Source organism: Anthonomus grandis, chromosome 1 (assembly GCF_022605725.1).
Source record: "Anthonomus grandis grandis chromosome 1, icAntGran1.3, whole genome shotgun sequence".
NCBI classification, from domain to species: domain Eukaryota; kingdom Metazoa; phylum Arthropoda; class Insecta; order Coleoptera; family Curculionidae; genus Anthonomus; species Anthonomus grandis.
In genome coordinates this window covers 13,743,145-14,247,476 of record NC_065546.1, presented here as the reverse complement: position 1 = coordinate 14,247,476, position 504,332 = coordinate 13,743,145, and the positions used below count along the sequence as shown (strand labels likewise).

At 30.2% G+C, this 504,332-nt stretch overlaps 2 protein-coding genes across 3 annotated transcripts; both read left to right on the top strand.

Moving 5' to 3' along the window:
- The first annotated feature begins 234,342 nt into the window (after positions 1-234,342).
- On the top strand, positions 234,343-501,793 carry LOC126737691 (protein Shroom). 2 transcript variants are annotated; one of them, XM_050442724.1, is made up of 16 exons: positions 234,343-234,737; positions 279,547-279,565; positions 337,445-337,702; positions 339,208-339,408; positions 365,932-366,547; positions 375,777-376,110; positions 383,599-383,981; positions 384,037-384,361; positions 385,403-385,675; positions 389,823-389,981; positions 390,250-390,417; positions 497,919-498,961; positions 499,047-499,224; positions 499,279-499,438; positions 499,496-499,762; positions 499,937-501,793. In XM_050442724.1, the coding sequence occupies exons 3-16, from the start codon at positions 337,532-337,534 to the stop codon at positions 500,195-500,197; spliced, it is 4,539 nt and encodes a 1,512-aa protein (XP_050298681.1). In that variant the 5' UTR covers positions 234,343-234,737; positions 279,547-279,565; positions 337,445-337,531; the 3' UTR covers positions 500,198-501,793. The 2 variants fall into 2 exon arrangements, with proteins under 2 accessions (XP_050298681.1, XP_050298761.1); XM_050442804.1 differs by lacking the exon at positions 279,547-279,565.
- On the top strand, positions 294,678-300,331 carry LOC126737820 (uncharacterized). Its single transcript, XM_050442915.1, has 5 exons — positions 294,678-296,101; positions 296,453-296,530; positions 298,004-298,628; positions 298,695-299,998; positions 300,055-300,331. Exons 3-5 carry the CDS (start codon positions 298,424-298,426, stop codon positions 300,190-300,192), a joined length of 1,647 nt encoding a protein of 548 aa, XP_050298872.1. The 5' UTR covers positions 294,678-296,101; positions 296,453-296,530; positions 298,004-298,423; the 3' UTR covers positions 300,193-300,331.
- Positions 501,794-504,332: the final 2,539 nt, after the last annotated feature.

Genomic DNA, 504,332 nt, shown 5'->3' with positions numbered 1-504,332 from the left:
ACACATCTCGTGAGAGTGAACGAGACCGCAAACAAGAAGAGCGAGACAAGAAACAGAAAGATTTACTAAAGACAATTAAATCTGACCTAAAGAAGGAAAATGAAGACCTGATAAGGACTATAAAAGATGACCTAAGAAAAAAAAAATGAAGACCTGATTCGAACCATGAAAGATGACTTACTTAATTTAAAAGATAATCTTAAAAAGGAGCAGGAGGAACGAGACAGAAAACAAGAGGAACGAGGTTTACAACTTAAAGAAGATCTGGAGAAGAATCAAAAACAATTAATGACTAACTTTGAAGCAACGGTAGAAGAAGAATTGGGGCAAAACAAAAAAAATCCAAGAACTAGAGATGAAAGTAAAACGGACTCCTCTTCATCCCGATCCTGGAATGTAAACAATGATGAAACTAAAACCACCAAAATTCGACGGCAAAGAAGCATGGAGTACCTATTTGAATCAATTTGAGGTCGCTGCTAGGGGAAATCGCTGGGCTAACGAAGAAAAGGCAATCAATCTTAAGCTAAGCCTTAGAGGAGAAGCTACAGAAATATTAAGAATGGTGCCCTCTGAGGATCAGTTCAATTTCGACTTACTGGTGCGTACCTTAGAGATGAGATACAGTGAAGCCCATCTACAATAAGTGTACCAGGCTCAATTGAAATTTAGAAGACAACAACCTGAGGAAGGACGCCAACAGTTTGAGGCCGATGTTGCTCGATTAGTAAATCTGGCTTACCCTTCAGCCCCAACAGAGTTCCGAGAACAAATTTCTATAAATGGTTTTATTGACGGAGTTCGAGATCCAGATACTAACCACGCCCTAAGGATGGCTTATCATAAAAGTATTTCAGTTATCTACGCAAGATACAAGAAGAAATCTACTGTTTTGGTTCTAATGGTAAATTTAAAACGATATGATCAACACCCGAAACAAGGAGAGAACATTGGCTTATGCTTTGAAGTAGTGGCAGTCATGAAAAATGCTTTATTCAAACAGACCTTTTCCTGTATATTTACAAAACCCATTTGAAGAATCTTCTGCCAATTTAACATGCTTAAATTATCAAATAAAATATCAAATAATTTAAATAAATAATATCTTTTTTTTTAACACCTGATAAATGTGTTTTGTTCATGTAATGTGAAATCTAACTATATTATGCCTTTATTATCTAAAATTGAGTCCACAGCCAACCCATCCAACTAAAAAGTGTTCCAGGCAAAACCAAAAAATACTACTGGGGACGTAGTGAAGCCACTGCCATTTTTGTCAATAAGGTTGTTGTTTTATTTTTCTTGTGTGTAAATTACAATATATGTAATTAAAAGGGGTACAAAGCGATAAAAAATTATATAAATTTACAATAATAACCTTCAAAAAGTTCCAAAATTGCCCCAATATATATATTTTTTAACTATAGCAAAATCAAGAGCTAAAAAACCTTGTGCAAGTTGGTAATAATTACGTATTTAACGTATGTAGAAAAACCTTCATAATTTTTCAAAATTTTGTATTTTTTCCAATCATCCTCACTTTTTTATTAATATTTTGACCACACTCAACATTCTGTGTAAAAATTTTCAAAAAAAAATCGGTTTTTAGACGTCCCTTTAACTTTACCGGACCCTATTTCGAAACTGTTCCATCGGGTTTTAAAAAGGATGCGCTTCGTGACAATTCATTCAGTTTTTAATTGTTTAGTCAGTTTTTACCTTGGAAACAATTAAACGACAGTCAAGGCGAGTTAGGTTAGTGTTTTTGACGCTGATGTGATCTGAAATTTGTTGATCTGAAAGTGTGTTCCCGAATTACATTACAATATTTTACATTTTCCATCTTAAATTTATTTGTACAGAACATGCGAACAATTTGTATATGTCCAAGATGTTTTGGCATAAACTATCTCTCATAACACAGAATTATGCCAGACGCATCCTCTTGTGACAATAATAGTATTTCCTCAAAAGTGTACCAGAAATGTTTTTGATAGCGACAATGTAACTTTTTTTACTATTTTGATGATATCCTTTTTGAGATGTTTTCGCGACAATTCAGAACGTCGTATGTAAAAATTGTAATAAAATACTTAAAAATTGTACCCTTTGCAAGTTAACTAATGAGAAATTTTAATATTGACTATAATCCTAAGACTATCCAAAGAAGGTATATAAACAAACTTAATATAAAGGTCAAAAGTATATTAAAGATTTGTTTAATTAACCGGCTTTGTGTTACCTTTCTACAATTTTTTTATCGTTACTGGAACCCTTACATCCTCCTATTTACAGCTTTTATTTTCTGTAATTATTTGCATCACGAAAATAATGGGTAATGCAAAATGAGAATTTGAAACCACTCAGTTAATAACTAGGTACCCAAATAATAAATTGTTAATTTTGAAAAAAAAAACTAAAATGAATAATATGGCTTTTTTCTTACAATTTATATTTATATGTGGTTAGAAAATGCTCATATCTAACTCTTTTTTTAACTAGTCTTGGTTTGGATATATGTACAATTGTATGTTCTTTTTTAAAAAAATAACTTTTCACAAAAACTCTTTTTAACGCCTAGTATATAAAAAAACGCTAAAATGGATTTCTATTATTTTCAAATGAACTATAAATGTTTCTATTTTAAGTTAATTAACCTAGGGCTTTCCTAATTTTGGTACCTTTTTAATTAATTATAGTTGCGTTTGATAATTATTTCTTGAGTACGGAATTTCTCATTATTAATGTGACGAAAATATAATAAACTTTATTTAATATAATTTAAAATATATTTTATTTATCTTTTTTGTGCTGGAACAATGCATCTAATGTAAAATGCAAAAACAATTAATTTAAAACTAATATCTAATAATTCATATTTTTTAATGTAAGCACCATCTATCTAAATTAATAAATACGTATCTAAAAAATTTATTCCTTCATAAATTAATTTTGAAAGGTCTCCAAGGTAGTATCCTAATTTCCATATTATCTCTATTTTTTACAATGAAAAGTATATAATATGGCTATTTTTAGAAGTAAAATTTAGTTCTTGTCTCACAAGTGGTAGTATGATTGCCCGTTATTTTTGTTTTATGAGATTATTTACAAGAAAGATTTCTGCAGGCCTAAAAGGTTGTATAATTTGTTATAGAACCTTTTAGGCCTGCCAGTATTTTAATATAATGGCTGTTACTACACAGTATCGCTATTAATAAAATATTTTTATATCCTATTATTATTGAGATTCAATTAAACAATTTAATCTTTATATTCTAGAGTAGTTTCAGCTATTTCATTCATGATCCTATAATCCGATGATATGGCAACGTCTATTATCATATATTATTTTTATCTTTTATTACGGTTTGGCTTTTTTCCTTTGATGATTCTGTGTGGTGATGATTTATCGATTTTATCTATTGCTTGTTCTTTTAATTGCTTTTTTTTTGCTGCTAGCGTGTGTATTTTCAATTTGGTTTTCTTCAAGGGTTTTTTGTATTTTTCGTTTCAAGTTATGACTTTTTTATACCAATATTGTCATTCTATATGATTTGATTTTAACGGTTTCGACAATATTTATTTTCAAATGTTGCTTTAATTTCATTCTAGCAGTAGCATAGCCTACGTTCATCATACCTTATTCTATTTTTCTAACAGACATGTAAAGGATATATGTCCAATTATATAGGTTTTCTTTATCTGAGTCATTACTACCAGGATGTCATTATTTAAAAAGAATCTTCGAGGTTTTGGCTAAAATGGTTGACACGTTGTATGAATTTATAATTAATTATTTGCATACATTTTGTATAACGATAACTTGCCTAGTAGTCGTCGCCAAAACTTAAGGTCTGAAATGATGGAAAATGTAAAAGATGTTATTAAGAAAATAGGGAAAATATCAATCCAGTATTTAGAGTGAAGATCCGTAATAACAAAAACATTAAATAAGGAATTCATACCTGTTATTAAAAATCATATTATATGAATAATAGTTTTGTCCCATATGAAATTGGAGCTGAATGCCGGTGTAAAGAATAACCTTGACTAGGGTGCTGAAAATGGAAAATGGACGAAAATAAAAGAAGGTTCTTTAAAATTGTAATATAACATTTAATTAAAGTGTAAAAGCAAAATGTGCAAAATCTTTTTTTGAGCTTTTTCATAGAAGAAATTAAGTACAGTCTTATCTTATAATAGTGTTTTTTTATAGTTCTGGTTGGAAACAAGGAGAAGAAACTGAAGAGCCCTTTATTTTAAGTTAAGAATATTTTTTGAAGAAATAAAATTCCTCTTACTTTGTAGTTCTTCTGATGACATTAAGCTTAAATCAGCGAAAGCGGTAAATATTATTATTTCTCTTGAGCGTTTGTATCCAGGGTCAAAAGAGTAATAATGAATTTTCTTTTCTAATATTAGATCAAATCGTAAACCGCGGTAAATGTTAATAAAGATTTGAAAAATGCCATAGATATCATCAGCTATAATTGCACGTAACGTTTTGACCTCATATTAATTTCGCCTTTTATTACATCTCATAACCATAAAATGAATTTATGCATTCTTATAGTGATTTAAGGCTACTAAATCCCGAATAATTTAAACATATAATTGGACTTTGGGCACTCCCCTAAGCATATTCTTAATTACTCGCCATAGAAGAACATTCAACTTTCTCACCAAACTTTCCTATCGCCATTATTGCTCTAATCTGTGGGAGGAATGCAAATATGAGAAATGACCATGTAGCATACTAGGCAGACCTACACATAATATCAACCGTTACAGCCAACCAGCTTAAGCGGCTTCTTCCGTTCTTTGTTGAGTCTTCTCTTAGTTTTCGACAGTCATATCATATGGGGATTTCGCACGAGATATTGCGGTTTTTTAATTAATATGCATAAGCACACCTGGGCGTACATGATGGAGTAGGTAAACGTAATTCTGCTCCGGATGTTAAGAACAAAATGGTCTAAACGGAGGCGAATTCACTTACGACACGTACAAGGCCGTCGGGAACGCTTGATGCATTTTCTTAAGAAAATATTATGGCTCATAATGCTTTGTGTTTAATAAACAAAAGGTACGACAATGTAATGTAAACAAGTGTGTGGTTTTTCTTTGGTGGTCTTTTGTCCCTTTTGTTGGTCGGCCAAACAAGGTCCCATGCGATGTAATATATTATTAACATAAATAATTGACACGAGTGAATAGTTATAAAGGTTGTATGTAAAATAACTAGGTAAATATTTTTACAGTATGTTTGATATTTAATAATTAATAACAATCCAAAATAAAATTTAAAAGTAGATATACCTCTAAGAACGACCTCGATTAATCATAAGGTAGCCGATTTTAAGAGAATAACAAAAGATGAAGAAGAAAGAATGTATTCGTATTAAGGAATTATTTGACAACATCAAGTTTGGTTTGGAAAAGTATAATTTAGCAAAGGAGATAAGCAATATGTGAAAGTTAAAAATCAAAGAATATGAACAAATGGAACAGAAAAAACAATTAAGTAAAACTAACCATTGAATAATACCGAAAAGACAGATAAGTACTTAAGAGTCAATTGAAAAAATAACAACGCAACAACATATATTAAAGAAAACAAGGAAGAAAATATGTATAGGCGTCTCATTTCTGTATGTTTTATAAGGATTCTCGCTTTGTGACACCATACTACTTTTTAATGACCAAAAGGTCCACTATTAAAATATAGCATAGCTCTCTAGCTCTCTTAGTTTTGTGCTACAACGTAATTTGGAAAAAAAAAATCCAGTGATCCCCTGTACCTCTGTTATTGTCAGGCATTTTAGGAAAGTAAAAACTGATAGTTTTAGATTTTATTGTAAAATCGAATGGGTACTAAAATATTTATTAGAAGTTACCCTTTTTAAGAGCTTTTTAAAAATATAGCAAAATGGCAAATATTTATTTTCATAAATAACATGACAAAATGTTTTCTTCCTGTAATTAATAATAGTGAAATTTGTGGGCAACCATGGTAACCTAAAAAAAAACAAAATGATTATTATTTTGGTATTACTTAGGTATTTAAAAATCTTTAATATATTACAAAAGCCAAATAGCTAAAACTCGTTTAGTAAATTTATTATTATAACAAAAAATTGTATGAAAATAAAAATATAGTAAAAAGTTAAATAATTTTAAATCATAAGTATCGTTCAAAATGCAGAATATTATCACAGTCTAACACAGTCAAGTCACTCGACCCTTTTCGACTAACCATCCGCACCTACCGACGCCGCCCCTCTCGCCTATCAGAGTTTATCAATTCCCCGCATGCGGGGGATTTATACCGGTTCGTTGACGAAATTTGGTTATAGAGTTGACTCGTTTCAGTTTATTTTCGACGTTTACTGAGTGTGCCAATATTTTTTGTTTTTGTGAATTTAATATTCTGTCATTTAGTGTCATATTTAATTATTAGTAGTTAATTATTATTAGTAGTCATTTTTAATTATTTTCCTTTTTGCAGTTTCCCACTAATTACATGTGTTTTGATTAGCCAACTGTGATTTAACAAATTATTATTCCATTTAATAATAAATGGTAGTAAACATCCAGGTAGAAATAAACGTCATTCTAATAAACGTCCAGGTAGAATAAACGTCCAGGTTTCTACATACCTACATAGTAGGTAAAGTGAATTTTGGGAAAATCCCCAAACAAAAAAAGAATAAATAAAGGGTGTCTAAATTAAGTGTCTGAACCACATAATTCCTCTTAAGTAATCAGGTCAATCAAAAAAATAAAGATAATCGGTACAACCCTACGTTTTTATTATTGAGAATAATAATGCTGCATTGAATAAAATAAGACTAAAATAAGAGTTCAATTTACACAAACCCCCATAAGGCATTTATACAGCAAAATAAAATAAGAAGTTGACCAAAATGCAACTAATATTTTATTTTTATTTGAAAACAAAAGTACGCATGGCGTTTTGGTCAGAAAACCCATTAAAAGACAAGGAGATAAAACCTGGTATGTTGGTAGAAATTGGTCAATTTCTTGAAATATACCTGGCATGTGATTGGTAATTCCTTATTTCTTATTTTATTTTATTTTGCTGTTTAAATGCATAAATGTCAAATAAGGCCTTATTTTATTCTATTTGTATGTATAAATTCAGCTTAACTAGTCGGCAATTAAGGTATACATTTAGGTTTACACCATTTATATTAGGTACACCTTTATTAAGATTAAAGGGTTTTTAGGGGATTCTAGTTTTCTTAACAACATTCCTAAGATTTTGACTCGAATTTAAGCGTTTTGTTAGTATTATAAAAAGAAATAAAAGCAAAGAAAAAATGGCGACTGGATGCATACATAAATATATTACCTATTACCTAGTTGTTGTTTATTTAATGTGTCACAATGAATAGGCGTCAAAACTCATCAAAATATTTTAAAATAAAAAAAACCTTGATTTTACCCAATAATATTATTAAACTTAATACTTTCCTTATTGCCCCCCGTAAACGCATTTCTAATGTGAACTTTGTGGACGGACTTGTATCCTGTCATGCGAGGGGTGCCGGCGTAGTTTACAAGTGATTTACGACCGCTTATAAAAAAAGGCGGCATTTTGAGCCGATCAAAGAAGTGATTCTACTTGTTGAAATCTATATACTTTGATATTATGTCTTCTACAAGTTACACAAAGCGTATAAGTGTTTTTTATTTGCAATTTCCAAAAAAAATTATTGCCTTTGTAATACAGCAAAAACATTTTTCGTTGCAATTTTTAATTGTTTCATGTTAGCAAATTTCTTTGAATAAATTTTATTCTTTAATTACCCGCACAAAAAAATCCAAAACCGAGAGATCCAGTGATCGTGGTGGCCATCGAACAAGTCAATTTGTTCTACTCCATCTCCTGAAAAAATGGTCATTTAGCAGTTTTTGTATTATTCTACCTTTCTGGGCTATACCTCATCCTGCTGCAAGATAACGTTCAGATGAGCCAGTGGAGTATCTTCTAAAATGTCCATAGTGTTTTCTAGTAGAATTTGTAAGTACCCATTGGAGCTTAGGCTTTCTTCATAAATATCATAAACTATTTTTCAGTTAAAAATAAAGCAGGAGACATTTCATCTAATTATGCTTCAACGCTCTCTAGGTGTTTTCTTGACCCCAAAAGCGCGAGTTGGGTCTATTCTAAAATTCTCGAACTTGGGAAATAAATGTTCATCATCTAAACAAATTATTTTTATTTTTTAATTATTCTCCTGAGCTTTCAGATTAATAAACCAATTACAGAACTTCAATCTACTTTCGGCATCACCAGGATGAAAATAGTAAACAAGTTTATACTTGTAATATTTAAATTATTATTTTTTAAAATCTTTTGCACTTCTATTTTAGAAACATCGGTTTCTTAACATATTTTCCTGCACGAAGTTTTGAGAGTGGCCTCAACAACTGCTAAGACGTTGATCTCTGATTCCTCGTTATTTTTGTGGTAAACTGGGAGCCAGATTTGTCAAAACATGCATGTCGGCAAATATTAAATTTAGTTTATGAAATATTCGTCTCTCAGGTCGCCTTCTTTCAAGACCAAATAGGTAATTAAAAAATATATTAATTCTAAGGCCTGGTCTGCGTTTTTATTAACTCATATGAAGCAGGTTTTACATAATTTATTTCTCAAATTTTTTAAATTATTGGTTTCGAGACATATTAAAAATTATTAAACAGCAGGAACGATAGTAATTATAGCGGAAATAATGAAATATAATAAATATTAGCATGAAATCTGGAAAAAAGGAACCAGCAATAATTTTTAATTACCTAATGTAAGCAATGAGAGAATGTAAATCAAATTGTTTTTTGCGTTACCATAGTTACCCACAGCTACCCATTATTATTATTAGTGTAAATTGCGATATGGACTATTTGAATAGCTCTTGGCAAGTGGCATATATATATATTTTTTTTTATATATATTTTTTTATATATATAGGGTGTCCTTTAGAATAAACAGGCTGTTACTCTCAAAAAACCTTTAAGGAAAATTTCATTACGCCACTGGATTTAACGTAAAAAATTTATAAATATTAGCTTTTACTTTGAAGACTACGATGGGATATAACTAGTTTATTCCAAGGTCAGTGTGATGACCCAGTGTTTGTTCTTTTTTACGAACTGAAGTCTCGAGAATCTCCAGAAATCAAGACCTATTAGTTTTTATGGAATCCATTGGTTATTCAAGATGGATTGATGGATTGTTTAAAAGAGTCTGGGGGTACGTAGATAAAGAAAAAGACATATCTGACAGTCCTTTTAATCTAAAGTATAAATATGTTTAACATCCAAAAAAAATTGACAGGACAATACCGCTCGGAATTAACGACAATTTTGGTAATTTTAATTTTTTAATGGGTACATTTTTTTAATAACTTTTGTTTGAGTAGTGATATCTATATGCAGTTTTTACTAATCTGTTCAGCTTTGTTCCCTGCTTTTAACAGCATAAAAATATATACATACAGTGGTGGCCAGAAGTATGGAAACTTTTTTAATTTGTATTTTTTTTTAATAAACCAGAAACTATAATAAAGTTACTCATATTGTGATAAAGTACAAATAATGTATTACCTAAATTAACATATAATTTAAAATTAAACGTATTATAAAAAGAAAATTAAATAAAATTAATATTTTCTTGGCCAAAAGTTTGGAAACTGAAGAAAGTTATTTATATAAATTACATCTAAATCAAAATCTGCTAAAATTTTGTGGCATATCCCTCCGAATTTATTACTTCTTTACATCTTCGTGGCATAGAATCGAGAAGTCTTGCACAGTCTTCACTGGAAATGACAGCCCAGTCTGTTTGTAGTATTTCCCACAGTTGAGCCTTGTTTGAAATTGAATGGTTTTGAATCTTCCTGTCCCAATGATCCCATAAATTCTCTATGGGATTCAGATCTGGGGACTGTGAAGGCCAATCCATTAAAGCAATGCTCTGTTCATTTAACCAGTTTTTCACAAATTGGGACTAGTGTTTAGGGTCGTTGTCTTGCTGAAACAACCATCTCAATGGCATTTCCTCCTCACCATAAGGCAACATGTTGTTCTTCAATATGTCTTTGTATAGAAAACGGTCCATTATTCCATCAATTTTAACCAGGGGGCCAACACCTGATCGGGAGAAACAACCCCACACCATTAAGCTTCCACCACCATGTTTTACCGTAGGCATTTGGTATTTGTGGCTGTTCCTTGTACCTTTTAGTCGCTGGACATAACTTCTCCCGTCACTCCCAAATAATTGAAACTTACTTTCGTCACTAAACAATACAGTATTCCAATTTTGGTGAGACCAGGTAAGATGATCTCGTGTAAATTTCAAGCGATTCTTTCTATTTTTCTTTGATATTAGTGGTTTCTTTACAGCAACTCTTACAAAAAGCCCCACTTTATTTAGCCTTCTTCTCACCGTGCGAGCAGACACAGAAATCCCCATTTCACTCATTTCTCCAGAAATATCTATAGAAGTTTTCTTTGGGTTGTTCATCGATTTTCTTTTTATTACATTCATAGCCCTTTTGGACAACTTTCTTGGTCTTCCTTGCTTGTATTTTTAATTATTTTTGAAACAGTGCAAAAAAAGTTTTTACTTATTTTAATTTGTTTATAACCCTTCTGGTATAGTTCAACTATTTTACTTTTTAAAGCACTAAATAAGTATTTACACTTAGGCATGATGCCTCTCTTTACTTAAACAAAATCGTACCGTTAAACAGCTTGTAGTAAACAATTATTATGATTTTATTAAAGGTTTCCATACATTTGGCCACAGAGGAATAACTCCTCTGTTTATTTATATTTTGAGAGTTTTCGCATTGCGATATTTTCTGCATTTTTTGAAAAAGTTTAAAGTTTCCATACCTTTGGCCACCACTGTAGCATAAAAATATACTATTACATTTGAGTGTTTTGAAATGACTTAATGAATAAAGTCCAAGTCAACGCCCCTTATCGGATTTTAGCAAAAGCAAACATTTTTTTGATTTATAATTAAAGCAGTGAAAAAGCATTTAACCAAAACTTATTTTAAAACAATCAACCCACTCAGAGCCGACTTTCAACTGTTTTTCTCACTCAAGCTAAAAATTCCCTTTACCAGTTTATTTGACAAGTGACAGAAATTCTTATTGAAACTTTTTTGTGTGGAAATGTTTGAAGATTGTGATGCTCGTTGTAGTAAATTTTTTGTCAAAAATTGAATTTTAAATTTTGAAGTAGCTGTAACACTGTTTAGCAGCCGACCAATTAATCCAAGAATATTTTTCTGCATTTTTTTTGCCCGCTTTTATTTACAGCATTTTTTGTTTGAAGGTTCTACAATTATTAGTTTCTAAGATATACCCACTTACCTCGCTTAAGTAGCCACCAGGTATATTGCTGATAAATATATTTAATTTTATTTTCTTTCTTTATCTGATGGCATTCCATACCATATTTATTTTTTAGTATTAGTAATATAAGCTTTATTTATCTTATTTAAAACATTACTTTTATAAATATGATTTCGCTCGATTATCAGGAGAATGTGATGAGATAAGGGAAGAATGGTAAAACTTATTGAAAGGGAGGGCGGTCTCTAGCGCCGGGGCAGCCGGGGCGAAGCTCCGGCTGCTCTGTAGTTCTGTAGCTCTATAGTAATTATAATTTAATATTTTTTCTTTGCGGCCGAATTGCCACATAGTAATGCCTCCTGATATTGCCGCTCCATGATCGTGCGCTTCGCATCCCGGCCGGCCATAGAGAAATGAATATTAAATAGCAATTTTCTTTAGTGTATTGAGATGATTTCCAAATTTGACAACGTTATGGCAGAGCACCTTAGACGCATCCAGAGCAATAAAAACTTGAAACGGTTTCCCCACTATTTGGGCCCAATTATTCAAAATGAGATAATTTCGCTAATTTCGGCAGAAATCAATAAAATTATTTTATCTGACATACAAAAAAATACATATTTTTCAATCATACTGGATGGTACCCCAGATGTTGCGCATAAAGAACTATTATCAATCATAATTAGATTTGTGGATCTAATGAATAACTTAAAGAAGATAAGAATAAGAGAACATTTTTTAGGAATCTGCCAGATTACTGACGTAACAGGCGAAGGGATATCAAATTTTGTGACCGAAAAATTAAAGGAATTAAATTTGGATATTTATAAATTGCGAAGACAAAGCTATGACAACGCAGCCAATATGAAAGGCAAAAATAAAGGAGTGCAGCGCCAAATTCTAAATATAAGTCCTCGAGCTTTTTATGTGCCCTGCACTGCACATTCTTTAAACCTTTTGGTAAACGATGCTGCTCGATCGACTTTTAAAACAACAAACTTTATTGATTTAGTCCAAGAACTATATCTATTTTTCTCTTCTTCCACCACCCGTTGGGATATTTTTAAAAAACATTGTAAAGGACTGACACTAAAAGCTTTATCAGGTACTAGGTGGTCAAGTAGAATAGATGCCTTAAAACCACTCAGGCACTGTTTTGAAGATGTGTGTAACGTTTTGGAAGATTTTGAGAGATGATGCAAGGAAGGATATGTCTGCGAGGAATCAAGCAAAAAATGTTTTAAAAAGAATAATAAGTTACAAATTTATATGCTCCCTGGTAATGTTGTATAAAATACTTGAAAGGGTCAACGTTGTCAGTAAGATTTTGCAAGATCCAGAACAAAATTTGCCCTGAGTTAAAGAATATTTGACAAATCTTTTGGAATTTTTACAAAGTAACAGATGTGATCAAAAGTTCAACGATTTATTAGATGAAGCAAAGAAAATTGCCCAAGATGTTGAAGCGGAAACAGAATTTCCTGTAACCCGAATTCGAAGGAAACGTCAACCATTTAGTTACGAAGTTGTAGACGAAAATGTCGTCGATCCAACAGACAATTTCAAAATTAATTTATATTTTTATATGCTGGACGTTTCCATTAATTCAATCAAAGACAGATTCGATTTGATGAACAAAGCTAATGAACCATTTTCGTTTTTAGACTCTCTATTATAGCTTTATCCGGATCAATTGTTGATGAAATGCTGCCAAGATCTACACCTATTTCTCACGGATGAGGCAAGAGATGAAAAAGACATAAATGGTGACGACTTATTCAGTGAAATCAAAGTGATACGCACTTTCATAAAATCGAAGGTAGCGCGGAAAAATTACTTAAATGTTTGGTAGTTGACGGCTTGGCTTCAAATTTTCCAAACCTGACCATAGCTCTCAGAATATATTTAACGTTACCAGTGTCAGTGGCAGAAGGAGAGAGATCCTTCAGCAAATTTAAGTTGATAAAGAACCATCTGAGATCCACGATGTCAAATGAGAGACTAAATAATTTATCAACAATTTCGATTGAACACGAAATTCTTGAGAGTGTGGATATTCAGTCGTTAATTAAGACTTTTTCCGAAGCGTAAGCCAGAAAATATATTTAGTTGCAATAATTTTACAGTTCCCTTTGTTATATAAAGTAATGTAATTTATTAATATTTAATATAACTTGTTACTTGCTACTTTTGTGTTTTTCTATTTACTAGCTATAGACTTTATGTTTTGCGTATATTTCTAATGACGTTGTTAAGTAACTTTTTACTATAATATATAAAAAAAATCTTTTTTAAGCAGGGGGGGGGGGGGGGGAGATAGTAAAGCGCGGGGGGGGGGCTTGGGTTTTGACGGTTTTGAGCCTCCAAGGAGGCTCCAACCCAAATCCACCTTTGTCAGGGGCGGTGTGGACACTACTTGCCCCGGGGCGCCTCATACCTTATAGACGGCACTGTTGAAAGGGGAAGGATATTGAAAGCTTTAAATGCTCGTGCATATGTAAATATGATCGTTAGGTCTTCATTTATTTTAGGACGAAAGTACTTAATTACCTTATCTATACTCTGAATAAAAATATAAAGAAAAACTTCTTCCTTTTATTATTTTATTGCTTCACAAAAAAAAACAGTTTACAGACATAGAACTATAAAATCAAAGAAAAAATCAACATCAAATGAACCATTTCATTAAAGCAACCGGATTGCGAGATCGGCTTCGAGTATATATAAACCCATGTCCCATTGTGTTTCGTTTGTGAAGGTCACTCGCGATTCGAATTGCCTCGCCGCCGGTAAAAAAGAAATTGTTTTGACCAACGGTCGCTGACATCTTGGCCGCCAGCCCCGATGATGATCAGGCTGCTGCCGCTGATGGAGCAGCGAAGAAAACGGTAGCACTTGATCTTGAACGCTGTTAATGGCTTTTATTTGGTAACACGCACGTATCCTTCTTGCACCGGCGTGCATTCAGATGGATTGCTTCACATCGAGATTGGTTTCCTTTATTTACTGATATTTATTTTCTCAGTTTGTTACTCAAAAGCGTCTTACCTAGGGAATCAAAGCTGAACTATCATTCGAGTTTTTCACACAACGATTATTTATTTAAATATTTTAATCATTTACTGACCTTGACCTGATTTTTAACCTACATAAAAGGGTACTACAATTAAGTTAAACGTCTTAGTGACAGTTTTTTTTTACTTAACGATATATGATTAATTATGATAAATAATCAAAAAATGTGCGCTCTTTTTACCTGAAAAAAATACTCACCAAAAGAAAATAATCGAAAAATGAACTATAAGGAAGTAATCGCATTCTTGAAACACTATAACATGTTAACGTAAAGGTCAAGAGCTCTTTCGTTTAGTTATCTGCTCGAAATAAAATGTCGCTCCTAAACGGTTATTAGAGGACAATATTTTCCTATGACTGGTTTTTATTACTATACGCTGCATCACGAAAAGCTCTATATCAACCATAAAAGCATACAAGATGTACAAATAGTATGCAAAATGTCAGTTAAATGAAAATAATTTTGCATATTAGTTCCACTCACATCACTTTTATATTGCTATAGAGAAACGTAATTATTTTTAATATCGGAAAATTATTTAACTGAAGGTAGTATATACGTAAAGTATAATGGGATTGTAAAGAGAATCTTTGTTCTATTAATCATAATAAAGAATTATCCTTTATAATTTATTTTAAGGTATTTACTATACTATCAAGGTATAATTACTATACATTTGCTACGTAATAATAATAGCAATCATTTTATATAGATTGTGAGATTGAACAGCAACAAAAATAATTTTATGGTACCAGCATCATTTGCTAAAGTTTTGATTGATTTATCCTAAGGGCTATATTAAAAAGAGGACATTTTAGAAACACGTCTATTAATAATAAGAATATATAAAAAATGTTATTTTTAATCCTTGCTTTTTCGGATATACAGCATTTATTAGAATTTAAATGGAATAAACTATTTCACGACCTTGCTTTACCTGAAATTTAACGCCTTATATTAAGTAAAAGAAAATATTCTGATGATGATATGCCTATTCTAGTAAATAAGTAATCTTAAATAATTAAATAAAAAATTTCCATAGACACAGACATTACTTAATACATCTGAAAGCAGTTTTTAAATCAAATCAAATTGCTCATCTTTTTTTATGTAAAAAATTAATTACACAAATATCAATTAACAAACTATAGAATAAGAAAAAGAAATATCTGATCGTTCTTTTAAAAACATAGTTTTCATCAATTCTATCTGCAGACTACCCGAAATGTATGCACGCCATTGTGTAGTGAAATCCTACTAATTATTAACTGTTATTATTTCAGCTAGCTAAGAGATGTGAGTTTAAAAGCTATTAGCAAGAACAAACTGTTGCAAACTAAGCTACATATTGCAGAAAGATGATGTTCTTTATATTTTAGTAGGTGCAATATTTAATGTTCAAAAATTGTTACAGAATCTATGGTTTAAGTCAATGGAAATATACTAGCAAATAGTATATATATATATACAGTAAATTTAAGACAAATTTAAGACACTGGAGTCTAATATTACCAAGAAGATTTTTGCTAGTTTTGAAATAAGTGTTTAAAGCATGATACCATAAAAATAAATGAAGATAGTCAAATGTTAATTAATATGCACTTTACCAAAAATATTGTATACTAATTGCTGATATTTCTGGTAACATTAAGTAAATGTAAGGGATCTTGTTGTGGAAGTTATGTTTATGGTGCTGATAATATTTATTGCAGTAAGACTTGTTAAATGCTACCTGGTCAATCATATTATGGAGAATACTCCTAATTTAATTTTAGTTTCCAAGTAAAGTGGTTTTTTATGAATGATAAGTATAAAATATACCAATATGTCTTACACCTAAAAACTTTTTTCTCTTTTAAATTATTAAACCTGAGCTACTATGTAAAGAAAGGTGTACAAGAATTCTGTATAAAAAGTGTTGATAATGCCAATTTTTATGAGATAATTGTACATATCTAAAAAATCAATTTCTTGGATTAAGTTAGCGAATTTTCAGAACTTTTATTTTATTTACATTATTATCTGGCATTAAGACACAGACCATATAAATAACAGCAAAATCATGATAAATGATCATTTAACAAAATTATTATACTCTGTTGATTCCAAAGTCCATTTGTGTAAAGCATAGGCGCATTCTTCATGCTGCATTCTATTTAGCATGCACTAGATTTTGGGTTGGTAATGCATGGCTTATCACTATTTTGTCTCGACATCTATTTCTAATATCAAGCATCGGTGATGCGTCATTCTTCTTCTATTGTGTTTACTAGGGCTTGTGATTAGTGACTTGCTGCATCGCAGCGTCCTCGATACTGTTCTCTATTAAATGCTAGGTACGTTCTATATGCGACGTAGAATTTGAAATGTTGAGCTGTGCATGTTTCAAGTTGTCTGCATGTCCATGATTTCTTGACCTAGTTTCGAGCATGTCTGAGACATGTAAGTTGAACTTAAACGATGCGAGAATCGCGTCTTAAAGTAGGTTGTTCTTGAGTTTCTTTGGAGAGCTTGTATCTTGAGATATAAATTAAGTTTAATACTGCAAAAATTAAAAATAGTAGAAAAGAGTATCAAAACACCAAATCTTTATACTTTAAGCTTAACTACTTGACTGCTTACTAAATAATTTAGATTTCATTCTGTATGGAGTTCTAAAATTCTTTAAGTTCTTAATAAAAACAGAACATGTATCGAGCATATGTGTTAAGATACATTTACTAAAGATTTTGATAGAGTTAATCTATCATATAGAAAAAATTCCTAATTAACCTAAAAAAAAACAAAACTAAAACTAAAAAGGACAGAATGGCAAAGCAATTTGGCTGGCATGCGACGGAAGGCAACAAGAGTAGACAAAAGAGAACCACAAAAGAAAGACTGATTAGGCCAGCTTATCTTCGGTCTTAGTTGATTTTGCAGTTTATATTGAACATACTACTAGGCATCTCGTTGAGAGTCGTTGGGAGAAGAATTTGCTTAACATTGTTGTAAAATTTATTAAGTGACAAATCTTTAATATTATTTGGCAAGTTATTCCACATTGTAACTCCGACAACAGAAAATTACTTGTAAAAGTTACTTTGTTTAATGTTGAGGTATACTAAAACTTCCAATATTACGAATATTGTGTAAATGCGAGAGAGTAGTAAATAACTTATTTAAATAAGGGGGTTGATCCAATTTTATTATTTTATATATAAAGGCATATATGTGTAATTTTCTTTTCCTTTCCATATTTAAAATAGAATTTTTGTTTAAATAAAGTGTGATATGCTCCCGATAGGCAGCACCATAAGAAAATCCTATACAGCTATTTTGCAATTTTTGTATAGATCTAGAAAGCTCAGATGTTATAGAATTAGAAAATACGATATCACCGTAGTCGAGTAAGGAAGGAATAAAGCTATTAGAGAGATATTATTTGGTTTTACTCTTTAAGACATTTTTGAATCTGTACAGATTTTTGAGACGCATATAGTCTATGTTTAATTTGTTCTTAATGTGTGTCTCAAAACAAAGGTTAGAATCTAAAGTCAATCCTAATATTTTCACTTCATTTACAACTGGAATTTTTTCTCCATTAATCTCAATATTTATACTTTCATATAAGTGTCTTAGAATTCAGTTCTCAGAATTACAGCTATTAAATTGATGTTAGATTTAGCAGGATTACTTTTTGAGTTATGTTCATTGGAATAATTAACTATGTTTAGTATATCCGATTTAATTTCTTGCTCGGAAATATTAAAATTTAAGAAATTTAATGGCATGTTTATCTGAGAATCATCAGCATATTGTTGTAATTTACAATGTTCAATACAGTTATGCATATCCGCCACATAAATCGAAAATAAAAGAGGTCCGAATATGGAGCCCTGAGGAACACCAATTTCCAAGTCAAGATATTTTGTGCGCCAAGCTTCCATTGTTGGTTTTTAACAAAACCGAATGTGATTTTAAATAGGAATTAAAAAAGAAACTGTGGATTCAGAACAACCAAAATATTCTAACTTTGCAAGGAGCATTAAGTGATTTATTGTATCAAACGAAAGAGCACTGGATGGGCTTTGCTAAAATCAAGCACCGCCATGCAAGTACTTTGTTTATGTTCTTCGTTAAGTCTTATATTATCTAACATTCCCACCAGACTAGTAGTTGTACTATAATTCCTCCTAAATCCCGATTGCGTATCTGGAAGTATACCAAATGAGTTAACAAAATTATAAAGTTGTTGGAGAATATGCTTTCCAAAAATTTTAGTTAATTTTTAGTTTGTGATATATTATTGGTAATTGGTTTAACGCATTAAAAAAATAATTATTAAGGGCTTCTGGATTACTAAAATTACAAGGCAACTCGGTATTCTTTGATTTTGTTAGATGTAGTTTATTAGCATTTTTCCAAAAATCACGATTTTTTTTATAGAAAGTGTGTTAAAATATGATTTTATCCTGCTGAATAGCATGTTTTGTATAGTTTCGCAATTGCCTATAATAGTTTAAATTTAACTCAGTTTTATTATTTTTTTTATTTTTGCAGTGCTTTATCTCAGAGCCTCATAAGCAATTTAATATTGTGAGTTATTCAGGGCGTAAATGGTTTATTTTTAATCATTTAGTCTTATTTGGCGCATGTTTGTCAACTAAACAAAGTATATGGTTGTTAAAAGCCACAAGTTTATCGTTAACGGAATTTAGGTAATATACACTATCCCAATTAAGTCTTAAAGCGTCATGCTTAAATAAATCCATATTAATAACACTATAATTACTACATTTCATTTTAAAATGTCCCTCTTTACTTTTAGGAAACTCAAGACAACCGAATACTAAGTTGTGACTATTAATGGTTTGTGGCAAAGACAACGAACCGACTCTATTAATTGGGAAATGCTGTTTATTTATAATAATGACATCAAGTAGGGTACTTGTATTGTTAGCTATATTCCATCTTGTAGGCTCAATTATTACTTGAATTAAATCAAATGTATTTAAGACTGCTAAAAAACTGCCAGAGAGTCTGCACTTCTTTAGTAAATTAATAGTAATATCCCCCATAAAAACCACATGATCAAATAAAGGAACAAAATTTGTAAATAAATCATCAAGGGAATCAAGAAAACTGTTAATATCTGGGCTACAAGTTATACAATTGTAAAAATATTTTCTACACTTATAATTTTTCCGTAACAGAACAATCTTGTAATTACCTGTGTGGCTCTAGTAATTACGGAAGATTTTTTACATATGTAGACGTATTCTGTAAAAAAACTTCAGCACTCGTATATTTGTGTTAAAGTATTTCCCACAATTGTAAATAATGTTCTACCCAATTATATCAGTGGGTAAATTCGGTAAACGCAGTATTTTAATATCAACTTTCCCACTGTGAACATTAGTTTTCGTTCTCGGTATGTGATCAAGTGACTCAGAAAGTGACAATGAAGGTTCTTATTCAACATAAGAACAGACTTTAATTTTCTTAGCGATGGCGAGTTCAAGGAAAGGTTCCGTCTTAGCAGACAGCAATGTTAAAGTCTTGTTCGGGATATTGAAGCCGCGCTAAATAATAACACAATTCGGTGGTATTGATTGACTCCACAGCAGAAGATATTAATTGCTCTACATTAGCTAGGAAATGGAGATCAGTATCATGGTGTTTGCGATATGCATGGAGCTTCAAAAATGACTGTGTGCCGAGTGCCGATGCGTACATGACACTGTTAATGCGGTAAATGATATAAAATTTGACGAAATCGTGTCATGGCCACATAATACATTGGATATTATTCAAAGATTTCATGGCATCGCCGGTTTTCCCGAAGTATGTGGTGCTGTCGATGGAACACTGATAAATATAGATGCCCCGACTATAGACGAGCCAGCCTTTGTAGATCGCCATGGTAGGCATTCAATAAATTGCATGGCTGTTTGTGGTCCTGACCTAAAATTTTATTATGTTAGTGCTAAGTGGCCCGGTAGCGTTCATGACGTAAGAGTACTTCGTAACAGTAATTTATTTCGAAGAATGGAAAATGGTTGGAGACCCCATCCTAATTCGGTGATTATGGGAGACTCAGCTTATCCGCTAAAACAATGGTTAATTCCACCAATATATGAAAATCCACTAAATCAAGCCCAACAGGATTTCAACAGAGCTCACAAACGAACAAGAAGAGTAATAGAAAATGCGTTTGGGATTTTAAAAGAAAAATTTCCTTGTTTGATCTACCTACGCGTGAGCCCTGTTTTTGCTGCAAATGTTTTCAAATGCTGTGCCACTTTATGCAACATTTCAAAAGGTGATGGGGACGCAGATGATTTCATGGTAGAAGATGGTAAAGAGTTATCAGACAATGAAGAAAATTATGAACATCTCGATGACAATCCCCCTGTTGGAGCGCAAGCTAGATTAGGCGAACTGATTAATTATTTTAACAGACTCTAGTAGTAAAATATGTATATAGGGTGCTCTAAAATTTATTGAAAACGTGTTTCATTTCTATACTAAAGTTCAAAAATATACATATCTACAAAATAAAGACGAAAATATTTATTTCATTTATTAACAACTTTTATTAACGAAGGATTTAAACTATATCTAAACTATAGGTACTAGATAAGTTATTATAAAGATAAATAGGTCTTGCCGTTTTCTGATTGGAAGTTATTGTGGAACTGCGAGGTAAATTCAGAAAACGGTAACCCGAGGTCCTTTTCTAATTTTAATATTTCCAGCTTGGTTTTATAGTTTTGTAATTTTATATGTTCAATTTGTAGTTTCAGCTTTTCATTTTTATCGTCACTTTCACCCGTGCTTTCGACAACTTTTCTCTGTCCTACAATTGAAAAGTGGAAATTAGAAATGGATAGATGGATGGATTAGAAATGGATTTTTTATAAAATTTTGCATTTGGCTTTACTTTTTATTTCAAAAGACACATAAAGCCCATATACTAGTCTATACGAGTTGATAATAAGGAATGACTTACTGGCTTTCCTTGAAGTAGATAGTCCACATTCATGTCGGCTTGGGTGGACAGTCTCATTTGGTCCAGGCGTTTCTGTTGACTGAGTCTGGGCTACCTCGAATGACTCAGAGACTCCAAGTCCACAAATAATTGGAGATTTCTTTCCAACAATATCCAAAATCATCTTATCTATTTCCATTAACATGCCTTTCCTACCAGTCCCTGTTTTTTTTCGCGTTGTCTATTTTAAGCTAAAATGCGAAATAGTATATTATGTCATTGTGTATATTTTATCTATAATGGGTTTAGTACCTAATGTCGAAATTACTTGTAAATAAATTATGTTGATTGCTCAATAACAAATGACTCACCATTGCAGGTTTCTTCAAATTCTGCCAGACACTAACTCTTACGTAGGTCCAATCCTTCTCTACTAAAACTAAGCATATACTTTGGGCTACTTGGGCTATTTCCTTCCATTTCTCGACTTTGTCTTGCTTTTTAAGTCTATCTGAGAAAGCACCAAATAGAATTTCCTTGTTTTCTTTAATTTTTGTCAAAAACTGCATTTTTCTTTCGAAAATAATTTGTTTAGATGACATTTTTACTAACCGAAATCAGCCTTCTCACCGTATCGCTTATACGAACGAACAAACAACCCATAACTTTTAATCCTAAACAGATTAAACTCGTTTTAACAAGTCTGTTATAGATATGTACGCGTAGTCCTACAATTGTAAAAAAAATACAATTGTAGTTGTTTCTGATGTGTTACTGAATTTATCACGACTTGTAGGTATGGTAAATTAATTGTAACTTGTAAACTTGTAACAATTGTAGTGTTTGTGTTATAGGGCCCTGATGAAGGTGGACGATATATCACGGTAAACAAAATATTTCTGCTAGAAATCTGAGTTTTTATGCTTAAGAATTCGAAGTTCTGTGGCGGGTTGCGAATGATAAGCTTTAAAATTAACATATTTTTTAACATAAAAACCGACCTCACCGCCACGCCCAAACCGATCTTTCCTGACGAAATTATAGCCCTCAATTTGATGTACCAAGTTATCAGTATAAGCCGTCAACCGTCAAAATTATTTATTAATTATATCATAAACGTCAAAATTATTATTATCAGTTATATAATTTACAAATTCATCGAGTCCAGTACTAAGGGACCGAATATTGAGATGACCACATAAAAACTTATTATTGGATTTTAGTAATTGATGCGTATTAAGACCAAACTGGCCATTTCCGCCATTATCATCCATTACAAAAAACTGTTCTTAGTAGCCTCCGTCAGCACCCTACGCCAATGCCATGTGTCATCGATTCCAGATTCCGAAAGTAGTCTGAAAAATTAGGTTCTGTATTCTTCTCTATATTATCTACGGAATTTTCCTGCAGCGGCTATCAATTTATTTTTTTTGGTTATACCAAAGGAAGTTAATACTTTTGAGCCTCTGGAGTCATGCTGTGAATTATTTAGCTTTTAAGTACACCTATTTTTTACGTCTTTTAAAATGATTTCAAAAATAATCTTGACTCTGGTATCGAGTATCGGTTTAGCAGTCGTACAGAGTAGACGTCTATACCCGTGGGAGGCGCCGCGCCGGTGCTCCGTTTTGTTTTGTTTTGATTCGTTTTGATTTAATTTAAATTGTTCTGATCTAGTGTTGCGTGTTTACATTAACGTGCTATATTTTCGCGTTACAAGGGTTTCCTAAAAAACTAATTAAGTTCCTGCATCAGTAAATGTATTTGTTTTATAAACAGTTCCTGTTTTCACTAAATTTAAAATTATCTGGCAACCATTGACCTTAACTTGAAATAATTGAACATTAACCGTAGGACGTGCAACTGTGTGTTTTGTTGTACGTTTGTTTCATGCGTTGGGTTTAAGTTCAAGTTACTATTTACTTGCAGTTCCTGTTTTTACCATTAATATTTATTTCAATTTAATAATATTTCCTTATCATCTAAAATGAACCACAGTTTCAACTGTTGTCAAAAGAGGGATTTTCCAAATTATTGCTGCATCTCTTGTATTTCAATAGTCCACCCAAGTTGTCTGGAAAGAAATTCTGATGCCATAAAACTGGGAGGCTACAGGATTTTATGCTCACAAAGATGATTTTAATGAAAGAGATCAGGAAGGAAAAATTAATGAGCAAAAGATTTATGATTTGTTGACAGAATTGAAAGAGAAGGATAGAAAGAGGATAGAAGATTATAATTAAAAGAGAAGGATCGAAGATTACTGAAAGTGAGTGAAAGGGCAAGTCTTAAGTTCAATTCACAAATTACCGAGCTAAATATCCTAAATAAAAATTTAATGAATAATTGTAACGGTAAAAACATTAGAAAATGAGTCTTCAACCTATAAGACTGAAATAAACTTACTACAAAAAGACGAAAACGACTTAACTAACTTAAATAAGAAGATGTTAGACTCCGTAAAGGTGTTGGAAGTTGAAAAAGATACCTGTTATTCCGACATTTGTTCATTGAAGGAACAGTTACAGATATCTAAATCTGTTATTATTAATTCTCCAACACAGCTACCAACTAGGCCAAATACACCTGACGATAGTCGACCTCGGCTTCTCTTTATTGGTGGAAATTGTAGCAGAGTGTTCCTTAAACATTTACGTTTAAAGTTTGAAGCTTACTACAAGGTCCAGTAATTCCTGAAGCCGGGCAGTTCAAGCAGTGAAGCGATTAGGACAGCAACACATTTAGTTAAGGACTTTACGAAAGAAGATTTTTTAATAGTAATGTTAAATGGAATTTGTTCTTCATCTGATGTTTAAAAAAATTTTATTCAAAATTATGTTGATACAAACACTTTAGTGATGACAAGCCGTTATACTTATTTAAACTATAATATTATCTATAATAGTAATAAGGCCCTTTATCGTACTTTTCATGCAAATAATATTAATCTGTATGGGATTTTAGAGTCTAATCACGCCAGTAACTTTGGTTCAGACTTGGCATCATTATTACATGCACATATATTCAAATATTTTAAAATTAATATTTCATCGAATAAATTGTCTTTGAATCATCTGAACTGATTACTCATCGTAAATTGAATTCTTCTTTTTTATAGACATATTCGCGAAGGTTGAATCTCATTCATGTTCATATTCTACTAGTAAGATTGAAATTAGCTCTTCGAAAAGCTTACGTATCTTTATTCTTAATATACAATCCCTAAGAAACAAGATGGATGAGCTTTATCTTTTGCTGGACACATGTAATGTTCCTGATATTGTACTTCTGACTGAGCACCGGTTGAGGCCTTGTGAATGTTTTTTAATATCTGATTATGTTCCTATATCAAATTTTTATCGTCAACAATCTATACATGGAGGAACCATAATCTTGGCTAGGCAAACAATTGAAACGATTTTTTGTAATATTGATAAGTATGATAATCTTCTGATAGAGAATGTTTTTGAATTCTTTTTTTCTTTTTGTAAGCGTTTTAATTTATATATTCTTTTTGTTTATAGGCCACCTACAGAAGATATTGCTATGTTTCTGGTCAAACTTGATTCTCTTTTATCCCAGTTGTACCTACACTCTAAGTTTATATTGGCTGGTGACTTTAATATCAACTACACTGATGAAACCTTGCCACGTACTTCTCTTTTAAGTGCTTTAAATTCTTACGACTTGAAAATGCACGTTCTTTCTCCCACACGAATAACTTCTTCATCTGCAACTACAATTGACTATATCAGTACAAATTTTGATGACGTTTTATGCACAGTACTCCCATCTGGTATTTCCGACCATGAAGCTATTCTAGCTAAAATGCCATATAATACTGTATTATCTCCATATCATTATATGTGAAGAATTTTCAGCAGGATAAATTTCAATGCTTTTTCTGCTGCTACAGCTTCGGTAAATTGGAATGCACTTGAAACGGCTTCTGACCCACTTACTTTATTTTTTCAAATTCTGTGTGATAAGATCAATCAGTGCTTTCCTAAAATGAGGCTTAAAACTAAGAAACGAAAACCATGGGTTACATGGCATTAGAATTTCATCTAAAAACCTCAGTTTTTTGACTAAATTGTGCAAATATACCACAAATGAAAATATCCTTGTATATCATCAGAAATACCGTAGTCTGTACAGAAAGACAATTAAAGCAGCAAAATCTAATTATTATAGGGATCGGTTAAATATGTCATTAAATAGGCAAAAAGAGTATTGGTCGATTATTAATGATTTTAGACATTGCCATAGAAAAGTATCTGAACCGGAGTTAAGACCTGACATTTTAAACGACTATTATTGTGATATACCTAATATCTTGCTCAAGGGCATTCGTAGTAACATTGATCCCTTACACTATCTTCAACAACTGTCGGTTGAGCATTCATTTTTCTTTCATCCTGTCGATCTTACCGAAGTAAAAAATGAAATCAAACACCTAAAAAACCATAAATTATCTGGAGCGGATGGGATATCTTCGAGGTTGTTATTCTTTTTGCCTGATTCAGCCTTAAATGCTTTAGTTTCTGCCATAAACAATTCTTTACATATTGGCATTTTTTCTTCATGTTTAAAAGAGGCAGTGGTTATCCCTCTTCATAAGGGTGGAGATTTGGATTAGCCTTGTAATTTCCGTCCCATTTCTATTTTGTCTACCCTCTCTAAGATAGTTGGAAAACTTGCAAAAAGCAGAATTTTGTCCTTTTTACATTATAATGGCATTTTGTCTGCAAATCAGTTTGGATTTCAAGCCGGTAAAGGGACTCATGATGCTGTTTTTAGCTTTTTGGAGAGCGTCTATGTGTCCTTGAATTCTGGAGAGTCATCGGCGGCAGTGTTTTGTGATCTATCCAAAGCATTTGACTGTGTGGATCATGGAATACTGTTATCTAAGCTCGATAAATATGGTTCTAGGGGCGTAGCGTTGCGATGGCTTAAGTCCTATCTATCAAATCGTACTCAGAAGGTTACAGTATCAGGGCGTTTGTCTGCTTCTAGATCCCTGAAATGCGGCGTTCCCCAGTGTTCAGTGTTGGGACCACTGTTATTTTTACTGTATGTGGATGACTTGAGTTCATTGAAACTGCAGGGCGAGGTGGTTCAGTTTGCTCATGATACCACCATACTATGGAGCCATAAAAATTCTGATTTTATTAAGACTTGTATTCTTGAAGACCTTCAGATTTTATCAGGGTGGTGTGCCTCCAACAGGCTCGTGTTTAATGTAAGAAAGACGTCTATTATGGGGTTTAAGTGCGATGTTCAGGGTCTGATGTTTGACGAAAATTCCCTCTTGCAGAATAAAGAGCGCTGCAAGTTCCTAGGAATTACCATTGATGGTCGCCTTCGGTTTGAAGATCATATTTTACATTTAGCTGGGAAATTATCTTCTGGATATTTTGCAGTAAGAATGGCAAAACAAGAGCTGGAAGAGGTGGTTGCACGTTCAGTGTACTTTTCGCTTATTGAATCTCATATTCGGTATGGCTTGCCTTTTTGGGGTTTAACCAATAAGGGGCTACTTAACATTGTCTTTGTTATTCAAAAAAAAGCAGTTAGATACCTGTGTTCTGCTAAGTTAAGAGATCCTTGCAAACCCCTCTTCATTTCTGAAAAAATCCTAATTCTTTTTTTACTCTTTATCTTAGAAACAGCTGCTCTTATTCACAAAATTCCCAAACTACCCTCTTACACTGGCCATTTGACTCGTCGTGTAAATGATGTTCCCCTACCTATTCCCACTTCTTTCCTTACCAAAAACTCATTAATTTATATAAGTAAAAAAATTTACAATCATGTCCTCTATGTGTTAGACATATATCGGATGTTAAGAAATTTAAAAGAGAATTAAAGACGCTTTTATTGGCTAAGGCATATCATAACCTGAATAACTTTTTAATGATAGGTTTTAACCTTGGACATGTTGGAAAGTTTTTTTTCTAGTTTTGTCAACAAGTTTACCTTTATTTAGTAATTGATTGTTTTATTTAGTTATCTTTAATTCAAGTATGTTCAAAAAGTTTTGTCTTCTTGTGTTTAATTTTGTTCATTGTTTTGTCAATTTTAGAAATTGTATTTTTATTTTGTTTTTTTAGCTTGTAGGGTGCTTGTACACAAGATTATTCTTACGTAATATAGCACATTTTCTTTCTTTCTTCTTTTTTTTCTTTTGTTTTTTTTTAATATTTGGAATTTATATATAAAACCTATAAACATATTAATAACATATTGCCTATATCCAAAATACAACAAAAGCAATGAACAACTTAAAACTCTTATTTATATCTGTGCTTACTATTTTTTATAAAGAAAATATTATTTATAGCTTTAAAACAAAAGAAGAACCTGATATGCCACCCAGACCATATCAGGATCGGCAAGATTCGTATTGATTTTAACAAAGTACGGACTCGGCGAAATTCGTTTTGCAAAAATTTGGCGGGAAAAATAAACCAATGTTCATTGGAATCTGTCACGTCGTAGATATCGTTGCCTGCCACTAGATGGCGGCAAAAACCCATTTTTGAAAAAAAATGGACTTCGTTTAATTTAATGTAAGGCTTAATACACTCTTCTAATACTCATTTGCACTTCTTTCTTAATAAGACCTCTTTTATCTCAATAAAGCCTCCTTTTTCTCAATAAACCGTTTTCAAGCATTCTATTATAAAAAATTCAAAATCCTCTTATATCTTGACTCACATGTATTATTTCCCATTTCACCGATCCGCACGAATGTCATAAACAAGGGTTACCGGTACCTAATAATGGCAAAGGTTAAAAATCAGCATGCATAGTGTCCTTGATAGAAAGCGAACTCTAAAAGTCTTGTATATTTATATACGAACAATACTTCCTCGTTGAGAGATCTCAAGTTTGATTTGTTCAATTTACTTTTGTTTAATGCGGGGCAATCGGGTAACCCTGGCGCCACGATACCGATGCGTTATTGTGAAGAACGATCTTTTCCATTTGCTACTTTCTCTGGTCTTGATATTTTTGATATGTTAAGTAAGTAGCAGAGTTCAGGCTTGTTTATGTAAGATGACGTACCAGGACAGTGTTGCAAGAAATTCGAGATAAACAATAATAATTTTTCTTTTAAGTGAATTATTACCTTTATTTGTTTTACTAAACTTAAAAATATTTAATAGTATTCCTTATAGTTGGAGCTTATGCTTTTGCCTAGTAAATTTATGCCTAGATATTTTTAGATATTTAATGTTAATTATGCGACCAAAAGTATATTGTTGGTTTAAGCTGTTCAATTATTTCTTAATAACAATCATATAACAACACGATGCTTGGAAAATTAATAACATAGTTGCCGGCGCATGCACCCCAATGAACCTGAAAATTATTTTATACGATATAAATTTACAACTAGTTAAGCTGCAAAGTTATAAATAATTTAATAAATTCTTCGATATATAAATAATAACATTATAAGTTACACCTATTGAACGTGTAAGTAGGAAAAATGAAAAGTAAATTGTATTTTATATGTAATTAAATTAATGTAATAAATGAACAACGGCGGGTAAAATAACTGTACTAAAAAGTAATGGCCTTCTTTTCTGTCGCTTCTCCTTAAGTTTAGTCGGATTCATATTTCAAAACTTTTATTCTTAGAACATTAAAAGGCTAGAATTATTATTCCGTAAAACAATGGGTAATTTTTTTGATGCTAAATGCTTATGTAGAAATGATAAGAAAACACAAATTTGTCACTCATTTTGACAGACACAAAACAATACTACTGTCCCCCCTTAATAAAAAATCTACTTTTTTTTTATAAACTCTAAGAAGATACTCTTTAATGAAGATGATGGATGGAATGCTTCTTTGATGAAGAAAGGTGCTCAGTAGTTAAGCTCTAGCATCGTCCATAATACTTGACAAAATCAGGATCTTATAAAAGACCAAAAGGAAAATTTTCATACCCAGATGGCCTGGACGAGTGAAAAAAAGAAGCAAATAAGAAAGAAGGCAAATCATTGTGCTTAAAAGTCAAATGTCGAATTTTGGAGTTGCTAGAAAAAATCCAAGTCAATGTATTAAGAGGACCCTTGGAGTAACAAAGACATTGGAAAAAAATGAGGAAAATATTTCACTAAGTCAATAGCAAGGCATACGTAAGAGTCTGTTTCAAGAAACGAGCTCTATGTAAGGCAAATAATAGGCCGCAAAGTAAGCAAAAGGCTTTGATGCTTCAATACAACATTGGAAGTTCCTTTGAAAGGATTGCTATTGACGTTCCTAGTCTCTTTTTTACAATCAGAAGCAGGTAGTAAGTACATCGTGGTCTTTCTTAATTTATTAATTTAGCAAATGGGTTAAGGCATACCCTTTACCAGGAGGGTCAGGTATTAATTGGTATTGGGCAAAATTAGTCTCTTGCCACCAAAGACAGTAGTATAGGTTTATTTATTTGCTTCTGCTGGCTTATCGATAGGCTATTAATAAAAGCACAAGCGATTCTTTAGCTCAAATAATGATAGATAGAGAACTACATCTCACAGTACTCTCTACAGCATTCAAGCTGAAACCGATTGGATAAAAAACGCATTTGATGCCAAAAACCAGAAATACAACAATGGTGACTTGATTTGGCTCTATGACTCTAACGCAGACGGAAGGTCACCGAAACTGGGATATGCCATTCAAAATGCTGGAAGTCTCAATAACAATATTCTTTACAGAATACACAGAATGTCGAAGGGTAAAGGTCGAGTCATCAACTGCAGTTATATTTGGCATTTAATAAATTCATGGACCATATTTCCAATTACCGAAAGAATTGGTACGGCGTAACCTGTAAAGTGTTACTGCTTCAATTGAGTATGCTCTGGCACATTGTGTAGGTAAGGATTTATAAATGTCTGGAGGGATAGCTGAAGCTTCCTGAAAAATGTTCGGGAATGAATTCAAGAGCTGCGTCGATCTAAACTCAAAGTCAAGTTAGCACTTAAGATAGATACTTAAAACGATAAAGAGAATGATCTTCTATCTGGTTATCGAAGAGGCGTCGTAGCAAAACTCAACCTATAAGGACGTTTGGCGCGCTTTATTTGCTCTTGAAGAAGGAGAAGTGGCTTGCTGAAGATCATAGATGCCTAACAATTCCCAAACTCGCATACCGAGTGATTCGCAGCATGTTAGGTGGGCAAGTTTTGGTGTGCTGTTCTTATACTCTCTAACGTAGTTCTCTGGAGAAAATTATTGATCGTTACTTCTACAGGATATACAGATTATTAATAACTTAGAACATCAAAAGGCTAGAACTAGTAAACAACAACTTTGTTTGAGTTCAACATGTGCACAGGAGCAAGGGGGGTGTTTGGTTTACAAACATATTTATCGATTCTCTGTTGTTAAGTTTACACATATTTTAAAAACAGGAAATTTTTATCGATATATCAACACATATAATAATGTTAAATTAACTTACTTAGGTTAAATTTTGAATTAAAAATAAAAAGTAGAAATAAATATGTTATTCTAAGCTCAAAAATAACATCTTTAAAGCAAAAAAACAATTATTAACATTCTCATTCCTAAAACCGCTTCTAAAAAATTTGAAATGGCGAAAGCTGATGTCATCTTGCGAAATGTCATTTTAACAAACGGCATTGAGTTTACATTCGATATTTGTGAAGTTTTATGTTTTGTCTTTAGTTTTTGGTTGAAAAAGGAAAAACGTTAAGGCATTTTAGTGTTTTTGTGAACTGTTACGATAGTAAAAACTTTCCGTTTGTGCTGCATCATAGGAAATTGAAATTTTTTAAACAGTGGGCTGCCAAGGCAGTTGTGCATATAGGGCTCTTGATGGACCGGTCATGCCCCACCGGGGGTTACCAGAGCCTAACGGCCTTAGAGAAACCGATAAGGCTCTCTGGTCTGAAGAACTTAAAGTCACTCGGTACACTGAAAGTGTTACCCAAGTATTTGAACCTGGCGCGCGTGAGTGCTGGGTACTCCCCGACTACATGGTCAACGGCTTCATCCTCCTCACAACACCATCGGCATTCCAGGTTGTCTGCAATACCGATGGTATGGAGATGGCTTCTTAAGTGCCAGTGACCGGTTAAAACACCTGTCACTAGCCGAATTTCGCATCTTTTTAGGCGTAGTAGATTTTTGGTGAGACAGGCAGAGGGCCCACCTATGTGCGCTTTGGCCTGTCTCATACCAGGGGACTCAGTCCATCTTCGGTGGGTCCACTTGTCCAGCAGACCCTTCATTGACGCGACTGCTGCGCATTTGGCGATACCGATTATAGGTTCCGGCCGCATTGGCACATTCGCGAATCCCAATCTGGAAAGAGAGTTCACTTCCTCATTACCTGCATGGCCTGCGTGGCCAGGTATCCAGAGGAGCTGGACCCTGCAGCCAACCTGCACCAGTTTTTTCAGGACTTTTATGCACTCTAGTACAAGCTTGGAGCTTACCTTTGCGGCCGTGATAGCCTTAATGGCAGCTCTGCTGTCCGAGCATATTGATACGACTGTATCGCGGTGTCCGCAGCTTAGGATTTTCTGTCCGCATTTTAATACAGCGAATACTTCGGTCTGGAAGACAGTGGCGTGCTCCCCCAGCGAGTATGCCTTACTGGTATGTGGTGTCCCACCACAAAGCCCTGATCCAGCTCTGTTATTCATTCTGGAGCCATCTGTGTACCAGATGGTCCTCCTATTTAGCAATGCAGGTCTGTTGGTATGCTGCCACTCCTCTCTGCCTGCCATGTGCGTCACGAATCCCTCGCAGTCCACAGTCCCCGGAGTCATGCAGTCACTGCCCATCAGAAGGAGAGAACATTCCTGTATGGCCCGTGACCAAATTTTTGCGTGACCGGTCTCGCCAGAACGTAGTTCGCCGAGGACGTATAGCCTGTACGCACTCGTCATTGCCTCGAATTGCACACCGAGGTCCAGAGGCGATGCACCATAGGAAAAAAAGGCGATTTATGCCGATCTTTTCACAAGTAAATACCGATATTATCACATCATATCAAGGGTCAACCGTCGTCATAAACGTCGAGTAATAAAAATATATTAAGAAATTTATAATAATTATACAATATTTAATTTACATAAAAATGCTTTTTATTGGATTTTATTAGAACCTTTACTTTAATAAAGGACGTTAAAAAAACGCATTAAGACTTCGTAAACGGTAATATTGTTAACAAGTTAAAGCATAATCTATTAATAATAAATATTTATCATGTAAATATTTTTTGACGACGTCACTAGTAAAGATTACTTGTGTCGATGGAATCAACAATGCGATCGAGAGGCGCGGCATTGCAATGTTGTTGCCTTTTTCTCTTATATACGTAATCTTCATTCATTTAACTTTGAATGTTGACTTCTTTATAGAGTATCTTATCATATTTTATGAAAAAAAATGCCTCATATTTTATTAAAGAGGAATAGTATTGTTTTGCACCTGTCAAAATAAGCGAAAAATTTTCATAATATTATAAAGAGTGTTTTTTTTTACCATTCCTACATAAGCAATTGACATCATTACATCAGAGATGTTGCAAGTGCAAGAAAACAAACTACCCATAGTTCCAAGGCTATGCTAATTATAGCCTTTGAATGTTCTAAGATTACTAACCTTCAAATACTTGACTGTAATCAAAATTAATATATACATTCAGAAGGAACATCTGCGTTAAAGCGACCTATTCTGCTTTGTGCATTTTTTGTCTATTTTCATATATTTCACCTTACTTTTATGGTAAGCGCTATCATGTTCCTCGTTATCCTGATATTAAATTTAAAGCTTATGACCTCCAAAGTCTCTCTAGATAGGTCATTAATTATTAAATAATTTACCATTTGGTATATATCTTTGTTCGATACCAGTATTCAGATGCCTATAAAGGTAATGGAACTCACCAAATAAAGAAAAATTAACTGCCTTATTTCGAGGCATTTTTTGTGTCTCCAGGTCAATTAAAGGTTGTCATTTCTTATATTACGTTTTGCAAAGTTTTATGTTTCATGTAACTCATTAGCTAAGATTGGTTATCTATCTGTTTTATTTTTGTTATTTGTTTCTGACTACTAAAAAAAAATCACTTCTTGTTTCAAAGTCCTTCTTTATTTTTTCCCTTTTAAGTAAAGTCCCTAGCCAACTGAAAAATTTAGATGCTTGTTATAGCACAATCGTCATTTTAAGATCTATTTGTCAAAGTCTTTAAAGGGAAGTGCATCAAAATTGTACAATTGGTATCTGGGTGAAGTTATAGCATTTTTACAAGTGAGTTGTATAAGATATTGCCATTAATCTATAATATCTACCAGCCACTTTTTACTAATTTTTCCCTAAAATAATTCAGCCACTAACATAAAATTAGGATTTTTAATACAAAAAAGCAAAGTTAAATTTCCATGTAAGTAACATCTTCATTCAGACCTTATCCATGCAGGAAATTGATCAGCATTCTTTGACGACACCTTGGCGCCCATTACTGTTAAATAAAAAGGGCCACCGTGGTAGTTAGCGGTAGCTGTGCCTTCAAGACTCTAACGTCTTTTGCATTTGCACATGCAAAAGACGTATGTATATGTATATGGACGACATCCTCACGGGTGGTCTCCATGCACCACCTCATGCGGCTTTCGGTTTCGATCGTAACGCGAGTAGTACTAAATATGCCAACTATGCGACCGTATTGTTTTAAGAAAAGTTTTAAATTACATATTGGTAAACTTACGTATTTGGTTTATGTTCATATATTTTCGTGATGCAGACCCATATATGTAACTTTTTTCTTTTAATTTTTAGAGCTCAGGTTTTGTATGTATATGCTAGATGTCTCATGTTATCGTACTTATTATGGCCTTGTTATAGAATATTGGGTGAAATTTCATGCTAGCCTAAAAACCACCCTTTATTTTCTTTCAATATATTTAAAGTATAGTCATTTCTGCTAAAGTAACTTAAACCTTATATTTTTTATTATGAACATTTTCGTATTTTATATCTAAATTTATAATAATGTAGTAATATTATAACTTTAAAGCAAAGGAAATAGACTTAATTGTCAAAATCTTATTTGTAATAGCTAAAACTACTATTAAATATTGAAACAGATGTTATATAAACACTTTCTTTTTTGAAAACAAATATATCCAAATTAATAAAATCTATTAATGTAGAAACAATATTGTTAATTTATCTTTCTCAACTTTCTTGGTGAAAATCGTGAATTATTTCTTAAGAACCATGTCACATTTATTAATCATATTCCTAAGGCAAAAGTGACGGTTAAAATAATTTTCATTTCCTAAGTAGCGAGTAATTAAACTTAACTGTTAAAGAGTTACTATTTCCTGCGTTCTTCAATATAGAGCCAATGTAGAACAGTATAGTTGCTTATCAAACTTTACAATTATTTATAGATTATGCCTAACATGCTTATATCGCTGCACGTAGAAATAAAAATAATACTAGTAATAGCAATAAAATTTAACTAGGTAGCTAGAATTATCAGCAAATAATATCTGTTAACTGTGCTTTTTGAACTGCGATGCTCGGCAAATCCCATAACAAATAAAACAACCTATACTTGACCGCGACCGGTAATACTAACCGAAAGTGAAAATGGTTTTGTGACGTAATAATGGAGGGTAATTAAAATTTTTAGTATGTCATCCAATTTGAATTTTGCTGTACTATACTGTGCGCTTAAAATTAGTGGAAAAAGTGTGGATCTTTTAGTTAAGTTAAATTCTTCAAGTTATAGAAGGCAGAAAAAGTTGTAAATTAGGACTTTTTTATTTCCATATTAACTCATTAGCGTCCAGCATCCTATTTATAGGATAATGTGTTCTATATTTTTTTTACCACTTTATCATATACTGCTAAATTATGGAGCGCTGCATCGAAATAAACTTCCAGTAGATTCGAATACATTTGACTTTGGTTCGACATATTACTTGTTGTCACTTTTATTCCTAAGTGGTTGCATATTTTTTTAATTATTTTGTGTAGACTAAAGTGTGTAAATCGAATGGTTCTATTTCTTCAGTAAGAATTTAGACCAACATTATTAGTGTGTGAATTAGTAGATGTGTCCTGTTTTCATCTGCATCTTATATTCTAACCTTAATATATTGATGTCCTATAAATATGATGCGTCCTATATAATATATTTACATGTTAAAAATTTTGGTTTCAGATTTATTCGGTCAGCTGTAATCATGAGTAATAAATAATTTAAACCATTAGAGGGAGCTATGGAATATTGCTTTTTAGAGCAAACTGAAGCAGACATTTTCGCCTTATCTCTTGAGATTAATGAAATAACTAACGAGGAAGATCTTAGCATGCTGATTGTGAGCGCCACTCAATTGGCATAATTGAGTGGCGTTGCATAATTGCATAATTGAGTTGGCATAATCAAAAATGACGCTGATCTCAATGAGATCATACCGGATGGAGATGACGCCGAAGACGAACCTGCCTTTATCGACTATGATTCATCCTTCAACATCTTCAGACGTCCAGTTTCCAAAAAAAATATTGAAGATACAGGTGACGACAGAATGGAAACTAATGTATGCGGGATAAGTAGATTTTGCATCAGATAGAAATAACCCATTCCTGTTAATATTTTTTAACAGTTTTTTGATGAAGATATTTATAGCATGATTGTAAAGGAAACTATAAGATCTGCTCATCAAAAAAATAAGCATGAGTTTTCTATAACGACCAATGTTATCATTTTTTGTTTCGGTTTTCTGGTATTTTCAGGGTTTTAGAAACTACCCAGTGAAAGAGACTACTGGCCTGAGGATGAGGATCTAGGTATACATTTGGTTCGGAATGCCATGATGTGGTGTAAACTTTACAGTGTTACTATTTTACCAAGAGTTTGCAGACGGTAGCTCAGAATTATTGCAGGCTTGGGACTGTTCGAAGGTTCACTTATGACTGGCTATTAAAGAATATAAACTTGATTATAACTATTAAAGAAGAGGGCGCCACTTAGTTTTTTTTTTATGAAAGAAAACTAAGAAAAAGATTTTGATATAGGTTTCAATTAATAATTAAATGACCCTGGATAAAGTAGATTTAAAGAGACAAAAAAAAATATCTTAACAATACAACCAAATTATATTTACATCAAAGATATGTATACACCTCATTTTCTAATCTGCTAAATGTTAATAATTTATTATGAATTAAAGTATGAATAATGTTGATATGATTAAATAAAATAAGTTTGTCAAAAGTAACATTTAAATTATGATTAAGCTACTAGGTAGATTTCAGCACTTAAAAAATAAATTGCAATTATTAAAGTTTTTAGTAAATATTTGTATTACGTAGGGGAAAGTTCATGAACCTTTTTACCTACGGCATATCAGCCTTAACCGAGTTATATCTACTTAAATACCAAAAAAAGTACTGAAAAATACTGAACAAAAAATAACTAAAATTATAGATAGGAAATTGACATACTAAATTATGATATTGACTAAATATTTATAGCAATAAATTGAAATTAAAGATATATTAGTAAAAATTTAAATAAGTCAGAAAAATCTATGGTTGGTAATATTTAAATAAATGGAATAAACTGGCCTGTATATTCCTCCAAGAAATGAACGGCTGGCCTTCAAAATCGAGGCTGTAAATGTATGCCATTTGTAGCTCAGCTGTCCGGATTGGGAATCGCTAACACTAGCTCTAACTCTGGCTCCAGCTCCACCGCTTTCAGCAATTTCTTGGGGAAATCAAAAGCCTGCAGCCATCAACAATTGAAGGAGAATAAAGAGGAAAACGGAAAAATTAAACCCTAAAACAACGGTTGCCATTGTATTCACTGTCGATAAAAATGAATGGCGTTCAAAATGTGACACACTCACCTTGCTAAGTTTCATTATCTATCCATCAAAATCTTGGGCATCCTGCACCAGAATTATAAAATAAACAGTTCCCTAAAGGAACAAGATTAAGGACTATAAATTATAATCCATATTGGCCACTTCCTGCTTCACAAATTTCGGATATAAAAAACTGGCCTTTTACGTGCGCTTCTACCTGCGACACGGGAACAAGTCCTCGAAAAATGGATGCAGTACCGACTAAATAAGCAACGATCCCACCTCTCGCCTGAGCTGTCAATGCCAATCCAATCAGAGAAAACATTAAGTAAGACCAACCAGAAGAATGACGGACCGTCAACAGAAAGCATGAATAATAAAATCAGGAGAGTGATGCGTTACAGTAATGTGTCATTGACAGTGTGAATTTAAAGAAATATCGATAAAAGAAGTTGACTGAAATTATTAATATAATTATTGAAATTAATGAAATATCAATGGAGCGTTAGTGAAAATAAGGAATAGAAAAATAAAACGCTACAATGAGTCGCAATGTATATTTGGATATTAAGTCGCTTATTCATTTTCAGGATAACTGTAAGCCTGCTGAAAATAAACAAGTCAAAACTTAATTTAAAATTTGTCCTATTTCCATAATAAATTCAATTTTTGTAAGTGGGGTGTATTTCAGGAGAACTTATCTGTCGACGAAATGATTGTTAGATGTTACGGGTATTATTTGTTAAAACAATTTATCAGAGTAAAGCCAATTAGGTTCGACTACAAATTATGGGCAATCTGCAAAAGTGACGCTTATTGTTTCAACTTCTCATTATATTGCGGAAAAGAACAAACTGATAATTCGAACCCTCTTGGAATCAAAGTAGTACAAAAAATGTTATCAGTTGTAGAAAACACGAAAAATCATTTTGATTTTTTTTCAAAGATTTTTTCAGAAGCCTCTCGTTATTGATTTAACTAAGGGATAAAGGGTTTTGAGCCACAGGAAATATTAGGAAGAGTCGAACACAAAAGGGTCCTTTGAAAGCTACCAAAGAACTTGAAAAAAATTAATGTGTTGGTTATCAGTTAAAAAAATATTTGGCGTCAAGTGGAATGGTAATAACTGCGTTACCCTCGCAACTAATTTTAATACTATGGCTCCACGGTGGAACAGACAAAAAAAAATAACGTGTTATTCTACCTCAGCCCAGAATTATATAACTATTGCCAATGTATAGGCGTTTAGAACAGCATGATCGGTTTTTAGAAAAACACAGTATTTCCGTGAGGGAAAAAAATTGTATTTGTACCTTGTTACGCAAGTCATTGATAGGGCTCTTGTTAACGCTTTTCTACTGTACTCTTATTTTTCTTTTTTTTATTAGCAATTACAATAAAAGCAGCCGCAACTATCAAAGCGTCTTCTTCGGTAAACCTTTTTTACATGACTGAATTTACGGGACTATTCATGTTAATGCCACTGTTTGTCATTTCAGTGTAGACGTGTCGCGGTATTCGGCAAAAGCCATCCAAAACCCGAGCGGCTTTGCCGATCGGCAAGCCGGCTTCGGTGTGGACGCGGCTTAATGTTCATGGTAAAAAATTAATTTCTATCAAAGATTTTAGAAGATCAATTGTAGTACATTATTTAAAAATTGGTCACGGTAGACGAATTTTTAAAGGTAGACCACTAACTAAGTTATCCTTTAAATTCTAGACCAAGAATGTCTAATAATATAAGGTATAACGAAAGAGGTCACTTTCTCAAAAAACACGAAAAGCAATGCCATTGCCAATATTTAAATTGCTCAGGTAAACCGCTTACAATGCACAAAATGCTTTCTAAAATATCATTAAAAAACATAAAGTGTGTTTATTTTTTTTTAGTAGTAGACTTTTTTACATTTTATACTAACGTAGAATTACTTAGTTTGTTATTTTTGAGGAAATAAAAAAAATGGCATGCGTTTTTTTTCCATATCCTCCCAGCGTCCTCTTTATAATACAGCTTTTATTGAACAAAATAAAGGGCTATTTTGATTTTGCTTAATGCCAATGTTTTTAATATATACCATAAAGGAATAATACTATTTTTTACAAAAATATTTGAAAAAAAAAATCCATTCCAAGTCATTCATTTATCACTTTTTTTACTTGCGCTCTATACTTTCTAAAAGAATCATTAATTTACTGCTGGATACGTAGGTCCGAGGGTTTCAACATATAAACATAAAATATTCACAAAATGTATTACTATATTATAAAAAGAGATGATAGCAAAAAACCCACGAGTTATACAATAAAAATTAACAGCTGCTAAAACATAAAATGGAATATAAACATTCGTTTAAATTCTATAATGTATAAACTTACAACTTAATTTAATTAGAAACCCTATTCTATGACCTACACACTTTGTGAAGTAAAATTTGTCCAGATTATTATAAAAGGTTATGGTAAATGTTTAAATGTCAATAAAAATTTAATAAATTATCCAAGGAAGTACTCCTGACTCAATTCAGCAGTAATTCTCATAGAAAGTGTTATAAATTAAACAACTTAAAATAAATAAGCAATGAAAAAAGTCATAAGTAAAAACTATAACAGCAGGAATAAAAAACAAAATATTTACAAAATGTATTGCTACAGTATAAAAAGATATTATAGAAAAAAAAAATACAATTTTGTAAAAACTTGAAAAAAAATATCAAAATTTGTCTTAATTTCACAACGTATAAATTTGAATTTTAATTACTGAATTCTAATAACTGTTCAAAGCAGAGCAAATTTTGTAAAATAGAATTTATACAGAAAAGGCCATAAAATTTTTATAAAACAACCAACCAATTACCTGCTACTCTATTTACTTATAGTGTTCCTTAGTAAATATTGTAAATTAAATAATTATCAATAAAGTCAACATGTGAAGTAAATATTTTAATTTAAATTAAAATCAATTAAGTTAGGTATTACAAAGTTAGAAACAAATATTATTGAACTTATAAGGAAAAACCTAAAAGAAAGCCATCAAAGGCTTGTACATGTATTAAGGTTCATGAAAGTAAAAATGAAATGAAACAATAATTATGACCTTTGAGCTATATTTCATAATAAGTAATTGTTTAAGTTGCTATGAATAGGTACAGAAAATTTACACGCCTGGCCAACAAAAGTCTTAAAAAAAAGTCACAACTTAAAAAGAGAAGAGTAGTGATAATCTTACTCCGTCTTTAGTAACTAGAGCTCTACTTAAATTAAACATAGAGGAGGCATGCGCATTATTGAATTTCATTTTTAACGGAAACCGCAAATGAAAAACAGGGAAGAAACATTACCGTCCTCCATTTAAATGAAGGCTTTGCCTATAAATATCTGTTTCATATATAGTATTTATGGTTTTGTTTGAGTATTTCCAAACCCGAGAAAGAAATTGCCCTGCCGTTTATAAGAAATTAACAGAAGTAACAAAATTTATTAAAAAAAAGCAAATAGAGAGAGACATCAACCGCTTACTAAAATAGAAGAAAAATTATAATAGAAAAAAAACTATAAAAATGGAGCAATTACAAGCAGAAAAAGAAGTAGAAGAACATATTTGTTAAAATTAAATAAGGTCTTATAATTAAAAAAAAATTTTAGTAGTTCACAAAGATACTAGCCTTTTATTTCTTACTTTAAACAAAACAAAAACATAAAATCACAGTACCATAGTAAATTTAATAAGATTTAATCAAGTGTTTCGCCTTAAGGGCATCATCAGATAATATCATAGTCTGATGGCTTGACGATTGAATGATCTTAAGGCGAACCATACTGTGCATTTTGAGTTTTTGTTTTCTTAAATCTTAAATGTTATATACTGTTACAGTATTATGTCTAAAAAACTTTTCATCTAGAAAAAAATCATGGTTTTTAAAATCCTGTCAACTGACACACTAACCTCTCTCTGTTATTTGAATCAAATATTTCCAAAAAATGTGTATACTTAGAGTGCTTAATATTACCTTTAAATATTTACCAGTTTTTTATAATTTTTGGCATTGTTAGGCATATTTCATGCATAAAATATTTTTTATGTAAAAAAATTTAAAAATCCATTTTATTTGCCTAAAAATTTGATGAGAATATATACAAAAATTACAAGCTCTTAAAAAATATAAAGAGTAATAAAGATTCAGCCTTCTACAACGGCTTATATAAAATACAATTTACGCAAAATTTTTACATTGCATTTTAAGGCAATTATGAACATATATATTTATAAAATTTAAATAATATGAAAAGTTGTCTCAAAAAAGTCTTTTTTTTATATTATGCCTATACTTTATGGCCTAATATAATAATCTTTATTTAGCAAATTGCTACATATAAAATACAAAGAGGTTAAAATGACAAAAATTAAATATAAAAAACAAAACATGGGCCTAATAATACAATTTTAAAATTTGTACTCTTAATAATCGTTTAAGACTATTTATATTTGAACAGATTTTTAAGTCATTAGGCAATTTATTAAATTCGAGCAAACCTTTATAGAGCACGGAATTTAGCATTTGAACGGTGTTACACTTATGAGATAAAATAAAATCAGTACAATTCCTAGTATTATAATTATGGACATCACGAAATAGCACTAATTTATCACATATATAATTAGGTAAAAGGCCTTTCTTCAACTGAAATATAAATACATTAATATTAAACATAATTCGTTGATGGAACATATTTCAACATATTTAAGACATTTAACATTATTTTAATAGAAGTATTGCGGTTACATCTTAATATTGTTCTCATTGCCCTATTTTGAATTTTTTCCAATTAAGAGATTTTATATTGCGGTAAATTATATAAAAGAGTTAAACAAAATTGTAAATGCGGAAGAGCTATAGCATTAAATAACGTTATTTTTGTATTCATTGATAAGTTTTGTCCCACCCTATTAATTTATTCTACCTTTTTAGCAAACTTTCTCATGATATAATCCGCATGAGCCTGAAAAGTTAAGTTGGAGTCTAAAATTACTCCGAGATATTTAATTTGATCCTCGTAAACTAATTTCTGTCCATCCACACAAACACTTACACTTTAAATGACAATAGAAGATGTCTTCGACCATCTACCAAATATACAAAATTTTGATTTTGTGGTATTTAAGCTTAATTTATTGTTACAAAGCCAGTCAAACAAACTGCCAAGTTCTATGTTCATGTCGCAAACCATTTGCTGTAGATTTTGATCAACTATATAGAGCATAGTATCATCAGCAAATAAAATAATATTTGATTTTTGAGCCACCCTAACCATATCATTAATGTAAAATAAAACAATAATGGACCCAGAACAGTACCTTGGGGCACACCGACATCAACATTTACAGTTTCAGACATAGCATTATTAAACTTCAGACGTTGTAACCTATTACACAAATAAGACTTTAACCACTTTAAAACGTTTAGCTTAATTCCTATGTGCTCTAACTTACCTAACAATATATCTCTATCAACAGTTTCAAACGCCCTTTCAAAATCCAAAAACACAGCCAACACATAATTGCCTGAGTCCATTAACAGCCTTTAAAAAATTATCACAGATATTCAGAAGTACAGATTTACATGAATGACGTTCACGAAAGCCAGATTGGTCGAGAACTATAATTTGGCTGTTATCACAGAATGCAGTAATTGCTCTTTTACACATACTTCTAAGACCTTTTTCATATATAGGAACAGTATTGATAGGACGAAACTCATTACACAACTTGGTATTTGGCACCTTTGGGACAGGAATAACTGTTGATATCTTCCAGAACTCCGGGAAAACGCCCTTTGAAAGTGAGGTGTTTACGACGTCCAACAGCCTATTTCCAGCAACTTGAAAGACATCACAAAGAATCTGTTTGGAGATGCCATCTTCACCCCCGCCTACATTTTTTAGATTATTAACGACTTGTCTCAATTTAGCCATTGATATTGGTTCAAAATTCTGGAGAATATTAGTTGAGGTTGGACTCCTTGGGGCATTGCTAACTATATTTTGTTGCGGTATATTTTGAATAATCTCACTGATACTATCTATAAAAAAATGATGATAAATTGATGTGCTATTGCTGCCACGTCAGTCTCAATCTTTGTTCCAAAGAGAATTTCGCTCTCTATTGCTTCAGTTTTACCCGGCAGAAGGGTCTTCAGAGTTTTCCATAGCTCCCTTGGATTTTTTCGATTTTCATTTATGGTTGCAGCAAAATAATTGTCTTTCTCATTCCTAATTTTACTCACGATAGCATTTCGTCTTGATTTATACCCTGCCCATATGTCTTCACTTTTATGTAAAATGGCACTTTTATACAGACTATCCCTCTCACGCATTAGATTTTTAATTTCCGAGTTAATCCCCTTCTTATCTTGATATTTTTGTTTTGTGACAGCTGGGATCATGAGACACATTTCCTTGAGGCTTGATGTAATAGAGAGGATAAAGGCTTCTGCTTGTAAATTAACATCTGAAATGCTGGTGTTCCAAGGTGTACTAATAATATCATGTTGCAATTGATCTGAGTTATAATATTTAGTAGATCTTTTCAAAGTAGTTATATTCGGAGTCACTATATTCTGATGATCAACATTAATCGAGATAATAGAATGGTCACTGATTTTCGGTGTTCAATGAACTTCAAGAGGTAAATTTTTATCATCGTTAGTTACTACATAATCAATAAGCGTCTGGCTCGTAGGTACTATTCTTGTAGGCGATTTTAAAATTTGTGTAAATCCACTGGAAAATATTACATTATTATGTCAGCATAAAATGAGTTTTTAACTAAACCTAGATTAAAATCTCCCAAAATAATAATAGTGCCATTAAAATCGCTTACCTCGTCTAGGTAGTTTTCAAAAAACTCAATAAAGGCAGCATCCTAACTTTGTGGATCATGGTACAATACAGAACACAAATACTTTACACCAGACGAGGACAGTTCCAAGGACAACAACCAAACAAAATTTTCAACACATTGCACATTTATTAACTTGTATCGAAGATCATTTCTTACTAAAGCAATTACTCCTCGAGTTCTATTATTGTCTGCCGCACACTTTTCTAGTTTGTACCCCTCAACATTAAGTTCACAGGGTTCAATATCCTCTGATACATGAGTTTCACTGAGAAACAAAATCTTAGGTTGCCAGTCCTTTAATAAAACAATTATTTCATCCTTATTGTTCAAAAAGCATTTAGAGTTTAAATAGACAATGCTTGAGTTGTAGACAATATTTGAATCTAATTGCTATTTGGTATACTTATTTCGCTGGAGGCCCTCAATTCTTTTGTACGAATCACATTTATTGATCTCCCACACAGTTTGGCGAACATCTAAGTTAAGACCGTACTTTTGATTTGACGCTGTACAATTTACACATTTAGGTACATCCACATTACATTCTTTGTCATCATGTTCGCCAGTACATTTACCGCACAGCTTACTTCCTTCACAATCATTGGCAATATATCCATAACGGCAACATTTAAAGGAACAACGAATATTGTAATCATTAAATACCCAGCATCTATTCCAACTAATGTTTATTTTTTCTTTTTCAATAAAGTAACTATAGGCATTTGAATCAACTTCAATAACAAAATTAAATCTTTTGTTAATAATCTTTGTTTTCCTGATTACATTAATTTTGGTTTCTGAATTCCTCTGTATGTTGTTTTGCCTCTCAATTTTGCTCGCAATTTCCCCATCAGTCAGGGAGTATTCACACTCATTAATTCCGACTACGTTTAATCTTCTTTCCAATGATTTAGGAACATCTACTACGTACTTATCCCCCATTTTTGTTTAAATTTGAGTTTGTATAACTTTTAGATCCTTCTCGTTACCACACCTCAAAACAATTCCTCCCCTTTTTGTAGGCCCACCCAATGATAAGCCAGCGCCGATATCAGTTGGGTCTACTTTTCTTCTTATGTCCTCCTTAACCTGCTTAGTATTTTTCTCCGCATCTTTTTGTTTTACCACCAAAATGTTATTGTCATTTTGTATTGCTCTCGCATAGGAAATTGGATATACATTTGGACATATAGCAGCTGCTGCAGCTGGTGTAACTTTGATCCCCTTAAGGCTAGCGACTTCTTTTTTAAAACTTCGATTTTGGTGTAGCAACATATCGTATCGACCTTATCTCCCAGTTCCTTCGTCTTCGCCACAAACTGTAAGGTATTACTAATTTCAGCAACACAGTCCTGGTCAATGAAATCATCTGCTACGCTTTCTGGTTCTCGGTACATCAACTATTGATCCCTCGCACCCATCGCAGGTTGACTTCCTCATGTAGAAGCCCCGCATATCTACATTTCCACACTTTCCATGAAGATACTGTTTGCATGCTGTGCACTGAATTATTGCTTTAGAATCATCAAACACGACTTTACATTTAAAACAACTATCAGGATTTCCATCAAACACATTTGCACTATTACTTGCCATAATACACACAAAAACACATCAGAGTTTTGAAAATTGAAATTATCCTACTCCAGTCCTGGCAGTTTACACGTTCACCGAACTAATTTTTATTCGGGTTTCAATAAATACCAAATATAGTAAAATCATCACTTTCTTACTTCGCAGTTTATAATTACATTGACTTTTTATACAGAAAAAAAAAACTTTTTTCAAAACCCTTTTAGATGAAAATCCTAAATCACTCAATTGTCAAAAAATCTTACTTATTTCATAATTTTCAGTTTTATGTTCCACGTTATATTATTACTAAGTCCACACCTGTTATAGGTTATAGAGACCCACACCATTGCAGAGCGTTTGTATATGAAACTGCGCTGTGACACGTCTATCGTCTGCTTCATTTGCAAAAATATGTAAACTACATGCCGATAGGTGGTCTCAGCGCTCCACTTTACTATAAGCACTAAAATCATTGAATTCCGCTTAAGGATATAGGATTTATGTATAAATTGATTAAAGTTTTTGTATGTAAGTTAAGAATTTATTAGTTACTTTGTTGGTCGTTTACAGCTCTCGAGAAAGAAAGAGAAAAAGTATATATAATCAAGTTGAGTTATCAGAAAGTTGTCATTACGTTGCAGATGAAACACGGTTATAATGGTAAACTAGAAAAGTTGTCAATTAATGTCAGGTAGAATAAAGACGGCTTTGTTAATTAGAGAAATATAAGATAATCTAGAATCAGAAAATCCTATTGTTGTTGTCTTAAATAATTTATCAATGGCGGCTGAATGAATGGACCACCAACGTTTCTTACGCATCATGTGTAAAAACAATTTGAATAAAGTGCATGTTGATCAGATAAAATAATAATTTATCATTTTAGAGAGATGTAGACTACCTCTAAAGCTAGTCCAAAGCAAAATACAATATGTACAATCAAGATAGCGGCTAGTGAGGTGCTAGGAAAGTAAGTAATTTTGTTATTATTAAAAAACTTTATGACTAAATATAGAAAAATTACATACATTTATGCATTAATTAGGAAAATACTTCATTTTCACCAAATGAAGTGTTTTCCTATTAGTATAAAAATATATGCATTATGTGGAGGAAAAACAAGTCATCATAGTAAAGTTCACAAAATATGACAGTATGAATTATACACTTCATAAGAGAATATGTTTATTGGAAAATTGTATATTTTGTAATACAAGTTTAAACTTATAATACTGTTAAATGTAAAAAAGATAAATTTAGTTCGTTAAGCGTTTTTAATAAAAACAGTGGCCTTTCAAAATTTTCTTTAGTAACTAAGAGAATAGATTAAAAGAAAATGTTTCTAATAGAATAAAGAAAATAGTGTTCTAATTAAAAACAGGTATGGCATCAATAAGGAATGCATTAAAGCCTATTGCGCAAAAGTCATCCTTGTGTATTAAGGCTACGAAATTCCATTTTAAATTTGCACAGACCTGCTAGAAAGTGTATAAATGCTAATGGAATGCATTTGACTTTAATAGTAATAATTTGTTTAAATTTACTAAATTGTTTGTAAGAAAATAAAGAAAATTTATTAAATAATTAATAAAAGTATTAAATAATTAACATGGTAAAAAATGGAAAAAAACATGGTAAATTTTTTTTTTTAAAGTTCAAGCTTGTTAAGAATAACCTCTTTGTTAGTATTTTAATTATTTGATTTATTGCAAAAATCACTTGTATATAATATAAAACATATTTTGACATAGATACATAAAAGGTACATACAATATAAATTAATGCAAAATAATTATAAAAAATATTACATAATACTTAATTTATATTTTTTTCTTATCAATATTATTTATACCTATTTTGAATTTATTTTATTTATAATTTATAGCAGTTTTATAAACAGTTAAATAAATACTTGCATTAAATCTACAGGGTTTTTTACAAGGGAAACAAATATTAAATATTTTAGACAAATTCTGAAATTATATTTTTGTAGACATGTATATTTCTAGCTTTGTTTGTACTAAAGGATTATGACAGCAAAGTGAAAAAAGAGTATTGACAAAGCTACAGGAGCATTTTATAGCCTCTCACCAGATAAGAGGATATAATTTTTGTTGGTTTTGAATTTATATTTTTTTAATTTTTAATGTGTATAAGCTATGATTCTGCTTAATATATATAAAAAAACATATTTCTTAAATTTTCAGTTTGACCAGAAATAATCACAATTTTCTTTATTTTTTATGGAACGCTGAATATTTTTCTTACGCCATTTGCAGCGTATTCGAATTCTCTTTTCAGCGACATTTTACATATTGACATTTAATTCACAAGTGACAGTTAAAATTGATTTTAATGTAATTATTTTAGATTGTTATAGACCAGTAAGCAATTGTTTTAGATAAGTGTGCTGGTATTTAGAAATTGTGGACATGCAGGGGCGGATCCAGAGCATATTTTTGGGAGAGGAATTTCTTTTGAGCATTTTTTTTTTGTCAATAACCATTAACTGTTTTTATATACATGTGTCTATAGAGTGCTTTCATTTTTATAATTTCAAAACGGATCATCCTTAACCCTGAAATGCTATTTGTACCCCATCATTAATCATATCTCAAATTAAATGGAAGTGGGCGGGGGAACGAACGCCGACGTCTTATTAGTTTCAAGACGCGGCAAGTCAGTTCGCGTGCGACAATTGACATTGGCACACGGTTTTTTCTTTTCGAGATTTGTGATATTTGGGGTTAGCGCGTATCCCAGTGTAGCAGTTTAGGTTAAATATACTCTGTGATTATTTCGCCTTTCAGTAGATTTTGGTGATGATTATTATATGAGTACGTATCTTTTTGTTGAAAAATATTTCTAAAATATGTCTATAATACTTTGAAAATATATTTTTTTTTAAGTTATTATATTTTTCTTTGATTTTTAAGTAATTATTGATTTTCTTTGTTAGGCTGCACGAATAATGGCTGGGCAGAAAAAGTTTTTCGATCTAACAAAGCCTGAAGATATCGGAGAAATTCATCGCATTCTCTATGAATCTGATTCAGATAGTTTTTCGGATGACAGCGAGGAGGAAGATGTCGTTATACCTACCTGATTTTACAGAGGAGCCAGAAGGGCATGAAATACGCGGCAATCAAATCAATCTTAAATCTTTTATTGCACCAGAACAGACTCAGGATCCTCAGACCTTTCCATCTGATACAGATTCGGAAGATGACAATATACCATTGGCAGAAATACAGGCGATCAACAGAGATATGGTGGAAATTTTACCAGTGCCTACCAAATTAAGGGGTAAAAATAGGTTTATGTGGTCAGGTAAGAAAGGCGCAAATCATCGTACACCAAAAAGAAGTCTGGTTTTGCGTTTACCTGGAATCAAAAACGAAGCAAAACATATAACATCGGGAACTGAAGCTTGGAAATTATGTTTCACTCAAGAAAATCTCGATAAAATTACTCAATATACTAACAACGAGATCCAAGTTCAACGATTGAAATATTCAAATAAGAACGATGACCAAGATACTGATGCACCTGTTATTACGCCAGTAGGTAAGAGACCCTCTTGGACTAAGTATACAAACAGCATTGAACTTTAAGCAATTTTCGGGCTATTTTATTATACCGGTGTTATGAAAATGGCCGGAGTTTTGACCAAGGAACTATTTGATAAAGATACAGGAATTTCAATATGCCGTGCTACTATGCTCGAGGCACGTTTCAGGTTTTTGATAAACTATCTTCGCTTTGATGATAAGAAGTCCAGAGCTGAAAGAAAAGAAACTGATAAGCTTGCAGCTTTTTAAAAGGTATTTGAGAGGTCAATCGTTAAAATGAAAATCCTATATACTCCTTCAGAATATATTACAATTGATGAACAGTTGGTTGGTTTTAGAGGGCGATGTCCTTTTAAGATGTACATTAGGGTGGGTCACTTTATAAATAAAAATCGTTTTATTAATTTCTAATAGCTGTATTATGTTGCATTGCACAAAAACAAGTTACAAAAGAAAAAAAAAAGTTAATTTAACTTTTATCTTTAACCCGCGCATGAATTTTGAAATTTTGATAAAAAAGACAAAATAGTTTCAGGGCATAACGATAGTGAATCCAGAATTTTAATTATAATAAGTTTTATAAACATTAAGAATTTAATGGTAGAAACATATCGTTAATGCTAGATATAAAAAAACACACAAAATTACAACTAAAGTCTTGTTAATAAGATGCCATTATGCATGAAAATCTTGCTTACTTTCAAATTTGGGCATTGTTTTCCTAGATGAGAGTTTAGCATGAATCAGGCCTTCCGTTGACTTCTTGTCACACAGAGACATTGATGCTTCTGTCACTAATTTGATCGTCTGCATCTACCGCTTGTGTGTGACATGGTAGTCTAATGAAAATTAAATCTTCGTCACCATTTGATGCAACAATTTTTTTTAAGTCACCATTTGAGAAGCTTCGGAGGATTGGAGGATCACAGTTGTTATTTTCTTGCCAGTCTATTACATCAATATAAGACGAAGCATTAAAATTTACTGCCGGTACTTCAAATATACGTAGTTGCCTTCTTAGTGCCAATAAATCTCGTGCCTTTAATATTCTTCTGGCAGCTAATTCCCCAATATTCTTTTGCTCATCTGTTAACATGGCTAAGAGTAAATTCTCTGGATGGAAAAAATATGCATTTCGTTGAATGACTGGATCTATTGCGTCTCTTAGCTCTTTTGATAGATATCGAGAATTTTGTATCAATTTCCATAAATTGCGGGACCCATCTTTACAAGAAGGATGTGTTTTTTTTCGGTCGGATCTATTGTAGCAACATAAAGTCTCAATATTCTATTGGCTGTAGCCAACCAGCGAGCATGGGAAATTTTCCCTGGCGATTTATGGGCTAAGTCGGTGGGGCAGTTTCCAGTGATTACGGCTGTCGTTATCGCGTACAAATACTTTTGGTCCATGCTTAAATCTTCTGTTTTAATTACTGGTAGCTGACTTGGTATTATTTCGTACTCAATAACGGGTTTTATTTTACATTTTTCCAACTGTTTTCCAATAGGACTATTATACGAATGTGGACCAGTTGTTTTACCATCTAGCTTGTTGAACAAATGCCTCAGAGGCAACTCATTTAAGTGAAGCATGCAAATTATCCATTGTAGTGATTTGTTGCTGAAGCTTCTTCTCAAACAGTCTAATTACACCTGCATTCTTTCCAGTATTAGTTGCTGTCCCATCGCAACCAATAGCCACCAATTCGTCAGAACAAATACGTTTTGATTGTCGAAGTGCACTAATAGACCTTTCAATACTTCTGGCAGTACCATGTAATGGTGTAGTATAACCTACATACAAAGAACCGGGTTCTTTCAGGACAGAAATATATTCTTCAACTACCACCTTTCTGTATTTTTTGCCTGCTTTTGCCATGACTTTTAAAGTTTTGTGCTTGCGCCCATCAAAGTACAACGCGGGAAGCTGCAAATTGGTTTGTTCTTGCAAAAGCGTATCCCATAATTTTTGTCTTTCCCTTCTTAATTTAGATTTATCTATTACCTCTACATCAGAAGATATGTCATGTAATACCGCCGAAGCAATTGCAGCCGCCGCTCTATCAGAAACACCATAACGGTCAGCGGTTTTCGATAGCGTCGGAAAACGTTTACGTTTCACAGATTCCTTTTTGGAGGTTTGTGAAGTGGATGGCAAATCTTCGACGTTGTGTTTTACGGGCGATACATAACGTTCTTCAAAATCCGTAAAAGCAGAGGAAGACACTTCTTTTTGTGGTTGATCACAACTAGGAATGAGTTTATTAAAAGGCTTTAAACTTTTACGTTTTCTCTCCATTTTTTTTTCAGTTCTAAAGTGCGCACAAGATCTACTCCACCGATAAGCATTTTTCTTTCGCCCCTCTGGTCAAGCAAAAATGCGTGTTCTTCTTTGGGTACCTTCGACTCACGCGAGCATTTACAGAGATAAAGAAGATCCTTACATTTACAGGAACAAATATCAAACAAAACTTCACTTTGGCGCAAAAACAAGGCTTTCTTTTCTTCTGTCAACCTATTTAGAGATTTAATGTAATTTTTGCACTTTCCGTGGTACGTTTTTAAAATCTGAATAGTTCGTGTGTGTGAGACCATAGGAATAGATGATTTTTGCCAAATATCTTCAATTTTTTGAGCCACTATGTCTGCGATTTGAGAAAAAGACGGTTCTTTGTTACTTCCTTGTTGAATTTTAAGTTGTATTCTCGTTTTATCGTAAAACTTCATTACATCTTGGAAAGTTGGTAACACATTTTCTTTTAGTTCACCAATAGTTCCAAATATGGGACACTTGTACTTTATTCTTTTACTTTCCATACTATTTGGTAAGAAATTCGCGCGAAGTAAAGCTCTGATAAACAAAACAGATAACCACGACCGTACGCGTTCAGAGATTAATTCACACTAAATGTAGCATTATAGTGACCGCGGCGCGATTGGCTGCAGTGACTAAACAGCATGCATTGCGTATTAAAAATAGATTCAAGGTCATGAAAGGTCTGTAAAAGAATAAAATAAATTAATTGTAAAGCAAACGTCTTAAATTAGAATATAGAAAGACTTGCAGTGTCTTGCAAGGTATTACCTTATCTTACAAATTTGACTTTAATGCGGCGGCCTTGCGCGGGCTCTTAGAGTTTAAATATTTCAATAATATTTTAAATGGTTGCTCTTGAAATGATAATACAACATAATTTTGCTATTGGGAAATAAACAAAAAAAAATTTTTTTTCGACCCACCCTAATGTACATCCCTTCAAAGCCCAATAAATACGGAATCAAAATTATGTTGTCCTGTTATGCCAAAACAGCTTTTGCACTTGATGCTGAAATTTATATAGGAAAGGGTTCCACACCAACTGATGTTCCTGTAGCTCAGTATTACTGTAATAAGCTAACCAGTTCTGTCCAAGGAACAAATAGGAACTTGACCATGGATTACTGGTTTACTTCTATTGAGTCCGCGAAATATCTTTTATAGAGAGAAAAATTACGATTGTTGATACTGTGAGAAGAAATAAAAAAGAAATTCCTGAGTCGTTTTTGGAACTCAAAGAAAGGAATCAAAATTCTGCCATGTTTTGCTACAGTGGAACATCTGACACTGTTATCATACTTTGTCCACCTAACAGTGCTAAAAAAGTAGTAATTATGCTTTCGACAATGCACGAAAAAGGTGATGAGCCATTTACGACCAAGTTTCCAGAAATTATTCAATTTTATAATTCTATAAAAGGAGGAGTGGGTTTTTACTTTAGACCAGTGGGGCCACACTTATTCTACTGGTAGAAAAACACGTCACTGGCCATTATGTCTGTTCTATAATTTGTTGGATATTCTGAGATATAATTCAATGATTCTTTTGCGTGGCTCTGGTGAAGTGAATAAAGAAATTGTAAAGCACAGGAGAGAATTTCTCAAGAAGCTTGCCCTTGACCTGGTCAGACTGCACATGATGAGTCGTTTGAAAGCTCCAACTTTGAGGCGCGAACTCCGTGAAACTATATGTAGAGTCCTAAAGATAACCACTTCAGAAGAAGTACCTACTAGGCTTACAACAACAATGGGTAGGTGTGTGCTTTGTCCCAGAAGAGAGGATCGAAAATCGAGAGTAAGCTGTGCTGTATGCAAAAAGTTCGTGTGTTTACAACATCAAAAAAAAATATGCTCAGTGTGTGCCGCATGAACATTTTATTATGGATGTGCGTTAAAAGTGCGTTCTTAGAGACTCGGTTTAAGTTATTATTTTTTTATAAGTGGGGGGGTAATAACTAAGGGGGTAATAAATAAGGGTTAATAACTTCTTAGAACAAAAAAAGTAACATGTCATTTTAGATATACAGGAGAATGTTTTAATTTTTTTTATTTGACACAGTCCGGCAATCACTTCCTGACCTCCAGATAACCCCACTTTGATATGTCAAATTAGAACCCTTATTGTGTGAAACATCATTGTAGGCAGCAATAAAATGTCTATTTAATAGTGTTAAAAAAATTAAATCGGTTGACGTACCAGTGAATAGTGAGCTAAACTGTCTGAAGAATTGGGTGTTGTATTCATCTCTAACTTTTGTATTTCAAATAGCTACCCTGAAGGTGATTCATCATTTTAAAGGGCAAACAATCTCCTATCTAACGACACAGAAAAAAAAATCGGTTCCAGTATAAGCGATTAGTCAGCAAAAATAGGTGGTAATAAGACATTTTATCAACTTGAAATTTAATAGGTCAAATAGTTCGAAAATATCATCCATTATCCCAAAGATGCTGGTCATACACTTTTATAGAAGGTCACAATATAAAATCTACAGCATCACAAATTTGTGATATTTGTGATGCTGTAGATTTTGTGTTTTTACCTTTTATAAAAGGTCAAATAGTTGCCTTATAGTTTCATAAAATATTTTAAATTGCAAATAATTTTCCGTCTTATTCCCAAAAAACTTTGCCAAAAAAATTGATGCAGGTTGAAATGAAAGAACTTTTGAAATGGAAGCACTGTACATACTTTTTGCAATTTTTTTTTTATTTCTTAAGATATTTTTAAAACTTGCATAGATGCATAAAGCTTAAACGCTTGATACTTATGTGAACACCATAAAGAAACGGAAAATTTTATATTGATACCTTGTGTGAAATCTTTAAACATTTAATAAATTTTCTAATCTAACGTAAACACAAAAAAAAACTAAAAAAAAATATACTAACCTATATATAGAAAAGGAATTAGATTTTCTTTGTGTGTAACAAGGTGTATTTTTATTTTTGTTATATTATTGCTATAGTTTCTATACGGTATGCTTTTAACATAATTAAGTACCTGTATAGGTACCTATCAAGGTACCTACGGTAGAATGGGGTAGGTTTTAAAAGTGAACAATTTTTTTACTAATCAGAAGTTAAAATGTTATAACAGAAAACAAGTAAATGCATTTTAAGACATTTTATTTAATAAAGTCTTTCAGCTTGTACCCTAGTTGTTGAAATATCTAAATAAATGAGAAACGTTAATTGCAAATAAAAAATATTCAACTTAAAACAGTTAATAATTACTCCTAACAACAAAAAAATATAATTAAAGATATGCATGTCCACAATTTCTGAATACCGGTACAGCTAGCTAAAATCAATTTTAACTATCACTTGGCACTTAAATGTCAAATTATAATGTGTCACTCTAAAGAGAATATTAATGTATGGTGTTCTGTGGGTTATCTAAGAGTTTTGTTTTCAAAATCAGCACGCACCGAACGCAGTTGCAAACCACCTATATTGATGGACTTTTCTGTGATAAGGCCATCCACTTTTTAGAAAATCATAGACTAAAATTCATCCATTTAAAAAACATATTGGTGTCGTTATATCTTATTTTTGAGTCACCCTGTATATTTAGTTTCTACACAGAAAAACCGTAAACCAAACATTTAAATCGACGGGTTCGGGCATTTTTTTCAGAAACGATCTATTTCATTTTTATTGGATTTATCCGCTACTTTATGGATGCACTGTATAATTATAAAGGGTGTTTTTTTTAGAGGCGGAGAACTTTCATTTGGCAACACTGTTTTTTATGACAGCCGACCTGACAGTTCACTAACGTCTAGGGAGAGTGGGAACCTTGATCCCGAATGTTTCCGATCGGCGATGGTCCGGCAATCCACTCAGGCAAATGGCGCAAAATTCAAAAAACATACTGTCGGTTTAAAATGCTTTTTACTTTAATGTCAATTTTAAACCAATAGGTATTAATTTAATACTGTAACTATTGTATCTCAAGAATCAGTTTAGTAAATTAAATAGCTTTGTTTTTCTTTAAAAAAAAAAGACTCGCGTACGGGTTCGTCGGTAAGATTTTCGGCCGAGTTCTTTTTAAAGAAAAAAAGGTACCGTAGATTAAAAGGTACGGGGTATAATTTTAAGGATAATTAAATGGGGCATATTTTTGGAAATAGCTTATTATAAATGCCAGTCGATCCATTTATTATATTATCCAAATTTATAGCTGCTAACTCCTGTAATTAATTTATTAATAACTAAAAAAAAAATCAGTGCAAACGAAAAGACTAATTTTTAATGAAAAGTCTATTTTTACCTATTTTAATTATTTTTTTTTAATATTAAATACAGAATTTAATCCAGTATATGCCCCACCCAACTTAAAAAACCATCACTTGAAAAAAAAATAAAGCATCACGGGATTGAATTCAGGGCTTTCTGAATGATAGATGAAGCGCAGACCTCTGCGCCACGGCAGCTCATACTGATTCTGTGTTGAATTATGTATAAATATAGACTTTTATTTTAGGTTTTTAGGTTATGTTATTTTCACCCGCACGCTATGCTGTGTGCTGTGTTTACCGCCTTCTTAAATAATGAACGAATGGAAGGAATAGAGAAACGGCACGTATCATATGTCGTAACATCATTCGGACCCGATTTACATTCGGGATCAAAGCTTCCACTCCGCCTAGACGTTAGTTGACAGTTCTGGGTTATTTTTAGATGAGTTTGGTTTGGCAATTCATCATGAATAGACTCACGCCGGAGCAACGTTTCCAAATTGCTCAAATTTATTTTGAAAGACATGGTACTATTCGAGAAACACATCGGGCATTACGTGAGTTTTATGGTGCTCATGATCGTCCTTCAGAGAGATTAATTCGAGAAACTGATGGTCGTTTTTGCAATACTTTTACTCTAGTCGACAATACGCATCCCGTAAGATGCCGTACAGTGCGCACGCAATAAGCGATAGCTGCTGTGCAGCATAGTGTTAATAATGATCCAAATGTTTCGTCGTTCTCAACAAGTGAACTTATGTCCATCCACTTTATGGAAAATTTTGCGCAAAGACCTCGGATTGCGAGCATATAAAATTCAACTTGTTCAGGAGTTGAAACCCCAGGATCATCTTTTGCGCCGTACCTTAGCTGAATGGGCGGAAGGAAAGATTGCTGTTGATTCACGATTTCATATGAAAATTTTGTTCAGTGATGAAGCACGCTTTTGGTTAAATGGCTATGTATACAAGCAGAATTGCCGAATTTGGGGGGATGAGAATCCACGAGCTATTGGCGAAAAACCGTTACATCCAGAAGAACTAACCATTTGGTGCACTTTATGGGCCGGTGAAATCATTGGTCCTTATGTCTTCAGAAATGCTGATGGTCAGAATCTTACAGTAAACGGTGAGCGATACAGAAACATGATAACCAACTTTTTTGTGCCTTAATTGGAAGCCGTTGCAGGTGTTGCAGAAATGTGGTTTTAGCAGGACGGTGCCACGTGCCATACAGCGCGCCAAACAATTAATTTACTGCAAGAGACATTCGAGCAACGAATAATTTCAAGGAATGGACCTGTAAACTGGCCAGCTTGTTCGTGCGACTTAGATTATTTTCTTTGGGGCTATGTTAAGTCGCATGTCTACGCTGATAAACCCGAAACACTTGAGCACTTCGAAGCCAACAAACGACGCGTGATTGCCGAAATATAGCCTGCAGTACTGGAAAGAGTGTGTGAAAATTGGACCTCTAGATTACGCCACGTACGTGCCCGGAATCATTTTTAAATATTAATGCCCAAAAAAAATCTTTAATATAAAAGAAAATTCATTCATATCAATAAAATATTTTGTGTTTAATTTTAATTTAAAGTTCTCCGCCTCTAAAAAAAACACCCTTTACTTTAATTTAAATGGATTGATTTGTAGAGTTTTGAACGGGAATTCAAAAAACTGACTCTTAAAAATCACTTGTTATAAGCTTAAGAGTTAAATAATTAAATTTCTAAGAATGAATAAGAATAAGACAATATAATGGTGTCTACCACTATATGTGTGACCTTTGACCATCTAAAAGAAAAGTCCTATTGTGGTCCTAAGTTGCTATTTTAAAATAAGCAAGTCATCTCTTAATGCCGACCTTGACCTATTTGACTATTGTAGTATTACCCTTTGTATGTGTTATTCTTGGTATTTAGGATTGGCTTAAAGGACAAATGACAAATAACTGGTATATTTAAATTTAAAAACTTGATTAAGCTTAAATCTGCTTTAAATGTTTTAAAATTATATTGACATATTTATTATATATATATTTTATTCGTCACACTAATGATGATCATACTGAAAAGAAATTTGGCCGGTATGACGTACCAACACAAGGAATCCTATTACATATATTTTTGAAACGTTTATTTTAAAATCACCGCAAATCCCAAAAAAAACGATTCCTTAGTATGAAATAAGTATTCCAATTTGATATCGTATTTTGCCGCTATATTAAAATACCGTTGGCAAAGAAAAAGTGAAATCATTAAAAAGAGATACAACCTTCAATTATTGGTAATACCCTTTAACAAAATTTATCACCGCATACACCTCAGCAAGTTTGAACAATAGCCACTCGTAAAACAATTTTACGTAATCTGGTATTATTGGTCTTTATAAGGTATAATTTTAATTTGATTTATATACTTAAGAGTTTTTTATGCACGGTAGCTTTTTTGCTATCTGTTGAAAAGTTGTAGATAGCTGCGATAAATAAATTGTTAAGTAGTGTGTATGGTTTTGTTTCTAATTCTTTAGTTATTAAAAAGGAGATAAACAATAGTAAAAATATATTACAACGGTTACAGAGAAAAATTTGTAAAATATTTTCCAATGATCTTATTAAAACTATAGGCAAAACATCAAATGATGAGCCAATACGTTTGAACTTTTGTCATATTTCTAAAATTAGTTTTCATAAAACTACAAAAATAAAAATTAAATTTCAAACTTCTTTTAAATAAAATAACTTTATTTTAAATGTCTTTATTGTATCAAAAAGGTATATATGTTTGCTTGGACCAATACCAGAATAGAATATTCTATATTATGCCTGTAGTTAAAAAAAACATATTTTAAGATATTTAAACGATAATCCATTTAGAATTTCTGCTACATCTTTCGTCCCAAAAATACTGTATTAATTAAATGAAGCACGATAAATATTTAACAAAAAATTAAAATATAATTCATACAAATTCATTCATACAATTTTTTAAAATTTTGTATATTTTTGTTGTGCCTAAATTTATTAGCAATATATTTCTTTTAATAAAACAACATGGAATAAGAGATCATATTTTGTTCAATGAATCAAAAAAAAAATCAGTTTTTAGAAAAACAAAATAGACAATTAATTGGACAAAAGTATAAAAATTTATAAAAAAAGGGCAAAAAATATATTTTTTAATATATTTTTTCATATATCCCTTAGCAGTCAATACCACTTGATATCATCTAGATACAAAAGCCATAAGATTCTGGCAAATTTCTTGAGAAAACTTTTTCCATTCTTCCTGTACGGTTTCTCAAAGTTCATGCTTATTTGCTATATTTTTTTTGCGAATTTCCTTTTCTGAAAAGTTTTCAATAGGATTGAGATTTGAAAATTGCGCCGGACATTTCAAAATATCGACACTATTTTCAACAAGAAAAAAATTACTAATTTAGAGGAATATTTTGGGTTATTGTCCTGTTGAAATGTCCAGCGTAAGAGCAATTCTTCCTCCGCATATCATTACAATTTTAAGGATATCCGTGTAGACAAAAAGATCAGTACCAGATCGGGAAAAGCATCCCGAAACCATAATGTTCCCACCACCATGTTTCACTATTGGAGTTTGATATTTAACATCGAAATGTTTGCCCACTGATCTTCTTATATATTGTTATCCATTAGATTCAAGGAGCTAAATTTTTATTAATTAACTTGCTTTCGTTGCTAAAAAGCACGGTGTGTTTTACAAATACTCTACCCATAAGGCCAGCTGCACACAGGCGCCTTCGTACAGTCCTATTACTCCCATTTACGCTGAACATTTCCCTTACTTCTTTGCTAATCTCACGTGCACATTTTCTTGGACTTGCAACACACAATTTTCCTATTGTTCTGTCAATATTATGATTGTTTTTTTTGGGGCAACCTATTTTCCGGAGCGTTTTCACATTGCCTGCTAACCGACCTCTCATTAAAATTTTTGACACTGCACCCTTTTTTTTGTGCGTTTCTCATAATTTAGAAACTTTTGCCAGCTACTAGCTATAATGTGCATTAGCCAACAAACAACAATAAACTAAATATACAAACAGAAAGATTCAAAGTAAAAAAATATCTATTCTTTTGTCCGTCCGCAACCACTATTTATCTATAAAAAAGTATGCACCAACAAAAAGTATTCAATGAAATATACAAAATATTTGTACCTTTATTGACTGGTATTAGTAAATAAAAATAAAAAATATCCATACTTTTGTCCGCCACTGTATATTCTAAGAACTTATTACTGTATAATTAATATGGTACAATTAAGAGCATAGTGTTACATAATACTTAAAGCCTAAAGAAAAAATATATATATTTATTATAAAATTTGTTATCTTTATTTTTTTCTATAATAACATTTGGTTTTATTCATTTACTGATTCTGTATGAAAAGGAGCTCCATAATTGGAAAATATGCTGGGGTATTTTGATTAAAGTTCTCTCAAGGATATCTAAGTTATAAATATTAGTTCGCTATGTCCACTACAACGAAAATATGTCTCTTGAGTATTAGATCATCACACCACTAAAGGCCTATCTAATCAGCAATATCTATCTTAGTTGTTCAGCCTAATATTTAAATTTATTACCGAAATTAATGCTCTTTTACTTGCTTTTAGCCTTAGACTTGATGAGATTAAGAGGCAGATAGGTAGTCTCAGATAATAAAATAAATTTTTAAACGTACTATACAGGGTAGTTCATTAAGAATGGGCAATCTCTGAAATGGAGACACTGCATACCAAAATATTGCGATTGAACTTAACATGTTTTATACAAATGTTGCAGGTTTGCGAGATACAGGGTATTTAAATTTGAAATTTTAATTTGAAATTTCTTAATAATTTTGTGATTCTAAGCAGTATCGTCTTGAAAACTGGCGACTTTATGTGTTTTGACATGAACCACACCAAATATTTACCTTGAATTCATGCTGAAAATGTCGTTCCATTAGAGCATGTAGATTTTCGGAGTCCTACACATGATAAAAATCTAGTAAGCGTCGCCTCATCGGTAAAAAGAAGGTAATTAAGAAATTCCTGGTTTTCGGATTGCTTATCTAGCATAAATTGAACAAACTGTAGGCGAACTGGTAACTCTTGAGGTAGCAAAGTTAGGACAGGAGTATAGTGATATAAACGGAGATTCTTCTTCTTTAAAATTCCCCAGATAGATGATTGGCTTACACCTGTTGCCGTACTTAACCGACAAGTACTAAGACCTGGATTTTCCGAAATACGAGGTAAAACCTCTTTTTCATCATCGACATTGATATTTTTTGGTTTTTTGAAGCGCCATTTAAGGTTTTAGGACGAAAACACCCTGTTTCGCCTACGCGCGTATAGATACGTCTAAACGGTTTTTGGTTGGGTTGTCGTCGATTTGCGTATAAGTCTAAATAACTTCTGGCTGCACCAAGTCCACTATAATTTGACTGAGCAAAAACGCAAATAATATAACGCATTCCACTGTTGGAATATTCATTATAAAGTTCCATTTTTTATTTTAGAATTCTTACTACAAATAATATACTCTTACTTAGTGACAGCAAAATTGTCATATAATTTCCTTACTTGAAAAAAGTGCTGACAAAAGCTTACTTGAAAAAACGTCAATGTAATAACGGTGGCTTAGGATCCTTTAGGCTGAATGTTTAAAATGTAAATAACCAATATAGTTACATGAAATAAACAAGAGTACCTTTTTTTATTCAGAATTGAACTGCCTTTTAGATTTTCTAGTTGTTTAACTGATTAGGTAAAAAGATATATTGTAATTTACCTAAGTAACAGGATGTAATTAACGGCCTGTATACATAATGCTAAATTCACTACAAAATTCGTAATTTTCATGTCAAAACTCATAAAGTCGCCAATTTTTAAGACGATACTGCTTAAAATCACAAAACTATTAAGAAATTTCAAATTAAGATTCCAAATTTAAATACCCTGTATCTCGTAAACCTGCAACATTTTTACAAGACATGTTAAGCTCAATCATCATATTTTGGTGTGTAGTCTCTCCAGTTCAGAGGTTGTTTATTCTTAATGAATCACCCTGTATAATTATTTTAAAGCAACTTCTAAATCTCTTTATTTAAAAGACATAAACAACATCAGACCATCTCTGTTAAAATTTCTTGTTTCTTTTAGACATGTCTTATTAATTGTAGTGTGGTGCAGCAAATTTAGTACTTTTCTTTTGTAGCTTGGAAGGCTTGGAAGCTATTAAGAAATACATGATAAGTATTAATCATAAATTTTAGAATCGACCTCCAAATAATCATACCCATACACTGTAAGCAATGCAAGCACTTTTCGTCTAATAAAGTGATCGATAGGTTAAATAGATTGGACAGCCTTCCAATAGCAAACAACGAAGGTGCTCTCAGTGTGAGAAGAGCATTGGAGGTAATTCCTCATCTATTTGATATCGTACATGCTTTTCATGGTTCGATAATGAAATCCTAACTAAGATGGATAAACTAGTGCAAATTAAAATGAGTTTTTTAGATACAGCATTGGCCTTTTAACAAATACAGCAAGAAACATGAATCCAACCCAACTCTCAGTCCATTTAGCAGAGAGATCCTGCGCTCACGACATACTGACACAATACCAATGTCGCATCCCTGGAGTTTGACATAGTACCAATTACTTAATTCTGACTTTAATGAGATATTCTTGACTGTTAAGCTTTTTACAAAGTCATATATAGTCTACTGTCATGATAAGAGGTCAGAACTAACAGGCTTATCGAGAGGTGGGGAATTCCTGCTTGGCCTTCATAAAAGACTCAACGTTAAGCAATATCTCAAGTATCACAGCTGGGGTACCAAATGTAAAATTCTAATGTTGTAAAACAAGGTTAAATTATTTCACATTTTATTATCCTGATGGTATACATTCCGCTCTCTGTACCCAACTTACTTTCATTGTGCGATTTAATGCTCCACAAAAACCCTATTTTTTCTTTTTTTCGGAAATTTAATGTGTCATCTCTTACAGCTCCAGTAGCTCATGAACTTGGACACAAGAGCATATTAAATCTTGGCCAGCTCCTTAATCTAAAACAGGTTATTGTGATACTAAATTTTAATCAACGGTTATTGAATTTTCTAATTTCAAAATTATTCTTGTGCGAAATGACATATTAGCTCAAACTGGTCACCTTTCTGTAAATACATGGATTCAGGAATACTAATTTTCATGAGCTGTTCGAGTTAATTCTTTTAACTGACTGATCTATTATCATAGAGTCTATCAACGCTACTGAAGGTTGTGATGGTTTTTATAAAACAATAAATAAGCACCTCGATTCCTGCCTACCTTCTAAAGTTTGCCGGCATCTGTCAGTTGACAAATCTCCTTGCTATGTTAAAAGGTTCAGAAGTTTGCATAGTTTGAAGCTCAATCTCAGAAAGCGTACAAATATTTGATCATTATTACTGAAACGAGTATTTAGAATGATCCTTCTAATCTTTTGTCTTTTAAATAGTAGAAAAAGGAAACAAGCGAGATTTTCAGCTAAGCTGAAATATAAAAGTAATTTTTTTCATTTGCTAGCTGACTTTATGTGTCTTACAAATGTCTTCGGGGCGTGTTCCGGATCAAACTCTTGATTAGAATCTCTGAGTTAGAATTTCTTTCTATTACTCCCGATAACGTCATGATGGCTTGTTAGAATCTGAAAAACATATCTACGTCTGGTTCACATAGAATTTCAAGCTTCTTTGTTAAGAACTGTTCTTGCAATTTAAGTATGTCTTTAACACATATTCCTAATTTAATTCTGAAAGATGGTGCAATTTTTTAACGGCGTAAAACAAATAGCCTCTATCGTAATATTTCTAAGTTTAACGTTGTTCCTTATGGTTGGCTAAAAAACCCTCTTTCACTTTAACTACTGTATCAGTAATTTTTCTTTAATAAGGCTTCTTGAAGTGAAGAACCTAGGGATTGTATTTGATGATAATTTTTTTTGTGTGCCAAATATGAATCAGATGGTGGAGAATGCATCTAGATCATTGGGTATCATATTAAGAAAATGTAAACTTTTTTCTCATATTAGTACACTTATGCTCATATCAGTGCTAAGTTAAATTTCGGATCCGTCATATGGTCACCTATCGGTGCAAAGAAGATTTTGCAAATAATATTTAAAGGCTAGGGACCAAAGTATTTACCCTAGACGTAGCACTAACCGTAAGATTGTACTTACCAGTTTTAATGAAGTTCCTTTAGCTCTATGCCGCGAGTCGCAGTACGTTTCTATACAAAATTCTAGAGACTAAAATTAATTTCCCTTGCTTGTGGCAAGAAATATATTTCCTCGTTCCCCATTTATGCATCAGTATATCAACCTTTTCTTTCACTCATGGGATATTTGTTTCTTAGCTAAAATCCCTTCCATAAAATATACTACAATTTCAACATAATTTCTTTACCTTGTGATAGTCTCCTTATCATAATTGGGCATCTACATGAAGTGTTGGATTACTCATAACCCCTCCTATTTCGTGATAATAAATATACGTTTATTTTATTTTTAAGTTTTATATTCATATATTTTCATTTTAAATTCTTAGTCAAACTTCACATTGTATTTTTGTTAGTGTGATATGTATAAAATAGAATTTTTTGTAAATAAATACATGAATAAAAATAAGAAGCAAAGTTTTATCAGCGTTAAAATATACTTTAGAATGAACGAAAAAACTATAAAATGACATAATATATAAAGAGAATATCAGAGGGTCAAATACGAGGTATGTATGTCATTTGCAGCAGACTGTAATACTATAAAGCCACAACTGAAACCAAGATATTAACTTCAAATTCATAAATTGTGATCAGTGCTAGTGTTTTGGTGTAGCTATTGAGGACCAATAGTTAAGTTAGATTTCCCTTACTATCAGCTAAGATTATGTCATCTATGATTAATAGCAATGCTGCTGAATAGGTAAGTAAGGCTTTATATTCTTCGAATCTTTTTTTGATAATATTTCAACGTGTCCTTCGTGTCGAGGAAAGATTTCCCCTACTAACTTTTTAATACATATTTTATGGCCTACTTAAGGCATAATTAAAATGTTAGCGATACTCACTTGTATACCTGTTTTACATTCCTTACTAAGAAAATATGTATTTACTAAACAAATTTAGTTTATAATTATAATTATAATTATAAATTTAGCTACACTGTTTAGTTTCTCTATTTTTAACGTAAAAAAAATACATGTTACTAAATACAGCAAAATATTTCTTACACATTATACCTATGACAAGCAATTTGTGCAATTATTATGATTTAAAATTATTTTAATGGATACACAATAACTTGTAGATACATCAAACATCTTAAAACTAATAATTAAAATTCCAGTATGTTGTTCCGTCTCATCCTACACATCTAAATATTTACTTCCCAAACAATTTCTCCAAAAATATTTTTAAATATCCTCTGCGACCAATAAAATTATGCTAATGCAACTAGATAAATAAAACTCAACTTGTTATGCAATAACTTATTTTGTTCAACGCTTGGGAACGCATTGCATTAGACGTATAATTTGCATAGCCAGTAAGATATTTTACGTGTTTGTCAAGGCAGCTTTGTGTAAACCTTATGACTGAGTGATATTATAGTTTTTACGGAAGTTAATGAGATGGTAATGGATTTAAAAATGCTACTGTGTTGTGACAATAATTGCTTTACAAATAAATTTTGACACCATTTAAATTCTTTTTATGTTGTCGTGTGAAATGGGCTATTAGTTAATTTTTATTAACGTGTAAATAAAAATATTAAATTATCATATTTTATCACATTATTTATTGGTTTGATTAGAAAAACTTTATAAATTAAAGCAAATTATACTCCCATAAAGAAAATATTTATTTAAAATATTGCATTTTGGTAATTATATATACAGAGTAGCGTATCGAATACTTTCCACTCCGAATTTCGAGAGATTTCTTAAAAAATAAAAAAGCATTTGCAACATGTATTATTAATATGTATGCATTTATAAACCTTGTTAAGAAATGTTAAACAACTTTGTCAAGTTTTATTTAATGTACTAAGTACTCATACATTTATGCTAAGTCATAATACACAAAATAACTCCAAATATTATTACAATAGTACTCTGGAATGTTGGAAGGCTAGAAAAAATATACTGTTCAACATATTGCTTTTTATTGCTTTTTATTTATTTATATAAGTTTTGCCATATTTCTGTTTATTCAAATATTAAATTTAAAATGATTTATACGGTTTAAGAGAGAGTGACAATTCTTTTAAATAAAAGTTTCTTAAGAAATAACGATTGTGCTTAAGCAACTGCATTATCCTACAATAAATTACATCCAGATGCACACTAATCCCATACGTATGCCATAAACTTAATGACAAAATTTCATTGCAAATCAGTTGCAAACAAATCTGTCATAAATCTAGTCCTAAATGAAGTTGCAGAAGTTGTAGTTTTGTGTCGTATGGCAATCGGTTCCACATTCAGTATAAGGAAACTGAGTGAAATATCAGGCGTTTCGAGTAGAAGTGTCTAGAAAATCAAAAAAAAAAGTTTATCCCTAAAAAAATAAACTATTGCAGAAACTCAACGAGTATGGCAATGATCGCCATTTACAATTTTTTGAAACTATATGTTAACGAATAATTGGCAATTTAAAATTTATTGTTAATGTTTTTGTTTATTTTTCTGATGAAAGCAGCTTTTTCCTTACTGGTATTGTAAAGAGACGTAATTGCAGATATTAATCCAATTTTTATCCCAAAAAATTAAATATATATGCTGGATTTTTCAGCAAACACATTATTAAGCCACTTTTTAGAAATTTAACAGGGGAAATATACCTTCAGTTATAGGAAACTACTATTGACCCAGCTTTAGTTACTGCCATTGAGGAAGATAAGCGCTATCGGTTAAAAAAAAAATATTTTTTAGCAAGACGGAGCATGATGCGTTTCCTGTAAGGCAATTTTTGAATAAAATTTTTTATTGAAGATAAACTGGACGGAGAGGTTGAACTGAATTGCCTGCCAGATCTCCCGATTTGTCACTCCTTGACTTTTTTTATAAGGTCGTTTAAAATCAAAAATTCATGCAATACAGCCCAATTCTTTAGAAGATTTGAAACAACAAATAGTGCCCGAGTGCCAACAAATTACACTGGCAATTTTACATAATATGCGCCAACAATTCAAATAGTGTATCTACTTTTATATGGAAGTTGAAGAAGGGCATTTTCAACATTTCACTGATTAGAATTATTTTTTTTTTATGTATTCGACATACTTTCTTTTAAGTCATTTATTAAAAGAAAATAAAATACACACATTTTCTTCCTAATTTATATGTTATAAAGTACTGAAAGTGATAATATGAAATCACTATTTTTAAACTCATAAAACAAAATCAGTATTAAAAAACATCTGAAATTTGTATCATTTAATAGTTAAAAAAAAAGGTCAGTTTTCTATCCTTTTTGCAGTAGACTGGGCCTTTTTGAACTTTTAACTAATAATTTATTGTAAAGTCTGTTTTTTAGAAAGCTGTAATATCAAATTATGAGAAAACAGAAAGTTAAAACTTCGCCATTATAAACTACATAAAAATACCCTGAAATTGAGGTATCACTTGACTGGAGTTTCCATTTAAAATTCTTAGCATAATGGTCACTCCCGCGTAGGGATTTATGGTAAAGGTTTATAATTGCAAGAATATTTTGTCCCCGTAAAATCAAAAATGGACGCGTGCTAGCCTTAGAATATTAAAAGGGTAGAATTAGTAAACAACAACTTTGTCTGAATTCAACATGTGCATAGGGGCAAGGGGGGTGTTTTGTTTACAAACATATTCATCGATTCTTTGTTGCCAAGTTTACACGCGCTTTCAAAAGTAGAAATTTTCAACTATATATCAACACATATAATAATGTTAATTTAACTTATTGATGTTAAATTTTGAATTAAAAATAAAAAGTAGAAATAGATATAAGTTATTCTAAACCAAAATAACAACTTCAAAGCAAAAACTTATTACCATTCTTATTCCTAAAACCGCTTCTAAAACATCTTAAATGACAATACCGCAGGCAGAAGCTGATGTCATCTTCACAAACGGCTTTGCGTTTACATGCGGCATTTCTGTGTTTTTTCTTTAGTTTTTGGTTGAAAATGGTTGAGTCATTTTAGTGTTTTTGTATACTGTTACGATAGTAAAAACTTGTCCCGATAGTGCCGCAACCATATGAAAAATGCGATTTAAGCCGATCTTTTCACAAATAAATATCGATATTGTCATAAGATCATATCAAGGGACAACTGTCGTCATAAACGTAGGATAATAAAACCTTATTAAGAAATATAATAATTAAAAAATATTTAATTTCCATAAAAATGCTTTTTATTGGATAAGTACCTTTACTCTAGTAGAGTACGTTAAAAAAACGCATAAAGAGTTTAAAAACAGTAATAATATTTATAATTTAAAGCATAATCTATTAATAATAAATATTTACCATGTAAAAATTTGTTGACGACGTCACTGGTAAACATTACTTGTGTCGCTGGAATCAAAAATGCGATCGAGCAGCGTTGCGATGTTGTTGCCATTTTCTCTAACATACGTTATCTACATTCATTTGGCATCACTGAATCAGAGATGTTGCAAGCAAATAAACTGCTCATAGTTCCATGGTAATTCTAATTCTAGGCTTTCAATGTTTTTTCTAAGATGCGGGCATTTTTTTTTCACACGAAAAGTTTTCGGTGCCCCATCCTTGCGCCATATCGACGCGTTCAAGGCAAAACGACGTAAGCACTATATTGAAAATTTCGAGTTATTTACGAAATATATGTTTTAAGGCATTATTTAAAAAAAAAACTAAAAATAAGACATACATCAATTAACCATACTAAAAGCTACCAAGTTTGTATTTTTTCTCAAAATTGAGCCATAAAAAGTGGTAAAAAAGAGTATAAATGGTGAATATAAGTCATTTGGCATAGGCTCTTGTCGTTTATCACGTCCCTTATGACTACACATTATTTTAAAACATGGCGCCTATAAGAACTTACGTCATTTCTATACAAATTGGTTCTTCTTATTTTGGTAACGCTTAGGCCAATAAAATGAAATAAAAGTAATTAACTTGTGTTACTGTTTTATTACAAAAATATATAAGTTCCTCTCAAAAATAAATAAAAACAAAGATATTTTTATTTTTTACCAAATAATGAAATAAAAATATTTTGTCTAAATACTTAAACATAACATTTTATATTGCCCTAAAGACTAAAGAACTAGAAATTTATTAACTAATTCACAAAATGGTAAAGACACAGCATTACCAATAATAAACAACATATACAAAAAATAAAATAAACAAGAAACAAAAAATATTCTCTAGAAAATTGTGGAATAAAATATGAGCTATTTTCTACTCTAAGTTTATTATCTATTACAACTCAATGTATTCAATGTCTGTTTCGTTAAGAACATCCGCAGCAACTGTACTATGCTTCAGTAAATATTCAGATTCAGATATTCGCTATGATACCTTGGTGGAATTGTATTGTCATCGCACATAGTTTTAAGGTCATTATATTTCTTTTTAGTTATAGATAAAGGGAAAAAAAGCATTTTGTAGTTGTTCAGTATCCTTATTTTTCATGCTTTCTAAAATACATACTTGGTCAATATCATCGTATTTATAGCGATCAAAAAACGTAGAGCTGTCTTTAAAAAATTTTGCTGTTTTTACATCTGTTATTTTAAGAGTTGCCTTTCCTTCGTCGCCGTTAGTAATAAGTCGGAATTTGGTTTTAAGTTTTCTCATATGTTCTTTAAAATCGTTAAAGTCGCTATAAGAGAGAACATTTACCTCATAGGGTTTGGGTTTTGTTCCTGCATTACGCAAGATCGTTGACCATGCTGATGGGGCCATGATGGCCTTACGTTTTATTGACTTTTCAATTATTGCGTGCATGGAATCAACAGGAATGTAAGTGTATCCCGTTACTAAATAGGTTATCGAAATTCTTTAATATTTTCAGATTTTTAAAGAAAATAGTGTAGCATAAAAAGTAGAACTGCATTTTTATTTTGTCCCCCACAGTTGTCACAAAAGAATTCGATGGATGTAATTGACTTATTTGCTTTGTCAATATTTTGTAAGTAACTTAGTAAGTTACTGCAAATTTTATTACATCCATGTTTTCCGTCCTTTTCTTGCCACAAAAAACAAATCCCATTTTGCTATACGTTTCATATATAGTAAAATTAAATACCGCATATTTTCTGTAGAAACCTGTTAACATACTATCACCGTGTGGCATCGCCAAAACTTTCTGTAAGTCAAAACTTGCAATAATTTTGTTTGGATTCGTTTCAGCTTCTTTTTGTTTTGCTAAGAATATTTTTTTTGCCAATTCTTTTCCAGTTAGATGGAATTCATACTGCTCCTTTATTGAATCAGTTTCTTCTATTGCGTTTTGATAAAATTGATACTTACCACACTTGTCTTTTCCAGGAATATGAATTCCAATATTCTTTTTTTTTAATTTTTGAAAGAATACAGATTTTTTGAGCACAGGAACTGAATGACTTTGTACTCTTTGTGCATACATTTTATATAAATAATTATAAGACCCTACTTCAGCGGGAAGGTATTTTCTGGTTGAAGAACTACGACGGTAATGTGAGGGAACTACAGGCAAAGATTCAACGAAAGCTTCGAATATTTCAATTTGCTCGCCAGATGTTTTGTTTTTTGGAAAACGTTCTCCTCTTCGATCTAGCCCATTAGGAAAAATCTCTCTGACTTTATTTTCTGTGACAGTTCTTAACATTCTTTGCGATATGTCAAGGGTTGCACATAAAAATTGTTGACAAACTCGTGCTTTTTTGTTATTCTTAAGTAAGAAATATTTGTGAGTAACAAAGCATTTAAAATTTATATTGGAAGTTCTGCGACGCTTTACTTGTATTCTATGGACACACTCACTAAGAAAAATTGTTTGTTTCTCGTTATCTTTGAGATCATAAAAATTGGTGAATATCTGCTTTCTTTAATTTTGTAAAAACTTATATTACACATATTATTACACCTCTTCGCACTACACGGATTTTCCTTAATTTATTTTTCACTTTGGATAACATTTTTGTAATTAAAATATTCTGTCCGCTATACCTTCTTGTTTCATTTTCTTATATTCTTTACCTGCATCATGTGGTTTTCATTAGCCTCTTCTTCACTACTGCTTGCCTCACTAATTTCTTCTCGCTAATCGGTATCATCTTGATAATCGTGATCTTCTTGGTAATCGAGATCTTCTTGTTCAACCTCGGAGTCACTGCTGCTGTATGGTACTAAATTAATAGCGTTTTCCCTAAATGTTTTTTTAATTTTTTCTCGGCTGATTAAGACCAAAACTCGAATCATTACTTTCCTTGCTGGTAGATGGGATACAGATGATGACGTCAAATGAGTGCGTTTTTTAACTCAAAAAAATTCTGGTTTTCTAAGCTTGGTATTTCATCAAACTGATTGTCTGATGTGACGATGTCAATAATCTGCCTACCCGGTGAAGTATTTAACGAATTGTCGCCAACAAAAATGTCTTGAGGAAACGGTAATGAGTCTTGCAATACTGAAGCATTTTCTTTGTCAGCTTCTAATGGGTCCAATGGTGACAGCATAATATTAACGTCCTTAAAAATAACGTCATGGTTAATTGCTTCAAGTAGTAAAGTATTTTGTGATGCTTCTTGCAAAGGAATAGCTGGAGCAAGAATCATTTCGCTTATTTCCTTTTGTTTGTTTGCAGACTGTTGTCCAATAACCATCATTAACATCCGTTTAGCCCTAGACGACATTTTGTCATAAACGTCAAATTTAAAAACGCTGAAAAAGAAGAAAAACATAATTCTTATTTGTTTTCTATGTTAAAAATAAAATATATGGTACCTCCTATTACAAAAAGATTACAACATAACTGACATAAAGATCTTATTTAAATAAAACATTAACAAAAAGTGCTTATGCAAATTTCAATACTAATAGGCGTTTATGCCACACTGTTATTAAATAATTTTGTTTTGGCATAAGCGACACCATAAAAATGTGCGATTTAAATAAGAAATCTCACAAATTTGATAAAAATAATAGGAAAATCATAAAGTAAATATTTTCAAAAATAGCTAAAATCACTTACCAGTTTTAATAAAGAACAGTTTCTATTAAAATTACGCTATTAACGAAAGAGACGTTGCCCCTATGACGTCCAATGCATTACTGGCGCTTATGACTGGAGTAAACACCCTGAATGAAATTCGTTCAAACAAAACTGGCGCTTGCGCAACTTTACAACTTTTCTTGAGTGTGCTGTGCCAATTCACATTATCTTTTTTTTAAATGATCATCTGGTTACCGAGACCAATTTTTTGGTCAACTTAGCGCTTATTTTCTTTATAAAAACAAAATATTTGTTTTTTCTAAATAAAATAAATTTCTTTAACTATGGTAAATGAAGGTAAAGTTTGAACGCTTGGCGATGTGGTACAAATAGGAGGACGCAATCTGTAGTTGCAAATGTGATGTTACGAGCGATCTATCTATCTTATCTCTACTTATCTGTATATAGTACTTTTATTTCAAACGAAAACCTTAATAACTTCTTGAAAGGAAAAATCTAGATATACAGGGGAACGTTTAATTTTATATTTGACAAAGTCCACATCACCTCCTCACGTCCAGCTAACCTCACTTCGATATGTTAAATGAGAATCCCATCATGACAAATCATTATAAAAAGAATTAAAATATCTAGTGAAATGTGTCAAAAAAAATAAATCGGTTGACGTACCAACAAACCATTGAGCTAAAATAACTGATAATCATGAATATTTTATCGACGTCATACTTAGAAGAAAATTAGGTTTGATTCTTAAATTAACTTTGTCAAATAAAATAATAACTTAAGGTAACTTTTGATCATCTTAATAGAGCCATTGTCTTACCCCTTCCAAAAATAAGTAATCCTACTGATTATATACATTTTCAATCCATTATTGTACTACCAACTATGTCTAAAATATTAGAACGCGTATTGGATGTACAAATAAGGAACCATATTAATAGATTTTCAATATTACCCATTAAGCAATATGGATTTCGAAGTGGATATAATTGTTCAATAGCAATTGCAGATATTATCGATGACATTTTTCGTGTCCGAGATAATAACAAAGTCATTACTCTGCTATTGCTAGATTTTACTAAAGCTTTCGATTTTTTAAATCATCAAATATTGGTATCAATATTGCAGTACATAGATTTCTCAAATCATGCTATATCTTTAATAAAGTCGTTTCTGTGTAAAAGGTCTCAAATGGCAAAAACTGATTCAACCTTTTCAAGTTGTCTTTCATTTCTTAATGGCGTACCCCAAGGTAGTATATTGGAGCCACTACTATTTAGTATTTAGACAACATGGTTTCCTCAGTATCTTGAACGCTGTGTTACTTCTTTGCAGATGATACTCAGTTGTATCACTCCTTTTTACCTTCTGATTATTTAACTGCTTTGAACCATATAAATTCTAATCTTGATAGAAAATGTGTAGTTATTCTCTTTCAAGTAAAGTTCAAATAAAGGATGTTTATGAAGAATTGTCTTTATTTGTTGGACATCAAAAACTTCAAGTAGTTAATAGCACGAACAGTTGATCTTAAGTGGCTTAATATGTTTAATAGACGTATGCTACATATTAGTATGCTATTTTTTAAAATTATTAAATATCGTAGTCCTCCCTACCTTTACAAGAAAATTTTATTTCGGACAGACATTCACCACATAAATTTAAGAATTAAATTCTTAACTATTCCTAAACACAAAAACCAATTTGTCAAAAAACCATTCTCTTATATTTGTTATATCATTAATGCCCTATCACCTGATATAACTAATATTTCAAATTCCATTTAAAGATTGAAAACAAAAGTAAGGCAAATTTTGTTAGGTAATCAGTAACATGCATATTAGAGCTAGAAAATTTATTTTTTTATTTTTATTGCTTATAAATTGTAATTAAATGGCTAGTATTAGATATATTCTCCCTTATTTAATTATTGTACTGTGTTAATCTGTACCAAATCAACTACTTACAACAACTACTTAGGTATAATGTATGTAATAAATCTAGTAGTTTAGTTTAATTTATTATTTGTTAGTTTATTTTATTAGTTTTATTTGAAAATTATTTTAGTCCAAAAGTTTTTTATGTGGTAGTTGTGTAGGTAGAACAGAATCTGCATTTTCCATGCAGGAGTCTGATACATTGACTTTTATTTACCTCAATTATTAAACACACATGTAAACTTATATTTTATGTAATTTCAATAATAAATAATAAACGTTATTATTATTAGTAGTAGTATTATTATAATAATTATTATTATTTATCGGCTTAAGCTAATAGCAAGAAAACATTATCTACTAGAACATAATCTTTTTTAAAGTTCGAGTCAATCTGCAAAAACCTGACGGCTTTCTTTTCTTCTCGTAGATGATCGACTAAAAATACTAAAACCTATTAAGGATCACAATCAAAGAATGAATACTAAAATTAAGGCAGCGTATTTTTAGGATATGATTAACGTGGTAAGTAATCGGGCTTAAATAATAAGTTAATATAATAACAAAATAACAAAAAGCTAGTAGTCCAAGACCTTTAACCTAAATATAACATAATTAAGTAGATTTAATGCCATCATACATCTATTTAAATATTACTTATTAGTATAAAGCAAATAATTAAAAAGTAGTTTTTGAAGGCCAGATTTATAACTTTATACCAAATTACTTAAAAACATCACCGTTGATTCTCATACAAACCGCTAAAACATCTGATAATGGTATTTAGATTAAAAAAAACTTTCGGGCTTTAACATTATTGTTTTAAGTAAAATTGCACGCTCAATAAATCAAATTGCTCTAAACGAAACATATCGGCTTTTTCATTTCGACCACGCGGTTTTCTGCTTAATTGTAAAAAAAAACCAAGACGCAAAAACTTTAGGCGTATTTCACAATAATTACGGTCAAATCTGTTTTAAGGATCTTTTGCTGTTGGGCGCAACAACCTTGAATTGGTTAGCGACACCTTAAAATGCGCTTTATTGATGCATATTTAAATGGGTTTGTTGACAAATTTTTTATGGGCTGTAAAATACAATACAAGTTATAACATTAAACATAAATTTTAAAAAGTGTATCCATTCCGTGGCTACTTATGCATATGGGAATTAGGTAATTGGTTTGAAATTACATATTCATTCATGTAAATTTCTGTTTAAATTGACGTTTAAATTCAAAAAAATATTAAGAAAAGAAAGAAATGTTTATTGGTGGTTTATGTTACAATAAATATGAAAGTTTCCTAAACTAAAATGTTCAAATAATTTAACCTTATTTATTAGAGACTATTACTACCCTTATTTATTAGAGAGTCTCAACTATTTCAAGTATTGTATGTACTTAATATAAATATATTATAAATATGTGTTTATTCAGGGTGGGAGTTTTATATGGAATAAATTTGAAAATAAAATGTGGTTTTAAATGCTTTAACACGTAAATTGGTATTTTCGGTTGCGCATCTTTTACAATAAAAACATTTTTTATATGTATCAATAACTAATACCATTTTTTTTTGTAAAATGAAATACGTATATTTTTATTTTTAATATATTAATCTCCGCTCGATGTAGTTCAACTACTAAATTATTTTACTTAGTATACATTAAAGCGTAAAAGGGCTTGCTTTGTTATTTAATAATGAGGTAATTAAATCAGGGTCACATAATGGCATTTATATTGACAACAACTTTGTACGTCTTTGCACTCTTTAGTACTTATAACGAAAGTTTTAAAAATTGTATCTATGGCGATTGGAATTAAGGATCAGATACAAACCCAAAATGAAACTATTTTTTCGAATAACACATTCTAATTGGTTGATTTACAAAATTGGATTATTCGAAAAACTAGAATTAAAATCAACTAATTTAGGTCTTAATAATTTAGTAACTGCTGAAAATCATGCCATTTTTTGCTTAACAAAGTAATAATATATATAGTCTAATGGGGTTAAGTCAGATGATCTTCCTGGACACACAATTCTTTCCCTCCATTCAATTAATTTAATATAAAAAAAATTTTTAGAAATTAGCCGCATCTGCTGAAAGTTGATTCTGTCGTCGAGGTTTTCATACAGGGTTGGAAGTATTATCCTTAATTCTGGCGCCAAAGTTTTTTGCAAAAACTAAAGATATCTGCAAAGAGTTAACTTTTAATAAGAGGAATATTGGTTTAAAACAAAATTAATCTTTAATAATTCTCGCCATCATAATAATTTAAATTAGTATTTATCTGCTTTGTTCATCTAAAAACAAAAATATTTAATAAGAATTTAAAGTATTTTTAAAACTCGTATAATATGGTTTGGTTTATAAAGGCTTTAAAACAGTACCGGCCCATTAAGGTAAAATTGGCTTTATCTGAAACTAATATTAAATTTAAAATATCTGGAGGTTATCTACTAAATTCATCATTGTCTATTAAAACTCGCAAATCAGGATTATAATCTTTGAACTGGTAAGTCAGGATTATAATCTTTGAAGACTTTAAATTTTTTTTGTGAACCATCTTGTGACTTGAATTATACTATCGAATTATTTGTTTTGCCGATACTTTTGCTGTTTCCTGGTACATAAGAACTTACCTTTTACCTACCAACCTTACCAACTGACTAAAATATTTCTTTCCGAATAATCCAATCCGAACATATCCCCGAGTTTTGAAAACCATTTTAATGATCATTTTACTAGCTCCCGTATAATATGGCAACTTTATAATTATTATTTTGAATTTAAAAATTTTCCTTAGGTAAAACACTGGTAAAAGTTAGTGATTTATAACGTCTCCCTTTTTAAATATCGTATATCCTTTTGCATTAACTAAAATGCTAGTTGTAGTCTTTAATGATTTTAAATATATGTTATTTTACCTTGTGAAAATGTTTTCTTACTATGTGGGACTTCTATGCACAACTGACAATTAGCACTATTGATAAAATATACGCCAAAAGCGTTCTGCTAAGCTCTTAATAAATATTTTGCTCTAAATACATATGGCTGGTTTCTTTCGTAAAATCAGTATATACTATATACATCTAAACTTGACTCTTTAATGTTAAAAAAGGCATATTTCTATTAACCAAAAGAGAGAGCAACTACACTATGCTGGGTACTATTAATTATCTTATGAATTATATTTTTTTAGAATATACTACTAACCTATTGTCATGTCATAATGTTCTTGATAATAAACGAATAAACCAAAGTATTTCAATTTTTCTTTTTTTTTTGTTTTCTTTTTCTAATGTAAATTTTTTATAGGAATGATTCTTGCCGTAAAATATACTGTTTTAATAGTTATTTATAAGTACTTAAAAAATATGAAAATTGCAAAATATCTAACTAAATACAGAGTGTGTGTTTCCAATGTGTCCAAGACAAAACAGCTCACCCTAAAATCTTGAAAAATAAATTGTTTATCCAAAAACGGCCAAACACGTCAAATTTAAATCGATTTATTGGCAAAAATTATTTATGTTAATTTTTTTAAATGGGATTAGGGGTGAAATGGTATCTTAGATTAAACGTACCGTCAAACGGGGTGAATCGGGACCAGGGGGTCAATGGGGACAGTTTGACATTTTTTTACAAACACGTGATTTTCATGCATGCAGCAAATGTTTTTAGGATGGGTAATATGAAAAACCTGTTGTAGACACAACAGCTGTTTGACATTCATGCGTGGCCGTTAGTTATTTGGAAGATTCCAGTGCGTACAGGTGTCCACATATTAGAGCGAAATTTAACGTTTTTTCAATCTGCTGCTAACTTTGTTTGGAAAAGGTATTTATTGGGAGATTTGAGCATTGGGTTGTTAATATAGTATACCAATGGGTATTTTCTAGATGTTGAGTGAGCTTTTGTTAAATTATTTTGCCTAGTTTTTTTATTATTAATTTTTAAAAATATAAACTCGCTTTCAGGTGTGAATCGAGACAATGGTCCGGAAATACAAATAAACGCTTGGGACTAAGGTCTATCAGAATTATAGTCAAGAACAACTGGAAAAGGCTTTGAGGCAGTTCAAAAGAGGCCAGATAACTCTTCGAGACGCAAAGTAGTTCGCTTCAAAACGCATCGCAAAATCGACATTACAGCGTCATGCGAAGCAGAAGCCAAAGAAACAAGGTGGTCAAACAATTTTGACAGGAGCTGAGAAATCCAGGCTAGTCCATTTAATAGTACTGGCGGGAGAGTGGGCATACCCAATGGAGAAAACTACTATTGGATACATTGTAAAGGGATATCTTGATAGAAAAGGGGTAAGAGTGGCGAAATTTAAAAATAATATGCCCGGTGTTGATTGGGCGAATTTGTGTCCGACATAAAGAACTTCTGACTGAGAGACTGTGCGAGAATATCAAACGGTTTCGTGCAGCCGTGACTCGGGAAACAGTAAATAAATACTTCGATAATCTCCATACCAACTTGCAAAACGTTGAACCTGAGTCCGTCATTAATTATGATGAAACATGCTTTGTGGATATTCCCGGACGGAAAAAGCTCATCGTAAAAAGAAAAACAAGGCATCCAGAACGGATCATCGATTCAACAAAACAATCGACATCAGTGATATTTGCAGTAAGTAGTGATGGCCATCTATTACCCCCATTTGTTGTTTATAAAAGAGAGCATCTATACGATACCTGGATGACAAATGGGCTACCAGGTGCGCGGTATAGACGAAATAAAAGTGGCTGGTTCGACCAGCCATTGTTTGAAGACTGGTTCATTTCCATAGCTCTACCTTTCTTGAAGAGGCGTCCGGCACCATGGGTTGTCATTGAAGATAATTTGTGTAGTCATTTGTCGTATAAGGTGATTGAATTATACGAAAAAAATAATATTCGGTTTTCTTTTTTGCCGCCAAATTCAACTCATTTAACACTGCCACTTGACGTGTCCGTTTTTGGCCCGATGAAGAAGGCTTGGAGGTCAACTCTAGAAGATTGGAAAAAACAATATAAGGGTTCTTCGCCGAAGGAGTATTTTCCAAGCCTACTAAGGTAAGCTATAAGCATTTAAGCAAATTAGAAGCAACTCAAACACAAAATATTAAAAGCGGTTTTCGTGGCACGGGAATCATTCCCATCGATAGAAATCAAGTTTTGAAAAGGTTGCCACCAGAAAGAAACCTCGAAGAAGATGATCCTAATGATTGGACGGAATCCGTGACAGAAAAGCTTAATGAAAACAGGAATGCATGCAAGCCTACTATAGCAAGGAAAAAGAAAGTTACAGTCGAGTCAGGCAAAAGCATTTCCACTACAGATTTTTTAAAAGCGCAACCGCAACCGTCAACAAGCAAGACAACAGTGCCTCAAGACTCTCAAGAGGACGACATTTTCGAACTTGAGTCAGATAAAGCAAAATCACTGAAGCAATGGAACTGGACGAGTGCTTTGATATACAGCATCCAATGGAAAATAGCATTGCCATTGACGATTTTGTCGAGGTTAAGCTTAAGACAAATAAAGTGGAAAAATATTTTATCGGGCAAATTAAGGGGCTCTTTAAATTTTAAAATCCTATGCCATCTAATATCATTATATTATTTCTGAAAATATTTTTTTTTAATGTGATTTGTTTGTAACTGAAAACTGTAAAATAAAGACTGTTTTTGTATTTTACTGTAGAATTTTTTTTGTTTTTATACTTAAAAATATATGAAAAATATATATTTTTTTAAATTTTTGGTCCCGATTCACCTCATACGCGGGGCGACATGCATTATACATGGCCTAAAACGGCGCGTCCCGAATCGCCCCAAAACGGGGTCAATCGGGACACCCTATATTTATTTATTTTTTTTATAATCCATGGATATTAAAAAATAATCGAATACATATTTCTGCTATTGTATGGACTACGGTCACTTTCTGCTAAATTTTAACTTTGTTCGGCAGTTGTATAAAAAAAATATAACATAAATATCTAATAGTCGTCCCGATTCCCCCGTTTGACGGTAATTTTATTCTCTACATAGCTCTACTTTATTTTATTTTATCAATTTGTTCTTAAATATAAACAAATGTGGATAAAAAACAAAACTTATTTTAAATACAAAAAAAAAGTAAAAAGTATTTAACATTTATTTTATTAAATAATATCCATTGACCTCCAATCAAAAATACAATTGCCGATCAAAACGGATCCAAACGGAATTTTTAGGATCTTCAAAGGAGTCAGGCTTTTTAGCAAAGAATTCGGTTTTTAGATAAATTCTTAAAAAAATTCAAAGGCGTAAGATCGGGAGATCTAGCAGACGATTTTACCGTACCTCTCCAGCGAATTCATCGACTAGGAAATAAATGAATAATAAAATAGAGAAATGAATGATGAACAGCAGCAGCATAATATGATAGTGCATCATCTTGTTGAAGCATCAGTTTATTCTATAGTGAGTTATTATCTTGTTTAAATTTAGATTAATAAAAAAAGTGTTTTTGATTGTTTAGATTTGTATTAATAAAAAAAGTCCATTAATATGATCTTCTAGGATTCCAGCCCATACATTAAGTATTTGAAGTTGGTGCGTACGTGTTTTTTAAAATAAATAAAAAGAGAAGTGTCAGTCCAGTATCGACAGTTGTTGCGACTGACTTTACCATGTAAATATAAAAGAACTGTATTGACAACAAATTTTGAACGACTCTTCTCAACGAAAATTGCACAATAAATTTTGTTCATAATTTATCCTATCACTAAAGTACTAACAATTGTACCAGTAATTGTACACGGCGATCATTTAGCTTTTGTACTAATTTGTTTTTGTCGGCATAATATTTGTGTGATTTTAAAATGTTTTAAACGGTACTTTTAGACAAGATAAATGTAGTAGCAACTTTTCGAGCAGATGTATGGAACACAGATGTATGGAACCCTGTTTCTTAAAACTTATTAAATTAATCCATTACAAAAAGACGATTTACTCTTTTATTTGGATGATTACGATTGGAAGCACGAGCCACTACTCAAGCACATTTATTTTGTTGACAATAGAGATCCGAAAACTCAATTCTGTCTTGCAGCGTATAAGCCAGTGTTATTTAGCCTAACTCAAGGTATCACTCGACCCTATTCCCATTAAAAAAAAAATGTGGAGGCTTTGGGGGTAACGGAATGACGTCAGAGAAAAGTAATATCTGTCAATAATTGGTCTTTTCAATATTAAACTTGATGTGTTCGGTCGTTTTTGGCTAAATAATTTATTTTTTAAGATTTTTTCTTTTGATCATTCAATGGTGACGCCAGTAGTAGTTAAATCAGACATTTTTTTTCAAAACGTTAATTAAATAAAATTAAATTTAAAAGGTACAAGAAGTAACAGTTTTGTATGACACCCTTTTATCCTACTACTTAATATCTTTTTATCTTTCTTTTAGCAATTAATAATTTCTAACATCAATAATAGAAAAAAATAATCTACAAGACGTAAATATCGCCGAGAAAATTAATAAACTACTGAAAGTGAAGGCACTAGAAAAATATTGTACTTTTAAGCTTAGTAAGTGCAGAGTACTACAGGAGCTATACCGTTGATTGAATAATAAGTTATACTTTCTTGGTTAACTATTGTTCCTTATTTATGCACGTTACTTCCCAAATCATCATTGAAATTAAAGAAGCTGTTAAAAATGTTTATTTTTAATAAAAAAAATTGAGATTCAGGTTCCTTTTTGTCATCAAAATAGTTATTTGTGTAGTAGATTCTAAAATAATCGTTATTTTATGAATGGGAAATTTGTCAATGTTGACATTTCCATTAATAAAAAAAAAAGAATTTACACGCGTGTAACATACAAAACTTTTTCGACTACCGAACGAAACATTAAAAAAAATTAAAATATCCAAATTACTTTACGCACTAGTACGAACAAAAAAACGTATTTTTTTTTTGATAAATAAGAAACTTAATGTTAGGTAAACGTCAAATTACTTTTTACGTACTACTGCACAAAACGTGAAACTTTATAAATCCTAGGAAGTGCGTAAAGTAAGGACTTAACGCATGATAGGAGAAAAAAAATTTTGACAAATTATATATTATATGTCAAATAAATGTCAAGTTAAAGTAATAATGTAAATTTTTTTTTAATCTGGGAAAGGTATAAAGTGCGTACGTTACGCTCGGTAGTAGGAAAATGTATTTTTTAGCAAACAATCTTATAATATAAAAAAGTACTATATTTATATCGGGGCTTATGTCAAACCTATATCAAAATATTAGTGGTCATTAGGAAGAGACATCCAACCTGCTACATTATAACGTATTTACATAAGCCGTATGCAAAAAAATAAAACAAAAAACATATGGTACACACAAGTTGAAATTTAATGAACGAGTTCGGTACTTGAAACTTTACGGTATCATTCTTGACAAACCGGAGCATAACTATCGGCAGTCAGTTATTTACATAGAAGAAATTTTACGGGAATGGCCTCGAGCGTGCACACCAATAAATTCCAAAATCAATAAGCATAACATTCTAACAGATAAAACCTAAAACAGGCGTGTTTTTATAGGCATATGTGATCGGCGATGGAGATGTTTCTTGTGTTAGATTTACCGTTAGCACTAAACATATTGTGTTATTAGCGAAGATGGAGTGGACAGGACGATGTTATGAATGCTTTTTTATGATTTTTGATGGATGTTCTTAGAAAGCATTTTGATTGTTTTAGGAAGATAAGTTTTATTTCGCAGTTAGATAAAAGTACTATACAATTAGATAAATAAATATTCTGTGAAGTTAAATTTGGTTTTATTTTTTAAATATTTGCCATAATAACTATAAGTAAATAACAGGCATCTAATTATTGGTATATAGTGGTAGAATAGTTACTTCCAAAAAATAAAAGTTATTCAAAGATCGTGAGAAATTGAAATCGATAATTAAACTGAACTTTCTTGAATTAGAAATGACCTACTATGTTGCCCCGTTAGGCTAGGACTATGACTATGAAACTTGTAAAATGTGTAAATTAGTAAAATGTAAAATTTAGAAGACGCATAATAATAATAATAATAATAATAATAATAATAATAATAATAATAATAATAATAATAATAATAATAATAACAATAATAATAATAATAATAATAATAATAATAATAATAATAATAATAATAATAATAATAATCCTCCTGGTACGTTCTGCCTGTCGTAAAAGGCGACTAAAAGAACAACCTGGACCACCAGGGTTAAATGGTGGTACACCCATGGAAATGGAGACACGAAGCGGAATATGCCTCGGAGAAAGGTCGCTGCCTGGGGATCGCCAGGGCATGTCTGGTGCCGGCGCTGGACATGACTGTATGCGGACCGTCGGTGGCAGCGAGTTAAGGAGGCGGCAACCTGTCATTAAAGGAGTAACCTATCTACTGCCTAAAGACCAGAACAACACACAAGATCCGTCTAAGTACCGACCGGTAACGTGCCTACCTACTTTGTATAAAATTATCACTTCATGTTTAACACAGCGCATTTATCAACACTGTGAGGAAAACAACATCATAGCCGCACAACAAAAAGGATGCACTAAAGGTTCTATGGGCTGTAAAGAACAACTTATTATCGACTCTGTCATCAACAACCAGGCATATCACAACAAGAGAAATATTTTTACTGCCTACGTCGACTATAAGAAAGCCTTCGACTCAGTACCACACGAATGGCTTATAAACATTTTAAAAGTGTATAAAGTTGATGGTAATACTTTGTCATTTCTAGAGAGCGCTATGACAAATTGGAGAACAACGATCCAGCTCGAAGTACAGGGTAAAAGCGCAGTAAGTACAAACAACATTCGAATTCGAACAGGAATCTTCCAAGGGAACTCACTGAGCCCATTATGGTTCTGCCTTGCTATGAATCCTCTTTCGAACCATCTTAACTCTACCAACTATGGGTTTAGCATCCAAGATAATAACACCGAGATTGCAAAGTTAAATCACTTACTGTATATGGATGATTTAAAAATAATGGCTGCAACTAGGAACCAGCTAAACCAAATGCTGCATATAGTAGAAGAGTTCTCGAACGACATCGGCATGCAACTTGGACTAGATAAATGCCGTACTCTCAATATAATCTGAGGAAAAATTCAGCCAGGAGAATATCAGATGCAGAATGTCCAGACCATCGAGGCCATGGGCGAACACGAAATTTACAAATACTTGGGGATGAAACAATCACAAACGATTGAACAATAAACAATGAAATGTGAACTGACTAACGAGTTTGTGAAAAGGGTAAGACAAGATTTGAGAACCAATATCAAAAGTAAAAATATGTTGAAGGCACTTAACTCCTACGCATGTTCAGCTCTTAGTTATTCTTTTGGGGTAATTAATTGGAGTAGGACAGACATAGAAAGGCTACAAAGAAAAGTGAGGAACCTACTTACTAAAACGCACAACCACCACCCTCGAAGTGCCACTGAAAGAACAATGCTTCCCCGCCACCTTGGAGGAAGAGGATTAATAGATCTGGGTAAACAACTTGAAAAATAAATCACTAACTTAAGATCCTATTTTTACAGGCAAGGAGAAAATTCCACGCTGCATCGCGCAATAAATCAAATAGACGATTCCACTCCTCTACAACTTAAGAGCGAGGAAGCGCGCAGCTACCATCATACGGACCAGGAAAAACTCCGCATCTGGATGGAGAAGTCCCTTCATGGGCGGCATCCTAATGAGATCAGCCAAAATCATGTCGACACTGCTTTGTCGAACTATTGGTTGGTATCAGGCAAGATGTTTCCAGAAGCCGAGGGCTTTCTACTCGCCATCCAAGATCAGGTTATACCAACAAGAAATTATCTTAAGCACATCGTCAGAGATCCGTCCGTACAAAACGACAATTGCCGGTATGGATGCCAAATATCAGAGACAATCCAGCACATAACAGGAGGATGTCAGGCCTTTGCAGCGACAGAATACAAAGAACGGCACGACTCAGTTGGGAAAATTTTACATCAAGTGCTGGCAATGAAGTTGGAACTTATTACAACAGAGAAGGTTCCGTATTATAAATATACTCCAGAACCCGTAGTGGAAAATGACCGATATAAGTTATATTGGGACCGCAGTGTACTTACCGATCAACATGTAAGGCATAATAGATCAGATCTTATTTTAATAGATAAAATATTTAGGAAAACAACTCTAATTGACGTAGCCATACCGAACAACAATAATCTGCAAGAGAAACACACTGAGAAAATCGCCAAATACAGAGATATAGAAATTCAAATCGGAAGGCAACGGAGAATGGATAATGTTCAGACCATCCCTTCTGCGAGCCTTAACTGGCTGTAAATAATAATAATAATAATAATAATAATAATAATACCTTAAACAACTAGGAACTGGCGAACATCTATATAAGCACATGCAAAAGGCAGTACTACTGGCAACTGCTCGCAGCACCCGGAAATTTCTAGGGGATAACTCTACATTTCAGGTCACTTAAGGACACCGAAAAGGCCCCCACAGACCACAGAGCTTAATCCTTTTGATATCGCAGGTATCTGGGATAAGTAAATGATCCCCCCCCTTAGAGGGAGTGCGAGCCTTAACTGGCTGTAAATAATAATAATAATAATAATAATAATAATAATAATAATAATAATAATAATAATAATAATAATAATAATAATAATAATAATAATAATAATAATAATAATAATAATAATAATAATAATAATAATAATAATAATAATAATAATAATAATAATAATAAAATTATTTTCAGATTACAGATTGACAAATCAAAATATAAAAATAAATAATCAAAAAGGCGAGATTCAGTTTGTCAGATTACAAATCTAACAACTGTTCAAATAAGTTTGATTTAATTAATTTTCATATATCATTTTATAATTCGTAGATATACAATAAAAAGAAAGAAAAAGATTGCTATTTATAAACTCTAAAATGTTGCCACACCTTGCCCGTAATTTGTTTATTACATATTTTTTGAAATAAACTGGAGACAGCAAGTACAACTACAGGAAAATCATTTAGACGGTTCGCAATAAGGAATTGTAAGCTTACCCTTAAACTATATTATTACATAATTTGAATTTTATTGTATAAGTATGGCGGAGATTTAAGCAATAAGACATTGTGATATAAGCACACTATATGTAAATATCTTCTCTTACTCATAGACAACCACCCTGATTGGTTGAAAGCCTGACCAATATGTTCATATTTACGAATAACATATATTAATCGAATACATGAATTTTGTAATTTCTGTATTCGACTCAATACAGCTGCAGTTATACAGGGTCCGTGAACAATATCACAGTAGTTTAAGTGTGATGATATTAAGGAGTCGCATAACAGAATTTTAAGTTTTATTTAAAAATATGCCGTAGCTGATACAGTAATTTTAAATTTAAGTATGCTTTTTGTAGGGACTGATCAACATGATCAATAAAGCGAAGTTATTTCCTAATTTAATTGATTTATTAAAATTATTTAAAAAATTTAGTTTATCGTTAGATTTACCAAAAAGCATAGCTAAATTCGTTTAAGTCAAAATTTGCTAAAGTTAAAGTGCTGCCACGGCCTGATTACTTTCGCTAGGAAAGAAAGACAAATATGATTGAACATCGTCGGCATATAAATGATGCTTATAAGATAGAAAGGCTTCAGGGAGCTTCGATACTATTATTTGTTAGGCCAATATAACGCAAAATACCTAATAAAACTTTATGACTTAGGGTGTCAAACGCTTAACTAAAATCCAAAAGAACTAGTAAAGTAAGCTTTCTCTTATCCCACTAATCTAAAATATCATCTACGATACTCCGTACTGCAACTATGACCTTTTTTAAACCCGGACTGAGTCAAATGAATTACTTTTTTTTAAGGCAAGATATTCACTTAATTAATTGTATAATACCCTTTCTAAAATCTTAGAAAGCATAGGTAAAATACAGAGATAGGACGCAGTTTTATGATATTTTTAATAGAACTATTAATATAGAATATAATTTTGTAACCTATCTGTACTATATTAACTCATTAAATTTTTGTTCGGGATTAATATACTATAAACAGTCATCACTAATTTTAGGCGGCAAGGATAGAAACAGATATATTTTTATCAATCGTGATACAATCAACTTAATCCAGTTCTGCAATTATGTAATTCAAGTTCTGCTATTATCAGTAATGCGCGTGGGGGTATCAAAAATTTGATTAAAACCATTTGCATAAATTTGAGCTACAATTTTTTTACCACAAAATGAAGAATATATTTAAGTTAAAATCTTCCGTTATATTGATACCCTCAAACACAGTGAGGAAGTCCTTAAACTCTACGGAAAATTCAATAGACAAACACCACACATAATTTTGCACGCACTCTACAGTTTTTAGGGATATTTAATGTGACTTCTTATTAAAACCAGTACTCCTCCAGTTCTTCTATTACTTGTGACACACTGTTCAATTCTAAATCGATGGATTTAGATGCAATTTACAAAGCTCAATTTCCGCACAACAGAGTCTTAGATAAGAATAAGATTTTTGGTTGACAATTATGTATAAACATATTTATATTATCATTGTTATTTAAAAAACTACTTTTCTAAAAATTTAAGCTGAAAAAATTAAAGAGTAAATTATAAAGATGATTTCACATTGATTTATATCCCAAGTGACGTGACTGATATTTAGAGAAATTAATTAAATTCAGTACTTTATATTTGATAATATCCAATTTACACATTTTTTAAAACTATTTTGGCATTACTCCACTCCACTACACTTACCATTTTTTTTTTAATTTTTGCTAAAATGGCCGAGTTGACAATAATTATAATATCTAATTACTCCATGTTCATTATAAGCATGACAACCATTCCACCCTATATTAATTTTTTTCACTAAATATATACAACATATATATTAAAAAGAATTAAATTATTTATCTTGTTAACAATGTTTTGGAATGGCTTAATACCTAAATAAAAAAAGCCTAAAGTTTCAACATAGGTTCATTTATCCTTACAAAAATTTGTCATATAAGCCGCAGAATTGAATTTTTACTTGAACGGTACTTACTTGAATTTTATTGAATTGGGAATCAACAAGGGACTATTATGAGCAGTTCTCGAATTTTGTTCACATGCCCATAGATATAGTAAGCTATTATGATAATCCAACAATATGCAGGGTGTCCCCTTCAAATGATGCAAAATAATAGTGTATAAAGAGGGGTCATAAAAAAGTAGTGAGATAGGACACTGATGGTCGGAAGAGCGCCGTTTCCAAAATACAAAGTATTAAAACTTAAAAAAAAATCTTTTTTTCCTCTTTATTAAAAACGCCCATAGCGATTGATATGAAATTCTTAGGTTTTCAATAATAAGTGGTGAGGCAACCTTTTGAGAAATTTCAGGGGATTTTGACTTATCCAGGGACGAAGTTGCATCACATATATGTTTTTTTTTATAAAAAAAAAGATACGCCTTTGGTTTTATTGAAAAAATAATTATTTTTTCGAAATATTTTGTTCATTTTTAATAAAACAAATCCCTTGCATTTTCGCGGTCCGGCGCACCATTTTTGTGCAAAAAAATAAAATCTATACAAGAATTTTTCAAAGTTTTTTTGTTACAACGAAAATTTTAATATCATTACAATAAAAATTAAATAATTTAACTAAACAATTTAAGCTAAAAAAAAACAACTTAAAAAGAATAATTTAAACAATAAAAAATTATTTAAAAATTATTAATTCAAACCAAATGCTCAAAGTGTCCTCCATGCATTTCCACACATTTTCTGCATCTGTTGACCCAAGATGTACGTGAGCAAAGACCCCTGGATCGTTTCTCAGAAAGTCCTCAGCCACCGCAACTCTAGTAACTAGATCTTCTCTATCCGTTACAGGTCCTGCGTAGATAAGCTATTCCAGGGCGCCCTAGACAAAAAAGTCTAGAGGTGTCAGATCAGGTGATCTTGCTGGCCAAGGAACTGGACCATCTGTTGTTGTTATTCTGGTCTAAGAAAGTGTAAAGGAATTATTTATAATATTAGGCAAATTCGTTAAAAGCAAAGTAGGTTACATTTTATTTATTATAAACATTAATAGTTAGTTGCAATAATTAGTCGACCTAGTATAGCAGCTATTTGCAAAATAAGCTATATCGCGGCTCGTGTCTAATGAGGTAACTGTGACGCTGTTCAATTGCTTTTGTATGGAAATATTTTTCAATTCATTCAATAAACAGTTTTAGATGGGGAATCTTCTTTGTTTTACTTGCCCTAAGTACCCAGCTATTACATGGCGACCCTTGGCCAGTCGAATCATGGAGAAATAATAAGTTTTGTTGAGGAAAAAGATTATTCTGTGCTCGATTAAAAGTAAAGTGTTTCTTTTTTACTCATTTTTCCAAATACAGTGTACTGGCAAATCAACAAAATGGGGCAAAGCAAATCCACTCACCAAGATTTGACAGAAAATGGGGTAGTCAATTCAAACTTTGTAGTGCAGGAGCAAGAATACAACATTACAAAGGACGTCAAAGCAGTTTTGTACATAATAGTTATTTTGCTTATTGTGATGGTGATCATAAAGTCCTTTCAAATGTACAAGAAGCATATTAGGAAGCAAATAACTCGTGAGCTTGCTGTTTCTACGATTAACTTGGCCCAGTTAAGAAGAGATGCTGCCGCTTCAAACCCTATTATTAACCCTTAACCAGTCCAACGACAAACGACACGAGTTTTTTTTAGTGACTAAAATAGTGCGCGTAAATCGAATGCAGCTATAGTAGTGCGGGTATACGAATGCAATTTTATCGGACAACCAAGGATAATCTACTGAGTAAGCCATAATTTTCAATTTTATTTTTATTCCTGTTTTTATAATTCTAGACGGGTGTGTCTAGTGATGCTTTATGTTTTTTGTTTTTTTTAAGAAAAAAAGGGAATGCTATTTTATGCGTGTGAATTTTATATATTTTTTAATTGACAATATTATGCATCTAAGCAAACTATTCTAATAATATTGGGTTCTATGTCTTTAAACTGGGAAAGGATTAATAAAACTTTACTGGAATTTAAACAAGGGGCTATAAATAATTCCAAAAGGGCTATAAAAAAGGCCGTACCAAAAAATCCGGAAACAAGAGTCGATATTACGGACAATTTAGTAGAGTTATTCAATGAAACGACAGCCTTTATTAAGGATATTTGGGTGCAATTAGATAATCAGCAAAAGAATCAAACTAAGGACGTATTCCTTTTTATTAGAGATAAAGTAGTTAGGGCATTTGAGATATTAAAAGTTCCATATAAAGTACCATTAAGTTGTATAGAAAAAATTGATCCGTTAATTTTGGACGAGTATTATATATCATCGAGCGGCGAGGAGGAAATAAATATGCCTTTGTCAAATTTAGAGTTTTTTAATTTGGCTGGGAAAATAGTACCTCAGGAGTTTGATGGCTCACATGACAGGCTACAATCATTTTTAGATGCTCTTACATTACTTAATGAAAATTCGGGCGATCATGGAGCAAACGCAGTAGCCTACGTTAAAACACGACTTACAAGTAAGGCTCGAGGTTTAATAACTACCGAAGCATCCCTTACAGAAATTATAAACACTTTGCGTTTAAAAATTAAAGGAGAGAGTTCACAGCTGTTAACAACAAAGCTATTAAATTTTAGGCAACATGCTAGAGATACCGTAAGTTATGCTTCGGATATTGAATCTCTAGCTGAAAAATTAAAAACGGCATTTATTAGCGAGGGTGTCCCCGCCGATGTCGCAGCAAAGTATTCTACTGATCAAACAGTAAGAGCCTTAGCTCAAAATGCTAATTCCGAAAGGGCTAGGGTAGCTATAGAGGCAGGTACATTTACCACAGTGCAGGAGGTTGTCAATAAATTTATAAATATAAATAATAATGCACAGGCTTCAACTTCGAACATTTTTTATGCTAAATCAGGTCAAAATAATTTTAGAAATAATAACAGATTTTTTTATAATAATAGAGGTAGGCGACCTAATAACAATAATAATAATAATAATTATTACAATAACACTCAACGCAGCCAAAATTTCAATAGGCACAATAATGAACGCGGTAGAAATAATCGCGGTTTTAATAATAATACAAGTAACAGGTATAATAATGACAGACAAACTAATATCAATAGAGCCAACAACTCATTTCACAGGTCAGTTAGGGCAGTTAGCACAATACCTGACCAGGGAAACGAAATGGACCCCCAAACCGGGAGGTTGGGGGATATCTCGTAAATAATGTGTTTAACATGAACCTTTCCTTCTCCAACTTTGTTATATTTTTTACAGAAATGACTGGTCAGGAAAACACTTTTTTAATCGATACTGGTGCAGATATTTCTATATTTAAAAATGACACAATTAGTCCAAACAAAATTATAAACACACACACCCCTAGTCAAATTAAAGGAGTAACAGATGAAGTTATCACAACTTTAGGTATTGCAAGAACGGTCATTTCTGTTAATGGACACGAAGTCGAACATTCTTTTCACGTAGTAGATTCCTCATTTCCGATCCCGACAGATGCAATATTGGGTCGAGATTTTATCGCTAAATTCAAATGTAATTTAAACTATTCGGATTGGACTATGACTATTAGGCCGAATGACAATAATATTATTATACCGATTCGAAATAGTATTTCTGAAGACTCTATAGTTATTCCAGCTAGGTGTGAGGTACTACGAAAGATAAAAAGCCTACAATTTGTTAAAGAAGATTCAGTAGTAGAAAATGCGGAACTAAGGTCTGGTATCTTTGTTGCGAGAACTATTGTCTCAAAAAATTCCCCTATTGTTAAGATTATTAATACAACAAGCGAAAACGTTACTCTTAATAATATTCAGCTAAAAACGACAAGCCTAGCAGAATTTAATATCTATAAAATCGATACAGAATATAACGATAGAAATTCTAATCCCATGACGCAGCTTAATGTTAAAGATGTACCTGAGTTTGTCAAAGAAAAATTAATTAATTTATGCAACGAATTTTCAGATATTTTTGCCCTTAAGTCAGATAAAATAACAGTTAACAACTTTTATCAACAAGAACTCCGACTAACTGATAGGTCACCAGTGTATATTAAAAATTATAGAATTCCGCATACTCAAAAAAAAGAAATAAACAAACAAGTCAATAAATTACTGGAACAAAATATTATAGAGCCATCAATCTCCAACTATAATAACCCAGTATTGCTGGTACCCAAAAAATCTCCTAACGGTCAAAAAGCATGAAGGTTAGTCATTGATTTTCGCCAGCTAAATAAAAAACTCATTGCTGACAAGTTTCCACTTCCTCGTATCGATGATATATTAGATCAGCTAGGAAGAGCTCGGTGGTTTTCAGTAATTGATCTTATTAGTGGTTTTCACCAGGTACCCTTATGTGAAAACTCTCGAGACGTAACTCAGTTTAGTGTTGATGCGGGATCTTTCAGATTTACACGTTTACCTTTTGGACTATCAGTTAGCCCAAACAGCTTTCAGCGGATGATGTCAATGGCATTTGCCGGTATTACCCCTGAAAGAGCTTTTTTGTATATAGATGATCTTATCGTGATCGGTTGTTCTGAAAATCATCATTTTGAAAACCTGTATAAAGTTTTTGAAACATGCAGAAAATTTAACTTAAAATTAAATCCTGAAAAGTGCAAATTCTTTAAAAATGAAGTAACATATCTAGGTCACAAAATAACAAACAAAGGTATATTACCCGACGATAGTAAATATGACATCATAAATAAGTATCCAGTACCCAAAACTGCTGACGAGGTCAAGCGGTTCATTGCCTTTACAAACTACTATCGCCGATTTATACCTAGGTTTGCAGAAATATCAGCTCATCTTAATAAGTTAACTAGAAAAAATGTTACTTTTACATGGACGCCAGATTGTCAAAAATCTTTTGATGAATTAAAAAATTCTTTAATTTCACCTAAAATATTGCAATACCCTGACTTTACGAAACCATTTATAATAACAACAGATGCCTCAAAAATTGCATGCGCTGCAGTTCTTTCACAAAATTTTAATGGCAACGATTTGCCAGTGGCGTATGCCTCCCGGTCATTTACCAAGGGAGAATCCAATAAACCAGCCATTTTACAAGAATTAACAGCAGTTCATTGGGCAATTAAACATTTTCATTGCTATATTTACGGTACAAAATTTTTAGTGCGTACAGATCATAGACCGCTGGTATATTTATTTTCCATGAAAGATCCTTCATCTAAGCTTACGAGAATCAGACTAGACTTAGAAGAATATAATTTCGATATTGAATACGTAAAAGGTACGCAAAACGTTTGCGCCGATGCTCTTAGTAGAATTAGTATTCATGAACTTCAAGACGTTCATAGAGGCATTACTCAGGTATTGGCTATTACTCGATCTATGTCTAGAACTACCGAATCAATTAATAAACCAGTGTTGCAACAACCAATATTAAAACCATCTGTGTACGAAGCAGTGCGTAATGTTGACATTATTAAATTACCTTCACTGCATTTTCAAGTTAGACCTAATCATCTTAGGATGCTTATTAGGTACAAAAACAAGTTATATGCACAAAAAACTTTTAAAATCTCAAATGGCAACATTGCATTAGAGTATATGTTGTCTCAGTTGGATAATATAGCTGGAGATTTAAATATAAACAAAATAAAACTAAGCTTAGGAGATTCAATTTTTAATTTATGCGCAATTAATAAGTTTAAAGAAATAGGCCTTAAAATTTTAAAAAATACTAGTATTGCTCTTTCGCAAGTAAAGAAATTAGTTACAAATCAAAATGAAAAAATAAAATTAATTGAGGATTACCATGCTAACCCTATATTGGGCGGACATTGTGGCCAAAAACGACTTTTAAAAAAGTTGAAGGCTAGTTTTACTTGGAAAAATATGTCACGCGACGTCGCCAATTTTATAAAAAAGTGTCATAAATGCCAAGTAAACAAAATTAAAATTAAACTCGATGAACCACTAGTAATTACCCCAACCCCCCAAAAGCCTTTTGATATTGTCTGTATAGATACAATCGGCAGATTTCCCAAATCTGACGACGGTTTCGAATATGCGGTAACCATACAATGCGAACTAACAAAATACGTAGTAATTATTCCAATATCAGACAAACAAGCTTCAACTGTTGCAAAAGCTATTGTTAAAAATTTCATTCTTATTTATGGTCCTATGCGAGAAATTAGGACAGATATGGGAACCGAATATAAAAACCAGGTACTTGAAAATGTAACTAAATTCCTAAAAATAGATCATAAAATCTCAACAGCTTATCACAGCCAAACAATTGGAGGCTGTGAACGAAATCATCGCGTTTTAAATGAATATCTAAGGATGTACATTAACGATTCAAAAACAGACTGGTCTACATGGACTCAATACTACGCATTTTGTTACAACACGACACCAAGTTCTTATCATGATTTTACCCCGTTCGAGCTGGTATTTGGGAAAAAAGCTGATTTTCAAGATTCATTGAATAACTCTCAAGTTGATCCATTGTACAATATAGATGCTTACGATCAAGAATTTCGTTATAGGCTACAATTGGCACATAAAATGGCAGGGAAGTTTCTTAAACGAGCAAAGTTGGACAGAAAAGCCCAACTTGACATAAACGCAAAAGTATCCAATTTGAGTCCAGGTGATTCAGTTACGGTTACAAATGAAAGTCGGCATAAATTTGACTCGTGGTACAATGGTCCTTTTTTCAGTTATCGGCACAGAAGGCCCAAACTGCACTATAAAGGACGATAAAGGAAAATCAATTACTTTACACAAAAACCGCGTGAGAAAATATTTTGTATAAATAAGATTAATTTGATATTTTTGTAGTTATATTATATTCATGTACTTATAATTTATTGTTTGTGTACTTATGGGAGTATTTTTAAGTAAGAAATGTAATCATATATACTGACTTTGCAAAGTCGCTTATAGGTATTTTAAGGTTTAGGATTAAGTTTTTTATAGGTTTTTCAAGTCTTTTTTTTTATTAAGTTAAGCTTAACTTTAAGAATCGGTAGGTTAAGTAATAAATGTAATTCAACATTTAAAAATGTTTAATGTTTTATATTTTCCCAAAGAATGACCTTCACAAGTGGCCATAGTGAAGGTCCTTCTCCAAAAGGGGATGATGTAAAGGAATTATTTATAATATTAGGCAAATTCGTTAAAAGCAAAGTAGGTTACATTTTATTTATTATAAACATTAATAGTTGGTTGCAATAATTAGTCGACCTAGTATAGCAGCTATTTGCAAAATAAGCTATATCGCGGCTCGTGTCTAATGAGGTAACTGTGACGCTGTTCAATTGCTTTTGTATGGAAATATTTTTCAATTCATTCAATAAACAGTTTTAGATGGGGAATCTTCTTTGTTTTACTTGCCCTAAGTACCCAGCTATTACAAAAGCCCTTACAGTACGAGCGAAATGCATTGGAAAGCCATCGTGCTGAAACCAGAGTTCTCTCTGATCTCTAATATTGTGTCTGACAATATTATTTGCAATTGGCTACGGTATCTCGATCTGCTGCAAAAATTGACCGATCCGATCTCCTAAACAAAGTGACTCCTGTACCGTAAAAATATGATAGTAGGTATGCACCGACACTAAACGTAACAAAAACATGTACACACTTTGTTATTATTATTATTTATTTTATGGAGATTACCATGACAAACTGCCTAAAATTTTCGGGAAATAAAAAAATAATAAAATAATGAACTCTGGCATGGATTTTATTTTTTTGCACCAAAACGGTGTGTCGGACCGCAAAAATGCAAGGGCTGTGTTTTGTTAGAAATAAATAAAATATTCAAAAATTTTGTTTTCAAAAACAGTGGCGTACTTGTTTTCTTGTAAAAAATTTAACGTGCATGTGCTGCAAGTCCGTCTCTAGACAAGTCACCATACTTGTAATTTCTCATCAAGTTGCCTCACCACCCATCATTTATAGCCTAAAAAATTCATTTAAATCGCTTGAAGCGTTTTTAATACAGTGGGAAAAAACGAATTTTTTTAAAAATTTCCACACCCTGTCGTTTGGAAATGACGCACTTCCGACCACCGATGTCCTATCTCAAACTTTTAATGTTTCTTGTGTATACTGTAGCATTTTTGACTATTTAAAAAGGGACACCCTGTAGATGATATCTTTTTAATGTAGTAACATCCAGATCATTTGGCTATCATAGAATCCAACAATTATAATATTATTCTATTGTCACTGTATTAACCAACAAAATATATTTATATTTATTGGTATAAACGTTTTTTCCTTTTATAATAAATAAACAAGAAACCTCCAATATAAAAAAAAGTTGCGCTACCCCAAGTCCCCATCAACTGGTATCATAATATTATTAGCAAATACTTTACTAAAGCCAACCAGACCTGAAAACCTGTTACCCGTAAGCCACCATTGGAGAAACAAAAAAGTACTTCTTTAGGCAGGTGCGATTTGGTAGTGCTATTAAAGAAGCAGATGCACTGAACTGCATGGTGCTATTAGATCCGTTTCCTGTTAAATAACGACCTTTGCTCAACTCTCACGAGATGTGTGGATTAAATTACATTTCTAAAGGTAAATTACATGAATATTTAATTTGTTAAGTAAATAGGTTACAAAGTCAAATTTTATAACTTTGCAAACTTCAGTTGAATATTGTCCAATCTACTTTGACTTACTGGTAATTAACGTCAAATATTTTAAAAATTACGCATAAAATATGCGGACAATCAATTATTTCCCACAACTGCCATTATAACTTTGATATTTCGGATAGTAAGAGAAATCATAACCATAAAGTTAAGTGATTTCTAATACGAAATTCCTCCAAGCGATCGTTACAACAGGATTTGTTTCCTGGAGCCCTACTTAATATCCTCTCTCTCTATATCAGAAGGATTTTTGGTCACGATATTTGTTTATGCTTTGATTTAAATGGCTTTTTGAATGTCATGGCTGCCATAAGGCGTCTCCGTGACTCATCGTTTTTTTTTTTTTAATAAATAAAGTATTGTTTAGTGTTTTACATAACAAGTTGATTTTTAAAATACAGTGCATCTTGTTGCTTAAAGTAGAGAAGAAATACTTATATTTCTTTCTTTCCTTAAGCGTCGTAAATGATGAAAAAATCAAGTCAGTTAAAAGTACAACATTGGTGGATTTTTTAATGATTCCGATTTTAAGTTCTTGAAAATATAAATCAAAGTACTGGTGAGCAAATACAGGCGTGTTGATAGATTATTTTATTAAATAGAGATTTTAAACTTAGTTTAAAGATCCCACATCTAACTTAAATGTTAAAACTCAAAACAATTATACTAGGTTACTAAAATAATATATTAAATATATTAGCTTTTATAATTTAGTCCTTCTTGGGCATAAAGTGGTAATAGAAGCCGGAGAAAAATTGCTAACTATAATAATAATAATAAAAATAATAATAATAATAATAATAATAATAATAATAATAATAATAATAATAATAATAATAATAATAATAATAATAATAAATTTATTTAGTTTTTTTTTAGTTTACAATGCTTTATTGGTAGACATTCTTCATACATGATAAATGTATTACTGCAAAATGGAGTTTAAGGCAGTAAAACTGATATTGAATAAACTCCGTAAAAATGTTGTAACTGTAACTAACAACAAAGAATATTAAATTAATATATAGATTCAATGTTAGCACAATAGCAAATCATAAGTAGTATGTAGTTTTATAATTTCAACAAAAGTAAATTACAACACTGTTTTTACCTAAAAAATTCTAATAGTTCCTAGTTCTTATACTTATAGTAGACGTTTGTACCTACCCAAAACACAAGTACACTATACCGTATGAAAAAAAAGATGAAACAAAAAACAACAACAAGACTTAGTGGTGTGTCAGCAAGTTATTTTTATATAGATATCTGAATTTTGTTGGCGTGAGTATTTTCATTTCGAGAGGAATATGATTGTATAATAGGTAAACATTATAAGAGAAAGATCTTGCAAACAAGGCAGTCTTATGGAAAGGAGGAGATATTAAGCCCCTATACCTTAGGTTTAAATTGTGAACATCTGTTCTACACTTTATTTTGTTGTACGAATATGTTGGACTTTTATTAAATATTATTCTGTGGAATAAGACAGCGGAGTGAAATGTACGGCGATTTTCCATATCCAACCAATTGCAAGTTTTGAGTTTGTGAATTACTGGCTCAAAGTTCCTTATGCCAAATGCAAACCGCAAACACGACCTTTGAACTCTCTGTATCCTGTCCCTATCCTGTTTGGTTAGGCATGGACCATACAATGCATCACAATAATTAAAGTGACTTAACACAAGAGCATCTGACAATGTTAATTTTAGTTTTTGACTTATTGCACGCCTATGTGGATATAACAACTTTAAATTTGCATACGCCCTCTGTGCACATGCAGATACATGTTCGCTGAATCTTAAATCTTTTTTTAAAATTACCCCCAAATTCCTAGATTTTTTTCAAAAGTAAGCTTTGCGTTTTTGAGATTCAAATCTTTATTTATGTTAAGTTGAGTTTGTGCTATGCTATTAGGTGTGACAAAGTATAATAATTATTTATCATCAGCAAAATTATAGTCAATACAGTGTTCAAGGGCATGTTTGAGATAACAAGTGTATATGCAGAATAGTAACCGGGATAGCCCGGAGCCCTGTGGAACACCACAGTGAAGCGACCCTCTGGCCGAACATCCCTTATCAGTTTCTACATCTTGAACCCTATTAAATAAATAGCTTTTAATTAGATCAACAGCACTCTGTGAAAATCCAACATGCAATAGCAAAGCGAACAGGACCTGGTGGTTTACCTTATCAAACGCTCTTGTGTAGTCTAACAATATCAAAACACATGAGTTTCCAGAGTCTATATTTGACATTATTGAATCAACCACATCCAACAATGCTGTACAGCAACTGTAGCCTTTTCTAAATCCCGATTGTCTCAAGGGAAGCATATTGTTTTTATTCAGCTGTTCTATTATTCTAGCGGTTAAGATTTTTTCAAATATTTTCGAGCAGGGTGATAAAATAGATATGGGTCTTAATTCCGAAAGGTTTGTGGGCTCGTTTTTAGTTTTTGGCAACGGAAAAACCTTAGTTATTTTCCAGGAGTCTGGAAATTCAGATACGATAATACACGAGTTATAAATATTAACTAAAATATTTAGAATCTAAGGACAGCATAATTTTAGCATTTCACTGTTAAGACCATCCGGACCAACGGAATTTGATTTTATTGATGATAAGGCAGTATAAACTTCCTGTTCATCCGTCAGTCTAAAAGAAAAAAGCTCAATAAAGTTTTTTGCCGTACTAGTAGTATATAATAAAATCAAGTGCGGATCTGATGGTTCAAGTTGAGAAAATTGAAGAAAAAAGTTGTTTATTTCATTTGGATTATTAAGATTGTTGAAAATGGTATCACCGGACTTTTTGTTTAAAATATTAAGATTCTTGAGAGTTTTCCATAAAATTTTTCCGTTGCCATTGTTATTCTCTAGTGTTCTAGGTGTTCTATTGTTGGTTTCTATGTTTATAGTTAATTGTTTTATAGGGAGCTAATTGATCAAATAAGTTAAGTATTGTACTAGTAAAAAAATCAACTTTCAACACATGATTATTTATATAATAAGTATTATTTAAAGGAGATACAGCCAGGCAGTCGGGCACGCTTTGTTTATCTATTTTACTTAAGCATCTTGATCTTATAGATTTGTAGGTGTTTACTACATTTTAAAATAAAACTGACCAAATACTAAATAATAATCAGAGAGATTATTTACTTTATTAGTACCGTAAAAATCTTGCCTGTCTTTCTGCGTAGAAACCAAAATAATATCGATTAGTGTTGAGCTATTATTTGAGATTCTAGTTGGACTATTAATTGTTTGTTTTAGATCAAAGAGTTCTATTGTTTTCATGAAACTCTGTGATTTTGTGTCCTCTATATTTAGCAGGTCTATATTTATATCTCCACCACATATAATATCATGGCAATTTGTATAAAGTTGTGATAAACTATTTTCAAGGGTATCCAGAAAATCTGAGACAGAGCCTAAAGGAGCCCTGTATATAGTGCCTATTATAACGTTTTTTTATTTAAGTTTAATTTTAAGCCATACCTCCTCTAGTACTGACGAACAATTTAAATGTAGCTGCTCGAATTTAATTGAATTTAAAATAAATATACCAATACCTCCGCCTCTGCCTGCACTGCGATCTAATCTTAAAAATCTATAACCATCAACATTTAAAACATCGTCCGGTATACCACAATGCAACCATGTCTCACTATCTAATACATCTTCTTGGATATTTGCTTGTAAACATCCTATTCTAATTACAATAAAGCTTTAATATGACAGCGACCGAATGTTATTTCAAAAACATTACTTCTCAAAAAATTGCTGTTTTAATCATAGTAGAGGACAACTGACGGTTACTCGTCTTTATCGTGTATAAAAAGTAAATTACATTCTTATTAATATGTTAGGTTAATATAAATTATATAAGATAATATAAGTTAAATAATTTAGAAGTTGCGTTCCAATTCTCTGTTTTGACAATTTATACAAATTTTGCAAAACAAACATTTTTTGATTCTTGGGAAAATTCTGCTTTTCTGAGACGAAGTTTCGTGATCTCAAACTAATTTATTTAATATTATGAGCAAAAAATATTACCCTAAATAGAATCAAACATGATATGCTTTGATTCTACTTAAAGTAAACTTAATATAAAAATGCGAAATGTGTAAGCTGTGAGTGTAGAAAGTTTTTAACCCCGCATGTACAAGGAAGAGAAGTCGTATAGGTGCTATACTGATTTTTCAGATTTTTCGTTAAAAAAATGAAAGAGTCAAATTACAAAGCGATTCTGGTTATATAAGAAACTAGAGACTTAAAATCGAGGTTGCTAAAACAAAGACTTAAATGGAGGAAACTTATCATTAGCTAAACAATTCAAAAATTAAACAATAAATCTAAATTGTTGAAATTAAAACGCACCGAATACGATTCATCGCATCATAAGTATCGCAAATTTTTGTTGAACTGAAATCAACAAAAATTTGCGATACTTATAATGCTGAAATATCAAATATCTTGAAACACAGAATTAGAGTGATTAGCACATATGAAATAAAATACAACTTAACAAACTTAAGAAACCATGGCATTTTTGGTTTCAAAAATTAAAACAATTTGCATTTATTTGCATAGATAAGAAAATAAAAAATATGAGAAAAAATACAATCGTTTGTTGAAAAATTCTAATAGTGCTAATACAACTTATGGAATAATACTAGTTACGGAATATTTTGAAGAAGAAGACGCACATCGGAAGAAATCGTTATCATGTATATAATTATTATAGAATTCAACGCTGTTTTAAGAGCTGTTAAAATAACTTTGTCAACTCTTGAAATAATGTAAAGAAAATATTGTATGTATTAGGTATACCGATCAACATGATGTAATATTAAAAAGATGTGTAAAGATTGTAATGTTTCTAATAAAAATATGTTTAGAATTTATTGAAAAAGTGAAGGTTTTGTTCTTATGTAAGTCGGGAGCACGCTTTTTTTATGACAACCTCAAAACTTTCACCTGACTCGCGTTGACTATCATTTATTATTTCCAAGGTAAGCAACAATACTAATTACAATGTTTCAAAACGCGGTTCCTTTAAAGACCGGTGGAGAAATTTGAAAATGCTTAGAATTTTCTACATAGTTTTTGCTAATGGAAGTCAATAAAGGGAATATTTACAGTATACAAATTCTAGAAAATTAAAATTACCAGGATTTACAATAAAAGAACCTAAATTGGGGAATAAATGAGCCTCTTTAGATAGAACTAGAAAAACTAGATACTATTGTTAAAAATAATAAGCTAGACGAAAGTCGAAACCTAAATATGTAATACATTTATCCTTAAAAAAGTATCTATAAATACCTTTTATATTTATCAGAATAAGACGTTATTTGCTTTTTTTACATACAAAATATTTAAAATATATATCTTAAAGTATACTTTTAATAGAATTTTTTGTTTTTTCTGTATAGCTTCATGGCCTTAAATAACTAAAATAACTTCATAACTATAATCTGTTTTAAAAAAATCTTCAATTTTTTTTATATGTCAATACATTTCGGCGTCTTCTTCTTCTATTTCTTTTACGTTGTATAAGCTATATTTTTAATTTCACTGGGAAAATAAATAATTTCTTAATAAGAAAAGTATGTAAATACTAATGTATACCTCATAAGCTACGTAACTTAACATTTAAAATTGAAAATTTTTTATTTTTGTTTTAATTAACATAACCTTGGAATCATTAAAATATTTTTTAATTCTTTTTTTTCTTAAAAAAGATATCCATGTTTTTAGCGACAGTTCGTCAACTGTTATTTTGAATAACTGTTCACGATTTTACTATTTTAAGAATTTCCATTCTTAAGTTCTTTAATGTTAATATTTATCGTTTTTTTTCTTTTCTTTTTTTTTAATGTTATTATATTTTCTTTCAGGTACCTTATCTTTTTTTATATAATTATTTTGTACTCTCTTTATATTCATTAAAGGTTCATGCAAAGTTATATAATATATCAGATTTGTTGCAAATAGGAAACATGACTAAAAATACTTCTACAGTGTGGCAGACGGATCTGAAACACTTCGGCCTGAGGTAAGGGGAATGCAGTAGTGGAGACAACATGGCCGACTTCATTCATAAAATGGACAGTGGCGTGTGGCATTATGTGAAACTATTTAAATTCGATTTAAGGAAAATAATTTTAAAATTTATCAAAATAAATTTTCCTAATTAATTATTCATTTGTATGTTTTATGGTTTTAGAAATAAGTTCTTTTTTTTTGGTATACAGGGTGTCACAGGCTATAAATTTTTTATTTTTAACTATTAAAATTTAAAAAAAAAATTTAATAGCTATAGGACCACTACCCAAAATTACTTGAAAAAACTACCCCCAACAAATACATCCCCCAAAAATGAATTTGTCGGGGGTATTTTTTTAAGTAATTTTGGGTAGTGATCCTATAGCTATTTAAAATATATTTAAAAAAAAATATACTTAAAAATAAAAAAGTTATAGCCTGTGACGTTGATTGTGGAACACCCTGTATACAGGGTCGCACGCAAATATCTCTGTTGCTAAGCCGAATCTAAAAACAAAGTTTAAACAAAAGTTGCTAAGGTCACAGGGGGCCACGTCACTGTAATAGTACGTGTATTTTGAAGGTCATTAAAAAAAAAACAAAACAAAAGTCAAACATCGACTAAAATGAGCCACCTGGTATAGATTATAAAAAACGAACAGCATAAGCGTTTTGGCAATGATAAAAGTTCGGTTAAACTAGGAGCGGGAATTTTTATGTTTTTTTTATGCGAAATTTTCACTATTTTTGGTATTTCCGAAAAACTAAGGTAATTTGAGAAAAATATAAGGTAAATAACTTACCTAATTTTTCATTTACTGTTATTTATGTTCATGTTTTTTTAAGTCTTACACACTTTACCTAAACATGTTTCTATTTTCACTGGTGAATTAAGCGAGCTCGTTTTCTTTACCTTCAGCCTCGTATTCACTACTACTGCCATTTATGTCACTGTCCTCATTTCCTATTGTGATGACAAGGGGCTCGACTTCTTCCATGATTTGGTCAGTTTTACAGAATTTATCCTCCACAGTTCTGACGTGCTGGCAAAATTTCTGCCAAGGATATAGCATCCTCAGTAACCTCCTTTAAGGTTGTAATGTTAAAATTGCCAGTAGTATTCCGACTTCTTATTAAAAATTTGAGTCTTGCCCAAGCTAATTCAATTGGGTTTAACTCGCATAAATAAGGTGGTGTTCTTAATGGAGTATGCCTATGGGACCTTATAATCCGATCTACTATATAATTTTTTTGGTCACCAAGTGGTTTGTGGCATAAAACCGAATCGAAAAGATCAAATTTTCTGGCACTTGCATCGTGACTTATACCTATAACATATAGTATATGTAATACATAATAATATACAGGATAAACTTTATTCCACCCCATTTTTTCAGTCATTTTCTTAAAAAAAAAATTTTGCTAATCTATATTAGACTGCAAGGGACAAATTTATTTGGTATTTTTAACCCCTTAACTTTAACCCCACGCAGGGGTGACTATCAACTGAATGAAAATATCTGAAGAAACTGGGGTGGAAAGTTTTCATTAGCTCACCGTGTATGTACTTATTATATAGGTACATTTATATATTTAAAATTTATCAGTACTAAAGGCTTAATTAAGTTGTTATAGCTACCTTTTTTAGTTAACCAGGCGATTATATCTCTTTTTAAAAAGGATTTTGTTGAGGTTTTTCTTTTTCTTCTACTTTTTATCATAATTTTTTATATGATATATGTTTTTGTTGAATTTTTAAAACTTTAATGCAGTTACGCTTAATTTTATAAACTATTTTTCTCAGTTTTGTTAACTTATTTGCTTACTGTGTCTTTATACCTGAATTTATTTCTTGAAAAAAAGAGTGAATTTTCTTTTAACAATCTTTTTAAGACCGTTTTTTTTTTTAGTTTTTATAAGCTCCTAAGTTTTTTTTCTTTTTGAATGCAACTTTTATTTAGGTGAAATTACCTAAACTTATTTGGTAACATCTAAAAAAATATTCTTCCCGGATTCGTTATACCTGAGCTTGATTTTGATGTTTTCTTTTTTTCGTTTTTGTTTTTTTTTATTTTATCTTTTAACTCTTGGCTTCTTTAAATCAGTTAGTTAACTTGCTTTACTATAAAACTATTCTTGATTATATAAAAGCGCAATTCTTTTGTTTCTTGATCCATTAATACTAGGGAAGAATTGACACTAAGTTTAAGACTTATGTGTTTTAGTTATATGTGTAGTGAATGAATAATAAAAATTTGCTCGATTACTAATATAATGTGAGACATTTTTGGAAATTTAATAAGTATTAAAGAATACAAAGGTGTACTGTTGACCTTTTACTAAAACTAAGTGTAACCTTTTCTCCAATGATAAAAACTTTGCAGCAACATTAAAATGTTTAATGTGGACCTTTTAAATTTCAATGGGTCCCAATTTAATTCTTAATTTACCATTCGATTTAAATTTACGGTTTCTGTGCTATAAATGTAAAATAAATTTAAGAAAATCACTTTAATTTGCCCATTTATCATGCTTTAGAATGGTATATTTTACACATGTATATGTACTTAAATTCCTCACATAAACTACAAGCAGTTACTACCGTACAATTTCATAGGCTCGTAAATTCTTAAATAAAAGCTAGATAATACAGTCTAATTGTCAATATGACCTTTACAGTTTTGTATATTGGGCTGACTTTAATAAATAATCATTAAGTTTGTCCTTAAGTATTAGAAAATACAGAATTACACTCCTACGATTATTCCAAGTTTAAATCGCAGGCATAATTTATTATTGTTGAATATCGAACGGGCAGACAGTCGGCAAAAATTACCCAACAAATCACTTTGGTTCCAGTTAATTATTACAACATTTTTTTCTGTTTAATAATTGTTATTGATTACCAAGGCCTTTGATATATTTTTGTGAGAATAAGAATTGTACTAAAACTATTAAAGTATAATTAGTAGTGTTAATATTGAGGTAACGTTTCGTTAATGGACTGTTTGACTAGTAATACGTATTATTTGATGATTGGTTATTAATTTATTCGTCCAGATATATTGTTAATTGTTTTCAAATTATTATTTAATTGGCTTAATTACTTTACCTACTTCTCTCTCTACTTTTAACTTTTTTTTAAAGATGTTTTTTATTGATGGTGTATTAAAAATTATATTTCGATTAACAGATATCGATAATTTTTACGCATAAAGTAACAGAATATTATATCCTTTTAGCCTTATTAATCTCCTCATTTCGATGTACCAAAACATAAGCACTACTGTTTTAAATATTTCTTTAACTCTTTTAAGTACGCAAATATTAATTAAAATTTTCCTAGTTAAACATTTTTTTAATTTTAATATTTTCTATTATTTATAATATTAATTAATAAAGCAAAAAAAAACCATAAATTTATTTTAAGATTTTTCAGTTACTTTTTAAGAGTTATTATATTTAAATAAAAAAACAAATTAATATAATAAAATTGGTTAAAATGAATAGGATATAATTGAAGACACACAAGTGGATGAAGGTTCTATGTAACATTTAAAAAAAAAATTAGTTTTTGTGCTTGACCTATATTTTAGATATCTTTTGATTCGGGTTTTGCATCTCTACGATCAATAATAGCTAAAATATCTAGCTGATAAAGGTGTGATGTACATATTTTTTTCCAATGAATAATTGATAAAAGATCTATGTACAGCTTTTTTATGTACATAGTTCCTTAATCCACTAAACAAACCAAAATATTGGACTTAGATCCTTTATCCATTAAGATACATGTACATGAATCCTTTATCCATTTAAACTTGCTTTTTATTTTAGACCTTATTAATCGGTACATAGATCCGTAAATTGAGGTTAGATTTGTTGTTTGTTTATATTTTGTGCCTGGTCATTGTTCAGTTTTTCTTCAAAAAAGTATAATATTGTGTATGAAAATTGCTAAAAAGTGTAATTACCGAACTCCTACAGTGCAAATATGTCATCTAGGACAATGTTAATGCTGTAACGTACAAAAATTATGGTCTGAAATAGTAAGTATATATACCTCAAGGTTTTATCATACAGCAGTCCCTAGCAATGCTACAAAAACAACAATTTAAATAATCAAAAATTTTGGGGTTTTTAGTGAAGGGGTTTTGAATAATAATCTATAATTTCCTGAAAATTAAACGTGTTTTAATCTTGAAGAAATGTTTTTTCATCCTAAAAAACATATTATTATGCAAAAATAGTATTTTTACTTTATTAAGGATCTCTATAAGTTAAGGGCATAAAAGTCATAGCAAATTAAGGGCAAAAATTAGAAAGGTTTTGTTTGAATATATCTATATATTTATTGTTTTTAAATTCCGATATTGATGACGCTACAAATATATCTGAGCATGGACCTTTCGACAGAGATTGTACCTCAGCTTCAAAAGATATTAGTTACCGTTCGTCTACATTCTTAAGTATGTTTTAAACTTTTTACATAATATAATTCGTTTCTTTTTTTTCCTCCAATAAATTAAAATATATTTTAGGCCCAATTCACAAAAATGTTAGTACGAATTCCCCAATGTTGTCTGCTTTGCCGAATAAAGATCCTGAAATATTAAGCGCAGATGTTTTAGAACCATACCTTGACCTTAGAACGCCAGGTGATTTTAGTAGTAAGAATTTTACATACCCACTTTCATTATTTTTGTGCACTTTTATTTTTGATTGCCCTTATTTAGAAGGGAATGACAATGTGGCGCAGGCGTTAACAACAGTTCAAAATATTGAAACAAAAAATAACTTTTTGGATCTAAGTCACTCAAGCTCCTTTGAATACACTATTAGTCCTTTAGAGCCAATACATTTTAATGGTAAGTTCTCTATTCATTTTTATTAGTGCCACTACAGGATCTGTCTGAATGTATGTTTTTTGAGGTTGATTTTTTTTTAGAACTTAATGATGAAAGTTGCACTATGTATCTTCCACATATTGCCGTTCCACCAGTAAATCCCGATTTAACTGTTAAAACATATTACAATATGGATAAAGTTTTATTTTAATTTTCTTTTTATTTTCTACATCAACATAGTTTTTTAGATTTTTTCTGACAATGGTTCATCGGATAACTATAGTCCATTAAGCAGCTCTGATGAAGAAATTAGTCACTTTTCTAATTCTCCAGGGGAACGCCAGAAAAAAAAAGTAGATTCTGGAGTTAAAGTTACATATTTTTTAACGTTTGAATTTTTCCCTACTTTAGTTTTTTTCTTTCCTGATCCATAAGAGGCTGACATACCTAGTAACGAGAAATGGTTTTAACCAGACGGGGGCATACCTCTTCGCTGTGCCATAGCCTTTCAACAATTTCTTGATGAAACTATTCCTAACAGATTGCTTGGATCAAAAGGATTCATTAAGTGACCAACAAGGTCATCGGTTTTAACCCCATTAGATCTTTTTTTATGGGGCTCTTTGAAGTCCAAAGTTTATGTGAATAGACCAAATAATGTTGATGATTTAAAGCAAAGACTTCGATAAGAAATTAGGTTAATCGATGCGCAAGTACCGATTTCCAAAATGCATTGAACTAAATGACAACAATCTCGACATCAAATACAAATACAATAAATATTGTATACAATTTAGTTTTTTAATATCCCATGTGTCACTAGTCTATTACGTCAAATTTAAAAAACTGCTGACTATGGGTATATTAGAGGTAGGATAATTGTAAAATGCCATAATATAAGCAATGTTCCATTTAAAAAAATTAATGTTGCCGCCATAGTTTATACTTGAAGTACCCTGTATTGAAAATCTTTATTGGAAAAATGCACAAGTGAAAATGATATTCGATGTGTTCGAAAAATAAAAGCGGAGATAAGATACCTAAATTTGTTCCTTCTATCGTGATTACTTTGTACATCAGAAAAAAATTAAAGACGCAAGTGGATGAAGAATTCATGTCAAAAAAAATAATATGAGAAAAATAGGTTTAAAGTTTTCGATGTATTACTTTTTTTTGGAAGGTTTAAAAAAAATACTGTCAGCATATCTAAACAGATGTTTATTAAAAAAATTTAGTTCTTTATTAGAAATGCAAAATATTTACTAATTTTTGTAAAAGCAATTTTAAAGTTACATAAGCCCTATATCAATTAAAGAAAAAACAGAATTTTAATTTACAAAAATTTATGAATGATTTAAGTCACGCCATAGGTAACATATATCTTTTATCAAATAGAATATTATATAAATAAACGGAAACTCAACTTGATAAAGGGTTTATAATTCTGTCCTTCGTTTTGAATTTTTAGTTTTTTTTGTCTTGGAGACAAAAGGATCTTCTGCATTATCAATGATTTTTTGATAAAAATATCGGAACTCCTCATGGACATAAATAAGTTTCTCTTTTAGGTTTAAAACTCTCTCTGCTGAAATGATGTTAGTTTTGGATTTTATAATATTTAGTGTAAAATCCTCAGCCTTGATCCTCTGACACCTAGGTTTAAGAATGTCCACCTTCAAAAAGGGAGTATTCTCATCCAAAATTGATTTATATAAATAACTACCATATTCTTCCACTCGAATCTATTTAATACCATCACGAAAGCACGATTGCTGAAGGTATTCTTTTTCTTCTTTACAAGGTACATTTTTTCGGAAATATCCTCAATTTTTTTTAAATGATCTATCATATCATATACCACAGAGTTCTTAACACTTGCCGATTTGATAAGATCTCGATACTCTTGGGAAGTATAGATGTTGGCATGTTTTCGCAGCACCTTTTCTATACGACCAAAGTCCCGGTCAGAATCCATGTATGAGTGCCCTACTTCAGGAAACTTATGGTCAATTGTTTTGCAATATCCTTTTAGAATAAAGTATTAATAAAGGGTAATCTTATTGGAATTTTTATTTTGGCCCGCGCATGAATCTGACCAAATAGTTAAGTAGTCAATGGTGTTTGAAACTGCAAACAGTCGAACGAATGTGTGCAGACAGCTACCTATTTCTAAACTACCTTTCGTTGACACATCCTCCGTCCAAATGAAAAAAATGGTTTGTCACCTAACTTGCTAACCACATGTACTCTGAAATTATAAAGCCAGAGTTGTCTTAAGTAAAAACTTTGGGAGGTAGTTAATTTTGGCAAAGGCATCATCTGCTGCAGATCCATAGTTAAATACACTGTATTGGGGCTTTTTTCGGCATTCATCCTATCTCGTTTTTGTTGTTGATAAGCCTGCTTGTAATTTTCTTTGTGCTCTTCATTGTCTAATCCTGCATCACATGTGCAACAGGTGTCGTTTTTTGGCTGCCCAAAAGAAAGATTAAAGTGTTTTGAAAAAAATGTTACCATAAGTGCACTGTTTCATTAAATATTTTTTAGGGAGCTTTTGTTCTTTACATGATTCGATATACAGCTTATACATTTTTTGTAAATTTAGTAAAGGTAAGAGATATAATTTATTAATATTTTTATTCCTTGAGTAGGGGGACTGCTCTTTGGGCTTTGTGGGGCCTGTTTTTATGAACATCTCGTTTATCTGGAGTAGGCGCGGTGGAACCCGATTTAAGTTTGTCCTGAATCAGCTGAATTTCTTTAGCAGAAATTTAGTAGAGATTCATAAAAGCCGATTTACACACAAACCTTTCCTCCTTTTTAAAAGTAATCCAATATTTAAAGGAAAATGGTTTGTCCTTTTGCCTGTCTGTTCTATGGCGTGCAACTGGCTGAATCAAAATACTACTGAATAGCAGAGTATTTTTGGAATTAATGTCTAGGGAATAAAATTTTTTAAAAATGCTTGTTCTAGCTTCTTCATCAAATTTGGAGGGACACTGCAATCTACATTTGTCTCTTTTGCATAAAAGACCAACCTCAATCTTCTTTTTACTTAGAATTAACTTCCCTTTTTGCGACTTCCTTATCCCTAGATATTGCTGCTTTTTTTTCTTTTCCATTCATGTTCCCTTCTCTTTCTTGTTCGAGTTTTTTCAGGCAACTCAAATATTTTTCTTTTTACTCTATCAACAGGATTCAATTAACTAAGTGGTTATATTTGCATATCTGTTGCATCCGGATCTCTATTTTCTTTTTCATTCTGTTCTGTATTGCGTTTTTCCTTTTCAATATGTGTAACTTTTGAATTTTTTTTAACGTAACTGTAGAAAGTCCAAGCAGCGCTCTTGTTGTGTACACACCCGGTCGTCAAAACCAATCACCATAAAGGTTTCACTTTTCATTTATCTTTTCAGACAAATGCATTTTAATAAAAAATTATGCGTGAAATGACAAATAATGTTACAATAATACTTACAAATGCATAACAAAGAAGTAGGTTCTAAAATTGCAAACTGGAAACTTAAGGCATATGATTTGCTATCCAAAAGTATTCTAAAGATATCATAGAATTGTAAAACGTCATTATATACAGAATGCTCCATTAAAAAAAAATTGTTGATGCTGACGTAGGTTTTATAGTTTTTACTTGAGGTACCCTGTATATAATTTTTTTATTCAAAAAACTCGCAAATGACAATGCGAATCGACATATCGATGTATTCAAAAAATAAAAGAAGAAAAAAATTACTAAATTATAAATGAATTTGTCCTTTCACCGTGAATGCACTGTATATTCTTACTTTATATAATAATAATGATATTAATACTAATACTAATAATAATTACCTAAGCAATTTTGCGTTTTTTAAGTTTCAGAGGTAAATAGTAAAATGTGTGATGAAACAAGGCGATCTTATGTTGAGGAATTTGAAAACTTTCAAAAAATTACGTGCTGCGATCATGCATAGTAGTTTTAGTAATCAGTTTTTCATTAATATAGGTAGGCGCTTTATTTTGTAAAACTTAAAGTTTTACAAAGTTATTTCCTAAAGTTCGTGTTTAAGAAGTGTCTGCTTTTATACAGATTTCTCAAAGACATGTAGCAATTCTGCATAGTTTTGCTAGGACTAAACCAAAGTTCTTGATGACCAATTAAGCCTGGATTTCTGAATTCTTGACAGCTTTTTATTTACTTGCATCAATGCTATTAACAGGATTGTTAGAAGCTCACTTAACACAGTCGCTTCAGCGTTGCTCTTAACCATTGCAGCGTATAAGTGTGTATCTTCGGCGTATTGGTGTCTATTAAAGTTTCTTAGACATTTGTTTAAATACAAATTGTTTAAAATTGTGAAAATAACAAATAGCAGTAGCCCTAAAATCGACCCTTATGGACTTTTAAACAACATATCTAGTTTATCCGATAAATTATTATGCAACACCACTTTTTGTCTTCTATCTGCTAAATACCCTTTAAAGAAAGCAACAGCGCTGTCTGAAAATCCATTATAATATTATGAAAATGTAAATTCATTAATTATTCTCCTAGTTTTGTACTATTTTATTAGTATTTTATAGTTAAAGTTGATTCGTAGGATTTATTTAAAGTTCTACTTACTACTACCTGTTTGGTTTAATATTTTTATCTATAATGACTAGATTTTAAGTAGTTCATCTTGTCTGAGGGCTCCATTTTGGCCCCAATTTAGGTTATTTACATTATATTAATGTAAATCCCTGTATTTTTAATTGTCTAGAATTTGTAGATCTGCTTGTTTTGACTGTCAGTATTCTCCTAAAATTATTGGTCTCTTTCCACAAAAACAATGAAGAAAGTTCTAAATAATCCAAAGCTGTTCTATCGGGCTTTAAAAAAGGCTCGCTTCGTGACATTTTATTCAGTTTTAATTGTTTAGTCAGTTTTTACCTTGAAAACAAACAAACGACAGTCAAGTTGGGTTAGGTTAGAGTTTTGACGTCGCCAATAAAAGTGTGTTCCTGAATTTTGTTACAATCGGTGTTCACAGTCAGTGCGTGTGTGTAACAAGTCAGGCCAAGATTAAGACCGAGAAATTGATGAAGCTGCTATTAAAGAAGTTTGATGAAGAAAAATTAGAACAAGAAGAAAGAGATCTTAAACAAAGGAAAAAGCAAGAGGAATGAGACCATCAACAGGAGGAAAAACAAGAAGAAAGAGACAAAAAACAGGAAGATATATTAAAGACAATTAAATCTAACCTGAAGAAAGAAAATGAAGGCCTGATTAGGACCATAAAAGATGATCTAAAGAAAGAAAGTAAAGAACGAGACAAAAAATAAAAACACCTTATAAAGACCATGAACAATACAGAAAACAAAAGGAATGAGACTTACAACTTAGAGCAGATCTGAAGATGAATCAGAAACAATTTATGACTAACTTTAAAGCAATAGTAAAAGAAGAATTAGGGCAAGTACCAAAAAAATCGAAGAGCTAGAGATGAAAATAAAGCGGACTCCTCTTCATCCCGATCCTGGAATGCAAACAGTGGTAAATGTGAAGCCACCAACATTTAACAGCAAAGAAGAATGTAGTAGCATGAGTACCTACTTGAATCAGTTTGAAATCTCTGAAATAACGAAGAAAAAGCAATAAATCCTAAGCTATGCTTTAGAGGACAAGCTACAAAAATTTAAAGAATGGTGCCATCTGAGGCAGAGAAGCCAGATACTAACCACGCTCAAAGGATGGCTCATCATAAAAGTATTTCGGAAGCTTTTGCTCAAGGACTAGACTATAAGGCTGCTTTTTAACCAACTGGAAGGCAGACACGAATAAGACAAATCAGAATTTTGGAAAGTGATCTCGAAGACCGCCTGAAGAAGATTAAGTCATTATTAGCAACAAAACCTTAAAAACCATTTTAATTCTGGAATTGCAACAAAGAAGGGCACCTTAAACGTCAATGCCTCAAGCCTTTGAGAGACCCAAAAAACCAGGAAAACTTCAACTTATCAGCCTTATGGGGTGCAAGCTGGCCAAAGAGAGCTTAGTAGTATCAAGAAAGATATGCGACCGTGAATGTAAGATGGTATTGAATACAGGATCAAGTCATACTATCGTAAAGCCAAACATCGTAGCTCACTATAGGATTTAAGCACCACCAAATTTAATTCTAGAGTCTGCGGATGGAAAGAGGATCCCGATTCTTCGATTGCATGAAGCTACAGTCACCATTGGCCAAATACTATTCCAACATCCAGCACTAGTGGCAGAAATCATGGATGAGATCATATAAGGATTAGATGTTATGAATTCTCAGCAGTTTAAAATAGATTTTTATAACCGGATATTGACGACGAGAAATAAAGAGATTTTTATGCACCACCTATATGAAAATAAAGTAAATACCAGATTCCTTAAGTTATATAAGGATGTTACCATACCAGCAAATTTAAAGCTGGTGGTTATTGCTACAACTGGAGGAAAAGAGAGAGAAACTGTTTTGATTGAGCCCATGGAAAGCTGCAAAGTATATGTTCAAGGAATTTTTCCAGCCAAGACGTTATCTACTCAGAAGAAATCCACTGTTTTGGTTTGAATGGTAAATTTGAAAGGATATGATCAACACCTGAAGCAAGGAGAGAACATTAGCGTATGCTCTAAAGTAGTGGCAGTCATAAAAATTATTGATAGAAATCGTTATTCAAACAGACTTTTTCCTGTATGTTTACAAATCCAATTTGAAAAATCTTCTGCCAATTTAATTATGGACCAGTGTAGTAAATTGCGACTTCTTAAAGAAAATCAAGAAATGTTTTCCTTTCACGATAATGACCTGGGAATTACTGATTTGGTGTAGTACTGAGTTAAACTAACAACAATAAATTATTATGAAGTCAATAATTTATGCATAATGCAATAATTTATAGTAAGGTGGGATGGAGGGTGGTTCAGGCTTTAATTGGAGTTAGAGGGAGGCTAAAGAACCGTGGCATACCACTTGGGTAATTTGATGAACCTACACGAAGAGCTTTCCCGACTTTTTACCTCCAAATTTAATTAACTATCAAGACTGCAGAATACTATCTTCAATGATTGGATATATAGATATCAATGATATATACATGCATACATGCGTACACTATACTACAGACTATGCCTGCACCCTACATATAGAAACTCAATCCATGGTAAATTCTACGGACTTAGACCAGACGTCGAAAAAGGATGTTTGACCGTCGGACTAAGATTACAACTTTCCTTTGCTTCTGACGTGTGCTTCTGCTTTTTTTTTCTGCACTCAATCTGCCGCCCTTACTGAGCAACATTCTATAGTATCTAGTCTTACTTAGGTGTATAGCTTCACTTGGGCGGATCGTTTACTCTCCTACCGAATATTAACAAAAGTGAAAAACTGTACAAAAGAATTAATTTACTTTTTTTAGTCACTCGGAAATCTCGGAGCACGCATATTCTTTTGTAGCCGATGCGGACGCTTCCTCTAGGATATTCTAGTAGAAAAGGTTAGCTCTAAACTTGTACTGGAATGAACAAAGGTCCTAGAGAAATTAGTGCAGAAAGACTGCAGTGTTTAACGTATCTGGGTACTTGGCCCCTTAGGCAATGCTGTTTAATTCTAAAATCGGCTATAAATAATCCAATGGGCTCTCTGCTTGTCGCATCAAACAAGTATTGCGATTAAGGAGGAATATTTTTACTAAACACTGTCACTTGCAAGATATAATCTACACACCTATTGCGGTGTTGGGAGGAGAAAGAAGCTATCAACCACATCATCGGGAAGTAATCCAGCCAGGCGCAATATATTCCGGTAGACTCACTTGCGCTAGGTTTAAATATCAATGCTTGCCCAGCGACAAAAAATTATCAGATCAGAGTGCCAATCTTTAAGGCTATTGGTCTCTAGTAACTTTTGGTGGGGCACTACAAACAAGTAGACATCTTTGTTTGTTGCTCTTACTGCGTTTTTTTTTCTTAAACTTTTACAAATAAAGCAGTAGTAACAAGATAGCACTAAGATTATATATACAATTTTCTAATATTTAGTATAAAATAAAATATAAGATTTAATTCGGTAAATAAAAATTTTCTTAATTATATAATATAATAATTTGAGAAAAACTCTAAAAGGAGGATGAAAAGAGATACCTTATAAAATATAAATAGCATTGATAATGAATATCAATCTGCCTTAGTGCATTTTCCTAATTTTATGTGAATGAATTAAACATTATATGAAAACAAAATTTGAAGGGAGTTCGACAGGATTTTCGTGTAGTGTAGTATATTGCCAGGGAATTTGAGGTCAGGTCATTGCTGATAACTTGTAAGTTATACAGTCTTAAAACCTATGTGTATTGGACTTTAATTGGAAGCAAATGATAATTCTAAATTGGGATATATTATTACTAAACTTAAACAAAAAATTTATAATTTTTAACTATATTACATAAAATAGTAGATTTTTTAAGAACAGCTATTCGGTAATAACTGATATATTTTCATGCTTTTTATTAAAATGCGACATTGTCTTCTAGTCTAACTTTGGTAGAGATGTGTTAAATGCTTCTCTATTTACCACCTTAATTTTTTTTGATTTATTATTGCTTACTTATTCTTTATTTTCAGATTTTCTATTCCTAAGAACAATTTTGTTTGTTTCTTAATTACCGTTAGATTATTAATTAATACTATCCCATATTCTCCCTATAATAAAATTAATAAAATTTTTCTTCTTTTTTTCAACATAATATTATGCCATATTTTCTTGTAAATATTGTTTAAATCAATTCGGTTTTGAAGCTCAATTTAGTTTAATTTTAAAAACTTGAATATATCTAAAAAAATGATATATGTAATTCAAAACAGAATCACCTAATTCAAAACACAATCGTAAATATAAACGGTACACGTCGTAGAAGTGACGGGTACACGATGCCTCGCATCTGATTGATAACGAAATAGGATCCATGGGTAATTTAAATTTTATTTATATGAGAATGCAATCGTGTCGACATTGATGTGCCGATTTGTAAACAGGATTTTCGGAATTTTCATACAAAGAGCACTTCCTTATTTGGGTTAATCAGAAATTTCTCGTTAAACGTTTCTAGTTTTCTTGGTCACATTGTTACATTACGTATACTGTAACAGTATGTTGACCTGGCTAGGGTAAACTTATATGCTCTTGGGTCTCTCATTTTATTTTTGGGAATATACTCTTATGGATTTATTGAAGAGCACTATTATATTTATTTTAAATAATTTTATAGTAGTTGTTAATGGGTTAATATCATTAAAGTATCATTTTTTCTTTCAACTTTGCCATCGAAACTAACAGGTTAGTTTTACACTTTGTAGTGAAAAATCTAAGATGCTTAGGACATATTCATAGGAACATATCTATATTCATTCCTTGATATCGTTCAACGAACACGTCCTTGAATTTTGTCGCAATAATAAAAAAATACCCTATATAAGAAAATACCCTATATATAAAAAATACTTTTCTGAAAAGCGAATACTTTCGCTAAATTATGTCTATTTAAATTTTCACAGCTGAACTGTTATCGTACCAACCATAATGGAAGCTAAGACACCCACAAAAAGCCATAAAGCCACAAGAGCCCCGACTTTCACGTTTTAAGGGCATTCCTGATGATCGAGAATTGCGTAAAACTCGTCGACTGCAGAAGATCCGGTTTCAAAAACGTACATACAGTAGTAATAAAGTTAAAAATGTGTAGTTAAGTATGTAAGTAATGGGTAAATAAAATTAACTGTACCTGGGATTAATAGCCGTGCGAAAAATTTTCTTTTATTGTGCACATTTTCTTAGAGCTCACCGTCGCATCTAAATTACATAAAATAAATAATAAATGCAATAAACTTATTTTAAATGCCTTAAGTTTTTTTTCCTACTTCGGTTAGTAATAATATTTCTATCAATAGACGTATTATATTGTAGGTAATATAAAAAAAGTTAATGACGCTTATCTAAAACGTACCTAAAATTTAACCGGTAAAATAAACTGCTTGAAATAGTCACAATCCTCAATTTTATGTAATAATACACCAACCTTAGCCACACTAAGCAGTAAATTTGCACCTTAAAATATTATTGACCCGTTACCATTGAACTTGTACCCTTGTAACAAATCTGTAAGTTTTAACATACAACAATATAATACCTGCTTCGCTTATTAATGCCAATAATTATACCATGAAAATTACTATATCTTCGTGGAGAACCGTTGTGAATAAATGATCGATCTTATGTGGGGAGAGATTGCTTATCTCGTCGAGAAAGATGTTGATGGTGATCATTTTATGTTTTCGAATCACACGGCAGTCGGTGATGTTTACAAAAAGATAATACCTATGTTTGCGTTCGGTGGGTGATGCTGAAGGGTATGGGTGTGATGTAATCAAAATTATTTTTGTTGAAAGTGGGTTATTTTAAGACACTAAAATACATTTCGCTTACAAATTCTTTGAAAATAAAATGGTGTTATATTTAGTAAGAATTATTGTTCATTTATAAATTAAATCATGAACAGTCGATTTCTTATAAGATAAACTATATATAATTTTAAGATATTTTATTTTTAATAATTAAATTACAATTTTAATATTGGAAGTATGATTTTGTATTAAAAAAAAGCATTTAAGTGAAACTTCTGGCATTGTGAAAATTGTAGTTTTCTTTGCTTTACTGACCTTTAGGTAAGAAATGAGAATCAGTAGTAAACGAGGCGCTTATAAACGAATACGGTAAACTGATCCGATGGACATAAGCATAGAGAAGCAAGAAGTAAAAACCGAATAACGGAGAAAGGATTTGTCGTAAGTAGGAGCAAAAAGATGTTTTTGACGTCATGGATGACCAACATCCTTTACGGAGCTGGTGTCACTGATTCAGAGTAAAATAAGCTAATAAAATTCGCAGGGTTTAACATATGTCTTTTCTACAAATCACGTTTCAACTTTGGCCTTCAACTTTATACCGATTCTTTTAAAATGTTAAGTTTAATTTTTCTCCATGGTTTACGAGATAATTCTGGAAAGCTTTTCTTAACTTTAAAACGTACAATTTTGAAAAATGTCACTTTTAAGCGTAACCTTAAAGACAATATAATAATTGTCTAATCAAAGAGGACTTTGATCTTAGATGATCCAGAATAGAGCTGTGAGAGTTATCACAATTTTACTTTATTTGTGAGACCCTTTCAATTAATTACTGTCATGTTCGCATATTTTATTATTTTTTCATAAAAAAATTTAATAAATCAATGATTTTCTTAAATTCAGAGAGAGTTCGAGACTGCTAGAAGAATAATTTCCTACGAAAGGGTGAAATAAGCAATCAAGACATTCCTCCTCTTCAAATCTCCGGGCATGGATGGATTATATCCACGCCTTTTGCAAAACGGGTTAGAAGTACTAACCCCACACATAGTCAGACTATTCAGGTCGTCCCTTGCTCAGAGCTACGTCCCAAAGTTATGGCGTCAAGTGAAAGTCGTCTTCATTCCGAAACCCGGAAAAAGCGATTTTACAGATCCCAAATCGTACCTACCTATCAGCCTTACCAGCTTTATGCCGAAGGCGATGGAGAGGCTGATTGACTTTCTTGACATTAAAGAGGCTTTGACCAGGGAAAGACGCCGTCTTAATGCGGGGCCCTATGATGAGAGCCCTGCGTATGGTGGACATATGGTGTCTCTCGGAGGGTCTCAGGATTAACCCCAAAAAAAAAACCGGGCTCCTACTATTCACGAGGAGACGTAACATTGGCACGCCCCCTGTTATATCTCTAGGTGGCGTGCAGCTGCATTACTACAGGATAGTTCAATATCTAAGAATCAAGTGAGATTCCAAACTCTCCTGGCGCGATCATGCACACACTAGAATGAAGAAGGCCACCTGCGCGCTATGGGTCTGCAGGCGGGCCTCCTAAGATCCTCCACTGGATCTACTCGTGCATTGTAAGACCTCTTCTTACATACGGGGCTATCGTTTGGTGGCCATGTATGGAGAAAGCGAAAATTCGTGCTCAACTGGGCAGAGTCCAACGTCTTGCATGTCTCAGCATAACGGGTTCCATGCGGACGGCGCCAACTAGAGCGCTTGAGACTCTGCTGAGCCTTCCGCCTCTGGACCTCGTTGTGCAATTCGAGGTAATAAGGACTGCGTACAGGCTATATGTCCTCGGCGAACTACGTGCTAGCGAGACCGGTCACGCAAAAATTTGGTCACAGGCCATACAAGAATGTCCTCTCCTTCTGATGGGCAGTGACTGCATGGCTCCAGTGACTGTGGACTGCGAGGGATTCGTGACGCACATTGCAGGTAGAGAGGAGTGGCAGCATTCCGACAGACTTGCATTGCTAAATAGGGGGACCATCTGGTACACAGATAGCTCCAGAATGAATGACAGAGCTAGATCAGGGCTTTGTCGTGGGATCCCACATCCAGTAGGGCATACTCGCTGGGGAAGCACGCCACTGTCTTCCAGGCCGAAGTATTCGCTGTATTAAAATGCGGACAGAAAATCCTAAGCTGCGGACACCGCAATACAGTCATATTAATATGCTCGGACAGCAGAGCTGCCATTAAGGCTATCACGGCCGTAAAGGTAAGCTTCAAGCTTATACTAGAGTGCATAAAAGTCCTGAAAAAACTGGTACTGGTTAGACGCAGGGTCCAGCTCGTAGGCCATGAAGGTAATGAGGAAACGGACTCTCTTGCCAGACTGGGATTCGCGAATGTGCCGATGGGGCCGGAACCCATAGTTAGTATCGCCAAATGCGTTGCGGTCGCGTCAATGGACAAGTGGACCCACCGAAGATGGACTGAGTCCCCTGGTATGAGACAGGCCAAAGCGCACATAGGTGAGTCATCTGCCTGTCTCTCACCAAAAATCTACTACGCCTAAAAAGACGCGGCTAGTGACAGGTCTTTTAACCGGTCACTGGCACTTAAAAAGCCATCTCCATACTATCGGTATTGCGGACAACCCGGAATGCCGATGATGCTGTGAGGAGGATGAAACCATTGACCATGTAGTCGGGGAGTGCCCAGCACTCACGCGCGCCAGGTTTAAATACTTGGGTAACACTTTCAGTGTACCGAGCGACTTCAGACCAGAGAGCCTTATCGGTTTCTCTAAGGCCGTTAGGCTCTGGTAACCCCCGGTGGGGCATGACGGGTCCATCAGGAGACCTATATGCACAACTGCCTTGGTGGCCCACTGTTTCGACAATTGAATTCATTCAATATATAGATTTTAATTGTCAAAAAAAATGCAAAGAGTGCCTTTTTTGCACGAAATAATGTTATCCTCTCGTAATTTTACTAGTAATTAAAGACAGCAATTTTTAGTATTGTTATTGGTTTTTGATGTATGTCTGCCAACATAATAATAACAAAAATATTAATAATAATAATAATTTATTTCAGAAAGTCTTTTTATTTGAATCCAAAAAATATATACATACTTAGTTAAGCATATGTAGAAAATATAGGCGAAATCTAGGGCTACTCTTACTTAGCGAATAAATAGATAGCATATTCATAAATATAATTTCACATACTGAATCATCCTGCTAATGTATAAAGAAAAATAATTTGGAAAAAAAATATTTGTAGAAAAATGGTTTGTTACTTAGATAAAAATATGAAAAGAAGTATATTGCCGGAATTAAATGCTTAATTTCCATGCATGTAAAGGGAAAGGGGCGTGCAATAAACTCAGGATAAATACATACAGACCATCGGTGCAATAAAATACGATTTTTTAGCTTGAAGACTTTGATATTGAGGATATTTGCCCTTGAACGAGAAAAGAACGAACTTTAAATTTGAATTGATTTAATTTAAATTTCGTTCTCGTTTCCAGAACTTTGTTCTTGGGAATAAATTAATAATTTTTGTTTACAAAATTGACCGGATGAATAATATATCTGTTTGATGACATATTAAGCCAATTTGTTTGTAATATTTTATGCGATATATGGTCTCCATTTTTAATGCCATATATTAACCAACAACAAGAATTTTGCATTTTCTGAATTCTTTGTTTTTCTAATAACCGCAAACGAAGCATATATGTATATAAAATTGCAGTAAGCCTAATGACTAGGAACAAGAGGCTCACAGAGTAGCTTTTTTAATAAAATTAAGTGAATGTCTCTGAATAAAAATTGTAGGTACAAAATGGCTTTTTTGTTCACCTGTTGAATAAGTTCGCTAAAACAAAGATCCTCGTCCATATGCAAACCTAAGTAATGTTTTTAATAATTTTATTTGCTTTACTTATAAAACATAGAGGCTTGGATTAATTGAAGTTAAGTTGTAGATTATGTTTATTAGATAGGGACCTAATGATTTTTAAGTCGTAATTAACACGCTATGTTGCATCAGCAAAGTTGGTGGCATCAAAGTTACATACCAGTTGCGTATCGTCAATAAAGGCAGCAACTATATAGAAATTAGTAGAACGAACTATATCAGCAGTGTATATTATAAAAAGCAAAAGAGATAAAATAAAGCGTTGAGGAACACCGAGATGAATACTTAAGGTCTAAAAAGAAATTCCATTATATGTTACTTTTTAAAACTATTATTAAAAAAAGATGAGACAATATTTACAGAGCCATCTGAGCACTCATAATAATTAAGTTTGAAACACAAGAGTGCAAATCCAGGTATCAGGTCTAGATGCAGGTTCAGGGTATTAACAGCCTTAGAACTATCTAAGAATATTAAGAGACTGGCTCCTGCCTTTATATATGACCCGAAATATTATCAGTTACAGATACAAGCACTGTTGCTGCATTTGACCCTTTTAGAAAGGCGTGATTTTCGATTACAAAAATATATAACTAGTTGTATAAAATTTTTTCTTACATTTTAGAAAGAACTAGCAATATATCATATTTTGAACAGTTGCATATTTCAATTTAAAAATTTATTTCTAACATTTTCTATTCTCTTAGTATCGGAGAATTTTTGGAATTAAAGTGTAATAATAAAAATTCTGAAAAATAGGTCTTTAAAATTTATTAAAAAAAAACAAGAAGATCCCAAAAATTAAATATTCAGGAATAACGATGTCTTTATTATAAATAAAATTAGAGCATTACTAAAACTTAAATTACAAATTCTAGCTTATTTAATTTTAAGCCGCTATTCTAAATTAATCAGAGAAACAGGTAAAACTAGATATGAGCCAAGTCAATTAATAAGAGATTGAAAAAAATATAGTGTATGAATATATTGTAAAATTCATATTTTTATTTGAATAGGAGGTACAAAAGGAGATGAAAAACTAATAAGCTGGAGCCAGTCCAGCTTTTGCTGTTCAGCCAATAATAAATTGGTTAATTTTATTAATACGTAAGAATTAACATTAAAAGAAAATTTGAAGGCGAAAAGTTCAGCCGAGATATGTTATTTCGCAATTAGGAAGGAGTAAAGGTAGAAAATAACAAAAAAATTGGAGGAAGTAGACGGCAAAAGAAAAAATATATGTGTTTAGTTAGTTTTAAATACAGTTTAAGCAGTTTTGATATTTAAAGTGAATAAACCAAGTAAGTAATGCTAAATAGCAAAAATAGTGCAGCTGTGGGTTCAGTCATAGTTTTAGTTAGGGCATAAGGAACACTAAGTAAAACAAAATAATAATTTAGTAAAATAAATTTGACTTTATTTTGTTCTTGTAGTTCAAAAAAAAATAAGTCAAAAAAACATTTGTTATTATGATTGTGATAAGTAAATAAAAAAGAGCGATTTAAGCTTAAGTATACTTCAACTAACATTAAAGTTTAGTCAATACATTATATAACTACATATTTAAAAAAAAACCCATAAATAATAACTCATATCATCTTTTTTTATTTATTTTTTTTGAAAGTATATTTTTATATATAATATTGCAAATTTAAAAGATACTTTTAATTAAAAATTTATATGCGAATTACTTTCTAGTTTTGAGTAAAGTGAATAGAACTGGGTCGCAATAGATACAATAGATATGACTATTTTGCTGATCAGTCACTAGCAAGAACAAAAACACGTTTACGTGACAACTTTATAGAAAAATAGTACAATAGGCCAACCAGTCTACCTATTATCCTATAAATGTTGTATTTTACCGACTTAGAGAATAATAGAATAAAAAAACTGGTTGAATTTAATATAACATGCCAGGTTGCTTATTGCTTTTTAGCATACTTTTATTTTCGCTGACATGTATCAAAACTTATATCCACCTACCTTTGCTGCAATAGTCTATTATCAAATGGGCATATAAGATAGTGGTATCTAGAAGTGCCATAATGGGAAAAATTAGGCCATATATATGCCAAATATCCAAGTATTTAAATTTAACGATCTCCATCTGCCAAAGCTTTTATCTAGGTTTTGGTTATTTTACACCAATTTTTGATTATGTGTACTATAGATTTGGCTTTTTTGTTATAAGTCTTCCGGAACTTGATCCATCAATTTATTTCTCTTAAGTCTATAAAATTTGATATTTTTTTACTGCAGATAATATTGATCCTCTTTGAAATTAGAGATGGCTTGATAATCTGAAGTTAAAAAATAGTCATTCATTATACATTCAATAATAATGTTTTTTTCATGTTCGGCTGAGAGATCTCAGGATACTGTGGCTTTCTTACGGCAGGGACTTTTCGTTTAAAGAAGTGAGGACTCTATATTATACTCTTCTTAGTTAAGTTACAAATCACATATGCTACAATTGGATGAACACCATATAATATATGATCAATATATTGCTTCAATTATAAGGGTCCAAAATAGGTTTTTGAAAATTAGTATTTCAACACCAAACTTTGATAAGTAAGTAACATTTAATCAGTTTAAATAATTTTAGGATAAGCCAATTTAATTTGATCTAGTTGTCGTTGTCGAACTACTGGACTGTAAAATTTATGCCCTGAACTTGTAAATCAGGTTAGATTTAATATTTCACAACTAAGATACATGCATACATACATACATATATACTAACAACATACATGTTAAGTTTATAGTAGATTTCTACATAATCATGATGATACTAATATTCTAAATTTATTTTTAAACCTATTTTAAGTTTTGATTGATAATAAATTATGTAGATTTGAATTATTATGATACCATAGTTTTAATTTGTTAAGTTATTTAGTATTATTGTTATAGTTTAGTATTATTACCTTTGAAGACATAATATCTTGTATTGCTATATGTTAAATATCATCTATTTAATAAAATAAGCTTCTTGGTTTATATCATAGTGGTACCTTGAGTAGTTTTTCACAGTTTGCTGTTTTTTCCACAAATTTTTAGGAACATAATTATGATTTTTGTTCTTATTTTCATTTCTTCTTTGTTTTTTTTATATCTTTCCTATTCATGTTTATTTCATTTATATTAACGTTAAAAATATTTCATTTATATTTATCATTCACATATTGTGATCTAAAATTTTATCATAAAAATAATGGATACCGGAATCTTACCAGGTTACCTTATTTAATTGTCAGCTTAAAACGACTAACATAATATTAAGTTATGCATAACTTAATAAAACATTACTGCAAAAAGTAATTAATTTTAAAATTTTAAAATTTTGACTGTTAAATTAATCATAACTTTCGAAACTACGCCTAATCTAATAACTCTGCTGCCAGTAATCACAAGGTCATAGTGTAGATTTCCTTCTCCTTTATTTTATGTCCTGTTATTAATGATATAACTAAAATATGTGAAAATTCATTAACTGAGAAAACATTTCTTTAATATTAAAACATTTATTCTAATACCCAAATCTTAACATTTGATCAACTTTTATAAAAGACTTCTAAGTGAGACGAACATTCCAAAAAAGCTTAACGGATATTATTCTCACAAGAGATAATCAAGAGTCGATGGTCTGACAAAAAACCGTACCTCACGCTTATGCTCCATTTTATACCATACATTATTCAAATGTGACGTAACGGCAAAAAAGTGCAGATAGTCATTTTATATGAATAAAAATTCTCTCATCCCAGTATACGTGTATAATTTTAGTTAAACAGTTTAGGCATGATAATCAGTGGTGACCTTTGACGGTTGATTGACAAAAATGCGCGAGCCTTGCCTCTTCTCAAGGACCGTTATAGCTTAGATTTGGCTTCTAGCTGTGGGTGGGTTCGTTGTTTGATTGGATAATAAGTGCGATTTTATGTTAAATTGCTTATTGCGGATTGATGGTTAAATGTAGGAGAGGATGTAGTTATTTTTCAATAATTTCATTTTTGAACTTAGGTATATGTAATCTGTAAACCTTGAATGACTTCGTGAAGGCCATTTGGTCAATGAGGTTAACCTTTTGAAAGTTTTATAAGTGAGAAAAATAATATAGTTTTTCTCCCTATTTTAAATAGGTGTGCATGTCTGTTATTTACTTGCCTTAGGAAAAACCTGTATATCTAAAAGATGAGTTTTTAAATATCGTATAGCTACGATAAATTAAAATTTCTTTATAGTTTTCCTAATACTTTTGGATTCTAAATATCTTAGAACTTAGCTTACGTTAAAATATCATCAACCTTAAATTTTCTTAGTTTAAGGACAACTGAGGAGTTTGGGTGCAAAACCCGATATATCCACTTTGGATGTTGAGTTGTGATTCCACGTGCTTTCATCTCCTGTAAGACCAGTCAAATAAAAGTGCTCTTTTATTGTTTGAAGTTAAATTTTTTATATCATAAATGAGAAAATAGGTATAAAAAAAGGAATTGATGGAAGTAGAAAAAGAAAATGTCGCCAAAGCAAAAGAGAAATGCGTAAAAAGCAGAAGTAAGGTTGTATGCTTCTTAAAAGCATACGAATTGACTAGATTTTTTATATAATTTGGCCGGGAGATGGGCTTTTCAAATTGACGCTGCTTTGTTCAGTCATCTCCAAAACTTAAATTATGAAGGAATACACCTTCTCAGACAATTCTGCGATGGATGTGGGGGGCAGAATAAGAATTAGAATAAGGGTGTTTCAGAACTATGGGATCAAACTTCTGGGGGTTGTTCAGTGCAACAGAAGAATCCATTTGAGTATAGGAATCCATGTCCGGAAATGCGTCACTACGCCACTAGGGCCCTAAGACGCTGCTGCATTTATTTTTACCTTTTGTACATGGTACCATAACAACAATTGCTTAAAATCAACGCTTATCATTGTCAATTCTTAATGCCATGTTAAAAAATGTTATAGCTTACAATTTTTAAACATTTATTGCTAATGGAAAACTTTACTAATCAAGAATTGGCGGATATGCATTTAATATACGGAGTAACACACTGCAATGCACGAGCAGCATCGCGGTTGTATCATGAACGTTATCCTGAATGACAGCATCCTGGATACAAAAAGTTTATTGCGGTTCATCGGCGGCTCGCTGAGACAAGCATGTTTAAGACCAAGATGCATGATACTGGTGTTGCTCGAACCGCAAGAACGGTCGAATTTGACGAAGAGGTGCTTCAGCGAGTTGCCGATGAACCATTAAATAGCACACGTGACGTCGCTAAGAATATGAATACGAGTAACGCTTCTGTCTGGCAGGTACTACACGAGCAACAACTCCATCCTTACCACTTCCAGAAAGTTCAAGGTATACTGCAGCCGATTATCATCCTAGAGTTCAATTTTGTCGATGGCTGCTGGATCACATTATTTCCACAACCAAATTCTTTATGCTATGTTTTGTGGACCGATGAATCCTTTTACAAGAGATGCTATTTTTAATAGTAGGAATAGCCATGTTTGGGACGAAGAAAATCCTTATGCAATTTTTCCAAGAAAACATCAGAATCGTTGGTCTGTTAACGTATGGGCAGGCATGGTTGATGATTATTTAATTGGACCATACCTTCTACCGCAACGATTAACAGGACCTATTTATCTGCGTTATTTGGAGTAAGTTCTCCCAGAAATCCTTAAAATGTTGACTAAACGTTAGACAGCAAATGTGGTTTCAGCATGATGGAGCGCCGGCTCACTTTGCTGTACAAGTACGCGAGTATTTGGCTCAGCGGTTTGGGTACTATTGGATTGCCAGAGGTGGAGCAGTTTCTTGGCCTCCTAGATCACCCGATTTAACGTCGCTCAATTTTTTCTTGTGGGGACATGTAAAGTCTTTAGTCTACGAAACTCCAGTAGAATCAGAGCTAGACTTAATTGGACGAACAACAGCAGCATTTGAGATCATTCAAAACGAGGATCAAATTTTTAGTGTAGTCCGCCAAAATCATATGCGGCGTTTAAATCGGTGTATTGAGATTAAAGGAAGACATTTTGAACAATTGTTGGGATGGTATCATATACCAAAGGTAAAAATAAATGCATCAGATCCTATTTAGGTAATTAATATTTTTTCTAAATTTAAACGTGTCTTAGGGCCGTAGTGGAGTAGTGTCACATTTCCGGACATGGTTTCATATACTCAAATGGATTCTACTACTGCACTGAACAACCCCTAGAAGTTTGATCCTATAGTTCTGAAACACCCTATATATTGGCTTAAAAACAAATCCCCAGATAATTTAAAAGAACTAATAATAGCTTTTTTAGTCCGAGGGCATAGCTTTCTTCCTGAGGACCGCTCATTTGGTAAAGTGGAGAAAATCTTAAAAAGACATCCAGTCGTTACAACAAAAGAAAAATACGTTGGACTACATTCGGAAGTGGGTTTGATTAAAACACTAGACCTCGACTGGCAAATTTATAATGTTAAAGAACTGGAAAAGGTATATAAAAAAATTAAGGGAATTTTAGAATGCAAAAAAATTCACTTAAAAAAAACTTGAGAATGAACATAACAAAACCACTGTTAAAATTAACATGTCACAAAACATACAGCTTAGCACGCTATCACTAGGTCATTCCATACCAGAAAAAAAGTTTAAATTATTTGATAAAATAGCATTTTGGGGATGTTGGGCGAAACAGGGAAGATTTTTTGTGTTACAAAAACCTATTAGATAGTAACAATATCAGAGCCAATGTGGATACTTAATACTAAATTTTGAAAACCAAGAATGCCCGCACGAACAAAATACAATACATATTTATTTTCCTTTAATTACTTTTGTCAAATACTACTTGATCCAGTTTGTTTAAAGAGAAATAAATATATATTTATGCTCATTATGTCTCATTTGTGTGCAAAAACGGATATATACAAACTTTTATTGCTAATAATAACGAATTGTTAATTTTCTTAAAATATAACTATTTTTAAATATAAACACACATGATGTTTTTCATATTTCCTGAAAATTTTCTGAAAGTGCGAACTCCTCAACTATTATGTGATAAAAGAATAAATGCTGATGATAAAGAAATAATGATATTTTATTAAATAAATGGACAACTAGATTTAAGGTATTCTTCTTTTTTACCATAAACTAATTTTTTATTAACCCATTCAAGACATGAGTCTTACAGGTACGTTTAGCAGTTGCAGGCCGTTAGTATTTTTTGTTTATATGAATATTTTCGAAGCATATATAAAAATAAAGAGCAACATTACACGTAAAATGCCAAATTCCTAACAAAAATCCGATTCATTACCGCATCTGGCCAGAGGATGTAACTATTGATTTCGACGTGCATCCCCAATGGGTTATTAATGGATTGTTTTTAAGTAGGTGTATTTTATTTAAAAATAGGGATCATTTTTACAAATTCTCTTGTAATCCATAAACACTGTATAAAAGTGATCTATTTGTTTTCCTATTCTCTTAAAATAAAGTAGGTCTTTACATGATTTGACTTCTTGTTGCTTCTTAAAAATACCTTTCTATAGATAAGATAAGTTTAGTAATCTATAAATTTCTAACCTAATTTATTCAAGTTTTATGAAATTAGGCTAGTAAAACTTACATATAAATATGCTTTTAAATACTTTTTACAATTTTTCTTTATTATTAATATATGTTTTATTTGTAATTCTTTTTAATATAAAATTAAATCATCGTAAAATTACAGTTATCAATAAAAAATTTGAGCAACCCAAATTATAACTTTGATAATAATTGAGTGTTATCATAATAAAATAATAATGACACTCATAAAAAAAATTATTTCCAAAAATTATTTTTTGTAAGTCAGCTGCTAGCAAACTATAACAGCAATATAAAAAAATAAATGACACAAATTTAAGAAGAAAAATTTTAAGAGAAATGGATAATTATAACATAGCCATTACATAGTTTTAAAAAAGTATAAACCGAATCAAGACAAAAGAGAAGTTCTACATCTGACCAAAGAAGATTGAACAAATATATTCGAAATTTAAGTCGGGTAATTTTTTTGGTACTAAAGGATCTAGGGCCTAGGCAACTATCTTGTGCTACGTTTCTTTTATTGTATTAGTTTTTGTTCTTTAGTAAATTAAATATAAACTCATATTTATGAATTTTTTAAATTATTTTCATTACTTTCTCAACATATTTCGTTTTTTTTCTTACCTTTGTTTCCAACCAAAGATATGTTTCTACTTTTTTTGCTTTTAAACCATCCTAACCAATATCTAGCTGCGGCACAGTATTAAATATATTTCATTTCTAAGAGTAGTTAGTATCATCTTATTATTACACCGAATCCCTTTCTTTTTTCCTTGGAAATTTCTTGGTATGTTTCAAGCAGTTCCATGCTTTCAAGTATATTAATAAGCTTATTAAAAGAAATTAAAGGACAGTGCAAAATTTTTAAATAAAACTCTTTTTAGTTTTTTAACCTTAGAACCTTCATAACCTAAAAATTTAAAATAATTTTTTTTTTTAGTTTTAAGTGTTTCCCGAAGTCTTCCGAAGTAGATAAAAATGTATCCACATATTATTTAATTAGACCGGTCAAAACTCTTTTCAATATCATAACACTTTGTATCAATTATAATCAATTATATAACAATATTTGTCTTAAATCATATAAATTTTGTGTTATGAAATTTCGGTAAAAGGAATGTATCACATAATTAAATGCAGTAAACGACCCATAACCTAACAAATTCGAAGAACTGCAGTTTCTTGCATTATTAATGCCTTCTTGTCCTCTAAAACGGTAAGTTCGAGACATTCCTATCGATCAAGTTTCGAGTTACATCTCTACGATATACTGCTTACATAACTATGTCGGCGTAACTAATATTTCTTGATGTTATGTTGGTCAATAGCTACCGAAGAGATTGTTCTTCTGTGACGACGGTTATTTTTTAAGTCTAAACGAGGCAACTGGGTTACCTTTGGGCCTTTTATTGCATATATATTAATAATTGGTAAACTATTTGAAATTATGGCTGTTTTAGGGCGTTGCATCTGGTGCATAACTATGAACACTATTTGCATTTAAATCGTGATAATGAAGAAATATTATAAGATATTTATTTTAATTATATCTTATTTGCTAAAGAACTACAGAGAAAAAAATCTTTATTAGATGTGCTCTAAAATATTGGTCAAAATGAATACCAAAGCAACCTATAGTAAATCTAAAAAACGATAGATATAACATAACTATGATGACATATAAAATGAGATATAGAGTATGAAAAATAAAGATAAAATTTTCATTTAACAGCTATTAAAAAGCTGTTATTGAGGCCTCACCATCAATAAAATTGTTAATTAAATTTGCCACCAGAGCTTATATGTTAAAATTAACATACAAAAAAAGTTGTAGAAGGGAAGAAACCGAAACAAACCTAGGAAACAATAAATAAAATATAAGTTGGTAAATCGTTTTGACAGGCTTCGATACTCTGGATGAAAACTTTTTAGCCGGCCGGCTTTCTACTACACTTCTTGTGAAAGGAAGGTGGGTTTAAGGAGAAGAAAAGGAGGTTGACACTAATCAAATTAAATTTTAGTTGTACCAAAGATAAACTATACGCCACCGCGTTTTAGGATGAAGTGAAGTTGATATTTTAAAATGTAAAAAAAAGAATAAAGACAATCCGTCGAATTAATGTAAAATGCCTCTTTCGAGGACGATCTACAATGTGTGTATAGGTTGTTTAAAAACATTATTTTATAAATAGAAAAATTTATAAAAAGTAGTTGCCCAATTAAATTTAAAAGTTAATACACCCACATTTAATGAAAACCGAACAGTTAATGTATAAAATGAGATACAAAATATAGGAAACAAAATTAAAAAGAAATAATAAAATTCTTTGGAGCAAGGCTTTACCATGTATAAAGTTTTTAATTAAATTTAACACTAGAGCCTACGTTTAAAACTAATTTAAAAATAAATGGTAAAAAAATGAATCTTAAAACTTAAAAAAAAAGCAATAATTATAGAAGAATTATAAGTTTTGCTTCGGAAATCAAGTACTTATTGTGATACTAAGGTTAGCTTACGTGGATGACTAATATCACAAAAAAAGAAAGCAGAAAACTTTGGTTTTCATATTAAAAATTTATGAAGAAATAAGAATCACATCAACAACTTTGGAGGTGAGGCTGCTAACTTTAGAAAATAGCTTTTACACTGGTAAAATCAATAGACGTGTCAATCAATAGACGACGAGCTCAGTTACCTTACTAAGAACATAATTATGCTCAGGATGCAGCATCTTTCTAAAAACCGTTAATTAAACATTATGCATCATGCAAGTAATAGGCAAATATTTAAACAGAAACATAAGACAGACTGTAAACAGACAGTTTTTGTGCTGACTAAGATATGCATCACGTTAAAACTAGTGCAGCAATAGCAATTCTTTAAAGTAGTAGGTGTTAATTGGATCCTGGGATACCACCACCACAAGGGTAATAAACGATTCCTGATCTAAGAAAGCCGCCGCTCTTTACTTACTAGCCTTTGTATTTGAGTATGGCATCAATGATTACTATTATTTGCTTTTTGAGTAATAGTTGGGTTATACGCATGTCTACAATTATGAAATCTGTCCCAGCGACGTCGTTCTTTTTGAAGCGTCAACGTTATCATAAGATTGCTTGTCTCCTCTTTTAACACTAAACTTAAAATGCAGAATGGTTAGAATAGAAAGTATAAGTTGGAATGAATTCACTAATTTAAGGGTATAATTTTTTTCGGAAATAAGTTTGGAAACAGCGATTAGTGTTCTAAATTGCCTTTATTTCAATGTTTAAAAAAAAAGGCATCCCAAATCGTCGCCTTGCTCACATAGGGGCCGGGCGTATCTGAAATATTTGTATTTTACAGGAAAAGCATTTTAAGATGTTGGCTCAAGAGAAACTCTCGCTGTGAGAAAACGGTTTGGAATTTGCGGCTTAAATTTTGTGCTCATGTGGGCATCTATGATTAGAACAATTTGCTATTATGAAATTTTAGATAAGTTTTCCAATTTTTCCAAAAATAAAAAAAGATTGAGATACGCCTTTTTGTGTGCTGTAATCGAATTGTTTTAAAATAGTTACGCTCTTTGCAAAATAACAACAACCCATTGTAATCAAACTTTTATTAGAAAAATTTAACATTTATTAAGTTTCAAATTAACCTAGTACTTCAAAGAAATTAAAAGTGAAAATCCTGACCTGGCCTTAAAAAAAAATCTTATCGCAAAAAAATAAACGTAGGTTCCTTAACGCCCTTAACACTATCAGCTTTATAAGAATAAGTAAACATTTTTGTTAATTTTTTAACATAAAAAATATATCATAATAAACAAAAAGTAAAAAACTCTAACAAAAAAACTAAACTGTCTATAACATAAAACGATAAAAGTAGGGGCTTATTCATGTGGAAGAGATCTGTAAAATGACACATGTTCCTGAGATCGAATTACAGGAGTTTCTCCACTGCACAAAGAAATTAGGTCCTGATATTTTAGACATGTTATCTTTGGTCGTTCATTGTTAAGTTCTCCGAGGGAGCTTCTCTTCAATGTGAGGCTTCTATAATGTTCATCACAGTGAGACACTTAAAAAAAAATATTATCAGGACTTTCCTTTTCAACTTTAATTCCAAAGATTTCTGTCCAGTTGATTTGGTTTCTTTCATCATCTTGGTGTATGCTTAAACTCTTAAATCTTTTAACAAGCCTGTAAAATCTATGAAATCGGAATAATTCATTGGAATTACATTATAGGGATTTTTAGCCCTAGCTAGTCTAAAAATCGGAATCAACTGAGGTGGAACAAATATGTTTCCTGAACGCGAAATGGCAGTACTTATGGCACTATGGACTGAGTCCCCTTCACTTTGACCATGAAAGGGCTCAAAAGATCGAAGCCGAATTTGCCTACTGTTCTTGCTGCTTCTTACAAAATATAGTAACATTATAGCGACTATGGAATTATTATTTTGGCCGCTACAGCCACCGGCAAAAAAATCTGCAGATTTAACCTCTTTTTCATCGTAACGCATCAAAAATTTGTAGATGCATGTTGATATTTCCAAAGAGCCTCTTTTGCTGTCAATTTCACTCCATGTATAGCAAAAACATTCCTTAGATGCCAAATTGTATAATGTAAAGTTGTAAGCTGCTAGAGGTCTCTTATAAAACACGGCACTTTCGTTTGTTTTTGGCAAATAAATGACTTGTTGTAAATCAAACACTGCGCTTAAAAAGGAATTATCATCAATAGATTTATCTTTACTTTTTTGTTATATTTTTCTAATTTTTTCTTTGTTCTTAATGTGTATTTGTATCTAAGATACGCCTTTGCGTGCATAACCCAGGCAGTAAATTATATTGAGTTACGCCCTTTTGAGAGCAGCTAGAAAACACCAAATTTGTCAACCTCCGGGCGAAATCCAAAAAAATTCAAATTATGAGCTACGCCCCTTTGTATGCAAGGCGACGAAATGTGAGAAAATTATGTCATGGATTATTCTTTTAAATGACAACCATATTTTTTAACGACTATTAATAAAGGGTTTAACAAATTACATATGTGTACAAAATTTAAATTTTTTTCTTGTCTTTTTAAAAAAGATATTGAACAAATATTATCAAATTCGAAAAATAAAAATTCTATTTAATAGTCTTTCTTTAAAAAATACTTAGAATTTGTAGTATAATAACACCTGACATTGATATTGTAATAACAAATAAACTATAAAAACAATGGGCTTAGTGAAGAGATTAAGAAATATCATCCATATAAAAATTGTCCAGGAACTTATAGAAAATTATTTAAATAGAGACAGTTTTGTGAGCAAATGATGGATCTACTAAATATTAATATTCGACAAATAGAGAACAACCTATATTCTGATAAATCAACGTTGATGTTGAATGGTAAAATTATTGCCGTTATTGGGCAGAAAAAAACCCACACTGGAGGAAATTCAAGTCTAAAAAAGGTCAATGTTTGAACAGGAATTGTTGGTGATCGACTTATTTCTTAAACTGTCTTTATTTTAAATTTCTTAATTTCTTAAGTTTGTCTTAATGGGGCATGATATTTAGAATTTATGCAGGAGGACCTACTTCCGAATTTGTCATTTTACCATTTTATTTCCTGGACCTTTAGAAGCTGACGTCCCGAACAGAAACATTTGATTTTAGCAGAAGGCCTTCTCATTTTGCAACACCTGTCCGTGAGTACCCGGATGATGTATTTTCTGATAAGTGGATTGAGAGAAAAGAAACGTTTGAATGGGTACCCAGATTACCAGATTTAACACCTTTGAGCTTTCTCTTATCTTCCAAAGGACTCTTTCTTATAGGACTTAATTTGAAAAGCAAAGTGTTTAATGCTGAACCGGCAAACCATAAAACAGGAGTGTAGTTAAACATTTTCAAAACGACTTCCAGTTTCCTTTAGGGTATTGTGAGTTAGTAAATAGGAAACATGTTGAACACTTATTAACCCAGACATTACGGAATTAATTTTTTAGAAGAAAAAATTAAAGTTTTTGTCAAAAATGGTTGATTATAGTTCCTACTAATCAAATTAAATTATTTTTATTTTATCCAATTTTTTTAAGCCAGAATTTTTTTCAAAAAACTTGGGTCTTTTTAAAAGGTGGCTAGTAATATGGGGTACTAATAATACAACTAAAACTTTTTAAATCATTTATCAAGACAAAATATTCTATAGTATGTACTTATGTTATACGGTATGGTACTCCTTAAAGCAATCCTTGGGATGCAGCCCGATGTCACATTTATCGCATCTAAACTGCACTTTCTTGTGACAATCGCCACATTTTGTTGGTTTCTCTTGATATACATATAATTAGATAGTCAATTCCATAGGCATGGGTATTATTTGATAATCCTGGGCGTCCCCTTTTTAAAGGGCTCTTATATGTTTTCAAGAAATTAGTGGCAATTGCTCTTCAACAAATCTCTCGAAATGTAAGTTGATCCATTTTCCCCCCTTGGAGTCGGTGAATTTGCCATGCATTCTATACAGCCATATCAATACAGTGAGAAAAGAGAGGAAAATACCATTTCTTTCCTCGGATTGAGATCCTATATAGTCTAATGTTTTGTACAGACCGATTAACTCCGCCCATGTTTGCATCAAAGCTTTTGATCAAATCTGGTTGATCAACTAATATTATCTTTTTTTCTTTCTGAGCCTTTCTGACCGTTTTACTTGCCGAACAGGCTCAGAGGAACATGCATTATAGCTATAGATACAACATTATTGTCATTCCACTTACATACAAATATTTTGGAAGCATTAGACATAACATAGGAGCTTTCAAATTTACCCCTTTCAGACTTTTTTTAAATCTTTGATGATGGTATAGGACATAAACCAAGCCTATTTTCTCTAATAGTACCTAAAGCTTTTACACCTCTCTGAGTGAGTACGTCTAATAATGGAAGGCTCGTAAAAAAATTATCAAAGTAAAAATTAAAATTTAAGGTTACCATTGATGTATATAGAGCATCAGCAAATCGTAAAATTACACCAGGGCCTAATCCCAAGTCTTTATAGGATTGAGCAGGCTGCTGAATAAATGAACCCTGATATGGTTTAAACTATGCTACATAACCTAGTCTGGTTGATCCCACCCAAAATTCGTAGCCCCAGCGAATAGGTTTTCCGCGTATAAACTGCTTGGTTGGATGACGCCCATAATAGGGGACCATAACCTCATCAATACAGTAATTTTCTTCATTCGGAGAAAATAACATAAAACGCTGATTTAAAGCATTGAAGAGAGGCTTCATTTTAGAAAATTTATAACTTTTATCGAGATCATTATTATCGCAGCAATGAATGTTTTTCATTATATTTTATATGTAAATCTATCACGAGACATTGCGGAAGCAATTAATTCATTATGAGAGTCGTTAGTAATCACTCAATACATAAATCGTTTTGGTACTCTAACGTAGCCACTAATCATCAAAATACCAATGAAGCATAGTATTTCATCAACGCTTATATCTGCAAGACGGTTATTTTGGCTGCAATAATTATTAGTATACATATGTAAAACATCATTATCAAAAAATAGTTTAAATAGATTCAAATCTCTTTCGATTCGATCTCTGAATCGGAGTTTTCACAACTTTTGTTTAAATTCATGATTTCCATAGGTGCTCGAAGTTGACTTCCGGGTATATTATTTGTATCTACCAAGTCCTCTTTACCTGAATCTTCATCGGTATGGTACTCGTTTGCAGTTTCGGGTGGAAAAATCACTAATTCTACAGGCGTATCATCTTCGTCAATATAGGTATTCTCAGCCTCGATTAGAAGCTCATGTAAAGTAAGTGGATTTTTATAGCTGAAATTAAAAGATAAACATTAGTAAATATACATACATATTATACAATCTTTGGTTACCAATATAATGTTTTAATAATTAGGTAACAATTTAAAAGAATGCAAATTTATAAAAAATATTTATAATTTCACAAAGACACAAAGTATTACCCTCCAAGAAACAAATAATTATCATTCTTTTATTATATATACTGCATACCTATTAGATACTCAAATTACTAGCGTCCTTTAAAAAGGCCACCAAAGATATCCTTACCGGCAAAACGTAAACTTATGCATCTCTTTTTTATTATTGCATATCGCCAAAGTAAGTATTTTTACTTATAATTAACATAATTTTCATCCAATTACTTTTAATTTGTTTTATTTACTTACCTCCAATTACTCATGGTTTTATAACAAAATATACACGTCAGACGGTGGCTGTCAGTACTGACTGTTTCTAGAATATTCCTACAAGTTCCGGAAATACAATTTCCGAAATTTACAGGTATAATATCAGTCAATCCATCTTTCGGGCGGTAGCTGTAACATGAAAATGATGTTCCCCTACCTATTCCTACGTCTTTCCTTACCAAAAACTCATTAATTTACATAAGTAAAAAAATTTACAATCATGTTCCTCTTGATATATGTGTTAGACATATATCGGATGTTAAGAAATTTAAAAGAGAATTAAAGACGCTTTTATTGGCTAAGGCATATTATAACCTTGATGACTTTTTTAATGATAGGTTTTAACCTTGGACATGTTGGAAAGTTTTTTTTTCCTTTTTTCTTCTCTAGTTTTGTCAACAAGTTTACCTTTATTTAGTAATTGATTGTTTTATTTAGTTATCTTTAATTCAAGTATGTTCAAAAAGTTTTGTCTTCGTGTGTTTAATTTTGTTTATTGTTTTGTCAATTTTTGAAATTGTATTTTTGTTTTGTTTTTTTAGCTTGTAAGATGCTTGTACACAAGATTATTCTAACGTAATATAGCACATTTTCTTTCTTTCTTTCTTTCAAATACAGCATTCTGTATAGCGTACTTTTAAAAGGACGCTAGTAATATTTGGATTATTAAAGAAAGACTATTGAATTGAATATAATTTTCCGAATTAGATAATATATGTTAAATATAACTAATATATATAAATAGCTAAAATTATTCACGTATGTTTAACTTGTTAATCTCTTTTATAATAGTAATTAAAAATGTTTTTTAATTAAGGTCGCCATTTAAAAAATAATCGATGACGTCGAATCTTATATTTGATAAACCCTGCATAGATTTTTTTACATTAAAATAGAAGCAATTTTAAATACTAATCTTCATATATGTTTCCAAAAAAAGAACACCTTTGACTTAGTTAATTTATTAAAAGTTAGAGACATGCACTGTATAGAAGAACTTAATAGATTCGTGATGTAAGTATATGAATTAAAAAATCTTGATAATATATAATTATTATTTACTTTAATTAATGTATAATGGAACAATATGAGATAACATGCATTTATGAAAATACGTTTTTCAAATTATTAAAATAAACTCTAGTGATGTGAAAAATAGTAAAAACTTAAGCAAGGATCATAAGCATCAAACAATACACTTGAAAAACGTTAAGCAGGTAAATTGAATTTTACTTAAAATACCATAGATTATAGCTCTGAAAGGCAAAGTGCAAATATAATAAAATAATTTAAATACATTTTTTCTAAAGCTTAAAGATATACATCTACTGCTTCACCCCATATTATTAAATTTAAAATAAATGTTATATGAAATCGAACTAGAACCACCTATGAGTTTTTTAGGTAAGATGATTCGAAGTAGCTACTTTAATCTTTAAACCTAAGCATCAAGCATCTCAATTTGTTAGTTATGTACTACTTTACTAGTACTACTTTACTACTAGATTTGAGCTTAAGTATCACAGCTAAATATTTAATTCTTAATTTTAATTTAATTCTGATTTCAATGGTATTTATTTAATTATTTAATTTTTTAAGGTAAAAAGTTTTTTTTTCGTGTCTGTTTGTTTTTTATTCAGAACTATTTCCTTTTAGTGTCTCCTGACCAGAGTAGTGTCCCCAGTAGTGTCCCATAACTCCACTGTGTCCGAAACATGTCGGGAATTTAAAAAAATTAAATGTTTAATAAATAAGTGGAGGGAGACTGAAGGATTTTCATTTTACTTTAATCTACGACTTCACTGCAAGTATGGACTATTTTCTCACTATTTAATTCTTTGTTATCTGTATTGAAGTCTATGCCGCAGACACAAGGCATAAAATCTTTTTTCTAAAAATTTAACTGTCAAAAGGTGAATATTGAACCATTTAAACATTTTAGAAAGATTTTTTTTGACATTCTTCAACTTTCAAGTCATCTTCAACTATTTGTCTTGTAAAATATCGCAGAATCTTCAGCCAGTCCATGTCAATTTTCTCAAAGGGAAATATAATAATATTCAAAGTATTATAGTTTTTAAAATTTAAGGCGCATAGTGAAATACTTAAAATTTGACAAGAAATTTATAAGCTTTTAACTTTTACTTGAAAAAATCACAAAGTGTGAAAATATAATGAGAAAAAAAATAAATGTAGATATTTACCTATGTAAGCAAAAAAGAGGTTTTTTAATAGTCAATATCATACTACAATTAAGATTCCTAAGATGTCATTTTGTATTATAACATCAGAGCTAGTAAAAACTCGCCTTAACACCAGTAATAACTATAAATATGTATATCGACGACAATGTCACTGAAAGGAGGCAAGTTCAAATAATTGAGAACGAGTCTGAAGCAAAACTGGATAAAGCACATGCATGGGAATGGAAAAAAATACGAGAAATATTCGGTCGCATGGAGAACTGGTTTAATGTTTTAATGCCTATTTACCTACCCGACGGAAATATAAAGGCTGAAGTGGGTATGTTAAATAATAATACCGGTCGGAGGCAATTATAGCGTAAATAAAAAAAAATATTTCGCTGAACTTGATTATGTCACTTATGGTTTTAAAAGCAAATTTGCAATGTGGCTTAAGTGGATTTTTACGGAAAAGGGTTTATCAGGGCAATAACCTTTTTTTATTTTAAACTGTGCTATATTAAAAGAATTTTTTGGTAAATTGGATTAATTTTTGTTCTTATAGAAATGAAAGTTGCTTATAAAGATATTTTTAAATCGATTTTACAAAAAAAGAAGTTCAAAAAAAAACCTGGCGGGTGGCTTTGACAGTTCGAGAGTGATTTATTTAACATTTGTCAGGGATGTAGATTGGCAGGCGGGATTCAATTGAAAGGGTGAAAAGTAGAGTTCATAAAACTTCACCTGAAAATATTAATGCTTTTAAAGATCGAATTACTCGCGAATGTCCAGATATAAGTGAACAACCACTTGCCAATGATCGTAGGGGATTTCAAAACAGACTTATTATTGTCTCCTGAATAACGGAGCACATAAGCACTTAACAAAATAAAATCTGTGAAATAAATTCTTCTGTCTATTAAATTATTTATTTTTTAAATTTTTACACCCTTACTGCTTATAACTCTATAAATTTACATTTTTTATACACCGTTGGTAGTTGATACTCTTAAAATAATGAATCACATAAGAGGATAGCCATTTGACATGCCAAAGTATAACGCCCATAAAATATCCATTATTCCCAGAAATTTTTGGTTACTATTTGCTGGCATTTCAATTGATTTAACCGATAATAACCGATTTTTTTAACACCGTTCAATAGACATTTTAATGCTGCTTACAATGTTGTGTCACACGATGGGGGTTTCTATTTGATATATTAAAGTAAGGTTAGCTGGAGATAAGAAAGTAATTAACAGAACTTTGTCTTGATATGAAATCCTATATATGCCCCAATGAATGCTCTATATAAAAAAAAACTTTTAGAAATCTACGAATAGGTTTCCGAGTTAGCAGCGAAGCTGTTTTAGCTTTTATAATACCTAATAACAGTTTCATTGCTCATGAGTTTTCGCTGTTCTTTGTCCAGTTTCGCTAGTCTAGTATATGAGATATAAGTCTTTTGCTTAGCACTTCACTGTGTTCAGGAACTCAATTTAATTAGATTAACTTTCTCTTACTTAGCTTGTCCAGTGTATTCTTCTAGTCTTAACAGAAATTCCTAGACAAAGTCCTAAGCTAAGAAATATTTCACCGATTCCCTGATTTCGCACTTGTGCCTGTTGCTAAGAGAGGAAATATGTAATATGATGCACATTATTGCACATCTCGGCATTGCCTACTTGCACTTTGGGTCTACTTCAACTCTGGTTAGTAGAGACGAACTAACGCTAGAAGAAACGCAAGGAGAAATGCTATCATTATTTTCTTAACTTTAGTTTTTCTCTCAGGTAACTAGTACTCATGGTTTTCTTATGCCTTCTGTCTAAGTTTTCTTCAGTCTCCCTTTTAAGGACAATTTAGGACAATCTTGTTGCTTCTATCCTTTGGTTATGTCCGTACTACATTAGCTGTTTTTGCTCTATATCTGTCATTATCTGCCAAGGCCTCATACTAACATCCTGTTGAAATCGCCACTATATACAATATGCGCTATATTTAATCGGATCTGTCACATGTGCGATATAAATTTCTCTCCGGTTCATGTGATTGTCGATATCTTGGTGGATCATTACTCTTGGGATTAAGACCCATGTGTTTAAGTTATAGTTAGTAGGTATATTGCAGTTAATTTAATTTAATTTAATTTTGTTGAATATGTGATTATCTTGTTAAACTTTTATAATTGGGTTTTTATATCATATTAATAGTTATTTGTTCTAATTCTTTGGATAACTTTTGAGAATGTGATTTTACTTTATTCTTTTTTTTTTCTTTTCATTCTTTTAGGTTTGTTTGTGTGTGTTTTTTTTTTTTTAACTATATTTTTCATTGTTTTGCAACTGTTTCCTGTTATTGGGCAAGTTGCCTGTTGGAAATAAAGGCTTATTATTATCGAACGATTTATTCCGATTCATTGTCGTACGTCGAATTTTCCAATTCTCTTCTTAATATACCCAGTGATCTCCTAAAAACATCCATTTCAATATCTACAAGTCTTCTTTGATTTTGATCAATTATTCTCTATGTCTTTCCTTTATAAGTTAAACTGTTTTTAATGAGTGCTTCATATATGTTGTATTTACATTGTTTCATAATTTCGTTGCTCCATAGAACAGCATTCCATACTGGTGTTCCCTATAAGTCTTCTGGCTTGTATTCTTTTTTACATTTCTCTATCGTTTTTGCAAAACTAGTATAATACATACAACTCCACAACAATATATGTATAAACATTTCAACTAGTTACTACATCTATAACTAACTAAATGTGACATGGTTCTGCTCCTATGAGGAGATAGGTTTCTCTGTATTTATGTCCAGTCCCCAGTTATTATGCTCTCCTTCCAAATTTGCACCATATATTGTAAGTCGTATTTGTCGTTCATTATGATAACTTGTTCGTCAGAAAATTGTAGCGTAAAAAGGCAAATATAACCGATGTTAAAGTCATCCGGATAAAATTTTTCTTCAATTGGTGCAAAACTCGCACTATATAGATAATGTAAATATTAAGATAGATATTTTTAATAATTTAAATAATGTTATGTTAAATAATGTAAATGATGCACGGCAACCTTGGCGTAAACCTTTATCTACTAGGAACTTCTCTGACAACTTGTTACCGATTTTTGTTCTTGACGATGTTCCATCAGATACATTTTTAACAGCTTTTCTAGTAAAGTAGGAAAGCTGAGTAAAAGTAAAGTAGAGTAACTAATAATAGTTTTCTGTAGAACAATCCACAACTTCTTGACAGAGACTATATTAAAGGCTTTCTAAAAATGTATGAGCATAGGATGAGTTTCTTGCTTGACGGCTGACTTTTTTTATAACTTGTTTTAAGCAAAATACGTTATTAGTACACGTTCTTTCAACAGAAAATCTCTCTCTGTAGTTTGAATATTGCAGTTTATTCAATTTTGAAAAATTATTTTAATAATAGAATTACTTATAAAAGACTTAATTTATAAAGGAAAGTGATTTTGTAAATTTTTTGGGATTTTATTGTTGTCTTATTTGACATTAATATATTATATATCGGATACAAATTTTTAAACAAAATAATAGAAAAAATAACAAGATAAAATTATCAATAATTAAACTTGTGACAACTACCTGATAATTCAGAAAAGAAATACAAGAAAGAAATAAACGAATAATTAAATTAAAAATACTTCCAAACATTTCTATAAATTTAAATATATTACGTTCCGTTCTCAGTTTTTGTTTACAAAACAATTATTGTATTATTCTAATAATGTAATTTTAAGGTTTTTGTAAATCCATGTTTGGTCCCATTCTCATGTATCTTAATTCGTTTTAACCTCTTAACCTTGTCTGAGGCACTAGATCTGTAAGATGTATTGACGAAACCCCTTAATTTGTTATCCCTGATGATGGACATGTTATATGCTTGAAACATGTCGGATTAATATTTTTTATTTAAATTCAGTGGAGGATGACTGAAGTATCTTTAGTTCACCATTAATTCGATTAATTCGATTTATATATAATTCGATTAATTTATATATTCGATTTTGTAAGTTAATACATATAATGCTGCATCCAAGAACTGAAGTGTTCAGACGTAAATATAATTACTTACAACCAAACAACCAAAATTTTCAGAAATTTGTCTAGAATGAAAATCAGCCTATAGGGTATATCAAATTCTACTCCTGTTTGAGTATCGTCAATATAAACTGAATAATAAAGCAATATTCCCATATTATGCGACTAAAGTAGAAAACGATCTTTTAAACTGCAGCGTTTGTATAAATTTAATCCTGCCGCCGAAGTTCAAATCTCCAAACCACAGCCTTTAAGAATTGTTATTGTTTGGTTAATAGTATTATGCTAACTAGGTTACCAAACCACCGAACGTCAATGATAAATACCAGAAAGAGTTTTATTATAAATATTATAAAGAAGAAAATTGAAAATTCATTTAATGACCGAATGACAAAGAATTTATAAAAATATCCTAAATCTAATCTGTTAAGTTCAACTGGCTATGTGTTTGCACGCCAAAGTAACAAATAGCTGAGATTCTGAATTCCGGACTTAAAATATTTTTGAGGATTTTGTAGAAGTTATGAAAATTCGCTCTCGAAAATATAGCTTCACTCGTGTAAAATTAGGGTATTTTAAAATAACTTACGTGAGTACTGGCAATGCAATTCATTCAGCGAGCTCCGCCATGTATACAGCAAGAGATTGAGAGTAGGACTATAAAACAATAATGTTTACGATTTACTGTACTGACCTATTTAATAAAGATTAAGTTCACTCACCGGGGAACCTCGGTCCCCTGATTCAGTCATGCCAACAACTATCAATATAGTTACTTTATGTTTGTTAATAGTCTACATATATATCCATATTTTCTTTCTTCGACGACAAGCTAGTGTCCCCTAAAATAACTAAGGCTACCCCAGACGCTCTACTGCCGCTAAGCAGTAACCATCTCAATACTCGGAAACTAAGATAACATATACCGAGATGCTAGAATCCAAATGTGTCATTCGAGAAAACAAGTGAGGGGCCCTCTATAACTTACAAGACTAACTCTAAGGAACTGTGCGCTCAGAGGGTATCCCTGTCGATTGCTACACAATCGACCAAAACCTGGTAATACCTCGCTAAACAGCGAGACGCTCTGGTATACAATAAAACTCTAGCCATGGACTTCTATACCAATAATATAAAATATTACTCACATGTCGACATGATTTACTTGTGAACAAAACAATCATAACCTCTACTATCTCACAACTCTACTATCCACGTGATGGACAAACTATAACCACTCTATATACATGGCTCTTTATAAGCCGAAGTGCTTGTACTTACTGCCTCTTTTTGTTTTTGGGTCTCTCCCAATTTCTGCTTTTATTATTATTTATTTATTTATGTTTAGGGTATATATTTTCAAGGACGTAAGATAACTCTCGGACGGTTGAGACACTTTTAAATGAATACAGGGTGTTTTTAAAATATACGTTAATTATATATATTAAATTAACTTAGGATATTTTGCACTTGTAAAAGAAAAATAGATCACATAAAATTTTAGTCTTATATGTATTTTTTTTAAAGTAAGTGCAAAATTACAAACGTAGAGAAGAATGATATCTTTCTGTCGAGGCTGATTTCAGGATCAACTTCTACATCTTCACTACATTTAGCATTTGCAGATCCTGTTCTCTATATTATATTAAATTAATTATTGTGCATGTATTTCTTGCATGCTCGTCATCTTAAAGAATTTTTTTAATAAATCTTAAAAAATTTGAAATTTCATAAATCCAACTCGTATGTGCCCTTTTTTTACCTGTGCGATTATTTTTTTCAAAAATTATATTGGTTATATGAATAAAAAAAAAATTAAGATAGTATAATTTTTCTTTTAACCAAATATGTAAGAAATAAGATTGAAAAGTCAGTGATAAAATATGACATACATTATATTTTGTATACATTTACCATTACTAAGTAGATCTGTAATTTTATTTTATCCTGTCTGTTCAACATATTATAAAGCACCTATATATATATCTATAATCGTGACATGAATAATATCCGAAATTAACTCTAGCCTAGTAATGTTGCGAACTTTAGGCTTTAAGGTGACATAATCTACTAATTAACCGATAAAAATCCTGTTTCTGGTTCAGATCTTAGTTTTGCCTCAACTTCTGAATAAATAGTACAACTATATTAGAGTATAGGAAATTAATATTAATATTACTATTACAAAAAAAAAATTATACACAAATGTACATGACAGTTGCTATAGACTTTTAGAGCCAAGTTTCCTACAGCTCATCACAATAAATCTAATTTTATAAAATCCTTTTAAAATAAGTACAAATTTTCTAATTTTAGTCAAAAAGTTCCGGCTATATTTAAAACATCGGAAGCACTTCATTAGTTATTCAGTCCGTGTTTTACCGAACATGTAAACGATCAGGTAATCAAAGCAGACTCATCGTAATGACAGGTAACGGTCAAGATGTGAATGGAAATAACGTTTCAGTTTATCAGAATTATGGTAAATAGGAAATTTATCCTACAATTATTTGGCAAACGAATTTGGGTTGATGACGGGCCATTTATCTCATTTCCTTTTTCGATAATGCACCGCAAAATCACGACTAGTCAAATGATCAAATTATCTGATGCGATTAGATCAGGTGGCCTATTTATGAGATGCTTATTCTACAAATTTTGAGACATAAAATTTTACAATTTATAAAAAATTGAACATTTCTTTTAATACTTAAAATATCGATTAGGATTATTTGATGCGATGTTTTCTGTAAAGAAAAAGCTGCTCCCTATTTCCAGATAAAATCATTTGGTTGTGAGTATGAAGTTTTTATGTATATATTTAATATTCAGTAGTTAAGTGTTAAAATTTTTATTAATAAGACAATAATTAGTTGAAGTCACAATTTTTTTTATCTTAGCAATTAATCACAAGGACTTATACATAATTATAAAATATATAATATATATACAGGTTTGGGCTATTCGGTACAGCTTTATAATAGTCTATTGTACAGTCAAAGTATATTATGCTTGTAAATAAAATATTTTTTATAAGAAATAATATTATTTACACAAAATTAAGTTTTTACTCATATGTCAAAAAAAAATATCTTTTTAAATGTTCCTAAATTTTTGTTTATTCACTTTATTAATGCAATATTAAGTTCTAATTGCGATATATAAAAGTAAGTTATCAACTATGAAAAAGTGATAAAAGTATTAAAATTCATATAAAAATAATAAATATTTTATTTAATAGTTGATTCTAAAAACAATTTTGATTGTATTATAAACATAAATTAAAACGAAACTTATTATATTAATAAAATTAAACCAAAACATAATTTTCATTTACAAATAAAATATTATAATACTTAAACTATAATACGATGACTAAATATGAATGGTAAGTAATAACAAAATTAATATTGGAAATATTGGTTAATATTAATTTAGCGGAGACCAAAATTTCAAATAGATATATTAAGATTTTAAAAATGTTTAATAGTTTAAAGAAGTGAAATATCGAAAATGTAGCCATTGCTCGTGCACATAGTTTTGTTTTTAATTGCACAGGTTATGTTGATATCTAAATATTGTTTTGTTTTAAAAAGTTTTAGCGGTTCCCGCAATTTGCAAAACAATTCTGAAACATATGATTCTTCAATGGGTTCCAGAATTTAGTTCCAATATTTATTTGTTGTAAAAAACTCTTTAATATAAACCAGGTCAGTCCAAAAACCTTCTTGCTTTTGTTCTGCTTTGATACTTATCAATTTCTTAAATGGTTTGCAAGCGAGATGTAGTCATTTGTTGCTCAAAAAGAGGGTTACCTAGAAAGTTTTTCGGAAGTTTTGAAAATTTGTGATTTTATAATTTTTGACGTGCTCTTTTCGACTTTTTACTTTGCCACCTCATTCCTTTGCCGCTCACGCCGCCATATTGGAAAAATGACGCCCAAATACAGTTTTTGAAGAATAATTCCGTTCCAACTCATTTTACGATAAAAATAGTTAGGTACTAAATTAAACTGGAGAAAACTTCCTACAATTTATGTATTAACCTTTTTTTTGTAAAATCAACAGTTTCAGCATACGAGAGACGCAAACCAAAGCACGTCTACACTCAACTCGATCAAATGTCGATCAAACTATACATCCAATGCCACTGTCGTATTTTACGGATATCCGGGAAATGTAACAAACCGTCTTACCAAATATGCAGAGCGATTCCGACGATCACGGAAAAATGCTTCAGTAGACATACTTTTTGACGAGACAATGATCCGATCTGTGTCACAAGATAAATTTCTGGGCAACGATACTAATAAAAAACGCTTAATCGGAATGTTGAAATTAAAATTTGAAACTGCGAACTTTATGCTCAAGGCAGCCGCGGAAGATGCGGATACGTTAATAATCAATACGACAATCAGCATTTCATCTACATTTGATTCCGTAATAGTTGTCTGCGAAGATGTAGATCTTCTTTTTCCCTTGACGGCTCTATCTACGAGTTCACACATATATATTTTCAAACCAGAAAATGGGTTGACTCAACAAAAAGTATCATAGATAAAACAGCCGCAGATAACATTTTGTTCTTGCACGCCTTCAGTGGCTGTGATACAATGTCAGCACTCTTTAATCAAGGAAAAATAAAATATGCTAAGGTACGCCGAAAAAACCGAGATTTAAACGATCTTGTCCAGGTATTCAAAAACCCAAATGCCGATCCGGAGATCATTGCTGAAGCTGGAGAGCGTTTCCTCCTTGCGTTATACGGTTATAGTGGCGTAAAAAGTATGTAATTAAACAACTATAGATATACGTGCTTCACAAAATCAGCATATAGGAATACATTTAATATTGCATTGCAACCACCGATAGAACCAGCAGCACGACAACATTCGCTTCAAACCTATTACCAGGTTCAACAGTGGTATGGAGTTGAAAAAAATGCAGAGCAATGGGGGGGAATGAAAAAAAAGCAAGAATTGGCTAATTCCTGGCACCACGCTCGAACTTCCAGCTCCGGAAACCTTGTTGAAACTTATTTCTTGCAAATGCAAAAAGGGAGGTCGGGGTGCCTGTGGATGAAGGCTAAATTAAAGTGCTCTGTTTTATGCACCAATTGCAATGGTACCTGTGATAATTCACATGTTTCACTACAAGATAGAGATGAGGAGGAGGAAACAGAGTCTATTCTCGAGCAAACGTATGACAAAATCGAGGAACAAGAGGACTACAATGAAGCTGACGATTCCGTCGCGGACAACGTTAAAGCAATTTTTATTTGTGAAATTTCGCTTAGTACCAAAGACGATGAACTTTTAGAAACTGATCCATCAATAGTGAAGCGAAGGAAAATGCGCTAAATTTTAAAGAGAGAAGAATTCGACGGGCTTCGAAAAGAGCCCGTCGAAATCTATAAAATCACCAATTTTCAAAACTCCCGGAAAACTTTCTAGGTAAAACTACCAAATGACTGTACTAAGAGTTAATGCTAGGTATTTGCCACATCCTTAGCCATTTTAGATGGTGATGTAAACTATATCTTAAATCATCATTCATTTATTCATTAAAGAAAAATGTATGTTTATTCGCGCTTTTACTGTTTACTCCGTAGCGCTACCGCTTTTGATCAGCCTTGGTTGAGGCAACAATTTGCATCTATCTGTCATTCATAGCTTCTAGACCATTCCTTCTCGCGCCACCTTAATCTCGAACTTCCAAGTGGTCGTCGACCATTCTATCCTCTGACTGTCTTCGTACATGCCCTGTCGATCTCAACCTTTAAGCTTTTATGACGTTAATTAGTTCTAGCTGATCGTAAACTTGTTGTAGTTTAGCAGTTATTTTTCAATAGCTCCAAATATCCTAGTTTTTGGTATGTCCTAAAATTTTACACAGTACTTTTTTCTCGAATCATCAAATCAGTTCCTAATATCGCATCCTAAGAGTCTAGCATTCACAGCCGTATATACCACGGGTCTTATCATAGTCTGGTACGTTTTGATTTTGTTCTCCTAATGACTCTATTTTTCTATGGACTGTAGTATATCGTTTGAGGGCATTCTCTGAAGTTTATTCGTGTCGTAGAATGTGATTGTGAACCCCAAGTATTTATTGTCTTTTATATTTTTAAAGACGGATCTGTCCGTGGTCACGTTTTGTTCTATTCTGGTTCTGATTGGTCTTAAGACCTGCAGATATTATGTTTACCTTCGAAGATTTCAATTTGCCATCTATGCTGCCTCTTTTACGATTCTCCAAAATAGTTATTTTATTTTATTGATACTTAGGCTCACCGTGTCTATATTGTCGGCATATGCTAGCAGCATTTATCCAATAGTTAAGACTCGATTTTGGCTTTTCTAACTACTTTCTCTTGTATTAAAAAGCGCGGAGCGAACGTCTTCCTAGTTTACACTTAGGCTCACTTCAAGTACATCTGAGAGATCATCAACAATTTTTTCATTGCATCTGGATTTTTCCACACAGGCTCTGGTTACTCTGCTCAGCTTAGGTGGGACGCCCAATTTACCCATGTATGCTCTATTTTGACCTCTTTTACTCTGGTTGATATCTTGGTTACATTACCAAATCTTCTCTAGCAATTGCCTAATGGTACGTTGTTAATCTGTTTGCTCTGGTTACGCACTGGTAGTAGACCAATATTTTTTTTGGTAAAACGGATTATTGAAGAATTACATTTGGTTTCAAAATACTCTCCTTTTTGTCATTAAGGATAACTTCTTTTTCCCAGATAGTTTTAAGGAGGTTTGGCACTGAGTTATGATAGTATAGCCACAATATTAAAGAAGTTTCTCCATGGTTAGGCCTCCTCCAGCGGCATTTTTACGTTTAAGTTTCTGGATTACTTTTATAATTTTCTCTTTAGTAGGGGTCTTATTGGGTTATTCTGTAGCCAGCAGATCCAGTGCTTCCTCCTTCTTACGTGTTCCTCTCTCAAGCAGTTTTGCCATGTTTGCAATATTTCCACTTTGTCACTTAATTTTTGGGAGAATGACTTATGATATTCTTTTCTGCTTCTTTTAGTGTAATTAACTCTCTGTCTCGCCATTTTTTTTCACTTCTTAATAGTTTTTTTTTCCTTTACCGTTGCCATTCTTAGTCACCTGAATCTTTTCTTGTTCTTGTCTGTGGGAATTTTTAGCAATTTGAGTCTAGCAGTATTTTTTTCTTCTCCATAGCATCTATGCAATGTTCATCATATTAGTGGTTTTTGTGTTGCCTCCTTAGTTCCTCCCTACCACTTGTTGCTTCTGTAATTGTGTGAGACATAAACTTTCAATGCTTATCCATATCACTATTATATGTGGTGTTAGTCATTTTACACTCTTTCAATCAAAAACCTTATGGTTGTATAGCCAGGAAATATTAAAAAAACATATTTTAGCTTTCAAACTTAAATTTTTCGATCTTAAAAAACTAAAACGGCTTCTTGTTTTGTCGCCTGAGTGTTTTTGATTTGTATATTTATGTTCATGTATGTATTTTTTTATTTATTAACAACAAAAGAAACAAATATATTTATTTTAATTTTGCAAATTTAAATTTGAATATGGGTTTAAATCTAAGGAAAATCTCCAAGCATTTCAACATTTCAAAATAACAAACAAACATAAGTAAGTTAGTTTAACCCAAAAATTATGCTAACTAATATTTTATTTCAAAGAATTGGGATTAAAACTATTATTATCATTAGTTTATTCGTGCCTGCATAGTCTGCCAGAAATGTTATGTATTTTGAATATATTAATGAACAAACCAATTTGAGTTTCATGCTTCGTTAATGTTCTGTGAGCCTTCTTCTTAAATATTATTATTTATTCATATTATTATATTTAGTTCTTAAATATTATACACACACCTCGAAAATTAAAGCAAGGATATTTATAAAATACCAGTTATCAGTTTTTCAGTTTTACTCTAAAACTTTTTAACTGTATTTTCACAAATATTAAAACATTTAATTTTAATAATATAATACTAAATATATTTAAATCTTAGTCTGCTACAAGGAAATAATTGGCTTGACAAATATATTTTGAAATTAAAAAATTGCTTATTTAATAGCTCTAAATAATATTATATTATTAAATAAAAATTGTAAATTTTTAAGAAATATAATAAAAAAAAATATATAAATATTTATGTAAAAATGTGACATATAGATGATAAAGAATAATATCTTTAGTTTAGAAGAATTAGATCAAGTCAAACACCCAACATGTCTAGTAACTAAGTAGGCCGCAAAAATTTCAACCCCTAAATAGATATTTATTCTAAACAGATTATTCATAAATATTTAGTTTAAATACATGACCTCCTTTAATTGATTTTATTATATTACCATGCATTTTACTAGTGCGTATTTTAGTATTTGTTTCTCATTTGACTCACCCTATTAACAATATTATAAATTTCGTAGAATCCAATGGCAGTATTAATAACAACATTGAGTCAAGTAAATTACTCATTGTCTGGTATGGAAATCCAATCTCACTTGTGTGATGTAATGCCCAAAAAGGCTATCTCTACATCTGAAACTTGTCACTGGTAATAAAGCCCATATCACCTTATGATATCTGTAAAGCTATAGTTAGTCGTCTGTGAAACAACACCTACTATTAATCAGATAAACACATGTCATACATAACTTTATGGTGTATATATCTGTAATACTGATAGAATTGGATTTTTTATTGTGCCTATATATAGTTGCCACTTACCTATATTTATTAAAGGATTACGTGAAATTAACAGAATCTAAAAGAATTTTCCGGGATTTCTTCCTTATTCTTTTCGTATTTTTCGCAGCGTCTTGTGAAGGCGAATAAAGCGAAACATCTCATTACGTTCCCATAAACGTCCTATAGTGCCAAGTAGATCCCGCGACGACGAAAAATTCCAAATTCCTGCTATAAAGATAATCGCCGGTGGGTTGCAGGAATTCAGCATGTTGCATTCCTACGAAGACGCGGATACGCAGGATGCTGCAAGAACACGGCCTCTTCGGTCGCCATCGTCTATACAATGGTCAATATTGATAGTTTAGTTGGTCAAATAAAAAAAATATTGTTTTAGTTTATTGATTTTCTTTACAGTTACTCTATCACTACTTAAATTTTTGTATTTTTTGTTTTTTTTTATGATATACCTATAAAGATGTTTATGAGTTAAATAATATTGAAGCACGTATATGGACAAGCCGTTATGTGCTCTTTAAATACTAGTGACATTAAGCTGGTGATAGTTTTTAGAGGTATATCAGACAAAACAGTTGATAAGTAATTAAATTTAATTTTTTTTAAGTATATGATGCATTGTCAAATCACTTGAAAACATTTTTTTCTTTAATTTCATTTAATCATAAATATTCGTCTAAATAATTGTCTTTATTTACACCATTTCGTTAATATCTAAAATTGATGCTAGAGTCAGAAAATTAAATTTACGAATACTCTTAAATAATATAGTTATGCTATCTATTAAAAAAATGGTAATGTAGGAACAAGACATAAAAAACAAAATATTAGAAAATACCAACAAAGACAATATATAGTCTCTTAGTCTTTTATTACGTTTTTTAGTTTAATGAGTACCTTAAAACTCACAACGTTTAAAAACTATTCGTGAAATTCACAGAAACCAAGGAGAAGATTTGATCTATTGAAAGTTTTTTAAAACAACCATATGTTGCAAACTCCATCAACAACTTTTTGAAAAAGCATAATATTTAAAAATTTAAGGATTTATCCAAATTTAGCACTAGGAATAAAACACTATTAGTTTAGTGCGACGTTTTAGCCTTTACAGCCTTTTTGTCCAATATAAATTTATAAAGAGACAACGCAGTTTAAGGAATTAGAAACTTACTAACGAAAAATAATAAGGTTTACAAAAAAAAAACTAGTTGTTTAATTTTAATAGACGAAAAGGTTTAAAAAAATATTAAAAAACAACTATTCACTTAACTTAACATCCAGTGGAAATCCAAAAGTACATAAAAATACAACATATGAGATACATTGCTCATTTTCTTACTTAAATTGTATATTACTTCGCTCAAATATACAATAACAGTGATAAATGGATTACAGAAGTTCAACGAGATGCTTTCACTTGTATCATTTTTCTTTTATCAACCTGTTCTCAACCGCAAATTGATAAAAGAAAATACCTAAATCTATGTAATGGTCACAGCTATACGGCATTAGAATAATATTTCTTTTACTGATTCAAAATCACGACTTTCCTGCAAAAACATAGAACACCAAAGATAACACTCGATTGCTCATCTAATAGAACCTTATCTTTAAACCAAGTAAACAATAAGCAGATGGATTTTACATTATAGAAGGCAATCGTAGTCCCAGTATTCTTAAAACAGCTACTAATTTTATTCCACAAACGATAACTTACCGTTATGAATTTGTTCAGCAACTCTCTTTATAAAGTATTTTCTTTTAAGTTAAGATATACAGTGCATTTACGATGAAAGGAACAAATTCACATAAAATTCAGGTATATTTTTTTTTTTCGAATTTTTCAGACACGTCGATTAGTGTTATTCATTAACATTTTATTAGCGTCGATTAGAGTCCCTCAAGTAAAAACTATGTGAACGTTATTTTTGTTTTAATGGAATACTCTGTGTACCATGCTATTTTACAATACTACGTTATATACAAATGCAGTTTGTATAGCATACCATTCGCCTAATATCAGCGCTTTGTCAAATTGGACGTAAGAGACTAACAAAATTTTACAATATTTATTACAAATGATGTTCAATTTGCTGTCCATTTACTTCAATGCAAGTCGGTAAATAACTTTTTAAATTAAACTAAACGAATTTTTATTTTCAATTATCAACATTATTTGGCCTATTTAGATAAACTTTAAACTTCGATTAGCCCTATAAGAAAAATTCTAATGGGGTTATGTCCGGTGACCTTGGTGGCCACTTTATCGATCATCTTCGTCAAATCCATCTGTTTGGATGAAAAATTGCATCAAGAAATTGTTGAACGGCGATGGCAAAGTAGGGAGGTGCCCCGTCTTGATAAAACCATATCTTGTTACTATGTACGTCATCATCTGAAGCAGGAGAAGTTCATCCTGTAGAAACTCCAAGTAGCCTTCACCCTATAATGCTTCTTCAAAAAAGGGGTTTAAGGATTTTGAAACTGTTTGAAGGTAATAAGGTCTACTTACTTTTTTAAGAAATCACATAAAAAATTAATCTGTTTTTGAAGGTGGTAGACAATGGTACAGTGAAAACATCTAGTCGAACTTGCTACAGTTTACACTTAATAACGGTTGGAGATACTTACCAACCGAAACGTCGTGTTACATTAAATATATAAAAAATTAATGTTGTCATAGTGTTTATTTCAGACACCCTGTAACTAAAATTTTTATTCCAAACTATTGAATCAAAAGGGCAACAAATGAAATTTTAGATGCAATAAATCTAGAATAAATTTTTAGTTTTCAAGTTCAGATGTTTCGCTATTCTGTTATATCATATTTAACAAACCATCGAGTTAGGGATATAGATTGTTTGACAAAAAGTTTTGAAAATATATCAGAAAATCGTAAAACGTCATAATATACTAGTTGTTCTATTTTAAAAAATTATGTTGACGCCATAGTTGCTACTTAAGGCACCCTCTATATAGAAATTTTTAATTTCAAAAAACATCAATCTGTCCAAAAAATAAAGGAAATATAAAATGCCTAAATTTTTAATGAATTTGTTCCTTTTTACTGTGAATGCACTGTATAAGTGTTTATAAAACTAGTGAGATAATTGTTTTTTCTAAGTAGTAATTTAATTTTGTTAATATTATCATTATAAAACGATTCATAATTTAAATCAAACGATCTTTGGAGTGGTTCCATAGTTCTTACTTTATTACAGATGGGATCACTGAAATAGAAATTTCTAATTCTTCCACAACTAGATGGCTTACCGGACCAGTAACTACTTAAAGTATCGTCCGTATTTTTATTCATGATAGTGTCGAGAAAAGGAATGGAGTTATTCTCCAAATTTTTTAGAAGTAATTGTATTATAATATGATAGCTGTTAAAGTGAAGTAGAATGTCGGGTAACTTATCCTTAGTACTTATAAGAAAAGTATCTTTAAGATAATATTTAAAGAAAGGTATTTTGCTGTGTAGCTTTACAAATATGCTTAAAACACGAACATCTATTAAAAAATTTGCTATTTTAGCCATTCAGGAAGACGAAATTTATTATAATAATATTTAAGTATTGATAAAAAAACACATTTTAATACCTTGATAACCGCCCACCTCCAATCGTACTTCTTTGCACTTCAACTGCAGATATGGATGACCATAGTAATTCTAGCAAAACAAAGCTAATTGAAATCCTCTTGGATGGAAAGACACCATTAGTTTACTTGCGCCAAACTTCTCGAGGATATTTTTGACAATAAAAAACTCAATTGATCTCACCATGCAATATTATGCCGAAAAGCCAAAGACCACTTTTGTCACTCAAATTTTGTCTGACCAAAAGAACCAAGTTAAGGGTCTACTATGTGTACATCGCCATACCCTCACCTAACCCTTCATCATCTGCGCTGATATTTACTCTCACCATAATCACATTTAGAGAGTCCTGAACAACTCTATCCTGGAGACTATAAAATAGGAGAGAAGTATTAAATATTATGAAAACACCTTAGAGCAGAGATCTTTACATCTATGACCGTAGGTATTTTATAATTTGTTCTTATTAACACTTGGGCCGATCATTGTAGGATAATCTTAGTCGCCTAGCTTACAAGAAAAAAGAAAGAATTCAAAGACCTGCTTTTATGTAATATGGTCATAATATGATCTCTAGTAAAAATATTGGTGATCCCGCATGACGATAATAATTTATATGATCGTCAATTTTTATTAGACTTAAGTTAGTTTTTCTGCTTCATTAGAATTGCCAAATTAAAAGGGTTTTTAATTTCACCGTCTATCGAATTACCTCACTTATTTGGAATTTGACTAATAACGATTCTTGGATGCGCGATATAGATCGGTACGTCTCCAGAACATTTTTGACAAAAAAAATAGTTTTTTTAGATTTTCAATTGAACAATTGATTTTCATTGTTATTTTAATAAAGCTTATTATGTGTCTTTTTTGCATTAAAGATACAATAAATTAAAAGAAGTCCTGAAGCTAATAACTTCATAATAAAAAGTTTAGAAAGTTAAAGAATTATAATATATAAGGTGTTTCAAAATCGACCCTCAACATGGGGATCTTGGAATCTATAAGAGATACAAATATACTCAAATTAAGTGACAGTTGAGAATTTTAGAGAGTAATAATATGTTGTCTAAAAAAAAATTTCCTTCTCGTTCCGAAGATATTTGGAAAAATGCGAAATTTTGAAAAATCGATTTAATTTTTTTCTGGGCTTACTTGTTGTTTGATTTTAAAATAATTTTCGCTTTTAAATTGCCACTTTTTTTATGCTACATGATAGTGTTTAGGATTAGCTCATTTTGATTTTTTATATTTTTAAAATCTCTGCAAACTTACTTTTTAACGATATATCACATGTGATATTTATTTTTGTAAAAACCCAAAACTGTCATAAATATCTTATGTTTTAAATAATTATATATAATACTAGTATTGTAGTACAAAGTGACAAGTATCTTACTAATAATTTAAGCAAATATGATTTTTGCGAATGAAAAAAAGCGAGATATGTGAGTTCGATAGAAATGCGATTAGAACAGCAGCCGCACCATAACTTAAAACACACTAAAAATCCTGGTATGTTTGGTTCTTTTAATGAGTCTAAAAGTAAATATGAAAAAGAAATAATCTAAAAGAAATAATGAATGCAGAAACTAAAGAAAACCTACTTATTGTGATATATTTAACCTAATATTGGAAAAAAAAATTATCCAGATTTATGGTGACAAAGCTGATATTTGAAATTATAGACCTGTAGCATTAATTTGTTATCCAAGCAAAATTTTTGAATTAATATTATATAACAAAATTTATAATCATATATTCGGTGTTATCACTGAAAAACCGCACTGTTTTATGAATAAGAGGTCAACAGTCACAAATTTAACCACATTTTTGCAAAAGCTGAATGGCGTGGTTGACTCTAACGGACAGGTAGATGTTATAAATATACCGATTTTTCTAAAGCGTTCGATAAAGTCAACTACGACATTTTGTTAAGAAAGCTAGATTGGTTTGGCTTATCGCACGATCTTCTGCAGTTGCTTGCTTCATTCTTGCAATCAAGGATATAATACGAAGGTGTACATCTCGAAGTTTTGTCACTTTGTCAAAACTTCGTCAGGGGTGCCTCATGGGTCTAACCTGGGGCTATTGCTTTTCTTATGTCTTATCAACGATCTACCATCGTGCTTAAAATATTGTGATGGTGAAATATTTGCCGATGATTTTAAATTTTATATAGCAATTAGTAGTATTAAGGATTGCGAACTCCTTCAGCATGACCTGAATAAAGTAATACTTTGGGCAAAACAAAACAAATTATCTTTTAATGTTGAAAAGTGTATTACAGTAAATTTTACTAGAAAAAAGTGCCAATTAATTACCATTATAAAATAAATACTAATGTCTTACAATGTAAAACAGAAATAAAAGACTTGGGAGTAGTTTTCGACAATAAGTTGCATTTCGATGCTCATATTAACACAGTTGTTAATAAGGCATTTAAGATTTTAGGATTTATAATTCGTAATGCCTGTAACTTTACTAATTTAAAGACCATTACTACTCTCTATAATGTCTATGTTCACAGCATATTGGAATATGCCTCGATTGTTTGGTGTCCATTCTATTCGGTTTACGAACAAATGTTGGAAAAAGTTCAAAAAGGTTTTTGCGGTATTTGTACTATAAAAAACATGGTGTGTATCTGATGGATATATCTTATGAAAACCTTTTGACAGAATTTAATTTAAAAAAACTTACTTGCAGAAGAACTGTGGCCTGCTTGTTGTTTACACATAAGATCCTTCATAATAATATAAATTGTTCATTTATTCTCGAAAAACTGCTGTTAACAGTAAATATTTATAACAATAGAGATTTGGGAACTTTTTATATAAAAAAAACAAATACCAATTTAGGTAAAAAGTCGCCAATTTTTCGAATGTCCAGTGCCGCCAACCTACTATTTCATATTGACATATTTACAAACCATTTGGGAAATTTAAAAAAATATATCTAATGTAGAATATTTTTAAGTTTTTTTCTTTTTTTTAGTTATCTGGGGGGCAAAGAATCTGAGGGGAAAATTTTTTTTTTAATTTTGTAATATGTAGTGCTCACTTACTGTGCTTATTAGTCATTAAGGACCAATTGTAATCATTTAATGGACTTTGTGTCTGTAAATTATATAAAATAAAATAAAATAAATAAATAGATTAGCGACTTTTGTACTTATTGCGCTATATAAAAAAAACTTTACAGATATATGATTCTAGAAAAATCTACACGGAAGTTTCCCAAAATATTATTGCGTCTTACACAAGAAGACAAAGTCTAAGTTTGAAGAGAATTAAAAAAAAAATCGATTTAACTTATTTAAAATTCATTTAGCTCAAAAACTGCTTCCTGGTGATGATAAAAAACGTCTGTTTTTTAGTGTAACTGGCTAGCGTAAAAAATTACTGATTATCCCCATTTTCTTGAGAATCTGATATGGACCGATAAATTTACCAGATGTTCCTTAATTTCAAAATTTTCGTATCTCCTATAGATTCCGAAATCCCCATGTTGAGGGTCGAATTTGAAACACCCTGGATAGGTGCTTAAATCGAAATTTTCACTTCTTGTAATACTCGTTTAAATGCTCGAACATCCAACAAAAGCTAATAAAAAAAATCTTATTGAAAACATCTTGTCGGACTTGCATTGTCTTATTTATTTAATGTAACACTTGTGTATTTATTTAATGTAACACTTGTGTTACATTAAATAAATAAGACAATGCAAGTCCGACAAGATGTTTTCACTGTACCATTGTCTACCACCTTCAAAAACGAAAATCTTATTTATAAATCCTTTAACAATTAATTTTTAGAATAAAGCTTTTCTTAATGCACTTACATATTACTTTAAAAAAAACCATTAAGATCTACGAGTATATGTTCTTGTGCTATAAATCTTATTTCTTAAACAGAATTATCATGTTAATTTATTACAAGGAATAAGCTAAATTTATGTCCGTTTAAGCTACAGATTTTGACCAGTGCGCGCTGATACACGGACACATTGGCGCCAATGGTCAGCCAAATGTCAAGGGCACATTCATAGCTAGGAAAGCATAGTTGTCTTGTCTTAGATCTAATGGTGAAAAGCAGCCAGGCAGTGGCGGCCGCTTGGCCGGGACGCTCTTCATCAACTGTGTCGATTAGTTAGTAATTATTTTACAATAGGTACAGTATACGTTAAAAAACTTCAACTACAAATAATACATCTTTGATATAAGATTTAAGTGAAAAATATGCTCTAAAACAAGATCGAATAAAAGTCTTTCTTCTAAAAAGGCCCTTCCAACCAACCAATATGTAATTTTTTTTTGCGGGATTTTCCAAGTTTTAATAATACTTAATATATATTTTATAAGTGTATCTGAAATGAGATCTGCATATTCAACATGATGCCACCGATAAAGTCAAAACTTGCATAAATAAATTTAAAAACTAAAATTTGCTTTCAGACATCAGATATTTAAAAATTTACTAATTAGCACTTATATAACCGCATCATTTCTATGTTACTTTGATATGAAGAAGAGCTGTAGAAAATGTATAAGTATCGGGCAAAAATAAATTCTTCTAGTTATTTTAGAAAAACAAATTTCCAAAGAACAGAAAAACAAGAAAGATTTTTATTTTAGAAAAACAATTTTCAAACAAAACCTATTTCAAGGATGCGTTATTTAACGAAGCTGAGATTTTTATAAATGATATGATATAATTTTATGCAATGTTCCGTTTATCATACAAAATAAAAAAACCATTTTTATTATTATAATTTTTATGTTTTTTTTTTGTTTTATAAGTGTGAATGAATCTTCATTCTCTGGGTGGCAGTGACCAAGGATCTAAAGGGGTTCACTTACTTTATAGAAAGAATACGACGTATTTTTGCGGACGTTGCCAAGATAACTGTTTTTTGCGTCATGCAAATAAGGTTTTTAAATATACAGTAAATGTGTGTTTAGTTACAGTAAATGTGATGCACACTTTTTCTTACGATTCCGTTTGCCGCGAAGGGTATCTGGACCTCGGTTATATTGTTGTTTAATCTCATGGGCTAGATTTTATTATTTAGTTATTTACTCAGTAGGATCGCACAATATTATCATCAAGAGAAATGAAAAAATCTGTAATTATAATTCTTCGTTTATCTTTCTCTACAATGATCATTTAGTCTGTTGTGTTGTAGTATTCAATCTGTCAAAAGTGTTGTATAGTAAATCTTAAAATCTTAATTTTCGCAGATAGATTGGGGTTTGCAAGCTGCTGTAGATTCCGACCTAATACCCATATGCTTCGGTACAGCCAAGTGAATTACTTTTTTTATATCGTTATACCTGCTTAGATATGTTGTAGATGCAAGCACAATGCAGGCCGATATTAAGTGGTGTAGTGATTTGATCTTGGCACTAAACAATCTGCACTTTATATCTAGGACTTGTTTAGATGTGTTTTTATTTTATCTGGTAGGCGCTACTTGGTTCTGCTTTGCTAAAAGAGCATTTACTATTTCCGGAAATAATTATTATCCTACACTAAGATAAGTACTGCTAACCGGCGTATCGGCCTCGTCTCTATGCAGACTTGCATGGAATTGGCTAGCCATCGATTTGCTTTTCCATCTATTATTAACTAACTAATAATGTTTTCTCTTTTAGGTCCTTCTGTTGCCATTGCAAGATTTATAGGTGAGTATGCGCGATCCAGAGCTACAAGACTTCGGTTTAATGGTAAGTTATTATTTCTAAAATATTTTTGGAGTTCTGTCTTGGGCCAGCACTACAAATGTTTAAGTAAGTATGCTATTCCATACGTATACCTATTAATTGGCTAATGTTGTCGCATCAAGTATAACAGACCTTTATGTTACTCGATAAATTACTTCAGGAATATTTATTTCCTTTAGTAATTCTTGTAGTTTCTTTAGAAGTAGTCCCATACATGAGAGAAGTAAGACTTTCACTTTTCCAAGATTCCATAACTCTTTTGCTTCTCGTTTTAGCTCTTCGTATTTGTTCAGTTTTTAAAATTAATATAGCGATTGGAAGAGCTTTTTTTATTTGTTTGTTGACTACTGTAATATTTGAATTATTATGCTGCACCGTAACATATGTCATGATAGTCTTATCCTAATAAATTCTAAGTGGTTTTTATCGCGAAGTCTAAATTTTTTAAGTGTTTTTAGGTGGACTATTATCGCCACATTCTGCCGCTCTAAGTACTTCCTTTCTGGTAACTTTTGGCAGCTAGATAGAATATGCTTTATTCATACTTATTACATTTCCTATACCTGTCTGTTGGTATTTCTTGGTTTAGTATATATTTCTGATATTTTTTTGTTTTTATATCTTGTGCATCAATCGACTCCTTCTGTTTCTGGAAACAGCGTTCCAACCTTAAGCCAATCGCTGGACTTAATCAAGTTTATTGTATCCTTTTGTAGTTCGTTGATGAATCTTCAAACAACGTCCTGAACAATTACACAACTGTTTAGAGTAACAATTTAAGATTCTGTGTGTATCGGATTTTTTTCGAAAAGTTCGTAATTTTCTGTACTTCCATTTATTGGAGTACAACAAACAGCCTTTATTATAGTTTTGTGGAGCTCTTAGTTTTGACGATGGAAAAAATTTATCTGCTTATCGCTTCCAGATCACTTTGTGTCCAATTAACTATACGGAAAAAGTATTGAAAGGTATATATAGCATAGCTGTTTCTGGCTGTGGTGAGGTTTCTTGAGTTGAGTTTGGATTTCAGAAGGTAATGAACGCGTGTTTCAAATTCTCTTATTACTAATTTTTTTTTGCTTTGCTTAAATAAGATACAAATTATCAATTACCAGGAAAATTTTTTCTCAGTTAAAAAACAAAAAATTTCGATGCAGGTAGAATTAATTTTTTATACGACTTTAACGAAATATATTGAAACCGGTATAGGTTTTGTAAAGCTTCATTGCATAACTAGTGCGAGAGTAATAATTTTTTTTTAGAATAAGAAACTGTGGTGCTATCTAAAAGTCACAATTCAAAACATTTATAAGGATACTGGATATAAATAGTTAAACCTTTTACGCAAATATCACGCTTTCTGACTTGTTAAAAATTTTTTATCAAGGCCACATCTTACAGTTATGCTTAAGCACTTAAATTAAGGTACCTGAAGCCAAAAAGATAAAATATTTAAACAAATAAGAACTGAAAAAAAATTAAAAAAGAGTAATTGATAATTGTAAAAAATATAAAGAATATGTACAGAAACATTAATAATCCTAGCATTAATTGCTTCATTGGCCAAATAATTCAATGATAAACAATTAAATTTTATATTTTGTTCTTGCACCTAATAGCACCAATCAAATTTTAAGAAAAACTTTTTTAGATTTAATGTTTTCCCCGATAAAATGCGATTTAATCATCTTGTAAAAATTGTAAAATAAAAGAATATCTAGAAAAACATTGTTTAGTTTTGAAGACAGACTTCCTTAAAGTACGATAATGACTTACTCTTACCTGGTTAGTAAAATGTCAAATTTTGTAAACTTTTTTTGCCTTTAGATTTGCTCTAGGAAATTATTTTAATTTTTTTCATAGATAAGATTGAAATTTAAAGTAAGGATCTTTAAGGCTGGTGAGATTATTTCCAGTAGATTAAATAATCTTGTCACTAGTATCAAAATAAAGCTTTTATAAAAAATAGTAAGTGTGACCTCTTTAGTGAAAGAATAATGCCTTCTAAGACTTCATAGTCTCCATGATATACGGCACAATTTTCGGCAACAGTTTTTCGTGCTGTTACTACGTATTCTAGAGTCTTTAGTTTTTGGGTCATTAGTTTTAAGGAATATTTTAGGTCGTCTCCGTATGATAATCCCAAATGCGTTCTATAATTTATTTTTTCACTTTTAAAAGCTCTTATAGGTAAGTACTCTGGCCTTTGTCGCAGAAAGATTTCGGACCTATAAACTGAGAAGCGGAACCTTTTCTTACCAAAATATTGGCTTCTTCTTTACCCCGCACGCCTGTGTACTCAGTCCTCAAATATTATTTTAAAATAAGTTTATTTTGCTTTTCTAAATCAATGAGTGTTTCTAGAGAGTCTCTTATCATTTTAGAACTGAAGACATGTAAGCTCATTACTGCTATGGCCGTTGACTGTCGGTGAAGATTGCGATAGACTGCTTGGGATAGTGTCTGTTCAGGATTAATTAAGCGCATTTTTTTATAACGTGTATTTCTACTTAAAAGACCTTGGTGTCTTACCTCGTTGTCTCTGGGTATTTGGTGCCAGGCTCGAATACTCCAGGTCCTATTTCCTTTTTGGTTTTCTAACGATCTGTCTATAATTTGATAGTATTCGATGTAAGTGACTAGGTGAATTATCCATTTTTCCAGTCTTTTTTATCAAATTTTGTACTCAAAGTCCTCAGAAAGTGAAAAGAAGAAATTTACTTAGTTGTATTATCCTTGTTTAGGGTGTCTAGGCTCTCTGATCTGTACTCTTGCTGTTGGTTCTATCCCAGGATAATCCAAACAGGGCCCGTTTAGCAATGTATCTGTACGACCATATGAAAAGTTTTTCCCCGCTTGGTTTCTACAGATCATAATGGCTTTAGTAGCTTTATTTACTGTAATTTTTCGATATTCATTAAAACTAAGTTTGCTTTCCAGTGTCTCCCAGTAACCTTCGTAGTTTTTGCCAAATTGATGCTTAGTTTTACTAATGTATACCATTCTTTCGTAATGATTGAGCTTCTTTGTGTGCGGTCATACAATGTGCTCAGATCTGCCTTTGACTATAATGACTAACGATGTCATCAGTATATGCTATGCGGGGTATTCTATGGTGTATTAATATTTAAAGTAGTTCATCGGCTAATCGACTTTAATAGCAAGGGTAAGCTTACTCCTTCTTGGAATGTGCCACGAGTAGTTCTAATGCTTGTGGTCCCATACGCGTAGTCGCCTCAGCTGTACGTGTGGCAAATATTTGACAAATGCACAGAATTATGGCTTTGTTCAAATTATGTCCAGGGTATTTTTTTACCGCTACAGGTGAGGTTTTACCAAATACTCCAAATATACCTAGAAAAATTCAGATGGTCCTTTCTCATTTGTGCTTATCTAGCTGCTTTGTGTTAGTTGATAATAATAAAGTGTGGTTTCTGTAGATGTGCGCGTTCTATAAGCTTGTTCTACACTTCTGTTGTACACTTCTATTTTAGTTTCTATGTTATTTTTGATGTATTTTGATGATCTGTATATTTATATATAAAATAAGTAAAAAATTTAATACTCTAAAGCTTTTTGTCCACAAATGGCGAAAGTTGCCTTAAAACTATTTTAATTTTATTAATTTTATTAATGCCGCGCTTCCTTTTACATTAACTATAAAAAAATACACAGGGTGAAGGTGAAAAATACTGTTTATAAATGTATATTAAGTAAAAAGAGAGATTAAAATATTTCTGCCTTATAACTATTTACAAAAAAGGTGCTCATAATTATGTAAACAGTTATAGCTTAATTTTGCTTTTACCAATTTTTTTTAAAGTAAATCAAACCGCACTTTAAAATTAGAAGCTTTATAATAGATTATTTAGTTTTAGGCCAAACTCTACCTCTTATCCAATAAATATGTTTATAAAAACTACTGTAAATGGCTTTGGAATATAATATAATTACTATATATTAATCCTCTTTTCTGCGATTTAGGCAATGCATTCCACTGATTTTCTTTTGATCTGTGAAAGCTATAGTTTTATGCTTTAGTTAAAACTGCTTACAAGCAGTACCTTATTTAATGATAGTTCAAAATCAAAAAATTAACAAAATCCGGAAAGGTCGAAGATCTATGTGAAAACTACTTTATAGGCTAATGTCATCCCCGAATCCAAACACTTTTATCTATTGGAAAATTACGCAGAATTTTAATAATAAATTATTTAAAATTATAAATATAGAGAAAAACTAATAAATGGTAAGATATTTGCTCGACTTACCCAGTAAGGCACAAAAGGAAGGTAAGATAAGTTTTTTCAGGTTTGTGATATACACGCAGGTTTAGTTGCACTGGATTTAAAAAATATTTCTATGCAGGCATTATATTCACTTATTATATCACATAATATGATTTGCATTACTATAAAATTACTTGTTTGATGCGTTCTTTACATAGTTTTTGCAGATTTAAATTTCACCATAAAATAATTTAAATTATTTTTAAATAGGCTTGCACAGCAAATATTTGGAAAGCATATAGATCAAACAGTATATTAACTGGTTACTTCTGTATACATTTATAGTCCCGTTTAAGAATTCTTAGAGTTTTTACAGTACAATGAAATTTAGGGATATTTAATCAAAAGTCACTACTATCTATCTAGGCTTAGTGCTACAGTTGCTGTAGCAGAAATTTTTTTGACTGCAAATTTCTAAAAAAACTTGAATTAAATGTTCTTTAATACAATAATGTAACATTAGATTATAGAAAAACACAAATATTCTATTGATAAATTTTTTTAATATCTGCCTGTGTAATGTCTTATGTCTTCTGTTAAACTAGTTTTAAGTATCTTTATAAAGTTTTTTTAATAAATTTACTTATACAGTGTGTGTCAGCTAAATGGAATAAATTAGCTAATAAATAGACGGGAGCGTGTTGGAAAAAATGCTAGAACACGTCGACTGGTTTTTATAGTTAGTTTTTATAGCGCATTTTTTTCATAGAAACTTTGTACAGGGAGTATCAGATAACGATGGCCAATACCAATTTTCTTAGTTTAAACATAACACCCTGTATGTTAATTAATTTTTAGATTCCTCAGATCATTTTAGACATATTTTGTATACAATGTCCTATACCTAGCTTTGACTGTTTCAGAAATATTATGTAAAATTCAAAAAATAACATTTAGTAAAAAAAATTATTTATTTGCCGAAAATTGTTACAACATATTCAAAAACGTATACATAATAAAAATCTAAACAATAATGTCAATGTAGAAGATCATTGATCATTCAAAATGCTCGCCACAAACGTCTTGGCAACACGCTACCCGTAAATAGAAATTTCTTCTAACGTTACTCAACATCTCAGGTGTGATCGATCTAATTGCCAGGATTATTCGTCTTCGTAAGTCAGCTAAGTCAGTGAGTTTAGTTTTGTATACAATAGTTTTCTCATATCTCAAAAAAAAAGTCTAATGACGTCAGATCGAGAGACCGTGCTGGCCATTCCATCGATCGTCGCCTCCCTATCCACCGATCTGGAAATACTTGGTTGAGGTACTGCCGGACATTTATTTGCTAGTGGGGTGGTGCTCCATCTTGTTGAATGATCTGATCTTCAATAATTCCTACCCACACGTTAACCTTTTTAGGGTATTGAGTATTGTCTTCTCTCGTCCAGCGAGGATTTTCCCTGGACCAATAGCGGAAATTTTGAGGATTGGCATGACCGTAAAGAGTAAAAGTGCACTCGTCAAAAATCATCTTCCGTGAGCTCCTGGGTGGGTATAATTTTATAGAGATGCATTTTGTTTTTGTGGGCTGCTTTCCGAGTAGATGTATGTGGGTGTTCCTTAAACTCAAGCATAACAGCCAATTTGGGATCCTCACTTATTGCATTGGCAGCTGCTTTTTTTACGTGCCTAACATGGTCCAGCTCGCGGAATTGCTTTTCTCTTTTACTAATTGTCCCTTGGATTAAAGGCGGCAAATTTGGAAATTTTTCGTGAAATAAGCGAGCTACTTCCATTTGCGTCCGTGTATTATCTCCATAGCCAATCATTTGTAGAATTGTTATTTTGTGCAATTCTGTTAAATGATCCATTTTTCTGGCTTGTAGTTAATGAAATTCAAACGACTATAGCACTGATGACTACTTCCGTCATGCAACATGAGTCAACATTAAGTCTGGCATTTTAAACCAAAGTAAACAAAAATTTTTAATTTTTTTTTTTTATTCTCGTATCAATAAAAAGGAATGCTGAAATAGTTTTTGCTTGCTTTATCATTACCAAGACCTAAATGGCCAAGAAGTATTAAGTGAGTTGTAGAGAATCTTGAAAAATAAATAATTTTCTTTTCTAAATGTTATTTTTAGAATTTTACTTAATATTTCCGAAACAGTCAAAGATAGGTATAAGACATTGTATACAAAATCTGTCTAAAATGATCGCATGTTTTGAGGAATCTAAAAATTAATTAACATACAGGGTGTTATGTTTAAACTAAGCAAGTTGGTATTGACCACCGTTATCTGATACACCCTGTATAAAAAGTTTTTATGAAAAAAAATGTGCAACCATAAAAACCAATCGACGTGTTCGAGCGTTTTTTCCAACACCTTATTTTTCATTATTTTTTGATTATTTCATTATTTTGTTATTATATAAAAATAATATATTTAATATACTAATCTAGTACAAAATTTAATTTCATGTCTTATTTATTTCACAATAGACTAGTATAGTAGGCAATACAGAAAAGAAAAATTATTGAAACCTTTTTACAATTAAGCACAAAGTTTACCTATTCATATTACGAAATATACAGCGCAATATTCATTAAGGAAATAAAAAAATCTTATCAAAGTCAATGCTACCCACGTTCGTCTTTATTAAATCGTTCTATTCAAGTTAATTTTACTATTAATTTAATTGCATAGCAAAACAAGCCTACAATTTACATTATTTTACAGTTTTTTTTAAAATAAAACCCACTAGCATTATAAACAATAACAATTTGTTATTTCTTACAGATTATTTCTTAACAAAATTAACCTTAAACGTGACCTATATCGTGATGCTTGCGACCTAAGCTTAAAGAACCGTTTATTACAGCTTTAACCTTTAATTATAGACAAATTGTTTTAAGTTTGTAATTAATTAGTTTGAAATGACTCAATTCATTGTTCAACATTAATATTAAATGACAATATTATCGCAAAATTGATTTTTATAATAAAATTTTATTGATAGGTTTTAGAGGTATACCGTGTATTAAAAAAGTCCCGGACCTTTTAATAATTTGTGAACGCACCCTTTCATCAAAAACTGTCCCAAACAAAAATTATAGATTTCTTCTAGATCTTCATTAGGAGGAGATATCACAACAATAGTAGAGACCAAATTTATATATATATCATTATATATAATGATATATTTTTCTATGCATTTTTCGATACTACGAAAACTCTTAATATAACTTAATGCAACGTATGCTATACCTAACTTCAAAAAATTAATAAATACAATAGTTTTAAAAAATTATGTGAAAAATGTATTATAAATAAACATGCAAATACTAACCCGTAAAAAAGAAATGATATAAAAAAAGTATTTAAGCCATGAATCTAACTAATTAAATTTTGAAAATAGCTCTCTTGAACGGTTTGACAATGTTCCAAATTATAATTAAAAGCATTTGCTATCTTTTCTAACATATCGGGATTTATCAGTTCACATTCTGCTATAAATTTGTCTTGTAATATGTTCCGGCTTTATTGGAAAAGTCGTATCTTCCTACATCAACTGCACAGTAAAGAGGCGCTATCTTGTTGAAACCATATTTGATAAAAATTAGCATAAGCATGTCTTCTTATTTCGGATATTATTTGATTTTCCAGCAAATTCAAATATCGGGTTTAAATTATCCTCATTAAAAAATGGCCCTATTATCTGACTACCAAATATATCTGCCAAAGCATTTAGCTTTTCACGATATTGGTATCTTCAATTTTTTTTGATTTTTAGGTTCTTGGCCTCCATTTTCGTTGATAGTTTTTGCAAGTTCCTGTTTGTTCAAATCTTTGGATTGTTCGAATCACAGTAGATTTCGAAATTGGCGTGCGGTCTTGAAATATTGTATTGAAAAGGTCTTGGGTTTGTTAGTAGGATCGCTCGCTTAAATTATAATAAGTGTAAGCCTCTTTTTCTCACAAAATGAAATATTATTAAAATATAAATAAAACTAATTTATAAATTAATATAAGTACTTAATAAGACCATAGCTATAAATATTCTGACACTCCCACACTACAGATGTCATAAAGAAGTAAAAAAAAAAGAACTCAATAAGTAAAAATATTTAAAAAGTAACTAATAACATTTTTATTGATAAAGTATTTTTTTAAGATTTTGCAGTTTTGCAAGGATTTGCCAGCGGCTACATGATATTCAATCAACAATAAATATTGATGAAATTGATGAGCCGTAGTTATCAAATCATTTCAACTGTGCTAATGATACACACCTGTCAAGGTTTATGAAAGGCAAACCAATGTTCTTGCACGAAAACCTTAAGTAGAACCTCAAGCTTAAAACATTAAATGCCTGATGTGTTTATCATCTCTCAAATAATTATGTGAAATTGATTTTCCAATTTTTATATATATTCTTAATCTACTAAACATTTTTTTCATGCAATGTATTTTGTCACCGCTAAAAAATGGATTGCTTTATTTTTTATCTAATAAAACTTTGATTTTCAGAATAAAAAAATATTTTTACACAAAAGTGAATGTAAAAAAGGAACTTGGCAGCGTAAAGTATCTGATATCTTTACAATGCAAGTATCCATTGTTGCCAGTTTGTGTTGTCTTGCTTCACATTTTTGTGGCGAATAAGCGAAAAATTTGCTGGATTATAATAATATACTTTAAAACATACTTCTATTAATATTTTCCAAAAAAATTAAGCGAAAAAGCTATTTTTGGTATGCAGTTTTTAATAGATATTTCATAAATACTTTATTTCTCTTTTATAATATTATAATCTATAAATAAGACAGCTAATTCACCTGTAAAAAGCACAATTTAGTATAAAGTGACACACTTTACACTTTTTTATTATTTTTCAGCCAAGTTTTGAATTTTCTTATTAATAAAAAAACGCACTGAACTCACTTAAAATATACCTTTAATACTAATCTATACCAACGTTTACTGAATAAAATACTATTAATTTATATTACGTATTTTATTCAGTAAACTTTGTCTATACGAAAGGTAACACCATCCAAACCTGAAAAATGAGCGCAGTTGTCAAATACCTATATTCGTTCCAAACTAACAGCGTTGCCATTGCGTGTGGAAATTTGGTGATTTAAAGAAACCAAATTATAAATATTGTAACGAAATTCGGGAACACACTTTTATTGTCAACGTCAAAAACACTAACCTAACTCGCCTTGACTGTCGTTTAATTGTTTCCAAGGTAAAAACTGACTAAACAATTAAAACTGAATGATTTGTCACAAAGCGCGTCCTTTTTAAAACCCGATGGAACAGTTTCGAAATATCTAGAATTATCTTCATTGTTTTTGCCCAAGGAGACCAATAATTTTAGGAGAATACTGACAGTCAAAGCAAGCAAGTATACAAATTCTAGAAAATTAGAACTACAGGGATTTACAATAATATAACCTAAATAACCTAAATTGGGGCCAAAATGGGGCTCTCAAACAAGATGAACTACCTAAAAACTAAACACTATAGACGAAAATAATAAACCAAACGTAAGTAGAACCCTAAAGAAACCCTACGAATCAACTTTAACCACAGAATACTAATAAAATTGTACAAAAACTAGCAGAATAATTAACATATTTACATTTTCATAATACTGCTCCCCTCTCAAGTTTGATCGTCCCGATCAAACATCCACCTGACCACCTGGGTCATGATAGGGCGCTAGCCGGACGATGTTTACAATTTTCATCTTCGCTGTCGGATGTCGCTGGATACGGTACACCACGTCGTTGATTCTGGTGACCACATTGAATGGACCTTCCCAATCCTTCTGGAGCTTTGGTGACTTCCTCCGTGGATTGTATAACCAGACTTTATCCCCAGGATTAAAACCGGTAGAATTTGCCTTTATGTCATAACGTGATTTCATTCTGTTACTTTCTAGATGAAGTTTATCCCGTGCTTGTTCGTGAACAATTTGTAAACGCTCTTGTAAATGGTCGACGTACTCCTCAAGGGTTTCAGACTTATGGGGTCTTCCAGTAATAATGTCCAAAGGTAAACGAAGTTCATCACCGTAGACAACTTTTGCCGGGCTTTTTCCAGTTGACTTGTGGATAGAAGAACGATATGCCAATAGGAATGGTTGTATACAGGTATCCCAGTCGGTTTGCTTAGAGTTTACTACCATCCTTAAATAGGTTTCAAATGTGCGGTTAAATCTTTCAACCATTCTATCAGATTGAGGGTGTAGTGGGGTTGTACGGGTCTTATTGATTCCCAGCAACTGGCATACTTGTTGGAATATTTGTGACTCAAAGTTCCTTCCTTGGTCTGAATGTATCTCTCTGGGTACACCAAATCGACAAATCCAGTTCTGGAACAGCACTTCAGCTACTGTCGTGGCTTCTTGGTTTGGAATCGGATTAACCTCGGGCCACTTACTAAAGTAATCCATAGCAACAAGAGCATATCGGTTTCCGGAGCTACTAGTAGGAAAGGGTCCTGCTACGTCTATGGCAATTCGCTCAAAGGGTGCACCAACAAGATACTGCATCATCTTTCCTCTTTTCCGGGTTTTTGGGCCCTTGCTTAACGAACACTGCTCACACTGTCGGCACCAGCGTTCAACATCTTCATGACTGTTCAGCCAGTAAAACCGTTCTCTCACTTTTGCCAAGGTCTTACTAACTCCAAAATGTCCTCCGCCGACACCGCCATGAACAGCTTCAAGGACTTCCGGAATACGTTTTCGAGGAAGGACTGTCAGATATGTCTTTTCTTTTCCATCTACGCTCTCCCAGACTCTTTTTAATAATCCATCTTTTATAACCAATGAATTCCATTGAGACCAATAAGCTTTAAGTTCTGGAGATTTGTCAGAAATGTCTTTCCATTCTGGTTTTGAAATTTCTCGAGATTTCAGTTCGTAAATAAGACCAAATACTGGGTCATCACACTGATCTTGGATTAAACTAGCTACATCCCACTCTTTAGAACTGCGAAGGCCAATACGATTACAAGTAAATATCTCTGGATGCTGTTTTGATTCCTTTTTAAAACAATGTTGACATGTTTCAATACAGGGTCTTCTCGATAAAGCATCGGCATTTTGGTGATATGCGCCTTTCCTATGTTCTATTGTAAAGTCATACTCTTGTAATCGTTGAAGCCACCTTGCTATTTGTCCTTCGGGGTTTTTAAACTGAAACAGCCATTTCAACGAAGCATGGTCGGTTCTAAGGATAAATCGTTGACCATACAAATATTTATGGAAATGTTCAATAGCTTTTACTGCTGACAAAAGCTCTCGTCTGGTGACACAATAGTTTCTTTCTGGTTTTGATAACGTTTTACTGAAATAAGCTATCACTTGCTCGCCATCTTCATATTTTTGTGATAGAACGGCCCCAATTCCAACATTACTCGCATCGGTATCCAAAATAAAAGGTTATCCAGGAATCGGATATGTCAAAATTGGAGATGTGCATAGTGCTCTTTTTAACCGTTGAAATGCTTCTTCACAGTCTGTTGACCAACTAAATACCACTTTGTCCTCCGTGAGCTTATGTAGAGGCTTTGCAAGATTAGCGAAATTTTTTACAAATCTTCTGTAATAGGTACAAAGGCCCAGAAAGCTTCTTAACCGGTGTTTGTCAGTGGGTCGTGGCCATTTTTCGATCGCCTCTACTTTATCTGGATCAGTCTTGACACCTTTTTCTGATATTACATGGCCAAGGTATCGAACTTCTTTTTGAAATAAGCAACATTTTTTAGGACTTAGCTTCAGGTTGGCCTCTCGCAGTTTAACAAATACCTTTTGAATATTCTTCAAATGATCTTCAAATGTTTTCCCCAGTATGATAACGTCATCCAGATAAACTAAACATGATTCCCAAGTCATTCCACGTAAAACTGTGTCTATAAGTCTTTCAAAGGTAGCTGGAGCATTGCAGAGTCCAAAGGGCATTACTGTAAACTGCCAAAGTCCTGTTCCAGTCGAGAATGCGGTCTTTTCCTTATCGTCTGGGTGCATCTTTACCTGCCAGTATCCACTCTTTAGATCGAGTGTTGAGAACCATTGTGAACCTGATAGCGTGTCCAGGGTGTCGTCAATTCTTGGTAGGGGATAACTGTCTTTCTTGGTAATGTCATTTAGTCGCCGATAGTCTACACACAATCTAGTGGATCCATCCTTTTTCTTCACTAGCACAACTGGAGATGTCCAAGGACTCTGAGAAGGTTCTATCACTCCTTGTGTCCTCATTTCTTGAAGCATTGAGGAAACTTCTCCTTGTTTAGCTATCAGAATTCTTTGAGGTGCTTGTTTAATCGGAGCATTGTCTCCAGTGTTAATTCGATGCTGCACCAAATCAGTTCTTCCCAGGTCTTTATCGTGCAAGGAAAACACATCTTGATTTTCTTCAAGAAGACGTCGCAATTTACTACACTGGTCCATGGTTAAATTGGAAGAAGATTCTTTAAATAGGTTTTGTAAACATACAGGAAAAGGTCTGTTTGAATAACAACTTCTATCAGCATTTTTCATGACTACCACTACTTCAGAGCATACGCCAATGTTCTCTCCTTGTTTCAGGTGTTGATCATATCCTTTTAAATTTACCATTCGAACCAAAATAGTAGATTTCTTCTGCGTAGATAACGTCTTGGCTGGAAAAATTCCTTGACCATATAGTTTGCAGTTTTCCATGGGCTCAATCAAAACAGTTTCTCCCTCTTTTCCTCCAGTTGTAGCATAAACCACCACCTCTGAATTTCCTGGTATGTAACATCCTTGAATAACTTAACGACTCTGGTATTTACTTTATCTTCATATAGGTGGTGCATAAAAATCTCTTCATTTCTCGTCGTCAATATCCGGTTATATACATCCATTTTAAACTGCTAAGCATTCATAACATCTAATCCTAATATGACATCATCCATGATTTCTGCCACTAGTACTGGCTGTTGGAATGTTGTTAAGCCAATTGTAACTGTAGCTTCATGCAATCCAAGAATCGGGATTCTTTTTCCATTTGCAGACTCCAGAATTAAATTCGGTGGTGCTGAGAGCCTACAGTGTGCTACGATGTTCGGCTTCACGATAGTATGACTTGATCCTGTATCCACTACCATCTCACATTCACGGCCGCATATTTTTCCCGGTACTACCAAGCTCTCTCCAGGATGTGGCAGCCGGTTTAGTCTTATACGTAAGGCTTGGTAGCACCCAGCCAGCTTGAAGTTGAAGTTTTCCTGGTTCCTTGGATCTCTTAAAGGCTTGGGGCATTGACGTTTAAGGTGCCCCTTCTCATTGCAATTCCAGCATTGCAATGGTCTTTTAGGTTTCCTCGCTAATAATGATTCAATCTTCTTTAGGCGATCTTCGAGATCACTTTCCGAAGTTCTGATTTGTCTTATTCGTGTCTGCCTTCTAGTTGCTTGAAAAGCTGCCTCATACTCTAGTCCATGGGCCAAAGCTTCTGAAATACTTTTATGATGAGCCATCCTTAGAGCGTGGTTAGTATCTGGATCTCGAACTCCGTCAATAAAATAATTTATAGAAATTTGTTCTCGGAACTCTGTTGGGGCTGAAGGGTAAGCCAGATTTACTAATCGAGCAACATCAGCCTCAAACTGTTAAAGTCCTTCCTCGGGTTGTTGTCTTCTAGATTTCAATTGAGCCTGGTACACTTGTTGTAGATGGGCTTCACCGTATCTCATCTCTAAGGTACGCACCAGTACGTCGAAATTGAGCTGATCCTCAGATGGCACCATTCTTAATATTTCTGTAGCTTCTCCTCTAAGGCTTAGCTTAAGATTGATTGCCTTTTCTTCGTTATCCCAGCGATTTCCCCTAGCAGCGGCCTCAAATTGATTCAAATAGGTACTCCATGCTTCTTTGCCGTCGAATTTTGGTGGCTTTACTTTCATCATTGTTTGTATTCTAGGATCGGGATAAAGAGGGGTCTGTTTTACTTTCATCTCTAGTTCTTGGATCTTTTTTTGTACTTGTCCCAATTCTTCTTCTACTGTTGCTTCAAAGTTAGTCATTAATTATTTCTGATTCTTCTCCAGATCTTCTTTAAGTTGTAAAACTCGTTCCTCTTGTTTTCTGTCTCGTTCTTCCTGCTCCTTTTTAAGATTATCTTTTAAATTCAGTAAGTCATCTTTCATGGTTCGAATCAGGTCTTCATTTTCTTTCTTCAGGTCAGATTTAATTGTCTTAAGTAAATCTTCCTGTTTCTTGTCTCGCTCTTCCTGTTTTTCCCTCTGTTTACGGTCTCGTTCTTCTTGTTTACGGTCTCGTTCTTTTTGTTCTTCCTTTTGTTTACGGTCTCTTTCTTCTTGTTTGCGGTCTCGTTCTTCTTGTTCTTCCTTCTGTTTACGGTCTCGTTCTTCTTGTTCTTCCTTCTGTTTACGCTCTCGTTCTTCTTGTTCTACTTTTTGCTTGTCAAACTTCCTCAATAGCAGCTCCATCAATTTCTCGGTCTCCATCTTGGCCTGAGTTCTTGTTAAAGGCATTCACTAAAATGAGCTTCCAAATATCCTTTACTTCTGACACCAATTTTAACGAAATTCGGGAACACACTTTTATTGTCAACGTCAAAAACACTAACCTAACTCGCCTTGACTGTCGTTTAATTGTTTCCAAGGTAAAAACTGACTAAACAATTAAAACTGAATGATTTGTCACGAAGCGCGTCCTTTTTAAAACCCGATGGAACAGTTTTGAAATATTTAGAATTATCTTCATTGTTTTTGCCCAAAGAGACCAATAATTTTAGGAGAATACTGACAGTCAAAGCAAGCAAGTATACAAATTCTAGAAAATTAGAACTACAGGGATTTACAATAATATAACCTAAATAACCTAAATTGGGGCCAAAATGGGGCTCTCAAACAAGATGAACTACCTAAAAACTAAACACTATAGACGAAAATAATAAAACAAACGTAAGTAGAACCCTAAAGAAACCCTACGAATTAACTTTAACCACAGAATACTAATAAAATTGTACAAAACTAGCAGAATAATTAACGTATTTACATTTTCATAATAATATTAATTAATATTAGTGATGATTTGGTTATTAAACAAATATTACTCATTCTCTTGGCTTATAATAAATAATGCTTCAATTTATGCTAATTACAATAATTGATTATATTTCTTTTAATAAAAATTAAATTAATTAATTAATTAAAAGCTCACAATCAGTGGTAACATGGGATGCTAAGCATGTTTTTAAAGAAAACATCCAACTCCTGGATCCCCTGTATTCACTGAATCCAAAATAGCCAATGTTTATTATCGTATATTCAATATTGTAAGAGTATAAAGTATTTAAGTATTTTCAACAATAAAATATTAAGTGAGAAAAATATAGGAGAGCTATTAATTTAAATGTTCGTAAACTTTTTTATAAATTTTAACAACCCAAGAACTCTCTGCCTATCTACATTTTTAATATGTAATACCAATCTTTGGCGGAATTTGTCATTCGATATGGTCTTTCAATAAGGGGAGGATCATTTATTAGAGTGGAAGTAAGCATTATATATTTTTTTATGTTTTTAAATTGTATCACACATAGCACTATAGTGGTGCACCATTTTAACGTTGCTTTGTGGTTGGAGATCAATAAAGGATATTACTATTATTATTATTATAGCTTCTCAGAGTCATTTTTCGAAAACAGCTCCAGAAACTCCTTTGACCGTTTTCAAAAAGGAAAGTAAGTCTTCACAATATAGCAATTGTATGATTGACACTCACAGAGAACTTGGGTTACCACACTAGAAGAGATATAGCACATTTTGTTAGTGTGTCTTTCCTGATGAAGACTGAGAAACCACTACAAATAGGTTTTCAACATAATTTAGTCTAAACGTTTATTCAACACAAACACAAACCTTCTTTCAAGTGCTATTAGAAAAGTTCAAAATAAATACCTATTAAAATCAAAATAGAATATGTTCAAGATATATGGTCTAATAGGGGTACATAAATTTAAGGAAATAATTGTAAATTGTTTTTTTATTATTTTTGAAAAAAGAAACAACTTAATATATAACAAAAAAATTCGTAATTATATACTTTTACTACTTATTAGTAATATAATACTATATCTGACTCTTAATTATCGTATTTGTATTGAAAATTATATATAAATTATTTTTACTTACAATACCGTGTTAGTTATTCAAGTGGGTTTAGGTAAAGCAAAATAGTTTTGAAAATCATTCTTTTATAGGTAGTTTTTTTTTATTGCGTGTTCGTAAAAAAATTAGGTTATGGAGCTACATTAAGCTTTATTAGATTTTATATTTAGGTATTATGAAAACCATAAAAGTTATCCAACTTTATTCCTATATTATTTTTGTTAAGACACATTTCATTTCTAGATACATGACCATTATTTTATTAAAGAAAATGTATGTATTTTATAATATTTTAATTTTCAACACAAATCGTGTTTTTCTTCTTGTTATTTGTATTTTTTATATCTAAACTTATTTACTAGAGAAATTGAGCAAATTTTTAGTAGTATAATAGATTTAATCTAACCTTACTTGTATCAAAATTTAACTAAGAGAGGAAATTCCTATTTTTTTAATAATTTAATTTTAAAATTGGAAAAAATCTCATAAATAAAAAAAATAATTCTTACTACAGCATTTAAAAAAAATTGTATTGTGTAAAAACAAAGGCATTACATATAATTGTAGAAGACGTCTAAAAAATTTGTCTATAATAACTAAAGTGATCTAAAGTAATATTCTCATCAAGCAAGTAATAATATTAACGACAAAGTAGAAAAAAAAATAGAAACAGCCGAATAGCACTAAATAAATTAGTAATAACGTGTTTTAAAGCCGTTTACAAAATAACGAAATTAAACTTTTTAATGAGTTAGCAATGCCGAAATCTAACAATTAACTCTAAACAATTAAACTATTCATATATCATTCAATTTTACAAAATTAAAGCATACACATAGCTTTAAAAATAACTTACAAAAGTGCAGAAAGATTTGCTCGAGGTACGTAGCAAATAATCAAGATTATATTGCTAAATATCTGGTGAGCAACAAGATTCACAAAGTGTGGTAATCTAGAAGCGATCTATATGGAGAGAGATCATTGTCACAGATAAAACGAATCGTGAGAATTTTTCCTCTTGGAAATTTTTATTTTATTGCGAGTTAGGTTAAATAGGTATGCGGTAACCGGTATTTAAAACTTATGAGGTAACAATTGAAAATATCGTTCTGAGATAAGCAGATATATATTGGATATTAAGTGTAGAAGAACAGTAAAAGTTTGGCATGATGATATTTTCATGCTCAATCTTATCTAAAATTAACAAAATATTATTATGAAACAAACGGTATTTTCTGCAAGGGTCGTTATCGTTAGATAATACTTCTAGATCTAAAGAACCAACATTACTAAAAAACTACTAATTTTATCATTTGTATACTAAAAAAGCTCCATTTATTAAAATCACAACCGCAATTATTGAATTAATTCTTTATGAAAATATGTTACATTTTTACGTTAAATTGAAAAAGAATCTTGATTTAATTAATAGTCATTATCTTTACAAGGTGTTATAAAAGTTCGGACCGCTACTTAAATAGTTTCTAAGAAGGCCATTTAAGGCAATTTAAAGATGGCTCAAATAAAGTGATTTATTGCTTATTATTCTTGAACAAACCAGCAAAATAGTTAGTGAGGCATTGAGCATTTTCCTCGAAAATATAAATTTTAAAATTTTAATGTATCGACACGTGCTTATTTCTTGCTACAACTATTTTGTTTTTTGAAAAAAATACTAGCAGCTTATCACTTATATTGACCCTAAGCCGATTCATAACTAACTTTCTTATCATAATTTAAAAAGTCATATGCTATTTTAGCTTAGAGAATTTTATAAAAAGATGCTTTTGTAGGTTTTAAAGAATAATATATAGTTTAAATAATGTGTAAAAATAATATCGGTGAGTCGCGAGGATCGCACCAAACCCCATACTGAGTTTGGTGTAAGTATTATACACGTAAAGATAAATTTAAAGAAACTCATTTATTTTTTAATTATAGCGCTATTTAAAAAAAAAATGAAAAATACCGTCATTAACCTCTAGACACAGTTTACTTCACTGTCTGCGAAGATCTTCTTATCTAAAGTTTAATATCAATGGCAAGTCAAAAACCATAATTAGGTTGGGCACTAATATTAATAATACAACAATTCAAAAACATTGAACCTAGCACAGTTACATGAGGAACTTTATATATCTCCCTATATGATGTGGACTTTTCATTATGAATTTTTATACTATAATAATTAATGATGAAAATAATAGAATAGATCAAATAATCAATTTGACAATCTAATAAAAAATGTTCTGTCAATTTATTCGTTAGCCTGCAACTTAATAACAATATTTCACCTAAATTAAAATATTTTCACCTATGCACATCAAAACGTATTAATTAATACTGGAGCAGCAATACTAACACCATGAACATTTTAAAGCTTACTTCTTAGCTGGTTGACAGTATAAGCTTAAACATGCTTGCTTTAACCAGCTAAGAAGGTGGTGTTGTAATGCCTGAAGGAGAATAAACCTATCCTATATAAGTTTTGTTGTCACAATCTTCTTTAAGTGCTCTTGGTAGAATTTGCAGCTTCTGCGATGTTGCGGATATTCAAATCATCCCGTATTTTACCATCCGCTTGTAACTGTATTTTACCATTAAGATGTTGCTTATGCATATTGACTATATTGCACGTCTTACTGAAAGAAATACTGACTACGCTTGGAACTGAGATTTCACTGAATAATTTTTTTAGTTTTCCAAATACCTCTTGAACAATTTAAACTACTTATTTAAAATAAATAAGATTAAATTAGTATAGTGAAGGTGATAAGGTATGCTTAAAAGGATGCCTAGCAAATAATAAACACAGTTTATCTTGAAAACAACTTTCTTTGTTTAAAAATAAAGCGGCTTTTTTTCTTATTTCTAATACAATTTTAATATCTATTCTTCTTGTATGCGAGAATTTATATATTAGATTCATATTGTCTTTCAAATGTTAAAAAATTTAACTAAATGCTTGTAATTCGATTTATGAGAACTTCCTGTGAGTAAACTCCGTTTTTGCAACATGTTGAATTTTACCTTAATGCTAATGATTCTTAAGTTGCAAATGTTAAAGGGAATTATATAACTGACTGCTTCGAGTTTGGTCAAATATAAATGGCTAAAAAATAAATTTACCAAACCGCGGGGAGTCCGATAGCAGCCGTAAATGTGTTGGCGTTGATAAACGGGGCACTTTTCGAAATGGTGTTGCTTGTTTGAGTTTGTCCTAAAAAGGCTTTAAACATATGAATTTCGACATGCATAATACATTTACCTCTAAAGTCAAAATAAGGATGTTAAAAAGATTTAGAGCTTTGCAGTCAAAATATAAATACAATAAATTAACGATTTAGAAACTGCATAAATACAGTTAAAACAAAAATACTTTCTCTGGTCATATAATTCTTTCAGTTTTAAGTACTAATATTTAATTTCAGAATTTTTTGTACGGATCAAAAGTATAACAAAAAAACAAAATATTAGTTAAATTATTGTTATTATTTTTATAAGTATAAAAAAAGAGTTATTTACTTTCGATTAATAGAAATCAGAAATTAATTAGTGCTGTTCTAATAACAATAATTATATTTGTTTCCAGAATACTAAAATAACAAATTTAGATTGTTGATGTCGCAATAATAAGTTACCAATAACCATTCTAAAGAAAGGCTGGTTTGAATTGTCATAACCCTTTGCCTTTCTCTTCAACTCTTCTTTTTTTTCGAAGTTTTCTATTCTTCTTCTTCTTTATGATTTCTTTCTTTTATTTTTTTTCCATTTCCATTATGTTTCGAAGTGGCATATATTCTATTCACTTCCTTACATGTTTAAAGTATTCAAGCTCATTATTAATGATTTAAGTTTATATTTCTTCCAAATACGTGAGTGTGCCTATTTTCTTTTTTTTTTTCAATATTTAAATAAAATAAAGTATTTTCTAAATTGATTTCTACTATACGTGACATAACACCCAACAAAATAAGTAATAAAGAAAGTTCTATATCTTTACAAATATTGCTTTTGTTATCCCTATTCTACTTTGATCTCTGTTAGTTGCTCTATTTTGTTAGCAATCTGCCTGATATTAATACTTATATTTTTTCTGTCTCTTTTTAATAAAATACAGTCTAATAAGATGTTTCGTTAAATATTATCTTTGTTTAAGGTATTTTAGAATATGGTGTTTGTAGATCCTTAAGATTAACTGATTTGTTGATGGTATCATCTATAACTCGCATCTATTCAATTATTACAAATCCGAAAAATTAATTCATTATCTCAAAGATGCTGGTCATACACCTTTATAAAAGGTAAAAACACAAAATCTACAGCATCACAAATACATTTAATAAAATTACAAACGTTACATGTTTCGCTCGACTAGAGCATCATCAGACCATAACATACACAAAACACCTAACATATAAGTAAACGGTTTACTTATACAGTGCATCCCAAAAGTTATGTCTAAATTCATTTAAAATTCAGGGGTGTGTTCGAAAAAAAAACGCTCGGACCCGTCGATTTTTATTTCAAGTTGCTAATTTTTGTAAGTGAAGTTTGTAAATACAGGGTTGCTCAAAAATAAATACATATAAATAATATACGAGCATCAACTTAATTTTTTCAAATGAAAGCACCTTTTTTTACTGCATTTTTGAATTTCGCGTGGAATTCTACGTATGTTTCATGCATTATGTCCTATACCTAAAGTCAACAGTTATCGAAAAAGTTCACCTTACGAGTCACCTTATCTCTGAGAATTTTTATACAGAGCGAAATTCCATTCATTCGTGTTTTTTTATTGTCGGCTGGTGACCGTATATTTTCATAGAAACTGTATGACAGTTGTATGCCAAACAGAATTTGTCAAGTGTGAAGTGTGCGAGCAAAGTTGCGGTTTTCATAATGGTAAAGTTAACGGAACGAGAAAAAATAAAAATTCTGTGCATTGTTGGGTTTGGTGAACACGTACTCAAAGAGAAGCTGCTCAATTATTCAATGAAATCCATCCTGATCGTCCTCCGATATATCAAAAGGTGGTGAGTAGAATAGAGGCTAAATTAAGAGAATTCGGTCATGTTAGAGATCTGCCAAAATCTGGTCGTCCTGCTCGAGACGAAAATAAACAACTTGACGTTTTGCTTTCTTTGGAAGAAAATCCATGCACTCCTCTATCGCAGATTGGGGCAAATTTAGATATGGCGAAATCTATAGTTCACCGAATAGTTAAAAAGCACAAATATTACCCCTACAAAGTTATTTCTGTGCAAGAGTTATTTAATGACGATTTCGATAGGCGAAATGAGTTTTGTGAATGCTTACAAAACATGTTCAATCTAAATAATAATTTAGTAACAAATATTATTTTTTCCGATAAAGCCACGTTCTTTTTGAATGGCAGTATGAATAGACAAAATTGTCGATATTAGGCAACAGAAAATCCGCATTGGATGATGGAGGTAGACACCCAGTACCCTCAAAAACTAAATGTGTGGTGTGAAATAGTGCGCGGAAGAGTAATAGGTCCCTTTTTCTTTGAACAGACTTTAACGGGACAAGTGTATCTCTCTCAACTTTTCTCCAATTTGATTAGTTCCAGCTTTACTAGCTTTATTTCCAAATCCATTGGACCCAGACTATCCTGATGAAGAACTAATTTTCCAGCAAGATGGCACTCCTCCGCACTATGCTGCCACTATGCGTACATTTTTGGATGAAACCTTTCCCAATCGGTGGATAGGAAGGAGAGAACCATCAAATGGTCGCTAGGTCGCCTGACATAGCACCAATGGACTTTTTTTTGTGGGGATACCTCAAATCGAAGGTAATTGTTAATAGGCCAAATAATCTAGACGACTTGAAAGAGAGAATTCGCAGAGAAGTGCGCGCCATAACTCCGGAAATTATTGAAAATGTGCAACGAGACTTTCTTGATCGCCTTGGATATTGTCAAGCCGTGAATGGCAACCATTTTGAACATTTAACTTAATTTTTGTTCTTTTTTTATTTGTTACATGAATCGTCTTTTTTTCGATATAGTTGATTTTAGGTATAAGAGATGATGCATGAAACATAGAATTCCACGCGAAATTCAAAGATAAAATAAAAAAATGGTTTTTATTTGAAAAAATGAAGTTGATGGTCGTAATTTATTTTTGAGCAACCCTGTATATACAATCTTCACGTACAAAAATGCGCAACTTGAAATAAAAATCGACGGGTTTGAGTGCTTTTTTTTCGAACCGACCCCTGAATTTTAAATGAATTTAGACATAACCATTGGGATGCACTGTATGTTAGGTGTAAGTAAACGGTTTACTTATATGTTAGGTGTTTTGTGTATGCTATGGTCTGATGATGCTCTAGTCGAGCGAAACATGTATCCTTTGTAATTTTATTAAATGTATTTGTGATGCTGTAGATTTTGTGTTTTTACCTTTTATAAAAAAAATTAAAATTTATTACAAATGTTCACCGTTCGATTATTTAACGAAATTAAATTTTATTGGATTAAATATAGTTTTGACCTTCTGTTACTATCAAATTTTGCAAGTTAAAAAAAAGTATTTTTTTTAATATATACCGCTTTTCTATTAGTTCCTAGTGCTTTTTCTATTAGTTCCTAGATGAATTTAAACTTTTATATACGTTGGTGGAAAAAGTTCGGTATCTCTAGATTTAATATTTGCAAGGATATAAAAATTTTAAGAAAACAACTATAAGGAAGCTAAGTAAAGAAGAGGATGCTTGTACAAATATTTTACTTTTCCAGCACTTCCGCGTCAAGATAAATTTTGTAATGTTTGATTATATCCACGGTAAAGTGCTTACATTTTAAATTAATTTTAAAACAAACCTCTTTTACTTCTAACAAATTTCTTAAAGTTTTGTCAACTATCACAAAATTATATATTATTATACTAAATAATAATATATTAATAATTATATTATATGACTATAATAATTAAAATGAAATCGGTTGTCGTAGGGTTGTGATGATTGCGTGGATGATTTATCAACGTAATTCAATCGTATTTAAATATGCCCTGTAATGGAGCGTTTTAAGAGACATACAAACATTTTAAAACACTAGTTTATAAATTTGTAAGCAATACAAGCTCTACAAGGTACAATTAAAATACGCGATTTATTTATTTTAAAGAATTTACTATATTAACCCAATAGTGCGTATAGTCCCTTAAAAGGGACGCCACTGGTTTCAAGCATATGCGCACTTCTAATGTTTTCATAACCTCGTGCATTTGTCTGGACGTTCGCTATTTATTGTAAAATTAGTTCATGTGCAGAAATCGGAGATAGCGTTTTGATTTTGTATTTTTATGTGACCATCGATCCGGAAATTTACTCTGCTTGAAATGGAGGGTAAGTTTTAATTTTTTATATCGATAGGTTTTGAAACCAGGGTAAAGAAAGTCAGTAAATATGTTGTGTTTGAGGTTAGAATCATCATACAATGTTGTCTGCAAAACAAGAATGTGTTATTGTTTTCTTAGACATAAATATTTGTTCTGTCCCTTATATAGTATAATTTGTAATTCGTATTTTGCAGATTATCTCTGCATGAATTGCAGACATTATTTGATGAAAATGACGGTGAAGTTCAACAAAATCTTGATGTTTACATTGGAATTCCTGATGACCTAGGCGAAGACACAGAATAAGACAGCGACAGCTCTGATGATGAGCATATCGGAGATGTAAATCGCTTATGCCGTGGAATACTTCAGCAGAATTGTAAAATAAGAGCAAGAAAACAAAATGATTTTGACGAAGAAGGTCTAGTTCCTCTAGCCCAACTATTTTTAAAGTCTAAGAGTTTATCTCGTCAAACCTATGAAGCTCCACATAATGAACAAGATGATTTTGATAAAGAAGATCTAATACCTTTAGCAGATCTACTTTCTAAACCTGGGTCAAGTGTAAGTCAAGGCAATTTTTCAACCTCTAAACGTAGAAAGCTATACGAGTGGAACGCAGATCTCCCCATTTTTTCTATGAATACAAACTGTGTGCCACGAGAGCCATCTCAAGAAGCAAAAGAAGCCCAAAATCCGTTAGATTTTTTAAAACTGTTTTTCGATAAAGATCTCACATCGAAAATTGTTGAGGAAACCAATAAATATGGCCAACAAAAAAAATAAGGAGCTAAATTTCACAAAAGAAGAGTTATATGTACTACTTGGAGGAATGCTTTTGCGAACATGCGACACTGAATAAGAATTTCAAAAAACACTGAGGTTTGGATGAATATCTTTCGATTGATGAAAGCATAATACCCTACTATGGCAAACACTATGCCAAACAGTATATCAAGGGCAAGCCTATAAGATTCGGCTTTAAAAACTGGGCTCTATGCAGTAGTAATGGGTACATGAATTCTTTTCAGATTTACAGTGGCAAATCAGATGCAGAAAAAGTTTTTGGTCTTGGTGCAGACGTGGTTATGTCTTTACTACATAAATCGGAAGTGCCTTTTTTTTTGATAATTATTTTACAAGCCTGAGTTTACTGAACCATCTCTCGTAAAATAAAATTTGTGCAACGGCAACAGTAAGAGAGATTCGAACGGAAAAGTGTCCATTTCCTGAAACTACTTGATGGAAATCAAAACCAAGGGGAAGCCACAGTTTTGTTTCTTGTGATAACGTTACTTCAATCAATGCTTTATTGTCAAGAAATTGTTACAATTTGTAGACAAAGCTGTAAAACAAAAAAGACACAAAAATGCAAACAAAACAAACAAAACACAATTAAAAAAAAGAAAAACAAAACAAAATTAAAAAAAAAACAAAATTTAAAAAAAACAACAACTTTTGTACAATGGAAGGACAACAAGGTTGTGACATTGGGTACTAACTTCGAAAGTAATGACATTGTTATCACATCTAGATGGTGTAAGGAACTAAAACTAAAAAACAAATTCCACAACCAAAAATTATAGCTGGATACAATAAACACATGGGAGGAGTTGATAAAATGGCTTTGTATACGACAAGAATGCGACAGCGAAAATGGTATTGGCCAATAGTTTCATATTTATTAGATGCAAGCATCTCAAATGGCTGGGTACTTATGAAAAAGCTAAGACCAAATAATGCAAATAGTGCCTCCTTACTAGAATTTCGGAGGTACATCGCCCTAAGTTTTTTACAGTCCTATGGTAAAAAACCAAGTAGAGGAAAAACTATGCTTCCAGATCATAAAGCCTCTAGATTTGATAACATAGGACATTTAATTCGGTACAATGAATCTGATTGAAGGTGCCAAGTATGCAAGAAGAAAAGTAACTTTATATGTGTAAAATGTGACTGTGGACTTATTACCATATAAACTAAATAATATTAATTTTATGTATTTTATGAGTCCCTTTTGAGGGACGGATCATAACACACTAATAATAACTATTATTGGATTGTTATATTTTTTTATATCTTATTTAAGTAATTCATAAAGAAAAAATACATAAAAAACAATTTTTATAAGTTGATGCACTAATGGGTTAAATGGTCAAAATGTGCACTGTTATTGGCGGAATAATAATAAAGCCTATTTTGAAATACGTACGAATTTAGCAAGAGTTTGTCCGCAAATAACTTTATAAATATTTACTAGCCATTTACTCCCCTAAAGAAAAAAGTCTGATGAAGTTAAGACTGGGTGCGGTCCACAGTCTTAATTGCCCCTTTTCGGGCCATTTAATTGAACCACGTCTGCCAATTCACGCCTCTAAAAAGCACTTTTTTAGTCACTCCCAAACTGCCAAAACAAAATTCTGAGGCAGCTACTTGCTGCTAAAACATGCCAATTATTTTCATTTTAATTTTCTAAAGATTGTACGATGGAAGGGTATATTATAATACTAATAAGGCTATAGAATTATATTCTATAAGGTTTAATAACTAATTGGTCCCAATTAAATTATGCGAAAAAAATGGCCCACATATTAATTTTTTTGGGATTATAAGACTTGCTTTTTTCGCAAAAAGGGGCAGACTTTAATTACCTCAGTATTTGCAGTTTTGTCTATTCAGGAAAAAAATTGATTCGCCACTAAAGCACATCTTCAGTAAATAAGGAGAATTAAAAATATAATCGTCTTCATTTTTACATAATTTGGATTTTGTAGCAAAAACTATTTTTTTAAGCATTAATTTAGTTTTATTTAGAACGATTTGGCCTTCTTGATATACAAACCTTTCCTAATTGCATTTTCCTTATATAACGATTCAAATGTTTTAATCTTATTAACTTTAGCATATGTTTATAGCTCACGTTTTTGTCTTTCATGCCTCTCATTAAATGTTCTGGTACTACTAGCGCATTGATCTTCTTTGAACTATTCTTTCGGTTAAAGTATATAGTCTAAATTATTGCCAAATTGTAATACAAAAGTGAAAAATTAATCTTTTAAAATAAATTCAGAAATAGGAATCTAGAAATAAAAAGGCGTGAATTTACGTTTACGCACAGATTTCTGGGATTTGAGGTTTCAGAATCTTTACAATATTAAAATCTACTAAAGAAAAACTTATCTGGATTTTCTTAGTCCATCTGTCAAAAAATTGAGGTAAATGATTTAATAGGAATTACTTAAATCCTATTTTAGTAAACGGAAAACTAAAGATCTTATTGTAGACTCAAACTTAATTAAAAGTTCTATAATTAGCTATTACAACGGTCATAAAAAACTACTTAAACAGATTTCTCATCAACTTCTGGTTTAATTTACAAAGCATATTTTTATAAAGCAAACAATAAATTTGTTTAATGGCCATACCTGGCAACATGGCATTAACTTTGCGGTAACCATAATACTTCAAGCTCCTGCTGGGTGTAGTGTAACATTTAATTTTATAATAATTAATATTTTAATGAATCTGCAGAGTGTAGGTTCGAGTTGGGGGCTCTGGGGGAATACTTATGATGCCATTTCCTGAGATAACGTGCAAATTTATGGGGTTTCGTGTAACGGCACCTGGCGGAGAATAACGAAAAAAAGGAACGTAACCTAAAGAACTGACTGGCCTCGATATGTTAATAACTTTAGAGAAGGAAAATATTTTATTTTATTATTATTGCAGTTATAGAACTACAACTTTTACCATTGTATTATGTAAAGCAATAGCATAAGCTTAACTTAATTTTTATTACTCATCCTAAAATTATTGGTAAATATTTTCTACAACAATAAAGAAACCAATCCATCAAAAGTAGGCCTTTGGTAAACAATTATTAAGAATTTCGAAGTAGGCACAAATCTACCAAATAAAAACCGATATTGTTATATAAGGCATGATTTTGATAATAGATTCATTTTAATGGCTTTTTTGTACGCCCACTATATCTTCCAAATATAAGCTTTCACGAACAGTTTCGAAACCTAATTGGGCTCATATTTTTTTTTTATTTTATAAATTGCTAAATATGATTAGTACCGCTTAAGTTTTCAATAAATCGTTGATCACTTGCATAACAGAAAAATTTTATTACTGTTATTTTTGAATATAATTGTTTCAAAATAATTTAAGGACTAAAATTATAGGGATATAAAAAATTTATTGCATACAGTCGTAGATGATTTTTTCTTTTTGGCTTAATAAGTTTTTAACTTAAGCGTGAACCCTTTTTGTATCTTTATATTTTAATTTTTTAAATAATTATTATTGACGAATTGGTTATTTTTTAGGATTTATCAATTATTGAGTTTTTTTTTCATTATTTTTTTACTCAATCAATGTTTTTTTTTCTACTACCACGTTTTAAGTAACGTACATTATATTATACTGGAGGGTAAAATGGGGTAAAATCTTAAGCGACATAAACACTTTTATATCTTCGAAGTCTATATAGGTTTTTGAGATATGAGTAGTGTTTAATTATTTATTTTTTTTTCATGAGCGATTTATTGTTTAAAGTTGCGAATTTTAATGTAAGGTCTACAGGTTTTCTAGAGTTTAAAAATTTAATACTTAAATATGACTTTGATATGGTATTTCTTACAGAGACATGGCTGTCTGATGGTGATGATGTTGAGGTTTTTTCTATTCATGATTACCGGTTTATTCATAAGGATAGGGTAGGTAGAGGTGGATGTGTGGCAGTGTATTTTAAGAGCACTTATTCGCCAGAAATTGTTTCATTGGAGTTTACTGTTGCACATTTTTTATAATATTTAATTCTTAAATTAAAAATCAGAAATAGATATTACTGTTTTTGCGTCTTCTATCGACCTCCCAATTCTAATTTTAATTTATTAGTTAATGATTTTGAGATTTTTTTTTCTATTTATCCTTTTTTTGAGCAGATAATATGTCTGGAAGATTTTAATATTAATCTACTGAATGAAACAAACCCTTTGATATCCTTGTTTGACAATTTTAGTCTAATCCAAATTATAAATCAACCTACTAGAATTAGCGTATCACTTCTAGATCCAATATTTGTAACAGATGAGTCTTTGGTCGGTGATTTGGGGGTTGTGTCGTTGGAGGGGGTATCTGATCACGCCTTGGTTTATTGTTATTTAAAAATAGAAAAGGTGTCTATTAAGCCAAAACTTATAACTTATAGGCATGCCCCCTTTAAAACAGCAAGGATTACTAAACCATGGGCGCCCTAGCTCTCACCAAATATTAAGGTTTTTATGCGACAAAGAGACGCCGCGCTTCGAGAATTCAAGAGGTCTCGAAATGTACACGACTGGGAAAACTATAAAAGATTGCGAAATCTTGCGTTGTCTATGGTACGAAGGGAAAAAAATATTTATCTAATATATGCGCTGAAAAAAATATTAAAAAACCTGGAGGACTCTTAAATCTTTTAATGTTTGTTCAAATAATGATTTCAATATTCCGGATTATTTAGTTAATCCTGATATTTTAAACTAATTTTTCAGTGAATTTTTGCACAGTGCGTCAGACTGTTCTTCTAAAATTAATTTTTACAATCAAAATATTTTCAACGACAATATTCAGTTTAATTTTAATTTAGCTAGTGTTGCTCAAATTAATAAAATACTAAATGGTATAAAAACAAATGCTTCGGGGGTAGATGGAATTAGTGCCAAATTTCTTAAATATTGCAGTCCCTTCTTGGATGTTTACATAACACACATAGTCAATTGTTGTATAGAACAAGGTTATTTTCCTGATCAGTGGAAATTTTCAATAGGTAAGCCACTTTCGAAAGTAAAAAATCCAACTAACTATGATGATCTGAGAATAATTAATATATTACCGGCTTTGTCAAAGGTTTTCGAAAGAGTTCTGTATAGTCAGTTGATTGAGTACTGCAGTGTAAATAAAATTATCCCGGAGACTCAGTGTGGCTTTACAAAGGATTTGAGTACTGATGTTGCCCTAATTGGAGTTACTGATGACATAATAACGTCAATAGATAAAAAGTTGTGTACTGCTTTGATTCTGTTAGATTTTTCCAAAGCGTTTGACATGATCAATCACGAACTTTTATTGGCGAAACTGAAATTTTATGGACTTCTGGATGGTTCGGTAATGTTGATTAAATCATATCTTCATAACAGATTTCAAAAAATATTTTCAAATAATTATTTTTCTGAAGAAGCTAGAATTTTATCACGCGTACCTTAAGGGTCAATCCAGGGACCATTATTATTCATAATCTACACCTCAGATATACTTAAATCATTAAAGTACTGTAAACTGAGAGCTTTTGCCGATGATACCCAGGTTTATCTTCACTTCAATCATCAGGATTATTTGCATGCATCTTCTTTAATAAACCATGACCTGAATTTACTTAACCAGCTTTTTTCTTGCCATAATCTCAAACTTAGCCCTCTTAAATCAAATGTTATTAGATTTTTGAACCTAATAAAGATTTTCTTAAAAATAATTTAAATATTTTATTAAATGATGTTCCTCTTCCCAAGATGGATCGTGCAAAAAATTTAGGAATTGTCCTGGATACTGAGTTGAGGTTTCGTGAATATGTTAAATTGTTAATTCAGAAGTTATTTTTATCGTTGAAAATTTTATATAATAGTCGTCAGGTTCTTTGTTTTCATTTGAGAAAAATGCTTTATGAGTCTCTGGTCCTGTCCAACTTCAACTACTGTGATTTTATTAATGGTCCTTGCTTAGACATTGCAAATAAAAATCATATTCAGAAAGTTGAAAATACTTGCTCACGGCTAATATTTGGATTACGAAAATACGATCACATTTTACACACATTTAAAGAGTTTAACTGGTTGAGGATTAACAGGCGCAGAGAGTAACACTTAGGTAATTTTTTATTTAAAGTTTTATTAAACCCCTCCTTTCCAGTGGCGAAGCGTGAACTTTTCTTTCGTAGACAAACAATAAAAATTAGAAAAAAATGTGTATACAATATTATTCACTTTAATGAAATAGGGAATGAAAACGCATGAAATATTAACTCAAAAAGAAAAATATGTAGTGAAATAAAAAGGAAAAAAATTATTACTACTAGCATAAAAAGATAGATAGATAAAAATAAATACTACTTACAAAAAAAACACAACATAGGTATAACCATAACTTATAAATCAATAATATCCATTTTTTTTAAATTAATTAAAGTCAAATTAAAACACAAGTAAAATACAATTGCCAATATCAAACAGTCGTTCATAAATAACCCCTAAAATATCCACTAAAAAAATCTTTTCTATACACCCAAAATAAAAATACTAATTACTAAATTACAATAGCACGAGCCCGCACCAAATGCCAAATGCAGATTCATCAAAAAACAAAACTGAAGATGTATTGCGGCCGACCAGATCAAGCGTGTCCATAAACAATAACCCTCAAAAGCATAATAAAATAGCTGGTCGACTTCGATAGACAGAAGCTCAAATGTCTTTCCCGCGAGTAAATTTTGCATACGTAAGGGTGAATATTGATGCGGCTGGACCTCTGTCACCTGCTTGATGAGTATATGGTTCGATTAGATGCTCCAAATTTCGGAAGACAAATATCAATGTGTCTTCCAGGGGCTCGTATACATTAATTGGGTGTCAGCCCTGCATTTTTATTTTAATTGGTGCGTCAGGCAGGGCGCGCTTTAGATATTATAGATAGATAGATATTATAGCTGTTTAGATACTAATAATAATAGTAAGGAGAGCGACTACATTCTGTGTTTTTTTTTTTGTTAAATTTGAATTCAACAATTACATGAAATAATTACGTAATAAATTAATGAGAAATAGCTGAATAATTTTGGGTGAGGACAGTGTCTACCTTGTCTACTCGTACGCTTCGCCACTGCTCCCTTCCCTCTACTTTACGGAATAAATTTGTTCCTCGTTTAAACGCTCACACAAGAGTGATCCGGTTTCCGGAGTGGATTACACTTCCTCGTCATTCGACTGCAATGTTTCAGCGTTCTTTTACGTACAATGCCATTAAACTCTACAATAACCTACCAACTGAATTGTCAACTTTAGATCAGAATTCATTTAAATCAAAGTTTAAGAAATATCTTTTGCATTTAACCTTCAACCCGTAATTTAGGCCTTTAATTATTTATGTTATTTTTGGCAATTTTTTTTATTTAGCTATTTAATATTTGTTTAAATTATATATATATATATATATATGTATGTTCATTATATATATATATATATATATATATATATATGTACAATGTATATATATATATATATATATATATACATTGTTCTTTATTAAGGTATTTAATGAATTTAATAGAGTTAATCTTTATATTGTAGCTTAAGTTTATGACCGTTGAGTAGGGTTCAGTAGAGTAGCTGTCTTAGCTAGACTGCGCCCTGCTTCTCGGGTACTTAATTATAGAATGTTATTATTATTAACTACATCTGTAAATTTTGAATAAAAGACATTTATTGTTATTATTATTATTAAATATATTTAGAATTACATTTGTAGTCAATGGATAAAAATTATTCATTTTAAGTTGATTTTTATTTAATCATGCATAATGTTTTGATTACCAATATTCTCAATTTTACTTATAACGAAGCGAATTACCATCGACGTTAAGTAAAGTTATTGGTAATTAGAAAAAATGAATAAAAAGGTTACCCAATAAAACTTCTGACTATTATTATATTATCTACTCACTACAAGGCTATAATAACTAAAAAGCTCTAATTTAAGGAACTCTTATTTTTTAAGCAAGATTTATAAGAATATAATACTTCAAATAGATCCAGTTTTTAAAATTGATATTTGCAAAAAAAATATTGATAAACCCCAAGATTCTTCTGGTGGATGATCTGAGAATTCAGGGGTAATAATAAACTAAAAATGAATTTTATAAAACAAACTGAAAGAATTTTTCTAATTCTCATACTAAAGAAGAGTTCTTAACATTATTCTATAACACTAAAAGATGATGCTGCGTTCTGTCGCATATAGAACTTTCTGTGTGATCATCCATCATTCTAAAAACGGCTTATCAATCGTTTGCACTTAATCCAAATAGCAAATGATGAGATTTTTTTAAGCACAAGTCCAGGTGGCTTCCACGGTTAGAGCAGAATTATGCATTGTAACATGGTTTACTCTATTAGCTACCTCTATATTATATTTGTGGTGTTACAGCATTTAGTTTGTATGTGTATATCCAAGGTAAATTTTGTGTAAAATAGAGAAATTAAAACGATTTTACTTGGTTCTCTAGACTTATAAAAAATCTATGTTCAGTAATATGGAAAACGTGCAGTGGAAACGTACATCTAAGACTTAATTTCTCAGCGATTTTCTTTCATATTGGGCAGAAAAGAAAGTTGAAGAATATTAAATAATTAAAACATAGTTATCCTGCTTATATTTTATGTTTTCGTGAAAAATTTTAAATAGATAATACAGAAAAGGAGATTTTCATCAAAATGACGAAAAGATTAAATAAGGTAAACCGGTCCTAAGATGTAATATATGTTTAAATGAAAATAAGACATTATCATTAAGATAAGGGTAACATTTCTGATGCCATGATATAATCTGGTATCTAGCCCTCAAACTTTTGCATCGTAGTAAATAAGAATTGATAAAATTACTATGAAGTTGATCATCTATAATACGACTTAATTAATTTCGCAAGACATTAAGGTTAATCTAGGTATCATTAATTTATTGCGAGGAAAAGTAAGATAAACTATACATAAAAACTAAGTAGGTCTTTTTTATATTCTAGTTTATATAAAGTAAGGTCAGAAGTATTTTTATTTGATAGGTTGCAGCATCTAGATTATTCGCCAGAGCTACGAGATGAAAATTTACAAGCCTTGACTTCCCAGGAAGTTGGTTTTAGCTATATTGATAGGGATACTGGTACCAAATTAAATTACGGAATAAAAAGTAAACAAATGATTTTTGTACTGAAAATAATTCTGATACAGACCCGGAATATGACCCGACCAACCAATCTCCTACAAATTCTATTCTAACTTAGATGATTAATTAGAAGGACGCAAATTAAATTTTTGGTAAGAATTGAGTACGTTTTTTTTTTAAATTTTTCTTGATAAGAGCAATATTTATTCAAGAGAAACTTCAAAATAATGATCGGATTGCAATGGATGATTACAATAGATACTCCAAATTTTGCGGAACTTAATAACATACAACAAATTAATGATCATTTTGAAATGTTCGAGACGAATCTAGATGCATTTTAATTGCTTGACATTATAGATTTGATAGTTTCAGAGACAAGCAAATATGCATTACAAAAATTAAAAGCAAAAGGCATCAAAAGAAAGTCACGTTTAAAATATTAATCAGATCACAATTGTCAGGAAACTTAGGTGCAAAAATAAGCATGCGACAAGACATTAAAAATAAATACCACAAATATGGCTGTTAAACTATATAAGCTTTGGATATTAGAAGAATATGTAATAAACCTTAAAGTTTATTATGGCAAAGAAACAACAGCCAATAGGAATGATTCACATGAAATAAAAATACTTATGCACATTATAAATAAATATCTAGAGAGTGTCTGACAATTTTTATTTCAGTACTCTGTTAAAAAAACTACAACATAGACAAAAAAAATTATTGTGGACTTTATGTGCGAATGGTTTTCCGATGGAATTTGTAATGAGAAGACTTAAAGAAATCAAGTTGTTGTCATGGCAGTGGAGTCAAAACTTGAAAGTGATAAAGTTCAGGCTCAGTACTTATGAATTCAAATAAACGACAGCTATACATCATGCATACAAGGAATAAAAATTGAATTAGTAAGCCAATATTAAAGCCTAAGTTCATTATTGACTACAATCATGCAAAAAAAGCAGTTAACTTAAGTGATCAAATGTCAAAATACTTTTTCAAAAAGCTCAAAGTGCTCTACTAATACACCAAAACCAACATTAATTATAAGCAAAGCAGAGCTCTGAAAGAAAATTTCACAAGCTCACCAACTAGACATTAAGGTTAATCTAGGTGTCATTAATTTATTGCGAGGAAAAGTAAGAAAAACTATACATAAAAACTAAGTAAGTCTTTTTTATATTCTAGTTTATATAAAATATGGTAAAAAGTATATTTCTTTTTTATAGGTTACAGCATCTAAGTTATTCGCCAGAGCTACGAGATGGAAATTTACAAGCTTCGACTTTTCAGTAAGTTGATTTAAACTATATTAATAGAGATACTGATAGCAAATTAAATTACGGAATAAAAAGTAAACAGATGATATATGTACTGAAAATAATTCTGATACGGACCCGGAATATGAACCAAGCTGGTCCTTATCTCCTACAAATTCTTTTCTAACTGAGATGATCAATTAGACAACTTGGAACCTATTGAAAATGCGGTGGATAAAAATAAAAATTTGGAGAAGGCAAAGAAAATTTTTGGTAAGAACTGAGTATGTTTTTTTTATCGACAACAGCAATATTTATTCAAGGGGAACTTCAAACCAATAATCGGATTGCAATAAATTCTCCAAGTTTTGCGGAATTTAATAACATAGAACAAATTAATGATCATTTTGAAATGTGCGAGACGAATCTACATGTATTTTAACCCATTCAGGACGGTTGACGTACGGGTACGTTTTTCAAGCGGCCATTGATGGCCTGATGCCGTACATGTACTACCTTGTATGCAATAGCTTGGGACGACTGCCGTACACATTTTAGGGTTTTTAATCTTTTTCTGGACTAGTGCCGTACATGTACTGCTGCATTATACATCAAACTTGGCCGAATGCCGTAATTGTACGTCAGTTATATCCTATTTGAAAGACTGCTGCCGTACCGGTACGGCAGTTAGAAAACTAATTAGTAGCAGGACGACTGACGTACAGGTACGGCATTTTTTTATTTTTAGGGACAAGTAAAAGGCATTTGTAATTCACATTTTTTAAATTCTGGAACTCGTAAATATCAAAAAACAAAAGTTAATTTCTTATATAGAAAATACAAAGAACAAACTAAAAACACAAACGAACGAAAATACAAATAACAAATATAGTTTTCTAAAACTTTTTAAGAATGTGATACTATTCAAAACAAGGGTGCACACAAAGTGCAATATTTCCTTCTTTACACATAAAGCGGGTATCTGAGCGTTTTTTCTTTCAAAGCTGTGTGGTAGCACAAACATGGCATCTTCTTTGTGTTCTCGATCCTTGAGCTGCAGTTGGTGGAACGGGGCTTGGAAAATGCCTTTCAATTAGTCGAGCTGGATTATTAACACTACCAGGTGCGCCCCGTTTTTTCGTAGAAATGGGATATTTTTCGAATATTTAAACCACAAATTGCAATCGAAAGTCTGAAAACCATTTCCTGTTTTGACTTGAAATAAAATATACGCATTATACAAGCATAAGTCCATTAAATGGAAAAACAGTTTCTTATACCACTTCAATGATTTTCTAGCACAATCAACAAAACTAATTTGCATGTCTATTTTGTCAACTGTTCCCATCTTTAAATTATATTCTAACACGCACTGAGGTTTCAAAACACGATCACCAGTTTTACGATTGAGTTTTTCGGTTTCCTTGAGGCATGGCTTTGATACTGAAGTTAACATATTACATGAGACAAATTTCTTATCATGCCACTTCAGGGCTAACATGTTTTTAGTGGATGCACTCTCAACTTCTCTTTTTTTTACGGGCTTACGAAACTCTGGCATCCCCTTTCTGGTGGCTTTCACAGTTCCAGTTCCTCCGGTTTCTTGCGTCACTAAGTACGGAAATAATTCTTGACTGGTATACCAGTTATCTACATACAAAATATGTTTTTTATTATAGTATTCTTTCATTAGGGTATCAACAATCTGTCTAGATTTTCCCAAACTTTCCATTTTCTGATCCATTATAGTTGTTGAACCAGTGTATATAATAAACCCCGAAATGTAACCACTCTTCACGTCCATCTACCATAAAGCGCATGTGCCGTTATAGTACGGCACCCGTCCCTACCCGTTGGTTTCCTGATGCCGTCCTAGACAGAGGCGCGCGATAAATAGGCCCGTCCCGAATGGGTTAATTGCTTAACATTATAGATTTGATAGTTTTAGTGACAAACAAATATGCATTACAAAAATTAAAAGCAAAAGGCATGAAAAGAAAGTCACGTTTAAAATATTAATAAGATCACAATTTTCAGGAAACTTACGAATTTTTTGACCTTATATTGTAATTGCATAGGGCTTGTAGAAGTTCCATCTATTGTGCTTAATTAATATAAAAATGGATTTTCTAGCTTTTTGAAATATATTTATTTAGAAACAACTAAACAAGATAGGTTTTATTATTATTGCAGCATATTTATTTTAATAATAATGAAAATCGAAAGGCGTCGAATGATCTTTTGTTCGACGCATAAGGCCTATTTAATGTCACCTTAGTAAAAAATTTCAAATAATTTAATTGCCTGAAAAAAATTTATTTATTCCCTAAAGTACAAAAATAAGCATGCGACAATACATTAAAAATAATAACCACAAATATGGCTGTCAAACTATATAAGCCTTGGATATTAGAAGAATATGTAATAAACCTTAAAATTTATTATGGCAAAGAAACAACAGCCAATAGGAATGATTCACATGAAATAAAAATATTTATGAACATTATAAATAAATATCTAGAGAGTGTCTGGCAATTTTTATGTCGGTATTCTATTAAAAAAACTACAACATAGACAAAAAAAATTATTGTGGACTTTAAGTGCGAATCGTTTTTCGATGGAATTTTTAAGGAGAAGACTTAAAGAAATCAAGTTGTTATCATGGCAGTGGAGTAAAAACTTGAAAGTGATAAGGTACAGGCTCAGTACTTATGAATTCAAATAAATGACAGCTAAACATCATGCATACAAGGAATAAAAATAGAATTAGTCAGCCTATATTAAAGCCTAAGTTCATTATTGACTACAATCATACAAAAAAGGGAGTTAACTTAAGTGATCAAATGTCAAAATACTTTCTCGAAGTGCTCTACTAATACACCAAAACTAACATTAATTATAAGCAAAGCAAAGCCCTGAAGAAAACGTAGAAGAATCTGTATTGAATGTTATAAAAAACTTAGAACCTTAACAAGTCGAGACCCTGAGCAGAAACTGAAAAAATTATCGACATCTTGTGCTAGTTATTATCAAAGGTCATGTGCCTTTTTTTAAATAAAAAACACTCCGGGTTATCTTAAAGTCAAAATTTAAATTTGTATTCTTAAATGTCTATGAGCAATAATAAAAGACTTTTTTACCATGTAATTTTTTACCTTATCTTGCTCAGTTATTAGTGATAGCAAAATGTGTATATTAGGATTTTTTTTCATGAAATTAAACTACAATTAAAGAAAATAAGCAAGTTAAGTCTATGTATTAGTCTTATCTGGAAAATCAGATTGGCATAGGTTATAGAAATCTGAAGTTATAGAATCTAATCTACAAATCTGATGCTGCTGCGAACGTATTAAAAAAATTAAGGAACCAATATTTTCTTTTCATTTATTAAGTACATCCCTTCCAACAAAAATATGTTTTTTCCCTTTTTAAAAATAACTTAAGAGCAAAAAAGTTCAGTAGTCTTTCATTTAAATTAAACATATGGCGTTATTAAAACTAACGAACAAAAAAAATCAAGACACAGGAGTCCATAACTTAGAGAATCAGTTTTTTCTGATACTACATAAAGATGAAAAAAAATCATAACTACAGCGGTGTTAGGTTTTTCTGATTAAGATTAAATAGTTCAATAAGATATTTATACTAGTGTAAAAAACTCACTGATAAAAAAATATTTTGTTATGTTTGCATAATATAAACTCTAAGTTAATAATTATTAGCTAATTATTTAGATTGTCTTTTAAACTTTAAAAAATTCTATATTTATACCTGTTGTATGCATGCTGATAAATCTAATTCGATATATAAAAATTTAAGCCAATAGCAAAAAAAATTGTTTTGCAAGAAATTTTAACAAATTCAAGGTCAAACTCAGATTGTTAACTTAATCGAAAAAGTCATAATAAAATTCTTTCAACGGTCAAAACCGTTGTGCGGTGTTAAGAAAAGAAAGAAGTCCCATATATGTGAAGTTAAAAAAACGACTTTAAAAACATCTTTAAAAGGTGAAAACAAATAACATTCGATAAAGATATTTATACTAGTGTATAAAACTCACTGATGAAAAAATTTTTAAGTTATGTTTGCATACTATAAACTCTAAGTTACTAATTATTAGCTAATTATTTAGATTGTACTTTACACTTTAAAAAAATTCTAAATTTATACCTGTTGTATTAAAATTATGAATAATGTAGAATAGAGTTGCAGTAGCTCTTAGACTATTAAAATAACTTAATGATCATTTTGTGATGCATGCAGATAAATCTAATTCGATACATAAAAGTTTAAGCCAATAACAAAAAAAAATTATTTTGCTATAAATTTTAACAAATTCAAGGTCAAACGTAGATCGTTAAATAAATCGAAACGAACAGCTATTAGGAGTTTTTTTACATAATAGCTGCGGGATCGATATTATTACATATGTGATTACGAAGCTTTTGTTGCGCTGGAATTTTTAATTTAAAAGAATCATTGTCAATTACACGCTCAGTCGTTGAAATTAGGTTTTATTGTTGTTGAGAATATGCCGATTTATGAGCGCAAATAAATCAGAATTAATACGTTACCGAGCGAGAACTCGTTACTTGGACTTTTGTGCAAATTATTGAACTTTGTCAAGGTCGATGGCAATGACTTCTTTAAAGTTTAGATCTAAATGCTGATTCTTTGCGTATTTTAATAGAAAATTGGATAAAGCCAGACAAATCCTTAACTAAAATAAGTTACTTATCATCCTTTATAATATTTCTTTAATATAAGCTTTATACACTGTTGTGTCTTATTTTGGTTGTAATTGTACAGTATCTTCCTTACTATTAAGGACAAAACCTTATAATTTTGTGCTAATTTTTTATTTAACTCAAGAAAGCTTCAACCCAAAACATGTCAGTAAATGCGATCTTAGTTTTTTCCACGGAATTACCCGATTAACTCATCCTTTTAATATTAAACTTTCCGTGTAACCTTCCTTTTTGAAAATATTTTTAATTAACTGTTAAAAGTTTTTTTCAGAGATAAAGTAGAAATAAAATATGTGATTTTAATAATTTTTTTTATTTATTTAATTACATAATCGTTAGGAGGTCATACCAAATAATAGGATAATAGGAGATTACCCTAAATAAATTAAAGTACAAAGAACTTGAATTTGAAAACAAAAACTACAATTTACACTTATAAGAACTTAATTTGAAAAGTTTTACTTTTAACTAAAGTTTTATTAACAAAAACTTTTAAAATATTACTTAACACAAAAAATATAGATAGAAAACAAAGTGTAAATTACAGAATGCGACCCGTTCGAAGGTAAAAGTATTTCTTTCATCAGGACATAGAACAAGAAGTAAATGAACCAAAAATAGTACCTAAGAAAAAGTACCTAGGCGTGTTTTATATTTATTTATATTTTTCTATAAACTTATGAAATTCAAAAGTCCTAAATACCTGTATGATAAGCTCAAATTCCGATCAGATTTGCATAATATAAAGATCCGATAACTGGATCTCCTGACTTTACCGTCAGATAGAAGAGAAGCATTAAAAATTCATTTCAGTATTAAATAAATACCACTAGGTACTATAATATAATATTTTCTTTGTTGGTAGATTCAAAATATCCAAAAAGAATATTAAAAAGTTGTTACTAAGAAATTAAACCTAATTTTAGTTTACTTTCTATTTTTTGTCTAGAATCTTTGGCATTAGGACGAATCTCTATCGAGACACGCTGATGCAGCTTTTTAATCCATATCAGTATGTATTTTGTATTATAAAACCAAATTTTTTCAAGTATTTATCTTGTTTATGATAAATAGATAATTTTTTTATATTTTTATTACCTGTCGATACGTGTTTCATTGGCTCTTCAAGACAGGACAACCAAAGAAAGAAGAAAGGAAAGGATACCTAATAGATCATGAACGGGAGTGAACAACCAATTTGCATAATCCCCTCTAGTACCTTCTGTTGTGGAGGAAAAATATACCATCTACAATAAAGAAACATTAGCGACCTGTGGGATACAACCTAAATCCGAATCAATATAGTTTTAAGGAAGTATAGTTATCACGAAGAGTTAAATAATTTTGGTTCATAATATTTTTTCCTCTCCGTTTTCAGCCAATAAGCCGTATCTTAATACGTATCCCGATATACCTATTCTAATTTAAATTAAATGTTTTGACGCATAAGATAAAAAAACTAAAGGTTATTATTTAAAGCCTTAAAATATCTTATCACTCCAACTAAAAATCTATGTTTTGATGGTTTCGACAACTATGACTTCAATGTGCTTGACAAATGAAAATTTAGGATGAAACTGGGATGATTCTTTAATATAAGTCTATCGATACAATAGTCATATTGGATCGGTTGAGCCTTTAAGATAGCCGTGATTACTTGGCACTTATTTAAAGAAAATTAATTTTGTAGGTGCCAAATGGTAAAAGTCGTAAAGTCGATTTGTAAGCAAAGGCAGTCATCAACAGATGCAAATAAAACTGATGTTTTTCAGTCATCTGCATATTATTTAATAGGCAGGTATTTATTTGCTCAATAAACTGATTAAAAACAAAAGATCCCCGAACGAATCCCTGCAGTAATTTGGATGTATCTAGAATTAGTTTACATCTAGCTCCTTTTTAACTATAAACTTGAAAAGCCGAAAGAGATAAGAGTTTCTAAAAGTAATGTATGATTACAAACGCTTTCGATAAATCAACAAACATAATGAAATATATAGTAATTACAGTATATTATGTATATACAAGTAAAGCTCTCTTTATGTCTATTAATTTTTGAATAAGTATACAGGATATTTCATTTTAATTATATTTCATGATAACTTTTTTGTGACCCTCTCTGCATAGGTAAGAATAATTTTTGTTTGTAGATTTTCCAATCCAACCCAACACAACCCTTCAACTTTGCTATAAAACTTTTTGCTTTATGTATATTTTAGACGCCGTGCTTATGCCTCTTTGCCTACGCCTTGTATAATAATATGGAGGCACCCTGTATAATAATTGAACTTATTTAAAAAAAAACTTGAGCTATTTTGATTAAATTTTTTTAACAATTTCTGCAGATTTCATAATTTATTACTTTTTATAAATAGTTTAAACAAAGATCAAAATCAAATATACAGGGTGTTTTTTACGCCTTAAATAAGTATTTAAATATCCTAGTTCGATCCTGGATTTAAATTAAATTAATTGAGAGAGTTAATAATTGGTGTTATAGATCGCTAATGAATTATATTAGTGTATTGTATAAGTATTTGGAAAGTAATGTATGAAGTACTTTATCAAACGCTTTAGCTAGATCTAAGTATATTTTATTTTAAATAAGCGTTTCAAAGAATTTGAGAAAATGTTTTAATAAGTCGCTAATTATATGAGTGCATTCACTTTTTTGAAAAATTGAACTTATTCCAAAGGGTTTTGAAATATTTGGTATGTTAAAAGCTAAATAGTGGAGTGATATCCTAAATAAAAGTTATAAAAGGAATTAAAAAATATATTTTATCTTATTATATTAGTATTAAAAATGTAGGTAATTTTCATGCAGAAATAACCCAAACTTGGCCTTTTTTATCATCACAGAATTATATTAATTATAAAATTTTTTATATTTAACTCGAAATACTTTAAAAAATTTTCTTGTAAAGCGAGCGATCTATCAACTCCTTAGGTGATTTTAGTATAATTTTAAAAAATCTTAAGTTGAAGATTATGAAAATCATCTCCAAAATTGTCGACATGTACCATTCGTGTTTTTGCTACTTTCTGGCTTACGCAATCTCTCGCTAAGCCTGATTTGCTGTATTAAAAACAATTATAAACTCTATTGAAAGTAATTATCAGCAAAATATATATTGGTTGAATTTTAAAACTAAATTTTTTTTTTCTTAATTTTTCTCTCAAATTGACCTAGATTCCAAGGAGTATTTGTGTATTTGTAGACAAAATCTTTTGCTTTTTATTTCATAGCAAATTTTTTGTTACTTTTTGATATTTTAGATTTTTAAGCAAGCAAACCTCATAATAAAATATATCTTAATATTACATAAAAAGCTCAATATTTCAGAATTTATTCGGAACTAATTTTAATATAAAATAAATTGTGTTAAGGATATTTTGCTTTTTTGTTTAGGGAAATATTTCTATTGGTTTATCGGCTGGTAGAACGCGAATGTTAGTTATTCTAATATTAGCTTAAAAGTTTTTACTTAAAATGGCTTAAGCTTTTAATAAGGCTTTAGGTAAATATTCCTCTCAGTATTCTGCTTTTTATCTCACAAAAAATATTCCAAGAAGTTTCTGAGATTTCTGACTCTAAAGTGAGTGAAGACTGAGTGAAGACCAAATATTCCTGTTAGACATTATTACCTGAAATTGCTGAGATCGCAAGTATTCTTACTTAAGATGGCTTGAAATTTTAACAAGCTTTAAGTGAATATTTTCTAAATATTCTGCCTTTTATTTTACAAGAATTTTTTAATAAGTTTTTGAGATTTCGGTTTTTGAAGTGAGTGGTCACCTTGCAGACCAAACATTTCTATTAGACAATGCTACTTAAAATGACTAATATCTTAAGAACTCTTACATGAATTTGCTTAAACCTTTAACAAAACTTTAAGTAATTATTTCCCTGAATATCATGTTTTTTACTTCACAAGAATTTCTTAATAAGTTTTTGAGATTTCGTACTTTGAAGTGAGTGATCACCTTGAAGACCAAATATTCCTAATAGACGGTACTACCTAAAATTACTGATATCTCAAGAATTCTTACTTAAAATAGCTTGAGTGTTTATTAAGCTTTAAACTAATATTCCTCTAAATACCCTGCTTTTAAGTTCATAAGAATATTTTATTAATTCTTTGAGATTTTGGACTTTGAAGTGAGTGGTCTCCTTGAAGACCAAGTATTCCTATTAGAGACTATTATCTAAAATGGTTGATATCTCAAAAATTATTACTTGAACTGGCTTGAACCTTTAACAAACTTCAAGTGAATATTCCTCTGAATATTCTGCCTTTTATTTTACAAGAGTTCTTTAATACCTTGGTATTATACAATACAATTATTACATATTATACAATACAATATTAGCATTCCAGTGGTTATAGGCGTGTTTCTTCCTCCTCCAGGGCAAACAAAGGGTCAGAGATTGGCTGTCGTCTGTGCAATAAGGTCCTACTTAGGCCTAAGAGGAACTTGATGGGCTATAGGGGTATAAGATCTCCTGGTGGGCAGGTGTGGGTAGCACTGCATCCGGGTACCTAAGAGAGTTATCTTGGGATTTTTCCTAATGTCAGACAAAGGAAAAACTTGTCTTTTATAATTAACCGCAAAACTACACAAATATTAACTGGACATGGTCAATTCGCTTTGCATTAAAAGAAAATTAGAGCTATGGAAGACGCCCGATGCAGATCGTGTCCCAAATGCTGCGTTAGTTATTGGCAATAGACATCAAGCAGAATACACTCCTTTGCACTGTCTAAAGTATTATGAGGCCTTTGATCAAGCTAGGGTTAATTTAAATAATAATAATAATAATAATAATCATAATGTGGCTAATTTAGAAGCTTTGGCCTCAAATATTCTATTTAAATTTAATTAAATAAATTTAATTAACAAAGGCTGTATGAATTAGCTTGAATAGTTCATTAGTAATAGGTTTCTAACTCAAGTGCCAGATTGCGTTATAACAGAATTTTGTTTACAGCCTAGTTTAAGATATCGTTTAAAAATATTTGCTAATATTATATTATTAATATTTTTAAATTTTGCTCAATGCTCTTTGCACAAATCAAATACTTGTTTCACTTGTCATTATTAATTATAAAGTAAAAGTTTTAAAAATTTTGTATATTGGAAAGGCTGTTGATTCTTTCTGGGTTTTTACCTACTAGTTAAAGTAGTCCTAAAACACATAAACTCTTTGTATTATATTTGTATAATGTATGCATATTGTGTAAATAAAGATTTATAAATAAAGTGCAAAATAAAGAAGGGAAGGATATTTTTAGAACGCGTCCAACGCTGTCCCCCTTCTTTATTTTTTTTTATAAGCTACCATGAAATTGCAAATTAAATAATATGTTTCATCTGTGGATTTTTTTTTGAGTTTTTTGACAATTAAAAAACTATCTAATTATAATGTCAATTTTCTCGATTACGCCAATAAAATATTTTTAAAAAAATTATTTTTAAAAAGTAAAAATTTTTAATTTTAGTTTGATACCTTAGAACTAAGGGTTGAAATAAAACAGAAAGAGCTTAAATATTCCATCGATAATCTGTGCTTCTTCTTCAAAATCAAATTTGTTTACAGGGATTATTAGTTAAAATGAGTTACATTTAGGTAGGATATTGAAAAAAAAAACAAGCGACACAATTTTCATGAATAAATGAAATATAACCAGGTGTCATTGAAGTTTTAAGTTAACAGTTCTTTTAAATATGCAAATAAGTCTATTTTCTTTATAATAATTGGTCATATAAGTAAAATGTTTTCTAAATATATATTTATTTAATTACTGACGTAAAACCCAACAATATACTTAACTAATTTAAAATATAGTTGTCGTTAACATCAACATTTTTTTGGTTTTCCAAAACATTACAATGCAAAAGCTGTCTAATATATCAATTTTCTTCAAAGATTGGATAATCCTTAAAAAAAGTATTTAAAAATTTTTTCGTATACGAGGTACAAAAAATAGACTTCCTATGGTTTTTTTAAGCAATATCTATGATGTAAGAGACTCAAGCAAGATAAAATCGCCGTAGGAAATTTCAAATTCTAAGTTAGTGCCAGACGCAGGATTGAAAAGCCTATCAAATTATTGGGAGCAATAATCGTAGCTTGTTTCCAAAGAACAATAGTTCTTCCTTGGTGAAATATATCTTAAAGCAATAATTATTATATTTTCATTCGTGTTTTACGCCATTATGTAGTGGCTCGAGTTTTATTGCAGTTATTATGCTATTACCTTTCAGCACTGGTTACAAGTGGACGCGTAGGTTTTTAGAAATTCTGCAAAAAAGCCCTCGATTTGCACGCCTCCTTAGAGCAGCGAGATTAAAGTCCCGAGTTGTTACGTTATTATTTTCTGATTCGGAATTTATAGCACAGATTTGCCGCAATATTTTCTTGATACAGTTATCTTTCACATGGTGGTTATAAGCCTACGCGTATTAAGAAGATAAATTGGCTTTTATCTAGTCCTTTCTCCATAAATGACTTACTTTTTAATTTTTGTATTTTTGCTAATCCTAGCAAACAAATTAAGTTATTGTAAAATAAAAAGTTAAAACCGTAAAAATCCAAAGTTTCCTTCTATTATTCTTAAGTCTTAAGAAGATAAATTGGCTCTTACCGCCACTATAGATAACTTACTATTTAATTTTCATTCTATATTGCTAAACCTACCAAACAAATTGAGCCAATGCAAAAAATGGTCAACTGGTTCAAAACTGCGCCGGCATAGATCAAAAGCCTCCTTCTATTATTCTTGAATGTTTAATTAACTATTTAAGGGGAACGCGTTAGTTAATTAAGGCACGCATCTCCAAGAACTGCTAATCTTAATCTAAGCATACTTTTTCTTGACAAGCATGTGTAAATCATAGGAAGCGCCTCCATATTTATTTCATTCTATGGAAAGCATTTAAATATCAGCGTTGATTAAGCATATCACTCATTTACCCATATTTAATGAACCGGCCATTTTTTATAAACCAGTCCATTATGCAGCTTGGTTGCAGACTGCTATTGCATTATGCATACTTTTAGTCTATGTCTGCATCTTTGCGCTTACCTGTTTTGTTTTTAATTAAGGCTAATAAAATTAACGTTCCTATATAATTAACTGACGATTAAATTATCAGGTATATTAATCACAAAATTTTGTCAGCGTTTGCTGATTCAGGCTTTTTATTGGACGCCTATAAAGAAATCTAATCAGTATATGCTAGAGACCACTTAATGATGACTTAAAATGAATGATTTTAAAGATATCTAGATAATCAACTATTTTTTTTTCCCGCAAGATTATTTTCAGAGAGTTTTCAAAACGACTACGTCTTCATATTAACCTTATTTTAAATGATGTCATGGAGAGCGCCACCAGCAATTTTTTATTAAACATCGTAAACATTTTAAAATATGTAGTGTGTAAACAGTTTTGCTTAAAAAGGTATACTTTAAAAGTCGCTACGATTAACCTTTTATACAAAGTATATCCTATACAGAGTGTCATTAAAATAGTATAATAAATTTGGAGGGTGATATTATTCCTAAAAATAGTAAATAAAGTTAAACTTATTAAGGGACTGAAGCACTAAAAGGGTAATTTTGAAAAACATTCTCTGCCATAAATTTTGACCCTAAATAAAATGTTAACACTAAAAAATTATTTGTAAAATCGGCATGGGTAGTTTGCAACAAGGGTTCTCTTATTGCACATCGCTCAGAGAGACGGTTTTCAAAAAATTGAAGGCAACGAGTGTGCTTTAATGGGTTGCTAACTGGTAAGTCAATATAAACTTATTATGGTTAAAGCGGTTATAGCAGGTATTAAACAATTAATAGAAAAATGAAAATTTCATGATTTTTAAAACATCCTATGAAATTTGGCGATTCAAAGAATTGAAATTGAAAAAATTATATATTATTAGTGATTATTATAAATATAGTACAAAATTGTTTTGATGATTAAACGAATTTCACTTTTTCTGTTGCTTATAATATTCAGATTTTCTTAATTACCATAATTTATTATATATGTTTATTTACAATGAATTGCAAACATACAAGCATCTTTATCGACAAAATATTCCCCTGCCCCTTGCGTAGATGTTGCGCTCAATCCAAAATAGCCTATGTTTATTCTAAAGTATTCAATATTTTAAGAATAATTCGGTACGGTCCAGCTGCCTTATATAGACAAAATCTTCTCTGGTTAATATCGGCTGCCTAATATCGTGGGTATTTTTTCCATTCGTCTATGTAGACCTAGTCCGTAGTTTATGTTTTTCTTCTATGTAGTACAACTACCTCGTTAAACTCTTATTCAAATCAAAGCATTCGTTAGTCTGACGTCGTTATCTCATTTGATGCTATTCAGTGACCTACCATGCCTGGAAAGTTGTTTGTCACCATCTTAATATCAATTAGTTACCTTAGATTGCAATTCACAAAACTAGGCTCAACGATTTTATTCGCGACACAAAATTGTCCAACATAAAACATTTAATTTACGCAATACACCGTGCATTGTTGTTGGTACTATCCCATACCATATTACGCGCGTTCACATTGCACGGAACCGTTGAGCGTATTTGCCGCAAGACCTAAACCTTTCAATTTCCCTGACTAAAGAAGTTAGTTCCTCCGTAGGGCGTAGGTGTGTAACGCCATACGAAAGATATAAACTTGCAACAATTAACTTGTGATTACTATTACCAATACGGTACTCTAGGACGTTCGCTTCTAGTTTGACCAGGTAACTGAACTTAACAGCACCAATATTGCGGAAAGCTTTCAGCATAATTGGGTCACTATAATAACTGACACTCATACTGTTGCAGCTTTTTTATCTCGAACCGGTTAAACTGGAAGCTCATCGTTAAGCCTTCTGGTTGCCACCCCCATCTGAAAGTGTTGCCACCCCCTAATATTTAGGTAGCATGGTTGCATAGAGGAATTCTGTGGTCTCCGGAACCTTTGGTCTTTTCTGGTTCCTAAAGATGAAGGCCACCTCAATCAGAAAAAGAATGTCTGTAGTAGGGGTCGCCCTCAACTTCTTGCCCCCCCCTCACTAACGGGCGGCAATTATTTACCTGCAAGTAGTTTCCACTGAAGTTTCTTCGCCTAGTTTTTACTGGAGTTCCTAAGCGAAGCATTTGACCAACAGACGACCGTTCTTATTTATGATATAAAGTGTCTACTTATCTTCTCTGTCTCCTCCAGAGTGACTTCCTCCCTATCTGATCTGATCACTACCGTCAGGTCCGCTCAGTCTATCTGAGCCGTATGCTCTTATCAGAGAAGATTTGCTAGAGCCGTCAAGAAGATTTGTTAGTTAACACGGACGGTATAAAAGGGCGATATATGGATAAAAAATGAAATAACTGTGCAATATACCTGGCCGACCAATGAAATCCATGGCAGTCAATATTTCAACTTGCGTTGTCAAAATTATCATGCTATTTTTATGTAATAGTTTCGTAATTTTTATCAAATTCCTTACATGTTATGGTTTTATTTTTCTTTTGCAATTGGAAGAACTGTGCACCTTTATAAATAAATAATTGCCATATATTCCTAGATTCAATAAAATTAGATTACCAGTTTTTGGGATAACTATTATTGACTAAGAAATTCGTTGTCTCAAAATAACAGTTTGTAAAATGGGATAAATTTAATGGAATATATTAAAGAGATCTATGTTAAAAGATATACATACGGCTAGGTCATCAAAAGGTCTTTGATGGTATTTTTTTCGTTATTTACATCACTGGCATTGGTCCATACTCAAATATCTGGGCCATCGAATTCCGACCACATGTTCATCTTTATTTCGAAAGTGTTTACCTCCATTAATCAGGTCACAGTCGCCAAATAATGGCCAGAAGATAAAAATATTTTTAGCTCACGAACCATAGTTCCTTTTTAGTACACGTATATGCATGCATGTGTCTTGTAATGACATTCGTAAAGTAACTGACCCACATTTATCCAATCTTAATATTGGCGCGATTCAGATGTATTGTTATTATTTTATCCATGGGACAAGTGGGTGGCAGCCGTTCGATAACTTGCAGGTATGTACGTGCTGTAACATATGATATGCTTATTTAACACACCCAAAGTATTACTCGAAAAAATAATGAATTGTGTTAATAAATCAGATATTGTAATAAATACCCTGTGTTAATTGGCACATACATTGTGCATTGACAGCACGAATGGCTTAAATGACGAGGAGATTATGATGGTGATTTTAGGTTAATTGGGTTTTGTTGTTGAATAGTGATAATCTGAATTATGCTTGATATACATAATGCATAACTTAAGTGGATACGACTATCTTTTTTTAAGACCTCATATTTGTGGAACGTAAACTAACATCTGACTAAATGCCCATTACTTAATTGTAATTCGCAAATCAGGTTTAGTTGAACACTTCGATAACAAAAAAACGTTTGTTTCAAATACAAATTCCCGCGCTATAATTAAATGCATTCGGTTAGCATAAGCTCGAGGAATGTCGTCTACCATAACGAGATCGTTGGGAGGCCCTCGAGCGATCCTGTTATAATCAGTCTCACACGATATTAATTCTTAATACGCACGCATCTCTTGCTTCAGAAGCAGACCAGCTCTTAAGAACTTATTGACATTGTTTGGTAATTTTTGGCGCCAGAGAGACAACATGAAATATATTCTGGATGCATCATGTTTTTTTTTTATTATGACATTGGTTTCAGATTTTAATAATATCACCAAAGAATATTTTTTAAACCATTTAATATTGTATGCCCATATGTTGATAAACAAAAATAAGTACAACACCAACGCACTTCTCCAAAACTATTTGTCACTTTTCAAGCGCATAACTTATGCCAGCAGTCGTTTAAGTTAAGCAAGAAAAAAATCGTTCAATTTTTCATTTTAACTGCTGGATAAATTTATAACTTTTACATATTCATCGATTACAAAAACAATACACGAACAAACTCCACCGCAACCACAGTTATTTAATTTACCCACTTGAGCGTCGATATTTCATTTCACGTTCGTGAAGAGGGCAACACTTCTTTCTCCAAAAATGCAAAATACATAATTTTTGGGTCGACAGCCATTGCTGATCCGGTCTTACGGACGAATTTGTGAAACGATCAACGAGCTATCAGGGTCAGAAGATATTTATTTAGATGATTTTTTACATTTCGATTTTTTTTCCAACAATTTGGTTTTTTGTCAGTCAAAACTAAAAAAGGTCAACGATTTAATTTCCCAAGTTTTCTTTTGTTATCCTTTTAGTTTTCCCAAAATCCTATTTTATTTTAATAAATTACTTTTCACCTAAGGCCCAATTTTTAATAACTAGTTGATTATTGATATTCTTAAGCTCCTACAAATAGTCTTCCAATTACTTTATTATACTTAATAGTAAAATTGTTTAAATAAAAACTTTTCGGTAATATTGGCTGGGTATTTAAAACTATTTACCTTACCATCCATAAAGAAAACTAACTAGATATTCAGCACTAAACCTCCAAAATTAGCTCGGTAGAAGTTTAAGGTGTAAGGAAATACTGGCATAACTATTTAATGAAATATACATCAGGACAAGGAAAACATCAGGACGATGAGAAAGAAGACAAAAAAAAAACTGGGAAAGTTTTGTTTTATAGAGGAAGGTGCATATTCAACAATTAGGTAAAGTTGGGTTTTTCTTCAATAAAAATGCATTTGGATCATTTAGTATAAGGCTTATTAATATTGGGATACATTAAATGTGTCTTCACAAATTTCTTTGTCGTGTAACTTTTAATAAAAATTTGGGTACGGCTCTACTCAGATCCCTTAATATTATCCCTTATATTTCTTAGATCCCAAGTCGAAATCATAGTTTAAAAATAGCAAGTAATAATGCACCTGATATGACCAGATTTTTCATACCACGAGTATCTATAGCAAAGTTTTAAGACTACATACCTAATGCATAAATAAAATGCTATAACTATCAAGTCTAATAAAAGCATAAAGTTAAATATTGCTTGCTAATATGATAGTTAACAATACTCTCAGATGACCAGGGGAGTGCCGAAATTAAACTAAATTCAAATTTCAATTCAATATATTACGTGCAAAATACATAGTAGCATATACACAAGTCAAAATAAATATCATATTAAAACTTGAAAGATTTAAAATCACACAGTACCCTTCAAAAACTTAAACATTTTACTAAACAATATAAAACATTAATTATTAAATCCACTAAATTCTCTGGCATCATAAAAAGCTCTCTCGAGCAGAATTTTTCTTACTTCAAGTTTAAATTTATTAAATAAGAAAAGGTCTTGAGAAGGAATATTAAAGAATTTAATTTCAAGACAATCTGACCCACTCTGATACCTTTCCAGCCGGCGATAGGCCGGGAAAATGGGTTTTCTCTGTCTAGTATCATATCTGTAACCCACACTATGCACTCTGTATTGGCCCTCAATTAACTTGAAATGCAAGAGAGAAGAAAGTATATACCAATGGGAATGTTTATATTTTTAGATCGATAAATGCCTGTCTGCAGTCTTTTCTGTATCCCAGCCTACCCAGGATCAACACTGCTTTCCTCTGCAGCCCAAAAGCTTTCCCAGAGTAAGTGGTATGAGCCCAAGCTAGTACAGCATATGACATTACTGAGTGAAAAAGGGCATGATATGCAGCTTTTAGAGCAACAAGTGATAAGAACTCTGAGAGAATACAGAGGGCAAATAATGAGGTTCTTAACCGGTTCTTAAGAATAGGGTCGATATGAACTCCCAAGAACTTACACTCCAAGTCTCCATAGACATTGCATAACTCCCTGAGACCAAAAAGCACACTAGGCCTCCGCACTCGCCCGTTCAGCTCCCAACCTCTCCATAGCTTGCTCCTTTGAATCAGCATACAGACATATGATTGTGTCATCCGCAAAGAAGGCAGGTCATTTATGTATAAAAGGAAGAGAGCCAGAATCCCAATATTAAACTATGTGGAAATCCTATATCTATAACCCTCTCAGACGACAATGATACCCCAACTATGACTATCTGCACTCTATTAGAAAAATTGGATATTAATAGTTCTATGCTCCCTTTCAAGAATTTATAATATTCAAGCTTTTTAAGGAGAAGCCGATGGTCAACACAGTCGAATGCCTTGGACAGGTCGCAAAACCGGATTGCACTATACTGTAAAATTTTAAAAGACGCTGAAATTTTTGAGATGAGATGTAGAATACCCAAAATATTGCTCCTGCCCCTGTGGAACCCAAACTGACTCTCCGATAAGCTGTGATTGTCCTCAAGAAAAGTTATAGCATAGGCATAGCCTTCTTAACAAACTTTGAAATCACTGGCAACAAGGAAATCGGTCTGTAGTTTGAAACAAATTTTCAAAATTGCCTAATAGATTATCATTATGTATTGGTATGTTTTTTATAAGCTGTTCTGATATGTTACTAAAATATTCATTGAAAGGTTCTGAAGAAATATTTATGTCACTGTTTTCAGGTGCTTTCTCTGTTTTGTTGTTAATTATTTTCCAAAGATCTTTTTGGGGATTTTTTGAGAAATCTATTATAATATCATTGAAGTTCCTTTTAGCTCTGTTAATCGAATTACTGTTAATTTTTTTATAGAACTTGTAAAGGTCAATGTCAGCAGGTCTGCCATATTGCCTAATTATCTCCCCCAACAAATGCAAATGTTCCCTCATATTTCTCAACTATTAAACCAGTCAATACATCCCACATGGGTATTCCTGGAATTATATCTTTTTTCAGAGAAGCTTTTATATATGTACTCTCTAATATATAAAGAAACTTATTAAACTTTTGAGTGGTGCTCAATTGATAATTACTTATGAATTCAAAATATTCATGTTCTATCATATTGTAGAATTTTAGTAGACCAATTTGAATAATAATTCGCCTAAGAGTTTTGTATTCTTTTTTAAAAGAATTTTTAGAGCTTACATAATAATTTAAAAATTATATTTGTTGCATTTCATGATCTGAAATGTTTATATCTCGGTTTTTTGCTTTTATGTTGCTAGGAGAAAATTTAATAAATATATCATGCACTCACCCTTGAAGGCCCAAAAGTGGTCTGTTTAAAACCAAATTCACCAAACAGATGACTGTTTGGTGAATATTATGAAGATTGTAAGTGTCACTGTTTGATACCCCAAAGAGCACATTGAAGGCCCTGGCAATGACTACTCGTTGTCTTTTATTTATTTTGAGTAAAAGATTGTTCATTGTCACCAAGAATGTGTCAAAGCGGTGTCAAAAAACTCACACACAATTTTTTCGGTAGAGCTAAAAAGTAAGTTGAAATAAGAACTAGGTTGATTAGAATTTAGTAAAGCTTAAGTCAGTGGTCTTACAAAGTTTTAGAAACTTTGAACATCAATTTCGCATCAATTGAAGTTCTTCATCTCAAGTAATTTGGTGATTAAAGAGACCTAAACGTGTTTTTGAGAATTAGAAATTTCTGTTTATTGATGTGCAGCTTAATAAAACTTACAGAGCTAAAAAAAGGTGCTGCAGAGTCAACCATTAAATATAATAACGACTTTAATACTTTGGAACTCCGAAGTAAAATTGTTTTCAAACAAGCTTCATTAAAAACTGTAGGTCTGAAAAATTTTCTTTTCAAATAATAAACCTAATTTAAATATTTTATAACTTTAACTACGAACTCAAAGTTTATATTTTTGAATCATGATCCGGATAGACTCTTTTTATTTACATTTTCGTGATTACTTATTCTTATAAATAGGTGTTTTATCCGTATGACTAAACGAATCTAAGCTCTGATGTACAATAAAATTGGTACTACAGAGCTAACTAACCTATGTACCAATACAAAAATTAATTGTTTTAATGCGTACTACTATGTAATCCAAAAAAAATAAAGAGAAATGTTGTTCATTCAATAAGGAGTTTAAAACTTAGAAATCTGTAATGAATAAATTAATTTTAAATAAACAGGAATAAAAACTATGGACGATCTGGGATCTATTGCAATAAGAAATTAATAAAATAACTATCCTTAGAGACGTCTTGTTTAAAAAAAAAATTCTTTGCTTGATTAAGGCAAACTAAAAAAACCCAGATCGTTCTAAAATAAAAGAAACCCACTCGTGTACTTAAATTTAACATGTCCCAAAGTGACTTATTATTTACAAGTATAGAAAACATAACAAACGAAGCGGTAATCTAGTTAGACTCTAAAGTAGATTTCTTTAATTTTAGTATACCTGAAATTTTTAATTTGCACACTCCAATAAAAAAAACGCCAAAAATTACAATAAATATGCTTTGTGGATTACAGAAAATTTTAAACTTATGCAAAAATTAAAGACGAAAGCTTTAAAAACATTTAAGCAAACGAAACTTTTAAGACATTAGGAATCTTATAAACAAATAAGAACCTTCACTACAGCTGCAGTTAGAATGGAGAATAAAGGATACTTACGTATAAAATTTCAAAAATCATTAACAATGAGAAACGTCAAGAGCTATGTAGATTACAGCTTATAAAATTAAGAAATAATGTGGCAATTAGAAAATTTAAGTACCTCTCTAACCTAAATGTTTTTTTTTATGCAAACTTTAAAAATTAATTACACTCCATCGCTTGAAAATTTTAAATTTTTATAATAATAAAATTACACAAAATATAAACAATTTAATCTTTAATTTTTTGTTATTAAGCTAAGATGAAATACTGCAAATATTGAGACAAATATGATCCAGCTTTGCCGTCTATTTATACTTCCCTTTATTACTCTCCTTATTTAAATTCTTTCGAGCTCTGTGATATGCGTTGTGTAAGCATAGTCCCTGTACTTTCAAAAGAACTTAAAAAAATATGGAGAAACAAATTAGATAATTCTTACAATAGTAGAATATTTTATCGAAACATCAATCAGGCTTCGGTGTTGGCTATAACTGTAAAATTGCCTTAGTGTACATAAAAGATGATAAGCCACTGATGAAAGTAAAATAATTGCTCTCGTTTTTCCCGATTTTAGTAAGGCGTTTGATATGCTAAATCCTAGACTTTTAATCTCAAGCTTACATTGGTATAGTGCGTAACGTAAATGCTCGTTGTTTCAATAACTCGTTTCTAACTAATAGAATATAAAAAGAAGTATATAATAGTCAATATTTGGAATCCAGTCTGATTTCTAATAGAGTGAGGTAGCATAATTAGTCCTTTGCCTCATATCATATACACTGTTAACTTTTCAGCATGTATTAAAAATTAAAAATCTCACTTTTACGCCGATGATACGCAGTTATTTTTTTCCCTTTGGACGAGGCTGAGCTAGCTGTATATTATATAAATTCTATTTTGTCAAATTTTGTAAAACCTTCAATGATCATGGAGGATTTTATATTTTGGTAACCATAACCAAATTTTCCTCGTTAAGAAAATATAGCCTTACATATCTCTGATTCCTGTAAGTTTTTAGGCCTAATTATATTAGAGCAATCTTGGAGTGGGGCGATAACAATTTGGTCAATTTTAACGCTAAAAAAACGCAGGCTGCAGTATTTACGATAAAGACTAACCTTGGTGGCCCGGAGCTGGTTATGGCAGGGAAAACATTGCCTATGGAATCATCTTTACATCTTCTAGGAGTCGAGGTCACCAACAGTGTGTTCTGGCATGACCACGTTGCCGAGGTCGCCAGGGCGGCTTTCAAAAAACTCGGAGTGCTTTTCAAAACGAAAAAACTGTATACACCAGAACAGCTGCTGACTCTTTATAAGGCTCAAATACGCCCTTCCCTCGAGTATTGCATGCATGTCTGGAGCTCTGCACCCAAGCATAGTTTAAACCTGCTGGATTCTATACAGAAGAGAGCTATTCGTCTTATCGACAAACCAGAACTGACAAAGAGTCTGGATAGTCTGGAGCACAGGAGAAAGGTGGCGGATCTCTGTTTATTCCACCGTTATTATCACGGTAAGTGCTCCTCTGAGCTGGCAGGCCTGATTCCACCCAGGGCTGTTCCGGCAAGAAGGACGCGTCTATCAGTTGCGGCTCATCAACATCGAGTCCACCTGCCTACCCCAAGGACGTCGCTGTATCGGGACTCATTCATCTGGAGAACATCTTCTTTGTGGAACGGGCTTCTACCTCACATATTTCCCGACGCATACAACCTACAGCGATTCAAGATAAATGCCCACAAATATCTTCGCGCAAGCACCACTCCAAGAGTGACATAGGACTTTCCTCTTGTGCTTGTGTTTACCATAAAAAAAAAACTAAAGTAAGATTTACAGATCATGTTACATCAAAACTTCGATTGACCTACTCGAATTTAAAACTTATTTATGGTTACAAAAACTCTCTACCACTCTGTACACGCAAAAAATTTGCATAAATCCGAAGTACTAAGCCATTTCAATCATTGTAATAGTCTTAATAGTTTTAATCTGTTAATATAGAGTACAAAAAAAAGCAAAATTCACGTATCAGACTTCTCTATGACCTAAATAGAAAAACTAGAATTATACCGTATCATCAAAGATATAATTGGTTAAATGTGACTAATCAGAAAAAACTTAGTCCGTATATTTAAGTTTGTAAACATTTTAAAAACTTCTTCTCTGAGCTTTTAAACTTACTTTTGCAACTAACCTAAATATTCACATTATAGTAAGGAAGGACTAGCCCTAGTTCCAATGAGTAAAACCATAATAAGATACTTAACTATTAGGATGTAATTTCTTTAATGTTATACAATATTTAGTTAGAGGCTAATCAGGTTTGTAATGAGATTGCAATTGGTTTTATATGACTTATATTTTACAATTGATTTTCTTTATAAATATTCTTTTTCTTAATTACCTAATTCAAGCCATCTGTTCTGTGATAGGTAAATAAGATATATACCAATCAACATATACATATATAGATAAAAACTATTTTAATAATATTTCGTACGGTATACTTATTAATGGTAGACAATAACAAAAATGTTACTGTTGCAAAAATAGTAAAATATAAGAACCGCTCTAAATATCAGAACTCGAAACCAGTCAATGATACAATGGTTTTGTGCAAATCTGATATCTTCGGACAGCAACGTGTTTACGGCTTGACAGATTTGGTAATTTGGTTAGCAATTTGTCTTTTTAAATAATTAAACTTCTTGTTTGTATCCTGTTGTGTTCTCGTTTTCTTTTATATCATTTTTTAACTTTCTTTAAATGTTATTTTAAGGGGTTAACCGGAACCGTTAAGTTTCTTTTTTTAGCCAAAATAAAAATAAGCCGTAATTCTAGACGCAACTCGTCTAGGTTTGGGATTTTTTGCTTATTCAGATAGTCAGGTTTTATGTAGCTTAAATTTTGTAACTTAAAACTAAATGGTGTGAAATGCCTCTTCCTTGGGAAATATACGAGTAATATGATAGGTAAAATCCTTTATATCCCTTTTAAAATATTTATACTGTTTTTCCTTTGGATATTTATTATTTCGACGGATAAGTAAAGAAAGTACTGTATTTAGATATTTATAAAAAGTTAAATAAGTTTTAAGAATTTCCATTAGTATCAGAATAAAAGAAAAACTAATTACGTTTATTTATACCTATTTATTTCTAAAAAATCTACAATTTCAAAAAAAATTAGTAGACCAAGATAATTTAAAAAATGAGGCTATTCAAACACTACTTAAATTTTTATCTATACTACTAACAATTTCAATATTTTTCAAATAAATGTTTTTACTTTGTTTTACTGAAAGCAAAAAATCCACGTTCGTTTCGAAATTTTAACTGTCCTGTCCATTATAGAAACTCCAAAACTGGTTGGATGACGGCAGCAAATTTCAAAGAATGGTTTCACCGAATGTTTATTCCTGAGGTAAATTTTGTCATAGAAAGACGTTTCAAATTTTACCATCTTTGTATCTCGAGAATTAGAAAAAATGGTTTCAGTCTTTTTGGACTACGATTTTTACAAATTTACGCCCTTTTTTTATTTCTTTTAAGAATTTAAACTGCACATTATTCTAGCATTTGTTCTTGTCTTAGGTTACGGAATTCCTACAGAGCCAAAACCTTCCAGTTAAAGCCATGCTTTTGTTGGACAATGCAGCAAGCCATCCACCTGCAAAACAGCTAAGAAGTGATGATGGTTCCATTTTCCCTGTTTATATGCCACCTAACGTTACTCCGCTAATCCAGCCAATGGACCAAAACGCTATTCATCTGACAAAACTATTTTATCGAAAAAATTTGTTATCACAAATTATTGAAACTAACCAGGATATCGGAGATGCTCTAAAACATATTTCGTTAAAGGATGCCATTCTAAATTTGGCTTTGGCGTGGAGAAATTTGAGGCCTGAAGTTATAGAAAAATGCTGGCATAATTTACTTCCATCATTAGCCGACGAAGTTGACGATGAGGAAGATAACATCCCCTTAAGTGTTTTACGGAGCCGCATAAGAAATGAAGACATTGATACAGTGAGATCAGAAATCATTACTTTATTGTAGACTTTTAATCCAGAAGTTTATATTTAACCTATTGATGTAGATGATTGGAATAAAGATAACTTACCTGACACAAAAACTAATGACCAAAGTGAAAGTGATGGAAACGATCAAGATGATGGAGTACAAGAAGAAATGGTAGTAAATAAGGAACGAGTGACAATAAATTCGGCAATCAATAAAGTCTATTAACAACATTCTTCAATGAGCCGAAAAAAATGAAGATAAAGTGGAATATTCTAGTATACTCGTTTTGCAAAACTTAAGGAATACGATGGTGCAAACAGGACTAAAAATAAAAAAGCAAACAAAAATTACTTAATTTTTTGAAAAAATATATTAGATTGCCGTTTTTTTATTTTATTTTAATTACGTATGTAATATTTTTTCTGTTTCGCATTAATAAAGTTAGTTTTCTAAAGACAAACGTTGCTTTAATACGTACATTCAAAAAAAATTTAATAGAGTGAACAAAGCGATATAGTGAGCTGGATGTGCATTAATTAGTTCACTATATCGCGAGTCTACTGTATTACGTAAAATAAACTTTTCTTGTAGTAGTTGTATAAGAGAAATATAAGCTTGTTATAAATATTATTCATTATTTCAAAAATATAATACTATTATGAAAATGTAAATACGTTAATTATTCTGCTAGTTTTTGGATAATTTTGTTAGTATTCTGTAGTTAAAGTTAATTCGTAGGGTTTCTTTAGGGTTCTACTTACGTTTGGTTTATTATTTTTATCTATAGTGTTTAGTTTTTAAGTAGTTCATCTTGTTTGAGAGCCCCATTTTGGCCCCAATTTAGGTTATTTAGGTTATATTATTGTAAATCCCTGTAGTTCTAATTTTCTAGAATTTGTATACTTGCTTGCTTTGACTGTCAGTATTCTCCTAAAATTATTGGTCTCTTTGGGCAAAAACAATGAAGATAATTCTAAATATTTCGAAACTGTTCCATCGGGTTTTAAAAAGGACGCGCTTCGTGACAAATCATTCAGTTTTAATTGTTTAGTCAGTTTTTACCTTGGAAACAATTAAACGACAGTCAAAGCGAGTTAGGTTAGTGTTTTTGACGTTGATAATAAAAGTGTGTTCCCGAATTTCGTTACAATTGGTGTCAGAAGTAAAGGATATTTGGAAGCTCATTTTAGTGGATGCCTTTAACAAGAAGTCAGGCCAAATTGGAGACCGAGAAATTGATGGAGCTGCTATTAAAGAACAAGAAGAACGAGATCGTAAACAGAAGGAAGAACAAGAAGAACGAGACCGTAAACAGAAGAAAGAACAAGAAGAACGAGACCGCAAACAAGAAGAGCGAGACAAGAAACAGGAAGATTTACTAAAGACAATTAAATCTGACCTGAAGAAGGAAAATGAAGACCTGATAAGGACCATGAAAGATGACCTAAAGAAGAAAATGAAGACCTAATTCGAACCATGAAAAATTACTTACTTAATTTAAAAGATAATCTTAAAAAGGAGCAGGAGGAATGAGACAGAAAACAAGAGGAACGAGTTTTACAACTTAAAGAAGATCTGGAGAAGAATCAAAAACAATTAATGACTAACTTTGGAGCAACGGTAGAAGAAGAATTGGGGCAAGTACGAAAAAAAGATCCAAGAACTAGAGATGAAAGTAAAACGGACTACTCTTCATCCCGATCCTGGAATGCAAGCAATGATGAAAGTAAAGCCACCAAAATTCGACGGCAAAGAAGCATGGAGTACCTATTTGAATCAATTTGAGGCCGCTGCTAGGGGAAATCGCTGGGATAACGAAGAAAAGGCAATCAATTTTAAGCTAAGCCTTAGAGGAGAAGCTATAGAAATATTAAGAATGGTGCCATCTGAGGATCAGCTCAATTTCGACGTACTGGTGCGTACCTTAGAGATGAGATACGGTGAAGCTCATCTGCAACAAGTGTACCAGGCCCAATTAAAATCTAGAAGACAACGACCCGAGGAAGGACTCCAACAGTTAGAGGCCGATGTTGCTCGATTAGTAAATCTGGCTTACCCTTCAGCCCCAACAGAGTTCCGAGAACAAATTTCTATAAATTGTTTTATTGACGGAGTTCGAGATCCAGATACTAACCATGCTCTAAGGATGGCTTATCATAAAAGTATATCAGAAGCTTTGGCCCATGGACTAGAGTATGAGGCAGCTTTTCAAGCAACTAGAAGGCAGACACGAATAAGACAAATCAGAACTTTAGAAAGTGATCTCGAAGACCGCCTAAAGAAGATTGAATTATTATTAGCGAGGAAACCTAAAAAACCATTGCAATGCTGGAATTGCAATGAGGAGGGGCACCTTAAACGTCAATGCCCCAAGCCTTTAAGAGATCCAAGGAACCAGGAAAAACTTCAACAAGCCAGCTTTATGGGGCGCAAGCTGGCTGGGTGCTACCAAGCCCCATGTATAAGACTAAACCGGCTGCCACATCCTGGAGAGAGCTTGGTAGTACCGGGAAAAATATGCGGCCGTGAATGTGAGATGGTAGTGGATACAGGATCAAGTCATACTATCGTGAAGCCGAACATCGTAGCACACTGTAGGCTTTCAGCACCACCCAATTTAATTCTGGAGTCTGCAAATGGAAAAAGGATCCCGATTCTTGGATTGCATGAAGCTACAGTCACCATTGGCTTAACAACATTCCAACAGCCAGTACTAGTGGCAGAAATCATGGATGATGTCATATTAGAATTAGATGTTATGAATGCTCAGCAGTTTAAAATGGATGTATATAACCGGATATTGACGACGAGAAATGAAGAAATTTTTATGCACCACCTATATGAAGATAAAGTAAATACCAGAGTCGTTAAGTTATTCAAGGATATTACTATACCAGGAAATTCAGAGGTGGTCGTTTATGCTACAACTAGAGGAAAAGAGGGAAAAACTGTTTTGATTGAGCCCATGGAAAACTGCAAACTATATGGTCAAGGAATTTTTCCAGCCAAGACGTTATCTACGCAGAAGAAATCTACTATTTTGGTTCGAATGGTAAATTTAAAAGGATATGATCAACACCTGAAACAAGGAGAGAACATTGGCGTATGCTCTGAAGTAGTGGCAGTCATGAAAAATGCTGATAGAAGTCGTTATTCAAACAGACCTTTTCCTATGTGTTTACAAAACTTATTTGAAGAATCTTCTGCCAATTTAACCATGGACCAGTGTAGTAAATTGCGACGTCTTCTTGAAGAAAATCAAGATGTGTTTTCCTTGCACGATAAAGACCTGGGAAGAACTGATTTGGTGCAGCATCGAATTAACACTGGAGACAGTGCTCCGATTAAACAAGCACCTCGAAGAATTCCGATAGCTAAACAAGGAGAAGTTTCCTCAATGCTTCAAGAAATGAGGACACAAGGAGTGATAGAACCTTCTCAGAGTCCTTGGACATCTCCAGTTATACTAGTGAAGAAAAAGGATGGATCCACTAGATTTTGTGTAGACTATCGGCGACTGAATGATATTACCAAGAAAGACAGTTATCCCCTACCAAGAATTGACGACACCCTGGACACGCTATCAGGTTCACAATGGTTCTCATTACTCGATCTAAAGAGTGGATACTGGCAGGTAAAGATGCACCCAGAAGATAAGGAAAAGACCGCATTCTCGACTGGAACAGGACTTTGGCAGTTTACAGTAATGCCCTTTGGACTCTGCAATGCTCCAGCTACCTTTGAGAGACTTATGGAAACAGTTTTACGTGGAATGACTTGGGAATCGTGTTTAGTTTATCTGGATGACGTCATCATACTGGGAAAAACATTTGAAGATCATTTGAAGAATATTCAAAAGGTATTTGTTAAACTGCGACAGGCCAACCTGAAGCTAAGTCCTAAAAAATGTTGCTTATTTCAAAAAGAAGTTCGAGACCTTGGCCATGTAATATCAGAAAAAGGTGTCAAGACTGATCCAGATAAAGTAGAGGCAATCGAAAAATGGCCACGACCCACTGACAAACACCAGTTAAGAAGCTTTCTGGGCCTTTGTACCTTTGTACAGAAGATTTGTAAGAAATTTCGCTAATCTTGCAAAGCCTCTACATAAGCTCACGGAGGACAAAATGGTATTTAGTTGGTCAACAGACTGTGAAGAAGCATTTCAACGGTTAAAAAGAGCACTATGCACATCTCCAATTTTAACATATCCGATTCCTGGACAACCTTTTATTTTGGATACCGATGCAAGTAATGTTGGAATTGGGGCCGTTCTATCACAAAAATATAAAGATGGCGAGCAAGTGATTTTTCTTAATTTAATTTCTTAACTTATTTCAGTAAAACGTTATCAAAACCAGAAAGAAACTATTGTGTCACCAGACGAGAGCTATTGTCAGCAGTAAAAGCTATTGAACATTTCCATAAATATTTGTATGGTCAACGATTTATCCTTAGAACCGACCATGCTTCGTTGAAATGGCTGTTTCAGTTTAAAAACCCCAAAGGACAAATAGCAAGGTGGCTTCAACGATTACAAGAGTATGACTTTACAATAGAACATAGGAAAGGCGCATATCACCAAAATGCCGATGCTTTATCGAGAAGACCCTAAATTGAAACATGTCAACATTGTTTTAAAAAGGAATCAAAACAGCATCCAGAGATATTTACTTGTAATCGTATTGGCCTTCACAGTTCTAAAGAGTGGGATGTAGCTAGTTTAATCCAAGATCAGTGTGATAACCCAGTATTTGGTCTTATTTACGAACTGAAATCTCGAGAAATTTCAAAACCAGAATGGAAAGACATTTCTGACAAATCTCCAGAACTTAAAGCTTATTGGTCTCAATGGAATTCATTGGTTATAAAAGATGGATTATTAAAAAGATTCTGGGAGAGCGTAGATGGAAAAGAAAAGACATATCTGACAGTCCTTCCTCGAAAACGTATTCCGGAAGTCCTTGAAGCTGTTCATGGCGGTGTCGGCGGAGGACATTTTGGAGTTAGTAAGACCTTGGCAAAAGTGAGAGAACGGTTTTACTGGCTGAACAGTCATCAAGATGTTGAACGCTGGTGCCGACAGTGTGAGCAGTGTTCGTCAAGCAAGGGCTCAAAAACCCGGACAAGAGGAAAGATGATGCAGTATCTTGTTGGTGCACCCTTTGAACGAATTGCCATAGACGCAGCAGGACCCTTTCCTACTAGTAGCTCCGGAAACCGATATGCTCTTGTTGCTATGGATTACTTTAGTAAGTGGCCCGAGGTTTATCCGATTCCAAACCAAGAAGCAACGACAGTAGCTGAAGTGCTGTTCCAGAACTGGATTTGTCGATTTGGTGTACCCAGAGAGATACATTCAGACCAAGGAAGGAACTTTAAGTCACAAATATTCCAACAAGTATGCCAGTTGCTGGGAATCAATAAGACCCGTACAACCCCACTTCACCCTCAGTCTGATGGAATGGTTGAAAGATTTAACCGCACATTTGAAACCTATTTAAGGATGGTAGTAAACTCTAAGCAAACCGACTGGGATACCTGTATACAACCATTCCTATTGGCATATCGTTCTTCTATCCACAAGTCAACTGGAAAAAGCCCGGCAAAAGTTGTCTACGGTGATGAACTTCGTTTACCTTTGGACATTATTACTGGAAGACCCCATAAGTCTGAAACCCTTGAGGAGTACGTCGACCATTTACAAGAGCGTTTACAAATTGTTCACGAACAAGCACGGGATAAACTTCATCTAGAAAGTAACAGAATGAAATCACGTTATGACATAAAGGCAAATTCTACCGGTTTTAATCCTGAGGATAAAGTCTGGTTATACAATCCACGGAGGACGAAGGGCAAGTCACCAAAGCTCCAGAAGGATTGGGAAGGTCCATTCAATGTGGTCACCAGAATCAACGACGTGGTGTACCGTATCCAGCGACATCCGACAGCGAAGATGAAAATTGTAAACATCGTCCGGCTAGCGCCCTATCATGACTCAGGTGGTCCCTTACTTACTTGGTTGTCCCATCCTTACTTGAGAGGGGAGCAGTATTATGAAAATGTAAATACGTTAATTATTCTGCTAGTTCTTGGATAATTTTGTTAGTATTCTGTAGTTAAAGTTAATTCGTAGGGTTTCTTTAGGATTTTACTTACGTTTGGTTTATTATTTTTATCTATAGTGTTTAGTTTTTAAGTAGTTCATCTTGTTTGAGACTCCCATTTTGGCCCCAATTTAGGTTATTTAGGTTATATTATTGTAAATCCCTGTAGTTCTAATTTTCTAGAATTTGTATACTTGCTTGCTTTGACTGTCAGTATTCTCCTAAAATTATTGGTCTCTTTGGGCAAAAACAATGAAGATAATTCTAAATATTTCGAAACTGTTCCATCGGGTTTTAAAAAGGACGCGCTTCGTGACAAATCATTCAGTTTTAATTGTTTAGTCAGTTTTTACCTTGGAAACAATTAAACGACAGTCAAAGCGAGTTAGGTTAGTGTTTTTGACGTTGATAATAAAAGTGTGTTCCCGAATTTCGTTACAATACTATATTTTAGGGAAGGAGCATTAAATGATTATTCGTCGCTTGAACCCAAAAGAAAACATTTTGCTCAGAATATTTATGGATTTATTTAGATTGGTAATAAAACGTAAAAAAAAATTTACGTTTATAAAAAAAATATTTGTTACCAAATAGTAAAATATATTTACCAAAATAGGCTTAGTTCCTTCATTTATTTTGCTTATACAAAGCTTGCTATAAACTTTATCAAGTATTAAAGGTTATCCTACTAAAGTAAGGGACCTTAAACTGTCCTTTGTTAATAGTTTTTATGATGTTAGTTTTATCACAGAATCATGGTTAAGTGAAACTATATTAGACCAAGAGATTATTGACATTCATAAGTGCTCCATCTTTCGACGTGATAGAATCACTGTCACACTTGTTCAAGCAAGGATGACGGTGATGATGCCTTCATAACAGTAAAAAACAAATATAACGTATTACCATACAATTTCAATTTAACTCATGCCGAAGATGTTTATGTCCTTCTGACTGTTGGACATTTTTAAAATGTACTTATGCTATAGTTTAACTTCCCCACAATAAAAATGTTAATTAAACCTGCTCATTAGCAAAATTATGTTTAGATCTGGATAAAATGAATAATTATCCCATTTGGCTACTCGAGGACTTTAACTACTAAACAGTGGATTGGCTTGCAAGTAAGACATATCTTGAAATTTTTAATAGTTCATCATATATATATTGCAAATAAAAGACTACTAGATTTAGCTCTTCTGTAATCAATTTTATATTAACCGTTTAATACAACCTGACCAGCCCTTTTACCAGAAAACATTGACTACTTATCTTTGTAATTCTTATTTGACTACCCAATCTCAAAAATTAAACAATTTTTAAATTTTAAACAAGCAAACTATAAGAACATTAATATTGAACTGTTTTTACCTAAGTGGCCTTCTATTGCTTGCAACTAAAATTACAAATTACTACATTTGATTCAAACATTAAAAATTCCTAAAAATAGTAAAAATTGTCACATGAAGGTACTTCAAGAGAAATAAAGTGTTATTTTCTTTAAAGTTTATTTGTCCCAAAGTTTATTTGTCATAAAAAATAAAACAAATGAGAATAAGTGGCTTTTAAAAATAACATTTACGGAAACTGAGGTGCAAAAAACTTTAAAAAGTTTGTATGAAAAAAGTATGCAGGACCAGATAAAATACCAGCTATCTTTGCAAAAAATGTTCTATGTTGTTCTAGCTCACTATGTTTACCTCTTACTTTATTATTTAACCATTCTACGTCATCTGGGATCTTTTCAAATATCCGGAAAGTATCTGTTATTAACAGAAAAATGATGTTAAAACTGTAGGCCAGCTAGTTGGCTTTAAATTTTTTCTAATTTTTTTTTAAAGCTGGTCTATCTGGTTTTTTACAATTTAGAGTTTTCTTTTTATATATATATATATATATATATATATAAAGACCCCACAAAAATTATCGCATAAACTTAATATTTCTTAAATATTTTAAATTTTTTGCCTGTTTTTTAAAATGTTATTGATATTGATAATTAAATCACCAAATAATTCGACTTTTGCAACATTTATTTTAAATCAAAGACATAAGACAAATATTTTGATTTACCAAAACATACAAAAATCAAAAAAATTGTACAAAACATGTATACAAAAAAAAAATGAATTTTATTCAAGGCAATGAATTTCTAATAGCGTGTATTACCGCCCCTGACTCTAATTACAGCTTTCATTCCTCTTCGAAGGCTTCTAAACAGGTTCTGAAGGTATTCTTGCGGCACGTTTGCCCAGAAGTCAGAACATTTTGAAGATCATCTAGTGTTCTTATTGGTGCTGGATGTTGTTGAATTTGCCATCCTAGATGGTCCCAGACATGTTCTATCAGATTAAGGTCCGGGCTACGTGCAGGCCAATTTAGGGTGGGTATCTCGACCTCTTCTAAGTATTGCCGAACAACTCTAGCAGCGTGTGGACGAGCATTATCATGCATTAACACAGAATTATCACCGATATATAAAGCACTACATGGGGTTCTAGAATATCGGTTATGTACCTGTCAGCATTTAGTCTTCCATCATTCACTGGTACTAGCCCCGTGCGACCCTCAAAATAAATTCCTCCCCAAACCATGATAGAGCCACCACCAAAGCTTTCAGTTTGACAAAAATTAACCTGATCGTGCCGTTCACCACGTCGCCTATATACTAGTATACGCTTATCTGATGAATATAGACAAAATCTTGATTCATCCATGAATAAAATATTGGACCAATCTTGAATATTCCAATTTGCGTGTTCTCTAGCAAACTGCAATCTTGCTACTCGATGTTCTCTGGTAAGACGTGGACCTCTAGCTGGCACTCTGGCTCGTAAACCTGCTTCTCTCAGCCTATTTCGAACTGTCTTTAGGCTTATTCGGACATTACGAGAAGCCAACAGATCTGTTTGCAGTCTTCTAGAGGTGGTATGCCTAATTCTTAAAGCCGTTAACTGCTGTAAGCTGTCTGCTAACTGTTCTGCGGCCTTGTCCGGGTCGTCTGGATAGGTGTCCTGTTTCTTGGTAGCGATTCACAGCTCTGGATATGGTGCTTTGTTAAACTCCCATTATCCGAGCGACGTATCTTTGACTGCGGCCATCTTCTATGAGCGCAATGATTCTAGCGGCTTCTTCATTAGTCACATGTCTTGTTAAACGTTCAGGCACATCCATTATCAACAATAAATTTAAATTTTCACTTTAGAATAACACTATTTGCTTAGAACGTTTTCGATCTCAATGCATTTGCCAAACACAGGAATAATCTACGCGAGCATTTTTGCTTCAAAAAAATATGTAAGAAATTCCGATCATTTTTTGTCCATAATAAGAAACCAGAAATATCTTTTAAGTTGATACATATACAGATTGTCCCAAAAAATATTAAAAATATCTTAAAATACTAGTGATGCGATAATTTTTGTGGGGTGTGTATATAAAACATTTGAATCTTTTATCAGTTTGGTGTAATATATACAGATTTCAGTAAGACCTTTGACAGGATTTGTCATAATATTATGATACAGAAGTTGGCCGCGGGGGCAATATGTGGTGACCTTAGATGGTTTGAGATTTGTCTACCTAATAGATCAATGTTAATTGCACTTTTGAGTTTTTGTTCTGAAACGTTTCCCCCATCTATGTTTGCATCTCGGTACGCTTTTGTTTATTATTTACATCAATAATAAAATGTTATCTATTACATTTTGCCTATTCAACATGGAACTCGATATTGATCGTCTGAAGTAGTTTTTTTTACCTATATCCAACAAAAACAAAAAATTTGACAATTCCTATTTAAGGTAAAAAATTCAGAATAAAATAATATAATAAGACGTCTTAGGTCTGAACGATATTTAGCCAGTTAAGCTGCTGGAATAAAAAAAAAGTTACTTAACTTTCTTAACTGCTTATTTAACTCCCAAATTTTACCTTACATAACACATTTCAACTGTCAGGAATATATTAATTTACAATTTAAACCATATAATTAACTATTAAATAACTATACATTTTTAATAAATAGCCGTAATTTATTTATCTCTTAAAACTTTTTGTTAGTTTTGGCTTATATTAAGGTTCTACCATTAGTTTTTTTAAAAACGTCTTTTTAATAAACATATTTAGATGCATGATCTAACTAAACTACACAAAGTGTTTCAACTTCTGCAATTAACATGAGGATTTCGGAATCTATAAGAGATTCGAAGATGCTTAATTTGCACCAAAGAGCTCAATATTCGTAAAAGAGTGCAATTGTGTCCTGGTACACAGGAACAACCATTTGAGCACATAATATAAATATTTTTTATTGTTAAATTTATTGTTTATTTATTTATTTAATTACACGTATGAAACCCAATATAAAATAAAAGTAATAGTAAAATTTCCTCAGTTTGCACATGTATATACGGTATTGGATTTCTAGTAATTGTATTTATTTTATTTATAACGCTTAACATTAAGTGGATCTGCATTCGCAAGAGACAAAACGTCATATTAAAAATCTGAAAACAACACCATTAGGCACAAAAAAAGTGACAATGTGTAAGTACAAATTTTAATAAAATCTGATATGAAAAATAATTATAATAAACAAAATTTCTTATTATTTTTCATGACAAATTTACAATAATATGTACGGAAAATAGTAATATAAGATGAAAAATAAAAGGCCGTGTCAATGCAGCATTCAGGCGATGCCAGAAATTGTTTAGGCCCAAGTAAATACCTATTAACAAATATAACAAAATATAACAATGACGCTTTAAAGTGAAAAAAAACTTATAAAATGTTAGATGATATAAGTTAAAAATGCAAGCATCATGAAGCAAGCCCACATACACATAATATTTAATGCATTAAGAGGTAAGGAGCGGGAAAGGAGAAGAAATGAATTGTCGGGATAAATACACATATACTACGAATGAGAAAAAAAATTTATATATATAAGTATATATTAATAATTTTTATTTAATTTTTTTACTGGCGAGAGAATAATTGTTTAATTTGGTTTTTAAAGGTAGCACAGGATAAAACAAATGTTGAAATGTTTAATGAGTTAACAGTATTGGGGAGATTATATAAAAAAGTTCTTTTCTATGTCGCGGAATAGTTAGTAGATGTAATTGTCTAAAGCATTGGTGATAAGTATTATTTTATTCGATCCTGGACTTTGTATAAATATGAAGGTATTTTTAATTTTAAAACTTTGTAACTAGGAGAACCAAAATGTACTTTTTGACGATTATACATATTTAAAAATCCTGATGATTTTGTAGGGTTTATTTTTAAATGATGTTATTTAGAAACTAAAACTAGGTGTTAGAGATCGGTATTAATATTTTGATTTGCAGATGTTATATTATTAACGTTGATTGAAGTGTCGTCGCTGTACAATTGGTAATTACAAAATTTTAAAAAGTCTTTAAATTGGCAAGTACAAATTGTATAAAAAACTAATATACTTCCTTGAGGGACACCCACAAATTAAGGTATAGTATTAGATTTAGAACATTTCAAAACTGTTTGCTGATGACTATACTTAAAAAAGAACTAAAAAACCTAACTGCACAATTTGAAAAGCCGATATAATGCGGGATAGACATAAGAATTTTATGATTTATGAGGTCAAAAGCCTTTGTATAGTCTGGCAAAATAAGAGCACAAAATTTATCGTCATCATATGCTTGAAAGTTATCATCAGTTACGTCAGCCATAGCTGTAGCACAACTACATCCTTCTCGAAAGCCTGACTGTTTCAATGGCAAAATCCTTTTTTCATTTAAAAAACTCGAACCTGTATATCTACAATTTTTTCTAATACTTTAGAAAATGTTGGAAAAATGCTAATTGAGCGCAGATCTTTTAATATCTTAGGTTGCCATATTTTAGATAAAGGTGTGACGTAAGCATGCTTCCAGATATCTGGAAAATATGATTTGCTTATGCATTTATTTATTATATGAAGTAGAGAAGAAATCAATAATCGTAAATGGACAACAAAATTAAATCATTGTAATATTAAGTTCGTTGCATCCGTATGCTTTGCTTTTTATGGATAAAATAAGTCTTATCCTCCATAACTCTTCCTCTGCCATTATCCTTAAACCAAAAATTATTGAGCAATGTTTTAGCGGTTATTTCTATAAAAGTCAAGTAGATTTTGATCTGGTTGTTGAGGATTAGCGCATATCGATGAAAGAAAAGTTATTTATTTCGTTAATATTATATAGATGCGTTGGAATGCATCTTTGCTTATTCTAAGTATATTTGTTAAAAAATAAATTCTCCAAAATTTTGGATTTTTTCAACCATACGGAATTTTTAAGTTTTTTAAACGACATATTTCTTAGCTCAAAAATTCTTAATTTTGCCTTGATTTAACCATCTTCATTTCTCTTATAGATTCCAAGATCCCTATGTTGCGGTTCGAATTTAAAACACTCTGTAAATCCTTTGATTTAACCAAACGATCCAACAAAATCTGCACCATTTCTTTAACTCCTTCAATGTTCGGTACCCACAAGTCAACGGCTCGGTTATTTAAGTTGGCGCAGACGGTCTCCGGTCCGCTCGCTTGCTCGCCCGAAGAATTCTTGGAGGTTCTCGGTACCCGCGCCGGTTCCGTGGCTTTATTTCTTCAGTCGTCACCGAATGCCGGTACCGAAGCCATCCGTTTTCCGCGGTACCACCTTTGAATGCGCTAAAGACGTTTTTCGTTTCTTGCCCAAGGTCAACGCAATCTGGTGCCCTCCGTTTTCTTGGTTCTCTAGCTCGGTTCTATCCGTCGAATTATATTTATACCGTGTAGAGTTTGTGCTTACTTGGTTTTGATTATCAAGGGTTATTTTCACTATAAAAGTAAGCAGATTTTTTTTTGGTGTACTCCTTTGAATTGTAGTTTTGAGCAGTGACCTGGTGCATGTGGTGAAGTGCTGGGAGACGTTCGGGACAAGTGGTACTGTTGTTGGTTTGTTAGATTTATGCTTACTGGATTACCGGATTGTGATAATATTTATTTTTAAATGGAGGTAAGTTTCTTGTTTAATTCTTTTTTTTAAAGTTTATTGTTAAATATTATTTATTTATAATAAAAATATCTCACTTATCAACTGTAAAATTATTTAAGATACATAAGCTTTTAATATGTATTACCAACAAGTTAAGAACTGGAAAGCGACCGCACATTAACTAGTAAACCAAGGATAGCCTTTTGCAAGTTTTTCAATGGCTTAAATGTCCAATTATATATATAACAAATTGATTCGCAGGTGAGTTAGGGACACCATGCGTTTGATTTATGTAAGGTAAAAACTTGCTTTGCGCTACTTGCGATGGCTTGCATTTTAATATGCTGCCTCCCTTACAATTGCAACGGAACTACCATTAAAACCTCTTCATAGTAATAAATGTGTAATTTAAAAATAAGTGTGTAAATTAATTTTCTTATTTCTCAAAATAATTTAAGAAATTAGGAATTACTTGGTTTTTAACATTTTAATTGCTGTTTGTAATTTCTTTATTTCATATATTTGATTTTTAATTATCAGATATTTAAATATTTTAGTTTAATTTTATTTTAAAGCTCATTTAATATTTATCTTTTTTTAAATTTTTATTTGGAAGTCGCAATATAGGCCTACAATTTTTATTATTTTCCATATTGGTTTGTATTGAATTATTTTTTTAAATTTTTATTGCATGCCTTTGCAAATAATTAAATTGCATTGCATATGCATTTTATATTTTTTTATTATATATATTTTATAATATTAATTACAAATAGTAGAATGTCTTATTTTATCCTAAATCTTTTAAATAATTTTACATGATCTAATGTTACAGACAAAGCAGGTATGTTATAGAAAAATGTAGAGTAAGGATACATAATTTTTAAAGATATTATTGCAAAATTCGAAAATTTTATTAATAAATGAAATACCGGAGATTATTATTCCGAAGGCTTATTTTTTCATAATTATTCATCTTCATGTTTATTAAGTTAAATAAATAAAATGTGTTTCATTTTTAAAAAGAAATAATGTGTTTTTTTTAATTTTGTCTTTAGTAATGTAATTTGTAATTTACCGACAATAAATAAAAATGCCTCATATTGAAATTTACATTTCCAAAACACATAAATTTCTTTTACCTTTACTTTTCTTATTATTCTTGTTGAGCTCTTTTAAATAGTTTCTTATTTATCTACTATAGCTCCTCATAGTTTTTAAATATAATTTTCCTTACTTTTTGAAATTTTAGAAACCTTAAAAACTAATAATAACTCTAAATATTATAAATTAAAAAAACCCTTTTTATCCAAAATTTATGATAAACAAATCACCAAAACATAAACAAATAGTATTTTTCTAATATAAGCAACCCGGTTTATCGATAAATAGTATACTTTTAATTAACATTTAAACATTAACTGTAATATGTTATCTCGAAAATGTGTATAGCTATTTGTAAATGATACAAAGTGTTTTACAAATTCTTCGATTCTTTCAGAACTAAATAAGTTTCTGACTCTGTGCGAGTTGTTGGCCTTTTATGGCTATTTTATTCAGCAAAAATTAGCTCGATTTAATTTGTTCCTTTTGTATGTTTTTTAAATTAACTTTCTAAACACACCTAACAAAACTGCTACACTATAAGCTTAATGTTAGGAAATAAAGTTGTAATAATATTAAGACGATATTACAGCTACGATACTTTCTTTTTAAGGCTTCTCTAGGGATGAATATAAATAATAATTTTTGGCCAATTTTAAATGATTGAAATAAAGTCATAAATTATTTATGTACTAAAACAAAAAAACAGTTTTTAATAACAAAAATTAAAATTGATCCTCTAAGTTAGTTTTACTTTTTTATTTAATTACAATTTTTAAAATTATGAAGAAGTAAATTTTACGACAAAAAAACCTTGTACCTAATATTTAGCTAATAATTAATACAAATAGATTCCCAAACAAAAATGCTAATTGAAAATTTTGTCCGTTTGAAGAAAATTAACATTATTCAAGTACAATAAATATAGTATAAGCTTGACAACAAAATAATAATTGCTAATCAGCCTTGAATGTGTTCTTTGAAATCAAAATAAAAAAAACTGAAACGTGTAGTTTTTTAAAACATATTAAATAGGTATATTTCATAACATATAATTTTTTGCTTTTAAATAAAATATTGCATATATTGCTAACAATAAAATTTCTTTTTATAGCAAAAATTTGCAATAACTAATGAATTTGGAGTTTTTTCATTGTATCCTTTTACACATAAGCAATATTTATTAAGCTCTTATATATATATATAAATCTATTATAAGATTCTGATATTATAATGGATAAGAATTTTTAATTAGCTGAAAAAGTATTTAAGTCATTTAACTTTTCTGTTAAGATCAATTAAAGTTTAGTTTTAATAACGCTGATTCTTAGTTAAATGCCAGGCTCATATTATATGAATATCTTTTTAATAAATCATCTACGCTGTTAACCTTCATCAACTTATATTCATGCCTATTAGACGGTTGACCTACAGGTTCGACAAAATTCCAAATTCATAACCACACACGAATCCATTTATGAGATAATCAGACCGCAGGCAATAATTCCGTTATATGGCTACTAACAAAACAGACCAGTATATTCCAACGATCCTCCACAATAAAGTAACCAATAGCCCTCTGTTCCAATTTAATTTAAAATAACCGTTACCCATATTACAGTCGTGCACTTTCGTCGAGGTATGAAAGTATGATTTTATGAAAAGTTTAATAGTCAAGAATGAAGAAAACTATAAAAGTCTTCGTTTACGTATTGCGTATGCTATGATTACTTTTAATATGTATGCAGATAGTAGGAGGGAGTCCCTGAATGTTGATGCTTTAACTGTTATTATACAATATATGGTAGTTGTATACTTGTTATAGAAAATACTTAAAATGTAAAACTCAATATTATATTTTAGTATTTTTATGCCTTACGAAATATGGTAAATACAAATAAATACTTATTTAGTCCAAGTCGCACATATATATTCATATCTTCTTTATAGCAAATAAACAAAATTTCAAAACTTGTATAAAGCTTAGGCTGATCTAGTTCTATGCTTAATAATTTTTTTTTGAGTTGCCCTTATTACCGAGCCATTTGAATTCACTTAATTTTTCATTAATATGATCGCTGTAGGTAGTATATGAAGTTTGGTATTCATAAGAAACGTATTGAACAGTATACTATAAAATTTTTGCAACTTCTAAGTCCATCCCGGCGCTTATAGAGAAAACTAGAATCAATATCAAAGACTTTGCTAAACTTTAGAAAAGTTACTGCAAACTCTTCTCTGAAGCCTTTTTTATGTCCAAGATGTTTAATAGAGCTGGAATGATACCGAATACTTTGCGAAAGCCAGAATGGCTTTTAGAAAGTAAATGCCTTTCTCCCAAATAAAATAATATTTGCATATAAATTACTTTTTTATATACTTTGGATAGAATGCTCCGCAATAAATAGTGGTTACTCTGAAATTTGGTTAGTAGTTAAAACCTTTTTCTTATTTCAGAAGAATATTGCATTTTCATTAATTTAAAGTAGTTTTTACGTTATTTTTGAAACTTCTGTCTTAAAGTGTCTTAGTTAAGTCAAACATAAAATAAAAAAAAATAATCTTGCCCGCTTCTACAATTATAATAAATCAAATTGAATAGCTGTCAGAAATATTATAGCCTAGCACACACATTAAAAGTACATTTTTATATGTATATTATATAAAGTTTAATAAATATTTAAGTATAAAGAAAACCATAAAAATTAATAATACATATAATAATGTGTAAGCTATGGTTAGTTTTCATAGAGTCAAAGAAGCAATTTATGAAGTATAGGAATACATACAGGAACCCCTGCAGGTTGACGGAATTAACTGTATATTTAAAGTTTATGTACAAAAATGTATTAAGCCCAAGGTAGTTGTTAAATATTATGGATGCTAAAATATACAGTTTACTAACAATTTAGGTATTAGGTGCGTAATATGCCTTAAGTTGTTAATAAATATTAATTTTTTCTTCTATTTATGTGTTAAAAGAAATAACATAAGTAAGTGTTTTTTTAATAATAAATAATGAATTTATATTGCTATACAAATATTAAAATATTATGAAACTTCTTTTTTAATTCACTATTTATATTTTATAAAATATTAAAGATTGTGAATATATTATTTGTTTTTTTCATGAAAGTTCAAAAAGTTAAGCGAAAATCGGAAAGCTATTACAAAATTCAATATTTTTTGCAAAAGTCAACATACTAAACAAATAATTATATGGCTTCCTAAAATAAGCCAACAGCTTATTTGCATAATTTATTAAAACATCTGGTTTGAGAGATTAAACATATAGTGGGATGATATAATAAAACGTATATACACATATACTTCAGCTAAACAAATACAAAAAATTTATATGCTTATAACAATCGTGCTTTCTTATATTTTACTTATATAATTAAAACAAAAAATTGATATAAAGAAGAACAAAATATGGTAGAAAATATTTTAATAAATAATATCTAGCTTTATAAATTTACATTGTATGGAAAAAAGTTATTAGAAATATAGACATGAAGTTTTATTCTAGATATGTCAGTAAAATAAATAACAATAAATCTTTTAATGGGCAGATAACGATTTTTTGGTAACCCGCAATAATTTTTCAGTAGCCTTTTATTTAACCTATATTTTAAGTTATGGCTCCGCTCAGCTCAGCTGAAGCACAGTATAAAGAACAAGACAGTAGGTTCACTCTCTTGCGGCCGTTTGAAGTAGGGACTTCTAAAGAGTGCCGACTTTTTTTACGCGGTCGTAAATCATTATTTAGTTTCGACGGCAATCCTTTACGATACGGGGGGTGTTTGAAACATTTTTAAAAAGGAATATTTTCGTACATCGCGGCGGGCAGCGTGTAATATATGGAATTTTTTGAAATTAAAGGCACTTTGTATTATTGTTAAAATGAAATTGAAAGAATATTATTAAGTATCTCTTTTGAACAAATAACTGTAAGAAAAACACTTGGTAGATAGCTTTAAAATTAAGTTTATTAGAATGTACACAATTAAATCTTAGCTTTACGTTCCTTTCATGCTCTTTTCTTAACTGACCAAGAAACTACCTACCTAATATTACATACACTTAATTAATAATAACTTCGTTAATATACCCATTTTTTAAATATTTAATAAAATGTACATAATAATGTGATAACAACACTCAGCATATGGAACTCGGTAAGAGTGAAATATAAAAAGGCAGTTAAATAAAAAAAACTTATTAAATGCCTAATTATTTGCTTTTTAAATAGGGGATGAAAGAACAAACCACTAAAATTCAAATAAAACGAAAATAGGTGTTTTACAACCTAGAATTCATATAAATATTCAAAATAAATATAGTTTTACATTGGGGATTATAGTACACATCAATATTTTGAAACTTAAACCCTTAAAAACCACCCTTAATGACGAAAAAAATGCAGTTTTAAGTATGGTTAGACGGTATAAGTGGCTAAAATTTATATCATTCAAATGATTGCAATGCAACTAATAATAAATCGGATAGCTTTCACTATTAAAAACCACCACTAATAACAGAATATTACCAAAAATTTTGCATTTTTTTAGATTAAAATCACGATTTAAAAAAAATATGTACTCTAAATCGCTGACACTTTTTGAATTTTTTTGTAGGATCTCAATTTTCCGAGATATTTAAGAAATACTGAAGAAAAGCGTGTATTTTTTTCTGTAAACTAATCCATTTTTATTTTTTAAAAAATGTATATCCCCTTTTACTCCTGCAGCCATCTACGCAACATATCGCCGGCATTTTTAAAGTACAAAATTTCCGCACAACGCTATTATAGTTCTAATATTGAAAACGCCCCTGTATAACGCAGTCGCCACCGGGCAGCAAAAAAGAGTAGCATCAGAAAGCGAGTGAGAAAGGCAACATTTTGGGCGGCGCTTAGAGTGATCCTTCTATTCTAGTTTATGTTCGGTGGCTGAAGCTAGCAATTTAGTCAGTCAAAAGCATTCATAAAGCAATATTAACACTAATTAATTTGATTCATTACCGTTAACGTTAGAAGAAGTGAATACTGAATGCACGATGATTTTCAATAGCAATATATTATTGACTTGAATTAAAAGTAAATTAAATATCTGTATGGTATGTGCAATTTTATATTTCTAATAAAATATTTATTAACGTTTGGAACATATTCGATACTAAGAGTCATTATGTCAACTATCATCATTTTTCTTATGACACTAAAATGAGTAATTTTGACGAAGGTAAGTTTTAGAGTCAGCTGAACAATAGGCAATAATCAGATTTCTTAATATGTACTATGAATTAGATAAAAATACAGATACAATTAAAAAAGTCACAATAGGTGATACAAGTTAGGGTGTAGGTGACTCATGTTGAAAAGTATGTGCAATTTGAAATATGAGATTATATTATAAATGTATTACTAAAATCATCAATACTACTAATATATCATCTGTCCTTTCTTCTCGTTTAACTTAAATTATAATATTTAAGCCACAAAATGTTTAATTACAGTTCATTTTGCATACAACATATTAGCAGTAAACAAATTTAAAAAAAAATTTAAGAGACTAATATTATCTATAACATATTATAATTTTGACGAATAATTTACAGACACTTTTTAACTTTATCCTATACTTTAAATTTTAATTTGAATTGGTGAATTTTATAGTTATTTAATAATCATTAGGATTGAATTATTTCTAATTTATTGTAGAGTTTTGTAGTTTTATTAATTCTTGTATCTCATGTAGTACAGTATTTTTTATATTTCTATATTTTCGTGTCTACGGGATAAACGTTTATTCTTTTCCCTTGTAAATATGCACTCTTTAAATTCGATGCTAATTCTTGACATTGAATTAAGTTTGTTACATTTTACTGTACTTGCCCAAATTGATTTTATTTAAAAGCAAATAATTTACAAAATCTTAGTTATAAATCTTTATATATTTTATTAACTATATTGCTTCTAAGTAACTTTTATAAATGTTGCTTATTTTTAGGAATTTCTACTATATGTTGGTACTTCCAATGCGTTAGTTAAACAGATAGACCGCATTTAGCTGCAAATTTTATTTTATCTTTGGACCGATTTTGCTTATTTTGTTTCACCCAGCTAATGGGCATCCTTTTTAAAACGTGATTTAGTTGGATCTTTTTTTTTTGTAATTTTAGTTTTACTTTTGACTGTCAATCTAGGAAAACTCTTAGAGCGAGCCAGTTTTACAGAAAAAATAAATTTAATAAAACTTTCGTCCAATATACCTGATGGTAAGCATTAAATATTTTTTTAATTGCAAACTACATAGAAATATTTGGAAAGAAAAAACTAAAACTTAGGTATAACATCTTTAAGCTATGTAATAAGAATGCCAATATACATAAAGTGACATACATTTTTGCTTGTTTTGCAAACATTTGTTTAAGAAACTAAAATATAATCTACTACCTAATATCCGTGATGAAAAATAGAATATAAAAGACACCTTTAAAGCAAATAAGTACAAAGGATGGTACCTTAGAATAACCTCATGTACCCATGGCTACTTTTGTTATTTAAGACCCCTAGGTAATATAGGTTCCCAGACAAAAAAAGGTATTACAAAAACTAATTTTTTTTGTAAACAAAATTAAAAAGCATACATAAATACAAAGATGCGCAATAAAATCAATTTTTTTTTTGTATAGTAAATCATATTTATTTTTACTTTAAGTCTTTTATAAATATAATAATTTACCTTACTTCTTTAATAACTTTATCCAAGTTGCCATTATCGCCGATTATTTCCAAAACTTCACACGATCACTTGATCTTAGATAACTTGATCTTGAGTTTATTCGATTAAAAAGTACCGCAGCTCAAAGCGCTTTAACCGATGCCTCCATAAATATAATCAAGAGGATCGCAAAAAATTAACCACACTTGAAGAATTTGACTAAAGCACCATTAGGGTAACATGCGGTGTCGGATCAAAGGATTCCGTCTGACATACCTTAACCGGTGTAGACAAATAAATTTGGTTTTCAAATAAACAACTTTTGGAGAGAGCAGTATGTGCTATAGATAAATCTCGAGAGGTCCGATATTTGTTCTTGTGGATCGTGATTTTTTTAAGCTCTTGAGGATTAAAAAATTTTGTACTGATAAAAGGTCTCTTTGTTAGGATAATTTATCAAAGTCAGACCGATATATTAATAGTTTTCGACAGACAATAATTGGAGTTGGGTTGGGTTCAGCTTTGGAGTCTATTTAAGCGGTAAAACGTTTGTTATTTTAATAACCTTTTCGAATAAATTATATGGTAAGCTGAAAATTTAAAAATATATTAATGGTGATTTTTATTTATACTTTGTTTTTCTTTTTACGTATCAAAGTGCGGATATATGTAAATCGTATATAAAAAAAAATTGCGTACTTTTTGGTACATTTTAAAAAATTACTAAATGATAAACAAATAGTTTTTATTATGTTTATTTAAAATAATGCAAATAAATACGTTATGTGAAAACGTATGTATTTTTTAAAATTATTTATTTTCCAATAAATATTTTAACTAATTTAGATTCAATAATTTGGATTTTGATCTATTTTGTAGCTATGATAAGACTATTTCCCACAAAAAATCTTTAACTTTATCTTAACCTATTGTTAACCTTATTTCAGTCTATATTCAAAAAGTGTAACTTACTTTGTTTAGAAATTTTCAATACATTAAAATTTTATTTTGATGGCTTCTTTCATGATGATTCTAGATCTCAGAAAGTTATAGTTATAGTCTTATGCTTAATATTTAGGTATAAGAGTAGCTGTTTTATTTATTAAAAAAAATACAATATTATTTCTGTTTATTTTCACGACGATTCTTCTCATGCTACCATCATTCCAAGCCCTCCGCGCTATACATCAACAGAAAATCCTTACAGCATTGACTGGAGGTCACTTAGATCATCGCTACATTAACTTATTTAAACATATGTACCCAAACGTCATGTCTAGCTTCAGACTTACGACTCTTTTGGAACATACTTGTAAGAGCTACCAAACATGCAAACCTATACAAACACGGTATCAATATAAATAGAGAAAAACCTAGTCGTCTAAGATTTGCAAACGACATCGTCCTCATAGCCGATTATATGGACCATGCAATGGCAATATTGCAAAACTTTTATGACGGTTCTCTGAGGGTAGACTAAAAATCACCATAACCAAGGACAAATCTCATGCTAAACCATAATGTTTCTGTTACTGAAAAAGATAAATAAAATCATATAAATATTTAGGACCTAAAAGGCTAGGCAGGAATAAATAAATTGAGTTTTCCCCGTCACCCAAGATTAACTAGATTTACCTAATTTACATTTTTGTATTGTTTTATATTCTTTTTAATATCAACATCTGACTGATAAACATTTAGTTATATAAGTAATTTGACCATGTACAATAGGTTACCTATTTTGTATAAAATCTAAATGTCTTGTGTTTTTGTGTTTTTGTTTTTTGTGTACTCATGTGTTTACTTGTATGTGTTTATTTATTTATTTATATTAGCTTTGTCTACAAAATTTATAATTTTTTGACAATAAAGCGATTGTATTGTATGTATATAACTTGGGCAGCCTTTGGTAAATTAAATAATATACTTAACTCGGACTTGAAAACTCTAACTCATAAGTGCTGCCTGTTTTTACTTATGGCACAGAAACATTGACACTTTCAAGAAATATTATAGATTAGATCTGCATAACTTAATGGGCTATAAGAACGCCGGATGTTGGATGTTTTTAAGTAAAGACCGGATATACAAATAAAGAAATAATTAAGAAACAAGAAAAATCAACGCTAGAGAAACAGTTGCTATATTAGAACATAATTAGGCAGAACACGATGCCAGATTATCGGAAAATAGATGGACAAGCTGCAGTAGAGGCCGCCTATAGGTGGCTCTATTTCTACTAGGTGGACTATAAACCTAAAAAAGCGTATTAGTAGCATTTGGAGCACGCACAAAATAGGGATAAATGGAAATAATTGAGGGCGAACTATGTCCCTCAGTGGACACTTATAAGTTGATGATGTCTTTTTTTTAACTCATAATTTCATTAATTAGCTTCTTTTCGCGATTTAAGGATTATTTTTTTTTTATTTTTTTATTTATAAAATAGACAGGTTTACTCTCACGAGATGTGTTATTTTTATCTTCATTATATTAAACCATCTTTAAATTATATATTGAATTATCTTTATGGTGAAACGCACATGATATAAAGAATTTATACGTTTTTTTTATTTTTCTATTTATATGATAGGTGATGACAATATTCAAAATTAAAAAAAAATTGGTATTTTTTCCAATTAGTAGTTTTTGTTAATTATATTTGAAATACCTAACAATTATGAATTGAGACTAAAGACATTTAACCTTTTAAAAGCCTAATTAGTTAATTATTCAAATAGCAATTTTTAAAAAAATTGGAAATTTAAAAAATACGAAAGGAACCGTACAGAATAAAAAAAACGAGAAATTCTATAAGCGACTAAGATTTCACTCCTAATAAGATATATTAAATTCAATATTACTTAGGACTTACCACCTATGCTATAAGTAGATTATAGCTTGTTGAAAACGTTTGTTACAATAATAATTAAATGAAAAATCTTATTAAGATGACCAAACATTTTACCTGAACGCGGTCGTCACCCAACTGCCCATAAAATATAAAGTGGCGTGAAGGGCAATCAAAGTGTCTATTTATTTATTAGGGGTAGTTTTTGTTACCTGTTGATTGCACCTTTTATATGGAGGGTGTAATTTTACGGTTAAAATTACTAATGTGTTACCCTTAGTAACTTTCTTACAATTTCTTTTTATCAATTTAGAAATACCAGCATTTTGCTTCTACTTTCTGAAAGGAATCTCATTTATAAAAGAAGTCATTAAAATAGCTTAATAAATTAAAAAAATCCTTTACAAGTAAAATGCTAATAATTAAATTTAATATTGAAGTATTGAGTAGAAAGCGCTGGAATTTTGAATTCAACTCTTCAATACTTTATTCTTAATGTTTACAGGCAATTAACATTTTGAAGTTTTTGACTAAAGAAGCTGGCATTTTTAAGTTTTTGAGAGAAAAAGAGTGACAGGCCTATCAATTTGTACTAAAGTTTTAAAAATATAGATTTTAGTTAAGATCAACAAACTCTGGATTAGTCTGTGACTTTCCTTGATTATAACTCTAGATTCGGTGGATTTCGGAGATATATTAGGAAAAATCCTTTCATCCATTAATTTATGACGTCGTGCTGATATTCACTCAGTATATCAGGGAGCATGGTATCGCAGGCTTTACAGACCCCGCAACGGTACATAGATCTTACTATGTAGCACAGTTTTTAATGTATTTTCTGCTTCTTTTAAAAATCTGCCTTAGCTGTATTTAGAAATTAGAAAGTTAAATTAAAAAAATATGTCTGAATGTGCACAAAAACAGTGCTCAGAGATCTAATTTTGACTATTGTACACTTTTATCATTGGGTCATTATATATCCTGTAGCACCACAAGTATCCTGTAACATGAAAACGATTCACTTTTCAAGATTCTTGTATATGAAGTTCTTTTGTCTTTTTGACAAAGATGCGGCTGGTAAAATATTGCGATATAATTTCAGGACACCCTGTATTTAGTACTTTCAACAAATAACAACAAGACATAAGCTGAATATAAATTGGTAAACTTGGAACAATGAAACAGATTTAGATATATATAGTTTAACCGGAGTTTAAACAGGTTGGGGACTCTATCTGGAATAAATTCGCTAGCACTCTTAAAAAATATTTCAGAAAAATGCAAAATCACATCTGTGTTTCTGACTTATTCTGCGTCCTGAATCTAATATTCATTTTTCTTCAACTCCAAAAGGATCAAACCTAACCTTATTTAATTTTTTTTTTAATGAGATGTGTCACTTGTGGCAACTCATTATAAAGCTTATTTAAAAAGAAAATTCTCTTTAGAATAAATGAACGCTTGACTTTAAATTGAAAAAAGCTGATTAGAGATCTATCCCGACGTTAAATGTAAATTTTGCTTAAGAATCTGACTAATCGATATAGACTACTCAAACTACTCCAAAATTATATACATACTACCGTGCATGATCACCCTTAAGTGAATACAATAAACACACAGATAAACAGACTTTTGACAGATAAATAAAATTAAAGAACAAGTGGGTATTATTGGAAAATTGTTTGGTAAAGTCTTTATTAAAGATACAGTAGTACTCTATATTTATTTATGAGTTCTTGTTTATGTCAAAATAGCTTACTTAACAGACGGTTTAAAAACCGAAATCCTTATGATAACAGCTTTAAACAATTTTACTTCCATATTTATGATTCATGGACAAAATTTATTTAAATATTTTTTTTTAAATTTATAGTTGGTAAAGTATCCAACAATAAAAGAAATACTTTGTAGAAGATAAGATGGGTATTAATAAAATTTGCGGCAAATAATAATTAAATAAATTTCACATTTTCACATTCTGGCAATAAAATTGTAAGTCCCAAATTATTATTCTTATCAGAGAATTGATTTAACCACATAATGTCTTTCTTTTTTTATTTTGCTGTTTCTATATGCTTGTTTGTCTTTAATAAAGTTCCTGTATGTATAGCCATTGGCCACTCATTATTTTCGGCATTTTTAGACTAACAATTTTCAAAGGAAAAATATTCCTATGCATGGCCAGGAGATACGCATTGTTCCTTTTTCTATAACAAAATTAAAATACACCAAATTTCTTAAATAACTAGACTTTAAAAAAAAAAAATTAAATAATTGCCACATTGCCTAAATTATATCAACTAATTTTATTAAATATATAAAGAATCAACATTTAAAAAAAAAATTCAATGGACGTGTGCGTATGTGTGCGTTATAGATCAAATTAAGCAAGAAAGGTCTTAGTAAAAATAGCCTTGTTTGTGATTTTAAGTGAAGAAGTGAATACAAGTTTAGTCTTTAAGTGTTCCTATTTGTTAAACCGGGAAATCCGTAACAATATATATTTAGCTTAAATTTAAAGTATACAAGATGGCAAAGCTGTATTGAAGAATTATTTTGATACAATTTTTTTTATTCTTCAATTTTTTATAGCATATTTAATCGGTTGTTTTATATTACTCTATATATAATCTTTTTATTAAAAAAATAATCTTCTCTATTGCCTTATTTTAAAAATAATGTTTTTTAATTTAATAGGAATTTTTATATTTAAAGAAAAATATTGAAAATTACTCTTTATATGTTTTTAAATAACTGCTTAAAATATATCAGTAAATCATATTTGACTTTGTTTTAAATGTATTTGAATTCATAACAATAAATAACAAACTAGAGGCTAACAATCCGTAATGATGTTTTCTTATTTTCAATGTTGATATACCCACATACCCATTAAAAAACTATTTTGAAGTAACTATTAATGACACTGTTTGTCAGACTCGTGGGCGTTAAGTACCGATGAAAAAAAAAGTGTAAATGTTCCTAAACAAAAGCAATTTAATTCAATAGTCATAAAAAAACCAAAACCTGACCGAACCAAGGCCGCCAAGTTATTCTACATCGGCTGCACTAAGGCTATAAACTAAAAATAGTAAATGAATCAGAACGCCTAAATAAATACCCACAATAAAATTCTGTACACGCATACCAAGTTTTGCATGTATAAGCAATAATAACCATATGCCATTTTAGGAGTTGATTATAATTTCATTTGCTAGAAGGTGGAATTTATTCGAGTAATATTCACCGTAAATTTTATTAATAGCAGACTTATTTTCCTAGTTGTTGGATACTTCTTCAATAACTTTTATTACCTATAAATTAAACTGATCCTTGAAATTCAATTTTTTATTTACTATGGGTAAATATTAAACTGAAAGCGCTGGTGGAAGTTTAGTGGGAAATTCCAAGTCCAACCTAAGAACTTTAGGCTGACTCATAAGACATCTCTAAATTTCAGTTTATGAATACAAATGCGAGAATAATTTTTACTACAACTATTTTTACAGTGATTTAAATTTATTTCTATTTAGTTCTAAAAACCTGTTTTATAATATGACGTAAAAAAATATTAGTTGCTATATAGCCGTTTTGGCACTACGGCCTATAACAAAAAAATAATAAAAAATTACAATGTAGCCTATGTTAATAAATTAAAGCATGCTCTGTATAAAAATATATCTTGCAATATCTATTATTATATATATAAAGTGTTTTGAAAATTAATTCTAGTGACTAAAATTTCATATTCGTTTCATTGTTGAAATATACTGTAAAAGGGACCTTTTTAATATTTTAAATTAATGAGCTATTACGCAACGTTTAAAAGTAAAAATATATAACTTTTACATTTTACGATAAATTTATCAACTGTTCAAATTCATTAAAAAAATATCAATTCCTGAAACTCAAGCCGTAATATGTCTAAGCTTTATCATCAAAATCTGATATAGAATTTTCAGATTAAAAATTATACTTAAAAAATAATATATTAATCAAATGTAATATTAAAATTTAAATTTTGGAAAAATCACCTAGTGCATAGTGCAAGCATATTTGACAAATATTTCGAATACTTGTTATACGATCCTTATGGGAGATGAGGTTTCTACACTTAATAATTATCCTCAAAAAATTTTTGTAAATGAAAGAAAGTATAATTTATGTTGTCATTTAATTTTAAATGATGTAAAACAATTCAAAAATGTTCGTTTTTATTGGAAATTTCTCATTTATTAAACATTAAATTATGCAACTTTATTAGACTTTGTTAGTTGTATGATGTTATGTCCTTTTCCGATGGTCCGACTTTGTTTTGATTTAGCTGACCCCCTTAGAATTTCCAATGGTCGCAACACCCTGTACGTACAATTATTTTACAGCGACTGAATTTACTAAATAGGCAGAAAACGTAGGTTGTTAAACCGAATAATTATCACAATGAGAATTTTACCCAAAGTTTTAACTAAAGACGTTTAGTTAATTGCAAATATAAAAACTGAAAAATAGGTAAATTGGAACTAACTACCTAAAAGTTAAATATATATTAACTATTTTACTTAGCTCTTTAAGAGAAATACGAAAATCTTGGACGATAATAAAGTAGTATAATTATTACGACCTACCAATGGTAAAAAAAACAAATCATTTCTATTTGTCTCTCGTAGGAAATAATTTATGAAAAATACGCATTTTTTTCAAATATTTCGCGATTATTATTTTTTTTTTAAATAATAGCCATATTATTTTAAGAATGATTGTATCCTCAATATCTTTAATAGTTAAGAATTAAAAAGTGTTTATAAGCTAAGCTTAATATCGACAAACATTTGCATAATATTCCTATTTGAATAATTTTGTAATATGTTTTAAAGGTTAACTATCCTAAGGATTTATTTACTTTTTTTAAAAGTTCTTGTTGCCTTTAATTTGGATTTTGTTTTTGTAACCAGAATAATTTTTTGTGAAAAATTTAGTATGTCTTATTTATCTTTAGATTTAAACTATTTATTTATTTTTTTTTTAACTTTACATAGGTTAACTAGCTTTGGCTTAACAGCTAGGGTTTTTTTATTTTTTCTTCATTTATTCTCAATAATGAATAATAAGAAATTAATTGTTTGTAATTAATCTTTTGATTTTAGTATTTTCCATGTTGCATGGTTAGTTTTATATTTTTAAGCTCAGACAAATATTGAAAAGTTTAAGACTAGAATTTTGTTTTGAAATATATCATCAATTCTTTCTCCAAGAGAAGAAAAGACAAAACAAAAGTAAAAACTATAAGTCAGGGTCACATTAAACATATATATAATTTTTTTTAAAAAGCTTCATGTATTTCGCTCCTATCGTCATTAGACCTAGGCATACACATACACATATCATATAACAAATAACAACCGTTGTTGTTGCTATGTTTATTCTGTTTAACAACTTTCTTTTTCCGTTTTTTCACAAATTAGGATTGACCACTGGAGAGCAAATCAAAGATATATCAAAGATTAATGAACCATGAGAGATACAAGCTCAAGGCAGATTCGGGCAATGTTGCGCAATCCAATGCTTACTAAAAAGCCACACTGATTATTTTCGAAGATATCCGAAAAAAGAACAAAAAATTAAAAAAAAAAAATATTTCTTCCTGACGTTATTTAAATCGTAAAGCAAATTAAATTATACTTTTTTAAAGCAACTTGTTCGCCTGACATGATGGTGATTTATTAAATTAATAATGCGTTTTTTCTTTTAGCGACATTTAAAATTTGTTTTTAATTTGAGCAATATTGAACTAGATGTATCACACTTACATATTAAAATCGCCTTAAGCTTTAATATTAATGGTTAGCATTAATTAATTATTAATAATGGTTGCTAAAAGAAAAAATGTCGTAATATTAGTAACAATTAGCTATTTAGCATTTTAATAGATATTAAATTATACAACTTTGCTTTTATTTAATCTGGTTTGTATCCCTGAGGTTTTTTAAAGCCGAATAAACACCCTCAAATGTATTACCATATACTGTAATTTCTAATATTTAGTTTGTAGAAATTTCAACGCATTTTTGTTTAATTACGTAATTAGTCCTATCTTTTGTACTTTTTATTTCACTTAATAACCATTTATGGCATTACGCAATTTTTTTCACAAAAATATGAACAAATTTTCTGTTATATTATTTGTTTTTTTTTAATTGGTCTGTACAGAAGTAGGTTAAATACATAATTTTCCTTTTTTTCCAAAATAATGTAGATTTGAAAATAATTTGGATATATTAACATTTTTAAATATTATTTTATCTAATTTTATCTGATTTACAAATATATATACTTTTCTAGTGAACTAAAAATACTTTGAAAAATGTAATTAAATAGAATGGAGTGTCGTGCGATACATCGTTTGGAAGCTCATTTTAATTGCTGCATCCCGGCGCCATTTTAACGTTTTGCAAAATTATGTTTAGATCAAAAAATAGTATTTAGGTTGCTAATGATGTATGCCAAATTTAAAATTTTTATTTAAACGCATTTAAAAGAAAAGAGGGAGGGGGGGGGGAAATTAAGAGCTGCACTGCACTGTATGTTGTGAGACCTTGGACTTTGTGTTTTCTTTGTTTTTGTCGATTTTGTATGTAGGTCTCCTTAAGAAGAATGGATGAGATCTTTGTACCATATTGAAAGCTTTCTACACCTTCCTAATTTTTTATCTTAATAGAAAGTTCATTTTTATTACTGTCCTCTTAAAGAGCAATACGTAGTAGGGATGTCCAAATCTTATCTGTAATTGGTGGGTCTTTCTTCTTTTTAAAAGAATGCAGGTAGTAACTATCTTTAGTTAGGATGCATCTTTAGAGGCTTTCTTTATTTTACAGTATTATCTAAAGGGTATCTGCCACATTTATAACATAACTATAAATCAGCATTTTATTGGCTAGTACAAAATTAGCACAATTTCTCAGATTTAGTTCTAAAACAAACTTATTGGCTATAAAGTACAGGGTGACCCAATAAGACTGTTCCTCGGCCATATCTCGGGAACTGTTCGTAAAAAAAATAAAAAAAAAAAAATTATTAGGTAAATCGGTCATGAAAAATCGTTGGAAAATATTTTCAAGTTTTAAAAATTACCACCAGAGGGCGTAATTGCCATGTTAAATTTTAAAATTGCATTTTTCTTTAAATTTCGCATAACAACCAAATTTTTTTTTTACATTTTTAAAGAGAACCAGGTTATCTATGATTTTCGTAAAATAAAAAAATCAGCCATTTCAAAAACAAAGATGGTGGAGCGCGTTCAGTTGTTTTTGCAATAACTTGCTTTAACTTCTTAACGGTTTGACCGATTTTAACAAATTTGGTATTGTTGAAAAGAGCATTCCTTGGGCAATAAGAATCAACCAAAATATAGTTGATTTAGTTGAATCCTTTTCCGCCTGGGGGCTAGCTTTGACACCATCACCCAAAATCCTAAAAAAATCAAATCTTTGGGCTTGGTGTAAGTTGATATGGTAGGAATGTAGCCTAAAATAGCAAGAAATGTAAAAAAAAACCTAAGATATGATATTTAGCAGGTTACATACCTATGGGTTCGAAGAATGCGGTGAACCGTACTTTGAGGAATACCCAAGTCTCGAGAAATCTCTCTAGTACTAATTTGGGGATTGATTTCTACAGATGCCAGGACATTAACTACATTTTGTTCGTTATTTTGCCTATTTCTAATAATAGCAGGTCTATGGATGCTACCTGTTGTTAACAGGCGCTGGGCCAAACGCGCAAACACGCGGCGATGGTATCGTGGTCGATTCGGATAGCGCAAATAGAAGGCGCGGGCAGCGATGGTCACATTTTGCAAACACTCAAAATATATCGCCAGCATATTAAATGCTTCTTGGTTAGAAATCGGCATTGCAGAAAAGATTCAAAATTCAAATAACTACACTTTCTGAATGTAACACAGCAGAATAATGACAATAATAATGACAACAACACAGCAAATGACAGCTGTTATTATTTTATAATGCATCATGTTTCATTTGTTTCATTTTCCAAGGCCTACCTATAATATTAAAGTGACTTATTACGTTCGGGATGCGTTTTTTTTCCTTATTTTCCCAATATTTGCGGTTAGGAAAGACATTTTGACAAACGGTTTTCACTGGCCTCTTTAGATGTTATTTGGCTACTTTTTCATAAAGAAAAAGTCATATCATTCCATTTGATTTTTTTGATTTTTTTAGGATTTTGGGTGATGGTGTCAAAGCTAGCCCCCAGGCGGAAAAGGATTCAACTAAATCAACTATATTTTGGTTGATTCTTATTGCCCAAGGAATGCTCTTTTCAACGATACCAAATTTGTTAAAATCGGTCAAACCGTTAAGAAGTTAAAGCAAGTTATTGCAAAAACAACTGAACGCGCTCCACCATCTTTATTTTTGAAATGGCTGATTTTTTTATTTTACGAAAATCATAGATAACCTGGTTCTCTTTAAAAATGTAAAAAAAAAAAATTGGTTGTTATGCGAAAATTAAAGAAAAATGCAATTTTAAAATTTAAGATGGCAATTACGCCCTCTGGTGGTAATTTTTAGAACTTGAAAATATTTTCCAACGATTTTTCATGACCGATTTACCTAATAATTTTTTTTTTTAATTTTTTTTACGAACAGTTCCCGAGATATGCCCGAGGAACAGTCTTATTGGGTCACCCTGTACAATACTTGAATCTATTTTTCATAAAATATATAGGGCATTTACATTTTATGACCTATTTTACTTTAAAATATTACTTAAATTTACAATATTTACATGTGGTTTTAACTAAATGAAGTAACATATTTATTATTTAAATACTATTAAGTGAAGTTTTTCTAAAATGTATGATCCTAAAGTAACATGATACTATTGTTTTCATTGAAATGTAAATAACTACTTTTTACAAATTATTGCAACGATGTATGAAGTTTTAACATACACAATCAATATGTTTCTCCATTTCTGTTTATGAGAATATGTAGACAACAGTGTTACCAATATTTTGGATTAGTTATACACTGACTTATTATATGACCTTAGTTCTTAGTAGCAAACTACAATCAAGTTTTTAATTTTTTTTTTACATAAAGGATATTAAAGTATTAATATTAGATTTTCTGATATTCTAAAATTTGAAGTGAAATATTTTTTTTACTAATGATGCTGGAATATATTGTGTCCTTAGCAGCTTTTTTTAGGCTTAGGTACTTCTACGCTTACTTTCATAAATGTCTACTTACTAAATATATCTTCAATGTATATAAAATTTACATTCTACTGCAATAAGAGCTCGTTCATTACATTCCCCCAGACAAATTAATTTCAAATATAATTTTTTAGCGACATTTTTGACTGCCCTATTGAAAAATGGTACTTCTTTCTTGAATATTTGACAACTATACCATTCACAGATATATGATCTTTAACCTTTTGTAGTTTGCAGGAACAGCGTTGTTGCTATTGTATTAACTGGCTTTATGTTAATTGTGAATAATTTTTAATGCTAATTCATGACTTATACAAATATTTCTATATCCATATAAAACATGTTACAAATTTTAAACTAAGAGAACTAGAAGTTAATACCTAATTAAAATATATACATAAAAAAAGAGAAAAATAAATATCTTGCAGCTACGTAAATAAATCAAGATTTCATCGGGGACATTATAGTTAAAATATTGTACAGAAATAAACTTTAAATTAGTATATTCTTAATTTAGTACAAGAAAAAATAAAAAAGTAGAATAAACTAAAAATATATTAAGGCTATTTAATTCTAATAACCTATGTTATTAGGTCAAAATGAAAATCATGCAGTCTCCTTCCACTTATTTATTTCTACAACTACGACTCCACTGCAAGTATGGATTATTTCTTCACCATTTATGCTATGTTTGAAGAATTGTTCAGGATTCTCTAGAAATAATAAAAGACTATACTTATAACATTAAAAATATTCGTTACCGCATTCTTGCTTGGATTAACTTTAAGATCCTATAATAATCTTCTTATTTTGGCAGAAGCGGCATTGCATGGAATTAAGGACACATCTATATAATATTCTGACATTCTCTATAAAAACAGAAAAAAACTACTAAAAAAAAACTAGATCTATGAACTAGATCTAAAATACCACCTCAAGGAGTGGTGAAACTTTGCGTTTAACCAACTAAAAATAATAAAGTGAATTAGATGAAAAAGTATGAAAACCAACATAATAATAGATAACTCTATTAATATTATTTTAACTAAAAGTAATAGCCAGTTAATATAGATATTATATTCCAGATTGTGTATAGATTTTATTGCCTTTATTATTAATATACTTAGACATACATTTGTGATAAGAACTGACAGTACTATTTAAGTTATGTACTCATTATGAGGTTTAATTTTAAGTTTTTAGATTTTGTTTAAGATTAATAGTACCTAAACGAGAGCGACATTTTACACGAACAAGTTCTTAGTTCTACATTTCTTTAAAATAAAATATATTGATTTGTCAGTGCCTAATATTCTTAGATTTTAAGGATCTAAATAAAAAGCAGGTCAAAATTAATTTAATTTTTTTCTTCCTAAATGTTTTAATCGAACATTCCTTGTAAATATTTTACAATTGATTCTACAATTTTTTTATTTTATTATACGGAAAACATAGCAGCAATTATTGCACGTTTAAGCTAGTAAAACATTTATTTTTTTTAATAATAAATCTATTTTCTGACCCTGTATATTAAATCGCTAATTGATAGCAAATCTTTTTCTATAAATCATATATCTTTAGTTAAAAATTACGGAGTTATGAATAGTATTAATTGTAGATCAAGTAAAATCTACAATGCCAAAATAAGCGATTAAAGAATTTTTTTAATTTAATAGACAATTCTTTTATTATATTTTATCAGTATATTTTTTACACATGAAATGGATAGATATCCCTTTATCTTTTACTAGGCAATAAATATTGTTAAGAAAATTCACAAAAAAAAATGCATAACAAAAATAATTAAATGGTAAGAATTGTATGTTGGTACATAGCCTCTTGCCCCATACATGTACTTTTAGTATAAATTTTAAATAATAATAAAATATATAAATGCTGCAAAGTTATATAAACATATTTTACCTTCCGATAGTCAAGGTGTAACCTCTAGAATTTTACAGAAACATCTGTAAAAATATGATATTGCAGTAGTAAGAATTGTATACTATAAGTAGAGTATAGTGGACTTAATTTTTTTTTAAGTAAGTACTTAAAGAAAACTGATTATTAAATCTAATTATTTGTTTTAATAATTTTTTGGTATTTTAAAGCTAAAACGATTGACAGTGAAGTCTGTTTATAACTTTATAAGATGACCTGATTTTGATTGGTGTAATATCATGTGTGCCATTAAAAAGAGCGATACTTTGCTAAATGACTCAAAAAGTTACGATAGTCAATTCTTTTTCTCCTTACACTACTTAAAACATTAAAATGAATGCATTTAATATAATCAGAATATTGCTGGGACTATTTTGTGCTTACTACGTATCTTCGTAATTCTACATCTCGAATTTATCCTTTTTATACACTATGAGATAACTGTTAAATGGAACATTTGCATTCAACTTCCTTACTAGAAGATCAGTATAACCCAACTTGGCCATAAAACGTTTCTTTCTACTTAATGAACTGTAAGCATATTTCCGAAGTTTTCAAGATAGCATCGCACTTCGAACAGATGTTTTACGAGAACAAACTATCAATTTAAAACAAATACTTAAAGAATTTTAGATAAGTCCATCCGAACATGGCACCGCGGTGCGCCGCTTGCGAACAAAGAAGATTATCGAATACTTAGCAACAATTTCATTGTTTTAAATTATCTGGGTCTTCGAAAGCCAAGAGAATATTGTAATATATAAACAAATAAGGAAATTGTGCGCATCTTAACCAGGTCGGCAGATGTAAAACAACGGGTTCTAGGCATCAGCTCGAAATTAAAGAAGAGCTTAAGGTTAAAGGTAAGTGGATGTCTCTCTCCTCTTACGGACAAACGTACATGCAGCTTGTGAATCGGCGCATTTCGTGATCGTAGGATTTTTTCGCTCTTGATTTCTGATTTCTAGAGAAACCTACGATTTGTTTACTTGGCAAAAATGATAATTAGAGGTTTGTATTATCTGCGGGTGGTCACTTTAGTCGTGAGCTATACTGTATTTTGAACTTCGTTACTGGGTCAGTGGGTACTATCATAATAACGAAACATTAGAGTATGTGAATAGTGTTAGGTCAGCGATATTCAAAAATGTTCTTAAAGGACCTCTAGGAATCTGCGGAAGATTTGATTGAGTCTACGTTAGAGTAAAATAAATATAGGCATTCACGAGATATTATGATATACATACATATAACAGACTGTATCTTTTGCTTTGTGATGTGTTTTGTTTGTGGGGTTGAATTTGTTTCTTTTTGCTTGTGTAGGCATATATGCTGTCACATTTTCTTTTTTTGCTGGTTGATGTACTCTTTATAATTTATAGCGTTTATATTATTTCTATTTTGAAACTTAGTATAGTATAGATAATTAGGTTAGATGGAAGAACAGGCATTTAGATATCTGAATCTTTGTGCGCTGAATCTCGCCTTTAAACTATTAACCTTGTAATTAACCGTGTAATTGTATTTTTTTTTGCTAAATAAAAAGATTTTTATTATTATTATTATTATTATTATTATTATTATTATTATTATTATTATTATTATTATTATTATTATTATATAATTGCAGATTTACGAATGTAATATCGATAATAAAAGTTTAAAATTTTTTCGTACACTTCTTATCTAATTTTTGTCAAGCTGTGTTTTAGCTTGTTGCATTCAGATTGTGATAAAGTACTGAGATTGTACTAAGAACTTAATTTTCAAATTTCAGTTTGATATAAAAATTTAGATATAGGAGCGAAAAAGTAATTTCATAAATCTGTTCGCAAAAATACAATGGTGTAATAAATCGCTCGACTCAAGCAAATAAAAAAAGTAACAAACATTCCGTTAAATACCTGTTTATTTATAGAAGTGTGAAATGAAAATAATGATTATTTTTAACGTTTAAACATACATATTGAAAGTCATTTTATGGTTTGAACCTTTGTTTTATTACTAAAGTTTGGCAGTTTTATTACTAAATCAACTGAAAAGAGTCTTCCCGATGCTAACGTCGTTAGTGAAACACTAATCGAGAGTAAAATAAAGAGTTTTGATTAGTGGTAAAACTATCTCGTGATTTGATACATATTGAAATATATTGTTATCAAGAAACTGAATGTTAAAAAAAATTGTATCCATTTTTTGAATCAGTTTTAAAAAATTCTCAAAAACTAATTTTTTAAAATTTAATTAAATTGAATGCATTTAACAGATCCTGTAGAAAAACTTAATGATAGGAGTTTAATGAAACAGCAATGATAATTGCACTTAAAGTTAACTATCAGAACTGCAAACAAAATTAAAAATAACAAAATTAAAATTAAAAATTAGTAAAATGAAACCTATGTTAAAACGGGGATATAAATTTAAATTAAGATCAAGTTTAAAAATATTACCTATTTCGAAAATTATTTAAAAAAATTAATATAATTCAGTTTCTAAGCAAACACAAAATTATATCAGAATAGCAATTTGGATTTTAATGAAAGGGGTTAGAAGATGCAAGTTTATCTCTTACATGAGATATTTTAATTATAAAGGATAGAAAGGAGCCTTGGATAATCTATCTTTGTTGATTTAACAGAAGAAAATAAAACAGTGTGTCATAAAATGCTTATAAAAAAACTAACATTTGGCAGATTTGTGAATATACTTTAAAAATAGTTATTAAGTAAGAGAAGATAATATGTTTTAATAGAAAACTGAACAAGCGGTTTCAGAATTGCATTCCATTTGTACTATCAATTAATGCACTTAGGTTTACTGTTACTATAAATATTGTCAAGGCAGATATCATTAAGTAGTGTGTAGTAAACATTTACCAATAATCAAATATAGTCAATAAAAGAAATATAAAAAAATTGTTATATACACTAACAAGCCCAACTAATGCTGCTTAAGTTTGTATATTTTGAAATAAATTAATCTAGAAATTTTTAAGTTTTATTAATCATAGGCCACGAAGATAACTAAATATATAAAGCAAGTTTATCTATAACTTTATCAAAAAACTAACCGAACAGACTTGCAATTCATATAGCTATTTTTGTTTTACAAGCTATTTGCTTGGATTCATCAATCAACGTTTACAATATGATAATTAAACCGCTAAGCCAGATAAGGATTTCATTCTATGAAAAATCGCTGACTTAACAAATCAGTTCCTGTATAACCGGTATATTCAAGACCGCCGTAGACACAAGAAGTAAGAAGTGGGCTTTGCTTGAGGACAGAAACATGCGTATTCTTCTTCACGCTTGTGACCATCAAATATTACTTTGTTTCGACCATCTACCTGCTTTATGTAACTCTTTAAACTAAACATAAAGATGGGTTGGGTTAAAGTTATTCATCCTAAATCAATAGAGGTTGTACATTTAAATTACTGTTATAGGCGTAAGGCACTGAGTTTTAAAACTACGCATACTAGAAAAGTGGAGAAAGAAATAGTTAGATAAATTGGCTTTGTTTACTACACAACGTTGGTATACCTGTCGTAGGTGATATTGAGACGAGTTAAAATACTGATTTATTTACGAATTACAGCAAGAATAAAAATTGTTAAATAAGTTTCTCTAAAATGTAATGCTTCCTAACTGTTTAAACACGTGAAAAACTAAATGATCCTGTCGTACATCTTCAGCTGCTGTTTGTATGTTAAAGCTTCTTTATGTTTGAAATAAATTTATATATAAATTAATACGACATTATCTTTAGGTGTTATTTACTAAACAGAAACTATATTTAAGGGTAAGAGTGACTTGTATTCTGAGATATCCTTAAAAAACTTATAAAAAGCTATCCTTTAGATGCCACAATATATCTTTTTCATATATACCGGATTATAATTATTAATTACTTCTCTAAAACTTTTTTCCGCATAATGACACTTAATTATGGCTATTTTTTTGTCGATTAAATAAATCATACTTGATTCCAAATATATAACTGTCACTGATTTATTGACACTTTTCCTCAGGTCAGTGACAATAATGATTTTACTGGTGCCCGTTTGGTTTTACCTGAACCGAAAATTTGGTAATTTTGTAATTACATTTAATTGAATAATTCAAGATTCGCTTAATAAAATTTTCTGAAACTTTGAACAAGGGTTTGCCAAATTAGTCTCTTCAAAAAGTTATCTTACATTTTTTCTATAAAATGTACAGGGAAGCCAATAATTGACCTCTTTAAAATTTACATGGATTTTCTTATGTTCCGCTCGGCGACGCACCACCCGGTATAATCTAAGGTATAGTATATACCAAAAATAGATATTACTTATAGGTTACTTATAAAGGCAAGCCTTAGCAAAAAAAGCAAAAAGGAATACCCACTCATCCTAGAGACATGACAAATTGCAATATTATAATTAATGTTAGAATATTAGCACTGGAATACAAAGGTAGTAGAAATGTAGTTAACAAAATTTGAATTTTAAGAGAGCAGCTGAAATATTTCTATGTAGATCAGTCCTTAAAAAGAACTTAAAAGCCAAGCTTCCTAAAACTGTTTATTTATTTACTTTCAATCGAAAACCTAATAAGAAGAGCAAATATTATTATCGAGAGTATTTTAAAAAATGCTTGTGAATTTATCCAAAGCCTTAGGTGAAGTATACACACACTACTCACACTGCAAGCTGGTGCTGCTTTAAGATAAAACTGGAAAAGGATTAACTAATTTTTTTTTTACTCAATAAACAAATATTTGATCTCCATTAAAGTGAAAATAAGCTCTTCTCATAATAAAAAGTATCTTCACAGAATTACTGCTGCAAATCGATTATGGCAATTACGATAACTCTTGGCTAGTTATTGGATCTCTACAAAAAAATACAAACATTAAAAATTCAAAGTAATTGACAAGCTATATTAAGAATATCAACGAACAGAATATACACGACTGATCAAGTTATTTTAAATGCATTAATATATACCCGAAAATCATAGTAGTAGCCAAAGCACCACCACACTTCACATAAATTAGAATCAATCGGCTTCCCACTATAGATTACAGTACTTTACTTTAATTTGATTCAAACTCATGAATAGTGGCAGATTAGATGAAATGTCATTATCATTAAGTCAATTTGTAATTTACATATTCAACTGTAGGTCATTGATTCCCGAATCGAAGACCTAAATTAATAAGAACTGTATAGATCATGAATAGCAGTTGTATTTGCTGTATGTCTACATAGGAATATTTATGAATAAATAAAATCATTTAATAAGAGCTGATTAAAATCCACTAACTTTAATACAAAGTTTTGCCTAATTTTTCTATTAAACAGGAGAGATAAAGCATAAAAAAGCTTCCTGTTTTAAATGTACCATATACTCAAGAAGCAACGAATAAAAAAGCAACTATAGAAATAACTTTAAAAGTTAAAATTATACAACAGAAAACAACATATTTTTTAAATAATACCAGTAGTAGTTTGATCAATTTGAATCGTGTTATAGGTAAGGCAAATAGGCCTAAAATAAATAACTAAAAATTTTCCATACGTGAAAAATGTCATTTTTATATTTCAAACAGAGGCAAAAGGACAACTACATCTAATATGTATCACTATTTTGTTCTTTTCTATACGTATCTGCACGCAGGACAATTTTATGCTTTTGATATCTCTTTTATGCAGGCCCTAGTATAAAGTGTAGAGTATATAAAGTCATTATAATAGGACTAAAAGGTGATCCTTACTGGTGTGTTTTGTTTTTGTGGGTTTAGATCCGAATGCCTTGGCATAGTTAGAACCTAATATTTTTTTTTTAGTATTTCGATCTATTTTTTGTTTTATGTATGTATGTTTTTATTACGTAGAAAATTGGATTTCGCTAATCTGCCGAATTGGAATCATTAACTTTAACCTTTTTACTTATTTTTTTCCTTACATCTAGGCATTTTCTTTTTATACAAAACTGACCCTCTAGAGAAATCTAAAAACTTAAGTTATCGGCCTTCTCTGGAATAATTTTTTCCGCTAGAATAATCTACTGTTATTTCTTTCAACCATTTCTGACCTAACCTTTATTTATTATTAAATATTTACTATAGACGTAACCATATTATCAAATTCTAATTCATCCTAAAATAACACTTAAATCTCTTATAAAATTATCCGGCGACTCAACAAGGCTTAAAACTTGGCCCGATCATTCCAAGCATCATCTATGACTTTGCAACTTTGTTGCGGTTTATAGGAAGAACTGAACAGTCGAGTTACAAAAAGAAGACGCGAGGACAAGAATTGTTAGTTCATCGACCCTGCAGTTATTTTGGTAAAAATGTTTGCGGCCATAACACGTGAACACTCCTGAGCTTCAGGTTGTTAAATGAATGTGGGAGATATTTCTACCTGTGCAACTTCTTTTCGTTCTTTTGTCTGAGGGAAGTTCGAAGAATGGGGCTTGTGCGTCATTCACAGAAGGCATTAAAATCGTTACATGTTTTTATCGAGTTGAACTGTTAAAAAGGGGATAGACGTAATATGTGACGCAATTGAAAAAACGTGTCAGTAGTATTTTGCTCAGAGCAACTATTATTATGTTTTAGGTTCAGGTTTGAAAATTTGTGGTACTAAAGTTATTTTCTTAACTCAATCTTTATAGTAAAAATATAACAAACTATTGTTATTAATTGATTATTATGCCCAATATTAGTTGGCTAAGTCAAGCATTTTTTATTATATTTAAAAGGTAATTTTACATCCTTACTACCTTCGTTCGCGATTTTACTGCGAATCTTTTTTTGCGAACTATACAAATAATTTAGGTAATTCGTCTATTCAAAAATCGTCGACCCAATCTGGAAACTGCAGAAATATTTTGTTTACTAACTAATTTTAAGCTACTTTTTTTAACAATTTGTATTTAATTGATTGCATTATTAATGATATTAATCAAGTTTAAGATAAACTCTTAAGCTTAAATTTTGTGTTTAAAAGGGCCTTTATTTTCTACATTATCTAATAATGTTCTTATAAGGCGCACTTTAAGAAGATGCCTTTCCACTACTTTTCGAGTTAACAAACCTAGGATTACTCGAACCAAGAATTTACGAGAATAGTTTTAAAATATTTGTAGTAAGTTTAACCGTTTAATTTTTTAAATTCATGCACGATTAGAAAGACTTTGACCTAAATAGAAATTCCATCAATCTATTCCTTTCATATTAGTGTTATATCTTCTTTTTATTTCTTGATCCTGTTTCATTCTTTTAAAATTGAGACTTATTGAGCCTTATTTATTTTGCAATCGCTCCTTTGGCAATTCATTATTAAATAATTCTTCATTTTTAGCTCATTATTTTTTATTTCTAGGGCCACTAAAGTCTATCTAAAGGTTCATAAATTCATAAATAAAAATGCGCTTAAACATTGTCTTCTATAATATATTTAACGAGCAAGCATATATAAATGATTTAGCGATCATACGAATATATCGTATTGCTTTTTTCTAATGTTCTTTTCTTTAAGGCTCATTGGTAAAATTAAAAATAGTCATTATTGCAAGTTAATAAATAAATATGTAGATTGACCATTAGACTTTCTCAATGTGTTCTTTTTATTATATTTTTCCATATACATATTATTATAATATAGGTATAAAAATAAAATTCTTCAAATTTACACTTTAAATGCTAAATTATAAGAATTTAATTAGTTTTAACATAATTTGTATTCAACCCAATCAGTATACAGAATATCTAAATTTTATGTATATAAATAGACTATATTTATACTGCCGACATTTCAGCCTATATTAGGCCATCCTCAGGGCGACAAAAGTAAAAACCTTAAAAAAAATAACATTATAGTTTACAGTCATGAAAAAAACTTAGTGAACGTCAAAAAAATGGTCATAATATCCAATGGTCTTTTTGCTTTTTAAAAGGAGTTGCGCCAACTAAAAAATTAGTCTGGATTTTACTTTAAATTAAACTAATAAAATAGGTATAAGCATAAAGCTTGGTATGCATATATGGTGCATATGGTGTAGTTAGCATAATATGGTAATAGGAATAAAAGATTTTTGGTTCACAAGAAAATAATAATGAATTAATCTTCTTGTTTGCCGTATCTACTTCTTATCACAATATTTGCAATTAATCTCATAGATACCGAACTTTTTAATTAGTCTTTATTTTATCTTTTTTATCTAACGTGAGGTATACTCATTGGTCGGATATTGAGTTCTTTAGAAAGCCTAACTCGCTAACTCCGGATTTGGCTAATGAAATTTTTTTCAGGTAGTACTGCAAATTGTGAGACAACTTTTAGATTTTGATTTTATGTATCATTGCTTCATAAACTTTTTGCTCTAAATTGTTTATGAATTATGTATTTCTTTATTTTCCGTTTTAGTTGTCGGATAATTAATAGATAATTTTTAGACTTAAGTTTTTAAAAACCTTATCATATTCTCTTGTCAAGATAGGATCAAATAGTATTACAGCAGACGTTTGCTTATTTTTATCTTTTTAAAATATGATAGTTTTTAAGATGAACTTTAACTCTATATTCTCTGATTAGCTTATTAAATATTTTTATTGTTACTTTTTCTTTCTAAATCTGTTATTACTTAGACGGAATGAGACCAAGCGATTTACCAAGAAATAAATGCTAGTCATTACATGTTAAAAACAATGGTAAGAGTCACTAGATAGTACCTAGAAGTATTTGTTTTTTTTCAATAAATATCAAATTCCAACCAATTATTTATTTCCATGACAAGAGTATCTAAAAATGAAAGTCGGCTAATAGTTTCTCAACCAAACTCGTCGAGAGTATAATAATAATATTAACAATAATGATAATAAAAGCGTTTATTAATCCTAAAAAAATTACAATGTAACTATCAGCGAAAATAGGAACATGGATTAAAAGGCAAATTTCAGCTTCTAAACAAAGACCTGTTGGATCCTGGTAAATAAAATACTATGGTACAAATAACACGTCAATAAGTCAAACCTAAAGGTATAGGTGTACCACAAATTTATAAATCTAGGATGCAACCCAAATGCAAGTTTAACCATAACAACTAACATAACATTAACAATTAAACATAATTTTTGCTACTTAATATTTAATTTACTATAAACAGTAGGTAAACAAAAATATAAATTTGTATGGTCTTAACACTACAATAGTAAGACAAAGCAGTTAAAAGCCTTTTTCTTGTGTTATTTCGAAAAGCATTTATAGATGGCGACAGGTCCGGTATATTATGTTGATTCACACATGTTGCGGTATTATGGGAAAAGCGGCGTTTAAAAATTTATTTGCTTTGCCGTGGGATGTCCGGAGGATTTCGGTGTCTTATATTGACTCTGTGAGTAACAGCCCTGCACTTGTAACTCTGTCTATATAAAAAGGACATTAGTTTTTGATTCTACAGCAAAACACAGTGTAATTTAACTTCCTTCTTTGAGACATATTTAGTCAGTGCAAGTAATTTGTATGATACCCCATGTGGTGGTCGTATTCCAAAAATGTGTCACACATGCATTTTGAAGTTTCTGCACATGCCTCTTGTCCCTATGATCAAGACAATGACCATAAACTGTATCACAAAAATTCAGATGTGAAAGAGTCAGAGAATCGCAAAGTATCTTTCTTGTTTCTGTATACAGCACACATCTTTGGGAATAAAGGGATTTAGGCATTAAATAATCTTTTTATAATATGGAAAGAAAATTTCAAGTCAATATCATCCATGTATACATCAAGATTCCTACTCATATTTTGAAATAAAATTGACTCAATATTGATGTGTAAATAAATGCGATTAGGAAGGTTTTCTCTTAAAGTATATTTCGTAAATAACATAGCGACAGACTTTCAGATTTAGCTGCAAACAATGCCTTAGGGAATAATAATACAACAATTTTAGGTATTCATTTAAACAATGGTAAACATATTAAGGATTAAAAGGATCCAAGAAAAAAAATTTCTAACTGGCGTCAACGTAAATATGATGTTTTATATTTTTTAAATACGTAACAAGTTGGCAGTAGTACGTAGCCCTGTAGTACGCCGGATAAAAGACTCCCATCCTCTGAATGTTTGCCATCCAAACAAATACTCTATTTTCTATCAGTGACAGATCTTTTCATGAGATCCACTGCTTTAGAAGAAAATCCTTTAAAACCAAATATTGACAACAAGATCTTAAAAGGGTGTCGAAAGCTTTGCTGTAATCCAACATAATTAGCACTGCCGACATGTTATCATCCAAAGATTTAAAAATGTCATTGGTTAACTCACAAATGACAGGGGCTAAAATTGGAACGAAAACCATATTGGTTTACAGGAATTACAGTATTATCTGTCAAGAATAAATTGATCTACGACTCCAAACACTTTTCAAGAACCATAGACAAAACTGGTAAAATTGATATTAAGTGAAAGTCGCTATAAACCTTAGGATTTTTTACTTTGCTACCGGTAGAATGTTAGCTAGTTTCCAGAGGGTGGAAAATTTCCCAGTTAGTATACAAGTATTAATTATATTGGTTATATGCCGTATAATAAATGGGCATCAATTATTATAAGTTTCACATTTTAAATTATCGTGACCAGTTGCATTAGATCTGAGCTTTAAATATTTATTATGTTGATCTGTGATACCGGAGCAAAATTAAATGAATCCTGTATTAACCTATTACGTCGGTACTAATTAAGAAGTTCAAGATCAATGTTAAAGGAAACTCTATTTTGTGTAAAGTGATAATTTTTATGGTTAACATTTTTAAGGTTTCCAGGAATGAAAGAGTTTTTTAGATATATAAAATCCGATTCTTCTCATAATATTCAATTTTTTTTGTCACTGTCTCTTAGTTTAAATAGTCCTAAATAAGCTTTTCTTTCAGCTCTAATAGCTGTAGTGGTGTAGTTTCGTAGTTTTTAGTAATAAATCCAGTAAACAGCATTTTTAAGTTGTCGAAATCTTTTATACAATTTATCAAATGTAAAGTGCATTAAATCAGAAAGTGCTCAGATATCTTTGAGTCTGTAATTTCTATGTCTGCAACGTTTTTATTATGATAAAAAATTAGATCTATTATATAAGAGCTATTTGCATTGACTCGGCTTGGTTCAGTAATTAACTGAGAAAAATTAAAACTTTCCGTCACATTAATAAGTGCAGAACTTAACTGACTGGATTGATTATTCATATTTATATTAAAATCGCAAGTATAGGGTTTTCATCATCATCGATTTGGTTTTCAATGGATTCAGTGATGAGCGGATTGATGGTATTTTCTAACATATCCAAATAAATGTCTCTATTTAAATTTTCGTTAATAAATAATGGCCCAATCACTTTATTTCCTAAAATGCCTGCCCATACATTAATTTTTTGAGGGTACTGGGTATGCCCTTCTACAAATGCATGAGGATTTTCATTGTTCCAATATCTACAGTTATGCTTATTAACAAATCCATTTATATAAAATGTGCATTCATCGCTGAAGCAGATATTCTTTACATGAATAGTATTATCATTAATCGCTTCAGTCGTTTTTTCACAAAACTCAACTCGCCTATCGAAATCGTCTTCGGTTAACTCTTGCAATATTTTCATTTTGAATGGATGAAATTTATGAAGTTTGGTAACTGTGTGAACAGAGCCTAATAAAATACCAGTGGCAGCAACAATTTTGCGTAATGAAGTATTAGGATTTATTCCAAAATGACCCAAAACTTTAACTTGAGCGGCTTCATCCAAAATTCGCCGATGATCACGTTTTTTATTTGCAACAGATCCAGTTTCAGTAAATTTAGTAACAAGGTCCAAAACATACCTATGCGAAGTTATCTTCTCCGGATATCTGACATTAAACGTGACGGCAGTTTGCCGAGCACATTGATTTTGGGCACCATAAATTCGAAAGAATTCTACTCTTTCGGCTAGTGTGTAAACCATTTTGGAAGTAAAATCTTCAATTCAACAAATAAATTTTCACTATTCCAAGACTGTCACAAATGTAACTGACGGCAAAATAAACTCTTTCTTTTCCTTAGCAACTATAAATAATTAAGCAGGTATAACAATAAATATAGTTCGCTCAGGATATCTGTATTGATGAAAAGAATGCGGAAAAAAATTTAGGTTGTTATTTAGTGTTTTCCACGTCTAATCTTCGGAATTGCTGTTTATGTTGGTAGTTTCCGTTTTAAATTATAAACGAATTGTAGATTTGGCAAACCCAAAGGGGCAACATTTTGAACACTTTTTGAAATAAAAACTGATATTTTCATGTTTTTGTTTTCTATCTGAACAAATTAAGATAAACAAAGATTTTTCTAATTTTCTTGAAAACGAATCGATCAATTTAAAAAAATCAAACGTCAAAATAAAAGACTTCGAAAGACCTCTTAAACAAGCTATTACTCGATACCCCTTGCCATTTAAAATTTTTAAGGGGATGACTCTGGGGGGCCAAGGGTGAAATTACCCCCTTTCACAGTAATTTTAGGTTAGAAAGTTGACCCCCTTGACAAACCTTTTGACGTATTTCGGCGTTCTTTTTTTTTAAACAGTGGTTTTCGATAAATCCGTGGTGGGAAGTTTTCATATGAACACCCTGTATATATTAAAAATTGCTCTGCATTACCTTGTGGAGGGGATACTTGCCAAAACAAATGGACATACATGCAAAAGTTTTCCTAAATAATATAAATTCTTGATTAACAAAAAAAAAATCAAAACAGGCAGAGCCTTTACATTATATGAGCGCTGTGTATACGGTATAAATAGGTTAATGCATCCGCTTAGGATGTAGGTTAAAATTATTAATTTATTTAAACATAATAAAAGCAAACTAATATTAAAATATATCTACAAAACCGAGGAATCTTATCAGTTTAGCAACTATTTAGCCGTATTAAACCGAGTGATAATATTACTATAGATGCTTTCGGTTCTTTAAACGCGACACTAGCAGGATTCGTTGTCTCACTGCTGTCTCCGTCTCTCTTACATTTATCGGTAATTTAAAATACTTTTGAAATAAATTGTTTGTTGTTTTTGACTAAAAAACATTCTTAAGGTAAATTTAAGGTCTTAAATACTAAAAACATCAAACAATAAGAAATTCTAAAATTATATATAAATCTAATAGCTAAGCATAAATAAACCTTTAAAATATTAAATTTGTGTTTTTTATGACCTAAAAATATATATTGTCATATAAGTCAATGTGATGAGAGGTCATATAAAAATCAAGTTTTAAGTTTTAATATCGTGAACCATTTGTCTGACTCATGTTAAAGAACAAGAAAGACCATTGTTTCATATATATTTTTATAACTTAGTAAATTTTTATATATTTGTAATTGTAATTTTTTAATTGGACCAGAGGTTTTTATTGTTATTAGAGGTTTTAATGGGCCAAAATGTTGACAATAATAAAACTTAAAAGGAGGATTTTATTTGACTCCACATCCTATTGAGTTCAAAATCACTAGCAAAAAACTTTAAAATCTCTGCTAAAATAAATATTTTATGTATTGTTTCCAATGCAAGTCACTGCTGCAATAAATATTTTATTGCATTTATATAATACAGTATATAAAAGATAAAAAATATTTTTTAGACCTATAACGCATTGTTGGATCCTTGACGCCACTGCTGAGATAACAGTCTTATCATTTTTACGTCCATAAGAGAGAAAACAAAAGTTAATATAAAATTGCCAGGAATAAGAAGCGACTATAGCTTATTTCGAACCGTCTAGGTTAAAAATAATGTAGAATTGCCTATCGCTGCAATAATAATAACGACATCTGGATAAGAAAGAAGCAAAAAATTAAGAAACTTAAAGGGACTAGAGCAAAGGTCACAGAATTGAGCTCTGAGCATTACCTGACTAAATAGGCAAGAAGCCTGATGTTATCCCCCTCAAAGATACAGCTTGCCTTTTACCATATAATATATTGGAAATCAAGCCGCTTGCACATTAAGAGATCTCTTAGAATCCATCCAAAAGACATAATAAAAACTCATGATTCAAAGTATCGATCGAAAGCCTTGGAGTAATCTCAAAGCACCAAAACTGTTTTGATCGATGGCAGAAACTTTATTATCGACAATTTATTTAACTTTACCAGTCATTTATTTAATTATTTATAATTATTACAGACCTATTAAATAAATAAATACTATATACAAAAATATGCATGAACAAATATTTTTTAACTAGTCCTAACTTAAATCCTATAATTCGTTGCTGGTACAAATGTCTTATACTATGCCCAATTTTTTTTTCTAGTTATGAGTTGATAAACTCTGCCATTTAAAAAATAATAATTTTTTAATAAATTCCTGTATACAAACCAAGAAGACCCTAAAGGCCTAAAATATTGAAATATTTTTACTAGTAAAAAAAATCTTAATGCCTTTGGCTTTACTAAAATACATATGTCGATTACAGAAAAACACAGAAAAGTAAGCAATCAACCTAATGACCAACCTAATGACTAATAGAAAACATATTTTGCTATAAAATGTACGCCGATAAAAAAAAAAACTTTTTTACTAGTTTTTTTAGCAGACGATTTTTATTAGATTACAAGCCCATACTTTTAAGTAATTAGGAGTAAAAAAATAATAAAAAATCATTATTATTATTATAATTTTATATTTCACAGGCTTATTAGAAAACAATATTACTTTTTGATAGCTGCTTGTCAATGAACCTTCAAAATCAGTTCTGCGACAAAATTCTATTGTTTTCCTGAGAACGCTATTAAAACCAGAGAAAACTCAACAAAATACGTACAATAAACCATTAAAATCCAATTTGTCATATAGATAAAAATAATGTTCTTGTGTCTTTTTTGTTAACAATATTTTAGTCTTTAAGCTCATGCCTAAGTAATATTGATCAGTTAAGCTGTTATTAAAATAATATTATAAAAAACAAGAACCGAACAGAAAATATATTACCTTAATTCATGCGTGTCAGTTGCCACAGTTTTATTGGACAATAATAAAACTTTTGATTAATTTAAATGCCATTGTTATTTATAACATTATGGTTTGTCTTTGTAAGGAAGATTGTATAATAAACCTATAAAATTTGACCCATAATCCAAATTTATTTGAATATAGCTAAAGTAATATTTTATTCTTGGTGCATACTTATAATGTCCTAGTTGCATATTGCATGTACATACCTATTAAGGACTGGACCACATTTTGTAAAGCCAAAGGTTTATGCTCCAGATATTATAATTATAAATTGTAATTAAATCCAGCTTAAAAGATTAAGAGACTTTATTTGCTTGGAAAAATACGAAAAAAGAATTTAGCTTAGGCACATAATTTAAACTCTTTTGAATCGATTCTTTAAAATATTTATTATAAAAGAATAAATCAAAAATTCCGTTATTTCATTTTCGTAAATTTAAGTCAAATTCTTTTTATAAAATATGTCCATAAATTATTCAAAATTCAAAAATCAAATTCAACAGAAAAACTTGTATTCATTAAATTTTATTTTAGTCATATAAAGTCGGCTCCGAACGGACGGAAGTTCATTAAAATTCAAAATAAAAAATACCTGCAAAATAAACAAACTTTATTGTTAATATTTTATATTTTAATATTTCTGCTTGAAGGACTTAAAGACCCAAAACATAGTTTCTTCCCTTCGTAGTGATGATATTTAACTATAGTTCCTGGATGTGTCCATCAGCTTTTTCGTTAGACTTAAAATTTTTGGTTTGACTTACCAATGTCATATAAAATTACTAATTTCGAAACTTTTCAAATGTATTTTCCGTATCGGTTTCTTACACTTGTCTAGTTCCATATCACTTACGTACAAGGTGCTTTAATTTGCGTACATGGTGCTTTTTTTGCGGGGTATCTCTATTATTTTTAACATTAATGGGATGCAGTATTTATGATAAAGTGCTGCTTTTTCGTGAAACGAAAGATGCCGTCAATAAAATTTTTCTCCTCTTCTAAAACCTCTCTAAGTTTTTAACATTCAGGGCACTTTTAAAATGTTGCATTTTGAAGTCTCTCTCGTATCTTCGTTATCCTTCAACTTATCGAAAAGTTAAAATAATATTATTATAGATTTTTCCAGTAAAACACAGTAATGTAGATATTTTTTGCTAAATATAAACTACTTTTGAGTTATAAACGAAACTTATATTTTTTTAAATGAAAGATTTTGTAGGTTTCTAGATTAAAACAATTGTTTTTTTTTACCGTTTCAAAAATATATAATAGTATGCACTTTGTTTCATATATACGTTAATAAACGACAATATTTTAAAATTAAATTAATAATTGTATAGTAGGCCATGAATAGCAATAATAAACAAAACATATTACTAATGAATGACACTTCAATTCCGAAGGTATTTTTTCTGTTTATCTAATAAGCACAAACTTATAATGATATTAGAGATTTTCATAGTCATAATAGCTCACTTAGCTTTAAAATTTTCATTACTCTGTATAAAAAATACTAGCGTATCATAATTTTCAAACGCTGCTATTATTCGAAGAATTTAATTAATATGAATTAATTAAAAATACCAAAAGAGGGAAAATAAACTGGTTCTGGAAAATAGACCAAAAGTCGATCAAAAAACCGATAAGATACACTAATATTTGACATTTATTTTTATGTCTCCACAAAAAAAATAGCTATGATCTACTATCAAATTATGCATTTGTTTCTAGAAAATTGTCACTTATTTTCGTGTTCATGAAAGAACTGTATACTATTATATATTTTTAAAATGCCAAAAAAAAAGACATACTTCATAGTCTATAAATATACAGAGTGTTCTATTTAAAAAAACATAAATTTGGCTTATAAATCACAAATAGTACATATTTGACAAAAATTATTTATACCACTATATTCTACGGAAAAAAATCTATAAGAATATTGGTATACCTTTTTGATAAGTTAAAGGATAATGGAGATACAACGCGTGTGCTAAATAAAGGCTATGAAAATGTTGTTACCGGCATCTTAAGTTTCACAAAAAAGCACTCTGTCGGGAAAACCGCATCCCATTAACATTACAAATAAAGGAGATACCCTGCCAAAGTACCCAAAATGGGACATTCTGTACACTCAGGGTAGTTTATTTCGAATATCTTTACTTATTAATGCCTAAAATCTATGTACAGTATTGTGCAAAAAGATAGCAACATTGAACTTTCCTATTATATATCTTTTATTATCTATTTTATAAGTAAGGTTTATATATTATTTACAAAAAAAGTTAGAGCCTGTTTACATTTTCATATTATCATATTTTTTGTATCATAATAAATAAAACACCAAATTGTTTTATGCAAATTTATTATTCAAAAATATAGCAACAAAAAATAGTTTTGATTCTAAAAAAAATATAACCCAACTAAATTAAAATCAATTCAATATTTCGTGTAATACCCCTTCTCCTTTATAACATCTGCACATCGTCTTGGCATGGATTCAATTAATTTCATAATATAGTCATTGTTCACTTCATTCTAAGCCTTTTCCACTATTTCAAAGAGAATATTTGTATTAGAGCATGTTAGGTGCCTGATTTTGGTGCAATGTAATGCCATAAATTCTCTATAGGGTTTAGGTCTGGCGATTGAGATGGCCAGACCATTACATTTATTTTTTCATCGGATAGCCACCTCTTAACAAATTGAGAAGCATGTTTTGGATCGTTGTCATGCTGAAATATGGCTGTTACTGGCATGACTTCATCCATATACTAAATGTGTTTGCAGAATGTCTTTGTACATGAAACGATCCATTTTGCCCACTATTCTTACTATGGGTCCCATGCCACGAGCCGAGAAACATCCCCATACAAGAATATTTCCACCTTCGTGTTTAACTGTGGGGCAAATGAACTTTTTGTTTAATCTTTGTTCACTGGGGCGTCTGACGTACCTCATTCCATCAGTCCTGAATAAATTATATTTAGATTCATCACTAAATACGACTTTCTTCCAATTAGCTATAGACCAGTGGATGAGATTGGGCAAAGTGAAAACAAGCCTTGACGTTCTTCTTTGAGAGTAACGGTTTTTTGGTAGGGCGACGAGCAGGTAAGTTGGCATCAAGTAATCTTCTCCTTACGGTACTGGAACTGAGGTTTACTACTACACCCTCTTAAAATTTTGCCAAAATTTGGGAAGAACACAAAAAAGGATTTTCTTTGGAAATTCGTAGCAGCTGCCTATTCATCCTTAAATTTGTTTTTCTGGGTCTACCAGGAAGGGGCGCCGGTGCAGCTGTTCCAGTAAGGCGAAATTTTTTACAAACTCTGGATACGATTGACCTGTGAAGCCGTAAGCTTCTTACAATGTGACTCTGCCTAACACCATTTTCGTAATGCTCCACAATAATTTTTCTTACATCACCAGAGACGGTTTTTGAGCGAACTATTTTAAGTTAATTCTGAGATTCAAAAATAACAACTTTACAGCAGGTAAATCGATATTTAACTGATAAAATAAATGCGAAACAAGAATGTTGCTATATTTATGCACATTGTCTAAATAAACAAACATGAAGTTCCTTACTCTGCATTGGCATTCTTATGATATCTCGGTATATTTATAAATAATACAGAGGCGTGTACTTAAAAGTAAAGAAATAATATGGAATAAATAAAGGAGCAAATAATATTTTTGAAAACATCGCTTGTTGCTATATTTATGCACAATATTGTATGTTAATAAGGAGTGAAAATATTTAGTAAATTAGTAATGTTGGATAAAGAGTAACTTTTATAGTTTCTAATTGATTTGTGTAAGATTTTTTACTTAGTGAATTTACGAAAACAACTGCAACGTTGTACCTCTAAACTGATTCTATTACAGGTCACATTTAAATTAAGCAAAATATAAATTAGTGTATTTATATTGACATAAGGTGTTAAAAGGTGGCACGTGAGATATCATTATTTTATTAAAACATAATTTTCTAATAAAATGGCATATTTTATATAAAGCAGACTGAAAATAATTGAATGAATTAGAATGTGAGCATTTACATAATACACTTATATAAAAAAATATTTTACTCAAAAGACAAATAATTTTATACTGGGTTACTCGTTATAATCCATACTTTTTCCATTCAAGATCTTGTGTACTTATTGCCTCAAGGCATATAAAGCATCTATAATAGTCATAATGAAGAGTCAATAATAGTTAGTGCTTTCAAAAATTGCCGAATCTCTTAGCTCCAAAGTGGGACTTAGTCCTCATTATCCAGTACTTCACTCATCATGGCTTTAAATTTTATTGAATTTTTCTAACATAAACGAACACTCTGCAAGAATTTATTTTTAGTAAATCATTTGAACACATTACCGGTTTCCTCACGATTTCGTTGAATAAGAATTTTTCGGGAGTGTCCATGAAAGGCGGTCGTTCTATTTCAACTTCTACCTTTGCTTAAAGTATTTTAGTTGACGTATCGTTTTGCTATTTATGAAATTTTATTCTTGAAAATAACTTAAAAGCCTTATTTTTTTTGTCTTAATATGAATGAATTCCTGAATATACATTTAAAGGTAAAAGTGGTAGTCTGTGATAAAGATTTATGTAGTTAGAGCAGTTTGAGTTAAATAATTTTAAGCAATCTATTCTTGTTAAGGTTAAGAATATTTTTATAAAATATTATGAATATTTTTAACAACGGATTCATGCATCTGATGTATTTAACTAATCGTCAGAATGGCTATGCTTTTGAACTAAAAGTTAAAATATATGAACGCCCTCAAAAAGTAATTTTAAATCTTAGGTTTAAATCGTATTGAATCATAAATAACTCTATGCCTTACTTTTAAATCACAAAGAGTAACGTAACGGAGTGCGAGACAAAAGAAAGGCCATTCTTTCGTTTCTTCGTTACATTGATCGAAAGGTGAAGTCATCACCTCCTTATACCATCTTCTAGTGCCAATCTAGTGCCTGACCTGTGCCCAAAGAAGAAGGCTACAACCGGTTATGCGGGAGACCAGATGGGCGATTCTCTTAAAAATAGTTGATAATACTTTAAATAAAACATACATATTTAAATACTACTAACAATTTAAAAGTTAAGGCTAAAAGGTGTTAATCTTTTTTTAAGGTCATAAAAATTATGCAAATTACAGGTAAATTAAAAAAGAGCTAGTATGTAGTAATAAAAATCCTATTTCTCCAAATAATAATTTTTTCCCTTAACACGTTCATTAAGTGTAAAGTACCTTTTAATGCAGTAACTTGTTTATTCTTGAAAAAAAACTATCTATAATTTTTATACCGTTCTGATAAACACAATTTTTGTTAATTAATTTTAGATAAAATTAATTTATTATTGAAATAAATTTTTTATTTCCAGGCACCTAAAATTACTTTTCTTCTCTCTCATGCCTTTGAAATCAATTATATTTTCTCCAGATAGTTAAACTTAGTTTTTATTCGTTTAAAGCAACTCGATGTTTTTTTATTTTATTCAGGTATTTAATATAGATTTTTATCTTTTTTTACGCAAACAAATAATATTTATTTATTTCAGTTACTTTCAGGCACTTGCAATTAGATTTGTTTCATCTAGAGAAAATAAACTAATTTTTTATATATTTCAGGCAACTGAAATAATTTTTATTTACTAATTCTAGGCTATTGAAATTCACCTTTATTCTTGCTCAAGCTGTTAAAATCACTTATTTCATGTTAAAATCACATTTATTTAATTTTTTCATGTTAGACGTAATAATAAAATTGTTGAGTTACTTATTTTATTGGGTATTACATCACTTATAGCAAAAATCAATTTAGAAATTACTATCTCACACGTTAAAACATTGAAAAGAACAAGAAAATAGACTTATTCACGTATTTAAAAGAAATATGAACTCAAATCTATAATGACACCGTTTGATACCAGTTCCAAAATTAAAATTTTTACATTTTATTAAGTGATAGTTGCATAAATAACAGAACTTAGGACCTTTTAGCAGAATGTGTATTGAAATTGATATTTCTAAAAAATAAAGAGTATGTTAGAGCAAAAGTATATTATGTCTAAGAATACAAAAATATGACTAATAAAGTTGTTGAAAAGCAGCGGTATTCAAAATTATTTTTTCGCAAATGACAGACTCTTAAATTTAGATTTAAAAAGCTCAAAATCTCAAACTAATGTCGCACGTGTTGGAAATGCAAAAAAAAACTTTTCTTTTAAAGATTTATATTTTTGTTTATTATAAAATTTCTAAAGGGAAAATTAAAGTAAGAAGGAACGTGCAAACGATAACAGTACTATGATCCTAAAAACTTGTATCTTATATCTTATAATATTCAGCAGAGATAACAATTTTCAGATAAGCAAAAATTTAATTTGTTTTTCTTTAGATTATTTATTGAGTTTGTATTGTAAAATAACTTTGTACTAGCAAATGTTTTTTTTAAGTAAATTTAGTTTTTGCTTATTTGTAAACTTATTAATTTATGATATATACTTTTAACTAAATTTAACTGCAGGAATCACCCAGGTATCAACACTCGGTCGCGCAAAATGGCCTCCGGCTTCCACAGAAACGGTCAGGAGATTCTCAACGTTTGATACCAAGAATAAATTGCTATAGTTTATTATATTGGTCGTATCATTTTTAATCGATAATAACGATTTATTTGCCTCGATTGACTTTTAAATAGCTTAAACAACTTTGACCGTATTTTATTCAGTAAAAACTAGGGCTAGTTCTGGACTTACATCTACTGGTAGAATTTAAAATAATAAAACATAAAACATTTGTTTTCTACTTTTAGCTATGAGGTCATTCTTTTAAACATAACCACAAAGAGCGACCTGCACGTTTTCATGAGAGTAACAACTCAACATAGTTTTTGTTAGAAAGTCTTATTATTTTAACAATGTTTAAAGAATTTTTAAAATTGTAAACTGGATTTACGTATTATTATACTAATAAAAAATAAATTATTTCACACTTTACCTGATCAACTGCAAATAATTCATGATATTACAACCGTAAATTTAACTATGCATAATTCGATTAAGCTTTGACAAATCTGCTTTCTGACGCATATTAATAGAGTCTCATTGAAAAAAGAAATAAAACTAACTGGGAAACTAACAAATTATAAATTATGATTTATTAAAATTTATTGTACAGTTACGCAATAAGAAGAGAGTCAAGTGATTTATTGAAGCGATGTCATTAGTCCCAAAATGTACAGTTACTTTTTATTTTGGTTGGAATTATTGGTTGAAGATCTATTATATTATTAGTACAATAAATGCAGTTATAAATGATTGATGAGTTCAAGTTTCGTGGCCCAGTTAAAAGATAATGAAGATAATAAGAATGGACCATATCTCACTTGCCAGCGGCGTCTGTTTTTTAAGCACATAGCAAGTAACCTCGTTTTTCTAGTGCAATTATAATACATAAGATTTTTTTTTTATAATTGACTTTAAAATTAGATTTTAAATTTTAACATGCAAGTCGCTGTATAGCTTTAGTTTTTGTTATTTAGCTTAGAATGAAAATAGTATTAAAATAAAAATAACATGAACAAATTTGATACAAAACATAGGTGGTTTGAAAGTTCTTATATTATTTTACTTTTTTAGATTATTTTTTGACGTTAATTTAAATCTCATTTCACAGTTAGTGTTTTGTCTAATTTTCTTTAACTGACCTCTAATTTAATTTCCTTAAAATCTTTAATTATTTCTTATAGTTTTATCATTTTATTAATTTTGTGGATACTTTTTTGTCTATTTATTAATTTATTTTTACTTTATTTATTTGGCTGGCAATCATATATAAATTTATTGTGCATAGTACAGAAATATGTGTAGATATACTTAAGTATTAAAATTTTCTTTTTTTTCCAGAAGCTGTTCAAAAAATACTGTAAGTAATATACTATCTATTAGAGACAACGTTATATTTACTATTAGTATATTATATATAAATATTTATTATTATATTTTAATATTAATAATGGTACCAATATTTTTATATTATTGCTAATAAGATATAAATAATACACCTGCATTTTTTTTCAATTTTAATATTTTCTGTTTTATTTTTGCAAACTTAGTTAAAAAAAGCTCTTTTATAATTATTTTTTTGACTTTAATCTATCTTCTGAGGATTTTAAATATTTTCTTATATTATAACCTTTGTTCTGTTTATTATGTTTTCAGGATTATTACTATTTTTTCTTACACATTTGGAAATATTATTTCTTGAATAATAGCTTATAAACAAAACAAATGATCATCAGCAAAACATATATAGATTATAGAGATCATCATATATATGTACCGTTGGAAGTATTTAGAAATATTGGTACCTCAAAAAGTAAGGACGATATTTCACAAAATCAGTGTCATCTTAAAAAGTCACAAAATATTTCCTAAAACAAAGGTAAGGCACTTAAGATGCTATGCCTTTTCTATTTTTTTGTAGGGCATAGAATCGTAGAAACTCACTAAAAATCTGAAAGCATTTGAGATAGAGCCGATCATTAAAAAAAGAAATATAAAATTCCTAAAGCATGTTATTAAGAATAAAAGTCGATATTTCCTACTGCAAACTATATTACAAGGAAAGGTACTCTTTAAAAGAGACCGGGAAGAAGATCATAGTTGTGAAACTATTATGGATATACTGAAAAGTTAATTTTGATAATTTTGATTTAAAATCTAAAATTTGTCTTTATTGTTCAACAGTCAATATTGATAATAAATATTTTATTGATTAATAAATAAGCTTTTAGAAAGGTATGTAGCACTAGTTTTAGCCATTAATCTAATTCACTTAAAAAATTGAATCTCAAGAAATATTTTAGTCCTGCGCGAAGCGCGAGAGTGCCCTGAAGGCGTAAGAATTGAACAATATGATTGGCCAGATAGAAAAAGTCTGTTAAAAACATTGTGCCCCATCCAGGTTTTTATTTTGGTTGAGTAGTAGAAGTAGCAGACGGAGAAAGAGACAAATACTAATTATTTTTGGTAAGACGTGCCTAAATAAGAAGTATGGATAAAATACGATTTATCGCCTATTAAACGATAAGTAATATTATGACAAACTCAGACGAGAATAATTACGTTTATTACGTTTAAGTTATGTTTAGGCTGAGACATGGAATTATTTATATAAAACTTTAATTAAATGTATTTTCGACCTATTGAAACCTCTAAATTTTGGAAAAGGAAAGAGAATTATAAGCTATGAAATAGCTTACGCAGTTGGATTATGATGCCTGGTTTCGGTGTTTGAGTAATTTGGTACATGGTGGTATTAATGGATGTGAACCAACCTGGATGACTAAAGGAAGTTCTACGGCTCAAGGTTTCAACCATTAGCTGATGTGAAAATAATCGTGTAAAGTAAATTACATTTTAATAAATTAAATATTAGACGAAGTACTAGTTTAAAGTGTCTGTATTATGGGTTAGAGGCTGTAGGTGAATGTTTGAGACTTTAAGGTAGGAAATTTTTTTTATTTCCTTCTGTTTTAATTAAAAAATATTCAAACCGAATTGAGTTTTCCCTATTGACTCTTAAGTAAAAGTTTGATGTTTAAACTAAAATACCATGTATTTGATACGTACAGGTACTGTATAGCTTTTTTAGTTATAAATTGAAGTTTTTATAAGCAAGTTTGAGGTATAAATTCCATAAAATGCAGATAAAATAGTAATGCACTATTTGTTAAGTATAGGATTTAATTTGACTTCTGTTTCGTTTTATGCCTTTTCTGAGATTAACTTATTTGACACAGAGTGTTTTTGTATAATTTTTGGGTGAAAGTACCGATCGTTTTTCTCGGTGAAAACTAAATGAATGATAGTTGGCTTTAAATATGACTAACTACATGATAAGACGTAAAATATTTATTCTAACACTTTTGATTCTGATCTGAAGATCTGCCGTGGTTAACAAGAAAAATGTAGGAAAATTCTCTCTTATAATGTAGGTCTGACTTCGCAAGACATACAATATATTAAATCCGGATTATAGTGGTAATAAAAATGAAGTAGTAAAACGTGTGTCCTATTTTCTTATTAATCTTATTAAGTCTAGTGTATCTGAAAATTTGTACGAAAATGATCAAGAAAGAAACAAAGGCAATAACATGCAATTAAGTAATGATAATCAAGAGAGCATTGATGATGATAAGTCGGTAGCATAATCAAAATTTAATGTTTCAAGATATTAGTCAAAAAAGCCAGGTTCTTTTGCTTTAAAATTTCGAAATGTCCACTGACCAAGTAGATTTTAGACGTCGAACAGTTAGAGTATACAAATATAATGCATGAAATTAGAAGTCTATGATTTAGCATAAAGTAATTATAAAATAATTGTAAAATTATTATTAATTCAGGATTAATTATTTATCTGATAAAATAGCACTTGAGCTTTATGGAGTTTAAAAATAACATTAAGGTATATGAATAAATAAAAGCTAAGGGGCACTAGCGGCAAATCTGTGGATTAAAAAATTTTCAATAAAGACAGAAAGTTTCCAAACAAAATATTTCAAACAGATCAAAACAAGAATTAGAAAAAAATAATTAAATGTTTTGGTTGAGGTCAACCAGGAAATAAATCTTCTACGTGTCCAGGAGATATATTACGTATCCCAAAAAAATATTAATGTACGTTTTAGAGCCGACAGTAACATAAATATAATAGCAGTTATTCCTAAATACTCGGTAAAACTAACTTTAGATAAAGTGCCATAGTTAATTATTATTAGTAAGTAGCAATAGCGATAATGGATATGAGTAATGATATCGGTGCTATAAGTAGTAAAGTATATGCTGATGTTTTCAGTCAGATACCGTTAGGACAAAATAAAACAACATTGAGAGGATTTGGTCCAAATAATGTGTAAATCAAAGGATCTTCCAATAGAAGCATCAAATTTCAAACCTTTTATAGATAATCTTTTAGAGGTTGCTCATATAATTTTTTTAAATAATGGGATACTGGTCTACAAAAAAGAAAGAAATATTGAAAAAATATTTCTTTAGTGGAGCTACCTGGGGTAGAAGATATAACAAATTAAAGAGAGACTCGATGAAGGAATATTCACACTAAGTTCCTCTGATTCTGCAAGTGCTATTGTATTAGTAACAAAGAAAGAAAGGCCCTACGAGAATCTGTTGTGATTATTGTTAAACTAATAAAAACAAAGTTAAGAAATTCTCCTTTATCACTCATAGAAGTTGTTTTGGATAAACTCCAGGAAGCTATTTTAGCATGAATGATTTAAAAAAAAGATTTTTTTATGTAGATGTGGATGAAACTAGTCAAAAGTTTACTTAATCTACAACGCATAACAGATAGTTCATTTTATGAAATGTCCTTTCAGCAGGTTGCGTAATAGTTCTGCTGTCTTTAAGAGTTCTTTAGTCATATTTTCGAGATCTAATAATGAGCAGCAGCTTTATATTACTTGGACGATATATTCATTTTAAGTTCAACAGCAGAAGAAGAAATACTTCAACTTAAATTTTCTTAGAAGCGAGAAGCTCATAATTAAAAAATAAAAGATTCCAATTTTTTAAAGAGCCAGTTACCTTAATTGGATTTAATAATGAAGGAGGTAAAATTTAACTTGACTGATTTAACTAATTTGGTTACTTGTAAATAAATACAATCATCTGCGTTTACCTGGATACTTTAGAAAATTCATTGCTTTATACGCAATTCTTGCTTAACCTTTAAGTAAAGTTTTAACGCAGAAATCCACATTTGAATTTGGATTTTGAGCAAAGGAGTGCTTTTGCGAAGCTAAAAAAACTGTTGACATGTTCACGAAAAATTTATATTTACCGACAGGGTAGCGAGACTCAATTCCACACCAATACAAGCAACTATGCACGAGCACGGTGCATGCTTGATTCAAATATCTTAAAGGCATAATAAATTTTACCCTATTTATTACATAACTCAAAAGACTACACCAGCAGAAGAGTGGTATAGTAGCTTAGAGTTACAGGTTTGAAAGAATATTCAAGTAATCAAAAAATGTAGAATATATCTTTTATCTTTCCTTTTCAAAAAGAGTAAAAGGGACTTGATGACTAAAGTGTAGGTTTAACTTTTGAAAAATTGCTCATATAAAATTGAGCATTGGCGACGAAATCTTATGGCTCATGTTGTTGCGTTGATATGATGACTATATTAGGTATGAAAGGAGATGAAATCATGCAACGATTTAGAAAAGCCTAAGATAGATATAAACACATTCAGGCTATACCAAAAATAGTTGAAAAAAAGTATATAAAGATTTATTTATTTAGAACTAATTGCCATAATTTATTTGATTAAATAGAGAATAAAGCGTAAGATTAAAACCTATTAATCTTCAACCAAATATTTTGCAAATATAGACGTAATTTTTCTAATGTTACTCAAATATCTCTCTATTAGTTATATGGCAAGTATCACGCTATAAAAACACTCAAAATATTTGTCACAACACCTTTTGTATTATCTTTTAACTGTTTAACTTGTATTGTCGCAATGTAAACATAGTTCAATCTCACGCTTTATGGGTATATAATTCTCACCTCAGATAAGTGTTACGAACAGTTATATAAAAGTTATAGGCGTAACAATGGTCTAAAGTTTTCATGTTTATTTTCCAAATAGCCGATGGTGTATTATTTCCTTTAATTATTATATAGTATGCAGGTTAGGTGTGTCACTACTACTAAATTAACGCATATGTTTGTAAATTATCAAGTTGTAATAATTTCTATTTAGCAGTAAATTGTAATAAAATATGCCTTGTATACTTAGCAGGAAGAAGGTACTTTCTGAAAACCGCAGCAAGTCATTATGAGGTTCCCAAATAGGTGTCCAAATACATTTGCGGCACACGCATATTCATATATAAAACCGTTGCTTCATTTGCAGCGAACAATAATGAAATGTGATGCTAATTAGTGAACAATTAGATTTATGCCTCATTAGAAAACAATAAAGGCGGTGATTATCTAATTAAAGCTACTTTAAATGGAATTGCAAGGTTAGGATCTAAGGTGCCAATGATCCCATTCTGCATGACAGTTTATACCGACTCATTGAGCTGTTACAATTTGATGATTTCTTATGGTTAAAATAATTTTTTTAAGGCGGTTAAGCTTCTTAGTAACTCATTTTAAGTATTTAATTAAAGTAGCTTCTTAAACTTGCTCATTTGATTTTCTAAAATTCTCATATTAATTATGCTTACATATAAAAAAAGTATCATAAAAGAAGCAAAGAAATTAAACAAAAACAAATGTTTAATAGAGCGATCATTAGGGGTAAATGAAAGCAAGGATGGAATTTCTATTACCAAACTAGTTTACTTTAGAAAACGTTGAGTGGAAAAAATATTAAGAGATAATAAAAACAAAATATAGGAAGACCGTACCTTTTACTATCTGCATTTAGTTATAAAATATTACAAGATAGTGGTGTATTTATTGAACTATCATGCCTTTAACAAGCGTCTTCGAAATTACCAGCATAAGTTAAAGCAAGAAATTACTAAGGTTGAATAGCTATATGAGCTAAGAGATTGATTTGCTACTAACTACAATAATAGAAACAAAAAGTATTAAAATAACAAATTCTAATCTTAATATTTCATAGATTTTATTATTTTAGTTCAAATTTGTTAAAGTTTATTAAACCATATAAAAATATTTTTAAAAACATATCCACTTATATGTAGAAGCAAGTTTCTAAAATAGTTGACGTCTAGGCTTCATATTAATTTTTGTAATGAACATGAATAGAAAAAAAACTTAAAAGATATTTAATTGACATATTGACAATTAGGTAAAAATATCTAAAACCAAATAGGTGAGTGCAAGATTTTTTCTATAATAAAATAATATAAAGTTTCTATTATAAACGATATAAATAAATAAGAAGATTACAAAAACATAAGGAAATATTATTGGTAATTTGAAAAGAATTTAAATAAAAACAATTGACCAATAATAAATAAAGATTTTTTGTTTTTAAATTATTAATTATGTTAAAAAGTCATTACTAAATTTAATTAGCTGTACATAACTATAAAGATTCTATATTTATATTTTTAATCTTTGCAATGTTGAGTAGCCACAAAACTATTTGTTCTCCTGATTGGGTATTAATTCGTAAGAGAACAAACAACCTTTAAAATTTGTTTTTCACTATTGTATTTGAGATAAGATTTTCAGAAAAAAGATATAATTATAATCAATTACAAATATAAATAGTCTTATAGAAATTACTTTTAAATACTATTTATTTAATTTTACAAATATTACTAGGGCTTCTGTCACTTCTACTCAAACTACCACTTTTAATTACATTTATTTTGTTAAATTATTTAAAACTTATTTTTATTGAATAAAATTGTCAACCAATTAAAAACTGCTTGCTTACCATAAAATATGCATTAATAAGCAACGCAACGTAAATAAAAATATATAAAAATATGATAAATCAACATAGAATACCTTATTAAAAGTAGTTTATCTCTAAATCACAATAATTATAGCACCGAATATAAAATTCAAAGTGTAAAATTTAAATAAAAATATGTATCAAAGGATTATTTAATAAAGAATATTAAATAATGATTCAGTTTAAATTATTAGCGAATTTAAGAAAATACTCAGTAATGAAACATTATAAAACAATGATAAGTAAAAATTAATTTTTGGAATATACATTGAAAGACGTGTCTGAAATCTAACTATAAAAAGAAATAAAAATGGTGATAAAGTTAAACATAAAATACAAAAAAAATAAGTATACATATAAATGGGAGAATGAAGCTTAAAGTAATCTTTGACTAAAAGTTAATTCTATAAAAATTACTAAGAAATGTCTACTTAAGATTATTTGATCCATCACCTATTTTCTATTATCCTTTTTATTATATAGTCACATATTCTGGGCGGCAAATGAAGATGAGCTTTATGGATGGTTAATATGGTTTCTTTCACTTATTCGTTTATTAGTTAAGAATAGTTAAGTCCGTAAAAATTTAAATGGGTAGTAAATATTATGTTTTAAAATTCGTTTTTAAATCAGGCGCACAAAATTTACTTTAACATGTAAACAACCTGCTATAAGAAATTTCCTTTAGGCAATGGTATTTTTCTTTTTTCTCTTAGGAAATGCACCACATTTTTTACGTTCTATAAGGAAGCGCTCGCAATAGCTAAACATTCCGTCGCTTAAGTAATATTATACAGATTAAACGACGGTTTATAAGTTAGGTAGATGTTTGTTTTATCTAAAGTAGGACAGGCTGTACATTTCCTGAAGCGTTAGTAAGTTCTACTTGAATCAGATATATTAGACGATAGCAGATAGATAATGCAACTTAACTACCTATACATATGCCTGCCTGCTCTTTATTTATCCAACATTAGTAGTTAACAATGAGAAAATTTATTAAGTAAATACAGTACTTCTTCTAATCTTGTGTATCGCGCTCCGCCGAGTGTGAAATAACAGCTGAGGTTGGATTCATTGTCTGGTATTTTACTTATTATTTTATGCGTTTGTTCACTCGTACCATTTACTATTTTTGGTTTTAATAAGTCTAATTTGGCAACACTGTCGACACATTTTTGAAGTGTTATGTTTCAGAACCGGGTCCGAATAACAATCGTTGCCGTTTTCTTTATGACTTTTATGAGAAAGGTCACACGCATTCTCCAAGACAAAATCTTTTATGGTTTTATGAGTCACAAACTGTTTTCTAAGAGTACTATTTGTTTACATTTATCTTTCTTGATGGTACTAGGGTGACCATCATGGCAAGATAAAAATCTGTTTATATAATTTTATTAGTACTTGACCGCATATGGAGCAATATAACTTTGAGAAAATTCGAAAAATGCCCCTAGGGTTTTTAAATACAAATAAATTATTGGTCGTATGCGCGGACAAGTTCCGTAATAGATTTCATGGTAGAGTTATGGGACTGTATGTATCTCCGGTACAGCAGGGTACTAAATTAACCATTAACCACTCCCTGTATGTGTGAAACAATAGTATGTTAACTTAAGCAAAAGTATTAAAAGATTTATTGGCATGAATGAATTATGCGTAGACAAAAGCAAAATATTGGGTGTCGCCAGACGAATGACGGCTTCTACAAGTCTCTTTTAAGAAAATTAATAATATTTATATTTTATGCTTAAGCTGTTTACTTAAAGCAAAAAAAAGGTAGTTCAGTTATAAACAGTTAAACTGACTCATAAAAATATAAAGACAATAATAATATTTTTAATTTAAAGAATGAATTATGATACTTCTAAATAAAAACTTGAAATAATTTTTCTTTTACTTAAATATTGAAATTAAAAAATTCTGTAAATAAATAACTAATTAAAAAATATATACATAATTAAAAAATAAATAAATACATTGTCTTTTTAATAAAGTGTTTGAATAAAATTTAAATATGATTTTAGAGAAGCTTTGCATAACTTCAATTATATTTCGTCCTCGTCTCGTAAATAAGAACACTATGTAGTCTCCCTGACTCTACCGAATACCACGAATTTAAAAGCAACGCAAAAAATTCGCCCCAATACAAGGGCACCCCGACACCCGCCCGCTCGGTCTATGCAACTCATTCCTTGTTCTCGTGCCGAATAGTTACGTCGCGTGTATTTCTTTCGTAGTGGCAAAATTTTTGTTATTTCATTAGATAAATTTAATATGTCGGTAAATCGCAATAAAAGACGTTATAGTTTTTCGGCGGATAGTGATAGCTATAATTATGTACAGTGGAAAATTTCTAAACTTAAAAAATGTTTAAAATCGAAATATCGTCGGGCTCGACAAAGGAGTGTGTCTCGGAATCATCGCCATTCCACGCCTTCAGTTTCAAATTTTAGCCACGCTAGAGGTTTGGATGAGCGGGGTAAGGGTGAGTACAGTGACGACAGTTCTGATAATGTACCGTTATCAGAGTTGGCCAAAAGGGTCGACCCTGACCTTGATGACGGTTTAGCAGGTAAATTAAAGGATACTTTATTGTTGTTTTATATTTTTGGGGAAAGAATTGATAGGACAATTTTTTCTTACTACTTCTCTTTATGGTATTCCTGAATTATTATGGTAACTGGCTCAAAGAATTAGGTAGTTGTAAAATATTATGACGTATTTACATTCCTAATTTTCCTGAAAGCTGTGTACAAAACTTCCTGTGAATTGTGAAATATTATGGCATATTTTACTTTTCTGGTTCTTGAAATACAAGGCTTGTGAAATATTATGGCATATTTTACAGTTCCTAAGTTCAAACAATAACAGTTGTTCACACATGATTTGGTTATAAAGTATAATATTATGGTATATTTTACTTTTCTGGTTCTTGGAATACAAGGCTTGTGAAATATTATGGCATATTTTACATTTCCTAAGTTCAAACAATAATAGTTGTTCACACATGATTTGGTTATAAAGTATAATATTATGGTATATTTTACTTTTCTGGTTCTTGAAATACAAGGCTTGTGAAATATTATGGCATATTTTACATTTCCTAAGTTCAAACAATAACAGTTGTTCACACATGATTTGGTTATAAAGTATAATATTATGGTATATTTTACTTTTCTGGTTCTTGGAATACAAGGCTTGTGAAATATTATGGCATATTTTACAGTTCCTAAGTTCAAACAATAACAGTTGTTCACACATGATTTGGTTATAAAGTATAATATTATGGTATATTTTACTTTTCTGGTTCTTGGAATACAAGGCTTGTGAAATATTATGGCATATTTTACATTTCCTAAGTTCAAACAATAACAGTTGTTCACACATGATTTGGTTATAAAGTATAATATTATGGTATATTTTACTTTTCTGGTTCTTGAAATACAAGGCTTGTGAAATATTATGGCATATTTTACAGTTCCTAAGTTCAAACAATAACAGTTGTTCACACATGATTTGGTTATAAAGTATAATATTATGGTATATTTTACTTTTCTGGTTCTTGAAATACAAGGCTTGTGAAATATTATGGCATATTTTACATTTCCTAAGTTCAAACAATAACAGTTGTTCACACATGATTTGGTTATAAAGTATAATATTATGGTATATTTTACTTTTCTGGTTCTTGAAATACAAGGCTTGTGAAATATTATGGCATATTTCACATTTCCTAAGTTCAAACAATAAAAGTTGTTCACACAGGATTTGGTTGTAAAGTATAATATTATGGTATATTTTACTTTTCTGGTTCTTGAAATACAAGGCTTGTGAAATATTATGGCATATTTTACATTTCCTAAGTTCAAACAATAACAGTTGTTCACACATGATTTGGTTATAAAGTATAATATTATGGTATATTTTACTTTTCTGGTTCTTAGAATACAAGGCTTGTGAAATATTATGGCATATTATACATTTCCGGCAACTATTTGTGGCAAAATATTCTGATACAAAATGTTTTCTTTTAGAAATTATTGCTACGAATGATGAAAATCTTAAAATCTTCCTCCAGCCCCGTCTCTAGATAAGGAAGTTTTGGCATTGTTGGGAGATGAGGAGCCAATTCAGGAGTTGTTTGGTTCTACTGCGATTTGGCAAGCAGATGGACAACATTATTGAAGAAGGGCGAAGAAAACCATAAAAAATTAATAGGGAAATATCCACCCTTGGAAAATTATCCACTTTTAAAGAGTCCACGCCTTAATTCCGAAGTGGCGTCGGCTATTAATGAGCAGGTTCTGCGTCGCGACACCAATCTTGCAAGTTTGCAGGATCAAATGGGTTCTACTCTCTCAGCCCTAGGTCAACTTACTTCTGAACTACTTTCAGAAAGGGGGGGGGGGAAGTAAGCCTCAAACGGATAGAGCAAGTTAGTGATACCAGGAAATTGCTTGCGGATTTCCATAATAAATATTCAGTCATTCGACGTGATCTACTCCTCTTGAATTTACGAAAAGACCTAAAGGATACCTTGACCAATGTCTCCGTAGATGGCTGGTTATTTGGCAGCAATCTGGGAAAACGTATCAAGGCTAGCAAGGAGGTGAAAAGAACTGCCTTGGATCTAAAGCCCTTCAGTTCTAATTTTACGAGAAAACCATTATCAAGCGCATCTTTAAACTTGTACCGTCCACCTCGCGTACCAACACGCAGGGACACCACTCGGGGTGGACGTCGTCAGGGTGCAGCCATAGCCCCATCATCATCCCAACAGAGACAAAGATTGTTTCAGCGCGGCTCGAATGCACAAGCGCAGGAACGTCAGTCGAGATCGAATGTTCGAATCAAAGACAGTCGCCGAAGATATTAGATAAGGTGGGTCGGTTAAAATATTTTTTAACCGAATGGCAGGGTATTACCCAGGATAAAAATAATTTTATCTTGGATTACTGGACTTAAATTACCCTTTATTAGAGCTCCAGTTCAAAAATTTAAACCTTCAGAACCGATTTGGTCGCTTTCTGAGAAAAAATGTCTTGAAAATTCCATTAATGACCTTTTAAAATTAGGAACTATTAATGAGGTTAATCACACTGTGGGCGAATTTATTTCCAGTACCTTTTTAGTACCTAAGCCTGATGGATCTAGCCGTCTTATTTTAAATTTAAAATCTTTGGATGTTTTTATTAGAACAAAACATTTTAAATTAGAAGGCGGACAGTATGCAATATTGTGCAACAAAATGGATACATGTGTACCCTTGATTTAGAGAATGCATATTTTCTATTACCTATTGATAAAAAACTTTAAAAATATTTAAGGTTTAAGTTCTCAGGAAAACTTTTTGAATATAATTGCATGCCCTTTGGCCTTAACTGCGCACCATACATATTTACCAAGCTTATGAAACCAAGAATTTCTATTTTTAGAGCTAGAGGTTTCCTTTCAGTTATATATTTAGATCATTTTTGGTTATTTGGGGAATCATTTGAAAAATGTTCCAAAAATGTTAAAACTACAATTTCAGTTCTTGAGCAATTTGGATTCATTATAAATTACGAAAAAAGTGTATTAGTGCCCTCACAGCTATGTCGTTATCTGGATTTTTACCTATAATTCTGTAGATATGACCGTTTCTCTTCCTCAAGATAAGAAACCAGTTCTTTTAAATTTAATTAAACAAAATTTGGGCAACTAGCAAGAAATGCTTTATTCGCTTTTTTGCACAAATTGTTGGCAAGATAGTTTCTGTATGCCCAGGTATTTGTTATGGTTGGGCACATACAAAATTGTTTGAAAAAGAGGTTTTTGTCCTTAAGGCGATCTGGTGGAAATTATGATAAATATATGAATATTACTACCATCCTTCATAATGACCTTAGGTGGTGGTTGTGTAATATCCCACATGGCTCAAATTCTATAAGAGATTCATTTTATTTGGAATTTTTTTTCAGACGCCTCCTTAACTGGTTGGGGTGCCTGTTGTAGGGATATGAAAAGTAATGGTTTCTGGTCTTTAGAGGAAGAGAAGGAGCATATAAATTATCTGGAATTAAAGGCAGTCTTTTTTCCTTATTCTTCGGGTGTTACAGAAAATTATTCAAGATAAGGCAGAGGGTATCGTAATTGCCCCATATTGGCCTACACAACCATGGTATCCTATTTTCACTTCTTTTCAAAGACATCCTCCAGTTTTTTCTTCAACCTAATATAAATTGACTTTTACCCGTTAATAGGTCAACATCACATCCCATATGGGCACAACTTACCCTGGCGGTATTTTATCCGGCAAGCATTAGAGTCACGAGGAGTCCCAGGTTCTGCTTTAGAGGTATGCATAGCATCATTAACAGAATCTACCTTAAAGCAGTACAATAAGGGCTTAAAGTTATGGCGGCATTTCTGTGGTACAAGAAAAGTAGATTTGTTTTTTTTTTCTGCATCGGTACCAATAGTTATAGAATTTCTTCAACTTGAATTTGAGAAGGGTGCATCTTATGGAACCCTTAATTTTCACAGATCAGCCTTAGCTTTAGTTTTAGGTCCGGAATTGGCACAGGATTTTAGGGTTAAAAGGTTTTTTAAAGGTATTTTTCAGTTAAGCCCAAATAAACCAAGGTACACAAATACTTGGGATCCAGCTATGGTTTTGAGTTATTTAAAAACATTAAAAATTAAAAACATTTCCTTGGAACTTCTTACAGCAAAATTGGCTATGCTACTAGCACTCAGCTCAGGACAGAGGGTGCAGACCTTATCTTTAATTGATTTAAAAAATAAACAGTTTTCTGATCACGGAGTAAAAATTCAGATTGATGGAAGATTAAAAACTTCCGGCCCGAATAGGCTTCAACCCGTCATTTGTTTACCTTTTTATACGACTGATCCCGATATTTGTGTATCAAAAAATTTATTACTAATTAAGTATATAAGATATGTAAGTACTTATGAAATATTTTTTGTTCGTTAATTTAGAATTTATTTTTTGTTTTTTGTGTGTTTCCTCATTGACAAATAAATGCATTTAAAAAACAGCGACTTACAATTCAGTACTGAAAATTATGAAGTTAAGTTTTCTTCTTTAAACATCTACATAGTGTTCTTATTTACGAGACGAGGACGAAATATAATTACTAGATCAAACGAACTTACCTGAAGTGAAGTTCGATCTTAATTATATCAGTCCTCGTCGAAGTAAATAAGACCCACCCTTCCCTTTGTAATTAAAATTAACCCCCTTCTTTTCTTAACTACTATAATTTTCAGCGAGATCTTTAAAGAATGAGTTGCATAGACCGAGCGGGCGGGTGTCGGGGTGCCCTTGTATTGGGGCGAATTTTTTGCGTTGCTTTTAAATTCGTGGTATTCGGTAGAGTCAGGGAGACTACATAGTGTTCTTATTTACTTCGACGAGGACTGATATAATTAAGATCGAACTTCACTTCAGCTAAGTTCGTTTGATCTAGTAATTTCATATAAGAAGAGTAAGATTTTATAACTTGATAAAAACAAAACAAAGCAAAGAACACAAAGTCACGGTCTCATCAAATCCACATATTTTTTTTTTAAAAGCTACACGTGTTTCGCTCCTATCGGCTAATAACTAAAGCCGTTGATTGAATATTTGGGAAGATACGCAATCCTGTGTTAAAAAGTGTACCCGGTCGACTATCGGATTGCCGTTCAGTTTCGTGCACCGTGTGGTGCTGCCGCGAAGCGTCAAATCTAGGAACGATTTTATTTTAGCTGCGTGGACATGGCTTTTGGCTTCTTTGAGTCAGGTTTTCAACGACGCTGGAATCTCCGGTTACGCGGCTGTGTTGGATATTTTTTTAAGATATGGGATGATGCTGCCAGCTATGTTTTTATTATTTTTTTTGAACATACATACAACACGGTGTCATTTATGTGGTGGTCAAGTGATAAGTGATATACTTAAGGGTGGAGGCATATTGAAATTTCTTAAAAGTTTAATTTTATAAACAAATAATTACTTACCAAAATATGTTTTTGAGACAAAAATTAATACATAAATATATATAAAAAGCTATTTTTACAAAATTACCAACAAAGTTTAATACAAGTTATAATTCCAGCAAACATTATGTTTCCTCCATTTTGTGTTCAAGAGGGTCAAGTTTTTAAATAAAAAGCCCGTTGCACTTAATTAACTAAAAACTAATATACATAAAATATATGGAACAAATTTTAAGATATAAGTAGGTTTCACGTAAATATTATAAAGAATAATTGAAATTATTCATAAGACTTAATACCGATGGTAATATAACTTCTTGATCAATAATTTGTTGTAAAAAGTAACCCATTTTATCATGTGATTCAATATCTGAAAAATTGTGCAGCGTAGTGAGATCTGTAAAGTAAGGGGTTGTAAGTGAGGATGTTAATAGAAATAGAAAATAGGCCACATTTTAAGTTTTAAGCGACACAGGAAAATTCTCAATTACCAGTTGTTACAACTATACTTAAAACTATTAAAAGATACCTAGTAACAAAAAAAAACATTTTGTTTAAAGACTCCGCATCACGGTTATAAAGGACGTCAATAGAGGTGGTATAATTAGAGGAAAGTTGAGCGATATAGTGTCCTTTTATAATAAAATCTAAATACTTTGTAGGTAAAATCTAAATTTGGCAAAATCATTTAATTTTTTTTCTGGCGTTATTTCAAAATATATGACAAAAGTATTTATTAAATGAATAAATTATTGTGACCACTTTTTCTCGCCTATACGATGACACCTTTAAATTTAAAATACGACGTTCTGTCTTTAAAGAGCCATCATCAACTTTGTTTTTCTTTGTCGGCGCTATATTGACCATTTGCAGTTTAACGACGCGGGAATCTTTGGGCGCCCGGCCGTTTTGTTATTTTTTTAAGAGCGTTCATCACCCCCTAATTTCTATTACATGGATAACTCTTTTGCTTTAAAAGATATTTTAATGAGATCTTCACTAGTATTTTTTAAATATTTAGCAGAAGAAGCGAAGTTATTGGTTTATTATTTTTTTTTAAATATTGATATTTTTCTTTTTAATAAAAAAAAAATATAAAAAAATAAATAAGTTCGCCTCTAGTAAATGCGTTTTTAAGAAATTAACCCTAATAACATTTTATGAAATTTTTAATAATAAACCTAGCAAACGTGTAATAGCAAAATATGGCAATTTTCATCAAATTTTAGAATATTTACTACGTCTCGGCATACTTGGCAGCATTGCTTTATGCTTTATCGATCCAAGATCTACTGGCGAGCGTCGTTCCCGTGTCACCCCAATGTTAAAAAATATTAATATATAGTAATGTAATAAATTATGTAGGTTGAATATTAACAAATACGAAAAGTTTGGACTACCTGATTTTAGTTATTTTTCGAACTTTTGCCCACAATCCTTTTTGGTTTGTGATGTAGCGTTGATGTGTTTATAAATTTGCCGTACGCTGCAATATTATTAATAATTGTTATTAGTAGGCAACTAATAACAATTAATAATATTAGGTACTTAGGTTAGATTAGTAGGATATTTAGTAAATTTTGTTTTTTTTTGTTTGAATTTTTAAGTCTGTCTGCAAGCGACTGTCGCCGCGCCATCGCGTCGCCTCGGTGCCGCCTTACCCCATTGTTAAACAATAATGTTATATTATACACAGGTAGAATAATGAGAAAAACGAAAATTTTAGACTGGGTACCTGAATAACTGTAACTTTTTACGTACCCTAACACTTTTTAGTTTGTGATGTGCCGTTGCATGTATATGGAAGTCTGTCGTGTGCTATTTTTGTGAAAACTGTGAACTTTACTGTTATAGTGTTTTTGTTTTTATTGTGCAAGAGCAGTTATTTTTTGAAAAATTGGGAAAACGTAAAGACGGTAAATCCAAGGTTTACTATTCGCGCCGGAAATCAAGGAAACACAAAAAGAGTTATTATCTAACTAATACCAAAAAGTAAGTATGGATTTTAACAATTTTTTTTTTGAAAAAGTAGATTTATTAAAAACAATTAGATAAACAGTAGATAAATATTTCCAAAAATTATTTTATTATTTTGTCTCATTGTAAACATAAAAATATAATGTATTAGCATCTTACTGGAAATAAGATTTTAAAAATAGGTTCTTTTCAAAGATAAAATCTTACTATTTTTAAAAATTATCAAATGTCATAAAATCTGTACATACATTTAACATTTTTTTTAATTTAATTTTTTTTTTGTATTATTGTATTAATCTCTATCCAAATCTATATTTTAGATTTGGCCATTGCAAAAACATACTAATTTTTTGTCATTTATTTTAGTACTTTCCGTACTTCTGCTACTGAAAGTATGCCAATTCATAACACATCTGAAGAGGAAATAGAAGTTGAAAGACAAAGGTTAGTGCTTTATAATTATCTATTATTTTATGCATCGTAACTGGAAAATTCAAACATAATATCTATTTTATTTTTTAACGTGTTTTTGGCGCTTTTTATTTCATACAGAGTGAGCCAAATGAAAAATGCATTTTTTGATAGCGTTTGAGGTTTAATAGTACGTCAACTAAAACTGATTTTAGTTGACGCTTTTAATTAATTTTATTAAGTTACCTATATTAAAAGTATTAATACATTAAATTCCTAAACCAAAATATAATGCTATAAAATAATATAATGTATAAATTCAAATTTCATGCAATGCTTTTTTGAAGATAGTCGTAGGGATTTACTAAAATATTATACGTAATGAAAAAGCACATAATAAGTTTTTCAAAACTTGATATGTTATTACTTATATTAGGTACATACCTAAACCAAAAACACAAAATACCGGATTTCGATAAATTGCTACCCAGCATTATAAAACATATAAATAATATTCACTAATGATTTCACTAAAATTTATGATTTTTTAATTTTTAGCAGGAATACTTCAGTATACAGATGATACCTCAAATTTCTTGGAATTTTATGTAAAATCTAAAAATCAAATAATATATAGGGTGTGTAATTTAAAATAAGAAAGTTGACATCTACTTCCGGTATAACCAGACGTGATATCGTAATGCGGTTTTCACCGGCTAGTAAGGCTTTGTTCCCTGCTTTAAATGACGTAAGAAAATATATATAGTTGTATTTGACTTTCTTTAAATAATCCATCAGAAAGGGTAAATCACAAGTAAACGCCCTCTAGTGTATTTTAGGGAAAGTAATTTGACAATTTTTTTTGGTAGAAAAAATAAAGCAACAAAGGACTTTTAAACAAAATTTGTTGAAAAAAAATCGGTTCAGTCAGTGCCGATTTTCAGCTGTTTTTATATTTCAAGATAAAAACTCCCCCCACCACTTTATTTGACATTTGACAGAAATTTTTGTAAAAACTTTTTTGTGAGAAAATTCTTCTAGAATAGTAATATAATATTTTGAGGTGTAGGTTGTTAGAGATTTTTTTGGCAAAAATGCAATTTTAAGATTCAAAGAAGCTGTAGCGCCCTCTAGCGGCCGACCAATGAACTTCAAAATAATTTCCGGCTTTTTTTTTGGGCCACTTTTATAACATTTTTTTTTCAAGGCAATACGATTATTAGGGCCTGAGATATAGCCGGTGAACATTCTTATTTGCCCACCCGGTACATAATATGTACCCAATTGGCCCATATTTCTTATTTTCTAATGATTTGTTTAAAAAGTGAATATGGAATGGTTTGTAACAAATTATTTTTAAAAAATTTGATGAAAAGCGTAATACCTAAACTCGTGATAAAAACTAAACTTTCATTTTGGCCATATTTTTTTTTATTATTTTTTAATTGGTTGAGTTTTTTAATTATTTATTTTTTATTAGTTTTCATATCAAAATATTACTTTTAGAACATCTCCTGATACCATAACTGACTACGTTATAGAAGGAAGGAGAATCGTAGATATTCAGAAGCTTTTTAAAGAAATCCAGAATTTATCCAGACACCCTCCATTTAATTGCACAATTGCAGATATGAACATTTTGACGGAAAATAGAAAAGGCTTAAAAAGTTCAATTTTACTAAAGTGCAAAATGTGCAATTTAGAAAAATACCTCAATCTGTTTACTCAAGATGAGTCTGAAACATCCATGGACATAAATGCCGCAGCAGCCTTAGCAACCATTTCAACGGGTATTGGATTTACTGCCGCGGAAGAATTTATGGCCATACTGGATGTCCCTTTTATGTCTCCAAATACATATCAGCAGCACCATGAGTCATTCCAGATCATACATGTTATAAGAACTGGTCAAATACATCCACAAGTATGGAATCCGACATAATTGTGGAAGGATTTCGAAAAAGTATTGACATGTATAATATTATTTATAAAAGACTTGTTGGGGATGGTGACAGTAGCGTCTATAAAAAACTGATCGAGGCTCGCCCATATGGAAGTTTACATGTGGAGAAAATTGAGTGCAGGAATCATTTATTAAGAAATTTTTGCTCCAAATTGCGTGAAATATCTAGTAAGTTTATTCCATCATTAGCATTAATTTTTGAAAAAGCTATTAATTGTTCTTTATTTATTTTAGGTAAAAAAAGAAGCAACAGTACAAATAATCCGGTTTCACCATACCTGCGCAAACATATTTTGAACAATATACGAAGGATGAGAACTGCTGTTGCAATGGCTGTTACTCAAAGAAATAAAGAAGATAAAAGCTTTAGTATTAAAATAGAAAATCTTACTAAAGATTTAAAAAATATACCATCCCACGTATTTGGAGAGCATCTAAACTGTACAGCCATAGGATATTTTAGATGTGATAAAAAGTTTGGAGAAAAAAATTATATTGAAGAAATGAAGGCATGTGGGGTTTTGCAAGACATTGAAGTTTGTCTAAATAGACTCATATTGCATGCTTCCAGTTTGTTAAGAAATATGGACAATAATGTAGCTGAACATTATAACTCTGTGGTATGCAAGTTTATTGGCGGAAAGCGCATCAATTTTTCAAAAAGAGGGTCTTATCAAATACGGTGTGAAGCTGCAGCCCTATCTTATAATCTTGGAAGCGGAGAATACCACAGACAAATTTTTAAATCAATTGCTGAAAAAAGTCCTTCTGGTCATACAAAAAAATTTATTAATAGAGTTAAACAAAGACGTATTAATACTCTTAAAATAAGACCAAAAACCCTATTTAAAAAACGAAATAAATCAATTGCGCTTCCTGATAAAGATTATGGGGATCAGGAGGCAGATAATAGCATACAGCCAGACATGGAAGAAAATTTATTTGAAGAAAAAAAAAAGGAATTTTTAGAAGAACTCGAAAAAAATGAAAATGAGATTAAGGATTTAGAGATTAGTACCAGAGGACAAGGAGGAAATCCAAAGTGGTATCAAGAAAGGAGTTTAAGGCTTACAGCATCAAATTTTGGAAATATTTGCAAAATGCTAGAAAAAACAAATTGCAAAAATAAAGTAAAAGCAATTCTTTATTCCAAGTTTCGGGGCAATAAACACACTAAGTATGGCACCGAAAAAGAACCATTTGCTATTCAACAATTTGAGGAAACCTACAATTTAAAAGTTGAAATGTGTGGTCTTTTTATTGATTCCGAATGTTGTGCTTTGGCTGCTAGCCCTGATGGGCTAGTTGGCTCAAGAGGATTAGTAGAAGTAAAGTGCCCATCAACAGCTTCAGCAATCAGTCCTACAGAAGCTATCAATAAAAAAATAATCAAGTTTGCCACCCTTGATGAAAATGGACAGATGCATTTAAAACAGAACCATGATTATTTTTATCAAATCCAAGGCCAGCTTCATATCACAAAAAGAGATTTTTGTTATTTTATTTTATGGACACCTATGGGGATGCTGGTAGAACAGGTAAGCTTTTTGTTTTAAGTAGTAAGATATTTGGTATAACGAATTTATTATTTCAGATTTGGCGGCAGGACTCATTCTGGAATGACAAAATGATAGGAAAATTAAAAAGTTTCTATTACAATTGTTTATTACCGGAAATTATCGACCCGCGATATAGTAGAGGACTGGAAATAAGAAATCCATCGAGAAAATAACAACATTTTAATTTTAAAATAGGTATATTAATAGATTTTTGCAAATATAAAACTGTACTTTTTAAAATAAAATTTAAAATATAAGTATGTATATAATTGTTTTTTCAATAAGATTAGGGCAAAATGTATAACAGTTAAAAAAAAATGTTTAAAAAAAAACAATTATACATAGATTTTGTATAAAAAATGTATATTTTTTTAAAAATGCCTCTTAAAAACTCCCCCGTACATCATTAACAAAAAGTCTCGCAAAAAGTTTAATAATAATTGTAGCAAAAAAAAAATTATATGAAATAGGATCGAGCACCCCATTTCAAAGAAAAATTTTGCCAATAATCGACAATCGTAATGTCTCATTATTCAAGTTTCATAATTCCCTGCGCCATGCTATTCCATCCTCACCAGATTTATATGACACGCGAGAACCTATCGGTTTGGTCGCCGCTTTGAAATGACCCCTTCCCTTCATCCTTCCGCTGAGTGTTGCCATATGTTGGGTGAGCCAAAAAATCGCCTATATTTTGAAATCCGAGTTGGTCACGTGCTGATGGATGCTCTTAAGACAAGGGCGATGATGATAACAGCGCTTTTATTTATTTTGTTATTGCCGATATTTAAATGAGCTGTGATCTCGCATAAATAACTAGATAAATGTGGTGGTCAAGTAATGTATTGGAAGGTGCTATCTCTTACAACTTAAATTTCATTAACAAATAATAAATTACTTACCAAAATCCTTTTTTGAGACAAAAATAAATAAATAAAAACAAAAGAAAAATTCAATAAGCTTTTATTTATTAATTAGAAAATTAACAAAAATATTAAATAAAGATTATGATATAGGTAGGTTTCACGTAAATATAAAGAGTAAATTAAATAATTAAAGATTTAATATCTATATACGGTACTATAGTTTTTTAGAGTCAATAATTTTTTGCAAAAAGTAGCCCGTAATGTGATTTTTGACAATACGGGTTTGTGAAACCAGCCAATATCTCAAAAACTGTATAGGGTAGTGAGATCTGTGAAGTACACTTTTTTTGGACAAAAATATTGAAAAATAGATACCTTTAACTGAAATTAATATAAAAATAAAATCGCAAAATTTAAAAGGTTTTGAATAAGGGTGTAACAACACTATAAAATTTAGAAAATAGGTCATATTTTAATTTGCAATACAGGCAAACACTTAATTACTAATTCTTGAAACTAGAAAAAGTTAATAAGAAAAAAAACAAATATTTTGTTTAACAGTATGAAGGGTCTCATCGCGATTATACAAGATGTCCAAAGTAAGGATGAGCAGTAAATGGTTTAATTATGCAATCTAAAAATTGGAAAAATGCCAAATACTTCCTAATATTCAGGAAAAAGGTGAAATTTGGCAAAATGGTTTTTTATTTGTTTCTGGCGTTATTTGAAAACATAAAATAAAATCGTTTATACATTGTTGTAAACACTTTCTCTCATTTACAAGTTAACATCTTTAACTTTTAAATACGACGTTCCTTCTTTAGAGAGTCATAATCAACTTTGTCTCTTCTTGTCGACGCCATGTTGGCCACTTGCAGTTTTGAATAACCCTTTTAATTGCTTTTTCAACGAGGTAATTTCTAGTGAGTAGTTGTAATCATCCCTATTAAATATTATATACCTCTCTCTCTTTAAAATACAATTTCGAATTTCAAAAAATTCAAAACATACTTTATTCATAAATACATGGTACCTACTTGTTGACTTGGTACTTCTATGATATAAAATAGGCACATTAATCGACATATTACTAACACATAATTTAAAAACAATACACAATAGTGGGTTCAACATACTAGTATAAACACAAAATGTATTTTCAATTTTTCACAAATTCTAACCTTTACATCTTTACCAAAAACTAATTATATACTATTGGCCTATTCCTAACTATCTTCAAAAAATTCTAATGCTATAAAAATACTTGCTTTTAAGAAGTTCGTTAAGGACTTTTTAAAGCGAGGAGAAATTCTAGAGACTTTTATGACATTTGGAAAATGATTAAAAATTTTTATGTACTTGAGAGATTAAGAGAATTCTTAGTTCACTTTTCGGGATGGGCATTGGAATATTATATTTTTTTCTGATATTATAATGTTTTAAGGAGCCATTATTTTGAAGATACAATTTATATTTTTTGTATATTAGGCAAGCAGACTCAACAATAAACAAGCCACACAAGGAAAGTATCTTTAAATAGGGGTCTGCATGTCCTGTGGAGATTTATGACACATATATTTAATGGCTCGTTTTTTAAAAACAAACATCGAGTCAAAAAGCCGTTTATTAATGCAACTCCAAAATGTTATTCCATACTGTAGGTATTTTTGTATGAAAGTAAGTTCCAACTTTCAACAAAAAAAAAATAGACCGTTTTTGCAGATATCAATCTCAGTTCATTTAAAACCACTCTAACAGCATAACATCGTCTAGTCAGTTTGTGCCTTTTGACATATCTCGATAAAACTAAGGTTTATGATCGATAACAATTCCAAGAAATCTGTTAAAATTATTCACTTCCAATTCTTTGTTGTGAATCATGAACTGTTCTGAACATAAAAACTTAACAATTTAGTGTTATATATGTTTAAAGACAACAAATTAGCATCAAACCACTGTTTAATCATTAATAAATCTTTAGAAATTGTTCTTGTTAATGTGCTTTTATTATTGTCTGCCCATAAGATAGTGGTGTCATCTGCAAAAATAGTGAAGAATCCTCTTATCTGGAGAGACGCCAGGTCATTTATATACAATAGAAATAAAATAGGACCGAGAAACGAACCCTGCTTACTACACAAAGTTCAGACAAACTGCCATTTGGCCAAACAAACTTTTTTCTGTCTAACAAAACAAAATGTTAATCATTCTAGAGCAACTCCCCTAAACCCATATCTAGAAAGCTTACCAAGCAGTATTCCATGGTTGACACAGTCAAAGTCTTTAGAGAAGTCGCAGAATACCGCTGCAGCAAAGTGACCTTCTTCAAGCTCAAATATAATCTCTCCAGGAATGAAAACATTACTCGACATTCATTTAATATGTTATTTTTTTTAATTAGGAAAGCTACCATTCGTACTATAACCAGTTTCTCAATAACTTTAAAGGCTTTTTAGGCTTTATTTTTATCTTTTTCATGAATGAATTTCATCATGAAAACAATTATTGAAAATACTTAAAATACTAAAGACCATAAACATAATATATTGATTTAAAATTTTCTTAAAGTAAAAAAAAAAAAAAGAGAAAATGGCTCTCATAGACATGAAGAGACAATATCTTTAAGAGTTCGGATTGATTTTTGTAGATAAAATAGATAATTTTCTGTGAGGTTTATAATTAGATTTTTTTAAAGATTTTCTAATAAGATTTTGAGATTCCCATTTTAGGTTGTTATAAATCAAAGTCTTAATTAATAAATGCAAAAATTTATCAATATGCTGTGGACATAGGTTTGGTTTATTTATATTTATTTTATCTAGTAATATTTTATTAATTTTTAAAGGATTTTATTGTATTTTGACATAAATTTGAAAAATTCTCTGATGGGTTTATTAGAGAAGATACATTATTTGATTTTGCAAAACTTTTATTAATTAAAAATATTTCTATCTTAAAAAACTGAGAACATTGTTTTTACATTTTCTTACATTATTGCACCCACGATACGCACACTGATTAATTTTGCCTAAAGGAGCCATTGTCTCACAAACTAAACACATTTACATATATCTATCTATTTGTGATTATGATATCCAAGAAAATTTTTTAACAACTACCAAATTTCAATACGGCAAACACGAATCTGTGCAAAAACTCTCCCACGCGACTCAGGGATGATCGGCCGATTACTAATGAGAAGCGACGGACGAAATTATTTTCGCGCATACTGGAGACAATCGCCATCTATTTTTCACGCATATTTGCGGTCACGCTTTAGCCCATAAGGTTGCGTATCTTCCCAAATATTCAATCAACGCTAAAGCTAAGAAGAGCCCTGTCTCACAGATTATCCCACACGCACTATTAGTGCGGAGCTATTTACATCTGTGCCCTGTCCTTGTGTGTGTGAACGATATTTTCACGTTTGAACCTCACCTCATTTATAACAACCTCTCTTAAAAAGTCTTTTCCTTTTCGATTTTAGATATTTTTAGTTTTTATTGTAAAAAAAATATATATGGATTTGATGAGACCCTGACTTTGTGTTCTTACCTTTGTTTTATTTTCGTTTGGTCTCTTAAAAAAAATGGATGTTACGTTTCTATTTGATAAAAACAATTAAAAAAAGTTGCAATAGTAAAAAAATAATAATTTTTTTTTACTATAGCTGTGGCTACAACTTTGTTATTGAAATATATTTTAGCAGAAATCATATTTATTTTGTTCAAAAGTTGAGGCTGGGTATTAAAAAAATTATTATTTATGTAACAAGTTGGAAAAAATTATCTTTTTTTTCATGAATGCGAAATTCCAGTGAGTTAATAAAAGGGATTTTACATACGTGGAACATATACATATTTTTCTACTGCCGAGGAAAACATTAGAAAAAAATTAAAAATAACAAATTACTTTACGTCCTAATGGGTAAAAAATAAATTATAAATTAAATGTCAAATTACTTTTTACGCACAAGTGCCTAAAAAGGTATTTTTTCGTAGAGTTTTTTAGAGACTAATGCGTAGAAAGTGAAACTTCATTAATACTCGGGAGTGTGTAAATTGAGTACTTTATACCACGAAAGTAGAATAATGCTTCTATATATAATTTGTGTGCCTTAAAAAGACAAGAAAATAATTCTAGTGTATAATCATTTGATGAAAACTAAATTAGAGTAAAACTAGCTGAAAACGTAAAAAAGTTAATAAGTGCAATAGTTTCCGATAATAATAAGTTTAAATGACATTTTAAAAGTCGCGGATAATTAAATTAGTAAATTCAAAAATATTTTTTTTTTTAAGTTTTTTTATTATAAATTTTTCTGATTTCAGAAAAAATCCAAATTTATACCCCTTTCTATATTATAGAAGAAAAATTCTTGTTTTTCCAAAATAGTAAATAAAAGCAGCATATATTTTTATGATTAAGCCGTAAAAATCTTTGCTGTTTTATGTTTTGCTTAAACCCCTAGTTGACACCTACTTAATATAACTAAGCAAATAGTGCAGTAATCATGGTTATGTACAAGGAATTTTGTGTTTTTTAAAAAGGACTCCTCCTAGTAGAGTATAAGCCAAAAGAGGATGCTCTGCTCTTTGAGCCTCAAGCGGTGGCGGTATTATCTACACAAGAAACGGAAGCTGTTAAGAAACAATACGTTTACATACATTTACATACTATCATGCCAGTGGTGATAACATTGATAGTGGTTTAATAAAAAATATCGGCGAATTCCATTAAAAATCGAAGGCAATAGTAATTATGGTGTACTTATGAAGTTTTGAAAGAAAAATTTATAACAGTCATTTTTAAATATCTCAACCCAATGAATAAAAGCTAGGATTTTCCAGATTCTATTTAAAGCGTAAATAATCCTGTTACATAGGCAAGGCAATAAAAAACTAACAAACGGTATATGTTTATAATTGCATGTAGGTTTTTTAAGATTTGGTTCAGCTGTACACAACTTAAATGGATATTCTTTATTTAAAGTCTAAAACCTGCTTTATTTCCTCTATATTTACTCTATATTTTTAAAATGCTTGGCGTATAGACTAGGAAGGAAAATATTATATATCAATATCAATATATACGTATTGTTAAAAAACCATTTTAAATTTTAAAATTGCATTTTATTTAAATTTCCTGTAATAGCTAAAAATTCTTTTTTCACACAAAAGGAACTAGTTTATTTAACATACTTGTAGAAAAAAAAAATTATTTTAAAAATAAAGTTGGTGGTGGGGGTATAACTAACGGTTTGATCGATTTTAACAAATTTGATGTCGTTAAAAAGATCTTTCCTTGGGCAATAGTAATCGACCAATATATATTTAATTTAGTTAAATCCATCTTCACCAGAGGGCTTGTTTTGACATTATGAATCAACAAAAACTAAATAGAATGATACGTTTTTTTCTTAGTAAAAATGTAGCCAAGTAACGTCTAAAGAAGCCAGTAAAACTCAAAGTAAGGCTCAGTAAATCTAAAAAATGAGATTATTGAATCTTTAAAGGCCAAGGATCGCGAGGTAAAATTCCTAAAACTATTAGAAATTTAGCCACAAAATGTTAAAGTGGTAATTGTGAGTATGAAAAATATAAATTAAAAAAAAATTATGATAAGATGGAGATTTTTTTAAAATTTCGGTTTTCTAATAACTCGATATTTTATGAAACATCTTTAAAAAAAAATTGGCACTAAAGGGTCAAAGATATACAAGGTGATAGTGACCAATAAACCTTTGTGTGTACCTAGTGTAATAAATAATAAAATTTTGATTTACCAATAACACAAATATATCAGTGATATTTATTGCAAGTTATTTGTACAGGTAATTATTAAGTATCAACAAAATAGAATGCCTTTTTGCGAGTCTGATCTATATGCTTTCTCGTTTCTAAGCACATTATTTTGTGCTAGCTTTCAGTTGCAGTTGCTAATTTTTTGCTCATTTCGGTATTATTAAAATTAGTTTCTGAAAATGGACTGAGGATTTAAAACAAATGTTATTTTAAATTAATTAGCCGAAGAAAATAAATCCGAAATAAATAAATATTTTCTTTTACGAATCATAAGTTATCCAAAAGAAAATCGACTTAAAGAAAAGAAAAGAGAGGCATAAGAGAAAATCACACAAATATTCTTAAATGTTTAGCATTTTAAAACAACCATTAAATACTAAGTTATTGATTTTTTTTGTATATTGATAAACTATTAAAACTGATCTGATATTTTTCGACTCAAAAATTTGTTGACTTTTAAACATATGTAAGTGTGATTCATATTTCTTATGAGTCACACTTACATGTCGTCACAGTTCACACTCCTTCTTAGTCACTTTGTTAAATAAATAATACTCATTTATTCTTAAAAAATATTTGATATTAATGGCCTAAACTTTAATTTTAACATAAACTTGAAACGCTTTTAGTTTTTTCTGCCCAAAAATACAAAGAATAATAATCCTTGGGAAATTTTAAGGAAACCAAAGAATTATAAAAAAAAATATTTAGTTTTCGATTAATATTCTAGTAATTTTTAGCAACATATAGATTATAGAAATCTTAAAGTTTCTATGGAAGGGTTCTTGTTCGGAACAAAAAAATTTAAATATAATTATTAAGCCTTTTACATTAATTATTTGAAAATACGCCGCTTTACTTTTAATTATTTTGAGGCAAAAAAAATGCCAAAAGACAATATTCAATTATATTTTATTTAGTATAGCATATCCATTTAAGTTATGCCTATTTTCAAAGCCAATAAAACTTATGTAATTTAATATTTTATTAATAATTTTCTGATTTTTAAAAAGGTCATGTATGTAAAAATGTAAATCTCACAAACAAGATATATAGTGTTAAATTGCTACATATAAAACATTTTTTTAATATACAACAATTATATAAAAAGTGTTTTTAAACGGCATATAGTAGCACACTACCATATTAAATACCAAATACTCTATCTTTTAGATACATTAAAAATATTGGTATATGGGAAAAAAGTAATAAAAAAAAATAATTATTTTCCGTGTGCCGCATATTTCGCGCCCATTCACCGCATATGGGGAGTGTCTCATGTTGAACTTGCGTTACTACATATAATTATTATTACACCGTCAATAAATTACCATTAGAGTAACCGATTAAATTACTAGCACTTGACATTATAATGCTTTATATAGAAATTTTTTCCATATAAGACAACGTGACCGAACTCTAGTCTTTACTTTTTTTTTAATCGACTTTAATTGTTTAACATTTAAAAGATAATATATTTATTATATAAGAGTTTTATATAATACTTATAAAAGATTTAAAAATACTTAATACATTTGTCTCTATAAATATCTTATCTAGGATTAAAATGTAGTCCTGTTGGTTCTTTTTATTTACCCTCGTAATATGTCACATTAATGTGGGAACAGCACTTATTTACAAGTTCAGAGCAATCTCTTTTAATCTTACTAAAAAACAGGTTTGATTTAGTGGTTTTAAGCTATGAATAAGCAGTAAGCCCATGCCTTTTATTGACAATAGCAATTAGTGAGTTGGATTGGTTCAAATACTTAAGTGGGTGTTTTCATTATAGGTTGTGTCACCTAAAGTATGTTATGCAGTTACACAAGATTTGATAATAAAAAATTAAAAACATATTGGGTATAGTTTTCTTCTTGTTGTTGGCATTTTTTCATAAATGGTATTGACACCGGGCTTAAACCAGGCCAAACCTTAGATTTAGATTCTAGGACTTAAATTACTTTGAAACACTTTAACCAAAGCTTCGTTGTTACGGCTTGCAATGTTTTTGTTAATTATTATTTAAAAACAACATATTTAAAGACAAAAATAAAGAAAATAATAAGCACAAGTTATAATAATTCAAAATAGATATAATTACTAATTGGCACCTTATATTAAAAAGGCTCTACAAATATATATTATATTATAAAGTTGTAAACATCCATCATAATATATTTTTTTTTATCAAAATAAAAAATAGAATCTCTTAGACCCCTTCACACATTAAAAAAATTATAAAATGTATTAAAAAATAACCATGAATATATATAAAAAAGAACTTTATATTATTTAAATGGCAAGGATATGCTTTTAAGATACAGCATAATAAAAGCCTATTCAAATATTTTTGCCCTTTTCAAGATATTCGAAAAGTAACGAAAATACTTGTGAGTTAAATATAATATTATATAAAAAATTCACTATATTATATTAAATTCAATAAAAAACAATCGGTTATCTAAATGTGTATAACGTAATTTTTAAGGTAAATAACACACAAGCACTAAACAAAACAACATATAGGCTTTACAAAAAATATTTTTTTAAAGAAAATTCACGTAGAAATTTAATAGTTTTTAGACTAGTAGGTAATATATTTATATATTATTTATTGTAGTAGTTCCTGAAATTTAGAATTGAATAGACTTTTGGTTTTGTATAATAAAATTTTTTAAGGCATAGTAAAGCTACCGTTTAGCTTAATTTGAATTAAGTTTGTGACGTATTTTTTAGACTATAATAATACCAAGATAAAATTTCTCTGTAATGCTAAGTAAATGATAGATAAAGTGTAATTTCGGAAATATTTATTTTAAGTGAGTTATAAGAAAAATATATATTTGAATGTATACTTACATCATTAATATAATAATTAAATTATGCATAACTTAAATGGCTATGCTATACTACTTCTAAAATAGTAAGTAAAAAAAATTACAGATTTATTTTAATTTGTTCACTCGCCATTAGCTTTTAAGCGGCCTTTAGAAAAATAATATTTAATTATTAACATATTCAGATCTAGGCAATATACATTTGTTATTTAGAAAAATAGCTTTAATTTTTTATACAAAATCCCTGAAAAAAAAGGTATAATATATGCTAATAAAGCAGTAAGGAATAAAAAAAAATTACATGAATGCTATAACCAAATGTAAAAAATTAATTTGTATATCGAAAACTAGTCGACTGTATATAAACTGTGTATTCATTTTGGGAAAACTATTTATACAGCTATCAAATATAATAAAAAATTATATATATTTTTTATAACTTCACTACTCTGTACCAAATTCTAAGATGTTTTATATAGGAATGTTCAAAGGAACATTTGACATAGTTTAAAAAAACATATCCTTAAATTTATTTATAATATAAAAACAGTTCAAAAAGTTAAAATTTTGCATAAATTAAATATTAGATGGTATGGTATAAAGTTTATTTTCAAAACTCAATTGATTATTATCAAGTTGTCAAGTAGATAAGTAATAGACAAAATGGTTACAATCGCGGTATATCTTATTAATATCAAATACGCGCAGGGAAATTAGCATAGTATTAATATAGGGTCATAAAATCAGCATTAAATTTAAGTTTTGCAGGTAGTGGAATGCGGTCTTCGTTATCTTAGTAACACCGTTTCTCAAGCAGGACCTTTCACAGAGAGTTTTATAGCATTTCGCTGAGCGAAGATGTCGGTTTCATAACCCAGGTGGACTCAAGTTATCGATAAAAATAAGTACTCCACCCATCCATATTGGGTATAGCGGAACAATAACCATCGAATGCCACCCGCGCATTTCCATTACGGACTTGATGTATATACGGCAATTTTGAAACCACGATTTTGTGCCAAAGTGTCACTTGTTTGCCCTCGTCAGAGTCGCGATATTACAAGCCCACTTTCGCCCCGGTTTTAAAATGCCGCGCGGCGGGATCAACAAACAATGGCTTGTCGTTTTTGTTGTTGGTTATTGGCGACGAGCTGTAAAAACTGATGTGATAAATGTAGTGATTAAGTTTGTTTTGATCTTTGAACCAAACCATATGGCAAAGGTTACCAAGGCATATTTTGTCAACTTATGCAACATATAGTTTTTTTACAAAAGGTTAAAATAAACCAGTTCGATAAAAATCATGTTTTGCTAGGTTAGGCTCATTAGAAATTCCAAAAATATAATAGTAAACACAGTTAGAACTAAAGTTAAGATGCACACAAATAGCGAAAATGAAAGCGAATGAAATTCTACTCCAACAAAAGAAACTCTTAATTCCTTAAAATTTTGATTTATCTTCGTATTTGGAAATTTTAGATGCTTTATAGAAGCACTGTTTCAATAAATATTTTGATAGGTCAAACAAGATTCTTGTCACTAGAACAATAAATTAAAAAAATATATCTATTTAAGATTAAAAAAAAACAAATCTGTTAAGGCGGCACAGGCATAGAGATTATATATAAATATATAACTTAATGAATAGAAACCCTTTACATATTTTAGGCAAAAATGCATACAAAACTTTAACACAATAAATAAAAAAACCAAAATCAAATATTAAAATAAAAAAAAAAATTGAATAAGAAAATGAAGTTAAAAAAACAGTTGGCAAATAATATATGAAGCAACAAATGAAAGTAAAAGCAAATCTGCAATAGTATTAAGAATTATATCCAATTATGACTAGTGACATATATATAGCAAATACATTTAACGACTTTTCTACAACACGAGAAGTAATATAGCTAAAAAAAATTAATATAAATACCAACGTAAATTTTGCCATTCAAAATAAACTTGCCAACTCAATATTTCTAAGCCCTATTCTCTAAAATATCTCATAGATAAAATACCTTTAATTGGTAAAGTTAAGGCTAATAGATCATTTTGAAAAACATAAGATTATTTCTGAGACGCAATGCAGTTTTAGAAAAGGTGTTTCGACAGTCAACGCCATGCACACTCTAATAAGTTTATTCAATCAGCACTAAATAGTGATCGGAAGCTTCTTGCCATATTTTTGAATTTAGCAAAAGCTTTTGATACAGTTCTATACGATAAGCTACTAGAAAGATTGGAAAGGTATGGGGAGTAGCTATAAAATTAATAAGCAATTACTTTGCTAACAGATGACAAAGTGTTATGATAAATAATAAACAAGAAACCCAAGAAAAACCTTTACAGAAAGGCCACTTATTGTTTAGGGTTTATATAAATGACATTATTAATCTTTACAACTGTAAAGATTAATATTGTTACTGTATAATATTGATACTGTCAAAACTGTAGCTAAGAACACATGGGATGAATCGGAAAAACTACCAGAAATCGAAAGACTTAATACCTCTAAAACGATAAGGCAATATATTGCCTTTTCCTTGAACAGGTGTGGTCAACAAAATTCAGAAACCCATGATGTAGATATGTAAAAAAAGGGCAAATTGCAATCTAAGTTGGCAACTAAAAATAAACAAGGTACAGGATATGAAATACCTAGGTCTGCAAATGAATCAGTTTTAAAATGGGATTGTCATGTCAACATATTAACAAAGAAGCTGAGAAGTCTGATTTACAAATTTAAACAACTAAAAGAATTTCTTAATGTTAAAACCCTAGAGTTAATCTATAAAGCTCTGATAGAGTTCTTAATTAACTATGGCCTACCGATACGAGGCGACCGATATGAGTGCACTTATAAAGTTCTAAAAATCAAAATGGTTTATAAAATTAATAGACAGTAAGTCTAAAATGTTTTGCACCGCAGAGTTTTTTTAAAGTCAGTTCGCTACTGGATTTTGATTCACTATACATTCTATCAGTAATAGAGTACATAAAAGAAAGCGATGCCATAAATCATAATTCTCCTACTAAATCTAAGACAAACTTCAATTGCATCACAAAGAAGCCTGAAAACACAACCTTTTTAAAATTTATCGACTATGTTGAAATAAAAAAAGTTTTGCAATTTACTACCGCAAAAAATAAAAAGTACACATAGAAAAAATACATTTGAGAAAAAGGCTGTCATTTACTTGCATGGAAATATAAACACTTTAAAACTATTATTAAAATAAATTTTTGGTTTTGATAGCTTGTACATGATGTTTAATGAGATAGTGTAGTTGAAACTTGTTTTTAAATATAATATGATACCTCAAAGTCTAAATAAATAAAGAAACTTATTTTTGAAATAGCCTGAAATAAGTATATAAAGCAAAACTTTATTTATAATTTATTTTTCAAAAATAAAAAAAAATTAAAAAGAGAATATTTATTATATTTATATAAGTTGAGCTTTGGCATAGGTAATTTTCCAGAAACATATTAAGAAACGAAAAGGTAAGCCCTTGCAATGGTCATATTAAAAAATTAATCACTGTATACATATATGCGTTGTTTTGTTGGATTAATATGAGGTAATAAAAAAAGAAGTGCCATATAATTTGGTTTGGCTCTAATCATATTTTATATTTAATAAATGAACTAGTTAGCATTTTAGTCTAGCGTAGATATATTATGTTTGCACATAATATCAGAATATTGTGGCATGCTCTGGACCAATATTTCCTTTTTAAAATCAATTTGCAGCATCTCCAAAATATTATTTTATTATTGCTGCTCTAAATCACTTTTCTATGAAATTTTTTGAAACAAAATTAGTTTGATTTAAATGCTCTCTCACCTATGTAACTCTAGATCGTAATCACATCAAGATCATTTCTAAAAGTAATTTTTTAGAAGTTTTTATTAATCGGGATTTAAAGTTCTACGTACATATAAATCTTCTTGCCAAAATATTAGAATCTAGTTTTCATTAGTAATTAAGGGAGCGCTTAAATTTTACGTAACGCACTGTTAAAGGATTTTTTAACACTCCGCCTCCTCCCCCTCTCCTAATGTAGTGATGATGATACATTCGTTAAATATTTACCAGTTGTTTAATGAGAATACATACATACTCGAATAAAATATGCGCAGCAGAACTTAAAAAACCTTTGTGTTACGTAATGCAGGGCTCGATATTCCTGCCTCTTGTAGGAGACCCACATTTTTTTTCTTTTATTCTTCTTTTTATTGCATTTTTGGATTGTTATCTTTTAATGTAACATGTCCTATAAAGTCCAAGCGTTTTGGAGTTATTTTCATTTAAAAATTTAAAAATTTTAATATTTCGGCATAGCTCCATAGTAGGCTTAGGATTTATGGCGCAGGAAAGAAAATATTAATTACTGTCAATATTAATTGTCGTTGACAGTTCTGCGTGTATTTTTGTAATGTTTCACTTTTTTAGTCTTTTTTCGTTTTTTTAACACTACCAATTATATTTCTAATATATTACTAAAACACAACGCATAAAAATCTTGATGATGATTGGAAAAAATAATCAAGTTTGAACGTATTAGGAAGTGAGCTATTTAATAAAAATACTGCAATCATCCGCCAATATTGTAATCAACAGTTAGCACCATTAAGTAGAACTTTGGTCAATTTGGTCTTGTAAGAGGTGTTCCTAGATGTGGTCATTTTCAAGTTGATGAAAATAAGCAGTTAGAAGTTTTATTGGCGGTTCAAGATAATTAGCATGTAGCTTTTAGGCAGCTAGCAAAGGATATGGATGTAGGAAAAGCAGGTGTTCTTTAAATACTACCCTTATAAGATGCAAGTTCATCAAGAGCTCTTGGAAGGTGACTTTGAGAGGCACCTTAAATTTTGTGAACCTTGAGCTTTTGCAAAATATGTGTTAAGAGAATCCAAATTTAGTGAAAATTATATTTTTTTCCGTTGCAGCCACTTCCTGCTTGAATGCTTCCCAGAACTATCGGTACTAGTCCGACGTAAATTGACACTAGATGAGAAAAGGACATACACAATTCAGTCGAAAACCAAATGGGCTGGTGATGTCGGTGAGATTATTATCGGGCCTTTCTGCTTTAAAGAAAATTACAGCTGAGAGATACCCGAGTTTTCTAATAGAGAAATTTTTTGCAGCTCTGGCTGCCTTTTTTCGCGAGATAGAATGTCCGAATTTGCCACACCATAACATCTGATTCCACCATAAAATTAATTCATCATATTCCTCATTATAACATCATTTTGCTGTGAAAGTTTGAACTTATTTATTATTAGATTGGAAGGAGTGGAGTTATCGAGTGACCACCAGGATTACCCGATCTAACACCACTAGACTTTTTTTATAGGGATACCTTAAAGGAGAAGCATTTACAATGCAACAGGAAAATCTAGATGATTTAAAACATCACATCCATCATGAAATACGTCGAATAATTTTCCAAATGGTTCGAAATATGCAGCAGGACTTTGTAGATCGATTAGGCTATTGTCAGTTGACTTACGGAAGACATTTCGAACACTAAAATATAATTATTTTTTTATAAATAATAAATAGTTCCAAAACGTTTGGACTTAGGTATAGCAAATACTATATAAAAAATGTTTAGAATTGTAAGAACAATCTAAAAATGTAATAATGCTATAAGGAAATTGGGTTGCAATTTAAAAAAAAGATTATTTTTAGCAAAGCTTTTTTTGAGACACCCTGTAATAAAAATTTTTCATTTAAAATATGCCTCGAAACAAAATAAAATCGATGGCTATAAGCGATTTAAAAAAAAAGTTATAAGATACTAAATTTATTTCTTACTTCACGACTCACTTGTTTATACCCCAAACCCGTTTATTTCTATAGCTTTGTGTAGATTTTACAAAAGCTCGATAGAGTATGTCATTAAAAACTAATTTACGTATCTTATCAAATTGGCACTAAAAAAAGTGTCATAAGTTATCAAAAGCCTATCAAAGAAAAATATATATACATATGCCGTGTGTATTTAACATGCTGTATTGAGTCCCTTGTTTCTAAATATATATGTCTAGATATAATTTTTTAATCAACTTAGAATAACATCAATAATTTTTACAGGAGATATTTGGTATATTGCTAAAATGTTTGTAAAATAAAAAAGAGCTGCTTCTGTATTAAAGAAGACACAAGTGCATAAAGGGTCTATGTACATTTTTTTTTTAAATCGAGTTTTTACGTTAAATAGGGTTGATTTAACCTTGATTAACCTTATTTTACCTAACCTACTTATTTTACTTAACCTTATTTTACTTAACCTAAATTTAAATTAAAGGATAATTTGACCTAAAAATGTTTAAGCAACAAATATACTAGGGCATAAAGGATTTATGTACCAAATAATATTCTATTACAAAAATGCATAAAGGATTTATGTGATTAATGTGGTACATAGATCTTTTATGCCTGATGCAAAATGTTTTGTGTTGACATTTCATGTTACATAGATCCCTGAAGTTAGCTTATGTTTTTGTTTATTCCATCCTTTTTCATTTCCATTTTACATATTTTTCTTCCTGCTGAGCGTATTGCTGTTGTGAATATAGTGAAATAAGTTGTGAACATGTCGGCAAGAAGTAGACATCAAGTTAACTTAGGTCAAAAACAGTTTGAAGGTATATTAAATCTATATAATTTATCTTTGTTGGAAAAATATATGTTTTATTCAAAATTTGAGTTACAATCTTACCGATGACCTTAAAAATGCCTAAAGGAACGTATTTATTGTTTAAATTATTTTAGAGTAATTCGATAAGAATACACAAGGCTTATTCAGTAGAAGCCAAACGAGGGAAACTAAAAATGTTCAAAATTTTGATTTGCAAGAACAAGAAAATAAAGAACATAGGATAATTATTGCAGATGGTATGTTTTTTTTTTAAATAGTTACCTTAACACAAAAATACCTAACTTGGGCGGTCGGCTTATTAGAAGCGAGTCTATTGTGGTTCGGAACCCACGTAAAACTGTAGGTCCATAAGAAAAAAAATAGTTAGACCATTAAAAATAAAAACGTAAATTTATTACGTTAAAAAAAAAATAAAACTAAAACATCAGAGCCTAGGTATAAGTGTTATTTTATATGATACCTATATCTGAAGTGATAATAAACCTAAAAAGCTTTATGTTTGTAGAAGTCGAAGAAGTTTTACCAACACAAGGTAAAACTCCACCTAGTATTAGGAACATCGAATATGAAAAACGTACACAGATTATATCTCCACCAGAAGTACAAGATATATTATTTAACGGTAAATATCTAATTTAAAATGTAGGTCATAGCATAAATTCAAAAATAGCTAAAAAATTTTAGATTCTCTCTCCGGAGATGAAGCATTTTCTACAAAAGATACTTCGGACGACTATAATCCCGACAGTACCGAATCAAGTGAAAGTTTTGAAGATGAGGATGAAAATGAAAGTCACCCTAAAACCTTACTACATGTTACAGCAGAAGATTCTGATAACTATCAAGAAAGGCAAGACAGTATTTTGGAGTCTAGGGTAAACAAAGCCAAGTGGAAGGTATTTGATTTGCCAGAAAAAACATCAAAAATCAGAAAGCGTCGTCCTGAAACATGGAAAAAAAATAGGACTGCTTCGGCAAGACAGAGAGGCGAGACATATATTTCATTAAAAAGTAAAAAAGAAATGCCAAGCAAAAGTCCCGAATTAGGATCTTTATGCAAAATTGTAAAAAAAAATTGTGAAAATTAATTTGACAAGGATGATCGGGTAAAAATATTTAAAAAATTTTACTCATTAGATTAAAATGCGAAAAACTCGCTACTTTTTAAATCTGTTTCGATTGCGCCTGTTAATCGGTATAAAAAAAAACATTACAAAAGGAAAATAATATACATTTAGGTACACAATAACCAGCAACAAGGCTACCAAAACCGTTTGTAAAACTGCCTTTATCTCCCTTTATCAGATTTCATATAAAAAAGTACAACTTATTTAAAATCAGCTGAAATCAGGGACTACAGCACCATCACCAGATAAAAGGGGTCGTCATCTTTTTAGACCAAATAAAATAGAAGAAGATGTGGTTGATGCTGTAAAAAAACACATTCTCTCTTTTCCTGCAGAACAATATCACTATTCACGAAACAAAAATGCCAATAAGATGTATTTGTCTCCGGTATTAAATATAACGAAAATACATAAGCTGTATCAAGAATATGTTCAAGAAACTAATATGCATAAACGGTTTTTGATTTCGAAAAGTTTTTATACACACGTTTTTTCAACGGAATTTAATTTTTCCTTTGGACAACCCAGGACTAAAACATCAGAGCATGCAGTACCTGCGATGCCAATTTTGGAAATGAAATCCATACAGAAAATTTGAGAGAATATTCTCTGCAGACCAATACAGAGATGTTATAAAAGAAGCAAGTAAGAAAAACTCTGTTATTAACATGACCGATCATTTTAAAAATATTCCTGAGATAGAAAATAAATTGAATTTGTTTAACAGAAAAAAAAATTGTTGTGGAGGCAAAATAAATTTTAGAGATGATATTAAATGGATACGCGTGGAAAGCTATGGCGAATATTATTACAAAACCTCATTGGACCCAAACGCACCTTTCCTAAAAGTCGATATAATTAAAAATGCCAGGACAAATTCAGTAAATGAATATAAATTGAAAATAATATCAGGCAAATAATATATCTTATCGGAAGAAAAAATAAAGAACTTTGCTTTATAGAAGAAACTTATTAACATTTCTATTCTCGTTTATGGGAAAACGAAAATAATGACGACAATAATGAAAGTGCAGAAGTCGAGCAGACAAAAAAAATTAAGAAAAGAATAACTAATTAAAATTTATTAACATTTATAAGCCTATTCTTGTAAATGATACAAATAAAATATTTGATTTGATTTTTTTTGTCCAAGTTTTGTTATACCTTGTATCCTTTATGCATTTTGTATAATTTTTTTTTAACTTACCTAGGAAATGAAGGATTCGTGTACTTTTAGAACTTCATACTTTCCTTTAATAATGTCATATGCATTATTTGTTAAGACTAGTACACATTATAGCCTTACGGTCTAAAACTTTAAAAAATTTATATTAATAAGTTCATTAATTAAAAAGTTCTGATTAAAAAACTTTAAATTCAGTTTACGCAAAAAGTTGTTTTGTTACATATTTCCTTTAGCACTTGTGTCTTCAATTAGGATTTCACAACAACAAACGGACGATGAATTTTCTTTTCCGAAAGTGATCGATGAATATTTGAGCAATAATAGGCAAACATTATACGTAATTTTAAAAACACAAAATTGGGTTAATTAACAAAACACATTTTTCTCACATGAAAATTATTCTCAGCTAAGTTATGGAATCATGGTTGGTGTCAAGTAAAGGATTTTCAAGAACCCTAAAAGTTATTTAAAAGCGTATTGTAAAAATCAATACAAAAAAACTTATTTTAGTGATTTTTAGTAACATTTTTTTTGGTGCTTTTGATATAAGAGTAGTAAACAATTATAAAGTAAACCGTTACGGGACATATTATTATGTAATAATGTTTGCTCTATAAATAAACCAAGAAGAATATTAAATTTGACGTTTCTATATTTTCTTAGGGGAGACTAGAAAGAAGCTATAGCGATCACAAGCTACAAAAAGCTACAAAAGTAGCAAATACTTCATTGTTAAACATACCACTATTATATAACCTTATAATCAAAAACGTTAATATTGTACGCTTTCTAGAATGTTCGTGAGCAAATATTAGCAATTTAAATTAGTCATTAATTAGTATAGTCAGCAAATCATTTAATTAATAAGATATTATATTAAGTTAAGCATTTAATATGCATATAGAAGAAATTACTTTATTAATACTCTAGTATGTGGAAGCAATATTTTTTTTTAAAGAAGAAAATAAATTATAAATATTTGGCTTTTGTTTAGACTACTAAAGATCAATTAATTTAAAAGGTTTATATGGACATAGAAAAGAACCTTTAAAAAAACAGTAAAACTTACTTTAGAACTCGTCTTTATATAATTTTAAGTACAATTGGAAATTAAAAAAAAAGTTACTTCAACTATTAGAAAAGTAACTGTTTTCTTTAACTTAAAAGAAGTGAAATGTAATGAAAATATAATAAAACTTGGCTTTATTTTATATTATGCATATATACCGGGTATTCTATTTAAGAGGAAAAACTACATATTTTATACTTCCCCGTATTTTTCAAGAAGAATTATTTTCTTAAAGAATTAGAAAATCATTGTATGAAATACCAAACACTTATGTCATACATGTTACGCTTTTTAAATCAAAAATTTAATCTTATGTAGTATTAAATTTTTGATTCGTTGATCAATTCTAAGAGTTTTTTGATAAGAGTGTTTTAACTTTACCTTCATATGGATTTATTTTTGAAGATTTTGATGTATCGACGCCTAAATATTCTATTTGAAATAAATTAAATGAACTTAACACGTCTTAGTTTTAATGTAATAGTGGCTATTATATTAATTTTTCTCTTAATAATTCGTTAAATGATAATGTACAATAATGTACAATACGCAAAATTAATGACTAGGATAAAAATTATGTCGAGATAGATTAATTTAAAAAAATATATAATTTTCATCAAAGCAATATCGGTATCTTTGGGAAGTCTTTGCAAACTTACAGTTATAATTTCCTTTTCTTTATCTAGTATATTACTTTTCGTTACAATTTTTTTAATGATCAGTAAGAGGCATCATTATAAAATATTAGACTCAAAGTTTTATAATTTGTTTAAACAACACTAAACATGAAAAAAACTTCTATTTTGAACTTAAATGGTTTAAAACTTCTCGGGATTTTCCGCATCCCAATGATGTATTTTGTGTCTTTTAAATATTTTCGTGGTGGTCAATATTGCATCGTATGTCCTAATATTGCCTTCATCTTGTAATTTTTTTTTGTTTTTTTTTTTTTTGAGTTAGTGTTTCCAACTAGCTTTTTAATATTCAAATTGTTTTTGCAGATTTTTTACAATGAAAATTAGCAATGTATTTCCTTTTTGCTTCACTGGTATTTTCTTGACATTTGTAAAACAGAATTACTATCCTTAGTTTTACTTCTAACGAAAGATTCATTAGGACAAAATAATAAAATCTGCTAATAGGTCATAGTTTCAGTCATTTTAAAGTGAAAACGACTTTCCTTAAGAGCTCTCTAAGTTTTGAAACTCCTTAAGAGTCGACAACTCAAAAACGGGTTAAAGATATAGAGTATCATTATTAAAAAATACCTTTAATTCTCTATGGAATCTAAAAATCTAATAATAAATATCAACTGTTTTTTATTACAAGTAGTAAATTTAAAAAATATTCTATTCTTCTTTTTTAAATATCTTCTTTTAAATTTTTAAATAAATATAAATATTAAATATATCCTAATTTTAGAACTAAATATTTCGTTTTTTTTATTGCCCCAACAAAAAAATAAATAGCTCTGAAAGAAAGAAAACTGAAATAGCTCTAATAAAAATCAAAGAAAAATAAGCCAAAACATTTTTTAAAGTCAATTAAATAAAGCTATCCTCTTTAAAAAGATTAAACCAGCCCGAAAATAAGAAAAACGACACTCGATTTAACGAAATCCGATTGCGCGAATATATTCTGGAATTTATGACTCGCATAGCTGTTAATAAACCCACCAGAGAACCCGTTTGGCGAATCGATACGTAAAAAAAGACCAAAATAAGAACAAGACGGGTTCCATACATTTTACAATAAAATTTATTGTATTGATGGGGCAACGCGTCTTAAAGAGGTGGATGAACCTTAATGGATTTATGCATATTTCTCTAGACCTACACACGAGACTGCGAGAATGATTAATAAAATTATCATAAAACGTTTATGATTTGATGAATGGAACGATGATGCTTTGGCTTTTACGAGGCTTAATTGAACTAAAAACCGTAAAAAAATAAAACAATAGAAAACTAGGGTCATTAATCCTCAATTATACCATTGAAGAGAAACGCCGGAAATCGGGATAATTCACAAGCTAAAGTCCGTGTACCTTTTCACAGTCGTTTAAATAAATTTGAGATTATACACCCACAGGTAGATGCCGTACAAGAAACCTTCATCCCCAGACAAAAGAAGATGTACGGAGTATTACAAAAGTAGGAGGCAGGCAAAACGTTTATTTTCTGTTAATGTTCCCATTTAAGGCTGGAGATTGCAATAACTGTAAAGTTAATCTTCCGGGAGGAATGCGGGAGGTTATTGCAGTGATGCGGCCGCTGAAGTAGCAGATGTGCAACTGGTACGATTTGTATTTTTGCTATATTATTGAATATCATCGGGTATTATGTAAATGGCTACTCTTGCAACTAAAAGATCTTATTAATACCTGCCAGAGTTTGTATAGCGAAACACTTTCCGCTTACGGTTCTTTAACTTTTTATTGCATTCAGCGATGGACTGCTATTTAACTATCTGTACGAGATGTATGTTTTTAAAAGCCCACGTAAAAATCATATTTTATAAAAAGCCTTTTTTTCGTAGTTTAGCGAATTGCTATTTCTTTAATTCTAATAGTGTTAATTTATTTAACAATTTTTGACTCATGTTGTTTATTTTAATTTTTTTTAAATTTTATTTTAAATGGAGAGTTAAAATAATATTATATAATCAGATAGGATTAGTATCATAAGTAGGTGGTGCATTTAATAATATAAAAAGCGCATCTCCTTAGTAATATGTCTAATTTGTAATAATGAAGCTAACATTTTTTACTACAAACTCGTTCTAATTTTTGACTGACACCTTATTAATTAAGACTAAGTGAAGATTAATTAAATGAGACTTCAAAAACAATCTAATGAGCTAAATCTAAATGAAAATACTTTTTTCTTCCACTCCGCATACTTCATATATTGTAGTACGCAAGTCTTAAAACAAAACCTTAATTCCACTGAAATAATGAAATAATTAGGATTAACATAATAAAGGATTAATATAGGGCCAAAAATAATACCCCTAAGGGTTCCGTATATTATTTCTAAGTATTTGCTATTTAAAATCTTTATGCGAAATAGCTCTTTAATATTCAATATTCTGGTTCGTGCCACACCATATCAAATGCCTAAGTTACATCTATAAATTAAGTTGCGCACTTTTACCCTATATCTACTTAAAAAATAATATTTTTAACTGTATAAATTATTAACCTATTTTTTATAATACCAAAGCGTTGTGCACTTGATGAATAATATTGTCAAATAATGCATTCACCCTGCTGCAGAATTATTCTCAAATTCATTAATAATGTTTATTATTTCTCTTTTAGCGTTAGAAATGTCGGCAGCTCATTAAATTTTGTCTTTTTAACTTTATTATTTGAACTCTTTAGTCTATAAAAGTTTTTGGCTTTTTGCTTTCAAATAATGATATTCAGCATCAATAGTAAAACTGGATGTAGCTTCATCATCTGATTTCCATTTAACTTGGTAGGCATCCACGTTTTTCGAATTAGCGAAAGGTAAATTTTCAGTGCAAATGTCTTAAAAAATATAAATTTGTTTTTACTTGATGTATAGTAATTCACTTTTGGCGAAGGAGAGAATGGTAAGAAAACACGTTGAATTAAAACATTCTTTAGGTATTTTGATGCGCGAGTCTAATTTTATTTCTCTATTTCCCGAATGAGTTAAAAAATCAAATCAAATTAAATTTAAGTAATTTATCAATAAGAAAATTTTAAAGAATAATAATATAATTGTTTAAACTAAACGCTAAATAAATCGTAAAAAAATATTAAATATTTTAACATTAGGTAACAATAAATTAGAACACATTGTGAAGAATATAAACTCGTAATGCAACTATTGATTTTGCAGTGCAATTATCTCTAGAATTTTTTAATAATTGCCCTTATATGAACATGTAACATTTATTCGGTGAATAAACAAACCATAAACATAGTTTATTATGATTATCAAAACATATATGAACAGAAAATGTTACTAACTTGATGCTAAACTCATGTTGGTTAGAAAGGTTTAAATTATATAACAATATTTCCTTAATTTTTTTTATTGAGAAAAATCAAACAAACACATTATATATAAAAACGAGTGAGAAAAAAAAATACGAAGCCAACATACACTTAAAGAAAATTGCACTTTTAATAACAAAGAATTTTAATACTGTAGTAATTAAATATTATCCTAAGAATAAAGCTTTGGAAACACAGTTTTATTTAATGAACTGCGCAACCAAAGGTGTCGTAAGGTCACCCAATACTCAAAAGTTTAATTTTATATAAAGAATGTTATTTCAAATGTAAAAAGGAGTAATAATAATAATAACCTTTTTAAAAATACTCAAAATTAAAGAATAAAAATTCAGGATAAGTTTTAAAATTGCAGCGATATTGAGCGGAATCTAACAAAAAAGTCTTTAGTGATTTAAAATAATTTTTAAGCTTTGAAGATGACTTGCTTTCGCCATAAATCATTAAGGAAAGATTGACAAATGATAATGAGTTCATGTCAGTGATGCACTTGAGGATTTGATTCAATATTCATAGTGATAGTTTTGAGATATTTACCAGCTACATACAGCACCAAAAAGCGTAAAAACGTATATTGTCCAGTTGTAGAGGTCTATGTTTTTTTAATTATAAAATTTTAAAAAACTAAACATTAACACTTACTAGCAAGTAACTTTAGCTGATATTAACCGGTTTTAATTTGGAAATTTTTCCACGGCTGGCTATTTTGTAATAAATTATTGATTTAGTGTACCAAAACCAACACGTTAAAGGCATATTAATGATTATAAACATATGCATATAAGAAATTTATATATTACTTATTTTATAACTCTGTTTAAAATTAAATATCTGCAAAATTTTATTCAATCATGGGAAGTCAGTAAGGTCCTGTTTATGCCTCTATTAATTTTTTTTTAGAATTTTCTTCAGATTAAACATAACAGTTATTCAGTGTCAAAGTCAATCATCTTATTTTGCCGATATATACGACAGCTGATACATTACAATAAACGCACTACGCTACTGTCAGGCTCGGTTATGTAGTGGCGCCACAACGGGAACTTAATTAGCGTCAGATCTCTATAAAAAAATTATTGCCAAATAAATCGCCACCCATTTAGCACCTAATAGGCAAATTCTATTACACCTTTTGCTTCGGTTAAATCTTCATCAATCCAATAAATAATAATAAAGCTAAAACTAGGACAAAACATAAAAGATTATGTTGTTCCCAGTACCAATTTCATGAAACCGTTAAAGATTTTTTTTTCTAAATGGGACCATTTAGCCCGTTTACGTAGATTACATAATTGAGGCTTGATGATGAACTTTTAAAGAATTCGTTTGGATCCGTCGCCTTTAATTATACAAATAACCAACCCGTGAAAAATCAGTGAAATAAAGATTGAATGAGTCAACCAAACAAAAGGCAGCTTTACGCGTCGCACGGCGGGTTGTCTGCAACACTGAAGAAACGGACCAGATTTATTGCTGCTTGGTAATAAATATTTGACGGCTTTTTTGAAAAATGTTACTTTATCTTAACATGAGTTATTTTTAAAATTTTATATTTCAAGTGGAGTAAAAGAACTCTTTTAAAAGTAGTATCTCAAACTTAACTAAATAAATAACGACATTAATTTAAAACAAAAGTTATTTTGTCTACAATAGATATGATACCTTATACTGGTCGGCTAGCTTGGGGTCCTTATTTTCCCGATTAGATGCTTAGATGCAAAAATCAATGCATTTATCTGCAATATTAAGCCGTAAGTTGAAAAAAGATCGACAGGATTTTTCTTACTTTCCTAAAACAAACACAGTCTGACCCAAATTAAATAGAGATGGCCAAAACATGCGGTCTAATGCATTTTTTCTAGGCGACAATTATAAGTGCAAAATCTATAAAGCATTATCATTTTCTCTTTTATTTAATACCTTAACTATGAAGTTCGGTTGTATATTTATAAATAATAATTTTGCATTCCATAAAGAAGTTTGCCGAACCGTTATATAAATTATATAGGTTGTTGTATTTTGTAACTCAAAAATTTTCTATGCCTCTTGCTAAGTTACTTGAATGGTCATCCTTAAGGCAATAAAAAGTAAAAACCTATTGTTCATAAACGATTTAATTATATTAAAATTCATACTTAAATTATAAACAACAAAAAAATTTAAACAAAATCATATTCTTGCTTCCTCTAAGAATCAGGAAACTTTAATAGAACTTCAAGACGTATTCAGTGCATTCGGCCCTAGGCCATCATCAGGGCTACAACTCTACAAAAAAATCATCAGCAGTTTAAAATCCTTAAAATTATTAAAATTAAAATTCTAGCCTATTTTTTTACAGGATATAAAATGTAAAAATTCAAGCTAAACAAAAGCTTCATAAAGCTAAATGAAATTAAAGTTACCCACTTTTTAAAAGATAACTTTACTAGAACGAAAATAGATGAAAATCGAAGAAAATGATAAAGGGGTATTGTATATAGTATTAGTATGAAATGTTGAGCCAAATCAGTTGCAGGATCAATAAGTATCCTAGGGCCGAGCCAATAAAATATCATCATTAAAGTTTTTGTATATTAGGTTATTGGCAATATTGTTGTAGATGATTTAAATTTAATTAATTAAAATAGCATTCAGAATTTAGTCTTATTTTTCTTTTAATTTTCAGGTCCTCTAAATAGATTAATTCCCTATGATTAGTGTTTTACATTTATGAATAATTTTTATTTTTTTAATTTATTTTTTATTTTTTTATTTTATTTATCTGCAGTAGAAAAACTATGCGCACTAGGATGAGTATGTAAAAAAAAAGAAAATTTATTGGGTTAATTAAGATGTTCTTTTATTTTTGTTTTAAACTTGCGCATTGTTTTCCCTAAGGCGGTAAACTCCAGTAAGATTTGTATGGCTAATTTTTTGTTTATTAACTTCATTATTAACTGGTAATTAATGATAGTGTTGATTTTCTCATTATAGTTAAAAAGGTTTAAATGGGTGTTGAGTTATAAGCTCTGTACGCGTAACAATTAACGCGGTTGACACATTGTGGGAGTAAGGATGATTCGAATTAGATGGAATAATGTGATCAGCTTGAATCGGTTCTAGATAAATTTTAAAGTACCTGTTTCAGTTTTTGAAATATTTTAGTCAAAAAAAATAATGCAATTATTTGCTTCTATTTCGATTGTAAATAATGTTAGGGTGTAAGTTATTCAGGAGATCTAAAATAATTTTTTGATAGAAATTTTCAGTATTATTTCTAGTTAGGCAATTATCCACGTATCGGACCCATTTTCTAACTTTATTATTATTCCATTATTATTATTGGTTCCATTTATGTTCTAAAGCATTTACCCAGAAATAATAAGATCATCACTACTACTCGGGATCGTCACACATCTCTTCATCTTCAGTCATCTTCAGTCCTGGATTTACACTAGGGGCAGTCGGAGCAAGTACCCAGTGTGGCAGAATTTTGAGGGGTGGCAAATTTCAAGAAGAAAAAGAAAATATTTTCAACAGTTATACTCATAAATTACCATGGAAAATTTTTACATGTCAAATTTAAGAGTAAAATTTGCTTTAATGCAGTAAATCGAAGACCTGATGAATACTTTGGAACGTAAGCTAACAACTGGCAATATCTTTTTGACGTTTTTGACCCAAATATCTATTTTTGCTTCTGAATGAAAATCCATATTGATAGTAAATAATGAACTTAAAAAAAAAAAAATATTTTTATAAAAAATAAATCAGAAAAATATTATCATCATAGCATATCTGACGTAAAACTTAAATAAAATTAAATATCCAAAGAACAATACTTTTACAGGGTATTTCAGAACTATGGGATCAAACTTCTGGGGGTTGTTCAGTGCAACAGAAGAATCCATTTGAGTATAGGTACGTTAAAACTTATAAAAACAATAATTACCTAAATAGGATCAGCTGCATTTATTTTTACCTTTTGTACATGATACCATAACAACAATCGTTTAAAATCAACGCTTATCAATGTCAATTCTCAATGTCATGTTTAAAAATTTTATAGCTTACAATTTTTAAACATTTATTGCTAATGGAAAACTTTACCAATCAAGAATTGGCGGATATGCATTTGGCATACGGAGCAACAAACTGCAATGCACGAGCAGCATCGCGGTTGTATCATGAACGTTATCCCGAACGACAGCATCCTGGATACAAAACACACATACATCGGCAAAAATACATCGGCGGCTCGCTGAGACGGGCATGTTTAAGACAAGCATGATACTGGTATTGCTCGAACCGTAAGAGCGGTCGAATTTGAAGAAGAGGTGCTTCAGCGAGTTGCCGATGAACCATCAAATAGTACACGTGACGTTGCTAAGAATATGAATACGAGTAACGCTTCTGTCTGGCGGGAACTACATGAGCAACAACTCCATCCTTACCACTTCCAGAAAGTTCAAGGTATGACTGCAGCCGATTATCATCCTAGAGTTCAATTTTGTCGATGGCTTCTGGATCACATCATTGCACAACCAAATTTTTTACGATATGTTTTGTAAACCGATGAAGCGTCTTTCACAAGAGACGGTATTTTTAATAAGAATAGCCATGTTTGGGACGAAGAAAATCCTTATGCAATTTTTCCAAGAAAACATAAGAATCTTTGGTCTGTCAACGTATGGGCAGGCATTGTTGATGATTATTTAATTGGGCCATACTTTCTACCGGAACGGTTAACAGGACCTATTTATCTGCGTGTCTTGGAGGAAGTTCTTCCAGAACTCCTTGAAAATTTAAACGCTTCTTAGGGCCGTAGTGGCGTAGTGACACATTTCCGGGCATGGGTTCCTATACTCAAATGGATTCTACTGTTGCACTGAACAACCCCTAGAAGTTTGATCCCATAGTTCTGAAACACCCTGTATAATAAATAAATCTAAGTTATTTTACAACTCTTTGTTAACCTAAGATAATGGTAGAATTATTTATAATTAAATACATTACCATCAGTCATTACTTTACACTGTCTATATTGATGCTAATATAGTAGTATAGTTGTACAAGGCATCACACACTTCCATTCATGGTGTGTTGACATTGAAAATTATCCCTTATATACTAATTTATTTATTTAATTCATTATAATATAAATTTCTGGATGTTTTACTTATTCTGTACTGATCACTAATACATAAACCGTTGTTTAGTAGAAACAAAGTCGTTCGTCCGTACTACATAATTACCTTTGTAGGAGTGAACATTTTTATGTCTATCTCCGATCGGAGATGCCGTTAGGTCCGCAGGTTTTTTACCTATTCATTTTGCATTTCTATTAGATCTAATATCTTATTTAACGGTTAGTTAAGCAGAATAAGGCAAAAATCTGTTAAGGAGGCATTTCTAACGTTACCGGTTTGTCAGAAACAATGTTGAATTGTGAATGTGGCTGTTTCGATGAAATAAGTAATGCAATTCTTTTACATATAAAAGTAGATACTGTAGTGTAAATATTGTTTTGGCCATCACCTAGATATAACTTTTTAAGCTGCAGTAAATAACATTTTTGCATTATAAAGCCTTGAATATTTTATTTATGTATGTATGCGCGAATGTTTATTAATGTTTTATAAAATATAATTTTCTTTCGTATTTTAGCTTAATATAATAAAAATTGAACTCTTTTTACAATAATTTTGAAATGATACTTGCACTAAGACGTGAAAAAAGCAGCAACAAGAAATAAGAATATGTTTTTTTTTATCCTATTATAAAATATTAGAAACTAGTTTTTATACCTCTGATGTACCTTTATTATTTGCATTTTTGCTACCTTTCTCTATGTTACTCTTATGTAAAGTTTATATAATTCTTAATTTATTTAATTATATTTTTGTGAATTATAAATTAATTTTTTATATCATTAGTATGATGTTTAATTATGAACTAAAATTCTTTATATTTAAAAAGGTACTAAAATTAGTCATTAGTCATGAGATAATGACCCTTATGGTTTAAGGTTAATAAATATTAATTTCTATAAATATTAAGAATTGTTATATTGTAACTCAATATAGGGCATTTCTTGTGTATAAATTAGTTATTAGTAGTATTTTTTTATTAATCTCTTTTTGTCGATAATCTATCCCTCTTTTTTTTTCTACATTTTTATTATTTGATTAACGTGATATTATAAGGGAAATATATTCCAAAGTTTAATTAAATATTTGGGCTATGTAATTACATACACTTTAGCTGTAAATAAAAAGAGTCTATTTTTTTATCAATTGTTAATAAAACTCAAACCTACTATTTTTATATTTTCTACTAAAGTAAAATGAAAGAGTTAAACGAAAATAATTTTGAAATATTAGCATATCCTTTTGAATCTATTGTAGAATAACTTCTGTTTGATGCACCTTATTATATTTAAATCTAAATTATAATTTCCAATAGATTCGTAAGCATATAATCAGTAAAAAAAAACACCAATAAAATTAATTATATTAAACCTACCATAACTAAGAAGTAAACTTTAAAAATTGCTCATTCTATGAGAAAATTTAAGTTTCTATGATTATTCTCGCTGCTGTTTAAGCAATAGTAACTTAAACCATGTTATGATTCTAAAGTCAAACGCCTTGGACTAAAAAATACGTGTTCCATGACTTAGCATAATATTGCTTAAGAAAAGTAAATCAGCTACTGCCCAAACTTGATTTTCAGTTGTAACCAAATATACACATTTGGCCACACGGGTATTTGTAATAGAAATTTGATGGATAGGTTACGTTAAGCAGGAAGTTATTTCTATATTCTATATTACTACAATTCAACTAAGTTGTGAGAAAACGATATTATTTGCAGACTACTTTACTTACTATTTTGCAAAAATAGAATTTTTTTTCTTTTACACATAGTTAAGTCCGGAGTATTAAATCATTACTTTTTATATTTCCTGTTTACTACTTCATTTAGAGAAATTAATTTTTGCTGCAAGTCTTATTTATGGCAATTATCACATTGCCTTAAAGATGAATATTTAATATTATAGGTAAAAGAAAGTCAATTGCGAAGAAACTAAAAGCAATTCTATTAATAATATATAAAAATAACTTTAAACTAGCTGCGTTACAAGTTGCAAAAAGTAGGATGTACCAATAAAGTAACAGAAACATTAAAATTATATGTGTTGAAAATTTTATTTCCTGATTTTTTTTTCTTAGAACTCATAGCTTCTGTCAGTTTTAATTTCTACTATGTATATTTTTGATATAAGTAGTTATAAATATTAATATACGGAAAACTGAACAGTTTCAATTTTCCGGTATCGGTTTGAATTTGGCTACAAATAGTCGCTGTTATTTATTTTAGCTTCTTTATTAAAATTCCTCTTCCATGACCTATTTTTACTGCATTTTAACAGAAAACTGTTATAAACTCAATTGTTTTGACCTTACTCTTAAACTTTAGTATGCGATAGCCAAATATTGAATCTTAATTAAGTGCATTGGCATTATTCTTTGCAGAAATATATCAGAATTGCAAATAATATTTTTTGTGTAGCGAAAGAACTGTTCAGGTGGGGTTGGAGAGTAGAAAGTTTGTTCAAGGATGAAAATAAAGGTTACATAAAATAAAAAAGCAATAAATAAACAGGAGCCCACAAAAGGTTAGCCTTGTTTGTGGAAGATTTAGCATAATCTAAAAAATAAGAAATCAATAAAACAGACAAAAAAATAAGAAAGTACCTACAGCTAAAAGATTTACAATCCATAGACAGAGATATATGTGCTAATAAAAACTAATCACAATATATTTAAAAATATTAAAACTAGTTAAAATTATAAAAATATAGCGCGACAAAAACTGACAGATTATATACGTTTTGTTCTTCTTTCTCTTTAATTTAATTTGATGTTAATTTAACTAAAAGCTTTAAATAAAGTTTTACATGTATATAGACTATTTAGTCTAAATTGGATTTTATAAGAATATTACGTTAAATCAGAATATTGGTTTTGTGTGTCATATTTAGGTTTTTGGAGTAATATTCTCTGATAGAAATATTAATTAATCAATTTTTTATATCTATAATATTATCTAAAAAATTTCGAGAATGTCCAAATATCCAAAATAGTTTAATAATAATTAACTTTTTAAGAATCGACTTTACAGTTAGATGTTAATATTTTTCACACGGAGATGACCACGGCGCCCTACTCATCTGACTTAGCGTTTGCTTTAAACCAGCTACAGTTTTTGCAAGTTACTTTTGATAGGCTGATCATTAAAATATGCTTGAAGTGTATAGTAGCTTTGGTGTAATGACCTCTTTATATAGAATGAGCTTCTTATTAAGAGGTACCTTGCTTTTATTGTTAAGGAACATATACAGGGTCTTAATAATAGGGCTTGGATACCCAGTTCCAACTATTGATTTTATTGTGACATGAAAGTTAAAGTTACTACGGTTGTAATAAAAATTTTTTGAAATATAATTAGAATAAACTTCAGATACTTTGATTCGCTTCTTCAGGGCATTACAGCATTCAACATTCCCAGCTAACAATGTCGCGATTGAATATTTAGTTATACGAATGTCTTCGGTTTTTAATTGTTAATTTAAATTTTCCAAGTGGTAACCCACACTGCTATCTTATTGGTGTGGCGTTGAATTTGTGCAGTAATCTGATCTAGGTATTTGTGGCTGACAAAAATGTAGGATCATCCGCGAATAGAAATAATTAATATAATATAAATAATATAAATCCAGTGGCAATATAAAAATAATTTTACGAAAAGTTGAACAAAAATACGTTTAGAATTTGAAGTTTAAGTTTTTACGCTGAAAAAAAATATATAAAATCAAATAATGCTTTAAACTTGTTGGCACCCTTATTTTTAGAAAACTCACAATGTTTCTTATGTAATGGTTTGATTATTATTAAGTTTAGATATATTCTATATTAATTTTAAAAACAAAAAAATAAATTTTGCACAATTTTAATATTTTGGTAAGTTCTTTTTTTTATTCTCGTTTTGCTTAAATATTGAATTTTTACTAGACGACATATATACAGTTCGTTAATAGGAAATAATTTTTAGAAATGCTCGTAGAGCAAAAATTAATAATAGTAATCTATATTGCTTCATTAATGGATTGGTCAGCCATAATACATACCTACATAGATACTGTCGAGGATAATGACGGGTATTATGGGTAATCAACGTCGGAAAAGTCAATATATAATCACTGATTAGATATAAGAATTAAACTTTTTAATGATTATCACATAACATTAGATATCGTATACGGAAATGTAATACCAAAAACATACTTTCATCAAGAAGACACAAATTTAATATTATTTTTATAAAACAAGCTAAACTGTTAACGAACTTTATGAAGTTGCTTCATTTTGTTTTAACAGTTTTTTGCTGACGACGATACAGATGCTGATTAATCGATACCCAAAAGAAAGCACCGTGGTTAAAAAAACCCTGTATACGCTTACCAAGCAGGCAACTCCATGAACCTATCCTGGTTCCACACTACCTCGTGACAATAGTGTAGGGGTTCTAGGAAATAGAAAGTCCTATCTAGATGCGTTTCTAGATATTAAAGAGACGTTTGATAATATTCCTTTAGCAATAATCTGTCAAGAACTCAACTGTCTTGGCACGGAACCATGTCTCGAGAAATGGATGCTTTTGAGGCATTGTATATTTGCCCAGATTAACAGTGAGGTTGTCAAAACGTTGATTAGCTAGGGGTTGTCTCAGAGTGGAGTATTGTCCTCAACCCTGTGGTGCCTAGTCGACAGCATAATTTTTAAAAAAAGCTGGCCTATAGACGTAGGACAATACGATAATGACCTCTACTTATAGAGGACAAATGATGCCTCTCAGAAGGCCTAAGGATCAACCATAAAAAAGCAGAGCTCATACCATTCGAGGAGACCTTACTTTGGCACATCATCTCATCGATTGGGTGTTTGTGAGGCGTGCAGTTAGAATACTCCAGGACAGTTTGGCTTTTAGGTATTATATTATATTCCAAACTCTCTTAGTACGATCACGCAGACACCAGGATTAACAAGACTGTATGCTCTCTTTGGGCCAGTAGGAGGATTTTCGGTAGCACCAGGGGTTTGTTTCCTAGAATCCTTAGCTACACTCATCTATAGTTAAACCCCGTCACTGACGGGGCTACCGTCTGCTAAAAACTAAAAAAAAAACATGCGAGTGGCCTTAATTAGAGTGCTTGAGACTCTCTTCAGCCGTCTGCGTCTGGACCGTGTGGGGCAACTCGAGGCAATGGCGCTACTTATCACTGAATCACCGGTTGGGGATACCGGTTCTGCAAAAATCTGGTTACAAGCTCTACAGGAATGTTTTTTTTATGGAAAAAGCCTATATTGCACCTGAGACAGTTACATAATAAGGGCTTTGTAACCCTTACTAATGAAGAAAGCCATAGGATGTCATAGGATGCTAGGTCTACAGATGGCTTCGAAATCAATAGAAAATCTGATGCAAAATTCTATAGTGGAGCTCCACATATTAGAACGACATACTTGCTAGGGGAACAGGCTACTGTCTTTCAAGCTGAAAACTTTGCGGTATTGCAATGCGGACAGGAAATCTTAAACTGTAAAGGATTGGATGGTCGTTCTTGTGCTCACCTGAATTAGATATTTAATCACTCAATATTGAACTCTATTCCGGGGTGAGTCTGCTACGTCGAATTTTACCAGTTACTCTCAATTTATATTAAACAAAATCTAACTAAGAAGTTATAAAAAAATATTGTTTGTAATGAACACATAGATATATGTCTGTTGGTTTATATAACTGTGGCAAGGCTGTACAAGTTACCTCAGTAAATTTAACTTCACTAACTAAAACAGAAATACGCGCATAAACTAAGGGGATATTATTTTAATGAATATCAAGTAAAAAAAATATTTGAAAGATTGGTAGTGAAATTAAACACTATTTATTGAATTAAAACTAGGTTCTTAGCTAATGATAAGCTGCTATGGGGTTGTAGTTCGTTAGCCAACTGTATCGGCTTCTCATGTAGTGTATCCCAGTCACTACAAAGGCAGTATATTAAAATTGGTTTAATAGCTTACGCAGTGGTGAGAATCCAAAAACTCAACCACCAGTTAAGCGACTTACATCAGGTATCTATCTCCCAATTCAAGAAGACAAAAGCATTCTTCAAAGGGTAAACCAGATTCCAGGATAATTCCAACAAAATTGATCAAGAAATTAAGTCAGACAAAAACGGAAAAACTAAAACTATAAACTGAAAGATATAACCTTTATTAAATTAGAATTAAGTGATAATCTTAGATCTTACCTCGCAAGTCAATGAGGGTTATCAAAAATGAGTCACTAAGAGTAAGTAAAAAAGTAAATTTTAATGAAGTCAAAACATTTTAGAATCTTTTTAACCGCCAAAACCACACATGGAATGCTCAAGTAAATAAAAGTCAATTGACAGACCAAACATCAAATGAATTAAACTCGTGACAAAAAAAAATAAAAAACCGCGTAACGGCGACGTCCACAATCGGCCTTAGGCTGAGTCTCATCAGTCAACTGTCACTTCGACCATCAATTTAAAACTAAACAATGATTATGGCTGTTCATTTCAAATCCTCTTGTAAAAAAAACACGGTCTAAAATAGGAAGAAATTCACCTTACTTGATTGGAAACAAAGGAGCACAGCCTAAAGTTCATAAAAATCGTAAGTTCTATTTATGGTAATTCTCCCTATTTGAAAAGTACTATATTTTTAGCTAATTTTCAAGGATTCGAGAGATTAACAAATATCCACAATGCTAAAGATGATCTTCCAATTGATCTTTCAGACAAAAAATGTTTAAGGAGTAAGTTAAGAAAATGATCCAACAGTCAACAACAGTAATCGGACCTACAGAAGTAAAACAAAAGGACAAGACACAAAAATATATGCAAGAAATCACCGGAGCAGAATGTAGAATTTTTGGTTTATTTCTGATTACTAATATACAATTACTAATAAAAACAATTATAATATTACTAAGAGTTTATTGAATAAATTATACTGCAATAAATTTCCTGACATTTTTAATTTAAATACAACATTCACAATAAATCAGACTATAACAATATTACGGAAAATAAGTGAGTTTTAAATTTGTACTTTAATACATAAAAATCCTCGAAGAACAAATGAAGGTGAACTGCAGAGTTCAGCTTGTCCAGGTGCCTGGTAACTTAGACTATGCAGGAAGCGGACTCCTTCACTAGACTGATATCTGCAACATAGCTGGTAGGATCCATATCTTCAATCGGTACAGCCAAATATAAACCTGTTGTATCAATGAAGAGTCTGCTGGAGTAGTTAGAATGAAACAGGCGAAGGCTATTATAGATGGCCTCTCTATAAGTCTCACCAAACAAATACTGCGCTTAAAGAGGCACGAAATCCGGCTAGTGGCAGGTATTTCAATCACTGGCATTTAAGATGCTATTTTCAGACCATAGACCATCAAAACCTAGGTCTAAAGTCAACCTGAACGCCGGTGATTTTAGGTGAAACTCCAGATTGATACGGGACTGCACAGCACTCGTGCACGCTAGGTTTAAATATCTGGAAAACACCACACACATTAAGTCCTTCAAACCAGGTAACCCTCGGAGGGCTATGATGGATCCAAAATGATTCAAACTAAAGCGATTTAACGATTGCGTTTGTTAAAAAATATTTATTTTATTTATATAAATATAGTATTAAATGCTTATAATAAAAACTAAACATCGACGAAGAACTATTATTCGTTAAACTATAAAAATTAATATTTTTTACTGAAAATGTTTAAGGGGATTTTCTACCCTGTAGATTGATAATTTTAAGCGGACTGTATTTAAAAGTTTAACGGCAACGAATAATGATTTATGTAAGTAATTATTAATTAACACAAAATATAAATCAAACTAACTCACAACGTGGCTATGTCAAAATGGTACTCACCCACTATTCTTTACGTTCTCGATCTTCAGGGGTTTCTGCTTAGCTTGGCAATTATCACATGCGTTTCCGCAATAATTGATTTACAATAAAAAATAATAAGCCTAATTAATGTAGGCAGAAAAAGGATAATTCTTTTAGCGTTAGGTACGCAAGGTACGTAGTGTCACTAACTGCCTTACTCTCTTGTCTCTTATTGTCAAAACTCTCGTCTCTCTTCCACGTTCCCACTACAAAATCGTACCGATAGACAGAAACGTTGTGGATAAACATCGGTTCACGTGAAATTGAAATTTAAAATGACCTGCCCGTTAGGTGTTTAGGTTCATCCGCAAGTGAACATAGATTCTTAAATATATCAAATATTTTTTAGGACATAACTCAAGACATTATAAAATATATTACATGACTGTTTACCAAACAAAGCAAAACTCTCTTGAATATTTGCCTGCGATTTACCTGTTTCAACTGTCGACAGGGTCGGGCTACTGTCCCTGACCTATTAAGGAAAGAATAAATAATGATTTGTTTCGGGTCCCTCAATTTCTCATCGGACCAAATTTATGGTTTTAAAAGAGGCGGACCAGACAAGCGTTTAGGTAGATTTGCGAATACCCAGATGGTTGTTGAATTAATTATACCAAGACCTACCCATGATCGGATGAGTCAGGTGGTATACACCGGCTGAATCTTTAATAAGTTTTGGCTTTTGCCGATTTCAGGTAGTGCCATACCCTTAAAATATCTAAATTAATATAATTTAAAATAATGAGTCTAAATATGTTTTAATTCTTTCAGATTTATAATTTATCCTTAAATGGACCATCCACTAGACCACACTAATTACAATGGGGCTGGTAATGTTCTCGCCCTGACTGGCCTACAATGATGCCATCTAGGTCAACGCCAAACCTTCATCAAACCAAAACAAATTTGGAATTTACGTCGACATCGTTTCAACGGCTGTCACAGAGGACGGCACCCACGACTGGCGGAGGCAGAGATGACGACTCGCCGCCGCCAGCGCCCCCTGTACGTGATTCATCAAGTCTTAAGGTAAGTTAGCAATAAAAAATTATTTATTCACTTAGGGTAATGTTCTTTTTTGGAGCTCAATAATTTAATATCAGTTAAGTAATGTCTCATATATTATACTGAGTATTTATTAAGTCTGACCATTATGTTTTATCTATTCTTTGATTTATTCAACTTAAAATGCAAATATTGTATAAAAAGTTATGATTTCTAATAAAGGAAAGAAGTTAAAAAATAGCAGGTGTATTAGTAAATCAAGTAAGTACCTTTAGTGTCATAAATTCTAACTGGGAATTAAGGACCAGTAAGTCCGAAAGTATATTTTCCATGTTAGTCATTCAAAAAAATGAATCAGTAATACTAATAGTAAAAATTTACTGTTTTCAGGCTGCATGAATTAAAGTCATTGATCAGTAAGTCGCCTAATCAATTTTATTACTTTTAATATCCCTAGAAAAATATTATGTCCCAAGAATATTTATTATGTAATGTTTAGCAACTCCAAATTATGATATTGTACCAATAAATGTATCCATAATATTTTTTCTGAGAATTGGAGATTAATGTCAATTATATTCGTTAAATTAATGAAGATATAATATTTTTAAATGATTATCGGCAAATGTCCAGATATTCTTGGCCTATTACATGATATTCAGAGCATTCGCTTAAGACTAAAATTACTTAATATTTTCTTTTAAATTTTATTATTTGTTATTAAATTTTTTTGTTTATTATTAATTTCATTAATAAAAAGGTCTAAAGGACAACAATTCTAGTCTAGAGCTTTACATCTTAGATTCCACTTTCATATTTAAAATATTCGAATTTCACATTTTCTTTCTAAAATTTAGTATTTTAATAATTTATTTATTTTTTCCAATTTCTTATTAATTAATATAATTACATTTAATTCATCTAACGATTAATAAACTTCTACCTTAAGTCCTCTTTCAAATATACCTAATATGCAAGTGGCATTAGGTAAATTTGACTATATTTGACTGATGTTCACTATCTTACTTCTTCCAAAAAAATATCTACGTTCAAGAAAAATATGTAATATTTTATTATAATTTTTGTTGGCAAAACAGAAAAATTGCATGATAAGAGGAATGTCTAATTTTTATAATATTGATGCTAAACTATCTACGAAGCAGTCTATTCTTTTTCTACCGAAATGTGTATTTTGGCTGCTGCTTAAACGATTGCATGATTTTATACACTAAGTGTAACATAATCTTAATTATTAAAGATACACTTCTTTGCACCATGAACAATAATCGTTTTGGATTTTGGACGCAATCCACAAAAAAGGAGAAAGTTAATAAAAAAAAAATTTTTTTGCTAAAATTATTTAAAACTACTGACTTAAACCTATATTAATTAAGTGCTGTTTTAATCATTTTATTAATTCATTTACCTATAGAATATACTTTTTTCGTTGCTTAATTGATAGTTGAAATATAAATATGTCTAAATAACTTTTCAATAAAGAAACAAATAATTTTTTACTCAACTTTTAGTCTATTAAGTACGGACCAGGGCACGAAAAGTTTCCATCGTGGCCAGTGCCGGCTGCAGCTGAGATCCCCTCGCGCTCCCCTAGTTCTGGGGGTTCCACCCGGTCTAAATCTTGGACTGATCACACTAATTATCCTAAAGAAAAAGTTGTTAGTTACACCAGGCCATACATGAAGAGGCAACACTCCCAGTATACGCAGCAGGTACGAACAAAACTTTATTTATTACTACGGTTCTTTTACTAAGATATAGTGTACACACTTTACAATACTTCCACAACATTACAACTTCACAGTCTAACGAAAGTTAAGTTCACTATTCTAAACTCTGTTCTATAAAGTGCTATTTTACTTAATTAGATGCTTACATGCTTTCCATTTTGGGCTAAATAAAAAAAGTAATATTTTCGCAACTCATTTTTAACATTCTGAAATCCTTCCCTTGGAGTAGATGCAAGTACTCTATGCTGAACTATTTTTTCTTATTTGCTACTGATCAATATCCAATATAAGTCAAGTGTGTCAGATTGTATTTCAAACTCAAAAAAGTTAAAAGTAACAATAATTTTTTTATTCCGACTAAAAAGTTTGCTTACTAAGTTGGAATGCAGGTTTTAGGTCGTACCAGAAAGTAGATGTTTGAACCTAGTTGAAAAAAAATACTTTGTTTATCGTGTTGTGCCTTTTCACCGACTCATTCAAATACTTCACACAATCATTTACAGTATGGTTGAAAGAATTTAAATAATTTATATTTATGAGTTTTAAAATCGTTACACTTTAAAGGCTGTTGCACATTTTCAACAAGATAGAATGCCACTTCACTATATTGTTCCTGTGAGGCAATTTTTACATGATGCATTTCCAGATCAGTTAATTGGGAGAAAAGGTCCAATAGAACAGCCGTCAAGATCACCAGATCTAACACCCATTGATTTTTTCTCTGGGGTCACTTAAAAACTGTTAGATGCAACCAGCGTCTATTCCAAGAGAAGTATTTCAGAATGTAAAAAATGACTTTAAAAATAGATTATTATTTTTTTGTTTAGTCCAAAATGAAATACATTTTAAGTCAAAGAATTTATTGATATCTTTTATTACTATTACTTTTTATTATTTTGCACATATGTTTGGTCTTAAAACTCTTTAAAAATAGTTTTGAAATATTAACTTACATCAAAAATACTTAGAAATATTTTAAAGGCAATCTTTTTCTTGCTGTCAATGATATTTTATCATTGACAGCAAGATATTTAATAATTCTTATATATTTAATAATTCTATTTTCTTTGATCTAAGCGGCATAGTCCGAGCGTTTAGGATTTTTTTGTGCTTTTATCTACTTGACACAGGTATTAATATTTTTGTAAATCACAACCCAACGTATCTATAAAATTATGAACACAAAAAATATTTTTCCTTAAAATCGTTTTTAGGGATTTTACAGTACTTTCGTATTAGTCTATATCTAAAAATCTATATTGGACTATTCGTCAGACTTTCGATAGTTATTTGCGATTGTTCAGCTGTACAGGTTTGAATTTACAACAACCAATATTAATTATTATCGTGTATTCTTTCTTTACATAAGATTTTGTTATAAATAAAAACAAATTATTACAAAAAAATTCATTATAGTTTTTACCAAATTTAAGAATAATTTATTTCATTTATGCATACGACATCCGTTTAATTCCAAATATTTAACTAAACGTCTAGGTACACCAGAAATTAGATGACTGCCCTACAGCTCGATGATGTTGGTCAAGACCTGTAAAACCTAATAAATTAAATCCTGTTTTTTTTATAAGTCTGTTCATTCTATTTCAATCTTCAAATATCTCTATATACTTGCGCTGAGACTAAGATCTAGTGAAGCTGCTGGCCATAAATACTTAGCAGTTATTGTTGTATCCAAGCTGAAAGCGTTAGTGGTTTCAATGGATTTCTTCCATTTAAAATATCGATACATTAACAGTGCCATCAACTATACAGAGAGGCATTGCATCACTTTGATGTATTATTGCTCCCTAAATCAGTATTTTAGTGAAAAATTTGAAAAAAATTTCTTGATAGAAACAACTTCCGTAAATATAAAAATGTTGCTGAATCCGCTTAAAAACGTTTATAAAACTTCATTTTTCGTTGCTTTGGTAGAGATATTATTGCAGGGGTCTTTTTTGTTTTCCTTAACCCGTTTTTTCCCAGAGTTTCGATATTGGAAATGTAATTATTGTCCCGGTGTTCCAAAATCGGAACGACCACGTTGTCCCCCTCTCTTTTCTGAGAAGCGTGCTCTTAACTATCTTTCCGTCGCGCGGTCGTTTTAGTGTCGTTCTGGCTAGCATAAGAGAAGGTTTGATGTGCGTTTTTGCAAATTTTTTAGCATTTAGTGTGCTAATTAAAATAAATAATAAAATAAAAACTTTTTTTTTTTTAAAGTTCACAATATGGCGTTAAAAAAGTAAATATAATTTTTATAGTTTTGATAATTAAATTGTTCTACTGCAAATAATTAAATGTAAGTGATGTAATTCAAGATATTTTATATACCCAATACGAATATTATTAAAAGTTACTAAATGATTTGATCATTTTAGGTTGTTCCTATATTGGAACACTGGGAACAAACGGGGACATACTTTTTATTTTTATTGTAGGAATTGCACGACCCAAGAGCTAATTGATTTAGTTGAAGATGAGTAGTTTTGGGCTGCAGATGTTTTTATCGCACCTCCAAACGATGGAAGGGATTCTGAAGAGGATTCTGATAATGACGAAATTCCTTTAGCTAATGTAAATCACCTTAGTGGTCGTCAAATGCAGTCAGAAGCTTGTGCTAATATAAAGAACATTGATGGAGTAGTTTGTATTGGAGATAATGATCAGGATAAAAATATTGAGAAAATCTTCGCAATCGATTCGCAACCAAGAACCTCAGGCCATTCTATCGTAAACGATAACTCTCCTGAATTATCTAATGGTAACGCAAGCGACGATAGCGATAATATAAACAGAACAAATTTAGAAAGAAGCTGGAAAAAAGTGGAATTGAATAACTTCCACACACCTTCCAACAATTTGTTTCTCCGAAAGAGCCTGGCGCAAACGTCGACATATTTCCAAATGCTGTTGCGTGCTTTAAATAATTTTTTGATATGGAAATATCTAATTATTTAGTAGAAATGTTTAATTTGTATGCCAGACAAAAAGGCAATTATAATTTTAGTACTGATGCAGGAGAACTAAAATGCTTTATTGGTATTTTATACTTATCCGGGTATTTACAAGTTCCAAGATGGCGTATGCTTTGGGAGGTGGATACTGATACATACAATCCATTAGTAGCAAACGCAATGCGAAGAAATCGGTTTGAATTGTTAAAAAGATTTGCGCATTGTGCTGATAATAATGATTTAGAACAAGACAATAAATTTGCGAAGTTACAACCACTTTTCAACATGTTGAATGACCGATTTTTGTCTTATGCTCCGCTTAAAGAAAAACTGTCTATTGATGAAAGTATGGTACCATATTTCGGAAGGCATGGAGCGAAGCAATACATAAAAGGTAAAGCTATTAGGTACGGCTATAAAATATGGTCCTTGTGTGTAAAATCTGGCTATCTAATACAATTTAATGCCTATCAAGATAAACAAGCAAATAGGCACTACATGGACCTAGGATTGGGAGGATCTGTACCTCCTGAGATGACTCTGGGAGATCTCTGGGATGACCCTGTTGGAGCATCTCCCAAAAAATGTCCCATTTAAAATTTATGGCGACAGATATTTTTCCTCCCTAAAATTAGTCAATTCGCTCCAGAAGATTGGAGTAGGATATACAGGCACAATCAACGGGAATAGATTAGACAATTATCCTTTGCGCAATAAAATGCAAAAAAAAAGGGTACAAGAGGCAGCTTTGATTATTCTACAGACGCTAATTCTCAAATAACAGTTATGGAATGATAACCGTCCTGTTCTAATTGTAAGTAGTTGCGACTCGGTGAATCCTGTTGGTCAAGTTGGTCGGTAGATTTCCAGTAAGGAAAAAAAATGCCTGGTTCCTCGGCCTTTTGTAGTCGGGCAATACAATAAATATATGGGTGGAGTGGACCGAATGGATGAAAATATACACAACTATAGAATTGGGGTCCGTTCCAAGAAATGATGGTGTAGTCTTTTCGCATTTTGCTTGGACTCGTGCATGCATAAGGTCTGGCAGTATTACAGACTTCAACCAAATGGCGAAAAGGTGGATTTTTTAAAGTTTCGAAGAGAAGTGGTGCAGGTATATTTAAGAAAATATGTAAGGCCTATTTCAACTGGAGAACGCCCTAAAACATCAAAGCCGTGAGAGGCTTGGAACCATAATCAAATTAGGTACGATGGTTTGAATCATTGGATTATTCCAGCCACAAAACAGAATAGGTGCGCCCTATGTTACAAAAACTCGACTAAGATGTGTGAGAAATGTAACCTCAATTTAAATGAGGCTTGTTTTAAAGACTATCATGTGTCCACTTAATAATAATTATTTAATGATTTTTTAAATTAAACTTGACTTTGGTTCATGAAAATTAAAGTTGGTTTTATGTGTGTTTCATGTGTTCCCAGTGTTCCAAAACTGGAACATAAATTTAAAAAATAAAAAAAAATCTTTAGAAACAAAAAAACAAATTTTCACAGAAAAATATAATTAGTTAATTTGATTTTTTCTAAAAACATAATTTTCAAAAGTTTTGCAAAACTCGGGCATAACAGGTAATTTTAATTTATTTAAACTTGGGAAAAAACGGGTTAATGTGATTTATAAAATCTGGTGGCCAATTTTCGAAATCCTAGGTTCGGATTTTGTCATCCTAAGTTCACAGAAGCATTTAAATTGTTTCCCCGAAAGTAGTCTATATCAGTTTTTATCCTCTTAATTGTCTCATGCACTGCACTTTTTCCGAGTTCAGTCAATTGCACTAGTTTTTTAACGTTTCGTACACATTTTCGATACAAATAGTCTACCCTTTTTTTTCTACTTGCGATAATATTTTACGAACATTACAATGAACAATATTTGATTGATACTATTGTTATGCGCATTTATCCACAGCTCATTATCGGCACAATCTACTTGATGCATTAGTTTTGTCTTATATTGTTACGAAAAGAAAATATAATAGAATTAGGAAAAATTAAAAAAGCCGGATATTTTCTAGATAAACTATACCTATGGTTAGGATTCTTATTAGTCGATTATTATTTATTAAATTGTTTACAAAATATTAAAAAATATATAGTTTTTATTTCAGAATTGATTCTGTAGATGCTATGGTTCGTGGCTATTTAAAAAATGTTATATGTTAAATATATGGCAGATTCAAATTCTAAAACGTCTAGACTGTAACGCGCAGATTAAAGAAAATATATAGGTATATTATCTTATAGAAAATAATATCATTATTTATTTCACTAAGTTATTTGAGAATCTAAAAAAGGCCTTGGTGGTTGATCTTGAATAACTTGTTTAAAAACAGTAAATTCTAGGATCATCTTGATTTAGTAATACGAGCTGAGTAATAGAAAATGTTGAAGGGCATTGAAAATTTTTATACAAGTAATTCAATGCACAAAAAATTACGTTTTATTATATTGATAAACAGAATTAAGTATATTTATTAGTACCGTATTACTATAATATAATATAGCTGTTGTTAATCGTCACAAAAACCTTATTTGTTAGACATCCTTTCTTACAGCCATAATAAGGTTCATATATTCGTTAATTTCAAATTATATTATTTGACTCCCTTAATTTGTTCGTAATAAGTTATCATTAAATTTTATGTTATAGAGGTTAAAGACTTCTTTTTCAAAGATTTCAGTTTTCAATGTAATTGCATTATGAGTAGCTATTGTTTTACTAATATCTTTTTTTAAGCGCTGTCTCGTGCCTGAATTACAGAATTACGGGAAGCTTAAGTATATATCCTTAAGATTCATTAACTTTTTTAAAAAGTTCTTGCTTAGCTTAGGGTCTTTAAGTAGAACGTTACCAGAATCTATTGTTTTTTAATTAAATTTTTCTCTTTTTCAGTTGTTTTTTAAGATTTCTAAAAGGTGTTACTTCTTAATTTTTTATTTTGTAGGAAGACTGAAAACACTATATAAAGACTATTTCTATAATAACCTTTTTGAAAAACAAATGCTATTTAAGCCTCGATTATCGTCACCCTCGACATCACGGAGGCCTTCTATAGGGAATATCTTTCAAGCAAAATCCTCAGAGCGTAAATCCGCCTTAAATGTTATTTAACTTATTGGACATCATGCTTGAAACTTTATACAAAATATATATTATTCTCTTTACCGCAAAATTACCTGTGTACGTCAACTATCATCCTTTCTACTTTGTTGTTTTAAAAATATAGTAAAAGACCAAATCTAGGTTTATAATAAAAAGTTTATATATTTTATTATACTCTATTTCAGAAGTGTATAGAGCAATAAACTGGGGAATTCCGTTCTGTTTGGCTACATTTCGTGGTAGTTCATAGGCGCAGGTACTTATAATATTTATGAATTTAATTTTCACGGATTAAATGCCTTTATTTTGAAAGAGATTAAATACTAAATAAATACTTTTAATCCTTTTGTATAGGTACCTATCTTTTAACGCTTTGTAACATGCAAAAATGGGGTCAGGTAATATACAGACTATAAATACTTTTAAATCATATTTTAAACGTTAGTAGTCACTGCTACGCTGTAGTGTAATCACAATATTATTATCCCAATATTTAAAAAATGGAGGTATTCAGTCCAACGAAAAGATGTACTAAAAATTCTCCACTATCGCTGAGTGAAAAAGTTATTATTTTAAATGTACATGATTGCATAAAACACGATTACCCTAGTTTTACTGTGCAAGAAATTGTTGAAAAATGTTCTCGAATGAGTGGAATTGGAAAGTCCACCATTTTCAAATTGTTGCGGGAAAGAAAAGTAGCAGGTCAAGTGGAATCTCCCAAGCAAAAGCCAGGACGACCTACAAAAGTCCTTGATGAAAATGCTAAATGTATAATTCGAAGAAAAGTTCACTCTTTTTATTTTAAAAAGGAAATACCCACCCTAGACAAAATTTTAATGGAGCTTGGCCGAGATGACAGTATTCCGTTGATAAGTAGAAAACTTTTATGGAAAACTTTAAAAAATATGGATTTTGCCTGGGAAAAGCATAACCGCAAAGCACTTTTACTGGAGAGCGACGAAATTGTTTGTTGGAGACGACAATACTTGAGAAGTATCAAGCAGTACCGCAGGGAGCAAAAGAAAGTTTTTTATCTTGATGAGACGTGGATTAACGAAGGTTATATAGTCCAAAAAATGTGGCAAGACAAAAATATAACCAGTGCTCGCCAAGCTTTCATAGAAGGCCTGTCTACGGGTATTAAAGTACCTTCGGGAAAAGGAAAAAGACTTATAATCACACATATTGGAAGCGAGAGGGATTTTTAAAAGAAGGTCTGCTAACCTTTGAGTCGACTCGCACAGGAGATTACCATGAAGACATGAACTCAGACGTTTTCGAGGACTATTTTGGTGAAATGATAAAATTTCTTCCGGCTAATTCGGTGGTGGTTATGGATAACGCAAGCTATCATTCACGGCGAATAGAGAAGACGCCAACTTCAAGTTGGAGAAAGCAAGAAATTATCGATTGGCTGACTGCAAAAGGTATTGCGTTTGAAACAAATTTGAGAAAAAAAGAACTGCTGGCAATAGCAAACTTACACAAAACTCGTTTCATGAAATACGCCGTGGAAGATATAGCCGAAAAATATAACTGTACTGCGCTTACCGCCATATCATTGCGAACTAAATCCTATAGAACTGATATGGGCGCAGGTAAAAGGATTTGTAGCAAGACAAAACACGACTTTTAAAATGAAAGATGTTAAGCTACTGTTTGATCAAGCCATTACGGAAGCGACACCAGAGAATTGGCGAAAAGCAGTCCAGCATGTAATTAAGCAAGAGGACAAAATGTGGGATCTTGACAACCTCATCGATCAGACAGTCGATCCTTTAATTATAATGTCAAGAGGTGATGACAGTTCGTCAGATGACGAAGAAGACTACAATCTATTATAATTTAAAATTGTTATACACTGTTCAAAAAGTGCCAGATCCAAAAGTGACATTTTCAACTGTTTTACTCTACATATTATGTTCAATAAATTTGTGAAAAAAATATATTATTCCATTTAAACAAAAGTAACTTTCTAAAATAAAATAGCATTTAAGTACATTAATTATAAGGTAAAAAACAAGTCCCAGTTGCACGCCTTTGGCGAACCGTTTTCAATGTTTATCAGTGGGTAACAATGGGCAAAACTCATAAATTGACCCAAAACCGGGTGGCACTACCTGCAATCAACGAAAAGAAAGAATTTTACATTGAAACTAATACCCAACTAAGGTAGTGGCATAAAATATTGGTGGACCACCAGGTACCACTTTTGCATACCTAATGAGGTTTTATTGCTCTACACACTTCTGAAATAGAGTATAAACAAAAAGAAAATTCTTTAACTACTTAGCTTAAACACCATTACATACTATCAAATGTTATGTTATATGTTAGCATGCAGCATACAGTTTAAAGAAAATGGTTATTGATTTATGTGAATATTAGAAATAGTCTAAAATGCATGGACCAAGCTGATGAATTTCATAAATTTCTTTTACCAATTGGTCCTTTTTTTGTTAGGCTATTAACTCAAAGATAAAGAAAACTAATTTGGTATTGATTTCTTTCGAACTGTAGAAGAATTGCTATTTTGTTTCGAAAGTGCAACTGAGGTTTGCAAGGATTTTAAATTTTTTTAAACTATTAGCCACTTTTGTATCAAGTCACAATAAATTCAGATATAATAAGAGAACTATAACTTATTTAGTTGTTACTTTTTTAAAGTAGAAAAGAAAAAATTAAAAAGTATATAATTAAGTTAAATTAATAGATTAAGTTTAAAAGTAAGTAAATTTTGGTCTAATTATTTATTTGTAAGGCTTGGCAATCAAACTTAATTTATTTTGATTTTATTTTTTAGTATTATTTTATACAAAATTAAAAAAATTATAAACAGGAGAAATAAAGAAAACTGTTTAAATTCAATAATATTATTCATATTTCATAATCCTAAAATTATCAATTTTCAAGCACACAACATTTCAGCATTCAACATTCCAGTTAGTTCAAGTTAACTAAGAGTCAAACAAATATTAAAAATATTTAATTCAATAAATTCTAAGAAAGAAGATCTGAGTATGATTTAAAATTAATTAGACTTCCGACTCAAGTCAATATGATACAATGCAACCATTTTCAAAATATAATTAACCCATTAGCGCCGGAATTATTTTTTTCATGCTACTTTTTTATGCTCTTTGAAGATTACTAAAAATACATTCAGGAAGCTGTAAAAATTTAGTTTTTTTAATTTTAGCTACTTACATTTTAAGATATTAGCCTATGAGCCATGAGATATCTTTTTAATTAGAAAATATTAAAATTTTATTATAGAATGTTATACTAAGTAATATAAAATAAGTAAACAGGTTTAAGTTAACGGGAATGATAAGGTGCAAAGCAAGAAATACATAGAGCTACATCACATTTTGAACACATGGTTCTTACTATGGAGTTGCATGTTTTGAGTGCACATCGTCTTTGTTTGTTTTGTGTTGTTTGTTGAACTAAATGGTCAAAACGATCAAACCGGATATTATCCGAAACTCGCGAATCTGATGATTCCAATGCAGAAGCTCGTCGCCCAGATCCTTTTGGCAAAACTTGAAAATTTTTCAAGTATACGGTCGCCAGCTCTCTTTTACACTCTAACTGTGAAACCTTTTGTTTTCGAGATCGATTGTACAGTATCCAGGAGTTTTGAAGAGCAATATCGAAAATCCAGGTTAACAAAGGCCAATACCATTTCTTACCTCGAATACCGATGCGATAGCAGCCAAGGTTCTGGTCCATCTGAGCAGTTCCTCCCATGTGGGCATTATATTTCGCAATAACTTTTGGTCGTGTAACCATTATATTTTTCTTTTGTTCTTGTGAGTACCTTTTAACTTGTCCAATTTCTTTAGCTCCATGCGAAGTAGACATCATAGTTACCACTGAATTATCCATCCATCTCACATACAAATGGCCATCGGATTTCTCCATGGCTGTTTCGAAATATCCACGGTCTTTTTTAACAAACATTTTTTTATTCGTGATGGGGCATTACTACCAAAGGGCTTGCAGCTTTGCCAAACAATAAATCGTAGTCCGCATTAGATTTGGGACTTTTACCTTGATAAACATCAAAATTTACCAAATAGCCGTCTGTAGTATTTAGGCTCCAAATTTCATACCCAAATCTAATGGGTTTTCCACGAATAAATTGCTTGCAGCTATGTCGCCCGAAATATCGAACATACTCTCATCATGAGCCAAATTTTCTTCCGGAACGAAATTTTTCAAACAGTTTTTTTAACATTTCTATGACAGGCCGAATCTTGTAGAACTTATCATTTTTGTCTAGTTTTGTATTATCAGAGCAATGAAGAAACTGAGTGATCTGTAAAAATCGATCACGGCGCATTGCTTGAGACACAGCAAATTTTTTAAGATCTTCGCCACTGCTCCAATATTGCCTTTTAGATGGCAAATTATTAAAGCCGCTTACAAATAATATTGCTATGGAGCAACGAATTTCATGTGGTATAATATTAGGGCCTGAACGGGATAATTTGTTTTAATTTAATTTATTTAATTAATTTTAAAGATTTAATAAGATGATCAGAGAATTCCATGACTAAAGGTATAGGTTTATTAGATTGACCGTGATTAGTACAAATATAATTTATTACGGAGCCAGACTCTGGCCGTGTAATCAGATTATTGGTGGAGTATAACCCATAGCTACCCATTGTATCAACGAGGAAGGTTTCATGATAACTAACAACTCTAAAGTCTATATTAAAATCTCCAGCAATAACTAAGTAGTCAGCTCATTTTGCTGTATCTAGTAGGATCGTATTGAGCCACGAGCACAAGCGCACGATACAAGCGCACGATATATTGTTTGGAATAAGGCCTTTTTGCAGTCAATTGAAAATAGGCAACTACCCTCTCACTTTTCTTTAGTATAATTTTGACAATACCAGCTAGTAAGTTCATAATTGTTTATGTTATAGAACTCAAGTTCTTTCTGGGTTAGCCAATGCTGGCAAATGCCAATTAGGTAGGGTTTTAGAACTAAGAAAAAAACATTGACTTTTAGGTGTTGGTCATGTAAACTGCGTGTATAAACATATAATATGCTTTTAAAGTTTTGGTCTAGAATAGTATAGCTCTGAAAATTCTTTTCTCCTAAAAAACGTAAAGCGTTTTTCTAATATCTTTTACAGTTTTCAAGAGTTTTCAAGATAGTTATAGTGGTATTACTTAAACAATTTATCCACTTTTTCAAAGATGCTTGTCATACGTTAATATACACGTTTATATAAAAGGCAAAAACACAAAATCTACAGCATCACAGAAACATTTAATAAAACGACTTAAAGGTTACATGTTTCGCTCGACTAGAGCATCCTCAGACCTATAATAATTTAGATGAAGTAACCCGAAGAAAGGAAATTTATTAGAAACTTACCATGACATTCACAAAACACCTAACATATAAATAAATAAAGCTTACGATAAAGTGGCACTATCTATGTACAAAGAACTTAACTAAACAATCAAATAACCTTATACATTCCAGAAATCTAACAATCATTTGAGAGTCTAAAATTATTTAAGGTTATTAAAAACTAGGTTGCCATCAAATTCAAACCTTTCATTAACACGGGACAGATCTAGGCTTTTTAAAGCCTTACTAATTTCCATTGTCTCCAGCAACCCTAGTTTTTTACTTTTATTTTTTGGCTGTCGGGAAAATTATGTTTGGAGTCAAAGAGGTGATTAGCAAAAGCCGATCTGGTCACTGTGAAAATACCGATATTTTTAAATGTAGTATATTGGGCCTTTTTTTCACTAATCCTAGTAGAAATCTTCCTACCAGACTGATCGACGTAAACTGCAGGACACTCTTTACACCTAATTTCATTAACTCCCGGAGAAGATAGCGGGGATAGTTTATCTTTAGTTTTATTTAGGTGTCTTTTTATGAGATTATTGGTTTTAAAATTTATGATGGCTGTAAAGTAGAACACGATCGATGCTTTAGTGAATATATTGGTAAAGTAGAGAGGGCAGTGGTGGATGATAGTCGTTGCTTTTGGAGGTTTGTCAATGACAAAAGAAAAAGCAATGCATTTCCAAATTCGATGTTTTTGGGCCGGGAAATGGCAGAGTTTAGGGAAGCAATTACTCATTTGTTTTTTGCTACAGTTTACCACAACTCTACTTATCCCATTCCTGATTCTATTGAATTTGCTTCCCAGAATATTATTGTTGGACGCTTCACTCTCTCGGAGGTATTTTCTAAGATCCAGAAATTACCTAACAAGTTTATCTGTGAGCCAGGTAATATACCTAATGTCTTTTTAAAGAACTGTATTTATACAATTAGTAGGCCTCTCCAGATGATTTTAATATGTCTTTACAGGACTCTACCTTCCCAGAAGCTTGGAAGCACAGCTTCATCATGCCGATATTTAAGGCTGGCAATAGGGGGGATATTTCCAATTATCGTGGAGTATGTATTCAAAACTCATTGGCAAAATTGTTTGATAGTTTGGTTTGCGGTCAGCTAACATAACAATGCAAAGGAACCATTAGTGAAAAACAGTCAGGATTCTCTTCTGGGAAATCCACAACCAGCAATTTGATTCAATACGAGTGTGATCTGTTCGGAGCTTTGGAGAGAGAGGTCCAGACTGATGCGGTCTATACCCACTTCTCCAAGGCCTTTGATAGGGTGAACTTTGGTCTCTTGCTGGCCAAGTTGGAAAGTGCTGATTTTCATGACTCCCTCTTAAAATGGCTAAATAGTTTCCTGATAGGAAGAACTCAGAGTGTGAAGGTGCATGGCTGTATTTCTGCACCTACTAATGTAGTTTCAGGGGCTCCTCAGGGATCTCACTGTGCCCCTCTGTTCTTCAATTTATTTGTGAATGATATTGTTAATGTGATCAATCATAGTTGTGTAAGTATGTTTGCTAATGACCTGAAGCTCTACATGCTAGATTAAGCAGGTGAATGATATAGCCAAACTTCAGGAAGACCTTAATGCTTTGTGTGAGTGGTCAGTAATGAACGAATTGAGGCTCAATATTTCCAAGTGTTGCTACATATCATTTTATAGAGGTCAAAGACATTCAATTCTACATATAGTATCCTTGGTAAGTCCTTGCAGTATGTGAATTTAGTCAAGGATTTGGGCGTGTGGTTCGATGAGCATCTGAGATTTGTTCATCACATCTCTAAAATAACTTTAAAGGGACTAAGAGTGTTGGGTGCTGTAAACAGGTAAAGTTCACATCGCTCTCTGCAAGCCTATAGACTCCTTTATGTCTCACTGGTCAGATCTAATCTAATTCTCTTCAGTAGTGTGATCTCCTCTATATCAGAATTCAATAGATATGATTGAAAGAGTGCAAGATGGATTTTTACGGTGCGCTGCATTTAGAATAGGCATTAGCTTTGACGAGTACTATCGTGAGGACATGAGAGTAAGACTTAACCTGGATACATTGGCCAAAAGGCGTGTGAACGCTGATCTTTGTTTTGTCTTTAAGCTGGTTAATGGCATAATTAATGCTCTTGACCTTCTTTCTAAAGCGGGTCTCAATGTTCCAAATAGAACCCTATGCAATTTTGACCTTTATCATATTCCTATGCACAGAACTGAATATGGCCGTCATTCTCCTATCGATAGATCTCTGAGTGTCTTAAACGCTCATAACATTGATTTATGTAGTAGTTCACTGTCCGTTTTTAAAAATAGCCTGAGCAGACTATGGCTGTAATTGTGTCAACTCAGTTCTTAGATATATATATTTATTTATTTACATTATATCAACTCACTAGGTTAAGTTATATGTACTATTATGTAATAATCTATTTTGTACATTTATTTTGTAAAATGGGGATTACTGTAAATTTAATATTAAATAAATAAAGAAAATCTGGGGATATGCCAAAAGGAGAAAAAAAGGGCGGGATAGTTGGGACAAGAGTAGTTCAAAATCAGTAAACGACTTAAAAGTATTAGTATAGTGTATACTTATTCACATACTGATAATACATTTTATATATAGGTTCAAGATGGAAAAAGTTACTGACTGCTAATTGCTTAATGGTAAGGAATTCTTTTTTTAAAAGCTTCACGAGAAAGTGGGATTAAAAAAGTCTGTAAGACAAGGAATGGAAAGCAGCAAATTTATGTGAGGATTGTGATGTTGAATTATATTGTATAATATTAACCGTTGTTGCTTGTTTATAGAATATCTCAAAGAATATCTTATTTTTTCCCTCTTAAGCAATAAATCTAAGAATGGTAAGGTGGTGTTCTATTTCCGTTCAATTGTGAACTCAATTTTGGAGTGAAGAGAGTTGACATAATTATGGAAATTTGTAAGCTGTACCTCACTTCCATTCCAAACCATACAGATATCATCCAAATACCGTTTATTAAAGATGATGTTATTTTTAAAATTACTGCTCATTATTTTTATTTCTAAGTTACTTAGAAATACTTCACTAAGAAATGGCGATAGACAAGAGCCCATTGCCAGTTCTTCTTTTTGTCTAAAAAAACGGTTTTAAATTGGAAATCATTTTAATTTAACACAGTAGAAAGAAGCAAAAGTAGATTTTCTACTAAGAATGAATCAAGTTTCCCCCTAAGAAGCTCTTTAACTAAAACCAGACAATCAGCCGTTGAAATGCTTGGAAATAAACTTTTCAAGTCTAGCGATTTAAGTTGGGCTGTATCTGGAATCTGAATATTTTGAATAATCTTGGCAAAATTTACTGAATTTGTTAAAAAATATGGCGCTTTAACTCTTGAAACATTTCTAAGAACGTTATTAAGCCAAGATGAGAACTGGTAACAAGGGGAGTGAACAAAGGAAATCACAGGTCTAATTGGCATGCTAGTTTTAAATGTTTCTATGATGCTGTAGATTTTGTGTTTTTGCCTTTTATAAAAAAATAGTGTTCAAGCTGGTACGCTGCATGTCCGTAGACAAAAAAGTACAATTTTAAAGTAAGAAAGTTAGCACAAAGAGCTAAATGATAAAAAAATAACTTTGACATACCGTAGAACGGAAAACAAAAGAAACAAACGTAGTACATGCCCATATAAACCTAAGATATTTACATTTTATTTTTCATATTTCTAAGTATTATAAAAATAAAACCTACTATGAGGATGCAGATACTTAAAATTAAAGACTTCGTTTTTCTTTCAATCAAGCGTATAGCATCATTAACAGGTGTTGCTAAAACTCATCACTTTAAATAGCAATTTAGTAAACTGCTAGAACTAATGTTAATGGATAGTAAGAAAGTTCGTAATAGGTTTAATTGTTAATTCTTTTTTACTAACTTTTTTTTAAGTATATTGAGAAAATAATAAGCATGGAAAGTTGACTAGGCACAATTACAGAAGATAGAAACAAAATAACTGACAACCTGACAAGTAAGTATGGTACCATCTACCATTGCTGTAAGATATACTTCGCTGATTATAATGACCCGTTATTACAGAGTAATTTGTAATATCTTCTTTGTTAATTACACTTTATATATGGCGGCCAGGTATTTGTGAAATAAAGTAGGGTAATTTCAAACGGCATGATGCGACGGTACCATAATGGCTCTGCTTTTTTCTATTTTAAAGATGTACCGGCAGATCTTTAGCTTTTTCTAAGTATCCGTTATTAAAAACGGACTTGAAAGGTTGTAATTAAAATCGCTGATAAATTGATGTTGTTATAGTATCTACTGTTTATAATAGTTTGAAATGTTTATAAAATAGCACGTTAGTGCAATATCAGAATTTCTAAACAATAACAATGTGAACAAGAGAACCAAACATGCAAATATGAGGGAGAATTGCTTCAGCGAAAGTTACGTTTTAGTAAATGCAACATCAGATGAGTAATTGTTTATCACCGCATGAGACAACACTAGACCTTGTATTCGAATTACAATCGCTTCATCCATTTTGTGCATTTTTGCAAACCGCACAAGACAGTGACGAATGAAAGCTCGATAAACCATCGAGACATAAATAGATGGCAAGGTGGCGATTATCGCCATTTATTTGCCACGCTCAAAGCGTTAGGTGTCAAGTCGCTAATAAAATCTATCATTGTAACTCACACTTGTACATTTGGGTCATAAAAAAATTCATAGTGTAACTGGATTTGCTTATCGTGAATGGCATTATGCAAGATGGGATCGGCTGATCATGTTGCGAGACAATAGATGAGATTCATGAGAGAGTTAAGAGGTATAGACAAATGAAACTGATTCAAAAGTTTGTAACTTATATATGGGTTGAATGGTTTCTCTAGACACAAAAATGTACATATGTACATGTACATACATGTTGGAGATTATTTAAGAGATATTCACTAAATAATCAAAGGTAAAGAAGGATAAAAATTTACAAATTAATTCAAAGTTATTCAATTAATTAATACAAATTCAAGAAATTGAATTTAACATTTAAAAAAATAATTAGTAAATTTTCATTTCAATAAAAAAAATCGGGTCTAAATGATTCTGTTCCATATTAGGGAAAAACTTTGAAAGGTTCAGTTTTTGGTGTAATTTTTCCGGCTAGTGCACTCCGCTAGTGATTTGGCGCCCTGTGATTTTTACCCCTTGGTGATGTACACTAACTTATAATAACCCTTATCACTTAAAAAGTCACTTTTTTAAAGACCTTCAACAATTGCTAAATTTCAAATGTAAAAATTAACTTAGCATAAAGAAATTAACGTTAAAAGGGCTAATTGAATTAAAAATTCTAATAAGGAGAATATAACATTCTAGGTACTTTTTTCTATGCAAGCTATTCACTTTTCGAATTGTTTTATAGAATAACATGATTAATCGATAAAGGTGGAGAATATATAAAAATTCAATCCTAAAATATTCAATCCTCCAAACTTTAATAAAATAAGAAAAAAGTCTAACAAATCAAATGAGATTTATTTTATACAAGTAATTGTATATTAAAGCTGATAGATATCAAATCATTTACTATTAATCATTGCTAAAATATGTATATATTAACTAAATAGATAAAAAAACTCTTAGCAGCTAGGTATTTATTTAAAGTATTTTACAAAATTATTGTAGAATAATTAGTGTCGATAAAATAATTAAAACTAGTAGAACTTAAACCCAAAAAGAAAGAAAATGCAAAGAAAAATTTCTCTTAGAACTTGAATTTTGTTCATCTACTCGGTAAAAGAACGCAAATGTGCTAAAAGATCTTTTACTCCTACAATTCCTTATAAAATAAGAGATATAAAATATAAGAGAGAGGAGAGAAAACTCTTTTAAGGCGGATTTTGAAATAAACTTACAAAATAATAAACTAAATTTCATTAATATGAGGTCGAGGATCTTTTATATTATGATCATCACTAATCAGTTACTGTCAGTTTTTTAAAGACTATCTAAGTAAAGTAATTATTAACTTATATAATTTCTGGCAGAGAGTCCTCTTTTTCTTTAGCTTCTTCTTTTACCCCTTTTAGAGTTTTTTTTAGACCTTTTGAATTTGTTAGATATTAGAAATGATCTACGACTTAAGTTTATCAAACAATAATTTTTGTGACTGTTCTTTGAGAAAAAAAGGAACAAAACATTAACAATTAACTTACTACTAACTTAGTAACTATCCAAATCTATTTTAATAAAAGCTTGTTTAGCAAAATTTCATAATTTACAAAATGTAATGTTTCGGAGCTTACATAATTGCCGATTTAGTAACTTCGAGTCCTACCTTACTGTTTAATCCTGAATATATACTCTCTAAAAAGTATTCGAGTTTCGATGATTTTTTAATGGCAACCTTTTATTTTTGGTATTTTTTTATGTCTGAAATATACCTCTCATTATCTAATTCTAATTAGGCTTTTAATTGGGCTTTTAAAGTCGTATGAATTTTCTTTTCCACTAAAATAATTAAATTAAAAATATTCTACCGGTTAAGAAAGGGATACAGTACTTTTTTTATAGAATATTAGAGATTGAAGTATAGAGCATTCGTCTTACACTTAGAATATATAGAATTTATTTTCCTTTGTCTATTTTTTTAATTTTTAGGTGATCTTAATTATTGTAATTTAATAAATTACTGTAGTTAAGCAATATTTTTATTATATAAAATGCTATGATAAGTATATTTTATTCAAATGACTTTACAAAAAAAAAAAATAAATATTGGCGCAATTACCAATTTGCTTACGTCCGCTATTCGTTTTTACGAGTGTTGAAAGTAAATCAGGCCATATTTTCTATAAGAAAAATATTAGAAAAACAGTTATCGGTGCCATTACATATGTGGACGACTTATTATTCTAAATTACTATTATTAAATCCTATCTTTTAGATAATCTAATCGTCGCACGATCAAGCGTGAAAAGTTGTAGCACATAAAATTGCATAAATTTTGTAATTGGACTTTTACTAGCGTGACATTTACGCTTGATGCATGTTGCACCTCAATTAAAAATATTTATAAGATATTTCAAAATATGATTCTGATCTTTTGTAATATAACATAATTAAGAAAAAAAAATGTTTATTTTACTTTTATTATAGAACAAATTATCGATAATACGGCTTAAACTGCGGAATATGTATATATATTGTTAACGCTACCGTAAAGTCGGGGGACTTTGACTCACGGGGGTGACTTTGTCTCAAAACAAGGAAAAAAATTAAAGTTGTGTTTTTTTTTTGTAAAAATAAATATAACAAAATAATTTAAAAAAATCTTAAATGTATACATAAACTTACATATATGACGAAGTAACACATTCTTCTTCCATTTCACACATACTTAAAAAATATTTTATATGACGAGCGAAATATTTAAATTTTAAAGGTCATATAATTTGTCCTGCAGCGTAAGTTCATAAATGTATTTCGGGTTGCCTATAGACTAAGTCTACTCTTTGCTCTATTTTTATGATCGAAAAGCATCAAAAAAAGCATTCGAATAACACGCTGGTTTTATTTTAGTCTTTCATTAGACAGCGTGCCGTTTAGTACAATTTTCGGGTGACTTTGGCTCAATTTAAAGAATACCTGTTTATTGTGTTTAATAACAATAAACAGGTACAATAACAACAAATAGGTGAGTTTCTAATATTTTAAACTAAGTTAGTCGTAGGTAAAGCCTATCTAGAGCTTAAATTTTCTTTAAATACCTACCTATCTGATAACAATATTTAACGTTTTCTTTTTAATGTTTTTATCAACGGTTTTGAAAATGGCTTTTTTTCAGTAAATTATGCCTTAGACCTACAAACGGACAGCCGGTGCTAGGAGTTATGATAACTACACCCAAGAGACTTTAAATAGAGCTGTAGAAGCAGTAAGAAATGGAGAACTCTCTCAGAGAAAGGCTGCCTTACAATTTAAAGTTCCAGTTGGCACAATAAAAAACAAAATTAATAATAGACACACAAAATCAATAAGTGGTCAGCCGGTTTTTACAAAAATTGAAGAAGTTAAATTTACTTCACATATTTGCACTCTTTCTCATTATGGGTTCCCCATCGACCAAACTGACCTTAAATATTTAGTTAAAAACTACTTAGACCGCGAGAGCAGAACGGTGAAGCAGTTTCCAGAAAACATTCCTGGAAAAGATTGGATTAAATCTTTTCTCTTAAGAAACCCAATACTAACGCAACGGTTTGCGAGTAACATAAAAAGATCACGGGCCGAAATAAATGAAGAAACCATAACTGAATATTTTAATAATTTGGAGGAAGAACTTAAGGACGTTCCGCCAAATTGTATTGGGAACTATGACGAAACGAATCTAAGTGACGATCCGGGTCGTAAAAGAGTTCTGACCAAACGCGGGACCAAATATATAGAGAGGGTCTTAAATACTAGCAAATCTGCGGTGTCCATTATGTTTGCGGTAACGCTGCTGGGACGTGCTTCCTCCCTACGTTGTATATAAATCAGACATGCTATGGTCAACCTGGATAGGGAATGGTCCATATAATGCGGTTGGTTTGATTCGTTGTGTTTTGAAGACTAGTTTATTTCTCTGGTTCTGCCCAAATTAAAAAAGATTCCTGGGAAAAAAGTGATTATATGTGATAACTTTATCCTCCCATATTCCACCCACAGTTATTCAGAATTGCGAACGAGAAAATATCTCATTTTTGTGTCTTCCTGCCAACTCCACCCATTTAACGCAACCCCTAGACGTAGCCTATTTTCATCCCATGAAGGTAGCTTGGCGGAAAATTCTACTCGATTTCAAGACCCACAACATCAATACTGGCTCCATCCCCAAAAGTATTTTTCCTCAACTCATTAAAAATCTAGTGGAGACTGTTAGTAAACAGGGTGGAAAAAATCTTGAAAACGGCTTGCGGAATTTTCCCACTCGACAAACAACAAGTGTTGAGAGAATTCCATTATATTTACAACAAAAATCAGCAGAATCCCATTGAAATAGCAGCGAGGGTAAGTAATGTGATTATTAGTTTTTTGGAAAAAAATAGAGGTATAAACTCTGAACCAAAACAAAAACGCAGATGGAAAATGACGTAACGGCTGGAAAAATTATCAGCTCGGATGATCTTCAAAATCGCAAAATAGCAAAAAGCCTTAATATAACTGAAAAAACCAAAAAAAAATGGTCACTAAGAAAATACAATCCAAGAAAGCAGAAACAAATGAAAATAAAAATTAAAAAAGGAAAAAACAAACACAAATAATAATAAGAAAAATAACATACAGACACTAAATTCTAGGGAAAATATAGATGAGATGACCTTGGAGGCTGCTGAAGAAGAAATTGATAATTTTCTTGCAGAAATAAATAATATGCCTGAACCGATTGAAGTTGTAAATGCTAATGAGCCTGAAACCAGCGGCTTATCGAAAATCGAAAAAAAGAAGAAAAAAAAATATGAATCGGATTCAGACACAAGTATTTCTAGTTCCAGTTTAGTTTACATGGATAACTCGTCAGAAAATGAAGAATTTTTTTCTATCGGTGACTACGTAATTGTTACCGAACTTAATTCTCTAGATTCTTTTCCTCGCAAATTTGATGGGTATGCCAAGGATATTCGGTTTGGCTGGGTTTTAGAAATGGTCCATGTTAAAAAAAATATTTGGAAGTGGCCTGAATAGCATTTACGAAATTCCTACCATGTGGCATATTTTGATGTCTGTGGAGTATTATCTATCATAGATCGGGATAATTTCATGTTTAAAACTTTGTTTAAATAAAGAAATTTTTTGGCTTTCATATTTTTTTATTTTTTTTGCCATAATTATATTTGACCAAACATACCTTCTCTGAAAATCTAAAAAAATCAAATTATATTTTTTAAATGAGTCAAATATATCCATCCGAATGGGTGTCTTTGCCCCAGTCTTTAAAATAAACCTAAATAAGCACAAAATATTGTATAGAACAAAGTCACCCGATCCTTGAGGGTGACATTGCACACCCACTTTTTATTTATTTTTTTTTTGAAATAGGACTTTTAGACAGTTATATACTGTTAGGTAGATAGTTTAATTAAATACGTTAAGACTCAAATAAAACTAATAAAAATTTTGCATTTTTTGTGATATTATATATAAAAAAATTTAGACAAACTTTAAAACTGGGTCAAAGTCACCCGACTTTACGGTAATGCTGGAGATCTTTCTATAAATAATAATAAACAGTTTTCATTTAATGACTTAGTTAACCTAAGAATAAGCTTTAAGTAATATATGCTTCACATATTCAATGCAAGTTTATGTGTGTGTTTAAGTCTAGCTAAAATACTATAAACAGATTTTTCATTTTAAATTGTAAAGGAGACATACATTTTTATACAGAATTACGCACTTACGTGTAATATTTGTAAAACTTAAAATGATATAGCTAACTTAATATTGGAAATGTACTATAAAATATGAATAGAGAGAACTTTATCTTTTTCAAAAGAAACTTATGTTACTAATGTTTTTAATTAACTTCTAGTATTATTTAAATACCCTTATACCTTGAATAAAAATTAGAACCATATACTTGGTAAAAAAAGAAATTTTTGTCGAAATTAGATAAACAAAAAAAATCATGATAATTTCAAGAGCCTAAAAGCTAAAGTTTTTATATCTATATATGTAATAATTACATTGTCTTGTTAAATCTATGATGAAACTAACATTAAGAATAGAAGCCCATATCAAAAACTGTTCGCGCTAATTCTTAAAAGAGGCAAAAGCACAGTGAATGAGGCTGCTAATCTGATGAATTTTGATAACTTTTTAATAACTGTAAAGCAGCTATTAATTTAATGTAAATAGCTTAAACTGCATAACATTCTGCAATTTATTAGTCTCTATTATGTTCTTATAACAAATGCCTGCTTATAGTAAAATAAATAATAATAATAAAAAATATCTTTAAATAAGCATCAAAATAAAAATTTAAAAAAATTAAAATAATTAGGATTTCTATAAACAAATAGCTCAATCAATTAGGCATATTATAAAATTATATATATGAGTGACCAATTTCTTTTCTAAATTCCGAAATATGGGGAAAATTAGGTGTAAATTATACGGGTTAATAAGGGTTAAAGGAGTAGTTACAAATATTGACTAGAAAGTGAGTATAGAATAAACTTAGAACATTGAATATACTAGAATTAACATTGGCTGCTTTGGATTAAGCGTAACATCTACACAGGGGGCAGAGGGGATATTTTGTTGATAAATATGCTTAGTATTCCATGTTGCCAGTGATAACTCAATTTTAAAAAATTCATTTAATAATCAAAATTATTTTGTACTATATTTACACTAATCACTAATAATAATTAATACTTTTAATTTAGATTCTTCAAGTCGCTAAATTTCCACACAGAATGGCAGCGCTGTAAATTTCGCCAAGAAATGTTCTCGCGATAAAGGACTTTGGCAACTGCGCTCGTTGTTTAATTTTGTTTGTTTAATTTGTTTGAAGTGGGTCACATATATTGAAAAAAAGGAAATTCAAATCGTTGCTTTCACAGGCAAGTTAGCTGTCAATGGTGCCATTCTTATAGGTTATAATATTATAAAAGACGACATTTTTTGCTTATTCGAACCCGAAATGCCGCAAAAATACTGTGTGCAAAAATGAAGATAGGGTCTAGTCGATATAGTCTTTTGTTACTTTTTTTGTGAAAATTAATTAAAAAGTTAACTTCCAACGGAATTGAATTAAATGTTTTCTATAATGTATAATAAATATCTAAACGGATTTGAGATGGTTCCAAACCTTCACAAACAAAACTTTCTTGGTTAAAAATTATTGAGTTGTCAGATATTATAAATAGCTATAATTGCCAAAGGATATGGATGAAACTTTTCCTTATAGCCGTTAGGCTTATAGCCCTTTATATTTTTTAACACCTAACAATTTAATAACTTTTTACGAAAAAACTTTAGTTAGTAGAGATTTAAAACGATCTCAAATCCGTTTAGATATTTATTATACAGTGCTTTTATTTTAAAACGATCCACCCTTAACAACTTTATTAAAAAAAAAACACGTCAAATTAGATATATAGGGGGACGTTTAATTATGCATTTACTGAAGTTCTGTCAATCACCTCCTCACCTCCAGTTAACCTCACTTTAATATGTCAAATGGGAACCTCCATCGTGTGATACATCATAGTAAGCAGCGTAAAATTCTGTATTCAACGGTACAAAAAAAATGAAATCGGTAAATGTGTAAGCAAATAGTTAGCGAAAATGTCTAGAAATAATGAATATTTTATTTACGCCAAACTTTGGTATTTTAAATGAATACTTTTAGTGTGGTACTTACATTATTTTAAAATTCTTACATTTTTTATAATAGATCATCACAAAAAAATACAAGCAATTTAGAAGTTAAAATGTGTGGTAACAAACAGTACATTTAGTTCAAGCAAATTATTTATTTTTTTAAGTTAAGAATGTGTACCGTTATTTGCGAGAAAAAGAGTGTCTTCAAATTTTTTGCAAAAATCTTTGCAGTCTTATAACTTTGTATGTGTATTTATTTCACATGTCACTTTGACGCGTGCAATTTTTCAAGTTTAGTTAAAACAGTGAGTTAATAAAATGGTGTATACGCTAGCCGAAAGAATAGAAATAATTTTTTTTTATGGAGCTCAAGATCGGTGTGCTCGCAGAACCGCGAGAGCATTTAATGAAAGGTATCAAGATAAAAGAAAAATATGAATAAGAAAAAATATGAAAATAGAGTTGTCGATGAAGCATGCCTAGTACTAGGACAATTTGCTATGGATCCAACTTTGTCTATACCGAAGGCCGCAAAACTAACAAATATTTCCACTGGTTCCGTACATAAAGTTTTAAAAAAAGTTCTTTCCTTATAAAATTCATATTCTTCATGAACTTGGAGAAGATGATTTTGATAGGAGAATTCAAATCATCGGAGTTTTGTGGAGTGATGTGCCAGCGAATTGACGACGATCCCCATTTATTAAAGAACATTTGCTTCAGTGACGAATCGACCTTTTTTTTAAATGGCCTGGTGAACAGACATAACTGTAGATACTAAGATAATGAAAATCCGCATGTTTTTCGGGAAGGCCATACCCAATATCCCCAAAAAATTAATGTTTGGGCAGGAATTTATGGGAACGAAATAATCGGGTCATTTTTTTTGGAAGAAAATTTGACTGGCGAAATTTATTTAAACCTTTTAGAAAATGCAATATACCCTTCCATTATCCAATCTATGAAAAATCAAGTAGATCAACATGGTGTTATATTATTGAATGAAAATAATATACATTTTCAGCAGGATGGAGCTCCCGCGCACTACACTTTGGTAGTTCGAGAGTGGCTCGATGAAAATTTTCGAGAAAAGTGGATTGGCAGACGTGGTGCAATCGAATGGCCTGCGCGGTCTCCGGACCTAACCCCACTAGACTTTTTTCTTTGGGGCTACTTAAAAAGCAAAGTTTATAAAACCCCACCTGAGAGTATTGAGAATTTAAAAAATAGAATATTTCAAGTATGCAAAGAAATTAACGGGCAGACCCTTGCCAATGTTCGTAAGGAGTTTGAAAATAGGCTTTTTTATTGTCTTGCTAATAACGGCGCGCATTTTGAACATTTAATAAAATTTTTACACTTTAATTAAAAGATTTACACTTTAATTGCTTCTTGGTCCATCAATTTTATTTTTTTTTACAACCATTGAATAGCATAATGAATGCCCTTAAAAATAATGTATCACACCATGGGGTAGCCATTTGACATACCAAAGTTTGGCGTAAATAAAATATTCATTATTTCTAGACATTTTCGCTAACTATTTGCTTACACATTTACCGATTTCATTTTTTTTAATACCGTTGAATAGAGAATTATACGCTCCTTACTATGATGTATCACACGATGGGGGTTCTCATTTGACATATTAAAGTGAGGTTAGCTGGAGGTGAGGAGGTGATTGACAGAACTTTAGTAAATGCATAATTAAACGTCCCCCTGTATATCTAATTTGACGTGTTTTTTTTTTTTTTTTAAGAAAGTTATTAAGGGTGGATCGTTTTGAAATGAAAGCACTGTATAATATAGAAAAAAGATTCATTCGAATCCTTTAGGAGCCTTTCTCATTTCTTTAACATTCAAATTTTCTATTAATTTTTCCAAAAAAACTCTAGTTTGTATTTTAGGAAATACGGGCATTACATCGATTAAATAACAGCGGGCGCAGACTATAAATAGATCGCTGGCATGCGACATATGTTGCGTTCTACATTTGGTCGCTGGATATCGATCGGACGCTAGCTTATATGCAACATACGCAAAAATATCTAAAAAAAAAAAACACAAAGTGGTAATATTAGATACTTGCATTGTAAAAATAAAGTTGTCTATGTTGCCAAGTTGCTTTTTTTTCATTAATTTTTTTATTAAGAGTCTTTTAATGCTAAAAAAAAATAATTTTCTTAAAGGATTTCTCTCAAAGGATGTAATATGATATAATATTAGTTAGCAAATTAACAAAACTTTTAAAGAGTAAATTTTTTACCTGGTACAAAAATACAACAAATGAAAAAATATTCAGTGGATTAAGAAAAATATATAATATATGAGAAATTGGAAAGTCGATTTGACATAATTCTTTGATAGATGGTGAACGAACTCCAACAACCTCGCCTATGGTTTGCAGCTAAACTTTTTCTAGGCATTCAATGTTCTAAGAGAATAAAAATATTGTATAATTTTTGATATCTTATATCTGCTTAATCTGGATATTTTCTTAATTTTTTTTAATGAATGTAATGCTAATACTTTTGTTGATTTACTAGTGTGTTTGACTTTATGATATACTATTATGATAATCCAAATTTTAATTTGAACCCATTTTCTAAAAATGACATGGTTGTCTACCCTAAAACCAATGATAACATTCTATTTTCTTTTTTTCAGAAACTCAAAACTGTGATGGAACGGTGCGAGAAAATCCCACCCGAAACCTTCGAGTCTCGTCTCAAAGATAAAATTCCCGAACGCCTTTACTTGCCAAACGTAGATCACGATGGAAAACCCCTCGGCGACGCAGATTACAGTGTTCCTTCACCTCCCGAACGAGAATATTCCAAACCCCACCTGACCCAGGAAGACCTTGAAGAGTATGCACGTTCATATCAAGAACCAAAATTCAATTTTCCCCCTAAAGAGACCAATCATCGGCTAACTGAAAGTGGATTAGAAGAGTTTATCGAGTACAACCGAAGTTATGAGGAGTCTTTGTTTAGCTCAATTAGTTCCAAGCAGGGCGAAGGGATTCTCAATCATATTCACCACCAAAAACAGGTTTCATACGCGCAGAGCGAGGGCTATCACAGTTACGTGTCTAGCTCGGATTCTACTTCTACACCGTTCCTAGATAGGTTAAGGAGAGATAGTGATGCAGTTGTGGTCAGACCTCAGTCTTCAACTACTTGGGACAATGAGTCTTCCTGCTCCAGACGTGAAGGAAGAGATAGCGTGGTGACAAATAGTTCTGGAAGTGCTTCCTCTAGTGAAACTCTTAAATGGCATGGTAAGTCCCTTAAAATTTGGGTTTTAATAATATATATGTATTTAAATCTTCTGTCTAAAACCATCATAGGATTGTACGATTATCTTTAAATACTACAATTAGCGATCTATCTTTTCTAGGTTTGACTGCAGCACTTTTGTTTTTATTCCGTCTGGCTTAGCTCCTTATATAGACAAAATTCACTTACTGGCAATTTATGGTGCATTCTAGCAAATTTCTAATCAGATAGTTCTCTACAGGATCCGTAACCATATCTTCCTTTCCTGGGGAATGAGTCACGAGAATATATGTTAGCGTTTCATTTGCCCCTATCTTTAAAGCACCTATTTCATGCTTTCTATCCGAGATAAGAGGTTGACTAGTCTGGCGTAATCCGACATCGTTTCCAGTTCACTACAGAACCTTTACCAGCTAGCTCTTGTGTTTATTCTCGCTTCTATCTTAAAGCGCTTTTTTACTTCTTTTTATTCATCCCAACCCTCTTAAAAGTGCTCGGTGTTGGGCCCTGCTAGACTCCCTTTTGAGTTTGTTCCACCATAGTACCTTGCGAGCACAGTCTCTTGTAAGATAACATGCTATCTCACATGCTTGATTAACTACTTGACTTAATTCATTTACCCTTGTTCCTAAATGTTCTCTTATTAGTATCGGATGGGCTGAGATCTCAGATACTTCTGCCAGGTCTTTTATATGGTTGATGGCCCAGTCCGTGGTATTTTCTATGGGGTGTAGTAATCTTATTTAAACTTAATTCAAACCAAAACATTCGGCGATCTGACCTAGTTATGCCATTCATTACTCAGTTACCTATCTACTATGTCTGCAAAGTTGCATGTCATTATCGTAATATCAATCTATTCCCTTTAATTGCAATTCACCAAAGTAGGTTCGGCGCCCTTGTTTGCGGCATCCAGTTTCTTCGACATAAGATATATGTCGAAGAAACTGGAATACATACCATATTATGCGCGTTCGTCTGATAATTGCCCAAAGATCTAATTATCTAAACTTTCCAAAGCGCATCGTTGCGCAACGCTCTACGGAAATATATAAACTTGAACCAATTAACTTGTGATTACTCGTACCAACAATGTACTCTGGAGCGACCGAAATGACATCCTTGAAGCCGATATAGATCAGCAATATAACCTGAAGTTCCCTGGACACTATTATTTAACTTCTAGGTGTTTATCTTTTAGTTTCATTACCGGTGTAGATGTTTAAGCCTGATACCTCTTGCCCGCTATTCTGATCCCTAAAACAATTAGCTAACTAGTGTAACAATATATATTATTGAAGTAAGATAAAACTATTATACAAAGAATACTGACTTTAACCTAAAATGAATTTCGAACGCCATTCGAGCAGCGTTGCAGTTTATAAAGTTCAACTTAGTTCAATAAGTCAACAATCAATTTAAATCAAACGTTTACATGGAAATATTTATTAAATTAAACTTTTGACAATAAGATATTTAAAGATCTATCATTTAATCTAAAACTTATATCATAAGCAGTATGGCCTGTACACAAAAAAGATCTTTGCAGATCATAAAAGATATAAAAATAAATTTAAATATTTTAATTTGTTGATGTGCTTTTTTGGTACTATAAAGAAAATGGCAGATTAAAGCTACTTATATTTAATTCTTTACATTTCCTGGTTAATGACGAGTCCAAATATGCTGTGATTTACCTTCAGAGGTTCTATATAACTAAATAATTGCAATAGCGCTGGCCACACAAGTTATCATATATGTTAAAAACTGACTTAATACTGATTGTCCATAAGCAATTTTCTCTTATTCAAATATCAGAAAAATTAATTAAAAAAATTGTTGGAGCTGCCTCTATTATCAAGTCTAGCAATAATTTTTTAACACTAGTAACTATATCCAAATAATAAAGCCGTAGACAAATATCTTAAACCAGAGTTGGATTTTATTTTTATTTCACCCATTGATTAGGTGCAATAAAGAGACTGTTGAAAAATAGTCTTATTTTAAAAGTTACCCTATAATCTAAAATTTTTGAATTATTAAAAGCAATGCTGAAAGTCTTGTATTGTAAGGGCATTTAAGATTTTTGTCAACTTTCGCTTCACCTTGTCTATCTACTAAAAGAAAGTTTCTACTAAGGATGATGTAATATTCGGATATATGAAAAAGTTACAGGATAACAAATGAAGCGGGTACGGTATGTGTTTGACTACTGGAGTAGGTACCTCGAGCGGCTAAGTAACCCTTTAAATATAGGCCGTTATGAGCAGTTGTTTTGGTACCAGATCTTCTACTTTTCTATCTACAAGATTGGCCGTTTCTTACAAATTCGCTCTTAAACTATTGCTAAAAATATCAAATTATTAGCTAAGGTATGATTTACAGTTAAGAGGTCTGGAATCCATTTATGTATGTTGATGCCGAAAAAAAACTATTTGAATATATTAACTTTTTTAATTTTTTGTGATATAGGCATGATTCAGTGTATAGATTGTTGCTTAGTTTTTTATTGCATTGGAACATCAATGTTGCACTGCACTTAATAATGTATATTAATTTAAGGACCTAGTGTTTGACTTTTGATTCAAGCTTAATGTTTTTAGGACAAACTTTAGAAAGACAAACTTTCACTTTGGTAAATTGTTTTGATAGTTTCTTTATCAACGTTTACAGTCTAAACAATCATCCGACAATATTCGCTTACAATATTAATGACTTTTGTCAATATTTGACGATTCAAAATAAGAATTGCACCTTAATCATTTTTGGTACTTCCTCGGTCTTCAGACAACCATTCATATCATTTAAAATTTGCACACAGCATTTTCATCTTAAGATAGAATTTCAACAACTTATAGCACTCGGAGTTTTTTTTTTTAAATTAACTAGGAATTTTACACTGATCTGTTTCTTGAGTTGAACTTGAACTATTGTTATCGGGATGAGAAAAAAACATATTCGTTTCTAATCTCTATAGAAAAATACTAATAAGGCGGTAAGGATAGGTTTTTGTTCTGCCATAGTAGATATCTCCACCAATCCAGCGCTGCATATAATGCTGATTATTAATAAAACAAATAAATAAAATTATTGAACTATGGCTGCCTTGAGGCACTCCCGAACTGACGTTAATTGAACTGAACAAATTTTCAGATTTTTTGCTTTTCAATTAATAAACTAATTAAGGAAAGATCCATTTGAGAGCAGAGCAAATATCTCAGCTTTGGAGAAATCAGCATAGATCATGCAGAACTTACACCTTGTCTGCAAGTCCAATAAATCTTTATAAATAAAATAGTTATTTATGTAGCAAGTGCATAAAATAAAATAACGTTTTTATTAATAGAAAATTCGTTGCATGAGACGAGGCGAATTTAACAATTCCATTTATGAATTCATTTTTCATTAATTCCACAAAGAACAATATTTTTTTTTAATAAGTTGCAATTATAAAGCGATATAGAAATTTTAATGTTCTGTAAATTACGGCATAAAAAATATTTAATTTTTAATCAGTTATTTACTTATTTCGTATATTTTTCTAATGGTTCTTTCGCTAAGTCAGTCAACATGAGCTGAATAAAGGAAATAGTAGGATCTAACATATTTTTATGTAAGATGCCTACTATAGGTAAATGAAAATTAAACATTTTAATGCTTAAAGTGTGAGCAAAGCGAGAGCAATACGCAGGGTAAAAGAGAGTTGATATTGGAGTCTTACTGAAACCATATTATTCTAAAAAAAAAATTGAATTTATATTAAGGTAGTATTGTTAGAAGTTGTAAATGTATTTGCGAAGCTTGTTGCCTAACCATAATATGTAGTCTTTAATTAAGCTCGCGGACTATTTTAGACCTCTGTCAAAACATTACCATTGTACGCTTGCAGCAGACTATTGTTTTTTCGGTTTTTGATAAAAGACAGAGCATTGATCTACCTGTTTCATTGCAACTATGAGTGCGTAAACAACCTTTGCACAAAACCAATGCCTTTACCGGTATTTAAGTAGGTTAATCTTGTAAAAGATGATCGGAGATGGACCTGCACTTTTGTAACCAATAAATTACTCAAAGATAAAAGAACTCTTTTATTACACCTGTCTGTCTATCGCATGACCAGGAGATCCTTATAGCATCACACAAGTATTATGAGTGCCTTTTCCAAACAAAGTTTTTAGAATTCTTGTGTAAGATGAGTCAAAATTCCTGTAATTAACCTTTGACTCCTCCCTGTTTTAAGAAATGGTAGAATGAAACTTGCTTTTCAGCTTCAAAGAAAGATAATTCCTTCTTTGTCGCGATTTATTTAAAATTTCTAGCCAAATATCTAATACATCAAGATTTAAATGTTAAATTTTATGAAACACAATCAGTACTAGAACTTATAGTCGACCTTCAATTCTCTAATAAATTGGTCAAGTCTATTAAATGAACCTTAACAAAATCAATATTTATAGAACTTAATTAAAAGTGATATCATAAGAATAATTTTTTGAGTAGACTAAACTAAACAAATCTGTAAATAGCTGTATGAATATTTTTAGTTTTATACCTTTTTAAGTTACTGATAGAAAGAAAAAAAGAAAGAAGCCTTTATATAACAACGATACAAATACTCATGTTTGATACAGGCCAGGATTTGGCAAAATAAATTTGACAAATAAGCGAATACCTACATACTTAAGAAATCACGTCAATCGAATAAAAACCATTTTGAGGTATGCTATCGATAAACTTGTTATGAAAATTTATATTTTTTTATTAGCTAGGTGTTGTTCCCATCGAGTATTATATATGTAATTATGCATATGTGAAGGTATATTACTTGAAGTATAATGGATTTTAAGTAGTACTTCATACATATAAATATATGGCAGTGGCAGCTATTTAAAAAGTGACCCACAACATGTCTTTAGACTAGGTCCCTCCTTATCCTTATGGTCTTTTTGGAATCTACTTAGTATTTAATAGTTGATAGTAGCGTTAATAGCTTGCTATGATCCAGTTATCTAAAATAGAATTATCGGCGTAAATTATACTTTAATCAGGCAATATATATATGCTGAAATCATTCGTATGAGACAAGCCCTTAGCTCTAGTAACTCTGTCTAGCTGAGAATTGAAGAATCAGATAATGAAAAAGAAAAAAGCGGCTAGTGCATTGAATGGTATTAAGTGTAGGATCTAAGGTGCTAACAATATTTATGTTAATGAACATTTCACTCCTATTTCGTTAAATATTTTACAGGAAGCTAATAAGTTAAAAAAGGTAGGGTATAGTTTTGTTTGGAGTAAAAACGGATGTATTTATGCTACGATGAAATAGGGTGACAAACCCATTAAAATACTTAGTGTGTACCACTGTCAGGATATTCTTAGGGAGCTTAAACAGTAATAATTTGCTTCTACAGGTGCGTAAACAATTGTAGTTACTAAACATAAAATGGCTGAAAATATTCTATGCGATAATGTTTCTAAATATAAAACTGATTATTATGATGATTTAACTATTATTATTATCTTTATTAAACCACAATGTGATCTTTATTAAACCACAATGTGATATGAATAATAATATCAATGTACGTAGTATCTGTAAAAACTTTAATAACCTTACAACATATCTTCAATTCCTTAATAAAGACTTTGACAAAATTGGTTTATCAGAAACTAATATTATTAAGCATAAAACACAAAATTTAAATATTCCAGGATATCACCTTTACTATAAAGAAAGTTGTGTTAGTAAGTGTGATGGGTTTGTTTTTTTACATAAGAAGTGAGTTTTTTGTTAGTGCTGAAATAAAAAAGTAAATGATTGTAGTTTCTTAAGGGCTGTGTTGGGTAAAAATAGTATTAGTATTGGTATTACTGGCTTATATCTTTGTCATTATATATAATTAGAGATCTTGGAGAATTATCTTCATAGCTATAGACAAATATGTGCAATAGAAATTTTCTGTGGTGATATTAATTTGAATCTTTTAAATAAAAGGTGTAATATTGTTAATAATTATTTAAACTCAATGTCATTAAAAGGTTTCTGAGTAAAATTATTGTTGGTACTAGGGAGCAGGGTGATTGTCTAACTTGTCTTGATCACATTTTTGTCAGGTCAAAATTCACCTCCGAAGCTGTTGTTTTAACAGTAGCGTACTCAGATCATTTTCCTACTTTGGTAAATATTTCTCTGTTAAGTAGTAATAATATTGCGTCCAGACTAATTAAACATTTGGATAAGTCTCAACTTAATCTAAGACTTAATTGAGAAGACTGGCAGCATGTTTTGTGTGAAAAAAAATCAAATGTTTGTGCTTCAAATTTTATTATTAAAATAACTATAACCATATTAAATTATGTAGTTCTGAGAAACATGTCAAATGCAAGCACAGAATTTTAAAACCTTGGGTAACAACCATTTTGAATTCAATAAGAAGATGGGAGTATTTAAAGAAACGTGTATCATTAAATCCTCTAAATATTGATTATAAAACCTAATTTATAGAATATCGAAAAATGCTTACTAAAGTGTTAAATGTTGCTAGAGCTTCTTGTTTTAAAGGCCTCTTTTCCTCCTAGTAGACTATCAAAAAATGTACAAATAAAGACATTTCTGGTGGCAACAATAACATTAAACATATTAAAAGTACAGCTGGGCATTCTCTTACTACTGATCGATTAATTGCTGAGAAGTTTAACAAATTCTTTAGTTCTGTGGGGTCTAACTTGGCTAGCAAAATAAATATTTCTAATGACTACAACTTTCCTAGTATAAAGGCCAACAATAAATTCTTTTTAAACCCTATTCTGCCTAGTGATCTTATAAAAATTATTAATTCATTAAAGTTCAAAACCTCTAGGATTATTGATAATATTTCTAATGAAATAATTAAACTAAATTATAAACCTCTCTTAAAACCTTTGACTTACTTAATAAACCAAATTTTTTCATCTGGCATTTACCCTGATATTCTTAAAAAACACAATTATTATCGCCCTTTTCGAGGCTGGTAGGAGGGAAGAACCGTCTAATTATAGACCAATTTATCCTACTAGTTCAGTTAGTAAATTAATTAAAAAATGCCTAAAATTACGACTCACTCAATTTATAAATAAGTATTATTTGTTATCTAATGAGCAGTATGGCTTTAAGGAAAATTATTGTAGTACACTTATAAAGGTAACCAACCACATTGTCTGTGTTATAATCTCGGGTACGAAATGCATGACCATTTTTATTGATTTAGCCAAAGCCTTTGACACTGTGTCCCACCATATTTTGCGTCTAGATGATCTGGGTATAATTGATTTACTATATTAATTATTAAAATTGTTTTTAGAAAATAGGCAAGAGCAGGTAAAAATTAATGAAATAGTGAGTTCTGGACGTGCGGTGAAGTATGGTGTGCCACAGGGTACTGTGCTTGGACCTTTTTTATTTACACTGTACATTAATGGTCTTTTTTCAGTTATCCCAAAAGATAGTGTGATATGTTTTGCTGATGACACCTGCTTAATAATTAAAGATAGCAGTTGGGAGGGAGTCAAAAATAAAGCTGAGTCATTAATATCAAGGGTAAAAAATTGGTTTGATTTCAGTCTGCTAACTTTGAATACCGACAAAACAAAGTTTATGTTTTATGCCAAAAATAATGCTGGTCTGCCAGGTTACACTACATTAAGAATTCATAACTTTAATTGTCAAAATTACAATTTTTGCAGTGTAACACTAAAATTGATTGTATCAATATTGTAAAATATTTTAAGTTGTTGTATAAGTTTTACATATTAAGGCATTCTTTGTTAAAAAAGACAATCTTGTCATTGTATAAAACTCTAGCGGAGTCTGTACTTGATTATGGTATAAGTGTATGGGGTGCTTCTTATAGATCTGCTCTTGATTCTCTTGTTATTGCTTAAAAAGCATTGCTGAAAGTTTGCTTATTTAAAAATAATTTGTACCCATCAACTGATTTGTTTAATGAGGCAGGAGTTTTTCAGATGCATCACATTTATGTAAATTCAGTTACAAGACTACAAGACTATGTAATAATAAAATAGGTAAAAGTAGACCAGTATTGCCTTTGGCAACCAGGTTTCAAAGTAAAAATTCTCTATCCTTTCCTAAAACAAATTTTACTTTTACTAAAGGATCGTTAATTTATACAGCTCCAAAAATTTACAATATGATGCTTCTTGATTTGAGAAATAAACCTTATTCCAGGATCAAGTACAGAATAAAAACTTGGATCATTCATATTAATATTGAGCAATTGTTTGGTTATTGTTAATTGTTGCTAGCTTGTAATCACTATACTTTTCACATAATATTAGATTTTATTTTATCTGAACTTGATATATCTATATATTTTGAATGGGAGCACGCACAAACTTAGTAGTTAATTGTGTTTATACGTTCTGTTTTTCTAATTTTGTATGTATTTTTAGTTATTTATTATATTTTCGAAAATGTAATGTTTATGAGCATGTTGTTTTTTCAAATAATAAATTTTAAACTCTTAAAGGAAAATTGTAATATGATAAAGATAATATAATTTACTTTATTATAATAACTTAAAAAGCTCAAGTGCAGAAAATCATTAATTAAATTAAGCATGGGCTTTAGTTGTTGCCAAATTGTAATATTGTTAAGTGTTAGCGTTCAATTGTTAGTTAAATAAATCAGATTTAACCGTTTAAAAGTATATAAATTATTCTGAGTTTGGTTAAAAAAAAATCTATTACATTTTTCGACTATTAAATATTTTAATAAATACACTATTTATTTGTAAAGCATTTCTCAACGCAATGCCACCAAATAAATTTACCTATCCTCGTAATATTTGTTCCCACCAACCAACCTTAGCCACAAACACGTCCTGCGGTACATCGAAATGTGTGTGGTTCTTTACGTAAAAATACTAAAAAAATCGTTGAATAAGCAATATACAGGGTGCTAAATATTATGCTGACCACAAAAGAGCTGAACTGAATTGGCTTGTGGCAAAATCGAGCAATTTATTGCTGAACTCCTTCCTACTCAAGAAGTGCTTGTAAATCTAATTTAAATTATAGTAGGTAATCTGGTTTTTCGGTTTTCCCATAGTTATTGTTTATTATTGAGAATAGAAAGTATAAGGATGTTTTGTTCTCGAAATAAATAACGTAAAAAACTTAAATCACTTTTATGGTTTTATTGATAAGCCTCTCATATTATTCTCTATATTTTAGGTTCAATGAGCGATGTCTCAGTAGCCAGTAGTTCTTGCACTCATCTTGCCAACCAATCAAATGCCTCTTCTTCCTCCTCCTCATCATCACGTCAGCTAATTGCGCATAGTGCCCGTGTACAAACACCCAAGAGACACCACTCTGAAAGTGTTTTATATATGAGCAAAGAAGGACAGCAACTGAATAAGGAGGGCTGGTCGGAAAAAGAAAATAGGAATAATAGTGTAAATAAATTAAAGTTGTTTCCAGTGAATACTTATAGAATGCAAGATGAGAATGGTGATAAGAAGGGAGAAAGTGGATCCAGTGGAGGAAATAGTAATTCAAAAAATAGGTAAGATTTGAATTAAATTAACTTATAATGCTTTATTGCTAGTTGTTTTTCGGTATTTATAAAATTGTGCATTAAAATTTAATTTAATGTCTGCCGAGGCATTTATAACTTTAGGTATTTACTATGTTAAGCAAACATTGCAAATAAGAAAGGAAAGAAGAAAAAAAGTAGTAATCTTAAATTTGACCATATACAGGGTGTAACATAAGTGATGACTTTAATTTTAAGGAGTGATTCCTTGTCATATTTTAAGTAAAAAAGTTGGAAATGCTTCGTTTTCGAGATACAGGGTGCTAAACTTTTTTTTAAATCGATTTTTTATTAATATCTCATAAACGCATTTACCGAATTTGTTGAAATCTTTACATTTTGTCAGGCACTTTATAAGGTACCTTTTGGAATTCTCACATCTGGCCTCGAAATGTCAGGGGCGTGCCCACGGACTGTTGATCGGATAATTTTTTTTTTAAATATCGTTTTTTGTCACTTTTTTGTCTCTTAATTTTTTTGCGTATAACATAGAATTTTTTATTTCGTTTAGAAATAAATAATTAAAAATCATATCTCAACACGTCTCGGGCCTCCATAAAAAAAAATAAAATGCTTTAAAATTAACTGACAAATTACCAGCATGTTTATTATTTAACAACTAAGAAAAAACCTCAAATAAATTTTTTTGCAAAACGCATACTTGACCGAAAACAAAAATTAATAAGATGCTATTTTTGATGTTTAAATTTTAATGCAATGGCGTCGCAAATGGTTACCTATTTAACATTTATTTGTTGTTTGTGTACGCCACCATTTTTTTTGTGCGAGATATTTGTACAAATTTAAGCAATTAAAAATACGATCGCTTAATTTTTGTGAAAAATAATAAAAACTTACTTTAGTTTTAAATATCATCAAAATTTTATTAAATCAAATGCTCGAAATGAGAACCACGACTGTCAATACAAGCACGCAATCTCCTTCCCATCGACTGGCGCACACGTTCGAAAATTCCTGGTGTGTTGCGTATGACATGAGAAGAGTTTACAATCCGGTTTCTCAAATCGTTTTCATTCACAACTGGCGTCGCATAAACAAGCGATTTCAGATATCCCCAAAAGAAATAGTCTAAAGGATTCAGGTCTGGAGATCGTGCTGGCCATAACTGAGGCCCCCCCCGACCTATCCATTGCTGAGCAAAAGTATCATTTAGATAGTTTCGAGCGACAAGACTAAAATGAGCAGGTGCACCGTGGTGCATAAACCACATGGTATTTCTTGTTGCTAGTGGTACGTCTTCTAATAAATCTGGCAATATTTCTTCTAAAAATTTTCTGTAAGTATCACCATTCAGCCTAGGAGGGACAAAGTGCAGTCCGATAAGATGATCACCGATAATTCCGGCCCAAACATTCACGGAAAACTGCTGTTGGAATCCACCTTCTCCAATGGCATGGGGATTTTCAAAGTCCCATCGTGCAGGAAAATCTGTTGGCAACGGTGCTTGCACCAGCGGAATGTGGAATGGATAAAGTAAATTTGTATGCAAAACCCTCCAAACACTTTCATGGCTGATGGTAAACTGTAACGATAATCTTCGCGTGCTAGTTGACGGATCGTCTTCGACTGCTTGCAGAATTGCTTCCTCTAGTTGTGGCGTCATTATTACCCTCGGTCTACCAACGCGCTCAGCATGAGCATTGACAAATCCAGTCTCACACAGATGGGCATGGAGTCTTATGAAAGTTCTTTCTGCTTAAATTTGTCTATCGGGAAGCATATTTACACATCCTCCTAGGCTATGGCACCGGGGTGCTGAAATCAATGAGGATGTGTAGTAACCGTTTCACTACAGATGCTCCCAGGTTTCGGCACCGCGCTTTTCGCGATGTTATTTGCTGCTATTTTAAAAATGTTAACATGTTTGTGATGGTTTAAACAGCAAGAAAATAAGATAGAGCATAAGATTTGAGACTTACGAGATTGATATATTATATTAAGGTTTTTTTTAATTTGATTGATATATTATATTAATTTTGTACATATTATTATATGATATATTTTTTGAAACTTGGCATGAGTCAATAAGTCTATAAATACTATCATTTGCTATAAAATTGACAATTGTAATCAAAATGGCGGCTGGGCGCCATCTAGAAAAATAAATTTAAATGGGATGGGGAGTCATTTACATTACATTTACATTGAAGGGGAGGGGGGGGGGAGAACTTAAAGATCCGCACTGTACAGGGTAGCCCAAATTCGAGCATCATCATTGGGTTTTCGCAAACCGTAAGAGAGGGGTAAATTATGGCAAAGTTGCGCAATTTAATGCTTATTAAAATTCCGTTTAAAAAATATGAAAAATCCAGATACGTTCGGAAATATTCGAAAAAAAAACAACATTTGTAAAAATCTTACCACTTAACCACCCTGTATTTAAATTTTAAAGAAAAATAAACTTTTTGAGATGAAATAATTGCCCTGTATGATGTGCAATTAAAAGAAAAGCAATACATATGTGATTTAAACAAAATCTTATTCGTTAATAAACCACAATTTAATTATAAAATACGTGATAATTTTCACGGTACATCATACAATATATAGAGCGATTATTTTACGTCTTCTTAAAAAATTTCATTTAAATCACCCTTTAGGATATATTGCAGCAAATAATAACGCTAACGTCTAAGTTATAGCTTGGATATTTCATAACCTATTTCTTTTTAAATTGTCTTGTTAGGTCAAATATTAAAATAGACATATTAATAATTTAAAGTAATATAGTAGCTATTTAAATAAAAATATTTTTACGTTGAATCTTATGGAAAAAGTCTAGATATTGCAATACTTTTTTGGCGAAGTGTATTCCGCATCCTCAAAATCCCTTATGTACCAATTTCGAACAAAATTAAAAAAGCACCAAAGGGTCCTAATCTTACTACCCTTATCGTTACAATGATTATGTATTTTTTATTCATAAAACGAAAATTAAAACCAAATTATTTTAAAGGACATAGTATGATAAACGTACGAGTATGCCTATTCCCTGAAAAAATGTAGGTAGGTATCCTCCTTATTTATACAAAATTATTAATAAAAACCCTTATTATATATCTTTATGAATCAGTTATATTTTTGTTTTGGATTTTCTTGCTGTTTAAATCATCGGAAACACGTTAAAATTTGAAAAATAGCAACCAATAACATCGCGAAAAGCGCGGTGCCGAAACCTGGGAGCATCTGTAGTTGAACGGTTACTACACATCCTCATTGATTTTAGCACCCCGGTGCCGTAGCCTAGGAGGATGTGTAAATATGCTATCGGGAAAGCGTTCATGATAAATTCGACGGGCTTCTGCACCATTTCCATCTGCAAGGCCATAAATGAAATGCATTTGAGCTAATTCGGCGTTATTCATAGTTATCTGCACAGTAAAACACATTCAACTAATACTACCCAGTACCTGGTAAATGTTAATGTAAGACATAGGAATGTTCTTATCACAAAAATTTTTATATATAATATATAACTTATACTATTACTTCACTTTCTACTTATTTTCTTTATTATTTATGTATTTTCTGAATAATTTGATTTAGAGTTTCATTATTTTTCTATATTTTAAGATTTTGTTACCATAAATTGACTACTACGTACACCTCTTTTTACATAACCGTAAAATTATGCGAAGTGTGTTCATCTAACAATGATTTAATTATATGAATGTCTATATATCCCATTGACACCAATATTCTGTTTAAATTGGCAGGCAGACTTCTTTAACACATTATAATTTAGCTAAATGCCTTAATAATGTGGGCAACTTAATTTTTTGTACAATTCCAAAATAAAGTATATAATTTATATTTTTTTAAGTTAAATAAATTTTTAAATATTTTCTTTATAAGCTTATAACTAATCGTTAATGCATAGACAATAATTTAACTGGACAAAATTTATAGGAAATTAAAGGGAAAAGATTCTCGTTCGTTAGTAGTAAAAATGTTTAGTATAAATTGTCTCTTAAGAAAATAAATCTTTTCCTTGAGGCTGAGAAAGGCATATGAGGCAGACATCATTTTGCAACATTTTATGATGTTTTTAATGCGCATTCAATATTATTTTTCAGTGCTTTCTTAAGGTTATCACGGTCTAAAATGTAATAAAAGCTGGTAACGCAATTAAGTTAAATGTCAATTAGGTTAATTGTAAATTTTTGATACTTCTTTTTGACTCATAGAACTTAAATAAGCTCTCGTCAGTTAAAATCAAATAACTCCAGCTTTTGGTTAGTTTACTAATTTTTCATTTATTTGAATTTTTTGACAACAAATCATCTCTATATACAAATTAATTCAATATACAAATCATCTCATTTATTTGAAATTTTTTGTAAATTATTTGGGTATGTATTACTTTGATTAAAATTGTAAATTTAACCTATATCGAAAGAAAAATTAAAGTAAAAAGAGCTTTATTTTTATAAAATTTAAAATTTTTCAATATTACTACTCCAAAAATTTTTTTTAATGATTTGCCATTGAAGCACTTGGATACTTATTTATAATTTTTTTAGTCTAAAAAAGAAACTTTACTAACTGAGTTACTTACATAAAATTGTATGGTATATAACGTACATTAAGTACATAAAATTACTTACATATATTTTATATTTATCTCTATTAATCAATGAAATTATAAAAAAAATTAGAGAAATTTTAAGAACTTTAAGAATTAACATAGCTTTCTAGAAATAGCTATACATTATAAGATACTAATTTTAATAAATAAAAATTGAAATACTTATACATGGCCTAATTCACTTCAGTTATTACTGCAAAAAATTTTACTGCACACATGTTTTTAAGTTAAGTTTTTAAGCAAATGCAATATTTTCTAATAGTTTAAAAAAATTAAGAATTGAGAAAAGTATGAATTATTTCTTTTAAGTCACCCAGCATTTTTTTCATTGTTTCGTTTCTTTATATATTTACTGGAGTCTTTTAATTTCATCTTCTAAATTTTTAAATCTCAATTCACAATAACCAATTTAATATCAGAGTCTGATAATATGCATAACCTTAAAGTAAACATTAACGTAACTGTGATACACACAAATTTTGTGTAGTTTCTAACGTATATTTACAATAAGAAATTAAAATCCTGATAATTAGTAAATCATGGTGAATAATCGTAATGTTTGGGTTGCAGACTTTAAACAAAAATAGCATTTTAATAGTTTTAAATAGCAGCTTAAACTTATCTGAGGCTTAACACTTAACCTTTATTATTACAAAAAGATCAAATACAAATACTCCAAGATTGTAATTGCAACTTGTAATTTGACATTAATTTACTACAATTTTATAAAAGATCCAAAGTGGCTTGCCTTGACCATGAGAGCAAAGCAATATTAATAGGTTATTGAATATTTAATGATATGAGGCAATATCCTGCCCGTGGGTCAATAACATTTCCGGCAATCTCGCGAAATTGTTTATGACGTAACTTTTTTACCTGTTAATTACACAATGCTAATTTAATTAGTAAGCAAGTCGTCTTTAACAGGCTTTACATTTTAATATTCAATATAGTTTTATGATTTGTTTTAAATATAATTATTATTTTTTTATTAACTTTCCTATACAATTTTATTAAGGTTAGATTTATATCTTAGCATCTTTATAATAATTGTGCTGTATCATTTTAAAGAAGGATTTATTATTAAGGATTTATTTGATTCGAAGTTGCAATATAAAGGATCTTTTACTTTTTTATTTATTTTTTAATTTTCAAGCTTTTGGTTACTTTGAACAATAGGTAAATTAAAAATAAAGATATAAGTTTTACACAAATTATAAATTATTTATCAATTTTTTTTTATTCAAATTTTTATTATCTTGTAAAACCGGGTGTATTTGTGCCATATTTCACACTTTTTGTCAATTTTCTGTTAGTTTTTTAAAATGTAATTTTTTATGTTTATTTATATTAAACATGCGTCTTGTATTTACCAAATAACAATATATTTGTTTATAAATAAGTGGTCATACTAGATAATTAGCAAAATACTTGACACAATTTGATAGCAGTGCAAGTTGTGACTTTGTGACAGCCATGTAAATCAGACGCATGCACAATTTCGGACATATGCCTGTTGAAATTGTGTGAAACAATATTTTTTTTTACTGAAACGTACCTATAAAAGGTAAAGTAATTATATTACCAGCATAGCAATAAAGCCAAAAAGAGTGTGTCACAAAGTAACCACAAATTATTAAAAGCTCGAAATAAAACTATTAAAAGACGAAACAAAACTTTTTTATTTCTCAAAAACTTCATATTCTTGCAGATTAGAATAAATAAAATTATAAAGTATAAATATAAGAAAGAAAAAAGTCAATTAAAATTATCTATTTCTGGAACTCGAAATATCTCTCTGCGAGAAATTGGACTAAACGGCTTGTCAAAAAGTCACCCCGTTTTACGGTATATATTTTGTAACTGTTAGTACTATTTTTTTATTAGTCAATTTTTTTGGAATAATAAAAAAAACATTTATAGAAAATATATAGTTTAGGCATAACTAACACGGTCGCCTATACTATTTTTTATTTTAATCTTTATTTATTAAATTATTCTATAGCGTATTTATTTTTTCCCTTAGCATACTTAGTAATGGATATTTAAATTTAGATATTCTATCTTTTGTAAATTAATAAAGTATTTTACTACGTAGCTCTGGTAGGCTGTTCACTGTCAAATATTTAGTAACTATGATCTCTTTCCTCACTATAGTTTAAAATATATTATTTTAAATTCTTGTTACAATCATCAAAATAGTTTTAATTATAAAACTGTTTTATATGTGTGAAAGATATATTTTTAAACTCTTTATTCTTATTTTTACTTTTTAAATGGCTAATTGTTAAGAATAAATACATAAGTGCCACGGGTTGTGTCAAAATTTAAAGAAAATGCACTCTTGGTTTTATTCAAATGATTTTAGCTGTGAGTTTAGATTTTTTCCCCAGATAGCGTCTTGGTGGTTACAAGGGTTCTTTGATAGTCAGATAAGACTTTTGTAATAAAAATTATATTAAAAGCTTTTTTAATAATTCTCTATCAACTTAATTTATATAATTTAATTTTCTAATTATACGATAACATTTAGTACTGCTACTAATACTGTCTCGAAACTCTGAACATATTTTACCTGTTGTATAAATTCAATAAATCTGGATAATTTTAGGTAGAATTTATTTATTAAGTGCAACCAGGAGAATTAGCTATAGCATTAAATTCACTCAATATTGACTAATTAATTTTATAAAGAATAAAACGCTAGTGCTACTACCTCTAAAAAAAACAAATTCTAGCAACTCGATTTTTTTTATTTATTGCTTAGCTTCTATTTTTACTTCAAATTAAATAATTTTAATTCTACTACTATTTTTAAAAAATTAATAAATGTTTTTAACTAATTTTAGGTTATCACTGTCCTTGCAATCGGCCCTTTCAGTAGCAGACCGGATAAGTGAGCTGGAAAAGCAACATAAATACTCTTACCTAGACCCTAATAAAAAACACAAAGTTCCTGACCCTACTCTTAAGGCAATTCAAAAAAAAGCTCTCTTATCATTCTACGAGAGGCACCAGCAGAATAATAGCTCAAATAAAAATACTTGGAGATCTGAGCCCCAACTTACTCAAAGTCAGCAGCCCATGACCGTGGTACCCAAACCACCCTCTCCTAAGGCCAAAGTAACGTTACCCTCAAGGAGAGCTTCTTCAGCTAGTGATTATGCTGGGAATATTTCAAAGAGGAGCAGTTTGGCTTCTACTTTGGAGTCTAAAACGACCGATCACATTAGTAAGTTGAAATTAATTTTGATTTCCAGAGCGTCTAATTGTGTATACCTTAATAGCAAATGGAAAAATCACTCCAAGACACCAACACAGCAACTCGTGCGGTAGCTTATCAACCGAACTTATGATCGGGCCCATGATAGTGGGTCAAGCTATATCCATCGACGATTTTATCCCTGATAAACCGCCAGAACGGCCTCCAAAAAACCCGAATTTAAGAGCGGTATTTCCAGATTTGTTCCAAGGACAAAGGTTACCAAGTCCAGACCTACCTCCACCATCTCCTCCGATGGTGGTGGAGCACGAGTTAATTGAAAATGATGACCCGCTACCTCCGCCACCTCCTGAGTGTGACTCTTCATGGCAAGGAGATATTACAGAAAGGTAAGTACTGAATTTTTATAGGTTATATAGCATTAGTTTTAATACTATCTAATGTTAATTATTTTTGTTTTTATATTTGTTGTTTTTTTAAGTTACCATACTAATTTCCTTTTTAAGTTTCACGTAATCCTCATTTCCTAAGTACCTTTATCTTACTTTATGAAACATTTACTTAGTAGCATCTGGTATTTGGACCTATATTTTTTTCTTCTATGGTTTTTATAAGATGTGTGAACACAGCCCACTTTGTATATAACTTTTTGAGAACTTGTTTGTCAGTGGTTTCTTTCCTTGTCATACTCGTGTTTTTTTATTATGACTTCTTATTATTTTTTTTGCTCTTTTGTATATTGAAGCTTATACACACTCTTGGATAATGTTTATATAGATTAATCTATTAGAACTATTGCTTTTTAATAATAAAAATTGCCACGAAATAATGTACACCTACATTCTTTTCTACTCTTCTAATTTTTATATAAATTCATATTGAAATTAATACACTAAAAATATTAAAGTTTAGTATTGACAGAAATAGGAATAGTACCAAATATTCTGCCACTACAATATTCGGTTTTTAATTACCTCCCTTTTAGCTATAGTCTTGGTAATTTTTATTTTATTTTTCCTTAACACAGACATCTAAAAAGATAGCGTTTAAGTCATATAGTTTAGTTGTTGGTTTATTAGCCTGCATTGGATAATATAGCAATATGTTTCATTATTTTAAAAAGTTCTTATAATATTTGTAGAAGCTTGTATTATATATAAGAACTCAAGGCGAAATCTATAAATTACTCGATATTTAACACCATTAAATTGTTTAATTATCTAGCGTCTTCCTTACTTTAAAAAACTAACTATCAAGTCATTTACTAATACTTTTTAATCAAATCAATCAAAAGCCACTTTAGGTTACACCTTATTAAATTTGGCGGAAATCCTTATACCAAGTTTGTTTTGCGGATGTAGTAAATTAGATGTAAATGACCTACAATAAATCAATAATAATTATTGGGTATATAATTATTTCTTATACAGATTAAAAAGCAACGTTACATCGAGCCACCAAACACCACAACCTCAAGTGCAAAAAGTGACCGGCGAAGCAAAAAGGTCTTCTCCATCCATTAGCCAAAACGTTGGTATTCCCGAACGATCCATGAGGTATTCTCTAATAAAAACGAGGCCAACAGACCATATAATTCAGCAAGTTAGTAGTAAGCCATACCAATCCTTACCGCCTGAGATGGTTGTTAAATCGGAGGCTGTCGGTTTTAATCATCGAGGGTATCCGGAGCGATCAAGCACAAGGTAAGAAAAAATTTCATCTATTCTACTTGGGAAATTAATCTCCTGAGTTATATTTGAAAGACTAAAACCTTTGATGTGAACTTGAAGGAAATCAGATCTTACAATTTCACCAAAATATTCTACTAATTGCTTGGCGCCTTCACAAACGATCTTAGAATCTTTAAAAGAAGATTGAAAAATTAATTTTTCATATCATATTTACTGTTTTATTATCTGGTTTAAGTCTAAGAGCATGGTCAAAACAACTTGCTATCCCCAATCGAAATTTAATTCTAATTAAAAATCTTGATTTGCTTTATCCTATGAAGTATATACGATAGCAATAAAGCAAAAATTTTATTTTTTCGAGGAGTTACTAATTTTTATCCACATCTATCTTTCCAAAATATAAGTGATACAAAAAATAGAGATAAAATTTATAGAGAGAAAACTTTAGCATAAGGGTACTTTACTTGCAAATAGGTTCTAATAGTTTGCTATAACTGTTTAGGCCCCTTTAGATGTTGTTTATTTTTACATTGAAATCATATCTTGTATGGTGATTGAAATGTCCATATAGAGTTAAATTTCCCCAAAATGATATTTTGCTTTATTTATCTTTTGTCCCTACCAGGCGTTCTATAAATAGAGTGGTCGAGGGAATTCGCCAATTCTGGCAAGTGAGTTTCCAAATTTTGATTGATGACAAAAAAAATCTAAAGCATAGGCATTTTAAAATAGGCTAAGAATAGGCATTATTCTATTTTGGAGGTTAATAATTTTTTTACAGAAAAAAAAAAGATTTTTAAAAACCATTAGTTTTTTTATTAATTTTCATTCATAAAAGTTCATTAATAATAAATTTTATTATTAATAAGTTTGGTTTAAGTCTTTTCTAGCATATTTATTTTAATAGTTCAATCAAAATGTTTATTTTAAATGTTTTAAAAAAAGTTTTAATTAAGCTAAACTTTTCTAAAATTTCAAGACAAAAAAAAATTTAGATAGGAAAAAATATTGTATACATATATATGTACAGGGTGTCCCAAAAGCCAACAATAAGCCGATAAAGGGCAATAGACCAGGTGCTCAGGGATTAAAAAAAATACAAAAAAAATCTATTTTGAGTATTTTTAAAATTATAGGCATTCATAAAAAAACCGAAAAAAATTGACCATCCCTGTTGACCTTTTTAGTACTGTGGCTACAAATTTTCGAATTTCCTAACAATTTTTTTTTATGTAACCCTAAATAACCTTTCGATAAATTACAAAACTTAATTCAAACACAACAGATTTTTCCACAACTTGTGTTGAAAATTGTGTATTTTGACCATCATTTCCCAAATTTAACTAACTGTCCTGGAAAAGAAAATTACTTGACTGCTTGGCAAGTGTTTTCAAAAGTTGGCGTATCTAATTTAGATTTTAAAATGGTAAGATACTTGCTATATTGCTTCAATAGGTGTTTTTTTTTTTTTAGTACGTAGTCAACTGTACGCCGCTACTCTAAGAAGTTAATTTAACAGTCAAAATAAATGAAATAAAAGATTATTTAAGTCCCAACAAATGTTCAAATTGTCTGCCTCCATTTCTGATACGACGTTTTAAATTGGATTAGTGCACACTTTTTCTTAATTTTAATTTTTCACTTTTTGTTAATTATTGTTCCCGTAAAGTAGGCAAATTTAAAGAATTTATTTAAATTGGGTGACCATGGCCCTAGGCTATTCTTCTACCCCGCCCTATCTACCTGTACGGGTATTCCCTGTTTAGAAATACCTTTACAGTGTAAGTAAGACAGGTAGTGCCGCATCTTAGGTCATTAATTAAGACCTTTGCTACGGCAGGGCTGCGTTTAGCGGCGGTAAAGCCAAAGCTAAAAACATCTTTGACATTTTTCCTGACCAATCAAATAACTATAATAAATCAGGTCCGAACGCATCTCAGTATTTTGCTATTATCCGTTTACTACGCATCTTTCTGTATTCGTGTTGATATCGTGTTTTGTCTATTTTGGTTTTTTCGGATTTTTTTGTTAATTTGACTTGGCTTATTGGACTTGATCTAAATTTTGGCTCTTTTCTGGACTATCGATACCTGTGTGATTGTGTAATTAGTAAACGAAACCATGCAGGATCGTTATACTGCTCGGGAATATGCTAACATGCATTTCATCTATGGAGAATGTCGATGCAATGCTAGTGCTGCCTCTAGACTGTATCGTCAAAGGTACCCAAATGAAGAGCATTATCCAGATTACAGAGTATTTCTAAATGTGCATCGATTACTTCTAGAGGGCCAATTCCCAAATCAAATGGGTGTTGCAGGCAGACCGCGCTTGCCCTACGAAGCCGAAGTCTTACAAGAAGTTGCACGTAATCCGACTATCTCAGTACGTGGAATAGAAACAAGGACAGGCGTATCTAAAAGTTCGGCACATCGAATATTGAAAAGAAACTAGTTACATTCGTACCACGTACAATCAGTACAAAGTTTATTACCTCGAGACTACCCGGCAAGACTTGAATTTTGTCAAATAATGTTGCAAGGATATAGAGAAGATCCGCGATTCTTGGAAAGAATTTTATGGTCCGATGAATCGACTTTTAAGAAGGATGGATACATAAATCTCCACAATATACATGAGTGGCATGTGGAAAATCCATATTTACAGCGAGAGGACCGGTCACAATACCAGTTTAAAGAAAACATGTGGACAGGAATACTTAATGGAAGAGTTATTGGACCATTCGAGTTTCCGAAAAATTTGAACGCCGAAGTTTACCTAGATTTCTTGGAAAATTATTTACCAGACTTACTAGAAGATGTGCCACTTCATATTTACCGAAACATGTGGTATCAACAAGACGGCTGCCCGGCCCACTATACTCGTCCAGTAAGGGAATTTCTGGACAGAGAATATCCGAACAGGTGGATAAGGCGGGGTGGAACAATCGCGTGACCGCCACGTTCGCCCGATTTAAATCCTTTGGATTTCATTTATTAGGGTGCAATAAAAGACAAAGTTTACAATAATCCTATAGAAGAGGTAGCTGAACTGCGTCAAAAAATACAGACAGCCGCTGAACAGATCAACAATGGAAGATTTGCCCGATTAATAACACCATCTTTTCTAAAAAGGATTAGAATGTGTATTAGGAATGAGGGCAGATAATTTGAGCATTTGTTGTAACTCTAATAAAGTTTTGTTTCATTTACTTTGAATTGTTTCTTTATTTATTTTGACTATAAAATTAACTTAGCTTAGAGCAGCGGCATACATTTGACTATGTACTAAAAAAAATAATACATACACAAAAATAAACACACAAATACACACCTATTTAAGCAATAATCTAGCGAGTATCTTACCATTTTGAAATCTAGATTAGATACGCCTTAGTAACTTTTGAAATCACTTGCCAAACAGTGAAGTAATTTTCTTTTCTAGAACAGTTATATAGTTAAATTTGCGATATAATGGTCAAAAGACACAATTTTCACCACAAGCGCAAAAATATAATAATTTTGTAAACATGTGAACAGTTTTGTTTAAATTTAGTTTTGTAATTTATCGCGGGTTATTTGGGGTTACATTAAAATAAAAATTGATAAGAAATTCAAAAATTTGTAGCCACAGTACTAAAAAGATCAACAGGGGGTGTCAATTTTTTTCGGTTTTTCTATGAATGCCTATAATATTAAAAGTACTCAAGATAGATTTTTTTTAGTATTTTTTTAAGTGAAAGTATAAAAATCTAAAAGCTTCTTTTGCTTCCTTTAATTTAATTAATTTTTTACAATTCTATAAATTGTTTGGCAAAAATTACAATTTTTGTAGTTGTATTAGATGAAAAAATTATATATTAATAAATATACGTTTGCCAAAAAAAAATAACAGTGAATTGTTGTTGTTTAAATGTATAAAAGTAGAGTAACTAATATTATTGCTGATTCTTAATAAGAAAATAATTTAAGATATATTAGAAAGTGTCTTTGGAGATATTTAGGCTATTTGCATTTTTTTATTCTAAATTTTAATAATTTCCAAAACAAATTAATCTTAAGCAATTATAATTTAGAATATTTCTAATTATATATTACAAGAAGTACTACTATTAAAAAACAGTTTCAGATTAAAACTATTTACAAAGATAATTTTATAGGTACCCATCAACTCAAAAACTAGTCCTTAATGGCAAAGTAGCTGTAAGTCAAAAAGTCAACGGACTGGCAAACCAGCATCTTCCAGAACCACTTAAGCCTATGCATAAGGAAGAATATAAGAAACAAACTTCCACGTCTCCTAAAGTCGATACTCACAGGTAAAAGCAAAATACTAAATTAGTAAATACGTAAGCAAATAGAGTTGCAAATTGAGCAAATAAGCTTGTTTTAAGTAAAATAAGAGATATAAACTATATTATTAATTGGGAATTAGTATAGAGAATAGGTGAGTCTCTTCTAGCATTGACAACCTGGATTCGAAAGCATTTGAATATTTCTTTATAATTCTATTAGTTTTTGCTTTACTAAAAAAAAACTATCATAACACTGAATTAAATTCAATTGATGTAAGATATACTTTTTTAGAGCACAACGTGCATCAATTGCCGAAAGTCCCCGGAAAGAAACTCCTCCGCCATTACAACCAAGACATATGAGAATAAACCAGAGCATGCGAGCCAAAATGACCCATGATCATCGAGTAAGGCTGTCGCCACCTAAAGAAGGCTTGAGGGAGAGTAGATCATCTTCACTGTAAGTAAATTTTTTTATTTGCTCTCTTTTGTGATATAACCAAAGGTTTAATACTTCGAATCAATAATGAGGTAATAAAAAAATTAGAGTAAGTAAACCTCAAATTGAATATATTATATTTTTTTGAGAAGAAAATCTTTAAAAAAATGACAAAAAATAAAAACAAAATATTTACATCGAATTATGTAAAGGGGTAATTTTATTTAACTAAAAAATCGGATAGATTAGAGAAAGTCGTTTTCTACGCATTATGCCAAATAAATGCATGCAATATTCTATGCTAACAAAATTTGCAGAGTCTAAATAAAAAAAGAATCACTAAAAATTAATAAATTAAATACTTAATTTAATACATAACACTTTTATACACTACAATAACTTAATTAATAATAAAATACTTAATAAATTATTAAAAATAAAAGTTAATAAATTTCTAAAAAAGCAAGCTCATGTAAAAAATCAATTTTATATCTAAATTTATTATAAATTTTTTAAACCAAAATCTGTTGGAACTTTTTATGCTAATATATTTCTGACCATAGATTTTTTTTATGAGCATCGACATTATTTATCAATATCTCAATTAAAAGCTCCGCCTAAAGTAATTTCCTACCGTTACTTGTGTAAGTTTTACCCATTATATTTGAAGAGCGACTTATTTTATCTAGATTCATTTGCAACTATTTGTAAAAAAAATATAAATGAAAAAATTAGTATTTTTAATTCTTTTATTATCTTATTACTTGATAAACCAGACCAGTAAAATTTAAAAAGGTTAAAAGCCGATTGGTTGATAGGAGAACGTGAAAATGCTTATGCGTGATAGATATTTAGATTTACACGTATAAACAATCCAAAAATAATGATAGCTGGGTATTTACAAGCAGCTCGCAGTAAAGCAGAGCAGCGGTTTAGATAACAATATCTTAGCTCAAAACCTTGCAAAACTCAGGATGCATAAATCTATGCAATGCATTAATCTACCTATAAATCTTTTGAATTTTACCCTAGTTAATAAGTATTATGCAATTTTTTATTTAATTTATTGACGACAGCTGCTAAAGCAAAATTGACAATGGTAATCTTTTTAACTACATCAATAATTTTTCACCAAATTTTGATTGCTTTTAAAGGAAAATGTGTCAAATCTAATTATATTGCTTTAAAAGTGGTTCAACATTGTAGTCCCAAAATTTATATTTTCCTTGTGCATATAACTGCTAGTGCATGTGGAGGCGGCTCCCAATTTGGGTCTATTATTGAATCCACAACTGAACATTGACTGTCATGTTGCTGAAGTTAAGATAAAATAGTTTTATAGTTTAAAGTTATTTTATTGTAATCGTCTATTGTGACTTTATATATTATCCTTGCCTTAGTTTCCATAAAAAAAATAAAGTTTAACTAATGCAACATGCATATTGTAGACTTATTTTTGGTCTTAAGAGGCGCTACCATATATCTCAAGCATTGGATTTACTTTCATGTCTAAGAATGTAAAATCGCTGGAGAGTTCATTTGGATACCTCTCAGCATCAGATTATCAACTTCTCTACCGGAGATACGCAATTAGATAGTATTTTTATTTCAAGGTCAACACTTTACAGTATTAATGCCAGGCATAAACACATACAATCTTACTAAATCTAGAAGTTCATTAATTTAAAATGATTTTTTTCTTTTACATCAATTTCTCTTTTAAGCAAGTTGCCAGTAAAGTTTACAAGTATTAATATTTTAAAGTTTAAGTATAAGTTTAAAACATCTCTTCTCTTGAATCACACAAACTAATGATTATCGGCTTTTATCATCATTTATCTATTACGTGTATTAATATCTCCTGGGGTTTTAAACTGCAGTTGATATCATTGTTTAGTTGAACCAAAAAATTACCCGTTATCGGGAAAAAACAACAACGTTGTTATTTTTTGGTTTATTTGGTGAACGTATATGTTTTTTGTAATGTTCTGTATCTGATGATGGCTGTTTACACAGCCGAAATGCATAATACATTTACCTAAGTGTCCGACATGCATTTTTCTTGGAGATAAAGACTTCCCCTATTTGTAATATCATTTTTGTTAACGATTCTTAATTATTTGTAATGTGTCCATTTTCCTGTTGCCACCATGCTATAGGCTTTAATATGATTTTCTTCCTTAAGTTTAGCCTAAATTTGAAGTTGGAACTTAGAAAGTAGTCTTGTCTCATCTATTATTATAATAATTGTTATTCATCTCATGGACCTATACTACTGTTTGCTAAAGGAACCAATTTTCTCATGAAATGTAATGTGATGGTTATATAGAATAGCAAAATTTGCTAGACCTCGTAATTTTGATATTTTTTTACTGGTACTAAATAAAGGTCAAATATATTCATTTATTTTACATTGTCTAGATGATTTGGAGGACATTTCTAATATTCAAGCAAAAAATTTCCCACATATTCTTAGGTTTGAGAATTCTGTTTACCGATTCATCTGAATATGATTTTTATGTAACATGTAATTGATACAGAAAAATCTATTGCTTTATATTATATTACTGTAAAATTTTTACTATTTTTAATTTTATATAATTATCAATTGACATCTTTGGCTAACGAAAAGTTTACAAAATAATACAATATATACTAAAAATATGTGCCGCAATTATTTTCTTGCAGTTTTTGATAAAATTGTTGCTCTCCAATGAATGATACCTTCTTTTGCGGATACATATAATTTTTTTTAGGTTAGAGGTTTTAAATTTCCATATTCTTTTCTCGTATATTTTTCATTAAAATAAATATTTTATTTCATTTTATTTAGCTTTAAATAAATCGGTTTAATTTATGAGTAATATTTTTTAAAAAATTTTATATATTATTTTAGAAAAAACTTATACCTTAAAAAATTCTTTAAGACGTTTTGTTCTCACATAGCAGAAAATTTTAGTATTTTAAAATTTATGGATTTGAAAATCTTAAATAACTTAATAAATCTTAAAGGTAATACACAAAAAAAATAATTTGTGTTAATTATCTTTATATATGATGTGACAAAGTCAATTTTCAGGGGAAAATATAAAAAAGCAAGAATATTATTTATGTATTATTATTATTTCGTAAATTATCTTCACTGCTTTTTGGTATTTTTTTTTGACTTAAAAGTTTGATTTAAACGGAGTGTCCCATAAAAAAAAATAATATTTTTGTAGTCAAACCTCTTTTTTATAATATTTGTAGATACTTAATTTGTTAGATACTTAATTTTTTAAGGAGAAATCATAAAATTTCTTAATAAAGAATCTGCTTGGAAAAGTTCAAAGACTTATCACTCTTTATTTTTTTGTCCATTACTTCTAGTAATAAAAGGAGTTTTGCATTCATAGATTTGAAATTAAGGCATTAATTTTAAAAAGTTAAAAAATTTTAAATCAATAGCTAGTTTGTAAAGCAAATAAATTCTAGCGAGAAAACAAAATTTTAAAAATTAGCATATTTAATGTTATTGAAGTAAATAAATCGCCGTACATAATTTTTTTTCCTAAATCAATTCTCAATACAAGTGTTCATGAATTTCTAATTTTTTTTGAAACTATTTTTCTACATAAAGTTATTATTCCAGTTCTTAGTTGTATTGAGATATTATCGGCTATAATAGTTTATAATAGTTTAGTTACAATTGAAAATCAATAATATTAAGACTGTTATTATATTTGGTACTAAAATTTAATTTATTCTTTAAAACAAAAAAGTCTTAATTTTATTACGAAGTTTTCTTTTAATTTAGCAAATAATAAGCATTTAATAAATGTCTATAAACAAAACTGGAAATGTAGATCAAAATTCTGACGGCATTAAAAAATTAGAAAGAAACTTGAAGCCCCAAAGAATGATTATTTAATAAATTGTTATTTAAGTTTGTTAACGTTTAAAATTGGCTTCTTCCTTAAAAATATTATTTTTATTTTTATTACGGTTGGTAAAAATTTTACAAACTTTTTATTGCTTTTTACAATTGCAAATTTAATTGCCCTGATCCATATCTTTAGCTACATTTTGTACAAAACTGGTTTGAATAAAAGCCATAAAATTTATCTTTCTTAAAATCGTGTTGTTTGTAGCAATGCACTTTTGAATTTAAATGATTTAACGCAGCTGCACTTTAGGTTTACCAAATATCCGTTGGGTTCATCTGTTGCATATATCCGCTGTCGTAAAGGGGTATATAATGTGTTATGTTATTTCAAAGTTAATGCATTTAATCGGGATTTCATACTGAATAGTTAAAGGGATGAAAGCAGAAAAAATATTTCATTAAAAACATTGACATAGTCAAGAATATTATCAATGATTTACCATAAAAGTCTTCTCTCATTTATTTTATTTTAGCTTTAAATAAACTACCTAAAATATACTAGGTGGCCCACCGAAAAGATTACACCTTATTTGTGAGTCTCCTGGTATGTTTAAAGGTATGTATGAGAAAAACCCTGGTTGACTTACAGTGGTGGCCAAAAGTATGGAAACTTTCAACTTTTTCAAAAAATGCAGAAAATATCGCAATGCGAAAACTCTCAAAAATATAAATAAACAGCTTATCAGCAAATAACGAAATTTCAATGGAGGTAAAGCAAAAGAATGTTGTTTATTATTTTTGATAAAAGAGGAGTTATTTCTCTGTGGCCATGTATGCTGAGGAGGAAATGCTATTGAGATGGTTGTTTCAGCAAGACAATGACCCTAAACACAAGTCACAATTTGTAAAAAACTGGTTAAATGAACAGAGCATTGCTTTGATAAATTGGCCTTCACAGTCCCCAGATCTGAATCCCATAGAGAATTTATGGGATCATTTGGACAGGAAGATTCGAAACCATTCGATTTCAAACAAGGCTCAATTGTGGGAAATACTGCAAACTGAATGGGAATTAACATATTAATTTCAAATTAATATGTTAAGTTAGGTAATATATTATATATACTTTATCACAATATGAGTAACTTTATTATAGTTCCTGGTTTATTTAAAAAAAATACAAATTAAAAAAGTTTCTATATTTTTGGCCACCACTGTAATTTTAATTTCTAGAGCCGTACAATACAGGGTGATAAAATAATGCGTTACGCCTTAGATTTGTAAATAGAAATTTCCTTATTTAAAATTTTTATTAACTTTTGTATAATAATAAGCTAACTGATTTTATAATTAAATTCTAAAAAAGTCAAAATAACAAACTTTATCCTATAACAAACTCCAACCTTTTATCAATATTATTTTTATGACGCTCGTGGACAGGTTTTAACTTGTACGGGTAAAATTAATTATCTGTTAAAGTTTTTTGTAATGTTGAGGGTGTAAACCCTAAAGCCACTTAATCCATGAGTGCTTAGGGAAATGTCAAGTGCTACGTATTTAAAAACTGCTATATCTACGACTTTATTTCTTATTAGGGCCATTACGGCAAATATTAAACACAGATTTAATTTTTCAATTTTTTCAGCTTAGCGACATACTTATCGTTAATATTTTTTGTCACATAATTGCAATATTCCCATTTCCATAAAGCTTTGTTATTTTTACTCTTTCTTGGATTGAATCAATCAATGTTCAATATCCATCCCTTTCTGGCTGGTACTCAAAGTTTTTATTTCTTACAATCCATTCTTAAAAAACTATTAAATTAAGTAAATTTTTATTAATGCAAATATGCACATAAGGATTGAAGATGGTATGCACCTTATTAAACAAAAGTGACTAAAAACTTCATAAAGAATATAAAAATTTAAAAAAAATGGGTATTTTCATTTAAAAAACTAATATAGAATGCAATAAATTATACTATTAATTTATATTATAAGGGCTAAAAATAAAAGGATTTCTTATAAGAAATCAAAAGTACCGTGTCCAAGTGTTTTTCCGGAAATGTAGAGAGAGTATAATAAAAGAGTCAGAAAACTTTTCGTTGGGTTATCCTGAATATTTGTGATTAGTGATAACTGGAGTGCAGAAAGTCAGTTAACATATTAAATTAGTTTAGTTAATATTAACTGGGAAATATTTTGAATGTCGTATTTATTTAGATTATGCTTATTTTAAATATTTTATGACTTAAGACGTTTTACGTCTTTATGTTTTCTTTTCAAATGAATTAGTATTCAGCTTTAAAAGGAGGCAATATAGAGAAAGCAGCGCATATATTTTAGTCCACAGGTACTCATATATTTAAAAATTATGAATCAAAAATGATAAACTCAGATTACAGATCCAATTTTAAAACTGACATATTTAGTCAATATTGTTATAACATTTAATTTTTATTTTTCCTGAAGTCTGATAGTTTCTCTTCTTCTATCTCTTATTGTAGTAAGTCTTAAGCCTATATTTTCCAACTTATTTCTCTTAAAATGTCGAGGCTCATAACTTCATCCGTCTCTTTGGAGATCTTCAGTTGAAACATCTTCCATCTCGTGCGATATTTTTTGTAATGTCTGTGATTTTTGTTTCTGTATTTTAGTTTGAACTTTCAAATGTTCCTTAGTATTTTCATTTCTGCTATTTTTATCGCGTGTTTTTTTGTTGTTAGCTTTTATTTATATAATAAAGGTTAATACTGGAGTAACATAGGTTTTGTATAGTTTTATTTTTAACCTTTTGTTGATGTTGGTATTCTAGATAGATTCTAGATGTTACAAAATGCACTTAATTTGACTGGATTTGTTAGCTTATTTTTTTACTTTATCTGTTTTATTTTGGCTTGAAGTGATTTTTATGCCTAGGTATTTGCAACACATGTCTTGTTCTATTGCTTTATTTTCCAGGGCAAGTCAATCTCATTGGTTCTTTGAATAAGGCAATGGCTTGAATTATTCTGGTCTATACATGCATATTGAAGGATTTTGCTTTTACATAAAATGAGTATAGGAGCCGTTTTAAGTCGTCTTTATTTTGAGCTATAATTAGAACATTATCGGAATAATACATAATTTTCAATTCTATTGTGAGTGTATATCCTCCCTTGGTGTTTTTAACATAATTTATTATTTGAATTAGATTAAAAAGTTATGGGATTATTTAAAAAGTTATTGCAATTTATCTGTCTTATAATGTATATTACGGTTGTCACTACATTTTCTTCTTAAGAATATCTGTCACGTCGTTTGATCTCACCCTGTAAAATGTTTTAGTAAGGTGTTTAAAGCACATATATGCAGACTTTCTGTATTCGATAGCATTATCCACTATATGCGTGACTATGAAGATATCATCCAGGGTTAACCGATTTTTTTCTGAACCCTTCTTGTTTCTCCAATATATTTACATGCTTGCTAACTATTATTTTAAAGATATTTATGAACAATTTCCTTACTGAAGTTAGTAAGGTTATGCCTCTATAGTTTTTTGATAATTTTTTTTTCCTTTTTTAAAAATGGGAATGGTTATGCTTTTTTTCCAATCGTTTAGAACTTTTTAGTTGCTAATGTTTAAAATTTTGCAAATTATTAGCTGGTGTTCCCTATATTTTAATAACGAGTTTGGTATCTTATCTAGAATGGATGTTTTCCTGCTGATAATTTTCTTTGTTTGTTCCAACATTGTTCTTTTGGTTTTTTCCGGAGGTTCTTCAAGTTTTTTTGCCTTCTTTTTCAATGTCGTTTCTGATTTCCTCTTCGAGTGGAATATTTGTGTATACATATTTAAAGTAGGTTTTTCATTGGAGTTCTCAATTTTTAGTATTTGTGTATGTTTGTGAGTATACCGTATGTGAGTATGCCGTGATTTTGAATTTAATTCTTTTTAGGATTCCCCATACCTTCTTTTTTTTTGTATAGATTGTGCTCCATTTTGGATATTTACCTTTCCCAGAAGTTTTATTTTATGGTTCTGATTTCTGTATTGACTTTGTTTCTTATTTGGATCTACCGGTTCCTTTTTTTCGGTGTTTAGTTACTCGTATATCTTATGTACTGTTCTCGTTTCTCCTTAATCGGAGCTTTCACTAGTGGCGTATCTTATTGTTTGTTACGAAAAGCTTTAATAACTCCCACTTTCCTTAGACCTAGAGCTTCAGTAGCTACGTTGGTGATATTTGTATTTATCTTGTCCCAGCACCTTTGTTGGGATTGTCTTTTCTCATCTTCGGATTTGATTTTTGAACTAAAGCGATCTTCATATGGTGCTTTTGTTGTTGGATCTCGTATAGCCTCTATGTTTAGCTTTTATTTAGTTGTGTTGTTTGGTACTTTCTTCTTTTGTATATGTATTCGCAGCTTATACACAACTCAGTAGTAGTTAGATTCTATATTGGCTTAGGTCATGCTTCTTACGTCTAATATTTAGGTTGAGCGTATAGTTCTGGGAGCTATATACAAAAAGGTATTACTTATTTTCATGTTCCAGTGTACGGATAGGTCTATTAGCGCTTCGCAGTTTTTATTAATGTGTTTTTTGTTACTGTTTTATTCCATGTAAAATATATTGTTTTTAACCCTGGAATTCAGATTTCCCATTATAACCTTATTTTTCTGATATGATTTCCATTTTACTGTCTAGATTTTTATATAATGTTCCTAGCTTTTCTTTATTCTTTCTTATGTCCAAAGTAATACAATTATTAGGTTGAGAGTTCCATTTCCAATATACAGTGACCCTTTAAGATTCCTTTCGTTTACGTATTGTATATTAACCTGAATAAGGAGTCATATTTTATAATATTACATATTCTTCTGCTTTGAGTAATACTACTTCGGCTGTAGCTCTTTTGTCTTTAGCAACACAGCTATGTATTTTGTGCTATTTTATTTCCAGCAACATTTTTACGTCTTTGAACGCTGTTTGAATTGTGTTTTTTGTCAATTTTTTTGTAGGGTCTGTCCTCATTCGAAACGGATTATTGGATCTGTAAGCAGACGATGGTTTGTCAGACAGGTTGTTAGCTTTGCACGACAAGCTTACCCGGGCCAAGTATTGCTTTGATTGGAAACATTGTATTTTAGGGTACACAAATCTATCTATCAAATAAAAAAAAGGACGTTTAATGAATTTAAAATTTACTAGTTAAAAATATTTTTGGCTTTTAGAATTCAACTGAAGAAAGGTTTGTTGAAATTTTTTTAGTTTAATAGAAATTTTAGTTTTTTCGTTATTTTTTTTATTATTTTTTTTAATCGAAAAAAGATTTAAATATTAAAAAAAATATTGTCAATATTGACCTCTTATAATTTAATATTTTTTAAATTTAAATATTTCAATTAAAAATTATTTTTTTTATTTATTGTTTATTAAAGTTTTATTATGATTTGATCTAATTTATTATTGTTATTCCAAATTTTATCAAAAAAACTCTAAAAACTAAAACAAAGTAATATTCTTAATTTAAAAACCTATTAGTACTAAACTATATCTAAAAATCAATAGTTGTTAGTATTAATATATCATGCGTAAAAAATCTGATTTAGAAATTTAAAAAACTCTACATCAAAAACTTGAATATAAAGAGAAATATGTAATTAAAATATTCTGAAAATATATGTAACGTATTGGCCATACAGTATTAAATAGAATACTATATGATCTATTATAATATATGTATACCCTACAAATTGGTAAAAAAGCATTAAAAAGCCTATTCCTCACAATTGTAGTGTTATTTTATTTTATTTTTAATAATAATACAATATCCTATGAAATTTTTTAACCTGTCTATTTATAATTAGTATATTATTGTTTATCTCATTTTAACCACAATTTGATACAGCTTTTAACCAATATATCTAAAATAACGTTTTTAAAAAAAACGTCCAATTAAATTTCTTTTTATATAGCCCAACGGTAAACGTAAACAATTTAATGCACATCTTGTTACATGGAAGGTCACACGCATAAGGCATATAAAAGCGTTAAAACATTTTATTTCGTTCAATCAACTTTTAGTGGAATTTTCGAGCGTTAAAGTTAGTAAGCATAACCAGGCAATGATCGTTAGTTAATATCGTTAGTTAATATGCAGTTTAAAACTTTGGAGCCGAAGGTGTTTTACTAATTTTATTTGCATAAAAGACCCTCAAGTGACGTTAAAAGTAATAAAAAAATTGGGAACCTTGACTACTGAACTTGAACTTTTCTCAAAAATAAATTCCCGGCTGGAAAAATTGGCAAGCGAATTTGTTTTTTTTTAGTTTCAAGGTTGACAGTTTTTCCATTTGATTGAAAATGTGCGAGAAATGGATGTGTCCGAGACAAGTAAATAATTGATGAGGTTTTGGAAAAAGTGATAAAAAAAATTCAAATATTTCAAAACCTTAGGATAAATTATTAAAAATTATGGCAATTTAAAATATTTAATACTTGGCACTACTGCTTTTCTTGCCTTATCATCGAGTACTATAAATGCGATTAAACTTTTATTTTTGAACTAAAGCTAGTATATATTAGATAATTCGTATACAAAACTATTGTTTTCCAATTCCGTTATAATTTATTTCATAGTAAAAAACGAAGATGATAGAATTAAATTTCAATCACCTATTCTTAAACGCTACTACTATACATAAAACTTATAATTTAACTTTTTCGTCATAAGCGCTTTCCCATGTAATTTTTTGAAAAATTATGCACGTAGTAAGCCTTTTTGGAAACCATTAAATACACAAACTAGAAAATATCACACCGTGAAAGTTTTGGTATTACAGTTGAGTGTAGTTGCAGTACAAAAGTTTAGTCAATGTCAGCATAATGTAGTGTGTGAGTAGAGTCGCGAGTCGTGGTCAGAGTTACTCTTTATTACTTCTTACTCTTTAATATATTAGTCTTTCTCCAGACTCTTGGTGATTAATTGCACTAATCTTTCTATTGGCCCGTTTAAACAATACTATTGTGGAAAGAAGCGAGATAACAGTTCTTTCCTGAATAATAATTTTGGTTAAAAGATTGCAGAAGGCAGGATGCTTGGAGGCTTATAGTTATTAAAAGCTTTAGTGAATATAAATACGAATTGCAAAACATATATTTTTGATCTTGAATGTTTAATAATGGGCGCCACTTAGTGTTTATTAGCAAAAAAACTAAGAAAACAAATTAGATGCCTTTTTAAATTAATACTAAATAACCTCGGATAAGGTAGGTTTGATAATACAAACGGTTGTAGATACTTCTCAAACGAAACGGCGTGCTAATTTTTTAAAAAGATATTGTGTTTAAAAAGATAAGTTCGAAAATTAGTCTTTACTTTACTGCCGTCCTAAGAAAGAAGGTCGTATCTGCACTTTATATATTTTTACACGAGGGTGTCATTTAAAGTTATAAAATGAAATAGGTAATTAAGAAGTATAATTTTTTTTAAATTATGTGGAATATGTTTCAAAACTTACAGTTAGGATAAGTCAGATATGCCATTTCTTCTAGATAATTTTAGTTATAATTGCTAAGAAAAACAATCGTATCTGTCAAAATATTTTATTAAGCCTTTAAAAATAACATATTTTATTACAACAAAAATATTATTCTTTAAAACATAGTATTTTCTTTAATTTGAGTCAATCTAGAGCTACTTCTATTTCAGCTTCTACGAGATTTTCTCAGAATGGTAAACAATTTTCTGGAATCAACCTTTGAATTTTAGTTAAAATGTTACTTTTTCTTTCTTTGGATATACCCCTCTCACAAATTTTGTGATTAGGGTGAGGTAAGGGCCCTGTTTCATATTTGGCTAATAGGTAATTCAAGGACTGAAAATCTTCTGAAAAAGATGTTTTATAATTCAAAGATCTTATTCCTCTTTCGAACTGAACAAAAACCATATCTTGTAAATAGGGTCTGGGGTTAATTTTCTTTAGTTTATATTGGGAGGTTAAATCCGAAAAAGTATAAATATTGTTTATATTCATTTCTTTGACACTACCTTTTTTGAATTGGCTAAAGTAACACATTCGCTGAAATCTTTGAAATCATACACTTTTTTTTTAAGCTAATTCAATTTGACGATGAAGCATCACTAGACACAAAAGTGTGCCCAGGTTGAAAATATTTTAAATTCAAAGTTTTTAGGTTGATTTCGTTCGAATTAATTATATATGTTAAAAAAAATTATAAAAAGTTGAAATAATGTCGTCTCTGGATTTTCCCGATACACCTTCATGCCAAATAAAGGTAAACGGTTTTTCCTGAGATTTCCCTATTGGCACAAATATTTCGTTGAATGCAATAACTCTCGGCATAAACATTATTTCTTTAAACATTTCGCATCTAGGAAGCATAACCTGTAACAGTAAAAAAATTAATTATTTAATTTTAGATAGATAATTGAAAGGTATCTTCTGGAGGTCAGCTGAGTATAAACCATCTTTCGCAACACTATCCTATTTATACTCCTCCCTTGCTTTCCGATATGCATCTTGATGTTTCTTGAATGATGTACATAATTCACAAGTTTGGCAGATATTTTCTTTTTCATGTTTGGTCGAAATACAATGTAATATAAATGATTCACAGTCAAATCACTCCTCATGACCTAAATTTGAAAACGATATATTCATTTTGGCAACAACTTTTCTATACATTTCATAAGAAATTTTAGCATTAAGCTTTAATAAAAAATCTTGATGCATTGCCCTTATTGTAATATCGCTTGGCAAGTATCTTCGTAGTGGGGCGTGCTCCCGTCTGTAATGCGAAATTGTGGGTTGAAAGCTTTCAACATGTTGTTCAATCAATGTTTCATCAAGTTTATTTTCGTTTTGTTTTCTACCTCTATTATCTGGTTTTGGAGCAATATATGTCCCTTAATTTATTAAAGTAACATTTCTAAGAGCACGGTCATTTTTTTGTTCATACCCTAATTTTGCCAAAAAAAATTTTGATTGCAGCCATTCTTATCAGGTAAATTATACTGAACAGATCTATTTCTTAGGGATCCTTCAGCAGCTAAAATGATTGATCTTCTTTTAACACCAATGGTGCTAGCTTTATGCAGTATAAAGGCTCGCTTTTCTTTTTCCTCTAAGTCCCAATATTCCTGATTAATCTGATTCTGCCGTTGCGTACCGATTTTTGTAATACATTTCTTTGTACACTTTTCACCACAGTTTTTTTTTTACAGATGAATATTTTTGTTTTCTCATGTTAACTCTATTTGTTTTCGTGTTGCAGGAGAAGTATCATACTTTTTCCTTTTCCTTATTGTACCTTTTTTTGTATTAACAGCCATCCAAATTTTTTGAAACTTCTTTAATCATAGAATCTAGCATTTTTTTATTTCCTTTGGAGTGTCTCTTTCTTTTAAGATGGGCAAAGGAAGGTCGTCTTCTTCTAAATCTAAGAATTCATTTATGTTATCTTCCGATGAACTACTGACTAAATCCGCATCCTTTTCAAAGTTTGATAAGACAAAGTCTTGGTGTTTATCAAAATCATCACAATCTTTTGAAAAATTAGCAAACGATTCCAACGAACTAGTTAGTTCATTTTTTTCCATGGTAGATTTTGTGGCAGGTTGTATGATTTTTTGAGTTTTGCTATTCATGTTAAAATGATGAAACAACGTATTAGAGGCTTAAACCCGAGACTAATTTTTCATACTTTTCAGTACTAAATTTAATACAATTATAAAATATACAAAATAATTTTGTTTCAAAAATACAAAATATACAGTGAAATTAGCACAAAAAATTAAAACAAGTTCTAGTTAGTAGTAGCAAGTTTTTAGATTTCAAACACTTTTCAACATAAATAAACAAAAAACTACTTACCTTTATCTATTTATCGTCAATATTTCTCGAAGAATAAAACAGTAATCAAACCACTAAATATTAAAAAAACATCGATTCTTATCTTACTGTTTAATTTAACATTCAAACCAGGCATATAAATTTAGGTTATGTTGTTTGCACATTCGCTAGCTCACGGCGAAATTATAATATACGACAATTTTTGTTAGTATCTGCCATATACGACTAACTTAATAAGGACACTAATTTTTTTTTATTTTACTAGTCCTAAAAGGAACAGACGTATATGTGCGAATATGACAGTTTTTCTTAGCATTAGCTAGATCCGATAAGATTTATTAGGAACCGTGGAAACTTTACAGTTATGACAAATTTCATAAGGAAATTTTAGCCATTAATTTGCAATATACAACTCTTGTTTCTAGTGCAATAGGTAGAAAATTATATATCAATCCTAAATATTGTATAAACCTAACATTGATAAAATTGTCAGATACGACCTTCTTTCTTAGGACGGCAGTTTAGGAATCTAGATATCCCATAGTAATAAATGAAAAATCCAGCAATTCTACTAAAAGACTTCGAAAAAGAACTCTTTCTAGGTTACACCCTACATGTTAGTATTAAATATTAGTTATTTGTATAAATATATAAACTGATAACATATTAATTGAGCGGTTTCTAATATATGAAAAATTTTAGACCAAAAAATTAAATGCTTTAAATTATTGATTTAACTGCCAACAAACTTTTCAGAATATCATTCTGCTGATTATCGCTGTATGAAATTTTTATTGTAATCGGTCACTGGAAACGAGGGGTACAGTCAATAATATTTAGAACTAATTTTGTATGTTATTGGACTGTATATGGAATATTTTGATACTTTTAATTTAAAAAATATTTGGTTTTTATAGTTCTTAAATCAGTAAATATGTTTCTTAACGAACAGGAATTTTATAAAAAAAAAGTAAGAACAAGCAATATTCTTACTTTGGTTCATATATACTAGATATCATGAATAAGACAATTTTTAATTTTCAATCAAAGTTTCACACTTTCTTGAAAAATTTCTTTATTGGTAACAGAGTTCCTTAAGACAGTTTTTAAAATCAAAATATCGATGTCTGAATGATTACTCGTCAAATTTTCGTCTCCGAGTGATCCTCGTGAGCAGGACTAGCTGTTCTGTATTGTTGATCAGCCAATTGCCATTGCAAAATTGATGGCAAGTTTGCGAATAGAACCATGCCAAAAACCTTCCGAGGTTAAAATTAATTTTCTTTTTCTCCAAATTTAAAAAACTCGCTTGCTTTCCATTTCAATCACTAACTAGGTTTTTCTTTACCGACTTAAAGAAATTTAAGAAAATCGATTTAAAAAAGAATACGAATCGAAAGTATTTACGTCTTCATTATAGACTAAGATGTAGGAAATTATATGTATTTAAAAATTCATAACATCATTTATTTAATAAAGCTTAAGCCAATATATTCTATAATATTTAGCTGGTAAAAGAAGTAATTAAAAAAGGCAAATTTTTAAAAATAAGGTAAATTAGAATGACCGAATGAATGAGCTGAAAACCGAATGACTTCGCTAGTAATGGGCTTAGGATGTATTACTGGAACTAAAACAAGACTATTTTCTGCACCTGTGGAAGCTACCAAATAAGATCAAAGATAGTTCCAGTACATAATAAGAATCATCAGCTTGGTATCATTTCATAAGAAGTCTTATAGATCAATATCAACATGCATTTACGAACGGCAGTTCTACCACTAAAAACTTAATTTATCTTACAGAATACGTATTGAAGTCAATAAATGCCAATTCACCAGTTAACGTCATCTATACTGAATTCTCAAAAGCTTTTAACCGACCAGATTATGGTATTCTTGTAATAATCTTGACCAAAAGTATGACTTTTGTTCTCATTTAATATACCTTTTCAACTTTTGCCTTTCCATTCGCCTTCAGCACGTGGAATGTTGTAGTCGTAGTTTGGCTCAAATTGTTTCAATATCTGGAGTTCCACAGGGCTCTAGGACAACTTTTCTTTAATGCGCTTATAAATAGTATATCAGAGAGCTCATTATGAATAGTTTGCTATATGTAGATGATGCAAAATTATATTAGAGCAGCAATACAATGTGAACTGCATAAAATTTCAAGATAATATTAGGCTCCTCAATATATAGCTGTTTGTTATTCTCTAAAGAAATACTTAATGTGCCAAAAGCAAGTGAATTCAGAGACTTAGGGGTGAGGTTCGATGGCGCTATTTCTTTTCGGCTACATATCTAGGATAACATCAAACAGAGTTACCGAATGGTTGGTTTTGTCATTAGAAACGCAGAGACTTTTAATATCTTTAGTCTGAAATTTTTGAATTTCTATTACGTGAGATCAATGTTGGATTATGCTTCTACAGTATGATAGTTAAATCTTCAGGTGCTCCGCAATTTTTTTTTAGAATGGTGTAATATAAATAAAATTAAATAAGTAAATAGAATAACAAGTTTGTTGCTGCATTTTATAATTATTATAAGGTCTAGATAGATTTTACAGGTTTTACAGTCGTACATTAATTAGGTGACACCAGGTTTGATTCTCCAAGAGTACATTATTGAATTCCATTTTTGAAATGTTCTTTGTTTTATTTTTATAATTTCTTTTGTACAAGTTTTTTTTTTTTTTAGACTAATATAAGAATTATTTTATATTATTATGTTTTGTGAGACCGTGACTGTGTTTACTTTGCTTTGGTCAATCTTGTGTTTTGGTATCTTTGTGAAAAATGAGAATGGTGTACCAATCGATAGTTTACGCATTGTGGAACAGTACATACACTATATCTGTATATAAGCCACGCATGAACAAAAATTCGGAAAATACGCACCGATACTTTTCGAATGTTTAGTCACGACAATTAATAATAAACAGCATTATAAATAATTTTAAACAGTTGGAAATTTCTTTATTCAATGATGAATATTTTTTAATTGAAGCATGAAGGCTACAATGAAGCCTTCATGCCCTTGAAAGTTTTGCAAAACATGATTTTCTAGTCTTATTTATTTGCAAGTCAATATTAAGCAAAAAGTATGTGCCTAACATTTTTTGGTATAGTTATGATATGAAGTCTATGATTCTAGCATTCATGGATAATAACATTCCAGTTTTTAGTGTAGATAAATTATTACTCTTTTTAATAGCTATACAATGTAAAATTTAAAATTATTTTAAAATACTTCTACAAAGTTATCATAGTCTTTCAAAAGTGAGACTGATAAAGTCATAAAATATAAATAAAGAAAAAATTAAATGATTGAAAAAAGAAACTAGTTGAAAGGTTAAGAAAAGTGTATATATATTTAAATATATATGAGATATATTAGAGATAAATTAATCTATTGGTATTTATTGTTTACCTTCTAGTCCATTAACTTTCTTGAAATGCAAATAGTATTCATAGGGACAATTATAAGAAAATAAAAACACTAAAATAAAACCTTACAATAGTTTGAGCCAAATATCCTCCATTAAGGGTTGGCTTACTTATAAATTAAATTATTGTGTTTGCATTTATGTTATAAAGACCTTGGCCATATTTATTTCTAATCTAACTTATATGTGCCTAATTACTGTCGCAATATTGTTAAAGCTACAGACTAATGACAATGTAAGATATGTTCTATTTTTAAAGTCTTACTTTGAAAACCTGAATCATCATTTTCATGATTGTAATGCTGCATTTGGTAAAAGTACAATGTATATCTTTTTTTCCAAATATATACACTAATTTGTAAAGATTGCACAACATTTTAAATCCAAAAGAATTTAAAATGCCTTCATGCGCTGAATAAGGAAATCGTTTAAAGTGAAAAAGCAGGCGTTCGTCGGATTCTTGAAAGTACTTTACCATTTCTTTGAGGTACTATTTGTGTATTCGATAATGCGGTTCCGCGAATTTATAAGAAAATTAACGCGACTTGACGGTGTTATCGGCTTGTGGAAATTTAATTAAGTAATACTAGCAAAGATATTTATTACTTCTGAAAACCTCAATATATAATTTAAATTTATTATTCTAGAATTATCGCCCATGACTATCTTGAGCGTAATTAAACTCGATTAAAACCATTTGATTATTCGTAGTACTTTTATAATGATAGGGAAAAATTTATTTTAAATACTTTTTATACTCTAAACATGATATTAAACATTATCATTGTTAAGCGGTTTGAGTATAAAAATTATGTATAGAATTTAAAATATAAGATACTAAAACATTCCTATTATTTTATATTATAAATCAACATATATTTCTTTAAAATTTTTTTTCTTATTTTTTTACAAATGCCTATTATAACCATAAATATAATTTTATACAATCATATAATCGTAAGTCGTATTTAAAAATTAATCACCTTCAGTAACTTAAAAAAAAACGCGTCAACTGAAATATTGAATTTTTCATTTATTTTGTAGCAAATGTGGTTTTTTAATATTTTTAGGTATGAGCTACTATATTATAGTAAGAAAATAAAACATTCTTATCCATAAAGAAATCGCAAAAAATTTAATATGGTTTATGATAAGAAGACTATCTTTGGAAATAAAACATGTACTTAAATTCGATGTAATAGATCCGATAGCAGCAGCTAAATTTCTCAGCAGTCTAAAGGGGTAATACTGGGGATTGTTGAGCCAATTGACTAGGTCATTACGTACGATTTATCTTTTGTAAAATTTATGGCCAACCAGTTCCTAAAATATCTATAAAAGTGGGATCGACCATCATTAGGTTATTGGAAAGTTCTGCCATTAGAAACTTAAAAATAATTTTAGCAATAACTCGTTCTGGTTAGGAAAATGGTCTAAATAAGTATTTATTATACATTCCAAACCAAACATCATTATAAAATTTAACTTTGAAATATCTTGGCTTAATGATATGTTAAATTTGTGGGCTCAACATGTATAGTTGTAAATGTTTACCACATCACAACGGCGACGTTTTACACGACAAGTAAAACACTATTCATGACTAGTACATAATATGGTATTTAAAAACTCACTATCCTACTCAATTGAACGAAGAGAACATTATCAAAAATAACCTTTGCTTTTCTTTAACACCTTTTCTTAAATATTCAACGGGTTACAAATGGTAAGTATGTCGATAGTCCTTTTTTAATACTTGGAGAATCCTTGACTTTCAAAAACGAAGTGTGCGAGCTGCTATTCAAAATTAAGTGTTATCAGCACGCGCCTACTTGTCATGGTGACAAATTACTGACAACGTTTAACCATTATGTTATTCTTTCACATATTTGTTCATTTATTAGTTGTATTATTTTTTTACCTATATTTCAACATAGTTTTATAATTAATATTGTATTAAAAGTAGAAATTGGAAACCAAAATTGCTATTTACCTTTTTTTTAATTTAATTATTCTACCCTAATTATAGTAAATGTATATGAGTTTGGAATTTGTTTTATCTTGGAAAATTGCTGTACCAACCTTGAAACTAAGCTTTTTATTGCTAAATCCGTTTTCAGTGATTTCTTGATGCATGAAAATGTGTGTTATTTTTAACTTGGAAGCAATGCTTCATACTACCTCATTTTAAAAATAATATTAAGTTTTGAAATTTTTCATGTAGTGTAAAAGTTATAAATAAAAAACTTTTTAATTCGTATAATTTTAAAACGCTCACAGAGAAACCATTCTTTGACATATAGTTAAAAAATGTACATTACAAATATTTTGTAAAATTTAGAGTATTATCCTGTCTAAACTAACCAACTCTAAATTGTAATTATCCATGCAACATATAATTTAAGAAATATATGATTATAGTTTTTCACATATTTTATAAACATCTAATGGTATGTTTTAATTGTCTGTAATTTTAAATTATGTATAAATAATAATTAGTGTTTGGCGTGTTTTTTTTCATAAGCTTTAATATAAGCGAATAAACTTCTTTTAATTCATTGATTTTAAATATTAATTAAATAATGTTAAACGAATTAAACTAAAAACTATTACAAAGTAGGTAAAAAGTTGGTGCTTTTTTAATAATTTTGTTTTTTTATTTCTTAAATTTCAAAACAGTATAATGCTATTATTTTATATTTTATTACTTGTTTTATTTTATGTTCATACTTATTAATGTACTGCTTCAAATTAATCGGTACATGTCAGAAATGATATTTCCTTTCGTCAACATTTCATAAATCAAATCCTTTATCAGAAGTTAAGGCATATTCAACAATAAATGTAAGAACTTCTAAGCAATTTTAAAATAAGAATTAAATATAAAATAAATATATTTTCAAATTAAACATAAATAATAAAATAATAAATTAGGATACAGTGCTAAAAATTAATAAGTATACGTATCCAGAAAAAAAAATTCATACATACAATAATAAAATAAACATAAAATAAATCTTTATATTTGCTCTAAAATTGAAATATGATTTACCTAAATTGATGTAAAGTATTAAATGATGGACGAATTTAAGGCATTTTATAGACAAATACAGTCACATTTATTTCGAGCTCTGCTAATTTAATTTCCTGTTTATATTTTTTATGAAACAGAAAAATAAATACTGTCTAAAGTTCTATAAATCAGTTAAGCAAGGTTAAATTTAGTTAAATAGAGAAATTTATAAAATAAAGTTTGAGAAATATTAATTATTAATGTTGCACGTGCTTTTAATAAAAAAAAACTATAATATTTTCTGCCAATATTTCAATTATATTTTCTTTGATATATTATGCGTTAAAAATTATATAGAAAATATGCATAATACGCAGATTTTTAATTATGTTAAAATAACAATCATCTACAGGAGTAATGAAATAATAACTCCAACAATGAATTAAATTTATATTTAAAAAAAAATTGTAATAATCGTCCTGTTTTATATATCAGAAGCAAATGGTGTTATAGAGTAAGTACCTCTTTTGCTTCACGTCTGTTAATATTTCTACTTCCGCCTTATCAAAATGCCCTTTTGAAAAACTGCCTTCATTAAAATCTCACTCCCTACCCACAATCAACAGCCTGTCACTTTAGGCTTTCATAAACATACCCATTAAAACCGCGCCAACAATTCTTTTTCCGCATTTGCGCCTCAGTTACGGGTAACAAACAAAATGCTGATTATTATTTTCCATCAGTGCAACCTTGACAGGCGTCCGCGCCAAAAGAAAATTAAAACGGAAAATGTCATGAAAACAAAACACGATGGCCCGATGCGGGTACGATAACCCTTCCGAGATAATGATGATGGTATAAATTACAGATAGAGCCCCCGCACACACAAGGCCAGGGCCGGACTGGTTTTAACCGTTACCTGATAATGTTTTGAAAAACGTGAGAGAAATCGCTAAGTACTTCTGGTTTTTCTTTTTGTTTTTTTGCTCAGCATTCTGTCCTTATTTATAAATGATGATATTATATAAAAATGGTAGATTTTATATTGCTTCCAGTAACTACTTAATATGTTAGAAATATCTTACGTATAGATGCATAATATTTAGATCGAAGTGTTGTTATTTTTTTGATTTAGTCATATTCATTCTTAATTATTACTAAACGTTCATTTATCCCAGATATATCAGAAGGATGAAGCTCTGAGTCATTCCTTTTCATGTTATCGGACTATGTTTTAATTACATGATATGTTGCTTAAGCTAGTTGACGTTAGCTTTCCAATGAACTTTCTAACGATTCAAGATGTGGATAATAGCATCGACTTCTGCATTAGCTTATAGATACGTTCCTTAAGGTTAAGCAGTTTTATGTTTTCGATCAGAAACTTTGGTATTACACCTGTTGTTTGGTCTATAAATACAGTGCGAACCCAATTTGTGTTGTGTTGTTCTTTTTCCAGAACTGGTTCCTGGTTGGCTTATACTTATAATAGGGTACCTTGGCTGCTGACGACGTGTTTAGTTTTTCTGCCTGCTCTTGGTGCAGTATCTTTGCAACTAGATTACACTGTTTTGTATATTCCGTTGGTGCAAAAGTTTGACATCTACCGGTGACATACTGATTGGATACCATTGCCTCATATCCATACCTACATCAGTCACTTCATACCGTAGAGTCACCTACGACAAGCTTAAAATAATTTCTTGCTGGTATTAATTAATTTTGAAAAGCCACAAGAAAACTTTTGGTTTTTGGAAAAAGCTATCTCGATGTCAATAGGTCGTTCGACGCCGCTATGCCGACATACTCTTGTTGAACCTCGTGACCCATGTAGTGGTTTTCTCATTCAAGCCTGCATTTTTTCTTGCTCGATGGTATGGTGTATAAATAGCTCAAACTCGTAGAGTTTGAGTGGTGTTGACTGCTTCACATAAGGCACGATGTATGTTTGATATTTAAGTGTTTCTTAAAAAAGAAAAAGAATCGCAAGTTACTAATTTCCTAAGTAAGTTTCTTTCCTGTGTTGGCCCTTTCTCTTCTGGACGATCATAGTAAGAAATTACTTACGTTTCCTTATTTCCCTCGTAAGTGGGTATCTTTTTTATACTTAGGCCCATAATCCCTAAAAACCCAAAGTGAGCTCGTTAAAGTTCATAAACCTCTGCCTTCACTCTAAACTCAGTGAAAATCTACCTTTTAGAGTATAGATGTATAGTTATGAGTTCAGTCGTTGTGTGTTGATCCAATATGTAGCGCAACTTAATCTAGGGTGTCCATTTTCCAAATCCATTTTCCTATTTTTGGAGCTAGTAAATGGGCAAAGTATAAATTGTACATGTTTGTTGCATTTATTATGATAATAGATGAGCTGTGATTCAATAAGCTATGGTCCTTTGATTACAATAAACAGTAAGTTAATATAATCCACTCGCACTCTTCAGTGGTACAAGTAAACAATTGTCTCCTCCTCTATTTAGGGAAGAAGCCAAGCAGCAGTTCTCTCGAGATTATTATTTTAACATTAATATAAGATCCATTACAGATTATGTACTTTTTAGGTTTCATTAATCATCAAATATACAGAGTGTTTCAGAACTATGGGATCAAACTTGTAGTGGTTATTCAGTGCAACAGTAAAAAACATTTGAGTATAGAGACCCATATCCAGAAAGGTGTCACTATGGAACTACGGCCCTAAGACGCGTTAAGATTTGGAAAGACGATGAATTGCCTAAATAGAATTTAATCCATTTAATTTCTACCTTTTGTATATGATCTCATCAGAACAATTGTTCAAAATGTTAACATCAATGTCAATGTTTAAAAATTTTATAGCTGATGATTTTAAAAAATTTACCGATGTTTGTGTGTTGTTATCTTTAAAAACGATAACAGTAGAGCTATTTCTTGGCCTCCTAGATCACCCGATTTAACGTCGCTAGATTTTTTTCCTGTGGGGAAATGTAAAGCCTTTGGTCTACGAAACTCCAGTAGAAATAGAATAATTAGACGAAATATAGCAGCACAGAATCAGTTAAAACAAATACCAAATTTTTAGTAAAGTCCGTCGAAATCATGTGCGACATCTAAATCGGTGTATTCAGGTTGCAGAAAGGTATTTTGATTAATTATTATAATAATGCCTTTCCAAAAGGCAAAAATTAAATGCTATTTAGGCAATTTAACGTCCTTTTAAATTTTATAGTGTCTTAGGGCTGTAGGGACCATTTCTCGGACATATGTCCCTATACTCAAATGTTTTCTACTGTTGCACTGAATAACCCCTACAAGTTAGATCCCATAGTTCTGAAACACCCTGTATAATCACTACAGCTGATGGCATTACGTGCTTATCCGCTAAGGAAGCGACAATAATGCTTTATATTATTAAGTCTTATATAATTTTTTCTTAGCCATCTTTACCTATTTGAAATCAAAATTAAATGAATCTACGATCATTTAATATTGAACTTTTACCAACTGCACCTAAGTTAGCATGAGATGTAAATAAGTAGATTCTATTTAAAAGTGAAAACTTTTTTTTAACTCAATGTAAAGATGTTAATAATTAAAATTGGGTTGCTCTTAGTAAAGATAAGGCCAAGCCAGGTATCATCTACTCACACTCTTTTTACCGAAAACTGGCTTTAAAAGCTGCAATTATTAGTTTTAATTGAATAGACATTCAGTAACTTACCAGTGACGCAAACATCCTTACTGTTTCTCAATATTAGAATTAAATTATTTTGAAATTTAAAAAAAGCATAATATATCTACAATTAATAATATTATATATTGTTTGCTACTTGAAAAAAATAGGAAAAGGAAATAAAATACCTAATTAAATTTATAAATGCTTTTCTGGATATAGCACGGAATTTCTGAATTGTTATTCTATGCTGGAATTACTACAGCAGACTTGACTTGCGGTTTAAAAATCACAGATTTGAGGTAACCGCACAATTTGGAATTGTAGTAAGCTTTCTTCTAAAGATGAATTTCAGTTTATGTTACTTTGATTTTTAATTTCTACACTATTAGCGGTTCGATAGACCGCTATTGCATTTTAGCATACATGTCACCATTTCAATTTCCTGGTATTAATATTGAGCCGGTAATGACATCTTAAACATTAATTTTTTGGGCGTACCCTTTTCTAAATACGCGTGGATTCTCGTCAGTTTTGCTTATATACATGCCAAATTAAATAAGAGTACAGCCATTATTAAAAGGAATATTTTTAACTAGTCAAGATTGTGCTGCAATTCTATCTGCCATTATTTAACAAAACTGGATTCTTCTACCCAGGTCGTCCTCACTATGTTCTTGCAGTCGTCCCCAAGTATTTACAGTTTATAAAGTACGAAACGATACTTGTACAAGTTCCTTTAATAGTAAATTCTGTGAAAATAAAACGCAAATATTTATAAATAAATTCACACTACCTATAAGCTTGACATCTTTAGAATTCTCAAGAGATATGCTAGTAAATTGGTAAACGTCGCTCTAAACATTTAACTAAATAACAATAAAAAATGGAAGCTTCAATTTTTTGAAGTGTGGCTTTCTATGGCATCATCGGAAAGCATTTTTTAAGAACTTTAGAATGATGTATCACTCGTTGCCCTTTTATTTATGATTTTAGGGGTGTGTCTCAAATGGCTGTAGATAAGAGTGAGAATATATGCTTGCTTGTTTTTGTTCCCCTTGCGTTTTATAGAAACTATTTTCAGCGTTTTTTTATTTAGTTTTTTGTTCCGTTGTATGGGCATTTCAAGTATTTGAACTTTTTTTGATCACCTTGTATATATTGATTGATTTCTTAAAATAAATAATCCGTTTACAATTTAAATTTAGAGAAAGTCAAACTTTTTGTATGGCATTCAATATAGTAAGAAAAGAGTGTATAAGCCAATAACAAAATCCAAAAAAGCATAATGACAAGCACAAAAATAAAGTTTGCTAAGTATAAAACTTAAAAATTATTGAAAAATTACTAATATTTAGTAGAACAATAGCTGATTCATTTTGAAAGTAATCTATTTAATTAAAGATGAAAACATTAGCCAGAGAAACTAAATAAATATAAAATATTTTTCTCAGATATTCTTAAAATTAATAATCGTTTTAGTAATAACCTTTTTATAACACTAATTTATGTAATATAAAAAATAAAAAATAATACGTCAACAAACTATAACTATTAGTTAAATGATAACAAATTAGGAAATAAAAAAATATACAAAAAAATAATATAGAATATAAAAAAGATATTTTTAGGTTAATAGATCAATATTACCTTGAATAAACAACATTTTTGAAAAATTATATAACAACAAGTTTAGATGCCGAACTTTATTTAAAATTTAATGAGGTTTTACCTTAAGACAAGTTAAGAATATTTTCTTGTTGAACTACATTATTAGCAACCGCTCTTCAATATGAACATCGGTTAAAGGAAACTAACTCTTCTCATGTATTAAAAGTTGTGGCAAACGTTTAGTGATCCGCAATTCTCCGGTTCAGAAATTATCTTCTGTATTCTTCTACAGTAATCCTTCTGTTACCATTGCACAATAGGCACACAAATACGATATCTGCATACTCAACATTTATAAATAACGGCATTGTTACAATTAAAACACAATTAAAGGATCCCTTTTGTGAATTGACTTAACCCAAGCCTGGAACTTTGCCAATTTCTAAACGTCAAAAAATGTAGGTGCCCGAAAGATGTTTGAATACACAATTTAAAAAAAAAAAACGCTAAGTCTAAACTAAATGCCTTAGGAACTACAGGGTGAAAAAGTTTCTACGAAACTACAAAAATCACTCTGTGTGTTGATAATAAAGCTACTGTTGGTATTAACTAATCAAATTAAATATTTATTTCATTATAGCCCAGGCATGCTTTATACTCCTAATAACCCTGTATTGCTAATTTTGATGTGAGACTATAATTTTTACACAGATAAAAAAACATATATATTAATAAAAATAAACAAAACACTTTTTTACATTTATTACTAAATTATTTGAAGACTAAATATTAAATTTAGATACATAATTGTTTAATTTCATCCTATTGTACAAGCGTTTCTATAATATAAATCGCATTAAAAAAAAACAATAAGCTTTGTGTCGATTTGATGCGTCAGTGCAATATCTGTAATGTTACTGCGTGTTTGACATCGAGATGATTATCAGTAAGTTGTTTTTTGTAAGTAGTATCATTTAAAGGTAAAATGGGAGTGCATATTACAAAAAGTAATAAAGACAAGCTTGCTTAAAATCGCAGTTAAGATTCTTGGAGAATTTAAAATGATTATCTACTAAGAAATCAAATGTTAGTAGACAACCAAAATTTGCTTCTTTAAATTATGGGGTTGACCCTGCTAAATTATTCTGTTAATATACATGTGTTATACATGTGTTACAGAATAAAATGCTGATCCTTAAGAGTGTTAATCCTTAAATAACTTTAAGAAGAAAAATTCGAATAAAGCTATGTCCTAAACTCCTTAGCTTTTGAGGTACAAAGTGTTGAAAGTTATTATTCTAAGAACCAAATAACTTAAAAACCCTGTATAAATGTTTTCAAACTATTTATTATTAAAAGACCGCTAGACTTATTTATATACATATAGACAGTATTTATTTAATAAAAGACCAGTGACATACACAATATTTTCTACAAATATTTTGTCTTTGTTTCTGTACGGACGGTACTGGTTAAATATTACAAAAATTTTCTACATCAAAAAATGGCTATTGATACTCAAAGGACGTGTTCTAAATTTCATAAATATATCTAGAAAGTTAATAAAGTTATGATGAAAAAATGGAAGTTAACGAAATTAGGACTAACACCCTTAAGAACCAGCATCTCATTCTGTAACACCTTGTAACATAACATAACGCTATTAACATAACGTTCGATGATAGTCATTAAAAAAATCTTCTTAGTCATGCAAAAATGATCAGTTGAAATTTTATACAGTGCTTTCAGTTCAAAACAAACCATACTTAGAAAAATTATATATGCAGGAAGACGTTTGATTTTATATTTGTAAAATTCTGTCAATCCCCTCTTCACCTCCAGCTAACCTCACTTTGATATGTCGCCTAATGCGAACCCCGATCGTGTTACACATCTTTATAAACAGCCTTAAAATGTCTATTCAACAGTGCCAACAATGATGAATGGTATTAAACAGTTCATTAAATCCAAATATTTTTGTGTAGATGAAATTAGTGTTGGGATACTAAAAGAAAATAATTTGTATTTCCAACAAAATAAGGCTCTCCGACACTATGCTTTGACATTTCGAGAGGTGTACAAATATAATGTAATGTAAAAATATTATTGATTTGAAGGATCGAATTACTCGCAAATGTATTTATATGTATGTATATTAGCGAACAGACAATTTATTGATAGAACCTTGAGGAATATAAAATTAAACTTCTGCCTCTATATCTATTTTGACGTGTTCTTTTTTGAATAGGTTAAAGAAAAATTAAGTTATTAGGAGTGGTTTATTTTAAAATTGAAGCACGGTATATACTTATCTTTGTTAAATTCCCTTTCTTATTGATTTAATTTTTTCTTTAATTTTATTATCTTAAATATTATTTTAGAACAGTAAATACATTAATTATTCTCATTTGGCTCTTATTTTATACTTCAAATTAACTAGTTAAGTTTATTTAGAGTTCTACCTATGTTAATTTAGTTATTTTTACCTATAGTGGCTAGTTTTTAGTAGGTCATCTTATTTAAGAGCTTTATATTAGTCCCAATTTAGATTAATTAGGTTATTTTATTGTAAATTTTAATGGCCTGAATTTTGTGTGATTTGGATATTTGCTGGTTTTTAATCTGCATTGCATTTTAAGATATTTGAATTAATATAAATAGATGTTGCAAATTAATTGTAGTTTTAAAATGTTTGGTGGATCAGAACTGAATATGCAAATAAATATTCTTAGTGAAGTAAACTGTCTTATGGTCTAAGTTCTAAATAAGAAAAGTAGTTTTCTAATAATAAATACTTGTGCAAGCAACTTAATAGCTAAAGTTCCATTCCTTTTAAATCGACTCGAACTAAAAATAAATTTCAGCTCTTACTTGCATACTCCTATTGTCAAAGGCGTTCCTAGAAGCTATTTTATTTCCTTCCTGGCTCATAGCTTCGCTCTTCAGCAGAAGAAACAAGATGAGGCAAAAAATCACCTGCATAATAAATAATACCCATCGACCGACCGTAGCTGTCACGATCTGGTGAACACGGCAGACCCAAGGGTCGATGAACATTATTTCCATGATATCTTTGTTTCTTACTAGTTTATTTTTTTTAAGGCACATACAATGTTTTCATGATTTGTTAGTATATATATGGCTTAATGCAACCGTATGACAGCTTCTTTTTAAATTAACTTATGATCAATCGCTTTTAGTGAAACTTTCTAGTAAAAAAATTTCTGTACTTTACTGATTACCGAAGTCGGTTCTGTCGAAACCGAGTATGCCTCGGAATTCGGCAATTTTGCCGGTCGATTAATTTTGCGATTTTTAAATAACACAAGGGATTGCATAATGTGGTTGTTCGCTAAATTTTCTGATTGAATGAAAAAAATTTATGGCAAATTGGACGCAACTGCTTTGTTCATTTTTAAGTTGATTGGAAAAATGTGTTAATTTGTATAATGGTATCGTTATATTATTTAAACCTACTTTATTAATGGCAAAAAAGACTATCGAATGATTTATGTTTAACTTTTATTTATGGTGAAACCCGAGAAGGTTAATGAGATTTTAGGTAAATTTTAAAAAATACTATGCAGGAAAAACTATAATTTTTATTATTCTAATGATTTATGATGGTAAGATTAGGCGAGCAATAAGAGTTTTATCACTTAAATATAAAATATAATTTAATCCAAATTTAAAAACAATAACAGTTTATCACAAAAATCAGGAAAATATTTTTTTAAGAGAATTTTTTTTCGTGATCTAAAAATCACATTTTAACTTACATCCATAAGGAATTATTTTTAGAAAAATATAAAAAAATAAATGAATTGCAATATTTTTTTCCATAAATTTAAAAATTTGCATTTTAAGGTAAATAAAAAGAATAAAAAATTTCGAAATAATAACAAAATTAACTCGTATCTTTTATTAACTTAAGCTATGCTAATTAAGTTAAAGCACTAAATTTTTAAAAAATATTCTATTACTATTATTAAAATATTCTATATTTCTTTTTAAACTTCGTTAATTTATTTCAAAGTACATTGAAAAGATGTGTTTAGATTTAGGGTCTTTTAGTATAAAAGTTAAATAAAAAAAATTGAACTTCAGTAATTTGAAGTTGTCAGAATCATAAAATGTTTTCCTAATTCATATTTTTGCACACTAGTTTTGTTTTTCAGGTTTGATTTTCAGTATACTTCGTTCCTTTTTACTAGTTTTTAAAGCATTTTCTGTACCTATCATCAAAATCCCGCCTATAGGAATTATGCTATTATTTTATCTGTAAAGATCCTAAAAAATGTATTTCTAGATCTAGTTACTTTTCTAAATATAAGATATATGGTAAGACTGAAGTAAGAAATTTAGTCTTACTACTAATTTAGTTATGACAACGTAACATCATAACACTAGAATATTTCAGCTTTTATCATGTATATCTCCTTATTGCTGCCGTATCGGTATTATTATATACCGGTATTTCTATTGGTCACTTATAAAAAATCTGGCCATTTGCATGCAGTCTGTCAATGTAGATGACCCGTGAGCTATTCTTCTATGCGATGTGTTCATTCAATATTTTTAATAATTTTATCGTTTTCAAAAAAAAAAAAACATTTTTCCGCTCCTGAATACGTTTAGTTCTTTTATTTAGGTATTCTCTTTTTTTGTTCTACTTTTTAGCTTCAATTCTCCTTTATAGTTAAACATATCAATATTATATGTCATGATGAGCAACCAAAGTTTAATTTTCATGTATTTATCTAAAAGACTCCATACTTTATAATTTTATTTCTTCTTCATAGATCTCACTCAACTTTGAAATTGCATGCAGCTTGTAGTCTTAGATTCACTTTTCTCTTTATTTGATATTGCCTGTTTTAAAAGGTTCTTAATATTATTCAATTTGTATTTTAACAAGGATACTTTACATTCTTGGCAACAGAGTTTAGCAAAAGCATCAGCAACTTTAAGAGCTTCATAGAGAGACTTTATTTCATATTTATTTAGATATCTTACACCTTGGTTGTTAAGACAAATTTAGTATTTAGTTACAAAGTAGCATCTTTATGATTCGACTTTACACAATATTTAATTAGTAATATTTTTCTTTTTTTTTAGGTAAGTACTTCAAAAAACAGAATCATAAACCCAGCCATCATTGTAAGTTAATAAAAATATAATATTAAGGTCACTTCATTGACAAAGAACGTATAAAGCTAAGACAGGTTCAAGGCTTCAAAATAGTCTTTATTCAATCAAGTTGTTTTGCCATAATATATTTATTAAATTTACAAAAATAAGCCAAGTCATGCCAGATACTAATTCTCTAGCGATGACAAAAGAAATGACCCACAAAATAACTATTATTATATTACAAAAAAATCGTGCTTTTTATTGCTTCCTAGACTATTATTTATCTATTGGCTTAACGCAACTGCTACGGTTACGAACCAATTTCTAAAATAATTGATGAGGGCATTTAATTTAAGATGTCCTTATATATTGAAGGTTAACATTTTTTTGACAGCGGCATGATTTTGTTTTTGTTGTCAACATATTTAACATCTTTATTGTTATTTAAATATACTCGCTTGAGTGGAAGATGAAGTGATTATTCCAGGTTGAATATTAAAGGCAGCAAAAAATTTAATAATATCGAGTATATTTAAAACTAACATTTGATAATGAAGATAAATATATTATAGGGCGAAATAGGTAACTATTTATACTTTAGGACAAAAAAGTGTTTAATGATTAAGTTAGTTTATTTAGAAATAAAAATGTAAAACACATTTTGAACACATTGCAGAGATATAATATTTGCTTGCTATTGAAGGTTTACGAACTGCTAATTTAATGAGTTTTTCATTGAAGGTTTCTACATATGGATATACTAAAAAACTCGTAAATTAAATAGAAAGTACAAAAGCTTGAATCAAATCCAATTAAGTTATGCATGGGTTCTTCTTTAAAATATATTTTAATTTTTTGTTTGTTGATTTTAAGGATTATTTATCGATTAAAAAATAGAAATTGTTTAGCCATTTATGCCAAATTTTATTACAACGGGAAATTCGCCAAGAAAATATTAAATAGATGTTTTCAATTTCATTTAGCTTTATATTTTAATAATAATTATTTATAAGCTATGCTTTTTATCTTACAAAATTTTTTTATAATAATGTATTAAGAATAAAAATGTTATCGTATTACAAACTAAAAAGAAATTCATAAAAGTATAATATAATTAATAGCAGACAATTCACATAGTAAAATATATAGGTAGCTTAATCATTTAATCTTTTTTTTTTCTGGAAAAGATAGGAAAGTGCTCTTTAAGCATATCCCGCCCCCGGGGATAAAATAGACTATTTTATTCTGTTTAAGATTTGGCTATATTGTTGCTTTGTAACTTTTTAAACTGGACTTCTTATTTAAAGATAGTATGAGAATTATGATTCCTTATTACGCACGTACGTTTTAAATTAAAAACCATAATTATAAAATAAGGTTTAAATAATCGATAAAAATATATATTAAGTACTTGTCAAATATAGGTTTGATGTAGGCAAAATTATGGTATTCAGACTCCAAGTATATAATATAAGCAATTTTCTAAAATAACAATTATATGCCAAAGAGTTACAATAACAAAATGATAATAATATAACGTCTTGCTTTATTAAAGTCATTATATTTCTTTTCGTATGAGCATTACAACCAACTTTTATTAGTCATATTTACATGTGGAAAATTGTGAATATTTTACTTTCTTCTCATTTTTATTTTTTTTTAATAAGTTTTTGGAAATTCAGTAATTCTTAATTAACTTTTAAAATAACAGACTTTATTAAATTTTATATAAAAATTTAAACTCGTTGAATTTTTTATATCAGCTCTTAAATTAATTAGATAATTGTAAATCCGTTTAAATAATTTCAATCCATTAAAAAATTCAGATATCTATAAATAGGTGAATAAAATAAATAATTAAAATTCAATAATTGCTCCGGGTTCTTAATATGTATAAGCGATATATTAACTAAAATGTAAAATTTGCTATTTTAATTTAATATAACTCAGTATAACCCATATAACAAAAATGATTACCGCTAAAAGACGTTATTACATCAGTATTCGACGAATATTGTATTTAATATAATATGTACTGAATATCGAAAATATTCTAACAATAGAATTATTACAAAGGTCGACAAAAGTAGCCCCGGAAAAATCGCAAATATTTTTTCTTTTCAGTTTTTAAATGGTACTTAGTACGTTTAATAAATATTAAACTACATAACTTATTCATAAATTAATTCATCTTTCACGCAAAATTTCAATTGAGACATCTTGTTTGTTGTATACGTAACCATCAAGAGTTATTTTTACTTTTCCTAAATTTATTTCTATATATGACATTACATTCTACTTGAACCTAAATAAAGACATAAATTAACAAGCACACTATATAATTATTACCATAACTAAAATTAATCATATTGCAATAATAAAAACATATATTATTATAATTATAAGAGACACATATTGAGTCTATTTATTACTGCTAAGGTTTGCTAATTAAATATAAATGGTAACTTTAATAAAATAGTTTAAAAATCGATAGTGAGCATAGAGATATTAGCCTTAGCTTAGAATGATATACATAAAATTTAACATTTTAAGGACTTTCTGAACAACATTATCGCGTAGGTTAAGGAATTACAGAGTACTTTTGCAAATATATAGTGCAACTATCAATCAAATCTTTTTAATTCACCCAAAAAAGGAAAGTGCGATTTTTTAGTGTTTATACTGAAAAGATACAAAATTCAATTGATAGCAAGAAAACCTACGTAAATAAAGTAGTGGTAAATAAAATACTTATATTTATTATTTTCCTTCAAAACAATAATAATAGCAAATTTAAGAAAAAAATGTAAAATCATTTACAATAATATATGTCTATAACCTTAAATTTTTTTATGCAAGCAATCATATTTTTTAGCAATGTATTAAGAAGGTTTCACCTGTGTATATTATTAACATTTAGCAACGTGCATCCGTTTAAAAAAATAACAATCATAACAACTATTAGGTATCGCAATAAAATAATAAATCGATAGAATATTTACGCCTACAATATTGTCAATATTTAAAACCGACTACGAAGTAATAGATACTCAGAAAGATTGAAATATACATAAGAATGAACAGGTCACTAAACGCGCTATTGCTATTAAAATAATAAAATGCTACTTCTTCCTTTTATGGGCTTCCACTTATATAATTTAGCCTGAAGAACTAAAAAAGTACACGCAGAGTAAAATGCACAAAAACTTGTGGCTTTGGATTGGCAGTTAGATAATGAGATTGGTATGGTATAGTAAGGAAACAATGATTGTGTCAAGTTGATTACTACATAGTTGTTGATTCATTATATAAATAATTAGGTGCCTGATTTATTCATTTGCAGGTTATTCAGTTTAGCTGTTTAATCGTTTAGAATCATTATTAAATGTTTGTGTTATACTATAATTAGGACGCTATACTTTCAAAAATATTACAACAGCTATATTACTAAATACCAATCTAGTCTCATTTATAATCATATTTTAAATGTAGATTTAAATCATTATTTCCATAATAATAGAGATGAGATTTTGGCATAAGCACAAGTATTCCACAACAAAAAACTAAGCAACTGATCATTGATTACTATAGGAAAAAAAAACCAAAACATTTCGTCATACATGACAAAACTTTCGCTGTCCCTGTTAAGATCAGATAAATATTCAGTCATATATCGCTGACAGGATATTAATAAATGACTTTAAAATCTGACATGGACTTCCAAAGTTGAATGAGTTTTAACACAATTAATTTCGTTCATATACAAAGTAGTAGATTGTAAGCTGACATATAATTATGCTTGTTTTACGTTAATACTATTGGCGTCATTGATTTCTTTAAGCTTAATAAAGATTTAATAGCTACAATAAAAATTGAAACCAAATTAAGATAACGGGTTTGCGTGATGTTTTTTTTTAAATCATGACAATTCAAGGAGGCGTGCCTTGAATGAAATTAGGAAAAAGTGCTTATACAAATATTTGCTAAACATCGTAGATTTTAAACTCTTATAAATTTAAACAGATTACTTTTTTTCTATAAATTTGTTATCCCTGTAAATATATTAATAACTTTTCCTAGCCTCAAAAAATTACATTTTTGCAATAGAATAATTTAGAAGAATGAATGTTTTTTAATAAAAACCATGTATCGGCTAAAACATATGCCAAGAAGCGAGATATTCTGTAACAGAAATCAAACATAATTTTGATTACAAGAAAAATTAGTGGCGTGTAATTGTTTTATTAAATTATTCGATTAAAAGCGCACATGATCACAAGTCGAAGATTTTAAGAACATAGGCTCATTAAACTTGCTTAAAGGATACGTCTTTCATTTTTGTCGTAAAATTTAAAAAAAAATATATTTCTTATAATTTTATATTTTTATATCCTGACCAAAATACCCGAATTTCTTAACAAAACAATTAAAATTTCTATTTTCTTTGCTATTAATATATAAATGTAACAATATTTTAAAAATAAGCTGAAGCATAAGTTGTCCAGATTTTTTGAACTACTTAAAATAAACTACTAAGCCATAGCAATGTCCTAAAATTAATATTTACCTAATAAGGTTAAAATGTAATTTAAGGCTAAAATTTTATTCAAAAAAATGCAAAAGAGGTAAAAAAGGCTGAGCCAATAAGTAAAAAAAACTAGGTATATATACACATCAAAATGGTCTAAGGAACACTTAGAAAAATAGTTTTTTTCGCCTTATAAATTTTTATATATTTATATTTTCATACAGAATAGATACTACCTTTAATATTAAGATACAAACGAAGTAAAATAAATATTTGGGTACAAAAAATCATGCCAGAACAGCGTTTTTTGCTACATGCACATTTTGTCGCAATAATGCAGATTATAATTTTTTAATTCTAACGCAATATCGCATTTTCTGTGGTTCCAACCAAACAATTGTAATTTAGTTTTTATTCAATAAAAATGGAAAGACGACATTTAACTCGAGAAGAAATGCTGAGAGCAGTCGGAATGCTTGAGGCAGGAACAAGTCAAAGAGACGTTGCAAGAGCTTTGGATACATCTCCCAGTGTATATAACCGTTTGTCGACAAGATATAGAGAGACAAATGATGTTAGAGGACGGCATCAAGGCCCGTCGCGAGTTACCACACCTGCCCAAGACCGTTTTATAACTTTGAAAGCTCAAGGAAATCCCATGGTAACAGCCTCTGTTTTGGTTCAGCAGCTCTCACGAGTGCATGAGAGAGCACTTCATGCCAAAAGACTCCTAAGGATTCCTTGGTTAACTTTAGGAAATCGAGGTGCAAGATTAACGTGGTGCCAAGAATATGTTAATTGGAATCAAGAAAGATGGGCCACAGTTCTTTTTACGGATGAGTCTCGATTTTCATTTTATCCTGATTCTGGTAGAATTCGTATCTGGAGAGAGGAAGGAAATGAAAGTCGTTTGCGTCATGCCCGGGAAGTAGTATAGCAACGTGGTGGATCACTAATGTTTTGGGGTGGCATTAGACTTGACGGAAAAACGAACCTAATTTTTGTGGAAAATACAATGACTGGAATAAGTTATAGGGATAATATACTACTGCCTGCAATTGTTCCATATTTACGCGAAATGGGCCCAAATTCGTTGTTGCAACAAGATAATGCCCCACCACATCGAGCACGGCTTGTACGAATCACTATTGAGGAAAATCAAATCAATCTTCTACCCTGGCCCTCTACCTCACCGGACCTTAATCCAATTGAGCATATTTGGGATTGGTTAAAAAAGCAACTTCTTCAACGATTTGACTTTTTTCAAAGCGCTCTGGAGCTTCGTCTTGCTGTGACACATGTTTGGGAGGAGTTGCCCCAAGAATTAATTAATAATTTAATTTTAAGTATGCCTAGGCGATGCCAAAGTATTATTAATAATAGAGGTGAATCATCTGGCTACTAGTTTAATTTGTATTGGGTAAATATTTATTTTTATTTTTTTTTAATAAACGGTAATAAATGGGATTTTGTTCTTTATTTTTATTTGGGCCCTAAATTATGAGAAAATTATAATATACAAAAAAAGTTAATAATTATATTGGTATTTTATTCGAATAATGTAAAAAAATTGCAATAATTAACTTTTTTCCAATCTTGTCAAAAATATTAACATATTTGTATGTGTTCTCTAGACCATTTTGATGTGTGTATGTCCCGAATAGTTTTGGAAATACAGTATGTTAACATTATTAATTATATCCGCTTAAGTTTTTTCCTTAAGTTATCTTTTTCCTGCAAAATATATTCAAGGCTTTGAAAATAATTAAAATTAGCTCAGAATAATATTTTTCTGTTAAAGAATTTTATTTTGCTCCTATGATCAATTAAAACTTTAATAATTAACAAAAATATTTTAGGAAAATGTATTGATCTATTTTAAATATTCTTACAAGAATAATCAACCAATGTAATAATATAAAGTATTGTTAAAATATCAATGTAGATAATTACATACATAATTAAGATGATCACAGAAATTTTTTATATATTCCATTCTAAATCAGTCATATTTGTCATAATAACTTTTATTTAAGAATATAGTACATTCATATTTTGTAATATTTTTTCGCTTCTAAGTATATAACAGATAATTTCTTTTTATAATATAATTTCGGTTATGAATGTCCACTTTGTTTCAATGTGAAGTATTTTTTTTAGTAATGTTATTATCTCTATTCAATTAATAAGTAAATATGCATTTTTCTTGGCACGTAGATTTTTATAATTAATAGAAAAATTGCTAGTTTTTTTTATATTTAATGTATTATATACTTTTACCGAATTAATTCTTTAGTAGCTTTGTTTCTCCTATAGAGTATAAAAAATATTGTTTTAAATAATAGTCTAAGATTTCAAAATTAATAGAACTTTTATATTCAAATTTTACTTTTACTGTAAAATTAAATGTATTCTTATTTACTTTAGTTATGCATATGAAGGCTTATTAAATTATAAAATTATAAGGCCTTATATTAAAACAGGCATATTTTACTAGGAACATCAAAAGAATCTTGAAGTCACTAGACCTTTGACTCCTATAATTTACAATTATTAGAAAACCTTAATATCAAAAAACCCCAAGAACAATCTCTTAGAAAAATAATTATGTTTCTCTTGATATTTATTTTATCATATGCAATTTTATATTATCTTACCTTATAAACATATTTTAATCTACATATTGATTATTATTGCAAATTATATAAAAAATATAAAGGTCATAGTATGTGCATACTGTTTTTTTTTTCAATGTTTCTATCAATTAAAAAAAACCCAATTACAAAAAAAAACAATGAACTGACATCCCATCTATTTTTTTAATTCGCTTACCAATGACAATGTAATTAACATTCCGGAGAGCCATTGCAAAACAAGTGATTATTTAGACAATACGAATTCTTTGTTAATAAGCCTAGTGGAGAAATAGGAAAACTGTGGGAAATTATTAAAATTGTAATATGTAGAATAATCATTGTTCCTACCTACAATTGTGGTTTTTCTGTTTGGCTTAAATTAATAACTATTAAAATTTTTTATATTATATATAAGTTATTTTGTATACAGTCTTTACCAAATTTTTTGTACGCACTTAAAAAAATTCATAGGTTTTTTTAATAAAAAATAAGTTTATTTTTAAAATATTTGACTAGACCAAAGATAATTATACTAACGTTATAACTAATATAACTAATAGCTTACTATTATTTTCTTTGACTAGACATGTCTTTTATTAGACTAAAAAGAAAATGTCAGAATTATTTAATGTTATCGGCAATATAGGAAAAAATTTTAATTTAAATAAATATATTAAATAAATAGCTCTTAATGTACCCATTATAGTTGGATGCACAGCAGAAGACAGTTATAAAATACATAAATTTAAACTTAATTAACTCATTGATTCGCGCCAGGCCATTAGGCACATTGCCCGAAGATATTTTATATGCTGATAACATGGAATATTACGTGATAGTTTGCGGAAATATAATACGAATTATCTAAACCTTCCTCTTATTTTTTTGCATAAATAAAATCAACTGTTATTTTGATTTAAAAAAAAAAAACGTTTAATATTCTATAAGGCGCGATTTATTTAATATCATTACTAAAGAGTTCTAGTACCTTGTATGCTAAACTATTCTTATGTAATCACGGATGAAAAAAAAAATTGCACGTCGAGTAACTATAACATTTAAGACGTAAGCCGCTGACCTTGAATACGTCCTTGCTGTGGTTGAACCCGCTTACAGCCTGTAATAGCATAGCAAAGAAGCTATTACTGATTTAGATACCCATTAGAAAATAAAAACGCCAGCGAATAAAATACCACATTGAATCTGCAATTAAAATTACGATCGAAGCGTACAATATAAAACACTATTACATAGATGAAAGATTATAATAACCTGGCTTGATTAGTTAGGTAGTAGTACCTGCTCTACAGCGATGAAACTGAAGATAAATTAACCCTAATGAAATTTATCTATAACAACAGGGACGACTTAAAGAATTTATTTGACTTTAACCTGCTAGTTTTTTTTTTTTAAATATTAAATAATTTATTTATGGTGGCTATAAGAATTTACCCCTGGAATTTACAATTATTATATTTTTTTATATAATATAAATCAATGTACAAGTATTTAATATTGTCTTGCATAAAAGATGATTTTATTTAACTTTTATGTTTGCTTAGGTAGCTTATTTTTTAGTAAATACGTAAAGAACGTTCTCGTATTATCGTTCCGTTCTCTCTTGATCATATCAGTTTTGGCAATGCAATACAATACGTAGTAAAAAAAACACTTGAGATTTTTACACTTGATAACGGTTGGAGATACTTACCAACCGAAACGTCGTGTTACAATAAATAAATAAGACAATGCAAGTCCGACAAGATGTTTTCACTGTACCATTGTCTACCACCTTCAAAAACAATACGTAGTACCTAAACAATTTTTATTTCGAAATATTTTGTAATGGTACAAAATTGTAACTTATAGCATTATTTAAATCTTAAGTTTCTAAATCTCTTAAAAAATGTTTTTTTTGGCAAGTTAAAATAACCCTATTATGCCAGAAAATTATTTTTTACAACACAATTTAATGATAAGCATTTTGAGTATCTTTCTTATTAAATAAACAGACTATCAAAAGTCTTTTTTTAAATAAAATTATTAAGTAGCATTTACATTATATTTGATTGTAAAAAGAATTTTTAATCACTAAATGTTTAAAAATTCTATTAAAAACAAATATTAAATGATTAATTTCATCAATTCCACCGTTCACATATTTTTATTATTTATTAAGCCAAGTAAAAAATTCTCTATAAGAATTGTTTGAATATAATCCATTAGCTTTTTTTTAATAAATCGCAATTTTTTTAGTGCTGCTTAAAACAATATTAAAAAATATTTTATCAATTACCACTATTCGAAACTTTTTCTACTCTTAACTAAAACTACTCATAAGTAGCCTTATATACTAACCATTAGAGCAAAAAATACAATAAAGCATGGTCGAACAAGTTTTCCTTATTTTTCATGAACTATATGTTTCATGACAACAAGTCAAGTATTGTTTTCCTTTTGAACATTCTTAGACCTAAGTCTTTGAAAACCCTCCTGTCAAGATAGGATCATAAATATGGTATTGCAACGAAATCTTTCTTATTTTCATCTTCTCTACAATTATTAAATTCTAACTGATTATTATTTTTGATGACAAGAGTATCTAAGAATGTAAGTCGGTTATTTGTTTCTTGCTCGAAGGTAAATTTAATGGATGGAGAATAGTTATTAAATTGGTCTACAAAATTATCAATATTGCATTTGCTTTTGTCGAGCACGGCAAACACCTCATCAGCATATCTTAACTAAACTCGTGGAAAGTATTAAAATGTATTTTTTTCATTTAACTGAAAACTAATTGTGAAGAATTTGTGACATGCCAAGTTTTATTAATTTAATAATTTCTTGAATATTATCGAAACCATAACTTTCCAAAAGCTTAACTAGATATTCCAAAGTCTTTGGTATAGGAAACCTTGGGAAGAATGAAGGTATATCGAAATAAACAAGATATATCGAAAAAAAATAATTATAATATAAAGCGTTAGAAGGTTCGCGCTAATTAATAAATTGCGAAAATAGATACTTAGTAATTTTAAAGTAGATGTAGCTTTAAACTAAGGCTTTTTGAAAAAAAAACAGTATTTAATAATTGAAGGGTACAGGCTAAAAAGGGGGAATGTCACGTTTTGCTATTTTTTTTAAATTTTGAGCTGTTCAGTCCGTTCAACTTTTAATAGACAGAAGTATCACCTAGTAACATTATACAGGCGAAAAAAGGGAAGAGTCGTCAGATATCGACAATTTAAATTAAGCTGTACTGGCTAAAAAGGAGGAGAGTCACAAATGCACGTTATTCAGGAACTGTCAGAAGGCTCTCTTGACTGCAGTTACTTTTATTTTCTAAATGTGTTTACCGGTTCTGGGGTTTATTTATTGTCATATGAAACATATAAATCTATTTTCTCACGAGACTTCAATATTTCATTTGGTTACCCAAGGTCGGATACGTGCAGTATCTGTGACGAATACTTGGCAAATATTAGGTCTCTAGAAGCCAAAATGAAGAATGTGTCAGAAAATGCCATAGAAAAAATAGAACTAGATGACAAAATCACTACCCTCCAACAGGATCCACAAATCTAATTCACAAGCATAAAGCAGAACTGTTTTATTCAAGAAAAAAGGCTGCAAAATTATTTAGTCAAGTAAATGAGAACAAAGAAGCAATATGCATAGATTTTGCTATAAATCTGCCAGTGCCCAAATGATGTTTATTATAAGAGACAGTTATCTGTATTCTCTTTTAATATTCATGTTTTGTTGACTAGTCAAAGTATTTTCTATACTTATCCTGAAACAAACGGTCGGAAAGGCTCTGACGATGTATGTTCGATGCATCATTTTGTTTTTCACAATTTTTTACAATTTTCTACCTAGTAGTGTTCGAGTCCTCGATATATTTTACGACTCATATGGGGGACAGAATAAGAATTACACAGTTATCCGTTACCTCCATCACTTAGTGCATGTGCAAAAAAGGTTTATAGAAATCAAGATCAGTTTTCCCATTAAAGGATATTCATTTATGGAATGCGATAAGGATTTTGGACTAGTTCAGCAGAAGTCGCGTGTGAAACTTCCAAATGAATGAGCTGAAGTTTTCAGAGCTGCACGAGTTAAACAAAATCCTTTTGATGTTAGGGAAATCACTTTCGATTTTTTTAAAAGCTGGACTACACATTTTTCTACACTTTACAAAAGTAAGTGTCCAATGAAGATCCAGCCCATACGTGAACTAAAAGTCGTTAAAGATTATCCCAGGCTTGTCTACCATCGATCAACATGGAATGGTATGTGGAAATCGGCTGTTTTGATTGAACCGAAGAAAAAATTTATCAATAATTTACCAAACAATTTGTTCGAATTACCAGGCCAATTATACAAAGGTACCTAACTATACACATAATATTATTTTCCAATGTTAAGGATGTTTTATCTATTTGCAGGACTACTGCCTATAACACTAGCCAAGTACAATGACCTGCAGTGCTTAATGAAATTCTGTCACAATCCAGCCGCTAGAAAATATTTCTCTACATTAAAACATACCAGAAATGTCAAAGACAAGGCTTCCTTTCCAAAAGCTTCGTGTGTAAGAAGCGCAAAAAAGTGTTTCAATTTTTTTTGTATCTTTCCCAATTAAATGAGAAATTCGAATTAACCTTTGCTGTTTTGCTTGTGTATAAAAAAGTCATGATACCACAGTGTACCAAACTATAGTGAAAATATGTGACATTCCCCCTTCTTGTTCGTTACAATCGGTACTTTTTTCTTCTTTTTTGCTCTAAAAATTTTTTTAAATGGAATTCCATTAATATTTTCTTAATTCGAATCCCAAATAGACATAACAAACTAAATCCAATAATACATTCAATATAAAGTAATAAAATAATAAGTTATTGGGTTTTAAAATTAAAAATTGATTTCCTGAAAATCAACGATTTTTGACATTCCTCCTTTTTAACCTGTACCCTTCAATTAATTATACTAGTCCTAGTCATCATAGCTACTACCACATAATTATTTAGAACGTATAAGATTAATCAAAGTAAACTAGTTCGTGAATCTCGTAAATCATAGATTTTAATAAGAATTCTTAAAAGGTATTTAAAGGCCAAGTTATTTAAAGCAAATTCCCAACATTTTAAGATTTCTTTCTTACTTCGACTGTGATCTCTTTGTGATCGTTTTACGATTCTTAATAAAAATATTTATGGGCCAGATCTTTAAGAGAATATGAATAATTGATTATAATTAAATACCCTTAAAGTAACTTGCTACCCTTAAAGATAAAACTAGGTATACATGTTCCATATAAAGAAATAAAAAAATGTTTTTTCCTCATCAAAAAATTTCTAAGTAGTAAACGGTATTTGAAGTTCTTTTTACATACATTTGTTTCTGCACTTAGTTTATGCTTAAATTATATTGAAGCTTTTTTGCGGTTTTATTATTAATAATGAAGCAAATTTTTACTGATAAATTAAAGTTTAATATATATACTAGAAAATCAAAAAAAAATCAAATTTAATTTTGCATTTTGAGAAAAAAGTGTTCCTAAATATTTTTATAACTTAATATAAAAAGTTATATAAAACAATACAAAATATTCAACAATATTATAAACGAAGTTTTAAGCAACAATCCTGCTACTGAAATTATCCGATTATAGAATAATCGAGGTACAAGAGTAGTTTCACTATCACTACATCGCGACTTTAAAGTCATCTATTTTCTTGAATGCGGGAACTGAATATAGCACCTATAAAAGATTATGGAAATTTTATGGTTGTGATCAATATTCATAGATGTATCGCGAATATTTCTGTAATGAGCCTGGCGCAAATATGTGGTCAAGTAACTCTAAGGCGTGATAAAATAGTTATGGAAGATCCATATATTAAGATCGTTGTAGCCTAAGAGTATTATTGAGTTATACTATAGAAATAATGGAACCAGTTAATTTATTTTTACAGGAATCTTTATTATTTAATATTTTCTAAAATGCATTTACTTTCATTTAATATTTTGGCAACTCTTTTCTATTTTCTTTTTCTATAGTAAATATTTTTGAGTGAAATTTTATTTTTTCCTAGTAGTTATGTTAGTAATGCTACAAATATTTTGTTAGAATTATTAATTTAGAGACCAACTTAAAATATGCTCGTTTTCTCAATATTTTTTTTTATTTATCGCACTCTAAAAAGAAAAAACTATGAGAACATGAAAATTCTATTCGAGAACCTTCGAGTTATTACTTTGAAAAATAATATCATTTTTAATACGATATATTGAATTTTTGCTATGATAATATTAAGTTTACATGTTTAAATGTTATAATTTTTACATGCACACTTTTATAAATTTTTAAAAGTATTGTTTTACTTTTATTACGATTATTCATTTTTATATTACAGTAACTAAGTCATGCCATATTCTTATCAGAAACTTGATTTGCAATAAAAATTATTTATTTTTTTTGTAGTTTATATTCAGCTCAGGTTTTATTTTTTCTTTTATATTAATAAAGCTAAGTAAAATTAAGTAATAGACTCCTTTTAATTAGCCTTTGTCACTAATTATATTTTATTGTAAGTGTAATATTTATTCTTTAAAGTTATATAAAGTAACTTTGAATAATACAAGAATTAGATAACTGACCCTGTTATCTATCTATTATAAGATACTTAGAAATTGCATTTTTTTTATTATGGATCTATTACATCTCTCATGTTTCATAATAAATATCAAGACTCCTAAAATCTATGATCTTCTACAAAAAATATATAACTTATAAAGTTTGCATTATCACCTTAAATACGTACAGAATATCATTAAAAAAAGGTTTGTTTTGTTTCTTACAGTTATAAGAAAAGTAATAAATAAAAAATATTCGCCCTACAAAATTGTACATAACAAATATTTTAAATTTATTTATACTAATTTTTATTATAATATTTTAATCTATTTCTACAATAATTTTAACTATATATTTCCTTGCGACTTCTTAAAAATATTAAACTTATAAATGCTTTACGTCAATTGAAGAAGTGATGGAATCGAAACATGTATACTTAAAACAAACGGCCAATTAAGTTCGTAGTTAAAACTAGAATAGGTAAGGTATTTAAACCACATACACATGAGTAACTACATTTATGTAACAGATATTTAGTTCTAACAGCTATTACCCTAAGCTGACAACTAAGATATTGCAAATTTAAATTTTCTTTTTTAAAGTTATCAAAAGATTTCTTTAATATTCAAAATGCCAACACATTTACCTTTGTTTGCTTTTTGTTCGTAATACCATTTTGGGTTCATGTGCAATATGTACCAGTTTTAAAACATAATTAACATAATTTCATTAAATTAAAAGTTTTTATCACTTAAATTGTACCAAAATAGGTAAGTGCAATTTATGTATAGGTTCTGATCATCAATTATATTTTTTTGGCAAAATTGATTTACATCAGTTGATTCTTAAATTTTTTCTAGAAATATTTTGAACTGTTTAAAAAAATATGCAATTTTTACGTAGTTACTTATATTTATTATTTTTTAATTGCTGTTTCATGAGATTGCATTATTTCTATTTATTCATTTAATTTTTGTGGAGCTCTCTCTTACACTCGAATCTTCTAAAGAAATTAAAAAGGCTTTTAAAAATGTAATATTAAGTTTTTGGGTTTAAATTCCCGCTGTTGAATATTTGGTTAATATGCTAGGGTAGTTAACAATAATTATCGAGCAATGATGGTCAAATATGATTCATTTGAGTCATTGATTAAATTATAATTTTTTTTTAAAAGTTGCAGCCTTATGGATTTTATCTAGGTCGTGAGGAAAATTTTTAAGTTATATTGCAATAATAGGGACTTATTCGATAATACTTTATCTAAATCTTTAATCAATACTTTTTTTAATACTTTATCTACTAATTATTACATATTTGACCGGCTATCAGGACCAACCCAATTTATATATAAATAACTTTGTGACGTGTGTTTGCATTATTATCAAGTGCGTATAAAATTTCATTTGAAATTTAAATACATTTATTTTATTTATTTGTAGTAATTACTTTCTTAATTTTTTTTTTCATATTTTTCCAAAAAAAAATTGAGTATTATATAATCAAAAACTCCACATTAGCTTCCAAGTCTGTACTATTAAACCAAATTTTGTTGACTTTGTGGAAAAAATTCTTACCTAAACAAAACTTTAACCTTTTATTACTTTAGAAGTGCACTTTAAACCCCCTATTTGTTTTATTACATCCTGCATTATATAGTTTACTGTAGCGTAAAATCCTTATCATGCGGCAACATCGCGCCGATAATTGTCCTTCTCTTTTCCACTAACTGCCTGTATATATCGCCTCTTTCTGTTTTTAATGGTGAGGGAGTCCCGGCTCGAAGGACCACTTTCATGTATGTTCGCGAGTCTTCAGTTAACAGCTGACATTCGTATTCTACGGAACGTTGCGAACGTTAATATTCGTGAAATGTTGTCGGGTTTCGCCGCTAACGTTTTTCATTTTCGTATGGTTTACTGGATCTGGTATATGCGTTTAATTGAAACTTAATAAACAGATTTTTATGTGTTGAGTAGACAGTTTTATATTAATTATTTGTGGATATATTGGCTGTTTATATATAAGGAACAATGGTTTTTGGAAGTACTAATAAGTTTCGGATTAGGAGGTTAGTAACAAAAAAAAATGCAAATTATAACTCTCTAAAATAAATTATTCATTTTGTTAAATGAAAATTTAAATCATATACATATTTGTTAAATATATAGTTTCGTTTAATAGTGTAGAAATAGTGATTAAATCGAAAAAAAAAATACAATTTTCAAAAGATTATAGAATAACATTTAAAAACAAATAAAGGTAAAACTTAAAAAAAATAATTTAATATAAACAAATATAGATAGTTATAAAATTATTGAGAATATTATGAAAAAATATCTACTTTTAATAGGCATGAGGCTATGTTATGAATTATCTATTTTCCTGATGTTGTGCATAACTTAATATATCACGTTTACTAGTTTCTTATTAGTTTGAACTACTTACTGCCATTTAATTAATACTTTGTTAATTGCATCCAATATTAGTTTTGTTTTTTGTATTTATTAGGACCAAGAGCAATTAAATTTTTAGTCTCTTATTATTAAAAATCTTCTAATTATCAGTTATTTAAAATTTGTCAGGTAAATTAAATTATGCTAAGACCTATATACTGGATAACGCAAAAAGTGGTTTGCCTTTTTGAATAAAGAACACGATGCATTTAGTATATTTTTACTCTTTTAGCAAATTTTAGCCTATTTGATGCTTCCTAATACTATAATTAAAATAATATTCTCGTAAAGTTCATGTCTAAATTGCTATGAATATTTTTAAATAGAATATTTTGCACCAACCCATTGTAGAAAAATTTAAATTTACCATCAATATAGATTTAATTTTCTTTAATAAGTCTACAATGTTAGTATAATATTTATTATAAGTACTGGCACAATTCATTTATAATATAATGTTATGTTATCTAAAAAATTAAAATTAGGTGCCAAAAGTAGGGCATGATTAACCGTAGAATATCGTTTACTTTCAAAATATTTAAATTCCTTTAATCGAATTTAGATAATATATTGTATGAGATATTCTATTACTTTCTGTTAGAAAATTATAGGGGCAAACCACTTCGGAACTAATTGGAACATCCCAAAGAATGTTTTTTGTTTTTGTTGGAAGCTTAAAAATTCTAATTAAGTTTAGATCATAATTTGAAAATGTATCATTTAAAAATACATTAAAATAAAAAAAATATATATGTCATAACAAAAAACAACAATTCCAAATTTTTAATATGACCTAAATATTATGACGCGATTATCTTAAACGTATTGATCTTAATACGATGGTATATATTGTTAAAATTATGTAATTACATTGGTTGTTGCATAATTTAAGTCATTTAACGATGCTCCAGTTTTCAATCCGAATAATAACAAAGAAGATACCAATAAGCCTGCTAGGCATAAAAGATCTTATCTATGGTATTAAGTATCGAGAACAAACCCTAGTAGCTTAAGTTACTGAAAAATTGGTATAGCAAGAATTTTTGGTACTGGTAAATGTAATGTTTGAGAACTTGGAAAGTCATATAAAAAAATACTATACCGGTATTAATTATTGCGATAAAATGGTTGTTTATTTAGTTCAAGAAATCGAGAATTTGTCGAACAGCGATAGCAAAGTATTTATGTAAAGTTCCCTGTCCTTAAATAAAATTGCACTTAGTGGTGTGGATAGTATCCTCATATTTTATATCCGAAATAAGTATTTACCCGAAATATTTTCTGGAATCTCTACTTACACAGATACAAGGAGATTTTGATTAATTTCCAGCGGAATATTTATTAAGTATTTTTAGCTACCTTTCGTCATTAGTTAAATTCCTAATATAAACATATGCTTTAAATTTATGTTGATCTAGAAATAGCGACGACGGTCAGGTTATGTTGCATTAAAAGGTTACATGTTTCTACCCTGGTAATATTTGTTTAATAATTTGCATTATCTCTACATTATTTTTTGAAAATTATATATGAATCTTACACGAGTTATTTTTGGAGAAATTTAAAAATATATTTACCAAATTAGGAGAGAACACAGAACTCGATAGCTCTCATCATCAGATGCAGATACGATAGTGTTCTAAGTCTAAAGAGCATTTTAGAAGATTAGATTTGAAAGAAAAATAAAACATTTTCCAATGTTAAGTTCCAATGATATTTTATATTGATGTAAGTCACTAAAAGGAATATGATACTTGTTTCCATAATAACTTCATCAAAAATTATCTAAACTAAGTTTAATATAAGTATTAATGTTTATTAAGAAAAAAAAAACTATGACGTATTTTGAAATTATGCGCAAGTAAAGTATGATCTAAATTAATACAATAAGGAAATTAATTTAATATAGATTTAAGAACAATATTTAATAATAAAAATTAATAATAACCAAACACGTTTAACTCTAAATAAGCTTCTATTATATATTAGCTTCATTTTTAAGTGCAGATGAGGTAAATACAAATTTTAAGGTCCCCCTGTACTTGAGACTACTTCTGAACTTCGAAACAACAACCCTTAAAATTCTATAAGAATTCTAATTGTATAATAGGCGATAGGGCAAATGAGGCAAAAAGTATTATCTGTAAAGGTTAAAATTAAGAGTTCTGATATTCCTATTGACTTGATAATTATCGAATATTAAATCGTTTTATTATTTAATAGCCACATTAGGAAGCAAGTTATGTTTCAGTAGTTTTTATCAAATTTAAATTACTAACAGTCCCACGAAAGTATCAATCCTTTAAATTTTCTAATGCTATAATACCAAAGAACTTAACTTTTTAGTACTAATAAGAGAATGTTTCTTAGACAAAATCAATAAAAAATCGCAAGTTAACGCATCCAGGCATTAAAATGATTTGTTATGCAAATATTTAGACTGCGACGAAAGTTCTTTTCCATCGCTACTGATAGAATTGCCCGTTTCGATTTCCGTTCATTTACAAGATAAATAAGCGGAAGATGAGAATACTAAACATGATATACTTTCTTGAGTTCGTCAGTTTTTAGATATACCTTTGTATTCAACAGTCGGATGAGTTGGTGTTTTGATTTGTACGGTACGGATTTAGACCATAAAAAGTCTTGTAGGAAAGTAAAATGAAATAAAATTTTTGTTTGTTTTGTTTTTTAAAGCTTTGTTACCTAAATGAAATGAAAACTAAAGTTATTTGGAACCAATATTATTGTAAAAAGGTGCGTGTCAATTATTATTTTTTAATAAAATCTCATTAAATGCCATCACGAGTACATCTTTTTTTTAAATAATATCTTACTGGCAACTTCATACAATGGTTTTCTGACCTTGCAGCAGGAAATGCATGGCCCAAAGCTTAAATGAGATGTAACAGAAATTATAAAAAACAGTTCAGTCATTTTTACAAAATACGTATTGTAAATAAAGTTTTGGAAAAAAATGGACATCCCAAAAATGTTAAAGATAAAATAACTTTAAATTTAGGAGGAAATATAATCCTATATTAAAAAATTGTATTTTCTTTTAAAAACTCTTAGATTAGGATAAGGATTTTTATTCTACTCCATCTACCAAATAACTAATTAAAAAAAAAATTAAACAAAAAATTGGCTTTTTTAAAGTTTCGAAATAATTGACACTATTACAAACTAAAAGAAAGAAAAAATAATAATACCAAAAAGTAAGATTAATAAGAGCTTGTAAAAAAACCAAAAATATTGTAAGGAAACTCAAAACTCCGTTAAAAGCATACTTCTCTTATATTAAAGATGTTTTTGTATTTAATTACTGTTTCTCATGTAATAATCAAAGTTTGAGTTTAACTTTCTTTAAAAAATACGAGTTAGTATTTTTTGTCAATTTTATTAATAAACGCATTGTATTAAATAATTATTAAGATCCTTGTTAGTTAACCTAAAAATATTTTAAGAAGTATTCTTAGGTCAAACACTTCATTAGCAGCAAAACATAAGGAATTTTAAGGATATGTTATACATTAAAGGCAAAAAAAGGCAACAGAGAAATAAAATATATAAAAGTTAAGATCCAATATTGAGAGGAGGTTGCTAAGGAGACAGACAAAATATAGTATATACATACAAAGAAAGTCTAGCAAAGCAAAAACTCAATTCCATATTACCAGACAGTTACTTATTAAATTTAATAAAAATAGTAAAGCAACAGAGAGTTACCACTAAAAATGTTAATATGATCTTAACATTTTAGACTTCATTATAAGACTTGCATTTGGTAACTACTCCATTAGCTGTAGATTTATATTTTAGCCAATCCAAATATAGATAAATGATATAAGATTATATGAATAAAAAAAATATAGAGACGCAACAAGTGGCAACTTTTGTAACTAATGAAGACAACTTTTATACACTACACAGGACAAAAGAAAAGAAGAATACGAATCCCAAGATTAATAAGATAGAGTAGAACTTACTGTTCTTAAGTACTTTTCTTCTGTTAAAATTATGATTTAAAAAAAATTAAGGATGGTATCAATTCTTCTTTAATGCTAATTTACTTTAAAAGGAACCTCTTATTTTCTTGTTTTAACTCATACAAGTCCAACAAATTAGTTAATGAGGTACTTAGTTTTGTAGATTTTAACCTAACAATACATGAATATTTTGCTTACCCTAGATTTCTAAGATGTATGATGGTGTGTAAATGTCGCAGAAAAGAAATTATCTCTTAGAACATCATCTCTCGCTGCAAGTTTAATTATTATTTTACCCACGGAGATGCGATCTTAATTTCTAGGTTTTTTGTTAGCCAAAGAATTTAAGAGAAATAAACCAGGCATTGTTTTATTATAAGTAATTACGGCCTTTCAACAAGATTACTTTTGGATACAGATATAATAGCAGAGAAATTTGCGAGAGCGGCATTTGTTATGTTTAAAGTTTATCACCGTATATTAGCTGTTTAAAAATAATTACTCATATTTTATAGAATTTATGAAATAAAAAATAAATTTAATCACTTCGACATCGTCTTATGTCACATTTAATAAGAGTCAGTGTAATATTTTTTTATTTTGTAACCACAATAATTGGGTTTGCCATATCTGAAATATTTCACAACTATTATTATATTATTTTAAGGTCATTGTTAAAAAACCGCAAGCTTTGTACCTTTACCAATACATAACCTCGTTTTAGTTTATGGTGCATTTTGATGCATTTAACTAGAACATACATAACTAGACAAATTCATATGTAGATATGTAAGTAAAATTTAAAATGCTAGCAGTTCATGGCTTTGTTCTGTGCTTATTAGAATATTAATAGTCATTATGCTTTTAAGTATGATTTTTCTTTTGTCTTATATATATACATATATATAAATAGAACACAAGAAATATCTAAAAATATCTATTTAATTTAGAATACTGCTTAACATTATTTAGTTTGATGAGAAATAATGCTCAATAATAAAACTTTCTTTTATTAGCAACCTCCTTATAGACTTTGTAGTGTCCTTTATTCGATATTTTTACCATTTTTATATTATTTTTTGCATTTACAGTTGACTGAAAAATAAAGTAACAACTCTAATACTGCTGCATTTTTATAGGGTGTTTAAGCATAATTTTCAAAACAGATACATTATAGTATTAATTATACGGTTTTTCCTTTGGTGTAATTAGTTTTAAGTTGCGCTATGTCAAAAACACTTCAAATATGCCTTAGTTCTTTCCATATCTTAACTTCAAAGAAATATAAGAAAGAAAGAAATATATTTTAAATTGAAGTATACAGTTTTGTTCTTTTAAGCTTAAGGTATACAGTATACTGATACACAAAATATGATATAAAAAAGTCATAAGTAACAGTAATTTTTGTTTACTAAGTTGGAATGCAGGTTTTAGGTCGTACCAGAAAGTAGATGTTTGGACTTGGAAAAAACAGGATCAGTGAAAAACAAAAAGAGTTCAGCGTAGAGTATTTGATAAAGCGGCACAAGTAAAAAAAAGTAGAATATTTTTCTAGAAACCCTACATTGTCTCTTAGCCAAGCTTCAGGGATAATAGAAATTTGTCATGAATCTATATATCAGGTACTTAAATTTAAAAAATTTTCATCCATACAAATGCAAATATTTCAGGAATCGCATGAACACGACCCTGTTGGAAAAATAGAATTTTGCGAAGGAATGACAGAAAAACTACGTATTACTTCTAAGTTGCTAAGGATATATACAGTATTCAGAAAAAATCAATGTGTGATTGGGTGATACTATTTTCGAGCCTCTATTTATTATTGGTAATCTTAATGGCAAAACTTACCTAGAAATCTTGAAAACCACCATCCACTATAAAATTTTTGAAGAAATAGAAAACCAGTTGGGTATTCATGTGTGTAAGAATCTAAACGAAGATTCATTACTTTTTCATTCTTCAGATTTATTACTTTTTCGCTCCGTTTGTTCTTCTGTATGGTAATTTTCACATGATGCTCTTCCAAATCAAGGGATTAAAAGAAGAGGTCCAATGGAACGACCGACAAGATCACTAGATTTAACTCCTCTCAACTTTATTCTTTGAGATGGCTTGGAAACTGTTATGTTTAAAACGCAACCAGCATTACTCGATGATCTGCGGCTACCGATTATTACAGAATGTTCATCTATTCCAAGAGAAGTGTTTCAAAATGTGAGCTTGATGAGTTTGAAAATAAATTATACTCTTGTTTAACCCAAGATAGAATGCACTTTGAGCATTCAGTTAAATAAAATAATACTTTATAAAAACAGTTTTGAGTTTATTTTATTTAACTTATAACTTTCTTTGACCCTGTATAAAATTTGGAAAAAAAATGTGCAGATCAGTACTACTCCAAAAGATTTTTAATTTAAGGTATCACAAAAGGGATGGACCCATTCAAAATTTTGGGGTCGGGGTGCATGGGGCTCAAGGGGTGACTCACCCTAAAACCAAAACCTTAAAAAAAAAGATCTTAGCTTAAAACTTCCCTTTGGTTTCAAAATATCTTATCTTTGGTCTTGACTTGCTAGAGTAGCGCAAAAATATTGGTTTCAATCATGATTTTATTCTTGAGGGTTAGGTCTTTGTCTTAATATTGACATAAACAGCACAGTTTGCAAGTTGGACAAATCTTTTATAATGTTCCTTCTTTATATATGTTAACACTAGAGATTTATTTCCATTTACAGATTATCCTTTATTTCATCATATTGAATTTAATATCAAAATTATTTTTTTTTATTAACATGCTTACCTTGAAGATGGCTTACATTATATTTTTATAAATAAAAACAAAGTTGCAAATATGCATTCAACATTGCAAGTGCTTGCAAGATTCATAATAAATTTTTTATAAGTTTGCTCTTGCTCTTGTTACATATTCTACTTGCAAATCTAAGAAATTTTACCATTTAATTTATTGCAATAACAAAAAGAGGTAACGTACTACCAAATCTCATTAAGAAACTGAAATTCCTAATCTCACTCATCAATTATATAGAACCAAATACAACGTTATTGAACCTTATACAAAATAAAAAAAGGGATCTCATTTCCGCACTAGGCGATTATTATCATTTTCTAGCACAAAGCAACCATCTACACCTACTAATACTTCTTAAATCGACCACCGAGTACCATAAATAACCACTTTAATTTACCCCGGAGGTGTTATAATTTCTAGTTTAGCTTTAGTGTCTAGGTATAAGTTACTCTTGTTACGATTCTACTTCTAAGTTATTAATATCGTTTTGATATTGTTGTTAGTAACGTTCATTATCTATTTCTGTCGCTGTACGTGTAGTTTGGTACGGTTCAGTTAGCCAGAATATATCATCTCGGTCCTTCCGCCTAATAAATTATTGTTGAGTTATAAATTGTGCTGATACTTTAGCTATTATAGCTTGGGGTTTTAAACTTATGATAAGAAGAACTTCGCTTTTTAATTGTTTACCTTTTTTTATAATTCTTAATTGGCTTCTTTAGCTTCATCAAAATGATTTGTGCAAGGTATTTTTTCTGTGTATTTTTGTATATATTTTCTTAATAATCAGAAAGTATTGCATTATTTCACTTTAAACAATGCTAATTCAAACTTCGCCCAAATATCTTTTTTTTAGATACCAAGCAATACATTTTGGAACCCAACATATTTTCTAATAATCATTTAAAACTATTTAGTTGTTATAAGAATTTTTAAACTGTTGGTATCCTTAGAAATTTGGATATCTTATAAAAAGATTAGGTATAGATAAAATTCAATAAAAATATATTATTTCTGAAACTTTTTATAATGCGTCTAGTTAATGTCCGGAATATTTATGTATAAAGTTTTTCATTTTAATTATTTTTATTATTTAATATTGTAGAACTTTAAGTTTTGTCAAACTTACTTTATTGTTTTTTTTTCTTCTAAAAAATTTAATTTATAAACAAATCTTTTTAAATACGAAAAACCTAAAAACAATGAATTGTATATTTATGAGCATTAATAAAATATATTAGAAATCTACCGTATATTTAAAAATAAAAAAAATTGATTTATTTAGAGTATCTTATTAAAGCGAGTCAAGTACTGCAATGTATACTACAAATACTAGCATATATAAACTTGAATTTTAATGTACTAAGGTTGTCCCACTGACAATTTCCGTACTCACAAAAAATAATACGTAAACTTCTTAATCTTAACATTTTCTTTGTCTATTTACTGATTTGCTCGTCAATGGTTTACGACAGGCAGTATACGGGTAAATTATCGTTACTGGAGCTTATTGTTTGGCGCTTTCCACTTGCGGGAAATTATGCCAATACCTACTTTTAACGTATTGATTTTTTATGCAGCAAAATCACGTAAGTCAAAAAAGAACTCGCGATGTGGTGACTTATTCCTGGAAAATCTATTGTTCTTATCGTCTTATGTGGCATCTGAAAGGAAGACGAACCTTTTAGAAATAGTCATAAAATATGTTAATTAAGAGAAGTAAGTAGATATTTACTTAAAGTATAATGGGTACCTCTACTTACAGTTTTAGTCAAAAAGAATAGTAGGTAACATATCTTATTCTTAACATTTTCTACAAAATGTTGTATTTACCGTAACTGATAAAGGATATAGACTAAAGTACTGAGCTAAATATTTACCTATTTACCGCTTTAGTTGTCTATGTTTATTGAAGCTCATTGTTTTGCGTTTACCTCCTATGGGAAATTATAAGAATTACTACTTTTGCTATATCGGTTTTCTATCCAACGAAATTACGTAAGAAAAAAAACAAACTCGGCATGCAAGGTTATTTATTCCTGGAAAATCTATTGCTGTTATCATCTTGTGCGGCATCTGAAAGGAAAACGAACCTTGTACAATTTTTCAACGTCTGGTCAAATAGTTTCTGATTATAGCGTTGGTAGTAATACCTGGTAGTTACGCTAATGAATCAGATATTAACTCAAAGACCCTGCTAGTTATAATTGGACGCAATCCTTTTTCATAATTATGCCAATTTTATGTTGTAATGTGCTAGTCTCGTAGGTAGCAGACAGAAACCTTTTAAATATTAATGATGGCGTGCTATACAGTTAAAAAATTACTCGGTTATATCATTTTATGCACTTATAGAAACGGTACAGCTTACTACGGATGTTATGTTATAATAAATTAACGTTAATGATATGTTAAACAGGATTTAATTTGTTAGCATAGAAACTTTAAGTTAATAATTTGACTCATGAAGTATATTAAAATCCAGTATTTTATAGAATTGTAAATTTCTTTTTTAAGTTCTTATTTAAAATTAAATATTTATTTTCTTTCACATTTTGAAAGATAATTTGATAAAAAAAAATCTATTTTATGTGTTTTAAGATTTAGATTTATTGTATATTGGTGTCTAACATGATATCTTTACATTATTATCTAGTTCTAAATTATGGATGTCATTAATTTTAAAATGGGATCAGAAATTTGAATATTTTGTTCAACAAACTTTTCACTTTAAACGTTTCAATATACTTGTTTTGAGATTTTATTTAAGACTCAAAAGCAATAAATATTTATAACGCTTTAAAAATTATATAAACTTTTTAATATAAAAAGAAGGTTGTTTTGTAATAAAGCATGTTTAATAGATCGTATGGCATCAAGAAGACAAACTAAGATTGTTTCATTCTTTAAATACTTTTTTCCCTTAATTATCTTATCTATAGCCTAATTAATAGATGATAATAAAGTCTTGTGATCTAATAATAAATATAAATAACACATCAACGATATTTATGTTATTTGGACGTACTTTTTATTCTTATTAGGTTAACTTTAAAGACGTCAATTTCTTCAAAGACTTTGAATAAGCCATTGAGTAAACAAACTGGTAGAAAATCACATGGTCGAGTTTAGTTTTTACAGTCGATCTAAGTACCTGTGGCAGTCTAGTCAGTAATCATAATCGCAATATAAGACTTCTTGTAAGAAGTGTTAAGTTAAATTCTTATATTCATTAATCCCTTAACCCTAATATGTGTTTTTCTATAGTCTCCTTGTTATTAATTGAATAAATAGTCCAAGAGTTGCAGTATATATTCAATTCAGTTGCTGTCGAAGAACGTGTGAGTCGAGTCGCGGGGAAAGTAAGAAGCTCTCAGAGTTTTTCCTTTAAACCTTACAATCAAAATCGTTTTTTCTCTCTCTCCCTTTACACCTTTAGTGACAAGCATGGTCAGGTTTATAACCCCTATTATCCCAACATTTGTTTATAAGAGCTGAATAAAAATCTACCTTTACAAAATTAAATGTCTCTATTGACAAATTAAGTGATCATTATGCTTTATGGTTCAGCGTCATTAACGTTTCTTATTATCGTAAATTCTTATCAATAGATTCACATTTCATATAAATTAAAATCTTATGTTTTTCATGATACCAAATTTATGTTATAATAATTTTAATAAAGTTTTTATTTTTTCTTTATGAATAATAAATATGATGATGTGAAGACCTGCAGTTTTTGAGATAGGTGGTTTTTAAAGTTTTATCGCTAGTTTCAGCTCTCTTGTTAAGTGACTTAACATGTAATTAAGAACCGGTACTTCCATTAAAATATACGTATTTTTGAAACTTCTACGATTTTCGATCAAATTCATCATTTTTATGTTTGGCAATTTCAGAATGACTTTTTTATCAATTCTAGGATAAATCAAAATTTTTAAAAAGAAATGTGCCTTTTATCACACATATAGCGGGAAAATTTTGTATATTTTCGAGAAAATCAAAGACGTTGTCATTCCAATAAAAATATATTACATGCCATCTTAAATTAGGCAGTTTATATAATATTTAGTATTTAAATACTTTTAAAAATGCATATCTTACCTTTTTTTCTAGTGATTATTATTATGATAACTATCTATTACGTAACAAAAAAGTCAATTTTGTTCTTAATTTACTAATGATTTAGATTAACTTGATTTTCATTCCCATTAATTTCCACATCTAAAAGATTTAAATCTTTTTAAAATAAATCCGATTACCGTGCGTCATTTAGATATACGTGGTTGATGAAGGGGCTACCAGGCTTCGAGAGAATCTGTGTCAGATTTATATTCTTCAAACTCACACCAAGATCACAATCATAAAATTAATTATTATAATTTGTTCTGGGTTAGTAAGTTTATCATCGTAATCTATTAAAGCCGACATATAGAAAATAATGCGAGACAAGCTTCCAACTGAAGTGGAGCTAGGATATTAATAATTATGTTTTCTTTGTGTTTATATTTGTCCTTGTAATAGAGAAATTTACAAGTTATTCCAGGAGTTAATAATAATATGGTTGTTAATGTCTATATGTAGGTTTTTAGATTTAAAAATATAAATAAAAATGACTGGTTTAGGTGGCACAACGAGTTAAAGAAGTATCTAACTAAACTAATAAGTAAAATAATTATTTATTTTTCTAAATATATTTTTTTGTATTTACTTGTGTGTAATCCATTTTACTTATATAAAATGTTTTGCGTTACTATATTAATGGCGCCGCTGCGCCGCAGCTTATAGTATCAGAAGTTTTTGTCAATTAACAAGTTGTTACTATCACATCAAAAGCAAGTTGCATTAGAGTAAATGCAAATGAAGAGCCAGGGGGAATAAGGATGAAAGTCCATGAAACATAAAATCGAAATATCGATAAAATTAAGTTTTAAACCATTCTATATTTAGCGTAAAAACTATTCAATGAATAAATATATACTATTGGGTAGTTCAACAGCGTTACTACCCGAAAAAAAAATTGTAAGGCTCTACAACAATAAAAAAAACAACAAATTCTAGCAGAGATCGCAAAAAACTGAGAAGAAAGATGAGGGTCCAGTGATTTTTATCGATATTTCCTCTTATTATCAACAACTTATACGGTTTTTCAATAAAAGCTCAATTTTACACAATAAATCTTTATTGTTTGGTGACAAAACAGAAACTACGAAATAAAATAGAAATTCTCAATTGTGTGGCAGGCTGCAAATATACTCCTGTGCCGATTATCCACAAAATCTTGCAAGCTTCGTTAGATCTTTGAATTTAGCACCTGATAAAGGGAATAGACCTGAAACAAGACAAACTGGATAAGGTAAAATCTCATCGGAAAATGCATACAAATTTATACCTTCGTAAGAAATTCCAGGTAATTCAAACTCCCCCCAATTGTATTGTATTGGCCAATATATGTGCCAAACAATAGTTTGGCACCAATGGTTTTCCGATATCAGCTGACTGCCACTCCCGGTTGAATGTTATCCGGAAATACACAAGCCTTGGATTTTCCTTTGAAAATTTTATTTCCCTAATATCTGTAGTAGGAAAGGGACATTTTTTTTTGTAAAATGTATTTAGAAGCACTTCCCATTGCCGGAAAAAGTGTTGTTGAACATTTTCAGTTTTAAAGGGCGATAGAAATACCGCAAGACTTGACTCGAAAGCCTCTATCCAGTCTTGCGGTATTTCTGCTCTATGCTTTTGATTCACTGCGGCGAAGTCCTTGTCGCACTCCATATATGAATGGCCTCGAATCGGAAATATTATTTGAATAAAGTCCAAACGTTTCTGGAAAGGTATAACATAATGCAAGTATCTAAACATAGTCCAGTTTTTATTTTGTCCTGGGCATGAGTCACAGAAAATGTTTAGTTTCCTCGTTTGCTGATTTAGATGATTGTACAGCATATGATGCAATAACGAACAAACATCCGAGCTTCCCTTTTTGCCTATTACTTCTAGATACGTATAGAAAATAGCTTGGTTATCCGATAAAATGTGAATAATAAATGTGTTAATTGATAATTGACGGCAATAATACACGTCATTTGTGGAAATGTTTGGAACTGGTAAGTTCTGGGCATAATCGATGCATATTGATTCCATTTCCATTGTCTTTCTACTCTTATTCCTCGCAGCTGTTTTCCTTTTGTAAAAGGTATCTGCTTTCCTCAAATGAATATCTTTATCCAGTTGCAGTTTCTTCAGTTCTCTGAGAATTTCAGCAGTACTTTTTTCCGTCTTAGAGAGTTTTGATTAAAGATTTTGTATGTTGACGTTTATCTCGTCACAGAAAGAACAGGTATCTGAACGAGGGTACCCAAAACTAATGTTGAAGTTCTTGTTAAAAATTTCTCGATAGCTGTCGTAAGATAATTTCATATCATGATGTTTTTGTTTAAACAGTTTATGCATTTTTGCAACATTTAGGTCCTCCGATAGATACGTTTTCTTGGACTTACTTAAGCTGTAATGGCTGCTACGGCATTTGAAAGATGAGATGTGCTGCTTTATACACGCAATTGTTTCCTTGGTCAGAGCATGCTTTCTATTTCTGTGCTTACCTCTGTTGTCAACTGGAGAAACACCTGTCATTTTTAATGACCTTTGAATTGTTTGAACACGATGCCCACTTATTCCGTGAAATGACAGAAACGCTTTGAAGCATATCTGAACGTGAGAAGTGACACCGTCTTGCCCCAAAACTCTAACTCTATATTTATATGATGACTGATTAAACTTAGTGACTTCATTTTGTGGTTTACGGGGTCGTCGTCGCTGAATGGGCACTACGGAAATTAGTCCGGCAAGATACGTGTTCTGCTTATTGTATGATGATAAAGAATTATTGAATTCACGCAAAATTATACGACGCGTTTCTTCGTTTACAACAGAAAAACATTTCAAATTCTTACACTTACAATCACTGCCAGTCTCATTAGAATTTAAGCGAAGTTTCTTTGTAGCATCACAAATACGTCCATCTTTCCTTCGTTTTTTCGTCAGAGCGCTAGGCAAACTATTCTTCATAACCTCAAAAATACACGTGTTTACAATATTTATCAGTTATCACTCACAACAACACAGTCGCACTGATTTAAAAGTGATATTTTTATAATATTATGAAGTAATATTTTTAAAGGCGCCATTCAATCCATATGGGACTCTCAGCGTTTTTTCCGCTGACGCATGAACTTTCAGCGTTCCTTCCTAGTACATCTAATTTTATTTCGATTATAACTTTGGACTGTCATCTTTGTTTCTTCTTATACTGTAACCCGACAAAATAAAGGCTATAAGCATCGTTTTGCATTAAATACATTATTTTTCGTTAAATGTGGACTTTATCGTTCTTCCCCCTGACTCTTCAAATAATATCCTTTTAGTGGAAAAAACTAAAAAACTCCATAGAAATGCATATAACCCTAATTTTTTTTTACTGTCTATATTTAGTTCTTTATAAAAGACAGTTTAATGCAGCATATGTCTGTTGTCAGCACACCACAGAAATTCAGATACCATTGCGCCAAAGCACTCATTAATCAACTCTCGTCATAATTATAGCAAAAGCGTATACCAATCGAGTTTTAATACTTGGAAATAGATTTTTATTGTCCCACATATTTTTGCTAATAGCTTTTGAACTTTTTTTCAAAAATAATAAAATAAATAGCAGCAATCTATCTGCCAAAGATAGCACTAACAATATAACTGACTGAAGGTATTACATGTCAAAGCTATGAAGTGTCGTTCACAATTGTGAAGTTAAAGTGCCCTTCAGAAATGAAAAAAAAAATAGAAAAATTAATAAAATCTTAAGAAAAAAAATTAATTGGCATATATTATTAGCAGTAATCTAGCTGATTAAAATAGTAACTGACTGCTGACATGTATAGAGCATAAAATTGAAATCACGAAAAATGATATTCTTATTACAAAAAAAAGTTTAAAAAATAAGTTAAGAAAATGAATTAGGTTGCCTTATATTACATAAGATAATAATTAAATGCTCGTCGAAGACAAAGAAATAATAAAAGAACTGACTACATAATTCATTGCATCTAACAGTACTATTACTTCTCTACAAGAATACGCCAACTACGCGCGATGGTAATAAAATAAAAAATAAGAAGAAAATAAAAGAAGGACGTAAGACAAAAGAATGTCGTCTATATAGCGATAATTATCGCCGCGATGATTTTAAACCAATTAACAGAGTAACGGAAATTTATAGTGTACAGTAACATTGTGGCATAGATTGCGGTGCGTCTATATGGCAGTAAAGTTTCTGTTTTTTTTTTCATAATAAATAATAACGAAAACAGAGATTTCCCGTCGCGGGTCAGGACCAAATTAAAGTAGTTTTTGTACTTAAAAGGTATTAATTAATTAATGGGAGTTCGGATACAGTTAGAAGTCTTAATTTTAAAAAAGTTTAACGTTAATAATGGCCTCAATTTCAACAAGTTTAATAAGGAAAATTGATTAAAGCGAAAAAGTTTTGGCGATTTTGTAGAAGTTGGGACCATATTTTTTGGGACATTTTTATAAGATGTCTCTACTAACCCTTGAAAATTCTTAGGCCAGCTTAAATTGAATTACTTTTAGGAAATTTTAAATTATAAACTAGGTTAGTTATAGTCCTATGGTTGGAACCTCTGGTGTGACGCGCAAATTACGAGACAGTTTTACCACTAACCAAAACTCTTTATTTGTATTCTCGACACGTGTTTCGCTAATGATGTTAGCATCTTCGGGAAAAAATTAAAACTATTTTAGAACAACTTACAAATCTTCCTATATACTAATCTCTACCATTGTTTATCTCTAACCATTGTTTTAATCATAAAATAGATAGCATGCATTTCTTGGTACATCGTTTGGTCTAATTTCCTTTAAGTAATAGCAGATTTAATAAAGAAAAAGCATCAATTAAAACAATTGCTAGAGTTAATGGATATGACAATATGATTATTGATAAGCTGATTAGAAGACATAGGTTTAAAGGTAAACTTAAAAACTCTACCACATTTCAAAAAGATGAAAATAAGCAAATTTTTTTTTGCAATACCATACGATCCTATATTGTCGAGAGGCTTTGATAGGGTTTTCAAAGATTTAGGTCTAAGAATGGTCTATCAAAGTTCGGCCAAGTTACGAAATCTTTTAAGAAACCCAAAAGATGAAATAAAGACGACCAATGAAAAGTCTGGGATCTATGAGATTAACTGCAACTATATACATTATATACACTACACATACTACATTATTATGATAAAAAGTACATAGGACAAACGAGAATATCAATTAATATCAGATTTAAAGGATATGTAACTCATGTACAATATGAAAGAGTTGAAAAGCCAAGTGTGGCTGAACATGTTTTAAATACTGGTTACTTTGTAGGGATAGACAATTTAAAATTACTTAAACCAGTTAACAACAATAGAAAATTAGATGCATATGAAAGTTCAGCAATATTCAAAAATCAAAAAAACATTCATAACAGGAATAAAGGTACAATCCCTTATAGTCAATTAGATAGTTTAGTTAGTGTTTAAGATTTATTTGGCCATGCTTCATTGCTTTTTTTCGCTCTATTAGTTACATCATTAGTATATAAGGAGATTTGTTAGTAATTTTGGTTTAGTTTTAATCTTCTCCGGAAGATGCTAAAATCGTTAGCGAAACACGTGTCGAGAGTACAAATAAAGAGTCTTAGTTAGTGGTAAAACTGTCTAATAATTTGTACGTAAGTTATAATTATTACAAATTAACCATATAAACAGGAAACATCATTCAAATTCATCAGTCTTAAAGAATAAAATATTTATATAAATTAGAGCAAAATTTTATAAATCTTAGCTTATAGCTTCTTTAATTAATTAAAATTAACTAAGAAAATGTAAAACACAACTATCTTTTTCTTTTCTTTTAAATTATGATGTTACTTCCGGTTCCTATTCTACATAAGATAACTTATTCTATAAATCAAGTTACTATATTTAGTAGCCAGTATAGAAATAACTTGTTAAATTAATATTAGATTTTTTAATAAAGCTTGCAGTTTTTCTTAAATCTGGTAGTTTCAAGTTACCAAATTATAGCTGTATTAATACTTATATAAAAAATAGTTTTTACTTATTTTTTATATGTTATATTGCCAAAAGATAAAATTAATTTTTTCCTTAAAAATAATGTCTCAAAATTTTTCTTCACTAAATCTTCTTGATGACTTGATGATTTAGATAAAAATTTTTTCCTTGTCAAAAAAAACATTTTAATTTCTTTAAAATTCTAGGTCCTTTGTCTTTTGTTTGTGATCCATTGTACATGTTTTCTTTACCTTTTCTTGTTATCTAGTTGCCTCTCTAATCAGTTAATAAGTAGTAAAACTTTTCGGTTTATCATTTAGATATACAGTACTAGTCATAATGCTTGAAACTTTTTAATTTTGTGAATTTACTAGTATTTTGTATTACTATGCATCCTAAAAAATAACACATTACTAAATAAACAAAATATATTTTTGGCTTCTCTTTGTTTAGACAATAAGAAGTATTTTCAACTTATGTCCTGGTCAAAATGCTTGGAACTGTCTATTTAAACTTATGAATATGTATCTTTCAAGCAGTTTTTGAATAATCAGGGTTTAGGTCAGTTCAATTTATGGAGGAAAATCATATTTTAGCGATATTCGCTAAAGAATTATAGACCTCTACAGATAGTGTTAGCTAGTGTAGTATTTCTGCAAGATTAAAAGTTCCAAATAAAGACTTACGATTTATTGAAAGATACACAATATTTGGTCATACGATTCCAGCAAAAAGTTCTAAAAGGTCTAAAGCTACTGCTACCCGGGTGGATAAGCGAATATTCAATACTGAACATAAAAACCCCTTTTTTTCTTCCTCCAAAATTTTTCAAACACTAAATAAAAGTGAGCTTTCCAATATCTCGGTAAAGACAGTATGAAGACCAAAGGGCTAAAGATTGATTAGGAAGTATACTCGACTAATAATTTTTTTAATCGTGGAGGTTGTAACGTGATGATGTGGAGGTCTTAATAAGGTACGGCGCCTTTTTATTGGGTGGTAGGAAAAATGGACTGGTTTATGTATCGAGATATTATGTGGCATCTAATGGAGCTCTACACATTTTAATCAATGCCAGTTAATTTTGTGTTTTAACAGGACAACGATCCTAAGCACACTTTAAAGTTGGTACAGAGATGATATGAGTAACAGAAAATTACATTTTTAAAGTGACCAGCTCCGGATTTAAATCCGATTGAGAATTTATAGGAACTTATTTTTTAAAAGGTTTATTGAAAAATTACTTATCTTTGGTCTGCAGTATGCAATAGTTTAGTTAAATAAAATTTTACAAATAAACGAGAACCGATCCAGAGCCTTTGAATCAGAAATATTTTATGCTATATATATGATTATGATCAATATTGTACATGCTATATATCTTGTTTTATTAAACAAACTTTGATGTACACAATTTTTTAATAAAAAATTTAAATTACAGTTATATAGTTTTTTTAAGTACTTTATTGTAAAATTTTAGTCAAATCTAATTTAATACTCTTTGCTTTTACCTTTTAACTATTTAAAATCAGTTTCTCCAACTGTCATTATTTGTTAATTTAATTATATCATAGTAAATCCCTGCTTAACGTAATTGGCGGTACAAAAGTACCTAATGATGAAAAGAATATTACCGAAACCTTTTCTAACCAGGGGAATTCATTTTTATACCGTTGTAAACTACAGATTTCACTATTATTCTGTTGTCCTAATACCCAAAAAAAAAACAACTGTTTATTATGCAAAACACAATTAAATATAGCTCAGGTTATAATATGACTATAATAAAGTCATAGCTTTTATTAAATGTACTAAATCAAAATTTAATATTGCACGGTTTGCTGTCACGCCTATTAACCCAGATTCAGTTTTGATTTTATTTCTTATTTGTTTTGTGCCGTTACAAGAAACTGTATTAAATAGTATTAATAGAGTATTTATATATGGTACTATTGGGTATAGATTTGGCAACCATATAAACTAATGATTAGTTAACTTTGGAATCTTGCAGTCTTAGCAAACTCTTAGGTGTAAATCTAAATAAAACAAGCATTCGATAACTTTATCAATAATATTTATAAAATTAAAATAATTAAAAAAACCAAAACTAAAATCCAAACCTACGTTACAAGATAAGTTATCATATAATTTCATACAAAAGTCATAACTTAAAATTTTTTTGAAGATTGATGACAATTTTGATGAAAGTCATATCGCTGAATATGGAAATCTTGATTTGCTTACAGCTAAGTTAATCACATGAGAAGTACGAAAATTCGGCAAGGAGCAAATACTAGAGTCATGGACAGGTATCTCCTCTATCTCTCATAAGCTTCAATTATATCTTAATTTTCTTATAATAGAACGACAATATATAAAATAATAGGTATAGCAACCAAATAAGAATTTGCATATATTGACAAAGGGGTTTTCATATTTGACAGAACTACCTATTGATATATTGATATTGACCAGAACCTTAATTTTTTTCGCACTTAAATTTATGTAGGGTTAATAATAAATTATTTTCTTTTCTTTTGTAAATACAAATATGCATATAAAGACAGCATATAAGTCATTTATAATTTTGACTTTTTCTGGGTTCGCTATTTTCACTATTTATGATTATATCGAGTATAATGCGAAACTGTAGTAGTAGTTTTTTACTTATTTTAGCAGAAATACTACAGTTTAAACTTTATCTTTTTATTCTGTCAGTTATTAGTTTATAGAATTGTATTTTTCTTATTGGACGAGTCAACATAATTTATTTGAGAGTATTACTCCTTTTACGTCCGAACATTTAATAAAATTCAAAATATTCTTCCTATAAGCTTTCTTCCTAGGTTTGTTTCCGAGAGATTATTATAAGCACTGTATTTATAAATCACTTCATCAATTTATATGTTAATTTATTATCATGCAAATTTCTGAAATTTCAAATTATTCCTGAAAAGAAAATACTAAACTTTTGGACAGAGTTTGTCAATAACCCGAAAAAACAGCTTTGGATCTCTTCTAAAATAATATTTAAATGTATTTTTCCAAATAACTTTTCTTTAATTTGCAATCTGATGTCAAGGCATAGGCAAACTGCGTCGCCAAAATATAATGGAACTTAATGTGTTTGATTTATACAAGTATTTCGCTAAAAACAAAAATGTTTAGTTTTTCTAAAATGCATGCGCGACTATAAACCCTGACTGTATAAAGCTATATAATTTTTTTTGGTTACAGTTTCCTTTCACAAAATAGTTAATAATTTAATATTTTAATAATGTGTAGCTCTTTTTTGTTGAGGGTTAATACAGGTCTATACAGGTTATATATTAGACTTTTCTTGAAAACCAAAATTTTTTTACGTTTTTAAAAATAAAATATGGTAAGTTTCTAAAGATTTGATTTCAGTCGATAAATGCTTACCGACCTTGTTCTTAGTTCTTGGTTTTATAATTAAATTACAAAGAAAGGGGAAAATTCTCTTGACAACTACTCGTTGGTACACTTTCTAAGTACGCTCGGGTTTACGTATTGAATGTCAAACAAAGACCTTTACCGCAATTTGCCTATGCATTATTTATTTTAATTTCTATTGGGAAACATATATATATTATTACGCTTCAGATAACGATAGTTAATGGCCTTAATAATTTATTCAGATTTTAGTATTGATTGATTAAAATTGTATTTTAGTATTATTAGTAATATAATAATACAACCTTGGAAATACCAACAAATTTTTTTCTAAATTGGGTATTATTTTTGCCGCTTAATTAAATTACTGGTTTTTACATCACATTACTCGGTTCATCTAAAACATGTTAAAACATCTTTGTTTTAACACAATCAGCTTTTTCTAAGCACACCTAATAAGATGACACACTTTTTTACCAGTTCAATACTAAAATAAGAATACCTTCTTTGTAAGCTCTAATTCGTTTTTTTTTCAATTTCCGGAACTACGCCCTGCATCTATTGTTCATTTTTTAACGCTGCCACTTTCACTGCGTTAAACTGGAACTTAAATTTTCACATAATTATTATAACTCATCGTACATTTTGCTAAATCATTATTTTATTCCAGCTAAACATATCAGCTTGATTTGTTAGCCAGCCGTATTACGTTGCCATATATTTTGTCCAACAAGGCATTTCCTATAATAAACAGTTTACAGTTAAACTTGGGCAAATATTATTGTTTCACATTCCGAATCTAAAGGAAATTGTAAAGTTTGATAGCCTAAGTTATAAATTTTATAAGTGGAAAGTCGATAAACCTCTCGTAGATATTTACATACTATTATGCCTGCAGAATGCGTAAATTGATCTTGAGTGTATTTAAGTAGCTTTCTATAAAAAAATCGTGGCGCGGTTTGTGATTGGGTTGCTATTACTTTGTGGGTTCATCAAAGTGACACTTTTGAATATTTTTAGTTTTAAAAAGAGTCATTAAAACCTTAAGTTATTTTCTTTCTGTTAAGGTTAAAGTGTACATCTAAACAATACGTGTAATTTTACTGCATATTTCACATTGTTAACTTTCCTTAAATCTATTTTAAGTGTTCAGAATTGTTAAAATTATTTTTAAAATGCGTTTTTTGCTTTAATATATTAACGAAGTTATAAAGTATATTTTAAGTACCTATAGGATATACTATAAATATTGACAAATAAGTTATTAGCAGATTCCTCCTAAAAAAGATATAAGTTTAAATAAAATTTCCCTACTCCATAAGTCAAAGACAGCCAAGGTATAGGGTGATAAACTTGATGTATTACTTTTTTTTTAATTTTGGCCATAAATTTAGCATTTATTGTTCGTTCTAACAAGATTAACAGTATAATTTTCTTTTTATATATGAAATCTTAAAATTAATATTTCTTTAAAATTATGTCAGTTTGTAACTTTTTTAGGCTTGGCATAATCTAATTTTTTATTTAAAATATGCATTGTGCACATAGTTTTGCTTACAACTTATACTTTAAAAATCTCGCTTCGATTAACTCTTTTCGAGATATATGCATTTAAAGTATTTAATTTACTTAACAAAAATGACATTCATAAACTATTTAAATTGCTTTATTACACATCGAATTGATTATAAATAGAAAAGATTTTGTAAAATAAAATTTATATATATTTGCCAGTCAATGATCGACATGATCTCAATTTGACTCAATACATTTTCAAATTTTTTTGCTGAAATATCGCCAAATCTTTAAAAATAATTGCTTATTTTAAAATGAATAAGGATGATTTAATATTTTTACCATTAATCGCTCTCTTGTATTTATTGTATTTTCGTAAGGAATTAATTTATATGTGTCGTCATGTGCAAAAATCTACTGGGTTAAAGTCTGAATTTCATGCGAGCTAAGGTCTTCCATATCATACGCAATAAGTAGCAATAAATAACAATAACTAACAGAACTAATAATAAGAATGTAATGAAAGGTAATAGATAACGTTATTAATTGTGTGATTTTGATTTTTCATAACCACTCATCAAAGTAACTGACAAGAATATAAATAGAAACGTATCATCCATTTTTTCTCTAAGAGACCAAACGAAAACAAAACAAAGGTAAAAACGCAAAGTCGCGGGATCATCAAATCCATATAATTTTTTTTTTAAAGCTACACGTGTTTCGCTCCTATCTGAGCATCATCAGGCCTAGGACCTACACAGATCACATTACAACTCTAGAATATAAATCCTGACAATGACAATGACATGTATTTTGTTATTCAACTTGTCAGGCACAGCCTACTTAACACATATGTTAACCTAAAATAGAAAAATTAAATAATTTTATTTTAAGCGCATTAAAAACTATAAATATAAATACTTCGAAAACGGTTAATCGTAGTGAGATTTTTAAAGTGTTTACACAATGCACATTTTAAATAAATAATTAAATTATACCAAACCTATAGAAGTTACGATATTATAGAAAATTATTTCAAAATGTTGCTAGCGGCATCCTCTATGTCATGATTTTAAAAAAGATTAATATAAAAATTTGCTATATAAGACAAAAAAACATTATTAAAATTTGATCAAAACGAAGAATAAATGCAAAATTTATATAAAATTAAAAACAAATACATTAAGTTTATCACCCTGTATCTTGGTTGTCTTTGAATTTCCGATTAGAAAAATTGAATTAAACCTATTTTTTTGAATCAAAAGGAATCTGCTAAATAATGCTAAAATATTTACCATTATTTATAGGATACCCTGTATCACTTATTCACTAGCAGATAAATACATTGGTCTTTGTTCTGGTTATCTTTTATAGAAATAAAGCACAAAAACATTCATTTATACAACAACACTCATTTATTTAAACACCTTAAAGAACTCGTCAAAAGGAAGTTAATATTCATCTGTACATTTAGGATGTTTCGTTTCGGAGAAACCATCATCAACTTTTTTTTTTATGGGACGCGTAAAAAAGTATACCCTGTATTAAATAGCATATTTTATTAGGAATACAACGATGTATTTATTATAAAATATGATTTTGCATTATATAAACTGGAAAAAATAGGTTTTTGTTAAATTCCTAATAATTTGGTGTAGTAGGCGGTAGAATGATAGCATAATAGGCTTTATGATCCTTGTTTCAAAGTATTAAATTTAAATCAGGTTATTGACGATTTAAAAACTTTAATCATATATGTAAGTACGTCATATTTATGTTAGTTAATTAAATAAATTAGTAAATAATTATTTACTAGAAACCCAAAAAAAAACTAATTTAGATTATAGATAATGTTCAAACAAATAACCATTATTCTCCAAATACAGATAACGCTATTTAACTGACGAATTTAAAACACTTCTTAACATATCAGGTATTTATTGGTACTTAACCTATCTTAAACGCTTCAAATACTATTCCCCTTAGCTGATCATCTGATTCCACAACATGGTTTTAGACATAGTTTTTGCAACACCTCCAGAGAAAAAATCAAGCGGAATTATGTCCAGCGAACAATGGGGCCACGAAATTGTTGAATGTGTGCCTATTTATTTTTCCGGAAATCTGTTTGAAAAATACATGCGCACGATTAGAGCATTGTGCGCGCGAGCATTATCCTGCTGAAATCAACTGTTGTGTATTTTAGCCTTGTTGTCCCAAGGACTCTTCCAAATTGCGTTTAAATAAGTTGTGATAATGCTCCGGAAAACTTGAATTTTTTGTGTAACGTGTTTTTTTTACAACAAAAAAATACCTATTAAATCTGTTTCGAAAATCTCAACCCACATATTAAAACCAAAACGGTGCTGATGTCCAACGATTCGGATTATTGAGGAATTGTCCTTTGACCAATAATAAATAATTCTCTAATTTAAAAATTCAATATTTGTAACCAAACTCTAAACCGACCAAATAATTCCACGGGGAAATTTTATTTAATTGTCCTGATACTTCCTGGTGTAACATTCATAAAATGTTCTTTGCCTTTTCTCGACACCTAGTCTAAAGCCTTCACAGATTCTGAATTTGAACGAGTGGAATTTCTGTTTTCTCAAAATGAAATGGGCAGTAGATTTCCCTACTCCAATCATATTATCAATTTTTATAGCATATGTTTCCGAGTTCTTAGTTACAGCTAAGACTACATTAATTGCTTTTTCTTCAATGTAGGGCTGATTACTTCTTGACAATACTGGTTTCTTAAATCTACCAGACTGCTTAAAATTCAAAGCCAATCGTCCGAAAATTTGTGTACTGGGTTGTTTTTTCTTTTAGATTCAACGGCGTTGCTGGAACATAAGATATAAGATTTCAATAAGACGTTTGTAGCATTTTATTAAAATTGTCTTAACATTTTCTCCGCCATCATTTTACCACCTTACTACACCAAAACATTCAGAATTTTATAAAAGCAATTTAAATATTGCAGAATCATATTGTGTTATATATCGCTATATATGTAATAAAATATGCTATTTAATACAGGGTATATTTTTTACGCGCCATATAAAAAAATAGTTGTATGTATAATTATTATTTATTATAAGTTTATGATGATTTTTCCGAAAAAAACCGTCACGGAAAATCTCTCAACGCTGTTTTTTTGTTTTTCTCATATCACTTTAAATAATCTAAGAAAAAAATTAAAATGAAATCAGCGAATTTCGGTTTTTAGGCATATCTCCGGTACTCGAAATTTTAAAACTTTCAAAACGGCATATCGTTAGGCTTAAGCATGCGCAACTTTTCCCTATTTTAACCATCTCCGAATCCCTTTTGTTTTCCAAGATCTCTATGATAGACATCCTTATGTTAGACTCATATATAAAAGTTGCGTTAATTTTTTTTTATTTGCCCAATATATACATATACAAATTACACATAAACAATTTTACAAATATATACTATATACCTATGGACAAAAAGGTCTACAACGCGACCATAGTGGCCGATAACATAAAATACACAAGTCATGTGTATTTGTGCGTGGTACCCCTGTGTAATCCAAATTATATATAAATAAATTAATAATATTTCTAATGGAATAGCAAATGGCCGAAAAAAAGGGTGAAAAACGTGCGTGAGACAAACAAGGGAAGTGAACAGTAAATATGTTAATTGTACAGGTTATCTTATCTCATCTTAGGGAGAATACTGACAACAGCACAACACACTTGATTTGGAATAAATGTAGGTTTTTTTTTGTTTCTTTCATTAATAAGAAATTACTTAGCGTATTTTTTATAGGTAAATTCTTTTACTTCATCTAGTAAATCATTCTTAGGATATCGAAGTACCCTGTATTTATTAACAAATTTTGTATGGTGCTGGTGTAAAAATGGATTAAATAAGTTTTCTGCTGTAACTCATATTAAGGATATTTTTATTATTTAAATGACGCGTAATATGTTTTTTTTATTTGAATATTGTAAGAAAAACGCATACAGCTGTTTTTTTTTTGTATTTGGTATGCTAATTGCATCGTCAAAGATAAACCATAAATTTTTTTTTAATCTGATATAAGCAATTTTTAATTTATTATGAATATGTGTCTGAAATTTAAGCAAATCATCAAAAAGAATATCCTTAGGCCAAGGACATATTATCTATTTGTGAAACAAATAATTTCCTAATTCTTTCAATCTGATATTTAGTATAAAAAAATAGTGTACAGTATTTAGAGAAGTTTAGTTTTAAACTATATGATCATCGGATTTTTTTTTTTATTATTTAAGTCGTGTTAAATTTTTAAATATTTTCATTTATATTATCTATAGAAAATGAAGTGTATAATTGAGAGTCATCAACATATTGTTGAATTTTTGAGTTCTTAAGAAAAATGCACATATCTGCAACATATATGGAAAACAACAGAAGGCTTCAGATCAAACGCTTTGAACATCTCTCACAATTTCCAAACAAAAAAGGATCCTTTTTTGTGGAAATTGTGAGAGATATTAAATATTTAAACATTAATATTAAATAAAAATTTTGCCAGATTTATCAGAAAGTCTATAGTAATGGAGCTTGACTAATAGCTTATTATGGCTAATCGTACCAAATGCTTTGCTGAAATTAAGAAATGCCAGGCAAGGCAGTTTTTTATCTTCATCGTGACGAACATCATTTAACAGATTAACCTAAACCAGTAGAAGTGTTATAATCAGATCGAAATTCTGACTGAAATGATGGGATAAAATTTGACGTGTATTGGAAGTCGTACAATTGTTTATTAATATGGTTTTCAAGTTATGGTTTAAGTCTAGAAACTACCGAAAGAATACTGATCGGTCTTAGATCCTTTAGTTCTTTAGTTCTTTATTCGTAGTTTTAGCTGTCGGTTTTACGATTGCTTTTTTCTATGAAACTGGAAAATAACATTCAAAAATACAAGAATTTAAAAGCAAGGAAAGTTTAATATCGCTTACTGATATACCATCATCGCCAATTGCTCTAGAGGATATACTATTCAGAATCTTTAATAGGGAATTCTCATCTATAAAGGTAAAATTTAGTTTGACATTAACCTTAGGATGGATATTTAAACGATAGAAAAAGATTTTGTCATCTGACACAGAATTAGGAGCTTGAAAAGTAGATAAAAAAAAGCTGCAAATCTCTTCTGAATCACATAATTCATTGCGAATTTCATTTGTTTTCTTGGATGATATATTTATTTTTTTAGCATTGTCGAATGAAACGTTTCCTTTTTTTTGAAGAAAATTGGTTGAAATAAGTAATTTTCTCCCGTGCAATAGCATGTTTTGTAAAATTTGTTAACTGTCTATAATATTCTAAGTTACCAAGGTTTTGTTTTTTAAATACTTCTTGTGTGTCTTATCCCTTTAACGCATTAAATATTATCAGTTATTCAAGGCAAACAATTTTTCTCTTTAACCAATTTTTGTTGAAGTGGAGCGTGTTTATTTATTAAATTTTATTTTTATTAAAAATATCTTTATTTGTATTAATATTGTTTGTGAAATAAATTCCGTTCCACTCTATTTGCTTAGCATCTCTATGAAAATGTTTTTATAATTACGACATTTTAAATATTGTATTTTGTTCTATATTTTTCGAAAATTTATTATGGCGTTTACTAAATTATGGTCGGTTAGACTTCTAGACGCAGGTTTTGAAACAGCTTCTTGGAACAGCTTTTATCACATCAAGTCACTTTACAATATTAAAGTTTTTTTTTAAATCTTTATAAAAAACTGTTTTAAGAGAATTATTTAAGAATTAGTTCTAATTCATTTGATCGATTAACACATAATCTTACTCACCGAATCCACGACTTTTTTAAAACTTAAAAAATAATATCCACGAATTAAATCACAAGAATTTTCAATGCGCTCTTAAGTTGTTCGGGAGTTTTTACTGCTTCATCCCGGTACACCAACTCTTGGAAATGGCCTTTTAGAAAAAAATCGCAAACTCCTAATCTAAAAAACGAGGAGGCCAAGAAATAGGTTTATTGTATACCTTATCAATCTATTCACATACTAATGATTTATACGTTTATAAACTTTTTGTCTAAAATGTGATGGGGCCTTATCATGTAGAAACCACATATCCTATTTCACATGTAGAGCAACATCTAATAATTAAGGCAGATTATATGAAGGTGGTCAATCGAGGTAGAAAAAAATAGAGTTCAATATGCATGCCCCAACATTTAATAAAAATCTATGTTGAAATTTAGGTGTCTTTACATCATGCGGAATTTTTATTCATCAACACGTGAAAATTTGGCTTCATGCGTACACAACATTAATTGTAATTTGGCAAAACTTCATTTTAACTGTTTTAAACGCCACTGGCAAAATATAATTTTTGTAACCATTGGTAATGATATTATCCACAATTTTTGTAATATTGTATTCCACACTTTTCTATGAGAAAATACATACACACGTCTGTCCGCATACAACCTGTATCCTGCGGCTACATTTTGTTGGCACACTACATAGGTAAGTATAATGCCTACTGCTAGTAGTGTTTTCGTGAACATGGGCCCTTTTTCCGCACAAAATATGGGGACCAATGAAATAGGCAATCTTAAAGGACAATCAAACCAAAAATGCGTTTTGAAAACCACACAATAATACAAATTTTGATAAACCGTAAGAGAAGTAAACAAAAAACGGTAAGAATTTATATGGCATCCGCCAAAAGTATTGGAAAATTTGTTTATTAATATTTTTATTTTTTCTGTTTCTATGTGTTTTTAAGTGAGTTTTGGAATGAACTTCTTTTATAGTCTTCTTAAGCAGATAAAATAAATAACTCTATTTTGAAAATATTCCTATATATATTCAGAGAAAGAAAATGTAAAGTCAGCCACTTTTTGATACCCATTTTTACTAGAAAAAAATATTTTAGTGTTGTCCTTTTCATATATAAGGTATCCAAATTATATTTCTATAACGTGAGTATTTAAAAGTTAATCTACCCTAAAAAAGTATTCTTTTTAAAAAAATATATCTGCACATAATTTTTTTTCCTTTTAATAACAACAAGTAGATAGCAGTATTATCTTCCTACTTCTTCCGATAGTAGAACATGTAAAAGGCGGGCAAATAAATCCTTGATTAATTTTTTTTTTTGAAAAACCACTATTCTATATGATAAAATTTAAAAAATCAGTTGCGTTTATAACATAAAAATGAGCACACAATATTTTTTTAATATTATTTTCGTATTTTGGACAAAATATACATATTTTATCAATTTGGTTCCTCTTCTAATGAATTATATGTTTTATTTACATATATTTTATGCTTGGTTCGGTAAACATTCACGTCGTTTAAAGCGAATGTTTTATCTTTAAGGTGAACCACCTTAATATATGACTTATACAATATTTTTGTTACGCTTATCATGCTTAGGTTTATCGAAGCATGAAAACATTTGCTTTTTAAATTTAACCTAACAATATGGATTACCAACTCTCTAGTTAAATTTGCTTCAACTTAAAAAAATATTGAAAAATATATTATTCATAAAATTGGCAATGCTTAAAATGTTGGTGGTATTTTTTACACCGGTTGACACAGAAAAAGGGAACAATTAATAACTTTTTTACCTTTTAAGATAAACTAATGAAATTTAATATATCGATAGAGTAGTCTTAACAGCATTTTTTGACATATTCTGTTATTTTTTGTTACTTTCTATTTGACAGGAAGCAACACTAACTTTTTGATTTTAAGTGGGGCAATTGATATAAAAATTGGTAACGAAATTATATTCTGAGAATAATGATACCGCATTGGCTACTTTTTGTTTTATGCTCATAGAAAAAATCAATTTTTTAAATTTTGAAATAAGCTGCTATAAGTGCATTAAAAGTTTTAATTTTTAATCAAATAATTACGGAAAAATAATATTCACTGTGTTTTATTGCTTAAATCGATGAGCTATACGACTTAATTTTTTTCTTCTTATGGGCTTATTTATCCACTCATTTAAGAAATAATCATACAAATTATTGGAATTAAAAACCTTTTTCCAAAAGTGGTTGTTCTCAATAACGTGCTATTTAAAAAAACAAAGTAAATGCCAAAATTACTGGTCTGTACATTTTAAATAGGCGTGTAAAAGATTTGAGTCATAAAACGCAATGAAACCTATTTTTCATTAATTATTTGATTAAAAAATTAAACTTTTAACGCGATCTGAGTTTTTCTATAATAAAAAATCAGAAATAAATAAACTTAACAACATATCACTTTTTAAATAAAAGGCTCAAATAAATCGCCTTCTTTCGCTAAACAAAAACTTAACATATCGTAAAAGCTATTTCGCAACTTCTCTAAATTCGTTGGCCTACTAAATTCATGCTTGTAAATGGTCTGCTTAAGGTAACCCCACAGATAAAAGTCATTTGGAGACAAATCTGGAGATGTAGGAGGCCATTTAATATCGCTAGTCCCACTAATAAGGCGGTTAGGAAAAGTATTTATTAAAAATTCTTTTACCCTAGCCGCGTTATGAGCAGGACAGCCATCTTGCTGAAAATAAACCGATCCCAGGTCTACATCAGGTAGGATTTGAATGGCAGGAAGAACTTGGTTTTGCAGCAACTCAAGGTATTTTTGGGCGTTTAAAGGGCCATCAATATAAAATTGCCCTATATTATTGTCGCCCAAAATACCTGCCCAAACATTCGATTTCTGAGGATACTGGGTACGAAACTGAAAACTTCTGTGCTCGTTTTCCTGAGACCAATAACGAACAATGGAAGGATTGTGTTTGCCATGTAATGGAAGATTCATCAGAAAACAAAATATTTTTTTAAAAATATTCGTTTTCATTTGCCTTTTCCATCATGGTTTCACAAAATTCCATTCTTCGCCACTGGTCTTCAGGAAATATTTCCTGAGTTTTTGAATACTTCAAACATTTGTACCCATATTTTTTCCAGATACGAGCAACAGTTTTATTGCTCATTCCCAGTTCCTCTCCAACACTTCTAGTGGACCGTGTCGAATCAAGTTCTAGGGTACTGCAAACCATTTCTTCCCGCCGTTCTATATCCTAGACCACTTCAACAGGTAGTTCTTGATGTTTTGTGTGGCATTTTTTATAATCTTGAAGAAGAAAAAGATGTCTCAAAATTTGTAACCACATTTAAAACCATTTTTGCAGAAGGAATCGGTCTATTCTCAAATGTCACTGAAAACAAATCTCTACATTGTACTGCCGAATTGCCCCCATAAAATCATTTAATTACTTGAACTCTCTCGGAAGGGGTATAAACAGCCATAGTGAAAAAAACACGAAAATAACGCTCAAAAATTATTAATGCAACGTGCAGTAACACGGCAAACTGAGGTCTGCTGACTCCTGGCTCAAAAAATAAAAACGAAAAATTCCGCCGCCTACAAGCCGCAACCAAGCGGTTTTGCCATTATTTTGGGTAATACGTAGCTCACGATAACACGATCTGTATATATAGTTTCTCATATCAAATAAGAAAGTTAGTGTCACTTTCGGTTAAACAGTAAATTAGTTATTAAGTGTTCACTTTTTCCTATGTCACCCGGTATATTTATTAAACCTAATTAGAAATATGTTTAATTAAAAATGGTATTTTTAAATGTGGTTTTTATGATGGTTCACTTAACTTTAGAAGTAAAAATATTTAATTAGAGATACTGGGCTTACATATTATCGTTTAAATAAATATGTATCCAAATGCCGACCTAGTTCCTTATATTTGTACAGTGCATTCACTGGCGCTAAGTTATCTGAAATCAGTATAATCCCTTGTTCTGATATCCCTTGCATATATACATCAAACAAATATTGATATTTATAAGAATCAGTCTATCTGTAATAATAAAAATTTTATTTTATTTAATTTATACATAAGTAACAAAAAACTTGAATAAAAGGAAGATAAATATAGGCACTATTTAAACTTTATTAAACATTTATTTCTAGAAGGCTACAAAATCACAACCATATGTCCTTTTAAGAGTAAAAGGAAACGGCAGATGTTCACAAAAATGCAGCTTTGTTATAAACCAGGCTGAAATAAGGGTCTGACTAAGCACGTGCCTAACACCTTTTACGTGTTATTAGAACTTGTATAATAAAGCAGACCATCTGTATGATTATAATATTTATCGAATTGGTTCAAGTATAGAGGGTGTGACTAACTAAACTAAAGTTATTTCGGATTATATAAATTATTGGGTAAAAAATAATAATATTCAACGTTTAACATTAATTATTCATAGCCATTATTAGTATGTTTCTTGCGTAAAATGTAAAAATTAAATATTCATTTAGATAATTTTTAAGAATGTTAGCCAAATATACATGGTATTCAGTTTAAAATGATTTGCATAGAGATATTGTAAACCGAAAAAGCTATAGGGAAATCAAATAAGAAATCAGTTGAATAAGTCAACTTCTGTTTACCTTACAGGCGTTACATTGACTTTTTATATTTTCAGATATCTCATCCATCCATAACATGTTTAGTTTGAACATGTTATGGATGGTGGATAAATGGATGGATAAATTTAATTTGGCAGACCATAGTCTGCCAAATTAAATTTTTTGAGTTAATAAAATTAAGATTTTATGGTAATAGGCTTTTATATTTCTAATAATTTTGCTAAATTATCACTATTCAAATAAAAATAGGTATTCAAAAGAGCTACTGTTTTTATCACACGCACAACATACCTCATTATTGCTTTATATCTTTTTCTGATCATTTCTGGGGTAGTTCGGTTAACAGTTTCTATAACAACGTTATGTATTTCAGTTTCTTATGTCCTACAGTATACTAAATTTCTGAGGAAACCCCCTGTAAAAAAATCAAGCGGTGTTATGTTAGGAAATCTCGCAGGTTATCTTACTTTTTCCAGGTCTATCCACTTTTTATGAAATTTGTCATTTATTACAAAATTCTTGCCGTGAGCCCCGTCTTGTTGGAAATACAAGTTATGTAGGGCAGCTACTGGAAGTTCTATCAAGGCTATCGCTACCATATTTCATAAGAGGTTTAAATATCTCTCGGAATTTAACTTCTCAATATTTAACCAGACGTTAAAGCCAAACCTTTCACGAACATATGTATTTTTATGATTAGTGGCCAGTTGATATATTGGCTTTCATCTGATTAAAGAACCTCTAATGAAAAGTTTGGTATCTCGTTATTGGCCCTTGATCGCGTAATATCTTTTGTCATCTTCAATTTTGCGTAAAGACGAATAAGTAAATTTTCTTTATCTACAAGTAAGATAAAAAAAATAGAAACGTCTCTGTAAACACAAAAACCAATCCGGTATTTGCTGAAAATCATCCAACGAGTTAAGTAACCTAAAAAATACTAATTGAGATAAGAAATTACAAAGTTTTATTTTATCTGCTGCTTTTACTAGTTGAAAAAAATATTTTCCTATTTCTAATATTAAAATTATTTAAAATCTTAAACAAATAACAGCTGGCAGCCAAACTTTGCTATAATTAATGCAAAAAACACCATAACTGCAAAATGGCAACCCACGACTTTCTTATACTAAAAAATCTATTTGTAAATTATATAACAAAATATCTTATCCTACTTTATTAGTAATATTATGAACATCCTAACACGTATACGGTAATCCCTAAATAAAAATAAAGAAGTAAAACAAGTTGGATGCAACTAAATGTATATAGGACTTGATGCCATAGATCTGTCTTAAACAGTTAAATTGAAACTCGTCCGGAAACAGATTAATATGCATTGCATAATATATCAGGCTGCAACTAAAATGAATCTTCTAGTAAATTTTAAGAATTGCGGGAGTTTGGAACGAATGGCTAACCGCAGTTTGCTTTACGCTTAGTAATTATATTGTTTGTATTAGGTTTGTTACTTAGAATGATGAAAAGTTAGTATATTTTAGACAATTAGTAGTAATATATTAAGTTTTTTGTATTAACATTAACATATATATTTTATTTATTATTTATAGACAATTTGTTTTTTAAAAATATAGTAGATATATTAAAATTTTCTAAAAATGTCATCTTCACTTATTTAAATTAAAGTTGTATTTTTTTATCCAAAAAATTTTTTTAATTTAATCTAAAATAGGACAAGAACAATTTAGTTTAAAAAATATAAATTAAAATACTAAGAATCTATAATTTTTTCTGGTGCCCGTTTGGTTTTACCTGAACCGAAAATTTGCTAATTTTGCAATTACATTTAATTGAATAATTCAAGATTCGCTTATTAAAATTTTTGCACAAGGATTTGCCAGATTGGTCTCTTCAAAAAGTTATCTTACATTTTTTCTATAAAATGTACAGGGAAGCCTAGGAATAATTAACTCCCTTAAAATTTACATGGGTTTTCCTATGTTCCGCTCGGCGACGCACCACCCGGTTTAGACACAACATCAAATACTCCTTAAATGTTTTATATTTGTTTATGTTTTCTATAATAATTATTAACGCAGATGCGAACTTTTAATATTAAAAATATCGGTAATATTTTAGTGTCTTGCGAACGTTGGCGTAATGTTAGGAAATGTTCATCAAAAAACTTTTAATTTTTGTTCTGAATCCAGCCAAAATTGACTGTGCAAAAGTAATCTAAGGTCACGAAAACTACTAAAATATTTAATTCTAATAATGCAGCTAAAATCATAAATAATAACCTTGGTTCTATCAACACACCAAGACTTTTAAAACGTATAAACATATTAATAATAAATATTAATTTAACAAATTACAATTAAATACCACGTTTATTTATTCTACTTTTTGTTAGATTATAAGTAAGAATTTTTTTCAACTAACAATAAACTATAACAAAAAAACAGGATTGTTAGTAATAGTTCAAATCATTTCTTAAAAGTAAATGTTTATACTTGCTTAACTGAAATGAAGATAGAATTCACAAAAATAATTTAATAGATCTTTTTTAAATTATATCATAAACTATAAACAAATATTTTTTAACATTTTATAGTTAGACATGTTACTTGAAAATTTTTAAAAATCTGATTATATCACATCGTCGTTAATAATAATATATTAAATAATACATATTTTAATTTTTTTACCAGTAAAGTTTTAAATTTCATAGACATCAGCACCCAAAAATCCAAGAATTGGAAGTAGAAGGGCAAAAAGTCAGTAAGCTAATACTATATTTTTTCTTAATCTCTATAAACAGGGTAGGCCGGGAGCAAAATAGCAAACTTCATTGTACTCGAATATTGTACACGTGAGAACAATTAAAAAAAAAAGCTTTCTTACCCATATTTCATTTGTTTACAAAATATAACGTAAAACGCTAATGCGTCGAATCAGGGCCTGCCGAGTCGACTGCCACTTTATATACCTTATTTTGAAACTAGCTTCATAAACAATAGTCCAGTAGTATGAGGTATGAAGATTTTGCAAGTCAACTAATAGGACCACCGCAACCAATACATAGTCCTGGAAACTCTTCGTCCAAATGTTGCTTGACATTTAAGCGTAATGTGCGGTAGCAGCATCGTGCTAATATTAAACTTTCATTCTTACGTTTGGAGGCACTTCCTCTAATACTGCTTCTCATTCATTTTGTAAAAAATTTACAGTTCTCTCCTGTGATTCAGTTTTCTAAAATGTGTGGGCCAATTAAATAACTATCGACTATACAACAGCACACGTTTACCAAAAACTTATTCTGAAAAATAGTTTTGATTATTGCGTGGATTTTTATCTGATTATACATAACAGTTGTGATTTATAATGATGCTATCACATGTGAATGTTGCTTCATCGGTAATCATTTGGTTGTAGGTGCTGTACTTGCTCTTTGGTATGGTATGGATATAAGCCTTGCTTGTTGAGTGTGTTGATTACTCTTATCTGTGAACTGATCAATAGAGTGGCAGTCTTCGTGATCTGGTCGTTGTATTATCTTCTTTCAAATTGAATAGAGAATTTTTTTTCTTCTATGTTGAGTGGCTCATTCAGATTATGTAAGTACTGGGCAGGATTACGATCTTGCAAAGTTTGTTTAATAAACTTTAAAAAACAAAACTTTGATAAATACATTTTTGCATTCCAGATTTCTGCGGTTTAAAAATCTTTTCATCAGCTGTTGCGTATTCTAAATTTAATTAGATATGTGGCATTTTTTTGACAATTTTAATGATATATAAATTAACAAACAAACGCGTCAAATACCCTGCACTGATACTAGCACATGTCAGTACAACAAAATGGATCAAGCAATTGGTACCCCTGCATATGCAAGAAGCGGTAAACTATTTAAAACATTTATATTATGATAAATATAAACAAATTTTAATCGGATAAAAACATATGAGTTTTTTAATGTTATGTTTATATCTAGAACACTCACCTGGGATTTGGTACGTTCTTCCCGATCCTGTATATATTTCAAGAAAATATATTAATATGTAATGCCTTACATATACATTCTTAAAAACAAGCTTAGAGAAAGTATAAGCTATATCGTATACGACGTGCAATGTATAAGGTCTATTTCTAAAAAAGTTAAAAGAAATACTAATTCATACTAAAATAAAAGTAAAAATTTCTTATAAAACTGACAAATAAAATCTATTTGTATCTGTATTTGTATTTGTAAAGTTAATTATATAGTACCTAAAAAATTACTTTGGATTTAATTTTAAACCTCTAAGTTCCCTAAAATATTGGGATGTTTAATTATATGTCATAGGAAAAGGACCTACTAAAAAGTCATGTGATGCCTGAGAAGCACTAAAAATTCGTTCTGGTATTCAAACTTTTAACATCTAATTAGATTTTATTATAAGGGTATTGATGACAATAGTTTTCCTAAGTATATAATGAATACCTTCATACAGTTCATAAAATATCTGTTGGCGCTGAAATATAAATAGCCATAGTAAACATAACACGTTCTATAAAGCAATATTACGTTAGTTATTTTGGTAGTTTGTGTGATTCCAGTCCTGGTCGTCCTGGCCTAAAATATCGATAACTAATTACGGGTGTGGTAAATTTTGGCGCTATGTCATGTTCATTTCATTGTTCCCTGTTTTGTTATAATCTTAAGATAAGGCAAGTAGAACAGTTTTGACTAAGCACTTAAAATACTATTAGATATTGATATAAAAACCTAGTTTCATGTCTTGAATATGTTAAATGTATTTTCTTATTTTATTTTCAAAGTCGATTATTTTAGCAAGAAACCATTATTTTAGCATATTTATTAGTGGTTAAAAAAATAATTAGCATTTTTTGCTTATCTCGTATTAAGCATATATTCCGCGCACATCACAAAAATGGAAAGACATTAATAATACCGAAGAAAGTATGACGTGACAAATTTGATTTTAATATGCTTACTGTAGCACGCGATGCGTTAATTGTGATTTTTTAATTGCAGGAACTACACATAATTAAAATGTCTTCACATCTTATTTTATCTTTATGTTATCTTTTAAGGTTAAAGGAAGTATAATCAAAATAATTTATGCCTTAAAAAAAGAAAACGGGAATCATATTATTATAGATTATGCCTCAAAAGTATATTATATTTTTCTTTAGACATGTTTAATCTTGCATATCCCGAATATACTGAAACTGAAATATTCATCATATTTAAATAAGCTGATTCATCACATACGACCACATAGAATACAAACAAAACCCGGCTTACTCCATATTGCTCAACAGGGCAATGTGCGATATATTTACAATATTTTTTTTATTTACTTAAAATTGATATGAATGGCAGGTACCAATCGGACTGGGTGGTGCCATCGTCACTTGCCATCTTGCCAATATTTCTTGCTATGACACGTAAGAAAGCGACATTGTGAATAAATATTAGGTGACGCATTAAAAATGTTGAAATTATTATCGTTTAACAGTTAGTAAGAATCTTTTTCATCAGTTGATCGGCAGACGGGCGTGAAGGAAGTCGATGGTAATGTTAATTTTTATGGTGCTAAAAGGTCGATTGTGTTTAGTGGTAAAGTGTTGTTTTGTGCCATAGAAATGGCTGTTAGATATATGAAGCGGTATGTTAAGTTTGTTTAGGCGATAAGAAATTTAGCAATAATTTAATAGAGGTAATATTTAAATCTAATAGTTACTTAATTAATCAATTTTTTATGACCTACAAATAATAAACATGGGGCTTGACAATATCTGTTTCTACTCATTGGTTTCTTCAGGGCAAAATTATAAACCAGAGGAAAGGCAAATAAGATATATAATCAGTCACGAAAATAGGATATCGGTGTTAAAGACAAAATAAAGCATAAGGTTTTAAGAGAAAATTTATTAATAATAGAAGCAATTTATCCCCTTTTTAATACAAACATCTTTAGTTTAAGTTAGTTTGTTTAGTCAGTTTGCTTGGTACATCAAAGAAATATTTATTTCCTTATTATATTATGTTTCTCTTACGGCATGAGAATCATCATTAAGGTTTCAATTTGTTGGTTTTTTACTAAAATAAGATATCATGTTGAATAATTTTCCAAATGATACGACTTTCACCAAATGACAAAACAGTAAGTTTCCGCATTCGGCTTGGAGTTGCGTGCTTAGAGTAATTATTTCGTATAATATTTTAGATAGCATCTTCGTCAAGAGAAGATATATCATACCTGTTATAAAAATAAAATGTGTAAATTAAGAATGTGAGTTAGATAATTATGTTTTCTTGCTTAATTAAAATAAGCTTATTACCATAATAGTCAATGCTCGTGTGACTCAATATATTTTTCTGCTTTAAACATCTCCATAATTTCAACGTGATGTGGTAAATCAGTTAGATGAAATTAAATGAGATTTAAAAGATTTCGGATTAGATTTTGCTACTAGGCTTTTAGGAGCCTCATCTCATTTTTTGTAGTAGAAAATTGTACAATGTTATATAGATATTTATATTACGATATACAGTATATATTTCACTGTTTAAATCCTAATTACGAGTATAAATACCTAAATACTCGTACCTTTTAAAAACAAAACACAAGTAGGATTGGGAGACGAGGTACAATGTAATAGCTTGCATGGTTTTCAGATTTATCTCTAAGATTATTTTAAAAATTAAATTGTAAAAAACTTCAATTGCAGATTTTTAAGGACTTAAAAATAGAATTATATGGGATTATTGATGACCCGACAAAGTTATACCAAATATCAAGAGGAGTTTCAAAGCAGACTTTAATATTTTCTCGCCAGTAATAGCGCACAATTTTCGCATTTCAGTAATAAATTAAGTCAATTATTTTGTAAAGGAAGATATGTATATAGGATTGGTTTATGTATGCATTTCTTACTATTGCTATCTATTTATATCTACTACTTATCTAAATATGGTTGTTATACAGAGTGACAATTGAAATCATTGAAATGGCCATCTCCTGGCAACAAAAAACTAAATTTAGGAAAACCTTTCAGATAGTTTCTATAAGATGAAGAGGCATATATATACTCGGACAGGATGAGATACACCGCTTAAATCTTAAGTAAAAAGTGAGGTCGATTGATACATTATCTTGAAGCTCCTAAAGCATTATTTCTAATGATATTATAGAAAGCCACATTTGAGAAAATTATTTCTTGTTTATGGAGAAAAACATTAAATAAAAACACAAATTTAAAATTTTTATTATTATTTAAAGATAATAATATATCTTATTATCAAATTCTTCTTGGGCATCTGGAAATGTTTCCCTGGATATACCACGGCATTCCTAAACTATTCTATGCTGGAGTTGCTCTAGTGACTCAGGTTGCGTTTTAAAAACCACATATCGTCGACGAAATGTGTTAACCTGCTAACACCAAACGGTTTTTTGTATGACTAATATTAGAAAAAACCTTGCTGAAAACCGCTACATCCATTTGAGAGACACGTTAGCGTATTTTTTGGCCTCAATAATCCCTGCTATCTCCACCCGATATAAATTTAACACATGCAATACTGCTATGTCCAGTATTTGCATTACGATTTGTGTTGCTCTTGTATTTTTGACGATTTTTCTTGGTTTTTTTGAAATTAGTTATATTCTAGTGTTTGTTTATGGCTAAGGTATGAATAAAACAATGGTTCTATAACATAATTTATCAAAACTACGTTGTTACCTTATAAAACTTTGTATTCTTTTGATCAAAAATTATCACCATTTACTAGAATAAAGTTAGCGGCTTTTACATTGTAAATATTTGGGCATTTAGTTTAATTGAAAGGATTAAGCAGTTTTGCATTTTTTCTGAATGATAGAACAAAAAAGATTTTTTATTGTAATAATTAAATATTTTTTGTAGATAACGAAAAAAATTAAATTAAAGAATTATTCTAAAAATGTTATTGAAACATTTAATATTTCATTATTATTTGTAAATATGTTTTGCCTAATATTTTTAGTTGGTATAAACTGAATGAAATATTATTCTCTTTACACGAGTTAGATCGTTTCAATTGATCGTTCATTTATTTAGTACAATAATTATAATACATTTGTAAAAAGTAAAATTAGCTTTAAATATTTACTAAACTATAACTGTTGCAATCAGTTATTAAAAAACCATTTTTTCAGTACTATGTTCTTAACTTTTTTATGAGTACCCGAGGAAAGTTAATGGTTGCCGTGGCAAAAGAAGCTTCTAATAAATCCAGCTATAAAGAATCATCAACTTCAATTCTTAATAATAGCCAAGAGATTGCTCCCTCTATAGATAATGATATTATAAACTTCACAGAAAATTATAATTTTGTACAAGATGCTGAGAATGATGTGAAAGAATGCGAAAATTATTTTGATGTTCCTTGGATAAGCTTAACTGCAGTTGAAAATAATGTTGAATTATAATTTTTGGAAGTACTTTCCACTGAAAAAATGGAAAATTGCACAACATAGATAGTGTTTTCTTATTCCGGTGACATAGTACCTACAAGCGATACGCTCTTATCTGAATATTATTATGCCGCCACGGTTTTGGATATTATAGATAAATGTTCTATGGATATAATCCTACCAGCAAATAATGAAAATATGGAAGCAAGCAACACATCATTAGTAACAAAAGAAGGCACTTAAAATGAAAAAATGCGACACCCCTGGGAGAACCAAATAGACGTTTAGTTGATCCTGACGAAGTAAATTCAGATGAGAGTGATATGGAAATAACTTTAGTACCGTATTCAAACAGCTCTACAACTATCTCAGAGTTAGAGGATTTACCAAAAAAAAATTGCAAGAGAAAATTTGAAGTAAATAAGATGGAGTGGTTTGCGGAAAAAAAACAAAATCGTATTTAGGTTGGTTAAAAACCAATAATAAATGGACTTATCAGAAGCCGAAAGAACCTAGGAAGATGAAGAAAAGGTGTGAATGTCAAAATAGAAAAGGGGGTTTATTGAAGTGTAATTTAGTGACTGAAAGCATAAGAAAAAAATTATTTGAAATTTTTTGGAAACAATTTACATGGGGTGAAAAGAAAATGTACATAAATACAATAGTAACAGCTCAAGGAACAAAGCGACATCGCAATAAAAAAGAAACGGAAAAATCTAGGAGATCCCAGTCACTGATCTATCACTTAAGAGTTGATGCGTTTAATGTGAGAGTCTGTAGAACCATGTTTTTAAACACATTAGGTATAGGTAGATGGACAGTCCTTAATTGGAAAAATGACTTTAAAAATGAAGACACTCCAAAGCGCCCAAGCTATAAAAGACTAATAAACGAGGATCGCATTAAACCATTTCTAGAAAGCAATGAACAGTTACAAGAATTTTTAAATTCTCTTCCGGTAATGGAATCTACCAAGGTTAGATTAGGGCAGACAAGGCTTCTGTTAGGGTGTCTACCAATAAAAAATACCTTTTACCAGAATGGTCATCAAAACAATCGCTTTATCAATTTTATGCAACAGATTGGTGTAAGTCACGACATAAGATTAAGCCGCTATCAAGAACAAAATTTAACACGGCTTTTGAATTGAAAAACCTTGCTTTGTTTAGGCCCAAAAAAGGTAAATGTGAAAAATGTGCAAGATATAAAGTAAGCCAAGTTAGTGAAGATGAATATCAGTTGCACATTTCGAGGAAAGAAGAAGCAAGACTAGAAAAGGAGGCAGACAAAAAAAAACAAGCATGTGTTTTAACTGCAGATAGGCAAGCGGTTTTGTTAGCGCCGAAATCACAGGTGAGCAGTTTGTACTATAGGACGAAACTCCAAGTTCACAACATGTGTTTTTATAATTTAATCAACCATGACGGTTTCTGTTTTCTATGGAATGAAACCGAAAGAGGTGTTAATGCTGAAGAATTTGCTTCAATTTAGGCATATTTTTTAAAAGAATAAATGTTACCTTCTATAAAGGCAAACGATAAAGCTGAAATAATTATATACAGCGATGGATGCAGTTACCAAAATCGTAACGCAGTTATGGCAAACTCGTTATTAAATGTGGCTGTTATAGAACAAATAACAATAATACAAAAATTTTTTGAACCTGGCCACACCGAGATGGAGGCAGATAGCATGCATTCTTGCATAGAAAGATGCTTGCGCAAAAAAGTCGTAAATGTTCTGGCTGAATACATAAAACTTTGCATGACTGCTCGACGAAACCCTAAACCTTTTATTGTCCAATATTTGGAACACACATTTTTTAAGAGTTTTTCCGATGTTATGGCTTATAAAACTCTTCGTCCAGGAAGAGTTAAAGGAGGCAGCAAAGTTATAGATATACGTGCTTTAAAGTGCACACCCCAGGGCAAAATATTTTATAAAGAAAGATTTGGTAATAAATGGACAATTTTACCTCAAAGAAGAAATGTGATACAAAATAAAGGTTGGACTAAACTAAAGCAGTTACATGGAAATAGACTTCCCATTAAAGCACGAAAATATGCTGATCTTCAACATATTAAGAGTACTTTACCACCAGATTACTATGATTTCCATGATAACTTACCATACACTTAGTTTTCCTTTATCGCCTTTTATAAATAACAATAACTTATGTTTAATAATAAGAATAACTTTTAGTTTTAAATTTTTAAGATTTAATCTTGTTTTTTTTTTAAATAAAAATTTAGAATTTTTTTTTATAAAATAAAGTTTTTCATTAAAAAAACTTTTTTTTTAATTTATTTTTTGTTAGGTGAAAAACTGCTATCTCCCAAAAATCGACAAACTTTGCTCCTTTTCATCAAAAGAAATCCTGCTCCTCGAAAAAATCTCCAATTTTTTTTAATAAAAAAATATCTGCAATACAAATTGGAATTTTTTATTTTTTGAGATGTCATATTACTGCGCCGACATAATATGCTAGCAGTTTTTTATCTGCAGCTAGTCTTAAAATATTTCTATGACGTTTTAATGCTCTCCTGACAAATTTGTTAAATTAGAGATAGCAACTTAACACATTTCGTCGACGATATTTTAGATGATTCCTTAAAGAAGAAGTCAAGAGATATTACGTCTGGGGACCTAGGTGGATATTAAAAAGGACTTTCCATTCCACTAGTTAGGGTATGGATCATCCAACCAGTGGCCAATGAAAACTTCATAATAAGGAGGTGCTTCATGCTGTAGGAATTGTATTAAACGTACTTCTAAAGATACATTTCATATATGTCCCTCTGATTTTCTAATTACCGCAATATTACTGGTTCGATAGTGTTCTCGAACTACTGAAAATCCTTTTACGATAAAAAGAGTAAGTTACGAAATACTTATTTTGAAAATTTGACAAAAAAAATATTATATTTAGTTGGAACTAAATATGACGTATGAAAGTAAATATTATTGCAGCATTTTAGGGTAAATTAAACTTTGTAAACAAGATTAAACATAAGTTATTAAAGATAAGTTATTTTTGCTATTAAAATAAATCATTTTATAATGAATACCTAATAATAGAGTAGTTATGACATTTTTCTCTTTCAGTATCTCGTTATCGTATTACCATTTTTTTAAAAATGATATTAAGAATACGAAAATATTTTTGAAAAAATGTGCATTTAGTTCTTATAAATTTTATAATAACTATTAAATTTGATACTTCTCCATTACTAAGAACTCATTTTTTTTAATATGAAAATGTACATTAATTTGTATGTTTAGTGAATCACCACTTTGAAATAAGTAGCCTAAACACGTTCTATATAAAATATACAAAAGTAGAGAGTTAAGTATTTGTTTAAAAATTTAACTACTAAAAATCCTTTTATGAAAAAAAGAGTGAGTTATGACATATTGAAAATTTGACAAAAAAAATATTTAGTTTAAACTTAATATGACTAAAGTAAATATTATCACAGAAGTACGGACATAATAAATACTCGCATAGCCTATATTTATCCATAATAAAATGCATAACTGATATGTATATAAGTGTCACTTATTTAACTAAGTTTAGTTTACGTAAAGGTATAACATAAATCAATTTATTTTCGGATTCAATATAATTTCTAGTATGAACCTACTCTTTTTTTAGGGTAAATTAAACTTTGTAAACAAGATTAATTTTTTATAAGTTATTTTTGCTATTAAAATTAATCATTTTATAATGAATGCTTAATGATACAGTAGTTTAGACATTTTTCTCTTTCATTATTCCGTTATTGTATTACAATTTTTTTAAGAGTGATATTAAGAATACGAAAATATTTTTGAAAAACTTGCTATTAGTTTTTGTAAATTCTATAATAACTAATAAATTTGTTACTACTTCATCACTAAAAACTATTTTTTTTAGTATGAAAATTCATTTGTATGTTTAGTGAATTACCACTTTCAAATAATGTGTTAAAGAAGACTAAACTTGTATTAGTAAAACTGTGTAGGCATTAAAAGTTTAGATCTGTAATAAAAAAATAAGCTACTATAGTAGTCAAACAGAAAGCATCAGAAACTTAGGTATCATATTGTAAGATAAATCTCAGATTCAAATAGGGTTTTTAAAATTAGTTTTAAAAAGTCTTAAGAACTAATAGGAGTTTTCCAATAAACACATATGTCTATAAAAAAATATACTTAGAAATATAAGTGATATTATTTCTATTAAATTATCTAGTTAGTATAAAATGTCAACTATCACTTTTGTTATACTATTATATAAACCGTGGATATTTTATTTCATTTAAACTTCTACATAATGCTAGTATTTATTATGGGTATTTAATTTATGATTTTAGTAAATTATTAAATTCATCATAAAATCAATTCACTAAGAGCAATGAAGTTTTATATTATTAAGAATTTCAAATAATAATTCGAACTACAAGTTTTGACCCAAAAATAAATTTAACAAATGATAGAACTAAAGAATAAAGAATATATGTTGCATTTTAATCCCAATCTTGAAGGCACATATTAATCAAAGTACAAACTATCACTTAAGCATAGTGGATATTGCATATCGGAGCGATCCCAATAATATAAGAGAGCGACGGCTCGTCAAAAAGAAGTTTTGCATTTAATCTAGAAACCAAAAGAGTTACAGCACAAAGAAGAATGTGACAAACGATCAAGCTATTAAGTAATGCATACAAAATTTTATTTAAAGATATTTCTCCCTAGGTGCTCTTGAGAAACTTCAACGAGGTGGATATCATCAAATCTATAAGCCTAATACTTAATAGTTATTTAAGTCCATGTATGTATGTACTGCCAACATGAAAATTTAGATCTAACGAAATACTTCCGGAAATATGGCCGAAGCACCGCGTACAATAAAAAATATTACCTGAATATATTAATAGTAAAATATTGAAGACTGTTATTAGAACCCTATATTAAAAATGAAAAACAGTTGAAAATTAAATACAGATTCTAATTGTAAAAGATTTTGAGAAATATAATCTTCCAGGCTGAAACGATATCTAAAAAAATAGCACACTAAAGAAGTGAAAAATATTTGCCTATAATTCCAAGTTTAGAAGATAGTAAACATTAAAGAACAATTTAAATTTTATAAACGATATTATAAGCAACATTTATATTTAATTAGTATGCAATGAAAAGTGCTATTTGCTATCAAATATTTCTTTTTGGTAATTACCTTGGCTGAAAATAGATATTGAATGCGTTAACTCGGCGAACTCAAATGTTTCATCTAATTGTGCATACTCTTTTAGTTTATCTTTATCAACTCTTGTAAGTATCTCTTTAATGACACTAGTCTGCATCTAAATAATTCTAGCTAAATTTTCAAACATAGTGCTTGGAATTATTTAACTATTATTAAACACTTTTCGAACATATATTTCAAGTTCTTTACTATAATATTCAGACACAGATATAAGATCTTCGCTATGAGCTTCATTTATTCGTAGTAGAGGAAGTTCCAGTGCAGACGCTAGCTATAATGTAAATCATAAAAAAAATATTTTTTTATAAAAATTTGTTTCAAGTTTTATTGCCTTTAATGGTTCATTACCATAATGCCAATTCAAGTATAATATTTAAGAATCAGGAAGCGACGACTTTATACCATAGCGAAATATTGTGCATTTTCAGTTCAATGGATACACATCGTCTCTCAGTGAAAATCCCAAGGTATGGGGATCAAATTCTAGTAAAGTCTTATCATAAAAAAATATAAACAATTCTTGTATTTTTGCATAGAGAATATCTATTGTCAAAAAATGCTAATAAATAAGCTAGAATAAACCTTAAATTTAATAGATCGAAACTCTTTTGTTATATTTATATATTTACTTTACGTATATAACTTACACCAATGGAATAACTAAGAAATAACTTTTCGCCAAATATGGTTTTAGTCTAATAGATAATAAATAAATATATTTAAAAAATATATTTCTCTATAAAAACTTCTCGAATTAGAAAGCGTCCAATTATAAACTTTACTAATAAAAATATACCAAAATAACGCTTCGATTATCCTTGATCTGGAACTAATATGCACTTAAATAAATTTTTAATATTGAGATTTTATATGCTAATTTACCACTTTTACCTTGGAACCAGCACATGTCATAAAACGTTGAGAGATTAATAATAAATAGTTTTACTTGATAACAATATTCTTTTTCTTTATGCAGACTTTCTTATTTTTTTACTTTTTTCTATGCATATTTAATCGGATTTACATAATTTAGAATAAAGGTAAATGTATTATTATTCGCCTAATAGGAATGCGAATCTGTTAGGCGGTTTAATAAAACTTAATTGAGAAACATTTGTTTTTTTATAAAACGAATAAAAAAATGCAATAACCAAAATTAATCTTAAATAATGAAATACGAGACTAGTATATATGCATATTATTATCCAGTAGGGACAAACAGACAGACAGCTTAAGTAATTTTTTAAAATTTGTTTATGGTTACTAATTGTATACTTATAACTAAAGTTTAAATTTACAATGGTCTAGAAGATTCAAAGAGATTACTATATTCACAACTTTATATACCTATTATACAAGTTCCATTTATCCAATTTTTTTTTTTAATATTTCTATGTTTTCTATGTAAGGCTATTATGTAAAATATTATTGTTAATTAAAGCAAGTTCGATATTGATTTTGTTTTTAGCTATTATTAAGGATTTTCACTTTTATATAGCAATATAAGTAGTTAAAGTATATTTTTTGCGTAATCTATATGGGCAATTAGCTTTATTATTTAACTATCCTGTTACAAATTTTTATCATTTCTAGAAAAAAAGACCTAAAAAATACTAAATTTTAATTAGGTAAACTTTATCCACGGCATAATAATAACAAATCAAAATGGATTCCAATATGCGTTGGTTGCTTGAAACGGGTGAAAGGTACTTTATGTAACAAAATGCATTGAAAATATCGTCTCTAGGCCGATTCAGAAAACAATTAGATTTAATTTCCATAATAAATATGTTTAAACTGAGTTTTACTTAGTTTTTGTTCGACTTAATTAAAACGTTAACGTTGGCGTGTATATTCATTAAGATCAGGGTTTCGTTGGTCGCTTGAGAATTTATTGCTTCTAGAAGGGCGGATCGAAACAGGTTGCACCTACACGAATAAGCAAATAGGTTTGATTTATTTGAGAATTTTATGATTTAAATTGTATGTGTTATGTTTTTGTTTATGGATTTTTCTTGAGTTGAGGTTGGTAGATCTATTAAAATTTCAGAGTAATAATAAATAAGACTATTAGTTAAGTTAGATTATTAGTAGTTACCAAAACTATTTATAAAAAATAAGTGAATTATAAACTGGCTTACATAATCAAATATTTTATGCAGAAGTTGCTATCACAGGGTCAAAATACCTGATATTTACAATTTCAAAAAAAATGGCAGGATTTTAAAAATTTAAAACTAATCTCTTTTTTGGCTATTTAGTATTAAATTAATAGAATACACCTTGGAAGTTCGTCCGTAGTCCAAAGATCAATCGTAAATATGAAAACTCATATCTTCTAAATTAAGCATTTACAAACGTAATAGTTATTATAAAAAATTAGGCAGAATTATTTTTTAATTTAACAGATTTTAATACATATTCACATAAAACGTATAATTTAAACAAATATTTAAAATCAATAACCTCTTTGGTAATCTACATTAGAAAACTTTTGTAATTTTAAGTAATTAGATATTGTTCATATACCCACTTATAAAAAAACTAATGCAGTATATAGAGAATCTACTTAAATATTTACTAAAAAATACTGCTAGATAAGGAAATCAAAATAACATAGTAGAAAAATATTTAAGTAGTACTTATTATATACATATACATTATAATATTATATTTACTTAATGAAATAAGTTCGTTTGCAACCTTCCTTTTTGTACAACAAAAAATGCATTTAAAATAAACATGTTACTCACTTGCAGTAATATGTAGTATCACTTTTATAGCTAAACTAGTTTTGCTTAATTTAATCCATTATAAATTTAAATACAAGGTTGTGGGTTCTCTAATATTAGTGCTAAATAGGTAATCGAAAAATTAAATTAAACTCTAAATGATGTGACGAAGGTAAATTACAAAGAAAAAATAAATAAAATATTTTTTTAAGAGACGATCTTTTTTTGATAAAGGTATATTTTTACTAATTTGCTGATAAGGTTTTTAAGGCAAATAATATGCATAACTTACATGAATATATGTACCACTTAGTTTATTAAATTACCTTTAAATAATCTATACTTTAGTAAGACCATTAAAAAACAAATCGATACAGTATACAATATTCCCTATTCATACCTAGCTTCGTGTTTCCGAAATCTGGGTTAGACAAGGTTACCGGTATACAAATTCAAAAGGTCACGTACAACTAATTTAATGGCATTATTAAACTAAGCCGTTTTGAAATCGCGCCACTAACCAGGCACACGCTTGACATATTGAATATATTTCGTTCAGAACAATATGGCCATAACCGTTAAAAAAATGTAGTATTTGCTCGTTTGGTTTATTCGTTCTTGTATTGAATTACATTTTGATTGGTAGCAAAGTTTGTGACGGTTCAAGTACATAACGGGTGGTTTGTACATTACTAGTAATGAAGACTTCGTAAATTTTAATATGAAATTTAATATTTTTTTAGCTCTTATTTCTTTTAAGTGACACTGCGTTATTTTAATTTTATCAGTTTTATCTCATATGTAATGAGGCATTCAGTATTCTGCTGCATATAAATATTTTATGGATACAATTATTTGGAATAATATTGCTTTTATTTTGAGATTTATTATTTATATTGATGATATTATTTTAATACATTTACATTACATAGACGTATGAAGAACATAGAGATGTAAAGCTATTCTAACAGGGGCATAAAAAAATCTTAATGTCTTAGGAATAATTAAAATAGTATTTTAAGGTGATACGTTTAGGAAATGAAATAAATATATTTCTGCTCTCTGCAATCAAAGTTTCAAAGATCTTTAGAATTTTCCTGAAAGTTTTTAAGTTTTGTCACTTGGCTTAAGACAACATATTACTATAATATAATATTTATTAATGGAAGTCTAGTTAAGAATAAGATGATTACAAATTGTCACCCATTCACATTATAACCTGATCAAGTTCTGTTTGCAACAAGATAGTCAGATGATATGTATAAGATTCAAAATAAGAAAAAAAGGCTGATATATTTCTTTACACACATTAAACATTTACCTCTCGTAACCTTTTAAGTTAGGCAAAAATGATCGGCCTCACTTTCGTATAAATCAACTGGTGGAATCAAAAAGTTTATATGGGAATGCAAACAGGTCTTTAGCTGTAAAGGAGATAGAGGTATTTCAGCTCTAATAAAGTACTTACAATAAAGGGTTATGACTAGTTTAAGTAAATTAGTAACTGCTGCTTTGTTTTATATAAAGCTTTATTTTTAGAAGAGATTACTTATCACGTGTTGTATATCCAATTACAGTATTCTAAGTGAGCCAATATTAATATATATCCATAGATTTCTTAGTCACCCAGGTTTAAATAGCCGATAGTTTCTATTCTATATAATAATAACATGTGACTCACTCTATTCTCCACCGTCACATCACTGATTATTTTAATTAATTACTTTAACACTCATTATGGTTTTAATTAAAAAATATAAAGCTGGTATTACTCTGACACCGTAAATCACGAAAATTATCCTGAAAAGCAAAGAAAAAATTTGTAGGAATAACTTTAGAATTAATTATTAAAAGTGGAAAAAAGGTATTGATTTTTGGTCATTTCAATTCATTGAATGATGTCAAAATAGTAATTGTTACCTGCCTCATAGAAATACCTGTTTTTATGTCTACACTTCTATTTTGTTATACAAGTTACATACGAGTACATCTGCACTATGATTCCTATACAGGATGTCCCGTAATTAATTGGACATAGGTTAATGTAGGATACCTGACAAGAAAATAAACCGTTTAAGCTCAATATCCCTTCGCAAAATGTTATTGGTTTTCGTTCTACAGGGTGTTAAAACTAATTTTTTACCAAACATTTATTGAAATATTTGGAATCCACTGGATAGATTAACCTAAAATTTGGCCTACTCTTATTATTTGGGATGGGAAACTAGAATATGATATCTATTTTGCCATTGCCACTAGATAGCGCCACATACAACAACATTAAGTGATTAAAAAAATCATAACTTTCTTGACCTCCCTGTACGTACATTTGCGAGTGAAAATAATAAAACAGCATTTAATTCTAGTCAAAAAAGGTACTATTATTAAATAGGCATTATTATTTATAATCACAGTAATAATTATATTTAACAAATTTTTTGCTTTGATGGATCATGACCTTTTGAAACATCAAGGAACAGGCTCAGTAAAAGACTTTAATACTCTAAGACTTTAGTTAAGTTTAATTATGTTCTTGATCAATAAAAAACCTTCCTTCCAACTATGCATGTAGTGTTATATTAAAGCTTATTGCAAAATAAATATAATATCGTAATTTAATTCTAGTACCCATAAGAAATTTGAAAGGTAGCAGTTCCTCTTGTCCAAATTTTTTCTAGTTTTTTTAATATATTTTTTTCTTCTTTCACGAGGGTCTTCAAGATTTATTTGTTAGGTTAATGATTATCAATTTATTGATTTTTACTTTACATTACTAATAATATTAGTAAAAGAGTAAAATCTGGCCATTTGCGGAAGTACTAGTCGTCATTCCAAGTACAAAACCAATGTAACACAAAAAAGATAAAAATATTGCAATATTAAGACTAGTAGCATTACTCCTGCGCAGTCATTTCATAGTCTGCAAATAAAATATTTAACAGGTGTTATTTCTCAGTAACGTAAAGTGTAAGTTAGACAAAGTTAAAGCACTAGAGTGTTTTTTCAAAAACCCGTCTGCATCAAAATTCAATACTGTGTGCCAGTATTATGGTTATATATTAATTTAAAACTGCTTGAAGCTTAATATTTTTTTGTGCTTTTTAAATGGAGCGAAATAGAATTATTTGCCAAATATTCAAGAAATTCTCAAATCTCCTTTAAAAAACTAAACTCCGCTTGTGCCCTCAGACTAAGCAAAATAACGTAGTAATTATGGTTCACGTAGCGCACAAATCACAGAAAATAACCGCTTTTAAACTAACGTCATTACCTAACTGACAAAGAAAACAGTTTTAATCGCGTCTTAGGGTTCTTTGTGCCTCGAAAGTGCACGAGTGCACGTCCACAGTAATAATAATTATCTTATCACGAGTTAAGGTTCACGTTTACGTTATAGTTAAATTTTGGCCAATACCATTAGTCTGTTTTTGGGTCATAACGGCTGTTTTAAGTTGTTCAAGGTGAAAATTCCTTTAAGCAAAGAAAGGTTTAAAATTTTTTTCCTAGGATAAGATTGTATATTCAGTTCAATGTATAGGGTACTTTGTATAAAATTTTTTAAAGAAAGTTAAATTACTTTTCAAGAGGAAAGTCTCAACGAGCAATATCTTAACTGTGAACTTTGAGTTGAAGCTATTAGAAGTAAATAGCTGATAAATGACAACAATTAACAATATGTTCCTTAGATACCTCTTTTTCAAATTATGAATTTTTTTTAACCAATGCACTTTTTTATATTAGGTTTTCAATTTTATTACTTTAATTGACCTAAAGAAAGTTTAAAATATAAAAAAGGAAAAATTTTAAATAGATAAATGTTTCTATAAAAAATTTTCATTTTTCCAAAGCTTAAAGGCAATATTTTAGTGAAAGTTTTTTACTTTGGTTATTAAGTTATTTCACTTTATTTAGTTTTAAATTTGTGATTTACGCAGAAATTTTTGGGCACTTTGACGACCTTTGCCGCCTTAAGTATTGCTTAATCACTTTATCAACCACTTATTTATTATCAACATTTAATAAAAGCTGTATGCCTTGCAGAAATGCTTTCTATACTTAGCAAGTAGGAAGGAGTTAGCATAGAGTACAATAAAATCGAAGGCATTTCTTCTGAAAAAATCGAAGAACGTGATAAGCATATATCAACCATAATCTTTATTAAAAATATACCATTCTATTCGTGATGCGGTTTGTCACTGCGTTTGCACAAATTGGCGCATTACGTTCTACTGATAATGCGTTATTATTTAGTAGTGCGTGTATAAATTCGTTCATAATAGAGCGATAAAATTTCAGCCAATTTTGAAATGAAATTAGAAGATGCTCCTTCGGTAGTTTCTATATGTTTAAAATAAATTTTCTTTTTTCAATAATATTTCAGATTTCCTCAAAGTCTTACGATCATTGGTTGATTACTATGAAATTTTGCTTTTAAATAAATATAAACCGATGCTGCAATAATTATTTTACTTTTTTATTCCTAAAAGGTGTTTTTTAAAATACCATAAATATTGTTAAAGAAATCGATTTTTTTGATCGATCAATTATTGTCCTATTTAATAATATTCTTCATAGAATCAACGAGTATAACTATTTTAAAGATATATGCTAAGCACATTAACAATATTTCTATAAAATCTAGAAAGTTTTTTAAAAGGAGTGTATAGAGATTTTCACAATTTACTCTTAATCAAGTATGGTGGGTCTACGTTAACTTGAATTTATAGTTATTCTGAGGTATTGTGAAATAGAAGCAATTCTTAAAATTTATTCTTTAAGAAAAAAAAATTAAAGAAAGGTTTTAAGTTTTTCTTTCATTTTATTAAATATCTCTTCTAGTTATCCTTAAAAGTATCAGGTTTCAAATTCGGGCTAGGGAAACATGGAGCAGGATAACATTTCTTTTTTATCAATTGCCTTTTCTTTTTATAAATAATTGTAAAATCACTTAATGCCCCTTAACCACTTTTTATAGAACATTAACCCTATAATCTTTGTAGAATTAAATCTAATCGACCGCCTAACTACTTGCCATATTATTTTAGTTATGTTAACTTTAGTCATTCCTGCATCTTAATCAATACGTCAACATGTTCAAATTCCGCCTATAATAAAAAACATGTTTCAATTTTACATATAAGTAATACTGATTCCTATTCATCTTTCTCGTCTTCTTCCAGTCCTTATAACCTTAAGTCCTTCAAATTGACAGAATTAGTTTTAAAAATTACCAAATTTTATTCTGGCTGCCCCCTTTGCAATAAAAATGTTGGTTTTACCCACTTAAAAATGGACCGTTAAAACAATGGGCAATTTTCATATGTCCCCATATCGTACTCGATTAAAATTCTCAACGACTACTACTGTCCTGAGATGATTAACTTGCATATCAGTTTTGTCACACAATGGCAAAGTAAACTGTGGGAATTTTTTTCTATTACTTCATAGCGTTATGGTACTGGATTACGATTTATTATGGTAGTACGGTACCCAATATCAATATAGAATTAAATTAGAATTTCTACATTTGCCCTAAATGGATAAATGAAGCGAGGTTTTATATGTGTGTATGTCGATGTGACTGATTTGAAGATTTTGTTCGTGGTTTATTGCATACAGTTTAAAATTTACAGGACTATTGTTTCACATTTAAAGTTAGATATCTCTTTATTCGCGCAAAAACATTCAATAATATTAAATTATAGATAATGAGAGAAAAAACAAAGTTATGAGCAGAGGCCTGAATATATGAGAAATAAAGAGACAAATATGAATATTAGATTTTTGCTGACGTAACCAGTTTTTTCTCTGAACATAAATAGTGGCGTATTATAAGGGTCCGTAAATAATATTAATAAAATCTAGTAAGCTAATTGGCAGTTTCATTTCTAAGTTGCTTAAGGAGCCGATCACTAGAAATAGTTAAAATTTTTATTTACCTGATTTTTTTCTATAATGTTTTTTTTTTTGCGTCATTTGACTTACCATAAGGACTTGTAAATATCACCTTTTAAAGCAAAGTATAGTCAACTCATATCTGATAGCCTCTAAGCATCTTCCTTCAACCATCCCTCGGTGAAACCAAATACATTATCTACTCTTGTAATGTTCACATTTATTTATTCTAGAGGCTAAATGATGATGTAGGAATAAATGACTTTTCCTCTTAAGGAGGTGCGTGTAAAGGTCTATAAGTCTATAAGTCTGTAGTATAAGTGCTGTAGTATCTAAAATTTTCTTCATGTACGGATACTAGAATGGGTTCTTAGCCTTAGTATACTCATAACAAACTTTATTTGAACAATTAGCAGTCTGTCATTCTCATTATAGAAGAAAAGTATCTAAATAATAAAAAACTGGGTAAAAAATTTCTAAAAATATGCATCTCTTCTGCAACATTCTCCTTAAGTAAATTATTTGATATCTTTGACAACAAAATTTTTATAGCAGCAATTAAGTTAGTTAGCAGTTAAGCAGCAGTTAAGTTTTCATGTTTTTTTTCTATTCATATTTTTTTATATAGTATAATTATTGGTGTATACATTTTCCACGCTAGTATATTAAACATGCTGGAGATTTTTTTATAATAGCTGAGTCAATTTAAATCATATTAATTTTACATGTTACTTATCTATTTCCTCATACTTTAAAATGTTGACTTGCTATAAACATCTGGGTGGTAACAGAGGTCAAGCCCTATTACACAAATTACCTAGATGAGCTCTCTCTGTTAATATTTATAGTGCCAATATATGTAGTACCGACGTATAATAGCTGCAATTTGGCTTTGCCTGAGACCAATATAGCTTATAAGCAATATTCTGTGGATAATTTAATATTAATCATTTTTGAATGATCAAGTAATATTATAGTGCTGGCGTTCGGAGGGGTGATTTTCTATTGTTTATAAGCTCTGGGCGTTGATTGCTATACATGTCTATACTATTTAAATTAAAGGATATTAAGGTACATTAAGTATTTGGGAGTTTATATAGATAATGCTTATCGGGTACTCTCTCGGGTACTGTAGCTTTGTATAGGTAGAAAAGGTTGAAACACAATTGGAACTTTTATGTTTGCTTACTTAATTGCTGTAGGTAATAGCGATTTTTCTCTTGAGTTGATATTCAATATTTATTTAATTTATGATATTGAATTTACGATATTTATTAATCCTGTTATCTGCTTAAAATTTTTATCCTATTAAAAACTGTACTTAAAGTAATTTTCCCATCATAAATCATTTTTTGATCTTATTTGTTATTATAGGTTTATCTACTCTTCTGTTGTCTAAATATTATCTTAAATGTATCTTTAATTATTTATTAATAACAGATTTAATTTTTGTTTAATTTTTTATCTGAGTCTTAAACATAAAATACGCGTCTCTGACTTAAAAAAAAGAATAAATTCACTAAATCAAAAGTGTTGTTTTTTTTAAACATGCTCAGGTACGTTAATTAGTATTTTGAATTACCTTTATTTTAGTGTAAAAGTAAATTATAACAGGGTGTCTTAAATATGAGATAATACGTCATCGATAATTTTTTTAAATAGCACGTATAATACCTGATAATACCCTATATGGAAGTAAAACTTGTTTGGAACATGTCTGGTTACTTTTAGGAAGTTAGCTTGCACTCCTGTCATATTGATTCCTACAAACCCTCAGTATTTGCCCCTTCGATCTTAAAAACTTTTCTCGTCACGTAACTAGAAAAGAAAAAACTTAAAAGTATTAAATCCGAAGATCTGAATGGCCATTCAAAGCGATCTCTAGATGTTTCTATTCAGAACGTCAGCTTTTTTAGGGTCAGGGACCAAAATAAATTCGGCACTAGGACTTCCTACGAGAATTCTAAATGTGTGGCTCCATTAAGATATTTAAATTTTTTTTGGAAGAAAATAGGTCCTGTAACTCGGTCACCAGTAATCCCTACCCAAACATTATCTTTTTCTGGATGTTCAGTGTGGTTTGCATGTTTTCCATTATCCAGTGTTGTTTTTTGTCTGCCCAATAATGACAGCTTTAATGATTTACTTTATTATTCAATATTAATGTTGACTCATTTTAAAATAGGACGATTTCTATTTCTAGACATTCTTGTCTATACAGGGAGCCATTGAAATGATATATTTGTTCACACGGGGAGTAATAATACTTCTAAAGAAAGTACCTATAAGTCTAGGATGGAAAATGCATATTAAGAGAGTTAGAAATATTGAAAATATTGAAATTTTTTTGAAATTGTCGAATTGAATCGAAAAAATTCAATTCACAAATGTTCTGTTCCCTATATTAAATGTGATATAGAAATATTATTTGGAAATACGGAAAGAATCTTCGCCCAAAGCGATGGTTTTTAAAAAAATTAAAGGCAAAAATTTTATAAAATAAACTGAAGTAACCATATAGCTAATAAATAATTAATTGATAAATAAAAATTTCATGATTATTTAAATATCTTATTGCTCTAAAAAATTAAATAAGCCAATTACCAAAATTCATTCATAGTAAATGTTCAAAGCGACCACTATTCATACAGGCCATGCACCGTTCACGAAAATGGCGGCAGCATGCGTACGAATCGTTTTAAGGCTGCCACTAAAATGCTTTATGATCCTAGAATATTAAGGCACTACTTCTACCCATAACAAAATTGCAGCCTTCAAAATCTTATTTTTCGCATTTTTATTTTTCCATTTAAAGTAATTAAAATTTAGGTAACTTACACTTCTGAAGTTCACTACAAAAGATGTTAAAAATGTGCACCGTCAACATTAAGACATACAATATTTTTCAATAACAAGACTCTGTATTTTTAATGATTTTTTTTGTTTTCTAATATTTTTTTTTTAATTTTGTTGAAGAAAATATGACGAAAAAGATTGTAATAATATTGTTATTTAAAAGAAATATTTTCTCAGACTTATTATAATTTTTTTTCATTTATATGTATTTTGGATACTTTATATTAATTTCATATTACGTCCCATTAAAATTTAAATAATTTTTATTAAGGTTTCAGTCCTTGTTTTTTTACTTTTGATATTTTGTTGTTTTTTTTTCTTACTTTTCTACATTCTTTTTGGAATCCTAATTAAGCTCCTATTATATTTTTCAATATATATGTTAATACCTTTTTCTTTTGATATTTATGTCACAAAATTTTTAATCTATTTAATCCTTCAGCTATTAATTTATGTTTCTTTAATGGTGGAATGCTAGGATTTTATTTTCTATAGCCTTTAATGTTTCCTCTTATAAAAAGCATTGTCTTTTTTAATAAGTTACTTTTGGTTCTAAAATTGTGTTTTTAAAAATGTAAAAGAATATAACAAAAATTTATATAAAATACATACAATAAAATTATGAAGAAATATTACTAGATTTTCAATTCACCATTTATTTAAAATAACCCGAATAAACGTAAAAAAAAATGGTAAAATACAATATATCTCAAAAATGCATGAAAGAGAAATTATTGCATAATTTAATGTTTTAATTATTCAAAAGTGTATATTTACACGCGATGTTCAAAAACCCTGATATTTTAGTAGTATTTCATTTTAATTAAATTATGTCAATTTATGATTAAAAATAAATATATATATTGCTTGCTATTTTATATATTTATTTGACTCAATATTCCAACATTGAAATCGTTTATATTTTGCCTAGTATTAAATATGCCGAATTTCAAAAATTTCCATTATTTATAAGATCATATATTTAATACCTATATTAAAAAGCTATATTACCTCATAGCTTGCTATAGTAATCGCTTACATATTTCGCTAGATACCAGAAATCTGTGAAAAGTAACTTTCCTCTTTTCATACTAAATCAACTTAATTGAATTAAAATCATCGCTTTAAATGAGGTAGATCATTAGAGGAAGATACCAAAATGCCAACGGCAAAGTCGTTGGATATCGTCTTGTCCGTACAAGACCGTAAAAAGAAAATGTTTTAAAATTACATCGCTGATCAGAGTAGAATGACCACTTTCTTTGCTTTTTTTGCATTATGATACACGTAATTTTCTACATGTAATCTTCTCGAAAATAACTACGCTTTCATTGGCGTACCGCGCTAATATTATTCCTAACATATTACGACATCAAATCATTGTCGTGACCTACCCTAATATAAAAGAAACACAGTTAACTGGTTTAGATACCAAATGTGTCATTCAATTGGGTTTCGTAAGCTCTGGTATTGCCAAAACGTGAACATGCGTTATGATTTTGCAAGTTTTCACTGCAGGCGATATCCGTTCAATCATTCGACCTTTTGATTTATATGTAGGTATCGCTATTTTTAACCAAACTTATATAAGAGGTATTATGCTTTTTTAAACGACATATGGAGAAATTATATTATTTTCACCTTGACTGCCTTTGAATTTGTTATTCTTTTGATTCGGTTTGCATGAACTTCAGAATTTTGCTTGTTTTCTTATTATTTTCATCTACAATCAAAGTCTATATTTTGAATTTTTGAAATATATATTAAGAAATCTTGAACGTGAACATAATGGAAAATCTATGGTTTCTATACTTATTAAGTAAGGCAAGTATAAATAACTAAACAAAAACATTTCTTTTTCCTATTTCATTTATTTTCTGTTAATAAATAATTACATTACGCTGATACTAATATTAACTTTAAAGCCATAAATACCTTAAAGATACTTTAAACCTTTATTTTAATAATTTTAGTGATATTATTATGTATATCGTATCTTCTAAGCATATCATGTCGGAAAGCATTATCATAACGAATTTGCCATAATACAATATAATATTAATTTTGATTTGCCTTATATATTTCTGGTTCTTTTGGTTTTCATATTTGAGGTCGTTTATAAGCTTTAATCCATTCTTACCAAAAACGTTGTCATTATGTAGCGTTTCTTGTAAATTTATTTCTGGTTCCATTTACTGATTTCTTGCGATTGACTTACAAATTTTTCATAGTTCCTCGGTTATTCAAATGAGGCCTGCTGATAAAATGGCAATAACTTTTTCAAAGGCATAGTTATAGGAAGGAATTGTTCGGAATTACTATAACTAAAAGAAAATCTTTTATTAAATAAGACTATGATGATCATAGCTTATTGTCATTCGATTGACACTCGACACATAATGCTTCGCCCTTTCCACTAATAAGCCCACAGTATTTATTAATTTTTAAATATTGATAATTAAAATAAATACACTGACTCTACACTGACCGCCGCTGTATATTGCAACGGTATCTTCATTAAAAAAGGCACCAACATTATTAAAACCATTAACATGTCTATGATATGTAACATTTTCTGGTATGCCTCATTTAATACGGAATGCATATATGCATTTCATATTAATGTGAATTTAAATTGACTTCTGATGGTTATTTTTGTAACCATTACAAAAACTTGCTTGTTTCTAACAGATTTATTAGAACCAAGTTGAAGGCAAGGTTATTGATTTTTTTATTCATTTAGTAAACAATTTTAATTGGTTTTGTATGTTTGGGGTCTGTATTGATTTTAAAATTTATTTTGTTGATCTGATTTATTGAGGTTTGTCCGAGTTCCTCGAAATATTTTTCCTCCATAGACTTATTGCAAAAGAATATCTCAATACCGAATTAAAAGTTTTTATTTCAAAATATTGTTCAATATTTTAGAAAATCTTAAATTATGTAGCGCTTATATTTGAAAACTTACTTAATTATCCTTCGTATTAATGGTTTAATCTCAAAATTATTTTTTATTTTAAAGCCTTTTATTTTTGAGCCACTCCGCTAAAAACCCAAAAAAATTGTAACTTATTAGCTTTTCGATGAATATTTTAGATTATTACTAAGCCCTTTTTTAAAATCAATATAGGTTTCAAAAATTCATCCACATTATTAAGTTTTTTTTTTCATTTTAGGAGCCAGTCAAAAGCCTCCTACTTAGCGTCAAGACGAGACCGGGAACTGATAGTATCAGACTCCGAAACTGGCAGCTACAAGCGCACTATGTCACCCAACGGTCACGCCTTATCACCTGAAGTTAATAACGAACTGCCTAAAAATAACAGCAGAGAAACCGTTTGGCCATTAATCAGGCAAAGTCGTAATGGTTTAAAATGCGATGTAGTGCGCAAACCATCCTTTAATAGTAAAAGTAAACTTAAACTCAAAGACGATCAGTGTGATAGTAAAATCGAGGATCCACCACGAGCGCCCTCTACAGTACTACCGGATGTGCTTCCTGTAAATGCGAAAATGATCTCTAGATCTCCTCAAAGTCAATATAACAGGCCTACAAATCTAAACTTTTCGACACTAAATGGAAATGGCGTTGTAAAGAAATCGCCTATCAAATCACCGCCATCCTCTCCACCAAAAAGTCCCTCGCGAAGTTCACCTTTTGCACCTTTACGAACAACCGTTCTCTCTTCTCCATCTTATACCATCATGACTTCTCCGGTTAATTTAAAGCCCTCTCCTCCGATAACTTCAACCCCCACTAGCAAAATATCTTCACCTACGTCTATCTCTTCATTAACAAGGGATCCACCACACATCAAAGCTTCCTTATCCCCAGTAAGCTCTCCAATAAAACTGTCTCCCTTAAGATGTTCTCCTCCCAGTAGCAGTTCCTTGTTAGCATCATCACCACCAGTTCTAAGCAAATCAACGCAAAAGTCACCACCTTTAAGTCCAAAATCATCACCTGAACCACAGTCACCTAATAAACCAGATGAATATCCTAAAGTTATTGAAGGGTTGCAATTGATTCAACGGACAGAAGTTGTTTTACGAGTTAACACTACCACAAGTGATGCATCTTCACAGACGGAGAAGGAGGAACTTTCACCAACACCGTTGCCAACGAGAAAGAAGTTACAGGAGGAGATTGAGTGCGAGAAATTGTCAGAAGATTTTGTTAACCATTTGCCTAGTTCAGATAGATTAAAGGATATTTTAGGTGAGTTATGAAGATTATAGTTATAGATATCCTGTTATTCTCGTAACATATTATATTTCGTATAATCTGATCTTTTAAATCTTAGTTCCTGGTCCAGAACACAAGAAACCAACAGACTACGTACAAGGCTTATTTAGAGTGGATGTTACTCTTAAACCTAGACCTGCTAATTCACCTTTTAGAAGTCGAAATAATACCCCTAGCAGTAGTCCACCTCCATCTCTCACTACTACAAGCTCCAAGATTTCATGTAGTAAACTAAGGTAAGAAATTGAACCATTATGTAAATTTTGTATTACTTACTGTGATCGTTTTAGCTTACCAAAATCTGCATCTCCGGAACCGACCAGCCCGTTATCATGTTGTTCAACCTATTTTACTACATCAGAACCCAAGGCAAAATTTTTAACAAGGTTTAGTCAGGATATGGACCAGTGTCATGTGGTAAAAGATACCAAAGATTTAAATCAGAAAAAGGTAAATTTTTTAAAAAAGTATTTTTAATCTCATAAAAAAACGATATATTACAACTAGGATGAGCTGGTTAGTCGTTTGGATAAAAAACTAGAAGTGCTGCGTGGAGAGGCACTGATCGTCTCTGAAGAATGCAAGATCAATGATGAACTCGGGATCAACGTAGAAACTTACATTAACCGGGTGGCGAGTCCGCAAGAAGTTTCCAAATTCCGATTGCACGTTGAAGAAGTTGGAAAAATCACCAGTTTACTGTTAGGTCTTAGTGGTCGGCTTGCAAGAGCTGAAAATGCCTTAATGAATATGCCTGGTGAACACGCTGATAGGGTAAGTTACATTCTAAGTCTTCAAAAATGTTTAGCCAATAATTGTTAGGAGGGATCAAAATAAAGAAACATTTAAAGAGTTAATTACTTCTTCAGATGTTTCTTTTATATTAAACTATATTCTTTAAGAAATACTTGTTTATATCAGATGTTACTAAGACTATTCTTATTTTAGAGAATCTTAGAGTCTAAAAGAGACAAACTCTTAGAACAGCTTGAGGAGGCTAAGAAACTAAAAGAATGCATCGACAAGCGTAGCATTAGCGTATCAAATATCCTTTACAAGTACCTTAACTCCGAAGAATATGCCGATTACGATCATTTTATCAACATGAAAGCTAAACTGATAATGGATTCGAAGGAGATTGGAGACAAGATTAAGCTTGGTGAGGAGCAACTCGGTGCCTTAAAGGAAACTTTAATAGTAACAGACTGATCGATGTTTAGTTTTAGTTGTAAATAGATTTTGTGTGTGTATATGTTTTTTGTGGTACTTAACTGACTTAAAGTATTTAAATTTATTTTTATTTAGATGATATTTGGAAAATTATGAAATATGAGATTGTTAATTTGTTAGAAAGTGAAGGGGCTTGATTTGGATTAAAATGTGATTGATCTAGTTGATATAATTCACAAGCTTGCATAATTATTTAGACGGAAAGTACAATACCTTTAAAACGGATATATATCTAATTACAAAGATTTTGTAAGTTTAAGTTTATTTTATATAGTTATTGATGGTTACTAAAATTAATTAAAAGCTAATGATATTTGCAGAAATTTTCATAAAGATCAGATGTATTTTAAACATTTCTAGTATAGCCATTTTGTCGTCAGAATATTAGTAGCTTGTTTTTGGATATTATATGGCATATATTCGTGATGACCACAGGCTTATTGATTCGCTAGTTTTTCCAGAGACGCGCAACTATTTCCATTAAATCAATGCTTTAATCAAAATAAATAAAAATAGGTCTATAATTTTTTTTTTCTGTCAAAAAAATGACACACCATACGTAATTTTCCGCTGAAATTTTCCACTACGTTCTGCGTGTTAGTTAAATTCAATGCAAGAATTTTTGTCGACTTTATGGCTGTGCTAGTAAATTTATTTTGTCATTCCTTAAACACAATCAATCATATAATAAATATCTAAATCTACCGAATTAAAATAGGTCGTCTTTCTTAAGTCACAAAAACTATGCTGCCTGTAATATTGTAATTATTTTATGTAGGGTCCACCTCGCAACGATATCCTTTAATATTTTAGAAAATAATTTCTAAATAAATTGAATTTGAGTTTGGCAATACCTCTTACTGTTTAAACAAAACGGATAAGATGGTGACAAGCCATATATGTAGTGGTGATTTTTTTTTGCGAAAATATTAATTTCATTTTTATCAATTGTTTTTTTAGAATTTTTTACAATCTTGACTTATTTTTATTTAAAAGAAATCACCCAAAGCAAAATAGGCTGTTATATTTTATGCATTGTAACTTAGTTATTTTGTTAGCTTGAAAATTGCAAGGCTGATGGCTTCAGCGTTAATAGGAGCACGAACATATGTATACGCATTTATTATTTTTTAATTTTATTATTGTGTAAATATTTGGGTTCAAAAATTTAATTAAATGTAGCTGCTCTATTGGACTGGGAGCCACAGTCAAAAAAACATCTTCCTACCAAGTATTTATTACCTATTAATGTATATAGAAGAACAATCTTTAAGGGGTTAAATAATTAATAATTTTCTAAAACTGAACGGGCTACTTTGTATATATTATATGTAGATGCTATAATTTCTATCACGTATAGGATCTTTATGGTGCTCTAAAAATTTAAAGCGTTATTTTAAGTTGTTATATTGTGATTTTCTTAGTATAATGATAAAACCATAATAACTATGTTCTCGTATTTTTTTTAATTTATATTAAGGTTATGTGTTATAGCTGTGTCATTGTGTAAAAGACTCTTATTCAGCTTTACGAAGTGCTTGCAAATATACAATAAAAATTTTCATATCTCTAATATATTAAGTTTTTCATTTACCTTTTTGTTCATTAGTGACTAGTCTCAAAATTTTTAAAAAGGATATTGTTTGATGTTTGTTGATACTTTTTGATGGTTTTTTTATTAAAAATTAACCTTTACTAATTAAACAAAATTTGGTCAATACGAATAAATAGCTATAAATGATAAGTCACAAGTTAATTTAACATACACAGTCCTAAAATAAGGCTTTAGGAATATATACACTTATCTCCACATTTAAGTCCGCCAAACCAACGACAGCCGCAAGTTCTTAGAATCTTAGGCAACAACAAGTAGCTTCAAACAACAACGATATTAGAGCAATCTTGGAGTGGGGCGGTAACAATCTGGTCAATTTTAACGCTAAAAAAACGCAGGCTGCAGTATTTACGATGAAGACTAACCTTGGTGGCCCGGAGCTGGTTATGGCAAGGAAAACATTGCCAATGAAATCATCTTTACATCTTCTAGGAGTCGAGGTCACCAACAGTGTGTCCTGGCATGACCACGTTGCCGAGGTCGCCAGGGCGGCTTCCAAAAAACTCGGAGTGCTTTTCAAAATGAAAAAACTGTATACACCAGAACAGCTGCTGACTCTTTATAAGGCTCAAATACGCCCTTCCCTCGAGTATTGCTCGCATGTCTGGAGCTCTGCACCCAAGCATAGTTTAAACCTGCTGAATTCTATACAGAAGAGAGCTATTCGTCTTATCGACAAACCAGAACTGACAAGGAGTCTGGATAGTCTGGAGCACAGGAGAAAGGTGGCTGATCTCTGTTTATTCTACCGTTATTATCACGGTAAGTGCTCCTTTGAGCTGACAGGCGTGATTCCACCCAGGGCTGTTCCGGCAAGAAGGACGCGTCTAGCAGTTGCGGCTCATCTACATCGAGTCCACCTGCCTACCCCAAGGACGTCGCTGTATCGGGACTCATTCATCTGAAAAACATCTTCTTTGTGGAACGGGCTTCCACCTCACATATTTCCCGACGCATACAACCTACATCGATTCAAGATAAATGCCCACAAATATCTTCGCGCAAGCACCACTCCAAGAGTGACATAGGACTTTACTCTTATGCTTGTGTTTACCATAAAAAAAAATATATAATTATAATATGAATTGAAATATTTAATAATCTAAATATACTAATATATCTCGCATGGCTCACTAAATTTTGAATGCTTATAAAAGCATAGATGTCGCTGAGCGCGTGAGTACGCTTTTTAGTAGCTCCTGTAAAAATTTGCCTTTTTTATTCTTAAAGCAAGAAAAATAATTAAACCTGAGCCTAAACCCAAGTATAGATAAGTCTGTTTCTGTTCAAGTTTTTTTTTTAATGTAAAAAGTGTTTTTCAGAGCCAAATTTTAATGACATTTGTAGAAAAAAAAAATCGACTATAGACAATACTGCCGTCCTTAGTTAAAACATCCTAACTCGCAAATCGATAAAGCTGAAAAAATTGAGATTTTATGAGAACTAATATGCAGTCCTCATGTTTTGAAGTAATTCCCTGATTCTTTTTATATGCTTAGAAATTTGCTTTTTACATTTGTGGGTGAAGTTTAATAAGGGACTAGATTCAATATTTGGTGAAATTTTCGAAAAAAAAGTTAGATAGGACTTTTTAACTTAGGAGAGTAATTATAATAAAAAAATATATATATTTGGACTAATTTTTATTAAAGACACAGGAGTTACATTTCAAATTAACATTATAACTAAATTACTAACTAATAAAACATTAGAACATTAAAAACAGTATAAAGGTAAATCATGAAATCATTATGAATGGAAATTAGTTACTCAAAAAGTGCTTTACTTTTACTGGAAATCTACATTTTCTTTATTGTCAGTATCACTATTTTAGGAAATGGCTAATTCCTCCAGAATATCATTCGGTTAGCCGGAATAATAGGACGTAGCTTAGAAATCAAATTTTGTTTTCTTTTTAATTTTACACTTCGACATTGTGTTCGGCAAGAAGGTTTTGGTTCTTCCGAAAAGGCATTTTTGTAGTACAACACATTTTATCCCCTTCTAAAGTGCAAATGTATCATATTCTACAAGTAAGTTTTGAGAACATTTTTTTGAAGCTTAAACTTGGATGAACAATCTTTCCATTCAAAAAGGTTTTGCATGTTCATCTCTTTTACATGGACCTTAGATGAGTTTGCCTTTTCTACAGCCGATTTAAAATCATTAAAATTGAATACCTTACCGTACCTTTTCAATAATTGTTCTACCTGGTAATAGAGCGAGTCCGCGGACATAAAAGTGTGACCAGATTGTATGTAAATGATGTAAAAGTATTTTATTTCCAAATTCTGCAGTTCAGTTTCGATAGAGTTTACAACGTAAACAAAAAAAAAATAAAGCCCAAGTTTTGTCTTGAGCTGCACAGTCGTCAAGCCAGATCGTAATATAAGTCTCTGTTATATATAAAAAAAATTAAAAAAAAAATTAAATTACATTTTCCTTATATTGAGTTATTGCGTTCCAAAGAATTTGACATTATGCCTCCTGTTTTGAACA

Excerpts from the sequence above, each read along its gene's own strand:
- LOC126737820 (XM_050442915.1), top strand. The coding sequence starts at position 298,424 with ATGGAATCCGACATAATTGTGGAAGGATTTCGAAAAAGTATTGACATG. Across the intron at positions 298,629-298,694 it reads CAAATTGCGTGAAATATCTA|GTAAAAAAAGAAGCAACAGT; the intron begins GTAAGTTTATTC and ends TATTTATTTTAG. Across the intron at positions 299,999-300,054 it reads TGGGGATGCTGGTAGAACAG|ATTTGGCGGCAGGACTCATT; the intron begins GTAAGCTTTTTG and ends TTATTATTTCAG.
- LOC126737691 (XM_050442804.1), top strand. The coding sequence starts at position 337,532 with ATGATGCCATCTAGGTCAACGCCAAACCTTCATCAAACCAAAACAAAT. Across the intron at positions 339,409-365,931 it reads ACTCCCAGTATACGCAGCAG|AAACTCAAAACTGTGATGGA; the intron begins GTACGAACAAAA and ends TCTTTTTTTCAG. Across the intron at positions 383,982-384,036 it reads TAAAACGACCGATCACATTA|CAAATGGAAAAATCACTCCA; the intron begins GTAAGTTGAAAT and ends ATACCTTAATAG.